Source organism: Triticum urartu, chromosome 7 (assembly GCF_003073215.2).
Source record: "Triticum urartu cultivar G1812 chromosome 7, Tu2.1, whole genome shotgun sequence".
In the NCBI taxonomy this organism is placed as follows: domain Eukaryota; kingdom Viridiplantae; phylum Streptophyta; class Magnoliopsida; order Poales; family Poaceae; genus Triticum; species Triticum urartu.
The window spans coordinates 346,807,329-347,384,044 of NC_053028.1; the positions used below are offsets into that span (position 1 = coordinate 346,807,329).

Sequence of the window (576,716 nt, forward strand, 5' to 3'; positions counted from 1 at the left end):
CGTGTTGTGTGTAAGTGTGTTGTGTGAGTACACGTGTGTGTGAGTATGTGTGCGTCCGACCCAAAACTAGTTAGGTCTAATTTAATTAGCTAGATTAGTCCTAGGATTAATTATGTTGTTTAGTTAATAATCAGTTTGTCTCAAAAAAGAAAAGTTAGTATCAGTTTAGTGCTAGATTAGCCTAATAGCCTATGACATGTGGCCCTATTCTAATCTAGACACTAATTTAATTTATATGCCTATGACATCTGGGCCATACCTCACCTTTTGACCAGTCAAAGTAAAATGATTGACCGGCCCCTCAGGTCCCACTATCATACACATATGCTAGGGTAACACTAGGAAACAAATGCACATTCTGCCTTCAATTTGATTTAAACAGTTCTAGAAAATCTTTAAAAACTTTGAAAAAACATAGAAAAATAACTGTAACTCGGATGAAAATAATTTATATATGAAAGTTTCTCAGAACGACGAGATGAATCCGAATATGCAGCCCGTTCGTCCGCCACACGTCCCTAGCATAGCGAACATGCAACAATCCCCCTTCGGTTCGTTTGTCCGAAAACGCGAAACACCGGGAATACTTTCTCGGATGTTTCCCCCTTCGCCGGTATCGCCTACTACTGCGTTAGGTCAGCCCTAGCACTACGTATTGCCATGTTATGCTTTGTGATGCTTTGATTGCTCTGTTATTTATTGTGTTCCCCCCTCCATTACTTTTTCCGGTAGACCCCGAGACCATTGCCGATACCCCCGTGATCGATTACATCGACCGCGACTCCTCCTTCTTGCCAGAGCAACTAGGCAAGCCCCCCCATGATCACCAGATATCGCCTATTCTTCTCTCTACTGCTTGCATTAGAGTAGTGTAGCATGTTACTGCTTTCGGTTAATCCTATTCTGTTGCATAGCCTGTCATTGTTGCTACAGTTGTTGATACCTTACTTGCAATCCTAAATGCCTAGTATAGGATGCTAGTTTATCATTAGTGGCCCTACATTCTTATCCGTCTGCCATGCTATACTATCGGGCCATGATCACTCGGGAGGTGATCACGGGTATATACTACATACTTTATACATGATACAGATGGTGACTAAAGTCGGGTCGGCTCGTGGAGCACCCGCGAGTGATTCACGGATTGGGGGCTGAAAGGACCTTTGTCCCAACGGCCCTTTGTGTGGATCTTTGTGGCGAAGCGACAGGGCAGGTTGAGACCACCTAGGAGAGAGGTGGGCCTGGCCCTAGTCGGCGTTCGCGGTTATTTCAAGATAACACGTTTAGCGAGATCTTGGTATTTGATCCGAGTCTGGCCACTGGCCTATACGCACTAACCATCTACGCGGGGACAGTTATGGGCACTCGACGTCATGGTATCAGCCGAAGCCTTCGTGACGTCGGCGACTGAGCGGCGCGCGCCGGGTTGGACTGCGTAACGCAACTTCCTTTGTAATGGAGGTTGCTAGGTCCGCTCTCCGTCCGCCCTCGCAACGTGCAGGTGTGCAATGGGCGATGGGCCCAAACCCCTGCGCCATAGGATTTAGACCGGTGTGTTGACCTCTCTGTTGTGCCTAGGTAGGGCTGCGACGTGTTGATCTCCGGGCATGACCCGGGAAAGTGTGTCCGGCCAAATGGGATCGAGCGTGTTGGGTTATGTGGTGCACCCCTGCAGGGAAGTTAATCTATTCGAATAGCCATGATCTACGGTAACAGGACGACTTGGAGTTGTACCTTGACCTTATGACAACTAGAACCGGATACTTAATAAAACACACCCTTCCAAGTGCCAGATACAACCCGGTGGTCGCTCTCTAACAGGGCGAAGAGGAGAGGATCGCCGGGTAGGTTTATGCTACACGATGCTACTTGGTGAACTTACCGTCTGCTCTCTTCTACATGCTGCAAGATGGAGGTGGCCAGAAGTGTAGTCTTCGATAGGACAAGCTATCCCCCTCTTATTCCGGCATTCTGCAGTTCAGTCCACATATGATACCCTTATTCCATTTGATACCAATGCATACATATGTAGTGTAGCTCCTTGCTTGCGAGTACTTTGGATGAGTACTCACGGTTGCTTTGCTCCCCCCTTTTCCCCTTTCGATACCCGATTGCTGCGACCAGACGATGGAGCCCAGGAGCCAGACGCCACCGTCGACGACGACTCCTACTACACTGGAGGTGCCTACTACTACGTGCAGCCCGCTGGCGACGACCAGGAGTAGTTTAGGAGGATCCCAGGCAGGAGGCCTACGCCTCTTTCGATCTGTATCCCAGTTTGTGCTAGCCTTCTTAAGGCAAACTTGTTTAACTTATGTCTGTACTCAGATATTGTTGCTTCCGCTGACTCGTCTATGATCGAGCTCTTGTATTCGAGCCCTCGAGGCCCATGGCTTGTAATATGATGCTTGTATGACTTATTTTATTTGTAGAGTTGTGTTGTGATATCTTCCCGTGAGTCCCTGATCTTGATCGTACACGTTTGCGTGTATGATTAGTGTACGATTGAATCGGGGGTGTCACCCGATGTTAGCTACCAGATTATCTACCTTTCAGAGGTCCATTCTTCCGGTATACCCCCTTATTCTTTCGTAAGTACGACGGAGACCCCAAAGAAAGGATGCCTACTTCATCATGATGGCCTAACTAGAGAAATGAAGACATCAACGTAATGGATTGACCTCTTCGAGAAAAGCAACCAAGACCGAGGAGATTCGTTAGAATTACCTAACCAGACCCTTTCCCCCTTACTCCCGGTCCTAAATCTAGGGACGAGATTTCTGGTAGTGGAGGAGAATTGTGACGCACGGATAATTAAGCTACAATAAACCTCTGCTAATGATGTCATGTCACCTCGGTTACTGTTGATAAACTCGCGTTAGTTGAAAACGATTCAAATCCAAATTTAATTAAAGGCAAACAACAGAAGTTTTCGAACAGTAAAACTAAAATGTTCACCCTATTCTTAAGATTCCATTAATCATTGTTATGTTGAAAACCAACAATATTTGACTCACCTAGTAATACCTAGAGATTTATTAAGTGGTCCAGCATGCAAACTACTTGGCCATTCAATTTTAAGAATATTTGAACAAGTCCCATTTGGGTCCAAACTTTTTGTGTGGCTGTAGGATAGAACCTGGTATTTATGTGCCAAGTTTCAACTACAACTAAAATCTTTTGCTACTAAAAGAAAATACCAACCTGTAAATAAAATAGAAAGTAAAAATAAAAGAAAAGAAAACGCAATGGGCACCTGGGCCTCAAGTATTCAGGGGAGGCCCAGCCCACCAGTGAAGCCATCCCCTTCCTCCTGTTCACGGGAGGAGGATCGTGGCAGCAATCCGGCCACCATGGCCACTGGTGCCGACGTGCCGGGCATCCCACGGCCCCCCTAGGTGGTTAAGACGGACGCCCCGAACCCCCCTGCCAACCCTAGCTCCTCCTTTCCCTTGTTTGCCTCTCCCCCTCCCAGATTCGCTCGTGCCCGAGCACTGCCGTCATCGTCGCCATGGTTGCCGTCACCCGTGCACCCTCCGTCCTCCCCGGCGCATAAGAACATGTCCGTTTGCTCCCGGGTCGTCGACCACGTCATCTACATCCACCAGATCGAGCCGAGCTCCACCGCCTCGCCAGATCCGTCGCCTCCTTCCTCCGCCGGCCAGAAAAACTGTCCGTCGTCGATTCACCGCTCCTGCAGCTCCTAAATCGTCAACGAGCTTTCCTTACGCTCCTCGGTGAGCACCTCGTCACTTTCCCCCATGTTTCCCCGTCGATTTGCTACTGCTGCTAGCCCTGTAGTTCCCGAAGCGGCCCGACTCCGTTGCGTGGAGCCCCGTGCGCGTCGCGTCTGCGCGCCCCGCGAGCCTCACCTGCTGTCCCCTCGCGCGCGCGCCCACCCGCGCCAAGCCATGCCCCGCGCCCGCCCACGCAGCCCCGTGCCCGTAGTTGGCCTCGCCGCTGTTGTCGTTCCTGTGCCGCCGCCGCCGCGCTTGCTGGCCAACCCCGCTCCGGCACACCATGGGACATCCAGCGCCACACCGCGCCCTCGCCCGCTGCCTTCTTTCCTGCCACTGCCCGCACTTTCCAGCGCTCGCGCTCGAGGCCTCGACCCGGCCAACTGCCGCTGGCGCCCGCGGTCACCTGCGTCCTCGTGCGCCCACCGCCGTGCTCCCCCACGCCTTGGACCGCCCTCTGCCGCGCCGGCAGCCCACCTCCCGCTCATCCCTGCTGCTACCGCCGCCGCGCCCGTGCAGCCGTCCCGTCGCGCCCAGGCCGCACCTCCTGTCCCGCGCTCGCCCCGCGCCCGCAACCCGCGCCCGCCTATGCGCCTGGCGCCTCGTTGGTGCCCGCCGCCCCGCACCCCGTCGCCGTTGCGCCTGCCTCCACTCGCCGGACGCCGAGCCGCTTCCGCCGAGGCCGCTGCTGGCCGGGGCCTCACCCTGCCCTGCCGCCCCCTGTGTTGGGCGCTGAGGCCGCCGGCGCCTCCTGTGCCGTGCGTGCCGGCCAGGGGAGCCCAGCCGTGGCCGGCTCAGCCATTACCCAGTGGGCCCCCTGTTCTAATTAGGGGCTAACCCCCGCCCCCCCTCCACTAATCCCCCTTTGCACTACCCCCTAGCTAACTAAAACTGTTAGATTAGTTTTTATTAAAATGTGGCTCTGACTGGTGGACCCCCCTCTAACTATTAAAAGTAATAAAACTCTGATAAAATTGTCCATATGACACTTGGGCCCCACTGCCCAGTTTTGACTAGTCAACAGTCAACACTTTGACTGTTGACTGCTGAGTCAGCACCCCTCTGGCCCCACGTGTAATAGACTCTAACTAGAGTAGTACTAGGTGACAAAAGTAATATGTTTTTTTATTTCGAATTATAATAATTTCAAATTGTTTAAAACTTTGACAATTCATAGGAACTAAACCGTAACTCGGATGAAAATGTTTTCTACATGAAAGTTGCTCAGAACGACGAGATGAATCCGGATACGCAGCTCGTTCGTCCACCACGCATCCCTAGCATAGCGAGCACGCAACTTTTCCCTTCGGTTCATTTGTCCGAAAATGCGAAACACCGGGGATATTTTCCCGGATGTTTTCCCCCTTCACCGGTACCACCTCATACCGCGTTAGGGCACCCCTAGCACCGCTACTTGTCATGTCATGCATCGCTATGCATCTGTTTGCTTAATATTTATTGTTTCTTCCCCCTCTTCTCTCGCTAGACACCGAGACCGACGCCGCTGCTACCCAGTACGACTATGGTGTTGACGACCCCTCTTTCTTGCCAGAGCAACCAGGCAAGTCCCCCCCCTTGATCACCAGATATCGCCTACTCTACTCTCTATACTGCTTGCATTAGAGTAGTGTTGCATGTTGCTGCTTTCCGTTAATCCTATCCTGATGCATAGCCTGTCCTTGCTACTACTGTTGTTACCTTTACCTGCAATCCTAATGCTTAGTATATGATGCTAGTTTATCATCAATGGCCATACATTCTTGTCCGTCTGCCATGCTATACTATCGGGCCGTGATCACTCAGGAGTTGATCACGGGTATATACCTATACATAATATATGATACTTGTGGTGACCAAAGACGGGTCGGCTCGTAGGAGTACCCGCGAGTGATTCACGGATTCGATCCGAAAGGACGGTTGTCCCGACGGCCCTCTGAGTGGATCTTTGTGGCGAAGCGATAGGGTAGGTTGAGACCACCTAGGAGAGAGGTGGGCCTGGCCCTGGTCGGCGTTCGCTGTTATTTCAAGATAACACGTTTAACGAGATCTTGGTATTTGATCTGAGTCTGGCTACTGGCCTATACGCACTAACCATCTACGCGGGGACAGTTATGGGCACTCGACGTCGTGGTATCAGTCGAAGCCTTCGTGACGTCAGCGACTGAGCGGCGCGCGCCGGATTGGACTGGAACGCCTGCTAGGCTAGGTCTGCTTCCGGCCGCGTTCGCAACGTGCAGGTGTGCAAAGGGCGATGGGCCCAGACCCCTGTGCCATAGGATTTAGACCGGCGTGCTGACCTCTTTATTGTGCCTAGATAGGGATGCGACGTGTTGATCTTCCGAGGCCGGGCATGACCCAGGAAAGTGTGTCCGGCCAAATGGGATCGAGCGTGTTGGGTTATGTGGTGCACCCCTGCAGGGAAGTTAATCTATTCGAATAGCCGTGATCTTCGGTAATAGGATGACTTGGAGTTGTACCTTGACCTTATGACAACTAGAACTGGATACTTAATAAAACATACCCTTCCAAGTGCCGGATACAACAGGTGATCGCTCTCTCACAGGGCGACGAGGGGAGGATCATCGGTTAGGTTTATGCTACACGATGCTACTTGGTGAACTTACCATCTACTCTCTTCTTCTGCTGCAGGATGGAGGTTACCAGAAGCGTAGTCTTCGATAGGACTAGCTATCGCCCTCTTATTCCGGCATTCTGCAGTTCAGTCCATATATGATACCCTTATTCCATTTGAAACCAATGCATACATATGTAGTGTAGCTCCTTGCTTGCGAGTACTTTGGATGAGTACTCACGGTTGCTTTGCTCCCTCTTTTCCCCCTTTCTATACTCGATTGCTGCAACCAGACGTTGGAGCCCAGGAGCCAGACGCCACCATTGATGACGACTACTACTACTACTCGGGAGGTTCCTACTACTACGTGCAACCCGCTGATGACGACCATGAATAGTTTAGGAGGATCTCAGGCAGGAGGCATGCGCCTCTTTCGATCTGTATCCCAGTTTGTGCTAGCCTTCTTAAGGCAAACTTGTTTAACTTATGGCTGTACTCAGATATTGTTGCTTCCGCTGACTCGTCTATGATCGAGCTCTTGTATTCGAGCCCTCGAGGCCCCTGGCTTGTAATATGATGCTTGTATGACTTATTTTATTTGTAGAGTTGTGTTGTGATATCTTCCCGTGAGTCCTTGATCTTGATCGTACACGTTTGCGTGTATGATTAGTGTACGATCAAATCGGGGGCGTCACAGAGACCAGGCGGGTGCCAAGCGGGCCTCGTTTCCTCTTTGGTGCTAAGGGGGCAAGCGCAGGCGAGGAGTTCCAAGGCATCAGGCAAAGGTTTCCATATCAGTGCAACAATAGCAAGACCAACAGGACGGCCAGACGGAGGTCACCGTGGAGCCTAAGACGACGTCACCACCAGAGCCTTTGGCAGGCGAAGACTACTTTTGTCAGGATAACTTGTACTAGTTGTCTCCCTTCAAATTGGCCGTTGTGGGATCCCTTCCCGCTCAATATTTGGGAAGAGGACCAGGGCCTCTATAAATAGGACTAGCCACCACCATAGCTAGGGGGATCGACCTCATCTTGGATCGAAGCCATTCCATCCTTAGCCTCACACCAGTTCACTAAGCACAAGAACACCTCTCCACAGGGGGTTGTTCTTCCCTTGTAGCTGTCCATCCTCAGCCCAAGAGGCAATCCACCACACCACACTGGAGTAGGGTATTACACCACAACGGTGGCCCGAACCAGTATAAATCTTGTGTCTCGTGTTCTTTGGGTCCGTCAAGCTAGGCCGTGAGATCGTTGAGTGTGCGAGCTAGAGAGGGGGGAGATCTTCATGTGCACCCTAGTGTTCGAACCTCAAGGGTTTTGTCAGAACCCTAAATCCGACAATTGGGGAGCGAGCTAGTGTGCTTGACATGCCAGCTGTAGACTGTAGCCAATGCACCTTCTCGCATAAGCCATAGGCGTACTATACACCGAAGGTGCTCCAGGATATTTTGTACTGCATCTCACACGATTGGTGATGATAAACTATGTGGGATCTACTTGATTTTTCATCTTGATTTGAATTACATAAACGGTGATAGCGGCAATGGACGGTGTTTGAACTGTTAGACCTTTAATCTGCAGTGAACATGCAACTATATGTGTGTCGTAAAAAATGGAACTATTTAGGGTTTGTCTGGAAATTTTATACATTAAATTAGTTTTCTAGCCATTTCAGGTGCACAATTCAAAATTAAAGCACATGCACATGCTCTGGTGCACGAACATGGGTTGTAAAATCATATATGTGTCCATGGGTTTATTGTTATGTCCCATGCAAGAAATGGGGATGAATTTCGAACACCACGACACCGTGGCTCTCCGGCAAATGTTGAGATACTTGCTTTTGTAATTCTAGTAAATCGAAAACCCATCTGAAATTCATCAACCTTGGCATGCTATAATGGAATGGCATCAACGTGCTGGGGTAATAAATAGTCCCATTTGGGGCAGGTTGTCGTATAAGCTTCTCACAAACCAGAGCTTCTCACAAGAAGCCTCGTGGTTCCGTTAAGGAAACGTGTCACCTTTGTGGACAAAACGATATTCGTCGCCTTTTCTTCCTTTCAATTTTTTCCTGGTGTCAACATAGAACAACAAGAGCGTCGTGTTAAATTTTGGATTTTTTTCGGGGATCGTTTGGACATTTTTATACGTTAGTTGAGTTTTCTAGGCATTTATGTGCATAATTCAAAATTGAACTACACACACATGCTCCCGTCCATAAAAATGGGTTGCAAAATCAAATGTTTGTCCTTGGTTGCAAGATTAGGTCACACGCAAGAAATGAGAACGAATGCCAAACACCTTGACACTGTCGCTCGGCCACTAACATTGAGATACATGGTTTTAAAATTATAGTAAATCGAAAACTCATCTGAAATTCATGAAACTTGACATGATATCATGGAACGGCAGCGACATCCCGTGCTAAAAATATTGTCCCATTTTGGGGCAGGTGTGGGTATAAGCTTATCGCAAACCAGAGCTTCTCTCACAACAAGCCTGATGGTTTCGGTAGGGTACGTGCCACCTTGGGGGACGAAACGATATCTGTTGCCTCTTCTTAATTTCAAAATGTTTCTCGTGTCAACATAGAACAACACGAGTGTTGTGTCAATTTTTGGGATTTTTCGGGGTTCGCATGGACATTTTTATACATTAACTGAGTTTTGTATGCATTCATGTGCATAATTCAAATTTGAACTATAGGCACATGCTCTAATGCATATAAATTAGTTGAAAATTCAAATATGTGTCCTTGGTTTCATGCTTAGGTCCCATGCAAGAAATGAGAATGAATGTCAAACACCCTGCCACCGTCACTCGGCCGCAAACATCGAGATACCTGGTTTTTAAATTCTAGTAAATCCAAAGCTCGTCTGAAATTCATGAAACTTGGCATGTTATCATGGAGCGGCATCAACATGCCATGGTAAATGTTTTGTCCCATTTGGGGTAGGTTTGGGGATATGCTTCTCACAAACCAGAGCTTCTCACAACAAGCCTCATGGTTTCGGTAGGGAACGTCCCACCTTTGGGGATGAAACAATATACATTGCCTCTTATTGCTTTCAAAAAGTTTCTCGTGTCAACATAGAACAACAGGAGTGTTGTGTCAATTTTTGGGATTTTTCGGGGTTCGTTTGGACATTTTTATGCACTAATTGAGTTTTCAATGCATTTATGTGCATAATTCAAATTTGAACTACATGCACATGCTCTAACACGTATAAATTGGTTAAAAATTTGAATCTATGTCCTTGGTTGCATGATTAGGTCCCATGCAAGAAATGGGAATGAATGTCAAACACCCTGCCACCGTCACTCGGCCGCAAACATTGAGATACCTGGCTTTTAAATTCTAGTAAATCCAAAACTCGTCTGAAATTCATGAAACTTAGTATGCTAGCATGGAGCGGCATCAACATGCGTGGAAAAAAATTTGTCCCACTTGGGGCAGGTTTGGGTATAAGTTTCTCACAAACCAGAACTTCTCACAACAAGCCTGATGGTTTCTATAGGGAACGTCCCACCTTTGGGGACGAAACGATATTCGCTGCCTCTTATTGCTTTCAAAAAATTTATAGTGTCGACATAGAAAAACATGAGTGTTGTGTTAAATTTTGGGATTTTGGGGGGTTCCTTTGGACATTTTTATACATTAACCGGGTTTTCTAGGCATTTTATGTGCATAATTCAAATTTGAACTACATGCACATGCTCCAGTGCATATAAATTGGTTGAAAAATCAAATATGTCTCCTTGGGGTGCATGCTTAGGTCCCATGCAAGAAATGAAAATGAATTTCAAACACCAGGGCACTGTTGATTGCCGGCAAAACATTGAGATACTTTGTTTTTAAATTCTAGTAAATTCAAAACTTGTCTGAAATTCATGAAACTTGGCATGCTATCATGGAATGCCACCCAACATGTTGTGGTATTTTTCGTGTCCATTTTTAGAGAAGGCGCACTCGAATAACATCCAACAAAGGCATTTCAAAAAAGTAGCTGCCACTTTAATATCTCAAACGTTTGTACAATTCAAATCGTGTGTGTTCTGTTAGCCATTCACGTGACGCCATGTGTCTTCATTTTAATGTCTATAGGAGGTGTCGTGCGGACAGCTGCTTGACTGAACGAGAGGTGTGCGAGCGGAGTCCGGTGCGCAGGCTGACCGAGAGGCATGCAAGCTGTCCTCCAATGCGCAGGCCCACCGTGAAGCGTGTGAGTTGTACGTTGCGCAGGTTCACTAAGAAGCGAGCCCTTTGACTTCCACGGCCGCCTGCCTTCCTCTCCATTGATGGCGCCCCAGCCACTGTTTAATACGGGCGGCCTTACTGTTCGCTTCCCATTCCCCTCCCTCCTGCAGACCTCCACCAATGTCATGGAGCAGAATGATCATCTGCCACTAGTCTTCAAGTTTGGTGAAGTCGACTCCGAGCCGGAGGAGATAGAAAATAACGAGGAATGGGGCCTCATGGACATGGCCCTGAACGAGCTGGCCACGGCGGTTGCTGCCCCTACTCCCGTCCCAGCTCCCATCCCTGCGGCCGCGCCAGCGACCATCCCCGTAGCATTGATGGGTTGGTCGCCGAGCACTATCACAGAGCTGGAAGCCGCGAGCATCAGCGAGGTCTCCGCAGACCCGCGTGAGCTCGTGTACATGCCAGCGCTAGTGCCCGTGCGCGTACGCACCCCTCCACCCATCGTGGCGCCGGTCCCCGTGCGTTTGGCTGCACACGCTGCGCCCGTGCCCGTGCCCATGTGCGCCCCTCCACCCACCGCGGCACCGGTCCCCATGTGTTTGGCTACACCCGCTGCGCCCGTGCTCATGCGCGTGCCCCCCTCGGTGGCATGGGACGCTGCCGTCGACCGCTAACTCTCAGCGGCGCTAGTTGTCGTCCTCCCGCGCCCCGCCCGTCGATCGCGCGACGACGGGATGTTTGATTTACAAGTGAAGAACATTTTGTACTGCCTTGAAGACTTCAACAACGGCATCCCGGAGGACGACAACGACAACGACGGCGCGGCACGCCACCTCCGCCGCCGCTGGAAATAGTTTTTTGGGGGTTTAATACTATATCTCGAATTCTCGATCATATGAATATAAATCCGTAGTGTGACTGAATGAAAGATATGGTTTGAACGAACTTGCATTTTTCTCTCTTAATGTACAGACTTATCAAACTATTTTCTTTTGAAAATAGCGTCAATGGTTTTTAAATATAAAACACTCATCGCAAACATTTTAGTTAGAACACCCGTATGCAAACCGACAGCTTCCCCAGGAAGCCAAGGGAAAATGTGCCGAGCAGGATTTGTGCAGCTCTTGATCGCAATGGTTTTAGATAGAACGCCTGTATGCAAAGTGAGAGCTATGGTTTTCCCCTTTAAGTCAAGGGAAAATTCGCAGTGCAGAATTTGTGCATCCCTTCAACGCAAATGGTTGTTTTGGATGACCCATGTGCAACCACGTAGAAACAATTGGGTAAGATTTGCATCTGTCATATTGGGTCTGTTGCCATTTGTCAAACTGGAAATATTGACATTTGTTTATCTAGTAACATTGCCATTTGTCAACCTTGTAACACTGCGATTTGTCAAAACATGCAGCTAAAAATCACTAGCACTATCTAATTTTTGCAACTAAAATCACTAGCACTGTTCATATGGACACCAATACAAAGTGGCATTGTACTTTTTTGTCAAATTTGAGACCAATTTTGATGTAATCTCTATCTAATTACAGACGGGATATTATTAATAATTGGGAACGAATATCCCAAACGGATTATTTATTCGAACTGTGAGCGTTAGACCAACAATGGATATGCGCCATGCTTCGGTTAAGCAATAAAGCGGCAGCATTAATCATCCAAATAGAAAAATAATATCGGAGTACAACTCATATAGCTTAAGCACTCAGGTACCCATTACACAACTGCATCAGTGATGTGTCTCCATTGTATCTACTTTTCCAAACTCTTTTGCCCTTGTTTTGGACTCTAATTTGCATGATTTGAATGGAACTAACCTGGACTGATGTTGTTTTCAGCAGAATTGCCATGGTGTTATTTTTGTGCAGAAATAAAAGTTCTCGGAATGACCTGAAAAACCATGGAGAATATTTTTGTAATATATAAAATATATGGCGAAAGAATCAACCAGAGGGGACCCACCACCTGTCCACAAGGGTGGGGGCATGCCCTACCCCCCGGGCGCGCCCCCTGTCTTCTAGGTCCCACGAAGCTCCCCCGACCTCAACTCCAACTCCATATATTAATGTTCGGGGAGCAAAAAATCAGAGAGAATGATTTATCGCGTTTTATGTTATGGAGCCGCTGCCACTTCATGTTCTTCCTCGGGAGGGCAGATCTGGAGTCTGTTTTGGGCTCCGGAGAGGGGAAATCGTCGCCATCATCATCATCAACCATCCTCCATCACCAATTTCATGATGCTCACCACCGTGCGTGAGTAATCCCATCATAGGTTTGCTGGACGGTGATGGGTTGGATGAGATTTACCATGTAATCGAGTTAGTTTTGTTAGGGTTTGATCCCTAGTATCCACTATGTTCTAAGATTGATGTTGCTATGACTTTGCTATGCTTAATGCTTGTCACTAGGGCCTGAGTGCCATGATTTCAGATCTGAACCTATTATGTTTTCATGAATATATTTGTGTTCTTGATCCTATCTTGCAAGTTATAGTCACCTACTACGTGTTATGATCCGGCAACCCCGGAGTGACAATAGTCGGGACACTTTCCGATGATGACCGTAGTTTGAGGAGTTCATGTATTCACTAAATGCTAATGCTTTGGTCTGGTACTCTATTAAAAGGAGGCCTAATATCCCTTAGTTTCCAATAGGGCCCCATTGCCATGGGAGGGTAGGACAAAAGATGTCATGCAAGTTCTTTTCCATAAGCACGTATGACTATATTTGGAATGCATGCCTACATTATACTGATGAATTGAGCTAGTTCTGTGTCACCCTATGTTATAACTGTTGCATGATGAATGCCATCCGACATAATTATCCATCATTGCTCCATTGCCTATGAGTTCATTTCATATTGATTTTTTATTTGTTACTTTTTTGTTGCCACTGTTACGATTGCTACAAAACTGGTACTGTTACTTTTGCCACCATTACCGTTACTTCCATACTACTTTGCTACTAAATACTTTGTTGCAGATATTAAGTCTTTCAAGTGTGGTTGAATTGACAACTCAGCTGCTAATACTTGAGAATATTCTTTGGCTCCCCTTATGTCGAATCAATAAATTTGGGTTGAATACTCTACCCTCGAAAACTGTTGCAATCCCCTATACTTGTGGGTTATCAAGACCTTTTTCTGGCGCCGTTGCCAGGGAGCATAGCTCTATTCTCTGAGTCACTTGGGATTTATATCTGTTGATCACTATGAGGAATCCGAAAGATCAAAGAACCAAGATTTTACCCTCAACTACGAGGGGAGGTAAGGAACTGCCATCTAGCTCTGCACTTGATTCACCTTCTGTTTTAAGTAAGCTTGCGACACCTATACCTGCTATTGATTCTGATATGTCGCATGTTATTGATGATGCCACTTCTGCTACACATGATGTTTATGATGATACTACTTCTTTGCTTGATAATATTGTGCCACTAGGTGAATTTCTTGATGAACAACTTGCTACGGTTAGAGAGAATGAAATTACTAAAACTGAAGATTATGATTCTCCCCCTAGATATGAATTGCATGTCGTACCTGAGGGCTATATTATGGATGAAGAAACTGCTAGAGACTTTTTTGCTTGTAATGATAGAGATGATCTTAAGAAACTGTTAGCTAAGCTAAAAGAAAAATCTTTGGATGCTAGAATGCAATATGATCCTAAGTTTGCTACTTCACCTATCTTTGTTACTGACAAGGATTATGAATTTCTCTGTTGATCCTGAGATAATTACTTTAGTTGAATCTGATCCTTTCTATGGTTATGAATCTGAAACTGTTGTGGCACATCTTACTAAATTAAATGATATAGCCACCCTGTTCACTAATGATGAGAAAACTCGCTACTATTATATCCTTAAGATTTTTCCGTTCTCATTAAAGGGTGATGCTAAGATATGGTTTAATTCTCTTGATCCTGGTTGTGTGCGTAGTCCCCAGGATATGATTTATTACTTCTCTGCTAAATATTTCCCCACTCATAAGAAACAAGCTGCTTTAAGGGAAATATATAATTTTGTGCAAATTGAAGAAGAGAGTCTCCCACAAGCTTGGGGGAGGCTTCTCCAATTACTTAATGCTTTGCCTGATCATCCTCTTAAGAAAAATGAAATACTTGATATCTTTTATAATGGACTAACTGATGCTTCCAGAGACCACCTGGATAGTTGTGCTGGTTGTGTTTTCAGGGAAAGAACACCAGATGAAGCTGAAATTCTATTGAATAATATGTTGACTAATGAAAATAATTGGACACTTCCTGATCCAATTCCTGAACCAACTCCTAAGCCAACTCCGAAGAAGAGGGGTATTCTATTTCTCAGTCCTGAAGATATGCAAGAGGCAAAGAAATCTATGAAAGAAAAAGGTATTAAAGCTGAAGATGTTAAGAATTTACCTCCTATTGAAGAAATACATGGTCTTAATTTACCGCCTGTTGAAGAATATACATGGTTTTCATCCATCACCTATTGAAGAAATACATGGTCTTGATAACCCGACACAGGTAGTAAAGGTAAATTCTCTCTATAGATATGATAAAGCTGAAATCCCATTTACTAAGTTTGCTAGCCCATGCTTGGATGAGTTTGATGACTTTATGGTTAAACAAGAAAACTTCAATGCTTATTTTGGTAGAGAGTTAAAACGCAATGTTGATATGCTTGAAAACTTGGGTGATTATATGGCTAATGTTAAAGGTGAACTTAATCTTATTAGTAAACATGCTTCTATGGTTACCACTCAAGTAGAACAAGTACTTAAAGCTCAGAATGATTTGCTCAATGAATTGAATAGTAAGAAAAATGATAATGTTGTTAGAGTTATGACTAGAGGTGGTAAAATGACTCAGGAACCTTTGTATCCTGAGGGCCATCCTAAGAGAATTGAGCAAGATTCTCAGAGAAATATTATTGATGCACCTAGTCCTTCTAAGAGGAAGAAAAAGAAAAATGATAGGACTTTGCATGCTTCGAGTGAACCTGTTATTGAAACACCTGAGAATCCTAATGATATTTCTATTTCTGATGCTGAAACACAATTTGGTAATGAACGTGAACCTAGTAATAATGTTAATGAAGATGTTCATGTTGATGCTCAACCTAGTAATGATAATGATGTAGAGGTTGAACCTGCTGTTGATGTTGATAACCCACAATCAAAGAATCAACGTTATGATAAGAGAGACTTTGTTGCTAGGAAGCACGGTAAGGAAAGAGAACCATGGGTTCAGCAATACCTCAGTTGGATCCATCATATGGATGCGCCTTGGTTCTCTCTAGATACTCATCCCACTAGAAAAAGTGATTGATATTAGTAGGCTGTATTCTTAAGACAGGAACGGTGTAGCATATCGTGACTACTCCTCGAAGAGATGATTAAGCGTTAATACGTTAATGTATATGTGCAGACTATCTCGATTTAGCGAAGATTAAGCGATAAAGATGTGTGCTATCTTATTTGAGATTGGCATCAACACGAAACTATATATTCTTATAGATGGACATTCCGAGAACTTCAGTTGAGGAGAGGACGAGAGAAAAAATTTTGTTAAGATTATACATTGAAAAATACCAAAGATGCTCAAGAAGATAACGCTTTTGTGATCACTTCATACTCCGGCTTGCGCTGGGAATGCTAACACATTCTGCAAGAGCACGCACGTGGACTATATTGCAACCGCTCATCTTATAGGCTCTATAGCTCTTTAGACCATAGAGTCGAGCTACGCGCAAACGAGAATGAGGAGACACGCTTCCGGAGTATCACTACTATGCCTATTAGTTCTTCACCCATAAAGACGACGAAACGATTTGATCGACCACACTCGCTTTATGCCTGATATTCTTTGGGAAGTACGTTGTATAGTGCGCTTAGTAGCGCGTCTCTTTAGGTATACTAAGCAATTGAGTGTATAGAATGATTTTCGCCACACATATACTGAGAGACGGAATACAGTCTTTGCACACACATAGGCTGATGCACCTTCAACTGCCGCTAATATGAGCCTGTCTTACCGGGTGTGAATGGAGGATGAGAGAGCGCAATGTTAGGATAGCACCTTGACACGCTTAGCTATTGTTAAGCGAGACTCGGCATATCTATCTGACTCATCATTCTCTATATGAGTGATAAGGAGTGAGTCGCAAAGGAGAAGTCGGCTGAGAAAAGTAATGTTTCTAAATGGAGTACTTCTGAGTCTCCATTCTCTATATGAGATACACCACTAATTATTTTGCTCGATGAGCTGGCTTATTCGACTTTATTGATTGCGAGCTTCACCGAGTAGAAGCAATGATATTCTTCTTCATGTTGAACTGGCCAAATCGAGCAATGATCTCGGTCAGTCCACTTCGCATGAACGGCTCCCTGAGAAAACACGCAATATTCAAGGAATGGATTACACTAAGTTAGATACCAACTCTATTGGAGAAGTGATGTCTCCCCATTATATCGGAGAATATTTATATTATTATGGACACGGTATTTCAAGAGCAAACTTTTCTCTCAATGTATATTACTTCAGCAAGGTCCCAACACAGAAGAAATAGTCAAAAGGTCATATAGGTCTAGATTGAGTGTGGTTGAAGTGCATACAATGACTATCATGGTTTGCAATAGAGATGCCGACTGATATCCCACTCCTTGAGTTGTGAAAGAAATACAACACCAAACGAGAGAATCTATGTGGTGCTTATACAAGCAGTTACACTCGGTGTAATTTAGCAGACCTACACAACACACATCAAAAAGGTGAGATTAATCAGTTTCTTTCAATGAAGAATTGAGCCTAATGGTGCAGAACTTCAACACTATATAGTATACACCGGAGAGTAGAAACACACACACAGAGCGAAGTTCAAGATCAGTCTAACGAGTGAGAAAAGATCTTCTAGTCTTGATCGTAATTGTTTATATTTGTTGTAGGAAGACCGAACTACTTGCTATTTTGTAGAGATGTACAATAGTGTATAAAAAAGAAGAGAAGACTCACCTAAACAGTAGAAGTAGAAAGAGCGGATCACCTCACCTGGGTATCTGGAGAGATTGGAGGCCCAGAGACAGAGAGAATGAATAAAGATATTTGATGAAGTACCACTCTTCGTAGTTAAATGCTAAGTCGATTTCGGTCCCCGGGGTTAAGCACCAACACACGAGATCAGTAACATCTCTAGAGAGTGATCTTACCTTCAATGTATACGAAGACTCTCAATGCTCTCACATTGTGAGGAATAAGAATGGGTAAAACTCCAGATGAGACTTAGCACAACATAATCTAGGGATCCGTAGATCACGTTAGTGAAATGGGTATCCGGGTTTCCGATAAAACTACTCCGAGAGAAGTTACTCGACTTCTCCAAATATACTCAAGATGAAGGTGTTGCCGGTCTTGCACTTGTGTCATCCAACTCCTACGACATATTTGACTCACCAAATGAGGATTGGAAGATGCTTCATGGCTAAAGGCCCAAGGTATCACACCCCGAGTATGTTGATTTCAATAGTGATGAAGATGATTTGCTAGGTGATGATGATTTACTTGTTGACAACTCTAGTGATGAAAACTATGATGAATTGCTATTAATCATGCTAATCAAGATGAAACGAATGACAATGATAAGAAGGAGATTGAGCGTCTAACTAAAGAACTAAACACTCTTAAGTTAGCTCATGAAACTACCTTAGAGGATCATCGAGAGCTTTTAAAGACTCATGAGAAGCTACACTTTGAAAGCTCAATATAGAGCAAGAGCATGGGTTCTTAAAAGCAATCAATGATGATCTTTGCAAGAAAAGTTCTTCTTACATTGCCAAGCGTTTACTCTTGTCTACTTACATGCCACAAGTAAATCTAGCAACAAGAGTAAGAAAGATTCTTCTTCTAGTAGTAACAATAATCATGCTAAATCCAATATTGTTGCTTCTAGTAGTTCTCTTGATTCCACTAATGATTCTCTTAGCCAAGTTACACTTGATAAATAAAATAGCTTATTGAAGGGAATTATAGAGAAAGGTGTTTACAAGAGCCTTGCGGAAGTAAGCAATTTGAGGAAATTGTACGCAAGCAAGGAAAGGCACCGGAAGAACTCAAGGTTGTTTTGAACGAAATTTCAATGCCAATGGAGTTGAGTGGGAAGAAGATCAATACCCCAAGACCATAAGTTTGTTCCTCAAGAAGAGAAGTTATGATCCACTTCTTTTCGAAGAGGGACACAAGCTCAAGATGATCTTACACCACAAGACACAAGAAAGAAAGGCAAGGCACAAGTTCAAGAGAGAATGATTCGATTGAAGAAAGCTCCTAAAGGGCTTGGTCAAGTGGGTTCCCAGATCTTACCACAAAGAACCAAGTTCTATTCATCAAGTACTGACTACCGGACGGAAAAGACGCAAAAAGGAGATTCCCACCAATACAAGATGAATGTTGGATCTCGTAGGCCATAAAGAAATAGAGAAGTATCTTGAGGGTGACATCTCGCTCACTATTACTTACTCATATTTTCTTGTGTTTGAGGCATAAGGAAGCGAAATCAACATTATCAACCAATCTTAGCACACTAGCTTACAAACCGACTCTGGAAAACCATGCTGGTGTATTAGTAATGAGACAGAGAGTGACTAAGGGAATCGACACTAAATTGTGGGCATTTAAGGTTAGTCTCCAATGGACAAGGTAACCTAATGTGCTTTCATACAATGTAGTGATCTCTATGGATATCCTTGTTTGGTTGTCTTGTTCCTTGTGGGACTAACCCGTGTAGGTATTGAAAGTGCAACTCACTCCAATGGATTGCTCCAAATGATCTACATCAACATTGAGCATCTACATCTTCAACACCTACATGAAGTCATCATCGACAAAACCCAAGGTTAGTTCATCCCTCTTAGGGGGGATATCACATCTAGGGGGAGCTTTACTCTAATCAATTGAGCTAAAGCAACTCTAATGGTGTGAACACAACAATGCTTTATGTAAAAGTGGCAACCCCACTTGTGCTTAAACGATGAGTATGACCTACGATCAAATGTTCTCATTTGACTCCTCAGTCAATATACTCATATATAGATGACCTAGTCATCGCCAATCTTGATAGACTGCTAGAGTGTGTGCATCTTTGTCCATATTTCATTTGATTGTGTGAGCATGTTGGTTGCATATTTTACTCATTTTTTTTCCCTCACTTGGGTGCGGCGAGGTGTAAATATAGTTAGAGTGTAGAGCATGTTGACCTCCTTTTGGCATATTTTACTCATTTCAAGGACATCTTCCGCGATTGTGATTTGTTATTTAGATTGTTTGGAACACATTCTTCTCTCTTTTGAAAGTGGAAATATGGAGCGGAGAGTGTGAATTTGCCTTAATAAGTAACCTCCCCTCTCAGCTATCCTATGCCCTTTTTTCTCGCTTCTTTTAAACTCTTTATCTATGCTTACATTGCAAAGACAAAGATTTGAATCTCAACACGCTCAGCAATATTCAAACTTCAGTTAAACTCGGTTGACGCGCACCAGCATATCGAGGGGAGGAGTCACGCGTTGAAGAGTTCTTCTCCTCAACCAGAGTAGACATATTAAACACTCACCAAAACCGCCTTTGTTGCAATCGTGCGAGGTAATATACCAAAAGAGTACATCCCACAATAAATCGGTCCAAACCCAGAGAGAGAGAGTTCACTACAGCTTGATCTACTTGGATTTTCCATCTTCGATGCAAACCATGATTTTGAACTTTCCAATCACACTCCGAGTTGTAGTAACCCTAAATATGCCGATTACAATGGGGCAATTGGTTGGGGCCCCGGTGTCAATTGCCTACTATAAGGGCCCCACTGGTTAGGTAAAAGTTTGTTGTTCCTTTTTTTGCAATGACATTAAAAGACACACTCCCGAGATTCGTTCACATCCTGAAATTCCTTCAAATCTCTCAACCTTCACTGACTACCCAGCTCTGGCCGCTTCCCGGGCTTTTATTTTAGGGAGGTTTTTTTTTTGAAAAACCAGGGGGGAGATTTTCCTACAGGCCATTTCCGCTTTTCTGAACCAACCCTGGTCTCTGGACGTCTCGTCCATTGTGGGCCGTCGCACCCCGCCCGTCCCTCCTAGCCGAGAAAAACTGGTCTTTTCTTGACACTGCCGCTGATCAACGAGAAACATCCAATTCCCAACACTAGCCCCCGTGCTAAATCGTTGTGTACGCACCTAAACTGGTTCATAGGGCACTCAGCAGCTTAGTGGTACACGGACTTCACGATTCTTTATCGCTTTTTAACTCTGGTTCTTGCGAGCAGGAGGAGATTAATCAGCCATGTATTTCTAGGCCACGATAGAGATCAGTCCTAAATTCACAACACACCTAAAAACTACTCCTCTAGAATACATTTACTGCTTCCACACATAAAAAATAAACTTAAAGGGTTTAGGATATTCCCACCAAACCATCACATCATCACGGATCGACCCCAACTCGCATCTGAAACGGTTTATCAGTCCACATCTCTGATTTGGACAAAAGGCTAGCCATGGGGCGATTGCGCACTCTCAGTACTACTAGTGGTGGAATATACGGGAGGGCACTGTCGAGCAAAATATGACAATCCGAGTCTGAAGTACAAATTTCAACACGTGCTCTCTCTGTGAGAGAATCCCTACGCAATAATCCTCGGAGTCACGAGACTACACATTTTTGGTCTAACCCGAAAATGGTATGTTTTAGACTAGAAAACGGAAGAGGGGTGTCTTTTTTAGTGTTCACCCCGGAGAAGTAGGCTCACTATTATCATAATTAATTATCTCGAGGTACAGAACCATAGTTAAACATACGTTTTATGTTTCCCTGAAATGCCTCTCTTCTGAGATATAAGAAAACTAAAGATTATAAGTTATCTAGAGTCGGTTAAAAATTTTTTAGCAAAACTCAAGGATCATGGTGTATTTTATGAGAGAGTGCTCATAACTGTAGACGAGGACCCCCCCTCTATACTCACAGTACTACTTCCACAGCAGTTTGCCTCTCTTTCATCAGCCCATGTCAGCCTAACATCCCTGACGGTCGAGGAATAGAGGTCAATAAAGGTTTACACTTCGCCGACTGCCAATCTTACAGTAGGACAAGAGGCCACTAGCCTTGCCCTCCAAGCAAGCTTTATGTATGATATTCGGACTAATAGGGAGCGGCTACACTCACCGCCAATGTTTTTTCCCTAACGGCGCTCGCTACTAGCCGGGCCCACCTCCCACGTTAGTGTAAAGGAGCGACCCTCCAAGTTGTAGTCAAGAGAGAGGCAATGAGATACGCAAGTCCTCAGATTGGTGGGACAAGAGTGTAGGGACGCTATGTTTGCTTCTCTTGTGTTTTCGAATCTCCGTAGGAATAGTAGCGCCCAGACCACCTCTATTCATTAATAATTGTATTTAAATAATTTGTACACATTTACATGGTATCTTTACACGTGTCTACCCTCCATTGAGGGGGTGGAGAGAAATACTAAGCTATTGAGGAAAGGTATGAGAGGGATAAGATGTTATGTGCTTTTCTTGACCCTATAGGTAGGAGAGAGAAATCTTTCAAGTCTGTCCACGCCAAGATGTTTTTGGTTTGGTGCAATCCCCCTGCTAAAGTCGGTTTTATTATTGCATTCCTTCATATGCTCCACGCCGCAATAATAGAACATCGTCTCATAAAAAGAGGTTCGTCCCGGGCTCAGCCACATCGGGGTATAAATTTTTTTTCGGCGGATAAGGGGAAACAAGGGGTAAGCTAAATTTAGCGATACTAGACCTTGACCCGAGCTCCTTCTGGACGGCAATTACGTAAGACCCCATTAAGGCTCGAGCAAGCCATTGCACGAATCTCGAGGGTGAGAAGCTGAGGGAAAGCTAGGCATCCATCTCGAACCATAAAGAATGCTAAAGTTGGTTCTCATCTGAGTAGATAATCTCATTATATAGGAGAAATTTATGGGTGCCAACACTACTCGATAGATGGGAAACACAATTGGTGCTATCGTAAACTGTGCGCAATATTGTAAGATGTGGCCGTGAGTGTGATATTAAAGAGGGTATGACGCTAATGTCATATACTCCGATAGTAGACTGATCTTGAGACTTGCCGCTCACCTGATAGTAAGCCAACCTCCACTTCGAATGACTTCAATTTTTTTCATTATGGATGCTTTTGATGCTTCAGCCAAGGAATCACACTAAAAAAGCTTCCAAATAGTGTGACCGACAAAATGTATATTAACGTTGAAAGTATATTACGATGCTCACAGATGATATATATGCTCGTATATGCTGTGCAGTGGTGTTGCTGAGTTCCAAGCCAATATAGACCTACACCTCACTCAGAACGATAAAATCGTCTCTGTTCCATCCCTCCGGACATAAAACAGTCTGGCCATGTTAGATTGAAGTTGGCGAACTTCATCATGTGCTTGTTCCCAAGCGTGGGAGGTGGAAGCTCTCGAGTGACGTGATGGACAAAGAAATCCTGACTGAGATGTCTTCATTGATGGTGTAAAAGAGGGCTCATGGATAATTTGTCAGCAATAATCGCCTTGTCCGCCCCCGCTTTCGCGCCCCCCTTAATAGTTAGAGGGGAGCCGGGACCAACTTTTCTCCAAGAAACAGTACATGGTGCTTTTTTTGTTCTTCCTTTTTTGGGTTTCAAAAAAAAATTATCCTTTTGGCACCTTTTCCACTTGGACTTTGTGGAGGAGTCGGCACACAAAAAGCCGTGTATGGTGGTGGCCATTGAGAGCGGTTTGCAACGTGCGGGGATGCTATTTTATTAAGTATCCCGGTTTCTAGTTGTTCCATAAGGTCAAGAGCTAACAACTCCAAACGCTACCTCGCAATCACATCGACCGCCGTCTCGCACTATTACTGTTTCCGAAAGTACAATCGTGGTCTGCCGGCCTTGTGTAATATAGTTCCAAATAAGCTAACCCGGGCACGTCCCACGCATTAGAAAAATTCTGTGTGAGAGGTAATATTGGAAGCAAAAGAGTGCATCCCCTTGTATTCTGAGGTTCGATTCATATCCTACTCCCTCCAACATTCCTTAGGTTGAACATACTATGTTCCAGGAGGCTAGGAGAATTACATTTAATCTCCTTGTTTCAGCTTTTTTTTGGTCGCACAAGCATTTCCTTCTAATCTTGTCGCAGAAGCTGCGATGATCTTGTTGGCAATACTGGTGTACACTAGAGCAAATATTGATCAAATAACTCATCGAGCGGTGGCAGTTTTGAGCAGGGTTATGAGTTTTTCACCATAAGACGGAAATCATAATATTTATATGAGTTAGCCATTAATCTTTCCTTCTGCTACGAGAAGACAAACACAGCGGCAATGAGACTACTTAAGAATCGACAGATTGATCCTGGTCTTCGCGCCCCCCGTTAGGGCTTCCAAGGGAAAGGGGGGACGCCGGTCTAGATGGCCCCGGTAAAAGAAGTAGCATTGCCAATCCGATGCAAATTCCAAAAATCATTTCGGCCATATTATATATAGAGATCTATCTAGATGGTCACACGACTTGCACTCTCACGCGCGATGAGATTTGCATCTTAATATTGTTGTTTTATTTTTGGTGTCGACACGGCGACACAATGGCTGCTCTCGCACTATTATTTTTTCCTGGGGTTTCCCCATTGCACCAACTCGTCCCTCGATTGAACTGTCCACGCTCTCCGTGCCTCGGGTTACATGGCAAGCAGTACCAAAATGTGGTTGTAGCATATCTGAATCAGGGGTAATGTTTTTTGATGTGAGGATGGGAACTGGTAGTTTGGACCAGGCAGGTGTGCGAGCCAAAAGCTTCGTTGATGCTTTTGCTTGGAGAAGGGTCAGCCGCCAAAACAAAATATAGAGGGGGGAGAGGGTCCCCTTGTCCTGACCACCCACATTTACAAGTGGAATTGACGTCCAGGAGTGCCATTAAGTAGGACTGATGACTTGCCTCATGAGAAAATGCACCGAATCCAGCCCAACCATTTGTCATTAAAAACCCATGCTTTTCATAATTTCAATCATTGCCTCATGCTCGATCGTATCAAATGCTTTGGCAGAATCCAATTTGAGAAGCATGATTTCTTTTTTGATGATTGGCACTGATATTATGTATTCATAAGCCCATGCAAGACAATCTTGTCTAGTCCGTCCTTGAGAAAGCCATATTGGTTCATGTGCAGTTGGCGGCCCGCGCGGGCTAAGGGCTGGGGATCTTCGGGAAGTGTTTTTGGGGAACGTAAAGCCCATAAAATTTTCCAAAACATTTTCCTATACGTGTCCACAAGATCACATCTATGGGAGGTCATCTAGCACGAGGGAGGATTGGAATCTTTACATACCCTTAGTTAGAAATCCCTGCCGGGGCGCGGAAGCCGTTTTCAAAAAAGAAAGAAGGGGGGTTTGATGGGAAAGTTTTTTTCGTACACCCTCAGTCAGCCGTGATTCCACAAATCAACGCCGAAAATGGGATGCCTAACCCGCGAAACCGGAAACCGGCAACCTTGTCGCGCGGTTCAACCGACAACGTACGGAACGGAGAAGACTCTCCGCATGACCCTTTGGCTCCAGCAAGGAAAGGAAGGGGCTAGGGAGGTTCGGATGGCAGAATTCCCCCAACCGAGCATGAACCAGAGGGCGGTGTGGGGGGGGGGGGGGGTGGTTTGGAACAAAAAAGTAAACGGGATTCCCACAACAGGGGCCCCTTTTTTTCCGGTCCAACAGGGCGCTAAGCGCTTGCGTGGGAAAGGGAGGGTAAGATGTTGTCAACAGGAGGGGTGTCAGGAGGAGAGGGAGGCGCCAGGCCTTAGATTGGTTTGCTCCTCCTTTTCCCCACTATATATAGGGCCAAGGGAGAGGGGGGAGGCGCAGCCCTTGCCCCTTCCTCCAAGGAAGGGTGCGGCCAAGGGGGGGAGGAGTCCATCCTCCCCAAGGCACCTCGGAGGTGCCTTCCCCCTTTAGGACTCTCCCCTTTTTTCTCTCTCTTGGCGCATGGGCCTCTTGGGGCTGGTGCCCTTGGCCCATATAGGCCAAGGCACACCCCCTACAGCCCATGTGGCCCCCCGGGGCAGGTGGCCCCACCCGGTGGACCCCCGGGACCCTTCCGGTGGTCCCGGTACAATACCGGTGACCCCGAAACTTGTCCCGATGGCCGAAATAGCACTTCCTATATATAATTCTTTACCTCCGGACCATTCCGGAACTCCTCGTGACGTCCGGGATCTCATCCGGGACTCCGAACAACATTCGGGTTACCGCATACTAATATCTCTACAACCCTAGCGTCACCGAACCTTAAGTGTGTAGACCCTACGGGTTCGGGAGACATGCAGACATGACCGAGATGACTCTCCGGTCAATAACCAACAGCGGGATCTGGATACCCATGTTGGCTCCCACATGTTCCACGATGATCTCATCGGATGAACCACGATGTCAAGGACTTAATCAATCCCGTATACAATTCCCTTTGTCTATCGGTATGTTACTTGCCCGAGATTCGATCGTCGGTATCCCGAATACCTTGTTCAATCTCGTTACCGGCAAGTCTCTTTACTCGTTCCGTAACACCATCATCCCGTGATCAACTCCTTGGTCACATTGCGCATATGATGATGTCCTACCGAGTGGGCCCAGAGATACCTCTCCGCTTACACGGAGTGACAAATCCTAGTCTCGATTCGTGCCAACCCAACAGACACTTTCGGAGATACCTGTAATGCACCTTTATAGTCACCCAGTTACGTTGCGACGTTTGATACACCCAAAGCATTCCTATGGTATCCGGGAGTTGCACAATCTCATGGTCTAAGGAAATGATACTTGACATTAGAAAAGCTTTAGCATACGAACTACACGATCTAGTGCTATGCTTAGGATTGGGTCTTGTCCATCACATCATTCTCCTAATGATGTGATCCCGTTATCAACGATATCCAATGTCCATGGTTAGGAAACCGTAACCATCTATTGATCAACGAGCTAGTCAACTAGAGGCTTACTAGGGACATGGTGTTGTCTATGTATCCACAGATGTATCTGAGTTTCCTATCAATACAATTATAGCATAGATAATAAACGATTATCATGAACAAGGAAATATAATAATAACTAATTTATTATTGCCTCTAGGGCATATTTCCAACAGTCTCCCACTTGCACTAGAGTCAATAATCTAGTTCACATCGCCATGTGATTAACACTCACAGGTCACATCGCCATGTGACTAACACCCAAGAGTTTACTAGAGTCAGTAGTCTAGTTCACATCACTATGTGATTAACACTCAATGAGTTTTAGGTTTGATCATGTTGCTTGTGAGAGAGGTTTTAGTCAACGGGTCCGAACCTTTCAGATCCGTGTGTGCTTTACAAATCTCTATGTCATCTCCTAGATGTAGCTACCACGCTCTATTTGGAGCTATTCCAAATAACTGTTCTACTTGGAGCTATTCTAAATTGTTGCTCCATTATATGCATCTGGTATCTCTACTCAGAGCTATCCGGATAGGTGTTAAGCTTGCATCGACGTAACCCTTTACGACGAACTCTTTTTACCACCTCCATAACCGAGAAACTTCCTTAGTCCACTAGTTACTAAGGATAACTTTGACCGCTGTCCTGTGATCCATTCATGGATCACTCTTGTACCCCTTGACTGACTCATGGCAAGGCACACTTCAGGTGCGGTACACAACATAGCATACTGTAGAGCCTACGTTAAAAGCATAGGGGACGACCTTCGTCCTTTCTCTATTCTGCCGTGGTCGAGCTTTAAGTCTTAACTTCATACCTTACAACTCAGGCAAGAACTCCTTCTTTGACTGATCCATCTTGAACACCTTCAAGATCATGTCATGGTATGTGCTCATTTTGAAAGTACTTTTAAGCGTTTTGATCTATCCTTATAGATCTTGATGCTCAATGTTCAAGTAGCTTAATCCAGGCTTTCCATTGAAAAACACTTTCCAAATAACCCTATATGCTTTCCAGAAATTCTATGTCATTTCTGATCAACAACATATATTCATCAGAAACTCTATAGTGCTCCCACTCACTTCTTTGGAAATACCAGTTTCTCATAAACTTTGTATACACCCAAAATCTTTGATCATCTCATCAAAGCATACATTCCAACTCCGAGATGCTTACTCCAGTCCTTAGAAGGATTGCTGGAGCTTTGCATACTTATTAGCATATTTCAGGATTGACAAAACCTTCCGGTTGTATCACATATAACCTTTCCTCAAAAGAAAATCGTCGAGGAAACAATGTTTTGACATCCTATCTGCAAGATTTCATAAATAATGCAGTAATCGCTAATATAATTCCAACAGACTCTCAGCATCGCTACGAGTGAGAAAGTCTCACCGTAGTCAACTCCTTGAACTTGTCGGAAAACATCTTAACGACAAGTCGAGCTTTCTTAATGGTGATACTTACCATCATTGTCCGTCTTCCTTTTAAAATCCATATGTACCTAACAGCCTTACGACCATCAAGTAGTTCTTCCAAAGTCTACACTTTGTTTTCATATATGGATCCTCTCTCGGATTATATGGCCTCGAGCCATTTATCGGAATCTGGGCCCACCATCGCTTCTCCATAGCTTGTAGGTTCATTGTTGTCTAGCAACATGACTTCCAAGACAGGGTTACGTACCACTCTGAAGTAGTACGCATCCTTGTCATCCTACGATGTTTGGTAGTGACTTGATATGAAGTCTCATGATCAATATCATAAGCTTCCACTTCAATTGGTGTAGGTGCCACAGGAACAACTCTTTGTGCCCTGCTATACACTAGTTGAAGTAATGGTTCAATAACCTCATCAAGTCTCCACCATCCTCCCACTCAATACTTTCGAGAGAAACTTTTCCTCGAGAAAGGACCGATTCTAGAAGCAATCCCTTATTGCTTTCGGATCTGAGACAGGAGGTATACCCAACTGTTTTGGGTGTCCTATGAAGATGCATTTATCCGCTTTGGGTTCGAGCTTATCAGCCTGAAACTTTTTCACATAAGCTTCGCAATCCCAAACTTTTAAGAAATGACAGCTTAGGTTTCTCTAAACCATAGTTCATACGGTGTCATCTCATCGGAATTACGTGGTGCCCTATTTAAAGTGAATGTGGTTGTCTCTAATGCCTAACCCATAAACTATTGTGGTAATTTGATAAGAGACATCATGGTATGCATCATATCCAATAGGGTGCAGTTATGATGTTCGGACACACCATCACACTATGGTGTTCCAGGCTGTATCAGTTGTGAAACAATTTCCACAATGTCTTAATTCTGTGCCAAACTCGTAATTCAGATATTCATCTCTATGATCATATCATAGATCTTTTATCCTCTTGCCATGACGACCTTTCAACTTCACCCTGAAATTACTTGAACCTTTCAATAATTCAGACTCGTGATTCATCAAGTAAATATACTCAACATCTACTCAAATCATCTGTGAAGTAAGAACATAACGATATCCACTACATGCCTCAGCATTCATTGGACTGCACACATCAAAATGTATTACTTCCAACAAGTTGCTTTCCAGTTCCATTTTACTGAAACCGGGGCTTTCAGTCATCTTGCCCATGTGGTATGATTTGCATGCCTCAAGTGATTCAAAATCAAGTGAGTTCAAACGGTCCATTTGCATGGAGTTTCTTCATGCATAAACACCAATAGACATGGTTCGCATGTCTCAAACTTTTCAATAATGAGTGAGTCCAAAGATCCATCAACATGGAGCTTCTTCATGCGTTTTATACCGATATGACTTACGTGGCTGTGCCACAAGTAGGTGGTACTATCATTACTATCTTTTGGCATGAACATGTGTATCACTACGATCGAGATTCAATAAACCATTCATTTTAGGTGTAAGACCATTGAAGGTATTATTCAAATAAACAGAGTAACCATTATTCTCCTTAAATGAATAACCGTATTGCGATAGACATAATCCAATTATGTCTATGCTCAACGCAAACACCAATCTCGATGGTAGAGGGAGCGTGCGATGCTTGATCATATCAACATTGAGAACACTTCCAACACATATCGTCAGCTCACCTTTAGCTAGTCTCCGTTTATTCCGTAGCTTTTATTTCGAGTTACTAACACTTAGCAACCGAACCGGTATCTAATACCCTGGTGCTACTAGGAGTACTAGTAAAGTACACATTAACATAATGTATATCCAATATACTTCTATCGACCTTGCCAGCCTTCTAATCTTCCAAGTATCTAGGGTAATTCTGCTCCAGTGGCTGTTCCCTTTATTACAGAAGCACTTAGTCTCGGGTTTGGGTTCAACCTTGGGTTTCTTCACTAGAGCAGTAGCTGAATTGCCGTTTTATGAAGTATCCCTTCGTGCCCTTGCCCTTCTTGAAACTAGTGGTTTCACCAACCATCAACAATTGATGCTCCTTCTTGATTTCTACTTTTGTGGTGTCAAACATCACGAACATCTCAAGGATCATCATACATGTCCCCGATATATTATAGTTCATCACGAAGCTCTAGCAGCTTGGTGGTAATGACTTTGGAGAAACATCACTATCTTATCTGGGAGATCAACTCCCACTCGATTCAAATGATTGTTGTACTCAGACAATCTGAGCACAAGCTCAACAATTGAGGTTTTCTCCTTAGTTTGCAGGTTAAGAAAATCGTCGGAGGTCTTATACCTCTTGACGTGGGCACGAGCCTGAAATTCCAATTTCAGCCCTCAAAACATCTCATATGTTTCATGACGTTTCAAAAACGTCTTTGGTGCCTCAACTCTAAACCGTTTTAACTGAACTATAATGTAGTTATCAAAACGTGTATGTCAGATGTTCGCAACATCCACACACAACGTTCGAGGTTTAGCACACTGAGCGGTGCATTAAGGACATAAGCCTTCTAAGAAGCAATGAGGACAATCCTCAGTTTATGGACCTAGTCCGCATAATTGCTACTATCAACTTTCAACTAATTTTTCTCTAGGAACATATCTAAACAGTAGAACTGAAACGCGAGCTACAACATAATTTGCAAAATCCTTTTTAACTATGTTCAGGATAATTAAGTTCATCTTATGAACTCCCACTTAGATAGACATCCCTCTAGTCATCTAAGTGATTACATGATCTGAGTGAACTAGGCCGTGTCCGATCATCACGTGAGACGGACTAGTCAACGTCGGTGAACATCTTCATGTTGATCGTATCTTCTATACGACTCATGCTCGACCTTTCGGTCTTCCGTGTTCTGAGGCCATGTCTGTACATGCTAGGCTCGTCAAGTTAACCCTAAGTGTTTTTGCTGTGTAAAACTGTCTTACACCCGTTGTATGTGAACGTAAGGATCTATCACACCCGATCATCACGGCGTGCTTCGAAACGACGAACTATAGCAACGGTGCACAGTTAGGGGAGAACACTTCTTGAAATTTTAATGAGGGATCATCTTATTTACTACCGTCGTTCTAAGCAAATAAGATGTATTAACATGATAAACATCATATGCAATCAAATAATAGTGACATGATATGGCCAATATCATATAGCTCCTTTGATCTCCATCTTGGGGCTCCATGATCATCTTGTCACTGGTATGACACCATGATCTCCATCATCATGATCTCCATCATCGTGTCTTCTTGAAGTTGTCTCGTCATCGACATGCAAGTCGTGATTCCCTTGACAAGAACATGATCAATCTCATACATCACATATATTATTCATCACATCCTTTTGGCCATATCACATCACATAGCATACCCTGCAAAAACAAGTTAGACGTCCTCTAATTGTTGTTTGCATGTTTTACGTGGCTGCTATGGGTTTCTAGCAAGAACGTTTCTTACCTACGCAAAACCACACCGTGATATGCCAATTGCTATTTACCCTTCATAAGGACCCTTTTCATCGAATCTGATCCGACTAAAGTGGGAGAGACAGACACCCGCCAGCCACCTTATGCAACTAGTGCATGTTTGTCGGTGGAACCGGTCTCACGTAAGAGTACGTGTAAAGTTGGTCCGGGCCGCTTCATCCCACGATGCCGCCGAATCAAGATAAGACTAGTAACGGCAAGCATATTGAACAAAATCAATGCCCACAACTACTTTGTGTTCTACTCGTGCATAGAATCTACGCATAGACCTAGCTCATGATGCCACTGTTGGGGAATGTAGCATAAATTCAAAATTTTCCTACGTGTCACCAAGATCAATCTATGGAGTCATCTAGCAACGAGGGAGGATTGGATCTACATACCCTTGTAGATCGCGCGCGGAAGCGTTCAAGAGAACGGGGTTGATGGAGTCGTACTCGTCGTGATTCAAATCATCGATGATCCTAGCGCCGAACAGACGGCACCTCCGCGTTCAACACACGTACGGAACGGAGACGTCTCCCATGCCTTGATCCAGCAAGGAGGAGGGAGAGGTTGATGGAGATCCAACAGCACGACGGCGTGGTGGAAGTAGCGGGATTCCAACAGGGCTTCGCCAAGCACTGCGGGAGGAGGTAGATGTGTCACGGGAGGGAGAGGGAGGCGCCAGGCCTTAGATTGGTTTGCTCCTCCTTTTCCCCACTATATATAGGGCCAAGGGAGAGGGGGAGGCGCAGCCCTTGCCCCTTCCTCCAAGGAAGGGTGCGGCCAAGGGGGGGGGAGGAGTCCATCCTCCCCAAGGCACCTCGGAGGTGCCTTCCCCCTTTAGGACTCTCCCCTTTTTCTCTTCTCTTGGCGCATGGGCCTCTTGGGGCTGGTTCCCTTGGCCCATATAGGCCAAGGCACACCCCCTACAGCCCATGTGGCCCCCCGGGGCAGGTGGACCCACCCGGTGGACCCCCGGGAACCTTCCGGTGGTCCCGGTACAATACCGATGACCCCGAAACTTGTCCCGATGGCCGAAATAGCATTTCCTATATATAATTCTTTACCTCCGGACCATTCCGGAACTCCTCGTGACGTCCGGGATCTCATCCAGGACTCCGAAAAACATTCGGGTTACCGCATACTAATATCTCTACAACCCTAGCGTCACCGAACCTTAAGTGTGTAGACCCTACGGGTTCGGGAGACATGCAGACATGACCGAGACGTTCTCCGGTCAATAACCAACAACGGGATCTGGATACCCATGATGGCTCCCACATGTTCCACGATGATCTCATCGGATGAACCACGATGTCAAGGACTTAATCAATCCCGTATACAATTCCCTTTGTCTATCGGTATGTTACTTGCCCGAGATTCGATCGTCGGAATCCAATACCTAGTTCAATCTCGTTACCGGCAAGTCTCTTTACTCGTTCCGTAACACATCATCCCGTGATCAACTCCTTGGTCACATTGCGCATATGATGATGTCCTACCGAGCGGGCCCAGAGATACCTCTCCGCTTACACGGAGTGACAAATCCCAGTCTCGATTCGTGCCAACCCAACAGACACTTTCGGAGATACCTGTAATGCACCTTTATAGTCACCCAGTTACGTTGCGACATTTGATACACCCAAAGCATTCCTACGGTATCCGGGAGTTGCACAATCTCATGGTCTAAGGAAATGATACTTGACATTAGAAAAGCTTTAGCATACGAACTACACGATCTAGTGCTATGCTTAGGATTGGGTCTTGTCCATCACATCATTCTCCTAATGATGTGATCCCTTTATCAACGACATCCAATGTCCATGGTTAGGAAACCGTAACCATCTATTGATCAACGAGCTAGTCAACTAGAGGCTTACTAGGGACATGGTGTTGTCTATGTATCGACACATGTATCTGAGTTTCCTATCAATACAATTATAGCATAGATAATAAACGATTATCATGAACAAGGAAATATAATAATAACTAATTTATTATTGCCTCTAGGGCATATTTCCAACAGGAAGATCAACACGTCGCAGCCCTACCTAGGCACAACAAAGAGGTCAGCACACCGGTCTAAATCCTATGGCGCAGGGGTCTGGGCCCATCGCCCATTGCACATCTGCACGTTGCGAGGGCGGCTGGAGAGCAGACCTAGCAACCTCCATTACAAAGGAAGTTGCGTTACACGGTCCAACCCGGCGCGCGCCACTCAGTCGCTGACGTCACGAAGGCTTCGGCTGATACCACGACGTCGAGTGCCCATAACTATCCCCGCGTAGATGGTTAGTGCGTATAGGCCAGTGGCCAGACTCGGATCAAATACCAAGATCTCGTTAAACGTGTTATCTTGAAATAACCGCGAACGCCGACTAGGGCCAGGCCCACCTCTCTCCTAGGTGGTCTCAACCTGCCCTGTCGCTTCGCCACAAAGATCCACACAGAGGGACGTTGGGACAAAGGTCCTTTCAGCCCCCAATCCATGAATCACTTGCGGGTGCTCCATGAGCCGACCCGACTTTAGTCACCACCTGTATCATGTATAAAGTATGTAGTATATACCCGTGATGACCTCCCGAGTGATCACGGCCCGATAGTATAGCATGGCAGACGGACAAGAATGTAGGGCCACTGATGATAAACTAGCATCCTATACTAGGCATTTAGGATTGCAGGTAAGGTATCAACAACTGTAGCAACAATGACAGGCTATGCAACAGAATAGGATTAACCGAAAGCAGTAACATGCTACACTACTCTAATGCAAGCAGTAGAGAGAAGAATAGGCGATATCTGGTGATCAAGGGGGGGCTTGCCTAGTTGCTCTAGCAAGAAGGAGGAGTCGCGGTCGATGTAGTCGATCACGGGGGGATCGGCAACAGTCTCGGGGTTTATCGGAAAAAGTAATGGAGGGGGGAACACAATAAATAACAGAGCAATCAAAGCATCACAAAGCATAACATGGCAATACGTAGTGCTAGGGGTGACCTAACGCAGTAGTAGGCGATACCGGCGAAGGGGGAAACATCCGAGAAAGTATTCCCGGTGTTTCGCGTTTTCAGACAAACAAACCGAAGGGGGATTGTTGCATGTTCGCTATGCTAGGGACGTGTGGCGGACGAACGGGCTGCGTATTCGGATTCATCTCGTCGTTCTGAGAAACTTTCATATATAATTTATTTTCATCCGAGTTACAGTTATTTTTCTATGATTTTTCAAATTTTTTAAAGATTTTCTAGAACTGTTTAAATCAAATTGAAGGCAGAATGTGCATTTGTTTCCTAGTGTTACCCTAGCATATGTGTATGATAGTGGGACCCGAGGGGCTGGTCAATCATTTTACTTTGACTGGTCAAAAGGTGAGGTATGGCCCACATGTCATAGGCATCTAAATTAAATTAGTGTCTAGGTTAGAATAGGGCCACATGTCATAGGCTATTAGGCTAATCTAGCACTAAACTGATACTAACTTTTCTTTTTTGAGACAAACTGATTATTAACTAAACAACATAATTAATCCTAGGACTAATCTAGCTAATTAAATTAGACCTAACTAGTTTTGGGTCGGACGCACACATACTCACACACACGTGCACTCACACAACACACTTACACACACCACGCTGCATACACACACAACACACTCACACACACCATGGCCATGGCCACCAGCAGCAATCGGCGCAAGCAGCACAACGGCAAAAGCAGCGCATCTTAGTAGCAGGAGTAGCTAAGCAGAGTAGTAGCAGCCTAGCAAGCACCAGCGATAGCAGGCAGCAGCATTAATAGAGCAACGACAGGAGCACCGGCAAGCAAAAACAGTAGCAAGGAGCGGCGACAGCAGCAGCAGAACAACGGCGGCAGCGACAAGTGCGCGTGGGGGTAGCGCGGGCGGCGGCGCATGCACGACGATGCAGGGGCGCGGCGGGGCGCAGGGGCGCGAGCACGGTTGGTTGGCCAGGAGCAGGCGCGTGCGTACACAGGAGCTCGAGCGCGACCATGGACGACGACGGCCGAGCTCGGGGACGGCGGCAAACGACGATGAATCAAAGGAAAAAAGGGGGGAGTCGGTAGAAGATCTCACCACGGAGCTCGTGGACGTGATTAGAGAGCGCGGGAGTGGTCGGATGCGTCGCGCTCGTCGACGAACGGTGGCGGCCGTGGCGAAAAACCAGCTAGATCCCGAGCGCACAGCGCGGCCCAGCTCGAATCAGCGGAGGTAGGTGAAGGAGTCGTCGACGAGGGAGCTCCTGGGCATCTTCCCGTGCGTCGGGGAGGCCTGTGGCCACGATGGTGACTATGGCGCGACGACGGAAGCTTTGGCTCCTCTTCCGGATCGAGTGCGAGGGGGAAAAGAGGGAACTGGGGGTCTAGGGTTTGTCCTCGGGCTTGGAGGTGGCCTTATACACCTCGGGAGCTCGCCGGATGGTCAACACGGCGGCCATGGAGGCATGGATGTGCGCCACGCACAGGTCTCTGTCTCCTGTACAGAGGAAGATGGAGAAGGTTGTGGTGGGCTTGGGCTGCGCTACTATAGCACCAGGCTTCTAGTGCATAGTGTGCACTTGGCCCATTTTCCTTTTTCCTGTTTTCTTCTTTATTAATTCGCTATTGTTTTCTACTTAAATGCCAAAGCAATTAAATTTTAGTTCAACTTGATATTTGGTACATAATTAGTAGGCAATATTTTGAGACCACACACAAGGTTTCACATCATTTGGAAAAGTATAAATATTCGCTTCTTTTGAAAAGGCCAATTTAAACGCTTTTGGACCACTTATTAATTTTCTAGGAATTTATTTGTAAGTCAAACCAAGTTGATTTCAACATGACATTGATCAGGGAAATTTTATAGAACACTGTGAACATTTTAGTTTTTCAGATTGAAGAAATATTTTATTTGACTTTATTATAATTTTGAAATTGGCTTTGATTTTTATCAAGTGGCAATTTGGTTTAGATAAATTTGATGACATGTCACCATTAGTGGGAGATTACTTTAGCATGATTCTCGGGGTGTTACATTGGGGAAGGTGGCGGAAAGTAACTCTTGAACTGAAACTTAAGAAAATATCGAGAGTAAAGTAAGGAGGTACCATGAGAAGTTTCAAGCAGGTAGGCAATCGTTCGATGCCTGAAACAAAGTGTGAAAGGGGTCCAGAGCAACGGGAATAAGTATTGCGTCTGATACCAGAATAGATTACTAGGATAGTGACCCCATGAATTACATACGAAGTCAAGCGCGAGGAATAACTTTGGAAACCGGGGGTGTACAGGAGAGTCAGGTTTCGATCCTGTGGAACTGTGGGTTATGGGCCCACCATGTGGGATAAAAGTAGGAGGAGCGGTGACATCTTGCATGCTCATGATAGCAAGGCATGTCAGAGGGTAGCCTGTCGATTATGTCGGCAACGACGTCGATACCAAGGGCGAGGGATGAAGAGAACCATTTTCCTGCTCGTTGAACGAGGCGGACCAATAGGCAAAGTTCTCGTCCATCGGTGTTACCAAAATGTCATCAACAATGGTAACAGGGTTTTGCTGACAGAGTTGTACACCGAGGTGTTTACATAAGCAGGAGAATAATACTGCTTAGATTATATAGACCTCAAGAAAGGTTAAACCAAACAATGGAAAGGAAAATACAATTATCAGATTAAACAGAACAATGGAAAGGAAAATGTGTTTAAACACATATTTCAAGGGTATATCCTTCCCAAGGACAAGAAGAGCATGATATCCATGTCAGGATATAATGTAGAAAACTCCTTAGGTAGGGGAGAGAATTTTCATGACATTACCCATACAGCGGTGTTTGGATAATTGAGCAGGAAACATTTAGCACTGGGCTTCAAATGTTCCTGTTGAAAATCGAAGCACCATAGACATGCTTCGAGATAGCATTGACATGGTCTTCCAGCAAAGGTCGGGCTTTGGATACACAAAGGATCCATCAGGAACAACTTATAAAATAAGTCTTACGATTTCCTCATGGAAGAATCGCTAAGCTTGCTAAAAAGGAAACTATAACAATAGGTCCTCCGGCCAGGTGTGCTGGGCATGACATCATTTTACCGGGTCATATAAAGACCAATGTTATGACTCTTGGAAAACATCCCAACCATCATATCTGACCGAGATTCAGATCTGGTTGGTGTCAGGATACCACAGACTCAGGATGCCTGAGAAAGAAAAGGTGCCACGCAATTGACGAGATGACATTATAAGATTCTCGGGCAATGAACTATGGAAGCAAGTTCTGAAACAAGAGTTCATCATTAAAACCAATGAGAGGATGAAAAGGTGGCTGATGGACTCAGCAACAATTCATCGAGGTTTCCAAAAAGATGGATTTCCGCAATTACATGAACAAGGACATAACATTTTCCAGATCAATGATATAATGATGTATGCTCGAGGACAACAAACAAAATTAACATTGGTTGAAGGGTGCACCCGAAATATGGGCTTAGGTAGCAGAATCAATGTTAGAATGGTGATTCAATAATCAATGGCCTAAGGATGTAATGTTGACCATCAACTCCAAAGCAATAGGGTTGATAGAAGGACACAATCCAAACAACACCGTTCACCTGTTGGTATCCCGGTTAGAAACAACACAAGAAAGAATGGTGATGGTGAGAAGTGTTACTATATCAAGAATTAATAGTGGAGGTAATTCCCTTAACATTCTTGACATAACAGATGGTAATACTCCAAGATAGAATCATAATATAATTTGGATAGAAAGGAAACTACATGAAACATGAACAAGTTTTGTGTCGGAGGGAATGCGGGAATGTTGTCGATGTTAATACAAATCACCAAGGGGGCAAGGATGGTGTTACACATCCTGAATTTGATTGATATCCTGGAAGAGCTCAAAATGTTGATGATGATCACGACAATTTTGTCGAGAGGCTCCACAAAGAAGCAATCGAACAACGACTGCTCAAGTAGAAGGACTGATGCAGCAAAAGATTATTGGAACTACGGATACAACACCAACTAGAAATCAAGCTTGCCGTTCGAGGTGAAACGATAAGACAAGGAAGATCGACATAAGCTTAGCTCATCATCGAAAATTGTGCTCCGGGAAGAAGGACCAGGTAGCACAGTTAAAAGTTTGCACGATAATGATATAGCTGATAAGGCTGGGAATGACTTGAAGGATTATTAAACTCGTAAGCAACAAGAATTACTTAGAGTTATTGAATCGGAGTGCAGAACTAGTTCACATATTGGTGTTCTCGGTTGACGACAACCCAAAACCCAGAAAAATAGGAATCGGTGAGAAATAATAGTTAATGAAGAACCCATAAGAAGTTATGTAGTTCCATGACATTATCAAGATATAGTGTAATACTTGACAGTAGATCAAAGTAAAGGTTGGATAGGTGCAATGATCTGCACAAGACAAGTACTTCAACTTGTCCGAGAAATGGTATTAAGGAGAAAATATGGTCGGAACCATGATTGCAAAGGACCAAACATAGATACAGGACGAACTTATAACAAGGGGATTATTATCATTTACAAGAAGCTTCGATGAAAAGTTCCACATCGGGCCCATGGGCATGAACGCAAAGGCTCAAGGTCGACTCCACTTCTTCAATGCATAACCTTTCATTTTACTTCTCGCTTTTGATGAGGCTGTAGTGTAGAAATTTTATTTGGCATGACAATAGTAGAGTATGACCCGTAGTAGCTTCCGGGTTCACACAGATTAGAAAAGGCATAGGTCCAACCCATCAGGGCCTCTTAGGAACATATACCACAAACTTCAGTAGTAATTTATACAAGCTCGAAAGTAGAGCATGCTTGAGAAAGCAGAGGATATAATTTACCAAAGGCATTATGTATCCGGGGAAGAACTCACAAGGTGATCGAATATGAAGGACACTGTCAGATGATATTTCAACAAAGGATCCGACGGTCCATACCGAAGCTGATGTGAGTATCGGCACACAACCAGAGGAAGAAACAATGCGAAAGCATTGGATTATAGAAGCAACTAGCTAATTCAAAGCTCACATGTAAAGGAATTATGATTTCCAAATCAAAGGATCAGAAGCAAACACTCTGATTAAGGATGGATAGGTTGAGTAAGCTTAGGGGTAAAATCGAGAACAATTTGATTGGTCGAGATTCAGCTCATGTTTAAAATGACGTCTGAGTCGGAAGGATGAATTCTAGGATCTGATTGAGGATTGCGAGCATTCGCAACATTTTGAATCAACGGACTCAAAATGATAATGACAAGGGATGCCAATATGATTACGAGACTTATGGGATTAACCATAATGCCAGCAAGCAAGAATTTCAAGAGCAATACGCTCCTAAGGATTTTCGGAAGATCGAATGGTATTTCGAAGATTGGTGACATACATGAATCAACTAAGGAGGAGTGGATACTCGGTAAGGGCGAGAAATTATCCGTAGGGATATTCATGTGGCAAGAACTGCAAGGCAGTAGGCACAAAGTATTCTCGGAACATTAGAGAGAATTTCGGGGTATCTTGTAATAACAAGATCAACTGGGAATAAAAGTAAGAACGATAGGTGTAAGTATTTATCCATAGGGATGTTTCGGTGGTAGGGAATTGCAAAAGCGACAGGCACTAGGTCTCGAGAGAATATCGGAGAGTATCTTTGAATTCTTCTGGTTCACAGAGCAATCATCTGGAGTGAGGGGTTCTCCGGGAGGAAGCAGTAACGAGATCCTAAAGTTAGATTTTAGTAAATTCAGTAAACCCGAATAGAAGAGAGATCAGAGTCCCGGAGTAAAGGTCAAGGAGTAAAAGATCCTAATACCACCCAAATGGCGACGTGGGCCCGTAAGACACACAACCATGTTAGTAAAAAGTTTTGTAATGTCTAGACTCGACTTCGGCCAAGGAGTGTGGAAGGGGGATTCCTACAGGCAGTCGGCTCTGATACCAACTTGTGACGCCCCCGATTTGACCGTACACTAATCATACACGCAAACGTGTACGATCAAGATCAGGGACTCATGGGAAGATATCACAACACAACTCTACAAATAAAATAAGTCATACAAGCATCATATTATAAGCCAGGGACCTCGAGGGCTCGAATACAAGAGCTCGATCATAGACGAGTCAGCGGAAGCAACAATATTTGAGTACAGACATAAGTTAAACAAGTTTGCCTTAATAAGGCTAGCACAAACTGGGATACAGATCGAAAGAGGCGCATGCCTCCTGCCTGAGATCCTCCTAAACTATTCATGGTCGTCATCAGCGGGTTGCACGTAGTAGTAGGAACCTCCCGAGTAGTAGTAGTAGTCGTCATCAAAGGTGGCGTCTGGCTCCTGGGCTCCAACGTCTGGTTGCAGCAATCGAGTATAGAAAGGGGGAAAAGAGGGAGCAAAGCAACCGTGAGTACTCATCCAAAGTACTCGCAAGCAAGGAGCTACACTACATATGTATGCATTGGTTTCAAATGGAATAAGGGTATCATATATGGACTGAACTGCAGAATGCCGGAATAAGAGGGCGATAGCTAGTCCTATCGAAGACTACGCTTCTGGTAACCTCCATCCTGCAGCAGAAGAAGAGAGTAGATGGTAAGTTCACCAAGTAGCATCGTGTAGCATAAACCTAACCGATGATCCTCCCCTTGTCGCCCTGTGAGAGAGCGATCACCGGTTGTATCTGGCACTTGGAAGGGTATGTTTTATTAAGTATCCGGTTCTAGTTGTCATAAGGTCAAGGTACAACTCCTAGTCGTCCTGTTACCGAAGATCACGGCTATTCGAATAGATTAACTTCCCTGCAGGGGTGCACCACATAACCCAACACGCTCGATCCCATTTGGCCGGACACACTTTCCTGGGTCATGCCCAGCCTCGGAAGATCAACACGTCGCAGCCCTATCTAGGCACAACAGAGAGGTCAGCACGCCGGTCTAAATCCTATGGCATAGGGGTCTGGGCCCATCGCCCTTTGCACACCTGCATGTTGCGAACGCGGCCGTAAGCAGACCTAGCCTAGCAGGCGTTCCAGTCCAGTCCGGCGCGCGCCGCTCAGTCGCTGACGTCACGAAGGCTTCAACTGATACCACGACGTGAGTGCCCATAACTGTCCAGGCGTAGATGGTTAGTGCGTATAGGCTAATAGCCAGACTCAGATCAAATACCAAGATCTCGTTAAACGTGTTATCTTGAAATAACCGCGAACGCCGACCAGGGCCAGGCCCACCTCTCTCCTAGGTGGTCTCAACCTACCCTGTCGCTTCGCCACAAAGATCCACTCAGAGGGCCGTCGGGACAACCGTCCTTTCGGACCTAATCCGTGAATCACTCGCGGGTACTCCTACGAGCCGACCCGTCTTTGGTCACCACAAGTATCATATATTATGTATAGGTATATACCCGTGATCAACTCCCGAGTGATCACGGCCCGATAGTATAGCATGGCAGACGGACAAGAATGTATGGCCATTGATGATAAACTAGCATCCTATACTAAGCATTAGGATTGCAGGTAAAGGTAACAATAGTAGTAGCAAGGACAGGCTATGCATCAGGATAGGATTAACGGAAAGCAGCAACATGCAACACTACTCTAATGCAAGCATTATAGAGAGTAGAGTAGGCGATATCTGGTGATCAAGGGGAGGGGGCTTGCCTGGTTGCTCTGGCAAGAAAGAGGGGTCGTCAACACCATAGTCGTACTGGGTAGCAGCGGCGTCGGTCTCGGTGTCTAGCGAGAGAAGAGGGGGAAGAAACAATAAATATTAAGCAAACAGATGCATAGCGATGCATGACATGACAAGTAGCGGTGCTAGGGGTGCCCTAACGCGGTATGAGGTGGTACCAGTGAAGGGGGAAAACATCCGGGAGAATATCCCCGGTGTTTCGCGTTTTCGGACAAATAAACCGGAGGGGGAAAGTTGCGTGCTCGCTATGCTAGGGATGCGTGGTGGATGAACGGGTTGCGTATCCGGATTCATCTCGTCGTTCTGAGCAACTTTCATGTAGAAAACATTTTCATTCGAGTTACGGTTTAGTTCCTATGAATTATCAAAGTTTTAAACAATTTGAAATTATTATAATTCGAAATAAAAAAACATATTACTTTTGTCACCTAGTACTACTCTAGTTAGAGTCTATTACACATGGGGCCAGAGGGGTGCTGACTCAGCAGTCAACAGTCAAAGTGTTGACTGTTGACTAGTCAAAACTGGGCAGTGGGGCCCAAGTGTCATAGGGACAATTTTATCAGAGTTTTATTAATTTTAATAGTTAGAGGGGGGGGGGTCCACCAGTCAGAGTCACATTTTATTAAAAACTAATCTAGCAATTTTAGTTAGCCAGGGGGGTTAGTGCAAAGGGGGATTAGTGGGGGGGGGGGGTTTAGCCCCTAATTAGAACAGGGGGGCCACTGGGTAGTGGCTGAGCCGGCCACGGCTGGGCTCCCCTGGCCGGCACGCATGGCACATGAGGCGCCGGGGGCCTCAGCGCCCAACACAGGGGGCGGCAGGGTAGGGTGAGGCCCCGGCCAGCAGCGGCCTTGGCGGAAGCGGCTCGGCGTCCGGCGAGTGGAGGCAGGCGTGGCGGCGACGGGGTGCGGGGCGGCGGGCACCAACGAGGCGCCAGGCGCATAGGCGGGCGCAGGTTGCGGGCGCGGGGCGAGCGCGGGACAGGAGGTGCGGCCTGGGCGCGACGGGACGGCTGCAGGGGCGCGACGGCGGTAGCAGCAGGGATGAGCGGGAGGTGGGCTACGGGCACAGCAGAGGGCGGTCCAAGGCGTGCGGGAGCACGGCGGTGGGCGCGCGAGGACGCAGGTGACCGCGGGCGCCAGCGGCTGTTGGCCGGGTCGAGGCCTCGAGCGCGAGCGCTGGAAAGTGCGGGCAGCGGCAGGGAAGAAGGCAGCGGGCGAGGGCGCGGTGTGGTGCTGGATGTCCCATGGTGTGCCGGAGCGGGGATAGCCAGCAAGCGCGGCGGCGGCACAGGAACGACAACAGCGGCAAGGCCAACTACGGGCACGGGGCTGCGTGGGCGGGCGCGGGGCATGGCTTGGCGCTGGTGGGCGCACTCTTGAGGGGACAGCAGGTGAGGCTCGCGGGGCACGCAGACGCGACGCGCACGGGGCTCCACGCAACAGAGTCGGGCCGCTTCGGGCACTACAAAGCTAGCAACAGTAGCAAATCGATGGGAAACATGGGGGAAAGTGACGAGGTGCTCACCGAGGAGCGTAAGGAAAGCTCGTTGACGGTTTAGGAGCTGCAGGAGCGGTGAATCGACGACGGACAGTTTTGCTGGCCGGCGGAGGAAGGAGGCGACGGATCTAGCGAGGCGGTGGAGCTCGGCTCAATCTGGTGGTTGTAGATGACGTGGTCGACGACCCGGGGGCAAACGGACATGTTCTCATGCGCCGGGGAGGACGGAGGGTGCACGGGTGACGGCAACCATGGCGACGATGACGGCAGTGCTCGGGCACGAGCGAATCTGGGAGGGGGAGAGGCAAACAAGGGAAAGGAGGAGCTAGGGTTGTCAGGGGGGTTCGGGGCGTCCATTTTAACCACCTAGGGGGGCCATGGGATGCCCGGCATGTCGGCACCAGTGGCCATGGTGGCCGGATTGCTGCCACGATCCCCCTTCCGTGAACTAGAGGAAGGGGATGGCGCCACTGGTGGGCTGGGCTCCCCTGAATACTTGAGGCCTAGGTGCCCATTGCGTTTTCTTTTCTTTTCTTTTTACTTTATATTTTATTTACAGGTTGGTATTTTCTTTTAGTAGCAAAAGATTTTAGTTGTAGTTGAAACTTGGCACATAAATACCAGGTTCTATCCTACAGCCACACAAAAAGTTTGGACCCAAATGGGACTTGTTCAAATATTCTTAAAATTGAATGGCCAAGTAGTTTGCATGCTGGACCACTTAATAAATCTCTAGGTATTACTAGGTGAGTCAAATATTGTTGGTTTTCAACATAACAATGATTAATGGAATCTTAAGAATAGGGTGAACATTTTAGTTTTACTGTTCGAAAACTTTTGTTGTTTGCCTTTAATTAAAATTTGGATTTGAATCATTTTTAACTAACACGAGTTTATCAACAGTAACCGAGGTGACATGGCATCATTAGCAGAGGTTTATTGTAGCTTAATTATCCGGGCGTCACAGTCTTGATCGTCTTGTCTTACGTCATTGGAACCTCGTGAGGTTTGCCTTGCCTTGATCTCTCCGCCCCTCGCGAGCCAGCCTAGTGAGGCCGCCCATGAGGAGGTCTTGCGTCGTCCGCCTCGCGAGGCTTGGCCCCTCGCTAGGGTCTTGGGTGTTTGCTGGTGAAGATGGTCCGTACGGGGCCACTGGAGGAGCCACACCGCGGGCCGTAGGCAGGCAAGTCTGGGGACCCCCGTTTCCAAAACGCCGATAGTAGCCCCCGGGCCCAAGGCGCGCTCGGGCTTGGCTTCGAGGCGAATCCAAAGGGCAAGTGTGGAGCACCGCGGGCCCCAACAGCCTGCGGCCTTGGTTGATGCGTGGCGACTGATTGGACGTGGGCATCTCTGCTTCCCCATGCAGCCTTGAAATCCGCCTGGCTAGGTGGCCACGGCATCCTACACAGTTACCTCCCTGTTGCTGGCAACGCACTCCCCGACTTCTTCATGTCCTCGTACCTCTGCCCTAATTTCCATGGCACCGAACCGGATGGATAAAGGGAAGAAGACCTTGTCCTCAGCCAACTCAGCTCCGACCGTCGAGCCCGCCGTCGGCTGATCACGGGTGCTCAATCGGGAGGCCATGGACAAGGTTCGCCTTGCGCTTGCTACCAGCTTAAATGAATGGGGAGGGACGGTGGCCTGGCCTGCGTCTCGAGCCTCCATTGATAGTACGGCCACCGAGGTCCCGTTCTTTGTCGACGCTCTGTGGGCTGGCCTGGTTCCCCCTTTCTCCGCCTTCTTCGATGCCGTGATTTCTCATTACCAGATCCATATGCTGCATCTTGATCCCCAATCTGTTGCCCTTCTCATCGTCTTCGCCTTTGTCTACGAGGCCATGGTGGGCATTGCCCCTTCTGTGGCCCTCTTGTGCCATTTCTTCTCACTACACCTGACCAACCCCCGGCAGTGCTCTGGGTGCATGAGTTTCCAGGCCGTGGCGGCGACGGCCGGCTCGGGGATTGATTTTGATCTCCCGTAGTCCATGAGCGAGTTTTAGATGCGGTGGGTGTATGTCAATGTCGGAGTACTCAGCCCCCTGATCTCGCTTCTGTCATCGCCCACCGTCCCTAGCTCTGGCTGGGGTCACGAGGAGCTCGCAGGTTCCCATCTTGCCTTCATCTAGCTCCGGCTGAGGAGGCTGAAGGATCTCGATGTGACTGCGCCCAAGGTGATGAAGGAGTTCCTCCGACGCCGCATCGCCCCACTCTAGCGCCATTCCCAGCCGATGTGGGCCCTGACCGGCGACCAGGATCGCATGAGGCCTTAGGTGTCGGGGCTTTCGACCGAGGCACGTAGGACGGTGCTCGAGGTCTTGGCCGGTGACCGCTCGCCGAGTGACTTGCCGCAAGCGGGCTGTTGCTTGTACGACTGCTCGAACAGGGTGGAGTTCGCGGGGTAGATGCCCTCCTTCGATGAGTGGGGGCTGCACCCAGTTGGCCTTGTGGGGCCCCGTGAGAACCCCGTCATTGTGGTTCCTCTTCCTGCTACCGGCGTCGAGCTTGCCCCAGGAGTGGACGCAGGGGGGCAAGCACTGCTGGAGGCCGGAGGCGTGGGCGCCCAGGTGTCGATGCTGCCTGGGGCTCCCGAGGCGTCATCCATGGGAACCCGTGATTCCTGCCCTGGGGCGACAGCTGAGGAGGCGACACAGTCTGCTGTTCCTGAGGCCGAAGCTCCTGGGGCCTCGACAGGTCATCGCGAGGAGGAGCCCGATAGCTCTCCTCAGCATGGCGCTCCTGAGGTCATCTCCTTGGGTGCTTCGCCAGTCGCGCACCGCGCTGGTCATCACGTGCGACGCTTGGGCCGGTTCCGCGTGGACTTCACGGCGCTCCAAAAGAGGAAGGGGTCTCCGAGCTGCAGCAGTGGCGCCATCCGACCGTTGAAACATAGGAAGTACATCGCCGTAGATGAGTAAGTACCTTATCTCTGTAATTCCTCGAGTGCCGCTTCCCTTCGTGACGGTGGTTTTCCAGGATCCCATCTGCCAAGGCCATGAAACCCCTGGTGACGCAACCTCCTCCTGTCTCGAGTCCTCCGATGGCCCTGAGCGTCCCAAGCCGGCACGCTGCCCCCATCACAGGGTCGGCCGGGGAGGCAGGTGCATCGGCTTGGCGCCTTGAGCCCGCGCTTCCGCCGTACCAAGGTCTCCTCGGGGGTGTGACGAGCGTACCAAGGTCTCCTCCTCTGGTTATGGATGGCGAGTGGATGGCTTCGGTCTTGGTCCCTTCTTCGAGCAGTGAGCCTCATCCCAACCGGGCTCCTGGTAAAGCCCAGTTGGTGTCCGGAGGGGCGCCAGCACCCAGCCCCATGCAGGAAAAGGGCGAGCCGCTTCTGGTCCCGTCGACGGCCCCTGTTGTGGAGGACGGAGCTGGATGTGCGCTCAAAGCTGTGCACGAAAGGAGCATCGTCTGCCACGAGATCTTCCGGGAGGCGATGGGTGCGATGAACCGGCTTGGCGGAGAGCTCGCGGATGTAGACGCGCGCCTCGAGGCCGAGGGTCTTCGGCTGGTGGAGGAGTGTCATAAGCTGAAGGTGCCCATCAACCTCGGGCGCCACCAACGTGAGCTTGATATTGCAAAGACCGAGGCGTCTATCGCGACCTCGTGCGAAGCTTGTGCCCGTGCTTTGGAAGAAGCTCGGGAAGCTGATCGACGTCGCGAGATCGCAGAGAAGCGCGCGTGGGAGCTCCAAGCCTGGAGTGCTTCCCTGGAGCAACAGGTGGAGGCGCGCGAGGCCGCCTTAGCGTCGATTAGGGGGACGCCTATCGAGGAGGAAGAGATCCTGAGGCGCGAGGAGGCACTGGCGCTGGAAGCCACGGAGCGCAGCCTTGAGCTCGAGTGGTTGGAGACGAAGGAGAGCCAGGTTGCCCAAGCTGAGGACGCTGTCGGCGCGCGCGAGGCCAAGGCCCAGGAGGAAGTCGATCGCCGAGCGACTGCGGCTTGTGTAGACCTTGTGGGCAGGTACGACCTGATGTTGAAGCTTGTGGAAGCTGAGGCTGTGGGAAGGACCAAGGCCCTCAGGTCAGGGCTAGACGAAGCCGAACATCACGAGAAAGCCGCTGTAGCCGCCCTGTCTTCAGTGCAAGCCGAGCTGTCTTCTCTTCAGCAGCGGGTCGCCGACGCCGAATCCTCCATGCAGCGGGGAAGGGAGGAAGCCCTCCGGCGGCGGACGCTGGGGCGCGAGCACACCCCCATGCTCCAAAACCTTAGGACCAAAGCTAACGCGGTGCTGGGCGCCGTCTATGACGAGAATGTGCCTCATCTCCACTCGGACGACTACGCCAGTCACCGCCTTTTCTTCACCGACGTGGTGACATGCTTGGAGAATCGATTCGAGAGGGCTCGCGTGCTTATCGAGGAGAGGAGCCGCGGCCTTCTCAAGCGTGCGTTCTCTCGTGTCTTCAGCTATCTCCAGAACACCTACCCCAACTTTGACTTCGACGCCGCCATTGCTCCAGTGCCCCAGGCCATCCGGGATGACCTGGAGCGCTGGGTTGAGGACAATGTGGACACCCTAGTCAGGGCCTTCACCTCCGAGGATGACGCGGTGGTGGTCGCTACAGATGGAGGCGACGTGGTGGACGATGGCGAGCGTGGCACCGGCGATGGCGACGACGATGCCGGTGACGATGATGGAGACGTCGGCGATGGTGATAGCGACGCGTCCGAGGGCGACCTGGAGGACGCGGTGAGTGATATGTTTGATTGAACCTACGCTTCTTTGTCGCTGACCCTACATATGAAAGCTCGGGGACGGCCCTGAAGGTTGTAAGAGCATTTTGGGAGGGGAAGCCCCTCATGTAAATAGATTATTGCTTTTTCTCTTTAGGTTAGGCTAAAAATGTGTTTCCATAAATCCGCGAGTCCTTCCATGAGCCTAACGCCGCAGTTTACCTTTGTCCGGGCCAGTTCCGGACCGGGCCATGAGGTCTTGAGTTTCGGAGGAGCCTGTCGATCCGCCCGAGGGGGCCTCGCGAGAAGCGAGCGTTTAGCCATGGAAGGATGTGTGCGCAGCACGCGTGTGCCATGCCCAGCCCCCGCTCGCGAGGAGCTCTCTAGGGGGGGGAGGCAGCAGGGGTGAACCCCGAACCAGGGCAAGGAGCCAAATCGCAAGAAATCACAGGAACGAGAAAAGACACCCCCCCCCCCCGCGCTTGTCAACGAAAATTCAGCTTTGATACGTCCATTTTGCATCATGCTTTTATATCGATATTTATTGCATTATGGACTGTTATTTCACTTTATGTCACAATACTTATGGCTATTTTCTCTTATTTTACAAGGTTTACATAAAGAGGGAGAATGCCGGCAGCTGGAATTCTGGTCTGGAAAAGGAGCAAATATTAGAGACCTATTCTGCGCAACTCCAAAAGTCCTGAAACTCCACAGAACGTCTTAAAATAAATAAAGAAAAATCCACGGCAAAGATGAAGGCCAAGGGGCCCACACCCTTCTCACGAGGGTGGGGGGCGCCCCCCCTAGGGCACGCCCCTACCTCGTGGGCCCCCTGGTGGCTCTCCGATGCCCATCTTTTCCTATATGAGGTCTTTTGATGAGAAAAAATAAGGAGGAACTTTTCGGGACGAGACTCCGCCGCCACGAGGCGGAACCTTGGAGGATCCAATCTAGAGCTCCAGCAGAGCTGTTCTGCCGGGGATACTTCCCTCCCGGAGGGGGAAATCATCACCATCGTCATCACCAAAGCTCCTCTCATCGGGAGAGGGCAATCTCCATCAACATCTTTACCAGCACCATCTCATCTCCAAACCCTAGTTCATCTCTTGTATCCAATTCTTGTCTCAAAGTCCGGGATTGGTGCTAGTAGGTTGCTAGTAGTGTTGATTACTCCTTGTAGTTGATGCTAGTTGGTTTATTTGGTGAAAGATCATATGTTTAGATCCTATATGCATATTATTACCCCTCTGATTATGAACATGAATATGCTTTGTGAGTAATTACGTTCGTTCCTGAGGACAAGGGAGAAGTCTTGCTATGAGTAGTCATGTGAATTTGCTATTTGTTTGATATTTTGATAAGATGTATGTTGTCTAACCTCTAGTGGTGTTATGTGAACGTCGACTACATAACACTTCACCATTATTTGGGCCTAGAGGAAGGCATTGGGAAGTAATAAGTAGATGATGGGTTGCTAGAGTGACAGAAGCTTAAACCCTAGTTTATGCGTTGCTTCGTAAGGGGCTGATTTGGATCCATATGTTTCATGCTATGGTTAGGTTTACCTTAATACTTTTGTTGTAGTTGCGGATGCTTGCAATAGAGGTTAATCATAAGTGGGATGCTTGTTCAAGTAAGAACAACACCCAAGCACCGGTCCACCCACATATCAAATTATCAAAGTATCGAACGCGAATCATATGAACGTGATGAAAACTAGCTTGACGATATTCCCATGTGTCCTCGGGAGCGCTTTTCCTATTATAAGAGTCTGTTCTGGCTTGTCCTTTGCTACAAAAGGATTGGGCCATCTTGCTGCACTTTATTTACTTTTGTTACTTGTTGCTCGTTACAACCTATCTTATCACAAAACTATCTGTTACCACTTATTTCAGTACTTGCAGAGAATACCTTGCTGAAGACCGCTTATCATTTCCTTCTGCTCCTCGTTGGGTTTGACACTCTTATTTATCGAAAGGACTATGATAGATCCCCTATACTTGTGGGTCATCAAGACTCTTTTCTGGCGCCATTGCCGGGGAGTGTAGCGCCTTTGGTAGGTGGAATTTGGTAAGGAAAAAAATATATAGTGTGCTGAAATTTACTGTCACTTGTTACTATGGAAAGTAATTCTCTGAGGGGCTTGTTCGGGGTATCTTCACCCCATCCAGTAGAGCAAAGAGTTGCTCCTCAACCTACTGAACCTATTGAAAATGAAATTCCTTATGAGTATCCTTCGGGTATGATAGAAAAACTGCTAGCTAACCCTTTTACAGGAGATGGAACAAAGCATCCTGATGAGCACTTAATATATGTGGATGAAGTTTGTGGATTATTTAAGCTTGCAGGTATACCCGATGATGTTGCTAAGAAGAAGGTCTTCCCTTTATCTTTGAAGGGAGACGCGTTGATATGGTATAGGCTATGTGATGATATGAGATCATGGGACTATAAAAGATTGAAGCTGGAATTTCATCAAAAGTATTACCCTATGCATCTTGTTCATCATGATCGCAATTATATATATAATTTCTGGCCTCACGAAGGAGAAAGGACCGCTCAAGCTTGGGGGAGGCTTAAATCAATGTTATATTCATGCCCCAATCATGAGCTCTCAAGAGAAATAATTATGCAAAGTTTTTATGCTCGGCTTTCTGAAAACAATCGCACCATGCTCGATACTTCTTGTGCTGGCTCTTTTATGATGAAGACTATTGAATTCAGATGGAATTTATTGGATAAAATTAAACGCAACTCTGAAGATTGGGACCTCGACGAAGGTAAGGAGTCAGGTATGACACCTAAGTCTGATTGTGTTAAATCTTTTATGGACACCGATATTTTCCGTAAGTTTAGCACTAAATATGGACTTGACTCTGAGATAGTAGCCTCTTTCTGTGAATCTTTTGCTACTTATGTTGATCTCCCTAAGGAGAAGTGGTTTAAATATCATCCTCCCATAGAAGTAAAAGTAGCTGCACCTATTAAAGTTGAAGAAAAGACTGTCACTTATAATGATCCTATTGTTCCTACTTCTTATATTGAGAAACCACCTTTCCCTATTAGAATAAAGGATCATGCTAAAGCTTCCACTGTTGTTCGTAAAAGCAATATTAGAACTTATACACCTCCTGAGCAAGTTAAAGTAGAACCTAATATTGCTATTGTTAAAGATCTCTTGTCTGATAATATTGATGGGCATGTTATTCAGTTCGAAGGTGAAACTGCTAGAATTGCTAAACCTTGTGCTAAAGATAAACATAGACCTGTGGTAGGCGTGCCTATTATTTCTGTTAAAATAGGAGATCATTGTTATCATGGCTTATGTGATATGGGTGCTAGTGCTAGTGTTATACCGCATACTTTCGAAGAAATTAAGAATGAAATTGCACCTGTTGAGTTAGAAGATATTGATGTTACTATTAAACTTGCTAATAGAGATACTATTGCACCAATTGGAATTGTTAGAGATGTTGAAGTCTTGTGTGGGAAAACTAAATATCCTGCTGATTTTCTTGTTCTTACTTCTCCGCAAGATAGCTTTTGTCCAATTATATTTGGTAGACCCTTCTTAAATACTGTCAAGACTACCATAGACTGCACTAAGAATATTGTTACTATTGGTTTGGATGATATGGTTCATGATTTTAATTTCTCTAAATTTAGTAAACAACATCATGAGGAAGAATTACCTAGTAAGGATGAAATTATTGGTCTTGCTTCTATTGCCATACCTCCTAGTGATCCTTTAGAACACTATTTGCTAGACCATGAAAATGATATGTTCATGAATGAAAGAAGGGAAATAGATGAAGTATTCTTTAAACAGGAAACTATTCTGCATCACAACTTGCCAGTTGAAATTTTAGGGGATCCTCCTCCACCCAAGGGTGATCCCGTGTTTGAGCTCAAACCCTTGCCTGATAATCTTAAATATGCTTATCTTGATGAAAAGAAGATATATCCTGTTATTATTAGTGCCAACCTTTCAGAGCATGAAGAAGAAAGATTATTGAAAACTCCGAAGAAGCACCGTGATGCTATTGGATATACTCTTGATGATCTTAAGGGCATTTGTCCCACTCTATGTCAACATAAAATAAATTTAGATGCAGATGCCAAACCAGTTCGTGATCCTCAACGACGTCTGAATCCTAAAATGAAAGAAGTGGCAAGAAAAGAAATACTAAAGCTTCTGGAGGCAGGTATAATCTATCCCGTTGCTGATAGTGAGTGGGTAAGTCCTGTCCATTGTGTCCCTAAGAAGGGAGGTATTACTGTTGTTCCTAATGATAAAGATGAATTGATTCCACAAAGAATTATCACGGGTTATAGGATGGTAATTGATTTCCGCAAATTAAATAAAGCTACTAAGAAAGATCATTACCCCTTACCTTTTATTGATCAAATGCTAGAAAGATTATGCAAACATACACACTATTGCTTTCTAGATGGTTATTCTGGTTTCTCTCAAATACCTGTGTCGGCTAGAGATCAATCAAAGACTACTTTTACATGCCCTTTTGGTACTTTTGCTTATAGATGTATGCCTTTTGGTTTATGTAATGCACCTGCTACCTTTCAAAGATGCATGATGGCTATATTCTCTGACTTTTGTGAAAAGATTTGTGAGGTTTTCATGGACGACTTTTCCGTCTATGGTTCCTCTTTTGATGATTGCTTGAGCAATCTTGATCGAGTTTTGCAGAGATGTGAAGAAACTAATCTTGTCTTGAATTGGGAAAAGTGCCACTTTATGGTTAATGAAGGTATTGTCTTAGGGCACAAAGTTTCTGAAAGAGGCATTGAAGTTGATAAAGCCAAGGTTGATGCTATTGAAAAGATGCCATGTCCCAAGGACATCAAAGGTATAAGAAGTTTCCTTGGTCACGCTGGATTTTATAGGAGGTTCATTAAGAAAGCGTTAGTCTCTGCACCTGTTGTTCAGCCACCTGATTGGAACCTACCCTTTGAAATTATGTGTGATGCTAGTGATTATGCTGTAGGTGTTGTTCTAGGGCAAAGAGTTGATAAGAAATTAAATGTTATTCATTATGCTAGTAAGACTCTAGACAATGCTCAAAGAAATTATGCTACTACTGAAAAAGAACTCTTAGCAGTTGTATTTGCTTGTGATAAGTTCAGATCTTATATTGTTGATTCTAAAGTAACTATTCAAACTGATCATGCTGCTATTAAATATCTTATGGAAAAGAAAGATGCTAAACCTAGACTTATTAGATGGGTTCTCTTGCTACAAGAATTTGATTTGCATATTGTTGATAGAAAGGGAGCTGAGAACCCCGTTGCAGACAACCTGTCTAGGTTAGAAAATATTCTTGATGACCCACTACCTATTAATGATAGCTTTCCTGATGAACAATTAAATGTTATAAGTACTTCTCATAGTACTCCATGGTATGCTGATTATGCTAATTATATTGTTGCTAAATTTATACCACTTAGCACTACTAGGGAAAAGGCTAGCAGCAGCGCGGGTTTTAGGCCTATCAGTAGCGCGGGGATATGCGCTACTGATAAGGCGCTACAGCTATTCCTTAGTAGTAGCGCGTGTTACACGCGCTACTGCTAGGACAAGTAGCTGCAACGTTTGTTCAATCCCGCCGCGCTACTGCTAATGTAACTACTGGCAGCGCGTTTTCGGTCCATCGCTACTAGTATTCTTTTTTATTTATTTTTTTATTTTTAGTGTATTTATCGTACAAATATTGGTACAATACCAATTATGAGGTTTACATCATTATGTCCATAACAGTGTGTCAAATGAAGGTGGATTAGTTTCAAGTGGAGGCAATATGTGGTGCATGTCAAAAGTATACTACAAATCCAAACTTGATCTAGTTTGGACTAGTAGTACTTTCGATGTGCACCACATGTTGCCTCCACTTGAATCTAATCCGCCAACACAAGCTATTTAATCATCATCATAGTCATTACCACCAACATTAGCTATTTAATTATCATAGTCATAGTGTAGCACACATCATCATCTTCAAACTCTCATTCTAGCTAGCTAATCACCACCAACACTAGCTAATAATAATCATCATAGTCATTACCACCAACATTAGCTATTTTATCATCATAGTAATAGTGTAGCACATCATCATCCTCAAACTCATTTCTAGCTAGCTAATCACTCCTGCTGCTCTCTCTTAGGTAAAATAACATAAAACATGTGTAGCTATCCTCCTTGATCAAGTTGGAGCATGCAGATAAACCTGTCTCCTAATTTTGGGTAGCACATCTGTTTGCTGCCCCCTAGTACTTCTCTGCGCTCCCCCATCACATATCTGGTCCAGTCTTGCACTATTAAGCATTCATCGTTGATCTTGAATGCACTAAAGTAACATGTAGGATATCTTGGCCGTAAGCTAATAATACTCATGGTACCTTTAGTCTCGATCCCATAAGGCACAACATTCATCGGGAGTCCCTGTTGATAAAACATCGTATGGTAACATACTTAGCAATGAAGTTTAGCTTCACAAATAATGTATGGAAAAGATGCACTGAGGAAAAATAGTAAAAATCTTACCATCCTTCCTAAATAGATGTGACCGTAGTTCATTACGAACACTATTGGTCGCACATTTTCAGTACTAACATTTCTAAGTCCAGGAAGAAAATTTGTCTTGACAGTATCAAGATCCTCAAGCCATGAAACATAATGACTTAGCTCCTCGCAGTTTAGTTCAGCCCCGGGATAGTAGTAGGTCCTATCTACCAAGCGCTGGACATGTTTGCTTGCACCGAAATAAGCTGACAATACAAATTAGTTGTCAATTATTTTTGAATAAACAATATCAAAGACATAAATATGGTTGAGAAACTTACATAATGGTGTAACTGGAGGCGTCTGCACATCGACCCAGATGTCGGTATTACCTTCAATATCATCTTCCGGACGAATATCAAAGGTGATAACCATATCAGGCTCAAATGCATAAGTCTTGCATAGTGCTAGCCATGTTTTGCATCCAAAATAGGTGTAGTCGTCTGAATTTTATAATTTTGCGTGGAAAATATAACCATGCTCGGTCTTCAAGTAAACTTTCTTTACCTCCATAGTATGACTGAAACCTATCTTATCCAATACAAAAACTCTTGCATGGCAGGGGATACGCTAGTAGAATAGTAAAAAGAATATAAGTTGAAGCAAATGAAGCAGATGTCATGCTTAATCACGAAAAAAGACTTGTCGTTGTGACTTACTGTATCCACTTCGAAGTTCTCGTCTAGCTTGATGCTGAAGCGCCTATCATCATCTAGGAAGATTCCGTCGCACAGGCCGTGCTCGTCTTCGCAGTATTTGCAAATACCGAAATCCTTTTTGTCGTCAGACATTTCCTATGTTCATAGTTAAAACATTAATTGAAAATCGATAGAAGACAACTACCAGGATACTCAAGACACAAATCCAGGGCACTCGATATTTCCTACATATTCTGGCAAAAGTCATGCCAAAATTCATGGAAAAATCTGGCATGACCTTTGCTAAAATAGGACATATCGAGCGCCTGAAATTTGCCGAAACGGAAATGAATCAACACTCCGGCAAAACATAGGCCACTCGGAGGTGTAACCTGCAAACATGACCGGCCACTTGGATATTGAGCAACACAAGATATACATTTCAAAATATCTTATAGGACTCAAATTAGCATGCATTCAATAAGAAAAAGTAAATCATCTCATGCGTCCGTACATCGTCGAATATTATCACTAATACATCCTGAATAGTTTCATACATATAACATCACTAGTACAACTAAAACCCTAGCACACGACGGGTATCGGTGCGGGCGGTGGACACCCACAGAGAAGGAACCATCACGGGATCATAGCTCCAGTGAGATCCCTGGAGAACCTGCCAGGTATTGGAGAACCTGTGCTCCAACGCAAACAAGTAGCGACGGACGTGCGCGTCCTCCTCACTGACACGGTGACGCACCACCTCCGCGGAGTCCTTGAGCCTCTGGACCGTCACTGGCCCACGCGACCGCCACCAAAGAAGGTTCAGGTCAACGACAGGCTGGCTCCTCACCAACCTGCGCCCCCCGGTAGGTAGCGCCTCCCAGTACCACCTCGGTGGAGCCCAGTCCCGGACATGGCCCATCTGGTCAAGCAGGTGTCGTCCTCTGCCGACTCGACGACGAGGATGCGGGATAGGCATCGTCCACGTCGATGCGAGAAAAATTGCTTTAACTAAAAGAATAGCAACAAGTTCTTACTAACTAGTTCTATTAATTCAACTCGTTCTTACTAAATATAAACTTACTATAAATAGAAAGAAACTAGCACATCTACTACTACTAATTAACATCTAACTACTACATATACTACTAATTAACATCTAACTACTACATCTACTACTAATTAACATCTACTACTGCTAATTATACAACTAGTTTACCATCACTACTTCTAAAAATCATTATCTATGAACCCTAAATTAACATCTACTACTACTAAAATCATCTACTAACTAAGAAAAGAGAGAGGGGGTGGGGGAGGGGTGGGGGGCTTACAGAGGGAGAGACGTTGGCGGGGAGGTGCTCGGCGACGAAGGGGCGGCGAGGGCGGGCTCGGGATCGGGAGGCGACGGTCCTGGGCGGCGGGCTCGGTCGAGGGCGGCGGCGGTGAGGTCAAGGGTGGCGACAGTGTGGTCGAGAGCAGCAGCGGTGAGGTTGAGGGCGGGCGGTGGCGGTGAGGGCAGGCGCACTCGGGCTCGGGCGGCGGCGACAGGAGTAGGGGAACCGGCTGGGGGGGGGGGGAAAGGGGGACTTAGCAAAATTTTGATTCGGGGGGGGGTTAACTCGAACTAGCAGTAGCGCTCATATGGAAAATGCGCTATAGCTAACTTATCTATAGCGTGTTTTAGAGAAAACCGCTACTGCTAATGGAAGCAGTTATTTCTTTTGTTTATCCCAATATCAGTAACACTTTGTCCTGAAAAAACGCTATAAGTCTAAGCAATGTAAAAACATCAAAAATATACATTGGTCATCATTGATCTTTTTGTGTATAATCTAAATAGTCAACATGAATCCTCACTGTACCTGTATAGGTACAGGCGAGGACTCATATTGCAACCACAAATCATACACATATAGTTCAATGAAGACCAAGTGCTCGAGATAGGTTGAGAAGTAACATATTTAAGGTGGTAAACACCTTGTTCGCTTAGCAGTATGGGACTAAACTTAATTAGTTGCGGTGATACTTAGCAGCAGCGAGTTTTGAAGAAAATCGCTGCTACTAAGTTCTTTAGCAGTAGCGCGTCCACGGGAAGGGCGCTACTACTATATCTAGCCTGGGGGCAACACCGTGGCAATTATAGTAGTAGCGCTCTTTTCACCTAGAGCGCTACTGCTACTTAGTCATTAGTAGCGCTCTTTACTGAAGCTTGCTACTGCTAATTAGCAGCAGCGCCTGTTTTTAGACCGCGCTGCTGCTAAGATTCTGTGTATAAGGTTTTCCCTAGTAGTGTAGCTTCACATACCAACAAAAGAAAAAGTTCTTCTATGATTTGAGACATTACTTTTGGGATGACCCACATCTTTATAAATAAGGAGTAGATGGTGTTATTAGACGTTGTGTACCTGAGCATGAACAGGAATAGATCCTACGCAAGTGTCATTCCGAGTCTTATGGAGGACACCACGCTGGAGATAGAACTGCACATAAGGTATTGCAATCTTGTTTCTATTGGCCTACTCTCTTCAAGGATGCCCGTAAGTTTGTCTTGTCTTGTGATGAATGTCAAAGAATTGGTAATATTAGTAGATGTCAAGAAATGCCCATGAATTATTCTCTTGTAATTGAACCATTTGATGTTTGGGGCTTTGATTATATGGGACCTTTTCCTGCCTCTAATGGATACACACATATTCTAGTTGCTGTTGATTACATTACTAAGTGGGTAGAAGCTATTCCAACTAGTAGTGCTGATCATAACACTTCTATTAAAATGCTTAAGGAAGTTATTTTCCCGAGATTTGGAGTCCCTAGATATTTAATGACTGATGCTGGTTCACACTTTATTCATGGTGCTTTCCGTAAAATGCTTGCTAAATACGATGTTAATCATAGAATTGCATCTCCTTATCACCCACAGTCTAGTGGTCAAGTAGAGTTGAGCAATAGAGAGCTCAAATTAATTTTGCAAAAGACTGTTAATAGGTCTAGAAAGAATTGGTCTAAGAAACTTGATGATGCATTATGGGCTTATAGAACTGCATACAAAAATCCTATGGGTATGTCTCCGTATAAAATGGTTTATGGAAAAGCATGTCACTTACCTCTCGAACTAGAACATAAGGCATATTGGGCTATTAAAGAGCTCAACTATGATTTTAAACTTGCCGGTGAGAAGAGGTTATTTGATATTAGCTCACTTGATGAATGGAGAACCCAAGCTTATGAAAATGCCAAGTTGTTTAAAGAAAAAGTTAAAAGATGGCATGACAAAAGGATACAAAAGCGCGAGTTTAATGTAGGTGATTATGTATTGCTATACAACTCTCGTTTAAGATTTTTTGCAGGAAAACTTCTCTCTAAATGGGAAGGCCCCTATGTTATCGAAGAGGTCTATCATTCTGGTGCCATAACAATCAACAACTTCGAAGGCACAAATCCGAAGGTGGTAAACGGTCAAAGAATTAAACATTATATCTCAGGTAATCCCATAAATGTTGAAACCAATATTATTGAAACCGTAACCCCGGAGGAATACATAAGGGACACTTTCCGGAACGTTTCAGACTCCAAAAAGGAATAGGTATGTGGTACGTTAAGTAAACCAACTCCAAAACAATTTTAAGGCAATATTTCTCCATTTTGTAATATTTAGAAAAATAGAAAAATAAGTAGCAGTCCGGGAAGGACACGAGGGCCCCACGAGGGTGGTGGGCGTGCCCTACCCCCGTGGGCGCGGCCCCCTACCTCGTGAGCACCTCGTGTGCTTTCCGGACTCCGTTTTCTTGCATGATATGTATTTTGGTCGGTGAAAATTCATTATATATTCTCCCGAAGGTTTTGACTCCCGTATCACGCAAACCTCCTCTGTTCTTGTTTCGAGCTGTTTTCTGTCAGGGTTTTCCAGGCTAGGCATCATGTCGTCTCCCTCCTCCAACAATGGTGACAACGATGCTTGGCTAATGAAGATAGATCTAAAGAGGGAAGAACCCACGAAGGTCAACAAGGATGAAAGGATCAAGAAGGCCACGGAGGATCAAGCTCCAGCAGCAGAAGACACCCTTCAAATTGATCATAACCTTCTTACTCCAACTGAGATCGAAGCTTTCAAGATGATTGAGTTAGCTCGTGTTCAAAACAAGTATATCACACAAGAAAATATTTTGTTGAAGGAGCATATTGTCGCACTCAAGGGTATTATTCACAAGCTGGAGGACCTCTTATGCTCGATGTGCGATTATCCGTCACCTCCACCTTCTTCACCAACCAAGGAGACATGATCACATGGGTATGGGCACTCCCCTTGGCAACTGCCAAGCTTGGGGGAGGTGCCCCGGTATCGTATCACAATCACAACTCTTATCTTTACCGTTTTTCTTAGTTCAATCCTATTAGTAGTATCTTGATCTAGTAGAATAAAGTTTATGGCATGATCTAGTTTTGAGTTTTGCTTTATGATCTCTCCATGTAATCGAGTCCGTGAGCTATATATAATAAATATTAGTGTTGAGTCAAGGGCTTGATTAATGATTATTTTGCCATGATCTTGGGTGAATAAAAGAAAAGAGAAAAGAACAAAAAGAAACAAAAAGTTCATATTGATCTTATTGAGAGTAATGACTTCACATAAAAAGAGTATGATGATTAAAAGTTGTTGGGAGTTGGCAGACATAGCTTTGGTCATTGTTGCAGTTAATAGGAAGTAATAAGGAAAGAGAGGTTTCACATATAGATATATTATCATTGACATCTTTTATGATTGGGAGCACTCATTAAAATATGACATGCTAAAGAGTTGATGTTGGACAAGGAAGACGACGTAATGAGTCATGTCTTTCTTATATCTGAGATAAAGTATGTTGTCATGGATCCTCTAACTTGTTGAGCTTGCCTTTCCCCCTCATGCTAGCCAAATTCTCAGCACCAAGTAGAAATACTACTTGTGCTTCCAAATACCGTTAAACCATTTTTTCCATGAGAGTCTACCATATCTACCTATGGATTGAGTAAGATCCTTCAAGTAAGTTGTCATCACTGCAAAGCAATAAAAATTGCTCTAAATATGTATGATTGATTGGTGTGGGAGAAATAGGCTTTATACGATCTTGTGATGTGGAAGTAATAAAAGCGACGGACCGCATAATAAAGGTTCATATCACAAGGGGCAATATAAAGTGACAATATTTCGCATTGAGATTATATGCATCCAACCATAAAAGCGCATGGCAACATCTGCTTCCCTCTGCGAAGGGCCTATCCTTTATTATTATCTTCTACCTTATGCAAGAGTCATGGTGATCTTCACCTTTTCTTTTTCATTTTATCCTTTGGCAAGCTCAGCACATTGGAAAGAACATGATATATATATATATATATATATCTAATTGGATGTAGGGGAGCATGAACCATTATTGTTGACATTACCCTTGAGGTAAAAGGTTGTGGGGCAAAACTATAAGCCCCTATCTTTCTCTGTGTCCGATTAAAACTCCGTAACCACAAGTATCGCGTGAGTGTTAGCAATTATGGAGGACTAAATGATAGTTGAGTATGCGGACTTGTTTTTTAGCCCTGACATAGACTCTTTCCGATGTTATGATAAATTACAATTGCTTCGATGACTGAGATTATAGTTTGTTAGAGCCCAATAAGGTTTATGATTTATACTTTTGCATTGTGAATAGATCATCACTAGAGCATAAGTAATCATATGACAAAATCTATGTATGTTTCTGTTATGAGAATAATCATGATGCCTTCATGTCCGTATTTTATTTTTATTAACGCCTCTACCTCTAAACATGAGGACATATTTATTGTTATCGGCTTTTCGCTTGAGGACAAGCGAGGTCTAAGCTTGGGGGAGTTGATACGTCCATTTTGCATCATGCTTTTATATCGATATTTATCGCATTATGGACTGTTATTTCACTTTATGTCACAATACTTATGGCTATTTTCCCTTATTTTACAAGGTTTACATAAAGAGCGAGAATGCCGGCAGCTGGAATTCTGGTCTGGAAAAGGAGCAAATATTAGAGACCTATTCTGCGCAACTCCAAAAGTCCTGAAACTCCACGGAACGTCTTAAAAGAAATAAAGAAAAATCCACGCCAAAGATGAAGGCCAGGGGCCCACACCCTTCTCACGAGGGTCCACACCCTTCTCGTGGGGCCCCTGGTGGCTCTCCGATGCCCATCTTCTCCTATATGAGGTCTTTTGATGAGAAAAAAATAAGGATGAACTTTTCAGGACGAGACTCCGCCGCCACGAGGCGGAACCTTGGCGGATCCAATGTAGAGCTCCGGCAGAGCTGTTCTGCCGGGGATACTTCCCTCCCGGAGGGGGAAATCATCACCATCGTCATCACCAAAGCTCCTCTCATCGGGAGAGGGCAATCTCCATCAACATCTTCACCAACACCATCTCATCTCCAAACCCTAGTTCATCTCTTGTATCCAATTCTTGTCTCAAAGTCCGGGATTGGTGCTAGTAGGTTGCTAGTAGTGTTGATTACTCCTTGTAGTTGATGCTAGTTGGTTTATTTGGTGAAAGATCATATGTTCAGATCCTATATGCATATTATTACCCCTCTGATTATGAACATGAATATGCTTTGTGAGTAATTACGTTCATTCCTGAGGACAAGGGAGAAGTCTTGCTATGAGTAGTCATGTGAATTTGGTATTCGTTTGATATTTTGATAATATGTATGTTGTCTAACCTCTAGTGGTGTTATGTGAACGTCGACTACATAACACTTCACCATTATTTGGGCCTAGAGGAAGGCATTGGGAAGTAATAAGTAGATGATGGGTTGCTAGAGTGACAGAAGCTTAAACCCTAGTTTATGCGTTGCTTCGTAAGGGGCTGATTTGGATCCATATGTTTCATGCTATGGTTAAGTTTACCTTAATACTTTTTTTGTAGTTGCGGATGCTTGCAATAGAGGTTAATCATAAGTGGGATGCTTGTTTAAGTAAGAACATCACCCAAGCACCGGTCCACCCACATATCAAATTATCAAAGTATCAAACGCGAATCATATGAATGTGATGAAAACTAGCTTGACGATATTCCCATGTGTCCTCGGGAGCGCTTTTCCTATTATAAGAGTTTGTTCCGGCTTGTCCTTTGCTACAAAAGGATTGGGCCATCTTGCTGCACTTTATTTACTTTTGTTACTTGTTGGTCGTTACAACCTATCTTATCACAAAACTATCTGTTACCACTTATTTCAGTACTTGCAGAGAATACCTTGCTGAAAACCGCTTATCATTTTCTTCTGCTCCTCGTTGGGTTCGGCACTCTTACTTATCGAAAGGACTACGATAGATCCCCTATACTTGTGGGTCATCAAGCTTCAACTTAAATCCAAAGCCAGAAAACAGGGCTACAAAAAGAGAGATGAAAGCAAATGGCCGCGTCCGGCACCTAGTCTAGTTTTCTTGTCTTCTCACCAGTGCGGAGCTAAGTGATGCCTCTAGTCGTGGGAGGGAGCCCCCGAGGCCCGAGGGCGGCACTCCTGAGACTCCGGGGCATGTACGGCCCCACTCATTATTACGTGAGAGTGTCACGAGCGGAGATCTTCACATGCGCGAGACTTACTTCATATCGCCAAACGAGGGCCCCGCCTTGCACCACCCTCGACCACCACTGGGGCGACCGATAACCAGGACGACACCAGGGGGCAAAGGGGACGCCAGCGGCGCCCGCAGCGACCACGGGTCCTTTGCTGGGGGAAGGCTCGCCGGCACCTCCCCAGTAGAGGGCCTACCTCCGGGGGATGTCTTGCTCCGTGTGATGCGGGGAGGGGCCTTGCTCCCAGATCCTCCCCAACAGCCCCCAGTGTGCTCCCCCTGGCGGAAGGGGGGCCGCCGAGCTGGGGCCGCCGTCCGCCACCGTGACCTGATCCTCCTGCGACCCATGGTTAGCATAAGCTTGTTCCTTAGAGATTAGTGGTACCCTGTAGCTGTCGTTGCTGGCATGGTTGGTGAGGCTTCCGAGAGGCTCCTGGAAAGCCCCAGTTTCTAGTGCCTCCTCCTCCCAGCTCGGCTCGAGTCGTCTTCCAGCGCGTACTCCTAGTCCATCATGCGAGGTACGTAGGCCTCCGAGGCCGCCGCCTCGAAGACCTCACCATAGTGCCCCACGCTCCATATCGCCCGGCCCAGCGCACCACCCAGAGTGATGTGACCTCATGTGTTATCGCCAAAAGTATGGTCAATAACACCAACCAGAGAAGGACATAAAAGTATGTAATTCCTGCCAAGCGCAATGAGAAAAAGAAACAAAAAGAAGCTACTGTTGTGCGTAAAGGCAATCAAGAAATTGAATTGAGAGACAACTTTGTACGTTGTGGCAAGATGGCAAAACATATTTCTATTGGGCATGTTCAGCTTGTTGCAGCAGAGGAAGTCGATCCACAATTTAGAACTCCATGCATGCAAACCCATCTACGTGAACGTGTAAGGGAGTAGTACTAGTTGTTTTGGCCTTTTGTGATCAATGTGCCGTATTTTTCAAATTATTAATTAGTGATTATTTAGGAGAGTTGGATTAGTACTAGTAGCAGACCATGGCTATGATTAGGTTGGAGTCCAATTAGTATTCGGCCCATACAAAAAGAGTCCAGGTGGGTTGTACCTTGTGCCTGCATGCACTATTAAAAGGGCCAGCCGGCCGTGTATCAAGGAGGTTAGGTTTTGGAGTTAATTAAACCAGAAAATCGCCAAGATGTGGCGGCGGCCAATTTTGTGTTCTTGCTTCTGTTGAGAACCCATCGTGGTTTGTTCTTGTGCGTGTGGATTGGAGAGCTGCTCCAATTGCTACACGTGATCTGCTAAAGATCGTCCAGGTGATTCCGACCATCGTGGGGTTCGCTTGTTGTTTGGTTGGGTTTGCATCTTGGTAAACCTAATTCTAGATCGTTGTCAGTCTGCTATATATAAACTGATTTGTACTGTGAAAGATTGGGAAATTGTTCGCGCCGTCGTTTTTCTGTTGACGGACGCATCAAGTGGTATTCAGAGCAAGGTTGATCATAGTACAATTTTTTTTCCTCGGCTATTTGATTCAATTGTTTGAGAGATGGTGAATTCGCAGCATGAGAAATCTGATCGTGAGGAGGGCGATGAACTTACAGAGGATCTGAATATAAGTGATGATTTACGTATCCATCTGATGTTGATCAAGGGAGCGAACAAGAAGCTTGGGACAAGGGTTGAGGAGTTGTCTGCAAATATTGTTGGCGTCGAGGACAGGTTGAATGAGCGTTTGACTGCCAGCGACCGACAGCGCACTGATAGTCCACAGGTGGTGACTGTGAGTCTTAATCGGCTCACCGCAGCAGTTCAGCGCCTTCAGGCGAGAGATGTGGCACCCCGACAGTCCCGCTCACCACGACGACGTCGTGACCGCGACAATGACGATGATGGTGATTTTTCTGAGGATTCCGATGCCCGTGGAGGCTTACCTCACTGACCACGACATGATGCTGGGGCTCACCGCCATGCTGGGCAGCGCCGTGACTATGGCGGCAATGGTGCCCACGAGGATGATGGTTTGGGTCAAATCAAGATAATCATACCTGAATTCTCGAGACGTTGTGCTGACCCAGAGAAATATTTGGAGTGGGAGATGCGCATAAATCAGATTTTTGACGGTCACAACTACTCCGAAGAGAAAAGGGTTCGTGTTGCATCTATGGAATTTACAGAGTATGCTCTTGTATGGTGGGATAATAAGAAATGTACTAATGAGCGACCAGCGACATGGGCTGACATGAAGCGAATCATGAGGGAACGTTTTGTGCCTGCTTACTACACTCACCAGCTTCATAGTAGACTGCGTCGTCTAGTGCAAGGTACGAAATCAGTTGATGAGTACTATAAGGAGATGCAAGTTTTGATGATCCGTACAGCTGTGCGTGAGTCTGTGGAGGCGACCATGGTACGTTTCTTTGAGGGGTTAGAAGAAAAGATCCGCGACCGTATTGATTTAATGCAATATAATGATATTCATGAGTTGCTTCATCAAGCGGAGCGTGCTGAACGTTGGGTATTGGAGAAGCAAGCTTCATAGACTCGTCCAACTTACAACAGTGGGCGACGTGGTTCTTCTCCTATTGATGGTGGGTTTAGTGCTAAACCGACTCCTTCTTATAAGTCGGGAAGCATTGAACAGAGCAAAGTGGCGGCTGCGTCAAAGGAGGTTTCTCAGGTTTCATCTAATGCATCTTCATCTCATCATCGTAATATTATTTGCCACAAGTGTGGAGGATGTGGACACATGAAGCATGAATGTTCCAATCAACGAAGGGTTCTACTTGTTGATGTGGAATATATTTCAGAATCTGAAGATGAGACGCCTAAGTTAGAGGATGGAATTGAAAGAGGTCATGGTGATACCATACTATGTTATCCTCAAGATGATCCTGATATGGAGAGTTTGCTAGCACATAAGGTCCAGCGAGATGACAAGACCATTGTTGAACAAGGACAACGGCGGAGTATTTTTCAAACTGCATGTATCATCAAGGGAGAGGTTTGCAAACTGATAATTGATGGCGGCAGTGCTAGCAACATGATTAGCAAGTATGTGGTGGAGTCTCTTTCTTTGTCAACATGGGAGCACCCAAAACCATACTATATGAAGTGGATAAATGATGTGGGAAAAGTGAAGGTAACACATAGGGTGAAGGTGCCTTTTTCTGTTGATGGCTATGTTGATAAGGTGGAATGCGACGTTATGCCAGTACATGTTTGTCACCTTATTTTGGGGCGTCCATGGCAGCATGATGTTAATGCTCTTCATCATGGGCGAACAAACAGGTACACTTTTATGCATAAGGGTGAGTTCTATGCTATTCTTCCCAAGGATGCAAACACTATAAAGTGTACTGTTGAAGTGTTCAAGAAAAAATCAGCAAAGTATAGGTCAAAACCAAGGACGGTTTTGTTTCAAGGAAGGGAGGATGATGTGACCTCATGTGTTATCGCCAAAAGTATGGTCAATAACACCAACCAGAGAAGGACAGAAAAGTATGTAATTCCTGCCAAGCGCAATGAGAAAAAGAAACAAAACGAAGCTACTGTTGTGCGTAAAGGCAATCAAGAAATTGAATTGAGAGACAACTTTGTACATTGTGGCAAGATGGCAAAACGTATTTCTATTGGGCATGTTCAGCTTGTTGCAGCAGAGGAAGTCGATACACAATTGAGAACTCCATGCATGCAAACCCATCTACATGAACGTGTAAGGGAGTAGTACTAGTTGTTTTGGCTTTTTGTGATCAGTGTGCCATATTTTCCAAATTATTAATTAGTGATTATTTAGGAGAGTTGGATTAGTACTAGTAGCAGACCGTGGCTATGATTAGGTTGGAGTCCAATTAGTATTCGGCCCATACAAAAAGAGTCCAGGTGGGTTGTACCTTGTGCCTGCGTGCACTATTAAAAGGGCCAGCCGACCGTGTATCAAGGAGGTTAGGTTTTGGAGTTAATTAAACCAGAAAATCGCCAAGATGTGGCGGCGGCCAATTCTGTGTTCTTGCTTCTGTTGAGAACCCATCATGGTTTGTTCTTGTGCGTGTGGATTGGGGAGCTGCTCCAATTGCTACACGTGATCTGCTAAAGATCGTCCAGGTGATTCCGGCCATCGTGGGGTTCGCTTGTTGTTTGGTTGGGTTTGCATCTTGGTAAATCTAATTCTAGATTGTTGTCAGGATGCTATATATAAACTGATTTGTACTATGAAAGATTGGGAAATTGTTCGCGCCGTCGTTTTTCTGTTGACGGACGCATCACAGAGGTAGGTAGGGCGGCATCCCACCGGGGCCGTAGGTGGCGACGCTCGTACCTGCGCTCGTTGGAGGTGGCGGGGGTGCGATTGGGCGTCCGGTGCCGTTGGCCACGCTAGTGTCGATGGATCTCAGAGGCGCGCCCGGGGCCGCGCAGGCGCGGCGAGGCCTGCCATGCGATCCGGCCACGGCCTGCGGTGTAAGCAGGGAGCAGAAGGGAGGCGCTTCCGAGGCTGCGGTGTCCAGCAGCTCGGTGACACACTCCAGTAGTGCATCCCGGCCGCTCTCCATCAGCCAGCATCGCAGCAGCTCGTGAGCCACCGTGAGCGCGGCCCTCATGTTTGCTTGTTCCCATCAGGTGTGCGGCGCCGTGGCCGTGGCATGGCTTGAAGCCCTTGAAGCTGCCCATACATGGCGTGGAGTAAGGGTGGATGGCGCTTGACCGCGCCGCCCATGCCCTGCAGCGCTCGGCGGTGCGCGTGCTGCCTGGGGTGCGGAGTTGAGGTCTTCTTGGGCAGGCGGGGCCGCCCGAGCCGGCGAGGCTCCCCACCGGTCAGCATTGGTCCTTGGGTCACCGGACATTGGAGCTGCGGGGTGTCGGTGGATTGACTGGTGAAAGGAAGACTACGATGCACCCCTACCTGGAGTGCCAAATGTCATATTTCAGGTTCCGGCAAAACCCTTGAGGTTCGAACAATGGGGTGCGCACGAAGATCTCCCCCCTCTCTAGCTCGCGCACTCAACGATCTCACGACCTAGCTTGACGGACCGAAAGAACACGAGACACAAGATTTATACTGGTTCGGGCCACCGTTGTGGTGTAATACCCTACTCCAGTGTGGTGTGGTGGATTGCCTCTTGGGCTGAGGATGAACAATTACAAGGGAAGAATATCCCCCTAAGGAGAGGTGTTCTTGTGCTTAGTGAACTGGTGTGAGGCTAAGGATGGAATAGCTCCGATCCAAGATGAGGTCGATCCCCCTAGGTATGGTGGTGGCTAGTCCTATTTATTGAGTCCCTGGTACGCTTCCCAAATATTGAGCGGGAAGGGATCCCACAACAGCCAATTTGAAGGGAGACAACTAGTACAAGTTATCCTGACAAAAGTAGTCTTCGCCTGCCAAAGGCTCTGGTGGTGACGCCGTCTTGGGCTCCACGGTGACCTCCGTCCTGCTGATCTTGGTCTTGTTGCACCGATATAGAAACCTTTGCCTGATGCCTTGGAACTCCTCGCCTACGCTTGCCCCCTTAGCACCAAAGAGGAAACGAGGACACTACGCTTGCTGGCGCCCGCCTGGTCTTGATCGCCATGGCTTACATCATTGGAACCTCGCGAGGTTTGCCTTGCCTTGATCTCTGCGCCCCTCGCGAGCCAGCCTGGTGAGGCCGCCCCTGAGGAGGTCTTGCATCATCCGCCTCGTGAGGCTTGTCCCCTCGCGAGGGTCTTGGGTGTTTGCTGGTGAAGATGGGCCGTACGGGGCCGCAGGATGAGCCATGCGGCGGGCCGTAGGCAGGCAAGTCTGGGGACCCCTTTCCCAGAACGCCGACAAATATCATTTCACTGTTCAATCATCGCTAGTAAAAGATGGGGACATGGACCCGCGTCGTGAGGGCAACTTCGACGGCCCACTCCGACGAGAGCGCGGCTGCAGCTGCCATGTGCGTGCTAACAAGGTGCATGAGCCCGACCACAATCTATGACTGGGCGGCCAAGGTAGCCCAAATGGGTGCTATTGCTTCTCAGGTGACGGCAGCAACATCTACCTCAGGGATATCAACTGGCGAGAGCGGCACAGCAGCTGTCCATTCCGCAGTGGCGGCCTTAGCCCTGATGGAGGCTGCCCACGACCATGTCGAGGTCGCACACACCCAGCTCGTGGCAGTCACCGCACATATCGAACGAAGCTTCTCCGACAATGTTAAGCAACCCACGGCCGAAGAGTTGGCAATCGCCGAGAGCGTTTGAGCAGCCGCCCGTTCCTCCGCTGCATACCTTGCGGCGACGGAGCCCGTCAAGCCCAAATCGTGGCCGCCCACGCCGAGCTTGTGGCGGCCTTTTCCAAAGAGATGGCGGACGCGGATGGCGAGATGCTTGTCGAGTATGGTGCAATGGATGCCATGGAGCCCCTTCCCCAGGAGACCGTCGGGCGCAAGCTGGACATGGAGGAGGCGGCGGAGATCGACGAGCACCAGCCGTAGTAGTACTCTTTGTTTTGTTTAACTAAGAGTGTTGGTCTTTAATTTGTTAGAGTAATGTTTAGGCCAGCCAACTCTGTTTAATTGATGAACTTGCTTGATTAAGAAGTGTGGGTGTGATGTGTACCCAAATTATGTAATGATGTGGATGACCAGTGTAACCAGGGAAATTGGAACCAAAATTTTGACGTTCAAATTCATCACACACGGGTTAATCTATCTGAATCGTTTGTGATGTTCACATATCGTACACAGTTCTAAATAAGGGACCGTGTCTGATGATACTTTACGCACCGGTTTTTTCACTGAACCGATTCAAAATTTTCGGCTTCCATGGAAATATCTACCTCCCCGCCCCCCCCTTACCAAAAGCCACATTTCCCCTATTTCCACCTTCCTTTCGAAGTTGAAACCTTCACTCCTTGCTTGCAGCGCCGCCCCCTCGCCGGCGACCCTCCTTCATGCTGCTCGGCCTCGTCCAGGCAGGGGATCCACACCAGACCCCCATCCTCCCCCTCCTTCCACATCCCACATGCCCCGACCGCCGACGCAACACCTTCCACCCAAATCACCGACCCCTCCACCAAATAAGCACCGCCCTAAGCCATGGTGCACGCATTATAGCCAGGAGCTCAAGGAGCATTTGGCAGTGAAGAAGCAAATCGCGGCTGCACGCGCGGATGAGGTCGCGATGGCTGCCATTCGTGCCGACCCCCAGATCTTGGAGGAGCACCTCGCCATCGAGGCCACCGTCGACGCCTCACACGCTGAATCCACGACGCGGCTGGCTACTTTAAACAACAGTTCGTGGCGTTTTCTCGAGGCCACCCTTGGTGCCTTCGATGAAGACTGCGAGGTGTTTTCTCAGCGTGCACGTGCTTACCTCAACTCGAGAGCCAACATGTTGGTGCCCGGAGCGGCTCAGGCAACTCACCACTATGATGAGGGCACCCACGATGCAGAGGCCTTGCCCTCTTCCATGTCCAAGGAGCCAATCATCATCGATATCTCCGACAATGAGGAGTAGCTTGTCTTATTAGCTCACTATAAGGACCCATGTTCAGTTTGCTAGCTACTGCCTTTCCTTAACATTCTAGTGAATTGCGCTACCTACTTTTACCATGCAATCTATTGCTCTAGTGTATATGTTCTATATGTCGTGCAATGTGGTGCTCACTTATTAACTTTTTGGTTAATTAGTTGTTGTGTTTTGTTAACTGTTTGGTTCAATTCTGCAAATGTGATGTTCAATTCTTCAGGGTGCAATTTTGTATTATCTTCCATGTGAGAAATAAATCGAATTTTTCTTTACAAAATACATGAAAAACAAATACAATTGCTATATTTCCAAGTTGTCAAGCATGCTTGGTTTGGTTAACTGTTTGATCTTCTAGTATGTTATACATTGTGCAATGTGGTGCTCAGTTAATGTTTGGTTCATTTGTTGTGGTGTTTAGTTAACTGTTTGGTTCCATTCTACAATGTGATGTTCAATTGTTGTGGGTGCATTCTGTTATTATATACCATGTGAGAATAAATCGAATTTGGTTGTACTAAATACATGAGAAACAAATACAATTGCTATATTTCCAAGTTGTTAAGCATGCTTGGTTTGGTTAACTATCTGATCTTCTATTAGGAGTATGCTATATTGTGCAATGTGGTGCTCAGTTAACTTTTGGTTCATCTGTTGTGGTGTTTAGTTAACTGTTTGGTTCAATTCTGCAATGCGATGTTCAATTGTTGTGGGTGCATTCTGTTATTGTATACCATGTGAGGAATTAATTGATTTTGGCTGTAGTAAATACATGAAAAACAAATAGAATTGCTATATTTCCAAGTTGTTAAGCATGCTTTGTTTGGTTAACTATCTGATCTTCTATTAGGAGTATGTTATATTGTGCAATGTGGTGCTTAGTTAACGTTTGGTTCATTTGTTGCGGTGTTTAGTTAACTATTTGGTTCAATTCTGCAATGTGATGTTCAATTGTTGTGTGCATTCTGTTATTGTACACCACGTGAGGAATAAATTGAATTTGGATGTAGTAAATACACGAGAAACAAATACAATTGCTATATTTCCAAGTTATTAAGCATGCTTGGTTTGGTTAACTGTCTGATCTTCTATTAGGAGTATGTTATATTGTGCAATGTGGTCCTTAGTTAGTGTTTGGTTCATTTATTGTGGTGTTTACTTAACTACTTGGTTCAGTTCTGCAATGCGATGTCCAATTGTCATGGGTAGAATTTTGTATTGTTGTGCATGTGAGGAATAAATTGAATTTGGTTGCACTTAATACATTAGAAACATATGCAAGTGCTATATTTACTAGTTATTAATCATGCTTGGTTTGGATAAATGGGTTTTCCATGTGGCTTGAATTAATTTGATGAATCTGCAATGTGCTTATTTTTCGTCAACATATTTTACTAATAGCATGTGAACCCTTACTTAACCTGATGACTAACTACCTTATATGTGTTGCAGGGAAACAATGTGAAGCACTGAGGTTTACAATCGAGGTTAGCACGTTCATGGTCTGTTGTCTAATAGCACATTATTGTGCAATTGCAGGAACCATTCTAATATTTAGGTTTTTAACAATTTGGTCTTGCACATGTAGGTCGTGCTGTTAGAGGTTTTGACCCACTGTTCGACCTTTTTTGCATATGGGTAAATGAGTTGTCCATGAATATCAATCAAGTCAAGAAACTCAGGAAGATTGTTAGGATAAAGAAATTAGCGACGAAAAACAACAAGATCTTTGTTTGCACAATGAAGAAGACATCAGTTCACTACAAGATGGTACTAACTATTACACCTTGCCTTTTTTATTCCTTTGCCCCATTTCCATTATAGAGAAGATATTTATGCACATCTTGGTTTTTAGGCCTTTCCAAAGTAGTTCACTTATGATTACCTCTCAAACTACCTCTATGGTCAGGAGGCGAGGAAGGTTTTCATACAACACCCACGGTTCAATATTGAAATGTTCCTGAAGAGGACGAAGGACGGATGGTCAATCATCCACAGGCACTGGCCTAAAGTTGAAAAGACCTTCAACATGAATGAAGGCTCAATATTTGCCTTTCGCTTCAGTAGTTTTCCAGATGAGATGCATCTGTCTATGTACCGTCTATGATGCTAATTTGGAAAGGTTCTATATGTTGCATGTGAAACTTGGTGCTGGTGCAGTTGTGTAATGGGGTAGCTAACTGCTGAAGCTATATCATGTTGTACTCTGATGTATTTCAATTATGAAATCCTGCTTCTTTAATATGGAAATGAAATATATTATGTGCTTAATATGAATGTCAATTAGATTAATAAATGGATTATTAATAATAGGGCAATTAGCCTGCTAATGGCGAATTAGCCTACTAATTGGGTTTTGCTATTGCAAACCATTATTGAGAAAATACCATGGGCGATGGCCTTAGGCAACGCACACAGTTTCTAGGAATAAACCATGTAGGATCAATGAACAATCACACACGATCTTCTCTTGAAAACTATTTGCGTTAGGCCACCTTACGCAAACATTTACCACATAAAAACTGTGTGTGATGGACAGCCTTTGCCACATAGTTTTAAAAGCACAAGTGCTCCCTAGGTGGTTTTGGTAATTAATGTCAACATATCTCTTGTTGGACAAATATTTTTATCTAGTATATTTCAGAAAGTTCAACAAAGGCATGGCATGAACAAGAGGATGTGGAACTCCTTCAAGAAGCTAAGGACAAAGATTGGCAAAAGCGCAAGACTCTTCATTTCTATTTTAGTGATCCAAGATCACATTGAGTCCATTGGAAAGCCAATACTATTAAAATGGGATGAGGTGTTGCTTAATGGTCTGCTTGCTGAAAGTGCTTAGTGATATGCTCCAAAGCCCTCAACCACTTTCTCAATTCCAACTATGTCCTAAACCTAAAGCCAAACTTGGCCCCACCGATTTGATCTATCCGGCGCCACCGAGTTCATTTGACATAGCCACTTCCAAAAACCCTAATCAGTTCGGTCTCACCGATGGGATCTCGGTCTCACCGAGATGGGCTTGCAAACTCTCTGTTGCCTGTTGCAATTATTTCGGTCTCACCGAGATACGCAGTCGGTCTAACCGAGTTTTCTTGACGAACTCTCTATTTGCTTATTACCAAAATCGGTCTCACCGAGTTTGTGTAATCGGTCAAACCGAGTTTAGGTTTTACCCTAACCCTAGCACATCAGTCCCACCGAGTTGGTATTGTCCGTCCCACCGAAAAGCCTAACGTTCACATTTTGAACCAGGTCGGTTTCACCGAGTTTCACTATTCGGTCCCACTGAGTTTGGTAAATTGTGTGCAACGGTTAGACTTTGTGTGGAGGCTATAAATACCCCTCCACGCCCTTCCATTTGAGAGAGAGCCATCAGAACGTGGCTACACTTCCAGCATTCATTTTCTGAGAGAGAACCACCTACTCATGTGTTGAGACCAAGACATTCCAATCCAACCACAAGAATCTTGATCTCTAGCCTTCCCCAAGTTGCTTTCCACTCAAATCATCTTTCCACCATATCCAAATCTGTGAGAGAGAGTTGAGTGTTGGGAGACTATCATTTGAAGCACAAGAGCAAGGAGTTCATCATCCACACACCATCTATTACCTTTTGGAGAGTGGTATCTTCTAGATTGGCTAGGTGTCACTTGGGAGCCCCCGTCAAGATTGTGGAGTTGAACCAAGGAGTTTGTAAGGGCAAGGAGATCGCCTACTTCGTGAAGATCTACCCAAGTGAGGCAAGTCCTTCGTGGGCGATGGCCATGGTGGGATAGACAAGGTTGCTTCTTCATGGACCCTTCGTGGGTGGAGCCCTCCGTGGACTCGGGCAACCGTTACCCTTCGTGGGTTGAAGTCTCCACCAACGTGGATGTACGATAGCACCACCTATTGGAACCACGCCAAAAATCCCCGTGTCTCCAATTGCGTTTGCACACTCCAATCCCATCCCTTTACTTTCTTGCAACTTTCATGCTTTACATTCTGCTACTCATATACTCTTGTCATGCTTGCTTGACATGTATTGTGAATGTTTAAACTTGTGCTAAAACTCCACCTTAACTTAATGAACTTAAAAACTGCTACTTTTCTTTGTTGAGGGTCTAATCACCCCCCTGTAGACACCTCTTCTCGATCCTTTCAATTGGTATCAGAGCATTGGTCTCCATTGCTTTGGTTTAATCACCATTGGAGGAAGATGGATGAGTCTACGATGGGGAGTTTTAGACATAGAGTGCCTATACTTGATGGGGAGTTCTTTAATGCTTGGAAAAATGAGATGCTTGAGATTTTCAATGAATATCATTTGAACAAGTACATTACTAGCCCGTGTGCACCCCTTGTTGACCCCTTGCATCCTACCCCTGATGAGTCTCTTGACATGATCTGCAATCTTAGAACTATCAATCTTATCATTAGAGGATTGCCTAGAAATTTGATTGGTTACTTGCCTAGTCTTGATTGTGCTTACACCATATGGAGATTTCTTGAGGAACGATTTCCAAACTATTTCTTGCAAAATCTAGATGTGATTCTTCAAAAGTCCATTGCTTTAAGTAAGATGAATCCCAATGATCCTAAGTTTGGTGATTGTTTATTTGAGCTTCGTGACCTTATGTGTGCTAAAGGAGATGTTGGAATCATTAGTAATATCATCTCGTAAGTCATTAGAATTCATAAAGATGAACATTGTCATGATCATAAATCTAATGAATCACTCTCTCTAGGTGATGATCAATCACAAGACGATGTTGAACATGGATACTATGATGAGGATGATGACAGTGACTTTGATCTCGATGAGTCTATGAGACACTTTGGTCTTATGGCTAATCTTCACAGCTACATGGCTGGAGGAAAGGAATGGGTTCTTGATAGTGGATGTACTGATCACATGATAGGAGACAAGGATATGTTTCGTGAGCTTGCTGAAAATGACGTCCCTTGAAAGTATTTCACTTTTGGTGACAACTCAAAGGGTAAGGTGGTTGGCTTTGGTAAGGTGGCCATCTCACATGATAGCTCCATCCAAAATGTTATGTTCATTGAATCTCTTGGCTATAATTTACTTTCCGTATCTAGACTAGCTGACTTTGGAATCAATGTCCTATTTACTAAAGTAGATTGCAAGTGTTTCGAAGAGATAATCATAAAATGGTCTTTACCGGTATACGTAGAGGTGACCTATACATTGTTGATTTCACTAAAAAGGCTCAACCTAGAACTTGCTTAATTGCTAATCTTCCGAAGGTTGGTTATGACATAGAAGGTTTGACCATGTGGGCATGCGAAATCTTGATAAGCTTATTAAAGGTGATCATATCCTTGGAGTGAAGGATGTTATATTTGACAAGGATAGATTGTGCAGTTCTTGTCAAGCAGGAAAACAGGTTGGAGGAAGCCACCCCATGAATAACATCATGACCACGAGAAGACCACTCGAGCTGCTTCATATGGATCTTTTTGGTCGAAACGCCTATAAAAGTCTCAGTGGAAATTCATTTGGTTTAGTCATAGTCGATGATTTTTCAAGATTTACGTGGGTGTTCTTTCTTGATGATAAATTGCATGTCCAAAAGATCTTCAAGAACTTCGCTAGGAAGGCCCAAAGTCAATTTGAAGTGAAGATCAAGAAGGTTCGCAGCGACAAAGGAACGGAGTTCAATAACGCAAATGTGGACACCTTTCTTGATGAAGAAGGGATTTCACATGAGTTCTAGGCTACATACACGCCTCAACAAAATGTATTTGTTGAGAGGAAGAACCAGACTCTTATTGAGATGGCGATAACGATGCTTGATGAGTAAAAGACACCAAAACACTTTTGGGTGGAAGCGTTTGAGATAGCTTGTCATGCAACAAATCGTCTATATCTTCACAAGCTACTCGGCAAGATGGCATACGAGCTTCTCACCGGTAACAAACCCCAAGTTGGATACTTTCGAGTATTCGGCTCAAAGTGCTATATTCTTGATAAGCATCGTCGTTCTAAATTTGCTCCTAAATCTCATGAGGGTTTCCTACTCGGTTATGGCTCAAACTCTCACACTTATCGTGTCTACAACAATTTCACCCGAAAGGTTGAAGAGACGGTAGATGTGAAGTTTGATGAATCTAATGGCTCGCAAGTAGAGCAATTGCCAATTGATGTAGGAGACAAAGACCCTTCGGAAGCAATCCAAGACTTGTCTATTGGCAATATTCGCCCATCGGAGGTGAACGAGAGTACCTCGTCCATCCAAGTGGAAGATTCTACCTCACGACAAAGTGAAACAAGAGTTGACTCAGAGGCATCCACAAGTGGGACATGCCAAGATGGAGAAAACTAGGAAGTACATCAAGATGAACCTCATCAACCCCCTTCTCCACCTCCACAAGAGAATAGCAACACCAACAACGAAGAAGGCCAAGAGGACGAACAAGATGATGTTCCACCCCGACCCAAACAAAAGCTCCCACGTGTTAGAGCAAGAGTCTCAAGAGACCATCCCGTCGAACAAATCTGTGACGATATCCAAATAGGGAGAATTACTCGCTCTAAAACTCGTTTGGCTAATTTCTGTGAACATTATTCATTCATCTCTGGCATTGAACCTATGAAGGTTGAAGAAGCGCTTGATGATCCGGACTAGGTGAACGCTATGCATGAAGAGCTACACAATTTCGAGAGGAACCAAGTCTGGACATTGGTAGAGAAGCCGGACAACAACCAAAGTTTCATTGGTAACAAATGGGTGTTTCGGAATAAGCAAGATGAAGATGGACAAGTTGTACGCAACAAGGCCCGTCTCATCGCTCAAGGCTACACTCAAGTCGAAGGTATGGACTATGGTGAGACATATGCCCTTGTTGCTAGACTTGAGTCCATACGCATCTTACTTGCTTATTCTAATCATCATGATATCACATTCTATCAAATGGACATTAAAAGTGCTGTTCTAAATGGTGAAATTGAGGAGGAAGTTTATGTTAGACAACCTCCCGGCTTTATTAATCCTAAGAAACCCGACCATGTTTACAAACTTCACAAAGCTCTTTATGGTCTTAAACAAGCTCCTAGAACGTGGTATAAATGCTTGACCAAGTTTCTTATTGAAAAAGGCTTTGAGATTGGAAACTTGATTCTACTCTCTTTACTAAAAGGGTTAATGGTGAATTATTTGTGTGCCAAATTTATGTTGATGATATTATATTTGGTTCGACTAAACCTCATTTTAGTGAAAAGTTTGGAAGGTTAATGTCGGAGAAGTTTGAGATGTGTATGATGAGTGAACTCAAGTTCTTTCTTGGTTTGCAAATCAAGCAAACTAAGGAGGGTACTTTTGTTTCCCAAACAAAGTATACCAAGGACTTATTCAATAAGTTCAACATGCAAGAAAGCAAAGGTATGAAAACACACATGCCTACTAGTGGACATCTTGACTTTACTAAGGATGGCAAACCGGTTGACCAAAAGGTTTATCGCTCTATGATTGGTTCATTGGTATATCTATGTGCCTCCCATCCCGATATTATGCTAAGTGTGTGCATGTGTGCATGATATCAAGTGGCCCCTAAAGAATGTCATCTTAAGGCTGTGCAAATGATAGTGAGATACTTAATTCACACACCAAACTTTGGCATTTGGTATCCTAAGAGGTCTTCTTTTGGGGGGAATTTTGTTTTTGCCACTCTAGATTTTGCCAATTTTCCTTATGCCACTCTAGATTTTGACATTTCACTTTTGCCACTCTTAGTTTTTGATAATTATCACAATCGCCATTCTAGTGGCCAAAGCAACATTTTCAGAGTGGCAATTGTGATACATTTCAAAAACTAAGAGTGGCAAAAATGAAATAAAATTATTTAGCTTTTGCCACAGAATGGTAATTGTGATAATTGTCAAAAGCTATGTGTGGCAAAAGTGAAATGTCAAAATCTAGAATGGCATAAGGAAAATTGGCAAAATCTAGAGTGGCAAAAACAAAATTTTCCCCTTCTTTTGATCTTGTTGGCTACTCCGATTCGAACTATGCCAGAGACAAGGTTGATAGAAAGTCCAGTTCGTGTACTTTTCAATTTCTTGGTAGATCTCTTGTGTCTTGGTCCTCCAAGAAACAAAACTCGGTATCCTTATCCACCGCCGAAGAAGAATACATTGCCGCCGGTTCATGTTGTGCTCAATTACTTTGGATGACCCAAACTCTTAAAGATTATGGGATATATGTGAAACATGTTCCATTTCTTTGTGATAATGAAAGTGCTATTAAGATTGCTCAAAATCCCATGCAACATTCTCGAACTAAGCATATTGAAGTTCGTCATCATTTCATTCGAGATCATGTTGCTAAAGGAGACATCGATCTTAAGCATGTTCGTACCGATAAGCAATTGGCGGATATATTCACCAAACCGCTTGATGAGAAAGTATTTTGCTATTTGAGAGGTGAATTGAACATTATTGATGCCTCAAACTTGGAGTAGAAACTCCATTTGGATGCATGCAAGGCATGAACCTTTGACTAATCCTTGATATTTCTCTTATGATGATGATATGTCTTGGATTTATATTTGTACCCTTGCATGTCATATAACCCTTGTAGGTACTTGGATGAATCCAAATCTATGAGATTGCAACTCACTCACATCTTGAGCAATCTCTACATCACCAAGTCTCTACAATATGGTGGTTGAAGAGAAGGAAGCATGAATCCTTTCAACATATCCTTTGACAATTTCTTTCTATCAAATTTCATGATTGTCACTTTAGATACACAAGTTCACTTCCTTGCAAGACTAACCCATGTGGGTAGATGAACTCAAACTGCAAGTGGTGCTGCCAACTCTTGATGGGCTACATCAACCTTGAGCACCCTACACAAGTTCAACTACATGATCAAGATCAACACGACCACCCAAGGTATGTCACTCCATCTTATAAAAGCTTTACCCTAAGCCATGGGTCAAAGCAGCTCAACAAGATGTGAATACATCAAAATTCTTAAACAAAAAATGGTAACCCCATTTTGAGCTTAAACGATGAGTATGACCTACGATCAAGTGTTCTCACTTGACTCCTCAGTCAATATACTCTAACATTGGTGACTTCGTCGCTGACCCTCTATAGATGAAGTTCTCTAGTGTTTCTTTGAGTTCCTGCATTTGTGCCTAGCATGTTTCCCTTTCACTTCATCTAGATTTCTTTTCTTTTTCTCTGTTATGTTCTGCATTCCCCTGCATCCGATTCATGGCAAATCTTTCAGTTAATTCCCTGCAAATCTTTGTGAGATCTTATTTGCCTAGTGAGCTGAGATGACAAAATTCTTTCTTCAGTATTGAACTCAGTGTCACCGATTTATACATCACGACTAGACCTAACTACAATGCTACATTGTAGATTGTTCATCGGTTCAACCGACAAGGACAAACCCAGTCTGACCAATATGCATCATCTATGACACTGCCAACTCGGTGTCACCGATGAGAATAACTCGGAGTAACCGATCTCACTACTGAGAAAACCATTTTGCCACTATCATTGACATTTCTCTTTCCAGCTCCACTCGATGATTCTTTTCCTCTACCAACATCTTAAAATTACATGCTGCTTTGTAATGTGACTCAAGGACCGAACCTACTTGACTAATGCTCCAGAAGATCCCTTCTTGGAAATTGATGTCAAAGGGGGAGAGAGAGCACATCAAAGCTTATCACATAAGGGAGAAAGCATGCCTTTAGCTTCTCCAGATGCTTATTATCCATAAGGAGAGAAGTCACATGTCTTCAAGTGGGGAAAGACATGTTACTATGTGTTATGATTTTTTTGTTCTGATTTTCTATTCCCTATCTTCTCGCATTATCCAATATCAGATTCAGGGGGAGAAAGAGCTCATTTCTAAGGGAAGAAAATCTTTGGAATTCATTGCATATATGTATTCTCTGGGACATGTCTATATCCAAATAGAGTACTAAGTACTCACTCACTACATGTCATCCCAATCTTGGTACTCTTGTGGTTGTCTCATCTTGCTTTGCTTAGTAGGTGTTCTTGTGTTATCTAACCTTGTTTTCTTAGGATCATCTCTTCCAAAGTCAGCTCAAGACTAAAAGGTAAGTATATGCATCACACTCATGTGCATGATCATCTCTTGCTGATGTACATACTGTTTGCAAGAAGGACTCATGAACATGGCAGTACATTTCCCATTTCACACCATTTGCTCCGATGCATATAGCCAAGATACATGTAACACATTGCTTGCTTTGACATGCTTATGCATCCATATGCTCTTATAATCTATCTTCACATGATTGCATACATGTAGGTGGAGCATATGCATGTTACATGTATTTCCAAAGATTTACTTGATATTCTTCATATCCTTATCTAAACGCTTTGATGTATGTTGTCATCAATTACCAAAAAGGGCAAGATTGAAAGCACAAGTGCCCCTTAGGTGATTTTGGTAATTAATGTCAACATATCTCTTGTTGGACTAATATTTTTATCTAGTATATTTAAAAAAGTCCAATAAAGGCATGACATGAACAAGAGGATGTGGAACCCCTTCAAGAATCTAAGGACAACGATTGGCAACAGCTCAAGACTCTTCATTTCTATTTTGGTGATCCAAGATCACATTGAGTCCATAGGAAAGCCAATACTATTAAAAGGGGATGAGGTGTTGCTTAATGGTCTGCTTGCTCAAAGTGCTTAGTGATATGCTCCAAAGCCCTCAACCACTTTCTCAATTCCAAATATGTCCTAAACCTAAAGTCAAACTCAACCCCACCGATTTGATCTATCCGGCGCCACCGAGTTCACTTGACATAGCCACTGCCGGAAACCATAATTAGTTCGGTCTCACCGAGATGGGCTTGCAAACTCTCTGTTGCCTGTTGCAATTATTTCAGTCTCACCGAGATACGTGATGTCTACTATGCAACTTTATTCTTATAGACACGTGTTGGGCCTCCAAGCATAGAGTTTTGTAGGACAATAGCAATTTTCCCTCAAGTGGATGACCTATGGTTTATCAATCCATGAGAGATATAGGATGAAGATGGTCTCTCTCAAACGTCCTTGCAACCAAATATAAGAAATCTCTTGTGTCCCCAACACACCCAATACAATGGCAAATTGTATAGGTGCACTAGTTCGGCGAAGAGATGATGATAAAAGTGTAATATGGATGGTAGAATTATATTTTTATAATCTAAATAAATAAAAACATCAAGGTAACAAATAGTAAACGGGCACAAAAACGGTATTGCAATGCTTGAAAATGAGGCCTAGGGTCCGTACTTTCACTAGTGTAACCTCTCAACAATGCTAATATAATTGGATCATATAACCGCCCCTCAAAGTGCAACGAAGAATCACTCCAAAGTTCCTATCTAGCGGAGAACATAAGATGGAATTGTTTGTAGGGTACGAAACCACCTCAAAGCTATTCTTTCCGATCAATCTATCCTAGATTTCGTACTAAAATAACACGGAGCTATTCTTTCCGATCGATCTAACCAAGAGTTCGTACTAAAATAACACCAAAGCAAAGTCAGATTTATATTATTCAATCCAAAACAAAGAACTTCAAAGAGTGCCCCAAGATTTCTACTAGAGAAACAAAGATAAGAACTGCATCAACCCCTATGCATAGATTACCCCAATGTCACCTCGAGAATCCGTGAGTTGAGGGCTAAAACATATATCAAGTGAATCAATACGATACCTAATACGTCTCGAATGTATCTAGAATTTTTTTTGTTCCATGCTGTTATATTATCAATCTTGGATGTTTATAATCATTTTATAGTCATTTTATATCATTTTTTGTACTAACCTATTAACATAGTGCCAAGTGCCAGGTTCTGTTTTTTCCGTGGTTTTTACATCACAGAAAATCAATATCAGACGGAGTCCAAATGCCACAAAACTTTACGGAGAATTTTTATGGGCCAAAAGGAACACAACGGGCCCTGGCTGTGCCTTGGGGTGCCTCGAGGGGGGCACAACCCACCAGGGCGCGCCAGGAGGCCCAAACGCGCCCTGGTGGGTTGTGCCCACCTCGGGTGCCCCCGGACCGCCTCTTTGCTCTATAAATACCCCCAAAATCCCAGAACCCTACGGGAGTCGACGAAATATTCATCCAGCCCCCGCAGAGTCCAGAACCACCAGATCCAATCTAGACACCATCTCAGATGGGGTTCACCACCTTCATTGGTGCCTCTCCGATGATGCATGAGTAGTTCTTTGTAGACCTTCGGGTCCGTAGTTAGTAGCTAGATGGCTTCATATCTCTCTCTCTCTCTCTCTCTCTCTCTCTCTCTTTATTCTCAATACAATGGTCTCTTGGAGATCCATATGATGTAACTCTTTTGCGGTGTGTTTGTTGGAATTCGATGAACTTTGAGTTTATGATCAGATCTATCTTTTTATATGCATGAAAGTTATTTGAGTTTCTTTGATCTCTTATATGCATGATTGCTTATAGCCTCATATTTCTTCTTTGATATTTGGGTTTTGTTTGGCCAACTTGATCTATTTATCTTGCAATGGGAAGAGGTGCTTTGTAGTGGGTTCGATCTTACGGTGCTTGATCCCAGTGATAGAAAGGGAAATGTCATGTATGTATCATTGCTACTAAGGATAAAACGATGGGGTCTATCTCTACATAGATATATCTTGTCTACATCATGTCATCATTCTTATTGCATTACTCCATTTCTCCATGAACTTAATACACTACATGCATGCTGGATAGCGGTCGATGTGTGGAGTAATAGTAGTAGATGCAGACAGGAGTCGGTCTACTAATCTTGGACGTGATGCCTATATAATGATAATTGCCTGGATATCGTCATAATTATTTGAGGTTCTATCACTTGCCCAACAATAATTTGTTTACCCACCATTTGCTATTTTTTCTCGAGAGAAGCCACTAGTGAAACCTACGGCCCCCGGGTCTTCTTTCTCATATATTTGCCTTTGCGATCTATTTTTATTTTCTTTTATTTTCAGATCTATTAATCCAAAAACCCAAAAATACTTTTCTGCACTTTATTTTATTTGCAATCTATTTATTCAATCTATTACAACTTTTTCCCGTCACAAACCAATTTCTGGCACCGTTACCAGAAAGGGATTGACAACCCCTTTAACACGTCGGGTTGCGAGGATTTGGTATCTGTGTGCAGGGGCTGTTTACATTGTGTTGCTTGGTTCTCCTACTGGTTCGAGAACATTGGTTTCATATACGAGGGAAATACCTACCGCCGCTGTCTTGCATCATCCCTTCCTCTTTGGGAAATACCGACATAGCTTCAAGCGACATCAAAAGGAATTTCTAGCGCTGTTGCTGGGGAGGATCTTCACCATATACCAGGTTCCTAATCACATATCTCATCTCCTTGCAATTCACATTATTTTCCATTTTCCTCTCGTTTTCCTCTCCCCCACTTCACAAAAAATTGCCGTTTTATTTGCCTCTATTTTCCGTTCGCCATTTTCTTGTCGGTTCTATCCTTCGCTTGCAATCATGAATGATTTCGGTATGTCACCAATAGATGATGGCCTAGATCCTAAAATTGGATGTATGGTCAATATGGATGCTAAAACCTTTATCTTGGGGCAAGGGAATGTTATGGGAAAAGAACGTATCCAAGAATTTTTCAATTGTGTTGGGAAGCTAAGTCTTGATGATGCCCCTATACTTAAAACTACTAGATCTTATGCGGATGCTATTTCAGCACTACTTCTGAAACTTGAAGTAAATTTATTCGTACCAATCCTACCCTGCAAAGATTGTTTTTTGAGCTCCCTGTTATAAATAATCCTAGAGCTAAAAAGTTGGCCACACTTGTTCTTATGAATGAGTTTGACTACATAATACAGGAAGCTAGGGAAATCTTTGACTTTTATGGTATGAATCATGAAAAATCTATGATAGATGAAATTCTTTATAATAGTGACCATGATTTATGACATTTTCTTGGGGACAATAAAATCTTTGATGATAACCTTAAAAAGGAAGTCCCAGTTCTAGATATAATCCCACAAGTTTTCAATAATGTTAATCAACATTACTCTTGGATTGTTGCGGGAAATCAAAAGGGGTATGATGAAAACCAACTTAGGATTGCTAAGGCCTCTATGGATAACATGTTTTATGTTGTGTTCACAAAATGCTATGATGGAAATTCCTCTAAGAAAGTTAAGAACAAGGATGACAAAACTTAGATCCTTACTTTATGCCTAGCTAAGGGCGTAAAACTATAGCGCTTGTTGGGAGGCAACCCAATAAACAAATTTTATTTTTGCTTTTTGCTTTGTGTTCTTGAGTGTTAACACAATTACACTACTGTTATCATTGTGTTTTTTTATGTTTTAATTAGTGTTTGTGCCAAGTAAAGCCTTTAGGATCTTCTTGGGTGATAGTTGTTTGATTTTGCTGAAAAAACAGAAACTTTTACGCTCACGAAATTAATTTCAATTTTTTACCAGAGAGTGATAAAATAGCCATTCCACTTGAAGTAGATCAATATACAAATTTCTCAGGTCGTCCTAATTTTTCAGAATTGTTTGAGTTACAGAAGTATTCGAAATAGTCAGATTGCTACAGACTGTTCTGTTTTGACAGATTCTGTTTTCTTTGTGTTGTGTGCTTATTTTGATGGCTCTACGGTTTTCTTTGATGAGTTTTTTCCATAGAAAAGTTGGAATACAGTAGATATAATACAAAAACAAAATATGAATTGGTTTGATACAACACTTATAGTAATGATCTATTATTCTTATACTAACGGATCTCACGAAGGTTTTGTTGAGTTTTGTGTGATTGAAGTTTTCAAGTTTTGGGTTATCTTACGATGGATGAAGGAAGGATGGAAGAGCCTAAGCTTGGGGATGCCCCGGCATCCCAAGCTATTATCCAAAAATGAGCAACCAAGTAAGCTTGGGGATGCCCCGAGTGGCATCCCCGCTTTCTTCCAACGATCATCGATATTTTACTTGAAACTATATTTTTATTCGTCACATGATATGTGTTTTGCTTGGAGCGTCTTGTATGATATGAGTCTTTGCTTGTTTTATTTTGTGTTTTAAGTCATCAATCCTTGCTGGACACACCTATTTGAGAGAGCCAAAATTATTTCATGACTTGTTAGAATTGCTCTCTATGCTTCACCTAAAATTTTATGAGCACTAGACTCGCTCTAGTGTTTCACTTATATCTTCTTGAGCACGGTGTGATTTAGTGTTTTTTAAGAAATGCTCTCTTGCTTCACTTAGATTTATTTGAGAGTTAGTATAATTTTCAAGTAATTCTCTCTTGCTTCACTTAAATTAATTTGAGAGAAAGAAAAATTTATTACGCTCATGATCTTCACTTATATTTGTTGGAGCTTGTCAAAAGCAACACATGAAAATTAGTCCCAAAGTGATAGATATCCAAGAAGGATATAATAAAAACTTTCATGAAGATCATTGGACAAAATAAACTTGATTCTTAGTAATAGCTTTGAGATATGATGATGTGATATGTGAGTCATCTTGATGAGTAATTATGCTTTAGTAAGAATATTGGTGTTAAGGTTTATGATTCCCTAGGCAAGTACGAAAGTCAATAGTCATGCAATGAAATTACATCCTACTTGTGGTGCATTATTCAGTGTTATTTATGCTTAATGCTTGCTTATGAGATTATTCGTTTCTTAGTTGGTCGCTTCCCAATCTTTTGCTAGCCTTCATTTTGCACTAAGTATGATAACTACTTGTGCATCCAAAAACCTTTAACCCAGTTTTGCCACATGAGTCCACTATATCTACCTATGTGCATTATTCTTTTTCTGTTCTAAGCAAATTTTCATGTGCCATCTCTAATTTTCAAAATAAACTTCTCTTTTGTGTGTTTGTTTCGCTCGCGGAGCGGTGAGGGGTGGCTAATATTTTCCATGCTAGATGTGTTATTCTCAAGACGAGTGTTTATTCACTTGTCATTGCACGAGAGTAAGGCAAAGGTATTAGGGATGCCCAGTCCCGAAATGCAAAAATGAATTTACTTTATGTTGTCAAAAAATAAATTCCTTGGAAAGTGTTGGTGTGGAGGGCAATCGTGGACGGCTAGCCATGGAAAGTGAAAGTATGGTGAAAGAGGAATAAACTTTATTTTCTGTTTGGGAACCGCCTATGATATATCTATGCATGGAAAGTATTGGGAACTCTAAGTCATTTTCATTGGTGGGATGGATACACCTCTCAAAATGTTTTTATCTCTAAGTTTTTCGCTTTGAGCTCTGGCACCTCTACAAATACCTACTTCCCTCTGCGAAGGGCCTTTCTATCACTTTATGCAATTTTTATTTTGAGTCTCCATCTTCTCTTATAAAAGCACCAACTAGGAGGCAATATGATCGTACTTAAGTATTGGGTGTAGCTAATATTCGAGTGTGTTTCATGAATGGATCAATGTTTGAGCATGATGGGCTAGGGATAACTTATTTTAGTGTTGATATTTTGAAAGACATGGGTTGCTTGTTGATATGCTTGGGTATCTAAATTATCATGTCAAAACTGGACTATTGCTTTGAACAACTAAAAGTCCAATTGTCCATGCTATAAAGAAAAGAATATGATATGACATGATAGGCAGCATTCCACATCAGAAATTCTGTTTTTATCACTTACCTAATCGAGCACGAGTAGGAGTTAAGCTTGGGGATGCTGATACGTCTCCAACGTATCTATAATTTTTTATTGTTCCATGCTGTTATATTATCAATCTTGGATGCTTATAATCATTTTATATCATTTTTTGGTACTAACCTATTGACATAGTGCCAAGTGCCAGTTCCTGTTTTCCCTATTTTTTATATCACAAAAAATCAATATCAGACGGAGTCCAAATGCCACGAAACTTTACGGAGAATTTTTATGGGCCAAAAGGAACACAACGGGCCCTGGCTGCGCCTGGGGGTGGGGGTGCCCCGAGGGGGGCACAACCCACCAGGGCGCGCCAGGAGGCCCAGGCGCGCCCTGGTGGGTTGTGCCCACCTCGGGTGCCCCCGGACCGCCTCTTTTCTCTGTAAATACCCCAAAAATCCTAGAACCCTAGGGGAGTCGACGAAATAGTCATCCAGCCGCCGCAGAGTCCAGAACCACTGATCCAATCTAGACACCATCTCGTATGGGGTTCACCACCTCCATTGGTGCCTCTCCGATGATGCATGAGTAGTTCTTTGTAGACCTTCGGGTCCGTAGTTAGTAGCTAGATGTCTTCATCTCTCTCTCTCTCTCTTGGTTCTCAATACAATGGTCTCTTGGAGATCCATATGATGTAACTCTTTTGTGGTGTGTTTGTTGGGATCCGATGAACTTTGAGTTTATGATCAGATCTATCTTTTTATATCCATGAAAGTTAGTTGAGTTTCTTTGATCTCTTATATGCATGATTGCTTATAGCCTCGTATTTCTTCTCCGATATTTGGGTTTTGTTTGGCCAACTTGATCTATTTATCTTGCAATGGGAAGAGGTGCTTTGTAGTGGGTTCAATCTTACGGTGCTTGATCCCAGTGACAGAAAAGGGAAACGACACGTATGTATCGTTGCTACTAAGGATGAAACGATGGGGTCTATCTCTACATAGATAGATCTTGTCTACATCATGTCATCCTTCTTATTGCATTACTCCGTTCCTCCATGAACTTAATACACTAGATGCATGCTGGATAGAGGGCGATGTGTGGAGTAATAGTAGTAGATGCAGGTAGGAGTCCGTCTACTAATATTGGACGTGATGCCTATATAATGATCATTGCCTCGATATCGTTATAATTATTTTAGGTTCTACCAATTGCCCAACAGTAATTTGTTTACCCACCGTCTGCTATTTTTCTCGATAGAAGCCACTAGTGAAACCTACGCCCCCGGGTCTTCTTTCTCACATATTTGCCTTTGCGATCTATTTTATTTGCTTTTATTTTCAGATCTATTAATCCAAAAACCCCCCAAATACTTTGCTGCACTTTATTTTATTTGTGATCTATTTATTCAATCTATTACAACTTTTTCCCATCACGTACTAATTTCTGGCACCGTTACCCAAAAAGGATTGACAACCCCTTTAACACGTCGGGTTTCCTAGGATTTATTATCTGTGTGTTCAGGGGCTGTTCACGTTGTGTTGCTTGGTTCTCCTACTTGTTCGATAACCTTGGTTTCATATCTGAGGGAAATACCTATCGCTGCTGTGCTGCATCATCCCTTCCTCTTTGGGGAAATACCAACGTAGCTTCAAGCGACATCAATACCCCATTGTCACCACGAGTATTCATATGCAAGAAATATATCAAGTGCTCTCAAATCCATAAAAGTATTCAATCCGATAAAAAAAAAATCTCAAAAGGAAAACTCAATTCATCACAACAAGATAGAGAGGGGAAAACACCATATGATCCGACTATATTAACAAAGCTCGCGATACATCAAGATCATGACATCTCAAGAACACGAGAGAGAGAGATTAAACACATAGCTACTGGTACAAACCCTCAGCCCCGAGGGTGGACTACTCTCCTCATCGTGGTGGCCGCCGGGATGATGAAGATGGCCACTAGTGATGATTTCCCCCTCCGGCAGGGTGCCAGAACGGGTCTAGATTGGTTTTCGGTGGCTATATAGCCTTCGGCGGCGGAACTTCTGGTCTAGGTTAATCCCGAGGGGTTTCAGAATATTTGGGAATTTATAGTGCAAAGAAGGGGTACGGGAGGCCACCGAGGTGGGCACAACCCACCAGGGCGCGCCAGGGCCCCCTGGCGCACCCTGGTGGGTTGTGCCCCCCTCAGGGCACCCCCCAGGTGCTGCTCCGGCCCATCGGGAGTCTTCTGGTCCAAAAAAATCCACAAATTGTTTTGCGGTGTTTGGACTTCGTTTGATATTGATTTTCCGTGATGTAAAAAACAAGCGAAAAACAGCAACTAGCACTGGGAACTGGGTCAATAGGGTAGTCCCAAAAAATGATATAAAATTGCTATAAAATGATTGTAAAACATCCAAGAATGATAATATATTGGCATGAATACTTCATAAATTATAGATACATTGGAGACGTATGAGCATCCCCAAGCTTAATTCCTACTCGTCCACGAGTAGGTAAATGATAAACGAAATAATTTATGAAGTGTGAATGCTAGCAGAGTGCATAAGTTTGATCAATGATAGTTTCAATCACTTCTACTAGCATCATAACACAATTCTTTCTTATAAAACTTCTCATGTTATAGTATCAACCAATTCACATGTTAAGGTTCAAACAATATATTCTCTTGAAACCCAACAACCTATGTTCTCAGTCACCAAGCAGTTGCAATTCAACTTATTCAATAGAGTTTAAGTAAGAGCTCCACATACTCAACCATCATATAGTCTTCTATGATTGCTAGCACTCACCTCATACACATGAGCAAAACGTTTCAACCGGACAGATAGAAAGATAGGGGCTTATAATTTTGCCTCCCAACGTATTCACCTCAAGGGTGATGTCAACAATAATAACTCATGCTACCCATATCCAACTAGATATATGTGCCTAGATCTTTCCTCACCACATGATGCTTACCAAAAGAGAAAATAAAAAAGAATAGAGAGGAATACTTTGACTCTTTGCATAAAAGTAAATACTGAAAAGTAAAAGATAGGCCCTTCGCAGAGGGAAGTAAAGGTTGCCATGCGCTTATTTGTTTGTATGCTCAATCTCTTAGTGCAAAAGAATGTCATGTTATATTGCCCCTTATGATAGCTGTCGGTGTACAAAAGTAGGGGCTCTCCTCTTGCACCCCTTAACTTGTGCACGGGCGGTCAGAGCCGCGCCCACGACCACAGTAAGCAGGGCAGAGGAGGGATGCCGGAGAAACGCCAAGACAAGAGACGCAAAGAGAGCAAGAGGGCGAGGTGGACTCCCCCAGCAAGACTCTTGCTGGGGTGGCTTCTGCAGCCTCGGCAAGATCCTTGCCGGGGCAACTTACCTGACGCCAACAGAGCGTACCACCCTTGAGCCCAAGGGGTCCCCACGCCATATTGGAACCAAGGCTTAGGAGGCACCTCCGTGGTGGCATGCAGATCTTTGTAGAGATCATAGACACACAAGATCAAATGGAAACCAAAAGACGATGACCCCCGGCAAGACCTTTGTCGGGGACGACCGCGGTGCCGTAGCAAGACCCTTGCCGGGCCCTCGGCAAGACCCTTGCCGAGGACGCCCGCGAGGCCGCAGCCATGCCTGCGTCCGCCAAGACTCCACCGCCACTCCCATACAGCTGCCAGCTCGACCAGCTGAGCAGGCATCTATGACGCAGCACGCGGCCTCTACACCAACTCAGCAAGCACCTGCATGGTGGCATGCAGATATTCGTGAAGGCTCCACCACCGCGCCAGCCCAGCGGCCAGCCAACGTGGCGCTATAATGCCTTGTCAGCTTGGACGTGCGTCGGGGCCAGGCGAGGCAACGATAGCTGGGACGAGCTTCTTTGCCGTCCCTAATAAAGCAAGAAGGACATGTCAGCAATGCATTAAATGCGTTTGTCCGACAATGCCAGGGGATAGACTCAGCCCCTGTACACCTTTCCACCTCCTGTGTGCCACTATGGCAACCCTTTTTGTCTATAAAAGGAGGCCCGTGGCGTAGGGATTTAGATGTTTTGGACTAGAGAGCCACGACAGCTAGTTCAAGAACACAAGAACACCTAAGTACACATACAAGTAGGACTAGGGTTTTACGCATCTCCGCGGCCCGAACCTGGGTAAACGATTTGTGTGCTGACCGCCAGACCCGCTCTTCGCACAACCCCGCGCCCGCCAACCGTAGAAGGGATCCCAGTGACCCATAGGTGTCGTTTCCAACCGACATCTCTGGCGCATCAGGTAGGGGGTGCGCAGTTGTGAGAATCCGGTCTAGCCGTTAGTTTAGCAGTTCTTCATCGCCATGGATCCCAAGAAGAAGACGATCACGACGATCGGCTCACCGGCGGCCGAATGGCTCGTACCAGTGCGGGCGAGTGGTGGGGCGGTCGCGGACGGAAGCCGAGGCGCGGCTCGTGAACACCCGCACCGCTTTGGCCGCCAAAGCCTAGCAAGCGGCGTAGTTCGTGCGCAAGACGATGGGCCACACGCCACCAAGTCCAAAGACAGAGCTAGCCCCCCCCCCCCGCAGGCGGCGCGGGGCCCTCCAGGGGCGGCGTCGTGCCGACCACGGGCGGCGCGGCGACTTTCGAGGCGCCTACGCTGGCGTCCCCGATGCACTCTTCCCAGGTTGTGCGCGACGAGCAGCGTCGCCACATTGGCGACCCTGGGAACCATCATGGGAAGAGTCCTGTGGATCATTCGTGGGACGTAGATGGCCAGCACGCGCGCCGAAGTGCTTGTGAAAACGGCGTACAACCGTCGGGCCGTGATAGAACTCCTTCTAACATGGTTAGAAGTCGGAGCACATCACGGTCCACGCAGATTTCGCCACCACCCACGCCAGTGGAAGCTTTGGCACGAGAGCAGTCACTCCTCGATTTTCCTCCTGCTACGGAGAAACTCGATGAGTGGAGAGCCACCATCCGAAGCCTCGTCGACATTGCCAAAAGAGATGTGCCACGACCGGCGGGGCCTTCTGGCCAGCGCTCCGTCGAACCGCCGCATGCCAGTGGTGGAAGGATCTGGGGCGCTGCGGCCACGGTGCAATCTCCTCCTCCATGCCAGCCACCGTGGGTGTCGATCTGTCGTGATGACGCTTGTGATAACATTTCCGTAGCGTCGTCTGACCCACGGACCCACCGCAATCAGCACCAAGTTCTTCGGGAGCGAGCTCGTGAAGACGCTCGAACCACCATCGAACGCCGGCGCGATGCGTGCTACCAGTCAGATAGGCAGGCGGGGCCCACTATGGACCACCCAACACCGGGGGGCTCGGGCGACCTACCCTACAAGGTGGGTTGCCCGACCTTTACCTGTGAGCTGCGGCAGTTCCAGTGGCCCTCCCACCGCACGTTCAAGCCAGACATTGGCGAGAAGTGCAATGGCAAGACCCACTCGTCAGAGTTCCTCAGCATCTACACCATCGCGATGGAAGCTGCTGGAGCCCGCGACGACAAGGTGCTTGCCAATTACTTCCCGCTAGCGCTCAAACCCAATGTCATGTCAAGGCTGATGCACTTGCCGGCGGATTCCATTTCTTCTTGGTCAGACTTGTGCCATGAGTTCATTGGCGCCTTTATCGGAGGCCACCAAGCTCATGGCCAGGCAAGCGATTTGCATATCATCCCCCAGAAGGAAGGTGAAACCCTACGCAAGTACATACAGAGGTTCAGCCGGGTGCAATACAACATCCCAGACATTCATCCCGCCGCCGTGATCAGCGCATTCCATCAGAATGTGCGCAATCGCAAGATGCGTGAAGAGCTGGCGATGAACAAGGTCAAGGATGTGGCCGAACTTTATGTTCTGGCCGATAGGTGCGCTCGAGCGGAAGAGGGGAGGAAGTACCCTGGCGAGGACGCCGGCGTGGAAACTGGCTCCACAGACGAAGACGCGGCCACCCCGACGAAAAAGGGCCGGCGCCACAACAAGAAGCGCAAGGGCAAGAGCGTGCTTGCCGTCTAGGGATCCGAGGACGCCGGCGCTGCCAAGAAGGCCAAGGCAGACGAACCCGGCAAAGAAATTGCCGGGTGCGATGCTTGCCGGGCCTTAGTGGCCGCCGACAAGCCAGGAGGCTCCGACAAGCAGTCTTGCAAGATCCACTGCACCAAGGGCCATGACCTCCAGAACTTCCGGCAAGTCGAGCTGCTTGCTGGGAAGCGAAAAGCCGAGTATGAAAGCCGGGACAAGGAGAAGGGCCAGGATAGTGCCGATGGGTCTGGCAAGAAGTGTGGCAGCCAAGGAGGCTGCCGCGGGAAGAATAATCAGCAAGAGAGGCTCGCCCGGGGCCGCGACAAGAAGCAAGAAGATGATGATCATGACGAAGATGACGAGTCCGGCGAGCATGAGTTCTAGAAGGCTACAGAGGCCATGTGCATCGACGGTGGCGCTTCATTGCACACTTCTCACCGCCAACTCAAGCAGTGGGCGTGTGAGATTACAGCAACAGAACCATCCCTCGAAGCTCAGAGGCCACTGAAATAGTCAAGCACGCCTATCATTTTCGACGTCGAGGACCACCCCGACCGCACGGCTGCGGTCGGGTGTTTGCCGTTATTGGTCTCGCCAACAATACACAACCTCAGGGTGACGAAGATGCTAGTTGACGGCGGAGCCGGTCTTAACTTGATCTCGTCCGTTGTGATCAAAAGGCTTTAGATTCCTATTGGAGACCTCGAAGAGATGGGCACGTTTCAAGGGGTCAACCCGAGGAGGAGTCAGCCGAAGGGTAAGGTCACGCTGCCCGTGACGTTTGGAGACGAGTTGAACTACATGACGGAGAGTATTGTTTTCGATGTAGCCGAGATCCCCTTGCCCTACAACGGGATTCTCGGCCGCCTAGCACTGGCCAAGTTTATGGCGGCGGCGCATTACGCCTACAACACGTTGAAGATGCCGGGGCCGATGACCATCACCACCTTCCCCTCCGACAAGAAGGATGCACTAATCTGCACTGACCAACTCTACCGGGAAGCAGTTGCAGCGACTGCCGCCAAGGCACTCACTCCTGCCGCTGGAGCCCCGGCAGGGAAGCAGACCAGCAAGACCTCTCGCACCCACTCCGGCAAGCGCACCTCTTCGGAGTGTTGTGTTGCCGCCGAGGACGTGCCAGAGAGCTCCACCAGCAAGAGCAAGAAATACAGAGCTGCACCACCAGAGACCAAGAGGGTGTCCGTCGAGGAGGATGGCATGGGAGGGGCTTTCACCATAAGCTCCACCCTGGACAGCAAATAGGAAAGCGCGCTCGTTACCTTCCTCCAGGCGAATGTCAATGTGTTTACGTCGCAAGCATCCGACATCCCCGGCGTTCCCAGGGAGGTGATTGAGCACCATCTTGCTATCTTCCCCATGCGCGACCGGTCAAGCAAAAGGCCAGGAAGCAAGATTTGGAACGGCAGGTGTTCATCACGGAAGAGATCAGGAAGTTGGAAGCGGCAGGTTTGGTGAGAGGAGTACTCCATCTGACGTGGTTGGCAAATCCGGTAGTAGTGCGCAAGGCGAATGTGAAGTGGAGGCTGTGTATTGACTACACAGATATCAATAAGGCTTGTCCCAAGGACCCTTTCCCGTTGCCGCGCATTGACCAGATTGTTGACTCCATGACCGGGTGTGACCTGCTATCATTCCTTGATGCCTACTCAGGGTACCACCAAATCTTCACGGCGAAAGAAGACGAAGAGAAGACATCGTTCATCACCCCATGTGGCACGTATTGCTTTTTACGGATGACTTTTGGGTTGAAGAGTACTGGCTCGACGTTTGCAAGGGCAGTCCAGATTGGTTTTGAGCCCTAGCTACATAGAAATATGGAAGCTTATATGGATGACATATTGGTCAAAACCAAAGACAAGGCAACACTTGTACAAGATCTGGAAGAGACGTTTGCAAATCTGCGCAAGATTAACCTCAAGTTGAACCCTGAGAAGTGTGTCTTCGGCGTTCTGTCCGACAAGCTTCTTGGGTTCTTTGTGTCACAGCGTGGGATCGAGGCAAATCCAGACAAGATCAAGGCTATCGAGCATATTAGGGCACCCAAGCGGATCAAGGACGTGCGTCGGTTCACTGGGTGCGTTGCCGCCATGAGCAGATTCATCTCCAGGTCTGCCGAGTGCGCCCTTCCCTTTTTCAAAATCTTGAAAAAGGCAGTTCCAATGGAATGGACCCCAGAGGCCGAAGCAGCGATGCAGGATTTGAAGAAATACCTCTCCTCTACACCGATACTGGTTGCACCCAAACCCCAAGAACCGTTGCTGCTGTACCTAGCGGCTACGAACCAAGTGGCCAATGCCGCACTAGTGGCGCAGAGGGAGGTCGACAAAGAGGCAAGGCCCCCGGCAAGGTCCGACGCTGGTGGGGCAGGGCCTCTGCAACCAGACGAAGTGCTTCCGAAGAAGAAAATGATGCAGCACCCGATTTACTTTGCCAGCTTCCTCTTGCAGGGGGCTAGGTCAAGGCACTCCGGCGTGTAGAAATTGCTCTTCGGCCTCCTTATGGCCTCGAGGAAGCTGGGTCATTACTTCCAGGCACACGAGATCACCGTCATCACCCACCTCCCATTGCAACGGATATTGCATAACCCAGATGCAACCGGGAGGATTGTGGAGTGGGCTGTGGAGCTGTCAAGCTTTGGTTTGAAGTTTGAAAGTACTTCGACAATCCAGAGCAGAGTCTTGGCAGAGTTCATCACCGAGTGGACCTCGACGCCAGACGAAGAGATCCAGGAGACCACCCTCCCTGGCAAGGAGGCAAGTCACAACTGGATTATGTACTTTGACGGGGCTTTCTCGCTGCATGGCGCCGATGCTGGTGTGCTGCTCGTCGCACCCACCGGAGAGCACCTCAAGTATGTAATCCAGATGCACTTTCCTAGGGAGATGTCCACAAACAACATTGCTGAATACGAGGGGTTGCTTGCCGGTCTCAGGATCGCGGCAGACCTCGGGATCAAGAAGTTCTTCATCAGGGGTGATTCGCAGCTTGTTGTCAGACAAGTCAACAAAGATTATTAAAGCCCATTGATGGAGGCCTATGTGGATGAGGTGAGGAAGCTGGAGGAGCGCTTTGACGGTATACAGGCGGAGCATGTTCACCGAGTGGAGAATGACATCACCGACTACCTTTCGAAGGCGCTGCCTTCAAACTACCTGTGGAACCAGGTACTTTTGTGCTTCGGCTGACTCAACCATCCGTTGAACCATCAACAAAGCAGAACAAGCGAAGGAAATCAGGCCCCGGCAAGTACTTTCCCGCTGAGCTTCCAGGAGCCACCGGCGAGGATGTTGCCGTGGGCATTGAGCCAGCCGTGGGGTAACCGGCTCCGGCGGGGCGTCAAGTCCTAGTTGTAGAGACAGCTGCTCCCATGGCCAATGAAGTGCCTCTAGTCCTTGCTGTCGAGCCTCGGGCAACGACATGGGCACAACATACCGTCCGATTCCTCCTTACAGGGGAACTCCCTGAGGAGCAGGAAGAAGCGGAGAAAGTAGCCCGTAGGTCTGCCATGTATCAGTTCGTCGACGACGTCCTGTACAGAAAATACCAAATAGTGTGAAATTGAAGTGCATCCCCCGGGAGGAAGGACTGGGGTTGTTGGTAGAGATACACGGAGGCATATGTGGCTCCCACATAGGGTCAAGGGCCCTTGCTGGCAAGGCATTCCGGCAAGGTTTCTTCTGGCCCACCGCCCTCCAGGATGGAACGACACTAGTAACCAAGTGTGAAGCGTGTCAGTTCCATTCGAAGAAGCTTCATCAACCAGCTCAAGCACTCCAAACAATCCCTCTTTCCTGGCCATTCTCGGTCTGGGGCCTCGACATACTGGGCCCCTTTCCCCATGCTGTCGGGGGCTTTGAGTACTTGTACGTTGCGATCGACAAGTTCACAAAGTGGCCAGAGGTGGAGACAGTGAGAAAGGTGACAGCAAAATCAGCCGTCAAATTCTTCAAGGGGCTAGTCTGCCGTTTCAGTGTGCCAAACAGGATAATCACCGACAACGACACACAGTTCACGAGCCACGCCTTCATGCAGTACATCCAAGACCTCGGCAGCAAGGTCTGTTTTGCTTCTATTGCACATCCATGAAGCAACGGCGAGGCTGAAAGGGCAAATGCTGAAGTGTTGTGAGGCCTCCGGACAAGGGCTTTTGATAGGCTGCGTAGGTGCGGACGATGCTGGATTGATGAATTGACGGCGGTTCTTTGGTCGATCAGAACAACGCCAAATCGAGCCACCAACCAGACACCCTTTTCCCTCGTTTACGGGGCAGAAGCAGTTCTCCCCACGGAACTCACATATGGGTCACCTCGAGTGCTCGCTCATGACGAGCTTGAGCAAGAGCAGTTGCGGCAAGATGATGCGACGCTCCTTGAGGAAGATCATCTTCGGGCGGCTGTGCGAGCAGCGCGCTACCAGCAAGCTTTGCGCCACTACCATAGCCTCAAGGTTCATGCCCGGAGCTTTGAGGAAGTCGACCTTGTTCTTCGGCACGTTCAGTCAGCCAAGAATTCCAACAAGTTGACGCCAAAGTGGGAGGGCCCTTATCGGGTAATACGAGTCACCAGGCCTGGCGCAGTCCGCCTGGAGACCAAAGATGGTGTTCCAGTGAGCAACTCATGGAACATCGAACATCTTCGCAAGTTCTACCCATGAGGCGCGGTTGCCGGGCCCCCCGGCAAACCACCTTTTGTACGAGCCTTGCCAGCAAGGCATGTAACCCTTTGTACAAAGCCAGGTGCAGACCGTGAGCACAAATAAATGAAGCGCTAACGCCCTAAGTTATAGCATGAATTCTAGATTGAGTCTCTCCCTCGGTTAGGGTTGATAGTGCTTAGCGGTGGCTAACCCCTAGCATAGAGGTCGAGTGTGCGTCACTCTATTCCTTTCCGTCTTCTTTGGTTCGCAGGGTACATGGACATTTCTGCTGAGCTATTGGGAGGAAAAAGGATAGGCCGGCGCTCCGGCCCCGGCAAGCCAAGGTTGCCCGGGGCTGCATACACAAGGAGCTAACCGCGGCAGGCCAAGGTTGCCGGGGCTGCAACATCAGATAAGTTTTTCTCCCCCCCCCCACTCCGTGCGCCCGTGTGAACCTTGAACGTATAAGGCTTCGCTCACTCTTGTACCATCTTGCCCCCTCCGTTCCGTGTCCAAAAGCTCTACTTTAGGCCGGAACTTGGTTGTAGTGTGGTGGGAAGAGGACGAGCGAAAGGCCTAATCCTACTCGGCCCCTACCTTGGCCAAGAGCATGAGCGTAGTCGGGCCGTATAGTAGGAGGACGGCAATGACCTGTTCCAGGAGACCATGTTTATCTTAAGATAATGAGGACGCGTTCCTCGGTGTGGCCCTCACCCACACGCAAACATAACCCGGCAACACCCTTCCTTTCATTCATGCATTGCAAACAAGTACAATTCATACGGAATGGGTACACGAGAAAGGGGATTACAAATTTTGAAATCTAACAAGTGCCCGCAGGCTTACAAACTAGAAAAGATAAGTGCCCCTATGATCCCTGTTCTTGCCCCTTTCCTCCCAGGTGCGGCAGGTAAAGGCAAAAAGGAAGGGACAAGGAACGCGCCGATGGAGAGCTTGACGAGGAAGGCCCTCGGCAGAGGGCACAGTGAAGGGAGGGGTGATGCGGTCAGTCGGAGACGAGGTCGACTTGCCCCCTCTCGACGCTCTCGTCGTCGCTGTCACTGTCCTCCTCATCACTCCCGCTTGAGGAGGAGTCTTCATCGTTGGAGGAGCTCTCCACGCAGCACTTCAGGCGAGTCCCAGAGTCTCCAAAGACCTTGACGGAGAGCAGGCCATTCTCCATTAATTTGAAATAGAGAACAAGCCCCGCGGCAGGCTATGGATGCGAGCGAAGGTCTTCCATCCGCGGCGAAGATACATGACCCGAGGGGCGAGGAAGTCGACGACGACCCGCGTGTTGCCGTTCCCGCAGCCCCTCATGTGCAGCCTCAGGGTCTGTGGTGGATCGAGTTCCATCTCCCGAGCGAATGGCGCGGGAAGGAGAAGGTGACGGCGCGGTGCCCGACGCAGCCTGATGAAGAACTTGCGAGGCTTGTCCCCGATGTGGCCCTCCATCGGAGGAGGCATCGCTGGCAGAGGCAGGGCCGGTGCGCCGCCCCGTCTCCCTCTTCCCCGAGCGCCACACCGGCCTCGGACTCGCCCCCTCGCCCTTCCTCTCGTGGACGGATCCGCCACCATGGGCCCTTGGGAAGGAGGGACGCGCTGTCGAGCAGAGACCCTCGCCGCCACCGTAGAAGGACTGGCGCCCCCTCTCGCCATGACAGATGAAACAGTGGAGCCGAGGTGGAAGGAGAGGGATGACGAAAGATTGTGGGGGCCATCCCCCTCCCCCCTTCTTAGTAAGGGGTGGGGTCGGCACTCGGCCCCCACTCAGCCAATCCAACCATCAGGGGCGCAGGGAATCGAGGCCGACCCACTGCCCCAATCAGCAGCGGCCCGTTTCCCCGCCTCGCCATTCAAGGCCCGCGCCCACCGCCTACCACCTTCAAAGCACGGGGGACACGTGGAGGGCGAGCAGAAACATAGGGGACAGATAAGACGGCCGTTCTCCACCCCATGATCGCGGGGCGTGGGCGCCTTGAATACCACGACCCGAGTCCACTCAGTAAATGAGCGGCGCCTCTGCGTTTTCCTCTTTTTACGGGGAAGGCGCGAGTTGCCTCTTTACCACGATGTGACGCATGCGTGCGGAAACCGCCCCACGCACGACCCCCATGTCACGCATGACCCTCCACGTCACGCGTTCAACGCGGGTCGTGGGGAAGCGCAGCAGACGGGAAATTACTGCGGTAAAAATCCGCTCCACCTGCCCGCACACCGTTTTGGGCCTAGCCCAACAATGCGTCATGCTTATGTGTGGCCCAGGCCCGGGGGCTCCTGTCGGTGTACAAAAGTGGGGGCTCTCCTTTTGCACCCCTTAACTTGTGCACGGGCGGTCAGAGCCGCGCCCACGGCCACACTAAGCAGGGCAGAGGAGGGATACCGGAGCAACGCGAAGACTAGAGACGCAAAGAGAGCAAGAGGGCGAGGTGGACTCCCCCGGCAAGACTCTTTCTAGGGTGGCTTCCACAGCCTCGGTAAGATCCTTGCCGGGGCAACTTACCTGACGCCAATAGAGCGTACCACCCTTGAGCCCAAGGGGTCTCCACGCCATATTGGAACCAAGGATCGGGAGGCACCTCCTAGTGGCGTGCAGATCTTTGTAGAGATCATAGACACACAAGATCAGATGGAAACCAGAAGATGACGACCCCCAGCAAGACCCTTGTCGGGGACGACCGCGATGCCGCAGCGAGACCCTTTCGTGCCGAGGACGCCCGCGAGGCCGCAGCCATGCCCGCGTCCGCCAAGACTCCACCGCCACTCCCATACAGCTGCCATCTCGACCAGCTGAGCAGGCATCTGCATGGCAGCACGCAGCCTGTACACCAACTCAGCAAGCACCTACGTGGTGGCATGCAGATCTTCGTGAAGGCTCCACCACCGCGCCAGCCCATCGGCCAGCCAATGTGGCGCTACAACGCCTCGTCAGCTTGGACGCGCGTCGGGGCCAGGTGAGGCGAAGACAGCTGGGACGAGCTTCTTTGCCATCCCCAATAAAGCAAGAGGGACACGTCGGCAGCGCATTAAATGTGTTTGTCCGACGATGCCACGGGATAGACTCAGCCCCTGTACACCTTTCCACCTCCTGTGTGCCACTATGGCAACCCCTTTTGTCTATAAAAGGAGGCCCGAGGCGTACTGGAGAGGGATTCAGATCTTTTCGACTAGAGAGCCACGACAGCTAGTTCAAGAACACAAGACCACCTAAATACACATACAAGCAGGACTAGGGTTTTACGCCTCTCCGCGGCCCGAACCTGGGAAAACGATTTGTGTGCTGACCGCCAGACCTGCTCTTCGCACAACCCCGCACCGGCCAACCTAGAAGGGATCCCAATGACCCCATAGGTGTCATTTCCCACCGACAATAGCAACCTTTATTATGCAGTCTGTCACTTTTATTGCTTTACCATCACAAGTTCGTACAACGCTCAATTTTCTCTTACACTAAATGATCTTACACTTCTAGAAGCAATTTTTATTACCTTATTGCACCGATGACAACTTACTTGAAGGATCTTTCTCAATCCTTAGGTATGGTTGGTGGAGTCTTGAAAATATGATTTGGGTTTAAGGGTTTTTGGATGCACAAGTAGTATCTCTACTCGGTGCGGAATTTTTGGCTAGCAAAGATGGGGGGCAAGCACCACATGTTGAAGGATCCATGCCAATATAACTTCTATGTGAATATGAACAAACATAAATCATTACGTTGTCTTCCTTGTCCAACGTCAACAATTTTGGCATATAATATTTTGATGGGGGCTCACGATCACAAAAGATTTCCATGATAGTGTATTTATATGTGAAATTCTCTTCCTTATACTAATTATTCGTGAATTGCTTGTTTGACCAATATTGTGATTGTCAAGCCTCAAAAGATTTCACTTTCTAAACCTAATGTGAAGATACCACTAGGCATGATATGATTTCAACTTCATGACATTCAATTTATTCAACAATTTACTCATAGGATATAAGTGAAGTACAAGAATAATTCCATAGAAAAGAGCTTCGTTGACGGGATGTGAATGCCGCTTACTTATCCTCCCTGGCAACTATTTGAGGACTCTATTTTATTTAGAAACTTTCAGATCTAAGTATTTTATTAAAACAACAAGCAAAATGAAAATAAAATGGCATTCCAAGAATAGCACAACTCATGTGAACAAGCAAAAACTTAGGCTCAACCGATACTAACCGATAATTGTTGAAGAGGAAAGGTGGGATGCCTACCGAGGCATCCCCAAGCTTAGATGCTTGAGAATTTTTGAAATATTATCTTGGGGTGCCTTGGGCATCCCCAAGCTTGAGCTTTTGTGTCTCCTTAATCCCTCTCATACCACGGTTTTCCTAAATCTCAAAAGCTTCATCCACACAAAACTCAACAAGAACTCGTGAGATAAGTTAGTATAAACCAATGCAAAAACCTTATCATTCTCTACTATAGAAAATCACTAAAATTATTATTCAACAATGCACACTAAATGTCTCTGCATAACTAATACTCCTATCCTCTAATAGAATCATTAAACAATCAAACATATGCAAACAATGCAAACATAACAACAATCTACCAAAACAGTACAGTCTGTAAAGAATGCAAGAGTATCAATACTTCCCTAACTCCAAAATTTATGAAAATTTGCCACACTGTAGAAAATTTATCAGAACTCATTTTTTAAATAGTTTCAACATTTTACCACATTCTGACTTTTCTATGCAATTTTTGCAACAACGGTAAACTTTCTGTTTTCAAACAGCAACATGTATACTTGCAAAATAAACATGGCAAAGGCTATCATTGCCACTTTTATTAAAATAAAAGATGCAAAACATTATTCTAAATAACAACAATCAAATCCTAACAAATTAAGTTGATGCTCCAAGTAAAACTCATATCATGTGACGAATGAAGACATAGCTCCAAGTGAGGTTACCGATAATGTTGGAGACAAAAGAGGGGATACCTTCCGGGGCATCCCCAAGCTTAGTTGCTTGGATATTCCTTGAATATTACCTTGGGGGTGCCTTAGACATCCCCAAGCTTAGGTTCTTGTTGATACGTCCATTTTGCATCATGCTTTTATATCGATATTTATTGCATTAAGGGCTGTTATTACACATTATGTCACAATACTTATGCCTATTCTCTCTTATTTTACAAGGTTTACATGAGGGAGAATGCCGGCAGCTGGAATTCTGGGCTGGAAAAGGAGCAAATATTAGAGACCTATTCTGCACAACTCCAAAAGTCCTGAAACTTCACGGGAGCACGTTTCCGAATATATTAAAAATATTGGGCGAAGAAGCACCAGAGGGGGGCCACCCACCATCCACGAGGGTGGGGGGCGCGCCCCCCTGCCTCGTGGGCCCCCTGGCAGGCCTCCGGTGCCCGTCTTCTGCTATATGAGGTCTTTTGCCCTAGAAAAAATCATAAGCAAGCTTTCGGGACGAAACTCCGCCGCCATGAGGCGGAACCAATCTAGGGCTCCGGCGGAGCTGTTCTGCCGAGGAAACTTCCCTCCGGTAGGGCGAAATCATCACCATCGTCATCACCATCGATCCTCTCATAGGGAGGGGGTCAATCTCCATCAACATCTTCACCAGCACCATCTCATCTCAAACCCTAGTTCATCTCTTGTAACCAATCTTTGTCTCAAAACCTCAGATTGGTACCTGTGGATTGCTAGTAGTGTTGATTACTCCTTGTAGTTGATGCTAGTTGGTTTATTTGGTCGAAGATCATATGTTCAGGTCCTTTATGCATATTTATACCCCATTGATTATGAACATGAATATGATTTGTGAGTAGTTACGTTTTGTTCCTGAGGACATGGGATAAGTCTTGCTATAAGTAGTCATGTGAATTTGGTATTCGTTCGATATTTTGATGAGATGTATGTTGTCTCTCCTCTAGTGGTGTCATGTGAACGTCGACTACATGAAATTTCACCATTGTTTGGACCTAGAGGAAGGCATTGGGTAGTAATAAGTATATGATGGGTTGCTAGAGTGACAGAAGCTTAAACCCTAGTTTATGAGTTGCTTCGTAAGGGGCTGATTTGGATCCCTATGTTTCATGCTATGGTTAGGTTTACCTTAATACTTCTTTTGTAGTTGCGGATGCTTGCAAGAGGGGTTAATAATAAGTGGGATGATTGTCCAAGGAAGGGCAGTACCCAAGCACCGGTCCACCCACATATCAAATTATCAAAGTACCGAACGCGAATCACATGAATGTGATGAAAACTAGCTTGACTATAATTCCCATGTGTCCTCGGGAGCGCTTTCCTTTATATAAGAGTTTGTCCAGGCTTGTCCTTTGCTACAAAAAGTATTGGGCCATCTTGCTGCACCTTATTTACATTTATTACTTGTTACCCGTTACAAATTACCTTATCACAAAACTATTTGTTACCGATAATTTCAGTGCTTGCAGAGAATACCTTACTGAAAGCTACTTATCATTTCCTTCTGCTCCTCGCTGGGTTCGACACTCTTACTTATCGAAAGGACTATGATAGATCCCCTATACTTGTGGGTCATCAAGACTCTTTTCTGGCACCGTTGCCGGGGAGTGAAGCACCTTTGGTAGGTGGAATTTGGCAAGGAAAAATTTATATAGTGTGCTGAAATTTACTGTCACTTGTTACTATGGAAAGTAATCCTTTGAGGGGCTTGTTCGGGGTATCTTCACCCGGACCAGTAGAACAAAGAGTTTCTCCTCAACCTACTGAACCTACTGAAAATGTTTACTTTGAAATTCCTTTGGGTATGATAGAGAAACTGCTAGCTAATCCTTTCACAGGTGATGGAACATTACACCCCGATTTGCACCTAATCTATGTGGATGAAGTTTGTGGATTATTTAAGCTTGCAGGTATACCCGAGGATGTTATCAAGAAGAAAATCTTCCCTTTATCTTTGAAGGGAAAGGCATTGACATGGTTTAGGCTATGTGATGATATGGGATCATGGAACTACAACCGATTGAAATTGGAATTTCATCAAAAGTTTTATCCTATGCATCTCGTTCATCGTGATCGTAATTATATATATATATATATAATTTTTGGCTTCGCGAAGAGAAAGCATCGCTCAAGCTTGGGGGAGGCTTAAGTCAATGTTATATTCATGCCCCAATCATGAGCTCTCAAGAGAAATTATTATTCAAAATTTTTATGCTCGACTTTCTCCCGATAATCGCTCCATGATCGATACTTCTTGTACTGGCTCTTTTATGATGAATACTATTGAATTCAAATGGGATTTATTGGAAAGAATTAAGCGCAACTCTGAAGATTGGGATCTTGATGAAGGTAATGAGTCAGGTATAACACCTAAGTTTGACTGTGTTAAATCTTTGATGGATACCGATGCTTTCCGTGAATTTAGCACTAAATATGGACTTGACTCTGAGATAGTAGCTTCTTTCTGTGAATCCTTTGCTACTCATGTTGATCTCCCTAAGGAGAAGTGGTTTAAATATAATCCTTCGATTGAAGTAAAAGTAGTTGCACCTATTAAATTTGAAGAAAAGACTATAACTTATAATGATTCCGTTGTTCCTACTGCTTATATTGAGAAACCACCTTTCCCTGTTAGAATAAAGGATCATGCTAAAGCTTCAACTATGGTTCATAAGAGTAATACTAGAACACCTACACCCTCTGAGCAAATTAAAGTTGAACCTAGTATTGCTATGGTTAAAGATCTCTTTGCAGATAATATTGATGGGCATGTTATTTACTTTTGTGAGGAAGCTGCTAGAATTGCTAGACTTGACACTAAAAACAAACATAGACCTGTTGTAGGCATGCCTGTTATTTCTGTTAAAATAGGAGATCATTGCTATCATGGCTTACGTGATATGGGTGCTAGTGAAAGTGCAACACCTCATTCCTTATATAAAGAAATTATGCATGATATTGCACCTGCTGAGATAGAGGAAATTGATGTTACAATTAAGATTGCCAATAGAGACACTATTTCACCAGTTGGGATTGTTAGAGATGTTGAAGTCTTGTGTGGGAAAGTCAAATATCCTGCTGATTTTCTTATTCTTGGTTCCCCACAAGATAACTTTTGTCCCATTATATTTGGTAGACCCTTCTTGAATACTGTTAATGCTAGGATAGATTGCAAAAAGGATGTTGTTGCTATTGGTTTGGGGGATATGTCTAATGAGTTTAATTTTGCTAAATTTCATAGACAACCCCATGATAAAGAATTGCCTAGTAAATGTGAAATTATTGGTCTTGCCTCTATTGCCGTGCCTCCTAATGATCCTTTAAAACAATATTTGCTTGACCATGAAAATGATATGTTTATGAATGAAAGAAGGGAAATAGATGAAGTATTCTTTAAACAGGGATGTATTTTGAAACACAACTTGCCTGTTGAAATCCTAGGGGACCCTCCTCCACCCAAGGGTGATCCCGTGTTTGAGCATAAACCTTTACCCGATACTCTTAAATATGCTTATCTTGATGAGAAAGAGATATATCCTGTTATTATTAGTGCTAACCTTTCAGAGCATGAAGAAAAGAAATTATTGAAAACTCTAAAGAAGCACCGTGTTGCTATTGGATATACTCTTGATGATCTTAAGGGCATTAGTCCCACTCTATGCCAGCACAAAATAAAATTGGAGAAAGACGTGAAACCGGTTGTTGATCACCAACGACGGTTAAATCCTAAGATGAAAGAAGTGGTAAGAAAAGAAATACTAAAGCTTCTAGAGGCAGGTATAATTTATCCTGTTGCTGATAGTCAGGGGTAAGTCCTGTCCATTGTGTCCCTAAGAAGGGAGGTATTACCGTTGTTCCTAATGATAAAGATGAATTGATCCCACAAAGAATTGTTACAGGTTATAGAATGGTAATTGATTTCCGCAAATTAAATAAAGCTACTAAAAAGGATCATTACCCGTTACCTTTTATTGATCAAATTCTAGAAAGATTATCCAAACATACACATTTTTGCTTTCTAGATGGTTATGCTGGTTTCTCTCAAATACCTGTGTCAAAAGAGGATCAAGAAAACACAACCTTTACTTGCCCTTTCGGTACCTTTGCTTATAGACGTATGCCTTTTGGTATATGCAATGCACCTGCTACCTTTCATAGATGTATGACTGCTATATTCTCTGACTTTTGTGAAAAGATTGTTGAGGTTTTCATGGATGATTTCTCCGTTTATGGAACTTCTTTTGATGATTGCTTAAGCAACCTTGATCGAGTTTTGCAGAGATGTGAAGAAACTAATCTTGTCTTCAATTGGGAGAAGTGCCACTTTATGGTTAATGAAGGTTTTGTCTTGGGGTATAAAATTTCTAAAAGAGGTATTGAAGTTGATAAAGGTAAAGTTGATGCTATTGAAAATATGCCATGTCCTAAGGACATTAAAGGTATAAGAAGTTTCCTTGGTCATGCCGGTTTTTATAGGAGGTTCATTAAGGACTTCTCTAAAATTTCTAGGCCTCTGACGAATCTCTTACAAAAAGATGCTCCTTTTGTGTTTGATGATGATTGTGTAGAGGCATTTGAAATACTTAAGAAAGCCTTGATTTCTGCACCTATTGTTCAACCACCTGATTGGAATTTACCCTTTGAAATTATGTGATATGCTAGTGATTATGCTGTAGGGGCTGTTCTAGGACAAAGAGTTGATAAGAAATTAAATGTTAGCCAATATGCTAGTAAAACTCTAGACAGTGCCCAAAGAAATTATGCTACTACTGAAAAAGAATTTTTAGCAGTTGTATTTGCTTATGATAAGTTCAGACCTTATATTGTTGATTCTAAAGTAACTGTTCACACTAATCATGCTTCTATTAAATATCTTATGGAAAGAAAGATGGTAAACCTAGACTTATTAGACAGGTTCTCCTACTACAAGAATTTGATTTGCATATTATTGATAGAAAGGGAGCTGAGAACCCCATTGCAGACAACTTGCTAGGTTAGAGAATGTTCTTGATGACCCACTACCTATTGATGATAGCTTTCCTGATGAACGATTGGCTGTCATAAATGCTTCTCGTACTGCTCCATGGTATGCTGATTATGCTAATTACATTGTTGCTAAATTTATACCACCTAGTTTCACATACCATCAAAAGAAAAAGCTTTTCTATGATTTAAGACATTACTTCTGGGATGATCCACACCTTTATAAAGGAGTAGATGGTGTCATTAGATGGTGTGTACCTGAGCATGAACAGGAACAGATTCTACGCAGGTGTCACTCCGAGGCTTATGGAGGACACCATGCTGGAGATAGAACTGCACATAAGGTATTGCAATCCGGTTTTTATTGGCCTACTCTCTTCAAGGATGCCCGTAAGTTTGTCTTGTCTTGTGATGAATGTCAAAGAATTGGTAATATTAGTAGACGTCAAGAAATGCCTATGAATTATTCACTTGTTATTGAACCATTTGATGTTTGGGGCTTTTATTATATGGGACCGTTTCCTTCCTCTAATGGGTATGCACATATTTTAGTTGTTGTTGATTACGTTACTAAGTGGGTAGAAGCTATTCCAACTAGTAGTGCTGATCATAACACCTCTATTAAGATGCTTAAAGAAGTTATTTTTCCGAGGTTTGGAGTCCCTAGATACTTAATGACTGATGATGGTTCACATTTTATTCATGGTTCTTTTCGTAACATGCTTGCTAAGTATGATGTTAATCATAGAATTGCATCCCCATATCATCCACAGTGTAGCGGTCAAGTAAAACTGAGTAATAGAGAGCTTAAATTAATTTTTCAAAAGACTGTTAATAGATCTAGAAAGAATTGGTCCAAGAAACTTGATGATGCATTATGGGCTTATAGAACTGCATATAAAAATCCTATGGGCATGTCTCCTTATAAGATGGTTTATGGAAAGCATGCCACTTACCTCTTGAAGTGGAACATAAGGCATATTGGGCCATTAAAGAGCTCAATTATGATTTCGCACTTGCCTGTGAGAAGAGGCTTTTTGACATTAGCTCATTTGATGAATGGAGAACCCAGGCTTATGAGAATGCCAAACTGTTTAGGGAAAAAAGGTAAAAGATGGCATGACAAAAGGATACAAAAACGTGAGTTTAATATAGGTGATTATGTTTTGCTATACAACTCTCGTTTAAGATTTTTTGCAGGCAAACTCATCTCAAAATGGGAAGGTCCTTACATTATCGAGGAGGTCTATCGTTCCGGTGCCATAAAAATCAACAACTTCGAAGGCACAAATCCGAGGGTGGTGAACGGTCAAAGAATCAAACATTATATCTCAGGTAATCCTATAAATTTTTAAACTAATGTTATCGACACCGTAACCACGGAGCAATACATAAAGAAAACTTTCCAGAACGTTTCAGACTCCGAAAAGGAATAGGTATGAGGTACGGTAAGTAAACCGACGCCAAAACAATTCTAATAGCAATTTTTCTCCATTTTGGAATATTTAAGAAAATAGGAAAATAAGAAGCAGTCTGGGAAGGACACGAGACGTCCACGAGGGTGGAGGACGCGCCCTACCCCCTGGGCGCACCCCTACCTCGTGGTCACCTCGTGTGCTCTCCGGACTCCGTTTTCTTGCACGATACTTATTTTGGTCGGTAAAAATTCATTATATAATCTCCCAAAGGTTTTGACCAACGTATCATGCAAATACCTTCTGTCTTTGTTTCGAGCTATTTTTCTGACAGATCTAGATCATCATGACGTCTCCAAGCTCCCCCAAGGACAAGTTCTTCGAGAAGGTCATCAACCCCTACCTCGTGGAGGTACTGCAACACCCTCAAACCATTGAGATGCGTGAGGGGTTGCTGCACATCCGTGATATTGAGGGACCAAGGAGGACCGAAAGCGTGGAGACAAGACTCAAGGCAATGGAGCAACATGTTTTCAAGTGCAAGGAGATGGTGGAGCGTCGACTCGACGCCAACCACATAATGATCACGGAGTTCACCAACAACACCAAGCAAGATGCCAGGAACATCAGGGAGACCATCTTCAAGCTTCATGAAAAAATCTAGCATCTCCAAGCCCAGATCTATGATCTGCAAAACCAAAACTGTGAGTATGAATATAGATTCAAGAGGATGAGTTTGGCTGCAGATTTGAGGATCCCGGAGACTCAATCATCTTTCTATGATGGTGAGCCTATGCCCTGGAAGATGGACGATAAGCCTACATCATCAACAACTCCATCATCACCACCTCCGAGGAAGGATACATAAACACATGGGTATGGGCACTCCCCTTGGAAACTGCCAAGCTTGGGGGGGGGGTGCCCCGGTATCGTATCACCATCACACTTTATCTTTACCATTTTTCTTAGTACGATCCTTTTGGTAATATCTTGATATAGTGCAATAAAGTTTTAGTATGATATAGTTTTGAGTTTTGTTTGATGATCCTTCTATGTAATCGAGTCTGTGAGCTATATAATAAAGATTAGTGTGGAGTCAAGGGCTTGGCCATCTTGCTATGAACTTGAGGGAATAAAAATAAAAGGAGGAGAAAGAATAAAAATAACTAAAGAGATCATATGGATCTTATGGAGAGTAATGACTTCACATATAAAGAGTGTGATGAATAAAAGTTGTTGAGAGTTGACAAACATAGTTTTGGTCATCGTTGCAATTAATAGGAAGTAATAAAGAAAGAGAGGTTTTCACATATAAATATACTATCTTGGACGTCTTTTATGATTGTGAACACTCATTAAAATATGACATGCTAAAGAGTTGATGTTGGACAAAGAAGACAACGTAATGGGTTATGTTTTCTTACATCCGAAATAAATTATATTGTCATGGATCATCCAACATGTTGAGCTTGCCTTTCCCTCTCATGCTAGCCAAATTCTTTGCACCAAGTAGAGATACTACTGTGCATCCAAATATCCTTAAACCCAGTTTTGCCATGAGAGTACACCATATCTACCTATGGATTGAGTAAGATCCTTCAAGTAATTTGTCATTGTTGCAAGCAATAAAAATTGATCTCTAAATATGTATGATTTATTAGTGTGGAGAAAATAAGCTTTATACGATCTTGTGACGTGGAAGATATAAAAGCGACAGACTACATAATAAAGGTCCATATCACAAGTGGCAATATAAAGTGACATTCTTTTGCATTAAGATTTCGTGCATCCAACCATAAAAGCACATGAAAACCTCCGCTTCCCTCTGCGAAGGGCCTATCTTTTATTCTTGTCTTATACTTCATGCAAGAGTCATGGTGATCTTCACCTTTCCCTTTTACATTTTATCCTTTGGCAAGCACAATCTGTTGGAAAGATCCTGATATATAGCTAATTAGATGTGAGTTTTCATGAACTATTATTGTTGACATTACCCTTGAGGTAAAAGGTTGTGAGGCAAAACTATAAGCCCCTATCTTTCTCTGTGTCCGATTAAAACTTCATACCCATAAGTATTGCATCAGTGTTAGCAATTGTGAAAGACTAATTGATAGTTAAGTATGTGGACTTGCTGAAAAGCTCTTTTATTGACTCTTTCCGATGTTATGATAAATTGCAATTGCTTCAATGACTGAGATTATAGTTTGTTAGTTTTCAATGAAGTTTCTGATTCATACTTGAAATTGTGAACGAATTGTTACTTTAGCATAAGAAATCATATGACAATATATACATATATATATATATTGCTGATATAAGAATGATCATGATGCCCTCATGTCCGTATTTTATTTTATCGACACCTCTATCTCTAAACACGTGGTCATATTTTTCGATATCGGCTTCCTCTTGAGGACAAGCGAGGTCTAAGATTGGGGGAGTTGATACATTTTTTTGCATCATGCTTTTATATCAATATTTATTGCATTAATGGTTGTTATTACACATTATGTCACAATACTTATGCCTATTCTGCCGGCAGCTGGAATTCTGGGCTGGAAAAGGAGCAAATATTAGAGACCTATTCTGCACAACTCCAAAAGTCCTGAAACTTCACGGGAGCATGTTTCAGAATATATAAAAAATATTGGGCGAAGGAAGCACCAGAGGGGGCCCACCCACCATCCACGAGGGTGGGGGCGCGCCCTACCCCCTGGGCGCGCCCCCCTGCCACGTGGCCCCCCTGGCAGGCCTCTGGTGCCCATCTTATGCTATATGAGGTATTTCTCCCTGGAAAAATCATAAGAAAGCTTTCGGGACAAAACTCCGCCACCACGAGGCGGAACCTTGGCGGAACCAATCTAGGGCTCCGACGGAGCTGTTCTGCTGGGGAAACTTCTCTCCGGGAGGGGGAAATCATCACCATTGTCATCACCATCGATCCTCTCATCGAGAGGGGGTCAATCTCCATCAACATCTTCACCAGCACCATCTCATCTCAAACCCTAGTTCATCTCTTGTATCCAATCTTTGTCTCAAAACCTCAGATTGGTACCTGTGGGTTGCTAGTAGTGTTGATTACTCATTGTAGTTGATGCTAGTTGGTTTATTTGGTGGAAGATCATATGTTCAGATCCTTTATGCATATTTATACCCCTCTGATTATGAACATGAATATGATTTGTGATTAGTTACGTTTGTTCCTGAGGACATGGGAGAAGTCTTGCTATAAGTAGTCATGTGAATTTTGTATTCGTTCAATATTTTGATGAGATGTATGTTGTCTCTCCTCTAGTGGTGTCATGTGAACGTCGACTACATGACACTTCACCATTGTTTGGGCCTAGAGGAAGGCATTGGGGAGTAATAAGTAGATGATGGGTTGCTAGAGTGACAGAAGCTTAAACCCTAGTTTATGACTTGCTTCGTAAGGGGCTGATTTGGATCCATATGTTTCATGCTATGGTTAGGTTTACCTTAATACTTCTTTTGTAGTTGTGGATGCTTGCAAGAGGGGTTAATCATAAGTGGGATGCTTGTCCAAGGAAGGGCAGTACCCAAGCACCGTTCCACCCACATATCAAATTATCAAAGTGCCGAAGGTGAATCATATGAACGTGATGAAAACTAGCTTGATGATAATTCCCATGTGTCCTTGGGAGTGCTTTCCTTTATATAAGAGTTTGTCCAGGCTTGTACTTTTCTACAAAAAGGATTGGGCCATCTTTCTGCACCTTATTTACTTTTATTACTTGTTACCCATTACAAATTCCCTTATCACAAAACTATCCGTTACCGATAATTTCAGTGCTTGCAGAGAATACCTTACTGAAAAATGCTTATCATTTCCTTCTGCTCCTCGTTGGGTTCGACACTCTTACTTATCGAAATGACTACGATATATCCCTATACTTGTGGGTCATCACTTTTCACTCCTTATTCCCCTCATATCGGTATCTCACCCAAGACTTGAAAACTTCAATCACACAAAACTTAACGAACTTTGTGAGATTGGTTAGTATGACAAAGAGCAAACCATTCCACTTTTGGTACTACCAAAGACAAGATTCATAATTGTGCTCACACAATTCCTAGTGTATCATATCATTTCTACAATTTATATTGAGCAATATAAGCCATAGAAACTAGAAAACAAGCAAACTATGCATTGAAAACAGAATCTGTGAAAAACAGAATAGTCTGTAGTAATATGTACTCAAACCATACTTATGCTACTCCAAAAATTCTGACAAATTAGGACAACTTGAGAGATTTGTCTTTTGATCTTATGCAAAAAGAATCAACTCAAATGCACTCTTTAAAAACTAGAATTATTTTCTTGAGCACAAAAGTTTCTGTTTTTCAGCAAGATCAAAGTAACTATCACCCAACAAGATCCTAAAGGCTTTACTTGGCTCTTTATTGAAACAGAAGCAATAAAACATGATTACTACAGTAGCATAATCATGTGAACACACAAAAACAGTAGGTAAAAGTGTTGGGTTGTCTCCCAACAAGCGCTTTTCTTTTATGCCTTTTAAGCTAGGCATGATGATTTCAATGATGCTCGCATAAAAGATAAGAATTGAAACATGAAGAGAGCATCATGAAGCATATGGCTAGCACATTTAGGTCTAACCCACTTCCTATGCATAGGTATTTTGTGAGAAAACAACTTATGAGAACAAAAATCAACTAGCATGGGAAGCCAAAACAAGTGTAACTTCCAAACAATTAACACATAGAGAACAAACTTGATATTATTGAGATATGTAAGGGCATAAGTTCCTTTCTCATAATAATTTTCAGAGGCATCATGAATGGATTCAACAATATAACTATCACATACAACACTCTTTTCATGATGCACAAGCATACAAAATTTATTACTCTCTATGGCATACATGTCATCATAATAATCATCATAGATAACAACTTTATTGTCATAGTCAATTGAAACCTCTTCCAAAATAGTGGATGTATCACTAACTAAAGTCACGACCTCTTGAAATCCACTTTCATCAATATTGTAATAGGATTCAACACCCTCCAAAATAGTGGGATCACTACTACCTAAAGCTGACACTCTTCCAAACCCACTTTCATCAATGTAATCATCATAAATAGGAGGCATGCTATAATCATAACAAATTTTCTTATCAAAAGTAGAAGGAATCAAAGGATCATATTCATTAAGCATAGCATCCCCAAGCTTGTGGTTTTGCATATCATCACAATCATTCTTATCAATAATAGTATGAATATCACCAACAGTATAACAATTACTATCATCATAATTTCCCAAGTTGGTGCCAAAAGGATTTCCAAGATTATAAGAAGTATCATTATCTTCCCAATCATAATCATCACAACAAGAAATATGCATAACAGAATCATCATCAAGTGCATCATCTTCCACAATTATTTTTGATTCATTTTCATGTGGCATAACAATAATTGGAGCAACATTATTTGGGAGAGATACCTTTTTTACCTCTATTATTTCTTATTTTCTTCTTCTTCACCACATCATGTGTGGGTTTAATTAATCTTTTCAAGCTTCTTATTGATGAGATTGGTTGGATAGGAAGCTCCTCCTCGTTACCTGATTCATCATAATAAATACCAGGAGGGTATTGGGAAATATTTTCCCTTTAATTAGTACTCTCTTCACATTCTATTTGTTTTATTGACTTTAGATAGTTGGTAATATAAGGATTCTCAATGCAATTTACCACACAAAACATACAAATTTCCTCTATATCAAAATCAAGAAATCTCTCGAGATTAAATTTTGGAATACCCTTAGTTATACGTTTCATTTCTTCATACCCCAAAAGAAAACTAAGCTCTTTATGATGCTCAAGGGTAATCAAGTTATCACAATTTTTGGACACAATTCGATCATGAAACAATTTGCATTGGAGATTTAAATGACCACGTTCATTGCAAAGTTCACAAGGATGGCGAAAAAAATTAAATCTTTCAGCACAATCATCTACCCTCTCTTGCAGATTTTTCGTCTCTAAATATTTATGCTTCTTACAAAATCTATCTTCCCTTTTTGGTGTGCAAAGGCACTCCCAATTCACTCTGCAAAAGTGACATGATCATAAGAAACATTTTTGTCATGACTTGTGCAATCATCATTAGCATTTTGGATATTCAAAGAATTCACACTAACAACATTTCAATCATGCTCATCATTCAAATATTATGTGCCAAACATTTTACTGACTTCTTCTTCTAACAATTGAGCACAATTTTCTAAACCATCATTTTCAAGAAAGATATTATAAAGGTAATCAATAATAGGATGCAACCTAAATTCCATTTTTTGTAGTTTTCTTTTTATAAACCAAACTAGTGATAAAACAAGAAACTAAAAGATTCAATTGTAAGATCTAAAGATATACCTTCATGCACTCACCTCCCCGGCAACGGCGCCATAAAAGAGCTTGATGTCTACTATGCAACTTTATTCTTATAGACACGTGTTGGGCCTCCAAGCGCAGAGTTCTGTAGGACAGTAGCAATTTTCCCTCAAGTGGATGACCTAAGGTTTATCAATCCGTGAGAGGTGTAGGGTGAATATGGTGCCTCTCAAACGTCCCTGCAACCAAATAGAAGAAATCTCTTGTGTCCCCAAGACACCCAATACAATGGCAAATTGTATAGGTGCACTAGTTGGGCGAAGAGATGATGATAAAAGTATAATATGGATGGTAGAATTATATTTTTATAATCTGAATAAATAAAAACAGCAAGGTAGAAAATAGTAAATGGGCACAAAAACGGTATTGCAATGCTTGAAAATGAGGCCTAGGGTCCGTACTTTCACTAGTGCAACCTCTCAACAATGCTAATATAATTGGATCATATAACCACCCCTCAAAGTGCAACGAAGAATCACTCCAAAGTTCCTATCTAGCAGAGAACATAAGACGAAATTGTTTGTAGGGTACGAAACCACCTCAAAGCTATTCTTTTCGATCAATCTATCCTAGAGTTTGTACTAAAATAACACGAAGCTATTCTTTCCGATTGATCTAACCAAGAGTTCGTACTAAAGTAACACCAAAGCAAATTCGGATTCATAATATCCAGTCCAACACAAAGAACTTCAAAGAGTGCCCCAAGATTTCTACCAGAGAAACGAAGACAAGAATGTGCATCAACCCCTATGCATAGATTACCCCAATGTCACCTCGGGAATCCACGAGTTGAGTGCCAAAACATATATCAAGTGAATCAATACGATACCCCATTTTCACCATGAGTATTCATATGAAAGACATATATCAAGTGCTCTCAAATCCATAAAAGTATTCAATCCGATAAAACGAAATCTCAAAGGGAAAACTCAATTGATCACAACAAGATGGAGAGGGGAAAACACCATATGATCCGACTATATTAACAAAGCCCGCGATACATCAAGATCGTGGCATCTCAAGAACACGAGAGAGAGAGAGATTAAACACATAGCTATTGGTACAAACCCTCAACCCCGAGGGTGGACTACTCCGTTATCATCGTGGTGGCCGCCGGGATGATGAAGATGGCTACCAGTGATGATTTCCCCCTCCGGCAGGGTGCCGGAATGGGTCTAGATTGGTTTTTTGTGGCTATAGAGCTTTGCGGCGGCGGAACATCTGATCTGGGTTAACCCCGAGGGGTTTCGAAATATTTGGGAATTTATAGTACAAAGAAGGGGTACGGGAGGCCACCGAGGTGGGAACAACGCACCCCTGGCGCACCCTGGTGGATTGTGCCCCCTTGAGGCACCCCTAGGTGCTGCTCCGGCCCATTGGGAGTCTTCTAGTCCAAAAAAATCCATAAAAAGTTTCGCGGTGTTTGGACTCCGTTTGATATTGATTTTGTGCGATGTAAAAAAGCAAAAATAGCAACTGGCACTGGGCACTGGGTCAATAGGTTAGTCCCAAAAAATGATATAAAATTGTTATAAAATGATTGTAAAACATCCAAGAATGATAATATATTGGCATGGATACTTCATAAATTATAGATACGTTGGAGACATATCAATACGCAGTCGGTCTCACCGAGTTTGCTTGACCAACTCTTTGTTTGCTTACTACCAAAATCGGTCTCACCAAGTTTGTGTAATCGGTCAAACCGAGTTTAGGTTTTACCCTAACCCTAGCACATCGGTCCCACCGAGTTGGTATTGTCGGTCCCACCGAAAAGCCTAATGTTCACATTTTGAACCAGGTCGGTCTCACCGAGTTTCACTATTTGGTCCCACCGAGTTTGGTCAATTGTGTGTAATGGTTAGATTTTGTGTGGAGGCTATAAATACCCCCCACCCCCTCTCCATTTGAGAGAGAGCCATCATAATGTGCCTACCCTTCCAGCATTAATTTTCTGAGAGAGAACCACCTACTCATGTGTTGAGACCAAGACATTCCAATCCAACCACAAGAATCTTGATCTCTAGCCTTCCCCAAGTTTCTTTCCACTCAAATCATCTTTCCACCATATCCAAATCTGTGAGAGAGAGTTGAGTGTTGGGGAGACTATCATTTGAAGCACAAGAGCAAGGAGTTCATCATCAACACACCATCTATTTCCTTTTGGAGAGTGGTGTCTCCTAGACTAGTTAGGTGTCACTTGGGAGCCTCCTTCAAGATTGTGGAGTTGAACCAAGGAGTTTTTAAGGGCAAGGAGATCGCCTACTTCATGAAGATCTACCCAAGTGAGGCAAGTCCTTCGTGGGCAACGGCCATGGTGGGATAGACACGGTTGGTTCTTCGTGGACCCTTCGTGGGTGGAGCCCTCTGTGGACTCATGCAACCGTTAACCTTCATAGGTTGAAGTCTCCACCAACGTGGATGTATGATAGCACCACCTATTGGAATGCCGCCAAAAATCCACGTGTATCCAATTGCGTTTGCACACTCCAATCCCATCCCTTTACTTTCTTGCAACTTGCATGCTTTACATTCCGCTGGTCATATACTCTTACCATGCTTGCTTGAAATGTATTGTGAATGTTTAAACTTGTGCTAAAACTCCACCTTAACTTAAAGAACTTAAAAACTGCTACTTTTCTTTGTTGAGGGTCTAATCACCTCCTCTAGACACCTCTTCTCGATCCTTTCAAGTTTCTTCTATGCACCATGTGTGATGCATTCAATAATGCGAACGATAAAATTGTTAATATCGTGGATGATGTACCTGCGAACGGAAACATTTTCCTTGGAGCAACTGTGTGGGATGTATATACGAATGAAAACGTTTAGCGGGGACTGACTGTGTGGGATATACTTAAGACCGGAAATGATTTCGCCTGTATAATTGTATTTTTTTAGCACTACTATACGTATAACCATATTTGATCGGTCTCCGGTCGTACACGACCTCATTTTGCCGAGCGTGTGTGCCAGGAGGGCATATCCCTGACGGTTTCTGGGTCATGTGGGAAGGATCCCCCTATCGCCCATACTCACTTGGCGACGGTTCCAAATGCCGTTGCGGAAAGGGGTTAAAAACCGTTTGTATAGCACCTCTCTGTACCAATGATTGGAGGTTTTGAATTCCCTCTTCCCACTATCAAAATGAAGTATGATATTTTTATTATTGGGGACATGCATATCCCCATTGAGGTAACCTAGTGTTATTCGAAAATTGTCCGGTTTCATGTCATTCGGAAGAAGTTTGTTAATAAGACTTGATCATCCTTGTTAATGGATTCCCTTTGATGGGCATGAGATGGATGAATTTAGAAAACACAACTTTCTATACCTTCCTTTTACTTTTTGTTTTTTGGATTAAATAAAGTAAAAATAGTATTTTCTTTCTGTTTTCTGAATTATCCGTGCAATAAAAATGTCTTGAAAATAAAAGTTCTCCAAATGCCCTGAAAATTTAGTATTATTTTTTAGAATATTTTAAAATATTTGGAACTAAACATGCACCGGGGGGATGCATCAGTGGACCACAAGGGGGGAGGGCACGCCCTACCCCCTGGGCGCGCCCCTTCCTTGTGGGTCCCACGTGGGCCCCCTCCACTTATTCCAGTACCCATCCACTTTGTCTTCCTCCAGAAAAAATCATCCCGTAGCTCAAACCCATGTTCTTGCTCATCTTGCTACCATTTTCGATCTCCTTGTGCAAAGCTCCATTTGCAAAACTGTTTTGGGGGATTGTTCTTCGGTATGTGACTCCTCCAATGGTCAAATTAGTTTTTGTTCTAGTGCTTTATTTATTGCAAATTTTTGCTGCAGTGGTGACCTTGTTCTTGAGCTTGCATGTCAAATTTATATGGTCCAAAGTAGTTTTGATGCATGATATAGCCTCTAGGCACTTGTAGGAGTAGTTGCTATCAATATTGTTGAGTTTGGCTCACTTTTATTATGAGTCACTAAAAATTTCAGAAAATTTCAGAGGAAGAAAATGAGGAGGAGATTGTTGAGAGGCTCCTCGATCCAGGGTTCTAAGGAAAAAGAAAATGAAGAGCAGGAAAATCCCAAGTACAACCTTCCTCGCACCGCGGAGGTTCGATCGTGTGAATGGCCATGTGATGCATTCTTGGAGGCAGACGAAATTTATGAGGATTTCTATTATTTGGCGGAGAATGCAGGCATCACCGACTTCCTGCACGACCAGTGCGATTAGTACCTCCTACTCACTAATACTTTCGTGCAAAATTTTCACTTTCATGCTAGGAGATCACCACCCATGGTAGAGTTTCACTTATATGATGAGCATAAGGAGATGACGCTTTATGACTTTTGTGAGGTTTGTAAATTACCTTATGAGGGCAGTGTTGACGAACCACATCCTAGAGACGTGGAAGATTTTATTGATGAAGTTACCGTAGGGGAAAGGAGAAAGGTGTCAGAAGCGAGAGTGTCTAGTTTACATTTTCCTATTCTACGCTACTACTCATTATTTGCTGCGAGATGTTTAATTGGTCGCGGGGACAGTGGAGGCCTTAGTGCTCTGATACGTCCATTTTGCATCATGCTTTTATATTGCTACTTTTTGCATTATGGGCTGTTATTACACGTTATATCACAATACTTATGCCTTTTCTCTCTTATTTTATAAGGTTTACATGAAGACGGAGAATGTCGACAGCTGGAATTCTGGACTGGAAAAGGAGCAAATATTAGATACCTATTCTGCGCAACTCCAAAAGTCCTGAAACTTCACGAAGCATGTTTTTGGAATATATAAAAATATTGGGCGAAGAAAGAACCAGAGGGGGACCACGAGCCAGCCACAAGGGTGGAGGGTGCACCCTACCCCCTGGGCGCGCCCCCCGTCCTTGTGGGGCCCCTGGCAGGCCTACGGTGCCCATCTTTGGCTATATGGTGTGCTTTGACCTAGAAAAAATCAGATAGAAGCTTTCGGGATGAAGCGCCGCCATCTTGAGGCGGAACCTGGGCAGAACCAATGTAGGGCTCCGGCGGAGTTGTTCTGCCGGGGAAACATCCCTCCGGGAGGGGGAAATCGAAGCCATCGGCATCACCAACGAACCTCTCACCGAGAGGGGGTCAATATCCATCAGCATCTTCACCAGAACCATCTCCTCTCAAACCCTACTTCATCTCTTGTATTCGATCTTGGTCCCAATACCTCAGATTGGTACCTGTGGGTTGCTAGTAGTGTTGATTACTCATTGTAGTTGATGCTAGTTGGTTTATCCAGTGCAAGGATTTTTTTAGATCCTTAGTGATAATTAATACTCCTCTGATCTTGATCATAAATATGTTTTGTGAGTAGTTACGTTTGTTCCTGAGGACATGGGAGAAGTCTTGTTATATGTAATCATATGAGTTTGGTATTCGTTTGATATTTTGATGAGATGTATGTTGTCTTTCCTCCAGTGGTGTTATGTGAAAGTTGACTACATGACACTTCACCATTATTTGGGCCTAGGGGAAGGCATTGGGAAGTAATAATTAGATGATGGGTTGCTAGAGTGATAGAAGCTTAAACCCTAGTTTGTGCGTTGCTTTGTAAGGGGCTGATTTGGATCCATATGTTTCATGCTATGGTTAGGTTTACCTTAGTTCTTCTTTCGTAGTTGCGGATGCTTGCGAGAGGGGTTAATCATAAGTGGGATGCTTGTCCAAGGAAGGGAAGCACCCAAGCACCGGTCCACCCACATATCAAATTATCAAAGTAACGAACGCGAATCATATGAGCATGATGAAAACTAACTTGACAACAATTCCCATGTGTCCTCGGGAGCGCTTTACTTTATATAAGAGTTTGTCCAGGCTTTTCCTTTGCTAGAAAAAGGATTGGGACACCTTGCTGCACCTTAGTTACTTTTATTACTTGTTACCCGTTACCATTTATCTTATCACAAAACTATCTGTTACCGATAATTTCAGTGCTTGCAGAGAATACCTTGCTGAAAACCACTTGTCATTTCCTTTTTCTCCTCGTTGGGTTCGACACTCTTGCTTATCGAAAGGACTACGATAGATCCCCTATACTTGTGGGTCATCAAGACTCTTTTTTGGTGCCATTCCTGGGGAGTGAAGCGCCTTTCTAAGGAAACATTTATATAGTGTGCTGAAATTCTTTGAGGGGCTTGTTCGGGGTATCTTCATCTCATCCAGAAGAGCAAAGAGTTGCTCCTCAACCTACTGCACCTACTGAAAATATTTATTATGAAATTCCTTCGGGTATGATAGAGAAACTGCTAGCTAATCCTTATGTAGGAGATGGAACATTACATCCTGATATGCACCAAATCTATGTGGATGAAGTTTGTGAATTATTTAAGCTTACAGGTATGCCCAAAGATGTTGTTAAGAAGAAGGTCTTCCCTTTATCTTTGAAGGGAAAATAATTGACATGGTATAGGCTATTGGATGATATTGGATCATGGAACTACAACCGACTGAAATTGGAATTTCATCAGAAGTTTTATCCTATGCATCTGGTTCATCGTGATCGGAATTATATATATAATGTTTAGCCTCATGAAGGAGAAAGTATCGCTCAAGCTTGGGGGAGGCTTAAGTCAATGTTATATTTGTGCCCCAATCATGATCTCTTAAGAGAAATTATTATTCAAAATTTTAATGCTCGACTTTCTCATAATGATCGATCCATTCTCGATACTTGTTGTACTGGCTCCTATATGAAGAAGGATATTGAATTCAAATGGGATTTATTGGAGAGAATTAAATGCAACTCTGAAGATTGGGAACTCGACGAAGGTAAAGAGTCAGGTATAACCTTAAGTTTGATTATTTTAAATCTTTTATGGATACCGATACTTTTCGTGATTTTAGCACTAAATATGGACTTGACTCTGAGATAGTAGCTTCTTTCTGTGAATCTTTTTCTACTCATGTTGATCTCCCTAAGGAGAAGTGGTTTAAATATCAACCTCCCATTGAAGTTAAAGTAGTAGAACCTATTAAAGTTGAAGAAGAAACTATTACTTACAGTGTTGGTCCTATTGTTCCTACTGCTTATATTGAGAAACCTCCTTTCCCTGTTAGAATAAAGGATCATGCTAAAGATTCAAATGTGGTCAACAAAAGTTATATTAGAACACCCAAACCCTTTGAACAAATTAAAGTTGAACCTAGTATTGCTATGGTTAAATATCGCTTGGTTGATAATATTGATGGGCATGTTATTTATTTCCGTGATGAAGCTGCTAGGATTGCTAAACCTGATATGACAGATAAACATAGACCTGTTGTTGGCATGCATGTTTTTTCTGTTAAAATTAGAGATCATTATTATCATGGCTTATGTGATGTGGGTGCTAATGTGAGTGCAATTCCTTATACCTTGTATAAAGAAATTATGAATGATATTGCACCTGCTGAGATTAAAGATATTGATGTTACTATTAAGCTTCCTAATAGAGATACTATATCACCAATTGGGATTGTTAGAGATGTTGAAGTCTTGTGTGGGAAGATAAAATATCCTACTGATTTTCTTGTTCTTGCTACCCCTCAAGATAATTTTTGTCCCATTATGTGACGCCCCCGATTCAATTGTACACTAATCATACACGCAAACGTGTACAATCAAGATCAGGGACTCACGGGAAGATATCACAACACAACTCTACAAATAAAATAAGTCATACAAGCATCATATTACAGGCCAGGGGCCTCGAGAGCTCGAATACAAGAGCTCGATCATAGACGAGTCAGCGGAAGCAACAATATCTGAGTACAGACATAAGTTAAACAAGTTTGCCTTAAGAAGGCTAGCACAAACTGGGATACATATCGAAAGAGGCGCAGACCTCCTGCCTGGGATCCTCCTAACTACTCCTGGTCGTCGTCAGCGGGCATCACGTAGTAGTTGGCACCTCCGGTGTAGTAGGGGTCGTCGTCGACGGTGGCGTCTGGCTCCTGGGCTCCAACATCTGGTTGCGACAACCAGGTAGAAGGGATAGAGGGAAAGAAGGAGAAAGCAACCGTGAGTACTCATCCAAAGTACTCGCAAGCAAGAAGCTACACTACATATGCATGGGTAAATGTGTAAAGGGCCATATCGGTGGACTGAACTGCAGAAAGCCAGAATCAGAGGGGGATAGCTAATCCTTTCGAAGACTATGCTTCTGGCAGCCTCCGTCTTGCAGCATGTAGAAGGGAGTAGACTGAAGACCTCCAAGTAGCATCGCATAGCATAACCCTAACCAATGATCCTCCCCTCGTCGCCCTGTGAGAGAGCGACCACCGGTTGTATCTGGCACTTGGAAGGGTGTGTTTTATTAAGTCTCCGGTTCTAGTTGTCATAAGGTCAAAGTACAACTCCAAGTCGTCCTGTTACCGAAGATCACGGCTATTCAAATAGATTAACTTCCCTGCAGGGGTGCACCACATACCCCAACACGCTCGATCCCATTTGGCCGGACACACTTTCCCGGGTCATGCCCGGCCTCGGAAGATCAACACGTCGCAGCCCCACCTAGACCAACAGAGAGGTCAGCACGCCGGTCTAAACCTAAGCGCACAGGGGTCTGGGCCCATCGCCCTTAGCACACCTGCACGTTGCGTACGCGGCCGGAAGCAGAACTAGCCCCCTTAATACAAGAGCAGGCTTACGTTCCAATCCGGCGCGCGCCACTCAGTCGCTGACGTCACGAAGGCTTCGGCTGATACCACGACGCCGGGATACCCATAACTACTCCCGCGTAGATGGTTAGTGCGTATAGACCAAATGGCCAAACTCAGATCAAATACCCAGATCTCGTTAAGCGTGTTAAGTATCCGCGAATGTCGACCAAGGCCAGGCCCACCTCTCTCCTAGGTGGTCTGAACCTGCCCTGTCGCTCCGCCTCAAAGATCCACTCGCGGGTGCTCCTCAAGCCGACCCGTCTTTAGTCACCACATGTATCATGTATAAAGTATATAGTATATACCCGTGATCAACTCCCGAGTGATCACGGCCCGATAGTATAGCATGGCAGACGGACAAGGATGTAGGGCCACTGATGATAAACTAGCATCCTATACTAAGCATTAGGATTGCAGGTAAAGGTAACAACAGTAGTAGCAAGGACAGGCTATGCATCAGTATAGGATTAACGGGAAGCAGTAACATGCTACCCTACTCTAATGCAAGCAGTATAGAGAAGAGTAGGCGATATCTGGTGATCAAAGGCGGGGCTTGCCTGGTTGCTCTGGCAAGAGAGAGGGGTCGTCGGTGATGTAGTCGACCACAGGGGCATCAGCATCGTCACGGGGTCTACCGGAGAGAAGAGGGGGGAGAAACAGTAAATACATAGCAAGCAAGTGCATAACAGGACAACAAGCAGAGCTAGACGTGTTCTAACGCGGTAGTAGGTGATACCGACGAAGGGGGAAAGCCTCCGGGAAAGTATTCCCGGTGTTTCGCATTTTCGGACAGATGAACCGGAGGGGGAAAGTTGCGTGTTTGATATGTTAGGGGTGTGTGGTGGACGAACGGGCTGCGGATCCGGAATCGTCTCGTCGTTCTGAGCAACTTTCATGTTGAAAATATTTTAATCCGAGTTACGGATTAAAAGATATGATTTTCTAAAGATTTTATTAATTTCTGAGATTTAATTAATTATTTAATTAATTCGAAAATGATTTAATGACATTAGCGTGATGTTATGCTGACATCAGCAGTCAACAGAGTTGACTTGGTCAACCTGACATGTGGGTCCAGGGGGGACCCACCTGTCATCCTCTAATTAGGTTAATTAGGGTTTTAGGTTAATCTAATTACAGTTTAATTAAACTTAACTAGTTAATTAAATTAATTAAACCGGATTAATTAACTTAATTAATTTCTTAATTAATTAATAATTAATAATTAATTTTATTAAATCATTTTTTTTTATTAATTATATTTATTTTATTTTATTTTTTTAATTCTTTTTTTTTTAAAAAAAACGTTATGGGGCGGGGCCCCCTAGTCAGTGGCCGGGGGGGGGGGGGCTAGCGGGCACAGGGCGTTGCGGCGCCCGACTGGGCGTTCGCCCAAATCGACAGGCGAGGAAGACCGGGGCATGGCCGGGCGGAGGGCGACGCCGTCCGGGGCAAGACGAGGCCGGCGCGGGCGGAGGCACGCCGGTCAGGGCGAGTGCGCGCGAGACGGAGAGAGAGGGAGGGCCGGGGTCGAGGGCACGGTCGGTGGTGCCGGTGCACGTGGCCGAGGCGACCAGGGGGGGAAGGGCGTGGCGGTCGCGGCAGGGGAGCCGCACGGGGAGGGGGGGGGGGGCCGGGGGCGGGACGGCCCGGCGCGGGCGACGGTGGCGCCGGAGCGCGTCGAGCGGCGACGGCCAAGGCGACCTAGGGGGAGAGGAGGGCGAAGGGGGAGCTCACGGGGGGGGGAGTAGGGCAACGGGGCAGTGGGCTCGGGGGCGGTCGGGGAAGACCGGCGAGGAGGAGGACGAGGAGGTGTTCGGCGGCGACGGGGCGGTCCGACGACGAGGGCGGCGGGCGACGAGGTCGGGGGCGCGGCGCTGGAACGGCGGCCTCGACACGAGGCGAGGAGGAGGCCGAGGCACGCGGGGCGATGGCGGCGTCCACGGAGACCTCAGGCAGCGGGCACGCCGGCGAGGTGGCCGTCGACGAGGCAGGCCACGGCGGGGAGGCTCCGGCGGGGGTTCCGGGCGGCGGCGGGGCGCCTTTTCCCCCAATCCAGATCGGGGGGAGCGAGGGGGGCGAGCGGGGTGGGGCGAGTGGGGGTCTCGTCCCCGATCCGGATTGGATCGGGAGGGGGAAACGACGTGGGGGGGGGGGGGCGGGGGCGAGTGGATAGGGTTCGGGTGGGGGTGAGAGGATAAGGGAGGAGTGGGGGTCGGCTGGGCCGTGCGGGTGGGCCAGTTGGGCTGGCCTGGCTGTCGGCTGGGCCGGTTGGCCCAGTGGGGTTCCCTTTTCTTTTCTTTTGTTTTTACTTTTTATTTATTTTACCTTTTCTGTCTTAGTTTTGTTCCCTATTATTTTAGTTTTATTAAAATATACACGTAGCATTTAATTTAGTATTTCAACTTAGTCCATAGTCACAAAAAGTCTAATCCGCAAACAAATTAGTTTGACATTTTATTAATTACAAAAGGTATTTAAATAATTGTTTTCACTATTGTTTTAATTGTTTTAGGGCCTTTAAACATTTTATCGAAGTTTGGTTTCTCCACCATAATTACCTATGTATTATTTGGTTCACTCCGAACATTTAACTTTTAATATTTGAAAACTTTTATTGTTTGCTCGATTTTGAATTTGAAATTCGAACTAGGTTCCGAACTAACGCGAGTTTATCCACAGTAACCGAGGTGACGTGGCATCATTAGTGGGGATTACTGTAGCTTAATTACCCGGGCGTCACACATTATATTTGGTAGACCCTTCTTGAATATTGTTAATGCTAAGATAGACTGCGAGAAAGATATTGTTACTATTGGTTTAGGGGATATGTCTCAGGATTTTAATTTCTCTAAATTTTGTAGACAACCCCATGATAAAGAATTGCCTAGTAATGATGAAATTATTGGTCTTGCTTCTATTGTCATGCCTCCTAATGATCCTTTAGAACAATATTTTCTAGACCATGAGAATGACATGTTTATGAATGAAAGAAGGGAAATAGATCAAGTATGCTTTAATCAAGGGCCTATTTTGAAACAAAATTTTCCTATTGAAATCCTTGGGGATCCTCCTCCACCCAAGGGTGATCCCGTGTTTGAGCTTAAACAATTACCTGATACTCTAAAATATGCTTATCTTGATGAAAAGAAGATATATCATGTTATTATTAGTGACAACCTTTCAGAGCATGAAGAAAAGAACTTATTGAAAACTCCGAAGAAGCACCATGCCGCTATTGGATATACTCTTGATGATCTTAAGGGCATTAGTGCCACTCTATGTCAGCACAAAATTAAATTGGAGAAAGATGCTAAACTAGTTGTTGATCATCAACGGTGGTTAAATCCTAAGATGAAAGAAGTGGTAAGAAATGAAATACTAAAGCTTCTAGAGGCAGGTATAATTTATCCTATTGCCGATAGTCAATGGATAAGCCTTGTTTATTGTGTCCCTAAGAAGGGAGGTATTACTATTGTTCCTAATGATAAGAATGAATTGATTCCACAAAGAATTGTTACAGGTTATAGAATGGTAATTGATTTTCACAAATTGAATAAAGCTACTAGAAAAGATCATTACCCTCTAACTTTTGTTGATCAAATGCTAGAAAGACTTTCCAAACATACTCACTTTTGCTTTCTAGATGATTATTCTGGTTTCTCTCGAATACCTGTGCCAAAAGATGATGAAGAGAAAACCACTTTTACTTGCCCTTTCGGTACCTTTGCTTATAGACGTATGCCTTTTGGTTTGTGTAATGCACCAGCTACCTTTCAAAGATGTATGACTGCTATATTCTCTGATTTTTGTGAAAAGATTGTTGAGGTTTTCATGGATGGTTTTTCCGTTTATGGAACTTCTTTTGATAATTGCTTAAGCAACCTTGATCGAGTTTTGCAGAGATGTGAAGAACCTAATCTTGTCTTGAATTGGGAAAAGTGTCACTTTATGGTTAATGAAGGTATTGTCTTGGGGCATAAAATTTCTGAAAGAGGTATTGAAGTTGATAAGGCTAAAGTAGATGCTATTGAAAATATGTCGTGTCCTAAAGATATCAAAGGTATAAGAAGTTTCCTTGGTCATGCTGGTTTATATAGGAGGTTTATTAAAGACTTCTCTAAAATTTCTAGCCCTCTCGCTAATATCTTGCAAAAAGATGTTCCTTTTTTGATGATGATTGTGTAGAAGCATTTGAAATACTTAAGAAAGCCTTGATTTCTGCTCCTATTGTTCAGCCACCTGATTGGAATTTACCCTTAGAAATTATGTGTGATGCTAGTGATTATGCTGTTGGTGCTATTCTAGGATAAATAGTTGATAAGAAATTAAATGTTGTTCAGTATGCTAGTAAAACTCTAGACAGTGCCCAAAGAAATTATGCTACCACTGAAAAGGAATTTTTAGCAGTTGTATTTGCATGTGATAAGTTCAGACCTTATATTGTTGATTCCAAATTAACTGTTTACACTGATCATGCTGCTATTAAATATCTTATGGAAAATAAAGATGCTAAACCTGGACTTATTAGATGGGTTCTCTTGCTACAAGAATTTGATTTGCATATTGTTGATACAAAGGGTGCTGAGAACCCCGTTGCAGACAACTTGTCTAGGTTAGAAAATGTTCTTGATGACCCACTGCCTATTGATGATAGCTTTACTAATGAACAATTAGCTGTTATAAATTCTTCTCGTACTCCATGCTATGCTGATTATGCTAATTACATTGTTGCTAAATTTATACCACCTAGTTTCACATACCAGCAAAAGAAAAAGTTTTTCTATGATTTAAGACATTACTTTTGGGATGATCCACACCTTTATAAAGAAGGAGTAGGTGGTGTTATTAGACGTTGTGTACCTGAGCATGAACAGGGACAGATCCTACGCAAGTGCCACTCCGAGTCTTACGGAGGACACCATGCTGGAGATAGAACTGCACATAAGGTATTGCAATCCGGTTTCTATTGGCCCACTCTCTTTAAGGATGCCCGTAAGTTTGTCTTATCTTGTGATGAATGCCAGAGAATTGGTAATATTAGTAGACGTCAGGAAATGCCTATGAATTATTCACTTGTTATTGAACCATTTGATGTTTGGGGATTTGATTATATGGGACCTTTTCCTTCCTCTAATGGGTATACACATATTTTAGTTGCTGTTGATTACGTTACCAAGTGGGTAGAAGCTATTCCAAGTAGTAGTGCTGATCATAACACTTCTATTAAAATGCTTAAAGAAGTTATTTTTCTGAGTTTTGGAGTCCCTAGATATTTAATGACTGATGGTGGTTCACATTTTATTCATGGTGCTTTCCATAAAATGCTTGCTAAATATGATGTCAACCATAGGATTGCATCTCCATATCATCCTCAGTCTAGTGGTCATGTAGAATTGAATAATAGAGAGCTTAAATTAATTTTGCAAAAGACTGTTAATAGATCTAGAAAGAATTGGTCTAAGAAACTTGATGATACATTATGGGCTTATAGAACTGCTTATAAGAATCCTATGGGTATGTCTCCGTATAAAATGGTTTATGGAAAATCATATCACTTACCTCTTGAGCTAGAACATAAGGCAAATTGGGCTATTAAAGAGCTCAATTATGATTTCAATCTTGTCGGTGAGAAGAGGTTATTTGACATTAGCTCACTTGATGAATGGAGAACCCAAGCCTATGAGAATGCCAGGTTGTTTAAAGAAAGTGGAAAGATGGCATGACAAGAGGATACAAAAGCGTGAGTTTAATATAGGTGATCATGTTTTGCTATACAACTCTCGTTTAAGATTTTTTACAGGAAAGCTTCTCTCTAAATGGGAAGGCCCCTACATTATTGAGGAGGTCTATCATTCAGGTGCCATAAAGATCAACAATGCCGAAGGCACAAATCCGAAGGTGGTAAAGGGTCAAAGAATTAAACATTACATGCCAGGTACTCCCATAAATGTTGAGGCCAATATAATTAATACCGTAACACCGAAGGAGTACATAAGGGACACTTTCCGGAATGTTTGAGACTCCAAAAAGGAATAGGTATGTGGTACGGTAAGTAAAGCGACTCCAAAATGTTTCCCATAGCAATTTTTCTCCATTTTGGAATTTTTAAAAAATTAGGGAAATTAAATGTAGTCCGAAAGAGACACGAGGCTACCATAATGGTAGAGGGCACGCCCTACCCCCCTGGGCGCGCCCCCCGTCCTTGTGGCCACCTCGTGTGCCCTCCAGACTCCGTTTTCTTGCACGATACTTCTTATGGTCGGTAAAAATTCATTATATAATCTCCTGAAGGTTTTGACCACCGTACTATGACAATATCTCCTGTTCTTGTTTCGAGTTGTTTTTCTGACAGATCTAGATCACCATGACGTCTCCAAGCGCCCCCAAGGACAAGTTTTTCGAGAAGGTCTTCAACCCCTACCTTGCTAAGGTGTTGCAACACCCTGAAGCCATTGAGATGCGTGAGGGGGTGCTGCACATCCGCGATGTTGTGGGGTCGAAGAAGACCAGAAGTGTGGAGACAAGACTCGAAGCAATGGATCAGCAAGTTTTCAAGTGGCAAGGGATGGTGGAGCATGGACTCAACGCCAATCACATGATGATCGCGGAGTTCACCAACAATCACAGGCTGGATGTCAAGAGCATTGAGGAGGCCATCTTCAAGCTTCATGAGAAAATCAAGCATCTCCAAGCCTAGATCTATGACCGGCAAAACCAAAACTGTGAGTATGAATACAGATATAAGAGGACGAGTTTGACTGCAGATTTGAGGATCCCGGAGACTCGTTCATATTTTTATGATGGTGAACCTATGCCTTGGAAGATGGATGACAAGCCTACTTCAACAACAACTCCTTCATCACCACCTCCGAAGAAAGAGATCTCAATACATGGGTATGGGCACTCCCCTTGGCAACTGCCAAGCTTGGGGGAGGTGCCCCGATATCGTATCACCATCACACCTTTATCTTTATCGTTTTCTTAGTTCGATCCTTTTGGTTATATCTTGATCTAGTAGAGTAAAGTTTTTAGTATGATCTAGCCTTGACTTTTGCTTTATGATCCCTCTATGTAATCGAGTCCGTGAGTTATATAATAAAGAGTAGTTTCGAGTAAAGGGCTTTGCTTTCTTGCTATGATCTTGAGGGAACTAAAATTAAAGAAATAATAAAAAGAAATAAAAACATCATGTAATGATCTTATGGAGAGTAATGACTTCACATATAAAGAGTATGGTGAATACAAGTTATTGAGAGTTGACAAGCATGGTTTTGGTCATCGTTGCAATTAATATGAAGTAATAAAGAAAGAGAGGCTTCACATATAAATATACTATCTTTGACATCTTTTGTAATTGTGAGCAGTCATTAAAATATGACATGCTAAAAGTTGATGTTGGACAAGGAAGACAACATAATAGGTTATGTTTTCTTATATCCGAATAAAAGTTATATTGTCATGGATCATCCAACATGTTGAGCTTGCCTTTCCCTCTCATGCTAGCCAAATTCTTTGCACCAAGTAGAGATACTACTTGTGCTTGCAAACATCCCTAAACCTAGTTTTGCCATGAGAGTCCGCCATACCTACCTATGGATTGAGTAAGATCCTTCAAGTAAGTTCCCATCGGTGCAAGCAATAAAAATTGCTCTCTAAATATGTATAATCTATTGGTGTGAATAAAATAAGCTTTATACGAACTTATTATATGGAAGAAATAAAAGCGACGGACTGCATAATAAAGGTCCTTATCACAAGCGGCAATATAAAGTGACTTTTTTTGCATTAAGATTTTGTGCATCCAACCATAAAAGCGCATGACAACCTCTGCTTCCCTCTGTGAAGGGCCTATCTTTTACTTTTATCTCCTACCCTTATACAAGAGTCATGGTGATCATCACCTTTCCTTTTTCATACTTTTTTCCTTTGGTAAGCACTATACGTTGGAGAGATCTGGATATATATATATCCCCTCGGATGTAGGGTTTCATAAAGTATTATTGTTGACATTACCCTTGAGGTAAAAGGTTGGGAGGCGAAACTATAAGCCCCTATCTTTCTCTGTGTCTGATTGAAGCTTTGAACCCATAAGTATCGCGTGAGTGTTAGCAATTGTGAAAGATTAAATGATAGTTGAATATGCGGACTTGCTGAAAAGCTCTTATATTGACTCTTTCTGATGTTATGATAAATTGCAATTGCTTCATTGACTGAGATCATAGTTTGTTAGTTTACAATGAAGTTTGTGATTCATACTTTACTTTGTGAATGAATTGTTACTTTAGCATGAGAAACTATATGACAATATATGTTGCTATTCTAAAGATAACCATGATGCCCTCATGTCCGTATTTTATTTTATCGACACCTCTATCTCTAAACATGTGGACATATTTTTGATATCGGCTTTCGCTTGAGGACAAGCGAGGTCTAAGCTTGGGGGAGTTGATGCGTCCATTTTGCATCATGCTTTTATATTGATATTTACTGCATTATGGGCTATTATTACATGTTATATCACAATACTTATGCCTTTTCTCTATTATTTTATAAGGTTTACATGAAGAAGGAGAATGCCGACAGCTGAAATTCTGAACTAGAAAAGGAGAAAATATTAGAGACCTATTCCAGGCATCTCCAAAAGTCTTGAAACTTCACGGAGCATGTTTTGGGAATATATAAAATATATTGGGCGAAGAAAGAACCAGAGGGGGGCCACCTGCCAGCCACAAGGGTGGAGGGCGCGCCCTACCCCCTAGGCATGCCCCCCGTCCTTGTGGGCCCCCTGGTAGGCCTCTGGTGCCCATCTTTGGGTATATGGTGTGTTTTGACCTGGAAGAAATTGGAGAGAAGCTTTCAGGACGAAGTGCTGCCGTCTCGAGGCGGAACCTGGGCAGAACCAATCTAGGTCTCCGGTGGAGCTGTTCTACCGGGGAAACATCCCCCCGGGAGGGGGAAATTGAAGCCATCATCATCACCAATGATTCTCTCATCGAGAGGGGGTCAATATCTATCAACATCTTCAATAGCACCATCTCCTCTCAAACCCTAGTTCATCTCTGGTATTCGATCTTGGTCCCAAAACCTCAGATTGGTACCTGTGGATTGCTAGTAGTGTTGATTACTCGTTGTAGTTGATGCTAGTTGGTTTATCCGATGGAAGATTATATTTTCAGTTCCTTAATGATAATTAATACTCCTCTGATCTTGATCATAAATATGATTTGTGAGTAGTTACGTTTGTTCCTAAGGACATGGGAGAAGTCGTGTTATATGTAATCATGTGAATTTGGTATCCGTTTGATATTTTGATGAGATGTATGTTGTCTTTCCTCCAGTGGTGTTATGTGAATGTCAACTACATGACACTTCATCATTATTTGGGCCTAGGGGAAGGCACTGGGAAGTAATAAGTAGATGATGGGTTGCTAGAGTGACAGAAGCTTAAACCCTACTTTATGCGTTGCTTCATAAGGGGCTGATTTGGATCCATATGTTTCAAGCTATGGTTAGGTTTACCTTAATTCTTCTTTCGTAGTTGCAGATGCTTTAGAGAGGGATTAATCATAAGTGGGATGCTTTTCCAAGGAAGGGCAGCACCCAAGCACCGGTCCACCCACATATCAAATTATCAAAGTAATGAACGCGAATCATATGAGCATGATGAAAACTAACTTGACAACAATTCCCATGTGTCCTTCGGAGCGCTTTACTTTATATAAGAGTTTGTCCAGCCTTGTCCTTTGCTACAAAAAGGATTGGGTGACTTTGCTGCACCATAGTTACTTTATTTACTTGTTACCCGTTACCATTTATCTTATCACAAAATTATCTGTTACCGATAATTTCAGTGCTTGCAGAGAATACCTTGCTAAAAACCACTTGTCATTTCCTTCTGCTCCTCATTGGGTTCGACACTCTTAGTTATCGAAAGGACTATGATAGATCCCCTATACTTGTGGGTCATCACTCCTAACCTTGCCATTTTGCACCATGCTTTACTTTGTGATAGAACTTTCAGTTTAGGCACTATGGTTGCTAGATGGCTGAGTTTAAACCGTACGAAGGGTCCTATGTTTGGAGGTATATATGCTTCCGACCTTGCTAGACACTTTGAGATACCTATTAGGCATGATGAGAGAGATGATATGCTACTACCCACTTCATACTTAGACTATAACAGTACGGTAGCACATGATTTTATTCGCTATGATAAGGAAAATAGACTCATTTATAACCTGGTATTTAGCGAAAAGACCTATCAGATTATTACCTTGCCTGCACCTTACTTCTTCAATATTCATTCAGGCACATACCTCATCATGCCCGCGGACATTTATGCATACTGGGAGCGGACACAATCCCCAGTTCTCGAGCCAGGGCCATCACCTGATCCATATCAGGAGCCTGTTTATCAATGGGAGCCGCAGGAGCTCGCTAACCAGTGGAACCCCCAGGATCCTCCTCCGTACACCGGAGAGGGCTACTTTGATCCATGGGCTTAGACCAACTTAGGACAAAAGCCTAAGCTTGGCTGAGTACGTATTTCTCACCGACATTACATTCATGTTCACACACTCACTTCAGTTGTTGGTGTTCATACTTTTTCATTATATTATCCATGTTAGTTTATTTCTTTTTATCGCTTTCTTCTTGTGTGTTTGAAAAACCTTAAGAAAAACAAAAAATAGTTGTAGCTTATTTCCTTTCCATGTTCATTTAGTTGTAGTATTAAAAGAAAACCCCAAAAGATTTTTCATTCTTCTTTTGCTTGTTGGGAGCTTTCCCGTGTAAATAGTTTTTCTCATTCTTGTTTTACCTTTCTTCAGAAAAACAAAAACTCCAAAAACATTTCAGTGTGTTTCTTTGAAATTCTTTTCTTTTCTTTGGGGGTCGAGAGGAGAAGACCATGATGAAAATGTTGAGTGGCTCTCATATCCATTATTATTGATCTAACAAAGAGCCCATATTACGGAATATCCAATTCTGAGCTCGGGCTCATCTGCACCCGGTCAAGAAACAATTCATAAAAATTCAAAATAATTCAAAATAATCCAAATTTTTTATGTAAGGCAGATAATTTGATGCGTGAGGTATGATCCAAATTTAAGAGTATTTGTACATTTGAGTAGCTCTCATAAAAAAGACAAATTGGGTCAGAATAGTATATGAATAATACACTATTTAAGAGACCCCAAATTTGTCTTTTTGTCCGAGAGCTACTCAGATGTCCAAATGATTCGAAATTTTGGGTGGACATCAAGCTCCAAATTATTTACCGTGCCAAAAAATTGGAATTTTTTGAATTTTTCTAGTATTTTTTGATTTTTTTACTTGACGCAGGTGCAGATGATCTTGGGAGCCAAAACGCCTCACTCCCATATTACCTTGTCTTCTCCTTTGAATAATGTTTACAGATTCCAGCTTAGTCCAATGCACGTGCACTATTATTATTATCCACATCATTCGGTCATGCAAGTGAAAGGCAATAATGACAATTTATGATAAAATGATTGAGATGAGGAAATGCTGGTATGAACTTGACCTGTCTTGTTTTTGTAAATATGATTAGTTCGTCGTTCTTGATTCAGCCCATTATGAATTAAACATGTTTGCAATAACAATTAGAGACTATAGTTACTCATGCCATGCTTAATTAGCTAGGAGTTTATAATGGTTTACCTTGCATGCCAACATGCTTTTAAAATGGTTGTGATGTAGTATGATAGGATGGTATCCTCCTTTGAATGATTCGAGTGGCTTGACTTGGCACATGTTCACGCATGTAGTTGAAACAAAATCAACATAGCCTCCATGATATTTATGTTCATGATGATTTATATCGTCCTACTCATGCTTGCATTCAATGTTGGTTAATCTCAATGCATGTTTATGACCGTTGTCGCTCTCAAGTTGGTCGCTCCTCAATCTCTTGCTAGCTTTCACTTGTACTAAGCGGAAATACTGCTTGTGCATCCACTTCCATATACCCAAATTTGTTCCATATGAGTCCACCATACCTACCTATATGCGGTATTTACCCGTCGTTCCAAGTAAATTTGCATGTGCCAAACTCTAAAACTTCAAATGATAATTTGTTTTGTATGCCCGAATCGCTCATGTAGTGACTCGGGGCTTTGAGTATCTTACATGCTAGGTGGGTTATTCTCATGATGAGTGGACTCCGCCCATCATTCACAAGAAAATGGCTGGTAACCGGGATGCCTAGTCCCATGCTCAAATCAAATCAAAATATAATCGCAAACAAATCTCCCCCAGGACTGTGGTTAGTTGGACGGTTCCCGTTGTTTCGGACCAGCCGTGGAATGTGCTTATTGGTGGTGGGGGAGTATAAACTTTACCATTCTGTTTGGGAACCGCATATAATGTATCTAGTATGGAGGATACCGAGATCTCTTGGTTGTTATGTTGACAATGAAAGCATACCGCTCAAAATATTATTTATCTTTGTTTTAAAAACTCGAGCTCTGGCACCTCTGCAAATCCCTGCTTCCCTCTGCGAAAGGCCTATCTATTTACTTTTAATGTTGAGTCATCATCCTCTTATAAAAAGCACAAGTTAGAGAGCACCACTGTCATTTGTATGCATTGTTATTTATTAATATTGAGTATGACTGTGACTGGATCTCTTTTACCATGAATTACAATGTCTAGCCGGTCCTTGATCTTTAGCGGTGCTTTGCATTTATGTTTTGCGGTCTTAGAAAGGGCTAGCGAGATACCATTTTGTTATATCATATCTTAATTGTTTTGAAAAAGTGTTGTCATCCATGATTTATTATTATTGCTCGCTGGTTGATTATGCCATTGATATGAGTAAATATGAGACCTAAATGTTATTGTGAATATGGTTAGTTCACAATCTTTGCTGAAAACTTGAATGCTGGTTTTACATATTTGCAAGAACAAGATCAAAGAGTTTGTAAAAGTTTTTCTTTATCACTTTTAGTTTGTCAACTGAATTGCTTGAGGACAAGCAATGGGTTAAGCTTCCGGGAGTTGATACGTATCCATCGTATCTACTTTTCCAAACTCTTTTGCCATTGCTTTGGACTCTAATTTGCATGATTTGAATGGAACTAACCCGGACTGACGTTGTTTCCAACAGAATTGCCATGGTGTTATTTTTATGAAGAAATAAAAGTTCTCGGAATGACCTGAAAATCCATGGAGATTTTTTTGGAATATATAAAAATATTGGCGAAAGAATCAACCAGAGGGGACCGACCACCTGTCCACAAGGGTGGGGGCGCACCCTACCCTCCTGGGCACGCCCCCTTGTCTTGTGGGTCCCACGAAGCTCCACCGACCTCAACTCCAACTCCATATATTCACGTTCGGGGAGAAAAAAATCAAAGAGAAGGATTCATCGCGTTTTACGATACGGAGCCGCCGCCACCTCCTGTTCATCCTCGGGAGGGCAGATATGGAGTCTGTTTTGGGCTCCAGAGAGGGGAAATCGTCGCCATCGTCATCATCAACCATCCTCCGTCACCAATTCCATGATGCCCACTGCCATGTGTGAGTAATCCCATCGTAAGCTTGCTGGACGGTGATGGGTTGGATGAGATTTACCATGTAATCGAGTTAGTTTTGTTAGGGTTTGATCCCTAGTATCCACTATGTTCTAAGATTGATGTTGCTATGACTTTGCTATGCTTAATGCTTGTCACTAGGGCCCGAGTGCCATGATTTCAGATCTGAAACTATTATGTTTTCATGAATATATTTGTGTTCTTGATCCTATCTTGCAAGTTATAGTCACCTACTGCGTGTTATGATCCGGCAACCCCGGAGTGACAATAGTCGGGACACTTCCAAGTGATGAACGTAGTTTGAGGAGTTCATGTATTCACTAAGTGCTAATGCTTTGGTCTGATACTCTATTAAAAGGAGGCCTTAATATCCCTTAGTTTCCAATAGGACCCCACTGCCACGGGAGGGTAGGACAAAAGATGTCATGCAAGTTCTTTTCCATAAGCACGTATGACTATATTCAGAATACATGCCTACATTATATTGACGAATTGGAGCTAGTTCTGTGTCACCCTATGTTATAACTGTTGCATGATGAATGCCATCTGACATAATTATCTATCATTGATCCATTGCCTACGAGTTCGTTTCATATTGATCTTTGCTTCGTTACTCTTTCGTTGCCACTGTTACCATTACTAGAAAACTGCTACTATTACTTTTTCTACCATTACCGTTACTTCCATACTACTTTGCTACTAAATACTTTGCTACATATATTAAGTCTTTCAGGTGTGGTTGAATTGACAACTCAGCTGCTAATACTTGACAATATTCTTTGGCTCCCCTTGTGTGGAATCAATAAATTTTAGTTGAATACTCTACCCTCAAAAACTGTTGCGATCCCCTATACTTATGGGTTATCAATCAGCACCAATTTTCACATGCAACATCTATAACCTTTCAAAATTAGCATCATAGACGGTACATAGACAGATGAATCTCATCTGGAAAGCTACTAAAGTGGAAGACGAATATTGAGCCTTCATTGATGTTGAAGGTCTTGTAACTATAGGCCAGTGCCTGTGGATGATTGACTGTCCATCCTTCGTCCTCTTCAGGAAGACTTCAATATTGAACCATGGGTGTTGTATGAATACCTTCCTCGCCTCCTGACCATATAGGTAGTTTGAGCGGTAATCATCAGTGAACTGCTTTGGAAAGGCCTGAAAATAAGGATATGCATAAATATCTTCTCTAGGTTAGAAATGGCGCAAAGGAATTAAAAAGACAAGATATAAGAGTTAGTACCATCCTTTAGCGAACTGATGTCTTCTTCATTGTGCAGACAAATATCTTGTTGTTTTTTGTCGCTAATTTTTTTATCTTAACAATCTTGACTTGACTGATATTCATGGACAACTCATTTCCACATATGCAAAAAGGGTCGAACGTGGGTCAAAACGTTTGACAGCAGGACCTACATGTGCAAGACCAAATTGTTAAAGACCTAATATTTAAAAATAAGAAGTGGAAAGGTGTGTTATTAACTACAACATGCCTAATATTTAAAAACAAGGAAACATAGTCATTCAAACTTGTATTGTGCAGGTCTAAGTACACTAGTTATTGGCCATGTTTGGTTCCATGGGTTAGAGATAGTTTGAGCTAGTTTGGGGTCAAATAGCCCTAAAGTATCCAAACATGAGGGCTAGTTTGAGCTAGTTGCATTTAACCCACCTAAAGCAACTATCCCACCCAAGAGGTGCTGATTGGGGCTACTTCTCCTAGTTCATTTATTGTCAATCTAACACTGTCATCCAAACACCTCTTTGGCTAGAGTTTGTTCAGGGTTAGTCATTGTTGAGTATCATTGTTATTTAGGAAACATAGGATTTATTCTACCTTGACTTGTACTCCAAGATGACCATGTACTCCTATATATATGCCCACGAGGCTCAAGCAATACAATCAATTATTCCACCAATATCTCTCTCTCTCCCTTTTAACTGTCATGAGCTAGAAACTAACTCTAACCTCTAGCTAAGTTAGAGTATCCAAACAGTGCCATTGTTAAATCAAATGGAAAGGCATGTTAAATACTCCCTCCGGTCCTTTTTACTCTGCATATAAGAATTGTCTGAAGTCGAACTTCATAAAGTTTGACCTTATTTATATAAAAAAATATCAACATCTACCATGCTAAAGTTATACAATATGAAAATTTAATTCATGACACATGTACTGATATTGATTTCATATTCTGAATGTTGGTAATTTTTTTCTTTAAAGTTGGTCAAACTTTACGAGGCTTGACTTTAGACAGATCTTATATGCATACTAAAAAGATTTGGAGGGAGTACAACATGCTTAACAACAAACAAATATAGTCATTCATAGAGCTATTGTTAAAATTGGTATTGATGAAATTGAATTGCACAGTTAATACTAGCACATATAGAACATCACACTATTAATAGCTAAAATAAACAAGGCATACTACGAACTAATGGAAATACGCCCTATAGGCAATAATAAAATGGTTATTATTATATTTCCTTAATCATGATAAAGGTTTATTATTCATGCTAGGATTGTATTGACCGGAAAGTTAAATACATGTGTGGATACACAAACAAATAGTGTGTCCGTAGTGAGCCTCTACTAGACTAGCTCGTTGATCAAAGATGGTTAAGGTTTCCTAACCATAGACATGAGTTGTCATTTGATAACAGGATCACATCATTAGGAGAATGATGTGATGGACAAGACCCATCCGTTAGCTTAGCATATTGATCGTTCAGTTTATTGCTATTGCTTTCTTCATGTCAAATACATATTCCTTCGACTATGAGATTATGCAACTCCCAGATACCAGAGGAATACCTTGTGTGCTATCAAACATCACACCGTAACTGGGTGATCATAAATATGCTCTATAGTTATCTCCGAAGGTGTTTGTTGAGTTGGCATAGATCGAGATTAGGATTTGTCACGTCGAGTATCAGAGAGGTTTCTTTGGGCCCTCTCAGTAATACACATCATAACAAGCCTTGCAAGAAAAGTGAATAATGAGTTAGTTGTAGGATGATGTATTACGGAACGAGTAAAGAGACTTGCCGGTAACGAGATTGAACTAGGTATGAAGATACCGACGATCGAATCTCGGACAAGTAACATACCGATGGACAAAGAGAATTATGTATGTTGTCATAAGGTTCGACCGATAAAGATATTCGTAGAATATGTAGGATCCAATATGGGCATCCACATTACGCTATAGGTTGATGACCGGAGAGGTGTCTCGGTCATGTCTACATAGTTCTCGAACCCGTAGGGTCCGCACGCTTAATGTTCGTTGATGATATAGTGTTATATGAGTTATATGATTTGGTGACCATCTTGCTGGATCAAGAAGGTGGAGGAAGTCACTGAGCTGAACGTGTGCAGAACGCGGAGGTGCCGTACGTTCGGTACTTGATCGGTTGGAGCGTGAAGAAGTTCGACTACATCAACCCCGTTGTAAACGCTTCCGCTTACGATCTACGAGGGTACGTAGGCACACCCTCCCCCCCTCGTTGCTATGCATCTCCATGGATAGATCTTGCGTGTGCATAGAATTTTTTTGTTTTCCATGCAACGTTTCCCAACACGAACAACCAAAGATGGAAATTGAAACTGGGCATATGCTAACTACAAATAACCGAACAACCAATAACCGTAGAAATAAACAAGGCATAATGCAAACAACCAAATGTAGCAATAAATACTGGACAGGTTCTCACTACAAAAGGGGTTTGCAAAAACAAATCATGGGCTTCCTCACTTGTCACAGATTGGCTCCTCCTCATGGTCGCCGTCGATGAGGTCTGACTTGCCAGCTCAGGATCCCAAGCCAGCGCCGTAGAACGTGTCCTTCATAAATGACAAAAGGGGCTCCATGGCGATGAAGGATGGCAAATTGTTCATAACAAGCCGCAGGAGATCAGCGGCAGGCCATCGATTAGATCGACGGTTATCGAACCTGAAGGGTTCGGGGTGGGCAACTTAACTTGTGACATAGCCTGCGTCAAGCCATCAGCGTCGACGACCTCGATGTCATAGCCGGTGACCGCAACATGCCAGAATACTTTAGCCCGCTGATTGAAAGGCTCCATCGAGGTCCACTCATCATCGTCAGCTTCCTCGGTGGCCACCTCGCCGACGTCGGGAAAAGAGGCCACGTAAAGCTCTTTTGAGCCATTCGCTCCTTGAGCTCCCCGAGAAGCCCCGGGCTTAGGTTGTGACGGTCGGGAGTGGGGGAGGGGTGGGGATGGGGATCCTCGATAAAGGGGGCGTTTCGTAGGCGTCATCTAAGAAACTCGGGCGACGAGGGTATGTATATCGGTGGGTATACTGCATGGGCAAACCGGCAGAGGTTGACGATGGAGGCAGTGGTGGCGGCGACCTAGCTAGGTTTGGAGCGAGGGGGGGGGGCGGTGTGTATGTGTGTGAGAGGGGGATTTGGGGTGAGGCGAAGGATTTGGGGTGTGTGTGTGTGTGGAGGGGGTCCAAGGTGGTGTTTAAGGAAATGGCACGGGTATTGAAAATTTTACTAGGCGGGAGTAAAATGGCGGGGCTACCGAAAATTTGGATCAAGGGATCGAACCAGAGCGGGGTGGGAGTAACGAACATCACACACGGTTAAAACATAATAATTGTGTCTTATCAAATAGAAAAACACTCTAGCCAAGCAGATATTTTTGAGATTGCGAGGGATGCATGCGGGAATAAAATGCCGGTTCTACTGAAAATTTGGATCTACTAATTGACGCAGAGCAGGAGTAACATACATCGCACACAGTCCACACATACTAATCATGTCCTATCAAACAGAAAAACCATCTTGGCGGATATTTTTGAGATTACGAGGAAGTAGATATTTTCGAGAGGGGGAGGGAAGCCTCGTGGAGCCCAATCTACTGTGATCATGTGGGTGACAGGGGAAGGGGCACGACACATGTGTAGTTCTAGAGAACCGTGTTTGTTTTGTACCCAATTGCAGATGGTTGTTGCGTCCAACTCGTCTACTGTTTATAAATTGGACAAAAAAAATGCGGGAAAGGGTGAACACGAACACACTTGCATGTCGACCAAATACATGCATGAAAATGGTGGTTTGATGTTCAAATACCCAATGCACAACTTTGATGTGGCACCTGTCGCACCACACGTTCTTATTTCTATCCCCCCCCCAAACACACACACACACACACACTTCGTGTTGGCGGGAGGGGAATCCTAGCTATGAATGCATGCCCCCAAATACCTAGGCCTGACATATTGATACATCTCCAACGTATCTATAATTTTTGATTGTTCCATGCTATTATATTATCTGTTTGGTTGTTTGATGGGCTTTAATATACCTTTTTATATTATTTTTGGGACTAACATACTAACCAAAGGCCCAGTGTAAATTGTTGTTTTTTTTGCCTATTTCAGTGTTTCGCAGAAAAGGAATACCAAACGGAATCCGAACGGAATGAAACCTTTGGGAGATTATTTTTGGAACAAACATGATCCAGGAGACTTGGAGTGGACTTGAAGAAAGAAGGGAGGAGGCCACGAGGCAGGAGGGCGTGCCCCCCACCCTCGTGGGCCCCTCGCAGCTCCACCGGCCTACTTCTTCCTCCTATATATACCCATATACCCGAAAACATCCAGGAGCACCACGAAACCCTATTTCCACCACCGCAACCTTCTGTACCCGTGAGATCCCATCTTGGGGCCTTTTCCGGCACTCCATCAGAGGGGGAGTCGATCACGGAGGGCTTCTACATCAACACCATAGCCTCTCCGATGATGTGTGAGTAGTTTACCACAGACCTTCGGGTCCATAGTTATTAGCTAGATGGCTTCTTCTCTCTCTTTGGATCTCAATACAAAGTTCTCCTCGATTCTCTTGGAGATCTATTCGATGTAATTCTTTTTGCGGTGTGTTTGTCGAGATCCGATGAATTGTGGGTTTATGATCAAGATTATCTATGAGCAATATTTGATTCTTCTCTGAATTCTTTTATGCATTATTTAATATCTTTGCAAGTCTCTTTGAATTATCAGTTTGGTTTTGCCTACTAGATTGATCTTTCTTGCAATGGGAGAAGTGCTTAGCTTTGGGTTCAATATTGTGGTGTCCTTTCCCAGTGATAGCAGGGGCAGCAAGGCATGTATTGTATTGTTGCCATCGTGGATAAAAAGATGGGGTTTATATCATATTTCTTGAGTTTATCCCTCTACATCATGTCATCTTGCCTAATGCATTACTCTGTTGTTCTGAACTTAATACTCTAGATGCATGCTGGATAGCGGACGATGTGTGGAGTAATAGAAGTAGATGCAGAATCGTTTCAGTCGACTTGTCGCGGACGTGATGCCTATATACATGATCATGCCTAGATATTCTCATAACTATGTGCTTTTCTATCAATTGCTCGACATTAATTTGTTAACCCACCATAGAATTTGCTATCTTGAGAGAAGCCACTAGTGAAACCTATGCCACCAGGTCTATTCTCCATTATATTATTTTCCCGTCAACTAGCTATTTCTATCGCCGTTTATTTTGCAATCTTTATTTTCCAATCTATAAAACAAAAATACCAAAAATATTTATCTTATTATCTTTATCAGATCTCAATTTTGCAAGTGGTCGTGAAGGGATTGACAACCCCTTTATCATGTTGGTTACAAGGTTCTTATTTGTTTGTGCAGGTACGAGGGACTTGCATTTAGTCTCCTACTGCATTGATACCTCGGTTCTCAAAAACTGAGGGAAATACTTACGCTACTTTGCTGCATCACCCTTTCCTCTTCAAGGGAAAACCAACGCATGCTCAAGAGGTGGCAAGAAGGATTTCTGGCACCGTTGCCGGGGAGATCTACACACAAGTCAAGACATACCAAGTACCCATCACAAACTCTTATCCCTTGCATTACATTATTTGTCATTTGCCTCTCGTTTTCCTCTCCCCCACTTCACCCTTTTCGTTTTATTCGCTCTCCTTTTCGTTCGCTCTTCTTCTTGCCTTTTGTGTGCCCGTTCTTTGTGCAATTTGCAGCCATCATGTTTGAAATTGGGGAGGTTATCATTGATAAGGATAGTGGTAATAACATGGAAAACATTGATGCTTTTGATTATCCTCATGAAGAACCTACTATTTTGCACACTAAAAAGTTTCGGATCGGTAGTGGTAATATTATTGGAAAAGGATTTATTCAAGATTTCTTTACCTTTGCCGGTGCTTTACCCACTATGGGAGGGTCTGTTCTTCATAAAACTAGTAGTTTGCCAGATTCTATATCTTTGCTCATAGTTGAACTTGAAAGACAATTTATTCATATGCAACCTTGCATCCAAAGGATTTTTCTAGAATTTTCTAACATTGAGCATTCTTCTATTAAGCAAGCAGCTACTATCTTTTTAGATCATGAGTTCAGATCTATAATTAAAGAAGCCAATGAAATTTTTGCGCATTTGGGTGGATGCCAGCCGTCCTCCCATAGAAGCATTCCTTTTTTTATCAAGAAGACATAATACGCTTACGATCTTTAGATCATGTTGCTTTTAATGAAAACCTTGGAAAAAAGGTTCCTACCGACGTTCTAGTTGACAGGATTTCTGAACTTAACAATAATTTTGCTATCCGGAACAATGGGTTAGGTTTCTCTCTTGAACAAAAGCTCATGACTTTTTGCCAAAAGAATGCTTATAATGATGAATTGGTTGTGCAATATGAGGGGCCAAAGGAGGAATCGATACCTCCCGAGCTTGATCTTGGGGACTTTTGTCCCATTAAATTTAGCCCTTTTGATTACTTTTGCTTGCCTCAAAGAAAACTTGTCGCTGAACGTAGGGAGTATGAGATGATTTTTGGTGATTTTCCTTATCATTATCATGTCAATACCTAGATCTATTCTTGTTTTTATGCGTAGCTAGGGGCGTTAAACGATAACGCTTGTTGGGATGCAACCCAATTTTATTTTTGATTCTTGTTTTTTGTTCCTGTTTAGTAATAAATAATTCGTTTAGCTTCTGTTTAGATGTGGTTTTATGTTTTTAATTAGTGTTTGTGCCAATTAGAACCTTTGGGAAGACATTGGGGAAGTCTTTGCGATCTTGCTGTAAAAAACAGAAACTTTAGCACTCACGAGATTTGCTGCCATTTTTTTTACTGGAGAGTGCGATTAGGTTGATTCTTTTTGCAGATAATTAGCAGACAAATTCCTCACATCCACCAGTTTATTTCCTAATTTTTGGGGTTACAAAAGTATTCAAAACCTACAGATTACTACAGACTGTTCTGTTTTTGACAGGTTCTGTTTTTCATGTGTTGTTTGCTTATTTTGATGAATCTATGGCTAGTATCGGGGGGTATGAACCATAGAGAAGTTGGATTACAGTAGGTCTAACACCAATATAAGTAAAGAATGATTTCATTACAGTACCTTGAAGTGGTGGTTTGTTTTCTTATACTAACGGAGCTCATGAGATTTTCTGTTGAGTTTTGTGTTGTGAAGTTTTCAAGTTTTGGGTAAAGATTTGATGGATTTTGGAATAAGGAGTGGCAAGAGCCTAAGCTTGGGGATGCCCAAGGCACCCAAGGTAAAATTCAAGGACAACCAAAAGCCTAAGCTTGGGGATGCCCTGGAAGGCATCCCCTCTTTCGTCTTCGTCCATCGATAACTTTACTTGAGGCTATATTTTTATTCACCACATGACATGTGTTTTGCTTGGAGCGTCTTATATGATTTGAGTCTTTGCTTTTCAGTTTACCACAATCATCCTTTCTGTACACACCTTTTGGAGAGACACACATGAATCATAATTTATTAGAATACTCTATGTGCTTCACTTATATCTTTTGAGCTAGATAATTTTGCTCTAGTGCTTCACTTATATCTTCTAAGAGCACGGTGGTGGTTTTATTTTATAGAAATTATTGATCTCTCATGATTCACTTAAATTATTTTGATAGTCTTATAGAACAGCATGGTAATTTTCTTTGGCTATAAAATTAGTCCTAATATGATAGGCATCCAAGATGGGTATAATAAAAACTTTCATAAAAAGTGCATTGAATACTATGAAAAGTTTGATACTTGATGATTGTTTTGAGATATGAAGATGGTGATATTAGAGTCATGCTAGTCAATTAGTTGTGAATTTGAGAAATACTTGTTCTAAAGTTTGTGATTCCCATAGCATGCACGTATGGTGAACCGTTATGTGATGAAGTCGGAGCATGATTTATTTATTGATTGTCTTACTTATGAGTGGCAGTCGGGGACGAGCGATGGTCTTTTCCTACCAATCTATCCCCGTAGGAGCATGTGTGTAGTACTTTTTTTGATAACTAATAGATTTTTGCAATAAGTATGTGAGTTCTTTATGACTAATGTCGAGTCCATGGATTATACGCACTCTCACGCTTCCACCATTGCTAGCCTCTCTAATACCACGCACCTTTCACCGGTACCATACACACACCATATACCTTCCTCAAAACAGCCACCATAACTACCTATTATGGCATTTCCATAGTCATTCCGAGATATATTGCCATGCAACTTACCACCGTTCCATTTGTTATGACACGTTTCATCATTGTCATATTGCTTTGCATGATCATATAGTTGACATCGTATTTGTGGCAAAGTCACCTTTATAATTCTTTCATACATGTCACTCTTGATTCATTGCATATCCCGGTACACCGCTGGAGGCATTCACATAGTGTCATAATTTGTTCTAGTATCAAGTTGTAATTTTTGAGTTGTAAGTAAATAAAAGTGTGATAATCATCATTCTTAGAGCATTGTCCCAAGTGAGGAAAGGATGATGGGGACTATGATTCCCCCACAAGTCGGGATGAGACTCTGGATGAAAAATAAAAAAAGAAAAGAAAAAAAGAGGCCATAAAAAAGAGAAAAGGCCCAAATAAAAAAAAGAGGAAAGAAAAAAAATGAGAGAAAAAGAGAGTAGGGACAATGTTACTATCCTTTTACCACACTTGTGCTTCAAAGTAGCACCATGATTTTCATGATAGAGAGTCTCCTATGTTGTCAATTTCATATACTAGTGGGAATTTTACATTATAGAACTTGGCTTGTATATTCCAATGATGGGCTTCCTCAAAATGCCCTAGGTCTTCGCGAGCAAGCGAGTTGGATGCACACCCACTTAGTTTCTTCTGTTGAGCTTTCATACACTTATAGATCTAGTGCATCCATTGCATGGCAATCCCTACTCACTCACATTAATATCTATTGATGGGCATCTCCATAGCCCGTTGATATGCCTAGTTGATGTGAGACTATCTTCTCCATTTTTGTCTTCTCCAGAACGACCATTCTATTCCACTTATAGTGCTATATCCATGGCTCACGCTCATGTATTGCGTGAAGATTGAAAAAGTTTGAGAACGTCAAAAGTATGAAACAATTGCTTGGCTTGTTATCGGGGTTGTGCATGATTAAAATATTTTGTGTGGTGAAGATGGAGCATAGCCAGACTATATGGCTTTGTAGGGATAACTCTCTTTGGCCATGTTATTTTGAGAAGACATGATTGCTTTGTTAGTATGCTTGAAGTATTATTATATTTATGTCCATATTAAACTTTTGTCTTGAATCTTTCGGATCTGAACATTCATGCCACAATAAAGAAAATTACATTGAGAATTATGCTAGGTAGCATTCCACATCAAAAATTATGTTTTTATCATTTACCTACTCGAGGACGAGCAGGAATTAAGCTTGGGGATGCTTGATACGTCTCCAACGTATCTATATTTTTTGATTGTTCCATGCTATTATATTATATGTTTTGGATGTTTAATGGGCTTTAATATAACCTTTTATATTATTTTTGGGACTAACCTACTAACCAAAGGCCCAGTGCAAATTGCTGTTTTTTTGCCTATTTCAGTGTTTTGCAGAAAAGGAATACCAAACGGAATCCAAACGGAATGAAACCTTCGAGAGAGTTATTTTTTTGGAACAAACATGATCCAGGAGACTTGGAGTGGACGTGAAGAAATAAGGGAGGAGGCCACGAGGCAGGAGGGCGTGCCCCCCACCCTCGTGGGCCCCTTGCAGCTCCACCGGCCTACTTCTTCCTCCTATATATACCCATATACCCGAAAACATCCAGGAGCACCACGAAACCCTATTTCCACCACCGCAACCTTCTGTACCCGTGAGATCCCATCTTGGGGCCTTTTCCGGCACTCCATCAGAGGGGGAGTCGATCACGGAGGGCTTCTACATCAACACCATAGCCTCTCCGATGATGTGTGAGTAGTTTACCACAGACCTTCGGGTCCATAGTTATTAGCTAGATGGCTTCTTCTCTCTCTTTGGATCTCAATACAAAGTTCTCCTCCATTCTCTTGGAGATCTATTTGATGTAATTCTTTTTGCGGTGTGTTTGTCGAGATCTAATGAATTGTGGGTTTATGATCAAGATTATCTATGAGCAATATTTGATTCTTCTCTGAATTCTTTTATGCATGATTTAATATCTTTGCAAGTCTCTTCAAATTATCAGTTTGGTTTGGCCTACTATATTGGTCTTTCTTGAAATGGGAGAAGTGCTTAGCTTTGGGTTCAATCTTGCGGTGTCCTTTCCCAGTGACAGCAGGGCAGCAAGGCACGTATTATATTGTTGCCATCGAGGATAAAAAGATGGGGTTTATATCATATTGCTTGAGTTTATCCTTCTACATCCTGTCATCTTGCCTAATGCATTACTCTGTTCTTATGAACTTAATACTCTAGATGCATGCTGGATAGCGGTCGATGTGTGGAGTAATAGTAGTAGATGCAGAATCGTTTTGGTCTACTTGTCGCGGACGTGATGCCTATATACATGATCATGCCTAGATATTCTCATAACTATGCGCTTTTCTATCAATTGCTCGACAGTAATTTGTTCACCCACCGTAGAATTTGCTATCTTGAGAGAAGCCACTAGTGAAACCTATGGCCCCTAGGTCTATTCTCCATTATATTATTTTCCCGTCAACTAGCTATTTCTGTCACCGTTTATTTTGCAATCTTTATTTTCCAATCTATACAACAGAAATACCAAAAATATTTATCTTATTATCTTTATCAGATCTCACTTTTCAAGTGGTCATGAAGGGATTGACAACCCCTTTATCGTGTTGGTTGCAAGGTTCTTATTTGTTTGTGCCGGTACGAGGGACTTGCATGTAGTCTCCTAATGGATTGATACCTTGGTTCTCAAAAACTAAGGGAATACTTACGCTACTTTGCTGCATCACCCTTTCCTCTTCAAGGGAAAACCAACGCATGCTCAAGAGCGAGCACTTCTCACCGTACCGTAACACAAAACCGAAAGGAGTACATCATGGTCAACCCCCCCTTTGCTTCCGACCAAATGTGGACCGTGTGCGGGCCCACAAACGTGTTCTTCTAGCATTAGATGGGTGAGACCACATACGAACCACACCTGCGGGTGGCCCGATATGTGTGTGTGTGAATGATGTGGTGTGATATTTAAATAACCGAATCACAAATTTGATGTGGCACACGCGCATCGCAAATTAACCGGACATCCCCGACCTCGCGGAGGTTCATCTAGTGCGAAGTAGTACTGTGCCCCCCAACACACTTTGAGTCGGTGGGAGGGGGCATCTCACCAAGGCATATTCAACGCCTACTATATATATATAGGACAACACTATTCTAATCCCATGATTAGAATAGTTATTTGGATCACGGCGCGCCCTATATAGGCCGCGACGAATTGTTCCCGAACTTGCCGCACCGATAGCTGAAAAAAGAAAAAACCCACGACGAACTACCCACCCACCAGGACCCCTGGCTAGCTCCCACCCCGACCATGACCTCCCCAGATCCCACGCCGCTGCGGCGAACTCCCCACACGCCACCGCCGCCGCCCCACTCCACCTCACTGGCTACCTACCTCTCACCCCAGTCCAGAGTCCGGCCTCCTACTGCCATGACGCAGATCTAGCTGCCGCGTAGGATCCCACCGCCGCGTTCGTCACTTGATGGGCCCGGTGACGCATCGGAAGGCGAACCCTTCCACCTGTCTCCACCCGGCGACTCGTTCCTGCTCCGGGGAAGCGCCCACCCTCTCCTCGCCGTGATGCACCCCGCTCCGGCGAAGCACCGCACCACACCCTATCTTCCCAACGCTAGCGACGAGTGCCCCTGCACATCACTCTGGTGACGCAGCCACCTGCGAGCGGCTCCAGGATCCAGCTACCTCGGCAACGAGCGGCCCCGGGCACTACTTCGGCAACGCATTCCCCCGCGCCTCACTTCTGGCTCCACCCGCTCAGACTAAACCGTGCCCCTCCTCTCTCTGCTCCGTTCCCAGGGCCGACACGCACGATCCCCACCTTTGGCAAGATGTACAGTTTTGCAGCTCGTCCTATTTTGCAGCGGTAGATCATACAACAGGTTTTTAGGGGTACTGAAGTTCAGATCTAATGGGGATTAAGGTTTAGAGATTTACTCCACGTTGTGCCGTCCATTCAAAGCTTCCCGAGCGCCTCTCCCATAGTGGCTACAGGACATCTACCTTGCCCAGAAGTTAACCTGACTGGCGCCCCCCGCTCTCCACACTGATGACGCCTGGGCGCATCGGCCGTCCCCATGGAGGCAAGCACGTTCTATTGGTTGAGGAGCTGGAGCAGTTCAGCTCAAGCGCTTGGGAAGTCCACCAATGGCAGCCGCTGACTCGTGCCTCAGTAGAATGCAGCTGCCTCCCTGCATGTGTACCTACTGTGCCAAGTTGTTGCAGGAACTGCTGTCAATCTCTTTTTTTTGTGGGGGTGCTGTCAATCTCAAGAAACCAAAATAAAAATTGTCCCCACCCCATGCTCCATATAATTTCTTCAAGCAAGACAATGGCGCTCTGGTGGGATTTGGTTGCAGGAAAGAGAGAGCAAAGTGGGGAAAAAAATGAGTGAAGTGGTGGCGAGAAGATAAGGAGTAGCAACACAGAATGGATAAAGGTGAGAGAAATGTGTGGGGCACTATTTAGTGCTTTTTCTTATATAGAAAAGGGCCCGATGTGGCTAGCTCATTTTAGAATATTTGTTGTCAAGTGTGTACCCTGTTTTTGCTGCTGATTGTTATGCTCAGACGATTCCCAAATTTCCACAGTTTTTCACACATATTTTATATATTCACCTCTTCACCTTTTTGTGCATGTTTTATGCCTTAGATATTTGACAAAACAATCTCATCTTGAGAAGTTCATATATTAGTACTGTAACACCCACGATGCGGCTATATCTCCTACGTGTCGGAGCACGACTTAGAGGCATAATCGCATAGTAGACCTGTCGCAATAGGGGTAATCTTTACACATCCCATGTATTGAATAAGAAAGGGATAAGGAGTTGGCTTACAATCGCCACTTCACCCAATACATAAATATAGCATTACATCATCCAGAATACAATCAAGGTCCGACTACGGAACCAAAATAAAGAATGACCGCCCCTATTGCTAGGTCCCCGATCGCCCCGACTGGGCTCCACTACTGATCAACTGGAAAGGAAACAACACAACGAACACGATCTTCATCGAGCTCCTCCTTGAGCTTGGTTGCGTCACCTGCACGGTTATCATCGGCACCTACAACTATTTTGGAAGTATCTGTGAGTCACGGGGACTCAACAATCTCAAACCCGCGAGATCAAGACTATTTAAGCTTATGGGAAGGAAAGGGTAGTGAGGTGGAGCTGCAGCAAGCACTAAGCATATATGGTGGCTAAACATATGCAAATAAGAGCGAGAAGAGAAGCAACGCAACGGTCGTGAAGCTAGAAGTGATCAAGAAGTGATCCTGAAGCTACTTACGTTCAAGCATACACAAGAACCGTGTTCACTTCCCGGACTCCGCCAAGAAGAGACCATCACGGCTACACACACGGTTGATACATTTAAATTAAGTTAAGTGTCAGGTTTTCTACAACCGGATATTAACAAATTCCCATCTGCCCATAACCACGGGCACAACTTTCGAAAGTTCAAACCCTGCAGGGGTGTCCCAACTTAGCCCATCACAAGCTCTCACGGTCAACGAAGGATATTCCTTCTCCCAGGAAGACCCGATATGACTTGGAATCCCGGTTACAATACATTTCGACAATGGTAAAACAAGACCAGCAAAGCCGCCCGAATGTGCCGACAAATCCCGATAGGAGCTGCACATATCTCGTTCTCAGGGCACACCGGATGAGCAAGCCATCGGGTTGGCATAAACCCTGGTTGCCCAGGGGCGCCGACCATTGCTCAGGTTGTACCAACACTTAGAGAAGCACTGGCCCGTTAAAATAAAGATGACCCTCGGGCTCCGGAAACCCAAGGGAAAAAGGCTAGGTGAGGCAAATGGTAAAACCAAGGTTGGGCCTTGCTGGAGGAGTTTTATTCAAAGCGAACTGTCAAGGGGTCCCCATAACACCCAACCGTGTGAGGAACGCAAAATCAAGGAACATAACACCGGTATGACGGAAACTAGGGCGGCAAGAGTGGAACAAAACACCAGGCATAAGGCCGAGCCTTCCACCCTTTACCAAGTATATAGATGCATTAATTAAAATAAGAGATATTGTGATATCCCAACAATAATCCATGTTCCAACATGGAAGAAACTATATCTTCACCTGCAACTAGCAACGCTATATGAGGGGCTGAGCGAAGCGGTAACATAGCCAAACAACGGTTTGCTAGGACAAGGTGGGTTAGAGGCTTGACATGGCAATATGAGAGGCATGATATAGCAAGTGGTAGGTATGGCAGCATAGCAATAGAGCGAACAACTAGCAAGCAAAGATAGAAGTGATTTCGAGGGTATGGTCATCTTGCCTGAGATCCCGCAAGGAAGAAGAACGAGTCCATGAAGAAGACAAACAGACGTAGTCAAATGGATCCTCACAAACGCGACATTATTGGAACTAACCCGAAGAAGCAACACCGGAAAGAAGCAAACAACATAGTAAACAACCATCACATCAACATGGCATGATGCACAACCAAGTATGATGCATGTCCAGTTTAATGAAGCATGGCATGGCAAAGTGCACAAGCAATCCTACAAATTAAGTGGAGCTCAATATGCAACTCCGTTGCATATTGATGAAAACACCAGAACCATTATTTAGTTCGGTCTCGTTTATGTACCCATCAATATTAAATGTTGTTAAACATGGCAAGAGGTGGAGCATAAGTAAACTAAACATTTAGGCAAGTTTAAATGAGGCCGGAAATAACAAACAACAATTCCGGTAAGTCCCCATATGCAAATTATGGATTTGGTACAGTTCTGTCCTAAACCATATTTTAGAGTTGTTAAACATGCAATGTAAAGCCACCATGTTAAACTAGGCATTTTTCTACCCCATTTACATATAAAGTTTGTTAAGTTTGGAGCTACGGTTATTTAGTTATGAAATAAAGCACTTTAGCATGGCATATGAGCAAAAAGAACAAAGAGCAAGTTTAACCATTTTAAACATAGATGAAAGTTGCAAATTATGAAACTAGACAAAATTCTAAGCAAGTTTCATATATAATTTATTTAGATCCGATGCACGGTTAATTAGTTATTAGATGCATGAAGTCTAGGGGGTTTTCTGCAAAAACTGCTGTCTCTGGAATATTGGCAAAATTCGCAGGACCAGGAAAAATACATAGCGGGCCGAATCTGGAACATAGCATGGGCGCATAACAGCAAAACTGTAGCACCAAGCAAGGGATAGATGGAAGTGCTCACTTTGGGCCTTCGGCCAAAAGTGGAGGTGGGCTTGGAACACTTCAACGGGGCCGACTAGGCATTTGATCCGCGGAGCTGTTGGGTTGCGGGCTGGAGTGGAGATGGGCCGGGCCTCACGGGGACGCGGCCTGCCTGCGTGGACGAGGCTAGCGACGTAGATGGTGTCGCCCTCCTCCCGACGAGGATGAGCGGCGGCGGCTTGCGGACTCCGGCGATGGGATGTAGCGGGAAGGACGGGATCCCTCGGATCCGGCGGGGAGGAGGCCGTAGTGGCCGGATCCGGGGTCGGCACGGCCATCGATGATTGACGGCAGCAGCGGAAGCTCCAAATGACGCCGGTTGTTCCCTGCGGCAACAGAGGGAGGGAGAGAGCTGGTGAGGGGAGGAAAGGAAAGGGAAGGGAGAGAGAGGGCCATGCGGCAGCGCGACCTGGCCGAAGGTGGTCGCCGGTGGCGACTCCGGCGTCTTGCCAGCCAGTGGCGGGGCTAGACGGGGAGAGGATCTCCTACGCGAGGCTCGGGAACCAGGGCGCGGGGCTCTCGGAAGTGGTGGCGGGATCCGGGCTTTGATGGGCTCGGTGGGCCCCAGATGGGCCTGGCAGGGCCGCGGGAGGTGGGAACCTGGTTGGGGAGGCGAGGTGGCGGCGTGGGAGTGGTTGGCAGGTGCGGGGTGGCGACGTGGCGCGCCCGGATTGGTCCGAGGCGCGGGGGCGGCGGCGCCAAGTGGCGCGGTGCGGCTGGGCGGCACTGGAATTCGAGGAGGGGGTTGGCTGCGGGTTGGGGGCGCAGATTCTGAGGAGGGGGAGGCTAGAGGTAGGTGGAGACTAGGGGAAGCCAAAATAGGAAGGAGGGTGTCCATTTATAGGCAGGAGTAGGGTTTGAGGGGGTTGAGGGGTGTTTTCGGACCGTGCGATCACCATCGGATGGCTCCGGACGAGAGAAGCGGTAGCAGAGGTGGGCTAGTGGGCTGTGTAGAGGGCCATGGACTGAGAGGAGAGAAAAGAAATGCAGCCCGACAACCGTTTCCGGAGACCGAAAACGTCCGACGTTAGACCGGCTATACTGCCGCTATAGTTATCCGTTGGGGCATCAAACGAACTCCGAATGCGATGAAACTTGGCAGGCGACCTACTAACAACATAACAACACCGCATGCCAACTTTCAACCCATTCCGAGAACATTTTTCTGGCCACTTATAAAATACTATTTCAGACATGCCGCGGGCGCGTGCAAGTGTGTCTGGGCTCAGAACGGACAACAGAAGGAACAGATGCAAGTTTTGAAAACATGATGATGCAATGCGGATGATGACATGTCAAGATGCAACACGCAAGCGAAAGACATGGCGACAACAGTGAATAACTGGAAGACACCTGGTGCAACGGTCTCGGGGCGTCACAACACTCCACCACTACAAGAGGATCTCGACCCGAGATCCTAGGGATGGCACCGGAGAGAAACGGAAAAGGAAGAGGTGAGGTGAAACTAAGTTGCTTTTTTGACAAATGAGTGAAACCAAAAGAACCTTGAGAGGTTGACCAAATTGAAAGAAAGAATACAATGGAGATGGATGAAATGAAATCACTCTGATGGACAAGGAACCAGAAATACGGCGAAAAAGACGAGCTTAAGTGACAAGATAGACATTGAAGCCACTCCGGTCAAAACAAAATAGAGAAGGAATAAGAATGATATATTTTGGGCAGCACTCCAACTGAAAATGGAAGGAAATGAACATGAACTTGACAACATGAGAGGATACTTGATGAGATCAACAACATACTGCCTCCAGAACTTTTGAAAGAATGGTACAAGGGGTAAGAAAGATTTCAGATGGCACTCCGGTTGAGAAGGGAGGAAAAACTTGATAAGATGAGAGAACTTGTATGGAGAACACGACACTCCGGTTGAATGGATAAGCAAAGGAAAGAACATGATCTTCACAATACAAGATGATGAGTGAAGATAGCATCATCACAATGCTTCCTAAAGAAAGAATAGAAGAAAGATCATTGGAAAGAAATAAAGAATGGAGAAGCAAATGCCAACTTCTACCACAAAAGAGCTTGAAAGGACATCCTTAGGAGAATGGTCGAACGGAGTTGTTGGAAAAACCAACAACGAAAGGATAAGCTTGATATGGGCTTATGGAATACATCTCAAAATTATGAGGTGACAACCTGCGACTCGTGGGAAAAAGATTGGATTGATATGAAGAAGGAGACGAGAAACTTATTTCACCGGGAGGATAAATGAAGGAATTGGATCATTTATAAGCACCATAATTATCAACAATCCTTAGGGAAAGCTTTAGGTGAAATATAACCCAAGATAATTTCAAAGAAGAGATTTATGGATTGAAAAGATGTCTTGAGCGAAGAAAAAATGATGGATTTTAGATATGTCACTCTTGAAAACTTGTGAATCATGAAACACAAAGGGAAATTATCAACAATGACATAACACCACCTCAAAAGATGAGATATTAAAGAATTGCGCTTCGGCTGCAAATTGAAGAATGCTTGAACTCCTCAAAATAAGACATGTGTTTGAACACCATGTTTATTTTTGAGTATAGTTTGCCGGATCATAGCTTCGAGAGATATCTTGAAGAACAAATGAAGAATGAAAAGAATCCTTGACGAACCATCATGAAGAAACTCTTGAAGAACTCCGGTAACAAAAGAATGATCCCAAAAGAATTGAAGGATGAAAAGAATAAGATTGAAGCCTTGCAATGATTTAGATGGATCTTCTCGTCGATATAAAGCGGAAAACTTGGATCTCCGGAAAAGAAAGAAGAACAAAAGAAATCAAGAATTTGATGAACCTCCGGAATAAGGAATTAATCAGTTGGATGAAACAAGAATAAGAATTACATTATGCTTATCATTCATTAATTTAATTGATGACAAGCAACGGATTTGGCATACTACTTATTCTCGTTGAAAGGATACTGCATAAACTTGAGAAGGTCTTCTGCGAACCACCGGTAGGGTTGGGAAGAACGAATGAATTGATATGATAACGAAGGGAAGAGAGATCGTGAATGAACCACCGTAAGAATCGAAAATGAATGAAGTAAGTAGATGAATCACCGGGGAGAATTAGAGAACGAATGAAGATACTCGAGGGAATTTAGATACAAGAGAAATGAAGAGATCATGAACTGACTAGAGAATACTTAAGCGATGCACTGGTAAGATTTGGAGAACGAGAGCTGAAAGCTGGAATGAATACTTCTGAGATGATTGGCTCCGGAGAATCAAACTGAAAGTCTCCTTAATAGCTCCGGATGGGTGAAAAGAATTCTCACAATCAAAAACAATTATGAGAGGATGGCATCAAGCTTGAACTACACATCTTCGAGAGAACGGATCAAGATTTAGAGGAAACACTTCTTCTGTCTTCAAATGTTGAGAATGACGACGAAAGACCACCATGATTTGTTGAGGCACTCCGGAATTAATGAAAAAGCGAAGAGGTTGAGCCAAGAATGAGAAGAGTTATAAGATCTTGGAGAAACCAACTGACTGATGATAATTCATTCTTATGTCAAACTTTAGAAGATTTGGGAATAACTCCGAGAAAAATTAGAAGAGTCAGGTAAGGTCATGGGAAAAGACTTGTGGGTTAGGGCCCACTCAAAAGAAACACCGTTGAACAATTACTTGAAAAGAGAGATTGCACCGGTTGAGTTAAATGGCTTGAATGAGATAACAACCTCGAAATAGGTTTAACTGATCTTGAATGAAAAGAGGAGCCTTCTGAGATCTCTTCAGCACTCTAGACAATAGCGATAGGTGAATGATTAAGAGGTGCACCGACATGAGAAGGTATTTGAAACGAGGAAAAAGTTATGATCAACAAAGCTTAAATTGGATCCACCGGAGAAGAAAAGAGAACGAAGAATGATAAACTTGTAGAGCATCTTCATGTGAACCACCGGGTAAGAACATTGGCGAAAAATAATGGAGAGACTTCACATCCATAAGATAAAATACTTGATTAAGAAATATGAGTCCTTGACGAAAAAGGGTGGGAGGGTGGGAAAAACAAAGGCAATTTGGGGAAAATGGAAAAGGGTACCATCGAGAAAACTTAGAGTTGATCTTGCGGATGTTGAAACGATCGGATCCACTTGAAGAGGAACATGCCGGTTGAAAAGGATTGACATGACAATCTCGATTATCATGAAGTATTGGTATTCACATAGAAATGTGAAAAAACCACTTAGGAAACGTATGGAATCAACACTTGACATTGAAGCAACTCAAATACCACAAACCAAAACAAAACAAAGGATTGACTAGCAAAATAAGCCGGAAACAAACATATGATAGACCCCATATCGTATCATGTGTCTGTTGGAAAGATTATTCTAGGAGCTACTTGAATTCCCACTTATAAACTCCCGAAACTTTCTGGTTATGCAATTAGGTGTTAGGGATACAGGGGAAGTATAATATCTCACCCAAACTAACAAATCCTATATCCAGCTATATCTATCCTTCAACACATAACCAAGAAACCTTCGAAAATCATTTACCTCAACCTTCAAAAAGCATCCGTTATAAGAGTTATGGCAATACTCCAAAACTCCCGCCCCAGTACTAGGTGGCGTCGAGGTTATCTCACTGACAACTGCATAAAGGAGATTTTCGATGTCGGCGAACTCAGATATTCCAGAACTGCATCGATAAAATTGTGACGACAACACCTCGGAGCTCAACTCCCCGGGACACTTCCACAACCCATAAATGTCAGGAGACACCAAGAACAATGTTCTCGTCACAAAACCATCGGAACGATTCCAAGATACCCGCGTGATCCTAAATTTTTTTTAGTGAAAATTTGAGGCGAGAAGAGTCAAAACGCTACGTCAGGAGGCCTCACCAGAGCGAAGAAGGGACTGAGGAGTAAAAAGAATCCTACTCTCTGATATATATAATCCTAAGACTCAAAACATTTTGTTCTAGACTCAACAACGCCAGCGATTCGATCAAGCAGGGGGCTCCTAAGTCGGGGAAGGCTCTGATTACCAACTTGTAACACCCACGGTGCGGCTATATCTCCTACGTGTCAGAGCACGACTTAGAGGCATAATCGCATAGTAGACATGTCGCAAGAGGGGTAATCCTTACACATCCCATGTACTGAATAAGAAAGGGGGAAGGAGTTGGCTTACAATTGCTACTTCACACAATACATAAATATAGCACTACATCATCCAGAATACAATCAAGGTCCGACTACAGAACCAAAATAAAGAAAGACCGCCCCTATTCCTAGGTCCCCGATCGCCCCGACTAGGCTCCACTACTGATCAACTGGAAATGAAACAACACAACGAAGACGATCTTCATTGAGCTCCTCCTTGAGCTCGGTTGCGTCACCTGCACGGTTATCATCGGCACCTACAACTGTTTTGGAAGTATCTGTGAGTCACGGGGACTCAACAATCTCAAACCCGCGAGATCAAGACTATTTAAGCTTATGGGAAGGAAAGGGTAGTGAGGTGGAGCTGCAGCAAGCACTAAGCATATATGGTGGCTAAACATACGCAAATAAGAGCGAGAAGAGAAGCAACACAACGGTCGTGAAGCTAGAAGTGATCAAGAAGTGATCCTGAAGCTACTTACGTTCAAGCATAACACAAGAAACGTGTTCACTTCCCGGACTCCGCCGAGAAGAGACCATCATGGCTACACACATGGTTGATACATTTAAATTAAGTTAAGTGTCAGGTTTTCTACAACCGGATATTAACAAATTCCCATCTGCCCATAACCGCGGGCATGGCTTTCGAAAGTTCAAACCCTCCAGGGGTGTCCCAACTTAGCCCATCACAAGCTCTCACGGTCAACGAAGGATATTCCTTCTCCCAGGAAGACCCGATCAGACTCTTAATCTCAGTTACAAGACATTTCGACAATGGTAAAACAAGACCAGCAAAGCCGCCCGAATGTGCCGACAAATCCCGATAGGAGCTGCACATATCTTGTTCTCAGGGCACACCGAATGAGCAAAACGTCGGGTTGGCATAAACCCTGGTTGCCCAGGGGGCGCCGGACATTGCTCAAGTTGTACGAACACTTAGAGAAGCACTGGCCCGTTAAAATAAAGATGACCCTCGGGCTCCGGAAACCCAAGGGAAAAAGGCTAGGTGAGGCAAATGGTAAAACCAAGGTTGGGCCTTGCTGGAGGAGTTTTATTCAAAGCAAACTGTCAAGGGGTCCCCATAACACCCAACCCTGTAAGGAACGCAAAATCAAGGAACATAACACCGGTATGACGGAAACTAGGGCGGCAAGAGTGGAACAAAACACCAGGCATAAGGCCGAGCCTTCCACCCTTTACCAAGTATATAGATGCATTAGTTAAAATAAGAGATATTGTGATATCCCAACAATAATCCATGTTCCAACATGGAACAAACTATATCTTCACCTGCAACTAGCAATGCTATAAGAGGGGCTGAGCGAAGCGGTAACATAGCCAAACAACGGTTTGCTAGGACAAGGTGGGTTAGAGGCTTGACATGGCAATATGGGAGGCATGATATAGCAAGTGGTAGGTATCGCAGCATAGCAATAGAGCGAACAACTAGCAAGCAAAGATAGAAGTGATTTCGAGGGTATGGTCATCTTGCCTGAAATCCCGCAAGGAAGAAGAACGAGTCCATGAAGAAGACAAACAGACGTAGTCGAACGGATCCTCACAAACATGACGTTATCGGAACTAACCCGAAGAAGCAACACCGGAAAGAAGCAAACAACATAGTAAACAACCATCACATCAACATGGCATGATGCACAACCAAGTATGATGCATGTCCGGTTTAATGAAGCATGGCATGGCAAAGTGCACAAGGAATCCTACAAATTAAGTGGAGCTCAATATGTTGCATATTGATGAAAACACCACATCCATTATTTAGTTCGGTCTCGTTTATGTACCCATCAATATTAAATGTTGTTAAACATGGAAAGAGGTGGAGCATGAGTAAACTAATCATTTAGGCAAGTTTAAATGAGGCCGAAATAACAAACAACAATTCCGGTAAATCCCCATATGAAAATTATGGATTTGGTACACTTCTGCCCTAAACCATATTTTAGAGTTGTTAAACATGCAAAGTAAAGCCACCATGTTAAACTAGGCATTTTTCTACCCCATTTACATATAAAGTTTGTTAAGTTTGGATCTACGGTTATGTAGCATGTCATATGAGCAAAAAGAACAAACAATAAGTTTAACCATTTTAAACATAGATGAAAGTTGCAAATTATGAAACTAGACAAAATTCTAAGCAAGTTTCATATATAATTTATTTAGTTCTGATGCACTGTTAATTAGTTATTAGATGCATGAAGTCTAGGGGGTTTTCTGCAAAAAACTGATGTCTCAGGAATATTGGCAAAATTTGCAGGACCAGGAAAAAAACATAGCGGGCCGAATCTGGAACAGAGCATGGGCGCATAATAGCAAAACTATAGCACCAAGCGAGGGATAGACGGAAGTGCTCACTTTTGGCCGAACACTGCAACTGGGACGGCTAGGCGTTTGATCCGCGGAGCTGTTGGGTTGCGGGCTGGAGTGGAGATGGGCCGGGCCTCATGGGGACGCGGTCTGCCTGCGTGGACGAGGCCAGCGACGTAGATGGCGTCGTCCTCCTCCCGACGAGGACGAGTGGCAGCGACTTGCGGACTCCGGCGATGGGACGAAGCGGGAAGGACTGGATCCCTCAGATCCGGCGGGGAGGAGGCCGTAGTGGCCGGATCCGGGGTCGGCGCGGCCATCGATGATCGACGGCGGCAGCGGAAGCTCCAAATGACGCCGGTGGTTCCCTGCGGCAACAGAGGGAGGGAGAGAGCTGGTGAGGGGAGGAAAGGAAAGGGAAGGGAGAGAGAGGGCCATGCGACAGCGCGACCATGTCGAAGGTGGTCGCCGACGGTGACTCCGGTGTCTTGCCGGCCAGTGGCGGGGCTGGACGAGGAGAGGATCTCCTGCGCGAGGCTCGGGAACCAGGGTGCGGGGCTCTCGGAAGCAGCGGCGGGATCCGGGCTTCGATGGGCTCGACGGGCCCCAGATGGTCCTGGCAGGGCCGCGGGAGGTGGGAAGCTGGTTGGGGAGGCGAGGTGGCGGAGTGGGAGTGGTTGGCGGGTGCAGGGTGGCGACGTGGCGCGCCCGGATTGGTCCGGAGCGCGGGGGCGGTGGCGCCAAGTGGCGGGGTGTGGCTAGGCGGCGTCGGAATTCGAGGAGGAGGGGTTGGCTGCGGGTTGGGGGCGCAGATTCTGAGGAGGGGGAGGCTAGAGGTAGGTGGAGACTAGGGAAAGCAAAAATAGGAAGGAGGGTGTCCATTTATAGGCAGGATTAGGGTTTGAGGGGGTTGAGGGGTGTTTTTGGACCGTGCGATCACCATCGGACGGCTCCAGATGCGAGAATGGGTAGCAGAGGTGGGCTAGTGGGCTGTGTATAGGGCCATGGACTGATAGGAGAGAAAAGAAAGGCAGCCCGGCAACCGGTTCCGGGGACCGAAAACGTGCGACGTTAGACCGGCTATACTGCCGCTATAGTTATCCGTTAGGGCGTCAAACGAACTCCGAATGCGATGAAACTTGGCAGGCGACCTACTGACAACATAAAAACACCGCATGCCAACTTTGAACCCATTCCAAGAACATTTTTCCAGCCACTTATAAAATACTATTTCGGACATGACGCGGGCGCGTGCAAGTGTGTCTGGGCTCAGAACGGACAACGGAAGGAACAGATGCAAGTTTTGAAAACATGATGATGCAATGCGGATGATGGCATATCAAGATGCAACACGCAAGCGAAAGACAAGGCGACAACAGCGAATAACTGGAAGACACCTGGCGCAACAGTCTCCGGGCGTCACAACTACCCTGGAAATCCATAAACAAAAAACCAAAGAGTTCAGAAAACTAACACCTTACCAGCCACATCTCCTTCACCGGCCGATGACGAGCAATTCGTGCGGTGGATCTATGCTGTGGGATCCAGGGCGCGGGCAATCTCCTTGGCTTTTAAAATACGCCAATAGCAAAAGTTCAAAAAATTTATCCCGTAACAACAAAAAAGTATGCTCTGTAAAGCTGCTTGTGTTTATGCCCCAAAAGAAAAACAAAATTATTTCCTCTGGCACAAATACTAAGGGACATTTGCTTCCCTCTGAACATAAATATTTATCTTTGCTTGATATACTTCCAACTATAAAAGCAGACAACTTGTAAAACAAAATAGTGAGTTTGGATTAAAAATTCAATTTACGTTTTGTAAATTCAACCTGGGAAACCCAGGAAGTTCGATGAACCCCACCTCCCGCACTATCCACCCCAGCCAACTTGTGACGATGTTGCATCACCGCGCCTAACTGGTGTCGCCACCGCCCCGCGCCCAACCACCGATGACGGCAGCACCCATGCCTATGCAAAAGCAACAAATGTAAAAGCAAAACGATTATTTTGGCAAAATTAAAAGAATCTAAAAAAAATCATAAGTTCAACTAGGGAAACCCAGAATGTTTGCGTGCGTCTGGTGGTCATGTGTGCGTGTGTTCGGTGTGCTCGTGCTATGGGTATGTTTTTCCTTTATTTCTTAAATAAATCGAAAGTTCATACATACAAAAAACAGAAATTCAAAATATCTTATAAAAGAAATGTTTGTATGCAAAATTCGCATGTCAAAATTGTGTTTTGTGTGTGGGTGTGTGCCAACCCCACAAGTTCAGATGACGAAAAAGTAATAAAATGAAACCTAAAAATGTTCATTGCAGCAAGTTCGAATAAAAAAAGGAACACCTCATCAAAATATCCACAATGGAAGCTCAAATTAAAATGACAAAAAATAGTTTAGAAAATTTAATTAGAAAATGGATTTCCCAGTTTCTAAAAGAAACCTAGAAGTTCAAATTAAAGTAATGGAGCGGTTCAATGTTTATTAAACACTTGGATTCTAATCGCTAATAGAAAATAAAACCAACATGAGGTTCAAATTAAAATAACACGGAATTTTGGAGTATATTAAAACTTAGGATTTACATGTTCGAAAAACAAAAACCAATGCCATTTTGGCATTTTTAAAACCAACTCATAAAATGAAAAACGTTTCTTGCTAGAAGTTCAAGTGCTCAATGAGGGAAAGTTTGAAATTGCTACCGATTTTATGCTCACATAATTCTATCTCCCGTTTGTGTCTATGTTTTTACAAATAAATCTATATTTTAAAAAATGTGGAGGAGGTCCAATATTTATGACAAAACCAGGATATTTTGATACTGAAAATAATTAAACCAAGAAGTCCAAATTACAAAATAGAGAAGTTTGATAATTATAGAAAACTTAGATTTTTCTTATTACTAAAGAATAAAAATGACGAAGTACAAATGAAAATAAAGAAGTAGTTCAATATATAGGAAACTCAAATTATTACCGTTTCTAAGAAAAATAAAACTATGAAGTTCAATTTACAAAAAAATGTTTGATGCTTATTTAAAAACATATTTCCTTTCTAAGAATATGACTAAGAAATGGAAATTAAAATAACAGAGAAGTTTGAAGTATATAAAAACATAGATTTGTTGCAAGAAGTTAACGTGCACCTCCGTGCATGGTTCAGAATTTATATTGTTGGACGTCCGACCTCCAATTACATGTTTTAAAATGGCAAAAAAATGCGATGTATACACGAAAATGCGACACAAGTTCATAGTGAAAAGAAAGAGATGTTCAAGTACTATAAGGAATGGATTTTAGGTGAAAATAAAAGTGTAGAAATATAAAATTTTAAAAGGTTTGTTGAAAGAAGTTCAAGTACTCTTTCCGGGGAAGTTCAAAAATTCTTGCGAGAGAGGTTCACCTTGTATTTCCATGTTCGATTTTTTTTGTATAAAAATCGAATACAATTCTTTACTCAAAATATAAAAAGGTGAAGTTCATATTGAAATAACAGAGAAGTTCGAAGTTTATTAAAACCTAGGATTTACTTGGTCAAAAAATAAAAAACACAACGCCATTTTTTGCACTTTTAAAAACAACTCATAAATGAAAAAAATGGTTGCTAGAAGTTCAAGTGCTTAGTGAGGAAAAGTTCGAAAAATTCTTGTGAGAGAGGTTCACCGTGTATTTAGATGTCCAAAATACATAAAAACATGTTGTTTTTTATGTTTTAAAAAAATTCTCTCAAACCAGAGAGAAGTTCAAAGTGATAACAACCGGAAGTTCAGTACTACAAGGTGCGTATTTCATATAAGAAAAATACAATAAAGTGTAACAGAGTGAAGTTCAAATAGACATGCCCCAGAAGTTCAACTACTTCACGCAGTGAAAAAAACAACACGTCAAAAACAATGTGAGGTTCAAACAAACATGCCCGAGAAGTTCAACAACTTCATGCAGTGCGTTGCCATTCGCAATGAAGGCAGAAATCATGATCTCGTCATTTCTCTAATTTACTTCAAAACGACAGGAATATCATTTGTGTAAATTCAAGCCCTTGGTCGGAGAAAGTTAAAAAAATATTGTGAGAGAGGTTTGTACAAAAAGAATATCATTTATGTAACACTGACGAAATGGATGAGAAAATTATGAACGAAAATACGTCACAGAAGTTCAACGTGAAAACAGCACGAAGTTTGACTACTATAGTAAATGAATTTGAGATGAAAAACTTCTAAAATTGTTAAGAGTATGATAAAACGATCAACACGGGAAAGTTGCGTGTTTACATCAGCTTTCCATCGGTATATCACTTGCTCAATTTCGGTGAGTGGATGGAGAACTACAAGCTGCAGATGGAGATCTACGAGCAAAAAAAGCACGTGAAAAACAGAGTGAAGTTCAAGTAGACATGCCGAGAAGTTCAGGTTCTTTACATGGTGCATTTTCGAAGAATCTGTTTCGCGATAAAGGCAGAATGAATGATCTCGCCATTTTCGAAATTACTTGAAAACGGCTAGGAATCAAAGAAAACCATCAACATGAAAAAGTTTCACATTTTCCTTAGCTTTTCAATGGTATATTATTCGCCCCATTCCGATAAAGTTTGTAGAAATTACGGCGAAAATACGTTTTTAGCCATTTTTAAAATTGACTTAAAACAGTAAAGAATTGGGAGAAACAATATATTCCAAAAAGTTTCGCATTTCCTCAAGCTTTCCAACGCCGTATCATTTGCTGCATTCGGACTTACGGTTAAAAAATAGATCGAAAATACGAACTCGGTGGAACTTGTACCGTTTTCTAAATTACTCTTAAACCATTCAAAATTAGAAAAATCTTTCTACATGAAGAAGTAGTGCATTTTCATAAGTTTTCCAACGCCATATCATTTTCCTCAATTGGATTAGCCGTTTAGAAATGACATCGAAAATATGAACTCTGCTGTTCGGTTTGAGAAATTTTAGGATTTTCCAAATTACTCTTTAACCGTAGGGAATTAGAGAAAACTTTCAACATGTGGAAGAAGAAGTTTTGCAGAAGCTTTCCAACGCCATATTATTTGCCTCATTCCGATAAACGGTTTAGAAATGCGATCGAAAATACGATTCGCATTTTTTGTATGAAGAAAAAGCGATTGTCAAAACTGCTCTTAAACCGCTTACATTTTGCCAAAAATTTAACTTGGGTCATGATACTGGTGTCCATAGCTTTCCAATGGTATATTGCAAGCCCCATTTGGACAATGTTGGCAGAAGTTCAACCTAGCACTGGGAGAAGTTCAGGTCGAACAATTATGGCAATAAAATTGCAAAAAATGCAATTTCAGCACGACCCGAGAGGAAAATCCCCCAACGAGCGAGATTCCTATTTAAAACATGTATTTAGTTGCTAAAAAGATGTTTCTAGATTACACTAACATCATATAGAACATGACTAACAAGAATAATTCGCGGGGAAAGCCACGGTTGTGAAGATAGCCCGAAGGTCAGGTTCGTACAGAGGGAAGTTCAGGCGCGTTATATACTCGGGCAATTCAAGTTGTGATCAGAATATTATTCTGATCCCATGATCACAATAGTGTTTATGTATGTGTGTGTGTGTGTGTGTCTATATATATATATATAGGGATTCATGTGTATGCGAGCCCTCAAACTTAGGTCTCCAATCTCACCATGATGGACGTATGACTATACCGTAATGCGAACCAAGAGAAGAAGAATCCACCCTGGTAACCTCTCTTGCATTGTTGGTCGAAGTGATGGACGTCCACGCAGGCCCACGAATATGTAGGCCGTCGATGATAACCAAGCGAGGGAGAGTGTCCATAGACAACCATTGCATGCTGCTACTTCTTGAGCTTGCGTTGGTTTTTCCCTTGAAGAGGAAAGGGTGATGCAGCAAAGTAGAGTAAGTATTTCCCTCAGTTTTGAGAACCAAGGTATCAATCCAGTAGGAGACAAAATGCAAGTCACCGAATACCTGCACAAACATACAACAACTTGCACCCAACGCGATAAAGGGGTTGTCAATCCCTTCACGGTTACTTGCAAAGGTGAGATCTGATAGAGATAGATAAACGGTAAAGTAAATATTTTTGGTATTTTTGGTTTATAGATCGTAAAGTAAGAGATTCCAAAATAGTAGACCGGAAACTAATATGCTAGAAACTAGAAGATTATATGATGGAAAATAGACCCGGGGGCCATAGGTTTCACTAGAGGCTTCTCACCAAGTAGAAAATATTATGGTGGGTGAATAAACTACTGCCGAGCAATTGATAGAAAAGCGCAAAGTTATGACGATATCTAAGGCAATGATCATGAATATAGGCATCACGTCCATGCCAAGTAGACCGACTCCTTCCTGCATCTACCTCTATTACTCCACACATCGACCGACTCCTGCCTACATCTAGAGTATTAAGTTCATGAAGAACAGAGTAATGCATTAAGTAAGATGGCATGACGTAGAGGAATAAACTCAAGCAATATGATGTAAACCCCATCTTTTTATCCTCGATGTACAATATGTGCCTTGCTGCCCCTAGTGTCACTGGGAAAGGACACCGTAAGATTGAACCCAAAGCTAAGCACTTCTCCCACTGCAAGAAAAACCAATCTAGTTAGCCAAACCAAATCAATAGTTCGAAGAGACTTGCAAAGATATCAAATCATGCATATAAGAATTCAGAGGAGATTCAAATAATATTCGTAGATAAGCTGATCATAAATCCACAATTCATCGGATCTCGGCAAACAGATCGCAAAAAAGTATTAAATCGAATAGATCTCCAAGAACATCGATGAGAACATGGTATTGAATATCAAAGAGAGAGAAGAAGCCATCTAACTACTAACTATGGCCTCGTAGGTCTGTAGTAAACTACTCATGCTTCATCAGAAGCGCAATGGTGTTGATGTAGAAGCCCTCCATGATTGAATCCCCCTCCGACAGAACAGCGGAAAAGACCCCTAATGGGATCTCATAGGTAAAGAAGGTTGCAACGGTGGAAAAGTGTTTTTGTGGCTCCCCTGGTTGTTTTTGGGATATATGGGAATATATAGGAGGAAGAAATAGGTCAGTGGAGTCACGAGGGGCCCACAAGGGTGGGGGCGCGCCCTACCCCCCTGGGCGCGCCCTCCGTCCTTGTGGCTGCCTCGTGGCTTCCCTGACGTGCACCCCAAGTCCTCTAGACGTTTTCTGGTCCAAGAAAAAACATCGCGAAAGTTACATTCCATTTGGACTCCGTTTGGTATTCCTTTTTTGCGAAACTCTAAAACAAGGAAAAATAGACACTAGCATTGGGCTCTAGGTTAATAGGTTAGTCCCAAAAATAATATAAAATAGCATATTAATGCATATAAACCATCCAAAACAGATAATATAATATCTTGGAACAATAAAAAATTGTAGATACATTGGAGACGTATCAAGCATCCCCAAGCTTAATTCTTGCTCGTCCTCGAGTAGGTAAATGATAAAAATAGAACTTTTGATGTGGAATGCTACCTAACATATTTATCCTTGTAATTTCTTTATTATGACATGAATGTTCAGGTCCGTATGATTCAAAACTAAAGTTTAATATTGACATAAAAACAATAATACTTCAAGCATACTAAAAAGGCAATTATGTCATCTCAAAATAACATGGTCAAAGAAAGCTTATCCCTAGAAAATCATATAGTCTGGCTATGCTCCATCTTCATCCGACAAAATTTTCAAATCATGCACAACCCGATGACAAGCCAAGCAATTGTTTCATACTTTCGATGTTCTCAAATCTTTTCAACTTTCACGCAATACATGAGCGTGAGCCATGGACATATCACTATAGGTTAAATAGAATATGGTGGTTGTGGAGAAGATAGGGTAGGGCGCGCCCTCCCCCCACCCTTGTGGGCCCCTCGTGACTCCAGCAACCTATTTCTTCCGCTTATATATTGTCAGATATTCCCAAACCAATTAGGAGAGCCATAAAACACTTTTCCACCGCCGCAACCTTCTGAACACGTGAGATCCCATCTAGGGGCCTTTTCCGGTGTCCTGCTGGAGGGGGATACGATCACGGAGGGCTTCTACATCAACACCATTGCCTCTCCGATGAAGCGTGAGTAGTTTACCATAGACCTATGGGTCCATAGCTAGTTGCTAGATGGCTTCTTCTCTCTCTTTGATTCTCAATACCATGTTCATTTCCTTAGATATCTCCATAACTTTGCGCTTCTCTATCAATTGCTCGGTAGTAATTTGTTCACCCACCGTAATATTTTCTATCATGAGAGAAGCCTTTAGTGAAACCTATGGCCCTCGGGTCTACTTTCCATCATATAAGCTTTCAATCTACTATTTTAGTTTCCTATTTACTTCCTCTGCAATCTTTTAGTTTTCGTTCCATAAACCAAAAATACGAAAAATATTACTTTACCGTTTATCCATCTCTATCAGATCTCACTTTGTAAATAACCGTGAAGGGATTACTACCCCTCTATCGCATTGGGTGCAAGTTGGTGTTTGTTTGTGCAGGTATTCAGTGACTTGTGCGTTGTCTCCTACTGGGTTGATACCTTGGTTCTCAAAACAGAGGAAATACTTACTCTACTTTGCTGCATCACTGAGGGAGTCCTGGATTAAGGGGTCCTCGGGCGTCCGGGCTATGTGACATGGGCCGGAGTAATGGGCCATGAAGATACAAGACAGAAGACTCCCTCCCGTGTCCGGATGGGACTCTCCTTGGCGTGGAAGGCAAGCTTAGCATGCGGATATGAATATTACTTTCTCTGTAAACCGACTCTGTACAACCCTAGCCCCCTTCAATGTCTATATAAACTGGAGGGTTTCGTCCATAGAGGCAATCATAATCATACAGGATCTCGTGGTAGATCAACTCTTGTAACCCCTATACTCATCAAAGTCAATCAAGCAAGACGCAGGGTATTATCTCCATCAAGAGGGCCCGAACCTGGGTAAAAACATCGTGTCCCTTGTCTCCTGTTACCATCAACCCTTAGACGCACAGTTCGGGACCCCCTAGCCGAGATCTGCCGGTTTTGACAGTGACATTGGTGCTTTCATTGAGAGTTTCGATGTGCCGCCGCCAGTAGGTTCGATGGCCCCATCAATCATCCACAACAACGCTGCCCTGAGGGAGGTCTTTCTCCCCGGCCAGATCTTCGTGTTCGGGAGCTTTGCACTATGGGCCAACTCGATTAGCCATCTAGAGCAGATCGATAGCTACGCCCCAGGTCACCAGATTAGTTTTGGAAATCTGGATTATGTCGCTGATATCCGAGGAGACTTGATCTTCCAAGGGTTCACGACCCCAACCTCCGCTTTGGCCTTAAATTCAAAGCGCGTCTCCAGGTCCGAAGATGGGATTCCCGAGCCTTCCGGACTCTCTGCGGCTATTAAGCCTAGTACGGGAGAGTCGGAGGAAGCAGTGTCATCGGCTATCATTATGAAGCCGAACTCTTCTCCGAACACTAACCCCGAGCCCTCGGAGTCAGCATCGTGTGAGCTCGGCCAAGTAGTTCTCTCCCCGCCGTACTCCATGAACTCCCTTCTTCCTGACCGAACCTCACATTTAAGCGAGGCTCTGGACTTAATGCTATCCCTCGTCATTACAGAGGAGCAACGTCCGAATTACGCCCAGCCCGAACTAGGGGCTGAGAGCGGGGAATTTTACGTCCCACCCACCACCCACTTCAAAGACACTGTCGAGGACTTAACCGTCATGCTCAATTACGGTTCGAAGACATCAATGGTATAGACGGCAATGCCGGAGAAGAGCAGGCCCAAGATACGTCGTTTACCGGACGATGGATGACCACCTCTTCATATGACGTGTATAGTTTGGATACACCCAAGGAGATTAATGGCGATAACGAGAAAAATCCAGTTGAGGATATACCTCCTAAGACTCAACCAAAGCGCCGACGTCAGCGGCGCTACTCTAAATCACGCCGTGGAAAAGATAGCAATACTGGCACCGGAGAGAACAATACTCCGGGTGACGCCAAAGAACAAGAAGACCCCATCGAGCCAACCTCCGAAGAGGACGATTGGGAAGATGGGCAAATTAGCCCCGATGAGCAAGCTATAAACGAAGACTCGGAGGGTAGCAATTATATTCCACCCTCCGAAGAGGAGGTGAGCCTTGGCAACAAAGAATTTATCGTGCCAAAGGAACCCCTCGGGCAGGAACACTTTAGGCGCAGGCTAATAGCCACTGCAAGAAGCGTGAAAAAGAAGTAGCAGCAGCTTCAAGCTGACCAAGATCTGCTCAACGACAGGTGGACTAACGTCCTGGCAGCCGAGGAGTACGGCCTCTAGCGCCCAAGCAAGAGTTACTCGTAGCGTAAGATGCTACCTCAATTCAATGACGAGGCGCTGGAGCCCATACCATCAGCACGTAATGCAGACGACCAGCCACCAGGTGGCCGTGAGAAAACGACAACTCAAGCCGAACACCAGCCCGCGCTACCTCACCTAAAAAGTAGAGACACAATAGCTCGAGGACATACTTACGACCCGTGGCAGGATTTGAAAGACAAAGCGGGCCAAACCAGATCGATCTACGGATCGCGGGGGGTACTACGACACGCAAGGATGGCTATCTAGCCAGGCACGACAGCCATAGCCACGCCAGGGCCAAAAACCACAGACGGAATCCATCCGAGCTACATCGTAACGTGGTCCGCTATAGAGGCGCCGCATACCCCCTCTGCTTCACTAACGAAGTAATGGAACATGAATTCCCAGAAGGGTTTAAACCCGTGAACATCGAATCATATGATGGAACAACGGATCCCGCAGTATGGATTGAGGACTTTCTCCTCCATATTCATATGGCCCGCGGTGATGATCTTCACGCCATCAAATACCTCCTTCTAAAGCTAAAGGGACCAGCTCGGCACTGGTTAAACAGCCTGCCAGAAAACTCCATTGTCAGCTGGGAGGACCTGGAAGACGCCTTCCATGACAACTTCCAGGGTACATACGTTCGTCCGCCAGACGCTGATGACTTAAGTCACATAGTCCAACAGCCCGGAGAGTCGGCCAGGAAATTCTGGACTCGATTCCTAATTGAAAAGAACCAGATCGTCGACTATCTGGATGACGAAGCCCTAACGGCATTTAAGCACAGCATTCGCGACGAATGGCTCGCCCGACACCTTGGCCAAGAAAAGCCGAAGTCCATAGTAGCCCTCACGACACTTATGACCCGCTTTTGCGCGGGCGAATATAGTTGGCTAGCCCAGAGTAGCAACAATGCAAGCGAACCTGGCACTTCTGAAGCCAGAAATAGAAACGGCAAGCCCTGATGCAATAGGCAAAAGCGTCGGAACAATGGTGATAATATTGATGACATGGCGGTTAACGCCGGATTCAGCGGCTCCGAGCCCGGTCAGCGGAAGAAGCCATTTAAAAGAAACAATTTGGGCTCATCCAGCTTGGACCGAATCCTCGATCGACCATGTCAGATCCACGACACCCCCGATAAACCTGCCAATCATACCAATAGAAGTTGTTGGGTCTTTAAACAGGCCGGTAAGTTACATACTGAGGACAAAGAGAAGGGGTCGCCAAGTGAGGACGATGACGAGGAGCCCCGTCCACCGAACACAGGGGGACAGAAGAAATCCCCCCCCCCCCCAAGTTAAAACGGTGAACATGATATACATTACTCATATTCCCCAGAGGGAGGCAAACATGCACTCAGGGATGTCTATGTGATCACTTTCGATCGCCAGGAACATCCGACTAGTATTCGTCACGGCGGCTCAGCCACACTGGTCCTCGACCCAATCATTGATGGATTCCACCTCATGCGGGTCCTCATGGACGGTGGCAGCAGCCTTAACCTGCTTTATCAGGACACAGTACGCAAGATGGGCATCGATCCGTCAAGGATTAAGCCCACCAAAACTACCTTTAAAGGAGTAATACCAGGTGTAGAGGCCCGTTGCACGGGCTCAATCACATTGGAAGTCATCTTCGGATCACCGGACAACTTCTGAAGTGAAGACTTGATCTTCGACATCGTCCCCTTCTGCAGTGGCTATCATGCACTGGTCGGAGAAACCGCATTTGCTCGCTTCAATGTGGTACCAGACTATGCTTATCTCAAACTCAAGATGCTCGGGCCATGCGGTGTCATAACAGTCAACGGAAACATGGAACGCTCCCTCCGTACCGAGGAGCACACCGCGGCCCTGACATCGGAAGTATAGGGCGGCCTTATCAAGCAGAACATCAATTCGATGGCCAAAACCCCGGACACTATTAAACGAGTCCGGATTACTCCTCAGCATGACAGCCCGGCTCGTCAGGAGTTGGAGTAGCAATTCGGCCTCCGTCTCAGTCCCGACCGAAGTGCGGCGCACGTACCGCGCATACGTAAGTATGCACTAAAAATACCATGGGCAAAGACGGAGGCATAACTCTATCATGGTCCACAATACGGCTCAACCGTACCCGGGCACTCATACTTTCCCTTTTTCTTTTTATCCTTTTTTCAGGTTTATTTTCCACAGGCCCCTCACGACAGCCTCATCATCGATCCTTTCGAAGGATGAACACACCAAGAAGGCAAGCAGCATAGACGTGTGGCAGAAACATCTAGGTGATCTTTTTGACGATCACTTTGCCTGTTTGAAGGACCCGCACGCACCTTCCCCTTGGCCTCGGCATGTTAAATAGCCTGGTTGCTTATTGCATTATTCGTACAAATACTCTTTGATATATCAATCAGATTACAACGGAAACAGTTTGCGGCCCAACATATGTGGCATTTGCTTACTCCTTTATTATACTTAAACTATTTTATCAATTGCACCCGTACACTTTGGTACGACTTAACTCGCTAGGGGCTCCATTGCGCTCCATATGTTGGCAATAAGTCCGAACACTTTTTAAAGTACAATTCGGCGCCCCGAATATTGCATTGTATGAATCGGCTCCGAATCATGTCTTTGGTCAATAGTTGGGTTGCCCGGCTCCTGTGCTTGCTACCTTATGTTCCATTTTATCGGCTAGGGTAGTAAAGGGAGAACTATTGCGATTGTGTTTCTGGTTCATCCGGATAAACACCTCAGTAGAGAAAGCCGAAAACTGACTATCATGATGCGGCGAGAGCTGGTCAGCTATTCGGTAGCTAAAATCTCTTGCAATTTTTCCGCATTTCATGATGGATCGGCTTCCACCCGATCAGGTGTTTACAGCCCCTTATCCGGATAAGCAAACTAGGGGCTGCGCCTATACTCCTATTTGTCAAACTCCTATGGCTAAGTGAGGGTGATAAAGCCACATAGTCTGATTGCCTGGATCGATGCACTAAACACCTCCTTCAAGGACCAAACTCTTGGGTCAAGTGTGTTTAGGTTCCAATTCGAACACCCCCGTACTATCTACGTGGGGGCTGAAGCCGACGACTAGCCAACTCTTAGATTTAAATAAAACGGCCGCACAGGAGGAAATATTTTCAAAAAACAATAAGCAATATATAACATATAGGCTTTGTTCCATAATACAAGATTGGATAAACACAAATACATTCATTCAAAGATAATGTCCTTCACACACTAGCCCGCTATAATGCAGGATCCTTCTAGGACATCATCAAAATAGCACTCGGGCGTGCGGTGCTCTTTGCCCTCAGGCGGCCCCTCGATCGCAAGCTTGATGGTGTTCATCTTCGCCCACTCTACCTTGACACGGGTGAAGGCCATCCGTGTCGGATGTGGGGTTCCGGCAAACCCTTAAGGTTCAAACACCGGGGTGTGCGCGAAGTCTTTCCTTCTTACCGATCTACGCCCTAGCTCACTAAGATCTCGTAGACGAACTCGACGAACTCGCAACACAGAATGACACAAGGTTTATACTGGTTCGGGCCACCGTTGTGGTGTAATACCCTACTCCAGTGTGGTGGTGGTGGATTGCCTCTAGGGCTGATGATGAACAGTACAAGGGAAGAACAGCCTCCTGAGGTTGAGGTGTTCTTGTGAGTAGGCTCTCGTCCGAGTTGGATCAAGCTGAGGTCAGCTGAGATGAGATGAGATGCGATCAGCTCACCGTCATCCCTACTATGGTGGCTACCTCTACTTATATAGGCCCTGGTCCTCTTCCCAACTATCGAGCAGGAAGGGAGCCAACAATGGCGGGCAAATTTGAAGGGGGACAGCTAGTACAAGCTATCCTGACAAAAGTGGTCTTCGCCTGTGAAAGGCTCTGGTGGTGACGCCGTCTTGGGCTCCACGATGACCTCCGTCTTGTCGTCCTCCTGGTTTTGGTCTCGTTGCACCAGTATAGCAACCTTTTCCTGATGCCTCGGTACTCTTCACCTGCGTTGGCCTCCTTAGCACCAAAGAGGAAACAAGGACGCTGCGCACGCTGCCGGCCGCCTGGTGTCGTGTGTCATGGCTCACGTCACGAGGGCCTCGTGAGGTTTGCCCCGCCTTGATATCTCCGCTCCCCGTGAGCCTGCCTAGCTAGGCTACTCCAGAGGAGGTCTTGCATCGTCTGCCTCGCGAGGCTTGGACCCTCATGAGGGTCTTGGATGCTTTGTTTGTGAAGATGGCCCATACATCTTGCTGGCTTAGCCACGCCGTGGGCCGCAGGTAGGCAAGTCTGGGATCCCCGTTCCCAGAACGTCGACAGTAGCCCTCGGGCCCAAAGTGCACTCGGGCTTGGCTTCACGGCGAAGCCAAGGTCCAAGTACGGAGCACCGCTGGCCCCAAAAGCCTGCGGCCTCGATTGACGTGTGGTGGTTGATTGGACGTGGGCATCTCCACTTTCCCACGCTGCCCTTGAATCCGCCTGGCTATGCGGGCCCTCCTCTTACACAGTTATTCTTCCTTCGCCATGCCCGGCTCTTCCAATCTCCCTGCTGCCTCGACGCCCTGCTTCGCCTTCTCAATCCGACATGTGCTCCGCCCGCTTCACCGCCATGGCGCCGAAACAAGCCAAAAAGGGGAAGAAACCTCTGTCCTCACCAACTGCGCCTCCATCCTTCGAGCCGGCGCTCGGCCGGCCTCGGGTGCTCAACGACGAGGCCATGGACAAGGTGCGCCCCATGCTTGCCTCCAGTTTCAATGAGTGGGGAGAGATGTCGGCTTGGCCTGCGTCTCCCACCAGCATGGCTCGGGCAGTTATCGAGGTTTCAATCTTCATTGATGCCCTCTGGGCTGGCCTGATTCCTCCCTTCTCCGTCTTCTTCAACGCGGTGCTCGAGCATTATCAGGTCCACATGCTCCATCTCGATCCTCGGGCTGTGACCCTTCTCGCCGTCTTCGCCTTCGTGTGTGAGGCCATGGTGGGCATCGCCCCCTCCGTGGAACTCCTCTGCCACTTCTTCTCGTTGCATCTCACCGGTCCCCGGCAGAGCTCAGGGTGTGTGGGCTTCCAGGCTGTGGCTGCAACGGCAGCCACGGGGATCGACTTCGAGCTCCCTTCATCCACGAGTGAATTCCGTACGCGATGGGTGTTTGTTGACGCCGGCGTGCTCAATCCTCTGCTCCAAGCTCTGGTGGGGCCTGCTATTACAAACTCCGGCTGGGGTCATCAGAAGCTCACGAGTCCCTGCCATGCCCATGTCTGGGCCAGGCTGAGGTGGTTGAAGGACCTTGGTGTGACTACGCCCATGGTGGCGAGGGAGTTCGTCAGGCGTCGAGTTGCTCTACTCCAGTGCCATTCTCGCCCGATGTGGGACTTGCTCAGTAGACATGACAACATGAGGTTTCAGGAGGTGGGGCTTCCTCTCGCTGCGCGGCAGACAGTGCTCACGGTCCTGTCAGGTGTCCCTCTGCCAGACGAGATGCCCAGGAACAGCTGCATGTTGTACCGCTGTGAGAACAAAGTCACATTTGCCGCGAACATGCCTTCCCTTGATGAGTGGGGGCTGCGCCCAGTCGGCTTGGTGGGGCCCCGCGAGAACCCTGTCATCGTGGTCCCCTTCTTCGCCACCAGTGCCGGGCTCGCCCTAGGTGATGGTGCGGGGGAGTGAGCTTCGGCGGGGGCTAGAGGCTCGGGTGCTGATGAGGACATGCCGGGTGGTGATCCGGGGGCGTTGTCCTCGGGGGCCTGCGACCCCCCTCCTGAGGCGTCGTCTGCCGAGGAGATGCGACATGCGGGTCCCGAGGCTGAGGCTCCAGGAGCCTCAGGAGGTCGCAGTGAGAAGGAGCTGGGCTATTTGCCTCAGCCGGGCTCCCCTGAGGCCATCCCTCTTGGGTCTTCTTCAGCTCCGCCGCGCACCGGCCGTCACGTCCAGCGCTTCGGTCGCCTTTGTGTGGACTTTGAGGAGCTCCACAAGAGGAAGGGATCCCCCAGCGGCAGCAACATCTTCGGGCCGTTGAAGCGACGGAAGTACATCGCTATTGACACGTAAGTACCTTGTCGTCGTGGCTTTTGCGTGTGGTCTTCTTATCCTGATGCCTGTCCTCCAGGGCTCCTTCTGCTGAAGCTGCTGCATCTCCCGAGAGGCGGCCTCCTCCTTCATCAACTCCCCCGTCGGCATTGAGCGTTGCTGGCCTGCTTGCCGCCCCTAGAGTAGGGTCGGTCGGAGGAGCGTCCCCGCCTTCGGGACATGCTGAGTCCGTGGTTTGGCCGCCCCTCGCCCATAGTCTGGCGTGGAGCTCGGCGAGTGTGCCCAAGACTCCTCCTCTCCTCATGAGCAGTCGCTAGCTGACCTCGGTCTTCGGTTCCTCTTCAAGCAGCTAGCCTCGATCAGCTTGGGCTCCTCGGGAGGATGGGCTGACGTCAGGCACAGCGCCAGCCCCCAGCCCCCAACCAGGAGGTGGCGCCACTTGATGCTCCACCCACAACCCCCGAGGTGGAGGACGAGGCGGGTCGAGCGTTCGAGGTCGAGCGCGGGCATAGCGTAGTCCGCCACGAGCTCTTCCAGGAGGCGATGGGCGCGATGAGCCGCCTTGGTGAAGAGCTTGCGGGTGTCGACTCGCGTCTTGAGGCTGAAGGTCTTCGGTTGGTGGAGGAGCGGCGCAAGCTGCAAGTGGCCATCAACCTCAGTCACTATCAGCGCGACCTCGAGAACGCGAAGGCCGAGGCGTCCCTCAAGATTGCTAGTGAGGCCTGCTCGCGAGCTTTGGAAGAAGTTCACGAGGCCGATCGCCACCGCGAGGCTCCGGAGGAGCGCGTGTGAGGGCTTCAGGCCTGGAGCGCGTCCCTTGAGCAGCAGGTGGAGGTGCGCGAGGCCGCTCTTGCATCGCTGAGGGGGACGCCTGTGGAGGAAGAGGAGGTCCGAAAGCGCGAGGAGGCGCTGGCCCTAGAAGCCGTGGACTGCAGCCTCGAGCTCGAGCGACTGGAGAGGAGGGAGCATCAGGTCACTCAAGCAGAAGATGCCATCGGGGACCGCGAGGCCGGAGTCACGGAGGAAATCAATCGCCGGGTGGCCGAGGTTCGCGCAGATCTGGAGGGCAGGTACGACTTGAAGCTGAAGCTCGCTGGTCTGGAGGGTGCGGGCAGGGCTGCCACCCTCAAGCCCAGGTTGGACAAGGCCGAGAGGCGCGTGGAGGCCACAACCGCCGCCCTGGTTATGACGCAGGCAGACTTGGCCTCCGCCCGCGCCGAGCTGCTTTCCCTCCGGAGACGAGTTGACGACCCCGAGGCCGTCGCACGACAAAACAGGGAGGAAGTGCTCCAACGCCGAACGCTGGAGCGCGAGCATGCTCCTATGCTTCAAGACCTTTGGAATAGGGCCAACACCGCCCTGGGTTACATCTGCGATGAAAACACCCCGGCCCCTCACTCGAATGACTACGCCAACCACCTGATCTTCTTCACCGAGGTGATGACGCGCCTGGAGGCTCAATATGCCAGAGCTCGATAGCTTGTGGAGGAGAGGGGTCGTGGCCTACTTTAGCGCGCCTTCTCCCGTGTCTTCAGCCACCTTCTGAATGCCGTCCCCAACTTCGACTTCGACGCCGCCATTGCCCCCGTACCCACGGCCGTCCAGGGCGTCCTGGCGCATTGGGTAGAGGACCATGTCGATGCGTTGGTCAGGGCCTTCACCTCGGAGGATGACGCGGTGGTGGTTGTCGCAGATGAAGGTGACGTGGTCAACGATGGTGACGGGGGCATCGCCGACGGCGGCGACGATACCGACGAAGATGACGACGACGCGAGTGATGCATTCACGGGTGATGTAGCGAGTGATATCTCTGGCTGATCCCGTATTCTCCTGCTGTTTCATCCTGCACGCAAAACTCGGGCATGGCCCTTGGAAGACTTGTAAGAGCATTTTGAGAGGGGGAGCCCCTCGTGTAAGAAAATTGCATTTTTTACTTTCCTATGTGATGTGGGTATATGTCCTCGTGAGCTCATGAAGCTAGGGGTGAGTTCCCCGACGCGGTTTACCTTAGTCAGCGCCAGCTTAGGGCTGGGTCGCGAGGCGATGAGTTCCTGAGAATCCTGCGGAGCTTACCACCCCGTTTGAGGGGGGGCGTAAGAGGTGAGCACCAGGCGTAGTGCTAGCGCGTGCTTGATGAGCGTGTGCTTTGTGTGGTCCGGCTCACGAGGAGCTTTGCGAGGGAAAGGCGGTGGACATGAGTCCCAAACCAAACGAGATCCAGAAGGAAAGAAACGGCTCGAACGAGAAAAGGCACCCCGCACGCGCATCGATAAAAATTCACCTTCAACTTAAGTCCAGATCCAGAAAGCAAAGCCACAGAAAGAGAGATCTAAAGCAAAAGGCCGCGCCCAGCACCTAGTCTAGTCTTCGGGTCTTCAAGTCTTCTCACCAGCGCGGAGTTAAGTGCTGCCACTAGGCGTGGGAGGGAGCCCCAGGGCCTGAGGCCGGCGCTCCTGAGACTCCGGGGCATGTACAGCCCCAACTCATTATTACGTGAGAGTGTCACGGGCGGCGAGCTTCACAGGCACCGGGCCTTCTTCACAGGTACCGGCCTTGCTTCATATCTCCAGACGAGGGCCCCGCCTTGCGCCACCCTCGACCTCCTTTGAGCCGACCGGTCACCAGGACGACACAAAAGAGGGAAAGGGGACGCCAGTGGTTCCCTCAGTGACCACGGGTCCTCTACCGGGGGAAGGGTTGTTGAAGCCACCCCGGCAGAGTGCCTACCTCCAAGTGTCCCCTAGTTTCGCGTGCCTTGGGGAGGGGCCTTGCTCCTGGCTCCCTCCCGGCGGCCCCCAGTGTGTCTCCCTTGTTGGGACGGGTGCCGCCATGCCAGGGTCATTGATTGATGCTGCAACCTGATTCATCTATGGCCCATGGTTAGAATCAGCATGTTCCCAAGAGATTAGCGGTACCCTGTAGTTGTCGTTGTCGGCGTGGTCATTGTGGTTCTCCATTGGTTCTTGGAAGGCTTCGACTCCTAGCGCCCCCTCTCCCCAATCTTCTCCAATGAACAAGCCAGGGTCGTCCTCTGGTGCGTACCCTTGGTGCATCATGCGGGGCACGTAGGCTTCAGGGGCCGTCACCCCGAACACCTCGCTGTGGTGTCCCACGCTCCATGTTGCTCGGCCCATGGTGGCGCCCTGGGGATGACGTACGGCATCCGGCTGGGACCGTGGGGGCGACGCTTGCGCCCGCGCCCGCCGCAGGCGGCATGGGGGAGTCGGAGCCCCCTACGCCGCTGGCCGCGCTGATGTTGATGAAGCCCCCGGGAGCAGTTGATGGCACGCGGATGTGGTGAGGTTCGCCACACGGCCCTGCAGTGGCCTGGGGAGGAACTCGATAGCAGAAGGGTGGTGCTCCCGACGCCACTGCATCTAGTAGCTCGGCTACACGCTCCAATAGTGTGTCTCGACCGCTTTCCATCAGCCTGCACCACAGCAGCTCCCTTGCCACGGTGAGCGCTGCCCGCATGTTTGCTTGCTCCCGCCGTGAGTGCGGCGCCGTTGCTGCGGCATGGCTCGCTGCTCTTGCGGCGGCCCGTACCTGCCGTGGGGTGAGGGTGGACGATGCCTGGTCGTGCTGCCCACGCCCGGCGGAATTTGGCGGCGCCATTGCCGCCTGGAGTGCGGGGTCGAGGCCTTCATGGGCAGGCGTCGCTGCCCGGGCTGGCCAGGCTACCCAGCGGTCAGAGCCGGCCCTTGAGTCGCCGGACATCGTGGCTGAGGAGCGTCGACGAGCCTGTCGATGGAGGAGGATCTCCGGCGCACCCCTACCTGGCGCGCCAAATGTCGGATGTGGGGTTCCAGCAAACCCTTAAGGTTCGAACACTGGGGTGCGCGTGAAGTCTTTCCTTCTCACCGATCTACGCCCTAGCTCACTAAGGTCTCGCAGACGAACTCGATGAACTCGCAACACAGAAAGACACGACGTTTATACTAGTTCAGGCCATCGTTGTGGTGTAATACCCTACTCCAGTGTGGTGGTGGATTGCCTCTAGGGCTGATGATGAATAGTACAAGGGAAGAACAACCTCCTGAGGTTGAGGTGTTCTTGTCAGTAGGCTCTCATCCGGGTTGGATCAAGCTTAGGTCAGCTGAGATGAGATGAGATGCGATCAGCTCACCGTCGTCCCTACTATCGTGGCTAGCTCTACTTATATAGGCCCTGGTCCTCTTCCCAAATATCGAGCGGGAAGGGAGCCAAAAATGGCGGGCAAATTTGAAGGGGGACAGCTAGTACAAGCTATCCTGACAAAAGAGGTCTTCGTCTACGAAAGGCTCTGGTGGTGACGCCGTCTTGGGCTCCACGATGACCTCCGTCTTGCCGTCCTCCTTGTCTTGGTCTCATTGCACCAATATAGAAACCTTTGCCTGATGCCTCGGTACTCTTCACCTCTGCTAGCCTCCTTAGCACCAAAGAGGAAACAAGGACACTCCACGTGTTGGCGCCCACCTGGCACCCGCGTGGTGTCGTGCATCATGGCTCACGTCACGAGGGCCTTGTGAGGTTTGCCCCGCCTTGATATCTCCGCTCCTCGTGAGACTTCCTGGCTAGGCTACTCCAGAGGAGGTCTTGCGTCGTCTGCCTCGTGAGGCTTGGACCCTCGCGAGGGTCTTGGATGCTCTGTTGGTGAAGATGGGTCGTACAGCCAGCTGGCTTAGCCACGCCGTGGGCCGCGGGCAGGCAAGTCTGGGGACCCTGTTCCCAGAACGCCGACAATCCGTGGACCTTCGATGCAGACCGATCGCTTTTTGGCATCAAGCCGAGGGCAGGAATCAACTAGCCTCTTCACGAGCCCGAAGTGGCTGCTAGGCACGGCTTTGGCAGGCCATAGACGGATTATTAAATCCTTCATGGCCAATCCGGCCTCCCTATGAAGTTCGGACAACTGTTTCAGCTAATCACTGAGGGCCACCGGATGCTCTGGCGCAAGGTAGTGCGACCAGAATAGCTTCTTCGGTGAGCTCCCCTCTTTGGTTCGAAAGAACTCCACAGCGTCAGCAACACTGCAAGGCAGATCCTCTTGGAGAACTCCAAATCCGGGTCAGTAAGAGGTACTTTTTCTTCACAAATTTGCTCTGCATAATGAAGCCTTATCCGCCACAATTTTCTTGGCCTCCTGGACTTCCTGGAGGGTGCTCTGGGCTTCAACCTGAGCCTCTTGTGCGCTTTGGTGGGCCTTAACAAGTTTGGACTCCTAGTCTGCAATCTTGCACTCCAAGGACTCGCACTTCTTTACGGCGTCCTCGAGCTTCTGCTGAACCTCCTCGACCCTTGTCTCGTGTTTCTTGCGGGCGGCTTGTTCCTTCTCCGCCCTCTTTTGGGCCTTGCTCAGAGCCTTCTAGAGGGACTCCACCTCGCCTGCAGCTCCTTTGAAGCATCATATTAACGTGATCAACACAAATAATTCTTATCATTTTAATGATCTGAATAGGTCATTATGTACCTTGCTTGTCCCCAAGCTCTTTTTTTACATGACCGAGCTCTTCATCGGCCTGCTCCAGCCTCTGCTTCAGTTCGGCCACTTCTGCAGAATGGGAGGTTGCAGTCAGCATCGACGCCTGCTTATTCACATAGACATATATGATTAGTCTCCTGCGAAAATTATTCGATCCTCTGTTCGGCATTTCTTTTCGAACACCGGGTAGAGTCTCAGGGGCTACTATCTGTACTACGGTGTTCTTTTTGCATAATTGCATCACGTACCTCAAAGCCTGTTAGAAGGCTGGCACGGGCTTCGGTAAGTCCGCTCTTAGCGGACTGAACCTTCTCAATCACCGTACCCATAAGGATATGGTGTTCCTCTACAATGGAAGCACCTTGGAGCGCTTCCAGTAGAGTATCTGGTGCCTCTGGATTGATACAGGTCACTGGCAGAATAGTTGCACCACCTCCTTTTGAAGGAGGCTGCTTACCTGATTCTGGAGCCGTACGGGCCTCCAAAATAGTATTTGGCTGGGGGCCGAATTGGGTATGGCCCCCGTCGCTAGTCTCCAGGGGGGGGTCTGCTCCCCCATGTGTTCGGCGGCCGAGGTTTCACCCTCTGGCACCACCTCGGCGGCCTCCTGTACCTCTCCCTGGCCTGGGAGGGTCCTTCGGGACAACAATTCCGCGTCGTCCGTAGTCCTGGGGGAGGAGGCCGGCGGAAGTGTCCTGCTGTCCATCACCTTTGGATCCAGCGAATTCCCCGAAGATGAGGATCGCTGGAGGTGAGCGAGACCCGGACTGCAGCACATGATTCAACATATTAAAACCATGAAGTATAAAAGCTGGATATATATGTGTGTAGGTGCCTTTTAGTACTTATGATCTGGCCAGGGGCTTCTTCCTGGGACACCACTCAGGGCTGCTATGGGTATCCGATTCGGAATCGTCCGCAGGGGAGACCCTACCTTTCTTGGACGCCTCTGCCTCCAGATCCATGGAGGCCGCCCTTTTCTTCCTTCCCCCCTCGGGGGGAGAATTGCTTTCCTCCTCCTGGTCGTCATTGTCGGCAGGGGAGGAGTGGGTTTTGGCGTCTTCGGATGTTGTGTCCGAAGTGCCTCTACGGCGGAGGCCGCTTCTTGTCTCCTGTCCCTTCTTCTTGGCCTTCTCCTTCGGCGCCTGGTAGGGCGCCAGAACCAGCATCTACGTTAGGAGCAGGATGGCTGGGTTTTCGGGCAACGGAGCCAGACATTGGATCCGCTCCGCCTTCTTTATCCAGCTCTGAAAAGACAAATGGAGAAACTTAGACATCTTCCTTGAATGCGCAGGAAGAGATACACCTTGAAGTATGAAGAACTTACCGGACTGGCTAGATGGGTCAGGTCATATCCGCGGTCCTCAGACGTCTGCGGCCATGTCTGATTAGCCTTGAAAAGCACTTTCCAGATATCTTCGTGCGTGGAGCCGAAGAACTGTCACAAGGTCTGGTGCTTGGCCGGATCGAACTCCCACAGATGGCAAGTCCGGCTTTGGCAGGGAAGGACCCGACGAAAAAGCATCACCTAGATCACATTGACGAGCTTGATGTTCTTGTCCACCATGCTTTTGACGCGCGCCTGCAGCGCCGATATCTCATCTGATGACGACCAGTCCAGGACCTTTTTTAGCCAGGAGGTAAGCCGCATTGGGGGCCCGGACTTGAATTGGGGAGCCGCGGCCCATGTGGTGTCGCGGGGCTCAGTGACATAGAACCACTGCTTCTGCCACCCCTTGACGGTTTCCACAAAGGTGCCAGTGGGCCATGTGACATTGGATAGTTTGCTCACCGTGGCACATCCGCACTCTGCGTGTTGACCCTCCACCACTTTCGGCTTCATATTGAAGATCTTCAGCCATAATCCGAAGTGGGGTGGGATGCGGAGGAAGGCCTCGCACACGACAATGAATGCCGAGATGTTGAGGAAAGAATTCGGGGCTAGATCGTGGAAATCTAGCCCATAGTAGAACATGAGTCCGCGGACAAAGGGTGGAGGGGAAATCCTAACCCGCGGATGAAGTGGGGGATGAATACCACCCTCTTGTTGGGCTCCGGGGCGGGGACTAACTGCCCCTTGGCCGGAAGCCGGTGGGCGATTCCTTGGGCCAAGTACCCCGCATTCCGGAGCTTCGTGATGTTCCCCTTCGTGACAAAGGAGGCCATCCACTTGCCCTGCGTTCAGGATCTGGACATGGTCAGAGTGCTTTTTGGAGGCGGAAAGGATAGAAGCTTGGGCGCTGGAGCTCGAGAACGGACGGGTAAAGAGGAAGAAGGCATGGGTGAAGGAATGGATCTTTATCCTCTTATAAAGGCAGCGAATGTCAAGCGCCTCCCCACTCGCCTTAAAACCCGCCTATTCCCCAAGGGTCGTGTGGACGACGCGGTTGGATTACCCACGCCCGTATTATGAGAATCCCGCGATAAGGGGACACGATCTCTGCTTTGATAAGACGTGCCAATGAAAACCGCACCTCAAAATATGGAGCGGTAAGCTAAAAAGGTTTGAAATAATGACCGGGCAGGGATGTAACGTCTCGCTACAAAAAGTTGTTAGTAGATGGGACTTGCGAAATATTATACTCTTTGCGGCTATGTGTGGTGCCTGTCTTGCAGAGCTGGACACGTCTTCTGTGTTCGAGGACTACTTTGAAGTATTCAGAGGAGGAACCCGCCTAGCAATGCCGAAGGCGATCTGCGTGTCGGACACATCGTCATTGAATCCTGGTTCAGGTTCTACTGCGGGAGTCCTGGATTAAGGGGTCCTCGGGTGTCCGGGCTATGTGACATGGGCCGGACTAATCGGCCATGAAGATACAAGACAGAAGACTTCCTCCCGTGTACGTATGGGACTCTCCTTGGCGTGGAAGGCAAGCTTAGAGTGCGAATAGGAATATTCCTTTCTCTCTAAACCGACTCTGTACAACACTAGCCCCCTCCGGTGTCTATATATACAGGAGGGTTTAGTCCGTAGAGGCAATCATAATCATATAGGCTAGACAATTAGGGTTTTGCCATTACGATCTAGTGGTAGATCAACTCTTGTAACACCTATACTCATCAAAGTCAATCAAGCAGGACATAGGGTATTACCTCCATCAAGAGGGCCTGAACCTGGGTAAAAACATCGTGTCCCTTGTCTCCTGTTACCATCAACCTTTAGACGCACAGTTCGGGACCCCCTACCCGAGATCTGCCGGTTTTGACAGCGACAATCACCCTTTCCTCTTCAAGGGAAAAACCAACGCAAGCTCAAGAAGTAGCAGGAAGAATTTCTGGCACCGTTGCCGGGGAGATCTATGCCAAGTCAGGACATAACGAGCACCGATCATAAATTCTCATCCCTTGCATTACATTATTTGCCATTCGCCTTTCATTTTCCTCTCCCCCACTTCTAAAACAATTTTTGAAAAGATTTGCCTTTTCTTCGCCTCTTTTCCATTCGTCTTATTACTGCTATGGCCGATTCTAGAAAGGCTAAGGGGTTTCTCCCAGGTTTTAATGCTTTGGATAACCCCACTGTCCTTTCTAAGGTCATAAATAATGATTCTATGAAAAGACTTACCTGGGTGGTTAAGGAAGATTTCAATAATTTTTATAAAGATGATCCCAAATTTTTTTCGTTATTCGCTTGATGAATCCTTGAAATATGCTTGGGATAGGCTGTTGAGGATTCGAGCTAGCTATGTGCCCCAATATCAGATTGAGATTTATTAAAAAAAGCTTTTATATTGGCCTACCTCCTTTTAAGAAAGTTTTGGATTCTATATTTGAACATGGTTTTCTTGGAGGGGATGTCATCGACACATATGAGAAGATGAAAACCATATTTGGGCACCCCAAGGGAGAAAATGTTGACTCAATTGCTATTATGTGTTCCTATCAAAATGAAATAATCAAAGAGATGAAGGCTAGTTTAGATGCAAATTTTCGTAATATGCTTAATCTTTCTTCTACCATTAATGGCCATGTGCTTTCACAAAATAGAAAAATAAATGCCATGGATAAGAAATTTTCTCTTTGCTTCCCAAAAGGGGGAATCGATAATACTTAGATCTATTCGTGTTTTATGCCTACCTAAGGGCGTTAAACAATAGCGCTTATTGGGAGGCAACCCAATTTTTTTTACTTTTTAGCTTTTGTTTTGCAATAAATAATTCATCTAGCCTCTGGTTAGATGTGTTTTTGTGTTTTAATTAGTGTTTGTGCCAAGTAAGACCTTTGGGATAGCTTACGGTGATAGTTGATTTGATCTTGCTGGAAAAAAAACTTTGCGCTCAGGAAAACAATTCTCATTTTCAGCAGAAGCGTTATAAAATACTAATTATTTTTGCAGAATATTAATAAAAAAATTTCTTAGGTTGTCCTAATTTTTCAGAATTTTTGGAGTTACAAAAGCAATCAAAATATTCAGATTGCTACAGACTGTTCTGTTTTTGACAGATTCTGTTTTCTATGTGTTGTTGCTTATTTTGATGAATCTATGGCTAGTATCAGGGGGTACGAACCATGGAAAAGTTGGAATACAGTAGATATTACACCTATATAAATAAATAATGAGTCCAAAAAAGTACAAAAAAGTGGTGATTTATTTTTTATACTAACGTAGCTTATGAGATTTTCTGTTGAGTTTTGTGTTGTGAAGTTTTCAAGTTTTGGGTAAGGATTTGATGGACTATGGAATGAGTAGTGGAAAGAGCCTAAGCTTGGGGATGCCCAAGGCACTGCAAGGTAATATTCAAGGACAACCAAGATCCTAAGCTTGGGGATGCCCCGGAAGGCATCCCCTCTTTCGTCTTCGTCTATCGGCAACTTTACTAGAGGCTATATTTTTATTCACCACATGATATGTGTTTTGCTTGGAGCGTCTTGTATGATTTGAGTCTTTGCTTTTTAGTTTGCCAAAATCAGCCTTTTTGTACACACCTTTTGAGAGAGACACGCATGAATCGTGATTTATTAGAATACTCTATGTGCTTCACTTATATCTTTTGAGCTAGGCAATTTTGCTCTAGTGCTTCACTTATATCTTTTTATAGCACGGCGGTGGTTTTATTTTATAGAATTTATGAACTCTCTTGCTTCACTTATATTATTTTGAGAGTCTCTAAACAACATGGTAATTTTCTTTGGTTATAAATTTAGTCCTAATATGATAGGCATCCGAGAGGGATATAATAAAAACTTTCATATAAAGTGCATTGAATACTATGAGAAGTTTGATTCCTTATGATTGTTTTGAGATATGAATATGGTGATATTAGAGTCATGCTAGTGAGTAGTTGTGAATTTGAGAAATACTTGTGTTAAGGTTTGTGAGTCTCCTAGCATGCACGTATGGTGAACTGTTATGTAACGAAGTTGGAGCATGAGATATTTTTTGATTGTCTTCCTTATGATTGGCGGTCGGAGACGAGCGATGGTCTTTTCCTACCAGTCTCACCCTTCCACCATTGCTAGCCTCTCTAGTGGCGCGCTACTTTCGCCGGTACCATAAACCCACCATATACCTTCCTCAAAACAGTCACCATACCTATCTATTATGGCATTTCCATAGCCATTCCGAGATATATTTCCATGCAACTTTCCACCATTCCGTTATTTATGACACGCATCATCATTGTCATATTGCTTTGCATGATCAAGTAGTTGACATCGTATTTGTGGCAAAGCCACCATTCATCATTTTTTATACATGTCGCTCTTGATTGATTGCACATCCCGGTACACCGTCGGAGGCATTCATATAGAGTCATACCATGTTCTAGTATCGAGTTGTAATTATTGAGTTGTAAGTAAATACAAGTATGATGATCTTCATTTTTAGAACATTATCCCATGTGAGGAAAGAAAAGAAAGAAAAAAGGAGAAAATCAAAAAAGAGAAAGAAAAAAAATAAAGAAGAAATAAATAAATAAATAAATAAACGAGAGAAAAAGAGAGAAGGGGCAATGTTACTATCCTTTTCCATACTTGTGCTTCAAAGTAGCACCATGATCTTCATGATAGAGAGTATCCTATGTTTTCACTTTCATATACTAGTGGGAATTTTCATTATAGAACTTGGCTTGTATATTCCAACGACGGGCCTCCTCAAATTGCCCTAGGTCTTCATGAGCAAGCAAGTTGAATGCACACCCACTTAGTTTTCTTTTTGAGCTTTCATAAACTTATAGCTCTAGTGCATCCATTGCATGGCAATCCCTACTCACTCACATTGCTATCTTTTGATGGGCATCTCCATAGCCCGTTAATATGCCTAGTTGATGTGAGACTATCTCCCTCTTTTTGTCTTCTCCACAACCACCTTCTACTCCACCTATAGTTCTATGTCCATGGCTCACGCTCATGTATTGCGTGAAAGTTGAAAAGGTTTGAGAACATCAAAAGTATGAAACAATTTCTTGGCTTGTCATCGGGGTTGTGCATGATTTGAATATTTTGTGTGATGAAGTGGAGCATAGCCAGACTATATGATTTTGTAGGGACAAACTTTCTTTGGCCATGTTATTTTGAGAAGACATCATTATCTTGTTAGTATGCTTGAAGTATTATTGTTTTTATATCAATATTAAACTTTTATTTTGAATCATATGGATCTAAAAATTCATGCCACAATAGATAAAATTACATGGATAAATATGTTAGGTAGCATTCCACATCAAAAATTCTGTTTTTATCATTTACCTACTCGAGGACGAGCAGGAATTAAGCTTGGGGATGCTTGATACGTCTCCAACGTATCTATATTTTTTGATTGTTCCATGCTATTGTATTATCCGTTTTGAATGTTTTATATGCATTATTATGCTATTTTATATTATTGTTGGGACTAACCTATTAACCTAGAGCCCAGTGCCAGTTCCTGTTTTTTCCTTGTTTTAGAGTTTCGTAGAAAAGGAATATCAAACGGATTCCAAACGGAATGAAACTTTTGCGATGATTTTTGTTGGACCAGAAGACATCCAGAGGACTTGGAGTACACGTTAGGAAAGCCACGAGGCAACCACAGGGGCGGAGGGTGCACCTAGGGGGTAGGGCACGCCCTCACCCTTGTGGGCCCCTCGTGACTCCATCTTCTTATTTCTTCCGCCTATATATTCTCAGATATTCCCAAACCAATCAGGAGACCCACAAAAACACTTTTCCACCGCCGCAACCTTCTGCTCCTGTGAGATCCCATCTAGGGGCCTTTTCCGGTGTCCTGCCGGAGGGGGATTCGATCACGGAGGGCTTCTACGTCAACACCATTACCTCTCTAATGAAGCGTGAGTAGTTTACCACAGACCTACGGGTCTATAGCTAGTATCTACATGGATTCTTCTCTCTCTTTGATTCTCAATACCATGTTCTCCTTGATGTTCTTGGAGATCTATTCAATGTAATACCTTTTTGCATTGTGTTTGCCGAGATCCGATGAATTGTGGATTTATGATCAGCTTATATATGATCGTGTGCGTTAGACCAACAATGTACAGGATGTGCTTCAATTTAGCAATAAAGCGGCAGAATTAAGCATCAAAAAGGAAAAATCAATATAATACGTGCTGCGCACGCATCCCGTGTGCCGCACGAGCATGCGTTAGTTGACAAGACGCATGCTAGCAGGCAGACCGGGAGGCCAAGGCATCCATGTGTTTTCTACGCACTCACCGTGGGGCGTGCTAGTAGTTGTGTGAAATGATGGTAGGCATGCCAACGGTCCGTTGCACAGGCTAACCGGGAGGCGAGCCAGCCCTTTGACCGCCGCCCACCTCGCTCCCACTACTCCATATTAATGGCGCGCCCGATCCGCTGGTCATAATAGGTGGTCGCACACTCCGTCCATAGTTGTCACCTCCGCATGGAGTGTATTAGGATTTTGCCGAAGCGCACCATATGTGGGAGTGGCGATGCCGAGGCTGGTGAAGCACTGATACGTCTCCAACGTATCTATAATTTTTTATTGTTCCATGTTGTTATATTATCATTCTTGGATGTTTCACAATCATTTTATAGTCATTTTATATCATTTTTTGGTACTAACCTATTGACATAGTACCAAGTGCCAGTTGTTGTTTTTTGCATATTTTTTACATCGCAGGAAATCAATATCAAACGGAGTCCAAACACAACAAAATAGTTTGTGGATTTTTTTGGAGCAGAAGACATCCAGTGGGCCAGAGAAGCACCTTGGGGATGCTCCTAGGGGAGCACAACCCACCAGGGCACGCCTGGACGCCCAGGCGCGCCCTGGTGGGTTATGCCCACCACGGTTGCCTCAAGAACCGCCTCTTTACTCTATAAATACCCAATATTCCAGAAACCCTAGGGGGTCGATGAAAATCAATTCCAACCGCCACAAGTTCCAGAAACCACCAGATCCAATCTAGACACCATCACGGAGGGGTTCATCATGTCCATTGGTGCCTCTCCGATGATGCATGAGTATTTTTTGTAGACCTTCGGGTCCATAGTTAGTAGCTAGATGGCTTCCTCTCTCTCGTTTGATTCTCAATACAATGGTCTCTTGGAGATCCATATGATGTAACTCTTTTGCGGTGTGTTTGTTGGGATCCAATGAACTTTGAGTTTATGATCAGATCTATCTCTTTTTATCCATGAAAGTTATTTGAGTTTCTTCGATCTCTTATATGCATGATTGCTTATAGCCTCGTATTTCTTCTTAGATATTTGGGTTTTGTTTGGCCAACTTGATCTATTTATCTTGTAATGGGAAGAGGTGCTTTGTGATGGATCCGGTCTTATAGTGCTTGATCCCAGTGACAGAAGGGGAACCGACACGTATGTATCATTGCCATTAAGGATAACAAGATGGGGTCTATTTCTACATCAATAGATCTTGTCTGCATCATGTCATTGTTCTTATTGCATTACTCCGTTTCTCCATGAACTTAATACACTAGATGCATGCTGGATAGCGGTCGATGTGTGGAGTAATAGTAGTAGATGCAGGCAGGAGTCGGTCTACTAATCTTGGACCTGATGCCTATAAAATGATCATTGTCTGGATATCGTCATGATTATTCAAACTTCTACCAATTGCATGCTACCTCTTGAGCACTGCGTTGGTTTTCCCTTGAAGAGGAAAGGGTGATGCAGCAAAGTAGCGTAAGTATTTCCCTCAGTTTATGAGAACCAAGGTATCAATCCAGTAGGAGGCCGCGCACGAGTCCCTCACACCTACACAAACAAATAAATCCTCACAACCAACGCGATAAGGGGTTGTCAATCCCTACATGGTCACTTACGAGAGTGAGATCTGATAGATATGATAGGATAATATTTTTGGTATTTTTATGATAAAGAGAAATAAAATATGCAAAGTAAAATAAATGGCAAAGGAAATAACTAAGTAGTGGAAGATTAATATGATGGAAGATAGACCCGGGGGCCATAGGTTTCACTAGTGGCTTCTCTCAAGAGCATACGTATTCACGGTGGGTGAACAAATTACTGTTGAGCAATTGACAGAATTGAGCATAGTTATGAGAATATCTAGGTACGATCATGTATATAGGCATCACGCTTGAGACAAGTAGAACAACTCCTGTCTGCATCTACTACTATTACTCCACACATCGACCGCTATCCAGCATGCATCTAGAGTATTAAGTTCAAGAGAACGGAGTAACACTTTAAGCATGATGACATGATGTAGAGGGATAAACTCATGAAATATGATATAAACCCCATCTTATTATCCTCGATGGCAACAATACAATACGTGCCTTGCTGCCCCTACTGTCACTGGGAAAGGACACCGCAAGATTGAACCCAAAGCTAAGCACTTCTCCCATTGCAAGAAAGATCAATCTAGTAGGCCAAACCAAACTGATAATTCGAAGAGACTTGCAAAGATAACCAATCATACATAAAAGAATTCAGAGAAGATTCAAATATTGTTCATAGATAAACTTGATCATAAACCCACAATTCATCGGTCTCAACAAACACACCACAAAAGAAGATTACATTGAATAGATCTCCACAAGAGAGGGGGAGAACTTTGTATTGAGATACAAAAAGAGAGAAGAAGCCATCTAGCTAATAACTATGGACCCGTAGGTCTGAAGTAAACTACTCACACTTCATTGGAGGGGCTATGGTGTTGATGTAGAAGCCCTCCGTGATCGATGCCCCCTCCGGCGGAGCTCCGGAAAAGGCCCCAAGATGGGATCTCGTGGATACAGAAAGTTACGGCGGTGGAATTAGGGTTTTGGCTTTGTATCTAGTAGTTTGGGGGTACGTAGGTATATATAGGAGGAAGGAGTACGTTGGTGGAGCAACAGGGGGCCCACGATGGTGGAGGGCGCGCCTGGGGGGGGGGGGTAGGCGCGCCCCCTACCTCGTGCCTTCCTCGTTGATTGCTTGACGTAGGGTCCAAGTCCTCTGGATCATGTTCGTTCCGAAAATCACGTTCCCGAAGGTTTCATTCTGTTTGGACTCCGTTTGATATTCTTTTTCTGTGAAACCCTAAAATAGTAAAAAAAACTGCAATTCTGGGCTGGGCCTCCGGTTAATAGGTTAGTCCCAAAAATAATATAAAAGTGTATAATAAAGCCCAATAATGTCCAAAACATAATATAATATAGCATGGAACAATAAAAAATTATAGATACGTTGGAGACGTATCAAGCATCCCCAAGCTTAATTCTTGCTCGTCCTCGAGTAGGTAAATGATAAAAACAGAATTTTTGATGTGGAATGCTACTTGGCATAATTTCAATGTAATTCTTCTTAATTGTGGTATGAATATTCAGATCTGAAAGATTCAAGACAAAAGTTCAATATTGACATAGAAATAATAATACTTCAAGCATACTAACTAAGCAATTATGTCTCTTCAAAATAACATGGCTAAAGAAAGATATCCCTACAAAATCATATAGTCTGGCTATGCTCTATCTTCACCACACAAAGTATTTAAATCATGCACAACCCCGATGACAAGCCAAGCAATTGTTTCATACTTTTGGTGTTCTCAAACTTTTTCAATCTTCACGCAATACATGAGCGTGATCCATGGACATAGCATTTTAGGTGGAATAGAATGGTGGTTGTGCAGGAGACAAAAAAATGGGGAAGATAGTCTCACATCAACTAGGCGTATCAACGGGCTATGGAGATGCCCATCAATAGATATCAATGTGAGTGAGTAGGGATTGCCATGCAACGGATGCACTAGAGCTATAAGTATATGAAAGCTCAACAAAAGGAACTAAGTGGGTGTGCATCCAACTCGCTTGCTCACGAAGACCTAGGGCATTTTGAGGAAGCCCATCATTGGAATATACAAGCCAAGTTCTATAATGAAAAATTCCCACTAGTATATGAAAGTGATAACATAGGAGACTCTCTATTATGAAGATCATGGTGCTACTTTGAAGCACAAGTGTGGTAAAAGGATAGTAGCATTGTCCCTTCTCTCTTTTTCTCTCATATTTATTTATTTGGGCCTTTTCTTTTTTTATGGCCTCTTTTTTTTATTTGGGCTTCTTTGGCCTCTTTTTTTATTTTATTTTTCGTCCGGATTCTCATCCCGACTTGTGGGGGAATCATAGTCTCCATCATCCTTTCCTTACTTGGGACAATGCTCTAAAAATGATGATCATCACACTTTTATTTACTTACAACTCAACAATTACAACTCAATACTTAGAACAAAATATGACTCTATGTGAATGCCTCCGGCGGTATACCGGGATATGCAATGAATCAAGAGTGACATGTATGAAAGAATTATGAACGGTGGCTTTGCCACAAATACAATGTCAACTACATGATCATGCAAAGTAATATTACAATGATGGAGCGTGTCACAGTAAATGGAACGGTGTAAAGTTGCATGGCAATATATCTCGGAATGGCTATGGAAATGCCATGATAGGTAGGTAGTGTGGCTGTTTTGAGGAAGGTATATGGTGGGTGTATGATACCGGTGAAAGGTGCGCGGTACTAGAGAGGCTAGCAATGGTGGAAGGAAGAAAAGTGCGTATGATCCATGGACTCAACCTTGGTCATAAAGAACTCATATACTTATTGCAAAAATCTACAAGTTATCAAAGCAAAGTATTACGCGCATGCCCCTAGGGGGGATAGATTGGTAGGAAAAGACCATCGCTCGTCCCCGTCCGCCACTCATAAGGAAGACAATCAATAAATAAATCATGCTCAGACTCCATCACATAACGATTCACCATACGTGCATGCTACGGGAATAACAAACTTTAACACAAGTATTTCTGAAATTCACAACTACTCGACTAGCATGACTCTAATATCACCATCTCCATATCTCAAAACAATTATCAAGTATCAAACTTCTCATAGTATTCAACGCACTCATAAGAAATTTTTTATTAATCTTGAATGCCTAACATAATTAAAGCAAATTACCATGCTGTTTTGTAGGACTCTCAAAATAATATAAGTTTGTAGGACTCTCAAAATAATCTAAGTGAAGCACGAGAGAACAATAGTTTCTATAAAACAAATCCACCGACGTGCTCTAAAAGATATAAGTGAAGCACTAGAGCAAAAACTATATAACTCAAAAGATATAAGTGAAGCACATAGAGTATTCTAAAAATTTCCGAATTATGTTTGTCTCTATCAAAAGGTGTCTACAGCAAGGATTATTGTGGAAAACTAACAAATAAAGACTCAAATAATACAAGACGCTCCAAGCAAAACACATATCATGTTGTAAATAAAAATATAGCTCCAAGTAAAGTTACCGATGGAAGTAGACGAAAGAGGGGATGCCTTCCGGGGCATCCCCAAGCTTTGGCTATTAGGTGTCCTGAGATTATATTGGGGTGCCATGGGCATCCCCAAGCTTAGACTCTTTCCACTCCTTGTTCCATAATCCATCAAATCTTTAACCCAAAACTTGAAAACTTCACAACACAAAACTTAAAGTAGAAAATCTCGTGAGCTCCGTTAGCGAAAGAAAACAAAACACCACTTCAAGGTACTGCAATGAACTCATTCTTTATTTATATTGGTGGTAAACCTACTGTATTCCAACTTCTCTATGGTTTATAAACTATTTTACTAGCCATAGATTCATCAAAATAAGCAAACAACACACGAAAAACAGAATCTGTCAAAAACAGAACAGTCTGTAGTCATATGTAGCTAACGCAAGATCTGGAACCCCAAAAATTTTAAAATAAATTTCTGTACGTGAGGAATTTATCTATTAATCATCTGCAAAAAGAATTAACTAAAGATCACTTTCCAAATAAAAATGGTAGCAATTCTCGTGAGCGCTAAAGTTTCTTTTTTTTACAGCAAGATTAAAAAGACTTTCCCCAAGTCTTCCCAACGGTTCTACTTGGCACAAACACTAATTTAACAAAAAAAACACAACCAAAACAGAGTCTAGATAAATTATTTATTACTAAACAGGAGCAAAAATCAAGGAATAAAAATAAAATTGGGTTGCCTCCCAACAAGCGCTATCGTTTAACGCCCCTAGCTAGGCATAAAAGCAAGGATAGATCTAGGTATCTTTAGTTGGTAGTTCTTTAATGAGACATCTATCAACTTTAGAAGTTTCTTTCCTTTTATCAATAATCAAACTTATAGGCACAAGATCGAAAAAATCATTAGTAGCAAATGGTTCCTTTTTTGGCCATTCGTATTGCACAACCAATTCATCATTGTAAGCATTATTTTGACAGAACTTTGTGAGCCTATACTCAGGAGAATATCCTAGTTCATTATTTTGAATAGCCAAATCACCATTAAGTTCAGAAATTCTATCAACTAGAACATTGGTAGGAACCCTTTTTCTAAGATTTTCATTGAAAGCAACATAGTCTAGAGATTGAAAACGCATTATTTCTTCTTGATCAAAAAGGATAGCCTCTATGGGAGGATGGCAAGCGTCCACCCTATAATGCGCAAAGATTTCTTTGGCCTCTTTTATTATGAATCTAAACTCATGAGCCAAAAAGATAGTAGTGGCACGCTTAACAGAAGAATGCTCAATATTAGAAAATTCTAAGAAAATCCTTTGTATGGAAGGATGCTTGTGCATAAATTGTCTCTCAAGTTCAACTACAAGCAAGGTGATAGTGTCCGCAAGACTACTAGTTCTATGAAGGATAGAACTACCTATAGAAGGGAAAGCACCGGCACAAGTAAAAAAATCTTGGATAACTCCTTTTCCAATAATATTACCACTACCAATACGGAATTTTTTTTGTATGTAAGATAGGGGGTTCTTCAGCAGGAGCATCAGAATTTTTCATCATATTATTATTGTCCATATCGACAATAATTTCCCCGATTTCAGACATAACGGCAGGAAGTGCAAGGGGCAAAAAGAGGCAAATAGAGAAAGAGAGGGAGGGTGGAGAGAGAGGGCGAATAAAACGGCAAGGGTGAAGTGGTGGAGAGGAAAACGAGAGGCAAATGGCAAATAATATAATGCGGGAGATAAGGGTTTGTGATGGGTACTTGGCATGTCTTGACTTGCAACAGCGCCACAAGTGACTCGTTGTCGGGAGTCAAATCTTGACTTGTCTTGCGCGAACCTCCCCGGCAACGGCGCCAGAAATCCTTCTTGCTACCTCTTGAGCACTGCGTTGGTTTTCCCTTGAAGAGGAAAGGGTGATGCAGCAAAGTAGCGTAAGTATCAATCTAGTAGGAGGCCGCGCACGAGTCCCTCGCACCTACACAAACAAATAAATCCTTGCAACCAACGTGATAAGGGGTTGTCAATCCCTACACGGTCACTTACGAGAGTGAGATATGATAGGATAATATTTTTGGTATTTTTATGATAAAGAGAAATAAAAGATGCAAAGTAAAATAAATGGCAAAGGAAATAACTAAGTATTGGAAGATTAATATGATGGAAGATAGACCCGGGGGCCATAGGTTTCACTAGTGGCTTCTCTCAAGAGCATAAGTATTTACGGTGGGTGAACAAATTACTGTTGAGGAATTGACAGAATTGAGCATAGTTATGAGAATATCTAGGTATGATCATGTATATACACTACAAAAAAAGACACATCTATGACATTTTGGGCCGAACGAAATTTTTTTCTGTCATACATATGACACTTCTATTACGGTAATTGTGACAAAACCCGGTATCATCATAGATGTGGTGGGCTCCTACTTCTATGACAAAAAATCATGACAGAAAATGGGCTTTTCATCCTGGGCGGGCTGGAGACGTAGCTGGATGACATTCTTTGGGCCGTCCATGACGGGAAAAACCATGGTAGAAGCGAGGGGGAGGAAAATTTCGGGGAGTTCCCGGTTACGATGGGAGGTCGGGGCCGAGCGATGCGCGTTTCTCTCGTACACGTACGCGCGTGTGTGCGAGGCGTTGGCTCTAACTGAACCCGAGCGAGGCATTGGGCTCTAACTGAACCCGAGCGATTGCACTGCAGGCTACGCGTTATGAACCCGAGCGATCGATCGATGGCTGTTAACTGAACTTGATCGAGCCATTCCTTTACTACTGCTGCTAACTGAAGCCGATCGATGCCGCCTCTGGATGAACAGTGAGCGTTGTGGGGAGGGGGGGGTTGGATGAACAGTTCCCGATGGGGGTAGATGAACAGGATCCCGTGGTGTTGCCTCTGGATGAACAGGACCCCGATCGATCGAGCCGGTTGGGGCTGGATGAACAGGACCCCGTGGAGGGCTGGATGAACAGGATCACCCCGTGGAGGGCAGGATGAACAGTAGACGGTGGTGGGGTGCCCGTGGAGGGGTGGTTGAACAGGACCCCGTGGTGTGGAGGGCTGGATGAACAGTAGACGGTGGAGGGGTGGTTGAATAGTAGCCGGTGGGGTAGTGCGCGGTGGAGGCTGGATGAACAGGAGCCCGTGGAGGCTGGAGGAGGTCGACGGTGGATGAACAGTAGCTCGTGGAGGCTGGAGGGGGTCGACTGTGGAGATGAACAGTATCCCATGGCGTCCCGTTTTGCGGTACGCCACACCCCTCCCGATGAACAGGACCCCCGTTTCGACCGTAGCGCTCCAACACAAGTCCGTTTCCTCCGTTTTGCGGTACGCCACACCCCTCTAGATCAGCAGGACCCCTGTTTCGACCGTAGGAGGTCTGTTTCCTCCGTTTTGCAGTACGCCACACCCTCTCGATCAGCAGGACCCCCGTTTCGACCGTAGGAGGTCTGTTTCCTCCGTTTTGCGGTACGCCACACCCCTCTCGATCAACAGGACCCCAGTTTCGACCGTAGGAGGTCCGTTTCCTTCGTTTTGCGGTACGCCAGGCCTCGTTTCCATCGCCAATTCCGTCCAAGCCCTCCCGATGAACATGACCATGCATTCCGTTCCGACCCATGAACACGACGACAACGCTGTTTCTCCGTTCCGACCCAGCCATGTACACGAGCCCTCGCCGTACGTATGCGCGAGTAGGCGTTCGAGACCCCGCCCATATGTACACATACGTGGCCGTATTTTCTTTCTTGCACCCTGGCCGCCTCTACTACGACACGTGCGCGCCTCTACATCCACCAGTATATATGTACGTACACGTTCGTGACCAGAATGACAACGCTACGTACGCTTCGACCAGGAGGGTCCCGACTGTCAGGCACTTCCTTGCGTGTGAAGGTGTAGCTGGTGGGTCCCAGCAGTCAGGGGGGAAACGTTTTTTTTGCAAAATACGGTGGCCCGTCCGGTGGGTCCTTACTGTCAGGTGGAGGAATCATTATTTTCCGTGTAATAAGGAGGCACTTCCTTGCTGCCGCCGTGGACCCAACTGTCAGCCTCTCCACGTACAGTCCACGTCCGATGGAAGTCGTTCCTTGACCACGTTGACCACGCCGCGCCGAGAGCACCAGGGCGGTGGATGACGGTGAGGCCTAGGAAGGGGACGATGCGGAGCCGGTGAAGACGCGGCAGTGGATGCCCACACGGAGAGGAGTATGAGGGTTCACTCATTCGACTGCGGTGTGAGGCTGCCGTTGCCGCAGGGCCTGGCCAGCAGTGGGAATAGTAGGGGCGGTGAGGCCTCCGCGGCAGCACAGCCGGCCACGGGAGGCAAGAGCAGGCGGCACGACCGGCACTGCTTTGGGCGGCTAGAGCAAGAAGACCAGAGGTTGAAGAAGCACTACGGCCGTTGGATGGACATCGTACGTTCACTGGAGCTTGAATCGTGCGTATTGACTAAGTTGACAAAGCCCTCCATCCCCGTCAACTTAGTAGGCCCACAAGTCAGCCTCCCACCAAGGTGGGTCCCAGCTAGCAGGGGGTATTCATTTTTTTGTGCATAATAAGGAGGCACTTCTGGTGGGCACGAGCTGACAGCAGGGGGAACGTTTTTTTCGCGAAATACGGTGGCCCGTCGGGTAGGCCCCAGTAGTCAGGGGCAAACGTCTTTTTCGCGGTATACTGGTGGGCGTCTGGTGGGTCCCTGTTGTCAGGTGGAGGAATAATTATTTTCTGCGTAATAAGGAGGCACTTCCTTGCGGCTGCCGTGGACCCAGCTGTCAGCCTCTCCACGTACAGTATTCTTCCGATGGAATTCAGTCGTTGACCACATTGACCACGCGGCACCGACAGCACCACGGCGGTGGACGACGGAGAGTCCTAGGAAGGGGACGACGCGGAGCCGGGGAAGACGCGGCAGTGGATGCCCACGTGGAGAGGAGTACGAGGGTTCACTGTTTCGGCTGCGCTGCCGTCGCCGCAGAATAACAGGGGGTGTGGGTGAGTGGAGTGGAGGGATGGCCTGGCCAGCGGTGGGAGTAGTATGGGGGCGGTGAGGCCTCCGTGGCAGCACAGCCGGCCACGGGAGGCAGGAGCAGGCGGCACGACCGGCGCTGCTTTGGGCGGCTGGAGCAAGAAGACCAGAGGTTGAAGAAGCACTACGGCCGTTGGATGGACATCGTACGGTCAGTCGAGCTAGAATCGTGCATATTGACTAAGTTGACAAAGCCCTTCGTCCCCGTCAACTTAGTAGGCCCACTATACTGGGTCCCAGCTAGCAGGGGGAGTATTCATATTTTTGTGCGTAATAAGGACGCACTTCCTTGCGTGCGAAGATATAGCTGGTGGGTCCGAGCTGTCAGCGGCGGTAACATTTTTTTCGCGAAATACAGAGGCCATTTCGGTGGGTCCCAGATGTCAGGTGGAGGAAATCATTATTTTGCGCATAATAAGGAGGCATTTCCTTGCATGCGGCTATGGACCCAGCTGTCAGCCTCTCCACGTACAGTCCACTTCAGATGCATGTCGGTCGTTGACCACGCTGACCACGCCACGCTGAGAGCACCAGGGCGGTGGACGATGGCGAGGCCTAGGAAGGGAATGACACGGAGGCAGGGAAGACTCGGCCGTTGTTTTTGTTTCCCATGCGGAGGGGAGTACGACTGTACGAGGGTTTACTGGTTCGTCTGCCGTCGCCGGAGAATAACAGCAGGTGTGGGTGAGTAGAGGGATGGCTAGGCCAGCGATGGGAGTACGGTGGGGCAGTGAGGCCTGCGCGACAGCACAGCCAACCGTGGGGGGGAGGGAGCAGGCAGTCTCGCCGGCGCTTGTTTGAGCGGCTGGAGCAGGAAGATCAGAGATTGAAGAAGCACGACGGCCGTTGGATGGACATCCAATAGTCACTGCTTGTGCGTCAACCTTTTTTTAGGAAAGCCTCAAATCTGTGGAAAACAGCATACAGCCCATCTGCCATTATTTCTAATAATTTTCAGCCCATTTACTAATTCTTAAGGATTTTTTGGAGCCCATATTCTTTTTGTTAGCATTACAGCCCAAATTGTGGCCACGGTTAAAAAATTATACGAAATTTTGCATATTTCGGTGCGGTCCGAACTGTTTTTGATCCCGAAATTTCGACTCACATTCAAACTGATTTAAAAAATAAATGTATATCAATATAAATCCAACAAATTCTCCATGCATAAAAAATAATGTAATTTAAAATCTTGAAATGAAAAAAAGATATTTGAAACTAATTGCAGGTTTGATGTGTTTTAAAACTGTACAGCCCATTTCTCATTACTGATGGGCCATTTTCTCGGCTAGCCGAATGAAAGCTCTCCTCGTCTTGAAAGATTTGCAGCCCAACAGGCCTGACAAAGCAACTTGCTTGGCAAATCACAAAAAAAACTGGGGTGTGGCCGTGGACCCAGCTGTCAGCCTCTCCACGTACAGTACTCTTCCGATGGAAGTCGTTCCTTAACCATGTTGACCACGCCGCGCAGAGAGCACCACGGCGGTGGACAACGGCGAGGCCTAGGAAGGGGACGACGCGGCAGTGGAAGCCCGCACGGAGAGGAGTACGAGGGTTCACTGGTTCAGCTGCGGTGTGAGGCTGCCGTCGCCGCAGGGCCTGGCCAGCGGTGGGAATAGTAGGGGGCGGTGAGGCCTCCGCGGCAGCACAGCCGGCCACGGGAGGCAGGAGCATGCAGCACGACCGGTGCTGCTTTGGGCGGATGGAGCAAGAAGACCAGAGGTTGAAGAAGCACTACGGCCGTTGGATGGACATCGTTATTTTGCACGTAATAAGGAGGCACTTCCTTGCGTGCGAAGATATAGCTGGTGGGTCCGACCTGTCAGCGGGGGGAACGTTTTTTTAGTCCATTTGGTGGGCTGGGTGAAACAATGATGTAGCATCTATGCAGCCCGTTTAAATCCCATTTGCATTTTTCTCGAAATCTGTGGACTTGCTGGGTTGGGTGAAAATATCATGTTGGGCTAGACGGAGAAATGTTATAAAAACATAAACACATGATTGCACGTTAGTAAAATCTTTGCAAGCTTATGTACGCAATCACTAGGAGTTAACTTGCCAAGTTATATATAAACAATTATTATTATTATTTTGTAAGAACTTTCAACTTACGAAATAAAATATCATTTTAATTTGATCAGTTAATAGTATGTGGGGTATTATTATTTTTTAGGCTAGACGTGGGACAGTTGAGTTGGTTCTAGGAAAAGTACTGGGAGAAAACTTAGTTTACATCAAAAAGAAAGTATGAGAAAATTCAGAGACCTGCTGGGTCCACCTGAGGAGGGGAATATGTTGGGAGGAAGGAGATTCAAAGCACGGCAGCCGAGTGAACTAGTTTTTTTTACGGACAAGTGAACTAGCTTACATACACAAACAAATAGCCGCTAAAAAAGCAATCAGGTTAATGGGTTCTTAAAAGAAATATTTCAGACAAAACAGATAATTATGACACATAGGATAATGCATGAAACACACAGATGATAAAGGTGCTTATAAACAGATAAAGTACAACATCTAGACCTTCCTGGCACGCTTGATCATGACGCTGCGGTTGTCCGTGTACTCGTCGGTTACGGGAAGCAGGCACGCCCTCATGTCCAAGATCTGCCTATACATGTCATAGCATGCGTATGCGTCCTTGGCCGCGTAAGTTATGTAGGCTAGATTCAGAGGTACCTCCCACGTGTTCAAGTCATCTTCTTTCATGTTGGCGTATCAGGGGTCGATGATGGTCTCAGCGAGGTCAACCACATAGTCCTTCTCCTGCCCGTTGCTGATGATCTTGTATTGCTTCTGGATGTCGACAAGCTTGTTGCACCAGATGGCCGAATCGTTGCGTTCTTCCTTCTCTCCACCGTAGCGAAGGTGCAGTCGGCGCTGCCGATGAAACGGGCGAATGCTCCAGAACCTGGTGCAGCCATAGGACTGAGGCGAGGCAGAGCTTCACCGAGTCCGTATCATTGGTGTACATCACATTCAACTTGGTGCAGCCATAGGACTGAACGGCGAACTCAAAGGGGAACTCCTTCCTGAAGTCCATATCCAGCAGGCTCACCCCTCGGATCACCATTGGAGTCTCTTCGAGTGAACGAGTGTGTAGGCGGCGGCAGCAGTTCGTTTTTCAGCTCCTGGGGAACTGGATTCAACAGTACGCTGAGTGTGCATAGGCGACAACAGTTACTACCCCTCCCTCATCCGCTACACGCCCGGCAGAAGATGCACCCTCAGCCACACGTCGGTTCATGAGCGGGTCTGTATTGGTACTGTAATAACAGGAGTTAGTGGTCACTTTACTTAAATTTAATTAGCTCTAATAGAAATTTATTCTTAAAACAAGCAATGCATTCGCTCGTTCTATCAGTGCCACAGGATCAACATGCACAACAATTAGAATTATTATTCTCAGGATGCACACGATCAACACATTTGTCGCACTTTCACAAAGATAATACTACCAGGTTTGAACTGTTTGTTATGGTTGTTGTCCTCTGCATCATCATGTCGTGTTTCCCAGCTTGCAAGATTCAGAACCAACAAATAAAATCCAAATAATAAGTACAACAAAGATGCCTACACATCTCATTGATTCCCAGCTTGCAAGATTCAGAACCAACAAATAAGATCCAAATAATAAGTACAACAAAGATGCCTACACATCTCATTGATTCCCAGCTTGCAAGATTCATAACCAACAAATAAGATTCAAATAATAAGTACAACAAAGCTGCCTACACTTCTCAGTGATTCCCAGCTTGCAAGATTCAGAACCAACCCATTAGAGCCTTTTGATAAAGTGAATATCAGGATTAAATCCATCTTCGCTAGCCATGTCATACAATCGAAGAACTTGGCGAATGCTCTTGACCGTCACAACATCTGTAGTTGAGTATTCCTATTTGCATAGCACAAACCAGGAGAGCATGATTTCACTTTAATAGTGGCCTCCTTTACTCAACCTGCAGCTCCACTCGGATGAAGCCTGCCTGGACTTCCATGATTCAATTCATGCGCCTTTTTCTGCAGTTCACCTGAAATGAAGCAAAGATTGGATCATTCAGCTAGCAAGAAGTACTTGCTCTCGTGAGCTGGCAGGTTCTTCTTTAGTAGTTGCACTAAAATTGAGGAACATTAAGGTTGGCTGTCCGGCTCATGTAAGGTGCAACTATAATTTTGTTATCCTTTTGTGCAGTTCCACTAAAATAAAGTGCCATTGTGGTGACAGTGACGGCTCATCTTGCAAAGGCTAATAAAATGTTGCACGAGATTACCAGCAGAACTAGACGGAGATTTTGGAAACTCCAATCACCATTTTGTGCAGTTCCACCAAAATTGAGAGATGTTGCCCACGTGACATTTTAGTTGAACTGCACAAGACACTCATTCCAAAAAAAGTGTTTTGTGCAGTTCACCAAAAGGTCACAATAGCAACAAGGTGAAATGGATATCCCTATCTGCACAAAAAGATAGAAAGTAAACAGTTGCTGGTCAATAAGAATATACGAAACATATACAAAATGAAAAGAAGCATCTTAATTATGTTCATGGCAATCACGCAAGGACAGTAGAAATTTTAAAATGCCAACAATGCTTCATGTTACCAGAAGCATTACGATCAACAATGAGATTCCTCAAATATGGGATTACTTTAATGGTGGCATTGCTTGTTTACCAGACACAGTAAATCAACAACAGCTAAAGAGTTGGTTTAAGGGCATGGGACCATGGGGACACTAGGACACTCAGCAGCGTAAAGGAGCAACTTACTTATCATACTGGGGAAAACAGTAGGAGTGCCATTTGTAACACAGTTTAATTGCATCTTATCACTAGAGGCATTAGATTAACAATAACATTGGTTAGACATGTCCCTAAGGTAACAGTGTGATCGCTTCATTTTACATGCGCCCTTACATTAACAACAACAAAAGGTTGGTATAAGGACATGCGACAGTGGACGCATCAGCACAATGTACCTACAAGGAGGCATAAAGTAGTGATGCCGAGTTTGTTCATGCTATGTGAGGGCAGCAAACCTAATCCTGGAGACCTTGTACTATGTGAGGGCAGCAAATCTAATCCTGGAGACCTTTTACTATGTGAGGACAGCAAATCTAATCCTGGAGACCTTTTACTATGTGAGGGCAGCAAATCTAATCCTGGAGACCTTTTACTATGTGATGGCAGCAAATCTAATCCTGGAGACCTTTTACTATGTGATGGCAGCAAATCTAATCCTAGACATACTCTATTGACTTGTCCACCAGCCGCCACTTCCTATCCTTTTTTCAACCAATAATAGATCTGTTCCTTATCCAGTTTGTACTGTGTTTTCCCATTATTTCCCTTTTCAGCCAAGAGACCGGTTGGGTATCCGGTCTCTACTACTTTCACCATATTATTTCCTCTTTGAATCAAGTCCTAGATTCATGTACAACTTTCCCCCTTTCTTCGTTGTTTGAACAAAGCCTCGAATGCATGAAGTAGCTTTACCTCTAATAATACTAAAAATTTAGGTGGCTTTGGAAGAGCTGATGGGAGTAGAAAAAGATGCACATGCAGACACGTGGGGAGCTGGGGCAGTAGAGCAAGGCCGCTTTCAAAGAACTTATACCTGAGGGTCGCCGGGATGTCGGCGGCGGCAGGTCGGATCTGCGGACAATACGGCAGGGAGGAAGAAGGGTTGGAGGACCTCCCGAGCGGGCGCTGTGTCGGAGAGAACGGCACAGGCAGAGGATCGGGCCCCTCCGGCAGCTGTGGGTTTCCTCCCTCGACGGTGATGACCGCGTGAACGATGCACCTTTTAGTCCTCTACACACACCGGCCGAAGGGATCCGGCCGGATCTGTGACCAGCGGTGAGCAGAGAGAAAAGGTCGCTACCGCTGTCTTGTTTATATCTGTAGAGGATGAGAGAATGAAGAGAGCAACCCTAGTAAAGCAAGCGCTCAGGCTCCTGCGTCCATATATAGTGGAGTGATTATCTTTTTTCTCTCCACAACAAGCGTTTCAATTTGTGTACGTGGCATTAAAGAAAAGAAACTCTCTATTTAAGGTGACTACTGTACGACTCCTACTTACTACTACTAGTAGTACTACAGTATTGTTCACTTGTGCTCTCCGCCCCTCCATTCATTGAACAACCCCACGGGTGAATAAACATACAATACTTACTGTATTTATATAGAATGAACAAGCTCGAACTATTTTTGCGTAGTTAAAAGTTGAGGGCGGGGCTTTTCCCGGGCAGTACGCGCGGCAGTTTTCGGGTAGGCGGTTTGACAGAGAGGCGAGGAGGGTGAGCGAGTGGGGCTGTGCGATTTGATGGCGCGTTACTGCTGGAAAGACTTGTGATATGACCACTCACTATAGTCATGAATTACTGGCGCTCCGACCGAGGTGATGCCCCCCTTCCGTTCCGCACTCTAATCTGGTGCATGACACGTTGACCCGGATGCTGGCGGCCACATAGCATGGAGCCGACCCCAACGATTTTAAGCTTACAGGCACGATACACGCTATCCTAGACTACTCTACACATGAAACAGCCACACGAGCGTCCGGGCTGCGCTTGGCTCTTCGCCTCTTCGGGAAGTCGAACAATGATGGAGTACTACTGCACTGGAGGAGTACTACAGTACGCTTCTGGCCATCTGAAACCGATTGAACTGCTGCATGTCCACCGCGTGCGGGAGGGAGAGCATGTAGCGAAAGCTTCTCCTAGTCTTGCCAGCCACCATGCTCATGGGCGAGGGAGGGACGCTCCTGCCTTTGCGTATATGACAGGTGGGCCCGACATGTGTGTGGCCAACCTGTCATACAGCCAAAGGCAGGTGCAGTTAAGTCGGCGAGGGAGAGGATAATCAAACTTCTCGTTGATGTATGAGTTGACGCGACACATCAAAGCACTGCACTCGATATATTTCAATAATTTGCGTTTACCGATGCATTAATTACAAGCATGCATGCATGCCGTGACTCTCCTTTTGATACTTGCATGTGTTGATTTAATGCACCTTGAAGTAGTATAAAATATGTGACGGTAAAGCTTTGTAATACCCCGGCCCAAGTCAAGAGATGGTTGTGCACGAGGAGGGCAAGATCATGCAGACCGAACAGGACCCGACGATGGAGCTCTCTAAGGTCTCGATGGACCTCACCGTGCTCCACTGCCCCTTGTGCCTCCGCCCCTTGACGCCTCCAGTGTATGAGGTTCGAATACACCTCGTCCGTTCGGCTGATTAAGCAAGGTGCAGGTTTCTTGATTGATGTGATGTTCGATTGATTTCTGCAGTGCAAGGGAGGGCACCTGGCCTGCGTGGATTGCCGCGTCGAGCGCCCCGGGAACCAGCGGCAGTGCCAGAAGTGCGAGCGCGGTGGTGGCATCGACGTGCGGAACACGGCGGTGGACTCCGTCCTTTCGTCGGTGAGGGTGGAGTGCCCGCATGAAGGCTGTGGGCTCTACGTCACTTACTACGTCAATTTTCTCTTAATACTTGCATGCAAGGATTTAATGCACCTTGGAATCTGAACATGTGTTGGGGAACAACCAAATTGAGCCTTATAAAATGGAAAAACTAAAATTTTGAGATAAGCCCTATAAAACCGGAAAGGAGAGAGTAGAAAAAGAAGTACTCCATCCGGGAATAGTGCCGCACTTCGAAACTTGAACCGTCAATAAATTTTGAGCTTGCGTCTCGTCACATTCCAAATTACTCCGCGCTATATTGAATTGCAAACCTGTTCACACCGATCACAACCTAAATGGTTTCCCACTTAGGAGCGTATTAGTACTCGGTTATAAATACTAGTATGCCAAGATGACTACCCATTCCTCCTCAACTCCTCATCCACAAAAACAAACAAGCCATTCAGCATCCTTCCCTTGCGTCTGCTATGGCTAGCGTGAGTTCTGGGTCGAGAGATTGCGACCAGGGAGAGGCGAGCATGGAAGCGGAAGCACGAGAGATGTCCCGCCTCGCTGCGAGAGCAGCCGACATGTCCAGCACAGAGGTCCCGCCGCGCCGCTGAAGCAGCACGGAGGTCCCGCCGCGCCATCGATGCAGCAAACTGGTCCGGCCGTGCCGCGGAAGTAGCAGAGATGTCCCACCGCGCCATGAATGCGGCAGAGATGTCCTGCCGCGCTGTGGGGGCCTGAGAAAATTTCTCGCGTGCAGGCGACGACTGTTACAAGCGCATGCATGCGATCGTCCATGGCCAGATGGATCAGATCTCCCGTTTTGCGAGGTTGCAAGACGATATGAAAGCCCCGTTTGAACAGGCTATCGGCTCACTAAGGGAGGGCAATGAGAGGCTCCGGGCCGAGCGCGACCTGCTGAGGGAGAAGATTGTCTGAAGTGCAGACCAGCAGGAGGAGACCAGTGCCTTGTTGAAGAGGACCGACGTCATCGTCAAGAAACTTATGGACGAGAATGACATGCTCCGCAACGAGCGCCAAAGGCTGGTGGAGGAATCCGTGGATGTTCTCAAGCAGCGTCTTGATGACACGAAAGAGCTCATCACCGCTCGCCGCGGAGACTAGTTCCCGCGGCCCGTAGCAACGCATCAAGAAAGTAGAGATCAGCGAGCCAGATCCTTGCCTTCCTTCTTCTTTTGCCCTTGTGTATTTTGGGCGTAGCCGCATGTGGCTTTTTTAATTATCTTTCTAATTATGTAAGACAATTAATCGTCCTTATCTTTCTGTGGAAGATCAATGTTGCGAGGCTGGGATGAAGAAAACTCTTGCTGTGGCGACCCTGGCATTGCTGTTCTTCTAGTTGCTGTTCGGCTTCCTTCAGTTTCCTGGTTTCTTTTGATGCAATAATCAGTTTAGGATGTGGATTGTGTCGTCGGTTGTAATGTTGGGTTCTAGCACGGATGTTTGGCCTTTGTTGGCATCTTGGGATGTTGTGATTTCAATCTGGTAGCTTTTAGTCCTTCGTGTTAGGCTGGAGTTGTGCTGAACTTCTTGTGAATTGTGGTGGTTTTTAGTAATGACAATTCGAAGGGACAAGCCCTTCTTTGATCAAAAAAAATTAATCGTCCTTATGAGTTGAACTGTGTCTCTATCTTGATTAGGGAACATAAACTAGAATAATATGGACAATACAGTGACCATAGTACATAGATATATGTTTGTTTCATGCTGCTATCCTGTCCACCTTACTACTGAACCGGTTTACCAAAATGAGTTTCGTATACTACAAGCTAAACCTGTGATGTGTCTGCTTGTTTCTCTTGTAGTATCCAAACAGAATATTGGAGAAGAGCACCCCACTATGCAATGGTAGAGAAAGTAATGTAGATAAGGTTCAAGATAGTGAGACAACCCTGTTAGTCTCCAAGAAAGGTGATAAAAACGATCTTGTAGACAGTGAGAAAACCCCACAGTCCTGCGTTGATGTAGTGTTCGAGTTACTGGCCAGTACCGCTGGCACAAGCTCTTCCAACTCGTTGCCTGAATCACTTCGGCTTCTTCAGTCTTAGCTACAAGCTGAAAGGCATCAGTCAGCTGTGCTGCGGCAAGAAGCCGAAGGACTGAGGAAGTCCCTGCAGAATTCAGATGCGTACTTTCTTGTGCAACAGCAAGCGTTGGAGGATTTAAGCACCAAACAAGAGAAAGTTAATAAGCTTGCTAAGCATCTTGCCAGCATTATGGGTACCCAGGATATTGTTTCTTGAGCTCTTCTGAAGTGGTTTCAGTTCTGGACTTGTTTTGCTGCGGCGTTTATATGCTGGTGTGTTCCCTATATTTGCACTGCTGGCGAACTTTGATGCCCAGTGGATGTAATATGTGTAATAGCTGTGATAGCCTAGCATAACTTGCTCGCTTATTTATTTCCTTGTTTTGTTTATTTGTTTGCTTGTAGTCAGTGCAGTTCTTTTTCCACGGTTTGCTAGTGGCTGCAATAACCTATTTTTTAAAACTAGGCCACAATAACCATGGGCTAATATTTACTGTAGTGACACTGGGCCTCCTACGGGCCATAGAAACAGTGGGCCTTCTATGGGCTGTAGAAACAATAGGCCTTCTATGGGCCGTAGAAACAATGGGCCTTCTACGGGCCGTAGAAATAATGGGCCTTCTATGGGCCGTATCATCAATGGGCCTTATACGGGCCGTATGATCGATTGGCTAAACATGGGCCAATAACAGGCCTCATTATGGCCGTAAACGGGCTAGAGTTGGAATCGTCCGTTCATGGGCCGACCAAAACGGGCCATCGTTAATAGGCCATATTTGATGACGCTATGAAAACGGCCCAACGAATTAACGGACCACAAACGGGCCGACTGTAACCACGGGTTGAATTTGGCCCACAAGCAGAAAATGACAGTAACGGGCCATAAGTAAACGAATGCTGGAAATGAGCCCAAGAATAAATGGGCTTTGAGAAGGCCGAAAGATAACATGGGCTGGAAATGGCCCAACGGAATAACGGGCCATCAATGGGTATAAAGTGATACACTGTTCATCATGGGCCAGTTTCACCACGGGCCGTTAATGGGTGTAAAGTGATACACTGTTCATTACGGGCCAGTTTCACCACGGGCCGTTAGTAGGCCAAGAGTTACATAGGGCCTCATATGGGCCGAAAGACGTCATGGGCCATACATGGGCCAGAAGTGAAAACGGGATGGAATCATATTGGATGGCCCATATGACGCTACTGGGCCTAATTCGGATAGGGCGTAACGGGCCTTGGGTTAGCGGGCTATAAATGGGCTATATTCGAACAGGCCGTTAACAGGCTTTCCATGGGCCGACCCGCCAGCTTTTGACCAAGTCAAACGGGCCGGCCTTTACACAGGAATGGGCCTCTGTTGGGCCGTGCCACGTGTCGACGTATCATAGGCGCCTATCTGACCCACTGACGAGCTGACACGTGTTTCGTCCGGCCATTAAGAATTTTACACGTGGAAATTTCCCATTGGTCGGGGCTGTTAATGGGTTATTGGATCATAAACCCGACCCGATAGCTTAACGGCGTTCCGTTACGGTGGATGCCACGTGTCGGTCACCCTTGACGAAAGCACTTCTGTGACGCGTTATTTGTCGTCATGGAAGTGGACACTTCCATGATGATAATTTTGGTAATGTCATGGAACACTTCTACGACAACACAGGTATGACTATCTTGATTCTATCATAAATTTGTCATGGATGTACATGCATGACAAAAAAAGCGACCTACTGTGACAAACACGTATCATCACGGAAGTGTATTTTTGTAGTGATAGGCATCACGTCCGAGACAAGTACACCGACTCCTGCCTGCATCTACTACTATTACTCCACACATTGACCGCTATCCAGCATGCATCTAGAGTATTAAGTTCAAGAGAACGGAGTAATGCTTTAAGCAAGATGACATGATGTAGACGGATAAACTCATGCAATATGATATAAACCCCATCTTGTTATCCTCGATGGCAAAAATACAATACGTGCCTTGTTGCCCCTACTGTCACTGGGAAAGGACACCGCAAGATTGAACCCAAAGCTAACCACTTCTCCCATTGCAAGAAAGATCAATCTAGTAGGCCAAACCAAACTGATAATTCGAAGAGACTTGCAAAGATAACCAATCATACATAAAAGAATTCAGAGAAGATTCAAATATTATTCATAGATAAACTTGATCATAAACCCACAATTCATCGGTCTCAACAAACACACCACAAAAGAAGATTACATTGAATAGATCTCCACAAGAGAGGGGGAGAACTTTGTATTGAGATCCAAAAAGAGAGAAGAATCCATCTAGCTAATAACTATGGACCCGTAGGTCTGAAGTAAACTACTCACACTTCATCGGAGGGGCTATGGTGTTGATGTAGAAGCCCTCCGTGATCGATGCCCCCTCTGGCGGAGCTCCAAAAAAGGTCCCAAGATGGGATCTCATGGATAAAGAAAGTTATGGCGGTGGAATTAGGATTTTGCCTACGTATCTGGTAGTTTGGGGGTACGTAGGTATATATAGGAGGAAGGAGTATGTCAGTGGAGCAACAGGGGGCCCACAAGGGTGGAGGGCGCGCCTAGGGGGGGTAGGCGCGTCCCCTACCTCGTGCCTTCCTTGTTGATTGCTTGATGTAGGGTCCAAGTCCTCTGGATCATGTTCGTTCCGAAAATCACGTTCCCGAAGGTTTCATTCCGTTTGGATTCTGTTTGATATTATTTTTTTGCAAAACCCTAAAATAGGCAAAAAAACAGCAATTCTGGGCTGGGCCTCCGGTTAATAGGTTAGTCCCAAAAATAATAGAAAAGTGTATAATAAAACCCAATAATGTCCAAAACAGAATATAATATAGCATGGAACAATCAAAAATTATAGATACGTTGGAGACGTATCATTGCCCAACAGTAATTTGTTTACCCACCATTTTCTATCTTTCTCGAGAGAAGCCACTAGTGAATCCTGCGACCCCCGAGTCTCTTCTTTATTATATTTGCCTTTGTGATCTATTTTCCTTTGCTTTTATTTTCAGATCTATTAGACCAAAAATACCTTTCTGCACTTTATTTTATTCGAGATCTATTTATCCCATCTATCATATTTTTATCACATCCATTTGCCAATTTCTAGCGTCCACTACTGCAGGATGGTCCAAACGCGACAAGACGATCAGAGACCCTTCGGCGAAACTGTGTGCGATGCCATAATCGCAAATGGTGGTGTAAAAACTATCAAAAAAGGTGCAAAACATTTGCGGTGATGGATGCATCAAACACGGTTCGGATTTTAGTTGCGTGTGTGATGCAGGGCATACGGTTTAGTTCAGTTAACTATTTGCAATGAGGAGGAACAAAAGAAACGGGAAGCCAGATGAAGGTGTGTGCGATATACATCATACAGTTCACTAGGATGAACTATGTGTGATTAGGCAACACAATGGAAACGGTTCAACTAAACAAGATGTGTGTGATACACGGCAAACAGGTCTGTAATCAGAAATGTGTGTGAAGACCAGTAATAATACAGACGATTGCTGCTAATAAGCTGTGTGATTTGCTCTGTCTATAGAAGAATAACATGTATATATATAACTGAAATAAACATCCAATTACATAAGTGACTATACAAATCGTTCGCACACACCTTAATAAACAATTGCATGCATTCTAAAGTAGGAGAAACGATTGTCTAGTCATTTACTTCTTGTGAGGCTCCCGCCACTGCTCTGCCGCTCGATCCCTCGTCTGGGGAAGGAAGAAGACACTTTCAGGGAGTCCTGGATTAGGGGGTGTTCGGGTAGCCGGACTCCTGGACTATGAAGATACACGATTGAAGACTTCGTCTCGTGTCCGGATGGGACTTTCCTTGCCGTGGAAGGCAAGCTTGGCGATGCGGATATTCAAGATCTCCTACCATTGTAACCGACTTTATGTAACCCTAACCCTATCCGGTGTCTATATAAACCGGAGGGTTGTAGTCCGTAGGCAATCAACTCCATACACAACAATCATACCATAGGCTAGCTTCTAGGGTTTAGCCTCCTTGATCTCGTGGTAGATCTACTCTTGTACTACCCATATCATCAATATTAATCAAGAAGGAGTAGGGTATTACCTCCATCGAGAGGGCCCGAACCTGGGTAAAAAACATCGTGTCCCTTGTCTCCTGTTACCATCCGGCCTTGACGCACAGTTCGAGACCCCCTACCCGAGATCCGCCGGTTTTGACACCGACATTGGTGCTTTCATTGAGAGTTCCTCTGTGTCGTCGCCTTTAGGCCCGATGGCTCCTTTGATCATCAACAACGATACGGTCTAGGGTGAAAATTTTCTCCCCGGACAGATCTTCGTCTTCGGCGGCTTCGCTCTGCGGGCCAATTCACTCGACCACCTAGAGCAGATCGAAAGCTACGCCCCTGGCCATCAGGTTAGGTTTGGAAGCCTAAACTACATGGCTGACATCCACGGGGACTTGATCTTCGACGGATTTGAGCCACAGCCAAGCGCGCCGCACTGTCTCGATGGGCATGATATAGCTCTGCCGCCGAATAGCGCCTTGGAGGCCGCATACGCATCGGTTTCGACCATTGATTCGGAGCATACTGCACCGATCGAGGATCAGCGGTTAGACGCTGCCTCAGGGGCTGCGATCTCAGAGGCGATCGAGCCGAACTCCAGCCCTACACTCCGCATGGCCCGTGACTCCGAGGATCCGGACTCCTCCCCAGACTCCGAACCCCCCGCGCCCCTGCCAATCGAATCCGATTGGGCGCCGATAATGGAGTTCACCGCCGCAGACATCTTTCAGCATTCGCCTTTTGGCGACATCCTGAACTCTCTTAAGTCTCTCTCTTTATCAGGAGAGCCCTGTCCGGACTACGGTCAGCGAGGGTGGGATACGGACGATAAGGAAATTCAAAGCCCACCCACCACCCACTTTGTAGCCACTGTCGACGATCTAACCGACATGCTTGACTTCAGCTCCGAAGACATCGACAGCATGGACGACGATGTAGGAGACGAACAGGAACCAGCACCTGTAGGGCGCTGGAAGGCCACCTCGTCATATGACATATATATGGTGGATACTCCAAAAGATGGAGATGGCGATGGAATAGTGGGGGATGACGCCCCCAAGAAACAGCCGAAGCGCCGGCGTCAGCGGTGCTGCTCTAAATCCCGCCAAAGCAAAAACGGTGATTCCGGCACGGGAGATAATACTACCCCGGATAACGTCGAAGAACACTCACCTCAGCAAGATTCGGCACAGGAAGATGGAGAAGCCAGCCCTCATGAGAGAGCGGCAGACCGAGAGGTCGAGGATGATAACTATACGCCTCCCTCCGAAGACGAGGCAAGCCTCGATGACGACGAATTCGTCATACCATCAGACCCCGCCGAACAAGAGCGTTTTAAACGCAGGCTTTTAGCCACGGCAAGCAGCCTCAAGAAAAAGCAGCAACAGCTTAAAGCTGCCCAAGATTTGCTAGCTGACAGATGGACTGAAGTCCTTACGGCCGAAGAGTATGAACTCGAACGCCCCTCCAAGAGTTACCCGAAGCGCAGGCCGCTACCCCGATCAGAGGGGGAAGCACCTACATCACTAGCGCATGACATGGAAGACAGGCCACCTCGCGGCCGCGATAGAGAGGCCCCTCGGCCCTCCACCCAAGCCATGCCCCGACGCCGCTCAACTAAGGCACGGGAAAATGCACCCGACCTGCGAGACATACTGGAGGATAAGGCAAGATAAACAAGATCGATCTACGAATCGCGCAGGCGCCCTACAGCATGTGATAATGATCTTCACTCCGGATACAACAAATCCGGCCGGGCCGAACACAACAGACATACCGCTTCCGAGCTACGTCGTGATATAGCCCAGTACAGAGGCGCCGCACAGCCGCTATGCTTCACGAATGAAGTAATGGATCATAAAATCCCAGAGGGTTTCAAACCCATAAACATCGAATCATACAATGGCACAACAGACCCGGCGGTATGGATCGAGGATTATCTCCTTCACATGCACATGGCACGCGGCGATGATCTACACGCCATCAAATACCTCCCGCTCAAACTTAAAGGACCGGCCCGGCATTGGCTTAACAGCTTGCCAGCAGACTCAATCGGTTCTTGGGAGGACCTGGAAGCCGCATTCCTCGACAACTTCCAGGGCACTTACGTGCGACCGCCGGATGCCGGCGACTTAAGCCACATAATTCAGCAGCCAGAGGAATCGGCCAGACAATTCTGGACACGGTTCCTAACAAAGAAAAACCAAATAGTCGACTGTCCGGACCCAGAGGCCCTAGCAGCCTTCAAGCATAACATCCGCGACGAGTGGCTTGCCCGGCACCTGGGACAGGAAAAGCCGAAATCCATGGCAGCCCTCACGACACTCATGACCCGCTTTTGCATGGGAGAAGACAGCTGGCTAGCTCGCAGTAACAACTTATCAAAGAACCCTGGTAATTCGGATACCAAGGACAAAAGTGGCAGGACACGTCGGAATAAGCAAAAACACCGCGTTAACAGCGACAGCAATGAAGACACGGCAGTCAATGCCGGATTCAAAGGCTATAAATCCGGTCAGCGGAAAAAGCCATTCAAAAAGAATACTCAGGGCCCGTCCAGTTTGGACCGAATACTCGATCGCTTGTGCCAGATACATGGCACCCCCGAAAGGCCAGCCAATCACACTAACAGGGATTGTTGGGTGTTCAAGCAGGCAGGCAAGTTAAGGGCCGAAAACAGAGACAAGGGGCTGCACAGCGACAACGGGGAGCCCAAGCCGCCGAACAACAATGGACAGAAGGGCTTTCCCCCACAAGTGGACGGTGAACATGATATACGCAACCCACATTCCCAAGCGGGAGCGGAAGCGTGCGCTACGGGACGTATACGCGATAGAGCCAGTTGCCCCAAAGTTCAACCCATGGTCCTCCTGCCCGATCACTTTTGATCGAAGGGACCATCCCACTAGCATCCATCATGGCGGCTTTGCCGCATTGGTTCTCGACCCAACCATCGATGGATTTCATCTCACAAGAGTCCTCATGGACGGCGGCAGTAGCCTGAACCTGCTTTATCAGGATACAGTGCGGAAAATGGGCACAGATCCCTCAAGGATTAAGCCCACAAGAACGACCTTTAAAGGCGTTATACCAGGTGTAGAAGCCAACTGTACAGGCTTAGTAACACTTGACGTGGTCTTCGGATCCCCGGACAATTTCCGAAGCGAAGAGTTAATCTTCGATATAGTCCCGTTTCGCAGTGGCTATCACGCCCTGCTCGGACGAACCACATATGCAAAGTTCAATGCGGTGCCGCACTACGCATATCTCAAGCTCAAGATGCCAGGCCCTCGAGGAGTAATTACGGTCAATGGAAACACCGAACGCTCCCTCCGTACGGAGGAGCATATGGTGGCTCTCGCAGCGGAGGTACGAAGTAGCCTTCTCAGGCAATTCTCCAGTCCGTCCATTAAAAAGCCAGACACTGCCAAGCGCGCCCGGAGTAACCCACAGCAGGACCGCCTGGCACACTCTGAGCAAGCGTAGCAATGCGGCCCCAACCCCAGCTATCGCGACATAGCGAAACGAGTACCTCGCGTACATAACTACGCCCTTGAAATACCATGGGCACAGGGGAAGGGGCACAATAACGGCACGCCCAGAATACGGCTTAAAACGTACTAGGGGCTGCCGGATTCTCTTTTTAATTTCTTTTCTTACCTTCAGGACTCCATACTTCGGACGACCTGTTCGGCAATTCGACTGCCGCACAAACAATGAAAGATCCAGGGAGGCAGACAAGCCATGCCGCACTATGGAACTCCCAGGTGGTCTCTATTACGAGCGGTATACCTGTTTTAAATACAATTCCGCGGCCTGCCCCCGGTCAGGACATACTGAATAGTCCAATATCTTTTGCTTACCGCACTATTTGTATCGTTCGGCTTTGATAAATAGCCTTTATATAAACAATGCATAGCTTTTGTCTATTTTCTGCATTACTCTCTTTTATATATGTTCATTAATGACATGTTGCACCCGTACATTGTGGTACGGCAAGTATGCCAGGGGCTTCAGTACCCTTTAATATGGTGTGAGAAGTCCGTACACTTTCACAAGTGCGGCACCCCGAACTTATAGCACTATATGCATCGGCTCCGAATCATGATTTGGGTCAATAGTTGGGTTTGCCCGGCTCCTATGTTTTGGTGCCTTACATTCAGCTATATCGGCTAAGGTAGCACTAGGAGAACCACTGCGATTGTGCCCCGGTTGAGCTGGGTTAAGCACCTCAGTGGAGAAAGCTAAAACTGACTGTCATGATGAGGCGAGAGACCGGTCGCTGTTCGAGAGGTTTTTTCGAGTCCCTAAAGACTTATGTCGCTTCGAGCGAGGAGCCGGATTTGTCCGGCCAAGGCGTGGATAGCGCCCCGAACTCGGTCTTCCGAACTAGGGGCTTCGCCGAAATTTAAAATTATAAAGTTCTATGGCTAAGTGAGAGTGTTCAAGCATTATAGTCCGATTGCCTGGTTCGTTGTGCTGAGCGCCTCCCTCGAAGGACCCAACTATGGGAAAAAAGCGCTCAGGTTTATCCCGAACACCCCATCACTAGTGGCATGGGGGCAGAAGCCGACGACTGGCCATCTCTCAATTTTTTGTTAAACGGCCGCACAGAAAATAATATTTTAAATTCAACAAGCATTGCTTAAGCGCCTATGAACAAGTTTTCAGCGCACAGGATAAAAACGAGCGAGTTTATTCAAAAATTACATCCTTGGTACATTCATCCGCCACAAGGCGGGCACCCACAAGAACATCCTTGTAATAGTTCTCGGGCTTGCGATGCTACTTCCCCGGCGGCGGCCCGTCCTTCACAAGCTTCTCACCGTCCAGCTTACCCCAGTGCACCTTTGCATGGGCAAGGGCCCGACGGGCACCTTCGATGCAGACGGAGCGCTTGATGACCTCGAGCCTTGGACAGGCCTCCACCAGCCATCGCACAAGCCCGAAGTAGCTCCCAGGCAGGGCCTCTCCGGGCCACAGCCGAACTATGAAGCCCTTCATGGCCTGTTCGGCCGCCTTGTGGAGCTCGACCAGCTGTTTCAGCTGGTCTCTCAAGGGCACAGGGTGTCCAGCCTCAGCATGCTGAGACCAGAACACCTTCTCCATCGAGCTGCCCTCTTCAGCTCGGTAGAATGCGGCAGCGTCGGATACACTGCGGGGAAGATCTGCGAATGCTCCTGGAGAACTCCGGATTCGGGTAAGTAACAAGTAGTTTACTTTTATATTTCTGCTTTGCATAAAGAATGCCTTACCCGCTGCTATCTTCTTAATCTCCTCCAACTCTTGGAGGGCCTTTTGGGCTTCGGCCTTGGCAGACTTGGCAGTCTCAAGGGCCGCCGCGAGCTCGGCGCTTGGGTCTTTGACTCAAGCTCCAAACTCTCATGTTTTTTCATGAGAGCCTGAAGCTCTTGCTGCACCTCGCCGACCTGAGCCCCAAGTTTCTCTCGCTCGGTGCGCTCCGCGGCCGTTTTCTTTTCAGCCTCGGACAGCGCCTACTTGAGGGTCACCACCTCAGTCGTGGCCCCTATAATAAGCAGTGCAATCCTGTTATTTTTTGCAATCACGCCTCTCTATAGGCACTTTTTCTGTAAGGTATTTCCTACCTTCTTTTTCCTCGAGCTGCCGCTTGGCAAGGCCGAGCTCTTGCTCGGTCCGCTTGAGGTCCTGTTTCAGGACACCCACCTCCGCAGTCAGTGCGGTGGTGGATAGCAGTTAAGCCTGCACACGCATATTGACTCTTTATTGTTAGACTCCTGCGAAATTTACTAGATCCTCTATTCGGCTTTTCTTTCCGAACGCCAAACAGAGCATCAGGGGCTACTGTCTATGCGGTTATATTTTTACATATTTTTACTTACCTCGAAGCCCGTTAGGAGGCTAGCGCAAGCTTCACTCAGTCCGCTCTTTGCGGACTGAACCTTCTGGATCACCGTACTCATAATAGTACGGTGCTCCTCGTCGATGGAGGCGCCGTCAAGCACCTCGAGCAGATTGTCCGGCACCTCCGGTTGGACGGAGGCCGCTGGCTCAGAAGACTTGCTCCTCTTGGAAGGAGTTCGCCTACCGCAGTCCGGAATTGTTGAAGATTCCGGCGCGGTGTCCGGCACAAAGCCGGACTTGGAGCCCTGGGGGGTCTTGTCCCCTTTACTCCTGGGGTCCGGGAGGTCGCCCGTGGCTCCTCCAGGACCACCTCCTCCTGCCCCGGAGCTTGTTGCGACGCCACTTCGGCGTCGTCCGCAGTGCGGGGGGAGATAGCGGGTGGAACTGAGTTCACGTCCGATGAATCCAGGGAGCCGCTCGACGACTCGTTGAGTTCGGCCCGGGGCGGGCTGCATAATTATGTTCGACATTAGGGAAAGCTGTGCAACAAAGGAACATCATGAGTTATTCTGATATCCGAACTTACGATTTCGCCGGACGCTTGGCCCTGTTTGGCCACTCATCTTTGCCCTCTTCGGCGTTGGGGGCATAGTCCGGCGGAGGGATCTTCCTTTTCCTAGACCCCTCGGCCTCCCCCGTTGGGGCGGCCTTCCTCTTCTCTCCTCCCCCCGCTGGGGGGAGAGGTTTCTTCTTCCTCCTCCTCATCTTCACGGGGGGAGTGCGTCTCGGACTCGTCGGACGACGAGTCCGACAACACCATATGCCGGGAACTCTTTCGAGTCCCCGTGGCCTTCTTCTTCTTGGCCTTCTTCTCCGGCACCACATAAGGTGCCGGAACCAGCAGCTTCGCTAGTAGAGTGGGGGCTGGGTCTTCGAGCAAGGGAGCCGGACAGTTAATCGAACCGGACTTCGCCCGCCAAGCCTGTCAAAGGTAAGGGAGCTTAGATCCCGCATAGAGTCAAACTATGAAAAAACTTAACATCCTGTAAAAGGTGAAAATAGCTTACCTCGCTAGCGTGACGCCGCGAGCTGTATCCGCGGTCCTCGGAAGCAGATGTGGGAGCCTCGGCGCCTTTGGTTAGCACCTTCCAGACGTCTTCATACGTCGTGTCGAAGAGCCTGTTAAGGGTTTGGTGCTACGCCAGGTTGAACTCCCACAGATTAAAGCCCCGTTGTTGACACGGGAGGATCCGGCGGACGAGCATAACCTGGATTACATTGACGAGCTTGATCGGCTTGCTCACCAGGGACTGGATGCATGTCTGCAGTCCGATCACCTCTTTTTCGTCGCCCCACGACAGGCCCGTCTCTTTCCAGGACATAAGCCGCGTGGGGGTCTGGATCGGAACTCGGGGGTTGCGATCCATTTCGGATCGCGCGGCTCCGTGATGTAAAACCACCACGATTGCCACCCCTTCAGGGTCTCCACGAAGGAGCCCTCGAGCCATAGGACGTTGGCCATCTTGCCCGCCATGGCGCCTCCGCATTCCGCCTGGCGACCGCGCACCACCTTGGGCTTGACGTTGAAGGTCTTGAGCCAGAGGCCGAAATGGGGGCGGATGCGGAGGAAGGCCTCGCACACGACGATAAACGCAGGGATGTTGAGGACAAAGTTCGGGGCCAGATCGTGGAAATCCAGGCCATAGTAAAACATGACCCCCCGGACAAATGGGTGGAGTGGAAAACCCAGTCCACAGAGGAAGTGGGGAAGGAATACTACCCTCTCATGGGGCCTTGGGGTGGGGAGAAGCTGCCCCTCCTCGGGAAGCCGGTGCGCGATGTCTTTGGACAAGTATCCGGCCTTCCTTAGCTTTTTGACATGGCCCTCCGTGACGGAGGAGACCATCCACTTGCCTCCCGCTCTGGACATTGCTGGAGAAGGTTGAGGTGGGAAGTGCGGGCTTGGGCGCTGGAGCTCGAGTACGCAGGAGATGGATAGGCAAAAGAGGAAGAAGGCGTAGGTAAAAGGGTGGATCCTTATCCCCTTATATGGGCGGATGCGGTTGTGCGTCCCCACCAGCCTAGTAAAACTCGCTTGCCTCCCAAGCGTCATTATAAATGGCGCGGTTGGGTTACCCACGTCCGTATTGATGAGAATCCCGTAAAGGGGGTACATGATCTCTGCTTTGACAAGACGTGCCAAGGAAACCGCCTCGCAAAACACGCTGAGGTGGAAAAGTAAAAACGATTCGAGTAAAGGACTTGGCCGTAGTGTGATGACGCACTGCGGAATACGTCGGCAGATTTGATTTGTGTCAATATTATTCTCTCTATGGCAATATGTGGAAACTTATTTTGTAGAGTCGGACACTACTCTTGGTGTTTACAATCTTCTACGAAGGACTTGGAGGAGGAACCCGCCTTGCAATGCCAAAGACAATTTGCGTGCCGGACTCGTCGTCATTGAAGCCTGGTTCAGGGGCTACTAAGGGAGTCCTGGATTAGGGGGTGTTCGGGTAGCCGGACTATACCTTTAGCCGGACTCCTGGACTATGAAGATACAAGATTGAAGACTCCGTCCCGTGTCCGGATGGGACTTTCCTTGGCATGGAAGGCAAGCTTGGCGATGCGGATATTCAAGATCTCCTACCATTATAACCGACTTTATGTAACCCTAACCCTATCCGGTGTCTATATAAATCGGAGGGTTGTAGTCCGTAGGCAATCAACTCCATACGCAACAATCATGCCATAGGCTAGCTTCTAGGGTTTAGCCTCCTTGATCTCGTGGTAGATCTACTCTTGTACTACCCATATCATCAATATTAATCAAGCAGGAGTAGGGTATTACCTCCATCGAGAGGGCCCGAACCTGGGTAAAAAACATCGTGTCCCTTGTCTCCTGTTACCATCCGGCTTGACGCACAGTTCGGGACCCCCTACCCGAGATCCGCCGGTTTTGACACCGACACACTTCCTCATGTCAACGATCCTCCTGTACATCTCATAGCCTGTGTACGCGTTCTTGGCCGCGTACTTTACATGTTGTTCATCCAGTCTCTCATGCCACACACAGTGCCAGGCGTTCTTGTCCTTCTTGCTCTCATTCTTCACCTTCATGTAGTAGGGGTCGATGATGGCCGAGGCGAGGTCAACCAGGGAGTTCAGTGTGTTTTTGTCGCTGCCCCAGACCTTGTAGTGGTGCTGGATGTTGACAAGATTCGGTCATTTCAAGACCGAAACCTTGATTGCTTTTAGATCGTTAGTGGTGTCCACCGTAGGGAAACTGTAGTCGGAGCTATTGGTAAACCTGGAGAAACACTCGTGAGGGAGTCCTAGATTAGGGGGTCTCCGGGTAGCCGGACTATATCCTTTGGCCGAACTGTTGGACTATGAAGATACAAGATTGAAGACTTTGTCCCGTGTGCGGATGGGACTCTACTTGGCGTGGAAGGCAAGCTAGGCAATACGGATATGCATATCTCCTCCTTTGTAACCAACCTTGTGTAACCCTAGCCCCCTCCGGTGTCTATATAAACCGGAGGGTTTTAGTCCATAGGACAACAGACAATCATACCATAGGCTAGCTTCTAGGGTTTAGCCTCTCTGATCTCGTGGTAGATCAACTCTTGTAATACTCATATCATCAAGAACAATCAAGCAGGACGTAGGGTTTTACCTCCATCAAGAGGGCCCGAACCTGGGTAAACATCGTGTCCCCTGCCTCATGTTACCATCTGCCTTAGACGCACAGTTCGGGACCCCCTACCCGAGATCCGCCGGTTTTGACACCGACATTGGTGCTTTCATTGAGAGTTCCACTGTGTCGTCACCATAAGGCTCGATGGCTCCTTCGATCATCGCTAGCGATGCGGTCCAGGGTGAGGCTTTCCTCCCTGGACAGATCTTCATATTCGACGGCTTGGCACTACGGGCCAATTCGCTTGGCCATCTGGAGCAGATTGAGAGCTACGCCCCTGGCCATCAGGTCAGATTTGGAAACCTGAACTACACGGCCGATATCCGCGGAGACTTGATCTTCGACGGATTCAAGCCCATGCCGGACGTGCCGCGCAGTCACGACGAGCAAGACATAACTCTACCGTCGGACAGTGTTCGGGAGATCGCATCCGCAGCTACTCCGGCTTTTAATCCGGAGCAAGTCGCGCCATCCCAGAGCGGAGGGATGGACCCCACCATGGAGGTCGCACTCTCAGCGGAGATAGAGCCAGATACTGACTTCACCCCTTACGAGAGCCGTATCGCCGAACCACTGGATTCATCTTCGGCCACGGACTCCGAGCCGCTCATATCCGTGCCCGTCGAGTCCGACTGGGCGCCGATCATGGAGTTCACCTCCGCGGATATCTTTCAGCACTCACCTTTTGGAGATGTGCTAAATTCATTAAGGTCTCTCTCCCTGTCAGGAGAACCTTGGCCGAACTATGTCCGGCTAGAATGGGATGCGGACGACGAAGAAATTCGCTGCCCACCCACCACCCACTTAGTAGCCACTGCGACGACTTAACCGACATGCTCGACTTCGGCTCTGAAGACTTCGATGGTATGGACAACAAAGCCGGAGACGAACAGGATCCACCGCCCTCGGGGCACTGGACCGCCACCTCATCATATGATATATATATATATATGGTGGACACCCCCAAAGAAGCCAATGGCGATGAGAAAGCGGAGGATGGCCCCTCCAAGAAGCAACCCAAGCGCCAACGTCAGCGGCGCCGCTCTAAGTCCCGCCACAGCAAGAGCAGTGATACCGGCACAGGAGATAATAACACTCCGGATAGCGCCAAAGACAACCACAATCCCCTCCAGCATGGTGAAGAGCTAGAGGACGAACAAGCTAGCCCTCTAGAGCAGGCAGCAGATGGAGAACCGGAGGAGGACAATTACATGCCTCTCTCCGAAGACGAGGCGAGCCTCGGTGACGACCAGTTTATCGTGCCTGAGGACCCCGTCGAGCAAGAGCGCTTCAAGTGTCGGCTTATGGCCATGGTAAATAGCATAAAAAAGAAACATCAATAGCTTCAAGCTGATCAAGACTTGCTAGCAGACAGATGGACCGAAGTCCTTGCGGCCAAGGAGCATGAACTCGAGCGCCCGTCGAAGAGTTACCCAAAACGCAGGTTGCTACCTCACCTCGAGGAGGAAGCATTGAAACCTCATTCACCAGTGTACGATGTGGCTGACCGGCCACTACGCGGCCGAGCCAGAGAGGCGTTTCAGCCTAAAGTTCAGTCTGCACCCCGTCGCCACTTAGTCAAAGATACTAAGGGCTGGGGCAACACAGAGGACCTGCGAGACATCTTGGACAGTAAGGCAAAAATCACAAGGTCAATATATGGGACACAAACACGTGCGCCCGCACGGGACGATGATCGTCGCATCGGATACACCAAGAGTAAATCCGTCCGGGCCGAATACAGCAGACAAGACTCATACGAACTACGTCGGGATATAGCCCGGCACAGAGGCGCCGCACACCCCCTATGCTTCACTGATGAAGTTATGAATCATGAATTCCCGAAGGGTTTCAAACCCATAAATATCGAATCATACGACGGCACAACAGATCCCGATGTATGGATTGAGGATTTCCTCCTTCACATCCACATGGCTCGCGGTGACGATCTACATGCCATCAAGTACTTCCCACTAAAACTCAAAGGACCAGCTCGGCATTGGCTGAATAGCTTGCCAGTAGATTCCGTCGACAGTTGGGAGGATTTGGAAGATGCATTTCTTGACAACTTCCAAGGCACTTATGTGCGACCACCGGATGCTGATGACTTGAGCCACATAACCCAGCAACCAGGGGAATCAGCCAGACAATTCTGGACACAGTTCCTGACTAAGAAAAATCAAATTGTTGACTGTCCAGATGCAGAAGCCCTAACGGCATTCAAGCATAACATCCGCGATGAGTGGCTCGCCCGCCACCTTGGCCAGGAGAAGCCGAAATCTATGGCAGCCCTCACAACACTCATGACCCGCTTTTGCACGGGCGAGGACAGCTGGCTGGCTTGCAGCAAAAACACATCAAGGAATCCGGATACCTCGGATACCAAAGACGTTAACGGTAGGCAGCGTCGTAATAGACCAAAGCGCCGCAATAATGGCGATAACACCGAAGATACGGCAGTCAATGCCGGATTCAAAGGCTCTAGATCCGGTTAGCGGAAAAAGCCATTCAAAAGAAATACTCCGGCTTCGTCCAGTCTGGATTGCATACTAGATCGCTCATGTCAAATCCACGGCACCCCTGACAAGCCAACCAATCACACCAACAGAGAATGCTGGGTGTTCAAGCAGGCCGGCAAGTTAAATGCCGAAAACGAGGACAAGGGGCTGCATAGCGATAACGAGGAGGAGCACCGGCCGCCAAACCCAGGAGGACACAAGGGGTTTCCCCCACAAGTGAAGACGGTGAACATGATATGTGCAACCCACATTCCCAAGAGGGAGCGGAAGCGTGCACTAAGGGACGTCTACGCGATGGAGCCCGTCGCCCCGAAGTTCAACCCATGGTCTGCTTGTCCGATCACCTTCGATCGCAGGGACCACCCCACTAGCATCCGTCATGGCGGATTCGTCGCACTGGTCCTAGACCCCATCATCGACGGATTTCACCTCACTCGAGTCCTATGGACGGAGGCAGCAGCCTGAACCTGCTTTATCAGGACATAGTGCGAGAAATGGGTATCGATCCCTCAAGGATCAAACCTAGCAAAACCACCTTTAAAGGCGTCATCCCAGGTGTAGAGGCCCATTGCAAAGGCTTAATCACACTGGAAGTGGTCTTCGGATCATTGGATAACTTCCGAAGCAAAGAGTTAATCTTCGACATCGTCCCGTTTTGCAGTGGCTATCATGCACTGCTCGGACGGACAGCATTTGCAAAATTCAATGCTGTGCCGCATTACGCATACCTCAAGCTCAAGATGCTAGGACCTCGCGGGGTCATAAAAGTAAATGGAAACACAGAATGCTCGCTCCGTACGGAACAACACACTGCGGCCTTTGCAACAGAGGCACAAAGCAGCCTGTTCAGACAGACCACTCATTCGGCATTACAGCCCCCGGACACCTTCAAGTGAGTCCGGAACAATCTACAACAAGAACGCCTGGCGCGATCTGCGCTCGCCTAGCAATCTGGCCCCCATCCCAGTCCCAGTGCAGCGATGAAATTCGTGCCGCACGTACATAACTACGCATTGAAAATACCATGGACATAGGCGGGGGCACAATCAGGACACACCCCGCATTGTGGCTTAACCACACCAGGGGCTATATACCTTTGACATTCCTTTTCTCTTTCAGGGCCTAACCCTTCGGAATCCCTTTCCGGCAGTCCGATTGCTAGACACAATCCGGAAGCAACAACCAAGGCGGCAAGAAGCTAAGATGAACACGGGAACCGCCAGGTGGTCTCTAGTAATACTTGACATACCCGCTTTTCACTATTTATGCGTAGCTTGCCTTGGGATAGGACATTTCGAATTGTCCTACTTTATGCTTATTGCACTACTTGTACCAGTACGCTTCGACGTATTATTCAAATAACAATGCATATTATTAATCTGTCATTGCATTATTTAAGTTTTTCTCTTTCTCTTATATGTCCATTTACGACATTCCGCACCTGCACGCTTGGGTACGGTCAGTACGCCAGGGGCTCTTGTTTACCCCGTAATACGGCACAAGAAGTCCGAACACTTTCGACAGTGCGGCACCCCAAACTTATAGCATTATATGCATCAGCTCTGAATCATGTCTTAGGTCAAATGTTGGGTTGCCCGGCTCCCATGCTTTGGTACCTTACGTTCTGCTGTATCGGCTAAGGTAGCGGTGGGAGAACTACTGCGATTGTGTCCCGGCTCTTCCGGAAGAGCACCTCAGTAGAGAAAGCCAAAAAACGACTGTCATGATAAGGCGAGAGACTGGTCGCTGTTCGAGAGGTCTCAAGTCCTTAAAGACTTTTTCCACTTCGGGCGAAGAGTCGACCTTGTCCGTCTTAGGCATGTATAGCGCCCCAAATTCGGCCCTCCGAATACCAGGGGCTTAGCCAAAAAATTAAAATCATAGACTTCTATGCCTAAGTGAGAGTGATAAAGCATTATAGTCTGATTGCCTTGTTCGTTGTGCTGAGCACCTCCCTTGAAGGACCCAAAATTGGGGTAAGAGTGTTCAGATTTACCCCGAACACCCCAGTACTAGTTACATGGGGGTAGAAGCCGACGACTGGACAACTCTCAGATTTTATAAACGGCCGCACAAAATGTAATATTTTAAATTAAGAAAGCGTCGCATGGCGCACAAGAACTCGTTTCATATTACAGGATCACATGGGCATGTTCATTCAAAAATTACATCCTTGGCACACTCGTCTGCCACTAAGCGGGAACCCTTCAGGATGCTCTCATAGTAATTCTCGGGGCAGCGATGCTCCTAGCCCTCCGGTGGCCCCTCCTTCACAAGCTTCACGGCGTCGAGCTTTGCCTAGTGCACCTTCGCCCGGGCAAAAGCTCTGCGTGCACCTTCGATGTAGATGGATCGCTTGATGACTTCAAGCCGTGGGCAGGCTTCCACCAGCCGCCTCACCAGACCGAAGTAGCTACCGGACAGGGGCTCGCCAGGCCACATCCGGACTATAAGGCCCCTCATGGCCTGTTCGGCCGCCTTGTGAAGTTCGACCAACTGCTTCAGCTGGTCGCTCAAGGACACGGGGTGTTTGGTCCCAGTATACTGAGACCAGAACAACTTCTTCGTTGAGCTCCCCTCCTCAGCCCAGTAAAACTCTGTGGCATCCAGCACACTGCAGGGAAGATCTGCAAACACTCCTGGAGAGCTCCGAACTCGGGTAAGAAAAAGGAAAGTCTCCTTCACATGCTTGCTTTGCATATTGAATGCCTTACCCGCTGCTATCTTCTTTGCCGCATCAATCTCCTGGAGGGCCCTATGGGCTTCGGCCTTGGTGCTCCGGACGCTTTCAAGCGCCTACGCGAGCTCGGACTCCCGCGTCTTAGAGTCAAGCTCCAAGGACTCGTGCCTTTTGTCAAGAGCCTCGAGCTCTTGCTGCACCTCGCCCAGTCGGGCTTCTTGTTTCTCTTGTTCAATGCGTTCTTTGGCCGCTTTGTCTTCGGCCGCGGACAATGCCTTCCTCAGGGTCTCCACCTCGGTCGTGGCCCCTGACAAATTCATGATGATCCTATTACTTTACACCGAACTTCTTTTTAACTATATAAACTGGGGTATATCTTACCTTTGCTCTCTTCGAGTTGCCCCTTGGTAAGGCCGAGCTCGTCCTCGGACCGCTTCAGGGCCTGCTTCAGCGCAGAGACCTCCGCAGTACGTGCGGCAGTGGCCATCAGGGAAGCCTGCACATACACATAGACATACTCTAATTAGACTCCTGAGTTATCATTTGATACTCTATTCGGCTTTTCTTCCCGAATGCCGAACAGAGCATCAGGGGCTACTATCTATGCGGTAATAGTTTTATATTTTGAATGCTTACCTCAAAGCCTGTTAGGAGGCTGGCGCAAGCTTCGGTCACTCCATTTTTGGCGGACTGAACCTTCTTGACCACCGCACTCATGATAGTGTGGTGTTCTTCATCGATGGAAGTGATGTGAAGTGCTTCCAGCAAGTTGTCTGGTGCCTCTGGTTGGATAGAGGACACCGGCATGGATGGTTGGCCCCCCTTAATGGGGGACCGCCTGCCAGAGTCTGGGACCATTGAAGGTTCCGGCACAGTGTTCGGCTAGGGCCAGAACTCGAAGCCCGTAGGAGCCTCCCTCCCTTGGTACCCAGGGTCCTGGAGGTCGCCGTGTGGCGCCCCCAGGATCGCCTCCCCTTGGGTCGGTGCCTTTTGAGACACCACCTCGGCGTTGTCTGTAGGGCGAGGGGTGGAAGCCGTCGGAGGAGAACCGCTGTTCATATCCGACGAGCCCAAAGAGCCGCTCGACGAGGGTACGTCGAGATGAGCTCGGGCCGGACTGCATAATCAGGTTTGGCATGAGCAAAGGCAGTACAATAAAACATACCATGAAGTACTATGGTGTCCGGACAGTTACGACTTCTCCAGGGGCTTGTCCCTGGGTAGCCACTCATCGCCGCTGTCGGCGGCCGTCGTGGCACAGTCCGGAGGGAGGTTCTTTCCCTTCTTGGACCCTTCGGCCTCCCCGTATGGGTCGGCCTTCCTTTTCTTGTCTCCCCCGGCTGGGGGGGAGAACTTTTCTCCTCCTCCTCGTTTCCGTGGGAGGAGTGCGTGTCGGACTCATCGGATGATGAGTCCGATAGAACCTTGCTCCGGAGACCCTTTAGGGTCCCCGTGGCCTTCTTCTTGGTCGTCTTTTCCGGCACCTCGTAAGGTGCCGGAGTCAGCATCTTTGTTAGAAGAGCATTTGCAGGATCTTCGGGCAGGGGGGCTGGGCAATCAAGCTGCTCCGCTGTCTTTATCCAGTCTTGTTAATGACATGAAAGCTTAGATCCAGCACATAACTAAACCAGGGCACATAAATACCCTGAGAGATATAAAAGCCTACCGGATGGGCGCGGTGCTTTGCGCTGAGTCCGCGGTCCTCGGTGAGGGAGGGAGGCATCTCGACGCCCTTGAACAGCACCCTCCAGACGTCCTCGTGCGTCATGTCATAGAGCTCTCGCAACGTCTGGTGCTGGGCCGAGTCGAACTCCCACAAAACAAATGCCCGTTGTTGGCACGGAAGGATCCGGCGGAAGAGCATAACCTGGACCATGTTGACGAGCTTGATTTTCTTGTTCGTCATGTTCTGGATGCAGGTTTGGAGTCCGGTCAGCTCTACCGAAGAACCCCAGGACAGGCCCTTCTTTTTCCAGGAGGTGAGCGCGTGGGGATTCCGAATCGAAATTTGGGGGCCGCCACCCAGTTGGAGTCGCGCGGCTCGGTGATGTAGAACCACCCTGATTTCCACCCCTTTATGGTCTCCACATAGGTACCCTCGAGCCAGGTGACATTAGGCATCTTGCCCACCATGGCGCCTCCGCATTCTGCTTGCTGGCCTCCCACCACCTTCTGTTTGACATTGAAGGTTTTCAGCCATAAGCCGAAGTGGGGCCTGATGCAGAGGAAGGCCTCGCACACGACGATAAACGTCGAGATGTTGAGGATGAAGCTGGGGGCCAGATCATGAAAATCCAGCCCGTAGTAGAACATGAGCCCGCGGACAAACGGGTGGAGAGGAAATCCCAGTCCACGGACGAAATGGGTAAGAAAAACTACCCTCTCATGGGGTTCGGGCGTTGGGACGATCTGCCCCGCATTCGGCAGCCGGTGCACGATATTCGCGGGTAGGTATCCGGCCTCCCGTAACTTTTTGATGTTTTCCTCCATGAAGGAGGAAACCATCCACTTTCCTCCTGCTCCAGACATGCTTGGAGTGGTTTGAGAAGAAGAACGCGAGCTTGGGCGCTAGAGCTCGAGTGTGTAGGAATGGGTAAGCGAGAAGGAAGAAGGCGTGGGTGAAAAAAGTAAATATTTGTCCCTTTATAAGGGCGGAGGAGGCGATGAGTCTCCCCACTTGCCTGGCAAAACCGCTTATTCCCCAGGCGCCATAATTGATGGCACGGTTGGGTTACCCACGTCCATATTGATGAGAATCCCGTGATAAGGGGAACACGATCTCTGCTTTAACAAGACGTATCAAGAAAACCGCCTCACGACATGTGTGGAGCTGGTTGAGAAAAGAGGTTCGAATAATAACTGGGCCATGAAGTGATGTCAACTATCGAAACGTGTCAGCAGATTAGATTTGTGGAAGTATTATTCTCTCTATGGTGGTATGTGTAACTTATTTTGCAGGGTCGGACACTATCCTTGTATTCAAACTCTTCCATGGTGTATTCGGAGGAGGAACCCGCCTTGCAATGCCGAAGACAACACTGCATGCCGGACTCATCGTCATTGAAGCCTGGTTCAGGTGCTACTGGGGGAGTCCTGGATTAGAGGGACTCTGGACAGCCGGACTATATCCTTTTTCCGGACTGTTGGACTATGAAGATACAAGATTGAAGACTTCATGTCGTGTCTAGATGGGACTCTACTTGGCGTCGAAGGCAAGCTAGGCAATACGGATATGCATATCTCTTCCTTTGAAACCGACCTTGTGTAACCCTAGCCCCCTCCGATGTCTATATAAACCGGAGGGTTTTAGTCCGTAGGACAACATACAATCATACCATAGGCTAGCTTCTACGGTTTAGCCTCTCTGATCTCGTGGTAGATCAACTCTTGTAATATTCATATCATCAAGAACAATCAAGCAGGACATAGGGTTTTACCTCCATCAAGAGGGCTCGAACCTGGGTAAATATCGTGTCCCCTGCCTCCTATTACCATCCACCATAGAGGCACAGTTCGGGACCCCCTACCCGAGATCCACCGGTTTTGACACCGACAGCTCGCAAGGCCTTGTGGCAAGGTGGTAGTGGTAGACGAGGAAGTCATGTCACACACACACAACTGGGTGACGGCAACCTTGTGGTCGTGCCCAGCACGACCGATGGTGTACTCGAGGTCGAAGCCGACCACTTGGTACTTGTCCTCGGCAAGGAACTGCTCCATAGTTTGGATGAAGCTCTCCACCGAGACCGGATCATTCGTATACATCATCGAGTGGGCCTTCCCCCTCACGTGGGTGTCCACTACGTGATGCGTGGTGAACTACCTGCCGTTGTCGTCGTCGGCCGTTGGGAGAGCCCTTGGAGCCACGGGGATATCCATTGGAACCGCGGGATGTCCTCTTTGTATGTGTCGTCGTGGGTGTGCTTATTGTGTCGTGTGACGCGAGAGATGAAGGTAAATGGCCGCAGGAGTAAATGGCGGCCGAGAGGCCTGGATTCTCTGCATGTCCGCATGGCAGTTTTTGCAGCAGGTAACTGCATTGTCGTGCCGCGCCCGGCGCAACTACATGCACATGAACGAGCGTGATCATGCGCCGGCCCCGAACACTGGCAGCGCGCGTGGAGGGACGAGGGTAGAGCACCCGGAGGGACACGAGAGCAGAGCGCGCGCAGTAGGACGCGAGCAGAGCGCACCGCGGCCACCTGAACCGCAAGCAACCACACGCATAGAGCAGTTGAACACATAGGAAATGGTCGCCTACAAGCCGGCCGACAGTTGCGTCACTGCGTAGAGAGTAGCCGTGTGCTACTACCTCTTTCTTGATCTATAGTCCCCTTTATGTTCTGTGCCATACTTTGTCCTCAAATTTAACCAACAAAATGTTAATGCATGTTATAAAAATTATATAATTGGGAACTATGTTCAAATACGAATCCAACTATATAATCTTTGGCGACATGCATTCGTATTTTATTAGTTAAATCATACTTATAAAACAGGACGGGGGTATAGTAGGTAATTAAATTGCAAACGTTTTACTATTAACCGTATGTGTACGTGGCCTTTCGTCCTCCTCTCCCATGTCTTGTCACCCCGCTGCCGCAGATGGCTTACAGCGCAGGCTTGCGCAGCGTGCTGGGGTGTTCTTTTGGCCAAACGGTGGCGCCAATGAATCGTCGATGAGCCCGTTCCTGCGCAACCTCGCAAGTTCCAGCGAAAGCTTCCCACCCGACTCGGTGAAATCCCCCAAAATCCCAAGGGTTACAGGCCTGCTATATAAAACCTCACGGCCGGCGAGTCCTGCGTCGCATTTTCCCCTCCCTTCCTATAGCTTATCTCGTCTGCTTCTCCCACAATCGCCAATGGCACCGGTCCGTTGTCGTCGCCCAGCCACTCTGTCGTCATCAGAGGATAGCTCCAGCTGGGAGGCCACACTGTGGCGGCGGCCCAGTCCCCGATGTAGTGTAGTGCGCATGGCATCCCTGTTGGGTGTGCACGGAACACCCACCACATGCTCTGTCATCGCTACCCGTCGGCAGCTGTTGCCGGCCACCGTTGCCGCCACACCACCGTCGAAATCTAGGGCCATCACCCACTCCGCCGCCACGGCCCGAAGGCAGGAGGTGGTCGTCGTGGCCACCACCCCATAGTCGGCAACTGTGTCCATCACCTGCTCCGCCACCGCTGCCCGAAGGCGGGAGATGGTGGTCGTGGCCACCACCCCTTCATTGGCTGCCCTGGCCGCCAGCCTACCATCGACCGTCGGGGTGATCATCCACGCTGCCGCCGCCGCCCGAAGGCAGGAGACGGAGGTGGATGCCCACACGTGCGTCAGCGACCTTGCGCGCTACACCGAGTTCCTGTGGGAGGAGGAGGAGCGCCTCCTCGAGCATGCAAAGAGCCTTACCGCCACCGTGACCCTGGCACATGCCGCCTCAGAGGCGACGAATCAGGAGATTTACAAGGAGAACCACCGCTTTGAGAGGGGTAGTCTGGAGCGACAGAGGGCGTTCGAAGTGAGCGTCACTGAAGCTGCAGGAGCGGCATGCACCGTATTGCTGCTGTCCAGCTCGTCGGTAGGCTCGTTCTCCTCTGCCTCTTACTGAGCGCGCCCGACATAGAAGTGGCAGCCGGAAGTAGTACAAAGCCCCTCTGTAGTAATTAGGGGCTATTTTGTTCAGTTCATCTGACTATAAATGTGGTGGAACTGTACAACGTATTTAAAATTAGCTAGTATATAAAGTAGAACTAGCTATTTCAGTACGTGGTTGGCAACAATTGGTGAAAAGTTTGGTCGGTTCAGCTGTCGAGTTGAACTGTTTGTATAAAGAACGACTGCTTAATCTATGAATGAAATCTATGCTTAATTACTGAATTTTAGTTGCAAAAATTAGATACTACTAGTGATTTTTAGCTTCATATTTTGACAAATCGCAATGTTACAAGGTTGACAAATGGCAATCTTTCTAGATCAACAAATGTCAATCTTTTCCGTTTGCCAAATGGCAACATACCCAATATGACACATGCAAATCTTACGAATGTTTGTAAGCAGTTGCACACGGGTCATCCAAAACAACCGTTTGCGTTGAAGAGATGCACAAATCCTACTCTCACTTTGCATTCGGGTGTTCTATCTAAAATGTTTGCGATCAAGAGCCAGAAAAATCCTGCTCGGCACATTTTCCCTTGGCTTCGTGGGGAACCTGCCGGTTTGCATACGGGTGTTCTAACTAAAACGTTTGCGATAAGTGTTTTATATTTAAAAACCATTGATGTTTTTTTCAAAAGAAAATTGTTTGATAAGTCTGTACATTAAGAGAGAAAAATGCAAGTTCGCTCAAACCATATCTTTCTGTCATACTATGAATTTACATTCGTATGATCGAGATGCAGTATTAAACCCAGGAAGAAAACAATTTCCGGCGGCGGCGGAGGCGGCGTGCTATCGGTGTCAAAACTGGAGGATCTCGGGTAGGGGGTCCCAAACTATGCGTCTAAGGTCGATGGTAACAAGAGACAGGGGACACAATGTTTACCCAGGTTCGGGCCCTTTCTATGGAGGTAATACCCTACTTCCTGCTTGATTGATCTTGATGAATATGAGTATTACAAGAGTTGATCTACCACAAGATCGTACTGGCTAAACCCTAAAAGTCTAGCATGTCTGACTATGATTATGAGGATATATATCTACGGACCTAGCCCTCCGGTTTATATAGACACCGGAGGGATCTAGGGTTACATAAGGTCGGTTATAGAGAAAGGAATCTTCATATTCGGACGCCAAGCTTGCCTTCCTCGTCAAGGAGAGTCCCATCCGGACACAGGTAGAGTCTCCGGTCTTTGTATCTTCACAGCCTATCAGTCCGGCCCATGTCTAATAGGTCGGACGCTCGAGGGCCCCTTAGTCCAGGACTCCCTCAGTAGCCCCTGAACCAGGCTTCAATGACGAGGTGTCCGGCACGCAGATTGTCTTCGGCATTGCAAGGCGGGTTCCCCTCTCCGAATACTCCAAGAAAGTCTTCGGACGCAATGAACGTGTCCAGATCTGCAACACAAGTACCCCACACAACCGCAGAGAATATAATATTGCACGAGTCCAATCCGCTGGCAACTTTTTGTAATGTGACAGCATGTCTTCTTGGTCATCATTTCCAATCGTTTACCGTTTGTCGTTCCATGTTTCGAGACGCGGTTTTAATAGGCACGTCTTGTCGAAGCAGATATCATGTCCCCTTATTGCGGGATTCTCATCAATACGAGTGTGGGTAATATAACCGTGTCGTTTACATAGCCCTTTTGAACAGGCGAGTTTTATGGCGAGTGGGGAGGCGCTTGATATTCAATGCCTTTATAAGGAGATAAGGATTCCCTTTTCTTCACCCACGCCTTCTCTCTTCCTCTGCCCTTCCATTCTTGAGCTCCAGCACCCAAGTCCTCATTCTTTCCGCCCCAAGGAAGCACTCAACCATGTCTGGATTTGGAGGGCAAGGCAAGTGGATGGCCTCCTCTGTTAGGCAGAAGGACATCACCAAGCTTCGGGAGGCCGAGTGTCTAGCGAAAGGAATCGCCCACCGGCTTCCAGCGAAGGGGAAAATCATCTCCACCCCGAAGCCCAATGAGAGGGTGGTCTTCATCCCCCATTTTGTCCGCGGGTTAGGGTTTCCTCTCCACCCTTTCGTCTGCGGGCTTGTGTTCTAGTACGGGCTAGATTTCCATGATCTAGCCCCAAACTCTTTCCTCAACATCTCGGCATTCATTGTCGTGTGTGAGGCCTTCCTCCGCATCCAACCCCACTTCGGATTGTGGCTCAAGATTTTCAACATGAAGCCGAAGGTGCTGGACGGCCAGCACGCGGAGTGCGGAGGCGCCATGGTGAGCAAGCTTCCCAATGTCACGTGGCCCAAGGGTACTTTTGTGGAGACCATCAAAGAGTGGCAGAAACTGTGGTTCTATATCACAGAGCCCCGTGATGCCACCTGGGCCGCGGCTCCCAAATTCAAGTCCGGAGCTCCAATGCAGCTCACCTCCTAGATGGAGAAGGGCCCAAATTGGTCTTCCTCGCACGAGCTGATAGCGCTACAAATGCGCATTCAAAGCATGGTGGATAAAATATCAAGCTCGTCAACAAAATCCAGGTGATGTTGGTTTGCCGGATCCTCCCATGCCAAAGCCGGAGCTTCCCTTTATGGGAATTCGATCCAAAGAAGCACCGAACCTTGGAAAGGCTCTTCAGAACCATGCACAAAGATGCCTGGAAGTTGCTCTTTAAGGGCAACGAGACGCCGCCAGCCATAGATTCGGACCGCGGGCACGATATTACCCATTCAGCCAATGTGGTAAGCCTTTCACGTCTCCAGGCGCATCCTCTACTTTCTTGTTTCAAGGAGGATATATAAACTTTACGTTTTCAGGTATGGACGGAGAGGGCGGAGCGGATTCAATGTTCGGCTCTGCTGCCTGAGGAACCAGTCATCCCGCTCCTGGCGAAGATGCTGGTGCCGGTGCCGTATAAGGCACCGGAGAAGAAGGCCAAGAAGGCCAAGGGGGTCCGGAGTGGCCCCCGTCGCAAGGGAGCTTCGGACGTGTCGTCCGAAGACAAGACTCACTCCTCCGCCACCGAATACGATGACGAGGAGGAGGAAGAAAGCACCTCTCCCCCTGATGGGGGAGGAAGAAGAGTGGGAAGGGCCCAAGAGGGGGAAGGGTCCCCTTGCGGATAACTCCGTGTGGGACGTCGACAATAGCTCAGAGCGACGCCCTTGAAACAAGCCTTTGGCCGCGTTGTAAGTACTAAAAACCCGCATATGTCCATGCATCTGGCCTCTCTTGCTTCATAATAATAATATGTTAATTTATGCCATTGCAGTCCGTCCCACGACAGCTCCCTGCGATCCTCATCAAGAGGTTCGCTAGATTCGAAGGCGATGGCTAGCGAGTCACCGCCGGCCGCTCACTCTCCCGCGGCCAATGGCGATGACGAGGTGTTGTCCCAAAGGACCTTCCCAGGCCAGGGAAGGTTCAGGAGGCTACCAGGGTGGCGCCAGAGGGCGAAACCTCGGCTGCCAGACACATGGGGGAGCAGGCCCCCATGGCGACTGGGGATGAGGGCTCTGCTCAGTTCAGCCCCCAGCCGAATACAAGCCTGGAGACATATACGGCTCCAGAATTTGGCGAGCAACATCCTTCGAAAGAAGGGGGCGTGCCTATTCTGCCGGTGACCTCTGTCCAACGAGAGGCACCTGATAATCTGCTGGAAGCGCTACGAGGCGCTTCTATTTTGGATGAACACTGTATCCCTATGGGTACGGTGATTGAGAGGGTTTAGTCCGTCAAGAGCGGACAAACCGAAGCCTGCAGCAGCCTGTTGACAGGTTTTGAGATAAGCGATGCAAAATAGAAAATCCCAATATAGACAGTAGCCCCTGAGACACTCTCCGGTGTTCGGAAAGAAGAGCCGAACAGAGGATCAATTTATTTTCACAGGAAACTAACTAAAATATGTCTTATATGAATAAGCAGGCATCGTTGCTGGCCGCGACCTCACACGCTGCCGAAGTCTCCGGACTAAAGCAGAGACTGGAGCGGGCCGAGGAGGAGCTCGGCCAAGCGAGGAAGCAGCTAGAAGACCAGCAAGGTATGTACTGACTAGTTGTATATTCGGAAAGAATAAATAATGTGTATTGACTGTAGTGCCATGATATGTGTAGGAGTGGCGACCAAGGTCGAGGTCCTTAAATAGGCCCTGGCCCAGGCCAAGGAAAAAGCTTCCAAGGAAAAAGCCACCCGTGAGAAGCACGAGGCCCGGCTTGATGAGGTCCAGCAAGAGCTCCAGGATGCGGTGAAGAAATGTGAATCCTTGGAGCGCGACGTTTCGGCTCGAGATACCATACTCGCTACGGCCTGCCAAAGCACGGAAGAGGCCCGGATTGAGGCCCGGGCGCCCTCCAGGAGATCCAGGAGGCCAAGAAAATCACGGCGGGTAAGGCGGTTAGTATGCAAAGCAAATATATGAAGAAGAAGTATCTCTTACTAACCCGGATTCGGAGTTCTCCAGGGGCATTTGCGGATCTTCCATGCAGTGTGTCTGACGCTGCGGAGTTCTTCCGAGCCGAAGAAGGGAGCTCTACGGAGAAGCTGTTCTGGTTGCAATATCTTATGCGAGAACATCCAGTGCCCTTCAGCGATCAGCTAAAACAGTTGGTCGAGCTGCATAGGGTGGCCGAACTGGCCATGAAGGATTTAATAATCCGGTTGTGGCCTGCCGAAGCTATACCCGGCAGCTACTTCGGGCTCGTGAAGTGGCTGGTGAATGCCTGCCCTCGGCTGAATGTTGTCAAGCGGTCGGTCTGCATCGAGGGTGCACGCATGGCCTTCGCCCGCGTCAAGGTGTGGTGGGCGAAGATGGACGTTGTCAAGCTTATGACCAGGGGACCGCCAGAGGGCCAGGAGCACTGCACGCCCAAGCGGTACTTTGAAGACGTCCTAGAGGGGTCTCGTATTGTGGCAATGCAATGTGCGCAAGACATTATTTTTTAATGAATGCATTCATGTTGTCTCTACCTTGTATGATGAAACAAAGTCGTTATGTAATGCAATGTTTGTTATTTAAAAAATTCACCTCATGTGAGGCCGTGTTGTGTGAAATCTGAGAGTTGGCTAGTCGTCGGCTTCTACCCCCACGTAGGTTGTACGGGGGTGTTCAGGATGTAATCTAAACACTCTTGATCCAACTGTTTGGTCCTTGAAGGAGGTGTTTAGCGCGACGAACCAGGCAATTGTATGATGCGGCTTTAGCACCCTCACTTAGCCATAGGAGTTTGACAATAAAAATATAGGCGCAGCCCCTAGTATCCGAACTAGGATGATGTAAACACCTGATCGGGTAAGTACCGATCCCTCGCGTAATGCGGACAAAATCTCTAAAGATTTGAGACATCTGAAGAGCTGACCGGCTCTCGCCGCATCATGATAGTCAGTTTTCGGCTTTCTCAACTGAGGTGCTCATCCGGATAAACCAGGACACAATCACAGTAGTTCTCCCTTACCTACCCTAGCCGATATAGCGGAACATAAGGTAGCAAGCACACGAGCCGGGCAACCCAACTATTGACCAAAGACATGATTAGGAGCCAATGCATATAGTGCTAAATTCGGGGTGCCAAACTATACTGTAAAAAGTGTTTGGACTTTGTTGCCATGTTGTGGAGCGCTATGAAGCCCCTGGCAAATTGAAACGTACCAAGGTGTACGGGTGCTATTTCATAAAGTTATCAAAAAAGAAAAAGAAGAAAGGGTAGTAAGCTAGAGCCATAGAATTTTGGCTGCAAATTGTTTCCATGATAATTTCAGTAGTGCGTCAAAGCGCATTTATACAAGTAGTGTGATAAGAAGAAGGCTATTTAATATGCCTTAACCAAGGGAGAGCTGCATGTGGGTCCTAAAAAAGGTAAAGGGATTGTTAAAGAAACCACCTAAAATTTCCCCGATACGTCCATGCTTCTTGTCGTCTTGGTGTATTTATCCTTCGAAAAGAACCGATGGTCAAGCCGTCAGGGAAGGCCTATGAAAAAGGAACCTGAAAAAGGAGGAAAAAGGAAACAGTGAAAGTATGTGTGTCTGGGAGCGGTCGAGCCATATTGTGGATCACAAGCTAGTTATGCCTCCATCCATGCCCATGGTATTTTGAGTGCATAGTTATGTACGCGCGGTACAATTTCCGCCGCTTGGTCGAGACTAGGACGGAGGCCGAATTGCTAGTCGTGCTCTTGACGAGCCGTGCTGTCCTGATGCAGAATAGTCCAGACTCTCTTGACAATGTCCGGGAGCTCGGCCGCCGAATTAAGGTTCTGCTTGAAAAGGCCGCTCTGTACTTCTGCTGCTAAGGCAGCGGTGTGCTCCTCGGTGCGGAGGGAGCGTTCCGTGTTTCCATTAACTGTTATGGCGATGTGTGGTCCGGGCATCTTGAGCTTGAGATAAGCGTAGTTTGGCACCACGTTGAATCAAGCAAATGTGGTTCGTCCAAGAAGTGCGTGATAGCCGTTGTGAAATGGGACGATATCGAAGATTAACTCGTCGCTTCGGAAGTTGTCCGGAGATCCGAAGACAACCTCTAGTGTGATTGAGCCCGTACAGCGGGCCTCTACACCTGGTATGACTCCTTTAAAGTTAGTCTTAGTGGGCTTGATCCATGATGGATTAATGCCCATTTTGCGCACTGTATCTTGATAGAGCAGGTTGAGGCTGCTGCCACCGTCCATCAGGACTCTCTTCAGGTGGAACACATCAATTATTGGGTCCAGGACTGGTGTGGCTGAACCGCCGTGACGGATACTGGTCGGATGATCCCGACGATCGAAAGTGATCGGGCATGACGGCCATGGATTAGATTTTGGGGTGACTGGCTCTATCGCATAGACGTCCCTGAGCGCGCGCTTGCGCTCCCTCTTGGGGATGTGGGTAGCATATACCATGTTCACCGTTTGGACCTGAGGGGGAAACTACCTCTGTCCACCTGAGTTCGGTGGCTAGGGCTCCTCGTCGTCTTGTTTAAAACCCAACAATCTCTGTTGGTATGATTGGGTGGTTTGTCTAGGGTGCCATGGATCTGGGACGGACGATCGAGTATGTGGTCCAAGCTGGATGAGCCTAAATTGTTCTTTTTGAACGGCTTCTTCCGCTGACCGGACTTTGAGCCACTGAATCCGGCATTGACTGTCGTATCATCGGTGTTGTCATTGTTGTTTCGACTCTTGTGTCTGTTGCGTCGGGACTTGTCGTTGCTATTTCTGGCTTCATAGGTGCCGGTGTTGCTTGCATTGTTTTTGCTATGGTTCGCCAACTATCTTCACCCGCACAAAAGCGGGTCATGAGTGCTGTGTGGGCTGCCATGGACTTCGGCTTTTCTTGGCCGAGGTGGCAGACGAGCCATTCATTACGGATGCTGTGTTTAAAGGCCGCTAGGGCTTCGGCATCCAGATAGTCGACGATCTGGTTCTTTTTGGTTAGGAACCTAGTCTAGAATTTCCTGGCTGACTCTCCGGGCTGTTGAACTATATGGCTTAAGTCATCAGCGTCCGGTGGCTGGAAATATGTACCTTGGAAGTTGTCATGGAAGGTGTCTTCCAAATCCTCCCAGCTACCAATAGAGTTTTCGGGCAGACTGTTTAACCAGTGCCAAGCTGGCCCTGAGTTTTAATGGGAGGTATTTGATGGCGTGGAGGTCATCTCGCGGGCCATATGGATATGGAGAAGAAAATCCTCAATCCACACGGCGGGATCAGTTGTTCCATCGTATGATTCAATATTCACGGGTTTAAACCCTTCTGGGAACTCATGCTCCATTACTTCGTCAGTGAAGCAAATAGGGTGTGCAGCGCCTCTATATCGGGCCACATCGCAACATAGCTCCGATGGAGTCCGTCTGTGGTTTTCGGCCCGCACATGACTAGGCTCGTCATGCTCGGCTTGATAGCCGTCGCTGCACGTCCAAGCACGCCCCCGTGATCCATAGATCGATCTAGTCAGGCCTGTTTTATTCTTCAGGCCATGCCGGAGATCATACGTGTATCCCTTAGCAGTTTTGTTTGCCTTTACGGTGAGGTAAGGCGGGCTGGTGTTTAGCTTGTGTTGTCACTTCGTCCCGACCATGTGGTGGTCGGTCAGCCGCATTGTGTACTGACGGCCTGGGCTCCAACGCCTCGTCATCGAATTGAGGTAGCAATTTGCGCTTCGGGTAACTTTTGAGTGGTCACTTGAGGCCGTGCTCCTTGGCTGACAGGACATCAATCCATATATCGTTGAGCAGATCTTGATCAGCTTGAAGCTGCTGTTGTTTCTTTTTCAGGCTCCTTGCAGTGGCTATTAGCTGGCGCTTGAAGCGCTCCTGTTTGAGAGGTTCCTCGGGCATGATAAAATCCTCGGTGCCGAGGCTTGCCTCATCCTCGGAGAGTGGAAGATAATTACTATCCTCTGAATCTTCGTGTGTGGCCTGTTTACCAGGGCTAACTTCCCATCTTCCCATTCATCCTGTTCGGAAGTTGGCTGAACAGGGTCTTCATTGTCTTCGGCACCGTCCGGAGTGTTGTCTTCTCCTGTTCCAATGTTGTTGTCTTTGCTGCAGTGTGACTTAGAGCGGCGCCGCTGACGTCGGTGCTTTGGTTGTATCTCGGGAGGTTTATCCTTAACCGGATCTTCCTTGTCATCGCCGCTATTCTCTTTTGGTGCATCGACCATGTATACGTCATACGAGGAAGTGGCCGTCCAGCGTCCGGTAAACGGCGGGTTTTGGGCCTCTTCTTCTCCAGCATCGTCGTCCATACCGTCGATGTCGTTGGTGCCATAATCGAGCATGTCGGTTAAGTCTTCGACAGTGGCTATGAAGTGGGCGGTGGGTGGGAAGCGAAATTCTCCATCATCAGCCTCCAGTTCGAACCGGATATAATTCGACTGTGAGCCCCCCGCTAAGGATAGTGCTCTTAACGAGTTTAACACGTCGCCCAAAGGCGAGTGCCGGAAGATGTCTGTGGAGCTGAATTCGATGATCGATGATCGATCAAGCTCGACGTATGCGGACACACAAGGTTCAGAAGCTGTAGCCGGAGACAAGTCCATGGTTCCAGTGACACAGATGTCACTTGAAGTAAGATTTGTGTGCGGCTCCAACGCCGTTGAGTCTGCGGCTTCCACGGCGGAGTTGAGCTACCCGTCTTTGGATGGCGCGATCTGCTCCGGATCTAGGGCCAGAGCAGCTACAGGTACTATCTCCTGGGTATGGTCCGATGACAGATTTACTCATGTTCATCGTGGTGGCAGGGAGCGGCTGCTGTGGTCTTGAATCCATCGAAGATCAAGTCTCCACGGATATCCGTGGCGTAGTTCAAACTTCCAAATCTGACCTGATGGCCAGGGCCATAGCTTTCGATCTTCTCCAGATGGCCAAGCGAGTTGGCCCGCAGTGCGAAGCTGCCGAACACCAAGATCTGTTCGGGGAGAAAGACTTCCCCTTGGACAGCATCGTTGTAGATGATTGAAGGAGCCATCAAACCTTTTGACGACGACATAGTGGAACTCTCAATGAAAGCACCAATGTCGGTGTCAAAACCGGCGGATCTCGGGTAGGGGGTCCCGAACTGTGCATCTAAGGTTGATGGTAACAGGAGACAGGGGACACAATGTTTACCCAGGTTCAGGCACTCTCTATGGAGGTAATACCCTACTTACTCCTTGATTGATCTTGATGAATATGAGTATTACAAGAGTTGATCTACCACGAGATCGTAATGGCTAAACCCTAAAAGTCTAGCCTGTCTGACTATGATTATGAGGGTATATGTCTACAAACCTAGCCCTCCGGTTTATATAGACACCGGAGGGATCTAGGGTTACATAAGGTCGGTTACAGAGAAAGGAATCTTCATATTCGGACGCCAAGCTTGCCTTCCATGTCAAGGAGAGTCCCATCCGGACACTGGTAGAGTCTTTGGTCTTTTTATCTTCACAGCCCATCAGTCCAGCCCATGTCTAATAGGTCGGACGCCCGAGGGGCCCTTAGTACAGGATTCCCTCACGTGTGGAGCCGTCGTTGTGGTTGTCGTCCTCCGGGACGCCGTTGTTGAAGTCTTCAATGTAGCACAGAATGGTCTTCACTTGTAAATCAAACATCATGTCGTCGCGCGATCGACGGGCGGGGCGCGCGAGGACGGCCGCTGGCGGAGCTGAGAGGTAGCGGTCGACGGTGGCGTCCCATGCCGCTGAGGGGGGCGCGCGCACATGCACGGGAGAGGCGGGTGCAGCCAAACGCACGGGGACCGGCGCCGCGGTGGGTGGAGGGGCGCACACAGGCACGGGCACGGGTGCTGGCATGTACACGAGCTCGCGTGGGTCCGCGGAGACCTCACTGACGCCCGTGGCTTCTAGCTCGGCAATAGTGCTCGGTGACCAGCCCGTCAATGCTACGGGGATGGTCGTTGGCGCGGGCGCGGGGATGGGAGCTAGGACGGGAGCAGGGGCAGCAACTGCCACGGTCAGCTCATTCTGGGCCATGTCCATGAGGCCCCATTCCTCCTTATATTCTATCTCCTCTGGCTCGGAGTCGACTTCACCAAACTTGAAGACTAGTGGCAGATGATCCTTCTGCGCCATGGCATTGGTGGAGGTCTGCGGGAGGGAGGGGAATGCGAGCCGAATAGTGATCCTGCGCATTAATGGAGAGGAAGGCAGGCATTCATGGAAGTCAAAGGGCTCGCTTCCTAGTGATCCTGCGCAGCGTACAACTCACACGCACCCCGGTGAGCCTACACATTGGAGGATAGCTTGCATGCATCTCGGTCAGCCTACGCACCGGACTCTGATCGCCCTCCTCCCGTTCAGTCAAGTAGTTGTCCGCACAGCACCTCCTACAACCATTAAAATGGAGATACATGGTGTCACATGAATGGTTAACAGAACACACACGATTTGAATTATGCAAACGTTTGAGATATTAAAGTGGCAGCTATTTTTTCAAAATGCCTATGATGGCTGTTATTCGAGTGCACCTTCTCTCAAAATGGACACAAAAAATACCACAGCATGTCGGGTGCTATTCCATGATAGCAGGCCAAGTTTCATGAATTTCAGACGAGTTTTGGATTTACTAGAATTTAAAAACAAAGTATCTCAACATTTTGCCGGCAATCAAGGGCGCCCTGGTGTTTGAAATTCATTCCCATTTCTTGCATGGGACCTAAGCATGCACCCAAGGACAAAGATTTGATTTTTCAACCAATTTATATGCACTGGAGCATGTGCATGTAGTTTAATTTGAATTATGCACATAAATGCATTGAAAACTCAATTAATGCATAAAAATGTCCAGACGAACCCCGAAAAATCCCAAAAATTGACACAACACTGTTGTTGTTCTATGTTGACATGAGAAAATTTTGAAAGCAATAAGAGGCTATGGATATCGTTTCGTCCCCAAAGGTGGGACGTTCCCTACCGAAACCATCATGCTTGGTGTGAGAAGCTCTGGTTTGTGAGAAGCATATACCCAAACCTCCCCCAAATAGGACAAAAAAATTACCACGACATGTTGATGCCGCTCCATGATAGCATGCCAAGTTTCATGAATTTCAAACGAGTTTTGGATTTACTAGAATTTAAAAACCAGGTATCTCAATGTTTGCGGCCGAGTGACGGTGGCAGGGTGTTTGATATTTAGTCCCCTTTCTTGCGTGGGACCTAAGCATGCAACCAAGGATACATATTTGAATTTTCAACCAATTTATATGCATTAGAGCATGTGCATGTAGTTCAAATTTAAATTATGCACATGAATGCATTGAAAACTTAGTTAATGCGTAAAATATCAAATCAAACCCTGAAAAATCCCAAAAATTGACACAACACTCCTATTGTTCTATGTTGACACAAGACATTTTTTGAAAGCAATACGAGGCGATGGATATTGTTTCGTCCCCAAAGGTGGGATGTTCCCTACCGAAACCATCATGCTTGTTGTGAGAAGCTCTTGTTTGTGAGAAGCACATACCCAAACATACCCCAAATGGGACAAAAGTTTTACCACAACATGTTGATGCCACTCCATGATAGCATGCCAAGTTTCATGAATTTCAGACGAGTTTTGGATTTACTAGAATAAAAAACCAAGCATCTCAATGTTTGCAACCGAGTGACAGTGGCAGGGTGTTTAACATTCATTCCCATTTCTTGCATGTGACCTAAGGATGCAACCGAGGACACACATTTGAATTTTCAACCAATTTATATGCATTACAGCATGTGCATGTGGTTCAAATTTGAATTATGGACATGAATGCATTGAAAACTCACTTAATGCATAAAAATGTCCAAACGAACCCCGAATCCCAAAAATTGACACAACACTCCTATTGTTCTATGTTGACACGAGAAATTTTTTGAAAGCAATAAGAGGCAATGGATATCGTTTCCTCCCCAAAGGTGGGACGTTACCTACATAAACCATCAGGCTTGTTGTGAGAAGCTCTGGTTTGTGAGCAGCATATCCCCAAACCTGCCCCAAATGGGACAAAAAATTTGCCACAGCATGTTGATGCCGCTCCATGACAGCATGCCAAGTTTCATGAATTTTAGATGAGCTTTGGATTTACTAGAATTTAAAAACCAGGTATCTCAATGTTTGCAGCCGAGTGACAGTGGTAGGGTGTTTGACATTCATTCCCATTCCTTGCATGGGAGCTAAGAATGCAACCAAGGACATGGATGTGAATTTTCAACCAATTTATATGCATTAGAGCATGTGCCTTTAGTTCAAATTTGAATTATGCACATGAATGCATCGAAAACTCAGTTAATGTATAAAAATGTCCAAGCGAACCCTGAAAAATCCCAAAAATTGACACAACACTCCTGTTATTCTATGTTGACACTAGGAAAAAAATTGAAATCGAGAAGAGGCAATGGATATCGTTTTGTCCAGAAAGGAGAAACGTTCGCTACCAAAACCATCAACCTTGTTGTGAGAAGCTCTGGTTTGAGAGAAGCATATCCCCAAACCTGCCCAAAATGGGGAAAAAAGTTTACCACGGCATGTTGATGCCGCTCCATGACAGCATGCCAAGTTTCATGAATTTCAGACGAGCTTTGGATTTACTAGAAATTAAAAACCAGGTATCTCAATGTTTGTGGCCGAGTGACGGTGGCAGGGTGTTTGACATTCATTCCCATTTCTTGCAGGGGACCTAAGCATGCAACCAAGGACACATATTTGAATTATCAACTAATTTATATGCATTAGAGCATGTGCATGTAGTTCAAATTTTAATTATGCGCATGAATGCATAGAAAACTCAGTTAATGTATAAAAATGTCCGAGCAAACCCTGAGAAATCCCAATAATTGACACAACACTCCTGTTGTTCTATGTTGACACTAGGAAAAATATTGAAATCAAGAAGAGGCAACGGATATCGTTTCGTCCAGAAAGGTGAAACATTCCCTACCGAAACCACCACACTTGTTGTGAGAAGCTGTGGTTTATGTGAAGCTTATACCCAAACCTGCACCAAATGGGACAAATTTTTTACCACGACATGTTGATGCCGCTCCATGATAGCATGCCAAGTTTCATGAATTTCAGATGACTTTTGGATTTACTAGAATTACAAAACCAGGTATCTCAATATTTTGCCGACAATTAACAGTGCCTTGGTGTTTTAAATTCATTCCCATTTCTTGCATGGGACCTAAGCACGCACCCAAGGACAAAATTTTGATTTTTCAACCAATTTATATGCACCAGAGCATGTGCATGTAGTTTAGTTTTGAATTGTGCACCTGAAATGGCTAGAAAACCAATTTAATGTATAAAATGTCCAAACGAACCCTAAATAATTCCAATTCTTTTACGATGCACATATAGTTGCACGTTCACTGCAGATAAAAGGTCTAGCAATTCAAACACCGTCCATTGCCGTTGTGACCCCATTATGTAATTCAAATCAAGATGAAAAATCAAGTAGATCCCACACAGTTTAGTATCACCAACTGTGTGAGATGCAGCACAAAATATCCTGGAGCACCGTCGGTGTATAGTACGCCTATGGCTTACGCGAGAAGGTGCGTCGGCTACAATCCACAGCCCACGTGTCAAGCACACTAGCCTGCTCCTCAAATATCATTTCACTATTCAATCTTCACCGGTGAAAGATGGGGACATGGACCCGCGTCGTGAGGGCAACTTCGGCTGACCACACTCTGGCGAGAGCGCGGCCGCAACCACTAGGCGTGTGCTAACAAGCTTCGTGAGGGCGACCGCAACCTGCGTCCGGGCGGCCAAGGCAGCCCAAACGGCCATTGTTGCTTCTCAGGCGGCAGCAGCAGCATCTGCCTCGGGGATAGAAACTGGCGAGAGCGGCACAACAGCTGTCCGTTCCGCAGCGGCGGCCTTAGCCCTGATGGAGGCCACCCACGACCATGTCGAGGCCGTCCATGCCCAGCTCATGACGGTCACCGCACAAATCGAACGAATCCTCTCCGACAACGGTCGGCAACCGAAGGCCGAAGATTTGGCAATCGTCGAGAGCGTTTGAGCAGCCATTTGTTCCTATATGGCATACCTTGCCACGACGGAGCCCGCCAAAGCCCAGATTGCGGCCTCCCATGCCCAGCTCGTGGTGGCCTATTCCAAAGATATGTCGTACGCGGATGGCGGGATGCTTGCCGAGTATGGTGCGATTGATGCCATGGAGCCCCTTCCCTAGAAGATCGTCGGGCGTGAGCTCAACATGGAGGCGGCGGCAGAGATCGATGAGCACCAACCGTACTAGTACTCTTTGTTTTGTTTAATTATGAGCGTCGGTCTTTAATTTGTTAGAGTAATGTTTAGGTAAGCTAGCTCTGTTTAATTGCTGAACTTGCTCTATTAAGAAGTGTGGGTGTGTTGTAGTCTCCTTTATGTAACCAAACTATGCAATGACGTGGATGACCACTGTAACCAGGGAAATTCGAACCAAAATTTTTTACGTTCAGACTCATCACACACGGGTTAACATATCTGAATTGTTTGTGATGTTCACATATCATACACAGTTCTGAATAAGGGACCATGTCTAATGACACTTTGCCCGCCAGTTTTTTCGCTGAAGCAATTCCAAATTTTCGGCTTCCGCAGAAATATACCTCCCCGCCCCTACCCCTTACCAAAAGCCTCATTTCCTCTGTTTCCGCCTTCCTTTCCAAGTCGAAACCTTCACTCCTTGCTTGCAGCGCCGCCTCCTGGCCGGCGACCCTCCTTCACGCTGCTCGGCATCGTCTATCCAGGCAGGTAATCCACACCCGACCCCCATCCTCCTCCTCCTTCCACATCCCACATGCCCCGACCGCTGACGCGACACCTTCCACCCAAATCACCGACGACTCCACCAAATAAGCGTCGCCCTAAGCCATGGTGCACGTAGTATAGCCAGGAACTCAAGGAGCATTTGGCAGTGGAGAAGCAAATCGTGGCCGCAAGCGTGGATGAGGTCGCAATGGCTGCCATTCGTGCCGACCCCCAGATCTTGGAGGAGCACCTTGCCATTTGCTAGCTATGATGGTTAAGCATGCTCGGTTTACCTATTGCGTGTGCTACTCCTGCCTTTCCTTCACAAATTCTAGTGAATTGTGCTATCTAATTTTACCATGCAATCGGTTGCTCTAGTGTATATGTTCTATATGTCGTGCAGTGTGGTGCTCACTTATTAACTGTTTGGTTAATTAGTTGTCGTCTTCAGTTAACTGTTTGGTTCAATTCAGCAAATGTGATGTTCAATTCTTCAGGCTGCAATTTTGTATTGTCTTCCATGTGATAAATAAATTGAATTTATCTTTACAAAATACATGAGAAACGAATACAATTGCTATATTTCCAAGTTGTCAAGCATGCTTGGTTTGGTTATACATTATGCAATGTAGTGCTCAGTTAACGATTGGTTCATTTGTGTTGTGGTGTTTAGTTAACTGTTTGGTTCAATTCTGCAATGCTATGTTCAATAGTTGTGGGTGCATTCTGTTATTGTATACCATGTGAGGAATAAATTGAATTTGGCTGTAGTAACACTACTGCAGGATGCTGCTAACGCGGCACTGCGATCAGAGACCCTTCGAGAAACTGTGTGCGATGCAATAATCACAAACGGTGGTGTATGAAAACAGTCAAAAAAGGTGAAAACGTTTGCGATGGAGGATGCATCAAACACGGTTCAGATTTTAGTTGCGTGTGTGATGAAGGGCATACGTTTCAGTTCAATTAACTTTTTGCGATGAGGAGGAACAAAAAGAAACGGGCAGCCAGATGAAGGCATGTGCAATACACAGCATACGGTTCACTCGGATGAATTGTTTGTGATTAGGCAACACAAAAGAAATGGGCAGCCAGATGAAGGTGTGTGCAATATACAGCATACGGTTCACTCGGATGAACTGTTTGTGATTAGGCAACACAAAAGAAACGGTCAGCCAGATCAAGGTGTGCGCGATATATGGCATGCGGTTCACTCGGATGAATTATTTTCGTTGACACAAGAGAACAGAAACGGTTCAACTTAACAAGACGTGCGTGTTGTGCGATGGGATTGCATGCGGTTCACTCGGCCATTGTCGTCAGTGTGTGACCTTTGTGGCAACTGTTCGCTCCACAGGCACCTCTTCATGTACCATGGCAACCGTCCACTGACTCTTCGCCTTTCCCTCTCGATTTGGAACTGCTGTCACAAGCTAGCTCTTCCTCCCTCCTCCATTTGCCTTCACCCTTCCTTCTTCCATTGTTTGATTGTCTTCTCCATGGAGGGAACAAGCCAGAAATGACCCCGTTATTCTTTCCCCGATCTGAATGATGACACGGTGGAGGAACTCATTGATCGGTGTGACATCATCACCTCGGCTAGCATGGCAGGTTCGTTCAAGACCATTATCGACTCAACTAATAACATCATTACAAGGAACCCAAGGGTTCAGGAGCGGTTTGATCTCCCCTATCTTCTTCACCGTGACCCTGCTGACTGGCGCGGGGACAAGGGAAGCCTCGCCTTGTGTAAGTTGATGCCGCTTGATAATGATACGTATGATGTTAAGATGCCATCGCTTGAGGGCAAGGCTTGGGCAGGCGCAAATGGAGATTGGGTTTTTTATATTGGGCACAACTGCGAGTGGGAACTTGTGAATGTGTACAGTCGTCACCGGGTTCCACTTCGAAAAAACTCAGATGACTGCCCAGAGGTTGAGTACACCGGTATTCTACGTGAGTTCAAATACGATCATGCTGACGGTCGTCTATAGAAGCTAGCAATTTGTCGAGTTCCTAACCGCTCTTGGGGTTATAGGAATGCTTATGTTGTCTCTATCTTCGACAAGCTTATTGTCGTCCTTCATGGTTTGACTCGATGGATATTGCTCAAAAATCAGTATCTATACATGGATGAGTATTGTGATGCAATTCAATACGAGGGTCTTGTGTTTGCTACCACCACTCGTGGCACTGTTTTTGCATGGAATCCTCATGATTTCGGTATGTTTCTCTTCCACCGTAATTATAATTGTTTCATCCACATGCATGCGGGTTAGCTAGTTTCCCTTTACTAATTAACCTTCTTGTGTTTCCAATGTCTTGTGAACATTCCACCACCTATACTTGAAAATTTTATTCACGAGCATGAGGACGAGCATGACCCATATACTCAGTGGCGCCTGGCAACTTATTCCGATGAATCACCTCTTCTTGTCTGTATACGGGGCACTGCTGATGTTACTAAGGAAGCAGGTGTTGTCTCGTATGGTCGCACTCTCCAGACCTATACCAACATCCGTTGCAGGGTATTCGGGATGGATACTAGTGTACTAGCGCCAACACCTTCTCCCTGGTTCAGTATTGAAAGTCTTGGAGGAAACACGCTCTTCCTTGGACAAAACTACCCAATGATGGTGGAAGGCGATCCAGCTGCTGTTGACACAATGTTACTACCATTTATGAGAAGCAATTGTATCTATACCTCGAACATTACTATGCTTCCCTACCGTCCCAATATGGGTATTGAAATAGGCCGCTTCAGCCTGGATGATCAGTCCTGCGTTGGTCTCGAGATTGGAAGTAGCTGGCCCTTCCTAGAGAATCACTTCTGGAGTTTCCAACACCGACGAGTGGTTGAGCTGAAGTTCATTTCATCGCTTTGTTATTTGTTGTGTGAGAAAAACTTTACTAGAATGTTTTGTTGGAAATGATCTATAATCCAACGTGTATCCTCGTTGTCGTTGTGGGTTGATGACTTGTTGTATGTAATCAATGGTACATTTGCATATGCGTCCATGAACTCACGCCTGCTAGTGGTGTCCATATGAACAGTGCTAGTGATTTTAGTTGCAAAAATTAGATAGTGCTAGTGATTTGTAGCTGCATATTTTGACAAATCGCAGTGTTACAAGGTTGACAAATGGCTATGTTACTAGATAAACAAATGTCAATCTTTCCAGTTTGAGAAATGGCAACATACCCAAAATGACAGATATGCAAATATTACCCAATTGTTTGTACATGGTTACACACGGATCATGCAAAACAACCGTTTGCATTGAAGGGGTGCAGAAATCCTCGTCGGCACATTTTCCCTTGGCTTCCTAGGGAAGTTGTCGGTTTGCATACGGGTGTTCTAACTAAAACGTTTGCGATGAGTGTTTTATATTTAAAAACCATTGACATTTTTTAAAAAGAGATCATTTGATAAGTCTGTACATTAAGAGAGAAAAACGCAAGTTCGTTCAAACCATATCTTTCATTGAGTCACACTGCGAATTTATATTCATATGATCGAGAATTAGAGATACAATATTAAACCCCAAAAAAACTATTTCCAGAGGCGGCGTGCCGCGCCATTGTTGAAGTCTTCAAGGCAGCACAAAATGTTCTTCACTTGTAAATCAAACATCATGTCATCGCGCGATCGACGGGCAGGGCGCGGGAGGACGGAAACTGGCGCCGCTGAGAGGTAGCGGTCGACAGCAGCGTCCCATGCCACTGAGGGGGGGGCACAGGCACGGGCACGGGCATGACGGATGCGGCCAAACACATAGGGACCGGCGCCGCGGAGGGTGGAGGGGCGCGCACGGGCGCGGCGGGTGCAGCCAAACTCACGGGGGCCGGCGCCACGGTGGGTGGAGGGGCGCGCACAGGCACGGGCGCTGGCGCTGGCATGTACACGAGCTCGCGTGGGTCCGCGGAGACCTCGCTGATGCCCGGGGCTTCCAGCTGTGCGATAGTGCTCGGCGACCAACCCGTCAATGCTATGGGGATGGTCGCTAGCGCGGGCGCGGAGATGGGAGCTGGGACGGGAGCGGGGGCAGCAACCACCGCGGCCAGCTCATTCTGGGCCATCTCCATGAGGCCCCATTCCTCCTTATTTTCTATCTCCTCTGGCTCGGAGTCGACTTCACCAAACTTGAAGACTAGTGGCAGATGATCATTCTGCGCCATGGCGGTGGAGGTCTGCGGGGGGGCAATGGGAGGCGAACAGTAAGGCCGCCCGTATTAAACAGCGGCTCGGGCGCCATTAATGGATAGGAAGGTGGGCAGCCATGGACGTCAAAGGGCTCGCTTCCTAGTGAGCCTGCACAACGTACAGCTTACACGCTTCCTGGTGAGCATGCGCATTGGAGGACAACTTGCACACCTCTCGGTCAGCCTGCGCATCGGACTGAGCTCGCACGCCTCCCGTTCAGTCAAGGTCAAGCAGCTGTCTGCATGCCAAGTTTCATGAATTTCAGACGAGTTTTCGGTTTACTAGAATTTAAAAACCAGGCATCTCAATGTTTTGTGGGCAATCAATGGTGCCCTGGTGTTTGAAATTCATTCCGATTTCTTGCATGGGACCTAAGCATGCAACCAAGGACACAGATTTGATTTTTCAACCAATTTATATGCACTGGAGCATGTGCATGTAGTTCAAATTTGAATTATGCACATCAATGCATTAAAAACTTAGTTAATGCATAAAAATGTCCAAAAGAACCCCAAAAAATCACAAAAATTGACACAACACTCCTGTTGTTCTATGTTGACACGAGAAAAAATTTGGAAGCAATAAGATGCATTGGATATCATTTCGTCCCCAAAGGTGGGACGTTCCCTACCGAAACCATGATGCTTGTTGTGAGAAGCTCTGGTTTGTGAGAAGCATATACCCAAACCTGCCCCAAACGAGACAAAAATTTTACCACGGCATGTTGATGCCGCCCCATGAAAGCATGCCAAGTTTCATGAATTTCACACGAGTTTTGGATTTACTAGAATTTAAAAAGGAGGCATCTCGATGTTTTGCCGGCAATCAACGGTGCCCTGGTGTTTGAAATTAATTCCCAATTCTTGCATGGGACCTAAGAATGCACCCAAGGACATGGATTTTATTTTTCAACCAATTTATATGCACTGGAGCATGTGCATGTAGTTCAAATTTGAATTATGCACATAAATGCATTGAAAACTCAGTTAATGCATAAAAATGTCCGAACGAACCCCGAAAAATCCCAAAAATTGACACAACACTCCTGTTGTTCCATGTTGACACGACAAAATTTTTGAAAGCAATAAGAGGTAATGGATATCGTTTCGTCCACAAAGGTGGGACATTCCCTACCGAAACCATCATGCTTGTTGTGAGAAGCTCTGGTTTGTGAGAAGCATATACCCGAACCTGCCCCAAATGGGACAAATTTTTAAACACACCATGTTGATGCCGCTCCATGATAGCATGCCAAGTTTCATGAATTTCAAACGATTTTTGGATTTACTAGAATTTAAAAACCAGGCATCTCAATGTTTTGTCGGCAATCAACAGCCCTGGTGTTTGAATTTCATTCCCATCTCTTGCATGGGACCTAGAAATTCACCCAAGGACAAAGACTAGATTTTTCAACAAACCTTAGTGCATTGGACCATGTGCATGTAGTTCAAATTTGAATTATGCACATAAATGCATTGAAAACTCAGTTAATGCATAAAAATGTCCAAACGAACCCCGAAAAATCCCAAAAATTGACACAACACTCCTGTTGTTCTATGTTGACACGAGAAAATTTCTGAAAGCAATAAGAGGCAATGGATATCATTTCGTCCCCAAAGGTGGGACGTTCCCTACCGAAACCACCATGCTTGTTGTGAGAAGCTCTGGTTTGTGAGAAGCATATACCCGAACCTACCCCAAATGGGACACAATTTTCACCACGGCATGTTGATGTCGCTCCATGATAGCATGCCAAGTTTCATGAATTTCATACGAGTTTTGTATTTACTAGAATTTAAAATCCAGGCATCTCAACATTTTGCCGACAATCAACAGTGCCCTGGTGTTTGAATTTCATTCCCATCTCTTGCATGGGACCTAGAAATTCACCAAAGGACACACATGTGATTTTTCAACCAACTTTGGTGCATTGGAGCATGTGCTTGTAGTTCAAATTTGAATTATGCACATAAAATGCCTAGAAAACCTAGTTAATGTATAAAAAAGGACAAACGAATCCCGAAAAATTCCAAGATTGAACACAACACTCCTGTTGTTCTATGTTGGAACTAGAAATTTTTTGAAAGAAATAAGAGGCAACGGATATCGTCCCGTCACCAAAGGTGGTACGTTCCCTATCAAAACCATCATGCTTGTTGTGAGAAGCTTATACCCGAACCTGCCCCAAATGGGACAAAATTTTCACCACGGCATGTTGATGCCGCTCCATGGTAGCATGCCAAGTTTCATGAATTTCAAACGAGTTTTGGATTTACTAGAATTTAAAAACCAGGCATCTCAATGTTTTGCCGGCAATCAACAGTGCCATGGTGTTTGAATTTCATTCCCATCTCTTGCATGGGACCTAGAAATTCACCCAAGGACACACATGTGATTTTTCAACAAACTTTGGTGCATTGGAGCATGTGCTTGTAGTTCAAATTTGCATTATGCACATAAAATGCCTAGAAAACCCAGTTAATGTATAAAAAAGGCCAAACGAACCCTGAAAAATTCATTCCCATTTCTTCCATGGGACCTAAGCATGCACTGAAGGACACAGATTTGATTTTTCAACCAATTTGTATGCACCGGAGCATGTGCATGTAGTTTAATTTTGAGTTGTGCACCTGAAATGGCTAGAAAACCAGTTTAATGTATGAAATGTCCAAACGAACCCTGAATAATTCCAATTCTTTTATGACACACATACAGTTGCATGTTCACTGCAGATAAAAGGTCTAGCAATTCAAACAACGGCCATTGCCGCTGTGACCCCATTTTGTAATTCAAATCAAGTAGATCCCACACAGTTTATTCTCACCAACCATGTGAGATGTAGTACAAAATATCTTGGAGCATCGTCGGTGTATAGTATGCCTATGGCTTACGCGGTAAGATGCATCGGCTACAGTCCACAGCCGGCGTGTCAAGCACACTAGCTCGCTCCCCCAAAACTCCCGCCTCTGCATCCCTCGCAATCTCGAAAATATCTAGCGCCTGGAAGGTTTTAATGTTTGATAGCACACGATTAGTATGTGCGGACCGTGTGCAATGTCTGTTACTCCCGCTCTGCTTCAGTCCCTTGATTCAAATTTTCAGTAGCCCTGGCATTTTACTCCCGCCTCTGCATCCCTCGCAATCTCAAAAATATCTGCTTGCCCCTGATCCAAATTTTCAGTAGCCCCGCCTTGTTACTCCTGCCTAGTAAAATTTTCAGTTGCCGCAGTATTTCCTCAAACACAACCTCCGCTCAGACAGACACACACAACCCTCAAAACCATTGGTAGGTCGCCGCCATCGCCGGCGCCTCCATCCTCAACCTATGCATGTGTGCCGGGGAGCTCAAGTAGCCAATGGCCAAAAAGAGGTTTATCGCGACCTTTTCGCCCGACGCCGGCGAGGTGGCCGCCGAGGTGTCCCCATCCTCCTCCGCGGGCCCGATCCACCGTCGCCGGTCCCCCGATCCGCCCGCCGCCACACCCCTACACCGGTTCGAGGACTTCCCCGCCCTTCGCTAGACCCGGCAGCCGACGAAGTCCTACTTTGGGGTCCGGCTGCGGCGGTGGGGGACGTGGGTCACCGAGATTACATATCGAGAGACCCACACCCGCCGGTGGCTCGGTAGCTTCCACACGCCCGGGCTCGCGGCCATGGAGTACGACTGCTGGCAGGTCCACTACCACGTTGTGGAGGCTAGGCTCAATTTCCCCTTCGGCACACGTCTGGTCCACCTCGTTCCGCCGAAGCTAGGGTGGTGAGCTCGGCTATGGCGCGGGAGGACCGCGAGGCATGGGAGCGTCTCAAGGCCGAGGCCGCCGACGAGGCCTACATGCAAGAGCTCCGCTGGTAGCACCCGGATCTCGTGGAGGCAGAGTGGACGATCTTTGCCTACGCAGAGGGCGGTGAGGTTATCGCGCTCTCCTCCGATGACAAGGTTGAAGTTGGCGAGGATGGCGACGCAGAGGGCGGCGAGGTTATCGCTCTCTCCTCTGATGACGAGGTCGAAGGCGACAATGCGGAGGGCATCAAGGTGGGCCCCGAGGACGAGGAGATCAACATCGATGAGTGGAGGAGTGCCTTCCCCAACGACCCCGACGACGGTACTGGCCCGGACCTGGCTCGCGGCACACCGTACATGACGGGGAAGGATTGGCTCGACCTCTACTTCGACTGAAAGTAGTTTAGCCTAGTTTAAATTTATGTTTTATGTTTGGTTATGCAAAACTATCTATGTTTATGTTTGAATGCATGTTACTTTCGGTTGAACCTGCTTTGAACTTGATCAAATTGCAGTTTACAACTTTAAGTTCAGGGGATCGACTAGAAAAGGCCAAAAATTGCTAGAGTATATATATATATCCACTAAGGGTTTTAGTCCTTATGACTTGTTTATTTTAGTTTATTTAAGGATCGCCTAGAGATGTCCTTATGACTTGTTTATTTCAGTTCTTCACAATGTGATGCTCTATATGTGCAACTATTTGCTATGCAGTTCAATTTCATCAATAACAGTTTCAACAATACCACTATGAATTACGATATTTGGTTGTTGTTATGGATATTGTAGTTAACATGCCTTTTTGTTTTTCAATTGTTGTTTAGCAACATGCATTGTACTAAATGACTAAATATGCAATCCCAGGCTACATAGCAACAAGGAAGAGTGTTACCTTAATGTTCTGATGACGTCTAGATATACATGTAATAAAATCTTATATAATGGGATGGATGGAGTGTTGTACTACATCATTTTCAATTGTTGTTTATCTTATAATATTAGCTTGGTGCTTTTAGGTACATATATCATTGCCAAAGATCCACACTTCAACCCTTTCTATGTATGGGGCAATGAGATATTCATGAACCAGCATCAAGTGAGGAAACTGATAAAGACAATAGTGAACTACAGGATGGTAATTAAGAACCCTGTAGCCTTCTTTTTTCTTTTGCAGTGGATCCTGAAGCAGTTTACTCAAGATTACCTCTCAAACTACATGATTGGCAGCCGGCCATCACAAGGGGTTGGACTAGAGTCTTGCATGCCTTCTGCATCCAGGAGAGCACAATAGGGCCATTCTGCTTCACCTTGTTCGGCAACTGGAATGTATGTCGCCTCTTCCTTTACCATTTGTAATAGTACAAGTATAGAACCCTGGTACATCATTCTTTATTTGGTGCTTCTGTAATTCTTAAACATATGTACATGTGAATCAAATAATGCATTGGTTGTTTGAACCTGATGGATAGGAATAAAGCTATAGCCTACTTTTAAGTTTAAATTAGGTACAATTTTCAGTAGAAGCAATTAAATTAGGGCGAAATTACGTTGTGCAGGTCATTACGGCACACACGGTTGGTAAAACACAAACGTTTGCGATATACACCATAATCCGAGACGGTTCACAGAGAGGAAACGTGTGCAAGCATGCACATAGTTGCCGTTTGCAAAGCTTGTGTGATGTCAGACAATATCACAAACGGTGCGGGAAAACTAAATGTGTGTGATTGTCTACCTATCGTACACGGTTTATGTGCCAGGCATCGTAAATCTCCGGTGCCTAGAATCTGCCTAGAAAACTGCCATGCCTGGAATCTGCCTGGTTTTAGGAAGAACCACAAAACTCCGACTGCGATGGCAATGCAAGCACAAACGAGTGGCAAGGATGAAGCGTTTGGGATATTCGAGATATCGAAAACGGTTATACAGGGACAACTGTATGCATCAAGGCTCCCTATCCCCGACGGTTTCTGGGTCGTGTGGGAAGGACCCCCCTATCGCCCACACTCACTTGGAGACGGTTCCATATGCTGTCGCGGCAAGGGGTTAAAACCCGTATATTTAGGACCGACGCGCACCAGTGTAAATACATGAGAAACAAATACAATTGCTATATTTCCAAGTTGTTAAGCATGCTTGGTTTGGTTAACTATCTGATCTTCTATTAGGAGTATGTTATATTGTGCAATGTGGTGCTCGGTTAACGTTTGGTTCATTTGTTGTGGTGTTTAGTAAACTGTTTGGTTCAATTCTGCAATGTGATGTTCAATTGTTGTGGGTGCATTCTGTTATTGTATACCAAGTGAGGAATAAATTGAATTTGGTTGTACTAAATACATGAGAAACAAATACAATTCCTATATTTCCAAGTTGTTAAGCATGCTTGGTTTGGTTAACTGTCTGATCTTCTATTAGGAGTATGTTATATTGTGCAATGTGGCGCTCAGTTAATGTTTGGCTCATTTGTTGTGGTGTTTAGTTAACTGCTTGGTTCAATTCTGCAATGTGATGTCCAATTGTCATGGGTAGAATTTTGTATTGTTGTGCATGTGAGGAATAAATCGAATTTGGTTGCACTTAATACATAAGAAACATATACAAGTGCTATATTTCCTAGTTCTTAATCATGCTTGGTTTGGATAAATGGGTTTTCCATGTGGCTTGAATTAATCTGATGAATCTGCAATGTGCTTATTTTTCATCAACATATTTTACTGATAGCATGCGACTCCTTACTTAACCTGATGACTAACTACCTTATATGTGTTGCAGGGAAACAATGGGAAGCACTGAGGTTTACAATCGAGGTTAGAATGTGCATGGTCCGTTGTCTAATAGCACATTATTGTGCAATTGCAGGAACCATTCTTATATTTAGGTTTTTAAGAATTTGGTCTTGCACAAGTAGGTCCTGCTATCAGAGGTTTTGACCCACTGTTCGACCCTTTTTGCATATGGGGAAATGAGTTATCCATGAATATCAATCAAGTCAAGAAACTCAGAACAATTGTTACGATAAACAAATTAGTGACAAAAAACAACAAGATCTTTGTCTGCACAATGAGGAAGACATCGGTTCACTACAAGATGGTACTAACTATTATACTTGCCTTTTTATTCTTTACCACATTTCTAATATAGAGAAGATATTTATGCACATCCTTGTTTTCAGGCCTTTCCAAAGCAGTTCACTGATGATTACCTCTCAAACCACCTTATGGTCAGGAGGCGAGGAAGGTTTTCATACAACATCCACAGTTCAATATTGAAGTGTTCCTGAAGAGGACGAAGGACGGACGGTCAATCATCCACAGGCACTGGCCCAAAGTTGCAAAGACCTTCAACATGAATGAAAGATCAATATTCGCCTTCCTCTTCAGCAGTTTTCCAGATGAGATGCATCTGTCTATATACCGTCTATGAAGCTAATTCCGAAAGGTTCTACATGTTGCATGTGAAACTTGGTGCTGGTGCAGTTGTGTAATGGGGTAGCTGAGTGTTGAAGCTATATCATGTTGTACTCTGATGTATTTCAATTATGAAATCCTGCTTCCTTAATATGTAAATGTAATATATTATGTGCTTAATATGAATGTCAATTAGATTAATAAATGAATTATTAATAATAGGGCAATTAGCCTGCTAATTGGATTTTGCTATTGCAAATGATTATTCAGAAAACACTGTGGGCGATGACCTCGGGCAACGCGCATAGTTTCTAGGAATAAACCGTGTTGGATCAATGAACAATCACACACGACCTTCTCTTGAAAATTGTTTGCGTTAGGCCACCTTGCGCAAACGTTTACCACATAAAAACTGCGTGTGATGAACAGCCTTTGACACACGGTTTCTTCTACGCACCGTGTGTGATGCATTCAAGAACGCAAATGATAAATTTTTTAATGTCGTATGCAATGGCAACGCTATCACAAATGATTTAACGGGGAAAATTGTGTATGATGTACCTATGAACGGAAATGTTTTCCTTGGAGCGACTGTGTGGGATGTACATACAAACGGAAACGTTTAGCGGGGACTGACTGTGTGGGATGTACTTGCGATCAGAAACAATTTTGCCAATATAATTATTATTTTTAGCTCTACTGTACGTATTACCATATTTGAGCGCTCGTCGGTCGCACATGACCTCATTTTGCCGAGCGTGTGTGCCAGGAGGGCATATCCCCGATGGTTCTAGGTCGTATGGGAAGGACCCCCCTATCACCGTCACTCACTAGGCCACGATTCCAAATGCTGTCGCAGAAAGGGGTTAAAACTGTTTGTATAGCACCGACGCATACCGGTGGTCATTACCCGAAAGGGATTGAAAACCCCTTTAATACGTGGGTTGCAAGTATTTGTTATTTGTGTGCAGGTGTCGTTCACGTAGTGTTGCGTGGTTCTCCTACTGGTTCAATAACCTTGGTCTCATCACTGAGGGAAATACCTACCGTTGTTGTGCTGCATCATCCCTTCTCTTTGGGGAAATACCGACGTAGTTCTAGCAGACATCAAAAGGAATTTCTGGCGCCGTTGCCGGGGAGACATCACCAACATCTACTAGGTTCCTAATCACAAATCTCATCTCCTTGCAATTTACATTATTCACCATTTGCCTCTCGTTTTCCTCTCCCCCACTTCACAAAAATTGTCGTTTTATCCGCCCTCTTTTTCGTTCGTTGTTGTCTTGTCAGATCTATTTTTGCATGAGTACTTGTTTGCGTAGTCATGATGCCTCAAAGAAAATATTATGATGTTCCTTACCCCAATATTTCGCTTGAAATTGAGAAAAGTACCTATGAATATATGAATACACAATTTGAGCACAATAAATATTTTACCGAAGAACTTAAGGAGCACTCCATTGTGCTAGATGCTATAACAAAACAACTTGCTGATATTAGTAGAGAAGTTTGCAATCTCCAATCTAAGTATGCTTTTGCTGAAAATTTGATAGGAAAATATCCAATGCACAAGCTACCTTAGTGAATCAAATGGCTGCTAAACCAATCTCGTTAGAAGATAAAAGTAATGAAGAACTTAAAATGATTGGTGTTTCTTCTATTGATTACTTGTTTAGTAAATTTCATATTGATGAAAAAGGGATTAGAGAAGAGTCAACTTTAGCTAGAAGGCATCCGGATAATTCAGAGGGTGAAAATATTGTTGAGAAAATTGATAAAAGTGGGTTTTAAGATGTCAAAACTTCAACTAGTGATGTGCCCACTCTTTTGGATTACAAAGACTTTAATTATGATAGTTGCTCTTTGATTGATTATATTTCTTTGTTGCAATCCATGATAAATTCACCGCATCCTTATGAACAAAATAAAGCTTTTACTAAACATATTGTTGATGCTATGATGAAAGCTTTGGAAGAAAAGTTGGACTTAGAAGTTTCAATTCCTAGAAAATTACATGATGAGTGGGAACCTACTATCAAAGTCAAGATTAAAAATTATGAGTTTTTTTGCTTTATGTGACTTGGGTGCTAGTGTTTCTACAATTCTGAAATCTTTATGTGATGTGCTTGGTCTTACCGATATTGAAGAATGTTCTTTAAATTTGCACTTGGCGGATTCTACTATTAAAAAGCCTATGGGAAGAATTAATGATGTTCTTATTCTTTCAAATAGGAATTATGTGCCCATAGATTTTATTGTTCTTGATATTGATTGCAATCCATCTTGTCCAATTATTCTTGGTAGACCGTTTTAAGTACTATTGGTTCCGTGCTTGATATGCAAGTAGGCAATATTAAATTTCAATTTCCACTAAGGAAGGGTATGGAACACTTTCCTAGAACAATAATTAGGCCACCATATGAATCAATCATGAGGGCATCCTATGGATCTAGAAACAAAGATGACAAAACTTAGATCCTTGCTTTCTGCCTAGCTAAGGGTGTAAAACGATAGCGCTCGTTGGGAGGCAACCCAATGAATAAAATTTATTTTTGTCTTTTGCTTTGTGTTCTTGAGAATTTGCACAATTATGCTGCTGTTATGATTGTGTTTTTTGTGTTTTAATTAGTATTTTTGAATAAATGCTCTCATGCTTCACTTAGATTTATTTGAGAGTTAGTACTTTTTTTAAGAAATTCTCTCTTGCTTCATTTAAATTAATTTGAGAGAAAGAGATATTATGCTCATGATCTTCACTAATCACCGGTACGCGTCGGTGCTATACAAACAGTTTTTAACGCCTTTCCACGTCGGCATTTGGAACCGTCGCCAAGTGAGTGACCCAGAAACCGTCAGGGATATGCCCTCCTGGCACACACGCTCGGCAAAATGAGGTCGTGTGCGACCGACGAGTGCTCAAATACGGAAATACGTATAGTAGAGCTAAAAAATACAATTATACAGGCAAAATTGTTTCCGGTCGCAAGTACATCCCACATAGTCAGTCCCCGCTAAACATTTCCATTCATATGTACATCTCACACATTAGCTCCAAGGAAAACGTTTCCGTTCACAGGTACATCACACACAATTTTTCCCATTAAATAGTTTGTGATAGCGTTGCCATTGCACACGATATTAATAATTTTATCGTTTGTGTTATTGAATGCATCACACACGGTGCATAGAAGAAACTGTGTGGCAAAGGTTGTCCATCACACACACTTTTTATGTGGTAAACGTTTGCGCAAGGTGGCCTAATGCAAACAGTTTTCAAGAAAAAGTTGTGTGTGAAGTGGAGATTGATCGCACACGTAGTGGATCCTAGAAACGTTTCTAATCTCCACGTATATCGTAGACGTTTCGCTTTCACAAACCGTGCGTAGTGTAATCCCTAATTAATCCCTAATTAAAAAATCACATGTTTTGAATTTGAAAGTAGGCAATCACTTATTTCATATCCAACCATGTTTATTACAAATATAGGTTCAACCACGAATCCATAATTCGATGCACAGGTACATATACTGAAGAACTACAGAAGCACCAAGTAAAGAATGATGAACCACAGTTGTACTAAAGACTGTAAATAGAGATGTGAAAGACATTCTGGTTGCTGGAGAAGGTGAAGCGGAATACCCATATTGTGCCCTCCTCCATGCGTAATGTGCGCACAACTCTAGGCCAACCCCTTGTGATGGCTGCCCGTCCATCATTCACTGTCTTCATTAGGACTTCTTAATGCTCATTGTAGTCTGGATGAAATACTTTAACCTTCATTGCGTGTCCACCAATCATGTAATTTGCGAGGTAATCTTGAGTGAATCGCTTCGGGAACCACTGGGAACGAAAAAGATTTAGACATTGTTGTCTAACAACTCATTATGGGCAGTAAAATGAGAAGGCTGTAGAGTTTGTAGTTACCATCCTACAGTTCACTGTTGTGTTGGATAGAGCATAAACAAATAATTTGCTTTCCACCATTCGAATCTTTTTTCTAATAATCCTTATCAGTTTCCTCACTTGATGCTTGTTCATCAATATCTCATTGCCCCATACGCAAAAAGGGTCGATGCGTGGATCCTTGCCAAGGGCATATGTACCTACAAGCAACAAGTCAATATTAGAAGCTAACTAGTGTCCAGGCTTGGATCTATATGGACTACATTATGGAACGACGGGGGGAGTACAAGCCAAGGGATGAAGCTAAACTCGGCGGAAAATGGTGGCCACTCCCGTTGTTGTCCTGCATAAGTAGTGGAAAAGGCATGATAAGTACAGCAATCTTAACATCAAACAAATATAGCAAAGGTAAACAACATCATCTCCAAATGATAGCTTGAATGTGTTGGTTTCAGCATGTTGTTAAAGCAGATATAAAATGGAAGGCAATGTTACCGACAGCAGGCTTAACAGCCATCAAATATTGCAATTCAAACTGGTATTGTTGAAAATGAATAGAACGTAGGTAATGCTTAAACATCACACTGGATAAATGTGTAAAACTAAAATATAGGGCATGTGTTAACTACACCAGGAATAACTGGAACCAAATATAGCCGTTCAAACTGGTATGGATGTAGTCGAGTGGCACAGTTCCGACTTGCACATAATGAACAACATATTGTGAATGACTGAAATAAACAAGGCATAAATGACCAGTATAACAACCAAATATAGCCATTGAAAACTGGACAGAGTCTCACTGCAACCAATCTAACAAGCAAATACAGATAAACATGGCATATGCTTGAAAACTAGACAAATGCTCACTTCAACCAACCTAACAAGCAGATAAAGATATACAAGGCATCTGCTTGATAACTGGACAAATGCTAAAAAAGCAACCTAACAACCAAATATAGATAAACAAGGCATCTTCTTGATAACTGGACAAATGCTAAAAAAAGCAACCTAACAACCAAATACAGATAAACAAGGCATCTGCTTGATAACTGGACAAATGCTCACTGCAACCAAACTAAGAACCAAATACAGATAAACAAGGCATCTACTCGATAACTTGAAAAATGCTCACTCCAACCAACCTAACAACCAAATGCAGATAAACAGGGCATCTACTCACTATAAACAACCAAATATAGCCATTCGTGAAACTGAAGTGGACAATTCATACTTAAACATCACATAGACCTATTGAACAATACATTTTTGCATAACTGAAATAATTAAACACGGCACAGTTAAAGCATCGCATGGCAAATGCTACTACAACAAAGGGTACGGGTTGGCAAGCTAGAAAATGTAAGATTTGCTGATAGAATGTTACCTCACATTTTATGGACGGGATCCTTCTAGTTGGAAGAGCACAGACCCATGGCGCGCTCTCTGATGTCACAGATGGGCTGTTTCACCTTGGAAGAACCTTCGTGGGTGCCCTCCTCGTGGTCGTGGTCGATGAGATCTAACTTGGCAATTGAGGATCCCAAGCCGCCACCGTAGAACGTGTCCTTTAGAACTGACAAAATGGGCTCGATGGTGTATAAATCTCGCAAATCCTTGACCACTTGGCGGAGGAGATCAGCGGCAGGGCCGTCGAAGAGATCGACGGTGGTTGAACCAAAGGGGTTGGGGATGGACCACTTAACCTATGACATGGCCCGCGTGAAGCCGTCGGTGTGGATGAGCTTGATGTTGTAGCCAGCTTTCCTGAGATACAGTAATACGCTAGCCCGCTGACATGAAGCCTTCGGCATGGCAATGTAGTCAACGTCTTCGCCGGCTTCCGCGGCGACGTGTTGCTCCGGGGCCGACAGGTCGAGGCGAATGGCGGCCACCTCGCCAACGTCCGCCGGAGAGGCCATGATAAACCTCTTCTTGGTCGAACGCTTGTCGAGCTCCCCGGGATACGTGGTCGGGCTTAGGCTGCGACATTCTGGAGCAGGGGATGTGGATCTGGCGGGAAGGGACACTGCAGGCCTCATCTAAAAACTCATGGGGAGTGGGGCGACGGTATGGGAATCGCTGGGTAACCTAAACTTTATTATCTAAGCTAGGAGGATCGGGATGACCGGCAGGGGTTGGCATCGCCGCCGGCCGCCGCGAGCTAGGGTTCGAGGGGAGGAGGGGCGGGTGGGGACTATGGAGGGGGGGTTGGTGTTTGAGGATACATCGCGGCTATTGAAAATTTTAGTAATGGTGTGATACATCCCAATTTTCAATTTGGATGTTATTCATTATGTCATCATATGCATCCATTATTTGTGCATTTGGAATTTGTTTTAATTGGACTTTTGATCCTAGAAACCTTAAGCAAATCAAGGACTAATTCAGAGAGTTGGAGGTTTTCACAAAAATCCCATTTTTGAATTTTCAAAATTGGCAAATTGGGTCAAAGTGATTTTATTCGAAATTATTTTTCCTCTTATTTCAAATAAATAAAATAATGAGAGAAGATAATATGACTTCTTCAAAACTGATAGTAAATAATGGAAATTTAATTTTGAATAAAAATATATTTATATGATTTTTATTTGCAATTTTATTCGGTTGCATTTTATTAAATGAAGGAAAAAGATGCATTTTTTAAAATTGCATTTAGTCCAGAAAAATGTTCGTGTTGTCCCAAATATTAGGAGGGGATGGTGAAAATTGTTTCTGTAATTTTAGGAATTTTATTTTATTTTATTCGGATTTTTATTCGTGGTGCTATTTAAAAAAACAGTCTCCGCCGAAACTGGGCTGGCCCAGCTAGCGCTAGGCCACGGCCCAGCGCCCCGCCCGCGACCGACTCCGGCCAGGAGTCCAGCCGCCGCACGCCCCCGCCGCCGCTGAGTCCGGCTCGAACTCCGCGCCCCGCCGCCTTGCCCCATCCTCCAAGCCGCACCCGGGCCTTTATAAGTCGCCCCCTCTCCTCCACAAATCGCCGCCCCAGCAACCGCCGCCTCCCGCCGCTGACGCCGTCCCGCGCCGCTTGTCGCGCCGTTCGCCGCCGCTCGCCACTACCCCACCTCGCCGACCTGCCGCTCGCCGCCCCGCGTCGTCCCGCCTTGCCGGAGCCGCCACCGCCGACAACCCGCCGCCGAACCGCCCGATCCGCCCGAACCAGTATAAAACCGCCGCCCGATCTAGTTTTTTGGTTTTTCTTTTCTAAACCCGGTTTATTATTTTAGGTTAATTTATTTAGCGGACGTTCGTCCGTTAGTCTTCGGTAGTAAACGGTTTTCGTTTGTTAGATTTCTGTAGCGAACGTTCATTCGTTAGATTTTTCTTTTTCTGTTTATTTTCGGTGAGGGGCCTATTTGTAATTATTTTCTTTGCAGATTAGTCCCTGATCTTTAAACGATCACAACTTTTTGCTCGTTTATCCAAATCCAACGAAACCAACGCCAAATTATTCGTTACGATCTCCTCTGTTAAGATAATCAACTTAACCATGTTTTTGAAAGTTTAAAATTTGGTTTCAAACGGATTTGAATTTGAAATTCTTTTGATCGTAATTTGAGTTTCGTATCTCCGATTTGATTGATTCCTTTTGCAAATCAAAGCTCTTCACTTGAACTTTCTGTTTAGATCTTTTTATTTGGTTTTACCTTTGCATATTATGTTGGAGTGCTTATGTATGCTATTGTTTGTTTGTGATAGAGTATCCGGAGTGCGAAGCTTGCTACTACGAATCTCTAGGGTTTTCCGATCATCAGCAAGGAAAGTTACACTTTGGTCATATCCCTTTATTACCCAGTTTTTATGCATTAGTCTCAACCCTCAAACATTGCATGAGTAGGATAGGGAACATGTGGTTGTTGTTAAGTAGTTGATGAGGTAGGAACCTAATACCTTTTGTCACCCCGGGTATATACGTTATGCTCATAATGCTTAGCCATGCTTGTAGACGGGGATTGGTATGTGAGATTCATGAAAGTTGTGAGAGATTAAAACTAAGGGAAACTTAAGGTGGCTACTTTAATACACATCTGAGTGGATTGGTTGCAGGCACCTGGAGTAATCCAGTGTTATCCTAGGATATCCGGAGTACCCGTGTGATCATCCTATGGAATGCCACCCAGGCTCAAAGGGATCATAATATTATTCATGCTAGAAACTTCCGTGTGCAGCCACAAGCCATTATGGGCTCTAGCATAGTTGAGTGAGTTGTGTGACCTCTTTCAGTGGTAGGCTAGCAGATGTAGGGGAAAGTAGGTGGTACTGTCTACCTAGAGTAAAGAGTTAATGCTTCAGAAAGACTATGTATCGATCATCCGATCATGGATGTGGTCGAGTCTTGTGGGGAAAAGTGCGCAAACCTCTGCAGAGTGTATAAACTAATCATGGTTAGCCGTGTCCCGGGTTATGGACATCTTGAGTATCTGGTATTTGAATTATTGATTTATCTCATCACTTTACTTAATGAATTTGTTGGTTTATTAATATTTTTTGGGGAATTGAGTTGGGGGAACCTTCTCAATAATGGCATAAACTTGGTAGTAAAATAAAATATATTCCTTTTGTTGTAGGGAAAAATTAGCTTTATGAAAATATTAAACTTAGAGCCTCCACCAGCCAAATATGCATGTAGTGATAGTTATTATTGCATCATTTTCTCTATAGTGTGATCTTGCCAGCATATTCCATGTGCGGACCTACACGGCTGCAACATATCATGTTGCAGAAATTTCAGACGAAGAGTAAGGTGTGATAGGTCGTTGTCATGCACTCAGTTTTGCCGTGGAGTTGGATGGACTCATTTATCTTCGAAGCTTCCGCAGTTATTTAGATGGCCTTCAGCCATATTATTGTAATAAGTACTCTTTATGAGACACTCGATGTAATAAGTGTGTGATTGAACTCTGTTATAAATCCTCGAGTACTATGTGTGTCGGCAATACCGATCCAGGGATGACACTTATGCACAAAGACTACAGTCTATTGGGATTGGGTCGCTATATGGTGGGTGGAGATGGTGGTGGACGAGGGAGGGCGATGGTTCAAATGCCTCGGCTACTGCAATTTTACTATAATTAAGGTCGGTGCTGGAGGAGTGTGGGCGACGGTTGAAGTACGGCGGCTACTAAAATTTTGGTAAAGGAATTGATGTGGGGCGGGAGTTCCCAAGATTGCGCGCGGTCCAATAACAATAAGCGTGTCTGATAATAAGGAAAAGTGGCGCGGATCCGCCAATTTTTGCAACGCTCAAGGTGGGTAGTTTGTTTTTTATATTTCTAGCTAGCTGGTCTATCGCACACGGTTCGTCCCAATTTCCAAATAAACTTACCCGCCTTTAGCTTGCACAGGTGGTGGTTTTACAGCGCACTTGCATCACACACGGTTAAGCCAGTACCTCCACCCTTTGCTCGCGCTTGCACGGTCGTGGTGATTTCAACGCACTTGAATCGCACACGGTTGAGCCAGTACCTCCAGCTTAATTTGCTCGCACTTGCGCGGTCGTGGTGATTTCAGCGCACTTGCATCGCACACGATTGAGCCAGTACCTCCACCTTAATTTTCTCGCGCTTGCGCATGCGTGGTGATTCACATCGCACTTGTATCATGCACGGTTAAGATATTATACCCTATGTTCGTTGAGGGTCATCAGAGTCTATGCAGCAAAAAATAACGTTAGAGAGGGTCAAAAGACAGCCACACCAGCATGTGGCCCAAATATATATGCGTGAAAAGGGTGGTCTGTGATGTTAAAAATTCCAATGCACAACTTTGACCCCGCGGGCCCACGGTTGGGCGCGTCATTGAAGATCGATGAGAGGGGCCAGAAGTCAAGAACCACCTGGAAGTGGCCAAATATATGTACGAATATTGGGGATGTTTAAAACTTTAAATACACAATGCATAACTTTGGTGGCACCTGCCTCGCAAAGCCGAAAGCACCCTAACAACCACCTACCTAGGATATATATAATGACATAATGTCGTACCTAGCTAGAATGCTTGGCTCACCACCTCCCACTTCGTGTCAACAGGGCGGATGCACGTAATGATCGATACTTTGGTCATACATGCATGTCGCCATGACCTACCATAAGACGGACCAATGAATCTATCGTTTGGTCAAACGACAGTTGTTGTTGTCGATAAACCACTTGGGCCAATAGATTGAACCATCATAAAAATCACACGACAGGGACCACAAAACCAGCACCTCTTGCATGCGGCCCAAAATGATGTACGTTGGGAAGGGGTGATGTGTGTTTTCAATATATAATGATGTACAATTTAGATGTGGTGCCTACCTCTTGATACAGACAACAACCATGAAGGAAAGATAGTTAAGGACGAGATACGCAGGGTTTGATGTAGGTCAAACCCAGCAATCTGAGCATCTGGGAGGGAATCCTGACAATGCATGAGCTCGAGCTTTGGTTGACCAACATTTGATGGTGACCGGCCGTAACATGAACTAGGAGGAATCCATTCATGGCCAACACATACCCCTCATTATTGGCCAAAGGGATGATATATATACACTCGGGGAGCCCACAGATATCCGTGTCATCACAAAAAACCGCATAAGGGAGATGTGGTCAGTCAGAAGACCCCATATACATTGCATGCGGCCCAAAAATATGTATGGTTACGATGGTGTATGATGTGTTTAAATCCCAAATGCACAACTTCGATGGGCCACCAACTACATTACAAACCGAACACCGTACCCAACTCCAAGCCTGGTTCAATACGTACGATGTCAGTTTCCCAACTTCGAGGCGGTGGGGGGGGTCGTCCCGCGCATGCACTCAAACTTTATTTTGTCTAGCATGGGACACATCTATATAGTGTGCGAATAACTTGGAAAGTTTCTCGTTGGATGAAGCCAATCCGATGGTACAGAGATGGCAAATCCGAGCACTACTGGCCATTGGATATCATCTACATTCCACCAGATTCTGCCACATGTACAATCTAGAAGACTCCATGGTTGAACTTAAGCATATTGCACAAACCTCAAAACACAAGCACTTCTCCTTTTTCTCTAGAATCTTCCATATCTTAATTACCCAAACTTTTTTTTCTAAAAGAATTGTCACTTTTTGTTTTTACCTTTACAATGCACAATTCCATGAATCTTAAAATAGATTATTTTTTATAAACTAATTGATTTTGGATGAGATGAACTATAAGAATTAAACGAACATCTACATCATGCATATCTGGGAGAAGAGGCGGGAAACCGATGAGAGGAGTGGCGAGAAACGGTAGCCAGTTTTGAATGAAAACCTAGTAGAGAAGGAAGCGTGAGCTACACGACGCATGCGCATAGTGCTTACCCATGTACTGCATGTGCTTTCGAAAGGGCTCAGGGTTGCCATTCGATCTGGGAGCATCCAATGGTGCACACGTACGATCCATGGGGTTTGGGTTCTGGCTAGTCAGAACGCACGACTCAGATTGCATGCGCAGCGGAGGCAATATCATACAGAAAACCATGAGAAAAAGATGTTTTGAAGTTTCAAAAAAAATGAAAAAAATGCAGGATGTTAAGAGGATGATGTTTTATTGCCACACAAAATTTCAAGTTGAAACACATTACGAGATGTGAGCTATGAAAAGACAAAATCAGTGTTGAATAGTGCCGAATAGTAATGTCACTATTCAGGGCTGAATTTTTCTTTTTCATAGCTCACATCTCATAATTTTTTTCAACTTGAAATTTTGTGTCGCAATAAAACATCCACCTTCTTAACATCCCACATTTTTTCAGATTTTTAAGAAATTTTAAAATATGGTTTCCACGAAGTTTTCATTGAATATCGGCTTTCGTGAGTGAACTGTGTGCTATTTGAAAACATTTCGTGAGAAGAATCTCGGTTTTTAAATCCCCGTAAATCCAAAACTAAGCCGGAAATCGTGAAACCTACCATGGTGTCACTTCATGGCACTTATATGTTGAGGAATTTGTTTATCCATTGTGGCGCAATTTTTATTACAAGCCTCTTACAAATCGGAGCTTCTCTCAAAGAAGCCTCGTGGTTCCGATAGGGAAACGTGTCCCCCTTGTGGGCGAAATGTAATCACTGCCTCTTTTCACCTTGTATTTTCTTCTACGGGCAACATGGAACGACAGGATATTCGTGCTGAAATTTAAACTTATTCAGGGTTCGTTTGGCCTTATTATACACTAATTGAGTTTCCTAGGTATTTAATGTCCATAATTCAAATCTAAACTACAAATACATGCTCCAGTTCACCAAAATGGCTAGAAAAATTATACATGTGTCATTGGGTGCATGTCTAGGTCCCATGCCAGGAATGGGAACGAATTACAACCGTACCGGTGTCATGGCTCGTCCTCAAACATTTCGAATCTCGGTTTTTAAGTCCCCATAAATCCTAAACTCACCGGAAAGTCATCAAAGGTGGCATGCTGTCACGTCATGGCACATATATGTCATGGTAAAAACATTGTCCAATTTGGGCCAAGCTTTATTACAAACCTATTACAAAAACTGGAGCTTCCCTCAAAGAAGCCGCGTGGTTCCGATAGGGAAACGTGTTCCCCTTGTGGGCGAAACGTAATCACTGCTCTTTTCCCCTTGTATTTTCTTCCACGAGCAACATGAAACGACATGATATCCGTGCTGAAATTTTAAACTTATTCAGGGTCTGTTTGGTCTTTTATACACTAATTGAGTTTCCTAGGCATTTAATGTCCATAATTCAAATCTGAACTACAAATACATGCTCCAGTTCACCCAAATGGCTAGAAAATTTATAGATGTGTCCTTGGGTCACCCTGTGCGTTCGGTTTATTCGGTTTACATGGTTCGATTTATACGGTTTTTCAGTTTGTACGGTATTAATACTTCAGTAAATATGGTATGAAATTAAAATACGGTTCGGTTTCGGTATATACTAAATTATTTCGGTATGGTTTCGGTATATACCATAAAAACCAAAGTTGACGCAAATTTGGAAATGACGTAATAATAATTAGCAAATTTATGACTCAAAACACATACTATTCTACATAAATAGTATATGACTATATATATAATTATATATGCATGCATTGATTCATCTGTTGATGGTTATGGACGTGCTTAGCATTTTAAAAATAGAAAAATGACTATGTTACAAGAAAAAAATACGTGCTTAGTAGTGCATTTGACTCATGTACAAGAAAAATGACAACTTGTATGGTTGTTCATCTCAAGAAATATAAATTTATTTTTTACTTCGGTTTATTCGGTTAACCGTTTGGTTTTACGGTATATACCATAAAAACCAAGTTCAAATCGGTATGAAAAGTTCATGCCATACCGAAACCAGAAACCATAAAATTGGTTCGGTTCAGTTTATTTTCGGTATGGTTTTTCGGTTCGGTTTTTAAATGCACAGAGTGATCCTTGGGTGCATGTTTAGGTCTCATGCCAGGAATGGGAACGAATTACAACCGTACTAGTGTCCTGTCTCATCCTCAAACATTTTGAATCTTGGTTTTTAAGTCCCCATAAATCCTAAACTCACCAGAAAGTCATCAAAGGTGGCATGGTGTCACGTCATGGCACATATATGTCATGGTAAAAACATTGCCAATTTGGACCAAGATTTATTACAAACCTCTTACAAACCAGAGTCTGTCGCAAGAACCCTCGTGGTTTCGATAGGGAAACGTGTCCCCTTGTGGGTAAAACGATAATCACTCCCTCTTCTAGCCTCGCATTTTCTTCCACACGTGACACGGAACAACTGGAGGTTCGCGCTGAACTTTGAAATTATTCAGGGTTCATTTGACCTTTTTATTCATTAATTGAGTTTTCTAGGCATTTAATATCCATAATTCAAATCCGAACTACAAATACATGCTCCAGTGCACCAAAATGGCTAGAAAAAACGTACAAGTTTCCTTGGGGTGCATGTTTAGGTCCCATTGAAAGAATGGGAACAAATTCAACCCTCTCACCGTCCTGGCTTGGCCACAAACATAGCGAATCTCGGTTTTTAAATCTCTGTAAATCCAAAACTCACCAGGAAATCATGAAACTTGGCATGGTGTCACTACATGGTACATATAATTGTCCAATTTGGGTGAAGCTATATTACAAGCCTTTTACAAACTGGAGCCTATCACACCCTCATGGTTCCGGTAGGGAAACATGCCCCTCTTGTGGGTGAAACGTTAATCGCTGCCTCTTCTCGCCTTGAACTTTGTTTTCTACAGGCAACATAGAATAACAGGAGTGTCGGGCTGAAATTTGAAACTGTTCAGGGTTCATTTGGCCATTGTATATATATTACTAATTAATAAGTTTTCTATGCATTTAATGTAGTCCATAATTCAAATTTGAACACAACCTCATGCTCTAGTGAAGCAAAATGGGTGGGAAATCGTACATGTGTCATTGGGTGCATGCTTAGGTCTCGTTTAAGGAATGGGAATGAATTACAAACTTGTCGTCGTCCTGAAACATTGAGAATCTCGGTTTTTAAATCCCAGTAAATCAAAAATTCACCCAAAAAAACATGAAACTTGGCATGGTTTCATGACATGGCACATATATGTCGTGGTAAAAAAATCGTCCAGTTTGAGAAGAGGCGCACACATTAGTAGCCAACGAAGTCCTTTTTGAAACAAAAAACTGACACGTTAATATCGCAAACGGTTGTATTATATTAACCGCTTCAAAATTTAACCATACTCGGTGGCGTGCGTGCACCTGTTTGATTAGACAAACGAGCGCGAGAAGTCCGCCGTGCAGGCTCGACGGGAAGCGTGCGAGCAGTCCGCTGCGTAGGCTCGATGGGACGTGTGCATCATGTCCACCTCGTAGGCTTGACGGGACACGTGCGAGCAGCAAGGCCGCCCATGCTCATAGGGAAGCAAGCTCTTTGACCTCCATGCACTAGCCGCCACCCGCCTCGCTCACAACTTCTCCATTAATGGGTTAATTAAAGCACCTGGACGGAGGGTGTTTGCTTGTGATCCCATGGAAGCATTTTCTTTATTCATGTTTTCAACTTGTATTCCGCCCTAATTTAAATTGCCACATAGGGCAACGGATAATACGACCACAAATAAAATGGCAACGGATAATACGACAACAAATTTACAATGGCGCAGATAATAATTGTCTTACATATTCCGGATAATTTAAAATGCCACATGCGGCAAAGCCCAGAAGACACGGGGGAAAGAGAAGAAGGAAATTGCAGACAACGATCTGGGTTGCTACTGTCTCTACTCGTCGATGGATCGTCGGGTGGCGAAATCCTCCAGCTCCTTCAATTCCTCACGACTTTGCTTGAAAGCAGCCACGGATTCCTCCACCTCCCGCTCGCGCTCGATCCGGAGCTTCCTCAAGCCACACATCAGTTCCTCGATGACCACTTTCAGCGTCATCTCTGAGGCACTGCTCTGCACATGCAGCATCTTCCAGCCGGCGGCCTCCTTCTCCTTCTCGGCGACCAACTTGAGGAGCTTCGCATTGTCACCCATGAGTTGCTCGACGAGGCCGGTCGCCTTGTCAACCGAGGCATCGCTGATCTTGATCAGCTTCATCAAGCCATTGACCAACTCCTGCTGCCTAGTGACGCTAGTGAGAATGTCATTGTTACCGGCGAAGGACTTCAGGAACGCTGGCTCGTCGCGATGGCCGACGCCGCGAATGCGCTTGTGAGAGCCCTCGCGTGCCCGTGAGAGCTCATTCGAGGTCTCCGCGCGCGCCAGGACATCTCTGTTGCGGCTGTGGCTTCGCAGCGGGACCTCTCTAGTGCTTCCGCGGCCTTGGTCTTTGCTGCCTCGTTATATGTCCACCCTAAACTCCTCCTACCGGTCATGGCAGAACGACTTCACAGAAAAAACCAGTTTTGTGGGTGATGAGGAGAGGAACTATGAAGTAATTTTCGAGTGGGTAGTTTTTATAGCCCGGTGCTAAGTGTGAACACATATCAGTTTCATAGGTGTGAACAGATTTGCAATTACTTATTGCGTTGTAAACAGCAATGTGACGAGAAACAAGGTCAAAATTTATTGATGGCAGAAGGTTGACCACGTGGTTGCTCGCCGTTGAGGCGGCCGCGGCGCGCTCCGCTCTGGCGTCCCTGCGCGCTCTGCTCGCCGTTGAGGCAAAGTTACAATGGCAACGGTTAATAATTATTAATAATTGTCTTACATATTTAGGATAATTTAAAATGCCAAATGCGGCAAGGCCCAGAACACTCACGACCTACATATGCATACAATTATAATAAAATATAAGCTAAAAGGCTGAGCTGGCGGCCTTTCGACGATGGTCTTCTCGGACTCCATGATCAGCATAGCACCCTTGCGGTCGTTCACTTCGAGTGTCTCGACCCGCCTCCGCCTACGGAGCTTCTGGCATTGGGAGGCTCTTGAGGCTGCTGGGCCTCTTCCAGAAGAGCTTGACAGCGTGCAATCGCGTGCATGACAACTCCGAGGAACCGCTCCATTTCCATGTCTCTGGCTTGGTAGCAAATTCCATCGATCACCTGCATCCTCAAGATATCACGTTGGCGATGTTCTACTTCGTCGAGGATGTCAACTCCGCCAAGGATGCACTCGAGCCTAGCCACCACATCATCAGGATCGAGGTTGACACGGTCGCTGCGGGCAATGATGAAGCCACAGGCTGCCTTTGTCTTGACTGGATCGCAGAGGTCATCTACCCATTCCTTGCGGGGCATCAGGCTCTCGATGAGCACTGGTGACAGTGGTTCTTCGGGTGGGTCGTCGATCATGCCACCGAGCAGCTCTGGATCTTTTGCATGGTGGATGGCAAACTGCTCATCACACCTCCTCTGCAATATGTCGATTGTGCTCCCAAGGACTGTGACGCTGATATCACTGCCGGTGGGCCATGGTGCCTGCACTGGCCGATGAAGCTCTTGCTCCCCGACCTGCTCCGGCTTGTTCTCCTCGCCGAAGATGTAACACAGGTAGGTGTCGACATTGAAGCTTTGGTCGTTGCCTGGCATGCTTGGAATAACTAATGGTAGATGGGTGAGGACTAGATCTTTGCAGAGTGTCACGGCAGTGCGGTGCCACCTAGGTTATATGCAGCAAGCCTTTAGCTGGTGGCGGGAAACCGGTGAGGCAATAGGCGTGGATTTTACAATTCACCCATGTGGAGCACGGGAAGCATTTGCTGGAGTGCGGGAAGACTAAGTGGAGCACACACACAACCTGAATACCGTATCCGGTGCCACGTGTTATTTATCACACAAGTGTTAACATAAGGAAATGCATGTGTAACTTACTAATCATCGCATATGAGTACTCGCAGACGCATCGTGTGCGATACTCCTAGCCACCACAAGCAACTAGTTTGCATTTTTAAAAGTTTTTTGTACACACAAAATCGTACACGAACTAACTGTATTAACCGTCTATGTTGTAAATTCTCATCGCAAATAGTTCATCTGAGTCAGCTGTTTGCCACGTATCACACACATCTTGTTAAGTTGAACCATTTCTGTTGCATTCGCTAATCGAAAACAGTTCGTCCAAGTGAACCGTATGCCCTATATCACACACACCTTGATCTGGCTAACTGTTTATGTTGCACTCCCTAATAGCAAATGGTTCATCAGAGCGAATTGTATGCCGTATATCACACACACACACATTGATATGGCTGCTTGTTTCTGTTGTTCTGCCTCATCGCAAACAGTTCGAATGGGTTAACCGTGTGCCCTGCATCGCACACGCAACTAAAATCTGAACCGTGTTTGAAGCATCCTCCATCGCAAACGTTTTGCACCTTTTTGATAGGTTTTTTTACATCCCCGTTCGTGATTAATGCATCACACACAGTTTCATCAAAGGGTCTCTGATCTAGTGTTGTGTTAGCAGCATCCTGTAGTAGTGTATATTTGTTTGAGCTTATCAAAAGCAACACATGAAAATTAGTTCCAAAGTGATAGATATCCAAGAAGGATATAATAAAAACTTTCATGAAGATCATTGAAGAAAATAAACTTGATTCTTTGTAATAGTTTTGGGATATGATGATGTGATATGTGAGTCATGTTGATGAGTAATTATGCTTTAGTAAGAATATTGGTGTTAAGGTTTGTGATTCCCTCTGCAAGTACAAAAGTCAATAGTTATGCAATGAAATTACATCCTACTTGTGGTGCATTATTTGGTGTTAATTATGCTTAATGCTCTCTTATGAGATTATTCATTTCTTGGTTGGTCGCTTCTCAATCTTTTGCTAGCCTTCATTTTGCACTAAGTATGATCACTACTTGTGCATCCAAAATCCTTTAAACCAGTTTTGCCACATGAGTCCACCATACCAACCTATATGCGGTATTCTTTTGTCGTTCTAAGCAAATTTGTATGTGCCATCTCTAATTTTCAAAATAAATTTCTGTTTTGTGTGCTTGTACCGCTCATGAATCGGTAGGGGTGGCTAATATATTTCCATGCTAGATATGTTATTCTCACGATGAGTGTTTATTCACTTGTCATTGCACGAGAGTAAGGCAAAGGTATTAGGGATGCCCAGTCCGAAATGAAAAATGAATTTACTTATGTTGTCAAATAATAAATTCCTTGGAAAGTGTTGGTATGGAAGGCACCCGTGGATACGGCTAGCCATGGAAAGTGAAAGTATGGTTGAAAAATGAATAAACTTTAATTTCTGCTTGGGAACCGCCTATGGTATATCTAGCATGGAAAGTATTGGGAATTACTCGATCATTCTCATTCACAGGAAAAACATGCCTCCCAAAATGTTTTTATCTCTATCTTCTTCGCTTTGAGCTCTGGCACCTCTACAAATCCCTACTTCCCTCTGCGAAGGGCCTTTCTTTTTTACTTTATGCATTTTTTTTAATTTGAGTCTCCATCTTCTCTTATAAAGCACCAACTAGGGGGCACTATGATCGTACTTGAGAATTGGGTGTAGCTAATATGCGAGTGTGTTTCATGAATGGATCAATGATTGAGCATGATGGGCTAGGGATAACTTATTTTAGCGTTGATATGTTGAAAGACATGGTTGCTTGTTGATATGCTTGAGTATTTAAGTCTCATGTCAAAACTGGACCATTGCTTTGAACCTTATAAAAGTCCAAATGTCCATGCTATAAAGAAAAGAATATGAGATGAGCATGATAGGCAACATTCCACATCAAAATTTCTGTTTTTATCATTTACCTACTCAAGGACGAGCAGGAATTAAGCTTGGGGATGATGATATGTCTCCAACGTATCTATAATTTTTGATTGTTCCATGCTGCTATATTATCATTGTTGGATGTTTTACAATCATTTTATAGTCATTTTTTGGTACTAACCTATTGACATAGTGCGAAGTGTTAGTTGTTGTTTTTTGCATGTTTTTTACATCGTAGGAAATCAATATCAAATGGGGTCCAAACACAGCGGAACTTTTTGTGGATTTTTTTTGGACCAGAAGACATCCAGTGGGTCGGAGAAGCACCTGGGGGTGCTCCGAGGGGAGCACAACCCACCAGGGAGCGCCTGGAGGCCCAGGCGCGCCCTGGTGGGTTGTGCCCACTTCGGTTGCCTCCCGAACCGCCTCTTTACTCTATAAATACCCCAATATTCCAGAAACCCTAGGGGAGTCGACGAAAATCAATTCCAGCCGCCGCAAGTTCTAGAAACCACAAGATCCAATCTAGACACCATCACGGAGGGGTTCATCATGTCCATTGGTGCCTCTCCGATGATGTGTGAGTAGTTCTTTATAGACCTTCAGGTCCGTAGTTAGTAGCTTGATGGCTTCCTCTCTCTTGTTTGATTCTCAATACAATAGTCTCTTGGAGATCCATATGATGTAACTCTTTTTGCGCTGTGTTTCTTGGGATCCGATGAACTTTGTGTTTATGATCGGATCTATCTCTTTTTATCCATGAAAGTTATTTGAGTCTTGTTTGATCACTTATATGCATGATTGCTTATAGCCTCGTATTTCTTCTCTGATATTTGGGTTTTGTTTGGCCAACTTGATCTATTTATCTTGCAATGGGAAGAGGTGCTTTGTGATGGGTTCGATCTTACAGTGCTTGATCCTAGTGACAGAAGGGGAACCGACACATATGTATCGTTGCCATTAAGGATAACAAGATGGGGTCTATTTCTACATAAATAGATCTTGTCTACATCATGACATCGTTCTTATTGTTTTACTCTGGTTCTCCATGAACTTTATAAACTAGATGCATGCTGGACAACGGTCGATGTGTGGAGTAATAGTAGTAGATGCAGGCAGGAGTCGGTCTACTAATCTTGGACGTGATGCCTATATAATGATCATTGCCAGGATATCATCATGATTATTTGAAGTTCTATCAATTGCCCAACAGTAATTTGTTTACCCACCGTTTGCTATTTTCTGGAGAGAAGCCACTAGTGAAACCTACGGCCCCCGGGTCTCTTCTTTATTATATTTGCCTTTGCAATCTATTTTCCTTTGCTTTTATTTTCAGATCTATTAAACCAAAAATACAAAAATACCTTACTGCACTTTATTTTATTCGAGATCTATTTATCCCATCTATCATATTTTTATCATGTCCATTTGCCAATTTCTGGCGTCGTTACCCGGAAGGGATTGACAACCCCTTTAATACGTCAGGTTACGAGTATTTGTTATCTGTGTGCAGGTGCCGTTCACGTAGTGTTGCGTGGTTCTCCTATTGGTTCGATAACCTTGGTGTCATCACTGAGGGAAATACCTACCGTTGTTGTGCTGAATCATCCCTTCCTCTTTGGGGAAATACCAACATAGTTCTAGCAGACATCAAGCACCCGCGCAATGTATGAAGCTGGGCGTAGAGGTTGCTGTCACCGCCGACGAGGTCTCGCACGGGCAGCAGCGCGACCTTGACTTCGTCGCCGTCGTCGTGCCTCCCCAGCCGGAGCCGGAGGCTCACAGCTACTCTAGCAACGACTCCGACTCCGATGGAAAACCAGTTAGTCCCCCACCCCTTTTGTTGGGAACAGAAATCCTTGGTTATGTTCACCCAGTCCATGAAATAAGAGTAAGATTCGTTAGATCTGTGTAGTGTATTGATTTTTTGAATGGTATATATGGTTAGTGATTAATTGTTTGTTCTACACAAATGATTTTTTTGCTAATAATCTGAGTAGGGTTAGCGTGCGTGCTAATAATTAGTAGCCAGATCTTGAGAATTGATTTTGAATGTCCTACATATATGTTTGTGCCTTTTTTCTTCCAGATCTTGAGAATTGATTTTGAATGTTCTACATGTATGTTTCTGCCTTTTTTCCAGATTGCTACATACATAGATAAGGCTCCAGCCAGCGGCGCCGCCGGCTGTAGATCCTACACCCGGCAGCGTGGGCAGAAGCGGCCACGCCACCTGGATCTGAGGAACCCGTAGAATATCGGGCGGACCGCATCAGCGATCTCCCGGATGCCATCCTTGGGGAGATCATCTTCCTTCTCCCCACCAAGGGTGGCTGCCACACATAGGTCCTCGCATCTCAGTGGCGCACTCTATGGCGCGCCGCACCTCTTAATCTCGACTGTCGCCGGTTGTCTGTCGTTCATGATTTTGAACTCCATGGAGCCATCATCTCCTGCCACCAGGGCTCCATTCAACACCTATGCATCTCGGCATGCTGCCTGCTGCACATACCCTACATGGCGGACGCCTGGCTGACATCCCGTCAATTCGAAAAACTCCAGCATCTTGAGTTCTACCATTACTATATATGCAAATAGCTGTCCACCAAGCGTTGTAGCTGTGCCCTTACCACCAATGTCCATCTCATGGTTTTCCTCCTCGCTCCACACCGCCACCCTGGCCCGGTGTCATCTACCAGACAATCTGGTACAAATGCTTCGACTCCCACTGCTAAAAAACTCGCGCTTGTGGTGGTCGATCTATCGGAGGCCTCACTACACAACATCATCCACTCCTGCTACCTTGCCCTAGAGCGCTCGCTGCTTGTTTTTGGAAAAGAAATTCGTATCCGTTGTCTCCAAATAAAGTCACCTCACCTTGTAAGCATTGGAATTTGCTTCAAAGGAGAGGAGCTCATCATCAAAGATGCCCCTTCACTCCAAAGGCTGCTCCTTGATTATCGTTATGCTCATTCGCAAAGAATTGTGGTCTCTCCGCCTAAACTAGAGACCTTGGGTGTAATTCCCGATCCGTTTGAAGGTTACAAGATGGTGGTTGACTCCACACTTATTCAGGTATTGTATATTATCATCAACACTTTTGTAATCATAAGCTGCATTTTTCATTTATGTGCGTAAGTTTTATATCATCAACACTTTTGTAGTCATCAGTTTCATTTTTCATTTGTGCGTATAAGTTTTACATAATCTTGGAGTACGCTTTTGGTACTAATATTATGTTCTATGCTCAATGAAGAGTTTGTCCATGGGTACCCTATCAATGGTGCTGGATTCTGTCAAGACCTTACATATCAGTACGTGGTGTTTAGATCTGAACATGATTATTGGTTTGTTGTGATGCTTTCCATGTCTGGATAATTTGTATATAGAGGTGATGATATCGAGCACATTGATATACTTTACTGGAACTAACCGTTCAGTTGTACTATTTTTTTAGACATTAACTATTTTCAGTGTTCATGTCTATTTAGGCTAATGGACATGGACAAAAAGGTATAACCAACCGGTGGCATAAGAAGCACCGGGATTTTCTCAATTCCCATGAGATTCGTTTGAGGACAATAACGCTGGAAGGATATGCATCCAACCATGCAAACACTAGCTTTGTCACATTCTTCCTGTTGAATGCGAGAGTACTATTGTCCATGAGGATTAAGTTTTTTAATAAAAACTTTCTCACAGATGGACATGTTGAATAGCATAAAAAGAAGTCTCAGGTGGACAAAAGGGCTTCTGAACGTGCTCGACTTCTATTTACAACAACTTGTCTTCATGTACTGATATGTCTCCAACGTATCTATAATTTTTGATTGTTCCATGCTACTATATTATATATATTGGATGTTTTATATGCATTTATATGCTATTTTATATGATTTTTGGGACTAACTTATTAACCTAGAGCCCAGTGCCAGTTTCTGTTTTTTCCTTGTCTTTGAGTTTCATAGAAAAGGAATATTAAACGGAGTCCAAATGAGCTTAAAATTTACGATGATTTTTTATGGACCAGAAGAAGCCCTCAAAGCAAAAGAGTTGGGCCAGAAGAGCCATGAGGCCTCCACGAGGGTGGAGGATGCGCCCTCCATCCTTGTCGTCGCCTCGTGGAACCCCCTGACTTGTTCTCGACGCCAAAAATTCCTATAAATATAGGAACCCCCAGAAATAAACCTAGATCGTGAGTTCCGCCGCCGCAATCCTCTGTAGCCACCAAAAACCAATCGGGACCCTGTTCCGGCACCCTACTGGAGGGGGGAAACCATCACCGGTGGCCATCTTCATCATCCCAGTGCTCTCCATGATGAGGAGGGAGTAGTTCACCCTCGGGGTTGAGGGAATGTACCAGTAGCTATGTGTTTGATCTCTCTCTCTCTCATGTTCTTGATTTGGCACGATCTTGATGTACCACAAGGTTTGGTATTATAGTTGGATCTTATGATGTTCCTCCCCCTCTACCTTCTTGTAATGGATCGATTTTTCCCTTAGAAGTTATCTTATCGGATTGATTCTTTAAGGATTTTAGAACACTTGATGTGTGTCTTGCATGTGCTTATCTGTGGTGACAATGGGATATTCACGTGATCCACTTGATATGTTTTGGTGATCAACTTGCGGGTTCTGTGACCTTGTGAACTTATGCATAGGGGTTGGCACACGTTTTCGTCTTGACTCTTCGGTAGAAACTTTGGGGCACTCTTTGAAGTTCTTTGTGTTGGTTTGAATAGATGAATCTAAGGTTGTGTGATGCATATCGTATAATCAAACCCACGAATACTTGTGGTGACATTGGAGTATCTAGTTTACATTAGGGTTTTGGTTGATGTGTGTCTTAAGGTGTTATTTTAGTACGAACTCTAGGGTTGTTTGTGACACTTATTGGAACAGCCCAATAGATCGATGAGAAAGAATAACTTTGAGGTGGTTTCGTACCCTACAATAATCTCTTCGTCTATTCTCCGCTATTAGTGACTTTGGAGTGACTCTTTGTTGCATGTTGAGGGATTGTTATATGATCTAATTATGTTCTTATTGTTGAGAGAACTTGCACTAGTGAAAGTATGAACCCTAGGCCTTGTTTCCAAGCATTGCAATACCGTTTTCGCTCACTTTTACCACTTGCCACCTTGTTGTTTTTATATTTTCAGATTACAAAAACCTATATCTACCATCCATATTGCACTTGTATCACCATCTCTTCACTGAAATAGTGCACCTATACAATTTACCATTGTATTGGGTGTGTTGGGGACACAAGAGACTCTTAGTTATTTGGTTGCAGGGTTGTTTGAGAGAGACCATCTTCATCCTACGCCTCCCACGGATTGATGAACCTTAGGTCATCCACTTGAGGAAAATTGCCTACTGTCCTACAAAACTCTGCGCTTGGAGGCCCAACACGAGTCTACAAGAAGAAGGTTGCGTAGTAGACATCAAGCTCTTTTCTGGCGCCGTTGCCGGGGAGGCTAGGTAAGCGGCACTCACACCCCGTCAACTAAGCTCTTTTCTGGCGCCGTTGCCAGGGAGGTTAGTGCTTGAAGGTATATCTTTAGATCTTCTAATCGAATCTTTTAGTTTCTTGTTTTTCACTAGTTTAGTCTATAAAATAAAATTACAAAAAATGGAATTGAGGTTGCCTCATATGCTTCATGTTTTTAACGTCTTTCGTGAAAATGATGGTAAGGAAAATTGTGCCAAAGTGTTAGAAGAAGAATGCAATAAAATGTTTGGCACTAAATCTTTGAATGATGAGCATGATTGCAATGTTGTTAGTATGAATTCCTTGAATATCCATGATGCTAATGATATGCAAAGCCACAAGCTTGGGGATGCTATGTTTGATGAAGATGATTTTTAGTCCACCAAGTTTTGATGAGCAAATTTATTATGATGAAAGCATGCCTCCTATCTATGATGGTTATTGTGATGACATGTATGCTATAAATAATAATGATAACCATGAAACTTGTCATCTTGATTTTAATTTTCAATCCCATGATAGAAATTTTGTTGAGTTCGCTCCCACTATTATGAATGAGAAGGAATTTGCGTATGTGGAGAGTAATAAATTTTCTACACTTGTTTGAAAATAATGCTTTATGTGATAGTTATATTTTTGAATTCATTCATGATGCTACTGAAAATTATTATGAGGGAGGATTATATGCTTGTAGGAGTTGCAATAATATCAGGTTTCCTCTCTATGTGTTGAAAGTTTTGAAGTTTTGCTCGTTTTACCTTCCTATGCAAGTTGATTCTTGTTCCCATAAGTTGTTTTCTCACAAAATCCCTATGCATAGGAAGTGGGTAACACTAAAATGTGCTTGTCATATGCTTCATGATGCTCCTGTTATGTTTCAATTCTTATCTTTCATGTGAGCATCATTGAAATCATCATGCCTAGCTAAAAAGGCATTAAAGAAAAGCATTTGTTGGGAGACAACCCAACATTTTATAACTACTGTTTTTGTGTGTTTACATGATTAAGCTACTGTATTAATCATGTTTTATAGCTTTTTTCAATAAAGTGCCAAGTAAGACCTTTGGGATGGCTTATGGTGATAGTTGATTTGATCTTGCTGAGAAACATAAACTTTTGCGCTTAGGAAAACAATTCTCATTTTTAACAGAAGCGCGATAAAATACTGATTCTTTTTGAAGAATATTAATAAACAAATTTCTCAGGTTTTCCTAAGAATTTTTGGAGTTACATAAGTATTCGAGAGTTACAGATTACTACAGACTGTTCTGTTTTTGACAGATTCTGTTTTCTATGTGTTATTTGCTTATTTTGATGAATCTATGAGTAGTATCGGAGGGTATGAACCATGGAGAAGTTGGAATACAGTAGATATTACACCAATAAAAATAAAGAATGATTTCACAACAGTACCAAAAGTGGTGATTTATTTTCTTATACTAACAAAGCTTATGAGATTTTTTTGTTGAGTTTTGTGTTGTGAAGTTTTCAAGTTTTGGGTGACGTTTCGATGGACTGCGGAATAAGGAGTGGCAAGAGCCTAAGCATGGGGATGCCCAAGGCACCCCAAGGTAATATTCAAGGACAACCAAGAGCCTAAGCTTGGGGATGCCCCAGATGGCATCCCCTCTTTCGTCTTCGTTCATCGGTAACTTTACTTCAGGCTATATTTTTATTCACGACATGATATGTGTTTTGCTTGGAGCGTTATTTTATTTTATTAGGATTTGCTTGTTGTTTGAATAAAATATTAAGATCTAAAATACTTAAATGAGAGAGAGAGAGTCCTCACATAGCTAAATAATTATTTGACTACTCATTGGTCTTCACTTATATTTTTGGAGTAGTTTGTCATTTACGCACGTGCTTCACTTATATCCTATGAGTAAATGGTTGAATGAATTGAATATCATAAATATAAAATTAGAAATGCTTCATGTGCTTATCCCATGGGGAGTAATGACTTTACATATAAGAAGTAGAGGTGGTAAATTTATTGAAAGTTAGCAAACTTAGTATTGGTCACTTGAACAATTCATGAAAGAATATTGTAGGAAGAGAGATTTCACATATAAATATACTATCTTGGACATCTTCTATGATTGTGAGACCCATTAATTATTTTCAAACTTGAGAAAATTAGTTGAAGTTGGACAAGGAAGACAACATAATGAGTTATGCTTGGGTATATTTGTATAGAAGTTATATTGTTATGGATCCTCCAACATGTGGTGCTTGCTATTTAGAATCTTTTGCTAGGAAAAATCTCTGTACTAAGCGGGAATACTACTTATGCATCCAAAATCCATGAATCAATTTTCTTCCATGAGTGTCCACCATATATACCTATATGCGGTATTTACATGCCATTCCAAGTAAATTTGCATGTGCCAAACTCTAAACCTTCAAATAATAATTTGTTTTCTATGCCCGAATCGCTCATGTAGAGACTAGGGGCTGTCAGTATCTTCCATGCTAGGTGGGTTATTCTCATGATGAGTGGACTCTGCTCATCATTCATGAGAAAATGGCTGGTAACTGGGATGCCCAGTTCCACGCTCAAATCAAAATTGCAAATAAATTAAACAAAACTCCCCCAGGATTGTTGATAGTTGAACGGTACCCGTTGTTTTGGACCAGCCGTGGAATGTGATTGTTGGTGGAGGGGCAGTAAAATCTTTACCTTTCTGTTTGGGAACCGCCTATAATGTATCTAGTATGGAAGATATTGGGAACTCTTGGTTGTTATGTTGACAATGAAAGCATACCTCTCAAAGTTATTTGCATATCTGTTTTAAAAGCTTCGAGCTCTGGCACCTCTGCAAATCCCTGCTTCCCTCTGCGAAGGGCCTATCTTTTACTTTTATGCAAGAGTTAGTAGTATTCCTTCGCATTCCGTCCTACTCTTTAGTTGGCAAGCGTCATGTGATGGGGAAAGATCTAAGCATATATGGCCATTCAAATATATTTGATCATGAATTATTATTGTTGACAATTATCTATATGATAAATAAGTTGGGAGGCGAAACATTAAGCCCCTATCTTTCTCTGTGTTCAATGGATGCTATTTGTTGTAAAAATATGCTTTGAGTGGTAGCAATCATGGAAGACTATATAATAGTTGAGTATGTGGGATTTGCTAAATCAAAGCTCTTACATAGACCCTTCCTAAAAATAAGATGAATTGCAATTGTTTGATGACTGAGAACATAGTTTGTTAGTTTTCAAGAAAGTTTATGATCTATGCTTTAACATGTGAATAGCTTGCTACTTGATCGTCGGAAGCTTTATGATATGAACTACTGTTATGATATATAATGATGCTAGAAAAAGTGACTAAAATTATCATTAATCAAACTTGTGTACCTGATAGCATTCCACATCAAAAATTCTGTTTTTATCATTCACCTACTCGAGGATGAGCAGGAATTAAGCTTGGGGATGCTTGATACATCTCCAACGTATATATAATTTTTTATTGTTCCATGCTATTATATTATCTATCTTGGATGTTTATATGCATTTGTATACTATTTTATATGATTTTTGGGACTAACTTATTAACCTAGAGCCCAGTGCCAGTTTCTGGTTTTTCCTTGTTTGTCACTTTCGCAGAAAAGGAATATCAAACGGGGTCCAAATGAGCTGAAACTTTACGGTGATTTTTTATGGACCAGAAGAAGCCCCCAAAGCAAAAGAGTTGTGCCAAAAGAGCCACGACGCGTCCACAAGGGTGGAGGGTGCGCCCTACCCCCAGGGCATGCCCTCTATCCTTGTTGTAGCCTCGTGGACCCCCTGACTTGTTCTCGATGCCAAAAATTCCTATAAATATAGGAACCCCCAGAAATAAACCTATATCGGGAATTTCACCGCCGCAAGCCTCTGTAGCCACCAAAAACCAATCGGGACCCTGTTCCGGCACCCTGCCGGAGGGGGGGCCATCACCGGTGGCCATCTTCATCATCCCGGTGCTCTCCATGATGAGGAGAAAGTAGTTCACCCTCGGGGCTGAGGGTATGTACCAGTAGCTTTGTGTTTGATCTCTCTCTCGTGTTCTTGATTTGGCACGATCTTGATGTACCGCGAGCTTTGCTATTATAGTTGGATCTTATGATGTTTCTCCCCCTCTACCTGCTTGTAATGGATTGAGCTTTCCCTTCGAAGTTATCTTATCGGATTGAGTCTTTAAGGATTTGAGAACACTTGATTTATGTCTTGCATGTTCTTATCTGTGGTGACAATGGGATATTGACGTGATCCACTTGATGTATGTTTTGGTGATCAACTTGCGGGTTCTGTGACCTTGTGAACTTATGCATAGGGGTTAGCACATGTTTTCATATTGACTCTCCGGTAGAAACTTTGGGGCACTCTTTGAAGTTCTTTGTGTTGGTTTGAATAGACGAATCTAAGGTTGTGTGATGCATATCGTATAATAAAACCCACGGATACTTGTGGTGGCATTGGAGTATCTAGGTGACATTAGGGTTTTGGTTGATGTGTGTCTTAAGGTGTTATTTTAGTACGAACTCTAGGGCTGTCTGTGACACTTATAAGAATAGCCCAATAGATCGACCAGAAAGAATAACTTTGAGGTGGTTTCGTACCATACAATAATCTCTTCATTTATTCTCCACTATTAGTGACTTTGGAGTGACTCTTTGTTGCATGTTGAGGGATTGTTATATGATCTAATTATGTTATCATTGTTGAGAGAACTTGCACTAGTGAAAGTATGAACCCTAGTCCTTGTTTCCAAGCATTGCAATACCGTTTTCGCTCACTTTTACCACTTGCTACCTTTCTGTTTTTATATTTTCAGATTACAAAAACCTATATCTACCATCCATATTGCACTTGTATCACCATGTCTTCGCGGAACTGGTGCACCTATACAATTTACCATTGTATTGGGTGTGTTGGGGACACAGGAGACTCTTTGTTATTTGGTTGCAGGGTTGTTTGAGAGATACCATCTTCATCCTACATCTTCCACGGATTGATAAACCTTAGTTCATCCACTTGAGGGAAATTCGCTACTGTCCTACAAGACTCTGCACTTGGAGGCCCAACACGAGTCTACAAGAAGAAGGTTGCGGAGTAGACATCATGTACTAGTAGATTTTTTTGGTCCATGATCTTGATTTTATGGATCAGACGATCCATTTGATTGTGACTGCTGAAAACTTTGGTTGAGTTAGTTGTTATTGTCCTGTTCAATCTGGATTTTGTGTAAACCCGATGAATAATTAATCATCATGCTTTTTTACCTTCTAAAAGCTAGGGTTAGATATTGCTGCCCTTTTCAACTCGTCTTTGACCCATATTTTCTTTTATACAAACCATAGCTTCTATCAAGAAGCATCATGATTCCAAGAGGGAACTTGGTCACATGATCTATGTGTGAAATGACATACGCTGTATCTTCCCGTCTTGATTTATTTTATAGAGGCAACATGCAACTGTGCTAAACAAATGAAATTATTCAGGGTTCATTTCGCCTTTTTATACATTGAATTTCCTAGGAATTTTTAACAAATAGCCACCACATTATTATGGCAAACGGTTGTATTAGTCCAACCGTGGGCATTCAACTAACCATTTACTACCACGGGCAGCTGTTTGATTAGATGGGACGACTGTGAGTAGTCCGCCGCGCACGCCGCGAGCGCTGCAATTTATTGCTAGTTTTGGACTTTTGTTTTGGCTGCCTCGGGAAGGTACGTAGAACAATCATCCATTCTCATCTACAAGCACCGCCGCCGAGGATCACCACCTGCTGCGAGATGGAGGACGAGCCGACCAACAAGCGGGGGCGGGTTGAGCCAGAACCGCAAGAGCTTCCGGCGAACGTGGACTTCATCAGTAGCCTCCCCGACGAGATGTTGGTAACCATCATATCCCACCTCCCCATCAAATGTGGCGTGCGAACCACTGTCCTCTCACGGCGGTGGCGCCCCCTCTGGCACTCCACCCCCTGTACCTCATCGTCAACCATGAGTTCTGTAGCGGGGAGCAGCAATGCCTGGACGCATTGTCCCATGTCCTCGCCACGCACCATGGGTCGGTCAGACGCCTTGCTATCGGCAGGCTCAGTCCCCACAATAATACTGAACCCAGGTTGCACTACTGGTTCCTATCCCTAGCCTTGGATCGGCCCGAGGAGCTCAACTTTCATGCTGGACGTCCTTGCTCGCTGCCACCGTCCGTGCTCCGCCTTGCGCCCATGCTGCGCCACCCTACATTCAGGCGGTGCATTTTCCCCCGGATCGATGTCGCGCGTGCTCTTCATCTCCCTAAACTTAAGCACCTTGAGCGCATTGCCGTCCGCATCTCGAAGGAGGATTTGGAGCGCATGCTCGTCGGTTATACAACGCTCGAGTACCTTCATATTCATGTGATGGATGGGTTCAGTAGCCTCCACATCACCTCAACGAATGTCCGTGCGATTTATGTGCATTACAGGCGCCACCCAAGGCTGTCAGTTGAGGTGTTTCACAATATTGTCATTGAGAATGCGCCTTTCCTCGAGAGATTGTATGTACTTGATAAATTAGGTCCAGCAAGAATCAGGGTCACTCACGCACCGAAATTGACAGTGTTGGGCTATTCATGTGCTGAATTCAACGAACTTGTTACTGGATCATTATCCATTCAGGTACAATAGTCTTCTTCTTCTCCTTATATATTATTGGACAACACATTTTATCTAATTGTTGTTGATCTATATGTTCGCCTGTCATCCAGAAAATGATTCCCATAAGCTTGACCTGGCCTCTACACACAGTGATGGTCTTGGCACTACAATCAGTCGGCCCTATCTGGATGAAGTTGTTAGATTCCTTAGATGCTTTCCTTGCATGGAGAAGCTATACATCGAGGTGATGCTCCTTTCTATTAATTGTTAACCACAATGGAGCTCATTTTTTTGTTACTTTTACCCATGATTACAATGACAAATGTAGAATGATTTCTAAAGGAAATATGAAGGATTTCAATACATATATTTTTGAGATGCTAGTGTTGTACGCGTTTTATTCCTTTGCCCGACATGCTTTTGTGATAAAAGTTTGTCATGAAAGATTGAAGATGGCATTTCACCCTTTTCATGTATCTTAGAAATCCTATAAATCAAAGAGGCCCGAAGTGTTCAAATCTACAACTAGGCAGTAATATGTTGTCTTCGTTTGCAGATACTAGGAGGCCCGAAAGTAGAAAATGTTGGGGAATATAACAATACCATTGAATGCCTTGATCTTCATCTCAAAGAAATTACTTTTAACGAGTACCGAGGCACCACACTAGAAATTAAATTCGCCAGTTTCTTTGTTGAGAAAGCAAGGTTGCTCAAAGTAATGAGGTTTGCCCTATATTTACTACGCAAAAGTGAATGGATTGCTAAAGGGCGCATGTGTCTACAGCTGAATGGAAAAGGCTCTGCACAAGCTGAATTTCAGTTTGTAACTTCATATGACAGATTATTCGGAAGTCACTGTATCGAGCCGCTATATGAATTCTCGGTGGCTGATCCTTTCGTAGAAATAATGCATGAAAAAGATTATGAAGAAGATGAATTTTATGTGTCTGAATAGTTTGAACCTTGTAATCTTTGAATTTGGGTCTTGTAATGCTGGAATTTGAACATTGCAATATTTATAGTATTTGTTATATAACGTAACTGGATGTTTAATTTAGTTTTGCAATCATGTCCTATTATAAGTATATATATGATGTTCTTCTATACACAGAGCATAGATGTTGTGCAGACAGAGCATATCACATCGCACACGGACCACACTAGGTAACCCGTCGGTGATGAATTCATCAGTCGCAAATAGTTATATACCAGCAAGCGTTTGCCCACAACACACGGCTTATTCCATCACAAACAGCTCGGATGGATCAACTGTATGCCAAGTATCGCACACACAACTCTAATCTGATTCGTGCTTGATGTCTCAGCCATCGCTCGCACAATTTATCTTATTTGCCACGTATCACTATGCCTGGCCTCTGCTAGCGTCCCTCTGCGTGCCCTGCTCGCCATTAGGTGTCATAGCGCGATGTGCTCACAGTTAGGCACCATGGCGCGCTCTGCTCGCGTCCGTCGGCGTGCTCTGCTCGCATACCTCCACGCGCTCAGCTTGTGGACAACTTTTCCTTGCGTGTTCAACTGCTATATGCATAATTGCATATATATATATATGGTTGCTCACCATTGAGGCGCCGCGGAGCGCTCTGCTCACGTCCTTGCACGCGCGCTCTGCCAGTAGTTGGGGCCTGCGCACGATTATATTGGGGCCCCCATATGCATGAGGTTGCGCCGCGCGCGTGCCCACGATGTAGTTACGTGCAACATGATGGAATTACACACTGCAAATTAGAACTGCCATCCAGGCATGTGGATATTCCAGGCCGTCAGGCTTCCCCATTAATTCCCGCGGCCATTATAACCTTAGTCTCTTCAACCTTTCGATATTGCCCCACAACACAACAAGCACACCCACAACGAGACATATAGAGAGAATATCTAGCAGTGCTCCAATGGAGTTCGGCAAGCATAAATTGGAGACCCACGCAAGGGAGATGGAGCTCTTGGTGGTGTACACCATCGACTTGGCCGTGGTGGAGGACTACATCAACACCGTGGAGTAGTTGCTTGCTCGAGACAAGTACATGGTGGTCGGCATCGACCTCCAGTACACTGGCGGTCGTCCCGACAAAGATCATAAGGTTTCCATCGCCTAGTTGTGCGTGCGCCATCATGTCCTCATCTACCACTACTGCATGGCCACAAAGCCTTGCGACCGTTTTGCCAGGTTTGTCAACAGCACCAACTACAAGTTCGCTATGGTGGAAACCTCCGACGATGTAAAAGCGCTCATGGTTATGGGCTTGGCCTACAAGAACCTTGTCGAAATCTGTGACCACTACAGGGTCTGGGGCAGCATGAAGAAGGACTCCCTGGTTGAACTCGCCTCGGCCATCATTGACCCCTACTACGAAAAGATGAAGTAGGATGCCAACAGAACAAGTCCCGTATCCTGGCACGGTGCCTAAATGCGGCAACTAGATGAACCTCACCTCAGGGGCGCGACCAAGAGCGTGTACGCATGCTACAAAATGCACAGGCGGATCGTTGACATGAGGAAGTACCTCGTTCCCAAAATCGACGCAGCCGGATCGAGCCACAAGCAGAGAGTAGCGACAAGCGTCACAAGGAGTAGATGATGATTAGATGATCGTTTATCCTAGTTAATTATGCATGTAATATACAGTTTACTTTGGTGTGTGAAAATGCCATGTGTGTAGTAGCCACCTATGTAATTATGCATGTAATAGTTTACTTTGGTGTGTGCAAATGTCATATGTTTAGTAGTAGCCACCTATGTAATTTGATATTTAATTTGGTTATGCAACCATGTTCTTATAAGTGTGTATATATGTGTTGTTGTTCTGTATGCAATCCCATCATACAACACACACATCTTATTAGCAGCAATCATTTGTGTTATTATCAGTCTTCGCACACATTTCTGATTACAGACCTGCTTGCCACCTATCACACACATCTTGTTAAATTGAACCGTTTATGTCCTCTTCGCTCAACGCAAGCAGTTCATCCAAGTGGACTGTTTGCCCTCTATCGCACACACCTTGGTCTGGCTGACCGTTTCTTTTGCTCTGCCTAATCACAAACAGTTCATCCGAGTGAACTATATGCCGTCAATCGCACACACCTTGAACTGGCTGACCATTTCTATTCTGTTGCGTAATCACAAACAGTTAATCTGAGTGAACTGTATGACGTACATCGCACACGCTGTCATCTGGCTACGCATTTCCGTTGTTCTGCCTCATCGCAAACATTTCATTAAAGTGAACCGTATGCCCCTCATCGCACACGTAAGTAAAATCTGAACCATCTTTGATGTATCCTCAATCGCAAATGTTTTGCATCTTTTTTAACGGTTTTTTACATCACCATTTGCGATTAATGCATCGCACACAATTTCGTCGAAGTGTCTCTGATTATAGTGTCGCGTTAGCAGCATCCTGTAGTAGTGACTCCTGTGCTAGATCACGCAATTCACAAACTGTCATGGGATTGCCAAGACCATGACATTTCCAACATAATGCATTCATTGCTCCCAGTGGTCCTCGAGGAAGGCCGCCATAGATATCGATCTGTTAGATATGGTGTCCACCCTTGTCTATAACCTGCCATGAGACTCCAAGGCCGGGAAGGCAGGCCAACCGCCCCCCGGATCAGCCTGAGAGTTTGCGCAAACATCAAGAACGAGGACATGCCATGTCCGCCGGTAGGAAAAGACACATCGCTGGTGGAATCCCAATCAAGTAGGTAAACCCTATATCGCATGGGGTAGGTGTATCATATGTTCCTAACACCGTCGTATCCTTGCGCGCAAGCCAGCAGGCCGCGACCCAATCTTGCTCACTTCGCTCACTAGTTTTTTATCGATTTTTTTCTGCTATTGGTCTGGTAGGAAAATCTGAAGGAAATATGCCCTAGAGGCAATAATAAAGTTATTATTTATTTCCTTATATCATGATAAATGTTTATTATTCATGCTAGAATTGTATTAACCGGAAACATGATACATGTGTGAATACATAGACAAACAGAGTGTCACTAGTATGCCTCTACTTGACTAGCTCGTTGATCAAAGATGGTTATGTTTCCTAGCCATAGACAAAGAGTTATCATTTGATTAACGGGATCACATCATTAGGAGAATGATGTGATTGACTTGACCCATTCCGTTAGCTTAGCACTTGATCGTTTAGTTTGTTGCTATTGCTTTCTTCATGACTTATACATGTTCCTATGACTATGAGATTATGCAACTCCCGTTTACCGAAGGAACACTTTGTGTGCTACCAAATGTCACAACGTGACTGGGTGATTATAAAGGTGCTCTACAGGTGTCTCCGAAGGTACTTGTTGGGTTGGCGTATTTCGAGATTAGGATTTGTCACTCCGATTGTCGGAGAGGTATCTCTGGGCCTACTCGGTAATACACATCACTTAAGCCTTGCAAGCATTGCAACTAATGAGTTAGTTGCAGGATGATGTGTTACGGAACGAGTAAAGAGACATGCCGGTAATGAGATTGAACTAGGTATTGAGATACCGACGATCGAATCTCGGGCAAGTAACATACCGATGACAAAAGGAACAACGTATGTTATTATGCGGTTTGACCGATAAAGATCTTCGTAGAATATGTAGGAGCCAATATGAGCATCCAGGTTCCACTATTGGTTATTGACCGGAGACGTGCCTCGGTCATGTCGAGATAGTTCTCGAACCCGTAGGGTCCGCACGCTTAAAGTTTGATGACGGTTATATTATGAGTTTATGAGTTTTGATGTACCGAAGGTAGTTCGGAGTCCCGGATGAGATCGGGGACATGACGAGGAGTCTCGAAATGGTCGGGACGTAAAGATCGCTATATTGGACAACTATATTCGGACATCGGAAAGGTTCCGAGTGATTCGGGTATTTTTCGGAGTACCAGGGAGCTACGGGAATACGGGGAAGAAGTATATGGGCCTTATTGGGCTTTAGGGGAGAGAGAGAGAGGCAGGCTGCACCCCCCCCCCCCAATGACTAGTCCGAATTGGACTAGGGGGGGGGGCGGCGCCCCCCCCTTCCTTCTCTTCCCTCTTCCCCTTCCTTGTCCCCTACTCCTACTACTTGGAAAGGGGAGGAATCCTACTCCCAGTGGGAGTAGGACTCCTCCAGGGCGCGCCATAGGGGCCGGCCCTCTCCTCCTCCTCCTCCACTCCTTTATATACGGGGAGGGAGGCACCCCTTGGAGACACAACAATTGATCCCTTGGATCTCTTAGCCGTGTGCGGTGCCCCCCTCCACCATAATCCACCTCGGTCATATCGTAGCGGTGCTTAGGCGAAGCCCTACGTCGGTAGAACATCATCATCATCACCACGCCGTCGTGTTGATGGAACTCTCCATCAAAACTCGGCTGGATCAGAGTTCGAGGGACGTCATCGAGTTGAACATGTGCAGAACTCGGAGGTGCCCTTCGTTCGGTGCTTGATCGGTCCGATCGTGAAGACGTACGACTACATAAACTGCGTTGTGCTAACGCTTCCGCTTTTGGTCTACGAGGGTACGTGGACACACTCTCCCCTCTCGTTGCTATGCATCACCATGATCTTGCGTGTGCGTAGGAATTTTTTTAAAATTACTACGTTCCCCAACAGTTGTATCAGAGCCTGGTTTTATGCGTAGATGTCATATGCACGAGTAGAACACAAGTGAGTTGCGGGCGATACAAGCCATACTGCTTACCAGCATGTTATACTTTGGTTTGGCGGTATTGTTGGATGAAGCGGCCCGGACCGACATTACGCGTACGCTTACGCGAGACTGGTTCTACCGACATGCTTTGCACATAGGTGGCTGGCGGGTGTCAGTTTCTCCAACTTTAGTTGAACCAAGCGTGGCTACGCCCGGTCCTTGAGAAGGTTAAAACAACACTAACTTGACGAACTATCGTTGTGGTTTTGATGTGTAGGTAAGAACGGTTCTTTCTCAGCCCGTAGTAGCCACGTAAAACTTGCAACAACAAAGTAGAGGACGTCTAACTTGTTTTTGTGGGGCATGTTGTGATGTGATATGGTCAAGACTTGATGAGATGTAAGTTGTTGTATGAGATGATCATGTTTTGTTGAAGTTATCAGCAATTGGCAGAAGCCTTATGGTTGTCTCTTTATTGCATAAGATGCAAGTGCCAAATAATTGCTTTACTTTACCGCTATCCGATAGCAATAGTTGCAAGAGCAATAGTTGGTGAGACGAGCATGTGACGACACATTGATATAGATCAAGATGATGGAGATCATGGTGTCATGCAGGTAACGATGGAGATCATGACGATGCTTTGCAGATAAAGATCAAAGACACAAGATGACGATGGCCATATCATGTCACATATTTTGATTGCATGTGATGTTTATCTTTTATACATCTTACTTTGCTTAGTTATGACAGTAGCATTATAAGATGATCTATCACTGAATTTCAAGATAAAAGTGTTCTCCCTGAGTATGCACCATTGCCAAAGTTCATCGTGCCCAGACACCACATGATGATCGGGTGTGATAAGCTCTACGTCCATCTACAACGGGTGCAAGATAGTTTTGCACACGCAGAAATACTCGGGTTAAACTTGATGAGCCTAGCATATGCAGATATGGCATCGGAACACTAGAGACCGAAAGGTCGAGCGTGAATCATATAGTAGATATGATCAACATAATGATGTTCACCATTGAAAACTACTCCATTTCACGTGATGATCGGTTATGGTTTAGTTGATATGGATCACGTGATCACTTAGATGATTAGAGGGATGTCTATCTAAGTGGGAGTTCTTAAGTAATATGATTAATTGGACTCTAATTTATCATGAACTTAGTACTGATAGTATTTGCATATCTATGTTGTAGATCAATAGCTCGCGTTATTGCTTCCCTATGTTTTATATGTGTTCCTAGAGAAAACTAAGTTGAAAGATGATAGTAGCAATGATGCGGACTGGGTCTGTGATCTGAGGTTTATCATCATTGCTGCACAGAAGAATTATGTCCTTGATGCACCGCTAGGTGACTAACCTATTGCAGGAGCAGATGCGGACGTTATGAACGTTTGGCTAGCTCAATATGATGACTACTTGATAGTTTAGTGCACCATGCTTAACAGCTTAGAATCGGGATTTCAAAGACGTTTTGAACGTCATGGACCATATGAGATGTTCCAGGAGTTGAAATTAATATTGCAAGCAAATACCCGATTTGAGAGATATGAAGTCTCCAACAAGTTCTATAGCTAAAAGATGGAGGAGAATAGCTCAAGCAGTGAGCATGTGCTCAGATTGTCTGGGTACTACAATCGCTTGAATCAAGTGGGAGTTAATCTTCCAGATAAAATAGTGATTGACATAATTCTCTAGTCGCCATCACCAAGTTAGTAGAACTTCGTGATGAACTATAGTATGCAAGGGATGACGTAAATGATTCCCGAGCTTTTCATGATGATGAAATCGATGAAGGTAGAAATCAAGAAAGAGCATCAAGTGTTGATGATTAACAAGACCACTAGTTTCAAGAAAAGGGCAAAGGGGAAGAAAGGGAACTTCAAGAAGAATGGAAAGCAAGTTGCTGCTCAAGTGAAGAAGCCCAATTCTAGACCTAAGCCTGAGACTAAGTGCTTCTACTGCAAAGGGGCTGGTCATTGGAAGCGGAAATGCTCTGAATATTTAGTGGATAAGAAGGATGGCAAAGTGGACAAGGGTATATTTGATATACAGGTTATTGATGTGTACCTTACTAGTATTTATAGTAGCCCCTGGGTATTTGATACTTGTTCGGTTGCTAAAAATTAGTAACTGGAAACAGGAGTTACAGAATAAATAGAGACTAGTTAAGGGTGAAGTAACGATGTGTGTTGGAAGTGGTTCCAAGATTGATATGATCATCATCGTACACTCCCTATACTTTCGGGATTAGTGTTAAACCTAAATAAATGTTATTTGGCGTTTGTGTTGAGCATGAATATGATTTGATCATGTTTATTGCAATACGGTTATTCATTTAAAATCAGAGAATAATTGTTGTTTTGTTTACATGAATAAAACCTTCTTTGGTTATACACCCAATGAAATTGGTTTGTTGGATCTCGATCGTAGTGATACACATATTCATAATATTGAAGCCAAAAGGATAGTCCAACTTATATGTGGCACTGCCGTTTGGGTCATATTGGTATAAAGTGCATGAAAAAACTCCATGTTGATGGGCTTTTGGAATCACTTGATTATGAATCAGTTGATGCTTGCGAACCATGCCTCATGGGCAAGATGACTAAAACTCCGTTCTCCGGAACAATGGAGTGAGCAACAGATTTGTTGGAAATCATACATACTGATGTATATGGTCCGATGAATATTGAGGCTCGCGGCGGGTATCATTATTTTCTGACCTTCACAGATGATTGAGCAGATATGCGTATATCTACTTGATGAAACATAAGTCTGAAACATTTGAAAAGTTCAAAGAATTTCAGAGTGAAGTGGAAAATCATCGTGACAAGAAAGTGAAGTTTCTACGATTTGATCGTGGAGACGAATATTTGAGTTACGAGTTTGGCCTTCGGTTAAAACAATGTGAAACAGTTTCACTACTCATGCCACATGGAACACCACAGTGTAATGGTGTGTCCGAACGTCATAACCGTACTTTATTGGATATAGTGCAATCTATGATGTTTCTTACCGATTTACCACTATAGTTTTGGGGTTATGCATTAGAGACAGCTACATTCACGTTAAATAGGGCACCATCTGAATCCGTGGAGATGACACCGTATAAACTATGGTTTGGCGAGAAACCTAAAGTTGTCGTTTCTTAAAAGTTTGGAGCGACAATGCTTATGTGAAAAAGTTTCAACCTGATAAGCTTGAACCCAAATTGGAGAAGTGCTTCTTCATAGGATACCCAAAATGTTGGGTACACCTTCTATCACAGATCTGAAGGCAAGATCTTTGTTGCTGAGAATGGATCCTTTCTGGAGAAGGAGTTTCTCTCGAAAGAAGTGAGTGGGAGGAAAGTAGAACTTGATGAGGTAATTTTACCTGCTCCCTTAATGGAAAGTAGTTCATCACAGAAATCTGTTCCTGTGACTCCTACACCAACTAGTGAGGAAGCTAATGATGATGACCATGTAACTTCAGATCAAGTTACTACCGAACCTCGTAGGTAAACCAGAGTGAGATCCGCACCAGAGTGGTATGGTAATCCTGTTCTGGAGGTCATGTTACTTGACCATGACGAACCTACGAACTATGAGGAAGCGATGATGAGCCCAGATTCCGTGAAATGGCTTGAGGCCATGAAATCTGAGATGAGATCCATGTATGAGAACAAAGTATGGACTTTGATTGACTTGCCCAATGATCGGCGAGCCATTGAGATTAAATGGATCTTCAAGAGGAAGACGGACGCTGATAGTAGTGTTACTATCTACAAAGCTAGAATTGTCGCAAAAGGTTTTCGACAAGTTCAAGGTGTTGACTACGATGAGAGTTTCTCACTCGTATCTATGCTTAAGTCTGTCCGAATCATATTAGCAATTGTCGCATTTTATGAAATCTGGCAAATGGATAAACAAAACTGCATTCCTTACTGGATTTACTAAAGAAGAGTTGTATATGATGCGACCAGAAGGTTTTATTAATCCTAAAGGTGCTAACAAAATATGCAAGCTCCAGCGATCCATCTATGGACTGGTGCAAGCATCTCTGAGTTGGAATATACGCTTTGATAAGTTGATCAAAGCATATAGTTTTATACAGACTTGTGGTGAAGCCTATATTTACAAGAAAGTGAGTGGGAGCACTACAGCATTTCTGATAAGTATATGTAAATGACATATTGTTGATTGAAAATAATGTAGAATTATTCTGCAAAGCATAAAGGAGTGTTTGAAAGGAGTTTTTCAAAGAAAGACCTCGGTGAAGCTGCTTACATATTGTGCATCAAGATCTATAGAGATAGATCAAGACGCTTGATAAGTTTTTTCAATGAGTACATACCTTGACAAAATTTTGAAGTAGTTCAAAATGGAATAGTCAAAGAAAGAGTTCTTGCCTGTGTTACAAGGTGTGAAATTGAGTAAGACTCAAAGCCCGACCACGACAGAAGATAGAAAGAGAATGAAAGTCATTCCCTATGCCTTAGCCATAGGTTCTATAAAGTATGCCATGTTGTGTACCAGATCTATTGTATACCCTACACTGTTTTTTTGGCAAGGGAGTACAATAGTGATCTAGGAGTAGATCACTGGACAACGGTCAAAATTATCCTTAGTGGAATAAGGATATGTTTCTCGATTATGGAGGTGACAAAAGGTTCAACGTAAAGGGTTACGTCGATGCAAATTTTGACACTGGTCCAGATGACTCTAAGTCTCAATCTGGATACATTTTGAAAGTGGGAACAATTAGCTAGAGTAGCTCCGTGCAGAGCATTGTTCACATGGAAATTTGTAAAATACATACGGATCTGAATGTGGCAGACTCGTAGACTAAACTTCTCTCACAAGCAAAACATGATCACACCTTAGTACTCTTTGGGTGTTAATCACATAGCGATGTGAACTAGATTGTTGACTCTAGTAAACCCTTTGGGTGTTGGTCACATGACGATGTGAACTATGGGTGCTAATCGCATGGTGATGTGAACTATTGGTGTTAAATCACATGGCGATGTGAACTAGATTATTGACTCTAGTACAAGTGGGAGACTAAAGGAAATATGCCCTAGAGGCAATAATAAAGTTATTATTTATTTCCTTATATCATGATAAATGTTTATTATTCATGCTAGAATTGTATTAACCGAAAACATGATACATGTGTGAATACATAGACAAACAGAGTGTCACTAGTATGCCTCTACTTGACTAGCTCGTTGATCAAAGATGGTTATGTTTCCTAGCCATAGACAAAGAGTTGTCATTTGATTAACGGGATCACATCATTAGGAGAATGATGTGATTGACTTGACCCATTCTATTAGCTTAGCACTTGATCATTTAGTTTGTTGCTATTGCTTTCTTCATGACTTATACATGTTCCTATGACTATGAGATTATGCAACTCCCATTTACCGGAGGAACACTTTGTGTGCTACCAAATGTCACAACGTAACTGGGTGATTATAAAGGTGCTCTACATGTGTCTCCGAACGTACTTGTTGGGTTGGCGTATTTCGAGATTAGGATTTGTCACTCCGATTGTCGGAGAGGTATCTCTGGGTCCACTCGGTAATACACATCACTTAAGCCTTGCAAGTATTGCAACTAATGAGTTAGTTGCGGGATGATGTGTCACGGAATGAGTAAAGAGACTTGCCGATAACGAGATTGAACTAGGTATTGAGATACCTGTTGGGAAACATAGTAATTTCAAAAAAAAATCCTACGCACACGCAAGATCATGGTGATGCATAGCAATGAGAGGGGAGAGTGTTGTCCACGTACCCTCGTAGACCGAAAGCGGAAGCGTTAGCACAATGCGGTTGATGTAGTCGTACGTCTTCATGATCCGACCGATCAAGTACCGAATGTACGGCACCTCCGAGTTCAGCACACGTTCAGCCCGATGACGTCCCTCGAACTCCGATCTAGCCGAGTGTTGAGGGAGAGTTTTGTCAGCACGACGGCGTGGTGACAATGTTGATGTTCTACCAACGCAGGGCTTCGCCTAAGCACCGCTACAGTATTATCGAGGTGGACTATGGTGGAGAGGGGCAGCGCACACGGCTAAGAGATCAATGATCAATTGTTGTGTCTCTGGGGTGCCCCCCTGCCCCCGTATATAAAGGAGCAAGGGGGGTGACCGGCCAAGGAGGAGGCGCCCGTCGGAAGGAGTCCTACTCCCACCGAGAGAAGGACTCCCCTCCTTTTTCCTAAGTGGATTAGGACTTGGGGGAAGGAGGAGAGAGGGGAAAGGAAAAGGGGGCGCCCCCCTCCTTGTCCAATTCGGACTGGGGAGGGGCGCGCGTCCCCCTGGCCGCCTCCTCCTCTTCTCCACCTGGGGCCCATAAGGCCCATAACCTCCGGGGGGTTCCGTAACCCCCCGTACTCCGGTAAAATCACTATTTCACCTCGAACACTTCCGATATCCAAACATAGGGCTTCCAATATATCAATCTCTATGTCTCGACCATTTCGAGACTCTTCGTCATGTCCGTGATTCACATCCGGACTCCGAAACAACCTCGGTACATCAAAACACATCCAATAAAACTGTCATCGTAACGTTAAGTGTGGACGGGTTCGAGAACTATTGTAGACATGACCGAGACACGTCTCCGGTTAATAACCCAATAGCGGAAAACCTGGATGCTAATATTGGCTCCTACATATTCTACGAAGATCTTTATCGGTCAGACCGCATAACAACATACGTTGTTCCCTTGTCATCGGTATGTTACTTGCCCGAGATTCAATCGTCGGTATCTCAATACCTAGTTCAATCTCGTTACCGTCAAGTCTCTTTACTCTTCCGTAATTACAATCATCCCGCAACTAACTCATTAGTTGCAATGCTTGCAAGGCTTAAGTGATGTGCATTACCGAGAAGGGCCCGAAGATACTCTCCGACAATTGGGAGACAAATCCTAATCCTCGAAATACGCCAACCCCAACAAGTACCTTCGGAGACACCTGTAGAGCACCTTTATAATCACCCAGTTACGTTGTGACGTTTGGTAGCACACAAAGTGTTCCTCTGGTAAACGGGAGTTGCATAATCTCATAGTCATAGGAACATGTATAAGACATGAAGAAAGCGATAGCAGATTACTAAACGACCGTGTGCTAGGCTAACGGAATGGGTCATGTCAATCACATCATTCTCCTAATGATGCGACCCCGTTAATCAAATGACAACGCATGTCTATGGTTAGGAAACATAACCATCTTTGATCAACGAGCTAGTCAAGTAGAGGCATACTAGTGACAATCTGTTTGTCTATGTATTCACACATGTATTATGTTTCGGGTTGATACAATTCTAGCATGAGTAATAAACATTTATCATGATATAAGGAAATAAATAATAACTTTATTATTGCCTCTAGGGCATATTTCCTTCAGTCTCCCACTTGCACTAGAGTCAATAATCTAGATTACACAGTAATGATTCTAACACCCATGGAGCCTTGGTGCTGATCATGTTTTGCTCATGGAAGAGGCTTAGTCAATGGGTCTGCAACATTCAGATCCGTATGTATCTTGCAAATTTCTATGTCTCCCACCTGGACTAAATCCCGGATGGAGTTGAAGCATCTCTTGATGTGTTTGGTTCTCTTGTGAAATCTGGATTCCTTCGCCAAGGCAATTGCACCAGTATTGTCACAAAAGATTTTCATTGGACCTGATGCACTAGGTATGACACCTAGATCGGATATGAACTCCTTCATCCAGACTCCTTCATTTGCTGCTTCCGAAGCAGCTATGTATTCCGCTTCACACATAGATCCTACCACGACGCTTTGTTTAGAACTGCACCAACTAACAGCTCCACCGTTCAATGTAAATACATATCCGGTTTGCAATCTAGAATCATCCGGATCAGTGTCAAAGCTTGCATCAACGTAACCATTTACGATGAGCTCTTTTTCACCTCCATAAATGAGAAACATATCCTTAGTCCTTTTCAGGTACTTCAGAATGTTCTTGACAGCTGTCCAGTGATCCACTCCTGGATTACTTTGGTACCTCCCTGCTAGACTTATAGAAAGGCACACATCAGGTCTGGTACACAGCATTGCATACATGATAGAGCCTATGGCTGAAGCATGGGGAACATCTTTCATTTTCTCTCTATCTTATGCAGTGGTCGGGCATTGAGTCTTACTCAACTTCACACCTTGTAACACAGGCAAGAACCCTTTCTTTGCTTGATCCATTTTGAACTTCTTCAAAACTTTGTCAAGGTATGTGCTTTGTGAAAGTCCAATTAAGCGTCTTGATCTATCTCTATAGATCTTAATGCCCAATATATAAGCAGCTTCACCGAGGTCTTTCATTATAAAACTCTTATTCAAGTATCCCTTTATGCTATCCAGAAATTCTATATCATTTCCAATCAGCAATATGTCATCCACATATAATATCAGAAATGCTACAGAGCTCCCACTCACTTTCTTGTAAATACAGGCTTCTCCAAAAGTCTGTATAAAACCAAATGCTTTGATCACACTATCAAAGCATTTATTCCAACTCTGAGAGGCTTGCACCAGTCCATAAATGGATCGCTGGAGCTTGCACACTTTGTTAGCTCCCTTTGGATTGACAAAACCTTCCGGTTGCATCATATAAAACTCTTCTTCCAGAAATCCATTCAAGAATGCAGTTTTGACATCCATCTGCCATATTTCATAATCATAAAACGCGGTAATTGCTAACATGATTTAGACAGACTTAAGCATCGATACGGGTGAGAAGGTCTCATCATAGTCAATCCCTTGAACTTGTCGAAAACATTTCGCAACAAGTCGAGCTTTGTAGACAGTAACCTTTCCGTCAACGTCAGTCTTCTTCTTGAAGATCCATTTATTCTCAATTGCTTGCTGATGGCAAGTCAACCAAAGTCCATACTTTGTTCTCATACATGGATACCATCTCAGATTTCATGGCCTCAAGCCATTTTGCGGAATCTGGGCTCACCATCGCTTCTTCATAGTTCGTAGGTTCATCATGATCTAGTAGCATGACTTCCAGAACAGGATTGCCGTACCACTCTGGTGTGGATCTTACTCTGGTTGATCTACGAGGTTCAGTAGTAACTTGATCTGAAGTTTCATGATCATCATCATTAACTTCCTCACTAATTGGTGTAGGCGTCACAGAAACCGGTTTCTGTGATGAACTACTTTCCAATAAGGGAGCAGGTACAGTTACCTCATCAAGTTCTACTTTCCTCCCACTCACTTCTTTCGAGGGAAACTCCTTCTCTAGAAAGTATCCATTCTTAGCAATGAATGTCTTGCCTTCGGATCTATGATAGAAGATGTACCCAACAGTCTCCTTTGGGTATCCTATGAAGACATATTTCTCCGATTTGGGTTCGAGCTTATCAGGTTGAAGCTTTTTCACATAAGCATCGCAGCCCCAAACTTTAAGAAACGACAACTTTGGTTTCTTGCCAAACCACAGTTCATAAGGCGTCGTCTCAATGGATTTTGATGGTGCCCTATTTAACGTGAATGCGGCCGTCTCTAAAGGATAACCCCAAAATGATAGCGGTAAATCTGTAAGAGACATCATAGATCGCACCATATCTAGTAAAGTACGATTACGACGTTCGGACACACCATTACGCTGTGGTGTTCCAGGTGGTGTGAGTTGCGAAACTATTCCGCATTGTTTCAAATGTAGACCAAACTCGTAACTCAAATATTCTCCTCCACGATCAGATTGTAGAAACTTTATTTTCTTGCTACGATGATTTTCAACTTCACTCTGAAATTCTTTGAACTTTTCAAATGTTTCAGACTTATGCTTCATTAAGTAGATATACCCATATCTGCTTAAATCATCTGTGAAGGTGAGAAAATAACGATATCCGACACAAGCCTCAACATTCATCGGACCACATACATCTGTATGTATGATTTCCAACAAATTTGTTGCTCTCTCCATAGTACCGGAGAACGATGTTTTAGTCATCTTGCCCATGAGGCACGGTTCCCAAGTACCAAGTGATTCATAATCAAGTGGTTCCAAAAGTCCATCAGTATGGAGTTTCTTCATGCGCTTTACACCGATATGACCTAAACGGCAGTGCCACAAATAAGTTGCACTATCATTATCAACTCTGCATCTTTTGGCTTCAACATTATGAATATGTGTATCACTACTATCGAGATTCATCAAAAATAGACCACCCTTCAAGGGTGCATGACCATAAAAGATATTACTCATATAAATAGAACAACCATTATTATCTGATTTAAATGAATAACCGTCTCGCATCAAACAAGATCCAGATATAATGTTCATGCTCAAGGCTGGCACCAAATAACAATTATTTAGGTCTAATACTAATCTCGAAGGTAGATGTAGAGGTAGTGTGCCGACCGCGATCACATCGACTTTGGAACCATTTCCCACGCGCATCGTCACCTCGTCCTTTGCCAGTGTTCGCTTAATCCGTAGTCCCTATTTCGAGTTGCAAATATTAGCAACAGAACTAGTATCAAATACCCAGGTGCTACTGCAAGCTCTAGTAAGGTACACATCAATAACATGTATATCACATATACCTTTGTTCACTTTGCCATCCTTCTTATCCGCCAAATACTTGGGGCGGTTCCGCTTCCAGTGACCAGTCTGCTTGCAGTAGAAGCACTCAGTCTCACGCTTAGGTCCAGACTTGGGTTTCTTCTCCTGAGCAGCAACTTGCTTGCTGTTCTTCTTGAAGTTCCCCTTCTTCTTCCCTTTACCCTTTTTCTTGAAACTGGTGGTCTTATTGACCATCAACACTTGATGCTCCTTCTTGATTTCTACCTCCGCTGCTTTTAGCATTGCAAAGAGCTCGGGAATTGTCTTATTCATCCCTTGCATATTATAGTTCATCACGAAGCTTTTGTAGCTTGGTGGCAGTGATTGAAGAACTCTATCAATGACACTATCAACTTGAAGATTAACTCCCAGGTGAGTCAAGTGATTATGGTACCCAGACATTCTGAGTATATGCTCACTGACAGAACTATTCTCCTCCATCTTGCAGCTGTAGAACTTATTGGAGACTTCATATCTCTCAATCCGGACATTTGCTTGAAATATTAACTTCAACTCCTGGAACATCTCATATGCTCCATGACGTTCAAAACGTCGTTGAAGTCCCGGTTCTAAGCCATAAAGCATGGCACACTGAACTATCGAGTAGTCATCAGCTTTGCTCTGCCAGGCGTTCTTAACGTCTGCAGTTGCATCAGCAGCAGGCCTGGCACTCAGCGGTGGTTCCAGGACGTAATTCTTCTAAGCAGCAATGAGGATAATCCTCAAGTTACGGACCCAGTCCGTGTAATTGCTACCATCATCTTTCAACTTTGCTTTCTCAAGGAACGCATTAAAATTCAATGGAACAACATCACGGGCCATCTATCTACAAACAACATAGACAAGCAAGATACTATCAGGTACTAAGTTCATGATAAATTTAAGTTCAATTAATCATATTACTTAAGAACTCCCACTTAGAAAGACATCCCTCTAATCCTCTAAGTGATCATGTGATCCAAATCAACTAAACCATAACCGATCATCACGTGAAATGGAGTAGCTTTCAATGGTGAACATCACTATGTTGATCATATCTACTATATGATTCACGCTCGACCTTTCGGTCTCAGTGTTCCGAGGCCATATCTGCATATGCTAGGCTCGTCAAATTTAACCTGAGTATTCTGCGTGTGCAAAACTGGCTTGCACCCGTTGTAGATGGACGTAGAGCTTATCACACCCGATCATCACGTGGTGTCTGGGCACGATGAACTTTGGCAACGGTGCATACTCAGGGAGAACACTTTTATCTTGAAATTTAGTGAGAGATCATCTTATAATGCTATGCTATCGTCAATCAAAGCAAGATAAGATGCATAAAAGATAAACATCACATGCAATCAATATAAGTGATATGATATGGCCATCATCATCTTGTGCTTGTGATCTCCATCTCCGAAGCACCGTCATGATCACCATCGTCACCGGCGCGACACCTTAATCTCCATCGTAGCATCGTTGTCATCTCGCCAATCTTATGCTTCCACGACTATCGCTACCGCTTAGTGATAAAGTAAAGCATTACATGGCAATTGCATTGCATACAATAAAGCAACAACCATATGGCTCCTGCCAGTTGCCGATAACTCGGTTACAAAACATGATCATCTCATACAATAAAATTTAGCATCATGTCTTGACCATATCACATCACAACATGCCCTGCAAAAACAAGTTAGACGTGCTCTACTTTGTTGTTGCAAGTTTTACGTGGCTGCTATGGGCTTAGCAAGAACCGTTCTTACCTACGCGTCAAAAACCACAACGATAGTTTGTCAAGTTGGTGATGTTTTAACCTTCGCAAAGACCAGGCGTAGCCACACTCGGTTCAACTAAAGTTGGAGAAACTGACACCCACCAGCCACCTGTGTGCAAAGCACGTCGGTAGAACCAGTCTCGCGTAAGCGTACGCGTAATGTCGGTCCGGGCCGCTTCATCCAACAATACCGCCGAACCAAAGTATGACATGCTGGTAAGCAGTATGACATGCTGGTAAGCAGTATGACTTATATCGCCCACAACTCACTTGTGTTCTACTCGTGCATATAACATCAACGCATAAAACCTGGCTCGGATACCACTGTTGGGAAATGTAGTAATTTCAAAAAAATTCCTACGCACACGCAAGATCATGGTGATGCATAGCAATGAGAGGGGAGAGTGTTGTCCACGTACCCTCGTAGACCGAAAGCGGAAGCGTTAGCACAACGCGGTTGATGTAGTCGTACGTCTTCATGATCCGACCGATCAAGTACCGAATGTACGGCACCTCCGAGTTCAGCACACGTTCAGCCCGATGACGTCCCTCGAACTCCGATCTAGCCGAGTGTTGAGGGAGAGTTTTGTCAGCACGACGGCGTGGTGACAATGTTGATGTTCTACCAACGCAGGGCTTCGCCTAAGCACCGCTACAGTATTATCGAGGTGGACTATGGTGGAGAGGGGCAGCGCACACGGCTAAGAGATCAATGATCAATTGTTGTGTCTCTGGGGTGCCCCCCTGCCCCCGTATATAAAGGAGCAAGGGGGGTGTGACCGGCCATAGGAGGAGGCGCGTCGGAGGAGTCCTACTCCCACCGAGAGTAGGACTCCCCTCCTTTTTCCTAGTTGGATTAGGACTTGGGGGAAGGAGGAGAGAGGGGAAAGGAAAAGGGGGCGCCCCCCCTCCTTGTCCAATTCGGACTGGGGGGGAGGGGCGCGCGACTGCCCCTTGGCCGCCTCTCCTCTTCCTCCACTTGGGCCCATAAGGCCCAATAACCTCCGGGGGTTCCGTTAACCCCTCCCGCACTCTGGTAAAATCACTATTTCACTCAGAACACTTCCGATATCCAAACGTAAGCTTCCAATATATCAATCTTCATGTCTCGACCATTTCGAGACTCCTTGTCATGTCCATGATCACATCCGGGACTCCGAACAACCTTCGGTACATGAAAACACATAAACTCATAATAAAATTGTCATCGTAACGTTAAGCGTGTGGACCCTACGGGTTCGAGAACTATGTAGACATGACAGAGACACGTCTCCGGTCAATAACCAATAGCGGAACCTGGATGCTCATATTGGCTCCTACATATTCTACGAAGATCTTTATCGGTCAGACCGCATAACAACATACGTTGTTCCCTTTGTCATCGGTATGTTACTTGCCCGAGATTCGATCGTCGGTATCTCAGTACCTGGTTCAATCTCGTTACCGGCAAGTCTCTTTACTCGTTCCATAATACATCATCTCGCAACTAACTCATTAGTTGCAATGCTTGCAAGGCTTAAGTGATGTGCATTATTGAGAGGGCCCGGAGATACCTCTCCGACAATCGGAGTGACAAATCCTAATCTCGAAATACGCCAACCCAACAAGTACCTTCGGAGACACCTGTAGAGCACCTTTATAATCACCCAGTTACGTTGTGACGTTTGGTAGCACACAAAGTGTTCCTCCGGTAAACGGGAGTTGCATAATCTCATAGTCATAGTAACATGTATAAGTCATGAAGAAAGCAATAGCAGAATACTAAACGATCGTGTGCTAAGCTAATGGAATGGGTCATGTCAATCACATCATTCTCCTAATGATGTGACCCCGTTAATCAAATGACAACTCATGTCTATGGTTAGAAAACATAACCATCTTTGATCAACGAGCTAGTCAAGTAGAGGCATACTAGTGACAATCTGTTTGTCTATGTATTCACACATGTATTATGTTTCCGGTTAATACAATTCTAGCATGAATAATAAACATTTATCATGGTATAATAAAATAAATAATAACTTTATTATTGCCTCTAGGGCATATTTCCTTCAATACCGACGATTGAATCTCGGGCAAGTAACATACCGATGATAAAAGGAACAACGTGTGTTGTTATGCGGTTTGACCGATAAAGATCTTCGTAGAATATGTAGGAGCCAATATGAGCATCCAGGTTCCGCTATTGGTTATTGACCGGAGACGTGCCTCGGTCATGTCTACATAGTTCTCGAACCCGTAGGGTCCGCATGCTTAAAGTTCGATGACGGTTATATTATGAGTTTATGAGTTTTGATGTACCAAAGGTAGTTCGGAGTCCCGGATGATATCAGGGACATGACGAGGAGTCTCGAAATGGTCGAGACGTAAAGATCGATATATTGGACGACTATATTCGGACATCAGAAAGGTTCCGAGTGATTCGGATATTTTTCGAAGTACCGGGGAGCTACGAGAATACGGGGAAGAAGTATATGGGCCTTATTGGGCTTTAGGGGAGAGAGAGAGGCAGGCTGCGCCCCGCCCCCCCACCCAATGACTAGTCCGAATTGGACTAGGGGGAGGGGCGGCGCCCCCTCCTTCCTTCTCTTCCCTCTTCCCCTTCCTTGTCCCCTACTCCTACTACTTGGAAAGGGGAGGAATCCTACTCCCGGTGGGAGTAGGACTCCTCCAAGGCACGCCATAGGGGCCAACCCTCTCCTCCTCCTCCACTCCTTTATATACGGGGAGGGAGGCACCCCTTGGAGACACAACAATTGATCCCTTGGATCTCTTAGCCGTGTGCGGTGCCCCCTCCACCATAATCCACCTCGGTCATATCGTAGCAGTGCTTAGGCGAAGCCCTACATCGGTAGAACATCATCATCGTCACCACGTCGTCGTGCTGACGGAACTCTCCCTTAAAGCTCGGCTAGATCGGAGTTCGAGGGACGTCATCGAGTTGAACGTGTGCAGAACTCGGAGGTGACGTGCGTTCGGTGCTTGATCGGTCGGATCGTGAAGACGTACGACTACATCAACCGCGTTGTGCTAACTCTTCCGCTTTCGGTCTACGAGGGTACGTGGACACACTCTCCCCTCTCGTTGCTATGCATCACCATGATCTTGGGTGTGCGTAGGAATTTTTTTGAAATTACTACGTTCCTCAACAAAAACACCAATCAATTTTTTAAACACCGTTGAATAATTATTATGAAATAAAAAAGTATATGGATATTTAAAAAAGATCATGAATCCGAATTAAGTTGGTGAACTTGATTTTTTTGTGAATTTGTCAAAAGTTCAAGAGTTTGGAAAGAGTCATGCATTTAGTAAAAGTTCATGCATTCTTTAGAACTTCCTAAATAATAAGTTTTTTGTGAATTAGAAATAACGTCACAGACCCAAAAAAATTCATGCATTTTTAAAAAGTTCGCGAATTGTGAAAGTGTTCACGAATTTTAAAATATCTTGGGATATTTTAAAAAGTTCATATTGTTTTAAAAAATTAGGATTTAAGAAATATTCACAAATTCAAAGTTAGGTTTTAAAAATTTGAAAAAGTTTGCATAGTAAAAAAATCATAAATTTGAGAAATAAAAATAAACAAAAAAATAAATGAAAAGAAGGGTAAAGAATATAAAAAGTGATAAGGTAAAATAGGGAATAAACTGGAAAACTGAAGAGTCCGAATAGAAAACCGGCTGAAAACAGAAATAAAAAAAGTAGAACAGAAAACTAATGTTTCTAAAATGGTAACCTGAGAAGAAGAAAAAAAGCAAGCATGGGGTGCGCAAAAGTAAATGGGCTAAGGCCCAAAGTCGAACGGGGTGTGCACTTTCTATCATAACAGAAGAAAACAAAATCACTACTTGAGGAGTATCCCTTCCAAAGATCACTTCTATCTCTCCATGTTCTGACAAGTGGCGCGCTATATGTGCGCCACTTGTTGCAACATGGGAGTTTCCCCCCTTTTTCCGTATATTTGTTTATTCAAAATATTTTATTTTTTAAACTGTGTATCAAAATTTCGAACCATTTCCACCCTTGGATTCCTCACATTGAGACATCCAAAACTATATCCTATGTCGATAGATTTTGATGGACATTTTTTCATGAAAAAACCACACCGGGAGCATGTTTTTTTCGCTTTTCGGAAGTCGTTTCGGAGAGCACGGTCGTGCCTCTCACGAAAACAAATATGTGCCTCTCAAGGAAGCAAAACCGTGCCTCTCAAGGAAGGAAAAAAAAGAAAACACATTCTTTTGGTTGCCGAGAGGCACGGTCGTACCTCTCGCGGAACAAATTTGTACCCCTCGCGGAACCAAAACCATGCCTCTCACAGAAGCAAAAACTGTGTTTTTTTACTGTTTTTAGAGGCACGACCGCGCCTCTCGCGGAAGTAAAACCGTATCTCTTGCGAGGTAAAACCTTATCTCTCGCGAAAGTAAAAAACACGTTATTTTTTTTCTTTTCGGAGAGCGGGCACGACAGTGCCTCTCGCGAAAACAAAAAAAACACATTTTTCCCGTTTCTGAAAGGTCGTGCCTCTCGCGGAAGCAAACCCGTACAACTCATGAAAGAAAAAAAACCATTTTTTCATGTAACATTTTTTTTCCATGGAAAAGCTAAGGAAAGCTGATGAAAAACTGAAAAGTCAAAAAAAAATCTGGAAAAAAACATCTAAAAAACCAAAAACGCGTATGAGAAGATAGAAAAAAACAAAATCCATATGAAGCGCTCAGGGCGACACACGTGGTGGCGGCTGAAAGCGCGCCAAGTTACGTGCTCTCAGCACATCCCAAGTGACTGGAATTTCCTATTGGACCGTTGAAAGGCTTGCGAATGAGTGCTCATGACCAGAATTTTCTATTGGACGCATGCTGCTTCAAACTGTCTAGGTTTTGAGGGGGGAGATCCAGCGATCGTTCGACTGGGCCGGCCTGTTTAAGCTTTCATCGTCCCTCGTTTTGGGAGCCTTTTAGAGGTTCTCAGCCAATCTTTTTTCCTTGTTCTGTGTTCTTTCGTTTTCGTTTTTTTTTCTGTTTTTTTCGTTGTCTTGTTTCCTTTTCTTTGTCTTTGTCTTTTCCTGTTTTCTTTTTTCTTTTTTTGTTTCTCTATTTGTTTTTTCTTTTGTCTTGTTTTTTCTTAGAAATGTTTAAAAAATTGTGTTTCCAAAATTATTCGGAAGTTTAGAAAATTATTTCAAAAGTTAAAAAACTGTTTGTGTTTTTTCAAAAAACTTCAAAAATTTAAAATTAAAAAATGTTCAAAATATTTGAATTTGTTTGACTTTCCAAAAAATGCCATGATATTTTCAAATAAAATACTATGTTTTTTAAAAACTGTTCGTGTTTTACAAAATTTGTTCAAATATTTCAAAAAATGTTCTGAATTTTACTTTTTTGTTCACGCGTTCAAAATTGTTTGTGATTCCAAATTTTGGAATTCTTTCTCCATTTGAAAATTTGTTCTAAAATTTAAAAAAATGGTTGTCCTTTAGAAAATTGTTCACAAATTATGAAAATTTTCAAAATTCAAAATTTGATCGTGATATCATAATTTTTTTGGTTTTATCAAAACAAAATCATACGGCCGAAATTTTAATTAAAATTTGGAAAATTGTAAAGGATTTTCTTCAAACAGTGTCAAGTCTTATACTTTATTTAGTTCATTTAGTTTTCAGCTATACACTGGTCAACCGAGCTGTTATATTGTAGTGGCTAGAAGCTTGCGAGCACAAGTTGGCAGTCCTGTGTTCGATTCGCAGCCATTGTGCCCTACCTTTTATTTTTGCCATTTTCACCTGGTATTCGCGGCGCACTGCAACGGGCTGGCCCAAATAGCGCACCGCGACGACGTGCCTGTGCGAAAGCGCATCATTTTGACGCAGAATGCGTCACATAGGAACTCCCCTCATGAGTTAGTTGCTCTCGAAAGAAAGCTGCGCTTAAGGCCCTATTTGGTTCAGCTTTTATCGACAGATTCCGCTGCCGCGTAGCAGAATCTGAACCAAAAGGACGAACCCAGCAAAATCCGATTCCAGAAATCCGCTGTCAAAATCTGAACTAAAAGCGGAAGCAGTCCAGGACGTGCTTTCCAAAATCTGATACCGTTGCGGGCCAAAATCTGAAAATGTTGTATCAGCTAGTTTGTCAAATGACCTACATCTTTTTCACATCAGATTTCCCACAGCTGTTTTTCCACAACAGATTTTTCACAGCTACTTTTAGAAAATCCACAGCCGAACCAAACAGGGCCTAAGTCGCTGAATAAAGTTTTGCAGACTAGCGTCATGTGCGTGTTTATACCTCGCCTGGCGCCAGCTGGAACGTACCATCGCTTACAGCAAAGTCCTGTTGGGCCGGCCCAATTTGCCTCCTGCTTCATTTTTATATCTTTTTTCATTCGTTTCTAAATTCTCTTGTTAAAAGTTCCGACTTTTTGCTAAATAAACATATTCCAAAATTTATATTTACCAATAAAATTCAAATCGTGAATTCATAAAATGTAAATGCAGTGTACAAACTTTGTTAGAGTTATTTAGTTTTTTTACGTGTACAAACTTTGCTAAATTAACATTTTCTAAAAAAGTTTATACAATATCATTGAATTTTTGTAAAATTCAAAAGTAATGTTAATTGCCAGTCAAAAAATAGTATGTCATACTTTAAAAAATGTTCACATGTTTGAAAAAAGTTTATAAAATGGAAAATAAATGTACACATAGTTTAAGAAAAATATTCAGCATTTAATTAAAAAATGTTTAAGATGCTTGAAAAAATGTTCAAAAGCTGTATTTAAAAAAACATTAGTCATGTATTTCAATAATGTTCAAGCATATGTAAAACATATTTTATACGTGAAGGAGAAATGTATGATTTGTATTAAAAAGTGTAATTTTTAAAAATGTTAATCTTTTATTTAAAAAAATATTACACATATATGAAAAATGTTATTGACGTACATCGTGTATTTGAAAAATGTGCGGCATGCATAAAAAATGGGTTCCATGTGTAGATACACGTGTACTGAAAAAACAGACATGCATTTTAGAAAAAAGAAGAAAACCCAAAGAAAACCAGTGAAGAAACAAGTAAAACAAAAGAAACCAAGGGGAAAAAAAGGGGAAACCCATGGTGAAAATCAAAGAAAATGGAAATAACCTAGCGAAAACCAAGAAAGAAACAAAGAAAAAGTCAAAGAAAAAAAGAATAAGAACCCGCTACAAAGAATACACAAATAAATCGACAAAAACCCATACAAAAAGTATACAAGAAAAGACCGTACTTGGAAAGCCCGCTATACAATAATTTCATATTGGGGCGGATTGCAGTGTTGCTACACGAAAACCCTTCTGGCCAGGGGAGCTTCTATCTCGTTATAAGGTGACCATTGACCAGTCAACCGGCAATTGTTGGCCACAGAGAGTTGACTGTTGACTTTGTCAGAAAAATAAAAGATTCCCAATTTTTTGACAAAAGTTCAAGAAAAATAAAAAAATTCATGCAATTTCAAAAAAGTTATATAAATTTGGAAAATGCCCATATAACATGGAACGATATTCGTAAAAAATCAAGAAAAGATCACAAATTTGAAAAAAGTTCAAGGATTGGAAAATTCATAAGTGAAAATGTTTGCAAAAATGAAAAGAATCACGAATTTGGAATTTTTTTCATAAAAGATATGAAAAAGTACAAAAATAAGGAAAAGTTCATGAATTTGAGCAAAAATTTCACGGATTTGAAGTGATAAGTTCGCAAACAATTGAAAATAGTTTTCAAATTTCATTCTTTAAACGAAATTGGGAAAAGTTCACGAATTTGTTAAAAAATAAAATAAAAGGACAGTAGTAACGATAAAATAAAATCAAATAAAAAAAGAGATAACCGGTGAAATAGCAGTGCTGTGTAGGATTACGCTAACTGACGCTTAAGGTGGCAAATAGGAGTTGGGGGCGATGGGTGACCTCACATGGGATCGGACTACTGATCACTCGCTAATGAAGTGTTGTTTTGTAGCCAGTTGAGCTGACGAGTATAAGTGACAAGTGAATGGTGCGAAAATGTAAGAACTAACTTGAACGGCAGACTTGAACGCTTTCTGAAGATGTTTGAACATTTATTTGGAATTGTAAACAATTTTTTAAAAAGTCAAATAATGTTTGAAAATTCAGTCATTTTGCAAACAGAATATTCATTTTTTTTTGTGAAACGATGAACATTATTTAAAATCCACAATTTTTTTGATAAATATAGACATATTTTAATCTTTGAATAAAATTAGCAAACGGGGATTTTTTCCAAATTGTTGAACATTTTTTCAAAATGCGAAGAATTTTCTAAATTATTAACAACATTTTTAGAAAAGGTAAACATTTTTCTGGAAGTTCTTTTTTTTAAAGTGCTTGTTTTGAATTTATGAAAAAATTAAATAGGAACCTTTTTTTTGAAAACAAGCACATTTTTTGCAATTATGTGAATACTTATTGAATTTATTAAAAAAATCAAACATGAGAATTTTTTGAAATTTTGAAAAGGGGAATATTTTTTGAATTTTGAATAACATTTAAATTTTCCAAATATTATTTGAAAAGAAAGAGAACCTTGAAAATGAAATAAATGAGGAAGAAAATAAAAAGGAACAGAAAATCATTTTTTAAAGGGAGAAAAAGGAAAAGGACAAACTAAAAAGCTAGAAAAACAGTAAAAAAACTAGCTCGGAAACCTTCAAGAAGGTTTCGAAAACCGGTCAGGAACCTTTGAGAAGGTTTTCGAAACCGGTCATGAAACCACTCACTCAATGGATGACCCTTACCCCCCTCCACGCTATTTCCGCCACTATGGAGTAGCGGCCGAGGATGGAGGAAGTGGGCCTGACCGCCGCCCCGGTGCCGAGCTTGTGAAGTAGGTGGCGGTCTGACAAATGGGCCTCTAGTTTTGAAGGTAAAGGCAATAAATTGGCCATAAACTCAGCGGGCCATTTCGCATGACGACAATTCTTATTCTGGGCGTAGTTGAAAAAAAATCCATATATGGGTCGACGCATCTAAATAGTGATGTAGAAGGTTATGAGTCACATAGCCAAATGCACTCTAACTAACGCTTAAGATGCCAAATAGGAGATGGGGGCAATGGGTGACCTCACAAGGGATCGAACTACTGATCACTCGCTAATGAAGTGTTGTTTGTAGCCAATTGAGCTGATGAGTATAAGTGATAAGTGAACAGTGCGAAAATGTAAGAACTAACTTCAATGGCAGATTCGAACAATTTCTCAAGATTTTTGAACATTTATTTGGAATTGTAAACAAATTTTTTCAAAGTCAAATAATGTTTGAAAACTCGATCATTTTGCAAATATAATTTTCAAATTTTATTTTTTAAACCATGAACATTTTTTAAAATCCCCAAACATTTTATAGAAATATAGACATAAATTGGCCATAAATTTAAACAGTTTATAAGGACATAAACATATAAACTAGAATATAAACCATTTATATTTCTATATAAATCCGCCGCTTACTTCAAATTTTTGAACATTGTTGCCCCGGTTTCATAGGTTGTGAAGTAGTCGGCGGCGCGACAAATGGGCCTCTAGTTTTGTAGGTAAAGGTAATAAATTGGCCATAAATTCATTGGGCCGTTTCGCATGACGGCAATTCTTATTCTGGGCGTAGCTAACGACGTATGGTCCATAAGAGACACACGGTGGAACCTCTCAAAAAAAAGAAAAAGACAGACGGTGGAATGGATGGTTGAAGCGAACGGTTCCATCGCCTGCGCGAAATGAACGGGCGCTTCACGAGGAGACGGGCGGTTGGCATCCTCGCATGCAACAATGGCCTCCACAAACTCAGCTACAACATTGGCGCCCTGCCCGTCCTACAATTGCATATATATAGATAGGTGCGAGCACGAATAGCCGGAACTAACTAACCAAGACACGCGAGCATAGCTGCCATTGCCCGCCCGTCGACCGATCGAAGAGTGATTCGAGGTGGAAGAACACCAGGGGCGGATAATGGCGGACGACATGGAGAGGATCTTCAAGAGGTTCGACACGAACGGCGACGGGAAGATCTCGCTGACTGAGCTGACGGACGCGCTGCGGACGCTGGGGTCGACCTCCGCGGACGAGGTGCAGCGCATGATGGCGGAGATCGACACCGACGGTGACGGCTTCATCGACTTCAGCGAGTTCATCTCCTTCTGCAACGCCAACCCCGGGCTCATGAAGGACGTCGCCAAGGTCTTCTGAATCAGTTCATTTCACCTCAGCCGTCCGATCCAGGAGCCGATCCATCTACGTACGGCTTCGTATATCAATTTCATGCAACTACCTACTCCGGTCCCGATCCAGCCTCAGCTTCACCTGAGGCAGGCCCTAATTTTGTTTGATCAATTTTTTTGCTACCAGTAGTAACTAGTGATGATCACTGTTCCATCATTTATTTATTTTATATCATCACAAGTTTCTTTTCTTTCTCTACCTTTTTGTCGATCGTCGGCTCCAGCTCGATCCAACGATCCATGCTGCTAATTGTTTGTGTACGGGTGATTTAAGTAACCTGTGCACTTGTGCTTATAATTAATCAGTTGAAGCATTGCATGAATATACTTTCTAAACTTTAACCAATTGATGCCTCCCATGATTAAGTATCATGTTTTCCCTGTAAGATTAACCGGGTCAGGTGATTCCACTCCACGGTGCGACGTGATTGACGGGATTGGATCGAATTATGATCACATCAGGTTGGCCGGTGGAAGTCGAGCCAACTTTTTTTCTTATCCGTCTCAAAACAAAATTTGTTTTTTCTTTTCCTTTTAGAATGTTTCAGAAAAAGGTTGTTTGGTGGAAGTTGAGCACATACAGGGCTCTAGCACGTGTTGTGTGTGTTTCTCTCGCGCATCTGGTGCATGCCATTGCCATCCTGAATCATTACCCCCTTTAACACTTGGTAGGATTCATGCAATTCTTTGGTCAATGCGCTACCTGCATGCAAAGATGACCAAAAGCGGCATTTAACCCAAAAAAGCTTGCCCCCCCCCCCCCCCCCCCCCCCCCCCCCCCCCCACACACACCCACACACACCCGCGCTTTATAGATAAATCAACAACCTTTGTAGAACTACACACACAACTAGATACCACACCACACACAGTCAAGACATGATAAAAGCAACAATTAAAGTAAATTATTATTTTGATTAATCAGGGGGTGGGGGAGTTTCCTCACCTAAATATATTTCTCAAACCGTAATGTAGCCAAAGCCGATTACAGCTGTAATAGAATTACATAGGCATGCCACGAGGAAGCTCTTCCTTGTCAATAGCCTTATACAGTCGATGAGACATCGATTACAAATGCAAATAAGAGATCATAAATCAGAGAGTAGTAGCCAGGCGAGTATCAATAGAGCAAAACGTTTGGTCATTCCTAGTGTGTCAAATCTTCCAAAGAAGAAGTAATAGAATGAAGGTCCATAGATTGGGGTAATCCGGTACGTGTGCATTCCCACAACGCGTCGCTGCAGTCGGGCTTGGAGGCCACGAGTGATTGCTAGACACGTTTAGCGAGAGGGCATTGCAGGAACATGTGGGAGGCGTCCCCAATGTCGTGGTTGCACTTAGGGTGCCGGAACAGGGTCCAGATTGTTTTTCGTGGCTACATAGGCTTGCGGCGGCGAAACTTCTGATCTAGGGTTATTTCTGAGGGTTTCTGTATTTATATGATTTTTTGGCGTTGGTCTCACGCTGAAATGGGTCATGAGGGGCCCACTACCCATCAGGGCGCGTCAGAGGGTGGTGGCGTGCCCTGATGCCTAGTGGGCAGCAGGCCCCCCTCCAGTGGTTATTTGCTCCATTATTCTTCATTTGTTCCATAAAAAAATCTCTAAAAAGTTTCGTCCAATTCCGAGAACTTTTATTTCTGCAAAAAAAACCACGGTAGTTTTGCTGAAAACAGCGCCAGTTCAGGTTAGTTCCATTCAAATCATACCAAAACTATATAAAATTATTGTAAATATGTCATGAATACTTCATAAATTATAGATACGTTGGAGACGTATCACCATCCCCAAGCTTAGTTCCTACTCCTCCTCGAGTAGGTAAATGATAAAAGAAATAATTTGTGCAGTGTGAATGCTAGCATAGTGTTGGAGATATGTCCTAAAGGCAATCATGTATGATGATATTTCCCATGTGTTTATGAATAAAGATAGTTCTTGGACGTTATCAATGATGTGTATCAATGAGTACGTGACTTGTTTGTGGGACTATACATTATATGATGACTGTCCTAAAAGGCCCATAGTCGAAAGGGTTGTGTGGACGCGCAGCCGACTAGACTAGCATATGACACTGTGGATGGCTCGATCTCACTAGCCATGGAGCATTGGATGCAAGACGTATAATATGGACTCGGAAGGATCTGATCGGATTCGACATAGTCAGATCCGAGTCAAGATAAGATCTGAGTCGGACAGACCCGACTATGAGAAGCAACAACAATTGGCTTGTGCGAGGTCTGAGTGTTGAGCCCGCGATGGACGCCTATATATAGTGGAGGTACGCCACACTCATTTGATTGATCGCTTCAACGTTGTCATTAGGGTTTGCATGTGTTGCGAATATCCACCTCCACTCGTCGCCGACTGTGTGATCGGACCTAGCAGTCCATCGCACGGTGTTCCTCCTGCACGCGCGGATACCTTTAGTGGCGGTGCACCTGCGCCGCTCCGGCTAACTTGTACGTGGGATCTGACGACCGACTGTTCGAGGTAGATCAGACGAGGAGGAGACGACTTTGGACGCGCTGCCTCAACTCTTCTTTTGCTGCACGACACTATGCGTCTAGTGGAAACTATCTATGATCCATCCCCCGTACCATGTTCTTGGTTGTTCTGCACGTAGGAAAATTTTAATTTGCAGTCGATGCACCCTACCGTAGAACCCAACACTGGTATCAGAGTCTCTGCTATAGGATTTGGATTCAGATCGTATGCATATTAGATATGTGAAGGCGGCAGATGGGATATGTTGTCGTTTATGAAATGGGCTATGTGCATGGTTGATGAGATCAACTATACATGGGGATCGAGGTGGCTATGTTTTCTGATGATTGGAATCGACGAGGTCGTGACACAACCTACCCCTACCGGTCGGTATCCGTCATCGGGGTTAACAGTGAAGCATAAATCCGAATCGGATTCGTAATGATCGATAAGATCGGTCAGATCAGAAAATTCGGCGTGATCATAGTACAGATGGGATCGCCGTGTGCATAGCGCTTGTATTCCGTACACGATCACTCAAACCGGTAGAATGCGATTCTATGCATAACTTTATTTTGCAGGCTTTGATATGAATAGTATGGCTCATGTGCATGTGATGCATGTGTGTAAATTATACATGGCCTGTGTGTCATGATTTGTCAGCCGGCAGGAGCCAAAGTGTTGTCATTATAATGTATAACGACCAATGTGTTGACTTGTGGTTCTCTATAAAATTCATTACTAGTTGTAGTAGTTGGATAATAGAGATCAGGTTGGTGGCTTGGCATCCCGGCGTGACAAACAAGATGGAGTTGCTAGATGGTCATTGGAGTCAGAGCTGACCTGGAAAAACATCCATGAAGGAGCCATACTATTTCACAATATATGTTTATTTGTGATTGTCATGCTTCTTGTTTTCTATGCATGTTAAAATGGTAGAATGATCCCTCATAAATATCAAGCGAACTGTCATTCCCGATCTTGCACCTTCACACGTCAAGTACGTCTAGTAGTGGGCTCATTAAATTGGGGTGCTACTAGGTGTCCTTGAACTGAAGGGTTCATGTCGGACACAGACATGCACTGCATCAGATTAACTTGACAAGGCTATCAAAACGATTTGAGCCTTGTGGCAAAGAAGGTTGGGGCCGGGGTATGAGATACCTTTCCGACCGACAAGAGTCATATAGAGATACAATTAGCAAAGAGTTGCTATCCGGATAGGTATGTTGGCTAGTAGTGATGCTAAAGCTCACTAGTTGCATGCGCTAGTCGGATCCTAAATCACTGAGAGTTTTGATACGTCTCCAACGTATCTATAATTTTTAATTGTTCTATGCTATTATATTATCTATCTTGGATGTTTTATATGCATTTATATGCTATTTTATATGATTTTTGGGACTAACCTATTACCCTAGAGCCTAGGGTCAGTTTCTGTTTTTCCTTGTTTTTGAGTTTCACAGGAAAGGAATATCAAAACGGAGTCCAATTGACCTGAAACTTCACGAAGATTGTTTTTGGACCAGAAGAAGCCCCTGAAGCCAAAGAGTTGGGCCAGAAGAGCCACGAGGCCTCCACAAGGGTGGAGGGCGCGCCCTTCGACCTTGTGGGCCCCTCGTGGACTCCCCTGACTTGTTCTCGATGCCAACACCTGTTATATATCCCCAAACCTCCAGAACAGAACCTAGATCGGAAGTTCCGCCGCCGCAAGCCTCTACAGCCACCAAAAACCAATCGGGACCCTGTTCCGGCACCCTGCCGGAGGGGGGAATCATCACTGGTGGCCATCTTCATTATCCCGGCGCTCTCCATGACGAGGAGGGAGTAGTTCACCCTCGGGGCTGAGGGTATGTATTAGCAGCTATGTGTTATCTCTCTCTCTCTCTCTCGTGTTCTTGATTTGGCACGATCTTGATGTACTGCGAGCTTTGCTATTATAGTTGGATCTTATGATGCTTCTCCCCCTCTACCTTCTTGTAATGGATTGAGTTTTCCCTTTAAAGTTATCTTATCGGATTGAGTCTTTAAGGATTTGAGAACACTTGGTGTATGTCTTGCATGTGCTTATCTATGGTGATAATGGGATATTCACGTGATTCACTTGATGTATGTTTTGGTGATCAACTTGCGGTTTCTGTGACCTTGTGAACTTATGCATAGGGGTTGGCACACGTTTTCGTCTTGACTCTCCGTTAGAAACTTTGGGGCACACTTGGAAATTTTTTGTGTTGGTTTGAATGGATGAATCTGAGATTGTGTGATGCATATAATCAAACCCGCGGATACTTGTGGTGACATTGGAGTATCTAGGTGACATTACGGTTTTGGTTGATGTGTGTCTTAAGGTGTTATTCTAGTACGAACTCTAGGGCTGTTTGTGACACTTATAGGAATAGCCCAATAGATCGATCAGAAAGAGGCGGTTTCGTACCTCACAATAATCTCTTCGATTGTTCTCCGCTATTAGTGAATTTGGAGTGACTCTTTATTGCATGTTGAGGGATTTTTATATGATCTAATTATGTTATCATTGTTGAGAGAACTGTTGGAAATATGCCCTAGAGGCAATAATAAAAGCATTATTATTATATTTCCTTGTTCATGATAATTGTCTTTATTCATGCTATAACTGTGTTATCCGGAAATCGTAATACATGTGTGAATGATAGACACCAACATGTCCCTAGTAAGCCTCTAGTTGACTAGCTTGTTGATCAACAGATAGTCATGGTTTCCTGACTATGGACATTGGATGTCATTGATAACGAGATCACATCATTAGGAGAATGATGTGATGGACAAGACCCAATCCTAAACATAGCATAAGATCGTTTAGTTCGTTTGCTAGAGTTTTTCCAATGTCAAGTATCCTTTCCTTAGACCATGAGATCGTGTAACTCCCGGATACCGTAGTAGTGCTTTGGGTATACCAAACGTCACAATGTAACTGGGTGACTATAAAGGTATACTACGGGTATCTCCGAAAGTGTCTGTTGGGTTGACACGGATGAAGACTGGGATTTGTCACTCCGTATGACGGGAGAGGTATCACTGGGCCCACTCGGTAATGCATCATCATAATGAGCTCAAAGTTACCAAGTGTCTGGTCACGGGATCATGCATTACGGTACGAGTAAAGTGACTTGCCGGTAACGAGATTGAACGAGGTATTGGGATACCGACGATCGAATCTCGGGCAAGTAACATACCGATTGACAAAGGGAATTGTATACGGGGTTGCTTGAATCCTCGACATCGTGGTTCATCCGATGAGATCATCGAGGAACATGTGGGAGCCAACATGGGTATCCAGATCCCGCTGTTGGTTATTGACCGGAGAGTCGTCTCGGTCATGTCTACATGTCTCCCAAACCCGTAGGGTCTACACACTTAAGGTTAGGTGACGCTAGGGTTGTAGGGATATGTATATGCAGTAACCCGAATGTTATTCGGAGTCCCGGATGAGATCCCGGACGTCACGAGGAGTTCCGGAATGGTCCGGAGGTAAAGAATTATATATAGGAAGTGCTATTTCGGGCATCGGGACAAGTTTCGGGGTCACCGGTATTGTACCGGGACCACCGGAAGGGTCCCGGGGGTCCACCAGGTGGGGCCACCTGCCCCGGGGGGCCACATGGGCTGTAGGGGGTGCGCCTTGGCCTATATGGGCCAAGGGCACCAGCCCCAAGAGGCCCATGCGCCTAGGGTTCAAGAGGGGAAGAGTCCCGAAGGGGGAAGGCACCTCCTAGGTGCCTTGGGGAGGAGGGATTCCTCCCTTGGCCGCAACCCCCTAGGAGATTGGATCTCCTAGGGCCGGCGCCCCCCCTTGGACTCCCTATATATAGTGGGGAAAGGAGGGCCTCTCATACCACGCCTTTGGTGCCTCCCTCTCCCTCTCCAACACATCCTCCTCCTCCATAGTGCTTGGAGAAGCCCTGCCGGAGTACTGCAGCTCCACCACCACCACGCCGTCGTGCTGCTGCTGGAGCCATCTTCCTCAACCTCTCCTTCCCCCTTGCTGGATCAAGAAGAAGGAGACGTTACGCTGACCGTACGTGTGTTGAACGCGGAGGTGCCGTCCGTTCGGCGCTAGGATCTTCGGTGATTTGGATCACGTCGAGTACGCCTTCCTCATCCCCGTTCTTTGAACGCTTCTGCATGTGATCTACAAAGGTATGTAGATGCAATCCGATCACTCGTTGCTAGATGAACTCCTAGATGGATCTTGGTGAAACCGTAGGATATTTTTTGTTTTCTGCAACGTTCCCCAACAAGAACTTGCACTAGTGAAAGTATCAACCCTAGGCCTTGTTTCGAAACATTGCAATACCGTTTTAGCTCACTTTTGTTATTAGTTATCTTGCTGTTTTTATATTTTCAGATTACAAAAACCTATATCTACCATCCATATTCCATTTGTATCACCATCTCTTCGCCGAACTAGTGCACCTATACAATTTACCATTGTATTGGGTGTGTTGGGGACACAAGAGACTCTTTGTTATTTGGCTGCAGGGTTGTTTGAGAGAGACCATCTTCATCCTACACCTCCCACGGATTGATAAACCTTAGGTCATCGACTTGAGGGAAATTTGCTACTGTCCTACAAAAGTCTGCGCTTGGAGGCCCAACACGAGTCTACAAGAAGAAGGTTGCGTAGTAGACATCAAGCTCTTTTCTGGCGCCGTTGCCAGGAGGTTAGTGCATGAAGGTATATCTTAGATCTTGCAATCGAATCTTTTAGTTTCTTGTTTTATCACTAGTTTTGTTTCTAAAAGAAAAATGGAATTGAGGTTGCCTCATACGCTTCATCTTTATAATGTCTTTCGTGAAAATGATGGAAAGGAAAATCGTGCCAAAGTGTTAGAAGAAGAATGCATTAAAATGTTTGGCACTAAATCTTTGAATGATGAGCATGATTGCAATGTTGTTAGTATGAATTCCTTGAATATCCATGATGCTAATGATATGCAAAGCCACAAGCTTGGGGATGCTATGTTTGATGAAGATGATATTTTTTGTCCCCCAAGTTTTGTTGAGCAAATTTATTATGATGATAGCATGCCTCCTATTTCTGATGATTATATTGATGAAAGTGGGTTTGGAAGAGTGTCAACTTTAGATAATACTTATCCCACTATTTTGGAGGGTGTTGAATCTTATTGTGATAATTATGAAAGTGGATTTGGAGAGTTCATGACTTTATTTAGTGATGAATCCACTATTTCGGAAGAGGTTCCAATTGATTATGAGAACAAAGTTGCTATTTATGATGATTATTGTGATGACATGTATGCTATAAAGAATAATGATAACCATGAGACTTGTCATCATGATTTTTAATTTTAAACTAGCAAAAAGGCCCGTGCGTTGCAATGGGATAAAAAATTCCACACGCTCTTAATTTACAAAAAATGATCTACAATATGAGAATTTGTAGCTACATCCCAAACAAAGATGGTCTTAAACTATAAAAGCGTAGGTTAAGATTCTACAAGTGTTCTATTTCAACACGGCTTGCATTTAGATTTAATCCGTCAAAAGAAACGGGCAAGTGATCATACATTTATTCAGTCATGTTCAGAATGGGGTGTTGTTATGCGCGAGTAAAGAAAAAGGACAAAACAAACGTTGACACATTAGCACACTGCAGAGACATATGTGCATCAATGGCAGTTTTTATTTTAAGAATCACCAACTTAGGGAACTCTTGAACACTTTTTTCACATGCATATTTCTTAAATACATGAAGAGTTGTTAAAAAGATACATAATTTTTTAATCATAAAAAGAGATTTTTATTTTGACTGGAAAAGAACATTTTTGTGTGGTCTCCTATGGACGTGGGTACTTGCGCCCCTATTTCATCACTAATTTTTGCTATACATGTCATATGTATTGGTCTCTGTTTCATCACTATTTATATATTATCAAACTTGTCTTTTATTTCATTTTTTGTCATGCATCCTTCTTTTTACTTTTTTTTCATGGACGTCGTGTCTTTTTTCTTCTTATATATAAGAGAATAGCGCAACATCTCATCTTTATCAGATCTCCTCTGCATTTTATTTTTTATTTATTTTATAACAGACATCCCATATTTGTTGGATCCTTCTTTTATTTCTTGTCATGCATATTCTTATTTTTTGGGTGTCGCTAGCAAATTTTCTTCAATTTCATCTCCAATCCTGATTTTGCTAAGGTGTTCGTCCCCAATCTGAATCAGTACCGGTATGAAAAGAAAGAATAGCGCAACATCTCCTGATTAACATTGCAGCCTATATAGTATTTTTAAAAATTGTTAATAGGTAAAATAACATCATATTCAGATTCTACATATTTTTCTAATAAAATTCCATATATAACATGTGAAATTTAAAGTTACGGTTTAGAAGATATGAGTATTTTAAAAAAACATTTGATATCTACTGTGATTTTAACGTTAGAAAAATCAGGGGTTTTTCTATAAAATAGCATGACAGACTAAGAATACTTATTTCTTTTATTAGTAGGTATAGATTGGATTATGCCTCACATGATAGTTGTTTTGTTGAATTCGCTCCCACTATTCTGAATGAGAAGAGTTTTGCTTATGGGGAGAGTAGTAAAATTTCTATGCTTTTGGATCATGAAAGTAATGCTTTATCTGATGGTTATATTGTTGAATTCATTCATAATGCCACTGAAAATTATTATGAGAGAGGAACATATGCTTTTACATATTGCAATAATATCAAGTTTCCTCTATGTGCTTAAAATCTTGCAGTTTTGCTTGTTTTACCTTCCTATGCAAGATGATTCTTGTTCCTATAAGTTATTTGCTCACAAAATCCCTATGCATAGGAAGTGGGTTGGACTTAAATGTGATAGTCATATGCTTCATGATGCTCTCTTTATGTTTTAGTTCTTATCCTTTATGTGAGCATCATTGAAATCAACATGCCTAGCTAAAAACACATTAAAGAAAAGTGCTTGTTGGGAGACAACCCAACACTTACCCCTACTTTTTTTGTGTGTTCACATGATTATGCTACTATAGTAATCATGTTTTATAGCTTTTGTTTCAATAAAGTGCCAAGTAAGACCTTTGGGATGATCTATGGTGATAGTTGATTTGATCTTGCTGAAAAACAGAAACTTTTGTGCCCAGGAGATTAGTTTTCATTTTTAACAGAAGCACGATAAAATACTGATTCTTTTTGCAGAGGATTAATAAACAAATTTCCTAGGACTTCCTAATTTCTAAGGATTTTTGGAGTTACAGAAGTATTCGAGAGTTATAGATTAATACAGACTGTTCTGTTTTGACAGATTCTGTTTTCGATGCATAGTTTGCTTGTTTTCTAGTTTCTATGGCTTATATTGCTTAATATAAATTGTAGAAATAATAGGGTATAGTAGTAATCATGTGACAAAAATTATGAATCTTTTCTTGACAGTACCTAGGTGGTGATTTGATTTATTATACTAATGGAGCTTACGAGTTTTCTGTTAAGTTTTGTGTTGTGATGTTTCCAAGTTTTGGGTAAAGTTTCGATGGACTATGAAATAAGGAGTGGCAAAAGCCTAAGCTTGGGGATGCCCAAGGCACCCCAAGGCAATATTCAAGGACAACCAAGAGCCTAAGCTTGGGCATGTCCCGGATGGCATCCCCTCTTTCGTCTTCGTTCACCGGTAACCTTACTTGGAGCTATATTTTTATTCACCACATGATATGTGTTTTGCTTGGAGCGTCATGCCATTTTATTTTGTTTTGCTTGCTGTTTGAATAATATCCCAAGATCTGAAATTCTTAAATGTTAGAGAGCCTTCACAAAGTTACATAATTATTCAACTACTCATTGATTTTCACTTATATCTTTTGGAGTAGTTTGTCATTTGCTCTAGTGCTTCACTTATATCTTTTTAGTGCACGGCGGTAGTTTTATTTTGAAGATATTGTTGAATTCTCATGCTTCACTTACATCATTTTGAGAGTCTTTAAATAGCCTGTTAATTTTCTTAGGTTATGAATTTAGTCCTAATATGATAGGCATCCAAGAGGGATATAATAAAAACTTTCATATAAAGTGCATTGAATACTATGAGAAGTTTATTTCCTTATGATTGTTTTGAGATATGAAAATGGTGATATTAGAGTCATGCTAGTGAGTAATTGTGAATTTGATAAATACCTGTGTTAAAGTTTGTGATTCCCATAGCATGCACGTATGGTGAACCATTATGTGATGAAGTCGGAGCATGATTTATTTATTGATTGTCTTCCTTATGAGTGGTGGTTGGGGACGAGCGATGGTCTTTTCCTACCAATCTATCCCCCTAGGATCATGCGCATAGTACTTTGTTTTGATGACTAGTAGATTTTTGCAATAAGTATGTGAGTTCTTTATGACTAATGTTGAGTCCATGGATTATACACACTCTCACCCTTCCACCTTTGCTAGCCTCTCTTGTGCCGTGCAACTTTCGCCGGTACCATACACCCCCATATACCTTCCTCAAAACAGCCACCATACCTACCTATTATGGCATTTCCATAGCCATTCCGAGATATATTGCCATGCAACTTTTCATCGTTCCATTTTATTATGACACACATCACCATTATCATATTGCTTTGCATGATCATGTAGTTGACATCGTATTTGTGGCAAAGCCACCATTCATAATTATTTCATACATGTCACTATTGATTCATTGCACATCCCAGTACACCGCCGGAGGCATTCATATAGAGTCATATTTTGTTCTAAGTATCGAGTTGTAATTCTTGAGTTGTAAGTAAATAAAAGTGTGATGATCTTCATTATTAGAGCATCGTCCCAGGTGAGGAAAGGATGATGGAGACTATGATTCCCCCACAAGCCAGGATGAGACTCCGGACGAAAAATAAAATAAAATAAAAAAAGAGGCCAAAAAAAGAGAAGGCCCAAACAAAAAAATGAGAGAAAAAGAGAGAAGGGGCAATGCTACTATCCTTTTACCACACTTGTGCTTCAAAGTAGCACCATGATCTTCATGATAGAGAGTCTCCTATATTGTCAGTTTCATATACTAGTGGGAATTTTTCATAATAGAACTTGGCATGTATATTCCAATGATGGGCTTCCTCAAATTGCTCTAGGTCTTCGTGAGCAAGCAAGTTGGATGCACACCCACTTAGTTTCTTTTTGAGCTTTCATAAACTTAAAGATCTAGTGGATCCGTTGCATGGCAATCCCTACTCACTCACATTGATATCTATTGACGGGCATCTCCATAGCCCGTTGATACACCTAGTTGATGTGAGACTATCTCCTTCTTTTTGTCTTATCCACAACCACCATATTTTATTCCACCTATAGTGCTATGTCCATGGCTCACGCTCATGTATTGCGTGCAAGTTGAAAAAGTTTGAAAACATCAAAATTATGAAACAATTGATTGCCTTTTCATCGGGGTTGTGCATGATTTGAATATTTGTGATGAAGATGGAGCATAGCCAGATGATTGGGATAAGCTTTCTTTGGCCATGTTATTTTGAGAAGACATAATTGCCTTGTTAGTATGCTTGAAGTATTATTGTTTTTATGTCAATATTAAACTTTTGTTTTGAATCTTATGGATCTGAACATTCATGCTGCAATAAAGAAAATTACATGGCTAAATATGTTAGGTAGCATTCCACATCAAAAAATATGTTTTTGTCATTTACCTACTCGAGGATGAGCAGGAATTAAGCTTGGGGATGCTTGATACGTCTCCAACGTATCTATAATTTTTTATTGTTCCATGCTATTATATTATCTATCCCGGATGTTTTATATGCATTTATATGCTATTTTATATGATATTTGGGACTAACCTATTAACCTAGAGCCCAGTGCCAGTTTTTATTTTTTCCTTGTTTTTGAGTTTCGCAGGAAAGGAATATCAAAACAGAGTCCAATTGACCTGAAACTTCATCAGGATTGTTTTTGGACCAGAAGAAGCCCCCGAAGTAAAAGAGTTGGGCCAGAAGAGCCACGAGGCCTCCACAAGGGTGGAAGGCGCGCCCTCCGACCTTGTGGGCCCCTCCTGGTCTCCCCTGACTTGTTCTCGATGCCAACACCTTTTATATATCCTCAAACCTCCAGAATAGAACCTAGATCGGGAGTTCCTCCGCTGCAAGCCTCTGTAGCCACCAAAAACCAATTGGGACCCTGTTCTGGCACCCTGCCGGAGGGGGGAATCATCACCGGTGGCCATCTTCATCATCCTGGCGCTCTCCATGACGAGGAGGGAGTAGTTCACCCTTGGGGATGAGGGTATGTACCAGTAGCTATGTGTTTTATCTCTCTCTCGTGTTCTTGATTTGGCACGATCTTGATGTCGAGGTTTGCTATTATAGTTGGATCTTATGATGGTTCTCCCCCTTTACCTTCTTGTAATGGATTGAGTTTTCCCTTTGAAGTTATCTTATCGGATTGAGTCATTAAGGATTTGAGAACACTTGGTGTATGCACTACTAGGGAAAACCCTAGTAGTGGCGCTTGAAATATGCATAGCAGTAGCGTTGGGTCCAGCGCTACTGCTACCGCGCTACAGCTAAGTTGTAGCAGTAGCACTGGTATTGGCAGCGCTACTGGTAAGCATTGTTAGTAGTAGCGCTTCCTGGACCAGCGCTACTGATAACTATCTGTAAGTGCATCTAGTGCCACCCCTAGTTGGTTTTGGAGTATTGATGACAAACTTGGTTGAGGGACTAATGTGTTTGTGAGAATTGCAGGATAACACAGGTAGTAGTCCCTCATTGATTCGATTTACCTACTAGAGATGACCCCTAAAAATGTGTGAAGACATTGAAGACAATGGTGGTCTGTGAAGAGATTCACATTGAAGACTATGACATGAGAAGACATCGCATGAAGACTATGAATTGCGAAGACATAGTTGTTTCGTAGTTTCCTTTTCTTCTTTGTTGAGTCATAGGAACCACCGTACTGTTAAGTGGGGTCCAAGTGAACAAAGTCAGTGTGACTGAAGTGATGCTCAACCAAATCCTATGTCTTCGAGTGAAGACAATGAGAGCAAATCTTATCCAGAGCTGGATGAGTCAGCTTTACTTGTAGCCCAAGTCAAGCTGCCGCGTGTGTTTGAAATCTGACCATTGGACACATGTCAGTTCCTTAGTGACCCAGGGTCATTTTAGACAAATCAGGTCGGGTTGCCTCCTGGCTATAAATAGCCCACCCCCTACACCATAAATTGGTGGCTGCTCAGAGTTAGTGCACGACTTTTGTCGTTTGAGAGCAACCCACCTCCGAAGCTTTTGAAAGAGAAATCCTTGCAAGGACAAAGCCCTAAACACACAGAGCCAAAGAGTGTTAGGCATCACTGAAGTCTTTCTGTCTGCGTGATCTGAAGACTTGTTACACTTGAGGACTGTGAATCCTCCAGCTGGTTAGGCGTCGCGTTCTGAGCATCCAAGAGTCATTGTGGATTGCCGGTGAACGAAGTCTGTGAAGGTTTGGAAGTCTACCTTGAAGACTTACCAGAGTGATTGGGAGAGTACTATGTGTCCTTAGCTCAAGGAGAATAAGGTGAAGACGCGGTCTTCTGAGTTGAATCTCAGCCTCCCTAACTAGATGTACAGTTGTCACAACAACTGGAACTGGTCCAACAAATCCTTGTCCTCACCAAGCAACTGGTTCTATCCTTTACCTCTCTTTACTTACAGTTTGTCTTCGTGAAGTCATTACCTGCTTGCATGATCTGATTGACTTCATTGTGTGAAGACTGTTGTTGTTTAGCTTCATACTATCTTCCGTCCTGATCCATACTACCTAGCTGCTGATAGTCTTCGCGCTTTCACTTCATTGCTTACTTGACTATGGCTTGTCTAGTGTAGTCTACCTTCCGCTGCATATCAATAGGTTCATTTCTACTGTTTGTCATCAAAGCCCCTGTGTTTTGAAGACTTTCATAAAAATCGTCTATTCACCCCCCTCTAGTCGATAACTAACACTTTCAATTGGTATCATAGCAAGGTGCTCCCTTGTTCTGTGTGATTCGGTTTAACCACCTGGAGTTTTAGCTATGTCGACTGCAGGGATAATCAAAGTCTTTGCTACGTGCCCTGTCTTTGATGGAACTAATTACCCCTGCTGGAAGAATAAGATGCACATGCATCTTGAAGCCATTGATGTCGACCTCTAGTATGTCGTCAAGAACGACGTTCCCAAGGCCGATGAAGGTGTCGTCCCTACTGATGTCAAGAAGTTCATTCAACTGGATTCTACTGCCAAAAACATCATCTGTGGTCATCTGACCAAAGGACAGTATGGTCATGTGAGTGCTCTGGAAACTTCGAAGCTAGTCTGGGACTGGCTCTCCAAGGTTAATGAAGGCGTCTCAACCCAGAGAGACTCAAGGATCAGTGTTATTCGCAACCTCTTCAACCGCTTCAAGAGAAATTACAATGAGAATGTTCAGATGATGTTTGATCGCCTCACTAACATCACAAATGAGCTTCATGCACTCGACGCCACTGAGATCACCAAGCATGAAATCGTCAAGACACTCTTGAGATCACTCGACAGCTCATTTGACACCCTGACCCTAATGATTCAAGAACGCCCTGACTTCAAGACTCTCGATCCGTCTGACATACTTGAGAGGCTCAACACACATGAGTTCCAGTTATCTAAAAAAAGAGATATCTATGGTCCCAACTATGGCCGAACTCGTGCTTTGAAGGCAAAGGCTGTTTCCTCATCTGAAGAAGAATCTGACTGCAGTTCTGAGGATCCTAAAGACATTGGAAAGGAACTTGCCATGCTAGTGAAGAAATTCCAGAGGTTCACCAAGAAGAAAGGCTCCAGACAGTCTTCAAGATCCAGCTGAAGCTTCATCCCGTGACTACAAGAAGAGAACGTGCCACACGTGCAAGAAACCTAGTCACTACATCTCTGAATGTCCTGAATGGGACAATGAGAACAACAAGAAGAAGAAGAGCAAGGAATATGATTCTGATGACAAGAATAAGAAATCCTCAAAGTCTTCTTCCAAGTCTTCATTGAAGTCTTCATCACACAAGAAGAGCTCATCCAGCAAGGCTCGTGCGTTTGTTGGCAAGGAGATGGATTCAGAGGAGGAGCCTGCATCTGAGGAGGTGGAGATGGAGTCTGAAGAGGAATCTGATTCAGGCGTGGCAGGCCTGGCTCTAGCTTCAGCATACGTCGCCAAGTCCATCTTCAACACTGAAGACAATGGCCTCATCACCAACGCTGATGCTAATGGTGAGGATGACTCTGCACCCACCTACTACTTAATGGCACGTGGTGCCAAGGTAAACTCACACGATGCTTACTATCAAAAATCAAGTGAAGATAACTCTGAATGTGAATCCAAACCTAGCTACAAAACACTTGCTAAAATTACAGCACAGCAACATAATGCTATGGAACATATTCAAAAATTGCTAGACAAAAGCGATGACTTGTCGGACGCAGAAATGACCCGATCTCAGTCCTTAATTGAAGACATTAAAAATCTTCATGTTAAGTACGGGGAACTTGAAAGTCGTCATGAAACACTCTCAACAACTCATGAAAAGCTTTCCTACGATTATCTTCAAAGGAAGCAAGAACTTAAGAACTTGACAACAACTCATGAAGATCTTCAAAAAGAGAATGAGTCACTCTGCGCTCAACAGATCAGTTCTGCTCAGGAAGGATTTGAACCACCATGTCTAAAATGCCTTGAGCGTGATAACGCTACTTCTGTTGCTGAATGTTCTACTACTGCTACTGTTGCAATATCTTCAACTGCTGATGTGGTAACTAACCCCTCTACTGAGGATGCCACTACTTTTGCTGATGAGAATGCCAGGTTGAAGACATTGCTTGAGACAGGAATGTACAAAAGTCTCAAAGGGCATCAAACACTATGTGATGTCCTCAAGAAACAGATTCTGAACCGAAACCCTAGGAAAGAGGGTGTAGGGTTCAGGAGGAAAATGAATGTTGATGGTTCTTACTAGAAGCCTGAGCAGTACCCCAAAACCACATGGGTTGCTGCAAAGGGACCTTCAGTGGATCCATCTACATTATCTGGCTTCTCTTGTGCTAACTCGATTATCATTGATGAATCCTTTGATGCAAACTATAAACTGTTTAAGAATCAGAATGGTGAATTGTTTGCCAGGTATATTGGTACTAACTGCAGGAATGGACCACCTTTGAAGAAGATCTGGGTGCCCAAGAATTTTATTGAGAATCTTCAGGTGAATGTCATCATGAGACCACCTGGGAAGAAGACAAACCCCAGACCAAAGGCTTCGTATGGTCCAAAGGCTTCATACAGACCGAGGACTCAATAGAGTCAGCCTAACGCCAATGTTTTGTAGGGAAACCATACTCAAGCCTATGAATATGAGCGTGTTTCATCAAACCACCATGTTCATAAGACCAAGAACTATTTTGCCTATTCTTATGGGTATTATTCACCTCCTGCAAGACTATTTGCTAGGGCTCCAAAGCCAAAGTTCTCAGATGCTACACTTAGACTCATTGCTTCGAAGCCACCCCTGAAAATGTGGGTGGTTAAGAAAACTTAACTCTCTTTTGCAGGGAAGGGTCTCCAGCCAGAAATCAAAGGCGTCAGATGCTATTGCTGGGGACCTAAAACGTCTTGTGGGGCGCAAGATAAAATGCCCAAATGGCCTTACTATGTATTTTGTTCCTGGTTTTCTTGATAGTCATCCTATCTACCCTAACCAAGATCTGAACTTTCATAATCCACTCGTTCGTCAAATGTTTATGCTTCACATTTCCCTTGGTGAAGTCTATCCCCTGATAACCCACAAGTATAGGGGATCGCATCAGTTTTCGATAAGTAAGAGTGTCGAACCCAACGAGGAGCTAAAGGTAGAACAAATATTCCCTCAAGTTCTATCAACCACCGATACAACTCTACGCACGCTTGACGTTCGCTTTACCTAGAACAAGTATGAAACTAGAAGTACTTTGTACGTGTTGTTGGATAGGTTTGCAAGATAATAAAGATTACGTAAATAAAAAGTAGGGGCTGTTTAGATAAACAATAAAGTAAATATAGAGAGTGTGGAAAAGTGGTGGTAGGAGTTGTGAAATTGCCTCTAAGCAATTGACTACTTTACTAGACCGATAACAAGTATTATGTGGGAGAGGCCACTGCTAGCATGTCATCCCTGACTTGGAATTCTATGCACTTATGATTGGAACTATTAGCAAGCATCCGCAACTACTAATGTTCATTAAGGTAAAACCCAACCATAGCATTAAGATATATTGGTCCCCCTTCAATCCCGTATGCATCAATTTCTATGCTAGGTTGAAGCTTCTGTCACTCTATCCCTCCAATACATAGTCCTATCAACATACAACTAACCCTAGGGTGTGATCCACGCGCGCAATCATATGATGGGCACCAAAGGACAACAACGTAACCACAAGAAAATTAAATCAATCATAGCAATTCATCAACCACCTATAGGACAACGAAAATCTACTCAGACATCATAGGATGGAAACACATCATTAGATAATAATATGAAGCATAAAGCACCATGTTCAAGTAGAGGGTACAACGGGTTGTGGGAGAGTGGACCTCTGTAGATAGAGGGGGAAGGTGATGGAGATGTTGGTGAAGATGGCGGAGGTGTTGGTGTAGATCGCGGTGATGATGATGATGATGGCCACGACAGCGTTCCGGCGCCACCGAAAGAGAAGGGGAGAGGGGGCCCCTTCGTCTTCTTGTTCCTTGACCTCCTCCCTAGATGGGAGAAGGGTTTCCCCTCTGGTCCTTGGCCTCCATGGCATGGGAGGGGCGAGAGCCCCTCCGAGATTGGATATGTCTCTCTGTCTCTCTCTGTTTCTGCGTTCTCAGATTCTACCCTTTCACCGTTTCTTATATTCTCGGAGATCCGTAACTCCGATTGGGCTGAAATTTTAACACGATCTCTATCCAAAAATTAGCTTTCTTGCAACGGAAGAAGGCATCAACTGCCTTACGGGTGGCCCACGAGGGTCAGGGGCGTGCCCAGGGGGGCAAGCGCGCCCCCTGCCTCGTGGCCACCTCGGGCACCGTCTCGCGTGGATTTTTCTTCCCAAAAATCATTTATATTTCAAAAAAATCTCCATCAGTTTTTATCCCGTTTGGACTCCATTTGATATGGATATTCTGCGAAACAAAAAGCATGCAACAAACAGGAACTGGCACTGGGCACTGGATCAATATGTTAGTCCCAAAAACAGTATAAAAAGTTGCCAAAAGTATATGAAAGTTGAATAATATTGGCATGGAACAATCAAAAATTATAGATATGACGGAGACGTATCATCATCCCCAAGCTTAATTCCTGCTCGTCCTCGAGTAGGTAAATGATAAAAAAGATAATTTTTGATGTGGAATGCTACCTAGCATAATCTTGATCATATGTCTATTCATGGCATGAATATTAATACACGAGTGATTCAAAGCAATAGTCTATCATTTGACATAAAAACAATAATACTTCAATCCCACTAATAAAGCAATCATGTGTTTTCAAAATAACAAGGCCAAAGAAAGTTATCCCTACAAAATCATATAGTCTCGCTATGCTCCATCTTCTTCACACAAAATACTCACATCATGCACAACCCCGATGACAAGCCAAACAATTGTTTCATACTTTTTAACGCGCTTCAGCATTTTCAAACTTCACGCAATACATGAGCGTGAGCCATGGACATAGCACTATAGGTGGAATAGAATGGTGGTTGTGGAGAAGACAAAAAGGAGAAGATAGTCTCACATCAACTAGGCGTATCAACGGGCTATGGAGATGCCCATCAATAGATATCAATGTGAGTGAGTAGGGATTTCCATGCAACGGATGCACTAGAGCTATAAGTATATGAAAGCTCAAACTGAAACTAAGTGGGTGTGCATCCAACTTGCTTGCTCATGAAGACCTAGTGCATTTGAGGAAGCCCATCGTTGGAATATACAAGCCAAGTTCTATAATGAAAATTCCCACTAGTATATGAAAGTGATAACTCAAGAGACTCTCTATATGAAGAGCATGGTGCTACTTTGCAGCACAAGTGTGGTAAAAGGATAGTAACATTGCCCCTTCTCTCTTTTTCTCTCATTTTTTGTTTTCTTTTTTCTTTTTTTGTAGGCTTCTTTGGCCTCTTTTTTTTGTGGGGCTTCTTTGGCCACTTTTATTTCGATAACCTCACATGGGACAATGTTCTAATAATGATGATCATCACACTTTTATTTACTTACAACTCAATATTACAACTCGATATCTAGAACAAGGATATGACTCTATATGAATGCCTCCAGTGGTGTACCGAGATGTGCAATGATCTAGCGTAGCAATGACATCAAAAAATGGACAAGCCATGAAAACATCATGCTAGCTATCTTACGATCATGCAAAGCAATATGACAATGAATGCTCAAGTCATGTATATGATGACGATGAAAGTTGCATGGCAATATATCTCGGAATGGCTATGGAAATGCCATGATAGGTAGGTATGGTGGCTGTTTTGAGGAAGGTATATGGTGGGTTTATGGTACCGGTGAAAGTTGCACGATACTAGAGAGGCTAGCAATGGTGGAAGGGTGAGAGTGCGTATAATCCATGGACTCAACATTAGTCATAAAGAACTCACATACTTATTGCAAAATTTTATTAGCCCTCGAAGCAAAGTACTACTACGCATGCCCCTAGGGGGATAGATTGGTAGGAAAAGACCATCGCTCGTCCCCGACCGCCACTCATAAGGAAGACAATCAATAAATACCTCATGCTCCAACTTCGTTACATAACGGTTCACCATAAGTGCGTGCTACGGGAATCACAAACCTCAACACAAGTATTTCTACAATCCACAACTACCCACTAGCATGACTCTAATATCACCATCTTTATATCGCAAAACTATTGCAAGGAATCAAACATATCATATTCAGTGATCTACAAGTTTTATGTAGGATTTTATGACTAACCAGGTGAATGACCAATTCCTGTCATCTCTCTAAATAGATATAAGTGAAGAAATAGAGTTTAATTCTTTCTACAAAATATATGCCCACACTCTAACAAATATAAGTGAAGCAAAAGAGCATTCTACAAATGGTGGTTGTCTATGTAAAGAGAAACTTGCAATCCAAACTTCAAATGATATAAGTGAAGCACATGAAGCATTCTATAAATCCATACTCAAAAGATATAAGTGAAGTGCAAAGAGCATTCTATAAATCAACCAAGGACTATCTCATACCAGCATGGTGCATAAAAGAAAAATGAAAACTAAATGCAAAAGATGCTCCAAGATTGCACATATCGCATGAAAGAAACGAATCCGAAAACATACCGGTACTTGTTGAAGAAAGTGGGGATGCCTTCCGGGGCATCCCCAAGCTTAGACGCTTGAGTCTCCTTGAATATTTACTTGGGTGCCCCGGGCATCCCCAATATTGAGCTCTTGCCTCTCTTCCTTCTTCTCACATCGAGACCTTCTCGATCATCGAACACTTCATCCACACAAAACTTCAACAGAAAACTTGGTAAGATCAGTTAGTATAATAAAGCAAATCCCTACTCTAAGTACTGTTGAAAACCAATTAATATTTTGTTTTTGCATTTTTTCTATTGTAATATAACTTTTTCATGGCTTAATCCACTGATATAAATCGACAGTTTCATCAAAACAAGCAAACTATGCATCAAAAACAGTATCTATCTAAAACAGAACAGTCTGTAATAATCTGAACATTAACCATACTTCTGATACTTGAACAATTCTACCAAAATTAGGAAAAATAAAAAATTTGTATAGTAAGACAGTGCAAAAAGAATCAGAACCATTTGATGTTCCAGCTAAAAATGTAAAATCGCGCACTACATCCAAAGTTTCTGTCCTGCACCGTACAAACCATCAAGCAAATGTAAACATCCTAAAGGCAAACCTTAGCACATTATTTTTATATTTAAACTTTATAAATTCACACAACAGAGATAAAGGACTCTCTAAAACTTCCGGGTTGTCTCTCTGGCAGCGCTTTCTTTAAAGCCATTAAGCTAGGCATATAGTGCTCAAGTAATGAATCCACCCGGATCCCAAGGTATATCAAAGCCAATTTTAATTAACAATGATTTATAATTTAGCAGTGAGCACAAAGTAACATATATCATGTAATGAAGAAGTCTAACTCTCTTTCTATGCATCAGCATGTCATAAAAGAACAATTCATGCACACAAAGTAAAGGCCAATGCATAGTATAAACAGTTTCTTGCAATTTTATCGTATTGGAAACATAGAGAGGTGGAGATATAGTTCCTCTCTCATAATAATTGCAAGTAGGAGCAGCAAGCACATGCATATTATATTCATCAAAATCATCATGTGTAGTAGTAAAACTCAACCCATCAATGTAATCCTTAATAAGGGCAAACTTCTCCGATATAGTGTAGTTGGGAGAATTCAAAAAGATAATAGGACTATCACGCATGGGTGCAATAGCAACAATTTCATGTTTAACATAAGGAACTATAGCAAGTTCATCTCCATAAGCATAATTCATATTGGCATCTTGGCCACAAGCATCATCAAAAAGGGATATTTCAAGAGAATCAACGGGATCATAACAATCATCATAGCAATCATCCCTCGGTAAGCACGAAGGGAATTTAAACAATGTATGAGTTGAAGAGTTATTCTCATTAGAAGGTGGGCACGGGTAGCTAATCCACTCTTCCTCCTTTTGTTCTTCGCTCTCCTCATCATCTTTTTCATCCAATGAGCTCACAGTTTCATCAATTTCTTCTTCCATAGACTCCTGCAAAATATTAGTCTCTTCTTGGACAGTGGAGTAGTACTCAATATATGGTTCAACATAGGCATTAGAAGCATAATTATCATAGCAATATTTAAGTATGGAATTTTTTTTTTCATATTTGTAAAGAGTAGCATCATACTTTTCAATCAAAGAAGCAATTTCGTAAGCACCCTTAAAAGCAACAAATTCTTCAATTTGTTGAACATCATAGTAACTATAAACACCCTTAGCATACGAAGATACGATTCCATTATCACTAAACAAACATTGGTAGGGAAGGTGTTTCTTAGGGTCTTCAGAACAACAAGTATAATCATATATTTCACATAAATTCCAAGCATAGCATTGCAAACGATGAATTTGATCCAGTAAAGTTTTCCCTTTTTCAGATATTCGGTGTCGCACAAAACAAGCATGCTCATCTAAAGATTTGCCCTCAACTAAGCTAGTTGGGGTTTCAACATGAGCACATAGGGATCGAAGATGATCCAAGTAATAAGCTTCAGCAGTGTGATATATTTTGAGTGGTTCTTCGGCCATTGGTTTAGTAGGTACAACTATTTTTTTTGGTATTTTGCGTTTCCTACCCATAACTAAAGATAGAAAACAACTAAGAACAAAAAATAAAAATTACTTAGTGATAAAGCAAACAAGCACACACGAGAATATTCACCCCACGCTATTGCTCCCCGGCAACGGCGCCAGAAAAAGGTCTTGATAACCCACAAGTATAGGGGATCGCAACAGTTTTTGATAAGTAAGAGTGTCGAACCCAACGAGGAGCTAAAGGTAGAACAAATATTCCCTCAAGTTCTATCGACCACCGATACAACTCTATGCACGCTTGACGTTCTCTTTACCTAGAACAAGTATGAAACTAGAAGTACTTTGTAGGTGTTGTTGGACAGGTTTGCAAGATAATAAAGATTACGTAAATAAAAAGTAGGGGCTGTTTAGATAAAGAAACAATAAAGTAAATATAGCAAGTGTGGAAAAGTGGTGGTAGGAGTTGCAAAATTGCCCCTAAGCAATTGACTACTTTACTAGACCGATAGTAAGTATTATGTGGGAGAGGCCACTGCTAGCATGTCATCCCTGACTTGGAATTCTATGCACTTATGATTGGAACTATTAGCAAGCATCCGCAACTACTAATGTTCATTAAGGTAAAACCCAACCATAGCATTAAGATATATTGGTCCCCCTTCAATCCCGTATGCATCAATTTCTATGCTAGGTTGAAGCTTCGGTCACTCTAGCCTTCCAATACATAGTCCTATCAACATACAACTAACCCTAGGGTGTGATCCACACGCGCAATCATATGATGGGCACCAAAGGACAGCAACATAACCACAAGCAAATTAAATCAATCATAGCAATTCATCAACCACTGATAGGACAACAAAAATCTACTCAGACATCATAGGATGGCAACACATCATTGGATAACAATATGAAGCATAAAGCACCATGTTCAAGTAGAGGGTACAATGGGTTGCGGGAGAGTGGACCTCTGTAGATAGAGGGGGGAAGGTGATGGAGATGTTTGTGAATATGGCGGAGGTGTTAGTGTAGATCGCGGTGATGATGATGATTATGGCCACGGCAGCGTTCCGGCGCCACCAGAAGAGAAGGGGAGAGGGGGGCCCTTCGTCTTCTTGTTCCTTGACCTCCTCCCTAGATGGGAGAAGGGTTTCCCCTTTGATCCTTGTCCTCCATGGCATGGGAGGGGCTCTCGCCCCTCTGAGATTGGATATGTCTCTCTGTCTCTCTCTGTTTCCGCGTTCTCAGATTCTACCCTTTCACCGTTTCTTATATTCCCGGAGATCCGTAACTCCGATTGGGCTGAAATTTTAACACGATCTCTATCTAGAAATTAGCTTTCTTGTGGCGAAAGAAGGGCATCAACCACCTTACGGGTGGCCCACGAGGGTCAGGGGCGCGCCCCCCTACCTCGTGGCCACCTTGGGCACCGTCTCGCGTGGATTTTTCTTCCCAAAAATCATATATATTCCAAAAAAAATCTCCGCCAGTTTTTATCCCGTTTGGACTCCGTTTGATATGGATATTCCACGAAAAAAAAGCATGCAACAAACAGGAACTGGCACTGGGCACTGGATCAATATGTTAGTCCCAAAAATAGTACAAAAAGTTGCCAAAAGTATATGAAAGTTGAATAATATTGGCATGGAACAATCAAAAATTATAGATACGATGGAGACGTATCATCCCCTAATTGCACTGTAGGGTACGATACCAAAGGCTTCTGAATGGATTATGGACAGCGGAGGCACTAACCACATGACTGGTGATCGAAGTCTTCTCATGGACTCAACTTTACGTCCATCTAACAAGAGTCACATCACATTTGCTGACACTAGTAAAAGCAAGGTATTTGGTCTAGGTAGAGTTGCAATCTCAAAGGATCAGCACATGGATAAAGTGATGCTTGTTGAATCCCTTGGTTTCAACTTAATGCCCGTCTCAATGCTTTGTGATCTGAATATGGTAGTAATATTTGGAAAATATCGTTCCCTTGTGCTTATGGAATCTGACAAATCTCTAGTCTTTGAAGGGTACCGAAAAGATGATCTGTACATGGTAGATTTCTCAGCAGGACCACATTTGGCCGTATGTCTTCTAGCAAAAGCTTCAGATTGCTGGCTCTGGCATCGGAGGCTAGGGCATGCTGGCATGAAGAACTTGTACACCCTCGCTAAGAAGAAGCATGTCGTAGGCATCGAGGGTGTCAAGTTCAAAAAAGATCATCTGTGTGGTGCCTGCGAAGCTGGGAATATGACTAGGGCCAAGCATCCCTTGAAGACAATCATGATGACATCACATCCATTCGAGCTGCTTCACATGGACCTATTCGGCCCTACTCATTACTCCACTCTTGCGACCACTGCTTGTCCCTATGGTTTCGTTATTGTTGATGATTACTCTAGAGATACCTGGGTGCATATAATTCTTCACAAGACTGAAGTGCAGGATGTCTTCAGACGATTTGCCAATCGTGCCATGACGAACTATGGCATCTATATCAAGCACATCAGAAGTGATAATGGCATAGAGTTCAAGAACACCGGCCTCGACACCTATCTTGATACATTGGGCATCACTCATGAGTTCTCAGCTCCATACACACCTCAGCAGAATGGCATCATGGAGCGCAAGAACAAAACCCTCATTGAGATGGCTCGGACGATGCTTGATGAGTGCAAGACTCCAAGGAAGTTTTGGCCTGAAGCCAGTGATACTGCATGCCATGTCATCAACCATGTCTATCTTCACAAGCTTCTAAAGAAGACATCATATGAGCTACTAACTGGTAAGAAGAAAAACGTAAGCTACTTCAGAGTATTTCGTGCCAGGTGCTGGATCAAGGATCCGCATCACACTTCAAAATTTGCACCGAAAGCACATGAAGGTTTTATGCTCGGTTACGAAAAGGATTCACACTCATACAGAGTCTTCAACCTCTTTCACTATAAAGTGGTTGAAACTGTGGATGTGCGGCTCGATGAGACTAACGGCTCGCAAAGAGAGCACCTGCCAAATGTGCTAGATGAAGTCCCTCCTAGTGAATTGATTAAGCTTATGGGAACTGGAGAAATCATACCTTCAGAGGCACAAGTTGAAGAAGAACTCATCATTTCTGCACCTAATCAACCCGAAGACGCTGCTCAACCCGAAGTCAATACTGATGATGAAAACAATGATCAGCCAGAGCAAAGTCTTCGACCAATACATCCTCATGTTGCAAATGAAGTACAGATTGAGAAGATAATTGATAGCATCAATGCACATGGTCCACTCACTCATTCAAGAGCAACACAGCTAGGAAATTTCTGTGGGCACTTTGCATTTGTCTCTATATCTGAACCCAAGAAAGTTGCCGAAGCCTTCACGAAACCTGAATGGATTCAAGCGATGCAAGAAGAGCTTCAACAGTTTGAGCTAAACAATGTGTGAGAATTGGTTAAGCGTCCTGACGGAAGCATAATATCATAGGCACCAAATGGATCTATCGCAAAAAACAAGATGAGCATGGTCAAGTTGTCAGAAACAAGGCTCGTCTCGTTGCTCAAGGATATACTCAAGTTGAAGGGATTGACTTCGATGAAAAATTTGCTCCGGTGGCTAGGCTTGAAGCCACTCACATACTGCTAGCCTATGCCAACCATCACAACATCCTTCTGTATCAAATGGATGTAAAGAGTGCCTTTCTCAACGGCAAGATTGAATAAGAAGTGTATGTTGCACAACCACCTGGCTTTGAAGATCCAAAACATCCTAATATGGTATACAAGCTCAACAAGGCACGATATGGACTCAAACAAGCCCCTGGTGCTTGGTATGACACACTCAAAGACTTCCTGAAGAGCAAAGGCTTCAAACCTGGTTCCCTGGATCCCACTCTCTTCACGAAGACATACGATGGTGAACTATTTGTGTGCCAGATCTATGTGGATGACATTATCTTCAGCTGCACTGACAAAAGATACAGTGATGAGTTTGGACACATGATGCAAGAGCAATATCAGATGTCCATGATGGATTGCCTGAAGAAGTTTGGAATGCAAGGCTACAAGGGATACACGACGCCAATGCCAACCAAAAGTTATCTGGGCCCCGACGACAATGGTAAAGAGTTCGATCAAAAGGTATACCACTCCATGATTGGTTCTTTACTCTATTTATGTGCATCTAGGCCAGATATCATGCTTAGCGTTTGCATGTGTCCCCGATTCCAAGCGGCACCAAAGGAGTCGCATCACTTAGCTGTGAAGCGAATTCTTTGATATTTGGCTTACACCCCAACACTAGGATTATGGTATCCAAAGGGCTTAGAGTTTGATCTAGTTGGATTCTCAGATGCTGATTATGCTGGTGACAAGGTTGATCGCAAGTCCACATCAGGCACATGTCACATTCTTGGACGATCTCTTGTTTGTTGGTCTTCAAAGAAGCAGAACCATGTGTTTCTCTCCACTGCTGAATCTGAATACATTGCTGCTGGATCTTGCTGTGCTCAGCTTCTATGGATGAAGCAAACTCTCAAGGACTATGGCATTCATCTGAAGCAAGTGCCACTATACTGCGACAATGAAAGCGCCATCAAGATTGCCAACAACCCAGTTTAGCACTCGAAGACAAAGCACATTGAAATTTGTCATCACTTTCTCAGAGATCATGTCATGAAGGAAGATATTGATATCATTCATGTCAACACTGAAGAGCAATTGGCTGATATCTTCACAAAGCCCTTGGATGAGAAAAGGTTTTGCAAGTTGTCGTGTGAGCTAAATATCTTAGAATCCTCAAATGTCCTGTAATTGGACACACATCCTAACACATATGCATGTTGATGACTTAGATGTGCAACACATGGAGTAATGTATATCTTCAATCAATGAAGACGTACACTCTAAGTGTGAATACATCAATGCGGAATTTGACTTCGGAGTGCCACGATGATTGTGCGCCGTGTCTGGGTCTAATACTTCCTATACGGTGGGTAATGCCACCACCAAAGTCTTACTTGAAGTGTTTTCAATTGGCATCACATTTTCATAATCTTCGCATTTGGTTTTATCTTCAACATTGATTCGACTTCATGTTTATCTTCACAATGTTGATTTGGTATCATATTGATATATACATATATTGGTGTTCTGTCCTCTACAACATTCACTTATAGCTATGACTTCATGTTTGAATCTTTTGATCTAAGTGAATGTGATCGGACCCTAACCCCCTCTATGCTTCTACCTCAGATTCTATCTATCCAAATCATATGCGTTCTATTGAAACTTTCGATTGTCTTCTCTGAGTCCTTGTCAGCAGAAGACACAGAGACAAAAATTAATTTTTTTTAATGCTATATCCTTATTGCCTGAAACCCGGAGAAGCCGGAATGACCACCCGACAAGCCAGCCATGCGTGGGAACATGGAACAACTTCCAATGTGTTGCATGCATGCCACGTGTCCTTCAGATGTAAATTGCTAGGGGCACCTGCGTAATTACACTATGCTGTCCCTTTCCTTATAAATACTCAACTCACCACTTCGCCACCCCGCACAAACCCTAGCGCCTCTGCTAGCTCGCGACGACGCCGGAGACGAAGCGCTTAGCTGCCGCGACTTCTTCGACGCCGTCCTCACACCGGCCGCGGACCTTGTTCTCTCCGCCGCTGCCGTAGGTGCCTTCCGCCGTCATGTTAGGGCACGGGAGATTGAATTGTTCGGCCTCCCTCTCAACTTCGTCTAGCAGTTCTTCGTGTGGTAATTAAATCTTACTTTTACTGCCCTTTTGATCCGTCAGATCCATCCACTTCAACTAGAAGTGGTTTCTAAACTTGCAAATCTGGATCTATCTTGTTCTGCATCTCATATCATGCCAAGTATATTCACTTATGCTTCACAACTAGTTAGATTCCTCACTTTTACTTATTCATGGATTCGTACAAATCTGGAACCAACTCTCTCCAAATAAGTGAATGTCTTTGCACCATGAGGTCAATGTATTCAAACTGATTTATCTTCAAAATCTTCTAAGAATGCATATGACCTATTCTCCTTCCCTCGCACCTCTAATGCTGTCACAGGTACATGTCCGTGGGAGAATCCCCTAGTTCTCATAGTCTGCATTCGTTTGCAGAATTCTTACAGCGACACATCAATTCTCCTGAAGCCAGTTCCTGTTTGACCAGCAGACGAAAGCCATTCATAGTCTTGAAGCCTTTCAGCTTGAATACAATGCCCACTGAGAAATCAGCTAGGAAGGGTGACAGACAACACCATGGGAATACAACCAAGGACTTGCCACCAGATCTCTTTGAAATGTACAAGACAGATCCTGAGGAAACCTACGGAGAACGCAAGAACCGAATCCAATGTATTCGAAGATATTGGGCAGAGGAATGGTACAAATACAGATTTGTAACCGCCGAATATGCTAAAAAGAACGCCATCAAGGGCCCCTGGGGAGATATTGTATACAGAGGTCTTCAGCCCAAGTCCAAGTCTGAAGCCATAGCTCAAGGCTTCTATCCTTGCATGGTCCATGGACCGCAGCCAGACAATGCCGACCCATCATCTCTGCTATGGTGTCATGAAGACAATCTCTTCAAGCGCAATTTCCAGTTTGCAAAGGAGTCTGCTGCAAAGAACAAGGACCTGGGACTCAATTTCAACCCTGGCCCGTCTACTCCAAGGGCTGATGGCACACGTGATGCCAATCCCAATGAAATTGGCCCCTTCTACAACCTCGAAGGCCTCATCACTTACATAACTGTACAGGGGGCTACAGTGGACCACTCAGCTGACAATGCAGCTTCTAAAGATGCGTCGACACCACCAAAGTAGAAGCCAAAGAAGTCAAAGGCTTCGAAGCCCTCTACCGCACCAAAAGCTTCACGTGCGAAGCCATTGGCCACTGCACCTCCTGAACCCAGTGTGCAATCTGAAGATCTTTCTCGTGTCTCCAAGAAGACGGAGAAGCCCAAGAAGACTTCTGGGCATGAACTTACACCTGCTGCCATTCTGCGGAACAAAGATGAAACCATTGATCTGTCCAGCGATGACGAGCTTGGCGATGAAGCCCTTGAGCAGCTAATCAAGAGCAAGCAACAGGTAGAGATCTTCAACGATCTGCCCCTCTTTGCCGTTGACATTTTGAACAATTTCATTGATGAATGGTTCAATGATTAAAGCCTCAGCATTGATGATCTTCAGCTGCCAATCAGCATAAGCGTCATGTTTCATGGAGCCATTGCAAATGAACTGGCCGTGGCTTAGAAAATCATCGAGCTGAAGAACAAAATTGATTATGAAAAGGCGCAGTTCAAGAAGAACATGGCAAAGCTCAGTGTGGCATAAGTTCAAAGCTTCAAGGTGATGATGATTGAGCTCAAGGAGCAATTTCACAAGAAACACAAGGAAGCTAAAGGTTCAAGAGAGCAGATGAAATACTTCACTGAGAAATGTGTTCAAGCACACAATGAGGTTGAGAAGCGTAAGGCTCTGGGGTATCCTGGCATCGACCCCAGAATGGCTGCCAAACAAAAGAAGAAGTCTGCTGTGGCACGCACTGAAGCACCAAGGTAGGAAGCACCTAGCATTGTCTTCCCTGCCAGCATGACAGGCTCGAGGCCTAATGTCCCCTCAGCAGCTTCAGAACTGAAGAAGACAAGGGCAGCTGAAGCCGATGCCAAGAAGCGCAAGCACAAGAATGCCTCTAATGGTGCTCCATCAACAAAGAAGCCGAAGACAAAGTCTTCGCGGAAAGAGCGTGCTGCTGCCACAGAGCCACTTGTTGTTGAGCCCATCTCAGTTGCACGTCCTGCTTCCTCCAACCAAGAGCATCAACTTGTAGTTCACGAGCCTACTATCACAGAGGCTCCTGAAGATGAAGAAGTACCAGCTGTTGACCCCATCATAGCTGAAGACATTGGTCGTGAAGACAATGTAGAATATGATGAAGTCCTTCCTCAGATCGAGCACAAACTGGTATCATCGCCTGTTCTCACGAACATCGAACTCATCAGCATTGGTCGTCCTTTGACGCCAATCGCTCAGGATGCTTCGTGTGCTGATCGCCCTCAACAAGAGACCCCAAGTAATGAAGACACACCCCGTACTCCACCATCTCAAGTCACCACTCTGGTGATTGACAACGACTACATGGTCCAGACCACTCCATCACCACAAGCGTCGCCCGCACTCCGCAGGCTTCGCAAAGGCCCTAGGCCACAGGTCGCTATGTTGAGCATTCCAGAGGGAGAAGTGCAACAAAGCTCAGCAGCACGCCAAGTGTTTCCTAAAGCCACTCCCACTGCTAATGTCTCTGACTCTGAAGCCAATGTTGTTGAAGACATTCCGGCTGCATCAACCGATGAAAATCAAGAACCGCGTCAAGAAGAAAGAGTTGCCACACCCCTAGTCACTCAAGAAGTTGTTCTCGAGGAGAACATGTTAGTGCCCGACCCTCCTGTTACTGAAGAGGAGGTTGAAAACATTGAGGTGGCCACAAACACCACTGCTGAAGCCAATGACATTGTCATGGCTGAAAATATTGTGGTGCCTGAAGCTAATGTTGCACCTGAAGCTAGTGTGCAACCTGAAGCCACAGTCAATGCCAAAGCTGTTGTTCCACCCCCAAGGCCTCACACTATTGAGCAAGCATTTGACCGTGGCCAACCTGTCACTGTCAGATGGTCTGTTCTGGTTCCTCCCACTGCTCCCGGACCACAATATGAATATCATGTGGAGCACAAGCCTCAGGTCCAGAAGCCAAAGCCCAGACTGCCAAGGTTTCCCGGTGTTGCAACATCGCCAGGATCGTTCAGTGTGAACAGCTTCAGGGCACACAACACATTCTTTGACAGTGCCAAGAACCCGTACTCGAAGCCAAAGATCTCATCTGATCACTTCTGGAGCTTTCAGCAGCGCAGTTATTACTCATGTATCTTATACAATCAAGGGCGGATCTTTCCTCACATGCGTCTGGATTGTGAAGCCATTGCTGGACTGCCCTGCTTGGAAGAAGCTCTAGACTGTTTCAGAGATGTTGGCCTTCTGCAGTTTGTCACTGACAAAGAGCATTGGAACGAAGAGCTTCTGCTATAGTTTGATGCTACTCTTCATATTCGTGGCTACAACAGGGATCCGAAGACTTGGGTCCTTGAGTGGATGATAGGCGATGTGCATCATGAAGCCAAAGCTCAAGATATAATCGAGCTTACTTCCCTTCCCACTCCAGGTGAGTTCTATGAACCTAGTTTTCAGCTACATAGGAATGCATCATAGAGCATATTTCAGAAGCCTGAGCCCAACATGAGTCAGATGCTCAGCATAATGAAGCCACTGCCACAAGATGCTGAATATCCTAAGGAATTCTTTGTCTAAGACCTCGAGTATCTGCCCCGAACCATTTATCACATTGTAACTCTATGGCCCGTCAAAGGACATTCTCCCGCAGCCAAGCTTGAAGGCACGATGAAGACATTGGTGTTCTATATTCTCAATGGCAACAGCTTCAATGCTCAAGATTTCTTCATCAGGCAACTTGCTGCATCTGGAACTGATCTATTTGGCCTGAAGTTTTATGCTCCATGGGTGATGTGCTTAATCAAGCTTCACTCTTCTATCGACTATCAGCCCTCTGCGCGCAACCATCTTATCTTCTTGCCTGAGGTTGATATGTCTGTCAAAGCCATCTGCACTGAGCCTGCCAAGGAGCCAATTTATCTTCATAATATTGATCGCCAAAGCTTCTCGCAACCAATTGAGGGAGTTCTTGCTGCAACTCATGTCTATCCTCTGGCTGGCAATACACGTGCACCTCATCATGCAACTACTGAAGCCACTGAAAGCACCATTGCTCATTGGCCTCGAAAGTGATCTCGTGTGCTCAGTGACCGAGAGCTTCTTATGGCCTTGCATCAGAAACAAGATAGGCACCATGAGTGGCTCAAGCATCAGATTCATAGCATCTTGGTGGACGTCAATCACATCAGAAACCTGGCCACCAGGAACTCATTTGTTGCCCATGAAGCCTGTAGGAGGTCCTAGAAGAGTCTCACACTTCTATGCCCTGAAGAAGATCTTCGCGAAGATGGCTTCACTGAGGGTTACAGATTTGACTCCACTCCTTCTCGCAATGCAAGCTGGCATCGAACTCCACCCACTGAAGATTCTGAGTATTCATCTTCAGCTGCAACTGTTGTTGCGAGAGTCGTCGAAGAAGAAGACGATGCCACTTCACCAGCCATGGCTTCACTGCGTCTCAACACTGCACCAGGCTCCTCTGCACCACCGAACTCCAACGCCGACCCTGCACTTTCATCTACTCCTGATGGGAACGAGTAGATGCTCTATGTCTTAAAACCTTTTTGGTCCTTACTGACAAAAGGGGGAGAAGCATATGAGTTGATAGTCTTCAAGCGGGTCCATATGGGTGGTTGCTATTTTTTTGCTAAGTGGTTACAACTCTCATTTTTGATACATTTGGTTCTTTGGGTTGTAACACTTAAACTTGATGGTCATCTGCTACTTTGTCTGCCACTCTGTGATGCGATGATAAATTCCGCATGAAGTCATTCCGCAGACGTCCATTTTTCATTATGCATGTCATTATTTTCGTTATATCTTTATATGCATAATGAATTGTCTTCATAGGTTGAAGAGGATCTCCACAAGTAAAACCTGCCATGTGCATTTGCATTCAAGAGCAAACTACTTATATGCACATCTTCAGGGGGAGCCTTTTGCTACTTATGAAGACAATGCCTTAAATCTCTAAACTTTCACATACTTTTATCCCCGTTGAAAACTTCAACTAGTTTGTCATCAATCACCAAAAAGGGGGAGATTGTAAGTGCATCTAGTGCCACCCCTAGTTGGTTTTGGAGTATTGACGACAAACTTGGTTGAGGGACTAATGTGTTTGTGAGAATTGCAGGATAACACAGGTAGTAGTCCCTCATTGATTCGGTTTACCTACCAGAGATGACCCCTAAAAATGTGTGAAGACATTGAGGACAATGGTGGTCTGTGAAGAGATTCACATTGAAGACTATGACATGAGAAGACATCGCATGAAGACTATGGATTGCTAAGACATAGTTGTTTTGTAGTTTCCTTTTCTTCTTGGTTGAGTCATAGGAACCACCATACTGTTAAGTGGGGTCGAAGTGAACAAAGTCAGTGTGACTGAAGTGATGCTCAACCAAATTCTATGTCTTCGAGTGAAGACAATGAGAGCAAATCTTATCCAGAGCTGGATGAGTCAGCTTTACTTGCAGCCCATGTCAAGCCGCCGCTTGTGTTTGAAATCTGACCATTGGACACATGTTAGTTCCTTAGTGACCCAAGGTCATTTCGGACAAATCAGGTCGGGTTGCCTCCTGGCTATAAATAGCCCACCCCCTACACCATAAATTGGTGGCTGCTCAGAGTTAGTGCATGGCTTTTGTCGTTTGAGAACAACCCACCTCTGAAGCTTTTGAGAGAGAAATCCTTGCGAGGACAAAGCCCTAAACACCCATAGCCAAAGAGTGTTAGGCATCACTGAAGTCTTTCTGTATGCATGATTTGAAGACTTGTTACACTTGAGGACTGTGAATCCTCCAGCCGGTTAGGCGTCGCGTTCGGAGCATCCAAGAGTCATTGTGGATTGCCGGTGAACGAAGTCTGTGAAGGTTTGGAAGTCTACCTTGAAGACTTACCAGAGTGATTGGGCGAGGACTGTATGTCCTTAGCTCAAGGGGAATAAGATGAAGACGCGGTCTTCTGAGTTGAATCTCAGCCTCCCTAACCAGACGTACAGTTGTCACAGCAACTGGAATTGGTCCAACAAATCCTTGTCCTCACCAATCAACTGGTTCTATCCTTTACCTCTCTTTACTTATAGTTTGTCTTCGTGAAGTCATTGCCTGCTTGCATGATCTGATTGACTTCATTGTGTGAATAATGTTGTTGTCTGGCTTCATACTATCTTCCATCCTGATCCATACTACCTAGCTGCTTTTAGTTCATTGCTTACTTGACTATGGCTTGTCTAGTGTAGTCTACATTTCTCTACATATCAATAGGTTCATTTCTACTGTTTGTCATCAAAGCCCCCGTGTTTTGAAGACTTCCATAAAAATTGCCTATTCACCCCCCTCTAGTCGATAACTAGCACTTTCACTATCTGTAGCGCTTGTTCATATGAAGCGCTGCTGCTAAGCCAGCGTTACTGCTAGGTGCTTTCCAGCGCTAGTGCTAATGTTCCCGCTTTCACTGATTCACACCCCTCTACATATTTGTGCTGTATTTATACAGGCTCTATATAATAGTTTCATCAGATCATACTAAACATACACTATTCTCATCATATCATAGACATACAGTAGTCTCGTCATACCATCATCATCATCATCATCATTCAACAGAAATATCATTAGATCTCGAAAATAGCGATACACAAGTGCGATCATGTCATGTCTCGAATAAGTGCAACTGCATGGTCATGGCACACACACAAGTTTCATCATCTCCCTCTAAACCATGATGTAGAAGAGAAGAGCGATCAGCATGAGCAAGAGTGCGACTATGTAGTACTGGCGGTCCCGCCCCTGCTCATGCTGGAGTGTCCACCTCAAGTAATTACTTTCCACTTCGGCTCTGCTCTCGAACCTACAGTGGCTAGCACCCGGGTACCTGTGCACCTGGGCTGAGTGAAGGAAATATGCCCTAAGGCAATAAAAAAGTTGTTATTTATATTTCCTTATATCATGATAAATGTTTATTATTCATGCTAGAATTGTATTAACCAGAAACTTAGTACATGTGTGAATAGATAGACAAACAAAGTGTCACTAGTTTGCCTCTACTTGACTAGCTCGTTGAATCAATGATGGTTATGTTTCCTAACCATAGACAAGAGTTGTCATTTGATTAATGGGATCACATCATTAGAGAATGATGTGATTGGCTTGACCCATCCTTTAGCTTAGCACGATGATCGTTTAGTTTGTTGCTATTTCTTTCTTCATGACTTATACATGTTCCTATGACTATGAGATTATCCAACTCCTGAGTACCAGACGAACACTTTGTGTGCTACCAAACGTCACAACGTAACTGGGTGATTATAAAGGTGCTCTACAGGTGTCTCTGATGGTACTTGTTGAGTTGGCATAGATCGAGATTAGGATTTGTCACTCCGATTGTCGGAGAGGTATCTCTGGGCCCTCTCGATAATGCACATCACTATAAGCCTTGCAAGCAATTTAACTAATGAGTTAGTTGCGGGATGATGCATTACAGAACAAGTAAAGAGACTTGCTGGTAACGAGATTGAACTAGGTATTGAGATACCGACGATCGAATCTCGGGCAAGTAACATACCGATGACAGAGGGAACAACATATGTTTTTATGCGGTTTGACCGATAAAGATCTTCGTAGAATATGTAGGAGAAAATATGAGCATCCAGGTTCCGCTATTGGTTATTGACCGGAGACGAGTCTCGATCATGTCTACATAGTTCTCGAACCCGTAGGGTCCGCACGCTTAACGTTCGGTGACGATCGGTAATATGAGTTTATGTGTTTTGATGTACCGAAGGTAGTTCGGAGTCCCGGATATGATCAGGGACATGAAGAGGAGTCTCTAAATGGTCGAGACATAAAGATCAATATATTGGATGACTATGTTTGAACTTCGGAAAGGTTTCGGGCAAGTTCGGACAAATACCGGAGTTCCGGGGGTTACCGGAACCCCCCGGGGAATGTAATGGGCCTGTTGGGCCTTAGTCGAGAAGAGGAGGGGAGGCCAGGGCAGGCCGCGCGCCCCTCCCCCTCTAGTATGAATTGGACAAGGGGGGCGCCTGCCTTTCCTCCCCCCTCTCTCCTCCTTCCCTATCTCCTACTCCTACTCTTGGAAGGGTTGGAGTCCTACTCCTGGTGGGAGTAGGACTCCCCTTGGGGCGCGCCTAGGAGGGCCGACCTCTCCCCCTCCTCCACTCCTTTATATACGGGGGAGGGGGGCACCCCATATACATACAAGTTGATCATTGATCTTTTAGCCATGTGTGGTGCCCCCATCCACCATAATCCACCTCGGTCATATCGTAGAGGTGCTTAGGCGAAGCCCTGCGTCGGTAGCTTCATCAATAGACGAAACTCTCCCTCGAAGCTCTACTGGTTCGTGAGTTCATGGGACATCATCGAGCTGAACGTGTGCAGATCGTGGAGGTGTTGTACATTCGGTACTAGGATCGGTCGATCGTGAAGACGTACGACTACATCAACCGCGTTGTCATAATGCTTCCGCTTACGGTCTACGAGGGTATCTGGACGACATTCTCCCCTCTCATTTCTATGCATCACCATGATTTTGCGTGTGCGTAGGATTTTTTTGATATTACTGCATTCCCCAACAGTGGCATCCGAGCCAGGTTTATGCGTAGATGTCATATGCACGAGTAGAACACAAAGGAGTTGTGGGCGTGGGTATATACATATCGCTTGCCGTCACTAGTTGATTCTTGATTCAGTGGCATTGTTGGATGAAGCGGCCCAGACCGACATTACGCGTAGGCTTATGCGAGACTGGTTCTACCGACGTGCTTCGCACACAGGTGGCTAGTGGGTTTCTGTTTCTCCAGCTTTAGTTGAATCAGATTCAATGAACAAGGTTCTTTCTGAAGATCAAAAAGCAATCACTATACCACGTTGTGGTTTTTTTTATGCTTAGGTAAGAACGGTTCTTGCTCAGCCCGTAGCAACCACGTAAAACTTGCAACAACAAAGTAGAGGACGTCTAACTTGTTTTTGCAGGGCATGTTGTGATGTGATATGGTCAAGACATGATGCTAAATTTTATTGTATGTCATGATCATGTTTTGTAACACAATTATCAGCAACTGGCAGGAGCCATATGGTTGTCGCTTTATTGTATGAAATGCAATCGCCATGTAATTGCTTTACTTTATCACTAAGCGGTAGCGATAGTCGTGAAGGAAATAGTTGGCGAGACGACAATGATGCTTCGATAGAGATCAAGGTGTCAAACCGGTGATGATGGTGATCATGATGGTGCTTTGGAGATGGAGATCATAGGCACAAGATGATGGTGGCCATATCATATCACTTATATTGATTGCATGTGATGTTTATCCTTTATGCATCTTATTTTTCTTAGTTCGGCGGTAGCATTATAAGATGATCTCTCACTAAATTTTAAGGTATAAGTGTTATCCCTGAGTATGCACCGTTGCTACAGTTCGTCATGCCAAGACACCACGTGATGATCGGGTGTGATAAGCTCTACGTTCACATACAACAGGCAAGCCAGTTTTGCACACGCGGAATACTCGGGGTTAAACTTGACGAGCCTAGCATATGCAGATATGGCCTCGGAACACTGGAGACCGAAAGGTCGAGCATGAATCATATAGTAGATATGATCAACATAGTGATGTTCACCATTGAAAACTACTCCATCTCACGTGATGACCGGACATGGTTTAGTTGATATGGATCACGTGATCACTTAGATGATTAGAGAGATGTCTATCTAAGTGGGAGTTCTTAAGTAATTTGATTAGATGAACTTTAATTTATCATGAACTTAGTACCTGATAGTAGTTTGCATGTCTATGTTGTTGTAGATAGATTGCCCGTGCTGTTGTTCCGTTGAATTTTAATGCGTTCCTAGAGAAAGCTAAGTTGAAAGATGATGGTAGCAACTACACGGACTGGGTCCGTAACTTGAGGATTATCCTCATTGCTGCATAGAAGAATTACGTCCTGGAAGCACCGCTAGGTGACAAACCCGCTGCAGGAGCAACGCCAGATGTTATGAACACCTGGCAGAGCAAAGCTGATGACTACTCGATAGTTCAGTGTGCCATGCTTTACGGCTTAGAACCGGGACTTCAACGACGTTTTGAATGTCAGGGAGCATATGAGATGTTCCAGGATTTGAAGTTAACATTTCAAGCAAATGCCCGGATTGAGAGATATGAAGTCTCCAATAAGTTCTACAGCTGCAAGATGGAGGAGAATAGTTCTGTCAGTGAACATATACTCAGAATGTCTGGGTACCACAACCACTTGACTCAACTGGGAGTTAATCTTCCTGATGATAGTGTCATTGACAGAGTTCTTCAATCACTTACACCAAGCTACAAGAGCTTCATGATGAACTATAATATGCAAGGGATGGATAAGACGATTCGCGAGCTCTTCGCAATGCTAAAAGCTGCTGAGGTAGAAATCAAGGAAGAGCATCAAGTGTTGATGGTCAACAAGACCATCAGTTTCAAGAAAAAGGGTAAAGGGAAGAAGGGGAACTTCAAGAAGAATAGCAAGCCAGTTGCTGCTCAAGTGAAGAAACCCAAGTCTGGACCTATGCCTGAGATTGAGTGCTTCTACTGCAAAGGAACTGGTCACTGAAAGCGGAACTGCCCCAAGTATTTGGTGGAGAAGAAGGATGGCAAAGTGAAAGGTATATTTGATATACATGTTATTGATGTGCACCTTACTAATGCTCGCAGTAGTGCCTGGGTATTTGATACTGGTTCAGTTGCTAACATTTGCAACTCGAAACAGGGGCTACAGATTAAGCAAAGACTGGCTAAGGACGAGGTGACGATGCGCATGGGAAATGGTTCCAAAGTCGATGTGATCGCCGTCAGCACGCTGCCTCTACATCTACCTTCGGGATTAGTATTAGACCTAAATAATTGTTATTTGGTGCCGGCGTTGAGCATGAACATTATATCTGGATCTTGTTTGATGTGAGACGGTTATTCATTTAAATCAGAGAATAATGGTTGTTCTATTTATATGAGTAATATCTGTTATGGTCATGCACCCCTGATGAGTGGTCTATTTTTACTAAATCTTGATAGTAGTGATACACATGTTCATAGTATTGAGGCCAAATGATGCAGAGTTGATAATGATAGTGCAACTTATTTGTGGCACTGCCGTTTAGGTCATATTGGTGTAAAGCGCATGAAGAAACTCCATTCTGATGGACTTCTGGAATCACTTGATTATGAATCACTTGGTACTTCCCAACCATGCCTCATGGGCAAGATGGCTAAAACTCCGTTCTCCGGAACAATGGAGCGAGCAACAAAGTTATTGGAAATCATACATACTGATGTATGTGGTCCAATGAACATTGAAGCTCATGGCGGATATCGTTATTTTCTCACCTTCACAGATGATTTGAGCAGATATGGGTATATCTACTTAATGAAACATAAGTCTGAAACATTTGAAAAGTTCAAAGAATTTCGGAGTGAAGTGGAAAATCATCGTAACAAGAAAATCAAGTTTCTACGATCTGATCGTGGAGGCGAATATTTGAGTTATGACTTTGGACTTTATTTGAAACAATGCGGAATAGTTTTGCAACTCACACCACCTGGAACACCACAGTGTAATGGTGTGTCTGAACGTCGTAATCGTACTTTACTAGATATGGTGCGATCTATGATGTCTCTCACTGATTTACCGCTATCGTTTTGGGGTTACGCTTTAGAGACAGCTGCATTCACGTTAAATAGGGCACCATCTAAATCCGTTGAGACGACACCTTATGAACTGTGGTTTGGCAAGAAACCCAAGTTGTTGTTTCTTAAAGTTTGGGGCTGCGATGCTTATGTGAAAAAGCTTCAACCTGATAAGCTCGAACCCAAATAGGAGAAATGTGTCTTCATAGGATACCAAAAGGAGACTGTTGGGTACACCTTCTATCACAGATCCAAAGGCAAGATATTCGTTGCTAAGAATGGATCCTTTTTAGAGAAGGAGTTTCTCTCGAAAGAAGTGTCTGAGAGGAAAGTAGAACTTGACGATGTAATTGTACCTTCTCCCTTATTGGAAAGTAGTTCATCATTGAAATCAGTTCCAGTGATTCCTACACCAGTAAGTGAGGAAGCTAAGGATGATGATCATGAAACTTCTGATCAAGTTACTACCGAACCTCGTAGGTCAACCAAAGTAAGATCCGCACCAGAGTGGTACGGTAATCCTGTTCTGGAGGTCATGTTACTTGACCATGATGAACCTACAAACTATGTGGAAGAGATGATGAGCCCAGATTCCGCAAAATGGCTTGAGGCCATGAAATCTTAGATGGGATCCATGTATGAGAACAAAGTATGGACTTTGGTTGACTTGCCCGATGATCGGCAAGCCATCGAGAATAAATGGATCTTCAAGAAGAAGACTGATGCTGACGGTAATGTTACTGTCTATAAAGCTCGATTTGTTGCGAAAGGTTTTCGACAAGTTCAAGGAGTTGACTACGATGATACCTTCTCACCCGTAGCGATGCTTAAGTCCATCCGAATCATGTTAGCAATTGCCGCATTTTATGATTATGAAATTTGGCAAATGGATGTAAAGACTGCATTCCTTAATGGATTTCTGGAAGAAGAGTTGTATATGATGCAACCTGAAGGTTTTATCGATCCAAAGGGTGCTAACAAAGTGTGCAAGCTCCAGCGATCCATTTATGGACTGGTGCAAGCATCTCGGAGTTGGAATAAATGTTTTGATAGTGTGATCAAAGCATATGGTTTTATACAAACTTTGGGAGAAGCCTGTATTTATAAGAAAGTGAGTGGGAGCTCTGTAGCATTTCTAATATTATATGTGGATGACATATTGTTGATTGGAAATGATATATAATTTCTGGATAGCATAAAAGGATACTTGAATAAGAGTTTTTCAATGAAACACCTCGGTGAAGCTTCTTATATATTGGGCATCAAGATCTTTAGAGATAAGATCAAGACACTTAATTGGACTTTCACAAAGCACATACCTTGATAAAGTTTTGAAGAAGTTTAAAATGGATCAAGCAAAGAAAGGGTTCTTGCCTGTGTTACAAGGTGTGAAGTTGAGTCAGAATCAATGCCCGACCACTGCAGAAGATAAAGAGAAAATGAAAGGTGTTCCCTATGCTTCAGCCATAGGCTCTATCATGTATGCAATGCTGTGTACCAGACCTGATGTGTGCCTTGCTATTAGTTTAGCAGGGAGGATGTCGGTGGGAACGACACCTATGGGAACGACACCTATGGGATCACAAGAATCCTTGCTATTAGTGGCGCGGGGTCGTGAGAAGAGCGGATCAAACAGATAGCACACGGTTCGTTTATCCAGGTTCGGGCCGCGAGGATGCGTAAAACCCTACTCCTGCTTTGGTGGATTGTATATCTGTGTTCTTGAGCTAGCTATGGGCGTGAGGAGCTCCAAAAAGCCGAATCCTCCTCCTGGTCGCCTCGGGCCTCCTTTTATAGCGAAGGGGTTGCCACAGTGGCACACAGGAGGTGGAAAGGGTACAGTGATGTGAGGTTATCCCTTGCATTACACGACAAGGCGCATTTAATGCGTCTTTCCCAGGTGTCCTTGCTTTATTGGGGACGGGGGAGAGCCCTATCTCGTCCATCGCCGCTCCCTCTCGTGTCGACACGCGCCCTGGCCAGCGGCACCCTGGTGCCATGTAGGCAGGCAGGCAGCTGAGGTGGCGCAGTGGTGGGTCTCCACAAAGATCCGCATGCCGCCACGCAGGTGCCTGCCCAGCTGGTTGGGTCGGCAGCTGCATGCGAACAGCGGTGGAGGTTTGACTGGCGTGGGCCTGATGGTGGCCCTACGGGTGTTCTTGGCAAGGGCCTTGCCGGGGCCCCGACAAGGGTCTTGCCGTGGCGCCTGCTGTCATCCCCGGCAAGGCTCTTGCCGGGGGCCTTGTGGTCCTCCTTGGCTGGGATCCCACCAAGGATCATCATCTTCTAAAGGGTGTATCTGATCTTGAATGTCCTCACAAAGATCTGCATGCCACCACGGGGATGTCTCCCGAATCCTTGCCCCATGGGGGCAGTGGACTCGAGGGTGAGTCACTCCGTAGGTGTGGGGCGAGCTGCCACGGCAAGGGTCTTGCCAGGTTTGCTAAAACCGCCTCGCGGCAAGGATCTTGCCGGGGGGTCCGCTTCGTCCCGTTTGCTCTTTGTGGTCTTGGTATTGGCATCGTTCTGCTTCTCCTGAGCTTCGGCCTTACCTTGGCTCACCTCCCTTGCTTTGCTCAGTGTGGAGGTGCCCGTGGCTCAGACTGCCCGTGCACAGTTATAGGGGTACAAAAAGTGTACCCCTCTTTTTGTACACTGACAGGAGCCCCCGGGCCTGGGCCACACATAAGCGCAGTCGCGTCATTGGGCTAGGCCCAAAAACAGTGCACAGGCAGGCGGGGCGGTTTTTACTGCGGTAAGTCTCTTCACGCACTGCGCTTCCCATACTTCCCGTGCGTGGTGCGGCGTGGGGAGGCGTGTGTGACATGGGCGGCATGCGTGTGGCTGAGCTCTGCATGCATGCGTCACGTTGTAGTAAAGGGGGCGGTTCGCGCCTTCCCCATAAACGGAGGGAGTCATGGAGGCGTGGCCCATTTACTGAACGGGGCCGAGGCGTGGTCTTCAAGGCGTCCACTCCCCACGATCACAGGGTGGGGAGGGGTCGCCTCACCCGTTGCCTCGGTCCTGCACGCCTGCCACGTGGCTCTCATGCGCTTGGGGTGGGGAATGGTGGAGGCGGGAAACCGGGCCGCCGCGGGCTGGGGCGGCGGGTCGGTCCCAGTTCCCTGCGCCTTCCGCGTCTTGATTGGCTGAGCGGGGCAGCCGACCCCCACCCTGTTCCTTTATAAAGAGAGGGAGGGGGGATGGTGTCCCGCATTCCTTCATCTCCTCCTCCCTTCAGCTTCTGCTCCCCCCTTCCATCCGCCATGGAAAGAGGGAATCCTGGTCCTTCAACGGAGGTGGCGAGGGTCGCCGCTCGACAACGCGTCCCTCCTTCTCCTGCACCCGCGGTGGCAGAGCCAGCCACAAGGGGAGCGGGCGAGGCCGTGGGCGAGGCCGAGGCACTCGGGGAAGAGGAGGACGAGGCGGCGCGCCGGCCTCGCCTCCGCCAGCAGTTCCTCCCCCCATGGAGGGCCACGTTGGGGATGACCCTTGCGAGTTCTTCGTCAGGCTGCACCGGCCGCCTCGCCGTCGCCTTCGTCTCCCGACTCCATTCGCACGGGAGATGGAGCTGGATCCGCCGGAGTCGTTGTGGCTGCACACGAGGGGCTGCTGGATCAGTGGCACGCGGGCCTGCGTCGACCTCCCCGCCCCTCATGTGATGTATCTCCGTCGGGGATGGAAGACGTTTGCCCATATCCACCGCTTGACGGAGGGGCTCACTCTCCATTTTAAGATGATGGAGGGTGGCCTTCTCTCCGTCAAGGTCTTCGGGTGTTTTGGGACCCGTGCAAGGTGCTGCGTGGAGAGCTCTTCTAATAGCAAAGACTCCTCCTCGGGCGAGAGTGACGAGGAGGACAGCGGCAGCGACGACGAGGGTAGTAGGCGGCAGGATGACGGGTCCGATTAGGTGTCGGGTGCCGCTCCGTGCGGCACCGACGACCCCATCATCCGCGTCGCCGGCTCCCTGAACTTCTCGGGGTCGTCTCCTTGGGCGGCTGGCGTTGGGAGGCTGCGGAAGAGGAAGAGGGCATGCGGCAAGGCCGTCAAGTCGGAGTACGCGGGCACCGATGCCTTTGACGCGTGCTGACGTCCTGCCGCCTCGTCTTCGAGCTCTGCTTCCGGCGCCGCCATCACCATCCAGCCTTTGGACGGCCACCAAGATGTTCTCTTGGTGTCTTCTGCCACCCGTAGCTCGCCTAGGCGCTCTTTTTGTCTCTTTCGCCTCCTTGACCTGCCTCCTGAGGAGAGGGACAAGAAAGGGATCACAGGCACCTTATCTCTTTTTAGTTTGTGAGCCTTCGGGCCTTTGTTGAATTTAAAACTTGTAATCCCATCATTCATGTTTTTCATTCCCTATGGACTGTACCTGAGTGAATGTTTTTAATGAAAAAGGGATGCTTGACGGGTCATTTGTTTGCGGGTGGAACCCACGACAAGGAGTAAATCCTTGATATCTTCAAGATAAACATTTCCTTGCCCGGCAATAGGCCTTGCCGTCTCCCCACTTTGCTCGACCTTCCTCACGCCTTTGGCGGAGGCAGGGATGAGGCGGAACGGGGCCGAGGTGTGGTCTTCAAGGCGTCCACTCCCCACGATCACAGGGTGGGGAGAGGTCGCCTCACCCGTCGCCTCGGTCCTACACGCCTGCCACGTGGCTCTCATGCGCTTGGGGTGGCGAATGGTGGAGGCGGGAAACCGGGCCGCCGCGGGCTGGGGCGGCAGGTCGGTCCCAGTTCCCTGCGCCTTCCGCGTCTTGATTGGCTGAGCGGGGCGGCCGAGCCCCCACCCCGTTCCTTTATAAAGAGCGGGAGGGGGATGGTGTCCCACATTCCTTCATCTCCTCCTCCCTTCAGCTTCTGCTCCCCCTTCCATCCGCCATGGAGAGAGGGAATCCTGGTCCTTCAACGGTGGCGGCGAGGGTCGCCGCTCGACAACGCGTCCCTCCTTCTCCTGCACCCGTGGTGGCAGAGCTAGCCGCAAGGGGAAGGGGGAGGGGGCGAGGCCGTTGGCGAGGCCGAGGCGCTCGGGGAAGAGGAGGACGAGGCGGCGCGCCGGCCTCGCCTCCGCCAGCAGTTCCTCCCCCCATGGAGGGCCACATTGGGGATGACCCTTGTGAGTTCTTTGTCAGGCTGCGCCGGCCGCCTCACCGTCGCCTTCGTCTCCTGACTCCATTCGCGCGGGAGATGGAGCTGCATCCGCCGGAGTCGTTGTGGCTGCACATGAGGGGCTGCGGGATCAGTGGCACGCGGGCCCGTGTCGACTTCCCCGCCCCTCACGTGATGTATCTCCGTCGGGGATGAAAGACATTTGCCCATATCCACCGCTTGACGGAGGGGCTCACTCTCCATTTTAAGATGATGGAGGGTGGCCTTCTCTCCGTCAAGGTCTTCGGGTGTTTTGGGACCCGTGCAAGGTGCTGTGTGGAGAGCTCTTCTAATAGCGAAGACTCCTCCTCGGGCGAGAGTGACGAGGAGGACAGGGGCAGCGACGACGAGGGTAGAGGCGGCAGGATGACGGGTTCGATTAGGTGTCGGGTGCCGCTCCGTGCGGCACCGGCGACCCCATCATCCACGTCGCCGGCTCCCTAAACTTCTCGGGGTCATCTCCTTGGGCGGCTGGCGTTGGGAGGCTGCGGAAGAGGAAGAGGGCAGGCGGCAAGGCCGTCAAGTCGGAGTACGCGGGCACCGATGCCTTCGACGCGTGCTGACGTCCTGCCGCCTCGTCTTCGAGCTCTGCTTCCGGCGCCGCCATCACCATCCAGCCTTTGGACGGCCACCAAGATGTTCTCTTGGTGTCTTCTGCCACCCGTAGCTCGCCTAGGCACTCTTTTTGTCTCTTTCGCCTCCTTGACCTGCCTCCTGAGGAGAGGGACAAGAAAGGGATCACAGGCACCTTATCTCTTTTTAGTTTGTGAGCCTTCGGGCCTTTGTTGAATTTAAAACTTGTAATCCCATCATTCATGTTTTTCATTCCCTATGGACTGTACCCGAGTGAATGTTTTTAATGAAAAAGGGATGCTTGACGGGTCATTTGTTTGCGGGTGGAACCCACGACAAGGAGTAAATCATTGATATCTTCAAGATAAACATTTCCTTGCCTGGCAACAGGCCTTGCCGTCTCCCCACTTCGCTCGACCTTCCTCACGCCTTTGGCGGAGGCATGGATGAGGCGGGTTCTGGCTCCTTGTTTCATCCTTTTGCTGCCGCGACTATGACCAAACTTGGCCTCAGGAACGAGCCCTAGGGCCTAGAGTTATGGGAGCACGGTAGCTTAGGGGAAAACGAGGTTTCACATACCTCAGTCCATAATGGAATGCATGATAAGGGATGAAGAACTTATCTGAAGATGCAGCCCCCGGCAACCCTGGTTCGCCGTGGGTGAATATTTGCTCTTGCAGCCCCCGGCAATGCTGGCTTGCCGGGGGCTAGATGCTGGTCTGTTCATCTTCTTTTCCTCCCCAAGTGGTTCGACACGGATATCCGTGTGTCCTGTGAACCAAAGAAGACAAAAGAAAGACAAAGAGACGCACACTCGACCTCTAAGCTAGGGGTTAGTCGCCGCTAAGCACTATCAATCCTAACCAAGGACGAGACTCGACCTAGCATGCATGCTATAACTTAGGGCGCTAGCGCTTCATTTATTTATGCTCAGGGTCTGCGCTTGGCTTTGTACAAAGGGTTACATGCATCATCGGCAATGCTTGTACAAAAGGTGGCTTGCTGGGGGGCCCGGCAAGCCACGCCTTACGGGTAAAACTTGCGAAGATGCTCAATGTTCCAGGAGTTACTCATCGGAATGGCATCTTCGGTCTCCAGGCGGACTGTGCCAGGCCTGGTGACTCGTATTACCCGATAAGGGCCTTCCCACTTTGGCGTCAACTTGTTGGAATTCTTGGCCGATTGAACGCGCCGAAGGACAAGGTCGCCTTCCTCAAGGCTTCGGGCATGAGCCTTGCGGCTATGGTAGCGGCGCAAGGCTTGTTGGTAGCGTGCTGCTCTCACAGCCGCCCAAAGATGATCTTCCTCAAGGAGCATTGCGTCATCTTGCCGCAGTTGCTCTTGCTCAAGCTCATCATAAGAGAGCACTCGAGGTGACCCATATATGAGTTTAGTGGGGAGAACTGCTTATGCCCCGTATACTAGGGAAAAGGGTGTCTGGCCGGTGGCTCGATTTGGCATCGTCCTGATCGACCAAAGAACCGTCGCCAACTCATCAATCCAGCGCCTTCCACTCTTGTGCAGCCTGTCAAAGGACTTGGTCCTTAAGCCTCGCAGTACTTCAGCGTTTGCCCTCTCAGCTTGACCATTGCTTCGTGGGTGAGCAACGGAAGCGAAACAGACTTTGCTGCCGAGGTCTTGGATATATTGCATGAAGGTGCGGCTTGTGAACTGTGTGCCGTTGTCAGTGATGACCCTGTTGGGTACACCAAAACGGCACACTAGTCCCTTGAAGAACTTGACGGCTGACTGAGCTATGACCTTCCTCACTGCCTCCACCTCCGGCCACTTTGTGAACTTGTCGATTGCAACATACAAGTACTCAAAGCCTCCGACAGCACGGGGGAAAGGGCCCAGTATGTCGAGCCCCCAGACCGAGAAGGGCCAGGAGAGAGGAATGGTTTGAAGGGCTTGAGCTGGCTGATGAAGCTTCTTTGAATGGAACTGACACGCTTCACACCTGGTGACTAGTGTCGTCGCATCCTGGAGGGCGGTGGGCAAGAAGAAGCCTTGCCGAAATGCTTTGCCGGCAAGGGCCCTTGACCCGATGTGGGATCCACATATGCCTCCATGTATCTCCGCCAACAGCTCCAGTCCTTCCTCCCGAGGGATACACTTCAATTTCACACCGTTCGGCCTCTTTCTGTACAGGACGTCATCGACGAACTGGTACATGGTAGAGCGACGGGCTACTTTTTCCGCTTCTTCCTGCTCTTCAGGAAGTTCCCCTGCTTGGATGAATTGGATGGTATGCTATGCCCACGCTGGAGCCTGGGGCTCGACGGCAAGGACTAAAGGCATTTCCTCTGCTATGGGAATGGCTGTCTCGACGGCAAGAGCTTGACGCTCCGCCGGAGCTAGCCGTCCCGTGGCGGGTTCAGTGTCCCCGGCAACATCCTTGCCGGCGGCTCCGGGGAGCTCTGCGGGAAAGTACTTGCCGGGTACTGATTTCCTCCTCTTGTTCTACTCTGTTGATGGATCAATGGATGGTTGAGTTAGCTGGAGCACTAAGGTACCTGGTTCGACAGGTAGCTTGAGGGCAGCGCGTTTTGACAGGTAATCGGCGATATCGTTCTCCGCTCGGGGAACGTATTCAGCCTGTATACCGTCGAAATGCTCTTCCAGCTTTCTCACTTCATCGACGTAGGCCTTCATCAACGGGCTCTGGTAGTCCTTGTTGACTTGCTTGACGACGAGCTGCGAGTCACCCCTGACGATGAGCTTCTTGATTCCGAGGTCCGCCGCGATCCTAAGACCGGCAACCAGCCCTTCGTACTCTGCCGTATTGTTTGTTGACACTTCCCTGGGGAAGTGCATCTGGATCACGTACTTGAGGTGCTCTCCGGTGGGCGCGACAAGCAGTACGCCAGCCCCGACGCCGTGTAAGGAGAAAGCTCCATCAAAGTACATGATCCAACTGCAACTTGCCTCCTTGCCAGGGAGAGCAGTCTCTTGGGCTTCTTCGTCAGGCATTGCGGTCCACTCTGCAATGAACTCCGCCAGGACTCAGCTCTGAATCGTCGAAGTACTTTCAAACTTGAGGCCAAAGCTGGACAGCTCCAGTGCCCATTCCACAATTCTTCCCGTTGCATCTGGATTGTGCAATATTCGTTGCAGAGGGAGGCGAGTGACGACAATGATCTCGTGTGCCTGGAAGTAGTGACGCAGCTTCCTCGAGGACATAAGAAGGCCGAAGAGCAGTTTCTGCATGCCGGAGTACCTTGATCTAGCTCCCTGCAGGAGGGAACTAACAAAGTAGACCGGGTGCTGCATCATTTTCTTCTTCAGCGGCACTTCAACTGGCTGTGTCATCTCTGCATTGGTGGTGTCGGGCTCTATCGCTGCCATTACCTCGTCGTCAACCTCTCTCTGCGCCACTAGTGCGGCGCTGACCACCTGGTTCGTTGCCGCCAGGTATAGCAGCAACGGCTCCTGTGGCCTAGGCGCAACTAGTATTGGCGCGGAGGAGAGGTACTTCTTCAAATCTTGCAATGCTGCTTCGGCTTCTGGCATCCACTCCATCGGGCCCGCCTTTTTCAGGATCTTGAAAAAGGGAAGGGCGCGCTCGGCAGACTTGGAAATGAATCTGCCCATGGCGGCGACGCAACCAGCAAGCCGACGCACATCCTTGATTCGCTTGGGTGCTTCAATCTACTCTATAGCTTTGATCTTGTCCGGATTGGCCTCTATCCCACGCTGTGATACAAAGAACCCGAGAAGCTTGCCGGACGGGACGCCAAAGACGCACTTCTCAGGGTTCAGCTTGAGATTGATCTTGCACAGGTTTGCAAATGTTTCTTGCAAATCCGATATGAGGGTTGCCCTGTCCTTGATTTTGACCACTATGTCATCCATATAAGCTTCCATATTTCTATGGAGCTGGGGTTCAAAACCAATCTGGACTGCCCTTGCAAACGTCGAACCAGCACTCTTCAGCCCGAAAGGCATCCGCATGAAACAATACGTACCACATGGGGTGATCAATGCTGTTTTCTCTTCATATTCTCTTGTCATGAAGATCTGGTGGTAGCCGGAGTAGGCATCGAGGAATGACAACAGATCACACCCAGCTGTGGAGTCAAACAATCTGGTTGATGCGCGGCAATGGGAAGGGGTCCTTAGGACAAGCCTTATTGATATCTGTGTAATCAATACACAACCTCCACTTCCCATTAGCCTTGCGCACTACGACCGGATTGGCCAACCACGTTGGATGGAGCACTCCTCTTACCAAACCCGCTGCTTCTAGTTTCCGGATCTCCTCTGTGATGAACTCTTGTCGTTCCAAAGCTTGCTTTTTGACCTTCTGCTTGACGGGCCACGCATGAGGACAGACAACAAGGTGGTGCTCAATCACCTCCCTAGGAATGCCGGGGATGTTGGAAGCTTTCCATGCAAACACATCGACATTCGCCTGCAGGAAGGTGACGAGCGTGTCTTCCTGTTTGTCGTCAAGGGTGGAGCTTATGGTGAAAGCCCCTCCCGTGCCGTCCTCATTGACAGAAACCTTCTTGGTTCCTGGCGGTATGGCCCTGGCTTCTTGTTTCCACCGGTGGAGCTCTCTAGCACGTCCTCGATGGGAGCGCTACACTCCGAAGAGGTGTGCTTGCCGGAGTGGGTGTCCGAGGTCTCACCGGTCTTCTTCTTCTTCTTCCCTCCCGGGGTCCCAGCGGCAGGAGCAAGTGCCCTAGTGGCGGCAGCTGCTGCAACTGCTTGCTGGTATAGTTGGTCAGCGCAAATCAGCGCATCTTTCTTATTGGAGGGGATGGTGATGATCATCACAGGTCCTGGCATCTTCAGGGTGTTGTAGGCGTAGTGTGACGCCGCCATGAACTTGGCCAGCGCTGGGCGGCCAAGGATCTCGTTGTAAGGCAAGGGGATCTTGGCAACATCAAACACGATCCTCTCCATCCTATAGTTCAGATTGCTTCCAAAAGTCACGGGCAGCGTGACCTTTCCCTTAGGTTGGCTTCTTCCCGGGTTGACCCCCTGAAACGTGCCCGTCTCTTCGAGGTCTCCATCAGGAATCTGCAGTTTCTCGATCACGGCAGGCGAGATCAAGTTCAGACCGGCCCCGCCATCGAATAGCATCTTTGTCACCTTGAGGTTGTGTATTGTTGGTGAAACCAACAATGGCAAGCACCCGACCACAGTAGTGCGATCAGGGTGATCCTCAGTGTCAAAAATGATAGGTGTGCTGGACCACTTCAGCGGCCTTTGGGCATCAAACGACGGCTCTGCCGCTGTAATCTCTCGCGCCCACTGTTTAAGCTGGCGGCGAGAAGTATGCAGCGAGGTGCCGCCGTCGACGCACATGGCCTCTGTAGCTTTCTGAAACTCTTGGTCGCCGATTCGTCGTCCTCTTCGTGATCGTCATCTTCTGGCTTTTTGTCACGGCCCCGGGCGGGCCTCTCCTGTTGTTTATCCTTGCCGCGACGGCCCGCCTGGCTGTCACGCTTCTTGCCGGACCCCTTAGCACCGTCTTGGCCCTTCTCCTTGTCCCGCCTCTCATATTCAGCCCTCTGCTTCTCAGCGAGGAGCTCAACCTGTCGGCGGTCTTGGAGAGCATGGCCTTTGGTGTGATGGATCTTGCAGTATCACTTGTCGGAGTTTCCTGGCTTCTCGGCAACCGCCAAGGCCCGGCAGGCGACACATCCGGCAATTTCCTTGCCGAGGTCATCTGCCTTGGTTTTCTTGGTGGAGCCGGTGTCATCAGATCCCTCGACGGCAAGCACGGCTTTACCTTTGCGCTTCCTGTTGTGGCACCGACCCTTCTTCGCCGGGGCGGCAGTATCTTCATCTGAGGAGTCGGTTTCCACGCCGGCGTCTTTGCCGGGGTACTTCCTTCCCTCTTCAGCCCGAGCACATCTGTCAGCAAGAACATAGAGTTCTGCTACATCTTTCACCTTGTTCATTGCCAGCTCTTCGCGCATCTTGCGGCTATGCACGTTCTGATGGAACACGCTGATCATGGCGGCAGGGTGAACGTCAGGGATATTGTACTGTATCCGGCTGAACCTCTGTATATACTTGCGGAGACTCTCGCCTCCCTTCTGGGGAATGACGTGCAGGTCGCTCGCTTGGCCATGGTCTTGGTGGCCTCCAGTAAAGGCGCCCACAAACTCATGGCACAAATTCGACCAGGAGGAAATAGAGTCTACCGGCAAGTGCATCAACCATGACATGGCATTGGGTTTAAGAGCCAACGGAAAGTAATTCGCAAGCACCTTATCGTCGTGGGCTCCGGCAGCTTGCATCGCAATGGTGTAGATGCTGAGGAACTCGGACGGGTGGGTCTTGCCGCTGTACTTTTCGCCCACGTCAGGTTTGAAGGTGCAGTGAGTGGGCCACTGGAACTGCCGCAGCTCACGGGTAAAAGCCGGACAGCCTACCTCATAAGGTAGGCCTCCAGGGCTCTCCGGTGCCGGGTGGTTCACAGCAGGCCCTGCTCGCCTGTCTGACTGGTGGCGCGCTCCGCGCCGGCGCTCGATAGTGGTTCGAGCGTCTTCATGTTCTCGTTCCCGAAGGACTTGGCGCTCGTCACAGTGGGTCCGCGGGTCGGACGACGCTATGGAGATTTTGTCGCCTGTAACGTCGCGACGGGCTGGCGTTCGCGGTACCAGGGGAGGACGAGGCGAGTGCACCATGGTCGCGGCGCCGCCGGCTTTCCTGCCACTGGTGCGTAGGACTCTGTCGGAGCGTCGACCCGGGGGCTCCACCGGACTCGGTTCGTCTCTGTTGGCCACTACAACAAGGCTTCGGATAGTGGCTCTCCATTCGTCGAGTTTCCCCATAGTGGGAGGAAAATCGAGGAGCAACTGCGTGCGCCAGGGCTTCTGCTGGCATTGGTGGCACCGAAACCTGCACGGATCGCGACGCGCTTCGACTTCTGACCATGTCAGAAGGAGCTCTATCACGACCCGTGGTCGCATGCCATCTTCACTAGCGCCTCGGTGAGCGGGCAGGTCTTCTACCTCCCGGGAGTGGCGCTCGGGGCTCTTCCCGTGGTGACGCCCGGGGTCTTCGGCGTGATTACGCCGTTCGTCGCGCGCCGCTTGAGAGGAGCGCGCCGTCGGCGCCGACGTGGGAGTCTTGGAGGCCCTCGCATCGCCTTCGGGCGGGGTGGCAGCGATCTTGGAAGGCCCCGCGCCACCCGCGGAGGGCCTGGCTCCGTCTTTGGATTTGGCGGCGTGCGGCCTGTTACCAGGCGCACGAACATCGCCGCTTCCCAAACTCCGGCTGCTGGGACGGTGTTGGTGTTCGCAAATGGCGCCCCGGGTCCTTTCTGCGACCGGTCCGCTGCTCGCCCGCGTCGGGATGGGATGTCCGGCTTCCGACGGGCCAACCGCCACCGTCGTCTTCTTCTTGGGCGCCATGACGATGAAGAAGCATCGAACTAACTGCTAAAGCCGATCCTCACAACTGCGCCCCCTACCTGGCGCGCCGAAGATGTCGGTGGGAATGACACCTATGGGATCACAAGAATCCCTACTACGGTTGCGGGGCGCGGGGTCGTGAGAAGAGCGGATCAAACAGATAGCACACGGTTCGTTTATCCAGGTTTGGGCCGCGAGGATGCGTAAAACCCTACTCCTGCTTTGGTGGATTGTATATCTGTGTTCTTGAGCTAGCTATGGGCGTGAGGAGCTCCAAAAAGCCGAATCCTCCTCCTGGTCGCCTCGGGCCTCCTTTTATAGGGAAGGGGTTGCCATAGTGGCACACAGGAGGTGGAAAGGGTACAGTGATGTGAGGTTATCCCTCGCATTACATGACAAGGCGCATTTAATGCGTCTTGCCTAGGTGTCCTTGCTTTATCGGGGACGGGGGAGAGCCCTGTCTCGTCTGTCGCCGCTCCCTCTCGTGTCGACACGCGCCCTGGCCAGCGGCGCCCGCGGTGCCATGTAGGCAGGCAGGCAGCTGATGTGGCGCAGTGGTGGGTCTCCATGAAGATCCGCATGCCGCCACACAGGTGCCTGCCCAGCTGGTTGGGTCGGCAGCTGCATGCGAACGGCGGTGGAGGTTTGACTGGCGTGGGCCTGATGGTGGCCCTACGGGTGTTCTTGGCAAGGGCCTTGCCGGGGCCCCGGCAAGGGTCTTGCCGTGGCACCTGTTATCATCCCCGGCAAGGCTCTTGCCGGGGGCCTTGTGGTCCTCCTTGGCTGGGATCCCGCCAAGGATCATCATCTTCTAAAGGGTGTATCTGATCTTGAATGTCCTCACAAAGATCTGCATGCCACCACGGGGATGTCTCCCGAATCCTTGCCCCATGGGGGCAGTGGACTCGAGGGTGACTCACTCCGTAGGTGTGGGGCGAGCTGCCACGGCAAGGGTCTTGCTGGGTTTGCTAAAACCGCCTCCCGGCAAGGATCTTGCCGGGAGGGGGGGTCCGCTTCGTCCCCTTTGCTCTTTGTGGTCTTGGTCTTGGCGTCGTTATGCTTCTCTTGAGCTTCGGCCTTACCTTGGCTCACCTCCATTTCCTTTCTTAGTGTGGTGGTGCCCGTGGCTCAGACTGCCAGTGCACAGTTATAGGGGTACAAAAAGCGTACCCCTCTTTTTGTACACCGACAGAGGTACCAAAGTAATCCAGGAGTGGATCACTGGACAGTGGTCAAGAACATCCTGAAATACCTGAAAAGGACTAAGGATATGTTTCTCATTTATGGAGGTGACAAAGAGCTCGTCGTAAATGGTTACGTCGATGCAAGCTTTGACACTGATCCGGATGACTCTAAGTCACAAACCGGATACATGTTTATATTGAATGGTGGAGCTGTCATTGGTGCAGTTTTAAGCAAAGCGTCGTGGCGGGATCTACATGTGAAGCGGAGTACATAGCTACTTCGGAAGCAACAAATGAAGGAGTCTAGATGAAGGAGTTCATATCTGATCTAGGTGTCATATCTAGTGCATCGGGTCCAATGAAAATCTTTTGTGACAATACTGGTGCAATTGCCTTGGCAAAGGAATCCAGATTTCACAAAAGAACCAAGCACATCAAGAGATGCTTCAATTCCAACCGCGATCAAGTCAAGGAGGGAGACATAGAGATTTGCAAGATACATACGGATCTGAATGTTGCAGACCCGTTGACTAAGCCTCTCTCACGAGCAAAACATGATCAACACCAAGACTCCATGGGTGTTAGAATCATTACAATGTAATCTGTATTATTGACTCTAGTGCAAGTGGGAGACAGAAGGAAATATGCCCTAGAGGCTATAATAAAGTTGTTATTTATATTTCCTTATATCATGATAAATGTTTATTATTCATGCTAGAATTGTATTAACCGGAAACTTAGTACATGTGTGAATACATAGATAAACAGAGTGTCACTAGTTTGCCTCTACTTGACTAGCTCGTTGAATCAATGATGGTTACGTTTCCTAACCATAGACATGAGTTGTCATTTGATTAACGGGATCACATCACTAGAGAATGATGTGATTGACTTGATCCATCCATTAGCTTAGCACGATAATCGTTTAGTTTGTTGCTATTGCTTTCTTCATGACTTATACATGTTCCTATGACTATGAGATTATGCAATTCCCGAGTACCAGAGGAACACTTTGTGTGCTACCAAACGTCACAACGTAACTGGGTGATTATAAAGGTTCTCTACAGGTGTCTCCGATGTACTTGTTGAGTTGGCATAGATTGAGATTAGGATTTGTCACTCCGATTGTCGGAGAGGTATCTCTGGGCCCTCTCGGTAATGCACATCACTATAAGCCTTGCAAGAAATGTAAGTAATGAGTTAGTTGCGGGATGATGCATTACAAAATGAGTAAAGATACTTGCCAGTAACGAGATTGAACTAGGTATTGAGATACCAACGATCGAATCTCGGGAAAGTACCATACCGATGACAAAGGGAACAATGTATGTTGTTATGCGGTTTGACCGATAAAGATCTTCGTAGAATATGTAGGAGACAATATGAGCATCCAGGTTCCGCTATTGGTTATTGACCGGAGACGAGTGTCGGTCATGTCTACATAGTTCTCGAACCCGTAGGGTTCGCACGCTTAACGTTCGGTGACGGTCGGTAATATGAGTTTATGTGTTTTGATGTACCGAAGGTAGTTGGGAGTCCCGGATATGATCACGGACATGACGAGGAGTATCGAAATGGTCGAGACATAAACATCTATATATTGGATGACTTTGTTTGAACTTCGGAAAGGTTCCGGGCAAGTTCGGACAAATACCGGAGTATCGGGGGGTTACCGGAACCCCTGGGGAGTGTAATGGGCATGTTGGGCCTTAGTGGAGAAGAGGAGGGGCGGCCAGGGTAGGCCGCACGCCCCCTCCCCCTCTAGTCCGAATTGGACAAGGAGGGGGCCCCCTTTCCTCCCCCCTCTCCTCCTTCCCTCTCTCCTACTCCTACTCTTGGAAGGGTTGGAGTCCTACTCCCGGTGGGAGTAGGACTCCCTTTGGGGCGCTCCTAGGAGGGCCGGCCTCTCCCCTCCTCCACTCCTTTATATACGGGGGAGGGGGGCACCCCATAGACACACAAGTTGATCATTGATCTTCTAGCCGTGTGCGGTGCCCCCCTTCACCATAATCCACCTCGGTCATATCGTAGCAGTGCTTAGGAGAAGCCCTGCGTCGGTAGCTTCATGAACACCGTCATCACGCCGTCGTGCTAACGGAACTCTCCCTCGAAGCTCTACTGGATCGTGATTTCGTGGGACGTCAACGAGCTTAACGTGTGCAGATCGCGGAGGTGCCGTACGTTCGGTACTAGGATCGGTCGATCGTGAAGATGTACAACTACATCATCCACGTTGTCATAACACTTCCGCTTACGGCCTACGAGGGTAAGTGGACGACACTCTCCCCTCTCATTGCTATGCATCACCATGATCTTGCGTGTGCGTAGGAATTTTTTTGATATTACTGTGTTCCCCAACACTGAGCGGCTGGCCAGTGGTCGTAGACTCCTAGAACCATCCCAACGTAAATGGCCTAGTAGCCCTTCGCCATCTCTGATCTATGTACCTGCATCGTGAGTTGATGAATTGAACGATAATATGCAACATAATGTACTTAAGAAAACAAAGAGGCATAATTAGCAAAATACAAGCAACCAATAGTAAACATAAATGTAGAAGTTCCTCATACCCAAAATAATTAACTAGAGCAATCTACGGTAGTTCAGGACCATGTTTTAGTTACATCACATAGTTTCATCGTGCATAAATTCAAAGTTTTGCCATAAAAAAGACATTAGTAACACATTGTCATCAACAATCAGTCCTCCATGTCGGTGGTCCAATCTTCATAGTCAGGGAGGAAGCACCCGTTCTTCTTGAAAGGCTTCAGGTCCAGACGCTGAGCGAGTAGCAGTGCTCGGACATCTTCCCGCGTGATTGGTCCATGGTAGAACATCCCTATTGGTTCGAGGACCTGCTTTATGATCACTTGGGCAAGTTCACACTATACATGATAAAAATCAGCTCTGATTCGATGATCCGGTGTCTTTCCTATGTTTGTGGCCCAGCTAACAATCTCGGCATCGTTGGTAGTAGGTGACATGCGAAGGCGTTGATTATCCCTTTTGTACTCAAGCAGGTGATGCATGAGGTAGAATCCATCATCCATACTGGTGTGCGGTTGCTGGATGCAGCAGAAGTCGGTCGTATGACCGAAAGCTAGCTCACGACCCCTGTACCTTTTCACCTTGATATATCCACCAGACAGGCTGAAGGTTAACATGGCACTATCGAGAACACTCTTTATGTGCTTGTAATCCTTTTTCCAGAGGTTCTTCGATGAGTCCAAGTACATAGCATGGGAGTATTCCGGGTACAGAACGATGAGGACGACGCCCCTCCCCCGCTGCGCAAATTAAGTACACCTCAAATTAGCCTCCATGCTTGCAAAGGAATGATTAACACTTACGAAAGGATATGTGCGGATGACTTACATGGGATGATAAGGCATGAGAATCACTTCCTTGTCCTTATTAGCGATCATGAAGTCACCGAGGTACTTGCTCGCATAGTCATGGTGCTCTTTGCAAACTGCCAAGAAGCTCTCATGCATATAGAACGGGTCCATGACGCAGATATATTGTATGTTCTCGACCCTGATGAAGTAGTTCAGATACAGCGCATACGTGCAGATGAACTGGAAATCCAGCTTGGTCATGTGGAACATGTTGTAGATGTAGTCAAATCGCAGGATGAACTTATTCGTGGGCCATCTCTTGACATACAACTTCCCACCTGGCATCTCAGCCGCGTAAAGCGGGTATCCTGGATTTTCCACCATCAGAAGGCTTTTCTCTCTGGCCAGCACATCTTCATGCAGTCTCCTTAGATCATTGTTCACTAGGTGCTCTAGCACTTTGGCAGGTAGGATCGGCTCGCCGGCGACATGGAAGCGCTTCGCACCTTCGACAGGTATTCTGTCTACCACCCGGGAATTCAGAGGCGCCTCGAGATGAAGAATAGACTTCGGCCAAGGCAAGAACCAGCTCTTGCATGCGCCAATCATCTTAGGGGTCTCGTCGTCATCGACTGGTACCGGAGGAGGCAAATCCTCGAAGCCCTCTAAGACACTGGCCATGTTAACCTTGAAGACGCCATCGGGCATCTCTCGGTTGTGGAACATGCGGTCCTTCGGCTTCACGATCGTTGCCTTTCCCACGACCACCTTTTGTCCCTTGATGTCGTAGAGTAGGGTGCACGAGGTCTCGTCGTCCTACAAAGGAGACATGTCTGCGATGTCAAACATCCGAAAGGCAACTGAAACAGAAGACTATAGACATGCTGGTGAAAAGGGTATGACATGCAATTACCGTGAGGGCGTCGAGCTCAGCCAGCGATGAAGGCCCATCGAGCATGCAAGAGACGGAGGTCGGGCTGCTATGAACAGGAACGGGACCTGTTGTGGTTGCTTGAGTAGGTGCTAGTGCTGTGGTGTTCGCCGAATTGCTCCCGAAAAAGCTGGGAATGGGAAAGTCCTCCGGCCATGCATTTCGATTGTTCTTCGTGAAATCGAAAAGTGCCGAAATTAAGCTGACCACCGCGTCAGTGAACGCTGCACTAACGGCCCCGAGTAACTCCTTTGGTCTTATTGACCGCAATCACGACCTTCTCGTTGATGCTCTGCTGAGTGATGACCGACCGTCTCTTCCTTCTTTCCTCTAGCTCCTTGTGGTAGCACGTCTTCCACGAGGCGCCATCTCCGACACCGTGCACACGTCCATAGGACGGTGACTTGTCCACCGGGACCATTTTCAGTATGTTCAGGGCCTGGTTGAATGGGGTGTCCCACTTGGGCCTCACCGATGACTGTGACGACTCGTCGCTTTCGGCTGCCTTTTGGTGTTGCTCTTTCTACAAAAGGAATGTGGATGGTTTACTAATGTGAAAAAACTTGTAGTCGAATAGATTGGAAGCTAATATGATAATGTGGTAATATAACAATTACCAGAAGTCTCATGAACTCCCTCGTGTTTGGGTCAGTGTAAAAGATCTTTTTGAGTTTGTCCCACTTGTACCGGGCCCTGATCCAGTCATGCTCCAGCGGGTCGGTGAACTCCTCCAAGGGGTTTGGGATTACGTGACTTTCACGTTCAGCGTCCTCCTTGGCCCATACGTGCCTCTTCCCCTCGTAACCATGGCTTCCCAGGCGCTGGGGCGTGTTCCTAGCCTAGAGCGCCTTCATTTTCTCCGACTTTGCCTTGACACTTTCTTTACCGCAATTCTCCTTGAATTTTGCAAAGTCCTCTTCCGTTATTAATTTATTATCAGCATGAATCTTGGACCACGATTCATTCTTCGCAATTGCTTTTTTCATCCGAACTTTCCAGGCGGACAAGTCGTTGGTGAACGTCACCATTGCCTTGTCGTTTATCTTTGTCATGGCGATGTCTTCCCACGGATCTTTATATTTGACTTCATCCCAGCCGGGGAACAAGAACCTATTGTGCAACTTCTTTAGGAGCATGTTCTCCATATGCGGTATGAGCCTCAACCTCTAATCGTTGATGTTGGCGGTTTCCCCGAGGATGCATCCAAGTTGATTGCCCCAGCACGAGCGTGCTTCCTCCGGCGCTGTTGGCTCTAACTTCTTGGGGTGCATCTCCGTGACCAAAATTTGTCCGATGCCAAGCTCGCTTCGTCTTCATGTCCTCTTCTTCTTCATCGCTTTACCGGCTATGACAGCATTGTTGCCAGTCTCGGGGGCGGTCTCGGTGCCGGTGCCAGTGTCGGCATCGGTGTCGGGATTGGTTCCACTGCCTCCACCATGCAACCCCATCTGGTGTTCGTCCAGGTAATCGAAATAGTGATTTGCTGCCTCGATGGTGTCTTCGAGGCGAGCAGAACTACCCACGACTTCGGCATCGGTAGACATGTTTCCTATTCAACAATTGTAAATAAAAGATATAATGAAGAGAAAAAGGGGCCTATATTTGGTGGGAATGTTGATTCATTCCCCTTCCGGCAAATCTCGGGCACTCCATATGTCCTAGTTTCTAGCACAAGTCATGACGAAAATCACGGAAATTTTCGGCATGAACTTTGCTAAGAAATGGACATATGGAGCGCCTGAAATTTGCCAGAATGGAAATGAATCAACATTCTGGCAAAACATAGGCCACTCAGATATTTTTCGACAATTGGCACAAAAGTTCATATAACAGATTTGATGCTATCTGAAGAGAACATGGCAACATTATATGACAAATTTCCAGGACTTTGCAAACTAACCAAGTGTTAAAAACAACAACATTGTATAGGCTATATGCTCCTAAAACATCATCTAGGGTTTTATTTGCTACTGGTTTTTATTTGCTACAGTTTTTTCCTAAATGATCTCTCTCTCTCTCTCTCCTACTGACCCTAATTAATTAGCTATTGCATTAGCTACTTCCCTAAACAAATTCGCCCTAGCTAAATTTGCTCATTTTCTAAAAAAATTGCTCTAACTATATTTTCTACTGCCCTAATTAGCTATAGTTTTTTATAAATTTTTTCTACTGTTTTTATAGCTAATTTATATACCTACAAAAACTAATTAGCTACTGTTTTTTATAAATTTTAGCTACTATTTTTTATACCTACAAAAAACAATTTGCTACTGTTTTTTATTTATAGGTATTTTATATACCCTAAAATAAATTTCCCTAAACTAAATTGCCCTAAACTAAATTGCACTAAAATAAATTTCCTAAATTTCCTAAACTAAATTGCTCTAAACTAAATCTCTCTCTCTCTGCTACATCTCCTAGCTAGGGTTCATACATCCAACACTTAGCTAGGCTAAATTCAAATTAGAGAGCAGAGATAGAGAGAGAGGAGGGCAGGGGAGAGGAGAGGGAGAGGCTTATGGGGCAGTGGAGAGGGCGGCATCATCAAGGTCGAGGGCGGCGGAGGCTAGAACGAGGGGTCGAGGGCGGGCATAGGGGAGATGGCAGATGAGGTCGAGGGCGGGCATAGGGGCGACGACCTGCGAGATCGAGGGCGGGCGCAGGGGTGACAGCCGGTGGCGGAAAGGTCGAGGGTTCAACGGCGGTCGCAGGGGCGAGGTGGAGATGGGGGGGGGATGAGACTTGGTGAAATTTTGAGCCCGCGTGGCAGGGGGGTTAACTCAAAATAGCGGTAGCGCTGGTTTGGAAACAACCGCTATAGCTAACTTAGCTATAGCGCTTGTCCTAAACAAGCGCTACTGCTAACTATTCCAATTTCTGTTTTTTAATTCTAAAATACTTAGCTATAGCGCTGGGTAGTAAAGCAGCGCTACTGCTAATGGCACATAGTAGTAGCGTTGTTTCAGGATCCAGTGCTATAGCTAAAGATTCAGCGGTACTGCTAACTGTTCCCATTTTGTTATTATTATTTTACTTTTCTAGTTTTTAGTTTTCTTTTCTTTTATTATTTTCCTTTTCTTTTCTATTTACTTTCCTTTTTATTTTGTACTACTTTCTTCCTTTTCTTTTATTATTTTCCTTTTCTTTTTCTTTTCCCACTTCGGGAATATCACCGGAACCATGCATGTGGTGGTAACATATCAGTTGACCTATAATGGTTACTTAAGTGCATACACAAAATAGACATATACATATATATATGTAGAGAGAGAGAGTGGCACTATTCTAATCCCAGGATTAGAATAACTATTTGGATCACAGCAGCCCTATATAGAGCCCGAAGACAGGTTCCCGAACTTCCCTGAACTGCCAGCCCAGCCCGACAGAATCCCACCTGGACCCCGATCCTGACAGAATCCCACCTGGACCCCCGATCTCAATCGAGCCGCCCCTCCCCAACCCCCTCCTCGCCGCTCCTCCCCTCGATCTCCGCCGTGATTCGCCGCTGAAAATCCGCCGGATCCAGCGCCCCCTTCCTTCTCCAGATCCTGGCCGACTGGATCGAGCTCCGCCCCCTCCGACTCCACCTCCTGCCCGACCATCGGCACGGGCGAGCGAGCGACGGCGGACGCCGACGCGAGGGAGCCCGCGTCGCCTGGAGCCGGTGGAGCCGGCGAAGCCGCCGGATTTCTGCGACGAATGGCCGCCATGGACTTTCGGAAGCCTCATCCTCAGTCCATCGTCGCCGCCAGACGGCTTGGCAGTGCTCGTGACGGCCAAGGCGCAACCTACAGCGAACAGCGCACCCAAGGAAGCATCTCGGAAGTGGAGGCCGCATCGGCGGCGCCTTCAAATCCAAGAACGGTATATGAATTTCCTCCCTGATCTTGCCTTCTTCCTCATTCTTGCCTTCTCTGACCTTCTTGCTTCGTGCAGATGAACTTCGCGCCCCCTGCAAGACATGGATTGCCATCGAATTCCTCTCATACCTCCACGACGAATTGTTCTCAAGCTGGCCTATCAGCTGCTGGAAAAAGGTTGGCCGACCTTCTAGCCAGGGTATGGTTGAACTTCTTCCTTCCTTCGGTTTGTTATTTGCTTACAGCTATGTGAAGTTCAGGTGGTGTGTGAGCATTAGTCTAGGCTACAACAACTTTTTTAAAATCTGCCTGCCTACTTACAACCATGTGAAGTTCTAGTAGTGTATGAGCCTCAGTCCAGGCTACAAAACAGTATTGTAAAATCTGCCTGCCTGCTTACAGGCATGTGAAGTTCAGGTAGTATGTGAGCCTCAGTCCAGGCTACAAACACTATAAAATCTTCCTGCATTCACATTCACATGTGCAAAAAGCCATGTGAAGTTCAACTAGTAAGTGTGCTAGAGTTTAGGTTGGTATGTGTCTGGTTCTGTGAAAAAAAAGGAAAATAGAACATGCATGTGATATGACATGAAGGTCAGGTTGGTATGCACTAGCAGTCCACCCATTCAAAAACTCATGAAGGTTCAGGTTTTTTAACTATAGACAGTATTACCCCTTTGCAAAACAATAAGTTCAGGTTGTGGAGAGTGCTCAGTTCAGGTACATATAAGTAATCAAAATATTGTAGAATTAAAAAACATGATGTGAAGTTCATTCTGTGAAGGGTGCTTAGTTCAGGTACAAAGGCATTGACAGATGCTCATCTCAGTGCATAGTGTGATGGCTCTCACCACTTTTATACAGAGAAGTTCAGGCTGTGAATAATGCTAAGTTCAGTTACAAAGGTATATGCAGATATAACTTGTGTGCTAATAGACATTTTTTTCTTTTATGTCAGCAAGACGAGAGACGCATGAAGAAGCTTAGAAGTTCCCAGCAGCAAGTACACAATCCAAAGCCTATACGCGTTGCACCACCCCCTCAATGGGTCACACCTCAAACGCACCAACACCAATACCAACCTGCTCCAGACCAAAAATGGATGACACCCGAAACACACGGATACTTCCAAGATGCTAGGTCACAGCCCTATCAGCACAGCTTCGCGCCTCCACCTAATTGGGTGACGCCGGAAATCCCCCGCGGATTCTTTGTATCCACCAGCAGACTCCCAAGCACGCCGATGGAGGAGGGGGTTAGCTCAAGTCCTGCGTGTAACTCTGGAGGTTATCCTGGTGTGCCTCATCAATGCCAAAGCGAAGCAACTAAACCGGATCCTAGGACAAATCCAACAGCAACACACACGCGGAGGAGAGTGATCTGCACACTACCACCGTTTGATCCTGCTGCTGCTGCTACAAGTCAGAATTCTACAGGGCATAAGGTAGATGGATTGCTTCACAAAACAAAAGAGCAAACCAAGACCAGGATCGCAATACCTCCACAACCACATCAAGCAAAAAGGACGCAAACAAGAGAGAGGCCATCTTCAGCCCTCCTTCCTCCTTGTGATCCACTGCTGCATCCTGCTATGATTACTCCGCCATGCCCCATCCCAGAGGGACAACAGCCGACACCGGCGGAGTTGCGATCATACACACACGTAAGTGAAACAAAACAATATTTATATACGCATCTTGTATTATCTGCACATTTTCTGCTCCCTCCAGAATAACAAGTTCATAAAACTGCATTTTAACGTGCTGTTTGGATTATTTTTTTTCTTTTTCTGCAGACGCCGATCTACCGGGTTATCTAATGCCAAGACTAAAGATGCGATTCAAAGATGTAGAGAAAGCAAGGGAATTTTGTAACAGATACGCCAGGCACGCTGGTTTTGGAATCAGGAAGACGGGTGGAAATGATAACCACAAGTATTTTGTTTGCGCCTTCCAAGGGATACACACATCTTCTGTTTCAGAGGCCAATAGGAAGAGAAACAAAACATCGTAGAGGACGGGCTGCAATGCAAGAATGAGGGTGAAGGTGCAGGAGGATGGCACATGCGTGGCAGTGGACATTGACTACAATCATAATCACCAGCTCATGGAAACTGATGACATGCTGGTATTCTTGCACTCACACAAGAATTATGACCCCACTATTCTAGAGTATGTAAAGCTCCTGCAGTACCATGATGTCAAGCAACACCAATCATGTCCATGCTATCTGAAAATGAAGATGGAAGCTACTTTGTAACATCCCAAATTTTCAATTTGGAATGTTATACACTAGATCATCATGCATAACATATTTTCTTGCATCTTGGCCGATCCTAGAAATTTCACGCAACTCAAGGACCTCCGGAGAGAGTTGGAGATTTCATTATTTTCATATTTGAGAGTTTCTCAAATTTTGAAAAGAGGATCGTTTGATTTATTTGTTTTATCTTCAATAAATTTTCCGGTGTCAAAATATGAGAGAGGGAATAATATGACTTTCCCAAAATTCAGGAAAATGAAGATTTAATAAATATATCAATTTTTGTTTGCCGGAGTTTTATTTTGCATTTTATTTGGATAGGGAAAAATGCACGTTTTCGAAAATTGCATTTTAGGTCCGGAGAAAAGTTCATTTTGTTCGGCTCATTTTTAGGAGTCGGGGAAAATTTACTTTAGATTTTTCGGAGTTCGTTTAGATCTCTTTTTGTTTTTTTTGCGCGCGGAAACTATTTAAAAAAAAACAAAAAAAAACTGGAGCAGGCCGGCCAGGCCAAGGCCCAGCCGGGCCGAAGGCCACCGCGCGCCTAGCGCCAGGCGCCAGGGAGCCGGCCGCCGCCGCCTCTCTCCTGTACCGAATCCTAGTAGGACTTTGGTCCTACTTCCGTATATTCCTTTTCTATTTCTAGATCTTTTCCTTTCCTCTTTTCTATTCCTATTCCTAGTCTAATTCCTTGCCCTCTACCCCAAGTAAACCCCTCCCCTCCCCAATATACATACCCAAGCACCCCCCCTCTAAACATCAAATCAAAGCCCCTCTCCTCCACACCGCACCTTGCCACCCCACGCCGCGCCGCCGCATCACCCGCGCCGCCGCCGCACCTTGCCGCCGCTGCCCCACGCCTACGCCGCCGGAGCCCCTCACCGGAGACCTCACCGAGGTTGCCCCACGTCTCTTTTTCTCGGATCGTTTTCTTCTAATCGTTCCGATTCTTTTCTTCTCTAAACCGTTCCGGTTTTCTAGATCGGTTTTTCGTTCGGTTTTTCTTCTCTGAAACCCTAGATCGGATTCGTTTTCTTCTCCGATTTAGATGTATTTGGACCGTTCGCCGGACCGTTCGTCCTAACGAACGTGATCACCGGATTTTTTCTAGGTTAACGACGTCCGTTCATTTAACCGTTCTTCTTTTTCTTTTCGTCGAATTTACTCCGCGATCGCGATCTCAGATCCGATCTTCTTTCTAGTTTTTCTTTTCGCTCGTTTATTGGAATCAGGTGATTCAAGCGCCTGGAGTTTCGTCTCGAAACCGCCGTTCCATCTAATCAACTTGAACAAGCTTTTGCCCCGATAAAAAAATTGACCTAGTTTCAACTTGCTAGAACCGAGTTGTTTTCTTCCGCCGTTTGTTTTCCGTTTCTTTGTACGGTTCGTTCTTTCTTTGCAACCAGAGTTCTTAAGTTGAACTTTCTGGTTCGTTCTCTTGTTCGAGTTTTACCTGTGCATTAGATGAGTACTTATTGTATGCTTGTTGTTTGTCTGCGATAGATTACCCGGATTGCGCCGCTTGTTACTTTGAAACCTTAGGACTCGCGGATCATCAGCAAGGCAAGTAACACTTTGATCATACCTTTTCTACAACCCATGTTTTATTGCATTAGATCAATCCTCCCACATTGCATGATTAGGATCTAATTAAATTGTGGGATGGGAAGTAGATGAGGTAGTACCTATTACCTGTATTACTATGAAACCTTTGGGATTTACTTCTACGTTTGCTTATTATTATGCCATGCTATGCTAGTAGACGTGGATTGGGTGAGTGATATCCATGACAGATGTGAGTTGATAATTTTAATGGTTTATCTAAGGTGGCAACTTAAACACACATCTGGGTGGATTGAGGCACCTGATGTCTATCAGGACTTGCCTGTTTTTTTTTGGACCACCACCCAGGCTCAAAGGGATCATAAGATCTTTCATGCTAGAAACTTCCGTGTGCAGCCACAAGCCATTATGGGCTCTGGCATAGTTGACTAAGTTGTGCGAACTCTTACGGGGTGGACTAGCAGATGTAGGGGTTGTAGGTGGTACAGTCTACCCCACATGTAAGGTGCTAGCGCTTCTGAAAGACTGTGTCTCGGTCATCCGTCTTCTCAAACACCATGTAGTGCGAGAAACCAAACGGAGGCGATCGAGTCTTGTGGGGAAACGTGCGCAAACCTCTGCAGAGTGTACAAACTAATCATGATTAGCCGTGTCCCCGGTTATGGACAACTTGAGTATCTAGTACTTGAATATCATTGTGAATCTCAACATGTTACTTCTAATTAATGTTGTTGGGTTTTAATTGTATTTTAATTGGGATTGAGAATGCTGTCAACCATTCTCAATGTTTCACAACCACCATGATAGTTAAATAAATTTATTCCTTTGTAGTAGGGAAAAATTGGCTTTACGCAAAACTGTAACCATAGAGCTTTCGCCATATGTGCATATAGTATAGCTGTTTCTTTCCATTACTCTCTATGTGTTACATTGCCAGCATATTCCATGTGCTGACCCGTTTTCGGGCTGCAACTTCTCATGTTGCAGACTTTTCAGACGACGAGTAAAGAGCTTTTAGGTCGTGGCCCTATACTCAGTGATGCCGCTGGAGTTGATGGACCCATTTATTTTCCAAGTCTTCCGCTGTTATCTTTATTAGATGGCCTTCAGCCATATTTATTGTAATAAGTTCTTTTTGAGCCATCGATGTAATAAGTGTGTGATTGCAACTCTGCTATAAAACCTCAATGTACTGTGTGGTGTCAGCATTACTGCAGGGATGACACCGTAGCACAGTAGACGTGATCCATTCGGGTCAGGTCGCTACAGAGATGGTATCAGAGCACACGCTGACTGTAGGACACGACCACTAAGTTAAAGCCATAGATCACCATTCTCTCCTCATTTTCTAACTCCTCATCTTTTCTACTCTATTAGGATGACGAACGTGAAGATTAAGTACGCTCAACCGGATGAAGGCACACCATTTGGATTTCACCTGAAGGAAGTCACCAAGTACCTGAACATTGGATTACCAAGCTTCACGGGAACCTTCAACGCCACTCTGCCTGAAGAGGAGCGCTGGAAGATTCAAGCTCTTGTTCCGGGAAGGACATTCGCGCCAATCACGAAACCCATAGATAGTGTTTTCAATGCACCAACCTGGAGTCTGGGAAAGAGCATGGCAGCCCATATCACCATAGGACGCATTGGAGAAGTTTATCAAGAAGACCTCAAGGACACTATCTACCAGATTTGCGGACGCCGGGATGAACAATGGGAGTTAGTCAGCACCAAGAAGGATAGATCCATTGCAACATTCATCCAGGAGTTAAACCAGCACATTCGACGCCACGAGAACCAGATGTGCAATGATATGATGGAGTTGAAGAATGCAAAGGCAAGGATCATCGAGCTAGAAGGAGAACTGAAGTCTACACGCAAGGACTACATGGACGAGATCGTAGCTCTAGCAAGGCACAATAACAATCTTAAGCAGGAGATTGAAGAACTCAAGAGGAAGTTAGCATCCCAGGAGGAAGACGAGTACGTCGCATGTCCGGACAACTACATCATCATCGACGACACCGATTCGGATCCAAGTGAACCCGACTTTGAAGACGAAGCTGGAGCAGATATCATGGAGTCTTCCACCGGTTCAAATTTCTAGATGACCACCAGATAGTAGTAGTATTTCCCCATGTAAACATTATAGTCGAGCATTTTTGCGATAGTTTTAGACCGTTTGTAAGCCCTTGTTTGATTGATTGAAGTGATTTTGTGTGCATTTGCCTCATGTGCATATGGGTAGTGTTTTCTCTTTAGACCCCTCTATTCTTAGTTCTCGTCTTTTCTAAACCCTCAGATGCCTCCAAGACGTGACAATGGATTTCCACCGGAGCTCACTCAGTTGATCTAGCAGCAGAATCAATTGATGCAGATGTTAGTTCAGAACCAGCAGAACAACAACAACAACCCACCACCACCACCACCTGTTGAGCACTTAGCCCGTTTTCTTAGGCTGAATCCGCCGGTGTTTTCTAGTAGCACCGAGCCGATAGTAGCAGACGACTGGCTCTGCAAGATAGGAAGGGAGTTGACCACTGCAGGATGCACGGATGGTGAGAAAGTGAAGTTTGCCGCTCACCAGCTAGACGGACCCGCGGCAGCATGGTGGGAGAATTTCACAGCCACTTACCCAGTTGACACTGTCACATGGGATCAGTTTCAGCAAGTTTTCCGCACTGCCCATGTTTCAGCAGGAGCTATGGCCATAAAGAAGCGTGAGTTTCGCAACTTACGCCAAGGAGGAAGGACAGTTGGCCAGTATGTGGAGGAGTTTAGTAAGCTAGCCCGTTATGCCCCAGATGACGTTGCTACGGATGCAGCTAAGCAGGAGAAGTTTCTGGAAGGACTGAATGATGAACTAAGCATGAAGTTGATGGTAGCAAGTTTCAACAACTACCAGGAGTTGGTAGATCGTGCCATCATGATAGAAGGGAAGCAACAGCAGATGGAGAACCGTAAGAGGAAGTATGGACAGGGGAAGTATAACTCTGGAGCCCAGCAGAAGCCCCGTTTTACCCCTAAACCGGGATTTCAGTTTCAGCATACCCATGGAGGAGGTAGCACGCACAACCATAATGGCCACAAGAATGGTAATGAGAATGGAGGAAGCAGTGGACAGAACCGCACCATCCCATCGACCCCAATCAAGAGAGATCTGAGTAATGTCACTTGTTTCAAGTGTTCGAAGACCGGACATTATGCCAATGAATGTCCTGAAGGCCAGAATGGAAATGGCAATGGAAGCTCTGGGAAGAAGCCGAACCCTTTCAATAGGGGACAGGTGAACCACGTTAATGTGGTGGAGGTTGAAGATCAGCCCGATGCAGTAATCGGTAAGTTTTTGGTTAAGTCATTTACTGCACTTGTTCTTTTTGACACTGGTGCATCACATTCATACATATCAAGGGGATTCGTGGATAAGTATAACCTGCCAACCCAAGCCCTTAGGTCACCCATGTTAGTAAGCTCACCAGGAGCGGAGTTTAAGGCTAGACGATGGTGTGATCGGTTACCATTAAGGATTGGTAACTATGTGTTTCCCTCAGACCTAATAGTATTGGAATCTCAAGGATTGGATGTGATATTAGGCATGGATTGGTTATCAAAGTATGAAGGGAATATTGAGTGTGCTAGTAAGTCAATTTTGCTTACTACACCAGAAGGGAGAAGGATCAAGTATGTATCCCGGCATGTACCAAAAAGGACACAAGTGAATTGCCTAACAGGAGTTGTGCAAGAAGAAGTACCAGTGGTAAAGGATTTTCCTGATGTATTTCCTGAGGAATTGCCAGGCATGCCACCGGATAGAGACATTGAGTTTTTGATTGAGTTATTGCCAGGTACAGGCCCAATATCGAAGCGACCATATAGGATGCCAGCAAAGGATTTGGTGGAAATTAAGAATCAGATTAAGGAGTTATTGGATAAAGGTTACATTCGCCCAAGTTCTTCACCTTGGGGATCACCCGTACTTCTAGTGGAAAAGAAGGATGGATCATTAAGGATAGTTGTAGATTATCGGGGATTGAATGAAGTAACCATCAAGAACAAGTACCCACTGCCAATGATCAGCGATCTGTTTGATCGATTGCAAGGAGCTAAAGTGTTTTCCAAGATCGATTTGCGATCAGGGTACCATCAGTTGAAGATTCGAGAGCAGGACATACCTAAGACAGCATTCACCACAAGATATGGACTGTATGAGTATACCGTTATGTCATTTGGATTGACTAACGCATCTGCCTATTTTATGAACCTGATGAACAAAGTGTTTATGGAGTTTTTGGATAAGTTCGTCGTAGTGTTCATTGATGACATCCTGGTGTATTCGAAGAATGAAGAGGAGCATAAGGAACATTTGCGTTTGGTTTTGGAGAAACTAAGGGAACATCAGTTATACGCCAAATTCAGCAAATGTGAGTTTTGGTTGAAGGAAGTAGGATTCCTCGGACATGTTATATCCGGAGAAGGTATAGCAGTTGACCCCACAAAGGTTGAGACCGTAACCGAATGGGAAGCACCAACAACAGTTGGAGAGATCCGGAGTTTTCTTGGACTCGCAGGATACTACCGGAGATTCATTGAGAATTTTTCAAAGATTGCGAAGCCTATGACGGAGTTGTTGAAGAAGGATACTAAGTTCAAATGGACTGAGGAGTGTGAGGCTAGTTTTCAGGAGTTGAAGAAACGATTGGTTACCTCACCAGTGTTGATATTGCCAGATCAGACCAAGGATTATGAGGTGTATTGCGACGCTTCACGTCGAGGACTTGGAGCAGTGCTTATGCAGGAAGGGAGAGTTGTTTCGTATGCTTCCCGACAATTGAAGCCTCATGAGTTGAATTATGCCACGCATGATTTGGAGTTAGCAGCCGTAGTGCATGCATTGAAGACGTGGAGACATTTCCTCATTGGAAATCATTGTGAGGTGTACACGGATCATAAGAGTTTGAAGTACATTTTTATGCAGAAGGAGTTGAACCTGAGACAAAGGAGATGGTTGGAGCTCATCAAGGATTATGACATGAGATTGCATTACCATCCCGGAAAGGCTAATGTAGTAGCTGACACATTGAGCCGTAAGAGCCATGTCAATACGATAATGACGGGAGGTATACCCGAGGAGTTAGCAGAAAACCTTCGTGAACTAAGTTTAGAGATAGTTCCGAGAGGCTATGTAGCCGCATTGGAGATTAAGTCAACATTGATGGATAAAATCAGAGAAGCTCATAAATGTGACAAAGAGATTGCTGCTATAAAGGAGAAACTTAGCAAAGGAAAAGCAAAGGGATTTCGTGAGGATGAGCACGATACCCTATGGTTTGAGGACCGTGTTTATGTGCCCAATGACCCGGAGATCAGGAAGTTGATTTTGCAGGAGGCACATGATTCACCGTATTCGATTCACCCAGGGAATACCAAGATGTATTTGGATTTGAAGGAAACATTCTGGTGGACCGGAATGAAGAAGGATATTGCAGCATATGTAGCAGTTTGTGACGTATGTCAGAGAGTAAAGGCGGAGCATCAGAAGCCAGCAGGATTATTACAACCATTGCCGATACCCGAATGGAAGTGGGATAAGAAAGGCATGGATTTTATCACGGGACTACCCAGGACGAAAGCAGGGTATGACTCGATATGGGTAGTAGTTGATCGTTTGACGAAGGTAGCACATTTCATTCCAGTTAAGACCACTTACACCAGTGCTAAGTTGGCAAAGATATACATGACTAGGATCATTTGTTTGCATGGAGTCCCGAGGAGTATCATATCAGATACCAGTTTCGTTCCATGACAACAGTTACGAAGTTGGAGACCGTCAATTCGTTGGACCAGATTTGATTAAGGAGTCTGAACGGAAAGTTAAGTTGATTCGCGATAGGCTCAAGGTAGCCCAGTCCAGGCAGAAGAGCTACGCAGATTCAAAACGCAAGGAGATAGTTTACGAAACCGGAGACAGAGTTTATCTCCGAGTATCCCCACTTCGAGGAGTTAAGCGCTTTGGAGTTAAGGGAAAGTTAGCACCGCATTTCATTGGACCATTTAAGATCTTGAAACGTATGGGAGAAGTCGCTTATAAGTTGGAATTACCAGAAGGACTGTCAGGAGTTCATGATGTATTCCATGTTTCTCAGCTGAAGAGATGTCACGCCGAGATGGCGGAGGTACCGCTAAGAGATACAGTGCCATTAGAAGCGATTCAGTTGAAGGACGACTTAACATATGAGGAGAAGCCAGTCAAGATTCTCGATTATGCCAGCAGAGTTACCCGCAGCAAGGTTATCAAGTTTTGCAAAGTTCAGTGGAACCACCATTCAGAGGATGAAGCCACCTGGGAGAGAGAAGAAGATTTGCTCAAAGACCACCCTCACCTATTTTCTAGCCAACCCGAATCTCGAGGGCGAGATTCATCTTAAGGGGGGTAGGTTTGTAACATCCCAAATTTTCAATTTGGAATGTTATACACTAGATCATCACGCATAACATATTTTCTTGCATCTTGTCCGATCCTAGAAATTTCACGCAACTCAAGGACCTCCGGAGAGAGTTGGAGATTTTGTTATTTTCATATTTGAGAGTTTCTCAAATTTTGAAAAGAGGATCGTTTGATTTATTTGTTTTATCTTCAATAAATTTTCCGGTGTCAAAATATGAGAGAGGGAATAATATGACTTTCCCAAAATTCAGGAAAATGAAGATTTAATAAATAGATCAATTTTTGTTTGCCGGAGTTTTATTTTGCATTTTATTTGGATAGGGAAAAAATGCGCATTTTCGAAAATTGCATTTTAGGTCTGGAGAATAGTTCATTTTGTTCGGCTCATTTTTAGGAGTCGGGGAAAATTTACTTTAGATTTTTCGCGCGGAAACTATTTAAAAAAAACAAAAAAAAACTAGAGCAGGCCGGCCAGGCCAAGGCCCAGCCGGGCTGAAGGCCACTGCGCCCCAGGCCACCGCGCGCCTAGCGCCAGGCGCCAGGGAGCCGGCCGCCGCCGCCTCTCTCCTGTACCGAATCCTAGTAGGACTTTGGTCCTACTTCCGTATATTCCTTTTCTATTTCTAGATCTTTTCCTTTCCTCTTTTCTATTCCTATTCCTAGTCTAATTCCTTGCCCTCTACCCCAAGTAAACCCCTCCCCTCCCCAATATAAATACCCAAGCACCCCCGCTCTAAACATCAAATCAAAGCCCCTCTCCTCCACACCGCACCTTGCCACCCCACGCCGCGCCGCCGCATCACCCGCGCCGCCGCACCTTGCCGCCGCCGCCCCACGCCTACGCCGCCGGAGCCCCTCACCGGAGACCTCGCCGAGGTTGGCTCGCATCTCTTTTTCTCGGATCGTTTTCTTCTAATCGTTCCGATTCTTTTCTTCTCTAAACCGTTCCGGTTTTCTAGATCGGTTTTTCGTTCGGTTTTTCTTCTCCGAAACCCTAGATCGGATTCGTTTTCTTCTCCGATTTAGTTGTCTTTGGACCGTTCGCCGGACCGTTCGTCCTAACGAACGTGATCACCGGATTTTTTCTAGGTTAACGACGTCCGTTCGTTTAACCGTTCTTCTTTTTCTTTTCTTTTCTCAGATCCGATCTTCTTTCTAGTTTTTCTTTTCGCTCGTTTATCGGAATCAGGTGATTCAAGCGCCTGGAGTTTCGTCTCGAAACCGCCGTTCCATCTAATCAACTTGAACAAGCTTTTGCCCCGATAAAAAAATTGACCTAGTTTCAACTTGCTAGAACCGAGTTGTTTTCTTCCGCCGTTTGTTTTCCGTTTCTTTGTTCGGTTCGTTCTTTCTTTGCAACCGGAGTTCTTAAGTTGAACTTCCTGGTTCGTTCTCTTGTTCGAGTTTTACCTGTGCATTAGATGAGTACTTATTGTATGCTTGTTGTTTGTCTGCGATAGATTACCCGGATTGCGCCGCTTGTTACTTCGAAACCTTAGGACTCGCGGATCATCAGCAAGGCAAGTAACACTTTGATCATACCTTTTCTACAACCCATGTTTTATTGCATTAGATCAATCCTCACACATTGCATGATTAGGATCTAATTAAATTGTGGATGGAAGTAGATGAGTAGTACCTATTACCTGTATTATATGAAACTTTGGAGTTACTTCTACGTTTGCTTATTATTATGCCATGCTTATTCTAGTAGACGTTGGATTGGGTGAAGTGATATCCATTGCAGATGTGAGTTGATAATTTTAATGGTTTATCTAAGTGGCAACTTAAACACAATCTGGGATTGAGGCACCTGATGTCTATCAGACTTGCCTGTTTTTTTGGACCCCACCCAGGCTCAAGGGATCATAAGATCTTTCATGCTAGAAACTTCCGTGTGCAGCCACAAGCCATTATGGGCTCTGCATAGTTGACTAAGTTGTGCGAACTCTTACGGTGGACTAGCAGATGTAGGGTTGTAGTGGTCTACCCACATGTAAGGTGCTAGTAGCGCTTCTGAAAGACTGTGTCTCGTCATCGTCTCTCAAACATGTAGTTCGAGAAACCAAACGGGAGGCGATCGAGTCTTGTGGGAAACTGCCGCCAAACCTCTGCAGAGTGTACAAACTAATCATGATTAGCCGTGTCCCCGGTTATGGACAACTTGAGTATCTAGTACTTGAATATCATGTGAATCTCAACATGTTACTTCTAATTAATGTTGTTGGGTTTTAATTATTTTAATTGGGATTGAGAATGCTGTCAACCATTCTCAATGTTTCACAACCACCATGATAGTTAAATAAATTTATTCCTTTGCAAGTAGGGAAAAATTGGCTTTACGCAAAACTGTAACCATAGAGCTTTCCACCAGCCATATGTGCATATAGTATAGCTGTCTCATTCCATTACTCTCTATGTGTTACTTTGCCAGCATATTCCATGTGCTGACCCGTTTTTGGGCTGCAACGTTAATGTTGCAGACTTTTCAGACGACGATTGAGGTGTTTAGGTCGTGGCCCTATACTCAGTGATGCCGCTGGAGTTGATGGACCCATTTATCTTCCAAGTCTTCCGCTGTTATCGATATTAGATGGCCTTCAGCCATATTTATTGTAATAAGTTCTTTTTCAGCCATCGATGTAATAAGTGTGTGATTGCAACTCTGCTATAAAACCTCGATGTACTGTGTGGTGTCAGCATTACTGATCCAGGGATGACACCGTAGCACACTAGACGTGATCCATTCGGGTCAGGTCGCTACATACTTCCTAAGAATGACCGGACGAGACCTGCTAAACCAGTAAGTATTCAAACACCCACATGCTACAATGTAAAATAGCATCCTAGCTCACAACCCCTTTTATAGCAAAAATAACAAATGCATGTTGGCGTGTGATTTGCAGGAAAGCCATGAATGCAAGGAAAGATGATTTGGATGATGTATTAAAACTTGTTTCATTGTTCAAAGACATGAAGGCAATAAATGATGAGTTTTTCTATGACATCCAAGTGGACAAGGACAAGTCAATTAAAAACATTTTCTGGTCCAATGCAAGCTGCCGAGGAGCCTATCAAGACTTCGGCGATTGCGTAACATTTGACACGACTTACAAGACAAACAGATTTCATATGCCCCTGGGAGTGTTTGTTGGAACAAACAATCACTTGCAGTCAACGATATTTGCCGTTGCCCTGATAAGAGAAGAAGATGCAAAGTCATTCAAGTGGCTGTTCGATACATTTCTATGGTGCATGAACAACAAGCACCCAACTTGCATTCTAACAGGTGAGTTCAAAAAAAACTCCTCAAGTTTCATCATCTTTTTCAATCTATGGGTCTCTGTTGATTGGGTACATTTGTTTTTTCTGAAAATATGTAAAAAATGCAGTTCAACCACTGTTAGCACAGAAGTCCAACTAGCAATACAAGAAAGCAAAATTATCTGTCACATGTTTAGAAAAAAATTAGTTATGAATGTGAAGTTCAAGTACATGAATCATAGAAGTTCAAGGACGAAGCTGTTAGATAAAAATATGTAGCATGTTCAGAAAAACATAGTTATTTATGTGAAGTTCAATCACTGCTACCACAACAAGTTCAACAACACTGCTGTAAGAAAATTTTTGAGTGTGACACTACTAGTTTGTCATACTACTAACTGTGAAGTTCAAGCACTGGTACCACAGAAGTTCAGCAACACTGTTGTAAGAAAAAAAATACATGTGACATTCTTAGATAGCCATACTACTAGATGTGAAGTTCAATTACTTGTGCAACATAAGTTCACCATCAGTACAAAAAAGAATCAAGTTTCATCTTTTTAATTCAATCAGACCAGTGCCCATCGATGGCGAAAGCTATACCACAATCATTTCCAAACACCGTCCACAAGCTATGCCGTTGGCACATATTGAAGAAGTACAGGGAATACCTCGCGTTGCTATACAAAAAGTATAAAACATTCAAAGAGGAGTTCACAGCTATATTGAACTGGCCGCTGATGCCAATGGAGTTTGAAGATGCCTGGGCTGAACTCGTGCACAAGTACCACCTGGAGAACGACCAGATGATGATGCAGCTCTGGAGTGATAGGAAGATGTGGATTTCAACATATTACAAGAACATTTTCTGTGCTAGAATGACTTCCACACAACGAAGCGAGAGCATGAACCACGTGCTAAAGAAAGGGTTTGTCAAGGGGACCCAGAACCTACACAAGTTTGCTAGGCGGGTCAATGCTTGCATACAAACTCGGATGCAGAAGGAGAACGAGCAAACAATGACCAGCATGGTATGATGACAAGTACAAAACACCACCATCATGTTCTGTTTACCTTCAACATGTGCACTTTGAATTTTAAAAAATTAAACCCATATGATTCTGCTTCGACTAATATCTTACTTTTTGACATGTGCAGACCAATCCTGTGACAAAGACAACTTACGGCTACGAGGAAGACATGTCTATCAAGTACACGAGAGCCGTGTACACCTAGATGAGGAATAGGATGAGAAAGGCCACGCTATTTCGTGCAAAGCGTACATCAGAGTCCACTAAGTACCTTGTGTACTACCACAACAAGCCTGGCCATGATGATGAAGAAAGATTTTCCTGGTCAAAGCATGAATTCCAGGTTGTAGCTCACCTAGACAATGAAATATACGAGTGTGAATGCAAGCTCTGGACACACACAGGTGAGCGGGAAAACAAACTCATTAAATAGCTAGACTAGTAGTATCATATCAAAATTTATGAAACTCATTGCTGGCTCACAAACTATGTATTCTGCATTCATCGCAAAATGCAGACCTGTTCTGCCTTCACATCATGAACATACTGGACTACCTGAAGCCTGACAAATTTCCAAACAAGTATATCCTCAAACGGTACACAAAGACTGCAAAATCACAGCCAACCTTTGATACAAGGGACTACAACACAACCGCATCGGATGGCAGCTCAAGGCTATCGAAGCAAGACATCTTGCTGCAGCTGAATTTGATGGTTAACAAGAAAGCGATGAGATGTGACCAGCAGTATGACAGAGCCTACTATGTTCTCAAGAGGCTCGTGGAAGAGCTTGATGCAATACATTCAGCAAATCGAGCGGATGCTGACGAAAGGATGGCTGAAGAGGACGCTGAAATTGAAGATGACCTTCACTATTATGCAGCTGAAATGCTCAACGCCGCCGCTGAAGCCAACCAATGCAAGCAGGGTGATGGCCAATCAATGGAGCAGCGACAGCAAGAGACGATGAAACTGCCACTGTATTCTGAAACAAAGGGTAGGAAGAAAATTACTGCAGCAAAGAAAAGTGACAAGAGAGCGCAAATAAAGGAACCACCTGCAGGAAGAGTCGTGGTGCTCGATGAGAATGGAGTGCCACTTGGACACAGGAAATGTAGTGTGTGTAACCAGGTTGCGGGACACAACAAGCTGACCTATCCAACACTCTTGGAAAGAAACAATGCCGAGGAGGTCAAGCAACCACAATCTCAAAAACAGCAACACAAAGTTATGGAACAAAAGAAGGGACCACACCCACAGAAAGCAAGCACCAGACTTTGTAGCATATGCAAGGAGTATGAACCTCATAATGCAAGAACATGCCTTAAGCGAGCAGATGCTGAAAAGACAAGCAAAAAGCCAGAGAAGAAACAGAAAGCAAAACCCAGAGCCAGCAACAAGAAAGAGGTGGAAGAGGAAGACGAAGATGAAGACACCGTCGAAGAAGAGGAAGACGAAGATGAAGACACCATCGAAGAAGAGGAAGACGAAGAAGAAGAGAATGATGAAGAGAAAGAGGAAGAGGATGATGAAGAGGAAGAGGAACAGGACGATGTAGAGGAAGAGGTACATGTCAAGCAAAAACCTATACAACCAAAGCCTAGGAGGAGCGCAAGGCTGATGAACAGTTAGAATAGGTCAATTAACACAATGCAAACTTATGTCATGTCAATGTCCAGAAATATTATGTCATCCCCTTTTATTGTTGAACTTTCAAAGAAGTCCCGGTAACATACACTATGAACTTCACGTAGTATTACTGCAGAAGTCCTGGTATGTTATGAGATGAAGTGCTGTGATGATGATGTACTGCATGAAAGAGCAAGCAGTAATAAAATGAAAAACATACACTATGAAGTTCAAGTAATATTACTGCAGAAGTACTGGTATGTTATGGGATGAAGTGATGTGCTGGTGATGTATTGCATGGAAGTGCAAGCAAGAACAAACATGAAAAACATATACTGTGAAGTTCAAGTAAGCTTACTGCAGAAGTCCTGGTATATTATGGCAGGAGGTGCTCGTGTTGTATTCCATAAAAGTGCAACCAACAAATAATCATATAGTATTGAAGTTCAGGTCAGCTTATAGGAGAAGTTCTGGTATATAAAAATCGATGTAGGAAAAAAATATGCTTAAAAATTAAAGTTTCACTGCATAAACTAAGGTTAGCAAGCCTAAGACAACGCGTTCAAATGTGAAGTTCTGCTTGGATACATGCAGAAGTTCATGTACAATGCCGACAAAAAAGATAAAGAAACGTCAACAATATTTCTGCACAGATTTACATATGAAATACGTCCGCACTTGAAAAAAACACAAAAAAATATAGATTCTACGCAAAAGCATACATATTGGTTGGGTTGAACATTACCAATACATTACACAAACACAAAATATCCTCTCCATCTGAAACCAGCAGCCCAGCCACATCTCAAAGCAGAAGTTCAAGTCTACGATCATATGTTGGGAGCCCAAAAATAAACAACACAAAAAAATCAAGCAGTTAAACCAAAACCGAGGCAGAAGTTCAAGTACATCTGTTGAGGCAAAAACATTCAACACATGGATACTAAAAAACGACGCAGTACATTGAAATTCACAAAGCCAAATCATTCTTCACACCAAATGCATTTGTCCACAATATCATAAGTAATAGTGCTGCACCTATAGATACACAAATCACTAAAAACATTCTTACAACCAAATCTTTACGGAATTGTTCCAATCAATATCAAACCTAAAAATCTGTACGAAATCAAAACTACAGATGAAACTAATGCTTCGAATTCACGGGTCAAAGGACTGGATCTCTTTAGGGAGCTCTGAACGCACGACTTCATTCTTCTCGCTAAAAATCAGAGTGTGCATGAACTCAGCCTTCCAGTCATCTGCAACAGCCTGCAAACAAAAGAAAGGTGAAAACGATGGTTTAGTAACGGATATCTAAAACCACAGCAGGAGCGTCTCAGCAAAAACACACAAGAATAATCAAAGGATGATAAGACAAGAACAAAAGACAGAACATACTTCCACATCACCAAAATCTTCAACAATCTCATTGCCATCATACGAAGAGCTGAACTTCACGGAAAAGAAACCACAATCATTACTCTTCTGCTTCGGAACATCGATGAAAGTCGGCCTCTTTGCAATAGTCACCCAGTTAGGCTGCTTGCTCGCCTTGTATGCAGCCTTGCCGTACACCTCCTCGAGCAACCCAACAAATCTCTTCATCTGCCGGAAATAACAAAATTAGATGAAGTCAAAAATATGTTAACCAAAATAGTTAAGTTCAGGTACATAAAAAGGCAACACTTGCATAAGATCCACCTAAACAAAATAGCAGAAGTTCAACTTATAAAAGACAGTCAGTTCAAGCAGTATTACCAAAACAGAGACAACAACATATTTTGTCAACACAAGGCATAATAAACTTCATGTCAAACAAGAGAATGTGAAAGGAGGTTCAGGCTAAGAAACACTCACGATATTTTGGCAGTCCCCGTGGAAACTCGATCGCGACGTTTCCATATTATCATAAGAAAGTGAATCAAGGATGTCAATGCTCCCACGATATCTATTCACCACGTACATACTATAGTGCGTCGTTGTGCCAATTGGCTTGAATAGAATCAAGAAAACCTGCCAAGAATGAAAGGACCGGTGAACACAAACTATAAAGCATATGTACTGAAGAACTAGCATGAACAAAAACTTCTTGACAAACTCAGCAAAAGGATGCACATGAAATTAAAAAAAGCAAAGAGTTATGAAAAACTAACCAGCTTTGCGTTAAGAATGTCTTCTTCCTTGCGAACAAACATTGGGAGGAGACCAGCAGATTTTTTTGCATCAAACTTTGGAACTGTTGCAGCATAGAAATCATACTCCAGGCAGTACTGTGCATTCACCAAAACACAATTAAAACACCTCCCAGAAGCCACTACAACAAAACTAAGGCAAAAAAAGGAGATAGGGGTGCAAAGAACTAAAACCTGTATGAAGTAGGGACTAAGTACAAACCTGTTAGCACTAGTGAATATCTCAGAGGTCTCCGGCTTATCCTTCCACAAATTTATGAGATAATCCATTATGTCTCCTTCCATCTGCTGCCCTTCACCGAAAAGCGTATAAAGTGTTGGGTTTCGTAGTAATTTCAAAAAAAATCCTACGCACACGCAAGATCATGTGATGCATAGCAATGAGAGGGGAGAGTGTAGTCTACGTACCCACGCAGACCGACTGCGGAAGCGTTGACGCAACGTAGAGGAAGTAGTCGTACGTCTTCACGATCCAACCGGTCAAGTACCGAAACTACGGTACCTCCGAGTTCGAGCACACGTTCAGCTCGATGACGATCCCCGGACTCCGATCCAGCAAAGTGTCGGGGAAGAGTTCCGTCAGCACGACGGCGTGGTGACGATCTTGATGTACTACAGCAGCAGGGCTTCGCCTAAACTCCGCTACAGTATTATCGAGGATTATGGTGGCTGGGGGCACCGCACACGACTAAGGAATAGATCACGTGGATCAACTTGTGTGTTCTAGGGTGCCTCTGCCTCAGTATATAAAGGACTAGAGGGGGGAGGCTGGCCGGCCAAGGTGTGGCACGCCAGGAGAGTCCTACTCCCTCTGGGAGTAGGATTCCCCCCCAATCCTAGTTGGAATAGGATTCGCGGAGGGGGAAAAGAGAGAGAGGGGGCCGGCCACCTCTCCTAGTCCTAATAGGACTAGGGGAAGGGGGAGGCGCGCAGCCCATGTAGGGATGCCTCTTCTCTTTTCCACTAAGGCCCATCATGGCCCATTTAGCTCCCGGGGGGTTCCGGTAACCTTCCCGGTACTCCGGTAAAATCCCGATTTCACCCGGAACACTTCCGATATCCAAACATAGGCTTCCAATATATCAATCTTTATGTCTCGACCATTTCGAGACTCCTCGTCATGTCCGTGATCATATCCGGGACTCCGAACAACCTTCGGTACATCAAAATGCATAAACTCATAATATAACTGTCATCGTAACCTTAAGCATGCGGACCCTACGGGTTCGAGAACAATGTAGACATGACCGAGACACGTCTCCGGTCAATAACCAATAGCGGGACCTGGATGCCCATATTGGCTCCTACATATTCTACGAAGATCTTTATCGGTCAGACCGCATAACAACATACGTTGTTCCCTTTGTCATCGGTATGTTACTTGCCCGAGATTCGATCGTCGGTATTCCAATACCTAGTTCAACCTCGTTACCGGCAAGTCTCTTTACTCGTTCCGTAATACATCATCTCGCAACTAACTCATTAGTTGCAATGCTTGCAAGGCTTATGTGATGTGCATTACCGAGAGGGCCCAGAGATACCTCTCCGACAATCGGAGTGACAAATCCTAATATCGAAATACGCCAACCCAACATCTACCTTTGGAGACACCTGTAATGCTCCTTTATAATCACCCAGTTACGTTGTGACGTTTGGTAGCACCCAAAGTGTTCCTCCGGCAAACGGGAGTTGCATAATCTCATAGTCATAGGAACATGTATAAGTCATGAAGAAAGCAATATCAACATACTAAACGATCGGGTGCTAAGCTAATGGAATGGGTCATGTCAATTAGATCATTCAACTAATGATGTGACCTCGTTAATCAAATAACAACTCTTTGTATATGGTTAGGAAACATAACCATCTTTGATTAACGAGCTAGTCAAGTAGAGGCATACTAGTGACACTCTGTTTGTCTATGTATTCACACATGTATTATGTTTCCGGTTAATACAATTCTAGCATGAATAATAAACATTTATCATGATATAAGGAAATAAATAATAACTTTATTATTGCCTCTAGGGCATATTTCCTTCATAAAGGACACGTCCTGTGAGGTCAATCACATTCGCAGGGATGGTAAACATGCAGTAGCTTGTCCTGCAGAATACAAAAGGATGGTAAAAAAATATTAGAAGTTCAGATACAACAACAAACAGAAGTTCAGACACTATAACTCAAAAGGCAAGAGGAGACATAAAACAGAAGTTCAGATACTACAACAACCGCAGTTCAGACAATACAACAACAGAAGTTCAGACACTACAACTCCAAGGCAAGGGAGCGACAGATGAGGGTAACTCACTCAGAATACTTCTCCAGACCGTCTTTACTCAGCACATACTGTTTCAACTTCCGGGCCTCGGATAGATGAGGGTAACTGTATTTTTTCAGGGGAGCGACAGGAGAACGCCACTTCAAAGGCAATCTAGATGCTCTATTGGAGGAAGTTATGTTCCCAGACTCAACTGCCGGTTTCCTCCTGGTGATGACAGCATTCTTCCCACCTCTACTAGCAACAGTACCAGCAGCACATTTAGCATTCTTCGGGTAAGCAATCTTCTCAAAATCATCATCGAACGAAATCACTTCTGCTTTGGCTGCTTCGACTTCATCAGCCTTCCTGTAGCACCGGGTTTTTGGAGTACCACGAATACCACTAGCCTGCTTCCCCAACTTGGAAGGAATGAGGGTCCGAGGTCTATCATCTTCTATCAGAGCTGTACTCATCGGTTCCTCCCTAGGCTGGTATTCCTGTGACCCGAGGAATGAGTAGTGGTAATCGGTCAACTCCAACGGATCCACTATCAAAGAAAAAAGGAAGAGAAAACATCACCATTAAGAATACAACTGAAGTTCAGGAACATCACAATGTGCAGTACAACTAATAAAGATGACATGGTTACTACTCAAGCTGACCTAAAAAATTAGTTGCAGTAAAAAACTAAATGAAGTTCAGGCACAACCAAAGGCACAGTTCAAGATAAACCGATGCACTGGAAATCATTCAACTACAGCTAACAAAACCATAGAAAGGCATCATCTCTAAAGTTCAATTATAAAAGAAAATGCTCATGTCCATTTAAGCAAAAAAACACATAAGCAAAATTAAAAAAGATAGAAATGAAGTTCATGTACAAAGAAAATGTTCCTCTCCTTCCGAAACCAGCAGCCCAGCCAGACCTCAAGCAGAAGTCCAAGTTCAGAGAAAAATATGAAGATCAGGTAGAATAAAAGATGCAGTGCAGGTAAGAAGTACAAGTTCCAAAATACTTACATGTGTAGTAGCCAAACAGAGCTTGGAAGTCTGTCTCAAACAGGTTAGAAGAAGCGATTGAGTACATCCACATCTTCCTGATATCCCCGATATTCTCATGGGAATAATTTGCAAGAACCCCGTCATGATACGAATTAACATTCGTAAGCATGAAGAATCCGCAATCGATACTGCCATCAAACGAAGTAAAAAGAAATAGTGTTAGGACAGAAAAAGAAAGCCGACGAATTAAATACGTCACAGCTTAAGTACAACTACAGTTAAACAGATGTGATAAAGAGAAAAAGTCGAACTCATACTTGTTTTGCTGCTGGGGGACATCAATCCAATCCAGAGGGAAATTGTCGATGCTAATAGGACTGAGGGTGTCTCCCTATCGTTGCTGGCATCCTTCCAAAGCCTCTTGATGTTGTCGGTCATCTGTCGAAACAGTCGTACCGCAAATTCATCTTCTGGTCCATAGTAGGAATCGAGAAGCTGGAACCTTGAATTCTTCAGGTCAAGGAACACCGACACCCAATGACCGACACCACCCATGGAAGCAGGAAGCTCAGGCGGGTCAAAAGTAGGGAAAACAACCTGAAGCATCATAAACACATGAATCATTAAAAAATGAGAATTAATATCAGAACGGTACAAAAGAAAAATAAAACAAATATTAACACAGTGGATCGCACTACAAAACTAATACAGAGACAAAGAACAAGATATTGCATACCAAATCATGTGCATCCATGCTATCTGGACCACTCGCCATGAAGTAATTCCTCACACGGGAATCAAATTGACCTCTGAAAATCTTGTCCTAAAATAATGCAGACAACACCAACATATGAAAAAAATACAAAAATGAGACAAACAAGTTTTAACTAAAATGGTAAGGAACAAAACAGAAAAGAAATCACTGTATGGTTGACTTACACAAACCCAATACGGCAGGATGAGTTTATCCGATCCCTGGTACTTCGCACGTAGACAATAGAGTGCACACTCAGCCACATTAGATGTAAGCATTCCGCGAGGACCAAAAGATGTTGCGACTTCTTGAACAGAAGCTTCACACTCCTTGTTTTGGAACATAATCATTGATCTAAAAACAAGCGAATAGAAAGTAAAACAAGTTAAGCAGCAGGAACTCAGGAAGTTCATAACACATGTTAGCATAGAAGTTCAGCTATATCACAACAGGCAGTATAGTACAAAAGAGGCTAGAAGTTCAGCGCCAGAGAAGCAAAAAAACAAGAAGTTCAGGTACATAGAGTTGAGAAGTTCAGGTATGAAACCACAGGCAGTTCAAAGGGGGTACATGGATGATGTAAATGTTGAGCAACTGCACTCACCTCTTGGAACGGTCGTTCCTAAGCCTAGTTACACTGTAATAAAAGTCATCAACCTTCTTTTGCACGACAGCAAGGTCACTATCTGCTCACCAAAAAGAAAATATCAATTAACAGCAACACTCAAAGCACATAGATTCACAACAGTTTCAATTAAGACCAACATTCAAGCACAAACATTCAAAACATAAGCACATCTCAGCTGCTACATCAGAAAAGATAAAACACAACATCATAGACATCACAACCCATGCATTACAAACATCCACTCACATAGAAAACATGTTCACTTAACATTCTTTACAACCCACACGACAAACAACAAAACCAGAAGTTCAACTTAGACCACACCGGCAGTTCACAGGGGATATCATGGACTAAACCAAAACAACAAAGAGGGAAGGGAATGGGGAAAGAAGAGAGAAGCATGCTCCTCTCTTCATGGATCCTTGCCTAGACCAGTGGCAGCACTGGAATGATCAACCTCCTCTCCATAGCTATCACTTTCGCTATCTTCATCGTCATCTCCAGCAGACGTTGCAGCGTCGTCAGGAAGGACACCAGCAGCAGCTGGAGCAGCTGGAGAATCTGAAACAAGAAAAACTTTTGGTTGTGCCTGTACAGCATTAACATCAATTGATGGCTCTGCTGCAGGAGACTTCTCTGGGCTTGCAGCAACACTACCACCAGTTTCAACAGCAGACTCAACAACATCTTTCTCCAAAATGATGTCTCCAGTTGTCTTGCCCTGCTCAGCATTTGAAACCTCGGCGACAATGGATGACCGAGGTTCAGTCAGGACCACCCCGTCGGAGCAGCCGGTGCTTGAGACGGACATGTCTGCAACCTTCTCTGGAGGAACACTAACATCATCATTCTGCTGCTGCAAAAAGAAACAGAAAGTCATTACATAAGGGCTGACTGAACCTCATGCACAGGAGCAGCAAGTCCGTCTCAGGGGCAACAAGACAAAATGGGCAAGAAAAATGGTACCTCATTTTCACAACCATGAACCTCATCAACTATTACGCCACTAGCCGGAGCAGGTTCATGCACAGGGGCAGCCTCATGCACAGGAGCAGCTTCATGCGCAGGTAAAACATCCTCCTCAACCCTAGCATCATCATGAACAGCCTAAAAAATAAAAAAATCATTTAAAAAACAAATACCTAATCAGCAGAAGTTCAGATTGCACAATCAGAGAAGGTTCAGCTATCACAACTGACACATAATGAAAGTCCAAAATACAGTAAACATAGCAGGTCAGATACCAAACTACTCTAAGATACAAAAGGGAACAAAAAAGGTCCAGTCATCAAAGTCATGGAAGTTCAGGTGCTGTAGCAGTTGAAGTTCAGGTTCAATAAACAGATACGGTCACCTAGGAACACTACTGCTAAAAAAGAAACAGTTTACGACACATCAAATCAACAACGCTCGCCTATGAACACAAACAGTAATAACTGAAAAGCTAACATTTAACATTGAACATTAGTGCAAACCTCTTTGGTATGCTCTACGTGGCCTCCTTCACGACCCGAACGAACAGAATCCTTCCTCTGAATCTGTCTCACAAAAACACTTGCCTCATCTTCAAAAGGCTTGCAACGAGCATCCTGCATTTCCTTGAACAGCCCAACGCTAGTCCGGAGGTGGGACGTGCTCTGACGAAGCTCTTTAAGAAATTTAGCTTCAATACATAAGACCTCCTTCGAAGACTCAGCATCAAACCCATGCCCGGGAGGAAGAATCCCATAAACGCGACTAAGACGCTCAGCAGTCGAAGGAACACGAGCCAACTCCCCACAAACAGTTTCAAGAAGACTGTCAATCCTAACCAGAGAAACATTGGCAGCTTCAAACAAATCCTCGCAAGAAACGCCATCTGCAGCACTAACACGGGCAGAAGAACCTCCTGGATCTACAGGGGGTACCAGTATTAACATCCCGGGAGAATTCAAATCTTGGGGAACTCCCACTCCCTAGGCCGGCAGAACGAGGCATAGTTAGAACATGACGTTCGATAACCCTAAAGAACACAACCTCAGCCTGTGTCTTCCACTGCATACAAAAACAAAAGTCAACGCGTCAGAAAACAAATGAAGGAACATGGAAAAAAAATATACAAGACAATACCAGAAGTTCAAGGTAAACTACACAAGAAAGAATAATGCATAGAAACACTCACAGGCAGTCTCCCAAACACCCAGTTGGCTGGGTCATCATCACCTTTCGTGACCAAGTCAGCCGCAGCAAGCTCAAGAAGCTTGGCCCGATCCATGAAATTGATGCGAGGGGTCCTCAAGTCAATATTAGGCATCTTGCCAATGATAAGGCAGTCCAAATACATAAGAAGCGGCGCGATGGCACAGCCTGTGACAGCTTTTCCTCTGCTAGTACCTTGCTGATACCTAACAACAGCACTCCGAATATCTTCAACAACCAACTGGCAGTAGTCCATGTCTACCATATCCTCAAACACAAGGTTCTCGGCCATTGCTGCCTCCCTGGACACTCGTGTAGACGTTCCAGGGATAACCACCTTCATGAAAACAATAAGGTAAAACACCTGCAGAGCAAGATCATACTTCGTCTCATCCTTCACAAGTTCAGCAAGGATATTCCGCAAATCCTTTGTCTTGATGTCGTCACTCCTAGCATACCCAAGTTTTCCCTTCAACCTCATAACAGCATCATCGAAACCATCATTCGAGGGCCTAGGGGGGGTACGATTACCTTGAGGGAACCCAAAGAGATGGTGAATAGCATCACTTGTAATACGTATAACCTTATTCACCTCACCCATGTCCAAAATCATGGTTGAAGGGTCAATCCTCGTGTAGATGTTTCCCATCAAAGGACGAGAAATGTTGGAATCAACCTTCAAGTCAAACACACAACCAAAACCAGCCTTGATAACCCTCGCCTTGTGCCTATCTTGTAGCATTTTCGCACACGTCTTGACCTCTCCTAGTGAGCAGCGAACCGTCTTGTTAAAACGTTTCGCCTCACCTCCTCCTTGGCCACCTTCTTCGGGTGCTTTGCCTCCTCTCTTCCTCCTCTCAGGCTGCTGCACAAGCTGATACTGAAAAAAATACATTGACAAGGAAAAAAGGCAGAACAATGAGACACACAACCTTCACCAAAATTGCACTTATGCCTACATATACGCACTACATCTCAGAAGTCCAACCATGTCTACATATGCAGTACAACCATGTATGAACACTAGTCAACATGCTTTCAAAAAAAATGTTGGAAATTTACAAAAGCAGAAGTTCAACCATGTATACCAAGGCAGTAATCAAACATGTATCTCAGAACTCCAACTATGTCTACATAGGCAGTACAACCATGTATGAACACTAGTCAACATGCTTTCAACAATGTTGGAAATTTAAAAAGCAGAAGTTCAACCATATACACTAAGGCAGTAATCAAACATGTATACAAAACAAGTTGAGCTAATTTCTTCATGTATATACCCAGAAGTCCAACTATGTACACAAAGGCAATAAATACCATAAAAGCAAAGCACGCCGGCTAATTTATTCGTCTATATTGAGATGGAGCAGAAGGTCAGCTATGTACGCCAAGGAAGTGCTAAAAACAATAAAACTACAGCAACAGCGACAAATGCTCTAAAAAACAGTAAACATGAGACATTCATACCTGATTAGCGACAGCATCATCATCGACGTCATCCTCGCCATCAACATTGAAATCAGCATCATCCTTGTCCTCTGGATTGACACGAGAACGCTTCTTCACACCCTTGTTGACCTTTGCAGGTGGAACCTTGCGCGTCACGCCGCATTTCTTCCCCTTACCAGATGCACCAGCACCAAGCGGAGAAGGTGTAGGCGCGGCAGTGGCAAGCACATGAGGACTACGGCGTGGCGTACCACCAAGGCCTAACCCTTCATCTTCAACAACTTCTGCAGGCCTTGAAACACGTGGGCTCCTCCGAGGAGTAACTGCACCAACTACTAGCTTTCTCGCAGTAGTCTTCTTGATTTTCTTCTTAACAGGGACAACCGTGCCATCACTACCACACGACACGTCTTCCTCAACAGTGAGCTCAGCCGCATGAACAGATCCAGGAACATCAGAACCTTTCTCAAGGTAGGCCGCCCTCTTCTTGCCAAAATTTTCTTGCTTCTTCCTCATACGTTGGTCCTCCAGGAGAAGCTGAAATGGCACATCCTCGGGTTGCGTGATAGGTTCAGTGCCATCAACAGACTGCGACTGCGTCTCTGACATCTGAAGAGAGCACAAAGGATCCGGAACAGAATCACAACCTTTGACTGAGGGAGCCCCCTCCTCAGCTGTAGCAGGGTTTTTGATAAACCCAACTCAGATAAAACATCATTGACGGTGTTCATAGCTTCCTCCTCTGTGGACACATCTGCAAAGAACACAAAAAACGAAGCAAAAAATAAAAAAAAAGTCATGAACAAAAACAAAAACAAAATGACATGAACAAGCTAAAAAAACATGGCTGAAAGCTTTAAAAGGAAAAGAAAAGGGGTTTCACATACTAGGTGAAGCAAGAGCTGCAGAAGCAAGATCCTCGAGGCTTGAAACATTCTCAAGGCTCGAAGCAACCTCAGCAATCAAAGTCAAAGGGATAATGGGTGATTTAGCCGCATCAGATATTGGAGCATCAGTATTAACCTCTGAAGCTCCATCTTGATCGCAGGCATTTTTTTTAGAACTATTCAACTCATCACCAACTACAAAAAATGCAAGTAAAAAGCCAGCTGAGTTCTAATGCACAATCCTACACCAAAGGGACTTCTACTTTGACAACAATGTCCAATAACAAGAAGTTCAACAATACCTAACAAAGCAGTAAACACAACAAACAAACTAAAATCTACACACTAACTATAAAAACAATCTACACTCAGAGGGGCTACTACATATAACATGAATGTCCAGAAGTTCAACGATATATAACAAAGTAGTAAACACAAAATGTGCATAACAGAAGTTCAACCAAATTTCATTATGAACAAACAATAATTAAAACCAGAAGTTCAACTATGTGACGCAAGCAAAATAGCACATAAAAAATATGTAGCATGACCACAAATAGTATTTCACAGCCAAACTAAATATCAATACCATGAACATGATAACAAATAAAAAAACAAAAGATATACACTATAAATATGAATCATTTGGGAAGTCCTACAACACTTGGTGGCATAGTTTCACCTGCAAATCATCAACTAAAAAGTAAAGCAACACTACTAACTCAAGCTAAGGGTAAAAAACATACACATAACCTTTCTTAGAAGTTCACACTAATAAGAATGGCAGTCCAACAAGAAAACTAAATGAAGATATGGGCAGACATATATAAGAAATACTGCTTTAAAATACAAGATGCAACTACATTAAGATACCTGGAGAAGGTTTGGAAGCCATGACAACACAACGCCCTTGACGAATGAAACTCCAAACCCTAGAACAACCTACTAAAAACAGGGGATAGAATGCATATAGTTAGCAGGTAGAAAATCATACAACAAATACAAAAAACAACTAAATGAAACCCTAGGATGAAACAACTAGATAATATCAACAAGTATGAAAACATGAACAGTAGCACATATAGGCAAGCACAAACAAAAAAAGAATCCAGAAACTAACTAGCATGCGACAAACACAATCTAGACTTCGAAATCAACAATACTAAGACAATTAGATACATCAGATTCAACATTAACCATCACACCACACCCTCTCTCACATGCATTTAAATGCTGAAATCACCAAAGGGGAAATGAAATCCAATCAACTCTGAATGGAGAAATAGCACACACAAGCATCTCATAGACAAATCTGACCACAGGGGAATGGAATCCACCCACCACACGCACAAGAACCCTACCTAATCTCCCATCAAACCATCAGAAGAAGGGGGTAGGAGGCGGACGCGAGAGCACACAGGAGGCGGACTCGACGGATCTGGCGAAACTAAAAGCAAGCATTAGGGGGGTGGCGGGCAGCATTTGTACCTCTCGAAACAACCCCCACACACACGAATCCCGCGGCGGTTCTTCCACTCCCCACGACGCCACGCGCACCTTGCAACCGCGCAGGTAGTTGCCGCCCTCGCTTCAGAGCAGAATAGAGCGGGTTGGGCGAGGGAGAGCGGGGCGTGGGGGAGAAATAGGAGCGGGGGTGTGCGCCCGTTACTCCAGCACGAGGGCAGGGGACAGGGGCGGAGAAATCGGGGGAAGTTGGAGGCGAGGAAGGCAGCAGAGCGACGGAGAGAGGGAAGAGAGCGAGCGACATGGGGAGAGGGGTTTTCTGACAGGTGGTGACGAGGGAGATGCTCACTTAATGCCTATCTGTCGTGGGAATTGCAGCGCCACTGAATTTACAGTTTTACCCCCCTCACCCCCAACAGCTAAAAAAGTAAATACATCTATAGATAAATGAATGCACCATTTGAATGCATCTATTATAATTAGATAACTTCACACGATAGCACTGCTGATATCCTTAAAACCAAAAATAGATGGCAAATGCACTACCAAAGGAAGAAAAATACATACATAAATATGCACCTAAACAGCAACAGAAAGAAGTTCAAAAAATAAAGAACAGAAGTTCAAGTACTCTAATAAAAGAAGTAATGGCATAAGAATAAATAAACCCTAAGAAACAAAATGAAGAAGTTCAAGTACAAAAACAGATGAAGTTCATATCTAACACTAAACCATAATAACCCTAAACCCTAAAAACCCTAAGATAGATAGTGGGGTCATGGATGTGACGGACTCGCCTCCGCATGCGACGACGCGGCACGCCGCGTCGTCGCCTGCTCCGGCTCGTTCCTATCTCGTCCTCGCAGGGGGAGGGGAGGGGGGGCCCGACCCCCCTCCCCCCTGCTCGGCCTCGCGCTACCGCATTGGTCAATACGCGCAATGCCGATTTCAATATCTACAAAATATATAAATCCAAAAAATAACAACCTCAAATTTAACATGTTAAAAATGATTATCACACTGAAGTTCAGGATAGTTATTCAGTGAAGAACAACAAATATTATAAGTACAAATAACATACTAGAAAAAATAAAAAAAATACGCATATCCATCGCCCAATTACATGGCTGTTCATGGGACTAACTCAAAAAAATCCAAACAAATGCAAAGAATGAAAAAGTAACATAAAAAAGAAGGATATACAGAGGAATTGCTTTATTACTTTGCAAAGAAGGAAAAAGCAGAAGTTCACGTATAAAGAACATAGAAGTCCAGCTTCTACAAACGACCCTTACATGATCTGTACAAAGTGCATGCATACTTGGGCTAATCCCATGATTGCTCATGAGACAAAAGTATAAAAAGGAACATCTGAAGAATTAAAAATACGAAAGGAAACCAAACAAAGAAAAATATAGAGCACCATGCGCCTTCGCATTGCAAATGTGGAATGTAATCTGGAAAACCAGAAGTTCAACCATTAATAAAAAAAGAGAAGTCCAGATCTTACCAAAGATAAGTGGATGATCAAAAAACTATACCAAAACATAGACTAAGGGAAAAATAGGGTGCATGTTCCTGTGGTCTAGCTCCACCTTACACACTAGCTACAACAAAAAATGCAGAAGAAAATCTAGTAAGGGTTTCTGATACAAAGGACTTGCTGCATTATCTTGCAGCCAAAAGAAAAAAGAAGAAGTTCAGGTATGACGACGCAGAAGTCCAGCACAGAAACCCGGACAGACCCAACAGGATCAACCTGATCCTCCCCCGATCCCGATCCCGATCCCGAGCCGCCCCAGCCCCGACAGGATCCAACGAAGGAAAAGAAGAAGTTCAGGTATGAAAACGCAGAAGTCCAGCTTGTACAGCGACCATTAGAAGATCTAGAAATAATGAACAAACGAATTCGTCTGAAGCATAAAATCATCTCCACAAGATTGCAACACGTCCGCACCCCCTTGGAAATGATCTGGAAACTACCTTTCGACAACTAAAAGGACCAGAGGGTAAATTTCAAAACCGCTAAAATAACATTTGCAGAAACCCGCAGGGAGTGGCAACATCAAATCGCCAGAAATCAAACCGTAAGGACCCTCCCAATTAAAATTTACGGATTAGTAAGCCTCGAATTTCACTAAAGTACTCAAATCAGGCAGCAAACTTTAAAGAAAAATGAGAAATCAATAGAAGCGCGGGTTGCATCTCGGGCGGATGAAGAACACGGGCGATTTCAAATTTGTTTGAAATAACAAAGAATTTGTGCTCCAAACTCATACTAAAACCTAATCCCCATCGTTCCAGAACTTCGACAACATCCAAAACATGCATTAAACTTGTAACAGAAACAAGTTCATCACGACCCCGAGAGCAAATCCGCCAACGTGCTAGAATCTGAATCAAAACAATCATTTAGACTCCAAAAACGTGTCCACATTACACTTACATCACAAACAACACGAATGATCAGAAAAACTCGCAGGGAAAGCCACGGTTGCGAAGATAGCCAGAAGGTCAGGTTAGTACACAGGGAAGTTCGGGCGCGTTACTCAGGCAGTTCAGGTTGTGATCAGAATATTATTCTGATTCCGTGATCAGAATAGTGTTTATGTATATATATATAGGAAAATGGTTGTGTACTTCTGGGAGTACGTACTCTCGCTCATCATATACCACATAGATGAATCTTTTATAGCTTATTATTATTTTTAATATACTTCATTAATAATTACTAGATACCCTAAAATGGATTTCATGAAAAAAAATCATGTGTGCCTCATATTTTCGAAGGTTTACGTATATACTGATTTGTTTGTACGTGAAAAAGGTATATTGCAAAAAGTAGGTCGTAAATGATATTTTTTTCAACAAAACTTGTATTGAGGTATCTTAGAATATTTAACGAAGTATATTGAGAATGATAAGGGGTATAATCAATGCGTATACGAGGTATATTGAAGATGGGAGTACATACTCCCAAGAGTACAGAAAATGAGTCCTATATATATATATGTTGTTTACTTATCACAATGACTGATGAGGGTGTGACCTGAGGGCTTGAGACGTGTACGGGGAGGGGGTAGTGGCCACATGGAGGTGGGGGATGGCGAAGACATGGTGACCGCATCAACTGACATGCCGCATACCTCTCTCTCTCTATTTGTGCATCCCCTCCTTTGGGTCTGAATTAAACAGGGTGCATCGATGTCACGCTCTCTATACTCTTCATCCTTCCCTCTTTGTTAATATCACCAAGGACACAGATGGCAATCAGAGTGGAGGGATAACTTGGTGGTTGACACTGAACAACTCATGCCGTGTGGTGAAATTTGTTAGTGGAGGAAAAATGAAGAGATACAGATTGAGAGCAAGTCAACATTTCACACCAATATTTCCCTCACATATATATTAAGAATACAGTATAATTACTAATGTATTCGTAATAAGGTTGCTAGTAGGGATGCACGTGGACCATGTCGGCGTTTGCATGTCCACGACCTTCCACGAAAAAACTAACGCCGTCATTATAGTAACTAAAGATTAGCGTAAATATTTGCTTCATGGATAGGTGTGGGCATGCTGCTTTAAGAATCATGTTAGTGAAATTTTTACTTCGTGCACGGTCGTGGACATGCGGACACCGTCCGCTTGCACACCTAGTTGCTGTACATTAACATTTAAAATATTACATCACCGACAATGTTGTTGGTGGAATTCAAAAGTAGGCATGTTGTCTTTTAAAAAAAAATCAATGTGAGTGCATGTATAGCAACTTCTAGTGGATGCCAAAGTACAATATCTACAGCAACAACAGTACCAAATCCCCAATCCCACCGGGAGCTCCTCTTTCTTCCTCATGTTATTTCACCACCCAGCGCCACCCTTTCTCTTCTCCAACCAGCGCCCGTGGTAAGGACGAAGCTACCTCCCGGTGCTCCCTACACCTCCACTCCATCTACTCGTGCTTTGTGTGTCACATGCTCCTCCATAGAACCTCAACCGTGGCACCCAGACCTAGCACAAAAGCATGGCCGTCTGTCAGATTTGGAACGGATGCGCGGTAGCTCCTCTCTCCCTGATCTTCCCTGTGAGATCTAGGGACCCCCTATGACTTCCTCTCCCATGCGACACCGCCTCACTGACGACCTTGCCGACAATGTGAGTGACAGTACCACTTCTCTTCTGTTCTCCTGCTGGTTAGCAAACTGAACCAAGCCAGTTTTTTAGTCATCTGAAACTGAACCAAAACATTTAACTCTAGTTGGTTTCGGTCACCCAACAGGAAATAGACAGACCTACAGGTGGTCTGCTCATCACGCTTTGGAACAGACCTATAGCTTTTTGAAAATATGTGCTTCATTATATGGTGGAATAGAATTTTATGAATTCAGATGGCAAGGATTTATAGCTGGGTGTAGCACAAAGAACGGGGGTTGTTAACTTAAATTATGACATCTAAACAAATGATGCAGTAGAACATATATGATTACCTATGTAGGTTTCAGTTTAAAGAGCCTGATGCTCCAGTTACTCATTTTGATTGAAGATCAAGCTCAGTGTTCTCTTTCTAGTATTGACACTTGAAACTAAAAGTCTAAAATACACATTTTTGTCAATGAGTTTCCACACCAAAACTGAATACAATTTAACTTGTCAATTAGCCTTATGGAATCTTGATCTTAAGCTAAAAACTGAGAATCTACAAATGTGACAGTCAGATTCTCCCATGCTTGTTAAATTTCAACGTGTAAGTTAAGTATCAAATACTTGAACTTTTTTAGAGAAGACATATCAGGTACTAACCATCAGTTTTATCCTTACTTAGATATCAAACGAACTTGAGCATGTGCTCGAAAGATAGCTCTTCAAAAAAAAACTTCTGCTTACAATGAATATGGCTGCAACCTGAATATGTGCATAGGTAGCACCATCATCAATAATGTACATAAGTAAAAAGGAAGGATGCAAACCTCTTAGAATTATTTACATTAGTGAAGCCAAATCTTATCTTCTGCTGGGACATTTAGAAGGAAAAGATAATTCTTGAGGTTGATAGGATCAAATTTGCATGTCACGGTGTCTTTCTAGCTTCAGGGAGAGAACTAATAAGTAAAAGGAAAGAAGGCGCATGATAATTTAAAGTAGAGCAAATTAAGCATGCCATCCCCACCAAGCCACTTCTTTGCTCAGCAGTTCGTTGTCACATCCTAGATGGATCTACCTTGTTTCTGGAGGAAAACAATGTCCACTTGGATTAATATATTTCTGTTGTCACGCACAAGCCTATAGTACTGAACCAACTCTCTCTCTCGAACCAATCTATAATGTAACACCCTACATTTGATTGGCTAACACATCAGATGGTTCTTTAAAACTCTCTTCTAGAATTATTATGGTGGCTCTAATAGTGCCTCTCATACAGAAAAACGGTGCAATCTGCGGATACACCAAGAAAATAAAAAAGTAAAAACAAAGAGTTCTTTCACTGAAATCATCAGCCGCCACTTAATTAGTTCAGACTTCAGCCACTTTATTGGTGTCGTACTGTAGTGTGTCCTATTTAGTTTTATAGTTTTATCCTTACCTAGGTTATTAAATAATCTCCATGGAGGTATGTTGATCCTTTTGGTTGTGAGGGCACATCCATCATGATGAAGATGAACCATATCAATGAACCAAAGAAAACCTAGCTGCGTGTGTCTAGTGACTAAGCAACTAAAGGAGGGACGTAGGAAGTGCCAATCTTAATTGCGGCGGATTAAGGTCTTGGGAGCAGAGGAGGAGGAATCTCCATGGCCGCTTCGTCCCCGAGCAGCAGCAAGGTGTCCACTGGTCGTTCCTCCCTGCACATCTACAGGAGAAGAGAAGAGCAGAGGTTAGAGAAAAGGGGAGATAGAGAGGACGAAGCCAAGGGAGGGGATCCACTCGCCGGACGAGAGGAGGACGGCATGGCCATGGGTGAGGACAAGATGCCCGAAACCCTAGCCATGGGGGGAGGGTCGCGGGTGGGCTTAGGTGGCCTTGAGTGCTGGATATAGCTGGATGGGAGGGTGCCGCGGTGCGAGGGGAGCTCGGGCTGTGCTTCGCGATGGCGGGATTCGCCGGACGTCGCCTGAATCATCCGCCGTAGGTGGCGCCACGAGGAGCCGCGTGAAGAGTGAGAGATGGGACAGGAGAGGGATCGGTGGGTACGGGATGCCGCGGATTCGGCAGCCTCCGGAGCTGCGAGGTGGGAGAAGAGGAGGGGGAGGGCCAGCGGCGAGGTGGGTCTCAGAAGGAAGGGGATGCGGTGGGTGGCGACGAGGGCGCCGCCCCTCGTGCTCCGCCGTCGCTGGAAAGGGTAAGTCTGGATAAGATGAAACAGAGGATTGTGGGCTGAATTTCTTTTAGTATACGCAGGTAAAATAGTACCACCTCGGATATAGGTGAAAAAAAACTGAAAGCGTAAAATCACGGAAAGAAAGCGCATTATGACGGTGAACCCGGAGACTCAATCCGTGCTTTATTATTAGGGATATATATATATAGTCACCGTGGGTGAGGAATAGTTATTCTTCACCCCCCCTCTATTTTACCATCAATGCACCGTAATTTTACGTTCCGTAAGTTTTGTCTTATTTCCGACGCAACAAGGGACCGTAAGAAAATATATAATCGCCGTAAAAAATATTTTATGTTATGTAAAATTACAAACGTAAAAACATAGTCTAAAATACACATAAACTGCAAAATTTCTTGTCTTATGACCTATATTTTCATTTTCTTATGTCAAATTTTACGTAGTGAATCAATAGGAATGTAACTATTTGAATTCGAAATGTAATTTAATTATGAAATGATCGTAAGATTACCTCGGGTGAAGAATAACTTATTCTGCATCCTGGGTGATGAATAGTAACACTATATGTATATATATATATACACTAGCAAAAGGGCCCGTGCGTTGCAACGGGTTAACCAAGTTATATGTTGTTTACTTATCACAATGACTGATGAGGGTGTGACCTGAGGGCTTGAGACGTGTACGGGGAGGGGGTAGTGGCCACATGGAGGTGGGGCATGGCGAAGACATGGTGACCGCAACAACTGACATGCCGCATACCTCTCTCTCTCTCTCTCTGTTTGTGCATCCCCTGCTTTGGGTCTGAATTAAACAGGGTGCATCGATGTCACGCTCTCTCTACTCTTCATCCTTCCCTCTTTCTTAAACTCACCAAGGACACAGATGGCATTCAGAGTGGAGGGATAACTTGGTGGTTGACACTGAACAACTCATGCCGTGTGGTGAAATTTGTTAGTGGAGGAAAAATGAAGAGATACAGATTGAGAGCAAGTCAACATTTCACACCAATATTTCCCTCACATATATATTAAGAATACAGTATAATTACTAATGTATTCGTAATAAGGTTGCTAGTAGGGATGCACGTGGACCATGTCGGCGTGTGCATGTCCACGACCTTCCACGAAAAAAACTAACACCGTCATTATAGTAACTAAAGATTAGTGTAAATATTTGCTTCATGGACAGGTGTGGCGATGAGGGCGCCGCCCCTCGTGCTCCGCTGTCGCTGGAAAGGGTAAGTCTGGATAAGATGAAACAGAGGATTGTGGGCTGAATTTCTTATAGTATACGCAGGTAAAATAGTACCACCTCGGATATAGGTGAAAAAAAACTGAAAGCGTAAAATCACGGAAAGAAAGCGCATTGTGACAGTGAACCCGGAGACTCAATCCGTGCTTTATTATTTGGGATATATATATATGGTGATACTATTCATCACCCAGGGTGTAGAATAAGTTATTCTTCACCCGAGGTAATCTTATGATCATTTTATAATTAAATTACGCTTGGATTTTAAATAGTTACATTCATATTGATTCACTACGTAAAATTTTGCGTAAGAAACAAAATATAGGTCATAAGAGAAGAAAATTTGCAGTTTATGTGTATTTTACACTATGTTTTTATGTTTGTAATTTTACATAACATAAAATATTTTTTACGGCTATTACATATTTTCTTACGATCTCTCTTTCCGTCGGAAATAAGATAAAATTTACGGAACATAAAATGACGGTGCATTGATGTCAATATAGAGAGGGGGTGAAGAATAACTATTCCCCACACAGGGTGACGAATAGCGCGACCCTATATATATAGGTTTCTGATCAGCTGCGTCGACGATGTTTCACATTGAGCTTTTTCCCTTTCTTGTTCGTTTCCGAGTAATTGAGCCCCTCCTTGTGACTTTTCCGGAGCCATGGAGTATGATCTTTCTTAAATAATGTAGTATTGATTCTTCTTTTCACGTATGCTTCATCGTCATTGTTATCTTCTCTCATCGGGTTGCCATATTGGTCGTAGTCTTCCTCGTTGGCGACTCCATCCATTCCGAAGATGTTCCTTTTGGATCTCCTCACGACAACGCGGCTGGGATTGTCCTGGTCGGTTATGATGAAGCATTGTGTCACGTGCTTAGCGTGTACCCATGGCTCATTTTTGGCGATGACGTTAACGTTCACGGGAGTGCTCTTCGCGTCGGGTATAGACATGGTGGTGAAATACTTGTTTTTTCTTACGACGTCCTTGGCCCATCTGACACGGAACATCGTCGCATCGTGCATTCCAGCATAGTCAAGCTCCCAGATCTCTTCGACCCTTCCATAGAATCTTTCAGTTGTGCCGTTGGCGTCGATCACGCATTGAATTGTCACCTTGGAGTTCTGGTAATCACTGTCCATGTCTTTGGCCTCCGTGTAGAACGTGTACCCATTGATATCTTAGGACTAATAGGCCGCGATCTTGGGCGCGGGGCCATGTGCTAAGGCGTGTATGAGCAATCCGTCCGAACTACCCTCTTCCGGGGGATTTTCAAGAACTTGCTCTTTAAACCAACGCAAGAAATTGGCGTTGTACTCTACAGTAACTTCGTCGTCCGTCTTGAGCATCCCCTTATCACGGTACTTCTTTGCGATGGTTTCTTTGTGCTGTGCCACATAATCACCTACCACATCTAGGTTTTGTAGCACTACTAAGTTAGCCTTGTCAAAGTTGTTCCGTCGATCCGAGTAGTCCACGTGCAATTCCCTCCGGCCGTTGTTGTGACCATCTCCTTCGAGCTTCCCATCGTGCTTCTTGACGGGCAAACCAACAACAGGTCTCCGACGCTTATATAATTCTCGCAAAAGGAGACATACTCATGCGTCAGATACCCCTGGACGATGCTCCCTTCGGGATGGGACATGTTATGAACGAATCCTTTGATGACCCCATTCATCCTCTTGAACGGCATCATGCTGTGAAGGAATGTCGGCCTGAGGTCGATGATGTCGTCCACGATGTGGACACACAGATGCACCATGACGTCAAAGAACGCGGGCGGGAAGTACATCTCAAGCTCACATAGTATGACAACGATCTCTTCTTGTAGCCTTCGGAGATGCTTCACACTTATGGACTTTCGAGATATAACGTCGAAGAAGTTGCAGAGACCAGTAAGCATGTTATCCCTCTAATCGCAACCGGGAGTATATGCGTCATCATCACGTGACAGTCATGAGACTTCATCCCACTGAACCTTTTCTTCTTGAGGTCTACAAATCTGCTTATCTTCCCAAAGTAATGAAACTGACTTTGATTCCCATAAGGCACTTGATGAATTGATCGATCTCCTTCGCACACTCCTCCTTGTTGACTTTTCTGCCCCTTTCCCCCTCCTCCGTCTCCATCTCCATCTCCTCCATCAACTTTTTATGGTGGAGATCTTTCCTGATCTTCAAATCTTCCAAGTCTTTCATTGCCGTCGGCCCATCCTTGGTCTTCTCTGACATGTTCATCAGTGTGCGAAGCAAGCTCTCGAGGACATTCTTTGTGATATGCATTTGATCAAGGCAATGAGGCGTGTCGTGATTGGGCCAGTACTCCAAGTCCCGGAAAACAGACCTCGTTTTCCATACCTTCAGCAGAGGCTCCGGTGCCTTTTTGATCTTTCCCGACGCGGGGCATTGTTCCCAGTTTCTCAACAGCTCATCGATTTCGGCGCCACTCCTATTACGTGGAGGTCCTCGAAGCTCAGCCAACCCATTGAATAGATCTCCACGCTTTCTCCACGGGTCATCCTTCTCGAGCCATCTACGATGCCCCATGTACACTATTTTCCCGGACCCGCCATCTTTTGTTGACGTAAGTTGTTGAGACGTTGTATCATCCATGCACCTCGTGCATCCGCAGTATCCGTGGCACACCTGGCCTGAGGTGTACCCGTAACCGAGATAGTCGTGCACTATCGTAATCATCGCGGCTCTCATATGGAAATATTCTCCTTTGCTGGCGTCCCATGTCCATGCCGGTGTTTTCCATAACGTGTCTAGCTCCTCTTGCAGAAGCCCCATATATAGGCTAATACTATTTCCCGGTTGTTTCGGCCCTTGATCAACATGCTCATGTGTATCTACTTTGTCTTCATGCACTTCCATGGGGGAAGGTTGTACATCCATAAAAACACGGGCCATGTGCTGTGGTTTGTGTTCTGGTTTCCAAACGGATTCATGCCATCGATATTCGCACCAAGCACGATGTTCCTTGGATCTTCTGAAGCAAATCCATATACGGCGTTGAATGCTCTCAACTGGCTACCATTTACAAGGTGTCTCAGCCTCGGATCATTTCCATCGTCAGGCTTCTTCCTCTCTGCGTGCCAGCGCATGAGCTTTGCTTCCTTAGGATCTATGAAATACCACTGCAGACGAGGAGTGATCGGAAAGTATATGCATTTTCCTAGTAGTGATGTCTTGCATGTGCTTATCTATGGTGACAATGGGATATTCACGTGATCCACTTGATGTATGTTTTGGTGATTAACTTGTGGGTTCTGTAACCTTGTGAACTTATGCATAGGGGTTGGCACACGTTTTCGTCTTGACTCTCCGGTAGAAACTTTGGGGCACTCTTGGAAGTTCTTTGTGTTGGTTTGAATAGATGAATCTGAGATTGTGTGATGCATATCGTATAATCAAACCCGCAGATACTTGTGGTGACATTGGATTATCTAGGTGACATTAGGGTTTTGGTTGATGTGTGTCTTAAGGTGTTATTTTAGTACGAACTCTAGGGCTGTTTGTGGCACTTATAGGAATAACCCAATAGATCGATCAGAAAGAATAACTTTGAGGTGGTTTCGTACCCCACAATAATCTCTTTGATTGTTCTCCGCTATTAGTGACTTTGGAGTGACTCTTTGTTGCATGTTGAGGGATTGTTATATGATCTAATTATGTTATCCTTGTTGAGAGAACTTGCACTAGTGAAAGTATGAACCCTAGGCCTTGTTTCGAAACATTGCAATATCGTTTTAGCTCACTTTTGTTATTAGTTACCTTGCTGTTTTTATATTTTCAGATTACAAAAATCTATATCTACCATCCATATTCCACTTGTATCACCATCTCATCGCCGAACTAGTGCACCTATACAATTTACCATTGTATTGGGTGTGTTGGGGACACAAGAGACTCTTTGTTATTTGGCTGCAGGGTTGTTTGAGAGAGACCATGTAACACCCCGGATGTAATTTACCTTATCTGTACTCCAACTCTTGCCGTTTCCGGCACTAAGTTATTTTATTTCCTCGTTGTCGGGTTTTTGTCTCCGTGTGTTGTTGTCTTTGTCATGCATCTCATATCATGTCATCATGTGCACTGAATTTGCATACGTGTTCGTCTCATGCATTCGAGCATTTTCCCCGTTGTCCATTTTGCATTCCGGCGCTCCTATGCCCTCCGGTGGTCCTTTCTACCTCTTTTCGTGTGTGGGGGTTAAACATTTTTGGATTGGACCGAGACTTGTCATGCAGCCTTGGTTTACTACCAGTAGACCGCCTGTCAAGTTTCGTGCCATTTGGACTTCGTTTGATACTCCAACGGTTAACTGAGGGACCGAAAAGGCTTCGTGTGTGTTGCAGACCAACACCCCTCCAATCTGGCCCAAAACCCACCTAAACCTCTCCATCGTCTAGAGCGTTCGATCACGATCGCGTGGCCAAAAACCGCACTCCATTTGGAGCTTCCTAGCTCCCTCTACCTCTATAAATAGATCTCCTCACAAAAATTCGCGGTTCACTTCCCCCTAACCCTAGTCCATCAGCTCCTCCGCCGCCGGACAATGTCCGCCGCCTAGCGGACGCGTCGCCGCCACCAACTACCGCCTGCCACGTGGAGCATCGCCGCTCCCCTCGCAGCCGGCCCACTCGGGCCCAGGGAGAGCCCCCGAGGCCCGGCTCCTCCGCGCGCCACCGGGCCGCGCCCCGCTTCAGCCTCCGCCGCCCAGACCGATCGCCGCCTCCGCCACTAGGGGCTGCCTCCGCCGCCCTGCTTCCTGCACGCCGGCCGGAGTTCGTCGCCGGCCAGCCCCGTGGCTCCCCGCGCTCCAGTCTCCGCCGCCAGGGGGCCGGAGCCACCGTATGCCGCCAGATCCGGCCCGGATCCGGCCAGATCCGACTCCCCCTCTCCTCCCCGCCGATCTTGCGACCTCGCCGGAGCAAGTCAACCCTCGCCAGAGTTGCCTCGGTTCGCGGGCCGGACGAACCCTAGATCTGGAGAGGTTGTTTTTCCCCAAGTCCCAGATATTTTTTTGCATTTTTCATCAGCTCATAACTCTGCATCCGTAGCTCCGATTCGTGCGTGTAGCATATCAAAATGTTCGCCTCGATGAGTACATCATTTCATCTCATTGCATAATTTTCATTTGAGCTCATCTTGATGCCCGAAATGCTGTTGGAAGAGGGCTATGTGATGAATTTGTCAGATCTGTTTCAGCAAATGGCCTTTTGTCATTTTTGCCATGATTAATGCGTGCATGCTATGATCCTGAGCTCTACATGTGTTTTGTTATATGCCATGCCATCTTTATAGAGGTGCTTGCCATGTATTTTTTGATATTCGTGGTGACTAGCACAAGCTTGCAAAGTAGCGTAATCGGTAATGCTGATTTCAGGGACTTAGAATTTCACTAAGTCCTTGTCCTGTTTTTGTTGTTATGCCATATGTTCATGTTGTTTCCTAGTGATCCGTGCCTCTTTTGAGGATGATCAGTAAGGATGTTTTGTTAACATTGTGGTGCTCTTTCCATCCATGTCTTTGTTTGCATTTATGGAGCACCCTAGCTTGAGTCAATCGAGCTCTACTTTTGCTATAAAATGTTCCTGGCAGATCGTTGTCATGATTAGCGATTTTGCCGAGGTTGTTGCTATTGATCCGTGCACTCTATGATGTTGTTCTTGCCATGTCTAGCTTCTATGCCATGTCTTCTTGATGGGTGTATGCTTAGTTTGTCATGCCATGCTCTGTAGTGAGTGCATCGTGCCTACTTGCTAATCTGTTTTGCATGCTCCAGTTTTTCACTAAGTCTGAATCTGTTTGTGTTTTTGCTAAGTTCACATGCTTGAAATTGTATTTTCTGATCCCTTTTGGCTCAAGGTCACTAAGGGACTTTTGTTAAGTGCTCTGATTAGCTTCATGCCATGCCTTTCTTTGCCATTTTAAGTTCCTGTAGCATATTGTTTTCATGCTCTAAAGTGTGCTTCCTGATGATAAATTCCAGACTTGTGTTAATTTCACTAAGTCTGAAACCTGTTATCATTTGCACTTTTGCCATGCTTGTTTGAACCTGTTAATGGATGAATTAGCCATAGCGCAGTGTTCATCTTTTGTCAAGCATCATGAGTGGATCCCGGCCATGTATTTTGTTATCATGTTTGAGTGCTTAGCATATATATCTTGATGCATTTAGTTGGTCACTTGCTGATTATCGCAGACCGGTGCCATATTTGTTTTGCTTGCCATTTCCAAACCATGCATCCGATTCCGGTGATCTTTATATCGATTTCAACCGAAATCACCTCAACTTTCCAGTGGCGCTCTTGGATTCCCAAGTTGAGGCCAGGTTCATTCATTTCTTTGCAAATCTTGCATATGCATCCCATACCGCATCCCGCATATCATACCATGTTTGCATCATGTTGCTTGAGCATTGCACGTGGTTGATTGTGTTCCGTTTGCTTGTTGTTATTGTTTGGGTAGAGCTGGGAGAAAAGTTTGTGAACGAGGAGCCCGTTGAGTTCGCTTACGAGGATCAAGTCAACTCTGAGAACTTTGCAGGCAAGATGACCATACCCTCGAAATCACTTCTATCTTTGCTTGCTAGGTGCTCGCTCTTTTGCTATGCCTATGCTACGATACCCACCACTTGCTTATCATGCCTCCCAAATTGCCATGTCAAACCTCTAACCCACCATGTCCTAGCAAACCGTTGTTTCGCTATGTGACCGCTTTGCTCAGCCCCTCTTATAGCGTTGCTACTTGCAGGTGAAGATTGGAGATCGTTCCTTGTTGGAACATTGTTTATTGTTGGGATATCACTATATTATCTTGTTTATCTTAATGCACCTATATACTTGGTAAAGGGTGGAAGGCTCAGCCTTATACCTGGTGTTTTGTTCCACTCTTGCCGCCCTAGTTTCCGTCATATCGGTGCTATGTTCCCGGATTTTGCGTTCCTTACACGGTTGGGTTATAATGGGAACCCCTTGGCAGTTCGCCTTGAATAAAACTCTTCCAGCAATGCCCAACTTTGGTTTTACCATTCGCCACCTAGCCTTTTTCCCTTGGGTTTCGCGAACTCAAGGGTCATCTTTATTTTTAACCCCCCGGGCCAGTGCTTCTCTAAGTGTTGGTCCAACTGAGCGATGTCCGGGGCTACCAGGGGCAACTCTAGGCTGGCCTACCCGACGTCTGGCTCATCTGAGTGTGCCCTGAGAACGAGATATGTGCAGCTCCTATCGGGATTTGTTCGCACATTCGGGCGGTGTTGCTGGATTTGTTTTACCATTGTCGAGGATGTCTTGTAACCGGGATACCGAGTCTGATCGGATTGTCTTGGGAGAAGGAATATCCTTCGTTGACCGTGAGAGCTTGTGATGGGCTAAGTTGGGACTCCCCTGCAGGGTTTTAAACTTTCGAAAGCCGTGCCCGCGGTTATGGGCATATGGGAATTTGTTAATGTCCGGTTGTAGATAACCTGAAACTTAATAAAAATGAACCAACCGCGTGTGTAACCGTGATAGTCTCTTCTCGGTGGAGTCCGGGAAGTGAACACAGTGTTGGAGTAATGCTTGACGTAGGTTGTTCTAGGATCACTTCTTGATCATAGTTGTTCGACCGTGCTTCTGCCTTCTCTTCTCGTTCTCTTTTGCGAATAGGTTAGCCACCACATGTGCTAGTCGCTTGCTGTAGTTCCACATCATACCTTACCTTACCTATAAGCTTAAATAGTCTTGATCGCGAGGGTGTGAGATTGCTGAGTCCCCGTGACTCACATTTACTTCAAAAACCAGATGCAGGGACCGATGATACTGTTCCAGATGATATGATCAAGCTCAAGTGGGAGTTCGATGAAGACTCTCGCCGTTACTATGCGTCTTTCCCAGATGATCAGTAGTGGTGCCCAGTTGTGGTGATTGGGGACTTTGTCGCATTTGGGGGTTGATCTTTATTTTGGTACTGTAGTCGGACCCTGAGTGTATTGGATGATTGTAATGTTATTCATGTATTTGTGTGACGTGGCGAGTGTAAGCCAACTATGTATCATTTCCCCTTTATTTATATTACATGGGTTGTTTGCGAAGATTACCTCACTTGCGACATTGCTTTCAATGCGGTTATGCCTCTAAGTCGTGCTTCAACACGTAGGAGATATAGCCGCATCGAGGGCGTTACAGACCATTTTCATCCTACGCCTCCCACGGATTGATAAACCTTAGGTCATCCACTTGAGGGAAATTTGCTACTGTCCTACACAACTCTACGCTTGGAGGCCCAACACGAGTCTACAAGAAGAAGGTTGCGTAGTAGACATCAAGTTTGCGGAGGGATGCCGACTTCAGTGGGAATATTTTTGTTGAAGGCTTGAATTAGTCTACATAAACACATTGCTTAGTGATTGCATATTTTTCTGTTGTAGATTAATGACACCCCCTGCTGAATCCAACTTTGCATTGAAATCAATTCTGGAAAAGGATAAACTGAATGGAACAAACTTTACCACCTGGTATAGAAATTTGAGAATTGTTCTCAAGCATGATAAAAAGGAGCATGTTCTAGAGGATCCACTTCTATAGGAACATGCCGATAATGCTAATGCCACAACTAGGAATGCCTACCAGAAACTCGTTGATGAATCAAACAAGATCAGCTGCCTCATGCTGGCTTGTATGGAGCCCGATTTGCAGCAGCATTTCAAAGATGTTGGGGCTTTCGATATGATCGAGAATCTCAAGAGCATGTTTTAGGTGTAGGCTAGGAGCGAAAGGTTCAATGTCTCGCGATCCTTGATGGATTATAAGCTGAAGGAAGGTGATCCACTAAGCCCGCTTATGATCAAGATTATCAGATACATGCAAGCTTTGGATCGGTTAGGCTTCCTGCTCATGGATGAGCTGGCTACTATTGTAGTTCTAGGTTCTCTTCCGCCTAGCTATGGGACGTTGATGTCTACTACGCAACCTTCTTCTTGTAGACTCGTGTTGGGCCTCCAAGCGCAGAGTTTTGTACGACAGTAGCAAATTTCCCTCAAGTGGATAACCTAAGGTTTATGAATCCGTGGGAGGCGTAGGATGAAGATGGTCTCTCTCAAACAACCCTGCAACCAAATAACAAAGAGCCTCTTGTGTCCCCAACACACCCAACACAACGGTAAATTGTATAGGTGCACTAGCTCGGCGAAGAGATGGTGATACAAGTGTAATATGGATGGTAGATATAGGTTTTTGTAATCTGAAAATAAGAAAATAGCAAGTTAATTAGTAGTAAAAGTGAGCAAAAATGGTATTGCAATGCTTGGAAACAAGGCCTAGGGTTCATACTTTCACTAGTGCAAATTCTCTCAACAATGGTAACATAATTAGATCATATATGACAATCCCTCAATGTGCGAGAAAAGTCACTCCAAAGTTCGTATCGCGGAGAACATAAGATGAAATTTCTTGTAGGGTACGAAACCACCTCAAAGTTATTCTTTCCAATCAATCCATTGAGCTATTCATATAAGTGTCACAAACAGCCCTAGAGTTCGTAGTAAAATAACACCATATGATACACATCAATCAACCCTAATGTCACCTAGATACTCCAATGTCACCACAAGTATCCGTGGGTCAATTATACGATATGCATCAAAAAACTTCAGATTCATAATATTCAATCCAACTCAAAGAACCTTAAAGGGTGCCCCAACATTCCTACCAGAGAAACAAGGACGGAAACATGCATCAACCCCTATGCATAGATTACCCCAACGTCACCTTGGGAATCGACTAGTTGAGTGCGAAAACATACATCAAGTGAATCAATATAATACCACATTGTCACCACGGGTATCCCATGCAAGACATACATCAAGTGTTCTCAAATCCATAATAGTATTCAATCTGGTAATAGTGAAACCTCAAAGGTAAAACTCAATTCATCACAAGAAGGTAGAGGGGGAGAAACACCATATGATCCAACTATAATAACAAAGATCGCGGTACATCAAGACCGTGCCATATCAAGAACACGAGAGAGAGAGAGAGATCAAACACATAGCTACTGGCACAGACCCTCAGCCCCGAGGGTGAACTACTCGATCCTCGTCATGGAGAGCGTCGGGATGATGAAGATGGCCACCGGTGATGGTTTCCCCCTCCGACAGGGTGCCGGAATGGGCTCCTGATTGTTTTTTCATGGCTACAGAGGCTTGCAGCGGTGGAACTCCCAATCTAGGTTTCTTTCTGGGGGTTTTGTGATTTATAGGATTTTTGGCGTCGGTTTCACGTCGGGGGGGGGTCCAGGGGGCAGCGACAAGGTAGGGGGCACGCCCTAGGGGGGTGGGCGCGCCCTCCACCCTTGTGGATGCCTCGTGGCTCCTCTGGGCCAACTCTTTTGCTTCAGGGGCTTCTTCTGGTCCATAAAAAATCACTATAAAGTTTCAGCTCATTTGGACTCCGTTTGGCATTGCTTTTCTGTAAAACTCAAAAACAAGGAAAAAACAGAAACTGGCACTGGGCTCTAGGTTAATAGCTAAGTCCCAAAAATAATATAAAATAGCATATAAATTCATATAAAACATCCAAGATGGATAATATAATAGCATGGAGCAATAAAAAAAATTATAGATACATTGGAGACGTATCAAGCATCCCCAAGCTTAATTCCTGCTCGTCCTCGAGTAGGTAAATGATAAAAACATAATTTTTGATGTGGAATGCTATCGAACACATTTATCCATATAATTTTGTTTATTGTGGCATGAATATACAGATCCATAAGATTCAAAACAAAAGTTTAATATTGACATTAAAACAATAATACTTCAAGCATACTAATAAAGCAATCATGTCTTCTCAAAATAACATAGCCAAAGAAAGTTATCCCTAAAAAATCATATAGTCTAGCTATGCTCCATCTTCATCACACAGAGTATTAAATCATGCACAACCCCGATGACAAGCCAAGCAATTGTTTCATACTTTTGATGTTCTCAAACTTTTTCAACTTTCGTGCAATACATGAGCGTGAGCCATGGATATACCACTATAGATGGAATAAAATATGGTGGTTGTGGAGAAGACAAAAAGACGGAGATAGTCTCACATCAACTAGGCATATCAGCGGGATATGGAGATTCCCATCAATAGATATCAATGTGAGTGAGTAGGGATTCCCATGCAACGGATGCACTAGAGCTATAAGTGTATGAAAGCTCAAAAAGAAACTAAGTGGGTGTGCATCCAACTTGCTTGCTCATGAAGACCTAGGGAAATTTGAGGAAGCCCTTCATTGGAATATACAAGCCAAGTTCTATAATGAAAAATTCCCACTAGTATATGAAAGTGACAAAATAGGAGACTCTTTATCATGAAGATCATGGTGCTACTTTGAAGTACACATGAGGTAAAAGGAAAGTAACATTGCCCCTTCTCTCTTTTCTCTCATTTTTCATTTTTTGGCTCTCTCTTTTTTGGCCTCTTTTTTGTTGTTGGCTTCTTTGGCCTCTTTTATGTTTCCTCACATGGGGCAATGCTCTAATAATTAAGATCATCACACTTTCATTTACTTACAACTCAATAATTAGAACAAAATATGACTCTATATGAATGCCTTCAGCGGTGTACCGTGATGTGCAATGACTCAAGAGTGACATGTATAAAACTTATGAATGGTGGCTTTGCCACAAATACTATGTCAACTACATGATCATGCAAAGCAATATGCCAATGATGAAGCATGTCATAATAAACGGAACGACGGAAGTTGCATGGCAATATATCTCGGATTGGCTATGGAAATGCCATAATAGGTAGGTATAGTGGCTGTTTTGAGGAAGGTATATGGTGGGTGTATGATACTGGTGAAAGTTGCGCGGTAATAGAGAGGCTAGCAGTGGTGGAAGGGTGAGAGTGCGTATACTCCATGGACTCAACATTAGTCATAAAGGACTCACATACTTATTGCAAAAATCTATTAGTCATCGAAACAAAGTACTACGCGCATGCTCCTAGGGGGATAGATTGGCAGGAAAGGACCATCGCTCATCCCCGACCGCCACTTATAAGGAAGACAATCAATAAACAAATTATGCTCCAACTTCGTTACATAACGGTTCACCATGCGTGCATGCTATAGGAATCACAAACTTTAACACAAGTATTTCTACAATCCACAATTACTCATTAGCATGACTCTAATACCACCATCTTTATATCTCAAAACAATCACGAGGAATCAAACTTCTCATAGTATTCAATGCACTTAATATGTTATTATATCCCTCTTGGATGCCCCTCATATTAGGACTAAATTCATAACCAAAGCAAATTACCATGCTTTTTAGAGACTCTCAAAATAATATAAGTGAAGCATGAGAGTTCAACAATTTCTTCAAAATAAAACCACCGACGTGCTCTAAAAATATATAAGTGAAGCACTAGAGCAAATGACAAACTCCTCCAAAATATATAAGTGAAGATCAATGAGTAGTTGAATAATTATGTGACCATGTGAAGACTCTTTAACATTTAAAAAATTTAGATCTTGGGATATTATTCAAACAACAAGTAAATCCTAATAAAATAAAATGGTGCTCCAAGCAAAACACATATCATGTGGTGAATAAAAATATAGCTCCAATTAAGGTTACCGATGGACAAAGACGAAAGAGGGGATGCCATCCAGGGCATATCTAAGCTTGGTTGTCCTTGAATATTACCTTGGGGTGCCTTGGGAATCTCCAAGCTTAGGCTCTTGCCACTCCTTATTCCGTAGTCCATCGAAAATTCACCCAAAACTTGAAAACTTCACAACACAAAACTCAACAGAAAACTCGCAAGCACCGTTAGTATATTAAAGCAAATCACCACTCAGGTACTGTTGTGAACTCATTCTAAATTTATATTGGTGTTACATCTACTGTATTCCAACTTCTCCATGGTTCATACCCTCCGATACTACCCATAGATTCATCAAAATAAGCAAACAACACAATGAAAACAGAATCTGTCAAAAACAGAACAGTCTGTAGTAATCTGGAAACTTTGTATACTTATGTAACTCCAAACCTTCCGAAAAATTAGGAAAGCCTCGGCAATTTGTATATCAATCTTGTGCAAAAAGAATCAGGATTTTATCACGCTTCTGTAAAAAATGAGAATTATTTTACTCGCAAAAGTATCTATTTTTCAGCAAGAAATCAACTATCGTCCATACTATCCTAAAGGCTTTACTTGTCACTTTATTGAAACAAAAGCCATAAAACATGATTAATACAGTAGCTAATCATGTGAACACGCAAAATGATAGGTATTGTTGGGGAACGCGGTATTTCAAATTTTTTACCTACGATCACACAAGATCTATCTAGGAGATGCATAGCAACGAGAGGGGAGAGTGTGTCTACGTACCCTCGTAGACCGAAAGCGGAAGCGTTTAGTAACGCGGTTGATGTAGTCGAACGTCTTCGCGATCCAACCTATCCAAGTACCGAACGCACGGCACCTCCGTGATTAGCACACGTTCAACTCGATGATGTACCTCGAACTCTTGATCCAGTTGAGGCTGAGGGAGAGTTCCGTCAGCACGACGACATGGTGACGGTGATGATGAAGTTACCGACGCAGGGCTTCGCCTAAGCACTACAATGATATGACCGAGGTGTGTAACTATGGAGGGGGCACCGCACACGGCTAAAAGATCAACTTGTGTGTCTTTGGGTGCCCCCTCCCGACGTATATAAAGGGGGGAGGAGGAGGAGGCCAGCCAAGGCATGGCGCGCCAAGGGGGGGTCCTATTTGGACTCCCGGTCCAAGTAGGATTCGCCCCCCTTCCTATTGCTACAAGGAGAAGGGGGGAAAGAGGAGAGGGAGAGAAGGAAAGGGGGGCCGCCCCCAACCCTAACCCAATTCGCATTGGGCTTGGGGGGGGCCTCCACCTGGCCGCCGCCTCCTCTCTTCCACTAGGGCCCATGAAGGCCCATTAACCCCCCGGCGGGTTCCGGTAACCCCCCGATACTCTGGAAAATGCCCGAACATATCCGAAACCATTCCGGTGTCCAAATATAAACTTCCAATATATCAATCTTTATGTCTCGACCATTTCGAGACTCCTTGTCATGTCCATGATCTCATCCGGGACTCCAAATAAACTTCGGTTCATCAAAACACTAAACTCATAATTCAAATCGTCGTCGGACGTTAAGCGTGTGGACCCTACAGGTTCGAGAACTATGTAGACATGACCGAGACACGTCTCTGATTAATAACCAATAGCGGAACCTGGATGCTCATATTGGCTCCTACATATTCTACGAAGATCTTTATTGATCAAACCGCATAACAACATATGTTGTTCCCTTTGTCATCGTTATGTTACTTGACCAAGATTCGATCGTCGGTATCATTGTACCTAGTTCAATCTCGTCACCGACAAGTCTCTTTACTCTTTCCGTAATGCATCATCCTGTGGCTAACTCATTAGACATATTGCTTGCAAGGCTCATAGTGATGTGCATTACCGAGAGGGCCCAGAGACACCTCTCCGATACACGGAGTGACAAATCCTAATCTCGATCTATGCCAACTCAACAAACACCATCGGAGACACCTATAGAGCATCTTTATAATCACCCAGTTACGCTATGACGTTTGATAGCACACATGGTGTTCTTCCGGTATTCAGGAGTTGCATAATCTCATAGTCTGAGGAACATGTATAAGTCATGAAGAAAGCAATAGCAGAAAAACTAAACGATCATTATGCTAAGCTAACGGATGGGTCTTGTCCATCACATCATTCTCTAATGATGTGATCCCGTTCATAAAATGACAACACATGTCTATGGCTAGGAAACTTAACCATCTTTGATTAACGAGCTAGTCAAGTAGAGGCATACTAGGGACACTCTGTTTGTCTATGTATTCACACATGTACTAAGTTTCCGGTTAATACAATTCTAGCATGAATAATAAACATTTTATGATATAAGGAAATATAAATAACAACTTTATTATTGCCTCTAGGGCATACTTCCTCCAGTCTCCCACTTGCACTAGAGTCAATAATCTAGAATACATAGTAATGATTCTAACACCCATGGAGTCTTGGTTCAGATTATGTTTTGCTCATGAGAGAGTCTTAGTCAACGGGTCTGCAACATTCAGATCCGCATGTATCTTGCAAATCTCTATGTCTCGCTCATTGACTTGATGGCGGATGGAATTGAAGCGTCTCTTGATGTGCTTGGTTCTCTTGTGAAATCTGGATTCCTTTGCCAAGGCAATTGCACCAGTATTGTCACAAAAGGTTTTCATTGGACCCGATGCACTAGGTATTACACCTAGATCGGATATGAACTCCTTCATTTGATGCTTCTGAAGCAGCTATGTACTCCGCTTCACACGTAGATCCCGCCACGACGCTCTGCTTGGAACTGCACCAACTGACAGCTCCACCATTCAATAAAAATACATATCCGGTTTGTGACTTAGAGTCATCCAGATCAGTGTCAAAGCTTGCATCAACGTAACCGTTTACACCGAGCTCTTTGTCACCTCCATAAACGAGAAACATATCCTTAGTACTTTTCAGGTATTTCAGGATGTTCTTGACCGCTGTCCAGTGATCCACTCCTGGATTACTTTGGTACCTCCCTACTAAACTAATAGCAAGGCACACATCAGGTCTGGTACACAACATTCCATACATGATAGAACCTATGGCTGAGGCATAGGGATGACTTTCATTTTCTCTCTATCTTCTGTAGTGGTCGGGCATTGAGTCTGACTCAACTTCACACCTTGTAACACAAGCAAGAACCCTTTCTTTGACCGATCCATTTTGAACTTCTTCAAAGCTTTATCAAGGTATGTGCTTTGTGAAAGTCCAATTAAGCGTCTCGATCTATCTCTATAGATCTTGATGCCCAATATATAAGCAGCTTCACGGAGGTCTTTCATTGAAAAATTCTTATTCAAGTATCCTTTTATGCTATTCAGAAATTCAGTATCATTTTCGATCAACAATATGTCATCCACATATAATATCAGAAATGCTACGACCTCCCACTCACTTTCTTGTAAATACATGCTTCTCCAAAAGTCTGTATAAAACCATATGCTTTGATCACACTATCAAAGTGTATATTCCAACTCCGAGAGGCTTGCACCAGTCCATAAATGGATCGCTGGAGCTTGCACACTTTGTTAGCACCTTTAGGATTGACAAAACCTTCTAGATGCATCATATACAACTCTACTTTGAGATATCCATTAAGGAATGCAGTTTTGACATCCATTTGCCGAATTTCATAATCATAAAATGCGGCAATTGCTAACATGATTCAGACAGACTTAAGCATCGCTACGGGTGAGAAGGTCTCATCGTAGTCAACTCCTTGAACTTGTTGAAAACCTTTCGCAACAAGTCGAGCTTTGTAGACAGTAATATTACCGTCAGCGTCAGTCTTGTTCTTGAAGATCCATTTATTCTCTATGGCTTGCCGATCATCAGGCAAGTCAACCAAAGTCCACTTCTCATACATGGATCCCATCTCAGATTTCATGGCCTCTAGCCATTTTGTAGAATCTGGGCTCATCATCGCTTCCTCATAGTTCGTAGGTTCGTCATGGTCAAGTAACATGACCTCCAGAACAGGATTACCGTACCTCTCTGGTGTAGATCTTGCTCTGGTTGACCTGCGAGGTTTGGTACTAACTTGATCAGAAGTTTCATGATCATTATCGTTAGCTTCCTCACTAATTGGTTTAGGAATCACTGGAACTGATTTCTGTGATGAACTACTTTCCAATAAGGGAGAAGGTACAGTTACCTCATTAGGTTCTACTTTCCTCACACTCACTTCTTTAGAGAGAAACTCCTTCTCTAGAAAGGATCCATTCTTAGCAACGAATATCTTTTCTTCAGATCTGTGATACAAGTTGTACCCAATAGTCTCCTTTGGGTATCCTACGAAGACACATTTTTCCAATTTGGGTTCGAGCTTATCAGGTTGAAGCTTTTTCACATAAGCATCGCAGCCCCAAACTTTAAGAAACGACAACTTGGGTTTCTTGCCAAACCACAACTCATATGGTGTCGTCTCAACGGATTTCGATGGTGCCCTATTTAATGTAAATGCAGCCGTCTCTAAAGCATAACCCCAAAATGATAGCGGTAAATCAGTAAGAGACATCATAGATCGCACCATATCTAATAAAGTGCAGTTATGATGTTCGGACACACCATTACGTTGTGGTGTTCGAGGTGGCGTGAGTTGCGAAACTATTCCGCATTGTTTCAAATGAGGACCAAACTCATAACTCAAATATTCACCTCCACGATCAGATCGTAGAGACTTAATTTTCTTGTTATGGTGATTTTCTACTTCACTCTGAAATTCTTTGAACTTTTCAAATGTATCAGACTTATGTTTCATCAAGTAGATATACCCATATCTGCTCAAATCATTTGTGAAGGTCAGTAAATAACGATACCCGCCACGAGCATCAACACTCATCAGACCGCATACACCAGTATGTATTATTTCCAATATGTCTGTTGCTCGCTCCATTGTTCCGGAGAACGGAGTCTTAGTCATCTTGCCCATGAGGCATGGTTCGCAAGCATCAAGTGATTCGTAATCAAGTGATTCGAAAAGCCCATCAACATGGAGTTTCTTCATGCGCTTTACACCAATATGACCTAAACGGCAGTACCACAAATAAGTTGCACTATCATTATTAAACTTATATCTTTTGGCCTCAATACTATGAATATGTGTGTCACTACTATCGAGATTCAATAAAAATAGACCACTCATCAAGGGTGCACGATCATAAAATAGTATTACTCATATAAATAGAACAACCATTATTCTCTGATTTAAATGAATAACTGTCTTGCATCAAACAAGATCTAGATATAATGTTCATGCTTAACGGTGGCAGCAAATAACAATTATTCAGGTCTAATACTAATCCCGAAGGTAGATGTAGAGGTAGCATGCCGAAGACAATCACATCGACTTTGGAACCATTTCCCACGCGCATCGTCACCTCGTCCTTAGCCAATCTTCGTTTAATCCGTAGCCCCTGTTTTGAGTTGCAAATATGGTCAACACAACCAATATCAAATACCCAGGCGCTACTACGAGCATTAGAAAGGTATACATCAATAACATGTATATCAAATTTACCTTTCACTTTGCCATCCTTCTTATCTGCCAAATACTTGGGGCAGTTCTGCTTTTAGTGACCAGTTGCTACCACTTGAGCTTGCGTTGATTTTCCCTTGAAGAGGAAAGGGTTATGCAGCACAGTAGCGTAAGTATTTCCCTCAGTTTTTGAGAACCAAGGTATCAATCTAGTAGGAGGCAACACACAAGTCATCTAGTACCTGCACAAACAAACAAGAACCTCGCAACCAACGCGATAAAGGGGTTGTCAATCCCTTCACAGTCACTTACAAAAGTGAGATCTGATAGAGATAATAAGATAAATATTTTTGGTATTTTTATGATATAGATTGGAAAATAAACGGTAATAGAAATAGAAAATTGATATGAAAATAATATGATGGAAGATAGACCTGGGGGCCATAGCTTTCACTATTGGCTTCTCTCAAGATAGTAAATTCTACGGTGGATGAACAAATTACTGTCGAGCAATTGATAGAAAAGCGAATAATTATGAGAATATCTAGGCATGATCATGTATATAGGCATCACGTCCGCGACAAGTAGACCCAAATGATTCTGCATCTACTACTATTACTCCACACATCGACCGCTATCCAACATGCATCTAGAGTATTAACTTCATAAGAACAGAGTAACGCATTAGGCAAGATGACATGATGTAGAGGGATAAACTCAAGCAATATGATATAAACCCCATCTTTTTATCCTCGATGGCAACAATACAATACGTGCCTTGCTACCCCTGCTATCACTGGGAAATGACACCACAAGATTGAACCCAAAGCTAAGCACTTCTCCCATTGCAAGAACGATCAACCTAGCAGGCCAAACCAAACTGATAATTCGAAGAGACTTGCAAAGATATTTAAATCATGCATAAAAGATTTCAGAGAAGAATCAAATATTGTTCATAGATAATCTTGATCATAAACCCACAATTCATCGGATCTCGACAAATACACCGCAAAAAGAATTACATCGAATAGATCTCCAAGAGAATCGAGGAGAACTTTGTATTGAGATCCAAAGAGAGAGAAGAAGCCATCTAGCTAATAACTATGGACCCGAAGGTTTGTGGTAAACTACTCACACATCATCGGAGAGGCTATGGTGTTGATTTAGAAGCCCTCCGTGATCGATTCCCCCTCCGGCAGAGCGCCGGAAAATGCCCCAAGATGGGATCTCATGGGTACAGAAGGTTGCGGCGGTGGAAATAGGGTTTCGTGGTGCTCCTGGATGTTTTCGAGGTATATGGGTATATATAGGAGGAAGAAGTACGTCGATGGAGCTGCAAGGGGCCCATGAGGGTGGGGGTGTGCCTCCCTGCCTCGTGGCCTCCTCGCTTCTTTCTTGACGCCCACTCCAAGTCTCCTGGATCACGTTTGTTCCAAAAATAACTCTCCCGAAGGTTTTATTCCGTTTGGCTTCCATTTGATATTCCTTTTTTGTGAAACACTGAAATAGGCAAAAAACTGCAATTTGCATTGGGCCTCTGATTAGTAGGTTAGTCCCAAAAGTAATATAAAAGGTAAATTAAAGCCCCTTAAACATCCAAAACAGATAATATAATAGCATGGAACAATAAAAAATTATAGATACGTTGGAGACGTATCACCAGTCCCTTTGCAGTAGAAGTACTCAGTCTCAGGCTTAGGTACATACTTGGGCTTCTTCACTTGAGCACCAACTTGTTTGCCATTCTTCTTGAAGTTCCCCTTCTTCCCTTTGCCCTTCTTCTTGAAACTAGTGGTCTTGTTGACCATCAACACTTGATGCTCCTTCTTGATTTGTACCTCCGCAACCTTTAGCATTGCGAAGAGCTCTGGAATTGTCTTATCCATCCCTTGGATATTATAGTTCATCACGAAGCTTTTGTAGCTTGGTGGCAGTGATTGAAGAACTCTGTCAATGACACTATCATTAGGAAGATTAACTCCCAGTTGAGTCAAGTGGTTGTTGTACCCAGACATTCTGAGTATATGTTCACTGACAGAATTATTCTCCTCCATCTTGCAGCTATAGAAATTACTGGAGACTTCATATCTCTCAATCCGGGCATTTGCTTGAAATATTAACTTCAACTCCTGGAACATCTCATATGCTCCATGACGTTTAAAACGTTGTTGAAGTCTTGATTCTAAGCCGTCAATCATGGCACACTGAACTATCGAGTAGTCATCAACTTTGCTCTGCCAGACGTTCATAACATCTGGTGTTGCTCCTGCAGCGGGCTTTGCACCTAGCAGTGCTTCCAGGATGTAATTCTTCTGTGTAGCAATGAGGATAATCCTCAAGTTACGGACCCAGTCCGTGTAGTTGCTACCATCATATCTCAACTTAGCTTTCTCTAGGAACGCATTAATATTTAAAGGAACAGTAGCACGGGCCATTTATCTACTACAACATAGACATGCAAAATACTATCAGGTACTAAGTTCATGATAAATTAAAGTTCAATTAATCATATTACTTAAGAACTCCCACTTAGATAGACATCTCTCTAGTCATCTAAATGATCATGTGATCCATATCAACTAAACCATGTCCGATCATCACGTGTGATGGAGAAGTTTTCAATGGTGAACATCACTATGTTGATCATATCTACTATATGATTCACGCTCGACCTTTCGGTCTTAGTGTTCCGAGGCCATATCTGCATATGCTAGGCTCGTCATGTTTAACCCGAGTATTCTGCATGTGCAAAACTAGCTTGCACCCGTTGTATGTGAACATAGAGTTTATCACACCCGATAATCACGTGGTGTCTCGGCGCGACGAACAATAGCAACGGTGCATACTCAGGGAGAACACTTATATCTTTAAATTTAGTGAGAGATCATCTTATAATGCTACTGCCGTACTAAGCAAAATAAGATGCATAAAGGATAAACATCACATGCAATCAAAATAAGTGATATGATATGGCCATCATCATCTTGTGCCTTTGATCTCCATCTCCAAAACACCATCGTGATCACCATCGTCACCGGCTTGACAGCTTGATCTCCATCATAGTATCGTTCTTATCTCACCAACTATTGCTTCTACGACTATCGCTACCGCTTAGTGATAAAGTAAAACAATTACATGGCAATTGCATTTCATACAGTATAGCGACAACCATATGGCTCCTGCCAGTTGCCGATAACTGTTACAAAACATGATCATCTCATACAACAATTTATATCATCACGTCTTGATCATCTCACATGCAAAAATAAGTTAAACGTCCTCTACTTTGTTGTTGCAAGTTTGACGTGGCTACTACGGGATTCTAGCAAGAACTGTTCTTACCTACGCATCAAAACCACAACGATTTTTCGTCAAGTGTGCTATTTTAACCTTCAATAAGGACTGGGTGTAGTCAAACTTGATTCAACTAAAGCTGGAGAAACAGACACCCACTAGCCAGCTGTGTGCGAAGCACGTCGGTAGAACCAGTCTCATGACCGTGGTCATGTAATGTTGGTCTAGGCTGCTTCATCCAACAATACCGCCGAATCAAAGTAAGACATTGCTGGTAAGCAGTATGACTATTATCGCCCACAACTCTTTGTGTTGTACTCATGCATATAACATCTACGCATAGACCTGGCTCGGATGACACTGTTGGGGAATGCAGTATTTCAAAAAATTTACCTACGATCACGCAAGATCTATCTAGGAGATGCATAGCAACGAGAGGGGAGAGTGTGTCTATGTACCCTCGTAGACCGAAAGCAGAAGCGTTTAGTAACTCGACTGATGTAGTCGAACGTCTTCGCGATCCAACCGATCCAAGTACCGAACGCATGTCACCTCCGCGATCAGCACACGTTCAGCTTGATGACATCCCTCGAACTCTTGATCTAGTTGAGGCCAAGGGATAGTTCCATCAGCATGACGGCGTGTTGACGGTGATGATGAAGTTACCGATGCAGGGCTTCACCTAAGGACTACAACGATATGACCGAGGTGTGTAACTGTGGAGGGGGCACCGCACACGGCTAAAAGATCGACTTGTGTGTCTTTGGGGTGCACCCTCCCCACGTATATAAAGGGGGGAGGAGGCCGGCCAAGGTGTGGCGCGCCAAGGGGGGGAGTCCTACTTGGACTCCCGGTCCAAGTAGGATTCGCCCCCCCTTTCCTATTCCTACAAGGAGAAGGGGGGAAAGAGGAGAGGGAGAGAAGGAAAGCCCCCCAACCCTAACCCAATTCAGATTGGGCTTGGGGGGCGCATGCCTCCACTTGGCCGCCGCCTCCTCTCTTCCACTAGTGCCCATTAAGGCCCTTTAACCCTCTGGGGGGTTCCGGTAACCACCCGGTACTCTAGAAAATGCCCGAACCTATCCGAAACCATTCCGGTGTCCAAACATAACCTTCCAATATATCAATATTTATGTCTCGACCATTTTGAGACCCCTCGTCATGTCCGTGATCTCATACGGGACTCCGAACAAACTTTGGTTCATCAAAACACGAAACTCATAATTCAAATCATCATCGAATGTTAAGCGTGCGGACCCTACGGGTTTGAGAACTATGTAGACATGAGCGAGACACATCTCCGGTTAATAACCAATAGCGGAACTTGGATGCTCATATTGGCTCCTACATATTCTACGATGATCTTTATCGGTCAAACCGCAGAACAACATACGTTGTTCCCTTTGTCATCGGTATGTTACGTGCCCGAGATTCGATCGTCGATATCATCATACCTAGTTCAATCTCGTCACCGGAAAGTCTCTTTACTCGTTCTGTAATGCATCATCCTGTGGCTAACTCATTAGACACATTGCTTGCAAGGCTCATAGTGATGTGCATTACCGAGAGGGCCCAGAGATACCTCTCCGATACATGGAGTAACAAATCCTAATCTTGATCTAGGCCAACTCAACAAACACCATCGGACACACCTGTAGAGCATCCTTATAATCACCCAGTTACGTTGTGATGTTTGATAGCACACAAGGTGTTCCTCCGGTATTCGGGAGTTGCATAATCTCGTAGTCTGAGGAACATGTATAAGTCATGAAGAAAGCAATAGCAGAAAAACTAAACGATCATTATGCTAAGCTAACGGATGGGTCTTGTCCATCACATCATTTTCTAATGATGTGTTCCCGTTCATCAAATGACAACACACATCTATGGCTAGGAAACTTAACCATCTTTGATTAATGAGCTAGTCAAGTAGAGGCATACTTGGGACACTCTGTTTGTCTATGTATTCACACATGTACTAAGTTTCAAGTTAATACAATTCTAGCATGAATAATAAACATTTATCAAGATATAAGGAAATATAAATAATAACTTTATTATTGCCTCTAGGGAATATTTCCTTCAGGTATAAATATTGGGTTGTCTCCCAACAAGCGCTTTTCTTTAATGCCTTTCTAGCTAGGCATGATGATTTCAATGATGCTCACATAAAAGATAAGAATTGAAACATAATGGGAGCATCATGAAGCATATGATACTCACATTTAAGTCTAGCCCACTTTCTCTGCATAGGGATTTTTTATCAAACAATTTATGGGAACAAGAATCAACTAGCATAGGAAGGAAAAGAAAGCATAACTTCAAGATTTTTCAACACATAGAGAGGAAACTTGATATTATTGCAATATGTAGAAGCATATGTTCCTCTCTCATAGTAATTTTCAGTAGCATCATGAATGAATTCAACAATATAAATGTCACATAAAGCATTCTTTTCATGATCTACAAGCATAGAAATTTGATCACTCTCCACATAAGCAAATTTATTCTCATGAATAGTAGTGGGAGCAAGCTCAACAAAATAACTATCGTGTGAGGCATAATCCAGTTGAAAATTAAAATCAAGATGACGAGTTTCATGGTTATCATTATTCTTTATAGCATACATGTCATCACAATAATCATCATAGATAGCAACTTTGTTCTCATAATCAATTGGAACCTCTTCCAAAATAGTGGAATCATCACTAAATAAAGGCATGACCTCTCCAAATCCACTTTCATCAATATATTAAGATTCAACACCCTCCAAAATAGTGGGATCATTACTTCCTAAAGTTCACACTCTTCCAAACCCACTTTCATAAATATAATCATCATAAATAGGAGGCATGCTATCATCAAAATAAATTTGCTCATCGAAACTTGGGGGACTAAAAATATCATCATCATCAAACATAGCATCCCCAAGCTTGTGGCTTTGCATATCATTAGCATCATGGATTTTCAAAGAATTCATACTAACAACATTGCAATCATGCTCATCATTAAAAAATGTAGTGCCAAACACTTTATAGACTTCTTCTTCTAACACTTGAGCACAATTTTCCTTACCATCATTTTCGCGAAAGACATTAAAAAGATGAAGCACATGAGGCAACCTCAATTCCATTCTTTTTTATAGTTTATTTTATAGACTAAACTAGTGATAAAACAAGAACTGAAAGATTAAATTGCAAGATCTAAAGGTATACCTTCAAGCACTCACCTCCCCGGCAATAGCGCTAGAAAACAACATGATGTCTACTACGCAACCTTCTTCTTGTAGACTCGTGTTGGGCCTCCAAGCGTAGAGTTTTGTATGACAGTAGCAAATTTCCCTCAAGTGGATGACCTAAGGTTTATCAATCCGTGGGAGGCGTAGGATGAAGATGGTCTCTCCCAAACAACCCTACAACCAAATAACAAAGAGTCTCTTGTGTCCCCAACACACCCAATACAACGGTAAATTGTATATGTGCACAAGTTCAGTGAAGAGATGGTGATACAAGTGTAATATGGATGGTAGATAACCTATTATGTTGTCTTCCTTGTCCAACATCAACTTTTTAGCATGTCATATTTTAACGAGTTCTCACAATTACAAAAGATGTCCAAGATAGTATATTTATATGTGAAGCCCCTCTTTCTTTATTAATTCCTATTAATTGCAACAATGACCAAAACTATGTTTGTCAACTCTCAACAACTTTTATTCATCATACTCTTTATATGTGAAGTCATTACTCTCCATAAGATCAATATATGATCTTTTTATTCTTTCTTTTATTTAACTTCCTCAAGATCATGGCAACAAAAGCAAAGCCCTCAACTCAAAAATACTCTTTATTATATATAACTCACGGACTCGATTACATAGATAGAGATTAAAACAAAACTCAAAGCTAGATCATGCTAAAAACTTTATTCTACTAGATCAAGATATAACCAAAAGGACCGAACTAAGAATAACGATAAAGGTAAAGATGTGATGGTGATACGATACAGGGGCACCTCCCCTAAGCTTGGCAGTTGCCAAGGGGAATGCCCATACCCATGTATTTATGTCTCTTTCTTCGGAGGTGGTGATGATGGAGTTGTTGATGTAGTAGGATTCTCATCCATCTTCCAAGGTATAGCCTCACCATCATAGAAAGATCAATGAGTCTCCGGGATCCTCAATCTGCAGCCAAACTCATCCTCTTAAATTTGTATTCATACTCACACTTTTGGTTCTGCGGGTCATAGATTTGGGCTTGGAGATGCTCGATTTTCTCATGAAGCTTGAAGATGGCCTCCCCAATGTTCTTGGCATCTATCTTGTGATTACTGGTGAACTCCGCGATCATCATGTGATTGGTGTTGAGTGCATGTTCCACCATCCCTTGGCACTTGAAAATTTGATGCTCCATTGCTTTGAGTCTTGTCTCCACGCTTCCGGTCTTCTTCGGCCCCTCCATATCGCAGATTTGCAACACCCCCTCATGCATCTCAATGGCTTGAGGGTGTTGCAGCACCTCCACAAGCACTACAGGAATCAGGCACTTTGCCATCTGCCATGGCTGACGACAAAGGCGTGCCTGGCGGACGGCAAAGGCCTTTGCCTTCCGCCAGCAGACGGCAACATGTATGGCTGAATAGGCTACGGCGAAGGGCTCATTGTCGTCTGCTGGCGGACGGCAAAGATGAAACGGTCTTTGCCGTCCGCCAGCAGACGACAAAGAGCCTGGACGGCACACGTGGCAGATTAGGTCCGTTAGGGGTTAATGGTTGATACGTCTCCAATGTATCTATAATTTTTGATCGTTCCATGCTATTATATTATGTGTTTTGGATGTTTATGGGCTTTATTATACACTTTTATATTATTTTTGGGACTAACCTATTAACCCAGAGCCCAGTGCCAGTTTCTGTTTTTTCCTTGTTTTAGAGTATCGCAGAAAAGGAAAATCAAACGGAGTCCAATTGACCTGAAACTTCACGGAACTTATTTTTGGAAGGAAAGCAACCCGGGAGACTTGGAGTCCATGTCAAGGAAGCTTCGAGGAAGCCATGAGGTAGGGGGGGAGCGACCACCCCCTTGGGCACGCCCTCCACCCTCATGGGCCCCTCGTGGCCCCCCTGACATACTTCTTCCGCATATATATCTCCATATACCCTAAAACGATCGGGGAGCACAATAGGCCGGGTGTTCCGCTGCCAGAAGCCTCCGTAGCCACCGAAAGCCAATCTAGACCCATTCCGGCACCCTGCCGGAGGGGGAAATTCCTCTCTGGTGGCCATCTTCATCATCCCGGTGCTCTCCATGATGAGGAGGGAGTAGTTCTCCCTCAGGGCTAAGGGTATGTACCAGTTGCTATGTGTTTGATCTCTCTCTCTCATGTTCTTGAGGTGATACGATCTTGATGTATCGTGAGCTTTGCTATTATAGTTGGATCTTATGATGTTTTCTCCCCCCTCTACTCTCTTGTAATGGATTGAGTTTTCCCTTTGAAGTTATTTTATCGGATTGAGTCTTTAAAGATTTGAGAACACTTGATGTATGTCTTGCCGTGCGTATCTATGGTGACAATGGGATACCACGTGATTCACTTGATGTATGTTTTGGTGATCAATTTGCGGGTTCTGCCCATGAAGCTATGCATAGGGGTTGGCACACGTTTTCCTCATGATTCTCCGATAGAAACTTTGGGGCACTCTTTGAGGTTCTATGTGTTGGTTGAATAGATGAATCTGAGATTGTGTGATGCATATCGTATAATCATACCCACAGATACTTGAGGTGACATTGGAGTATCTAGGTGACATTAGGGTTTTGGTTGATTTATGTCTTAAGGTATTATTCTAGTATGAACTCTAGGGCTGTTTGTGACACTTATAGGAGTAACCCAACGGATTGATTGGAAAGAATAACTTTGAGGTGGTTTTGTACCCTACCATAATCTCTTCGTTTGTCCTCCACTATTAGTGACTTTGGAGTGACTCTTTGTTGCATGTTGAGGGATAGTTATGTGATCCACTTATGTTATTATTGTTGAGAGAACTTTCACTAGTGAAAGTATGAACCCTAGGACTTGTTTCAAAGCATTGCAATACCGTTTACGCTCACTTATATCATTAGTTACCTTGCTGCTTTTATATTTTCAGATTACAAAAACCTATATCTACCATCCATATACCACTTGTATCACCATCTCTCCGCCGAACTAGTGCACCTATACAATTTACCATTGTATTGGGTGTGTTGGGGACACAAGAGACTCTTCGTTATTTGGTTGTAGGGTTGCTTGAGAGAGACCATCTTCATCCTACGCCTCCTACGGATTGATAACCCTTAGGTCATCCACTTGAGGGAAATTTGCTACTGTCCTACAAACCTCTGCACTTGGAGGCCCAACAACGTCTACAAGAAGAAGGTTGTGTAGTAGACATCAAGCTCTTTTCTAGCGCCGTTGCCGAGGAGGTGAGTGCTTGAAGGTATATCTTTAGATCTTGCAATCAAATCTTTTTGTTTCTTGTTTTAGCACTAGTTTAGTTTATAAAAGAAAACTAAAAAATGGAATTAAGGATGCCTCATATGCTTCATCTTTTTAATATCTATCATGAAAATAAGGATTCCGATAATTGTGCTCAAGTGCTAGAGGAAGAATGCATTAGAATGTTTGGCACTAAATCTTGAATGATGAGCATGATTGCAATGTTGTTAGTATGAATTCCTTGAATATCTATGATGCTAATGATATGCAAAGCCACAAGCTTGGGGAAGCTATGTTTGATGAAGATGATATTTTTTGTCCCCCAAGTTTTGATGAGCAAATTTATTATGATGAGAGCATGCCTCCTATTTATGATGATTATATTGATGAAAGTGGATTTGGAGAGGTCATGACTTTATTTAGTGATGAATCCACTATTTCGGAAGAGGTTCCAATTGATTACGAGATCAAAGTTCCTATCTATGATGATTATTGTGATGACTTGTATGCTATAAAGAATAATGATATCCATGAAACTTTTCATCATGATTTTAATTTTCAATTGGATTATGCCTCACATGATAGTTATCTTGTTGAGTTTGCTCCCACTACTATTCATGAGATGAAATTTGCTTATATGGAGAGTAATAAAAATTCTATGTTTGTGCATCATGAAAATAGTGATTTATGTGATGGTTATATTGTTGAATTCATTCATGATGCTATTGAAAATTATTATGAGGGAGGAACTTATGCATGTAGGAATTGCAATAATATCAAGTTTCCTCTCTATGTTCTTAAAGTTTTGAAATTATGCTTGTTTTACCTTCCTATGCCAGTTGATTCTTGTTCCCACAAGTTGTTTGCTCAGAAAATCCCTATGCATAGGAAGTGGGTTAGACTTAAATTTGCTAGTGATATTCTTCATGATGCTCTCTTTATGTTACAATTCTTATCTTTTATGTGAGCGTCATTGAAATCATCACGCCTAGCTAGGGGCGTTAAACGATAGCGCTTGTTGGGAGGCAACCCAACTTTATTTTTGTTCCTTGCTTTTTACTCCTGTTTGTAATAAATAATTTATCTAGCCTCTTTTATGATTGAGTTTTTATGTTTTAATTAGTGTTTGTGCCAAGTAGAACCGTTGGGAAGACTAGGAGAAATTCTTGTTGATCATGCTGTAAAAAACAGAAACTTTAGCGCTCACGAGAATTGCTGCCATTTTTATTTGGAGAGTGATATTTAGTTAATTCTTTTTGAAGATGATTAATAGATAAATTCCTCAGGTCCAGAAATTTATTCTAGAATTGTTGGGGTTCCATAAGTATACGTTTGATCCAGATTACTACAGACTGTTCTGTTCTTGACAGATTCTGTTTTCGATGTGTTGTTTGCTTATTTTGATGAATCTATGAGTAGTATCGGAGGGTATGAACCATAGATAAGTTGGAATACAGTAGATATTACACTAATATGAATTTATAATGAGTTAACAACAGTACCTAAGTGGTGATTTATTTTCTTGTACTAACGAAGCTTACGAGTTTTCTGTTAAGTTTTGTGTTGTGAAGTTTTCAAGTTTTGGGTAAAGATTCGATGGACTATGGAATAAGGAGTGGGAAGAGCCTAAGCTTGGGGATGCCCAAGGAACTCCCAAGGTAATATTCAAGGACAACCAAAAGCCTAAGCTTGGGGATGCCCAAGGCACCCCAAGGTAATATTCAAGGACAACCAAAAGCTTAAGCTTGGGGATGCCCCGGGAGGCATCCCCTCTTTTGTCTTCGTTCATCGGTAACTTTACTTGGAGCTATATTTTTATTCGCCACATGATATGTGTTTTGCTTGGAGCGTCATTTTATTTAATTTTGTTTTGCTTGCTGTTTTAATAAAATACCAAGATCTGAAATTCTTAAATGTTAGAGAGTCTTCACATATTTGCATAATTATTCGACTACTCATTGATCTTCACTTATATCTTTCGGAGTAGTTTGTCATTTGCTCTAGTGCTTCACTTATATCTTTTTAGAGCATGGTGGTGGTTTTATTTTATAGAAATAGATGAACTCTCATGCTTCACTCATATTATTTTGAGAGTCTTTAGAATAGCATGGTAATTTGCTTAAATAATCCTAATATGCTAGGCATCCAAGAATAGTAAAAACTTTCTTATGAGTGTGTTGAATACTAAGAGAAGTTTGATGCTTGATGATTGTTTTGAGATATGGAGGTAATAATATCAAAGTCATGCTAGTTGAGTAGTTGTGAATTTGAGGAATACTTGTGTTGAAGTTTGCAAGCCCCGTAGCATGCACGTATGGTAACGTTGTGTAACAAATTTGAAACATGAGGTGTTATTTGATTGTCTTCCTTATGACTGGCGGTCGGGGACGAGCGATGGTCTTTTCCTACCAATCTATCCCCCTAGGAGCATGCATGTAGTGCTTGGTTTTTGATGACTTGTAGATTTTTGCAATAAGTATGTGAGTTCTTTATGACTAATGTTGAGTCCATGGATTATACACACTCTTACCCTTCCATCATTGCTAGCCTCTTCGGTACCGTGCATTGCCCTTTATCACATTGAGAGTTGGTGCAAACTTCGCTGGTGCATCCAAACGCCATGATATGATACGCTCTTTCACACATAAACCTCCTTATATCTTCCTCAAAACAGCCACCATACCTACCTATTATGGCATTTCCATAGCCATTCCGAGATATATTGCCATGCAACTTTCCACCATTCCATTTATTATGACATGCATCATCATTGTCATATTGCTTTGCCTGATCATGTAGTTGACATCGTATTTGTGGCAAAGCGACCATTCATAATCCTTTCATGCATGTCACTCTTGATTCATTGCCCATCCCGGTACACCGCCGGAGGCATTCATATAGAGTCATACTTTGTTCTACTATCGAGTTGTAATCTTTGAGTTATAAATAAATAGAAGTGTGATGATCATCATTCATACAACATTGTCCCAAAAAAAGAAAGGCCAAAAAAGGGGGCCAAATAAAAAAGAAAGGCCAAAAAAGGGGACAAATAAAAAAATTAAAATTAAAATAAAAGGGACAATGCTACTATCCTTTGCCACACTTGTGCTTCAAAGTAGCACCATAATCTTCATGATAGAGAGTCTTTTGTTTTGTCACTTTCATATACTAGTGGGAACTTTTCATTATAGAACCTGGCTTGTATATTCCAACAATGGGCCTCCTCAAGTGCCCTAGGTCTTGGTGAGCAAGCAAGTTGGATGCACACCCACTTAGTTTCTTTTGTTGAGCTTTCATACATTTATAGCTCTAGTGCATCCGTTGCATGGCAATCCCTACTCCTTGCATTAACATGAATCGATGGGCATCTCTATAGCCCATTGGTTAGCCTTGTTGATGTGAGACTTTCTTATTTTTGTCTTCTCCACATAACCCCCATCATCATATTCTATTCCACCCATAGTGCTATATCCATGGCTCGCGCTCATGTATTGCGTGAAGGTTTATAAAGTTTGAGATTACTAAAGTATGAAACAATTGCTTGGCTTGTCATCGGGTTTGTGCATGATGAGAGCATTCTTGTGTGACGAAAATGGAGCATGACTAAACTATATGATTTTGTAGGGATGAACTTTCTTTGGCCACGTTATTTTGAGAGGACATAATTGCGTAGTTAGTATGCTTGAAGTATTATTATTTGTATGTCAATATGAACTTTTATCTTGAATCTTTCAGATCTGAATATTCATACCACAATTAAGAAGAATTACATTGAAATTATGCCAAGTAGCATTCCACATCAAAAATTCTGTTTTTATCATTTACCTACTCGAGGACGAGCAGGAATTAAGCTTGGGGATGCTGATACATCTCCAACGTATCTATAATTTTTGATTGTTCCATGCTATTATATTATGTGTTTTGGATGTTTATGGGCTTTATTATACACTTTTATATTATTTTTGGGACTAACCTATCAACCCAGAGCCCAGAGCCCAATGCTAGTTTCTGTTTTTTCCTTCTTTTAGAGTATCACAGAAAAGGAAAATCAAACGGAGTCCAATTGACCTGAAACTTCACGGAACTTATTTTTGGAAGGAAAGCAACCCGGGAGACTTGGAGTCCACGTCAAGGAAGCTTCGAGGAAGCCACGAGGTAGGGGGGTGTGCCCACCCCCCTGGGCGCGCCCTCCACCCTCGTGGGCCCCTCATCGCCCCCCTGACGTACTTCTTCCGCTTATATATCTCCATATACCCTAAAACGATCGGGGAGCACAATAGATCGGGAGTTCCGCCGCCAGAAGCCTCCGTAGCCACCGAAAGCCAATCTAGACCCGTTCCGGCACCCTGCCGGAGGGGGGAATCCCTCTCCGGTGGCCATCTTCATCATCCCGGTGCTCTCCATGACGAGGAGGGAGTAGTTCTCCCTCGGGGCTGAGGGTATGTACCAGTAGCTATGTGTTTGATCTCTCTCTCTCTCTCCCTCTCGTGTTCTTGAGGTGATACGATCTTGATGTATTGTGAGCTTTGCTATTATAGTTGGATCTTATGATGTTTTCTCCCCCCTCTACTCTCTTGTAATGGATTGAGTTTTCCCTTTGAAGTTATCTTATCGGATTGAGTCTTTAAAGATTTGAGAACACTTGATGTATGTCTTGCCGTGCGTATCTATGGTGACAATGGGATACCACGTGATTCACTTGATGTATGTTTTGGTGATCAACTTGCGGGTTCTGCCCATGAACCTATGCATAGGGGTTGGCACACGTTTTCCTCATGATTCTCCGATAGAAACTTTGGGGCACTCTTTGAGGTTCTATGTGTTGGTTGAATAGATGAATCTAAGATTGTGTGATGCAAATCGTTAATCATACCCACGGATACTTGAGGTGACATTGGAGTATCTAGGTGACATTAGGGTTTTGGTTGATTTGTGTCATAAGGTATTATTCTAGTACGAACTCTAGGGCTGTTTGTGACACTTATCGGAGTAACCCAACGGATTGATTGGAAAGAATAACTTTGAGGTGGTTTCGTACCCTACCATAATCTCTTCGTTTGTCCACCGCTATTAGTGACTTTGGAGTGGCTCTTTGTTGCATGTTGAGGGATAGTTATGTGATCCAATTATGTTATTATTGTTGAGAGAACTTGCACTAGTGAAAGTATGAACCCTAGGCCTTGTTTCAAAGCATTGCAATACCGTTTACGCTCACTTATATCATTAGTTACCTTGCTGCTTTTATATTTTCAGATTACAAAAACCTATATCTACCATCCATATACCACTTGTATCACCATCTCTTCGCCGAACTAGTGCACCTATACAATTTACCATTGTATTGGGTGTGTTGGGGGCACAAGAGACTCTTCGTTATTTGGTTGCAGGGTTGCTTGAGAGAGACCATCTTCATCCTGCGCCTCCTACGGATTGATAAACCTTAGGGCATCCACTAGAGGGGAATTTGCTACTGTCCTACAAACCTCTGCACTTGGAGGACCAACAACGTCTACAAGAAGAAGGTTGTGTAGCTAACTTAGGTCATTTTGGAGAAGAAGAAGAAGAATACTAGAAGAATAACGTTTTCACCCCTTTCCTTCTCATTCTTCTTCTTTTATTCTTTCTTTTTCTTCTCTTTCTTCTTCTGTTCTTTCTTTTTATCCTATTCCTTATGTTTCTTCTTCTTATTCATTATTTGTGTCATTTTAGAGCTTACATAGGTAATTATGCCATTTTTTAGCTAACTAAGCTTATTATGTCAATTTGGAGGATAATAAGGTAAGTATAGGTCATTTTTGTGCCAACATAAATAATTATGCCATTTTTGAGCTAACGTAGGTAAAATGGATCATTTTGGAGCTAACCTAGCTAAAATGGATCATATCGGAGCTAACCTAGGTAAACTTGGTCATTTTGGAGCTAACCTAGGTAAAATAGATCATATTGGAGATAACCTAGGTAAAATGGGTCATTTTGGAGCTAACTTAACTAATTGTGCCATTTTTGAGTTAACTAAGCATATTATGCCATTTTTGAGAGAAGTAAGCTAAGTATAGGTGTTTACTGAGCAAACCTAGGTAACTAAGCATATTAGAGATAACTTAGCATATTAGAGCTAACTTAGGTCATTTCGGAGGAAACAAAGCTAAGTATATATCATTTTGGGGATCTAACATACCTAACATAGTTCACTCCTCCTTTTTCTCCTTCTCCTTCATCATCCTGATGCGCTTAGAGCGGCGAGGCAGTGGGATGTACTCTTCTACCACAATTGGCATGGTCATGTCGCCCGGCTGTGGGATCGCCGGCGCCACCACCATTGCGAGGTCATTGTCAGGCACCACCACCATCACGATGCCATCTTCAGGCAGCACCATCGCTAGGTCATCCTCAGCCACTACCATCTCTTGCCCATCGTCAGCCACCACCATCGCTTGGCCATCGTTAGCCACCACCATCGTGAGGTCATCGTCAGACAGAATAGGCTGCACCTCCTCATCCCCACTCTGCTCCTCTTCTTCCCCACTCCATTTCGGATCATCCTCACTGCTTCTTTCGTTGTAGCCAGACTCGCTGCTGCCTTTGCTGTAGCCAGAGTCGCTATCGCTGCTTCGATTTCCTAACCAAATGCAACAAAAAATTTTTAACAATCAGTGTGAGACAAAGACAAATGGAGAGGAAGAAGAGGTAGAGCATACTGGCATCGTCGTCGTCCTGGTAGTGCATGCGGCACATAGTTGTGTTGAATGCCTCAAATTGAGCATGGCGTCGCCCTTGTACCTAAAGACAAGGAAGTAACCGTGCCTCAGGTCGTAGGCACGGATGAACTGCTCCCAGCCATGACACAAGTACATGTGGTCGTTCCTAATCACCACCTCCACGTCCCAAAGCCCGCGAAGCCCGCTGTCACCCTGTCGCAGCTTCACATTCTTTGGCCGATGGCCGTCCAACATCTCCATAATAGTGTCAGGCAGCCTCTACAATGTGGGTCAAGGAGTGATGTAGCAAACATCCGAGTTATGATAAAGAGATGGGTGAAGGGGATATCTCTCCTTTTATGTACCTGCCTCTTGGAGGAATTCTCAAGTATGATCTTGAAGAACTCAAAACCTTCCAAGTCGTACTCCGGTGTGGCAGAGCGTAGCCTGCGGTGGTGGCCTCCCCCCATATCTGATAAGAAGTGGAAGATAGTCAACTACAATTAATTAATTTGGTAGGTTAGTTGGCAATAGTTGGAACAGAGCCAAGTTTTAGACATGAAAGAAAACTGAGAAAACAAGCAATGCACTTGTTCTCAACAACATCAACAGCACTTAATTAATTTCGTAGGTTAGTTGGCAATGGCGATTGGCACACTTCAAAACTAGGGATTTTTTAGACATGAAAGAAAACTGAAAATGTTGAAAAACAGAGCATAGTAATCTAAAAAACAGAGCATATTTTAGGTGGCTCTAGGTTGACATACTAGAGTTGAGCACAAGATTTATTGCCATTGCACTAAATTATAAGCAATTTTAATTGAAGTGATTGATAGAAAAAACATGATGCCAATAGCAAGCTGACATTGAGTTTCTCTTGGGTAAGATTGAATTTTGCATGGTTATGGTAAGATTGATAATGGTTGGTGTCTACATTCGGTAGGAGCAAATGATAGAGAGGGGCTTCACATGGTATTCCAAATTTATGACAATCTATTTGAACTTGGGCAAGTACGAAATTTCCCCCCTCAAAACTTGAACTTGTATTGAATTAAGACAAGTGTTATATAACACCTCCATTGCCAAACTTATAGGATATCTAATGCCACGGGTGGCCAATTAAATTGTAACTATATAGTTTGTATTTTAATTCTACTTAAAGTATGACTAACTGCATGTGCAGTGGAAGGAGGAAGCGAGAGCTGCGTGCCAAGGCCTTTGGTTGTCGTATAATCCTAAGAAGCCATGGGTATGGAAGCGAGGCCACCCACGCAATGCCAGAAAACAAGATATTGTAGAGAAAATGCCCTGGAAGGCCCAACCTATATTGGATGCTCAGGTAAAAACAGTGTCGTCCAGCAATCTGGTACCTAAATTAAAGTACCAAAAACAAACCCTAGACCTAATGTCTTTATATGAATGTTGGCAATTTTTAGATGGATAATGAGATCTGTGAAGCCCTATCAAGGATGATAGAGGAGGAGAAGAATGCTGAGGAAAAAGCTAGGGAGTGCAAACGGGAACTGGATAGTGTTGTAGCTGAATACTGTATGCTAAATCGTCAGCTTCAGAAGTCGAATGAGGCACTTAAAAATGAGAAAGAAGCATGTATGCTAAATTGTGTTGCTCAGATAATCAGATGTATCACTATGTCAAGATTATGATTTAGTAACTAATAGATATGCCACACAGATAAAAACAACATCTACTACAACAAACTTTAGGTAAGCTCTAACACACACTTCTGCGATAAATTCCCTTTCAGGTAATCTATCCATCCTGGAAACACAAGCTAAATGATTTGATTGCTGAGATTATGAGGTCCTGCCAGCCGAGGGAGTCCTGGATTATGGGGTCCTTGGGTGTCCGGGTTGTGAAGCATGGGCCGGAGTGATGGGCCTTGAAGATACAAGATAGAAGGCCTTCCCTCGTGTCTGGATGGGACCCTCCTTTGCGTGGATGGCAAGCTTGACGTCCGGATGTGGAGTTTCCTTTCTTTGTAAACCGACTCTGTACAACCCTAGGCCCCTCCAGTGCCTATATAAACTGGAGGGTTTAGTCCGTAGAGGCTATCACAAATCACATAGGCTAGACATCTAGGGTTTAGCCATTACGATCTCAAGGTAGATCGACTCTTGTAACCCCTATAATCATCGAATACAATCAAGTAGTACATAGGGTTTTACCTACATTAAGAGGGCCTGAACCTGGGTAAATCATCTCACCCTTGTCTCATGTTTCGTTCGATCCTCAGACGCACAGTTCGGGACCCCCTACCCGAGATCGGCCAGTTTTGCACCGACACTGGTGATTTCATTGAGAGTTCCACTATATCGTCGACGGTGGGATCGGTAGCTCACCTCATCATTAACGACAACATCACCTCAGGAGAAAATCTAGCTCCAGGACAGCTCCTTCAGCTCGGCGGTTTCACCATGGGCGCCCATACGGCCTTTAAGCCAAGGGCGGCCCTTAAAATCGCTAAACATCGTCTTCATGTCGGCCTTGAACACCCCGAAAAGATGGATCCAACCGATATTCTTCTTTAAACGAACTACTTGATCGCATCGCCGCCCTGGGAGTAGCAACAAACTACGATCGGATTGGGCTTAAACCTGAGCAGAGGGAACTCAGGTCCCCGCTGATCACCCATACGGTAGCGGGCGTGGAAGAAGAGGCCGATGATACTTCTCCCCCAAGTTGAGAACAAACTATGTTCGGATTTCTGAGTCGCACAAGCCGGATACCCATCTTTGGGAAAAGACCTCGTGCCCTCCGAACATAGAACTGGGTGTTGAGCCCGAAGACCCCCAGGACGCTTTGGACCCTGGACCAGTGACTTCACAGATTATTCAAATTCCGGATGCAACAATGGGCCAGGATTCATATTTCAGCCCGCCCACCCACCACATACAATATTCCCCAAACAACTCAGGTCCTCTAGATGTATGCGACCTAATGTACGTGCGGCAGGAACTTGAGGAAACGGCCCACCACTTTTGGGCCAGGTTCCACCTTGTTAAAGACAAGATCAAGGACTGCCGCGATGACGGCGCGATTTCAATATTTTGACACAATTGCACGGATGAGGGAATCCTTAATGCCCTCAACCGCTGCTGCATACCGCACTTTTCAGATCTGACACACATCGTCCAGAAGTTTAGTGCAATGGAAAGCACCTGGAGGGCACAAACAACTCGGTGGGATCCTCCGGCCTTCAAGCAACCCACCAACGGACAAAAAGGATGCACCCCTATGGGGTACCCGATCATCATCCCATGGACAAAAAGCGAAGCCATTTACGGGACACAGAACTGTCCTTGACGACATGCTCAATAAACCTTGCCAGATACACACAACACCGAATACCGAACCAACACATAGCCGTCGGGCATGTTGGGTACTCCGGCAGGTGGCCAAGAGCGGTGAGGCCATCCTCACCAGCATTCCTCAAGAGAGGCACTCTTCGGAAAATGCCGATCTCAACGTTTTTATGGTCTTCGAGTCCTTTTCTTCCTACAACTAGCGCAAGAGGGCGCTGCGCGACCTTGCCGAAGTTAACCAGGTAGCAGCAGTAAATCCTTGGAATGACATGGCGATAACCTTCACTGCCGACGAGAAGCCAAGGGCCCGATCAATCCGAGCACCAGCCGCTTTGGTCTTAAACCCAATAGTAGATGGCTTTCGGCTCACAAAAGTGCTCATGGACGGTGGCAGTGGATTAAACCTCATCTACGAAGACACACTCCAAAAAATGCAGGTGGATAAAAGTCACATTGAGCAAAGCGGCACCACTTTCCGAGGCATCATCCCCAGTCGAGAAGCAATAAGCTCGGGGAGGATCAAAATCAACGTTGTATTCGGCACACCGGAAAACTATAGGTACGAAGAGTTGCTCTTCCACGTGGCACCTTTCCACAGCGGATATCATGCTCTGTTAGGGTGAGAACCATTCATCCGCTTTCAAGCTATACCCCATTATGGGTACATGAAGCTCAAAATTCCAGGGCCCAACGGAGTTGTCACTATTACCAGTGATCCAAATATAGCACTCCGTATCAAAAATAAAACTGCATCACTAGCCCTGGAGGCACTATCCGAGGCCCTGGCGTCCGAGGAACTGACTACTTTGCGCTCTACAGTGGACAAGGACGATGTAATCCTTGACAAGAGGCCCAAATCCACTTCCTTTAAACCATCAGACAAAATAGTCAAACTTCAAGTGCACCCAACGGATCGTAACAAAACTGCAGCCATTGGAGCATAGCTAGATCCAATGATTGACGCCGCCTTAAGAGCGTTTTTTGCGCGAAATTTGGGACATCTTTGCCTGGCATCCTTTGGATATGCTAGGAATCCCACGCAGACTAGCTGAACACAACCTCAATACAATTAAGGGCTTTAAACCAGTCAAGCAAACACTATGGCGCTTTTTCGAACCCAAGCGACAAGCCATGGGGGAAGAGCTAGCCAAACTACTTGAAGCCGGATTCATTAGAGAGATCAAACACCCGGACTGGCTAGCAAACCTGGTCATGGTGCCAAAGAAGGATAAGTCCTGGCGCCTCTGTGTCAATTTCAAAGACCTAAACAAGGCTTGCCCTAAGGACCCCTTCCCATTGCCCCGCATTGACCAAATCATTGATGCAACTGCAGGACATGACTCACTATGCTTCCTCGACACATACTACGGATACCATCAAATAAAGATGACGGAATCCAACCAGGCCGCAATGACATCCATCACTCTGTATGGGCCTTTTTGCTTTAACACTACGCCTTTCGGGCTCAAAAACGCTGGTGCCACCTACCAGTGCATGATCCAAACATGCCTGAAAAAACAAATTGGCAAGATGGTGGAGGCATATGAAGATGATGTAGTCATCAAAACCAAACATGTCGAAACATTGGTGGACGACTTGCGCCTCACATTCGATAACCTCCGAACGTATGACATACGGCTCAATCCAGAAAAATGTGTTTTCGGCGTCTCAGCCGGAAAACTGCTCGGGTTTACTATCTCCAATAGAGGAATCGAAGCAAATCCGGCCAAAATCCGAGCCTTGTCACAATTGGCGACACCAACAGACCTAAAGCAGGTCCAAAAACTAGTTGGGTGCGTGGCAGCCCTAAGCCGCTTTATCTCCAGACTAGGAGAAAAGGCGCTACCATTTTATTGCCTGCTCCGACATACCGATCACTTCGAGTGGACGGACGCCACGACCGTCGGGTTGGAAGAAATAAAAACTTTGTTAGCAAACAACCCAATCTGGCCGCACCAAACGTCGGCGAACCCATGCTTCTATACATATCAGCAACTCACCAAGTAGTGAGCGTTGTGCTCGTTGTCGAACGAGAGGAAGAGCGATAGAAATTCCCACTCCAAAAACTAGTATATTATGTATCAGAGGTCCTTACACCATGCAAATCCCGATACCCGCATTATCAAAAGATAGCATATGCGGTCTCCATGGCATCTCGAAAGCTGTGACACTACTTTCAAGAGTGCTTGAACACAATGGCCATCACGCCGCATCCCGGGCCATAGTAAGTAAAGCTTTCCGTATAGGCTTCTTCTGGCCCACAGCCCGAGCGGACGCACATGCCGTTGTACAGTGCTATGTTGGATGCCAGCTTTTAGCCAATCAAAGTCATTTGCTGCCCACTACCCTCAGAACAATCCCCATTACCTGGCCTTTCGCGGTCTGGGGGCTAGACATGGTCGCACCCCTTAAAGGGGAAGCCATAAGAAAAAGTATCTGCTGGTTATTGTGGATAAATTCACCAAGTGGATAGAGGCCAAACCGGTAAAAACGGTCGAAGCCGGACCGATGATCGATTTCATATCCGGTGTTGTACACCGTTATGGCATCCCGCACAACATCATTACTGACAACGGTTCTAACTTTATAGCCGACGAGGTGAAAACTTGGTGTGCTAATCTGGGCATTAAGCTTGACTACGCCTCCATTTATCACCCTCAAACAAACGGTTAGGTCGAACAGGCTAATGGCCTGATAATGAGCAGCATCAAACCCATACTAGTGCGCTCCTTGCGGGAATCAGATAAGCACTGGGTTGAGGAACTCGATTCCGTACTCTGGGGGCTGCGGACCATGCCCAATCGCACGACCGGACACACACCCTTCTTTATGGTGTATGGTGCAGAGGCTGTCTTGCCTTCCGACATTATTCATGACTCACCTCGAGTGCGCATCTATGAAGAGAGAGAAGCCGGGCTCGATCGGCAGGACGATCTAGACGGCCTGGAGGAGGAGCGCGATGTTGCGAAGGCCCGTTCCGCATTCTATCAACAACAGGCTCGGAGATACCAAAGCAGAGAAGTGCGGGCAAAGACTTATAATGTCGGTGAGCTCGTTCTACGCCTACCAGAGAAGAAAAAGGACAAGCTCAAACCCAAATGGGAGGGTCGCTTCATTATAGATGAAGTTCTCACTAGAGGAGCCTATCGCCTTCGCAATGCATCGGATAATCGCTTAGAGCCGAACCCATGGAACACTGCTTGGCTCTGAAGATTTTATGCCTAAATCTGGACATATACCTTTGTTCGTTCCATTTTCTCCTTTTCAATTTTTCCTTTTCTCGTTTTTATACGATTTCTAACATGTGTTCGGGTAAGCCGCACACTTGCGGGGTACACATCCTTAAATGTACACACCCCACCACAACTGGGGGCTTCTCTTAATAAAAGATTATTACTATTTGGAGCATAGAGCTCACCATATATATGTGTCGTCTGCTCACATACGTCCTTTCTTCGCCATTATATGCACCTTTATGACTTATGTTTTTGCCAAGCTGGGTTGCCTCGCTCCTATGCTTATGCCCTACGTTCCCACTTGTTCGGCTAGGGCATAAAGGGAGCACCTCTGTGATTGTTACAACCGGGTTATCCGGACATGTACCCCAGACGAGTGAAGCCGAAAGCTAGCATTCTTAAGAGAATAATTGGTCGGCGAACAAACAACGAACTACCTCCATTGCAATATAAAACTCCCAAAATATAAAGCTTCCTATGAGTTTTTAGCATCACTGCTTAGGCATGCATAAATAATGCATGATGACCTAGGGAGAGGAACCCTTAATGGAACTATTCTCTCTGGAAGATGTTTCTTACGTTAAAAAGTAATACAATGTAACTCCCCGAACACAGTTTGTCTATTCAAGAACCATGACCGGATTGCCTGGTTTCTGAACATACTTGGTGTTTACCACATGTATAGTATTCAGAAACACTCCAATCCTTGGGTTTCGGAGGTTGAAGCGGAAGGTCTGCCATGACAATATTTTCAAGTTCAGCCAGAGATAAGTTTGATTATAAAGCGCATTGTTACATGGAATCAAACGCCCACGCTTTATCTATACCATCTATAAGGCTGTCTAGTTTACAGTCCTGTTGGGAAAATTTGGCTCTATCTTTACTTGGTCGTACACCAAGATAACTAGAATTTCTTGTCCGTCTGGTCCCCGAGGTCCGACCCGGCCCATATGATTCGGATCAAGTCCGGTATATCGTGTTTTCACCATGGCCCAGGATTCTCGTGCACCTTCTCGACATGCTGATGCCTCCCATAGTTCCAAGCGGTGTCGAGCTCCCTTGAATAAATGCACGAGCTCCTCCATAATTTCTGGAGGAGAATCGGATGGCCACAAGGCCTTAGCCATGTTCCTCATGACTCTCCAAGATCGCTCGTGCACTTGGGATAGCTCTTGCAGCAAGTCGCCTTGAAATCCGGACACTTCTCCCTCGGGCTGCCCGGTTAGCAAACCTATAGGAACAATTTCATAAAACTTTCCATCAAGGGACTGTATGAAAGTTAGGATAAAGGACATACTAACTATGCTGCCTTTCAGTTTTCTATTCTCCTTCAAGGCATCTGATAGTTGAGCTTGTATGTCCTTTAGTTATTCGGCTTGCTTGATGTTTGCATCCTGTAGTTTGTTCTTCTCATCAATGGTCCATGTTAATACACATTGACCAGCGGCTTCTTGCCCTTAGGCATGTTGTTTGTCTGCCTGAGCAGCCCTTAGCCTCTCCTCCAACTGCTTTGTCGATCCTGCCGCTGAAAACAAAACAATGCATATTTAAAACTCATTGTTGGCACAGAATCATATTTTCCGAACACTATTGTGCTTACCATCAGTTGCCTTTTTGGAATTCTTCAAATCTTCTAGTTTAGCGGTGACAACAGTTAGCTTGGTCCGATATTCTTCAAGCTCCATGACAAATGTGTTATTCTTCTCCGTGAGTTCCTGATGATATAACGACCCTTAAATCAGTTGGGCCAACTACTTCAAGTCTCGGGGGCTACTGGCATACGACCATGTAAAACTGTGTCAAACTTTAGCTGTATTTTCGTTAAGAAAAGCTATATAACTCCGGCAAGGCCGTCTCGAGCGGCTCGGATATAAGCATCTGTCGAACTCAGTGCAGTGAATTCTTGTTCGGACAAGGCCGGAACATGCATAGCTTCCTTCAAGCGACGGTGATTCATCACTCTTTCCACTTCAGAATTCGTGACCAACACATCATCCAAATCCTCTTGAGGAGGCGGAACAGATGCGACATTTGCTTGCGTCCTAATCGGCGAGTTCGGCACTGGATTAGTGGGCATTTGGCTAACAGGGCGTTTTCCCACCGTTTGCTGCGTACTCCTCCTGAAAATAAAAAGGGGGAGACTCTTAACAATCTAGACTCATGCCTAGGCATGCATTAAGTGAACATACCTCTTGGAAGATTGTGAAGTCTCCATGGTACTCCCGGTCCCTTTCCGTTTTGATTGATGACCTTGTGTGGGGGCCGCCCTCGAAGAGACACGATCCTTGGAGCACCGATCCTGTTAAAGATCCACATCAGTACAATGGATAAAGGTACAGATGGGAACCTCTTCTTAAGAAGCCTCTGGATACTCACAATGCAGAATGGGTAAAGGCGAGGGTAGTCGGCGATGATGGCCACTTCCGAACCGTCAAGGCTCGCCTGATAGAATACCCTACCGTCAAATTCTATATATATATATATATATATCCGGATCCTCGCAAAAGCCAGGATCTTTGTCGTGATTATGATCCTCCGGCTAAGGAGCAGGACAGTGGACATCCTCGATCCTCCTCCTCCATGACTAGTTAGTGGTAACCAAAAGTACATTCGATTAGTGTCTGTAATGCAGTAAAATAAGCACAGACGAATTGAAATCTTACCCATTCGATAGGGGTGTACATGGAATAGGCCTCCCGACAGTTTAACCGGAGGAAGTCTTCTTTTTCGCCCTTATACAGATCGGCCAAAATTGAAGCCAGTTCGGCTGGGGTATCCGGACCCTGCCGTCTGTAAGGGGATGCATCATCTTCTCCATTGTAACACCATAAAGGAGTTACTCTGGATTGAAGAGGTTGCACACATCTCTTTATTGCGATCGCCATGACTTCTACTATTGAGAGTTTGGAATGGGCCAGCAGCCTGACCTTGCTGACCAACCTTTGTATCTCCGCACTATCCTCTTCTTTGGGACTCCGGCGACGCCAGTTGAGGCGCTTCTTTAGAGGAGCACTGGAAAATTCAGGGAGACCACGCCTAACTGGATCCGGCAATGGAACATCATCCGTATAGAACCACTCCGAAGGCCACTGTGGGTATGCTTCTTCGGGAGTCCCTACGGGGTATCCGGATCCAGCAATGCGCCATACCTCGGCGCCTCCCAGTTCAAATATAGAACCTCCTTGGTGGCAGGGAACGAGGCGAAAAATTTGCTCCATAATCCAAAATGGGCCTCTATGCCAAGGAATAACTCACAGTGGGCAACAAAGTCTGAGATGTGTAGAATCGAACCTGGGGTGAGGTTGTGCAGTTGGATGCCATTAAATTCTAATAATCCCCGGAGGAAGGGATGGATTCGAAATCTCAGGCCCCATAACAGAAACGGGACGAAGCACACTCTCTCCTCTTTATTGGGGTTGGGGAAATTCTCGACTATCGCGTCATTGCCGATTAAATATAATCTCGCTCCAACGGGAACTAGATCTGCGAGAGGGAGGTAGCCTTGTGTTTGGAGCCGGCTTAGCTGAAGATGAGGCACCGAGAAACTCTGCCAATCGCCCTCTTGAGGTCTGTGGGGACGCGAGGAGGATCCTGGGGCGCTGGTCATGATGAGGGCTTTTTTTGTGGCTAGACTTGGCCGTTTTTTCCTTTTGCGTGGTGCGAGATGACCTTGGGAGATCCATACCCCTTTATATAGGCACTGCCTGAGTGTTGTGAAGGGTTTATTTAAAAAATACATGGACTGTTTGCATTCATCTTGCGTGCGAAAATTGAAGCGCCATCAGGGGGAATTGTAAAAGACGTTGAGGTTGTCGCCGGATTATCGACAATCCAAATTATAATGAAGAACCCGCCTTGCAAAGCCGAAGACATGAGCCGAAGACTACGTTTTCACTTAAGGCAAGTTTGGGGGTTACTGAGGGAGTCCTAGATTATGGGGTCCTTGGGTGTCCGAGCTGTGAAGCATGGGCCGGAGTGATGGGCCGAGAAGATACAAGATAGAAGGCCTTCCCTCTTGTCCGGATGGGACGCTCCTTTGTGTGGATGGCAAGCTTGACATCCGTATGTGTAGTTTCCTTTCTTTGTAAACCGACTCTGTACAACCCTAGGCCCCTCCGGTGTCTATCTAAACCAGAGGGTTTAGTCCGTAGAGGCTATCGCAAATCACATAGGCTAGACATCTAGGGTTTAGCCATTACGATCTCGAGGTAGATAGACTCTTGTAACCCCTATAGTCATCAAATACAATCAAGCAGGATGTAGGGTTTTACCTCCATTAAGAGGGCCCGAACTTGGGTAAAGATCGTGTCACCCTTGTCTCCTGTTTCCTTCGATCCTCAGATGCATAGTTCGGGATCCCCTACTCGGGATCGGCCGGTTTTGACACCGACACCAGCGGCAAATGACCTGTATTAATTCATCTTTAACAATATCAAGTACACATTACTAATTGGCTGTAGTTTGAGATTTAAGAAGGAAACTGCAAAGGGACCCAACTGCTGTTTTCTTCAGTTATTGTTCATAACTGAGTATCTGTATGTGCAGCTAAGGCTACATGAAACAGAAAGTAAACCTAAACTAAATGTCAATTTTTCATCATCTTCTTCTTCTTCTTCCTGTCGGCTAAACCTAAACAAACAGAAACTAAACCTAAAACTAAGCCTAAACAAAGAGAGAAGAGCGAGGGAAGTGGGAGCGGTGGCGCACCTGGGTGTTGGGGACGGCCGGGGTCGGGGTCGGAGGAAGAGGGGGTTGGGCGTCCTTCTCGGGGGCTGGGCCGGAGGGTCGACGGTGATGGCGTCGGGGTTTGGTGCAGCATCAGAGGGGCCGGAGCTCGGGGCGGCGGTGGTCGATGACGGGACGGCAACAACACGATGAGGTGGCCGCATTCAGCGACGACGTTGGCGGGGCGAGGCAAAGGCATCGGGCTGCGACGCGCGGGGGCGAAGGTGGGGAGAGGAGGCGACGGGTGAGGCGAGGAGGAGGCAGTGATGGGGTGGGGCGTCGCTGTGGCGGCAGGGGCGGGGGGTCGGGGGTGGCGGCGGCGCCGCGGGTGAGGTGAGTCCTGGGAGAGAGAGAGGGGGGGGACGCCGGCACTTAGTGGGGTGGGGCCGGGGGGGAATGGCCGTTAAAACGGCTTGTTTCTTTGCCGTTCGCTACCAGGCGGCAAAGAAACTGGCCGTTAGGTCGTCCTTACAGTCCGCCATCCACCATCGTTACCGTCCGCTAGCAGACGGCAAAGATTCTACGCCGTCAGCTAGCAGACGGCAAAGATCAGGCTGACAACAAACAACTTCTTTGACATCTGCTCTTTCTTTGCCGTCAGCTATATGTAAGCTCATGTCAAAGAACTTCTTTGGCATCAGCTAGTAGACGGCAAAGAGCTGGCTGACGGCAAAGATCCTGATTCCAGTAGTGAAGGTAGGGGTTGATGACCTTCTTGAAAAACTTGTCCTTGGGGGCGCTTGGAGACGTCATGGCGATCTAGATCTGTCAAAACAATAGCTCGAAACAAAAATAGGAGATATTGTCGTGGTACGATGGTCAAAACCTTTGGGAGATTATATAATGAATTTTTACCCACCACAAGAAGTATCATGCAAGAAAACGGAGTCCGAAGGGCACACGAGGTGGCCACATGGTAGGGGGGTGGGGTGCGCCCTCCACCCTTGTGGATGCCTCGTGCACTCTTCGGACTACTTTTAATTTTCCTAATTTTTTAAACATTCCGAAACTGATAAAAATTGCCATTGGAAACGTTTTGGAGTCGGTTTACTTACCGCACCACATACCTATTCCTTTTCAGAGTCTGAAACATTCTGGAAAGTGTCCCTTGTGTACTCCTTCGGTGTTACGGTGTCAATAATATTGGTCTCGACATTTATGGGAGTAACTGAGATATAATGTTTGATTCTTTGAATGTTTACCACCTTTGGATTTGTGCCATCGGTGTTGTTGATTTTGATGGCACCGGAACGATAGACCTCCTCGACGATGTAAGGGCCTACCCATTTAGAGAGAAGTTTTCCTGCAAAAAAAATCTTAAATGAGAGTTGTATAGCAAAACATGATCACCTACATTAAACTCACGCTTTTGTATCCTCTTGTCATGCCATCTTTTAACGTTTTCTTTAAACAACTTGGCATTCTCAAAGGCTTGGGTTCTCCATTCATCAAGCGAGCTTATGTCAAACAACCTCTTCTCACCGGCAAGTTTGAAATCATAATTGAGCTCTTTAGTAGCCCAATATGCCTTGTGTTCTAGTCTAAGAGGTAAGTGACAAGCCTTTCCATAAACCATTTTATACGGAGACATACCCATAGGGTTTTTATCAGCAGTTCTATAAGCCCATAAAGCATCATCAAGTTTCTTAGACCAATTCTTTCTAGACCTATTAACAGTCTTTTGCAAAATCAATTTAATCTCTCTATTACTCAATTCTACTTGACCACTAGACTGAGGATGATATGGAGATGCAATTCTATGATTAACATCATACTTAGCAAGCATTTTATGGTAAGCACCACGAATAAAATGTGAACCACCATCAGTCATTAAATATCTAGGGACTCCAAACCTCGGAAAAATAACTTCTTTAAGCATCTTAATAGAAGTGTTATGATCAGCACTACTAGTTGGAATAGCCTCTACCCACTTAGTAACGTAATCAACAACAACTAAAATATGTGTATACCCATTAGAGGAAGGAAAAGGTCCCATATAATCAAAGCCCCAAACATCAAATGGTTCAATAACAAGTGAATAGTTCATAGGCATTTCCTGACGTGTACTAATATTGCCAATTCTCTGGCATCCATCACAAGACAATACAAACTTACGAGCATCCTTGAAGAGAGTAGGCCAATAAAAACCAAATTGCAATACCTTGTGTGCAGTTCTATCTCCAGCATGGTGTCCTCCGTAAGACTCGGAGTGGCACTTGCGTAGGATCTGGCCCTGTTCATGATCAGGTACAAAATTTCTAATAACACCACCTACTCCTTTATAAAGATGTGGGTCATCCCAAAAGTAATGTCTTAAATCATAGAAAGACTTTTTTCTTTTGCTGGTATGTGAAACTAGGTGGTATTAATTTAGCAACAATGTAATTTGCATAATCATCATACCATGGAGTATTACGAGAAGCATTTATTGAAGGAAATATGCCCTAGAGGCAATAATAAAGTTGTTATTTATATTTCCATAGATCGTGATAAATGGTTATTATTCATGTTAGAATTGTATTAACCAGAAACCTAGTACATGTGTGAATACATAGACAAACAGAGTGTCCCTAGTATGCCTCTACTTGACTAGCTCGTTAATCAAAGATGGCCAAGTTTCCTAACCATAGACATGTGTTGTCATTTGATAAACGGGGTCACATCATTAGAGAATGATGTGATGGACAAGACCCATCCGTTAGCTTAGCATAATGATCGTATGGTTTTATTGCTATTGCTTTCTTCATGACCTATACATATTCCTATGACTATGAGATTATGCAACTACCGAATACCGGAGGAACACTTTGTGTGCTATCAAACGTCACAACATAACTGGGTGATTATAAAGATGCTCTACAGGTGTGTCCGATGGTGTTTGTTGAGTTGGCATAGATCAAGATTAGGATTTGTCACTCCGTGTATCGGAGAGGTATCTCTGGGCCCTCTCGGTAATGCTCATCACTATAAGCCTTTCAAGCTATGTGAATAATGAGTTAGTTGCGGGATGATGCATTACGGAATGACTAAACAGACTTGCAGGTAACGAGATTGAACTACGTATGGTGATACCAACGATCGAATCTCGGACAAGTAACATACCGATGACAAAGGGTATGACGTATGTTGTTATGCGGTTTGACCAATAAAGATCTTCATAGAATATGTAGGAGCCAATATGAGCATCTGGGTTACACTATTGGTTACTAACCGGACATGTGTCTCGGTCATGTCTACATAGTTCTCGAACCCGTAGGGTCCGCACGCTTAACGTTCAATGACGATTTGTATTATGAGTTACGTGATTTGATGACCAAAGTTTATTCGGAATCCCGGATGAGATCACAGACATGATGAGGAGTCTCGAAATGGTCGAGAGGAAGATTCATATCTAGGATGATGATATTTGGACACCGGAACTGTTCCGGGTGATACCGGGTCACCGGAAGGGGTTCCAGGCAACCCCCGACAAAGATATGGGCTTAATGGGCCAAGTAAAGGAACACACCAGCCCACAAGGGGCTGGTGCGCCCCCTATAGGGCATGCCATGTGTGGAGAAAGGGAAAGGAGAGGACTAAAAGGAAAGTATGAAGTAGGACTCCTACTTCCTTCCCCTCCCCCTCCTTCCTTTCCCCCTTGTCCAAATATGGTAAGGGAGGGGGCGGGGGCGAATTGGACTAGGGGCCGAAGTAGGATTCCTGCTACTTGGGCATGCCCTAGGCTACCTTCCTCCCTCTCCCTCATTTATATACATGGGGAGGGCACCCCTTGAACACACATCAATTGTTCCTAGCCATGTGCGGTGCCCCCTCCACAATTACACACCTCAGTCATATCGTCGTAGTGCTTAGGTGAAGCCCTGTTGTTGGGGATATTACTACTGAAGGTAAACCGGCCTTATGTAGCCGGTTTGACTCCTTGAAGATTAGAAGCCCATAAAGATGCAAGGATGATGGCACTTCATGGAGGCCCAAGGCCCAAAGGCGGGTTAAAGCCTGTAAATGTAAACCGGCTTAGTCATGTAACTTGTATTATAAGATAGGAAGGATATAGACCGAACTGGATACGTTTATGATCCGGCTCTGGGACTCTGTAAATCGGCGGGCGTCACATATGTATATAAAGGGACGACCTGGCAGTGGTTTAGGGACAGACAACAACTCGAGAGACAGACAAAGCGGATTTGCTCCCTGGCCTTCGAAACCCTAGCAATACCAAGCACAACTAGACGTAGGCTTTTACCTTCCTCGAAGGGGCCGAACTAGTATAAAATTCCCCGTGTCCCTTTGTCCGGTTTAACCCCTTAAAGCTAACCCGTAGCGATGGCTCCATGACTAAGTCGTTTCACAAGGACATCTGCCGTGACAAACCCACGACAGTTGGCGCCCACCATGGGGCTATCGCACGATGGTTTAGAGTTCTTGAAGGGCAGCTTCAATGGACTTAAGGGATACGCTGTGGGCCGGATGACGAAGAGTCATCGTGGCAAGCTCTACATCGACAACGCAGGATGGGGTCCCGAGGCCGATTCAATCGAATACGGGTACCGGGTCCCCTTTGGTGGGATTCACGTCTTCATCGGCAAGACCGGCGAACCGGCCCCTGAGCCGGACATCTACACCGACATCATCAAAACGGCTCGGTGTGCAAGTTCTTCGCCGGTTCAGCCCGAGGCAAGGCATGTTTTCGTGGGTGTCATCCATGGATCGAGGTACAAGGACGGACCGGTGTCCGATGGAGAGACCATGGTCTGTTCTGATGACGAGTCTTATGGAGAAACCGAATCACTTTACCAGTTGCAGGACGGCCGGATTGAGGGAGGATCCGAGGGCAACAGTATTTCGGATTCCCCTGATCTACCAAACCGGGCTGCCATCTTCATGGCTGGCACACAATCGGCGCCTCATTCATCTACCGCCGCAGCAATGCTCTCCGGTTCAACAACGGCCACACCAGCAGGGGCAGGAACCTCGGCGCCACCTCCGGCCCAAGTCCTGACTGATTTGTTCGATGCTTTGGCAACGTTGATGGCCGCGGAGGTGGATGCAACAGCCAGGGATCAGCACAACGCGGAGGTTGCAAAGGTAAAAGATCAGATAGCCTAGGCTAAAGCGGACCTGGCAACAGAGAATGCTAGGATGGCCACAGAGCGGGCTGAATTGGAAGCACAGGCCTACCGGATTAGACTGGACCAGAATGCTTCAGAGGAAGTCATGAGAAGAAGGTATCGATCATGTCTCCCGTCGGTTTATGAGCCGCAGAATCTCTTCAACACACCAGGAGCAGGAGCTGGGAGCCAACCCACACTAAACCGGGCGGGGACGCTGGGAACAGGAGTGCCGGTTCAACCACGCACGACGGACCCGCCTCGCCAGAACAACGTTGTGCCACAGTATGTACCAACACCGCCCGGGCATTGTTCCAACCCGTTGGACAACATTGTGGCCGCTGCTTCACGTCTGGCGGCCCTCCCAACCGACGGCGAGTCACCAGTTGCAGTGGAAGCACATCGGGCCAGGGATCTCCTTCAAACAACACTAAACCAACAGCAGGCGTATTCACACAGTCGTGAGAGGATTCATTCCACTCCCCGTCCAAGCCGGAGTTATAGCAGACACGTGGAGGACGAACCGGCCGTGTCCAGTAGTGCACGTTGCCGAAATTCACCACGAGGGAACAACCTGGCCGGGGGAGGCGCTAATGCGCAAGATGTTGTGGACCATGGTCGCGCACGTCGGGAGGCCGAGTTGGCGGCTCGACACGGAGCATGATAGCATACTCCGGTTCACCCCACGGCCTCCGTGGAGCCAGAAGTGATGTTCAGTTCCTTAGGGGTGCCATGTCTAACCCCCGCTTTGCGTAATGTGAGACTGCCCAAGGATTTCAAGGGACCTCGTAAGGTACCAAATTACACTGCTGATTTGCAACCAGAGGCGTGGGTGGAGAGCTATGAGATGGCAATGGAGATGTTAGATGTGGATGAGGCAGTGTGTGCTAAATATTTCACCATGATGTTGGAAGGAACAGCTCGCACTTGGTTGAAGAGCTTGCCGACCAATTCTATTGGATCATGGGCCGAATTGAAGCACCGGTTTATCCAGAACTTCAAGGATACGTGTAAGCAGCCGATGTCAATCGTGGATCTGGCCGCTTGTGTCCAAGAGGAAGGGGAGTCCACGACCCATTAGGTCAAACGGGTCTCAGCAATTTTGCATTCATCGGATCGTATCAATGCAGACACAACAATGTTAACATTAGAGGGCAATTGTCGTTTCAAACTGTTAAAACAGAAGTTGGGAAGGCTCAAACGTCACTGCAATGATATGTCAACACTCATGGCCTCTTTGGTTAAATACGCCGATTCAGATAATACCAAGGATCCGGATTCAGAGGAGGACAAACCGGAGAAAGGTAAGAAGAACAGCAATGCCAAGGGTCAACAGCATAATCCGGCAGGCCATGGAAACGGTGGCAAGCGCAAGGCCGACAGTAGCTTGGACTTTGTTGCAAATACCAACACGCAGGAGAATGGCCAGCGTCGTAAGGGCAAGCAGCCCCAGAGGGGTGGAGGTTCAGGCCCCAATTTGGAGCGCTTGTTAAATCAGCCCTGTCCAAAGCATGTATCGAAGGAGAAGCCGGCATCACATCTTTGGAAGGACTGTTATATCATGCAGGACTTCAAGAATTCCAATATGTTCCAATATGACAACGGCCCACCCGGTGGATCAGGAGGAGGTTTCCATAGGCCGGGTTACGAAGGTGGTGGTTCCGGTTTAGGGTTTCAAGGCAACCAAACCGAACACGCCAATCAAGGGCACCAAGGTAACCAGGGAGGTTACAACCATCAGGGGAATCAGCAGCAGCAGCAGTCGGGTTATCAGAGCAATCACAAACAGCTGAATAGCGGGCAATATCATGTCTTCACTACTAGTTTGTGCAAACGTGATCAGAAGCTTCACAAAAGGGCAGTAAACTCTGTTGAGCCGGCAGTACCTCAGTATTTACGCTGGTCTGAGCAACCTATTTTGTGGAGTAGAGATGATCACCCACCCCGGGTTGATAATCCAGGTCACTTGGCCCTGGTGGTAGCCCCTCAAGTTGGGGGATACAAGTTCACTAAAGTGCTGATGGATGGGGGAAGTAGTATCAATATTTTGTATTATGATACATTCCGCCATATGGGGTTGACAGATAAGGATCTTAAACCGTCAAATACGGTCTTTCGTGGTGTGGTGCCTGGTAAGTCTGGATATCCTGTTGGCAAGATAGCTTTGGAGGTAGCTTTTGTAGATGACTATGATTCAAGGTCAGAAACATTGACATTTGAGGTGGTAAAGATCAAAAGTCCATACCACGCCTTGTTTGGGCGGCCGGCTTATGCTAAGTTTATGGCAAGGCCATGTTATGTTTATCTACAGCTTAAAATGCCAGGTCATAAAGGGACTATCACAGTACATGGAAGTAGAAAGATTGCTTTGGAGTGTGAAGAAGGTGATGCAGCTTATGCTGAGTCGGTTTGTGCCACAGAGGAGTTGAAATTCTATAAGGAGCAAGTTGATCCGGTAGACATGACCTCTTTGAAAAAGCCAACTACAGAACATGATCCAGCGTTGAAGTTCAAATCGGCTACAGACACTAAGATGGTTGACTTTGTTCCTGGCGATTCATCCAAACAGTTCAGCATCAGCGCTAACCTGGATCCCAAATAGGAAAGCGCGCTCATCGAGTTCATCCGTGAGAATCGGGACATCTTTGCATGGATACCTTCTGACATGCCAGGTGTACCGAGGGAACTCGCTGAGCACACACTCAACATTGATCCTAAGTTTAAACTGGTCCGGCAGTTCCTCCGCCATTTCAATGAAGAGAGACGTAAGGCTATAGGTGAAGAGGTAGCCCGTCTGTTGGCCGCAGGGTTTATTGTTGAAGTTTTTCATCTAGAATGGTTAGCTAATCCGGTGCTGGTTCTTAAGAAAAACGGCACCTGGCGCATGTGTGTGGACTACACAGATTTAAACAAGGCTTGCCCTGCAGACCCCTTTGCTCCCCCTCGCATTGATCAGATAATTGATGCTACGGCGGATTGTGACCGTTTTTGTTTTCTGGATGCCTACTCTGGTTATCATCAGATCAAAATGGGGGTTAAGGACCAGGAGAAGACAGCTTTCATAACTCCCTTTGGAGCCTTCTGCTATGTTTCCATGCCTTTTGGACTCAAGAGTGCCCAGGCAACTTACCAGCGATGTGTTCAGAATTGCCTTCATAAACAAATTGGGCGCAATGTTCATGCATATGTGGATGATATTGTGGTCAAGTCCAGAAAGGAGGAGACATTGATAGATGATCTACGAGAAACCTTTGACAATCTCCGGGTTTACAAGATGATGCTCAATCCGGAGAAGTGTGTCTTCGGTGTCCTGGCAGGCAAGCTCTTAGGCTTTCTGGTATCAAACAGAGGCATTGAGGCTAATCCGGAAAAGATTACAGCAATTACATCCTTGGCTAAACCGGCGTGTATTAATGATGTTCAACGTCTGGCCGGTCGGATTACAGCCTTGAGCCGGTTTATCAGTCGCCTTGGAGAGAAGGCCATCCCTTTATATCAGATGCTCAAGAAAACAAATAACTTTGTCTGGAGCGAGACAACTGATAAGGCGTTCGAGGATCTGAAGAGGCAGCTAGCTGAACCACCCGTGCTTGTAGTGCCGATCGATAAAGAGCCATTATTATTATATGTCGCTGCTAATGCCCGGGCTGTTAGCGTAGCCATTGTGGTAGAGCGCAAGGAGCTTGGCAAGGAATATCCGGTTCAACGGCCGGTTTATTATATCAGCGAGGTGCTCATTGAGTCAAAGCAGAGGTATCCGCATTGGCAAAAGCTGGTGTATGGGGTGTTTATGGCGAGCCGGAAGCTTAAACATTATTTTCAGGGCCATCCTATCATAGTGGTCAGTTCAGCTCCTTTGGGCGACATCATTCAAAACAGAGAAGCAACTGGCCGGATTTCCAAGTGGGCTATTCAGCTTGGACCTCATAGGCTCAAATATATACCCCGCACAGCGATCAAATCCCAGGCACTCGTGGATTTCATCAATGATTGGACGGAGTTACAGGCACCTGAAGAGAAACCAGATAATACATATTGGACTATTCATTTTGATGGATCCAGACAGTTGGAGGGCTCGGGGGCTGGAGTCATACTAACTTCCCCACGAGGTGACAAGTTTTGTTATGTCCTCCATTTAATGTTCCCTTGTACTAACAATGCAGCTGAATATGAGGCTTTGCTCCACGGTCTTCGGATGGCTAAGGAGATGAATTTCAGCCGAGTTAAGTGCTTCGGCGATTCAGATCTAGTGGCTCAGCAGGTGTCTGGCACTTGGGATTCTAAGGACCCACTCATGGCTGCATATCGGCGAGAGGTGGACGCAGTGGCTGGTCACTTTAAAGGTTATCAGGTGGACCATATAGACCGGCGGAAGAATGAAGCGGCAGACGCTTTAAGTCATCTTGGTTCCCAGCGTAAACTGGGCCCGCCCAATGTCTTTCTTGATGTGTTGCATAATCCGTCAATCAAAGTACCAACCTAAGAAGATTTGGCTATTCCTGATCCGGAGGCTCAGTTGGTGGCAGCTCTGCATGCCATACCGGATTGGACGATCCCATATCTGGCTTACATGAACCAGGGTGAGTTACCAGACGATGAAACGTTGGCTCGACAGATAATCCGGCGTTCCAAGTCCATGACCATACTCAAGGGGGAGTTACATTGTTACAGTGTTTCAGGAGCAATTCAGCACTATGTTTCTACTCAAGAAGGTTGTGAGATTTTGTGAGAAATCCATGAAGGGGATTGCGGTCACCACGTCGGATCAAACTCGTTGGTTGCCAAAGCTTTTCGCCACGGTTTTTACTGGTTGACGGCACATGCTGATGCGGAGGATTTAGTCAAGAGATGTGATGGCTGTCAAAAATTTGCCCGCCGTGCGCACGTTCCGGCTCAAGAGTTGCGGATGATTCCAATTACGTGGCCATTTGCAACTTGGGGGCTTGATATGGTTGGACCCTTCAAGCGTTCTAAGGACAAAAAGACCCACTTGTTAGTAGCAGTTGATAAATTCACTAAATGGGTGGAGGCAGAGCCAGTCAGCAAGTGTGATGCAGCCACAGCGGTATAATTCATCAAGAAGGTGATATTCCGGTTTGGTTTTCCACACAGCATTATAACAGATAATGATACTAATCTGTCAAAAGGGGAGATGGAAGAATTCTGTCAACGTGAGCACGTCCGGCTTGATCTAGCGTCGGTGGCTCACCCCCAATCTAATGGTCAAGCAGAAAGGGCAAATCAAGAAATTCTACGGGGTATCAAACCACGGCTTATGGTTCCCTTAAAGCGGACGTCGGGTTGTTGGGTTGAGGAGCTACCTTATGTGTTATGGAGCATCAACACCACACCCAATAGGTCTACGGGTTACACACCTTTCTTCATGTTCTATGGAGCGGAGGCGGTTCTTCCTAGTGACATCCGTCATGATTCGCCCCGTGTGGCAGCTTATGTTGAAGCTGATAATGAGAAAGCACGTCAGGATTCACTGGACCTGTTGGATGAAGAGCGTGATCTTGTAGCAGCACGATCGGCGATTTATCAACAAGATCTCCGACGTTATCACAACCGCTGGGTTAAAACAAGAACCTTTCAAGAAGGTGATTTGGTGCTCCGGCTCATCCAGGATCAGACTGATATGCACAAGTTATCCCCACCTTGGGAAGGACCCTTTGTGGACAGCAAAAATCTGCACAACGGATCTTACTACCTCATTGATGTTCGAGAGCATGAAGACTCACGTCAATCGGAGGAGGAGACCAAGCGGCCATGGAACATAGCTCTCCTTCGGCCTTACTATACTTGAAGCCATAGGCTCATCATCTGTACATATTTATGACAGTGTATATATCATATAATAAACCAGAGCCTCCATTATAAGTGGGGTATCTGTTCTTTTTATATCATGTGTGTGCTTTTACAAGTTAACTGACAAAGCGGAGTCTTTTAATCCGGCTTTAGCAGCTGCATAGATATAAAAAAATCACTAGGGGGCTTGGTCATATTTTAACTATAGCTACACCTCTTGATCGGTTTTTAAACCACGAAGGGATATCACTAGGGGGCTTGGTTGTCCTCACACCATAGCTACACCTCTTGATAGGCATTTAAGCCACAAAGGGAAAAAATTTGTGGAGCCAAAGAGAGTGTTGTACACAGTACAAACTCAAACATGGGCACACACTGAGCATTGCTCACAAAGTTACTTGAGGGCTCTTTTTGCAAAGAAACAAAGAGTTTGAAAGGACCCTCGTAATTGGCTATCAAGCCACAGCTTGGAAGCCTGGTGTATTCACCTAAAAACCCGGGTTAACCTGCCTTCATCAAGTAAGCCACTCCTGTCCAGGTAATCCTGGTATGACCCATCGAACGTTTGACAATTCAATCTTTTACAGACCCTGAACTTGTCACAATTAAAACGATGATTGGTTAATTGGAGGCCCATATTAAAAGGCTTTGTTAAATGGTTTAACTCAGAGGCCTGGCAGCCCATGAAAAGCCTCGATTTGGAGCCTGGCAGCTCGTAAAAAGCCTTGCATATTTTCCTGTTTGAATTTTGTTTGTTGAAAATCATAAGTATTTTTTGATAAACCGGCGTCCTTGACCCGGCTTGCTTTTCAACTACAAGTTGTGGGCACATGATCAATTATAAACCGGTGTTCATTGACCCGGTCTGGTTTGACTAAATCGCCAGTGTTATAAAGAAAATCTGGTGGTTCTCCCGGTCTGGTTTAATATATAGACCGGCATTATGAAGATGGAGTTATCAACGTTCCGGATTGGTATTAACACCTTTGCCGTATACATGTTTGGTCAACCAATGAGGTATGTTCTGTACATTACTTTTTGTACAAACACTTGATTATTCATCTAGGTACTATATACTTCTTGGACATCATGACACGTCTAGCGGTAAACCGCTAGATACTTTTAAGTTGTTGTACCCAGGAACACAATTTATCATGGGTTATGCATAAATATATCCCAAAGGGCGGCACAGATTGTCACAAAGTATTATGACACATGCCTGATGGCATGGCAGATGATGGAGTTTCAGCTATCCTATTACATGAAGCTTCAAAGTGGCTCAAACAATATCATTGTTTTTCACAATAGCCATATAAACCGGCGACCGGATCAGGACTCTTCATCGCGACAGTTTGACGGTTGAGGGTCAGTTGGTGTATGCACTTCTTCATCCCTTCCTAGACGCTGGAAATCAGCCATTGACCAATCGATTCCAGTTAATGCTTGGAACACTGCTTCCTCATGGATAAGATTGGAAGGGTTAATATCAGGGGCGTAAGTGTGCTTACGAATCGGAGGCACAAGTTCTTCGACTTCATGGATGTCGTTCGGCTGTCTTTTCCCTTCTGCATCATAAAACGGTTGAAAATGGGACAAATCGGTATCATCAGCCAACTTGCTGGCTGCTGGCCGCATCTGTTTGGTCAGCCGCCGAAGATCATCATTGTTGAAGTTTGAACCGTCTTCTTTAACGCCTGGGTATCCTTTAATGATATCCTCTGCTTCAAGGTCTGGAATCCAGGCTTTGGCTCGAATAAGGGCGGTTAAAGCTCTTGCTCTGGCAGCTGCTCTCTTCAACTCGGCAATACGGGCCGGTAACATGCCCAGCTTCTCAAGGGTTTCTTTAATCAAAGTTGGAGCCGGTTTGTTATAAGCTGCCGTGCTAATAACCCGTTGAGACCCAGAGTATAGCTATTCAACCAATGTATATGCCGCTTTGAGCTTCATCCGCATATCTGTACCAAGATGAGCGATCTGAGTGCATGCCAAAGATTTTATCAACATTTTGGTCAGTTATAAGATTCATCGACTGGCGCAACACACATAAGCATACACTTACCAAAGATAGCAGAGGTCATACCATTGATTTGGCATTTCAAACCGGCTAGTTCTTCAACCACTGGCTTCAGGGCTGCCTCGGCGTCTACAGCTCTTTTAGTTAAACCGGATTTCTCGGTTTCCCATTCAGCACACTCTTGGTTGAAGGATTCTTTCAGCTTTTCCATTACGGAAAGGGCCTGGGTCAGCTCCTCTTTGGCTTTTGCAGCCTCGGCTTGTTGTGACTTCACATTCTCTTGCAAGTCAGAATTTCGGGCATCTTTGCTTCTCAGTTCAGTCTGCCACGTTGAAGGTATGTTAAACAAACAACATATATATGTGCTAAAGTAGAAACCGTATAACAAAGTTATGCACTTCATACTTGGGGGCTAATGCCTATTTGCTCTCAAGCACTACACTTTATACAAGTCTCTAGAACAATGCAAGCATTTTCCTTGACACTTGGGGGGCTAATGTGCGTCTGTTCTAAAACAGATGTGTGGATTAAAAACCGGATTAACTTGCCAAGTTAAACCGGCCTTTGGGGACTATGCTACAGAAAGTTATCTAATTTTTTCTTCAAGATGAGTCTTATCTATTATTAGCGACCTGCCATTGCATGGACCAATGATGAGATGCTTAAAGTGTTACAAAGACCCGGTTTGTGATTAACAATCATAAAACGACCCTTGGGGGCTACTTGGGATAGTGTTTCAGCTATAAATCAATATACAAAGGGAGAGGAATTTACCTGATATCGCTCTTTCATCAAGTTCACCAAACCGGCTTCATAATCCTGGTTTGAGTGCAGATGGTTCAAGAAGCCAGAATGAAGCTCATCAGCGTTAAGATGAGCATAGATTGATAAGTCGCTGCTCCAAAATGACAGGATGGCCAGGAGAGCTGTGGCCCATTCCAGTAATAATAACATCATCACCTTGGCCTTCAGGATTTTTGGCTGATGATACTGGAATTTCAGTGTCTTTCACCGGACTAGCTCGGTTTGGTTCTGCCGGTTCAGTATCGGGTGCGGCAGGCTCAGCATCTGTTGGTTCATCGGTATGTTGGCCTTCAAGGGGTGGATCATCAAAAGTAGCTTCAGGATGAGGGCCTTCCGGTTCACTAGTCTGTTCCGGTTCACCTCTTGGTTCTTCTTCTTCGGCGACAGGGTCTTCTGGCGGATTGGTGACCTATGCTTTCTTGCTGGGTCTGGCTTCGGCCCTGCAAAGAGAATAAAAGAGGATTAACATCTTATTCAATGGATTTATGGCGCATTGAAAGGAAAGGTTTTTACAACTCACCCGGCCACGGTTTTCAAAGGGGGGAGTTGAGTTGCTGTCGATTCACCAGAAGATGAAGGAGGTGTCACCTAATAATTTCAATCAGATGGATTAAGAGGCTGTCTGAAATAACCTGCCTTGGGGTAAGAATGGTCAGAAGTAGGAGAGACCTCAGACCGGCGCTTCCGAACCGGAGTATTAGGTAAACCGACTGAAGTGACCTGTTGGCCACTGTGTCGGGTTGTCCGGCGAGTTTCATGCTGCTGAGTCTTCAAAATAAATGTTGGATCCAAGTGAGCAAGAGGATGAGAAAAGCTTACTTTCCGGACTGCTTGGCGAGTTTTTTGTGTTGGCATAGAGTTTGAACCGGAGGAAAGGGTAATTACCTCTACATCATCAGCTTGACTAGCTTCTGCGTCCTCCTGAGGAAGATCATTATTAATGAGATTTATGAAAAGAGAGCCAAGTGAGTCAAGTTCTACCTCAACTTCTGGATCATCAGTATCATCATCAAGCTCCATATTAATCCGGTCAGCCGTTTTCCGTTTTGACGTCCGTTTTACGGCTTTGGTCTTTCGGTGGGATGGCTTGACCGCTTTGTCTCCAGTCGGCTTTGCCGCTTTCTCTACGGTTTTCCGTTTCCAGAAGGGGTCATCACCCTACATATAAAGAAGAAGGGTTACAGGTTGCATAAATTAAAGATATTAGAGATGAAGAGGAAGTATAATGCTTACAGTAGGTGGTTTGTTCTTGGCGTAGAAGGGACTCAGACCGGTTTGACTACAGATCAGTTCCGACTCGTTCAGAATTTTATTTACACCTTCAGTGACTTCTTCCTCAGATAATTGGATGTTGCAATGGCGTTGAGGGTCGTCAACCTCACTGGTATATTCACACATTAAACCGGGGCGCCGGCTTAGCGGCAAGATACTCCAGGATATCCAACAGCGCACAAAGTCCACGCCTGTTAAACCGTTTGCCATAAAGGCCCGGAGTTTGGCGAGTTGAGGAGCGTATTTCGCCCTTTCTGAAGAGCTCAGGCGTTGTGGCATGGGGTGAGTATTGGATAGTCTGTGATCACGAAAGCCGGGGAGGGGATTTTCATCTTCAGGTGAAGTGTCTCTGCAATAAAACCAAGTTTCATTCCATTCCTTTGGGTGGCTATGATGTTTGGCATGAGGAAATTCAACTTCTTTCCATTTTGAATTGAGACACCACCAAGTTCTGTGTTCGGGCCATTTACAAACTCTGTGCGCCGGTTTAAGTGAAAGAAATCCCGGAACAGTTCTGCAGTTGGTTCTTCTTGTAAATATACTTCACAGAAGACCTAGAAGTTGCATAAATTGGAAACCGAGTTGGGACCAATATCTTGCGGATGAAGTTGGAAGCTGGCAAGCACATCTCGATAAAACTTTGACCCTGGCGGTTTGAAGCCACGACCTATATGGTCAACAAAGACCACCACCTCGCCCTGCCTTGGGGTTGGAGGATTTTCTGTTCCTGGAGCTCGCCATTTGATTTCAGTTTTCTTAGGCAGGGAGCCAATGCTAACCATCTCATTCAACTGAGTCTCAGTAACCTGGGAACGAGCCTAGTTGCAAGCAGTGAATTGTTTGGCCATTGCGAAGCAAACAAGCTGAAAATGAAAGGCCAGTTTATAAATTACGCATGATTATATGCAAGAGACAAGGAAGTAAGAAACATACTAATATATGAAATGGTATAAACCGGAGACTCATGCAATAAGGGAAAAAGGTAATACTAGCATAGGATTACTCAGACACTGTTAAATCGGAGCATAATTATGAAGGTAAAATGCTCCTCCAGTTTATTAGAGGGCTAATGGCATAGACTGCTTATACAAGGTTAAACCACTTATGTTGGCATAAGGAGAAACATATCTCACAGGGACATAGAAACAGATCTCACAGTGACATATGAAATTTTTGGATCTAAGATAAGACAGAAAAGAAAAAATAATTGCATCTAGAAGGGGTGCAGAACCGAAGGAACTTATGAAGGACTAGATCAGTTCTTTGCGCATAAGGGTTTGTGGTGATAATGGAAGGTTAGCTACGGCAAGGAGTGCGTCAGATATGAAGTATTCACCTAAAGGCCATGAAAGAGAAACACTGAAAGCTTTGACGAACCTCAAGAACAATGAAGAACAAGGAAACCCTAATGGATCTAAGAAAGAAAGGCGGAAAGACTTATTGCGACGGCGGAAGCAGCGGAAGGGCACTGTGAAACTCTGATGCGAACAGGTTGATGCAGCGGCCAACGGCGAAGCAGAGGCGGAGTTCGAAGATGATGGCGGCGCTCGGGTGCGAGGTCATCGAGAGGAAGAAGAAGAGATGAATGGGTAGCGGAAAGAAAAGAAAAGGGGTCTGCTGTCCCTATTTATAGGCCGAAGAGATGAAACGACAAGTGCGGGAATCGAGGAGCCCAAAAATGGATAAGTTAATAGGGGTGTCGCCTCAATGGCTAAAGACATATTAAATGAAGGTAATCTTCGACATCAACTGATAGATGACGTCAGGGCGGTTTATCATAATCTTGAAGTATGATGTCACGGTGGTTTACAAGATCGAGGTGAAGATATGTGGGAAGAATTTTTCTAACTATAGAAGATTGACATGAACGAGTTCAAACCAATCTGGGGCCTAATGTTGGGGATATTACTACTGAAGGTAAACCGGCCTTATGTAGCCGGGTTGACTCCTTAAAGATTAGAAGCCCATAAAGATGCAAGGATGATGGCACTTCATGGAGGCCCAAGGCCCAAAGGCGGGTTAAAGCCTGTAAATGTAAACCGGCTTAGTCATGTAACTTGTATTATAAGATAGGAAGGATAGAGACCGAACTGGATACGTTTATGATCCGGCTCCGGGACTCTGTAAACCGGCGGGCGTCAACCTATGTATATAAAGGGACAACCCGGCAGCGGTTTAGGGACAGACAACAACTCGAGAGCCAGACAAAGCGGATTCGCTCCCTGGCCTTCGAAACCCTAGCAATACCAAGCACAACTAGACGTAGGCTTTTACCTTCCTCGAAGCGGCCGAACTAGTATAAAATTCCCCATGTCCCTTTGTCCGGTTTAACCCCTTAAAGCTAACCCGTAGCGATGGCTCCACGACTAAGTCCTTTCACAAGGACATTTGCCGTGACAAACCCATGACACCTATGCCGGTAACTTCATCATCACCGTCTGCTGACGAAACTCTCCCTCGTCCTCAACTGGATCAAGAGCTCGAGGGATGTCATCGAGCTAAACGTGTGCTGAACGCGGAGGTGCCGTACGTTTGGTGATTGGATCGATTGGATCGCGAAGACGTTTGAGTACATCAATCGTGTTACTAAACGCTTCCTCTTTCGGTCTACGAGGGTACATGGACACACTCTCCCATCTCATTGCTATGCATCTCCTAGATAGATCTTACGTGATCGTAGGTAATTTTTTTGAAATACTGCGTTCCCCATCAGTGGCATCCGAGCCAGGTCTATGCGTAGATGTTATATGTACAAGTAGAACACAATGAGTTGTGGGCGATAATATTCATACATCTTACCAGCAATGCCTTACTTTGATTCAGTGGTATTGTTTGATGAAGCAGCCCGGACCAACATTACATGACCGCGTTCATGAGACTGGTTCTACCGGCGTGCTTCACACACAGGTGGCTAGCGGGTGTCTGTTTCTCCAACTTTTGTTGAATCAAGTTTGACTATGCCTTGTCCTTGTTGAAGGTTTAAACAACACACTTGATGGAAAATCGTTGTGGTTTCGATGCGTAGGTAAGAACGACTCTTGCTAGAAGCCTGTAGCAGCCACGTAAAACTTGAACAACAAAGTAGAGGACGTCTAACTTGTTTGTGCAGGGCATGTTGTGATGTGATATGGTCAAGACGTGATGAGATATAAATTGTTGTATGAGATGATCATGTTTTGTAAAAGTTATCGGCAACTGGCAGGAGGCTTATGGTTGTCGCTTTATTGTATGAAATGCAATCGCCATGTAATTGCTTTACTTTATCACTAAGCGGTAGCGATAGTCATAGAAGCAATAGTTGGCGAGATGACAACGATGCTATGATGGAGATCAAGGTGTCAAGCCGGTGACGATGGTGATCAAGACTGTGCTTTGGAGATGGAGATCAAAGGCACAAGATGATGATGGCCATATCGCATCACTTTTTTTGATTGCATGTGATGTTTATCCTTTATGCATCTTATTAGTACGATGGTAGCATTATAAGATGATCCCTCACTAAATTTCAAGGTATAAGTGTTTTCTCGGAGTATGCACTGTTGCTATAGTTCGTCGTGCCGAGACACCACTTAATGATCGGGTGTGATAAGTTCTACATTCACATATTAACGGGTGCAAGCAGTTTTGCACATGTAGAATTCTCAGGTTAAACTTGACGAGCCTAGCATATGTAGATATGGCCTCGGCACACTAAGACCGAAAGGTCGAACGTGAATCATATAGTAGATATGATCAACATAGGGATTTTCAGCATTGAAAACTACTCCATCTCACATGATGATCAGACATGGTTTAGTTAATATGGATCACGTGATCATTTAGATGACTAGAGGGATGTCTATCTAAGTGGGAGTTCTTAAGTAATATTATTAATTGAACTTTAATTTATCATGAACTTAGTATTGATAGTATTTGCAAAATATGTTGTATAGCTTGCGTTATAGCTCCCCATTTATTTTTTGATATGTCCTAGAGAAAAATAAGTTGAAAGATGATAGTAGCAATGATGCGGACTGGGTCCGTGATCTGAGCACTATCCTCATTGCTGCACAAAAGAATTATGTCCTTGATGCACCGCTAGGTGACGGACCTATTGCAGGAGCAGATGCATACATTGTGAACATTTGGCAAGCTTGGTATGATGACTACTTGATAGTGTAGTGCACCATGCTTTACGGCTTAGAACCGGGACTTCAAAAACATTTTGAAAGCCACGGGGCATATAAGATGTTACAAGAGCTGAAATCTCATGCCCGAGTCAAGAGGTATGAGACCTCTCACAAGTATTTTGCCTAACAAGATGGAGGAGAATAGCTTAACCAGTGAGCATATGCTTAGAATGTCTGAGTGCTACAATTGCTTGAATCAAGTGGGAGTTAATCTTCCAGATAAGATAGTAACTGACATAATTCTCTAGTCACTATCACCAAGTTACTGGAATTTCGTGATGAACTATAACATTCAAGGGATGACGAAAATGATTCCCCGAGCTATTCATGATGCTGAAATCGGCGAAGGTAGAAATCAAGAAAAGCATCAAATGTTGATGGTTGACAAGACCACTAGTTTCAAGTAAAAGGGCAAGGAAAAGAAAGGGAACTTCAAGAAGAATGGAAAGCAAGTTGCTACTCCCATGAAGAATCCCAAAGCTAGATCCAAGCCTGAAACTGAGTGCTTCTACTGCAAAGGAAATAGTCACTGGAAGCGGAACTGCCCCAAATACTTGGCGGTTAAGAAGGATGCAAAGAGAACAAAAGTATAAATGATATACATGTTATTGATGGTACTTTACTAGTGTCCATAGTAGCCCCTGGGTATTTAATACTGGTTCAGTTGCTATGATTAGTAACTCGAAACAAGAGTTACAAAATGAACAAAGAATAGTTAAGGGTGAGGTGACGATGTGTGTTGGAAGTGATTCCAAGGTTGATAAGATGACCATTGCACACTCCCTTTACCTTCGGGATTAATGTTGAACCTAAAATAAATGTTATTTGGTGTTTGCGTTAGGAATAATATGATTCAATCATGTTTATTGCAATACGGTGGTTCATTTAAGTCAAAGAATAATTTTTATTCTGTTTACATGAATAAAACCTTCTGTGGTCATACACCGAAGGTGAATGGTTTATTGAATCTCGATCGTAGTGATACACATATTCACAATATTGATGCCAAAAGATGCAAAGTTGATAATGATAGTGCAACATACTAGTGGCACTGCCATTTAGGTCATATTGGGGTAAAGCGCATGAAGAAACTCCATGTGGATGGAGTTTTGGAATCACTTGGTTATGAATCATTTGATGCTTGTGAACCGTGCCTCATGGGCAAAATGACTAAGACTCCGTTCTCCGGAACAATGGAGCGAGCCACTAACTTACTGGAAATAATACATACCGATGTATGCGGTCCGATGCGTGTTGAGGCTCGCGGCGAGTATCATTATTTTCTGACCTTCACAGATGATTTGAGAAGATATGGGTATATCTACTTAATGAAACACAAGTCTCAAACATTTGAAAAGTTCAAAGAATTTTAGAGTGAAGTGGAAATCATCATAACAAGAAAATAAAAATTTCTACGATCTGATCATGGAGGTGGATATTTGAGTTATGAGTTTGGCCTTCATCTAAAACAATGTGGAATAAATTTCACTACTCATGCCACCTGGAAAACCAGAGCATAATGGTGTGTCCGAATGTTGTAACCGTACTTTATTGGATATGGTGCGATCTATGATGTCTCTTACCGACTTACCACTATCATTTTGGGGTTATGTATTAGAGACAGCTGCATTCACGTTAAATAGGGCACCATCTAAATCCATTGAGACAACACTATATGACCTGTGGTTTAGCAAGAAACATAAGTTGTCGTTTCTTAAAGTTTGGGGCTGTGATGCTTATGTGAATAAGTTTCAACCTGATAAGCTCGAACCCAAATAGGAGAAATGCGTCTTCATAGGATACCCCAAGGAAACTGCTGGGTACACCTTCTAACAGATCCGAAGGCAAGATATTCGTTGCTAAGAATGGAGCCTTTCTAGAGAAGAAGTTTCTCTCGAAAGAAGTGAATGGGAGGAATGTAGAACTTGATGAGGTAATTGTGCCTTCTCCCGAATTGGAAAGTAGTTCATCACAGAAATCAGTTCCAGTGGTTCCTACACCAATTAGTGAGGAAGCTAATGGTGATGAAACTTCAGATCAAGTTACTACCGAACCTCGTAGGTCAACCAGAGTATGGTATGCACCAGAGTGGTATGGTAATCCTGTTCTGGAAGTCATGTTACTAAACCATGACGAACCTACGGACTATGAGGAAGTGATGATGAACCTAGGTTCCATGAAATGGCTCAAGGCCATGAAATCTGAGATGGGATCCATGTATGAGAACAAAGTATGGACTTTGATTGACTTGCCCGGTGATCTGCGGGCCAATGAGAATAAATGGATCTTCAAGAGGAAGACGGACGTTGATAGTAGTGTTACTATCTACAAAGCTCGAATTGTCGCAAAAAGTTTTCGGCAAGTTCAAGGTGTTGACTACGATAAGATTTTATCACTCGTAGCGATGAGTGTGTCCGAATCATGTTAGCAATTGCCACATTTTATGAAATCTGGCAAATGGATGTCAAAACTACATTCCTTAATGGATTTCTTAAAGAAGATTTTTATATGATGCAACAAGAAGGTTTTGTCAATCCTAAAGGTGCTACCAAAGTGTGCAAGCTCCAGCGATCCATCTATGGATAGGTGCAATCATCTCGGAGTTAGAGTATACGCTTTGAAAAGGTGATCAAAGCATATGGTTTTATATAGACTTTTGGTGAAGCCTGTATTTACAAGAAAGTGAGTGGGAGTGAGGGAGTCCTGGACTAAGGGGTCCTCGGGCATCCGGCCTGTTGGACATGGGCTGGATTGATGGGCTACGAAGACACAAGACCGAAGACTCTCACCCGTGTCCGAATGGGACTCTCCTTGGCGTGGATGGCAAGCTTGGCGTTCGGATATGAGGATTCCTTTCTCTGTAACCGACCTTGTATAACCCTAGTCCGCTCCAGTGTCTATATAAGCCGGAGGGTTTAGTCCGTAGGGACAATCATAATTACATACACTAGACTTTTAAGGTTTTAGCCATTACGATCTCGAGGTAGATCAAGTCTTGTAATACTCGTATTCATCAAGATCAATCAAGCAGGAAGTAGGGTATTACCTCCATAGAGAGGGCCTGAACCTGGGTAAACATCATGTCCCTTGTCCCCTGTTACCATCAACCTTAGACGCACAGTTCGGGACCCCCTACCCAAGATCCGCCGGTTTTGACACCGACATTGGTGCTTTCATTGAGAGTTCCGCTGTGCCGTCGTCAGAAGGTTCGATGGCCCCATCCATCACTTACAACAACACTACCAGGGGGATGTCTTTCTCCCTGGCCAGATCTTCCTATTTAGCGGCTTCTCACTGCGGGCCAACTCGCTTGGCCATCTAGAGCAGATCGACAGCTACGCCCCTGGCCGTCAGGCCAGGTTTGGAAGCTTGAACTACATTGCTGATACCCGCGGACACTTGATCTTTGACGGATTTGAGCCCATGGAAGCGGCCTCCTACCACCACGATGAACATGACCTAAATCTGTCATCGGACCATACATAGGAGATTGCGCCTATAAGCGCTCTGGCCCTGGATTCGGAGCAGATTGCGCTGTCCGAAGACGTGAATCTTAACCCTGCCACAGAAGCCGCAGACTCAGCAGCATTGGAGCCACACACAGACCCAACTTCGAGCAAGGTCTGCGTCACCGGACCCCCGGATTCATCTCCGGTCACTGGTTCCGAACTACATGCATCTGCATCCGACGAGCCTTACCTGGCGCCGATCGTCGAATTCAGTTCCATGGACATCTTCCGGCACTCACCTTTAGGCGATGTGCTCGTCTCTTTAGCAGGGGACTCACAGCTGAATTATATCCGGTTTGAACTGGGGTTGATGACGGGGAATCTCGCTTCCCACCCACCTCCCACTTAATAGCCACTGTCGAAGATCTAACCGACATGCTCAACTACGACTCCGGAGACATCGATGGTATGGACGACGATGCCGAAGAGGAGCAGGCCCAAGACCCGCCATTTACCGTGCGCTGGACGGCCACCTGCTCCTACGATGTATACATGGTGGACACACCCAAAGAAGTACCGAAGATGACAAAGAAGACCCAGTGGAAGATAAACCTCCTGAGACACAGCCAAAGCACCGACGATAGCGGTTCCGTTCTAAGTCACGCCACGAGAAAGACAGCAATATCGACACAGGAGAAAATAATACTCTAGATGATGCCGAAGACAATGAAGACCCCGTCGAGCCAACTTCTGGACAGGACGAACGGGAAGATGGGTGAGTCAGCCCTGATGAACATGCCGTGCACGAAGACTCGGAGGACAGCAATTATCTTCCACTCTTCGAGGATGAGGTGAGCCTCGGCGATGAAGACTTTATCATGCCTGAGGAACCTCTCGAGCATGAGCGCTTTAAGCAACAACTAATAGCCACTGCAAGGAGACTGAAAAAGAAGCAGCAACAGCTTCAGGCTAATCAAGATTTTCTTAATGATCGATGGACTAACATCCTGACAGCCGAGGAATACAGCCTCGAGCGACCACTCAAAAGATACCCGAAGCGGAAATTACTACCTCAATTCAGTGACGAGGCGCTGGAGCCCATGCCATCAGCACACAATGCGGCTGACCGACCACCACGTGGCCGGGACAAAGCGGCAACCCATGCTGAACACCAGCCCGTACCACCTGATTGTAAATATAGGGATAGAATATCTCGGGCATATACATATGACTTGCAGCAGGACCTGAAGAATAAAGCAGGTACGGCCAGATCGATCTACGAACCGCGGGGGCGTGCCCCGATGCGCGACGACGGCTATCAAGCCTAACATGGCAAGCACAATTACGTCCGAGCCGAAAATCGCAGATGGAATCCATCTGAACTACGTCATGATGTGGCCCGATATAGAGGCGCCGCACACCCCCTCTGCTTCACTGATGAAGTAATGGAACATGAATTCCTAGAAGGGTTTAAACCCATGAATATAGAATCATACGATGGAACAACAGATTCCGCAGTATGGATTGAAGATTTTCTCCTCCATATCCACATGGCCCGCGGTGATGATCTCAACGCCATCAAATACCTCCCATTAAAACTAAAGGGACCAGCGCGGCACTGGCTAAACAGCCTTCCAGAGAACTCCGTTGGCAGCTGGGAAGACCTGGAAGACGCCTTTCATGATAACTTCCAAGGTACATATGTCCGGCCACCAGATGTCGATGACTTAAGTCACATCATCCAGCGGCCCGGAGAGTCAGCAAAGAAGTTTTGGACTAGATTCCTAATTAAAAAGAACCAAATTGTCGATTGTCCGGACGCCGAAGCCCTAGCGACCTTCGAACACAGTGTCCGGGATGAGTGGCTTTTGCCCGCCACCTCGGTCAAGAACAAACAAGATCCATGGCAGCCCTTACCACCCTAATGAACCGCTTTTACTTAGGAGAAGATAGCTGGCTCGCTCAAAGAAGCAACAGCGCCAGCAATCCAGGCACTCCCGAAGTCCGAGACGGCAACGGCAAGCCACGTCACAACAAACACAAACGTCGCAATCATAACGAAAGAACGCAAGACACGGCGGTCAACGCCGGATTCAGCGGCTCCAAACCCGGACAACGGAAAAAGCCATTCAAGGCAAATAGAGACAGACCATCCAATCTAGACAAAATAATGGATCGGCCCTGCCAGATTCATGGCACCCCCGATAAACCAGCTACTCACACCAACAGAAGCTGTTGGGTCTTCAAACAAGCGGGCAAGCTTAATGCTGAACACAAGGGCAAGGGGCCATCCAGTGACAGCGATGACGAAGAGACTCGCCAACCGAATACCGGGGGTCAGAAACAATTCCCCCCGAAGTAACAACTGTAAACATGGTATACATGACGCACACCCCTACAGGGGAGCACAGGCGCGCCTTCGAGACGCATACGTCATAGAGCCGTTCCCCCCAAAGTTTCGCCATATCCATCCCAAAGGTTTGGTGGCTCTGATCATCGATCCAATTATCGATGGGTTCCATCTCACGAAAGTCCTTATGGACGACGGCAGTAGCCTTAATCTACTCTACCAAGACACTGTCCGCAAAATGGGCATCGATCCTTCAAGAATCTAGCCCCACCACAACTACCCTCAAGGGAGCAGTACTCGGCATAGAAGCCCACTATAGGGGATCCATCACATTAGAAGTCGTTTTCGGTTCGCCGAACAACTTCCGAAGCGAAGGGTTGACCTTTGATATTGTCCCGTTCCGCAGTAAACGGAAATACAGAACACTCCCTCCGTACGGAGGGTCATACTACGGCTGCCACAGTCGAAGTACCAAGCGGCCTCATCAAGCCGCATATCTCATTGGCCATTAAGCCGCTGGCCTCTATTAAATGGGCCCGATAATTCTTAGAGCTGGAGTAGTAGTTCGGCCTCCATCGTTCGCCTCATACACCCGCGAAGTTTGTATCGCGCATACGTACTGATGCACTTAGCATACCCTGGTCATCGGCAAAGGGACAATACGGACAGGCCTACAAGCTCTCCCATGGCCGCCTTTTCTTTTCTTTCCTAACTATTTTTTATCTTTTACCACAGGTGGCTCAAAGACTGGTCATTTTACGGACTCTTTCGGAGTTCGACTTTGTTCACCTACCCAAAGGCTACTCCTGCTAAAGGAGTCCGTTCACCGAGGCAAGGCGGCGCAGACGTGCGACTGGAGGTCCAAGTAAGTCTTAGTAGACCTCACTCTTTATTTAGAGCCTGTAAGGTGCCTTCTCCCTCAGCCTTCGACCGCCGGCATGTCAAATAGCCTGGGTCGTGGCGTTATTATCTTAAAATGGTAATTGACGTATCAATCAGGTCCCAGCGAACATAATCCGTATTCAGTATTCAATTTTTCTAAAAGAACTAAATCTTGCTTCTTCGATTGTTTCACACACGCACCTCGGCATAAATTGCCAGGGGCTCAATATGGGAACAAATAAATTGCCGGCAAGTCCGAACGGCTTTATAGCACACTTTGGCGTCACGAGTTCGGCCTTATATGCATTAGCTCGGAATCATGTCTTTGGTCAATAGTTGGGTTGCCCGGCTCCTGTGCTTACTACCTTACGTTCCACTCTATCAGCTAGGGTAGTAAAGGGAGAACTACAGCGATTGTATCCTAGTTTATCCGGATGAGCACCTCAGTAGAGAATGCCGAAAACTGACTATCATGATGCGGCGAGAGCTGGTCAACCACTCGATGACTTATCAAAATCTTTCGCAATTCCTTCTGTATTACACGAAGGATTGTTCTTCTGGTCAACTATGTAACGCACCATATTCGGATAACCACGCACATACCATGGGATATATCGTAGACCCACCGTCAAACTCCTATGGCTAAGTGAAAGTGTTAAAGCCATATAGTCTGATTGCCTAGTTCGCCGCATTGACACCTCCTTCACGGACCAAGACGGTGGGTCAAGAGTGATCAAGTGCTTTTCCGAACACCCCCGTATTTTATGCGAGGGGGCTGAAGCCGACGACTGGAAAACTTTTAGATTATACAAAAACGGCCGCACAGGAGGAGCCAAAACTTTTAGGCATATCCTTAAAAATATCATCATATTGTTTTTACAATTTCGGCACATTCACTCAAAGACTATATCCTTTGAGCACTGAACCTCTATTAAGCGGGCGCCCTCTAGGACATCTTCAAAATAATGCTCCGGCGTGTGTTTGTCCTTGCCCTCGGGCGGACTCTTCGCTGCAATATCAGTGGCCTTCATCTTCGCCCAATACGTCTTGACACGAGCAAAGGCCATCCGTTCATCTTCAATGCATGCCGATTGCTTCACGGCATCGATACGCGGCACCACATCCATAAGCCACTACACCAAACCGAAATAGCTATTCGGAATTGGTTCAGTCGGCCACAACCGGACCACAACGTCCTTCATGGCAGAACCAGATATCTTGTGGAGCTCGGCCCACTAGGCCATCTGTTCGTTCAGCAATAGGGGGCGCCTTGGTGTGCCGAATTGTGTCCAGAAAAGTGCCTCCGTTGCATACCCCTCTTGCGCTTGGTAAAATTGCGCTGCATCAGAGGCGCTCTTCGGCAAGTCCAAGAATGCGTCTGGACAGCTCCACATTTGATTAAGCGGGGCATATTTCGGATCGCCGAATTAGTCTGTAATAAGAAAGGCTTACCGGCCGCTGTCTCCCCAGCTTGCCGGATCTCCTCCCGAGCTGCCCTTGACTCGAATCATGCTTCCCTCGCCTCTCATAAGGCATTGTTGAGATCAGCCGTTTTGGCTTTGTTATCCCTCTCCAGGAACTCACACTAGACAATGTCTTCCTTTAGCTCGCGCGCCATGGTAGACATTCTCTCCTCGCACTGCCGCCAAGCAGCCTGTTCGGCTTTTAACTCATCAGCTGCCTTCTGGGCAGCCACATTACTCATCTGGGCTTGCTCCTTGGCTCGGGCAAGTTCAGCCCGAAGGGCCTCCTCCGTGGAAACACTATCTGCAGTTATGTGTCTCAGTATATAATACTTAGATTCGTGCTCATGTTATTATACATACATACACTGACCACCTCAAAACATACCTTGCGCTTCGTCGAGCCGCCTGTTAATAAGCACGATGTCGTCATTCGCCACATCAAGTTTTTGCTCCAGACCCGCGACCTCTGTAGAGTATGCAGTCGTCGTGGATGTAGCATCCTGTGTTCCAATTAATCAGATTATTTCCTGGGCATATCTTTTTTGACCCTCTGATTGCCTCCTTTTGGATGCTAACCAGAGTCTCAGGGGCTACTATCTATACACAGGTGCCTTTTGCGTATAGAGGACAATAAAAATATTACATTACGTACCTCAAAGCCTCTTAGCAGGCCTTGAAAGCTACATTCAATCCACTTTTCGCAGACATAATCCTCTCAACCACCGTACCCATCAAGGTACGATGTTCCTCCAAGACAGACGAATATCGCAACATGTCCATCAGTGTATCCGGCGCCTTCGGATCCCGGGAAGCAGCTGTGGGAGCCTGGACTCCATTTGAAGGGATGTGTTTATCCGACCCTAGAGTCGTCTCCGGCTGTAAGACGGATAGTCCGAGGCCTTTATTGTTCATCTCCACACACCCCGAACCCTGGGCGACCGATGTTTCACCTTGGGGCGTTGTCTTCATTATCCTCTGCACCACTTGTTGATCGGGAGAGATCCTCCGAGACGACACCTCGAAGTCGTCCACCCTATTGGGCGAGGAATCCTGTGCAGGCATTTTGCTTTCCATCATCTCCGGAAGAAGATCCCCCGAAGAGTATTGTTGAGGAAGACTGCGTACCGGACTACAAAACATGTATTCTAGATGTTATCCTTGTGACGGGAAAAGAAACGGGATATGTTTAAAAACACTCTTGTTCACTTACGCTCCGGCTAAAGGCTTGTCCTTATGGAGGAACTGTGCGACAACATCATCTTCCGAGCCCGAACCGTCTGATAGGAGTGTCTTACCCCGCCTAGGAGCCTTTACCTCCCAACCTTCGGGGCGGCTCTTTTCTTACCATGGGGAGGAAGGATGTCAGCTTCTCCTTCTCCTTTATCTTTAGAAGAGGGAACCTTAACCTCCCCGGACACAGTGTTTCGTGTACCTTGGTAATGGAGGCCACCTTTGGCCTTCCCGCTCTCCTCATTGTCCTCTTTCACCGGCACCTGGAACGGTGTCGGGACCAGCATCCTCGTTAACATAGGACTAGCTAAATCTTCGGGAAGAGGGGCCGAACACCTAATCCGCTCCGCCTTCTTCGTCAAGCCCTGGAAAAAGATGATTTTCTCAGTATCTTATCACGGGATATTTCATTAAGCTGTGTTCATGTAACGCCCCGAGACCGATGTGCCAGGTGTCGTCCAGTTATTCGTTGTTGTTGCCTTGTCATTGCTTGCGTGTCTTGCATTGCATATCATGTCATCATGTGCATTTCATTTGCATACATGTTCGTCTCATGCATTCGAGCATTTTCCCCGTTGTCCGTTTTGCATTCCGGCGCTTCGTTCTCGTCCGGTGGTCAATTCTAGCTTTCTTTCGTGTGTGGGGATTAAACATTTCCGTATTGGACCGAGACTTGCCAAGCGGCCTTGGTTTACTACCGGTATACCGCCTATCAAGTTTCGTATCATTTGGACTTCGTTTGATACTCCAACGGTTAACCGAGGGACAGAAAAGGCCTCGTGTGTGTTGCAGCCCAACACCCCTCCAATTTGGCCCAAAACCCACGTAAGACTTCTCCATCACCTAGAGCGTTCGATCACGATCGCGTGGCCGAAAACCACACCTCATTTGGACTCTCCTAGCTCCCTCTACCTATATATATGTGTCTCCCTCCGAAATTCTCGCGCAGATAAACCCTAACCTTCGTCCACCTCGCGCCGCCGGACAAATTCGTCCGCGCCGGACATGTCTGCCGCCTCAGCCACGTCGCCCAGACCAATCCCGGGGCGACACATCAGCTCCGCTGACACCCTCCTCCAATCCCGCGGTGCCACGTCGCCCGCGCCGCGCCCCACCTCACCGCGCCTCCTCCCGTGGCCCGCCGGACCCGAGGCAGGCCCGCCCGGGCCCGGATCTGCGCCCCGCCGCCCGGCCTTCGCCACCAACCGCCCGCGCCGCCACCGGACCGCTCCAGCCCCGCCGCCTCTTCGCCGTGGCACCCCGCCGCCGCCGACCGCCGCGCCGGCGCGCCTCCCCGTCTTCTCGCCGGAGCCCGCCGCCGCCGCCTGCCTCCTTGCTCCGCCGCCATGCCGCGCGCTCCTCTCGCTGTAGCCGCACCATCGAGCCCACTCCTCGCCGGCCGTCCGCCGGAGCTGCCCCGCGCCGCCCGTAGCCGCGGCCATCGCCAGTCCTCCTCCTCGCCGGCGTCCAAGCTCGCCGGAGCGCGCCGTCTCGCCGTTCCGGCCGGATCCACTCGAGGTGGATGAGATCCACCACCTCCTCCAACCAAAAGGCCTCGCCTCGCCCGGATCTCCTCGTCCCGGATCTCCTCGTCCTGGGTCCTCCTCGTCCCGGTTCCCGCGAGGTCTAATTTTTCTACTAAGTCCCCGAATTCCCAGATTCATGTGCCCTTGTTCATCATGCCATAACTCATCATCCGTAGATCCGATTCATGCATATAGCATATCAAAATGTTAATCTCAGAAAGCACATCATTTCATTCCATTGCATCATTTTCATTTGAGTTCATCTTGATGCCCGAAATGCTATTAGAAGAGGGCTACTTGAGATAATTGTCAGATCTGCTGCTTCATTTAGCTTTTTGTCATTTTTGCCATGATTATTGTGTGCATGTTATGCCCGTGAGTTCTACATATGTTTTGTTAAGGGTTTTGTCATCTTTCCAGAGGTGCAACCCATGTATTTTTGTGATGTGTGTGGTGACTAGTACAAGCTTGCAAAGTGGTGCACTTGTTAATTCTGATTTCAGGGACTTAGCATTTCCACCAAGTCCTTGAGTTGTTTATCTCATGAGGCCATCCATGCCTCTTTTGAGGATGATCAGTAAGGATGTTTTGTTAATCTTGTAGTTCTCTATCCATCCATGACTTTGTTTTCAATCATGGAGCACCCTAGCTTGAGTCAATCGAGCTCTACTTTTGCTACTTCGTGAATCTGGGCAGATTGTCAACTTGTTTGCAATTTTGCCGGTGTTGTTTTTGCCATGTCTAGCTTGCATTTTGTGTATTATTGATGTATGTATGCTTAGCTTATAATGACTTGCCCTGTGGTGAGAGCATCAAGCTCATAAACATGCCTACTTGAGTTATGTTTCAGCATGTGCCAGTTTTTCACTAAGTCTGAAAACTGATTATGTTTTTGCTATGTTCACATGCTTGCAATTGTATTTTATGATCCTTTTTGGCTCAAGGTCACTAAGCGACTTTTGTTAAGCTCTTTGAGTAGCTCCATGCCATGCTTTACTTTGCCATGTTTAGTTCCTGTAGCATGTAGTTTTGGTGCTCCGAAGAGTGCTACCTGATCTGAAATTCCACACAAGTGTTAATTTCACTAAGTCTGAAATCTGTTTGTCATATGCATTTTTTCCATGCTTGTTTGAACCTGTTAATGGATGAATTGGCCGTAGCTCACTGCTAGACTTTTGTTAAGAATCTTGAATGCATCCCTGCCATGTATTTTGTTGTCATGTTTGGGTGCTGTAGCATGTTCATCTCATTGCATTTAGATGGCTACTTGCTGTAAATCGCAGACCGGTGTCATATTCGAATCGCTTGCCATTTCCAAACCGTAACTCCGATTCCGATGATCTTTATATCGTTTTCAAGCGATTTCATCTCATATTTCCAGTGGCACACTTGGATTTCCAAGTTGAGGACAGGTTCTTGCATTTCCTGTCATATCTTGCATATGCATCCCGCATAGCATACCATCTTTGCATCATAACGTTTGTCCCTTGCACGTGGTTGATTGTGTCCTTGTTGCTTGTTTGTCTTGTTTGGGTAGATCTGGGAGACGAGTTCGCTAATGAGGAGCCCGTTGAGTTTGCTTTGGAGGATCCAATCAACTCTGACAACTGTGCAGGCAAGATGATCATACCCTCGAAATCACTACTATCTTTGCTATGCTAGATTGCTCGCTCTTTCGCTATGCCAATGCTACGATGCCTACCATTTGCTTTAAAGCCTCCCAAATTGCCATGTCAAACCTCTAACCCACCATGTCCTAGCAAACCGTTGATTGGCTATGTTACCGCTTTGCTCAGCCCCTCTTATAGCGTTGCTAGTTGCAGGTGAAGATCGAAGGCCGTTCCTTGTTGGAACATTTATTTACTTGTTGGGATATCATTATATTGCTATGTTATCTTAATGCATCTATATACTTGGTAAAGGGTGGAAGGCTCGGCCTCTCGCCTAGTGTTTTGTTCCACTCTTGCCGCCCTAGTTTCCTTCATATCGGTGTTATGTTCCCGGATTTTGCGTTCCTTACGCGGTTGGGTTATAATGGGAACCGCTTGATAGTTCGCCTTGATTAAAGCTTTTCCAGCAATGCCCAACCTTGGTTTTACCATTTTCCACCTAGCCTTTTTTCCCTTGGGTTCTGCAGACTCAAGGGTCATCGTTATTTTAACCCCCCCGGGCCAGTGCTCCTCTGAGTGTTGGTCCACCTGCCAGCTGCCGGTGGCCACCAGGGGCAACTCTGGGCTGGCCTACCCGTACCTAAGAAAATCTGAGCGTGCCCTGAGAAAGAGATATGTGAAGCTCCTATCGGGATTTGTCGGCACATTCGGGCGGTGTTGCTGGTCTTGTTTTAACCTGTCGAAGTGTCTTGAAGAACCGAGATACCGAGTCTGATCGGAACGTCTTGGGAGGAGGTCTATTCCTTCGTTGACCGTGAGAGCTTGTCATGGGCTAAGTTGGGACTCCCCTGCAGGGATTTGAACTTTCGAAAGCCGTGCCCGCGGTTATGGGCAGATGGGAATTTGTTAATGTCCGGTTGTAGATAACTTGAACCTTAACTTATTTAAAATGAATCAACAGCGTGTGTAACCGTGATGGTCTCTTTCCGGCGGAGTCCGGGAAGTGAACACGGTGTTGGAGTTATGCTTGACGTAGGTTGTTTTAGGATCACTTCTTGATCATATTTTTATCGACCGTGCTTGGCCTTCTCTTCTCGCTCTCATTTGCGTATGTTAGCCACCATATATGCTAGTCGCTTGCTGCAACTCCACCTCATACCTTTACCTTACCCATAAGCTTAAATAGTTTTGATCGCGAGGGTGCGAGATTGCTGAGTCCCCGTGGCTCACAGATACTTCCAAAACCAGCTTGCAGGTGCCGTTGAACCGTGCAGATGACGCAACCAAGCTTAGGAGGAGCTCGATGAAGATCTTGTCCTTTGTGTTGTTTCGTTCTAGTTGCTCAGTAGTGGAGGCCAGTTGGGGTCGATCGGGGACCTTTGTCGCATTTGGGGTTCTTCTTTTATTTTGGTTCCGTAGTCGGACCTTGATTGTATCTGGTTGATGTAATGCTTTATTCATGTATTTGTGTGAAGTGGCGATTATAAGCCAACTATGTATATTTTCCCCTATTGTATTACCTGGGTTGTTTGCAAAGATTACCTCACTTGCGACATTGCTTTCAATGCGGTTATGCCTCTAAGTCGTGCTTCGACATGTGGGAGATATAGCCGCATCGAGGGCGTTACAAGTTGGTAATCAGAGCCTTCCCCGACTTTAGGAGCCCCATTGCTTGATCGTTTTTAGCGGCCGAGTTGTGTCTAGAAAAATGTTTTGAGTCATTTAGGAATTATATATCGGAGAGTTTAGGAATTCTTTTACTCCTCAGTCCCTTCAACGCTCTGGTGAGGCATCCTGACGTAGAGTTTTGACTCTTCTCTTCTCAAATTTCACTAAATTTTTTTAGGATCACGCGGGTATCTTGGAATCGTTCCGATGGTTTTATGATGAGAACATTGTCTTGGTGCCTCCTGTCAGGGGTTTTGTGGAAGTGTCCCGGGGAGTTGAGCTCTGAGGTGTTGTCATCATAATTTTATCGTTGCAATTCTGGAATACCTGAGTTTAGTATGCCGACATCGAAAATCTCTTTTATGCAGTTCGTTGGTGAGATAACCTCGACGTCACCTAGTACTGGGGCGGGAGTTCGGGAGTATCGCCATAACTTGTATAACGAATGCTTTTCGAAGTTTGAGGTAGATGGTTTCCGAAGGTTTCTTGGTTATGTGTTGAAGGATGGATACAGCTGGATGTAGGATTTGCTAGATTTGGGTGAGATATTGTGCTTCCCCTGTATCCCCAACACCTGATTGCATAACCGGAAAGGTTCGGGAGTTTCATAGGTGGGAACTCAAGTAGCTCTTAGGATATCTTCTTGACAGATGTATGATATGAAATTGGGGTTCGACGTCTAGTGGTCCGCCTATTCACGGTTGGTTTTACAGTGGTCTCATTGTGTCTTAAAGAGTCCTTGGCTATGCCGACTCGGGGACGCTTCGTATGTCATGTGCACTGCCTTGTACATGATGGTGCTGTATGATCGAGCCCGTGTAGGCCCCACCACGAAAACTTCGGACGAAATCTCTATCATATGTGTGTTCCGGCTTATTCTGCAAGCCAATCCTTGTTTTGTTTTGAGTTCTGGTATTCGAGTTGCTTCAAAGTCAAATGTTGATTCCATCCCTTTCCTAAGTGGTGTTCTCATACTCCTATGCGAATACTAATCCTCCTTGATAATCGAGATTGTGATGCCAATCTTGTTTCACCGGCGTGTTTTCTCTTCAAGTGGATCCGATCATTTTAACATCCGCAAGATCCAATCTCAGTTTTCATCAACGTTGTTTGCTTCATCCGTTTTCAAGTTGTCTTTGTTTTTCCCCCCCCCCCCCCCCCTTTTTTTTTATATTCAGATTCCTTAATCACTATCCATTTTATTGATGAAAGTCCCTCCATTCTATTTCCTTCATGTTCTTATCCGGTGATTCTCAAGAAGATGCTAACGGAGATTCAAGTTCATCATTCTTCATTCTTTTCTTCTACGGTGGAGTTAATTCAAGCTTTCGGTGTTGATCATATTCTTTTCCGTATTTCAAATGCCTTCTCATGCCGGTGCACCTCACATTTAGTCATTTCTTGCTATTCATTTGTTCCGAAGTGCTGATTATGTCTAAGAGGATTTGTGTCTCAATTATCATTCCATCCAAGATATTTTGAGGTTGTTATCTCTTTCAAGCCATTTTATTCATCGTGGGAGTTATAGTTGTTTCTTTTGAGTGGGCCCTAACCCACAGGCCTCTTCCCAGGATCTTACCTGACTCTTCTTATTTTCCCGGAGCTACCCTAAATTCATTTCAAAGTTTGACGTAAGAATGAATTATCATCAGTCAAATGTATTTCTCCAAGATCTGTCAAATTCTTTTCATCATTGGTTCAACTTGCCTATTCTTCTTTATTCCGGAGTTCCTCAACATTCATGATAGTGTTTCTCGTCGTAATTCTCAGATTTTGAAGACCGAAGAAGAGTTTTTCCTCCACATCTTATCCGCTCTCTCAGAGATTCATGGTTCTAGTTCGAGGCCATCCTCTCATAATTGTTTTGATCGTGAAAATTCTTTTAATCCATCCGGTGCAAATTCAAAGTCTCCTCAGTTTGATTATCCAGAGTCCATCTATTCAGGTTTATTCATTCTTAGCTGTCAGTTATCATTCTCCTATCTTGCCGGGGCATCAATCAAATATCCTCTAATCATTTCTTGATCTCTTCGTTCTGATGTATCTAAATCCCCTCAAGCTTCTTCGTTCATTTGATAATTCTTTCCGGTGTTTCTTTATCTTTTCTTCACTCATTTTCAATTCTTACGGTGGTTCGTTCAAGATTTTTGTTCCTTCATTATCATATCAAATCCTTTTCTACGAGTATAAGTAGTGTGCCAAATCCATTGTTTATCATCAATTTAATTGATGAAGGACAACCATAATGTAATTCTTATTCTTGCTTCATCCTAGTGATTAATTCCTTATTCCAGAATGGGTCATCATAAATATTCTTGGTTTCAAGTGCCCATCTTTCTTTCCCAGAGTTCCAAGCTCTAATTATCACGGATATCTATCTAAATCATTGCAAGGATTCACCTTGTGTTTTCAATTCCTCTTTCTTTTCATTCTTTTTGTTTACCAGAGTTCTTCATGAAGGTTCTTTATGATGGTTCATCAAGGATTTAATTCCTTCTCGAAGTGTTCGTCAAGATTCTTTTCAGGGGAACTCAAGTTTTCTTCTTCTTGCTATCCGGAGTGCAATTCTTTCTTCCATATTACTGGAGGTGGTATTATGTCATTTTGATAATTTGAGTTCATGTTTTCATGATTCACATGTTGTCAAGAATGAGATATTTTAAATCCATCAATCTCGTCATTGGAGTTATCTTGTGTAATATTTCACCTAAAGCCATCCCTAAGGACTGTTGCTATCTATGGTGCTCATAAATACTCCAAGTTCTTCATTAATCCTCCCGGTGAAATAAGTTTCTCGTCTCCTCATTCATATCAATCCAATTCTTTTCCCGTGAGTGGCAGGTTGCCACCTCATAATTTGAGATGTAATCCATAAGACCATATCAAGCTTATTCTTTTCATTGTTGGTTTCCAACAACTCCGTTCGACCCTTCTCCTATAGATGCCTTTTCAAGCTCTTTTGTGGCAGAAGTTGGCATTTTCCTCTCCATTCTTCTATTTCAATTATATATCTTCTATTCTTTTGTTCCGGAGCCATTGTGATGTTGCTCTTTTCTCTCATGATCTTGGATCGTGTTCTTTTCGTGGCTATCCACTTAACCGGAGCGTTGGGTACCTTTTGCTCAAGTGCTCTCATTTCATCAAGTCTTCATCTCTTTTCAACCGAAGTGCTACCCGAATCGGTTCTTTCTTATTCCTCTTTCTTAACGGAGTGCTTTCAACTTTGTTCTTCTCCGTTGTTTTATTTCTTTCAATTTGTTCAACCTTTTCAAGGTTCTTTGGTTTCACTCGTTTGTCAATGAAGCAACTTAGTTTTACCTCTCCTCTTGTCTATTCCGTTTGTTCCTCCGTTGCCATTCTAGATCTCGGGACGAGATCCTCTCGTAGTGGTGGAGTGTTGTAACGCCCCGAGACCGATGTGCCAGGTGTCATCCAATTATTCGATGTTGTTGCCTTGTCATTATGTGCATTTCATTTGCATACGTGTTCGTCTCATGCATTCGAGCATTTTCCCCGTTGTCCGTTTTGCATTCCGGCGCTTCGTTCTCCTCCGGTTGGCAATTCTAGCTTTCTTTCGTGTGTGGGGATTAAACATTTCCGGATTGGACCGAGACTTACCAAGCGGCCTTGGTTTACTACCAGTAGACCGCCTGTCAAGTTTCATATCATTTGGACTTCGTTTAATACTCCAACGGTTAACCGAGGGACCGAAAAGGCCTCGTGTGTGTTGCAGCCCAACACCCCTCCAATTTGGCCCAAAACCCACCTAAGCCTTCTCCATCATCTAGAGCATTCGGTCACGATCGCGTGGCCGAAAACCGCACCTCATTTGGACTCTCCTAGCTCCCTCTACCTATATATATGTGTCTCCCTCCGAAATTCTCGCGCAGATAAACCCTAACCTTCGTCCACCTCGCGCCGCCGGACAAATTCGTCCGCGCCGGACATGTCCGCCGCCTCAGCCGCGTCGCCCGGACCAATCCCGGGGCGACACATCAGCTCCGCCGACTCCCTCCTCCAATCCCGTGGTGCCACGTCGCCCGCGCCGCGCCCCACCTCACCGCGCCTCCTCCCGCGGCCCGCCAGACCCGAGGCAGGCCTGCCCGGGCCCGGATCTGCGCCCCGCCGCCCGGCCTTCGCCACCAACCGCCCGCGCCGCCACCGGACCGCTCCAGCCCCGCCGCCTCTTCGCTGTGGCACCCCGCCGCCGCCGACCGCCACGCCGGCGCGCCTCCCCGTCTTCTTGCCGGAGCCCGCCGCCGCCGCCTGCCTCCTTGCTCCGTCGCCATGCCGCGCGCTCCTCTCGCCGTAGCCGCGCCGCCGAGCCCACTCCTCGTCGGCCGTCCGCCGGAGCTGCCCCGCGCCGCCTGTAGCCGCGGCCATCGCCGGACCTCCTCCTCGCCGGCGTCCAAGCTCACCGGAGCGCGCCGTCTCGCCGTTCCGGCCGGATCCACTCGAGGTGGATGAGATCCACCACCTCCTCCAACCAAACGGCCTCGCCTCGCCCGGATCTCCTCGTCCCGGTCCTCCTCGTCCCGGTTCCTGCGAGGTCTAATTTTTCTACTAAGTCCCCGAATTCCCAGATTCATGTGCCCTTGTTCATCATGCCATAACTCATCATCCGTAGATCCGATTCATGCATATAGCATATCAAAATGTTAATCTCAGAGAGCACATCATTTCATTCCATTGCATCATTTTCATTTGAGTTTATCTTGATGCCCGAAATGCCGTTAGAAGAGGGCTACTTGAGATAATTGTCAGATCTGCTGCTTCATTTAGCTTTTTGTCATTTTTGCCATGATTATTGTGTGCATGTTATGCCCGTGAGTTCTACATATGTTTTGTTAAGGGTTTTGTCATCTTTCCAGAGGTGCAACCCATGTATTTTTGTGATGTGTGTGGTGACTAGTACAAGCTTGCAAAGTGGTGCACTTGTTAATTCTGATTTCAGGGAGTTAGCATTTCCACCAAGTCCTTGAGCTGTTTATCTCATGAGGCCATATGTTCATGTTGTTTCCGAGTGATCCGTGCCTCTTTTGAGGATGATCAGTAAGGATGTTTTGTTAATCTTGTAGTTCTCTATCCATCCATGACTTTGTTTGCAATCATGGAGCACCCTAGCTTGAGTCAATCGAGCTCTACTTTTGCTACATCGTGAATCTGGGCAGATTGTCAACTTGTTTGCAATTTTGCCGGTGTTGTTGTAGTTGATCCGTGCATTCTATGCTATTGTTTTTGCCATGTCTAGCTTGCATTTTGTGTATTCTTGATGTATGTATGCTTAGCTTATCATGACTTGCCCTTTGGTGAGAGCATCGAGCTCGTAAACATGCCTACTTGAGTTATGTTTCAGCATGTGCCAGTTTTTCACTAAGTCTGAAAACTGATTATGTTTTTGCTATGTTCACATGCTTGCAATTGTATTTTCTTGTCCTTTTTGGCTCAAGGTCACTAAGGGACTTTTGTTAAGCTCTTTGAGTAGCTCCATGCCATGCTTTACTTTGCCATGTTTAGTTCCTGTAGCATGTAGTTTTGGTGCTCCGAAGAGTGCTACCTGATCTGAAATTCCAGACAAGTGTTAATTTCACTAAGTCTGAAATCTGTTTGTCATATGCATTTTTTCCATGCTTGTTTGAACCTGTTAATGGATGAATTGGCCGTAGCTCAGTGCTAGAATTTTGTTAAGAATCTTGAATGAATCCCTGCCATGTATTTTGTTGTCATGTTTGGGTGCTGTAGCATGTTCATCTCATTGCATTTAGATGGCTACTTGCTGTAAATCGCAGACCGGTGTCATATTCGAATCGCTTGCCATTTCCAAACCGTAACTCCGATTCCGATGATATTTATATCGTTTTCAAGCGATTTCATATCATCTTTCCAGTATCACACTTGGATTTACAATTTGAGGCCAGGTTCTTGCATTTCCTGTCATATCTTGCATATGCATCCCGCATCGCATCCCGCATAGCATACCATCTTTGCATCATAACGTTTGTCCCTTGCACGTGGTTGATTGTGTCCTTGTTGCTTGTTTGTCTTTTTTGGGTAGATCCGGGAGACGAGTTCGCTAACGAGGAGCCCGTTGAGTTTTCTTTGGAGGATCCAGTCAACTCTGACAACTGTGCAGGCAAGATGATCATACCCTCAAAATCACTACTATCTTTGCTATGCTAGATTGCTCGCTCTTTCGCTATGCCAATGCTACGATGCCTACCATTTGCTTTCAAGCCTCCCAAATTGCCATGTCAAACCTCTAACCCACCATGTCCTAGCAAACCGTTGATTGGCTATGTTACCGCTTTGCTCAGCCCCTCTTATAGCGTTGCTAGTTGCAGGTGAAGATCGAAGGCCGTTCCTTGTTGGAACATTTATTTACTTGTTGGGATATCATTATATTGCTATGTTATCTTAATGCATCTATATACTTGGTAAAGGGTGGAAGGCTCGGCCTCTTGCCTAGTGTTTTGTTCCACTCTTGCCGCCCTAGTTTCCGTCATATCGGTGTTATGTTCCCGGATTTTGCGTTCCTTACGCGGTTGGGTTATAATGGGAACCGCTTGATAGTTCGCCTTGATTAAAGCTTTTCCAGCAATGCCCAACCTTGGTTTTACCATTTGCCACCTAGCCTTTTTTCCCTTGGGTTCTGCAGACTCAAGGGTCATCGTTATTTTAACCCCCCCGGGCCAGTGCTCCTCTGAGTGTTGGTCCACCTGTCAGCTGCCGGTGGCCACCAGGGGCAACTCTGGGCTGGCCTACCCGTACCTAAGACAATCTGAGTGTGCCCTGAGAAAGAGATATGTGCAGCTTCTATCGGGATTTGTCGGCACATTCGGGCGGTGTTGCTGGTCTTGTTTTAACCTGTCGAAGTGTCTTGAAGAACCGAGATACCGAGTCTGATCGGAACGTCTTGGGAGGAGGTCTATTCCTTCGTTGACCATGAGAGCTTGTCATGGGCTAAGTTGGGACTCCCCTGCAGGGATTTGAACTTTCGAAAGCCGTGCCCGCGGTTATGGGCAGATGGGAATTTGTTAATGTCCGGTTGTAGATAACTTGAACCTTAACTTATTTAAAATGAATCAACAGCGTGTGTAACCGTGATGGTCTCTTTCCGGCGGAGTCCGGGAAGTGAACACGGTGTTGGAGTTATGCTTGACGTAGGTTGTTTTAGGATCACTTCTTGATCATATTTTTATCGACCGTGCTTGGCCTTCTCTTCTCGCTCTCATTTGCGTATGTTAGCCACCATATATGCTAGTCGCTTGCTGCAACTCCACCTCATACATTTACCTTACCCATAAGCTTAAATAGTTTTGATCGCGAGGGTGCGAGATTGCTGAGTCCCCGTGGCTCACAGATACTTCCAAAACCAGCTTGCAGGTGCCGTTGAACCATGCAGATGACGCAACCAAGCTCAGGAGGAGCTCGATGAAGATCTTGTCCTTTGTGTTGTTTCGTTCTAGTTGATCAGTAGTGGAGCCCAGTTGGGGTCGATCGGGGACCTTTGTCGCATTTGGGGTTCTTCTTTTATTTTGGTTCCGTAGTCGGACCTTGATTGTATCTGGTTGATGTAATTCTTTATTCATGTATTTGTGTGAAGTGGCGATTGTAAGCCAACTATGTATATTTTCCCCTATTGTATTACCTGGGTTGTTTGCGAAGATTACCTCACTTGCGACATTGCTTTCAATGCGGTTATGCCTCTAAGTCGTGCTTCGACACGTGGGAGATATAGCCGCATCGAGGGCGTTACAGTTCAGGAGTCAAGTGCTTACCGAGGTATCCGTATGGTTGCAGCCAAGGCCGATGTCCTCGGTAGTGTCCGGCAACTGTTTTCGTGTCCCGAAAAATAACTTCCACATTCCTCTGTGCATTGTGCCGAAGAAGTGCTGAAGGGTTCGTGGTCCTTCCAGATTAAACTCCCACATACAGAGAGGTCGTCGCTGGCATGGGAGGACCCGGCGGACTAACATTACTTGAATCACGTCAATAAGACCGGTGTCCTTCTCAAGGAGGCTCCGGATGCGATTCTGTAGAGTCTGCACTTTGTCGATTGATCCCCAGTCTTGCCCCTTGTTGATCCATGATGCGAGCTGAATTGGAGGGCTAGACCAGAACGCAGGTGTAGCTGCACACTTGGTACCACGGGGTTCGGTGATGTAAAACCACTCCCGCTGCCATAAGTTGGAAGATTCTGTGATGGATCCTTTTAGCCAGAGGGCGTTGGTGAGTTTGCTCACCGTGGCACCACCGCACTCCACGTGCTTCCCCTCGATCACCTTCGGCTTCACACTAAAGGTATTGAGCCATAAGCCGAAGTGTGGGGGAATACGGAGAAAGGCCTAGCACATGATGATGAACACCAAGGTGAGAAGAAAAGAATCCGGGGCTAGATCGTGAAAATCTAGCCCGTAATAGAACATGAGCCCCCGAACAAAGGGGTGAAGAGCGAACCCTAGCCCTCGGAGGAAGTGGGAGATGAATACAACCCTCTTGCCGGATTTGGGAGTAGGAATAACCTGCCCTTGAGAAGGAAGCCTGTGGGGGATTTCCGCGGTCAGGTACCTTGCCGCCCGGAGTTCCGCGATATCCTCCTCTATGATAGAGGAAGCCACCCACCGGCCTTGAAGGCTGAGTCCGGACATGACTGGGAAGCTCGAAGCACTTAGATTGAACCTTGGTTGCTGAAACTCGAGGTTGGAGAGGTTGAGGAAAGGGTTTGCGTAAAGGAGAAAGCCGGGTCGCAGCCCCGTTATAAAGACGATGAATATCGAGCGTCTCCTCCTAGGCCTTAAGACCTGCCTATTCCTAAGGAATCATGCCAACAGAACGGTTGTGATACCCACACCCGTATTGATGAGATTCCCACGATAAGGGGACACGATCTCTGCTTCAACAAGACGTGCCAATAAAATTGCGTCTCAAAACATGGAGCGACAAGCTAAAAATGGTTCGAAATAATAACCGGGTAGGGACGTAATGTCAAGTTACAAAAAGGTTGTCAGCAGATTGGACTCGTGAAATATTATATTCTCTGTGGTGGTGTGTGGTACTTGATTTGCAAATCCAGACAGGTTCTTTGTGTTCAAAGGCTATTTTGGAGTATTCGGAGGAGGAACCCGCCTTGCAATGCCGAATATAATCTGTGCGCGAGACACCTCGTCATTGAAGCTTGGTTCAGGCGCTACTGAGGGAGTCCTGGACTAAGGGGTCCTCGGGCATCCGGCCTGTTGGACATGGGCCGGACTGATGGGCTACGAAGATACAAGACTGAAGACTCTCACCCGTGTCCTGATGGGACTCTCCTTGGCATGGATGGCAAGCTTGGCATTCGGATATGAAGATTCCTTTCTCTATAACCCACCTTGTATAACCCTAGTACCCTACGGTGTCTATATAAGCCGAAGGGTTTAGTCCGTAGGGACAATCATAATCACATAAGCTAGACTTTTAGGGTTTTAGCCATTACGATCTCGAGGTAGATCAACTCTTGTAATACTCATATTCGTCAAGATCAATCAAGCAGGAAGTAGGGTATTACCTCCGTAGAGAGGTCCTGAACCTGGATAAACATCGTGTCCCCTTTATCCTATTACCATCAACCTTAGACGCATAGTTCGGGACCCCCTACCTAATATTCGCTGTTTTTGACACTGACAGGGGCACTACAACATTTCTGATAAGTATATGTGAATGACATATTGTTGATCAGAAATGATGTGGAATTTTCTAGAAAGCATAAAGGAGTGTTTGAAAGGAGTTTTTCAAAGAAAGACCTCGGTGAAGCCGCTTACATATGTTACGCTTGATAAGTTTTTTCAATGAGTACATACCTTGACAAGTTTTTTGAAGTAGCTCAAAATGGAACAGTCAAAGAAGGAGTTCTTGCATGTGTTGCAAGGTGTGAAATTGAGTAAAGACTCAAAACCCGACCATGGCAGAAAATAGAAAGAGAATGAAAAGTCATTCCCTATGCCTCAGTCATAGGTTCTATAAAGTGTTCTATGTTGTGTACCAGACCTATTGTGTACCTCACCATGAGTTTGGCAAAATGGCACAATAGTGATCCAGGAGTAGATCATTGGACATCGGTCAAGATTATCCTTAGTGGAATAAGGACATGTTTCTCGGTTATGGAGGTGACAAAAAGTTTGTCATAAAGGGTTACATCGATGCAAGCTTTGACACTGATCTGGATGACTCTAAGTCTCAATCTGGATACATATTGAAAGTGGGAGCAATTAGCTAGAGTAGCTCCATGCAGAGCATTGTAGACATAGAAAATTTGCAAAATACATACAGCTCTGAATGTGGCAGACCCGTTGACTAAACTTCTCTCACAAGCAAAACATGATCACACCTTAGTAATCTTTGGGTGTTAATCACATAGTGATGTGAACTAGATTACTGACTTTAGTAAACCCTTTGGGTGTTAGTCACATGGAGATGTGAACTAATCACATAAAGATGTGAACTATTGGTGTTAAATCACATGATGCTGTGAACTAGATTATTGACTCTAGTGCAAGTGGGAGACTGAAGGAAATATGCCCTAGAGGCAATAATAAAGTAGTTATTTATATTTCCTTATATCATGATAAATGGTTATTATTCATGCTAGAATTGTATTAACCGGAAACCTAGTACATGTGTGAATACATAGACAAATAGAGTGTCCCTAGTATGCCTCTACTTGACTAGCTCATTAATCAAAGATGGCTAAGTATCCTAACCATAGACATGTGTTGTCATTTGATAAACGGGGTCACATCATTAGAGAATGATGTGATGGACAAGACCCATTCATTAGCTTAGCATAATGATCATATAGGTTTATTGCTATTGCTTTCTTCATTACCTATACATATTCCTCTGACTATGAGATTATGCAACTCCCGAATACTGGAGAACACTTTGTGTGCTATCAAACGTCACAACATAACTGGGTGAACATAAATATTCTCTATAAGTGTCTCCGATGGTGTTTGTTGAGTTGGCATAGATCAAGATTAGGATTTGTCACTCCGTGTATCGGAGAGCTATCTCTGGGCCCTCTCGGTAATGCTCATCACTATAAGCCTTGCAAGCAATGTGACTAATGAGTTAGTTGCGGGATGATGCATTACAGAACGAGTAAATAGACTTGCCGGTAACGAGATTGAACTAGGTATGATGATACTGACGATCGAATCTCGGACAAGTAACATACCTGGAATGACGTATATTGTTATGCGGTTTGACCGATAAAGATATTCGTAGAATATGTAGGAGAAAATATGAGCATCCAAGTTCTGCTATTGGTTATTGACCGGAGATGTGTCTCGGTCATGTCTACAAAGTTCTCGAACCCGTAGGGTCCGCATGCTTAACGTTCAATGACGATTTGTATTATGAGTTATGTGATTTGATGACCGAAGTTTGTTCGAAGTCCCGTATGAGATCACGGACTTGACGAGGAGTCTCGAAATGGTCGATAGGTAAAGATTCATATATAGGACGATGATATTTGGACACTGGAAGTGTTCCGGGTGATACCGGGTCACCGGAAGGGGTTCCGGGCAACCCCGACAAAGATATGGGCTTAATGGGCCAAGTAAGGGAACACACCAGCCCACAAGGGGCTGGTGCGCCCCCTATAGGTCCAGCCACGTGGGGAGAAACGGAAAGGAGAGGAGGAAAAGGAAAGTATGAAGTAGGACCCCTACTTCCTTCCCCTCCCCCCTCCTTCCTTTCCGTCTTTTCCAAATATGGTAAGGGGGGATTGGACTAGGGGCCCAAGTAGGATTCCACCTACTTGGGCATGCCCTAGGCTGCCTCCCTCCCTCTCCCTCCTTTATATACGTGGGGAGGGCACCCCTAGAACACACATCAATTGTTCCTAGTCGTGTGCAGCGCCCCCCTCCACAATTACACACCTCGGTCATATCGTCGTAGTGCTTAGGCGAAGCCCCGTGCCAGTAACTTCATCATCACCATCACCACGCCGTCGTGCTGACGAAACTCTCCCTCATCCTCAAATGGATCAAGAGCTCGAGGGATGTCATTGAGCTGAACGTGTGCTGAACATGGAGGTGCCATACATTCGGTGCATGGATCAGTTGGATCGCGAATACGTTCGACTACATCAACCACGTTACTAAACGCTTCCGCTTTCTGTCTACGAGGGTACGTGGACACACCCTCCCATCTTGTTGCTATGCATCTCCTAGATAGATCTTGCATGATCGTAAGTAATTTTTTTGTAATACTGCGTTCCCCAACATTTATGATAGCTAATTGTTCATCAGGAAAGCTATCATCAAAAGGCAGTGGGTCATCAAGAACATTCTCTAACCTAGACAAGTTGTCTGCAATGTGGTTCTCAGCTCCCTTTCTATCAATAATATGCAAATCAATTCTTGTAACAAGGGAACCTATCTAATAAGTCTAGGTTTGGTATCTTTCTTTTCCATAAGGTATTTAATAGCAGCATGATCAGTGTGAACTCTTACTTTCGAATCAACAAGCAAAAACAACTGCTAAAAATTCTTTCTCAGTAGTAGCATAATTTCTCTAGGTACTATCTAGAGTTTTACTAGCATAATGAATAACATTCAACTTCTTATCAACTCTTTGTGCTAGAACAACACCTACAGCATAATCACTAGCATCACACATAATTTCAAAGGGTAAATTCCAATCAGGTGGCTGAACAATAGGAGCAGAAATCAAGGCTTTCTTAAGTATTTCAAATGCTTCTACACAATCATCATCAAAAACAAAAGGAACATCTTTTTGTAAGAGGTTAGTGAGAGGCCTAGAAATTTTAGAGAAGTCTTTAATAAACCTCCTATAGAAACCAACATGACCAAAGAAACTTCTTATACCTTTGATATCTTTAGGACACGGCATCTTTTCAATAGCATCTACTTTAGCTTTATCAACTTTAATACCTCTTTCAGAAATTTTATGCCCCAAGACAATACCTTCATTAACCATAAAGTGGCACTTCTCCCAATACAAGACAAGATTAGTTTCTTCACATCTCTACAAAACTTGATCAAGGTTGCTTAAGCAATCATCAAAAGAAGCTCCGTAAATGGAGAAATCATCCATGAAAACCTCAACAATCTTTTCACAAAAATCAGAGAATATAGCAGTCATACATCTTTGAAAGGTAGTAGGTGCATTGCATAAACCAAAAGGCATACATCTATAAGAAAAGGTATCGAAAGGGCAAGTAAAAGTAGTCTTCTCCTGATCATCTTTTGACACAAGTATTTGAGAAAAACCAGAATAACCATCTAGGAAACAAAAATGTGTATGTTTGGATAGTCTTTCTAGCATTTGATCAACAAAAGGTAGAGGGTAATGATCTTTTCTAGTAGCTTTATTCAATTTGCGAAAATCAATTACCATTATATAACCTGTAACAATTCTTCGTGGAATCAATTCATTTTTATCATTAGGAACAACAGTAATACCTCACTTCTTAGGGATAAATTATACCTGCCTCCAGAAGCTTTAGTATTTCATTTCTTACTACTTCTTTCATCTTGGGATTTAACCGTCGTTGATGATCAACAACTAGTTTAGCATCAGGCTCCCATTTAATTTTGTGCTGACATAGAGTGGGACTGATGCCCTTAAGATCATCAAGAGTATATCCAATAGCGGCACGGTGCTTCTTCAGAGTTTTCAATAATTTCTTTTCTTCATGCTCTGAAAGGTTAGCACTAATAATAACATGATATATCTTCTTTTCATCAAGATAAGCATATTTCAAAGTATCAGGTAATTGTTTAAGTTCAAACACGGGATCACCCTTGGGTGGAGGAGGGTCCCCAAGGATTTCAACAAGCAAATTGTGTTTCAAAATAGGCCCCTGATTAAAGAAAATTTCATCTATTTCCCTTCTTTCATTCATAAACATATCATTTTCATGGTCTAGCAAATATTGTTCTAAAGGATCAGTAGGAGGCATGGCAATAGAAGCAAGACCAATAATTTCATCCTTACTAGGAAATTCTTTATCATGGGGTTGTCTACAAAATTTAGAGAAACTAAAATCATGAGACATATTCCCTAAACCAACAGTAACAATATCTTTCTCGTAGTCTATCTTAGCATTAACAGTATTCAAGAAGGTCTACCAAATATAATGGGACAAAAGTTATCTTGTGGAGAAGCAAGAACAAGAAAATCAGTAGGGTATTAAATTTTCCCACACAAGACTTCAACATCTCTAACAATCCCAATTGGTGAAATAGTATCTCTATTGGCAAGCTTAATAGTAACATCAATATCTTCTATCACAGCAGGTGAAATATCATTCATAATTTCTTGGTACAAGGTATAAGGAAATGCACTCACACTAGCATCCACATCACATAAGCTATGATAACAATGATCTCCAATTTTAACGGAAACAACAGGCATGCCAACAACATGTCTATGTTTATATTTAGTATCGGGTTTAGCAATTCTAGCAGCTTCATCACAGAAATATAACATGCCCATCAATATTATCGACCAAGAGATCTTTAACCATAGCAATACTAGGTTCAACTTTAATTTTCTCAGGGGGTGTAGGTGTTCTTGTATAAATCTTATGAACCACAGTTGAAGCTTTAGCATGATCCTTTATTCTAACAGGAAAACGTGGTTTCTCAATTTAAGCAGTAGGAACAATAGGATCAACATTATAAGTAATAGTTTCTTCTTCAACTTTAATTTGTTCTACTATGTTCACTTTAATGGGAGGATGATATTTAAACCACTTCTCCTTAGGGAGATCAACATGAGTAGCAAAAGATTCACAGAAAGAAGCTACTATCTCAAAGCCAAGTCCATATTTAGTGCTAAAATCACGAAAAGCATCAGTATCCATAAAAGATTTAACACAATCAAACTTAAGGTTTATACCTGACTTCTTACCTTCGCCGAGTTCCCAATCTTCAGAGTTGCATTTAATTCTTTACAATAAGTCCCATTTGAATTCAATATCCTTTTTCATAAAAGAACCAGTACAAGAAGTATCGAGCATGGATCGATCATTATGAGAAAGTCGGGCATAAATTTTTTGAATAGTAATTTCTCTTGAGAGCTCATGATTGGGGCATGAATATAACATTGACTTAAGCCTCCCCCATGCTTGAACGATACTTTCTCCTTCACGAGGACAAAAATTATATATACAATTCCGATCATGATGAACCAGATGCATAGGATAAAACTTCTGATGAAATTCCAATTTCAATTGGTTGCAGTTCCAAGATCCAATATCATCACATAGCCTATAGCATGTCAATGCCTGTCCCTTCAAAGATAAAGGGAAGACCTTCTTATTGACAACATCCTCGGGCATACCTGCAAGCTTAAATAATCCACAAACTTCATCCACATAGATTAGGTGCATATCAGGATGTAATGTTCCATCTCCTGCATAAGGATTAGCTAGCAGTTTATCTATCATACCTGAAGGAATTTCATAATAAATATTTTCAGTAGGTGCAGTAGGTTGAGGAGAAACTCTTTTCTCTTCCAGTCGAGGTGAAGATACCCCGAACAAGCTCCTCAAAGGATTATTTTCCACAGTAACAAGTGACAGTAAATTCCAGCACACTATATAAATGCTTCCTTACCAAATTCCACTTACCAAAGGCGCTTCACTCCCCAGCAACGGCGCCAGAAAAGAGTCTTGATGTCCCACAAGTATAGGTGATATATCGTAGTCCTTTCAATAAGTAAGAGTGTCGAACCCAATGAGGAGCAGAAGGAAATGACAAGCGGTTTTCAGCAAGGTATTCTCTGCAAGCACTGAAATTATCTGTAACAGATAGTTGCGTGATAAGATAATTTGTAACAGGTAACAAGTAAAAAAAGTAAACAAGGTGCAGCAAGGTGGCCCAATCCTTTTTTTAGCAAAGGACAAGCCTGGACAAACTCTTATATAAAGCAAAGTGCTCCCAAGGACACATGGGAATTGTTGTCAAGTTAGTTTTCATCATGCTCATATGATTCGCGTTTGTTACTTTGATAATTTGATATGTGCATGGGCCGGTGCTTTGGTGCTGCCCTTCCTTAGACAAGCCTGCCACTAATGATACTCGCAAGCATCCGCAACTACAAAATAAGAATTAAGATAAATCTAACCATAGCATGAAACATATGAATCCAAATCAGCCCCTTACGAAGCAACACATAAACTAGGGTTTAAGCTTTTGTCACTCTAGCAACCCATCATCTACTTATTACTTCCCAATGCCTTCCCCTAGGCCCAAACAATGGTGAAGTGTCATGTAGTCGATGCTCACATAACACCACTAGAGGAAAGACAACATACATCTCATCAAAATATCGAACGAATACCAAATTCACATGATTACTTATAACAAGACTTCTCCCATGTCCTCAGGAACAAACATAACTACTCACAAAGAATATTCATGTTCAAAATCAGAGGAGTATTAATTATAATTAAGGATCTAAACATATGATCTTCCACCGAATAAACCAACTAGCATCAACTACAAGGAGTAATCAACACTACTAACAACCCACAGGTACCAATCTGAGGTGTTGAGACAAAGATCGGATATAGGAGATGAACTAGGGTTTGAGAGGAGATGGTGCTGGTGAAGATGTTGATGGATATTCACCCCCTCTCGATGAGAGGATCATTGTTGATGACGATGGCGATGATTTCCCCCTCCCGGAGGGAAGTTTCCCCGGCAGAACAGCTCCGCCGGAGCCATAGATTGGTTCTGCCCAAGTTCCGCCTCGAGACGGCGGCGCTTCATCCCAAAAGCTTCCTTCTGATTTTTCCAGGTCAAAACACACCATATAGTAGAAGATGGGCGCCGGGGGCCTGCCAGGGGCCCCACAAGGACGGGGGGCGCGCCTAGGGGGGTAGGGCGCACCCTCCACCCTTGTGGATGGCAGGTGGCCCCCCTTGGTACTTTCTTCACCCATTATTTTTTATATATTCCAAAAATATTCTCCATGAAGTTTCAAGACTTTTGGAGTATTTGCTCCTTTTCCTGTCCAGAATTCCAACTGCCGGCATTCTCTCTCTTCATGTAAACCTTATAAAATAAGAGAGAAAAGGCTTAAGTATTGTGATATAATGTGTAATAACAACCCATGATGCAATAAATACCAATATAAAAGCATGATGCAAAACGGACGTATCAGTGGATGACATATTGTTGATCAGAAACGATGTTTCGATGTTGAACTCAGTCAAAGAATCATTGAATGGCAAGTTTTCAATGAAGGACCTGGGTGATGCAGTTTACATTTTAGGCATCAAGATCTATAGAGATAGATCAAGGAGGATGCTCGGCTTAAGCCAGAGCACGTACGTAGATAAAGTGTTGAAGCGGTTCAACATGAGTGAGGCGAAGAAAGGGTTCTTGGCACTCTCACAAGGTATAAGTCTAAGAGAGACTCAGAGTCCTTCGACATCTGATGAGAGAAGCAGGATGCATAGGATTCCATATGCCTTGGCAATCGGATGCATCATGTATGCCCTCATATGTACAAGGCCTAATGTTGCTTTTGCAATAAGCCTAACAAGTAGATACCAGGGCAACTCCGGTGAGAGTCACTGGGCGGCGGTGAAGAATATTCTTAAGTACCTGAAAGGGACTAAGGAAATGTTTCTAGTTCATGGAGGTGAGGAGGATCTCGTCGTAAAGGGTTACGTCGATGCTAGTTTCCAAATCGACAGAGATGATTGTCGATCACAGTCCGGATTCGTGTACATCGCAAACGGAGGAGCAGTGAGCTGGACGAGTTCCAAGAAAGATACGGTGGCCGATTCTACCATAGAAGCCGAATACATTGCCACTTGTGAAGTTGCAAATGAGGGTGTTTGGATCCAGAACTTTCTGGATGATCATGGTATTTTCCCAGCCTCGGTAAAACCATTGGACCTTTGTTGTGATAATTTTGGTGCCTTTGCACAAGCCAAGGAGTTGAGGAATCACCACATGACAAGATACATAGATCGGAAATATCACCTGATACGAAAGATCGTAAAAAGTGGTGATGTAGAGTTATGCAAAATTCACATGGATGCAAATGCTGCAGATCCGTTGACTAAGCCTCTTCCACAACCCAAGCATGAGGGGCACGTTAGACCTATGGGCATTTGATGTCTATTTGATTGACTCTAGTGCAAGTGGGAGACTGTTGGAAATATTCCCTAGAGGCAATCATGTATGATGATATTTCCCATGTGTTTATGAATAAATATAGTCCCTGGACGTTATCAATGATGTGTATTAGCAAGTACGTGACTCGTTTGTGGGACTATACATTGTATGATGATTGTAAAGGGTTGTGTGGACGCGCAACCGACTAAACTAGCATATGACACGATGGATGGCTCGGTCTCACTAGCCATGGAGCATTAGATGCTAGCCGTATAATATGGACTCGGAAGGATCTGATCGGATTCGACATAGTCGGATCCAAGTCGACATAAGGTCTGAGTCGGACAGACCCGACTATGAGACGCATCGATATGTCATCTGTGAGTCTCTAGTACAAGATACGTTCTTTGTACTAAGACATGATCTGGCACATGTACTCGGGATGGTGACAGACCTGCTTTGGGCCGACCAAATGCTACTCCGTCACTTGGTAGTTACAACGGTAGGTTTCGGGCTTGTCCAAACCCATGTTGCGAGACATGGTCGAGCAAGATGGGATTTGCCCCTCCGATCGGGAGAGATATACTCTGGCCCCCTCGTGTGATCCGACCAAGATAAGCATGGCCATGCGACAATGAATATGAGATAATCCGGTTTTTGGTCGACATCACTGGAATGAGAAAGAGGTCGAGCTAGCACAAGGATGGCAAACTCGCCTTGACCCTGACAACATATATTGTGTGGTAAAGGGAACAGAAGTGCGACATGTTTTGCAGTTTCGCCAATAGGCTTCATTGGCTACTTGGTGGTCGGCATGCCTTGCTAGAGGCTGCTAACAACCGAGCAGGTCAGAGGTGACCCGACCTGCGACCAAGCTTACTTGAACGTAACGGTCGCGCGCTTAAAGGAAGGAACATTTGAGGCCGGATCGGACTCCACGACGGATCCAGGCCGAACAGATTTTGGGCTTTAGGGTCCATGCGAGGCCCAAGTGTTGAGCCCGCGACAGACGCCTATATATAGTGGAGGTACATCACATGCATTTGGTTGATCACTTCGGCTCTATCACTAGGGTTTACATGTGTTGCAAATAGCCACCTCCACTCACCGCCGACCATGTGATCGGACCTAGCAGTCTGCCGCACGGTGTTCCTCCTGCACATGCGGATATCGTTAGGAGTGGTGCACCTCGCCGCTCCGGTGAACTTGTATGTGGGATCTGATGATCGACTGTTCGAGGGAGATCAGACGAGGAGGAGACGACTTCGGACGCGCTGCCCCAACTCTTCTTCTGCTGCACAACACTGTGCGTCTAGTGGTAACGATCTGTGATCCATCTCCCATAGCATGTTCTTGGTTGTTTTGTGCGTGAGAAAACTTTAATTTGAAGTTGACGCACCCTACCGTAGAACCCAACACATAATGCATAAGTTCGATCAATGATAATTTCAATCACTTTTCCTAGCATCATAACAACAACTCTTTCTCATAAAACTCATCATGATAAAGTAGCAGTTGAAAACGGAATTTTTGATGTGGAATGCTAACTATCATATTCATCATATACTCTTTTCTTTTATAGCATGGAAATTTGTACTTTAGATGATTCAAAGCAATAGTCTATAATTGACATGAGGACATCAATACTCAAGCATATCAACAAGCAACCATGTCTTTCAAAATATCAACGCTAAAGAAAGCTATCCCTAGCCCATTATGCTCAATCATTGATCCATTCATGAAACACACTTATAAGAGAAGATGGAGACTCAATAAAAATAAAAATTGCATAAAAGTAAATAGTTAGTCCCTTTGTAGAGGAAAGCAGACATTTGTAGAGGTGTCAGAGCTCAAAGCTTAAATTGAGAGATAAAATTGTTTTGAGAGGCATGCTTTTCCTGTCAACAAAAACGACCAAGAATTCCCAATACTTTCCATCCTAGATAAATCATAGGCGGTTCCCAAACATTAAATAAAGTTTATTTCCTTTTCCACCATTGTTTCACAATCCATGCCTAGCTGTATCCACGGGTGCCTTCCATACCAACACTTTCCAAGGAATTTATTATTGACAACATAATTTTTTTCATTTCGGGACTGGTCATCCCTATTACCTGCCACACTCTCGTGCAATGACAAGTGAATAAACAATCATCTTGAGAATAACATATCTAGCATGGAAAATATTGGCCACCCCCTACCGCTCATGAGCGGTACGGTCACACAAAAAGGAAATTCATTTTGAAAATTAGAGTTGGCACATACAAATTTACTTGGAATGACATGGAAATACCGCATAGAGGTAGGTATGTGCGACTTCTTGAGCTTGTGTTGGTTTTCCCCTTGAAGAGGAAAGGGTGATGCAGCAAAGTAGAGATAAGTATTTCCCTCAGTCTAAGAACCAAGGTATCAATCCAGTAGGAGACAATGCACAAGTCACCGAATACCTACACAAACAATCAAATAACTTGCACCCAACGCGATAATGGGGTTTACAATTCCTTCACGGTTACTTGCAAAAGTGAGATCTGATAGAGATAGATAAACGATAAAGTAAATATTTTTGGTATTTTTGGTTTATAGATCAGAAAGTAAAAGATTGCAAAATAGTAGATCGGAAACTAATATGATGGAAAATAGACCCCGGGGCCCTAGTTTTCACTAGAGGCTTCTCCCAAGATAGAAAATAATACGGTGGGTGAACAAATTACTGCCGAGCAATTGATAGAAAAGCACAAAGTTATGACGATATCTAAGGAAATGATCATGAATATATGCATCACGTCCATGTCAAGTAGACCGAAATGATTCTACATCTACTACTATTACTCCATACATCGACCACTATCCAGCATGCATCTACAGTATTAAGTTCATAAAGAACGGAGTAACACCTTAAGTAAGGTGACAAGATGTAGAGGAATTAACTCAAGCAATATGATGAAAACCCCATCTTTTTATCCTCGATGGAAACAATACAATACATCCCCTGCTGCCACTACTATCACTGGGAAAGGACACCACAAGATTGAACCCAAAGCTAAGCACTTCTCCCATTGCAAGAAAAACCAATCTAGTTCGCCAAACCAAACCGATAGTTCGAAGAGAATTACAAAGATATCAAATCATGCATAAAAGAATTCAGAAAAGATTCAAACAATATTCATAGATAAGCTGATCATAAATCCACAATTCATCTGATCTCGGCAAACACACCATAAAAAGTATTACATCCAATAGATCTCCAAGAACATCGTGGAGAACATGGTATTGAGAATCAAAGAGAGATAAGAATCCATCTAGCTACTAGCTATGGACCCGTAGGTCTGTGGTAAACTACTCACGCTTCATTGGAAGGGCAATAGAGTTGATGTAGAAGCCTTCCGTGATCGAATCCCCCTCCGACAGGGTCCGGAAAAGGTCCCTAGATGGGATCTCACGGGTACAGAAGGTTGCGGCAGTGGAAATGTGTTTTCGTGGATGCCTCTGGTGGTTTGGGAATATATGGGAATATATAGAAGAAAAAATTAGGCCAGGAGGTTTACGAGGGGACCACAAGGGTGGGGGCACACCCTACCCCCTGGGCTCGCCCTCCATCCTTGTGGCCGCCTCGTGGCTCCTCCGACTACATCTCCAAGTCTCCTGGTTATCTTTTGGTCCAAGAAAAATCATTGTGAAGGTTTTATTCCGTTTGGACTCCATTTGGTATTCCTTTTCTATGAAACTCAAAAACAGGGAAAAACAGGAACTGTCACTCGACTCTAGGTTAATAGGTTAGTCCCAAAATTAATATAAAATAGCATATTAATGCATATAAAACATCCAAAACAGATAATATAATAGGATGGAACAATAAAAATTATAGATACGTTGGAGACGTATCAAGCATCCCCAAGGTTAATTCCTGCTTGTCTTCGAGTAGGTAAATGAAAAAAAACATAATTTTTGATGTGGAATGCTACCTAACATATTTATCCATGTAATTTCTTTATTGTGGTATGAATGTTCAGATCTGTAATATTCAAAACAAAACTTTAATATTGACATAAAAACAATAATACTTCAAGCATACTAACAAGGCAATTATGTCTTCTCAAAATAACATGGCCAAAGAAAGCTTATCCCTACAAAATCATATAGTCTGGTTATGCTCCATCTTCATCACACAATATATTCAAATCATGCACAACGCCGATGACAAACCAAGCAATTCTTTCGTACTTTTGATGTTCTCAAAATGTTTGAACTTTCACACAATACATGAGTGTGAGCAATGGACATAGCACTATAGGCGGAATAGAAGGTGGTTGTGGAGAAGACAAAAAGAGGGAGATAGTCTAGGCGTATCAACATGCTATGGAGATGCCCATCAATAGATATCAATGTGAGTGAGTAGGGATTGCCATGCAACGGACGCACTAGAGCTATAAGTTTATGAAAGCTCAAAAGAAAACTAAGTGGGTGTGCATCCAACTCGCTTGCTCACGAAGACCTAGGGAAATTTGTGGAACCCCAGCATTGGAGTACACAAGCCAAGTTCTATAATGAAAAAATCCCACTAGTATATGAAAATGACATCATAAGAGACTCTCTATCATGAAGATCATGGTGCTACTTTGAAGCACAAGTGTGGTAAAAGGATAGAAACATTGTCCCTTCTCTCTTTTCTCTCATTTTTTATTTGGGCCTTCTCTCATTTTTTTGGCCTCTTTTTTTCTGTCCGGAGTCTCATCCTGACTTGTGGGGGAATCATAGTCTCCATCATCCTTTCCTCACATGGGACAATGCTCTAATAATGAAGATCATCACACTTCTATTTACTTACAACTCAAGAATTACAATTCAATACTTAGAACAAAATATGACTCTATATCAATGCCTCCGGTGGTGTACCGGGATGTGCAACGAATCAAGAGTGACATGTGTGAAATAATTATGAACGGTGACTTTGCCACAAATACGATGTCAACTACATGATCATGCAAAGCAATATGACAATGATGGAACGTGTCATAATAAACGGAGCGGTGGAAAGTTGCATGGAAATATATCTCGGAATGGCTATGGAAATGCCATAATAGGTAGGTATGGTGGCTGTTTTGAGGAAGGTATATGGTGGGTGTATGGTACTAGCGAAAGTTGCATGGCACAAGAGAGGCTAGCAATGGTGGAAGGGTGAGAGTGCATGTAATCCATGGACTCAACATTAGTCATAAAGAACTCACATACTTATTGGAAAAATCTATTAGTTATCAAAATGAAGTACTATGCGCATGCTCCTAGGGTGATAGATTGGTAGGAAAAGACCATCGCTCGTCCCTGACCGCCACTCATAAGGAAGACAATCAATAAATAAATCATGCTCCGACTTCATCACATAACGGCTCACCATACGTGCATTCTATGGGAATCACAAACTTTAACACAAGTATTTCTCAAATTCAAAATTACTTACTAGCATGACTCTAATATCACCATCTTCATATCTCAAATAATCAGAAGGAATCAAACTTCTCATAGTATTCAATGCACTTTATATGAAGGTTTTTATTATACCCCTCTTGGATGCCTATCATATTAGGACTAAATTTATAACCAAAGAAAATTACCATGCTGTTTAAAGACTCTCAAAATAATATAAGTGAAGCATGAGATTTCAATTATTTCTATAAAATAAAACCACCGCCGTGCTCTAAAAAGATATAAGTGAAGTAGTAGAGCAAAATTGCCTACCTCAAAAGATATAGTGAAGCACATCGAGTATTCTAATAAATCACGATTCATGTATGTCTCCCTCAAAAGGTGTGTACAGCAAGGATGATTGTGGCAAACTAAAAAGCAAAGACTCAAATCATACAAGACGCTCCAAGCAAAACACATATCATGTGGTGAATAAAAATATAGCCTCAAGTAAAGTTACCGATAGGTGAAGACGAAAGAGGGGATGCCTTCCGGGGCATCCGCAAGATTAGGCTCTTGGTTATCCTTGAATATTACCTTGGGGTGCCTTGGGCATCCCCAAACTTAGGCTCTTGCCACTCCTTATTCCATAGTCCATCAAATCCTTACCCAAAACATGAAAACTTCACAACAGAAAATCTCATAATCTCCATTAGTACAAGAAAATAAATTATGTCGGATTTCGGGTTCCGGCAGAACCTTGAGGTTCGAACACTGGGGTGCGCGCGGAGATTTCGCCTTCTACCTACCTGCGCCCCTCCGCCTCGCTAAGATCTAAGCTATGGAAAGAACAGCACAAGAGACACAGGGTTTATACTGGTTCGGGCCACCGTTGTGGTGTAATACCCTACTCCAGTGTGTGGTGTGGTGGATTGCCTCTTGGGCTGATGATGATGAGCAATACAAGGAAGAACAGCCTCGCGAGGGTCTGTTCTTGGCTGGGGGGATGAACTACTAGGAGGAGTTCAGTCACCCTTCTCCCTCTCTCTCTTCTCGATTGCGATCCGATCTCTCTCCGATTTCGGTCCCTTTTTCCTACCCTGGGGGTGGCTAGTCCTATTTATAGGCAAAGGCCCTGGGCCTCTTCCCAAATATTGAGCGGGAAGGGCGCCAACAATTGGCCGTTTTGGAGGGGAACATCTGGTACACTTATCCTGACTAAAGTTGGTCCTCGCCTGCCAAAGACTCTAGTGGTGACGCTAGCTTGGGCTCCACAATGACTTCTTCCCTGCCGTTGGACTGGTCTTGGTCCCGTTGCACCGAAACGGGTGCCTTTGCTTGATGCTCTCGCCTGCGCTTGCTCCCTTTGCACCAAAGAGGAAAGAAGGACACTGCGCGGCTGGCGCCCGCCTGGTGCCCTTGGTCGTCACGGCTTGCGTCACGGGCACCTCGTGAGGTACCCCGCCTTGATCTCTCCGCCTCCTCGTGAGCCAGCCTGATGAGGCCATGCCTGAGGAAGCTCCGTGTTGTCCGCCCCGCGAGGCTTGGCCCCTCGCAAGGGTCTTGGGTCTGTGTTGATGAAGACGGGCCGTGCTGGGCCCCCTTTGAGCCATGCCGCAGGCCGCAGGTAGGAAAGTCTGGGGACCCCCGTTCCCAGAACGCCGACAGTAGCCCCCGAGCCCAAGGCGTGCCCGGACTTGGCCGTGTAGGGAGGCGAAAGGGCAAGAGCGAAGCACCATGGGCCCTAACAGCCTACGGCCTTGGGTGCCGTGTGGCGGTTGACCGGACGTGGACGTCTCCACTTCCCCATGGCGCCTCGGCAACTGCACGGATTGGACAAGTCCCTGCATGCAAAGCGGGTCATGATTACCTGCGATCGTGGGGGCCGACGATCGGCCTCACCGGTTATAAGTATGGATCGGCGCGCGCCCTTCCAGTTCATTCCCCCTTGCTTCTCCTTCTTCATCATGGCCCCATCGAGGAGGTTCTCGACCGCAGAGAAGGGGAAGGCTCGCCAGGTTGAGCCTGCCTCTCCCCCGCCCAAGCGCGGCCGAGGGCGCCCTCGCAAACATCCTGTGACCACCATGGCAGCTCCCCGTGGCCGTGGAGACTATTTCCAGCACGGTGACGGGCGGACTGCTATGGCCGGGGGGCGCGCTTCGATCGCGCGTCCCCCTAGGCCACGCTTTCGTGCTGCAGAGGTGCTGCCGGAGTTCATTGTGTGGTCGGCGGAGCCGACTAGCACCCGGATTCAACTTCCTCGCTTCCTCCTCGGCGAGCTCCAGGCCGGCGCCCCAGGCGGCCTCTGGCTTCAGGCAGATGGCTGCTGCAGCCGGGCCTCATGGGCTTCACTGGAGGTCTCCGCAGCCGGGAGCCTGGCCTTGACCCGCGGTTAGCAGACGTTTGCCCGCACGCGTGGCCTGAGCCGTTGGTGCACCCTCCACTTCAAGTTTGACGGCGATGCCACCCTCTACGTGAGGGTGTTTGGGGAAGATGGTCGCCGCGCAGGGTGCTGCCCTGAGGACGACGACCACGGCCGGGAACCCAGCCCCGGCGATGATGGAGAGGACAGCGCTCGCGTGATTGGCGGCGCTCAGGGTTCCCCAAGCTTCACCGGTTCTTCTTCAGGCGGCGACTCTACTAGCGATGGCCGCGGTCAGCCTCCACGCCGTCGTACCTGCTTGGGAGGTGGTAGCGTGTCTGCCCGCCGTCGCGCTTCGGTGAAGCGCGAGAGGGAGTCTTCCTAAGCCCCGGAGGCAGCTCGAGCCTTCCCTGCAGGCCGGTGTGAGGCGAGCTGCGCCTGATTTGTTCTTTCTTTTCCTTTTTCCTGCGTAAAAAGACAATAGCGTGGAGCCCCGCGGGTGCGTGTTTGGGTTATTGCTGTTAATCATCGCTTTGCTTCCGTTATCGTGCCTTCCGGCTACGTGCCCGCGCGTGGATAGTTCCCGACCCCAGCCGTGGGGGGGCGACCGACCCAGGCCCTGTGTTCGTGTCGCGGTGCCCGTGGGGCACGGACTGGAGGGGTGCTCCTGCAATGGACCCAGGTCGCGAAACCTTTGAACGACTAGGACAGGAACACTCGCGAGGGCGCTCGGCTGCACCCCTCGCGAGGCCTTGCATAAGAGAAATCGAGGCAGGAGAGTGAAAAAGTCGAAGAACCACGAGCCAAAGACGGCAATAGCTTCAATAAAACTTCGAATGAGAATGAACAAGCCAACTGTGAAAAGAAAATTAAAAAGCCGCGTCCGGCACTTAATCTAGTCTTCGACGTTTTCTCACCAGCGCGGAGCTAAGTGCTGCCACTGGGCATGGGAGGGAGCCCCAGGGCCTGAGGCCGGCGCTCCTGAGACTCCGGGGCATGTACAGCCCCAACTCATTATTACGTGAGAGTGTCACGGGCGGCGAGCTTCACAGGCGTTGGCCTTCTTCACAGGCTCCGGGCCTTTCTTGGGGGAAGCAGGCTTCACGGGTGTTTGCCCTCTTCACAGGCTCCGGGCCCTTTCCAAAACGCGACCGCTTCACAGGCATTCGCCTTCTTCACAGGCTCTGGGCCTTTTCCAAAACGCGACAGCTTCACAGGCATTCGCCTTCTTCATAGGCTCTGGGCCTTTTCCAAAACGCGACCGCTTCACAGGCATTCGCCTTCTTCACAGGCTCTGGGCCTTTTCCAAAACGCGACAGCTTCACAGGCATTCGCCTTCTTCACAGGCTCTGGGCCTTTTCCAAAACGCGACAGCTTCACAGGCATTCGCCTTCTTCACAGGCTCTGGGCCTTTTCCAAAACGCGACAGCTTCACAGGCTCTGGGCCTTTTCCACTGGTACGTGGGAGGGGGCTCCCCTCTGGGAGGATCCCCCGGGGCGTGTACAACCCCGCCCTGACACGTGGCTGGCACGGTAGGGCCTGGCGAGGTGTATCTGGGCACCCGTGAGCCAGTGCGGGACTCACGGGGCCCTACCTCTAGGCGGGTTGCGCCTGGCACTGGGCCTTATCTTGTGATGTTTCCCTGCAAATTTGGTTAGATGCCGGCACTCTACGTCCTAGGGTCCCGGCCCTCGAGCTGGTCTCAGCCGTCGCTGGTATGCCAGGCCACGATGCCGTGGACAAGGCCAGAGGGTGAGGGCTGGAGAGCCAGTAAGAGCCCCGAGTCGCGATGCTCAGGTACCCTCCCCCCTTAACGTGCAAGTGGTCGGCATGGAGAAGAAGAGGTGCCGTGGACAGGCATCAAATAATCAAGCATGGTGGGTCGAACGCATAGCCAGAAATAAACGCAAAAGGGATACATGCTGCTGGGTCTGGCCCGAGCGACTTGGGGATGATGCAGCCCGTGGGGCGCCCCCAACAAGGTAAGCTAACAACATGAAATAAAAGGGATACATGCCACATGGACGGACCCACGCGGCCTAGGAATAATGCAGCCCTGGGGGGCGCTCCCAGCTGGAAATGAAACTTGAAAGATGTCACCTGATGATGTTGAGGACGAAGGAGTGTTGGTGTAGCTGACCCGGTGGGCTGCGGAAGCCGATCCTCACGAGCCCCCAGGCCCAGGGGCCTCGGGAGGCTCCGGAGGCGCTGGTGGCACCTCGCGGACCATCTCCATCTCCGCCAGGGCTGTGGAACGCCTGGCCTCTTGAGCCTCCATGATGCCCCTCATGAGGCGCTAGTACGTGGCAGCCGCGTTCGGCAAGCCGTAAGGCATGCGAACGTAGCTGTAGGGTGGACCTTCGCAGTGCCCCACTCGCGAGGGCCAGAGGCGGTCCAGAGAGGTGACTCGATTAAGCCCTGGTATGTCGATGCAGACGCGCAGCCCACCATCCTCGCCTGGATGGGGAGCCACAGCTGGTAGGCGGCGGCCGCCTCTCATGACTCTTGACTCATGTAGCTCCTGAATGGCCTTGCTGACGAACTCCTGAGGGTCTGGCCCTCCTTGCCTTACTCCTTCTTGAGGGAAACATGCTTCGAAACACGCCTCCATGTGGTGCCCAAGCGCCTCCCTCGTGACCTTAGCCAGGTCGGTGGCCCTCCAGGGGAGAGCCCCCGAGCCCTGCCTGAGGAGGGCGCCGGGCGCGCTTTCCTGTGCGATGGAAGGAGGTTCCACCTGGCCAGGCACGGGCCCTGAGGGGCCGGGCCGGACGATGTCTTCTTCTTCTTGGAGGCGGTCTCGGGAAGCCTCCTGCTTCCGCGATCCGGGTCTTCCAGTGATGCGGCCTGAAAGGCTCGTCCCAGGGAACACACTGCGTCCTTCTCTTCACAGGGCACCGTGATGACTCCGCCACTTCCTGGCATCTTGAGGAGGTTGTAGCCGTGGTGAGTCACGGCCATGAACTAGGCCAGCGCTGGGTACCCAAGGATGGCATTGTACGGCAGGAGAATGTGGGTGACGTCGAAGTCAATGAGCTCGGTGCGGTAGTTGTCGCGTGCCCCGAAGGCGACAGGGAGGCGGACCTGCCCAATCGGGACCGTGGAGCCGTCGGTGACTTCGGAGAAAGGCTTGGTTGGCTGAAGCTGGTTGTAGGGCACTTGGAGATTGTTGAATGTTTCCACGGACAGGACGTTGAGCCCTGCCCCGCCATCGAGGGTCCTGGTGACCACCATGTTGCTGATGATTGGGGAACAAAGCATCGGGAGGACTCCGGCTGTGGCCGCACACTTGAGATGATCTGCTGAGCTGAACGTGATGGCGCACACCGACCACCTAAGAGGGCGCGTGGCTTCCAGCTTGGGGAGGACTGCATTCACTTCGCGGGTGAACTGCTTGAAGATGCGTTGAGAGGCTGGGGCTTGAGCCCCGCCCAGGATGCGGCGATCGCGCGCGGCTCCTGGAAGCCCCCAGCCCCCTCGTCCTGATGGTGGTCCTCGTTTCTCCTTGGCTGCGGTGGCAGCGGAGGGAGGCCTGCGTTGCCTTGCGGGCGATCCTCGCGAGGCTGATCCCTCCAGTCTCCCTCGCGAGGCGGGTCTTGCCAGCGATCCTCGCGAGGTCGATCGCGCCACCCCTGGCGCGGGCAACGGTCTTCCCAGCGTCTTGCGTTCCTTACTCCTCCTCGACCATAGCCCTGGTCACCTCGGTCGGGGCGACGGCCGATCCTTCCTTCTCGCACGGCTCAGAGCTCTTGACACTCATTGGTGTTGTGGGTGTGGAGGTTGTGGTACACACAGTATCGACTGCCCTTGGGAGGTTCGGGCTGGTCTCTGCCCCGCTTGGTGTCTGGTTCTGCCACAAGCACGGCAGCCCCCTTGCGCTTCACATCCTTGGCCTTGGGCTTCTTCTCTTCTGGGTCTGCGGCAGGCAGCTCGAGGAGGGAGAGACACCCTTCCTCAGCCCTGGCGCACTTGGTTGCCAAGTTGAACAACTCCAAGGAAGTGCACAGGTCTTCATGCATCGCCAGCTCCTCCTTCATCTTGACATCGTGCACGCCGTCGGAGAAGGCTGAGATGATGGCCTCCTCGGTCACCTTGGGAATCTTGAGGCGTGCATTGTTGAAGCCCTGGATGTACTTCTGCAGGGTCTCTCCGGGTTGTTGCTTGATGCGGCGCATGTCGCTCACGGCGGGTGGCCGGTCACGAGTACCTTGGAAGTTGGCGATGAAGCGGGTGCGCATCTCGTCCCAGGAGGAGATCGTACCTGGAGCCAGGTGCGGGCCCCGTCCTTGAGCGCCATGGGAAACCAGTTCGCCATGACCTTCTCGTCTCTGTTGGTAGCTTCAATGCCCAGCTCATAGAGCTGGAGGAACTCCGCAGGGTCGGCCGTGCCGTCGTAATGAGGAGGCAGGTCTGGCTTGAACTTGCCGGGCCACGCGACGCTGCGTAGCTCGATGGTGAAGGCACGGCAGCTAGCTGTGGCCACGGGAGGCCTTGGGTGACAGAGAGCTTGGTCTTGCATGTCCCCACGCGCTGCAGCTGGGAGCAGCACGGGGTCTTGACATGCGGGAGCAGGAGCATGGTCGCGACGTGCTGGAGCAGGGAGCGCCCGGGCAGCCTCTTGCGGGCGAGGGACTTCTTGGCAGCTCTGCTCTTGCCGCGCTGGCACCTGAAGGAGCGGGTTCCGCCCAGGGGCAACGCGCCTTGGAGCCATGGCGCCTTCTTGAGGAGGAGGCGGCCAGGGTGCCGCCGAAGGGCGGCCAGGGTGCCGCCGAAGCTTCGTCACCCGCACGGGGCGGGGTGCGATGCAGCGGAACGGACGGCGCAGGAGAGCCCCCTGTGGCACGGACGAGCTCGGCGACGCGGTCGAGCCATTCTTCGTAGACGTCATCGACGGGACGGTAGCGCAGGAGCTCATTTGCCGCGATGAGCGCAGCTCGCGCCTCCATGGGCGCGCGGAGCGCGCGGGACGAAGAACCAGCTGGGGTGAGCGAGGGAGTAGCGGTGCGGCCGTCTTGCCGCACGGACGGATGCTGAAAGTTGCATGGAAATATATCTCGGAATGGGTATGGAAATGCCATAATAGGTAGGTATGGTGGCTGTTTTGAGGAAGGTATATGGTGGGTGTATGGTACTGGCGAAAGTTGTGCGGCACAAGAGAGGCTAGCAATGGTGGAAGGGTGAGAGTGCATGTAATCCATGGACTCAACATTAGTCATAAAGAACTCACATACTTATTGGAAAAATCTATTAGTTATCGAAATGAAGTACTATGCGCATGCTCCTAGGGTGATAGCTTGGTAGGAAAAGACCATCGCTCGTCCCTGACCGCCACTCATAAGGAAGACAATCAATAAATAAATCATGCTCCGACTTCATCACATAACGGTTCACCATACGTGCATTCTACGGGAATCACAAACTTTAACACAAGTATTTCTCAAATTCACAATTACCTACTAGCATGACTCTAATATCACCATCTTCATATCTCAAAATAATCAGAAGGAATCAAACTTCTCATAGTATTCAATGCACTTTATATGAAGGTTTTTATTATACCCCTCTTGGATGCCTATCATATTAGGACTAAATTTATAACCAAAGAAAATTACCATGCTGTTTAAAGACTCTCAAAATAATATAAGTGAAGCATGAGATTTCAATTATTTCTATAAAATAAAACCACCGCCGTGCTCTAAAAAGATATAAGTGAAGTAGTAGAGCAAAATTGCCTACCTCAAAAGATATAGTGAAGCACATCGAGTATTCTAATAAATCACGATTCATGTATGTCTCCCTCAAAAGGTGTGTACAGCAAGGATGATTGTGGCAAACTAAAAAGCAAAGACTCAAATCATACAAGACGCTCCAAGCAAAACACATATCATGTGGTGAATAAAAATATAGCCTCAAGTAAAGTTACCGATAGGTGAAGACGAAAGAGGGGATGCCTTCCGGGGCATCCGCAAGATTAGGCTCTTGGTTATCCTTGAATATTACCTTGGGGTGCCTTGGGCATCCCCAAACTTAGGCTCTTGCCACTCCTTATTCCATAGTCCATCAAATCCTTACCCAAAACATGAAAACTTCACAACAGAAAATCTCATAATCTCCATTAGTACAAGAAAATAAATTATGTCGGATTTCGGGTTCCGGCAGAACCTTGAGGTTCGAACACTGGGGTGCGCGCGGAGATTTCGCCTTCTACCTACCTGCGCCCCTCCGCCTCGCTAAGATCTAAGCTATGGAAAGAACAGCACAAGAGACACAGGGTTTATACTGGTTCGGGCCACCGTTGTGGTGTAATACCCTACTCCAGTGTGTGGTGTGGTGGATTGCCTCTTGGGCTGATGATGATGAGCAATACAAGGAAGAACAGCCTCGCGAGGGTCTGTTCTTGGCTGGGGGGATGAACTGCTAGGAGGAGTCCAGTCACCCTTCTCCCTCTCTCTCTTCTCGATTGCGATCCAATCTCTCTCCGATTTCGGTCCCTTTTTCCTACCATGGGGGTGGCTAGTCCTATTTATAGGCAAAGGCCCTGGGCCTCTTCCCAAATATTGAGCGGGAAGGGCGCCAACAATTGGCCATTTTGGAGGGGAACATCTGGTACACTTATCCTGACTAAAGTTGGTCCTCGCCTGCCAAAGACTCTAGTGGTGACGCTGGCTTGGGCTCCACAATGACTTCTTCCCTGCCGTTGGACTAGTCTTGGTCCCGTTGCACCGAAACGGGTGCCTTTTCTTGATGCTCTCGCTTGCGCTTGCTCCCTTTGCACCAAAGAGGAAAGAAGGACACTGCGCGGCTGGCGCCCGCCTGGTGCCCTTGGTCGTCACGGCTTGCGTCACGGGCACCTCGTGAGGTACCCCACCCTGATCTATCCGCCTCCTCGCGAGCCAGCCTGATGAGGCCGTGCCTGAGGAAGCTCCATGTCGTCCACCCCGCGAGGCTTGGCCCCTCGCAAGGGTCTTGGGTCTGTGTTGATGAAGACGGCCCGTGCTAGGCCCCCTTTGAGCCACGTCGCAGGCCGCAGGCAGGCAAGTCTGGGGACCCCCGTTCCCAGAACGCTGACAAATTACCACTTTTGGTACTGTTGTGCACTCATTCATTATTTATATTAGTGTAATATCTATTGTATTCCAACTTATCCATGGTTCATACCCCCCGATACTACCCATAGAATCATCAAAATAAGCAAACAACACATAGAAAATAGAATTTGTCAAAAACAGAAAAGTTTGTCGTAATCTGTAACTCTCGAATACTTCTGTAACTCCAAAAGTTCTGAAAAATTAGGAAGACCTAAGAAATTTGTTTATTAATCTTCTGCAAAAAGAATCAGTATTTTATCATGCTTCTGTTAAAAAAAGAATTGTTTTCCTGAGCGCAAAAGTTTCCGTTTTCCAACAAGATCAAATCAACTATCACCGTAAGCTATCCCAAACGTCTTACTTAGCACAAACACTAATTAAAACACAAAAAACCACATATTACTACAGGCTAGATGAATTATTTATTGCAAAACAGAACCTAAAAAGCAAAAGCAAAAATAAAATTGGGTTTCCTCCCAACAAGCGCTATTGTTTATCGCCCTTAGGTAGGCATAAAACACGAATAGATCTAGGTATTGTCATCTTTGGTATGCAATCCATAAGTGGCTCTCATAACAGATTCATAGGGAAATTTAATTTCCTTTCTAGGAAAGTGTTCCATGCCCTTCCTTAAAAGAAATTGAAACCTAATGTTTCCTTATTTCATATTAATAAAATCACCAATCGTTCTAAGGAAAGGTCTACCAAGAATAATAGGACATGTAGGATTGCAATCTCTATCAAGAACAATGAAATATACAGGCACATAATTCCTATTTGCAACAATAACAACATCATTAATCCTTCCCATAGGTTTTTTTATAGTGGAATCTGCAAGATGCAAATTAAAGTACAATCATCAAATTCACTGAAACCTAGTACATCACATAATGTTTTTGGAATCGTGGAAACGCTAGCACCCAAATCACACAAGGCATGGAACCCATAATCTTTAATCTTAATCTTAATATTAGGTTCCCACTCATCATAAAGTTTTCTAGGGATAGAAACTTCCAATTCAAGCTTTTCTTCAAAAGATTGCATCATATCATCAACGATATGTTTAGTAAAAAGCTTTGTTTTGATTATAAGCATGAGGAGAATTCAACATGGATTGCAACAAGGAAATACAATATATTAAAGAACAATTATCATAATTAAATTCCTTGAAATCCAAAAGAGTGCGTTCATTGCTACTTAAAGTTTTGACCTCTCCAATCCCACTTTTATCAATTTTTGCATCAAGATCTAAAAACTCTGAATCATTGGGACACCATTTAATAAAAGTTGACTCATCTCCAGTCCCATCTTTATCAAGATTTGTATTGGAAAACGAAGATTCAATAGGAGTCACATCCATATATTCAATATTATTTTCAATCAAAGTAGACAAAGGCATATCATTAGGATTAATAGAAGCACTCTTACTAGCAAATAATTTCATAAGTTCATCCATCTTTCCACTCAAAACATTAATCTCTTCAATCACATGCACTTTTTTTACTAGTGGAAGATCTTTTAGTTGAGAATTATTAACCATAATATTATCTAGGAGTTTAGTAGCTTATCCTAAATTAATTTCCATGAAAGTACCTCCCACGTACGAATCTAAAAGATTTCTAGAAGCAAAATTCAATCTGGCATAAAAAAATTGTATAATCATCCACAAATTCAGACCACGAGTAGGGCAATTTCGTATCATCAATTTCATCCTCTCCCAAGATTCTGCAACATGTTCATGATCAAGTTTCTTAAAATTAATAATATCGTTTCTAAGAGAGATGATCTTAGAGGGAGGAAAATACTTGGAAATAAAATCATCTTTACACTTATTCCATGAATCAATACTATTTTTAGGCAAAGATGAAAACCAAGTTTTAGCATGATCTCGAGCTGAGAACGGAAATAGCTTCAATTTAAAAATCTCATTATCCACATCTTTTTTCTTTTGCATATCACACAAATCAACGAAATTGTTTAGATGGGAAGCGGCATCTTCACTAGGAAGGCCAGAAAATTAATCTTTCATAACAAGATTTAGCAAAGCGCCATTAGTTTCACAAGATTTCGCACTAGTGGCAGGATTATTCGGAGTACTAATAAAATCATTATTATTGCTGTTGGAAAAGTCAAACAATTTGGTATTCTTTAGAGCCATCGTGACAAAGCATGCAATCCAACACACGCGCACACAAAAAGCAAACGAAGAAGACGAATGGAAGAGGGGCGAAGAAAAGGCAAATCTTTTCGAAAATCATTTTAGAACTGGGGGAGAGAAAAAACGAGAGGAGAATGTCGAATAATGTAATGCAAGAGATGAGAGTTTATGATGGGTACTTGGTATGTCTTGACTTCGCATAGATCTCCCCGGCAACGGCACCAGAAATTCTTCCTGCTACTTCTTGAACTTGCATTGGTTTTTCCCTTGAAGAGGAAAGGGTGATGCAACAAAGTAGAGATAAGTATTTCCCTCAGTTTGAGAACCAAGGTATCAATCCAGTAGGAGACAACGCACAAGTCACCGAATACCTGCACAAACAATCAAACAACTTGCACCCAACGCGATAAAGGGGTTGTCAATCCATTCACGGTTACTTGCAAAAGTGAGATCTGATAGAGATAGATAAACGAGAAAGTAAATATATTTGGTATTTTTGGTTTATAGATCAGAAAGTAAAAGATTTCAACATAGTAGATCGGAAACTAATATGATGGAAAATAGACCCGGGGGCCATAGGTTTCACTAGAGGCTTCTCTCAAGATAGCAAATAATACGGTGGGTGAACAAATTATTGCCGAGCAATTGATAGAAAAGCACAAAGTTATGATGATATCTAAGGCAATGATCATGAATATAGGCATCACGTACGTGTCGAGTAGACCAAAATGATTTTGCATCTATTGCTATTACTCCACACATCGACCACTATCCAGCATGCATCTAGAGTATTAAGTTCATAAAGAACAGAGTAACTCATTAAGTAAGATGACATGATGTAGAGGAATTAACTCTAGCAATATGATGAAAACCCCATGTTTTTATCCTCGATGGCAACAATAAAAATATGTGCCTTGCTACCGCCACTGTCACTGGGAAAGGACACCACAAGATTGAACCCAAAGCTAAGCAATTCTCCCATTGCAAGAAAAACCAATCTAGTTGGCCAAACCAAACCGATAGTTAGAAGAGAATTACAAAGATATAAAATCATGCATAAAAGAATTCAGAAAAGATTCAAATATTATTCATAGATAAGCTAATCATAAGTCCACAATTCATCGGATCTCGGCAAACACCCCGCAAAAAAGTATTACATCGAATAGATCTCCAAGAACATCGAGGAGGACATGGTATTGAGAATCAAAGAGAGAGAAGAAGCCATCTAGCTACTAGCTATGGACCCGTAGGTGTGTGGTAAACTACTCACGCTTCATTGGAAGCGTAATAGAGTGGATGTAGAATCCCTCCGTGATCAAATCCCCCTCCGACAAGGTGCCGAAAAAGGTCCCTAGATGGGATCTCACTGGTACAGAAGGTTGCGGTGGTGGAAAAGTGTTTTTGTGGATGCCTCTGGTGGTTTGGGGATATATGGGAATATATAGGCAAAATAATTAGGTTAGGAGGTGCACAAGGGGGCCAGAAGGGTGGGGGGCATGCCCTACCCCTTGGGCGCACCCTACGTCCTTGTGGCCACCTCGTGGCTCCTCCGGCTTCATCTCCAAGTCTCTTGGTTGTCTTCTGGTCCAATAAAAATCATCGCAAAGGATTTTTTCCGTTTGGTATTCCTTTTTGTGAAACTCGAAAACAGGGAAAAAATAGGAACTGGCACTGGGCTCTAGGTTAACAGGTTAGTCCGAAAAATAATATAAAATTGCATATTAATGCATATAAAACAGCCAAAATAGATAATATAATAGCATGGAACAATAAAAAATTACAGATACATTGGAGATGTATTAGTATGGTGGACTCATTTGGCACAACTTGGTTTAGGATTTGGATGCACAAGCAGTATTCCCTCTTAGTACAATGAAAGGCTAGCAAATAAATTGAGAAGCAACCAACCAAAAAACGAAAATGATCACAAACAAGCATTGAACATAACTAACACTGAATAATACAGCACAAGTAGGATGTAACTTCATTGCATAACTATTGACTTTCGTGCTTGCATAGGGAATCAGAAACCTTAACACCAATATTCTTACTAAAGCACAATTACTCACAAACACGAGTCACATATTACTATCTCCATATTGCAAAACTATTGCAAGGAATCAAACTTATCATATCCAATGATCTACATGAAAGTTTTTCTTCTTGAATATTTATCATATTAGGACCATTCTCAAAGCTTGTGCAAATTTTAATCACTAGTATCAACTCTCAAAATAATATAAGTGAATCATGAGAGTGTTCGACAAACTACTCCAAAAAGAATAAGTGAAGATCAAGTGAGTAGTTAAGTAAAGGGTAGCTATTTTAGGACTCTTTCTCATTTAAAAACTTTCGGATCTATTTATTTTATTAAAATGGAAAGCTAAACAAAATAAAATTATATTCCAAGAATATCACATATCATGTGAAGAATCAACAAATTTAGGATCAACTAAGGCTAACTGATAGTTGTTGATGAAGAAAGGTGGGATGCCTACCGGGGCATCACCAAGCTTAGATGCTTGACACTTCTTGAAATATTATCTTGGGATGGCTTAGGCATCCCCAATCTTGAGCTTTTGTGTCTCCTTAATTCCTTTTATATCCCGGTTCCCTAAATCTTAAAAACTTCATCCACACAAAACTCAACAAGAACTCATGAGATAAGTTAGTATAAATCATTGCAATAACCTTATCATTCTCTACTGTAGCAACTCAATAAAATTACATTTTAATACTGCATACTAAATGCCTCTGCATATTTAATACTCCTATCCTCAAATAGAATCATTTAACAAGCAAACATACACAAACAATGGAAACATAACATCATTCTGTCTAAACAAGATAGTATGTAAAGAACGCAAGAAGATTCATACTTCTATGACTCGAAAAATTCTGAAAAGTTACCACACTGTATAAAATTTATCATGGCATACTGTGTAAAATGTTTAAGATTTTATCATGTTCTGACTTTCCATAAGAATTCAGACAATGATAGAAAACTTTCTGTTTTGAAACAGCAACATATGGACTTGCAAAATAAGCATGGTAAAGGCTATACTTGACATTTTTATTGAAATAAAAGATACAAAACAGTATTATAGATAACATAAAGCAAATAAAAACAAAATAAAATTATGCTCCAAGTGAAACACATATCATGTGATGAATAAAAATATAGCTCCAAGTGAGGTTACCGATAATGTTGAAGACGAAAGAGGGGATGCCTTCCAGGGCATCCCCATGCTTAGTTGGTTGGGTCTTCCTTGAATATTACATTGGGTGCCTTGTCCATCCCCAAGCTTAGGGTCTTATCACTCCATATTCTACTCATATCGCATGTCACCCAAAACTTGGAACTTCAATCACACAAAACTTAACGGAACTTCGTGAGATAGGTTAGTAAGACAAAGACAGATCATTCACTTTGGTACTGTCAAAGACAAGATTCATATTTTTTATCACACAATGCCTACTGTAACTTATCATGTACACAATTTATATTGAGAAATATAAGCCATACAAACTAGAAACCAAGCAAACTATGCATTGAAAACAGAATATGTCAAAAACAGAACAGTCTGTAATGATCTGAATAATGACCATACTTCTGCTACTCAAAAAATTCTGAAAAACTAGCAAACCATAGTGAATTGATATATAAATCATCTTAAAAAATTCAGAATTTTTTGGCGCTCCAGTAGTTATCAACAATTCTGTTACGAGGCGCAAAAGTTTTAGTTTTTGCACAGAATCAAGTCAACTATCATCCACACTATCCCAAAGGCTTTACTTGGCACTTTATTGAAACAAAAGATATAAAACATGATTAATACAATATCTTAATCATGTGAACACATAAAAACAGCAGGGGTAAATGTTGGGTTGTCTCCCAACAAGCGATTTTCTTTAATGCCTTTTTAATTAGGCATGATGATTTCAATGATGCTCACATAAAAGATAAGAATTGAAACATAAAGAGAGCATCATGAAGCATATGAATAGCACATTTAAGCCTAACCCACTTCCTATGCATAGGGATTTTGTGAACAAATAATTCATGGGAACTGAGTTATTCCTGGATTAGGGGGTCCTCGGGTGCCCGACCTATTCAATATGGGCCGCACTGATGGACCGTGAAGATAAAAAACTGAAAATCATCCCCGTGTCCGGGTAGGACTCCTGTATGCGTGAACAGCAAGTTTTGGTGTCCGAATGTATTATTTCCTTCTTATGCAAACCGACTTTGTACTACCTTATGCCCCTCCGGTCTGTATATAAACCGGAGGGGTTAGTCCGTAGAGATCATCAGAATTCTCATAGGCTAGACATCTAGGGTTTAGCCATTACGATCTCGAGGTAGATCAACTCTTGTAACCCCTATACTCATTGAATACCATCAAGCAGGGTGTAGGGTTTTACCTCCTTTAAGAGGGCCTGAACCTGGGTAAAACGTCGTGTCCTCATCGTCCTTTGTTACTATCGATCCTCAAACACATAGTTTGGGACCCCCTACCCGACATCTTCCGATTTTGACACTGACATTGGTGCTTTCATTGAGAGTTCCATTGTGTTGTCGATAGAAGAATCGATGGCTCACCATGTCATCAACGACGATATCACTTCTGGAAGGAGCCTAACTTCAGGACAGGTCCTCCAGCTTGGCGGTTTCACCGTGGGCACCCACAAGGCCATCAAGCCGACGGCGCCCCCGCGATCGCCAAACATCACCTCTGCATCGGTCTCAAACACTCTGAAAAGATGGATCCGGCAGAGATCTCGACCTTGAATGAGCTGCTAGATCACCCCTGGGGCATTCAACGGATTATGATCAGATCGGGCTTAAACCTGCCCAAAGGGAAATCAATCTCCCGCCGGTCACTCACCTGTTGGCGGTCCTCGAAGAACGAGACAAGACCACTTCTTCCCCTAAGTTAAAAACCCGCTATGTTCGGATCTCCGAATCCGTTTAATCGGACACTCTTCCTTCGGAGGAGACCCCGCGTACCCCAAACTTAGGGTCAGACTTAGGGTCCAGGGAGCACTCGGATCTTCCCAGACCCGAACCGGTGACCTCTGAGATTTTACCAGATCCAAACACAATTTTGGGCAGGGATTTAAGCTTTAGCCCACCCGCCCACCACAATCAATACTCCCCAAGTAATTCTGGCCCTCCAGACATATACGATCTGCTGTATGTATGGCAGCAACCTGAGGAAACAGTCCATCATTTTTGGGCCAGGTTTCTACTTGTCAAAAATAAGATTAAAGATTGTTGCGACGATGATGCGGTCTCAATGTTTTATCACAATTGTACCGATGAGGGAATTCAGAATGCCCTCGACCGCCGCCGCATACAGAGTTTCATGGAACTATCGCACGTAGTCCAGAAGTACCGCGTGATGGAAAGCACATGGAAGGCCCAAAAAACCCAATTGGAACCCGCTGCCTTTAAGCAGTGCACTGCCCAGGCAAAACTGGTAAACCAATACGGGGCATCCGATCATAAGCCCGTCGACAAAAAAACAAACCCTTTACGGGATGCAGTTTAGTTCTTGACGAACTCCTCGACAAACCCTATCAGATACATGTGACGCCGAGCACCGATCCAACCCACAGCCTTCGGGCATGTGGGGTACTCCGACAAGTGGCTAAAAGTGGAGAGGCTATCCTCATCACCGCTACCCCAGAGAAGCATTCTTCGGAGGATGACGATCTCAACGTCTTCACGGTCTTTGAGACCTTCTCATCAAATAATTGGTGCAAAAGGGCACTCTGCGACCTTTCCGAAATTAACCAAGTAACCGCAATGAGCCCATGGAACGATGCGGCAATAACTTTCACCATGGACGATATACCAAGGGCTCGATCAGTCCGAGCACCTGCCACCTTGGTCTTAAACCCAATTGTGGATGGCTTTCGACTCACCAAAGTCCTCATGGACGGCGACAGTGGACTTAACCTCATTTACGAGGACACGCTCGACAAAATGCATATTGACAAAGCATGCATCGAGCAAAGCAGTACCAACTTTCGAGGCATCATCCCCAGTCGAGAAGCACGATGTTTGGGGAAAATATAACTTGATGTAGTATTCAGCACGCCTGAGAATTACAGGTCCGAAGAGCTGCTCTTCCACGTGCCCCCCTTCAATAGCGGATATCACGCTCTTTTGGGGCGGGACGCCTTCTCATGCTTCCATGCCATACCCCATTACGGGTACATGAAACTTAAAATGCTGGGGCCAATGGAATAATCATAGTTACAAGTGATTCGGATAAAGCACTCCGTGCCGAAAACAAAACCGCATCCTTGGCCCTTGAAGCACTATCTGAAGCCCTCGCAGCCGAGGAACTAACCACCCTGTGATCCACGGTTGACAAGGATGGTGTGATTCTCGATAAGAGACCCAAATCCACCTCTTTCAAACCAATAGATGAAATAGTAAAATTCCAAGTGCACCCGACGGATCCTAACCAAACAGCGTACATTGGAGCACAGCTGGATCCGACGGTCGATGACACTCTACGGGCGTTCCTGCGTGAAAATTTGGATATCTTTGCCTGGCACCCTTTGGACATGCCCGGGATCCCACGCAGACTGGCCGAACACAGCCTCAACATAATCAAGGGGTTCAAACCAGTCAAACAAACGATGTGGCGGTTTTCCAAACCCAAACGACAAGCCATGGGGGAGGAGCTAGCCAAACTACTCGAAGCCGGGTTCATCAGAGAAATCAAACACCAGGATTGGCTAGCTAACTTGGTCATGGTGTCGAAGAAGGATAAGTCTTGGCACCTTTGTGTCGATTTCAAAGACCTCAATGAGGCTTGCCCCAAAGACCCTTTCCCATTACCCCACATTGACCAAATCATTGACGCGACCGCGGGACATGACTCATTGTGTTTCCTCAACGCTTACTCCGGATATCATCAGATTAAAATGAAGGAGTCCGACCAGGCCGCAACAATGTTTATTACCCTGAACGGGCCTTTCTGTTTCAACACTATGCCTTTCGGGCTTAAAAACGCTGATGCCACTTACCAACGCATGCTTCAAACCTGTTTGGGAAAACAAATTGGCAAGGCAGTGGAAGCATATGTGGACGACGTAGTCATCAAGACTAAACACGTCGAATCATTGGTGGACGATCTCAGCCTCACATTTGACAACCTTCGAATATATGACATATGGCTCAATCCGAAAATATGCGTCTTTGGCGTTCCAACCGGAAAGCTGCTAGGGTTCATTGTCTCCAATAGAGGAATTGAAACGACACTACTAGGAAAAGGGCTATAGATAATATGGACACTAATGGCGCATCATGTATGTGGTGCGCCATTTCTATATAGCAATGGCGCACCACATACAGGTGCGCCATTAGTAATATATTACTAATGGCGCACCTGGTGTGTGGTGCGCCATTAGTAGTTTTGAAAAAAAATGTTACTAATGGCGCACCATGGGATAGTGCGCCATTACTAGTTTAACTAGTAATGGCGCACCACTCCCACGGTGCGCCATTACTAACTTGGCCCAAAAATTCCACCGAATGCACCCCCCTAGACCGCCTTTTCAGTTTAAAAAAATAAAAGAAAATGATGGAAATGTCAATACAATAAAATAAAATAAGTTTACCATGTGATATGTGGTCTACTTGTTGGGAAAATTTACAAATATGAATTTCGACTTTATTTGCAAAATCTCTCTGGAATTTGTAAAATGGGCATAACTTTTGCATACGAACTCGGATTAAAAAGTTTTTTATATGAAAAATCATCTACTCGAAAAGTTACACCCGTTCAACATCTTCAAAATCCCCAAAAACCTAACAGAACAAAAGATATGGGGCTTCTAAGATCTAGAGGGGGAAAATGAAAAAAATTCAAACTTACTAGTGGTGCACCATTTGCTAGGTGCGCCACTAGTAACAGAAAAAAATGGTTTAAAAAAAATTGGAATTTTTTTCAAAATATGATACGTAATATGACCGGGAAGTTTTAAATATTTTTCCAAAATTTCATCATACTCATGAACATGAACAAAGTCCTAGACATCAATAAGGTTTAATAGGATTGATATGATAGATATGACAACAAGTGCCTGTGAAGTGAGATGGTGCTAGGGTTGGATAGAACTGCGAAGTTAAGCGTGCTCGGGCTGGAATAGTGTGAGTATGGGTGACCTTTTGGGAAGTTTGACCACAGAGTGCAATTTGACTTGATATTAAGCATATTGACCTGAGGTTAAGCCATAGTGACCTGAGATTAAGAAAAAATTGAAAAAAAAATTCAAAAAAATTTGTTACTGATGGCGCACTTCTATGTGGTGCTAGTGCGCCATTAGTATCTGGTATACTAATGGTGCACCTATGGTGCGCCATTAGTAAAAAATACTAATGGCGTGGTACTAGTGGCGCACCTGTAGTGCGCCATTAGTAGCGAAAACAGGTGCGCCACTAGTAGGCCTTTTCCTAGTAGTGTGAACCCAGCCAAAATCGGAGCCTTGTCACAATTGGTTATACCAACAGACTTAAAGCGGGTCCAAAGACTAGCAGGGTGTGTGGCAGCGTTAAGCCGCTTCATCTCCAGATTAGGAGAAAAAGCATTACCACTTTATAGACTGCATAGACACACCGACAACTTCGAGTGGACGGATGAGGCTACAACCAGATTGCTAGACATAAAAACCTTATTAGCAGGCAACCCAATCCTAGCTGCCCCAAGTGTTGGTGAGCCTATGTTGCTTTATATATCAGCTAAAGGTAGAACAAATATTCCCTCAAGTTCTATCGACCACCGATACAACTTTACGCACGCTTGACGTTCGCTTTACCTAGAACAAGTATGAAACTAGAAGTACATTGTAGGTGTTGTTGGGTAGGCTTGCAAGATAATAAAGAGTACGTAAATAAAAAGTAGGGGCTGTTTAGATAAAGAAACAATAAAGTAAATATAGAGAGTGTGGAAAAGTGGTGGTAGGAGTTGCGAAATTGCCCCTTAAGCAATTGACTACTTTACTAGACCGATAGCAAGTATTATGTGGGAGAGGCCACTGCTAGCATGTCATCCATGACTTGGAATTCTATGCACTTATGATTGGAACTATTAGCAAGCATCCGCAACTACTAATATTCATTAAGGGAAAACCCAACCATAGCATTAAGGTATATTGGTCCCCCTTCAATCCCGTATGCATCAATTTCTATGCTAGGTTGAAGCTTTTGTCACTCTTGCCCTCCAATACATAGTCCTATCAACATACAACTAACCCTATGGTGTGATCCATGCGCGCAATCATATGATGGGCACCGAAGGATAGCAACATAACCACAAGAAAATTAAATCAATCATAGCAATTCATCAACCACCAATAGGACAACGAAAATCTACTCGGACATCATAGGATGGCAACACATCATTGGATAATAATATGAAGTATAAAGCACCATGTTCAAGTAGAGGGTACAACGGGATGCGGGAGAGTGGACCACTGTAGATAGAGGGGGGGAAGGTGATGGAGATGTTGGTGAAGATGGCGGAGGTGTTGGTGTAGATCGCGGTGATGATGATGGCCCCCGGTGGCACTCGGGTGCCACCGGAAGCGAGGGGGAGAGAGCCCCCCTCCTTCTTCTTTTTCCTTTACCTCCTCCCTAGATGGGAGAAGGGTTTCCCCTCTGGTCCATGGCCTCCATGGCACGGGAGGGGCGAGAGCCCCTCTGAGATTGGATCTGTCTCTCTGTCTCTCTCTGTTTCCGCGTTCTTAGATTCTCCCCTTTCACCGTTTCTTATATTCCCGGAGATCTGTAACTCCGATTGGGCTGAAATTTTAACATGGTCTCTATCCGTATATTAGCTTTCTTGCTGCGAAAGAAGGGCTCCAACCACCTTACGGGGTGGCCACGAGGGTTAGGGGCGCGCCTGACACCCTGGGGCGCGCCCCCTACCTCGTGCCCCCCTCGGGCACCGTCTCGCGATGATTCCACTTTCCAAAATTCATAAATATTCCAAGATAAATCTCCGTCAGTTTTTATTCCGTTTGGACTCCGTTTGGTATGGGTTTTCTGCGAAACAAAAAACATGCAACAAACAGGAACTGGCACTGGGCACTGGAACAATATGTTAGTCCCAAAAATAGTATAAAAAGTTGCCAAAAAGTATATGAAAGTTGAATAATATTGGCATGGAACAATCAAAAATTATAGATACGATGGAGACGTATCAGCATCCCCAAACTTAATTCCTACTCGTCCTCGAGTAGGTAAATGATAAAAAAGATAATTTTTGATGTGGAATGCTACCTAGCATAATCTTGATCATATGTCTAATCATGGCATGAATATTAAGATACGAGTGATTCAAAGCAATAATCTATCCTTTGACATAAAGACAATAATATTTCAAGCCTACTAATAAAGCAATCATGTCTTTTCAAAATAACATGGCCAAAGAAAGTTATCCCTACAAAATCATATAGTCTGGCTATGCTCCATCTTCACCACACAAAATATTCACATCATGCACAACCCCGATGACAATCCAAGCAATTGTTTCATACTTTTGACGTTCTCAAACCTTTTCAACTTTCACGCAATACATGAGCGTGAGCCATAGACATAGCACTATAGGTGGAATAAAGTATGATGGTGGAGAAGACAAAAAGGAGAAGATAGTCTCACATCAACTAGGCGTATCAACGGGCTATGGAGATGCCCATCAATAGATATCAATGTGAGTGAGTAGGGATTGCTATGCAACGGATGCACTAGAGCTATAAGTGTATGAAAGCTCTAACTAAAACTAAGTGGGTGTGCATCCAACTTGCTTGCTCATGAAGACCTCGGGCATTTGAGGAAGCCCATCATCGGAATATACAAGCCAAGTTCTATAATGAAAATTCCCACTAGTATATGAAAGTGATAACTCAAGAGACTCTCTATATGAAGAACATGGTGCTACTTTGAAGCACAAGTGTGGTAAAAGGATAGTAACATTGCCCCTTCTCTCTTTTTCTCTCATTTTTTTCTCTCTTCTTTTGGGCCTTCTCTTTTTTTGACCTTTCTTTTTTTCTTTTTTTATTTTTTTTTCCGGAGTCTTATCCCGACTTGTGGGGGAAGCATAGTCTCAATCATCCTTTCCTCACATGGGACAATGCTCTAATAATGAAGATCATCACACTTTTATTTACTTACAAATCAATATTACAACTCGATATCTAGAACAAAGATATGACTCTATATGAATGCCTCCGGCCGTGTACTGGGATGTGCAATGATCTAGCGTAGCAATGACATCAAAAAACGGACAAGCCATGAAAACATCATGCTAGCTATCTTACGATCATGCAAAGCAATATGACAATGAATGCTCAAGTCATGTATATGATGATGATGGAACTTGCATGGTAATATATCTCGGAATGGCTATGGAAATGCCATAATAGGTAGGTATGGTGGCTGTTTTGAGGAAGGTATATGGTGGGTTTATGGTACCGGCGAAAGTTGCGCGGTACTAGAGAGGCTAGCAATGGTGGAAGGGTGAGAGTGCGTATAATCCATGGACTCAACATTAGTCATAAAGAACTCACATACTTATTGCAAAAATCTATTAGTAATCGAAACAAAGTACTACGCGCATTCTCCTAGGGGGGTAGATTGGTAGGAAAAGACCATCGCTCGTCCCCGACCGCCACTCATAAGGAAGACAATCAATAAACACCTCATGCTCCGACTTCGTTACATAACGGTTCAGCATACGTGCATGCTACGAGACTTGCAAACCTCAACACAAGTATTTCTCAATTTCACAATTACTCAACTAGCACGACTCTAATATCACCATCTTTATATCGCAAAACTATTGCAAGGAATCAAACATATCATATTCAGTGATCTACAAGTTTTAAGTAGGATTTTATGACTAACCATGTGGATGACCAATTCCTGTCATCTCTCTAAACAGATATAAGTGAAGCAAGAGAGTTTAATTCTTTCTATAAAAGATATGCCCACTCTCTAACAAATATAAGTGAAGAAAAAGAGCATTCTACAAATGGCGGTTTTCTATGTAAAGAGAAACAGGCAATCCAAACTTCAAATGATATAAGTGAAGCACATGAAGCATTGTATAAAGCCATACTCAAAAGATATAAGTGAAGTGCAATGAGCATTCTATAAATCAACCAAGGACTATCTCATACCAGCATGGTTCATAAAAGAAAAATGAAAACCTAAATGCAAAAGACGCTCCAAGACTTGCACATATCGCATGAACGAAACGAATCCGAAAACATACCGATACTTGTTGAAGAAAGAGGGGATGCCTCCCCAGCATCCCCAAGCTTAGACGCTTGAGTCTCCTTGAATATTTACTTGGGGTGCCTCGGGCATCCCCAAGCTTGAGCTCTTGCCTCTCTTCCTTCTTCTCACATCGAGACCTTCTCAATCATCGAACACTTCATCCACACAAAACTTCAACAGAAAACTCGGTAAGATCCGTTAGTATAATAAAGCAAATCACTACTCTAAGTACTGTTGCAAACCAATTCATATTTTGTTTTTGCATTGTGTCTACTGTAATATAACTTTTTCATGGCTTAATGCACTGATATAAATTGATAGTTTCATCAAAACAAGCGAACTATGCATCAAAAACAGAATCTGTCTAAAACAGAACAGTCTGTAATAATCTGAACATTCACCATACTTCCGATACTTGAAAAATTCTACCAAAATTAGGAAAAATAAAAAATTTGTAAAGGAAGACAGTTCAAAAAGGATCAGAACCATTTGACGTTCCAGCTAAAAAATGTAAAATCACGCACTACAGCCAAAGTTTCTGTCCTGCACCGTACAAACCATCAAGCAAATGTAAACATCCTAAAGGCAAACCTTGGCACATTATTTTTATAATACAATGGAATTATACAAGGGGATAATTATTTTTGTTGAAAAGTTTCTGTAATCAAGATTCACAAAGTTGCCATGAGCATTAACAAAGTTCAAGGAGCTCTCCCACTTCAACAGTGCTTGTCTTTCTCACTTTCACTTTCCTTTTTGAAAAGTTTTGGGTTCCCCTCTTTATTTTTGTTGTTTTTAAACTATATGAAAGCACTCAACAGAAATAAATGACTCTCTACAACTTCCGGGTTGTCTCCCTAGCAGCGCTTTCTTTAAAGCCATTAAGCTAGGCATATAGTGCTCAAGTAGTGAATCCACCCGGATCCCAAGGTATATCAAAGCCAATTTTAATTAACAATGATTTGTAATTTAGTAGTGAGCACAAAGAAACATATATCAAGCAATGACAAAGTCTAACTCTCTTCCTATGCATCGGCATGTCATAAAAGAACAATTCATGCACACCTAGTAAAGGCCAATGCGTAGTATAAACAGTTTCTTGCAATTTTATCATGTTGGAAACATAGAGAGGTGGAGATATAGTTCCTCTCTCATAATAATTGCAAGTAGGAGCAGCAAGCACATGCATATTATATTTATCTAAATCATCATGTGCAACGGTAAAAGGCAACCCATCAATATAATCCTTAATAAGTGCAAACTTCTCCGATATAGTATAATCGGGAGAATTCAAAAACATAATAGGACTATCATGCATGGGTGCAATAGCAACAATTTCATGTTTAACATAAGGAACTATAGCAAGTTCATCTCCATAAGCATAATTCATATTGGCATCTTGGCCATAAGCATAGCAAGCATCATCAAAAAGGGATATTTCAAAAGAAACATAGGGATCATAACAGTCATCATAGCAATCATCATTCGGTAAGCACGAAGGGGAATTAAACAATGTATGACTTGAAGAGTTACTCTCATTAGAAGGTGGGCACGGGTGATCAATCCGCTCTTCCTCCTTTTGTTCTTTGCTCTCCTCCTCATCTTTTTCATCCAATGAGCTCACAGTGTCATCATCTTCTTCTTCCATAGATTCCTGCAAAATATTAGTCTCTTCTTGGACAGCGGAGACTTTCTTAATAAGTGCATTAATTTCATAATTGTATTCATAATTCTCATAGCAATATTTGAGGATAGCTAAATTTTCAGATCTATAACAAGCATCATCAATATCATCAAACTCTTTAAACATAGATCCAATTTCATAAGCACCCATAAAAGCAACAAATTCTTCTATTTGTTCCACATCATAGTAATCATATATACCTCTAGCATAAGAAGCCAAGGTTTCATTATCATTAAATTTGCATGAAAAGGGGAGGTGTGGAGAATTCATCCTAGAGCAACAAGTATAATCATATTCCGAGCATAGTTGTCTAGCATACCACTTCAATATATAAATTTGATCCCATAATAGTTTCCCTTTTTGTGTCAAGCGATAATCCCTAAAGTATTCACGTTGATCCAACGTTACTCCCATTACATAATTGAATGGGGTTTTCTCAAGATTATTAAAGTAGTACATAATATTTTTCACATAACCAGCATCGAGGGTTTTAGGAGGTTCCCCATCTCCATGAGCAGAAAGTACACCTAATTTTTTTGGTATTTCGTGTTCCATATCCATAACTAAAGATAGAGAACAACTAAGAACAGCAAATAAAAATTACTTAGTGATAAAGCAAACAAGCACACATGATAATATTCACCCCACGCTATTGCTCCCCGGCAACGGCGCCAGAAAAAGGTCTTGATAACCGACAAGTATAGGGGATCGCAACAGTTTTTGATAAGTAAGAGTGTAGAAACCAACGAGGAGCTAAAGGTAGAACAAATATTCCCTCAAGTTCTATCGACCACCGATACAACTTTACGCACGCTTGACGTTCGCTTTACCTAGAACAAGTATGAAACTAGAAGTACTTTGTAGGTGTTGTTGGATAGGTTTGCAAGATAATAAAGAGTACGCAAATAAAAAGTAGGGGCTGTTTAGATAAAGAAACAATAAAGTAAATATAGCGAGTGTGGAAAAGTGGTGGTAGGAGTTGCGAAATTGCCCCTTAAGCAATTGACTACTTTACTAGACCGATAGCAAGTATTATGTGGGAGAGGCCACTGCTAGCATGTCATCCCTGACTTGGAATTCTATGCAGTTATGATTGGAACTAATAGCAGGCATCCGCAACTACTAATGTTCATGAAGGGAAAACCCAACCATAGCATTAAGGTATATTGGTCCCCCTTCAATCCCGTATGCATCAATTCCTATGCTAGGTTGAAGCTTCTGTCACTCTTGCCCTCCAATACATAGTCCTATCAACATACAACTAACCCTATGGTGTGATCCACATGCGCAATCATATGATGGGCACCAAAGGACAGCAACATAATCACAAGCAAATTAAATCAATCATAGCAATTCATCAACCACCAATAGGACAACGAAAATCTACTCAGACATCATAGGATGGCAACACATCATTGGATAATAATATGAAGCATAAAGCACCATGTTCAAGTAGAGGGTACAGCGGGATGCTGGAGAGTGGACCACTGTAGATAGAGGGGGGAAGGTGATGGAGATGTTGGTGAAGATGGCGGAGGTGTTGGTGTAGATCGCGGTGATGATGATGGGCCCCGGTGGCACTCCGGTGCCACCGGAAGCGAGGGGGAGAGAGCCCCCCTCCTTCTTCTTCTTCCTTGACCTCCTCCCTAGATGGGAGAAGGATTTCCCCTCTGGTCCATGGCCTCCATGGCACGGGAGGGGCGAGAGCCCCTCCGAGATTGGATCTGTCTCTCTGTCTCTCTCTGTTTCTGCGTTCTCAGATTCTTCCCTTTCATCGTTTCTTATATTCCCGGAGATCCGTAACTCCGATTGGGCTGAAATTTTAACACGATCTCTATCCGGATATTAGCTTTCTTGCGGCGAAAGAAGGGCTCCAATCGCCTTACGGGGTGGCCACGAGGGTCAGGGGCGCGCCTAACACCCTGGGGCGCGCCCCTCTACCTCGTGCCCCCGTCGGGCACCGTCTCGCGATGATTACACTTCCCAAAATTCATAAATATTCCAAAATAAATCTCCGTCAGTTTTTATTCCATTTGGTATGGGTTTTCTGCGAAACAAAAAACATGCAACAAACAGGAACTGGCACTGGTCACTGGATCAATATGTTAGTCCCAAAAATAGTATAAAAAGTTGCCAAAAAGTATATGAAAGTTGAATAATATTGGCATGGAACAATCAAAAATTATAGATACGACCGAGACGTATCAGCCCCCATAGTGGGAAACAATCAAGCAAGTGATAGCCATAGGTAGGTTAAGCATGGAAGGCAAATCACCTTGGGTAAATGCAGAAAGATACATGCCAGCGGGTCAGGCCCGAGCGGCTTGGCGATGATGCAAACTGAGGGGCGCCCCCAATAGGGTAAACTAAATGCATAAGCAAAAGAGATACATGCCACGGGGACGGACCCATGCGGCCTGGGAATAATGCAGCCCGAGGGGCGCTCCCAGCTAAACGAACTTGGAAAATGTCAACTGGTTATGTCGACGAAGGAGAGTTAGTGTAGCTGAAGGCATGCGGCGAAGGGGTCATTCCTCACGAGCCACCGGGGCCCTGAGCCTCAGGAGGCTCTGGAGGTCAGGTGGTTCCCTGAGGACCGTCTCAATCTGTGCCAGGACAACGTGGTGCCTGGCTTCCTGAGACGCCAGGACATGCTGCAGGTTGCGCTGATAGGCTGACGACACGCTCGGCAAGCCGAAGGTCATGTGAACATAGCTGTGTGGTGGACCCTCGCAACGGCCCACACGGGAAGGCCAGAAAAGCTCCTGAGATGCGGCCCTGTTGAGCCCTGGTATGTCGATGCAGACGCGCAGCCCATCATTTTTGCCTGGATGGGGAGCTGCGCCTCGTGAGTGGCGGTCGCCGCACATGGCCCTTGCGTCTTGTAGTTCCTGAGTGGTCTTGGTGATGAACTCCTGGGCGGTGGTCGCTCCTTGCCCTGTGTTCTCCTGAGGGAAATGTGCCGCGAAGCACGCCTCCAAATGGTGCCTAAGCACCTCCCTCATGATGTTGGCAAGGTCTGAGGCCCTCCAGAAGAGAGCCCCCGAGCCCTACCCGAGGAGGGCGTCGGGCGCGCCTTCCTATGCGATAGAGGGAGGCGCCCCTGGAGCGGGCGCTGATCCTGACGAGGTTCCAGCTGTGAGGACACCCTCCTGAGGTCCGGCACGGCGCATCTTCTTCTTTTTCTTGGGATGGCCTCGGGAGGATCCTCGCTCTTGCTGTCGGGGGTCGTCGATTGCGGCAGCTTGGAAGGCGCGCTTGAGGGAGCACACCGCATCCCTCTCTTCGCACGGGACCGTGATGATTCCACCGCTTCCTGGCATCTTCAGGACATTGTAACCGTGGTGTGTCACCGCCATGAACTTGGCGAGGGATGGATATCCGAGGATGGCGTTGTATGGAAGACGGATGTGCGCGACGTCAAAGTCGATGAGCTCGGTGCGGTAGTTCTTGCGTTCGCCAAAGGTGATAGGGAGGCAGACCTGCCCTATCGATGTGGTGGAACCGTCGGTCACTCCGAAGAAAGGATTGGTAGGCTGAAGCTGCTCATATGGCACTTGGAGGTTGTCGAACGTGTCGATGGACAAGACGTTGAGTCCTGCGCCGCCGTCAATGAGGGTCTTGGTAACTTGCACGTTGCTGATGATTGGTGAACAAAGCATCAGGAGGGCGCCGGCGGTGGCTGCGCACTTGAGCTGGTCTGCCGAGCTGAAGGTGATGGTGCACTGGGACCACCTGAGCGGGCACGTGGCCTTGAGCTTGGGGAGGACTGCATTCACCTCATGAGCGAACTGTTTGAAGGTACGCTGCCAGGCTGGGTCCTGTGCGCCGCCCAAGATGTAGGCGATTGCACGCGGCTCCTGGAAAACTGCAGCCCCCTCGTCTTGATGGTGGTCGTCATTCCATCTTGGTGGTGGCGGCAGCGGGGGAAGACCGGCGTTGCCCTGAGGGTGATCCTCACGAGGCTGGTCCCTCCAGGCGCCCTCGTGAGGATGATCCTGCCAGCGGTCCTCACGAGGCCTGTCGCGCCACTCCTCGCGCGGACCATGGTCGTCCCAGCGTCCGCCTCCACGTCCTCCTCCTCCTCAGTCATCGCCCTGGTCACTGTGCTCGAGGCGTTGACCGAAGCGTCCTTCGCGAATGGCTCCGAGTTCTTGACAGTCACTGGTATTGTGGGTGTTCATGTTGTGGAAGGCGCATAATGGTCGGCTGTTCTTGGACGACTCCGGCTGGTCTCTGCCTCGCTTGGTGTCCGGCTCCGCTACGAGCACGACTGCTTCCTTGCGCTTCACGTCCTTGGCCTTGGCCTTCTTCTCCTCTACACCCACAGCTGGCAGCTCGAGGAGGGAAAGGCTCCCCTCTTCAGCCCTTGCGCACTTGGTCGCCAGGTTGAACAACTCCTGAGATGTGCTCAGCTCCTCGTGGATAGCGAGCTCCTCTTTCATCTTGATGTCGCGGATGCCGTTAGAGAACGCGGAGATGATGGCCTCATCCGTAACCTTGGGGATCTTGAGGCGAGTGTTGTCGAAGCGCTGGATGTACTTCTGGAGGGTCTCTCCCAGTTGTTGCATGATGCAGCGCAGGTCACCCGCGGCCGGCCGGCGGTCGCGAGTGCCCTGGAAGTTGGCGACGAAGCGGTCGCGCATCTCATCCCAGGAGGAGATTGATCCTTGCGGCAGGTTCAGGAGCCAGGAGCGGGCACCATCCTTGAGACCCAGAGGAAACCAGTTCGCCATGACTTTCTCGTCACCGTTGGCCTCTTCGATGCTTAGCTTATAGAGCTGCAGGAACTGCGCGGGGTCGGGGGTGCCGTCGTAGAGAGGAGGCAGATCCAGCTTGAACTTGCCCGGCCAGGCGACGCTACGCAGCTCGGGGGTGAAGGCGCGGCAGCCGGCCGTGGTCACCGGGGCCCGTCTCGGAGGTGGAGCTTGGACTTGATGAGGCCTGCGTGCCGCCACAGCGGGTAGCGCGTGGGCTTGGCGAGGTGGCGCGGGGAGCGCAGGTGCAACTTCTCACGGCCGAGGAATCTCTTGGCAGTTTCTATCTTCGCGCGCGGGCACCGGGCGTGGTGGATCGCGCCGTGGGGCTGCACGCCTTGGCGCCAAGGCACCATCATGGGTCAGAGGTGGTGGAGTTGCTCCACGAGCCACGTCGCCTATGGCTGGAGGAGGGCGAGACAGAGAGGAGGATGGCGCCGGGGAGCCCCCTGCGGCATGGTCGAGCTCAGCAACGCGATCGAGCCAATCCTTGTAGAGGTCGTCGATCGGGCGGTAGCGCAGGAGCTCGTTTGCCAAGAGGAGCGCGGCATGCGCGTCCATGGGAGTGCGACGTTCTTGGGACAAGGAACCAGCCGGGGTCAGCGATGGGGTGGCGGTGCGGCCGTCCTGCCGCACCGAGGTGTGCAGCGAGGACGCTTGCTGCTCGTTCCCCACCGGGCCGGTTGCGGCGTGGCGGCAGGCGATGGGGAACGACGAGGTGGCTCACCGACGGGAGTCGTCTGAGCAACGCGTGCAGTGAGGGCAGCCTGGCGTTCAACTCGAGCACGGCGAGCGTCCGCCATGGAGACGACGGAGCGACGGAGCACTGAACGACGGTAGGGAAGCTACCACGCACCCCTACCTGGCGCGCCAAATGTCGGATCACGGGTTCCGGCAAACCCTTGAGGTTCGAACTCTGGGGTGCGCGTGAAGTTCTTTCCCTGCTTCCAATCTACGCCCTAGCTTGCTAAGGTCTCGCGGACGAACTCGATGCACTCGCAACACAAAGACACAAGTTTTATACTGGTTTGGGCCACCGATGTGGTGTAATACCCTAGTCCAGTGCGGTGGTGGTGGATTGCCTCTTGGTCTGATGATGAACAATACAAGGGGAGGAACATCCTCCTGAGGTTGAGGTGTTCTTGTGCTTGGTGTGCTAAGGGTTGGCCTTTTTTCAGATCGGATCTCCCCCTTTGGTGGTGGCTAGTCCTACTTATATAGGCCCTGGTCCTCTTCCCAAATATTGAGAGGGAAGGGAGCCAACAACGGCGACAAATTTGAAAGGGGACAACTAGTACAAGCTATCCTGACAAAAGGTGGTCTTCGCGTGCCAATGGTCCTGGTGGTGACGCCGTCCTGGGCTCCATGGTGACCTCCGTCCTGCCGTCCATCTGGTCTTGGTCTTGTTGCACTGATATGGAAACCTTTGCGTGATGCCTCGGTACTCCGCGTCTGTGCTTGCCTCCTTAGCACCAAAGAGGAAACAAGGACGCTCATCACGCTAGCGCCTGCCTGGCGCCCACCTGGTGTCGATCGTCATGGCTCACGTCACGAGAGCCTCGTGAGGTTCGCCCCGCCTTGATATCTCCGCCCCTTGCGAGGCAGCCTGGTGAGGCCGCTCCTGAGGAGGTCTTGCGTCATCCGCCTCGCGAGGCTTGGCCCCTCGCGAGGGTCTTGAATGCCTTGTTGACGATGATGGGCCGTACAGACATGCCAGCACAGCCATACCATGGGCCGCAGGCAGGCAAGTCTGGGGACCCCCGTTCCCAGAACACCGACAAATGTGGTGCTCAGTTAATGTTTGGTTCATTTGTTGTGGTGTTTAGTTAACTGCTTGGTTCAATTCTGCAATGCGATGTCCAATTGTCGTGGGTAGAATTTTGTATTGTTGTGCATGTGAGGAATAAATTGAATTTGGCTGCACTTAATACATGAGAAACATATACAAGTGCTATGTTTCCTAGTTCTTAATCATCGTTGGTTTGGGTAAATGGGTTTTCCGTGTGGCTTGAATTAATCTGATGAATCTGCAATGTGCTTATTTTCCATCAATATTTTTTACAAATAGCATGGGAACCCTTACTTAACCTATTGACTAACTACCTTATATGTGTTGCAGGGAAACAATGTGAAGCACTAAGGTTTACAACTGAGGTTAGCACGTGCATGGTCCATTCTCTAATAGCACATTATTGTGCAATTGCAGGAACCATTCTAATATTTTGGTTTTTAACAATTTGGTCTTGCACATGTAGGTCCTGCTGTCAGAGGTTTTGACCCACTGTTCGACCCTTTTTGCATATGGGGAAATGAGTTGTCCATGAATATCAATCAAATCAAGAAACTCAGAAAGATTGTTAGGATAAAGAAATTAGCGACAAAAAACAACAAGATCTTTGTCTGCACAATGAAGAAGACATCAGTTCACTACAAGATGGTACTAATTATTATACCTTGCCTTTTTTATTCCTTTGCCCCATTTCCAATATAGAGAAGATATTTATGCACATCCTTGTTTTCGGGCCTTTCCAAAGCAGTTCACTGATGATTACCTCTCAAACCACCTCTATGGTCAGGAGGCGAGGAAGGTATTCATACAACATCCACGGTTCAATATTGAAGTGTTCCTGAAGAGGACGAAGGACGAAGGTCAATCATCCACATGCACTGGCCTAAAGTTGCAAAGACCTTCAACATGAATGAAGGCTCAATATTCGCCTCCCGCTTCAGCAGTTTTCCAGATGAGATGCATCTGTCTATATACCGTCTATGATGCTAATTTCGAAAGGTTCTACATATTGCATGTGGAACTTGCTGCTGGTGCAGTTGTGTAATGGGGTAGCTGAGTGCTGAAGCTATATCATGTTGTACTTTGATGTATTTCAATTATGAAATTCTGCTTCCTTAATATGGAAATGAAATATATTGTGTGCTTAATATCAAATGTCAAATAGATTAATAAATGGATGATGAATAATCGGATAATTAGCTTGCTAATGACGAATTAGCCTGCTAATTGGATTTTGCTATTCCAAACGGTTGTTGAAAAAATACCGTGGGCGATAACCTCAGGCAACGCACACAGTTTCTAGAAATAAACCGTGTTGCATCAATGAACAATCACACATGACTTTCTCTTGAAAACTGTTTGCGTTAGGTCACCTTGCGCAAACATTTACCACATAAAAACTATGTGTGATGGACAGCCTTTGCCACACAGTTTCTGTCGGGGATATACCCCGCGGTATTACCCGGCCGGAATCATGACCCGGCCGGGCTTGGCAACTCACCAGAGAACTGGCTGGAGCTTGGCGACTCACTGCGCGATCCGCCCGAACATGGCGGTTTACATGTAACCCGCCGGGACATTGGGACTCACTGGAGACCCGGCGGGCGGATCAGACGGACGACAAGGCCCAGCGGGCCGGCTTATACTCTGGTGGGCCAGCTTAAGAGGAAAGGGATGACGAATATTTCCTTTACGAGGAAGCAAGACCCAGACTTGTATTCAACTTGTGAGAAAGGATAGATTAGTCCTGGTCCTACTAGGACTCCACATGTAACCTGCCCCTTCAACATATATAAGGAGGCGCAGGGCTCCCCAAAGAGGGACATAAAATAATCTCTAGGGCTAGACACAAAGAGCCGGCTTACTGGCGACTCCCTCATGATCATAATGAGACGTAGCCACAAACAACATGTAGGGCTATTACCGGATGATGTTTCCCGGGGCGTGAAGCTGTCTAAACCCCTGTCTTGTGTTGCGTCTCTCGATTCCGCTCAAACCCTCTCAAGCTACCACATAGATGCATTGGCCTCGTAACTAAGTCCTCACACTAAGGACATCTGCCGTGACAATTCCACGACAGTTGACGCCCACCGTGGGGATGACGCACGGTGGTGTTGAGTTTTTAAAGGGATTTTCTTCAGGGATGAAGAAGCTCGCGAGATGTTGGATGAAAAAGACACGGAAAACATCATCGCCGACGAACAGCCGGAACGATGTACAAGATTTGAGATGAAAGAAATTTTAGGATTACGTTTTTTACATCCGCCAAAAAGATCATTGCGATCCACCAAGACCGAGACAAAGTTTGGATCTGTCGTAGCCTCGGATGGATTATGATGGTTAGCCATGATGCAAATATTAGGAAAGATCTGTACGAAGGTAGAGTGTTTTTTGCTGCAAGTCACCGAGACCGAGCAGATGAATTGCCGGAATCCTCGTTTTCCTCTGATCAACCAATCAAGATGCACGCGCACATAGCGATCGTACTATTCCAACTAGTACTCGATCGGGTCGACCGGTGCATACTAAAAAAAGGGAAGTGGTCAGGTGAACCGCGACCCGGAAGAGGATAGGGTCGTGGTTGCAGATTCCGTCGCTGCTCAGGACCGGTTCTCGCCTCGCGCCTCTGCCTCCGGCCGGTCGTTGCTCCGAGCTGGCTCCCGCCTTTTCGCCTGCCTCCACCGGTGTGGCTCTTCGAGCCGGCGCCTCACTTGGCTGGGGCCCCCTCACGCTAAGCCGCCCGTTCCCGAGTCGCCGCCGAGCTCACCTCCGCCTTGCTACAACGAGCCGCCCCGGCCGAGGGCAGACTGTGAACCGTCGCCCGGGCCCCTCATCGGACTCGCCAAGCCGCACGTACTCCGTTGTCAAGGTGCCATGGCCTCACCTACAAGCTGCCTCCGTCGGTCGACCTTGACCGCGGCATCGGGCCGTTGACCACATCTGTTCCAGCGACCGCGGTGACGCTCCGCCGTGGTTCACCCCTACCGCGGCCTCCCCCGAGCCGCCCTCCTTTGTTTGAGTCCGGCTCAACGCCAGCCTTCTCGTTGAGCTGCCGACTCCGTTTTGTGCTGCCTCCACCGTCCCACGGCTGCATCCGCTGGTCTCTGCCGCCGGTTTGAAACAGCCCTGCTACCATGAATCGTCGTTGCCAAGTCGCGTGCTATCTCTGAATTGCCCCGCCCCTGCCGGGTCATGTCTGGCCTTTATTTCGAGTTCCCCAAACTGCCAGTCGCGCCGTGAGCTGCCCCGTGGCTGGTCCCCTGTGGCTAGCTACCTTGAACATGTGGAACGACTTACGGAGATTACAGGCCGGGTGGTACTAGTACTTGTACAACTTATTCAAATTGCCATAGTTCAAAAACAACTTGTACATGTGTGTATGACGGAGTACATGCATGGGCAAACCTATAAGCCACCGCTGTTACTGTACCATCTCGGAAAAAAATTATATGAGACCAGGTCTCACGGTTAGCAGGTGAGACCCGTCCTGATGGATGACATGTGGCATTCACAAATCACAAAACATCTAATCTCTCTCCCCCTGATTTTAAGTGGGGGTGAGAGATACTTTGTGATTTGTGAATGCCACGTGCACTACCACCTCTACCTCAACCTGTTTCTGTTGTGCGTCGTTGCTACACCAAGTCACCACTCCTACCATCGCCAAACATCAGGTCGTGAGGTTACAAGTGAAAGTTCAAATCGCCAAGGCGTCGGCTTGTGCTGCTACTCTCCACGTTGTCAGTCCTGGAGTGTTCGTCTGGAATTAATTGAGCAAAACAAATTCAGTTACAGAGCAGTACTGGTTGAGTACTGTTTATATAAAGGCCAAGTTGACAAAGCACTCCAGGAAAGCATTTGTTTATTTATGGTGATTGCCCCAATACTAGAGGAGAAGATTCCTCCTGACGATCTGCTGCAATCAAGCAAAAGATGAGCATGTAATATTAAAATAATGATGGAGAATAAGGTTGGGACTACTTTGGTTGATTAAACAAGACACCCAAGTGCCGCTCCTGGTGGTCGATGCAAAGAGACAGTGCTAGATGATATACAATAAATTCATTGGAGACCGGAGTCCGCGAGGATGAGGGACATGACCCATTTAAAAACTGATGGATGCGTGGTTATTTGTTTGGCTGTCAAGGCTATCATTTGGTCAAATTGCCATGCAGTCGCTTCATCCGAAAAATACATCAGGTGATATCCATTCTATCTATTTCATCTGTATATAATAATCTGTCTGCGAACAGATAACCTGGCTGGTAATATTTTTTGTGCAGGACAATTATTCACTACAAAAGTGATTCCATGTGGCGGATATGGAGCGGGCGCTAGCATCATTATGCAACGACGTCAGCGACCACTCGCTGTTCTATGGACACGCACAAGTCGCCACCTCTGCGGCCTGGTCTACAATTGACTCGGGACTGCGACTGCGCGCTGCTTAATGGTGTGTGCAAACCGCCGCCCGCGCGGCCCATTCTACATCAACACAATGCGGCTAACTTGCCCGTCCGCACGGTTTACCGCGCCTCTTCACCATGGTGATCAACTGGTCATCAACTTCATGCAAAGGAGGTGCCATGTTGTGCCTATGAAGCGTACGTCAGCACCATCACGCACCGGTGTCTGCGCCCGCTTACTGATGGAACAGGTGTGCGCAAGTCGCTGCCCGTGCAGCTTAATCTACGTCAACCCGTAGGAGCCGCCTTGAGCCGCCCTTGCCGCTTTGAGCCGCTGGGGTTATATTAAGTCGCCGGTCTATGTGAGCCGCCGGAATTATATTAAGTCGCCGGTCTGCCTGAGCCGCCGGAACTATAATGAGTCGCTGGTCCGCCTGAGCCACCTCTGTCGCAAAGGATCATCCGTCATCCAAACAAATCAGGTGTTATCCGTCCAAGTTTGATTTATTAGCACATGTTGTTTTTGTCAAACAACAAGTTTATCTTTGCCTTGGTCTACAATATTGTTTATGTAGGGCAATTATTATGACAAAAAGTGATATTATACCGCGGAGATGGAGGCATGCCAACATCTTTTGGCATAGGTGGTCGTCGTTACTCAACGGACTCCCGCACCGGCTTACAACGCCATGGCCGTCTCTCGCGGCTGCACCGGCTTACAACGTCGTGGCCGTCTCTCGCGACCACACCAGTTTACAATGCCGCGGTCGACTCTCCCGTCCACACCTGTTCAAAGCACCGCGGCCAACAGATCTGTCAGCACCCGCGGCCGATTCGGCCGTGATTGATTCCAGTTTCACCATGGGGATCATCAACTCCGCGGTCATAATTGCTGACCTGACGCATCAGGTGAAATCCATCCTATATATTTTTATATTATATATTGCTTTTTCTTAAAAAAGAGCAATTGCTCTAGCTTGCAAGTTCTTCAATGCAGGACACGCTATATCACTGAGCTGTTGAATGACTCATACAGGTTTACATCACGATCAAATATGGAGAATCTCAAGACAACTCCTCGAGTTGCCTCGAGATTCGGGGGCTATGATGACATGACTCAGCAAATGATTGCCAGTTTAAGGCAGATTCAAGAACTCCGGGTCATTGGAAGAAAAAATAGCCCGGCCCCGGAGGCTACTGTCTTTTTGACGAATATTAAAAGGCCGTCGGGAAATTTCCGGCTTAAGGAGAAGGATTCCGGTTTAAAATCCGGTTCAAGGTAAACCTGTTTCCCACGAAGCTTGAATCTCTCAAATCCGGTTTAAAGTTCCGGTTCAAAAACAATTAATCTCTCGCGAGTTCAAGTTCTCAGACAAATTAATGGTTGCCAAAGAGAACTTGCTGCCATGATGCGCAATTCAAACATGGGTATCCTGCCTTACGGCTTATCTTATTATGATCATTTGGGGGCTTCTTGCTCATCGAGCATAGCTGTCGGTACCCTCTTGATCGGCGCGATGCCAGAATTTATAAGGTCACTAGGGGGCTTCCAGTTCAAACATAGGTCGTATTCGAACCAAAGAGAACATAGCTGTTGTAACCCTTTTAATCGGTGCAAAGCCAAACTCACTAGGGGGCTTCTTGATCGTATCTGAATCATAGCTTAACCCCTTTTGGGTCCGACTTGGATCGTATTCGAATCAGGGTCGTTAAAAACCTCTCAAGGTCATTTGGGGGCTTCCTGTTCAAACACAGGTCATATTCGAACCAAAGAGAACATAGCTGTCGGTACCCTTTTGATCGGCGCAACACCAAAGCCACTGGGGGCTACATGATCGTATTCGAATCCTAGCTTAAACCCCTTTGGAACGGTTTACTGATCGTATTCGAATCAGAAACCTCGATTTTTGCAAACAATCTTTTGGGTTTTGATATTTTTTGCTCATATCTGAAGCATATAAGTGTGGTTTCGTTTAAAACCGGCTTGGCTTTGGACGATAAGTCACTAGCATGTGACAATCATCATATATTTGGAAGTATTGGCTTCTAAGGATTGGGTTATCACTCTTACTGCACAGGTCATGTAAACCGGCAGTACAAATTAAATATCACAATGGTTATATGTGGGATATTATCATCCGCCCTGTGGTAAACCGCCAGGGAATCTTGTGATTTACTTATGTGCAGGATAAGACTACATTTGAGTAGTTACCCGCCCTGGCTTTTGACGTTAAGTCGTCAGGGCATATGTTGTTTAAACTCTGTGCAGGATTTATAGAGCTATGATTTACATAAAGGATTAAGTTCCAGCCCATCATCAAAGATTGAAATTGGTGTCTCAAAAGGGTTATCAATTCTTGATTTTCTCAAAGGCTATAAGCCGCCGGGTTATAAAAATTCCGGCTTAGAATGGAGGCATATTAAATCGCCATCGGCCAAGAGCCGCCGGGTATTTAAAATCCGGATTTACTTGTCAACAGATAAGGTATTCAAAGTCGCTTTCGCACAAAGGCTATCATTTTACCAATGGATATGATTTATTCTACAATGAAAGGAATAGTCCCAAATCGCTGTAGGCTTATGACCCAGCACTTGGGGGCTACATTATTCAGTTTGAGATCACATCAAATATGCAAGTCCCATGTCACTGCCAGCATGCACCATGGCACTTGGGGCTAATGCAAAGACAATTTTACTGGCCATATTAAAGACCCGACTCATCACATCATAATGAGTCGGCCCTTGGGGGCTACCAATTGCTCCCGTCAACAATTCAAGGTACACAAGTTCTATTCCATTATATTGAAGGATCCACTGCTCAGTTGGTAAAGCACAAAGCTCTTAACCTTGTGGACGTGGGTTCAAGCCCCATGATGGGGGTTACATCATATGATGTTCTTTTCAAAAGAAGTATTTATAAAGTCCCTGCTCATTATTGCATAATGACCCGGCCCTTGGGGGCTACACTGGTTATAGTTTTTTATGAGTATAAGGCAATTACAAGTCCCAGGTTGCTGCAAGCATGACAACCCGACACTTGGGGGCTACATATATGGAGTATTCAGTCTTTACTAGTGATTAAGATGAACACCATGGATTTCTTCAAAGTGGCAGTATTTATATCGAAGCAAGTCTTAAGTCATTACTTTGTTTCTGCTCAAGACTTGGGGGCTACAGGTAATATGGATATAAGGGCGAAAAAATCTTCAAATTCTCAGTTTTGAGTAAATCAGATTGACCCGGCGTCACCAATAACTATGATCCGGCGTCGGCAACAATTATGACCCGGTGCTATCAATATTTACAAAACCGGATATTTTGGCAATGATAAACTGACAAGTTCTACAAGCCGGTTGAAACTCAGATGAGTTTTTTCAAGACCAATAAACCGGCGCTTTGGAAGCCGATTCAAGTGGATTATTTATTACAATATTTCTCTATAAGATACTAATATCCGCAAATTGGCTCTGAAGTTGGCCTATTGACCCGGATTTCTCAAAAGAAGTATCTGGATTTTTGCATTGGCAAGGTTTGGATATATCTGTTAAAAGAGATTTGCTATAAGATCTTTGAGTATGCATCCAGGAGGAAATGACAAGGACTTAAAGATGATCAGGTGCCGGTTCAGGAAAATATTTAACCCAGAGCACAACCTATCAAGTTTGTTCTTGTGTTTATTTTACAGGATCAGTTTAACATGGATAAATGCAAATTAAACTGGGGGCTAATGTCGGGGATATACCCCGCGGTATGACCCCGCCGGAATCATGACCCGGCCGGGCTTGGTGACTCACCAGAGACCTGGCTGGAGCTTGGCGACTCACTGCGCGATCCGCCCGGACATGGTGGTTTACATGTAACCCGCCGGGACATTGTGACTCACTAGAGACCCGACGGGCGGATCAGACGGACGACAAGGCCCAGCGAGCCGTCTTATACTCTGATGGGCCGGCTTAAGAGGAAAGGGATGACGAATATTTCCTTTACGAGGAAGCAAGACCCGGACTTGTATTCAACTTGTGAGAAAGGATAGATTAGTCCGAGTCCTACTAGGACTCCACATGTAACCCGCCCCTTCAACATATATAAGGAGGGGCAGGGCTCCCCAAAGAGGGACAGAAAATAATCTCTAGGGCTAGACACAAAGAGCCGGCTTACCGGCGACTCCCTCATGATCATAATGAGACCTAGCCACAAACAGCATGTAGGGTTATTACCGGATGATGTTCCCGGGCCCGAAGCAGTCTAAACACATGTCTTGCATTGCATCTCTCGATTCCGCTAAACCCCTCTCAAGCTACCACATAGATGCGTTGGCCTCGCGACTAAGTCCTCACACTAAGGACATCTGCCGTGACAATTCCATGACAGTTTCTTCTACAGACCGTGTGTGATACATTCAATAACGCAAACGATTTAACAAGAAAAATTGTGTGCGATGTACCTGTGAACAGAAACGTTTTCCTTGGAGCGACTGTGTGGGATGTACATACGAATGGAAACGTTTAGCGAGAACTGACTGTGTGGGATGTACTTGCGATCGGAAAAAATTTCACCATATAATTGTATTTTTTAGCTCTATTGTACGTATTTCTGTATTTGAGCGCTCGCCGGTCGCACACGACCTCATTTTGCCGAATGTGTTTGCCAAGAGGGCATATCCCCGATGGTTTCTGGGTCGTGTGGGAAGGACCCCCCTATCGCCCACACTCACTTGGGGACGGTTCCAAATGCCGTCGCGGAAAGGGGTTCAAAGCCTTTTGTTTTGGACCGATGCGCACCAGTGTATTAACCGGAGGCCTAGTGCGAGTTTCTGTTTTTTGCCTATTTTAGAGTTCCACAGAAAAGGAATACCAAATGGAATCCAAACGAAATGAAACCTTTGCGATGATCTTTCTTGGACCGAAAGCAAACCAGAAGACTTGGAGTTGAAGTCTGGAACGCCACGAGGCAGGAGGGCGCGCCCAGGGGGTAGGCGCGCCCCCACCCTTGTGGGCCCCTCGTAGCTCCACCGACGTACTTCTTCCGCCTATATATACTCTTATACCCTAGATCGATCGTAGTGAGCCACAAAACCACTTTTCCACCGCCGCAACCTTCTGTACCCATGAGATCCCATCTTGGGCCTTTTTCAGCGATCTGCCGGAGGGGGAATCGATCACGGAGGGCTTCTACATCAACACCATAGCCTCTCCGATGAAGCGTGAGTAGTTTACCATAGACCTCCGAGTCCATATTTATTAGCTAGATGGCTTTTCTCTCTCTTTGATTCTCAATACAAAGTTCTCCTCGATGTTCTTGGAGATCTATTTGATGTAACACATTTTTGCGGTGTGTTTGCCGAGATCCGATGAATTGTGGGTTTATGAACAAGATTATCTATGAATATTATTTGTTTCTTCTCTGAATTCTGATATGCATGATTTGATATCTTTGCAAGTCTCTTCGAATTATCGGTTTAGTTTGGCCTACTAGATTGATCTTTCTTGCAATGGGAGAAGTGCTTAGCTTTGGGTTCAATATTGCGGTGTCCTTTCCCAGTGACAGTAGGGATAGCAAGGCACCTATTGTATTGTTTCCATCGAGGATAAAAAATGGAGTTTATATCATATTGCTTGAGTTTATCCCTCTACACCATGTCATCTTGCTTAAAGCATTACTCTGTTCTTATGAACTTAATACTCTAGATGCATGCTGGATAGCGGTCGATGTGTGGAGTAATAGTAGTAGATGCAGAATCGTTTCGATCTACTTGACACGGACGTGATGCCTATATTCATGATCATTGCCTAGATATTCTCATAACTATGCACTTTTCTATCAATTGCTCGGCACTAATTTGTTCACCCACCGTAATACATGCTATCTTGGGAGAAGCCACTGGTGAAACCTATGGCCCCCGGGTATCTTTCTTATTATTTTGCATCTCTTTTATTTACATCGCATCTTGTTTACTATTTTGCAATCTTTACTTTCCAATCTATACAACAAAAATACCAAAAATATTTACTTTACTATCTTTATAAGATCTCACTTTTGCGAGTGACTATGAAGGGATTGACAACCCCTTTATCCCATTGGTTGCATGGTTCTTGATTGTTTGTGCAGGTACTAGGTGACTTATGCGTTGTCTCCTACTGGATTGATACCTTGGTTCTCAAAAACTAAGGGAAATAATTATGCTACTTTGCTGCATCACCCTTTCCTCTTCAAGGGAAAACCAATGCATGCTCAAGAGGTAGCAAGAAGGATTTCTGGCATCATTGCCGGGGAGATCTACGCCAAGTCAAGACATACCAAGTACCCATCATAAACTCTTCTCCCTCGCATTACATTATTTGCCATTCGCCTCACGTTTTCCTCTCCCCAACTTCTAAAACTATTTTCGAAAACCTTTGCCTTTTCTTCGCCCCTCTTCCATTCGTTTCTTTTTGCTTGCTTCTTGTGTGCTTGTGTGTTGGGTTGACTATTTGTCACGATGACTCAAGATAATACTAAATTGTGTTACTTTCCCAATACCAACAACAATGATTTTATTAGCACTCCAATTGCTCCTACTACCAATGTTGAATCTTGTGAAATTAATACCGCTTTGTTGAATCTTGTTATGGAAGATCAATTTTCTGGCCTTCCTAGTGAAGATGTTGCTACCCATCTAAACAACTTTGTTGAGTTGTGTGATATGCAAAAGAAGAAAGATGTGGATAATGATATTGTTAAATTGAAGCTATTTCTATTTTCGCTTAGAGATCGTGCTAAAACTTGGTTTTCTTATTTGCCTAAAAATAGTATTGATTCATGGAATAAGTGCAAAGATTCTTTTATCTCTAAGTATTTTCCTCCCGCTAAGATCATCTCTCTTAGGAACAATATTATGAATTTTAAGCAACTTGATCATGAGCATGTTGCACAAGATTGAGAGAGGATGAAATTAATGATACATAATTGCCCTACACATGGTTTGAATTTGTGGATGATTATACAAAAAATTTATGCCGGATTGAATCTTCTAGAAATCTTTTAGATTCGGCCGCGGGAGGCACTTTTATGGAAATCACTTTAGGAGAAGCTAATAAACTCCTTGACAATATTATAGTTAATTATTCTCAATGGCACACCGAAAGATCTACTAGTAAAAAAGTTCATGCGATTGAAGAGATTAATGTTATGAGTGGAAAGATGGATGAACTTATGAAATTGTACTACTGCAGGATGCTGCTAACGCGACACTACGATCAGAGACCCTTCGAGAAACTATGTGCGATGCAATAATCGCAAACGATGGTGTATGAAAACCGTTAAAAAAGGTGAAAACGTTTGCGATGGAGGATGCATCAAACACGGTTCAGATTTTAGTTGTGTGTGCGATGAAGGGCATATGGTTCAGTTCAATTAACTGTTTGCAATGAGGAGGAACAAAAGAAACAGGCAGCCAGATGAAGGCGTGTGCGATACACATCATACGGTTCACTCGGATGAACTGTTTGAGGCAACACAAAAGAAACGGGCAGCCAGATGAAGGTGTGTGCGATATACAGCATATGGTTCACTTGGATGAACTATTTGTGATTAGGCAACACAAAAGAAACAGTCAGCCAGATCAAGGTGTGTGCGATATACGACATGCGGTTCACTCAGATGAACTATTTGTGTTGACACAAGAGAACCGAAATGGTTCAACTTAACAAGACATGTGTGTTGTGCGATGGGATTACATGCGGTTCACTCGGACCTTGTCGTCAGTGTGTGACCTCTGTGGCGACTGTTTGCTCCCCAGGCGCCTCTTCGTGTACCGTGGCAACCGTCCACCGACTCTTCACCTTTCCCTCCCGATTTGGAACTGTTGTCGCACGCTAGCTCTTCCTCCCTCCTCCATTTGCCTTCACCCTTCCGTCTGCCATTGTTTGATCGTCTTCTCCATGGAGGGAACAAGCCGGAAATGACCCCGTTATTCTTGCCCCGATATGAATGATGACACAGTGGAGGAACTCATTGACTGGTGCGACATCATCACCTCGCCTAGCATGGCAGGTTCATTCTAGACCATTCTTGACTCAACTAATAACATCATTACAAGGAACCCAACGGTCCAGGAGCGGTTGGATCTCCCCTATCTTCTTCGTCGTGACCCTGCCGACTGGCGCGGGGATGAGGGAAGCCTCGCCTTGTATAAGTTGTGTCGCTTGATAATGATACGTATGATGTTAAGATGCCATCACAAGAGGGCAAGGCTTGGCGGGCACAAATGGAGATTGGGTTGTTTATATTGGGTACAACTCCGAGTGGGAACTTGTGAATGTGTACACTCGTCACTGGGTTCCACTTCAAAAAATCTCAGACGACTGCCAAGAGGTTGAGTACACCGGTATTCTACGTGAGTTCAAATACGATCATGCTGACTGTCTTCTACAGAAGATAGCAATTTGTCGAGTTCCCAACCGCTCTTGGGGTTATAGGATTGCTTATGTTGTCGCTATCTTCGACAAGCTTGTTGCCGTCCTTCATGGTTCGACTCGATGGATATTGCTCAAAAATTAGTTTCTATACATGGATGAGTACTATGATGCAATTCAATACGAGGGTCTTGTGTTTGCTGCCACCACTCGTGGCACTGTTTTTGCATGGAATCCTTATGATTTTGGTACGTTTGTCTTCCACCGTAATTAAAATTGTTTCATCCACCTGCATGCGGGCTAGCTAGTTTCCCTTTACTAATTAACCTTCTTATGTTTCCTAGGTCCTGTGCACATTCCACCACCTATACTTGAAAATTTTATTCACGAGCATGAGGACAAGCAGGACCCATATACTCAGTGGCGCCTGACAACTTATTCCGATGGATCACCTCTTCTTGTCTATATACGGGGCACTGCTGATGTTACTAAGGAAGCAGGTGTTGTCTCATATGGTCGCACTCTCCGGACCTATTCCAACATCCATTGTAGGGTATTCGGGATGGATAATAGTGTACTAGCACCAACACCTTCTCCCCGATTCAGTATTGTAAGTCTTGGAGGAAACTCACTCTTCCTTGGACAAAACTATCCAATGATGGTGGAAGGCGATCCAGCTGCTATTGACACAACTGTATTTATGATAAGCAACTGTATTTATACCTCGGACATTACTATGCTTCCCTACCGTCACAATATGGGTCCTGGCATAGGCCGCTTCAGCCTCGATGATCAGTCCTATGTTAGTCTCGAGATTGACAATAGCCGGCCCTTCCCAGAGAATCACTTCTGGTTCAAAGCAAGCGTTTCCAACACCGACGAGTGGTTGAGCTGAAATTCATTTCATCGCTTTGTTGTTTGTTGTGTGAGAAAAACTTTACTAGAATGTTTTGTTGGAAATGATCTATAATCCAACGTGTATCCCCATTGTCGTTGTGGGTTGATGACTTGTTGTATGTAATCAATGGTACATTTGCATATGCATCCATGAACTCACGCCTGTTAGTGGTGTCCATATGAACAGTGCTAGTGATTTTAGTTGCAAAAATTAGATAGTGCTAGTGATTTGTAGCCGCGTATTTTGACAAATCGCAGTGTTACAAGGTTGACAAATGGCTATGTTACTAGATAAACAAATGTCAATCTTTCCATTTTGAGAAATGGCAACATACCCAAAATGACAGATATGCAAATCTTACCCAATTGTTTGTACGTGGTTGCACACGGGTCATGCAAAACAACCGTTTGCGTTGAAGGGATGCAGAAATCCTGCTCGGCATATTTTCCCTTGGCTTCCTGGGGAAGCTATCCGTTTGCATACGGGTGTTCTAACTAAAACATTTGCGATGAGTGTTTTATATTTAAAAATCATTGACATTTTTTCAAAAGAAAATCATTTGATAAGTCTGTACATTAAGAGGGGAAAACGCAAGTTCATTCAAAGCATATATTTCATTAAGTCACGCTGCGAATTTATATTCATATGATCGAGAATTCGAGATACAGTATTAAACCCCAAAAAAACTATTTCCGGCGGCAGCGGAGGCGGCATGCCGTGCCATAGTTGTCGTCCTTCGGGACGCTGTTGTTGAAGTCTTCAAGGTAGCACAAAATGTTCTTCACTTGTAAATCAAACATCGTGTCATTGCGTGATCGACGGGCAGGGCGCGAGATGACTACAACTGGCGCTGCTGAGAGGTAGCAGTCGATGGCAGCGTCCCATGTCGCTGAGGGGGGTGCACGGGTATGAACACGGGCGCAGTGGGTGCAGCCAAACGCACGGGGACCGGCGCCACGGTGGGTGGCGGGGCACACACGGGGGTCGGCGCCACGGTGGGTGGAGGGGCACGCACGGGCACGGGCATGGGCACGGGCGCTGGCGCTGGCATGTACACGAGCTCGCGTGGGTCCGTGGAGACCTCGCTGATGCCCGCGGCTTCCAGCTCTATGATAGTCCTCGGCAGCCAGCCCGTCAATGCTACGGGATGGTCGCTGGCGCAGGCGCGGGGATGGGAGCTGGGCCGGGAGCGGGGGCAGCAACCGCCGCGACCAGCTCGTTCTAGGTCATGTCCATGAGGCCCCATTCCTCCTTATTTTCTATCTCCTCCAGCTCGGAGTCGACTTCACCAGACTTGGAGACTAGTGGCAGATGATCATTTTGCGCCATGGCGGTGGAGGTTTGCAGGGGGGGGTAATGGGAGGCGAACAGTAAGGCCGCCCATATTAAACAGTGGCTCGGGCGTCATTAATGCAGAGGAAGGCAGGCGGCCATGGAAGTCAAAGGGCTCGCTTCCCGATGAGCATGCGCAGCATACAGCTCACACGCTTCCCGGTGAGCCTGCACATTGAAGGACAGCTTGCACGCCTCACGGTCAGCGTGCGCACCAGACTGCACTCGCATGCCTCCCATTCAGTTAAGGTCAAGCAGCTGTCCGCACGGCACCTCCTACAGCCATTGAAACCAAGACATGTGGCGTCACATGAATGGTTAACTGAACGCACACGGTTTGAATTATACAAATCTCTGAGATATTAAACTGGCAGCTATTTTTCCAAAATGCCTTTGTTCGCTGTCATTATTCGAGTGCGCCTTCTCTCAAAATGGACACGAAAAATACCACCTCATGTCAGGTGCCATTCCATGATAGCATACCAATTTTCATAAATTTCAGATGAGTTTTGGATTTACTAGAATTTAAAAACAAGGCATCTCAATGTTTTGCCGGCAATCAACGGTGCCCTGGTGTTTGAAATTCATTCCCATTTCTTGCATGGGACCTAAGCATGCACCCAAGGACACATATTTGATTTTTCAACCAATTTATATGCACTGGAGCATGCGCATGTGGTTCAAATTTTAATTATGGACGTAAATGCATTGAAAACTCAGTTAATGCATAAAAATGTCCAAAAGAACCCAAAAAATTGACACAACACTCCTGTTGTTCTATGTTGACACGAGAAAATTTTTGGAAGCAATAAGAGGTAGTGGATATCATTTCGTCCCCAAAGGTGGGACGTTCCCTACCGAAACCATGATGCTTGCTGTGAGAAGCATATACCCAAACCTGCCCCAAACTGGATAAATTTTTTACCGCGGCATGCTGATGCCGCTCCATGAAAGCATGCCAAGTTTCATGAATTTCAGACGAGTTTTGGATTTACTAGAATTTTAAAACGAGGCATCTCAATGTTTTACCGGCAATCAACGGTGCCCTGTGTTTGAAATTCATTCCCATTTCTTGCATGGGACCTAAGCATGCACCCAAGGACACATATTTGTTTTTTCAACCAATTTATATGCCCCGGAGCATGTGCATGTAGTTCAAATTTGAATTATGCAGATAAATGCATTGAAAACTCAGTTAATGCATAAAAATGTCCAAACGAACCCCGGAAAATCCCAAAAATTGACACAACACTCCTGTTGTTCTATGTTGACACAAGAAAATTTTTGAAAGCAAGAAGAGGCAATGGATATCGTTTCGTCCCCAAAGGTGGGACGTTCCCCACCGAAACCATCATGCTTGTTGTGAGAAGCTCTGGTTTGTGAGAAGCATATACTCGAAGCTGCCCCAAATGGGACAAATGTTTTAACACAGCATGTTGATGCCGCTCCAAGATAGCATGCCAAGTTTCATGAATTTCAGACGATTTTTGGATTTACTAGAATATAAAAACCAGGCATCTCAACAGTTTGCCGTCAATAAACAGTGCCCTGGTGTTTGAATTTCATTCCCATCTCTTGCATGGGACCTAGAAATTCACCCAAGGACACATATTAGATTTTTGAACCAACCTTAGTGCATTGGAGCATGTGCTTGTAGTTCTAATTTGAATTATGCACATAAAATGCCTAGAAAACCCAGTTAATGCATAAAAATGCCCAAATGAACGCCGAAAAATCACAAAAATTGACACAACACTCCCGTTGTTCTATGTTGACACTAGAAAAATTTTTAAAGCACTAAAAGGCAATGGATATCGCTTCGTCCCCAAAGGTGGGACGTTACCTATCGAAACCATCAAGCTTGTTGTGAGAAGCTCTTGTTTGTGAGAAGATTATACCCGAACCTGCCCCAAATGGGACAAATTTTTTACCACGGCATGTTGATGCTGCTCCATGATAGCATGCCAAGTTTCATGAATTTCATACAAGTTTTGGATTTAATAGAATTTAGAAACTAGTTTCGGTGTCATAACCGGCGGATCTCGGGTAGGGTTTCCCGAACTGTGCGTCTAAGGCGGATGGTAATAGGAGGCAGGGGACACGATGTTTACCCAGGTTCGGTCCCTCTTAATGGAGGTAATACCCTATGTCCTGCTTGATTGTTCTTGATGATATGAGTATTACAAGAGTTGATCTACCACGAGATCGTAGAGGCTAAACCCTAGAAGCTAGCCTATGGTATGATTGTATGTTGTCCTGTGGACTAAACCCTCTGGTTTATATACACACGGGAGGGGGCTAGGGTTACACAGAGTCGGTTACAAGGGCGGAGATCTACATATCCGTATTGCCTAGCTTGCCTTCCACGCCAAGAAGAGTCCCATCCGGACACGGGACGAAGACTTCAATCTCGTATCTTCATAGTCCAACAGTCCGGCCAAAGGATATAGTCCGGCTGTCCGGAGACCCCCTAATCCAGGACTCCCTCAGTATCCCCTGAACCAGGCTTCAATGACGATGAGTCCGGCGCGCAGTATTGTCTTCGACATTGCAAGGCGGGTTCTTCTCCAAATCTTGAATATCTGCTAAGTAGTGTCCGGCTCCCATAAATGTTGGACTTCTTTGCTTCTACGCCCAATAAGGGCTACCTTCCACGTGTCGAGCAAATGCGAGGAGCCAGGGCGTTTTTTACATTCGCCCCCCTAGCTAGGTAAATAAATCGTCTATTAAAGGGACGGGGATTCTTGGATCCAATCCACACCATCCTCCCACGGCGAGAATCCATCGGAGCGCGCTCGAAAAAATCCATTCCATCATGGCCGGCCATCGCAGCTCCTCCTCTCACTCCCATAGCCCTAAGCCCGGTGACTGGAAGAAGTGTTCCGTCCCGCACAACCGATTAGTAGATTTGCAGACCAAAGGATTTCTCCCTCCAGCGTATATGGTCCCCGTCTGAGCCGGGCTGGCCGCCTATAATGGCAGGGAGCAAGCGGAGAGCTTCCCCAATCCCTCCAAGGTGGAGCGGGTATGCCTTGTCCCTTACTTACTAAGCGGACTTGGATTTCCAATCCATCCGTTCCTCCGCGAACTCCTGGAGTTTTACGGCCTCCAGTTGCATAATTTCACCCCTGCCTCCATATTACACATCGCCGGTTATGTTGTCGTTTGTGAGCTTTTTCTGGGCTGCGAGGCTCATTTCAAGTTGTGGAAGAGGCTATTCTTCCTTGTGCCCCGTACACAGGAGGAGGTGTCACTTTATCAAGTGGGCGGAGCCGAAATATGGCGCATTGCTGAGACCGGATACCTGTCCGGTACCTCGAAGAAGACATCCGAAGACTGGCTGACGGTGTCCTGGACTAGGGGGTACTCACCACGTCGTCTCCCGATCTATTAGATTGGGCCGAGGACCCCCGTGGCCGTATACTCATGGGCTAGTTCGGATAGGTGCCGTATACATGGAAGATTCCACAAGACTTGGCGATCAAGACAAGGACTCCTCCCCACCGGCGTATTCGGCTAGGAGTCTTGTTATCCTAGGCCTCAAGTGCATTATATAAATCGAGACCAGGCTAGTCGATAGATGATATACAATAATCATACCATAGGCTAGCTTCTAAGGTTTAGCCTCTAAGATCTCGTGGTAGATCAACTCTTGTAATACTCATATCATGAATATCAATCAAGCAGGACGTAGGGTATTACCTCCATCAAGAGGGCCAGAACCTGGGTAAAACATCGTGTCCCCTGCCTCCTGTTACCATCTGCCTTAGACGCACAATTCGGGACCCCCTACTCGAGATCCGCCGGTTTTGAAACCGACATTGGTGCTTTCATTGAGAGTTCCGCTGTGTGTTCGGCAAAAGGTTGATGGCTCGCCTGCAGATCAACTGCGACTACAGCATCTTCGTCACCAGCTCGACTGGTCACCTTGGTTCGACCAAGGACTGCGCCCTACCTCCGATCGTCATGTTCGGATGAGGGCCTTTGTAAAAATCAACTCCGATCTTTATCAAGATCATGGAGGAATCATCCAGGGAGCCCGGGGGCTCAACGTCAACATTGCCCTCGGGCGACCGTACTATTTTTCTGGACAGCAAACTTGTGTCGGCCGCCACTGCCTCCTCAAGTGTCGTTTTAACGATTCCTTCAGTGGAATTGTGTGTAATTGAGTCTACAACAAACCTAGAAAATTTCGTCGAGTTCCAATGGAGGAATCTTTGGCAATCCACGATATACCGGAGCCCTATCAAATCTGGACGGGAATCTGGACGAGTTTAGGGCGTGGTGTCCAGCTTCTAGCTCGGATGTCCTTTGGAAGATCCAACCGTTGATCGGCTGCGGAATGCCTATATCTACCAGCTCTCAAAACTTCAGCTCGATCCGACCGTGCAAACTCCAGGAACTTTCCGATTAGTGCATCACTTTTCGGATTTGTTTTCTGCGCGAAAACGAATCTGACCCGAGTTCGTCTTTTTTATGAACGGGATTTCAGACATCCTTTTGAAGGAAGTTTTGTATGGCGTATTGTGTTTTCTTCCCGAACACATCCCGCTAACTTTAAAATCTTTTGAACATGATCTTCAACATCATGCTGGTGTCAAACCAGTCCGGCAATATTGCTCCACGGCTGCCGACCTGCGCTAGACACGTCGTCACTTTGTTGAGCCGAGCTCAACTTCTTCGGATCATCATCTCGGCAAGCCGAACAAGAGTTCGACATCGCGAAGGATAAATCATCACCTACATCGCTGCCCCACGGATTACCCGGAGCGGGCACACCGACATCGCCGCACGGTCACTTCATCAAGCCGGCATTGACCACGCCACGACCTGCATCGGCAGGGCCGCACTGTTGCTCCTTCAAGCCGGTGTCCATCACGCCAACCTACTTCGACTCATCGGCTGACATCGAGGCTTCGACATCTCGGCTGGACCGGGGGCTTCGCCATCTCTTCATCAACCTACGCCGGAGACTTCGGCGTCACTAGCCGACTAGCTCCGTCACGTTAGCTGGACCGAGAGCTTTGCCTCAGCGAGCCAACCTTTGCCAGCATCGCCATACCGTTGCTTTATCGCCCATTAGGCAATGGGTGTGCGGATCGAGTCCCAATTTTCGGAATCACCTTTCTTCGGATTGCTACAACAAATAAACCAGGTGCTATTAATCCTAGTATTTTTTGCTTGTTCGGGTTCATTTTTCCCAAGGAATTATTACTCTGGTTTGTTCATCATATGTACACAGGTCTATCAAATGATGGCCGCATTAATGACGGTCGCATGGTGGTTTGGTCAGTTTCCGTAAATGGTCCGGTGAACGCCGCATCCGGAACTCAGACCGACCTGTGAATTCAGGCTTCGCCACGCCTTTACCGCATCACGCTGACGCCCTGCATCGACATTGACTTCGGCGCCAGGCCATATTTCTTTTATTACTCACTTAGCATAAATTATTTATTATGCAATGACCTTTTTTAATTATTATTATTACTATTATCTCCGGTTTGCACTATTTTTTGTGCACAAGAAAGTGATCTGGGTTGGGCAGTATCGTCAACTCGGCGTACTAACATACCACATCACCTCGGCTGGACGGGGGGCTTTGTCAACACTTCATTACCCCATGCCAGGGACTTCGGCATCACTCTGCCGGCCCGCATTGACCGTGCTATGTCACCACTTCGGAGTGCCGAGCTCTTTGCTTCACCACCTTGGGACCGGCTTGGGGGATGGAACCTTGTCCCGCATCAAGCTCGGGCCGCGTCATCAATACCGAACACATTAACCAGCTAAGTTGCCTTCATTCTCAAAGTT

General features: G+C 45.1%; 1 protein-coding gene and 1 pseudogene across 1 annotated transcript; one reads left to right on the plus strand and one right to left on the minus strand.

Annotated features, from left to right (window-relative positions):
• The first annotated feature begins 321,132 nt into the window (after nt 1-321,132).
• LOC125525287 (polcalcin Phl p 7) lies at nt 321,133-321,724 on the plus strand. Its single transcript, XM_048690283.1, has one exon. It carries the CDS (start codon nt 321,302-321,304, stop codon nt 321,536-321,538), a length of 237 nt encoding a protein of 78 aa, XP_048546240.1. The 5' UTR covers nt 321,133-321,301; the 3' UTR covers nt 321,539-321,724.
• Nucleotides 321,725-417,994: 96,270 nt separating this feature from the next.
• Nucleotides 417,995-418,564, minus strand: LOC125524746 (annotated as a pseudogene).
• Nucleotides 418,565-576,716: the final 158,152 nt, after the last annotated feature.

Excerpts from the sequence above, each read along its gene's own strand:
- LOC125525287 (XM_048690283.1), top strand. The coding sequence starts at position 321,302 with ATGGCGGACGACATGGAGAGGATCTTCAAGAGGTTCGACACGAACGGC.